The sequence below is a fragment of the Triturus cristatus genome, chromosome 4_1 (assembly GCF_964204655.1).
Source record: "Triturus cristatus chromosome 4_1, aTriCri1.1, whole genome shotgun sequence".
Taxonomy (NCBI): domain Eukaryota; kingdom Metazoa; phylum Chordata; class Amphibia; order Caudata; family Salamandridae; genus Triturus; species Triturus cristatus.
In genome coordinates this window covers 925,032,170-925,608,885 of record NC_140585.1, presented here as the reverse complement: position 1 = coordinate 925,608,885, position 576,716 = coordinate 925,032,170, and the positions used below count along the sequence as shown (strand labels likewise).

The 576,716-nt window shown below is 43.7% G+C and overlaps 1 protein-coding gene across 1 annotated transcript; it reads right to left on the bottom strand.

Moving 5' to 3' along the window:
- Positions 1-174,964: 174,964 nt before the first annotated feature.
- LOC146855832 (transmembrane protease serine 11D-like) lies at positions 174,965-545,697 on the bottom strand. The gene is made up of 5 exons (XM_085651179.1): positions 545,349-545,697; positions 529,287-529,485; positions 492,855-493,120; positions 476,626-476,771; positions 174,965-176,522 (listed from the first exon to the last, which is right to left on the bottom strand). Exons 1-5 carry the CDS (start codon positions 545,695-545,697, stop codon positions 175,905-175,907), a joined length of 1,578 nt encoding a protein of 525 aa, XP_085507305.1. The 3' UTR covers positions 174,965-175,904.
- Positions 545,698-576,716: the final 31,019 nt, after the last annotated feature.

Sequence of the window (576,716 nt, the reverse complement as noted above, 5' to 3'; positions counted from 1 at the left end):
AGCAATAGACAAAAAGATCATCAAATAGCTCAAAGACATAGCAGGTGGGGGAGTGAACGAAGTGATAAAGAAAATACCAAGAGTTGAAGAAACTTCATACCGTCAAATTAAAGAAGTGCGGAACACCAAATACAATCCGATGCAGAATACTGACTATGAACGGTACATCTTCAATAGAGAGATATAGTCGGTTAAACGATGGATACATTTGTTGAAAGACTCAAAATGCTCATCAAACACTGTAAGTTCAACTAGTTTAATGACAAAGAAGCCATTCGTCTCAGATTCATAGATGGTTGCCTGTCTGATTCTTTCAGGCGCCGAATGCTGAGAGAAATGCTTAGTCTAGAGCGAGTGCTCATGGCGGCCAGAGCTGAAGAACGTGCTGACAAACAAGCCGCTGACATGGAGCCCACAGGATCCCAGAGTGAATCAGCGTCGAGTACGAAAAGCAAGAAAAAACACATTTTTGTCTTTCCAAGAGTTGTAACCCTGTGTAGACAGTTGGGAAATAAAGGAAGCAGAGTAATTCTGCTTGGTGTTCGTGAGCATGTTCTTCTTTGCTGGTGTAGGTGCAAGCCCATAGTAATAAGAGGCTGGGTTGGATGTGTCAAAACCAGAAAAATATGCAAACCTTTGTGCTAATGTTTTCAAACAACCTTTTGGTGGTGATGGGCAGTGTTTCCACTGGGTGTAATTATAGACTGCACATGGGATACTAGCTCTGTGTAAAAAATGGTGACTATAATGTTGATAACAGAACATGTCGCTAAAATTACATGTACCATCATACAATTCATCATTAGAAAATGCAGCCGATTGCTCTAAATCTGAAAGCAAATTATGTACAGTTTCAATTTCCCAATCATCAGAGAATGTACTAGAGCTGATGATATTTAAACAAATTTTAAACAAATATGGAATTTGCAAATGTTCAATAGGACCATACACATCATACGATACCCTGTCCCAAATTATTCCATTAGGAACAAGAACAGCAGTATGTTCACCAGGGACAAGTCTCTTAGTTCATGGTGTAATGATGCATGTGATATAAGAACCAAGTTCACGTGTTGGACTGCAGAGCATTCTGGGAGATCGTGTCCATTCAGAAGTGGAAAAAAGACAGTTACCAAACCAATCCATAGTACCAGGAAAAGTAATCCAATTGTAGCCCATAGATGTATTTAGGGAGCAACAATGTATGCCTTTTTTAGCCTAAGATAGAGATAATATACTTGTAGCTTTAACCCCTTCGACGCGCATGACGGAACGGTTCCGTCATGCACGTCGGTTGCGCTGTGCGCATGACGGAACCGTTCCGTCATGGCCCCGCCCGCGCACAGAACCTTCAGCATGGCGCGGAAATCCGCGCTGCGCTGAAGGGGTTAAAAGGAGTGGCGGTGTTGGCAATTCAGGATCACTTGGATCTGATGAAAAGTCGTCATAATGCACGAAGTAGCCAGACATCGTACGGTCTATATTTGGTAGCTCAGCAGGGTTTGTAGAACCAGGAAATGACTCAATCTGTGCTGTATTCACATAGATTTCATTGATTTGTCGAATTGAAATTTCTGATTGTGCAGTTGTTTCAGTTGGGAGAAGTATCATTTCATTGTTGTTTACAGCTTCTCTCTGGAAAGTGGAGTCTTCATTTGATAAAGCTTCCATCTGAACTTCCTGTGCGGTAGCGAGAAGAGATCGGCGGCTACCCAGGAGCCCACACGGCCTACTGTTGAGAATCGGCCACATAGTGCTCTCTGATCAGATCGATGGAGACAAACCTTTTGTCTCGGCGACCGATAAGAGGCGGAAGAAGTACAGTTCTGGTACCTTAAACAGCCAGGACAAGTACAGGCGCTCTGTAAGATGGCCCAAATTCTTTCTTGTCCACTACTTTTTCTCTGACCAGGTCCTCAAACTTCAGGATGCAAGCAGGTCTTCCTAATACTGCCTTCACTTTCCCAGTGGTGATGCGTTTCACTTGGACATTTCTTTATAAAGCTATGTATTCTTTTAGGTCCTGTAAAGCATCCAAACGATCATTGATGTCCAATGGAGTTTCAGCCGTCGCTGTGCTGACACTGTCAATGTCTGGTACCCACATTCTCACCCCAAACAGGAGCACATGGGGTGTATGACGCCCCCCAGGGATTTTCTTGGCATGTTTTAAGTGCCCTCTGGACTCCATATAGGTGATTGACCCAACTGCCACCGGAGCCTAGTACCCTAGCTGTGTTGCAGTTTGTTTTCTTTAGGGTGCAGTACACCAGCTTAATTTGAACTGGGCTGCTCTATCTAAAATAAGGAAACATGTGTGAGATGCAGGAACTGAGTCAGAGTGGCACTTTATTTGAAGAACAAGGTTAAACAATGAATGTCAAAGGCACATTGTTAATCAAAAATAGCATTGTGTAATCTAGAAATTAACAAAGACACCTTGCTAGATGAAAAAGTAATTCATGCAATTTTGTAAGTTTAAAAAATCACGGAAATACAGAGGAGAGAGAAATAGACAATTTCAAAATATAATAAGCATTATAGCCTCAGCCGAAGATGGCTGAGGCACACATACGCGTCATGACCCATGGGACCAATTGTGTGAGGTAGTCCATCGAATGGACTGAAGGGCAGATAATTTATACTCTTTTAATGAGGAACCATTGACCACAGAATCACAACGTTATCAGGTGCTTTGAGCACAGAATATGACGTACTTTGGTTACTTCTTGGAAATATTAGGAAAACAGAAGTGACACTGCATTACAAAAGTTTACCAAAAGGTCACTTGATGTTTGGCCGTAAATCATAATGAAATTGAACATTTATCGAAAATGATTTGTGTCACTTCTCTGAAACTATTTATAAGAAAGCAGAAGAATACACTTGTATTTTCTAAAGCTGTGGAAAGTCCCTGTTGGCCCAGCTGGGCCCCACTCCTACTCTTGTACAATTTTGTTCTCCTAAATGACAGACTCATCCTGTTATTGCTACATATTGATGTTCAGAAAGAGGTCATATGAGAGATACATCTGAGTATACAAGAGGGCTTGGGGCCTACTGCCTCTCTAGACGCTCAAGGAAGGGTGGACAATTTTAACACAACCCTGTCTGTGGGCTGGCAGGGACAATTGAGACGCTTATGCTTCAGATGTGCACAGAATGGGCCTGGGGCACTATATGGTAAAAACTACACCCTGCTTCATTCCCTCCTCTTGTTCATTCTTGAACAAAATTCTTACAGCATACCTTTCAGGCCCCTCCTTCTAGTTGGTGTATCCCAGGGGTGTCATTCACATTGGAACATTGGCTCTCCTGCGTTCTCCTTAACTCTATATACTCTCCCTCAGCTATGTCAATGAGGGATGTATATGGTGTCTGCGTAGGTGATGGTGGATCCATATTTAAATCCTATCCCAGTTAGCATCTACTAGTGGTGAGTTGGGGGATATTGACCTGGCACTGGGTAATGGTAACAGGCTACATTGAATGTAGTCCTGTCGTTGTGAGTTCTACTACTTCTATAAGTGCTAAGTTATCTTCCTTCCCTATTCTATCCTTTTTCCTATATATAGTATTTATGAATGTTCCCTATTCCTACATAATTCGTACCTACTAATTCACTATCAGTAATTTTAGCAAAATGACAGAATAACGGCACGGTACAACAGAGGAGCAACAGCATTTTTACAATGGCAGACAGCCATGAAGGTATCCAGTCAAAGTTCAACCACTCAGAAGCTGTGTCTGCTATGGCACCTCCTCCAGGAATCATTTTCTTTTCTATGTTGTTTAAGTCCTCAATGGCCTTGGTGATGGAGCCATTTTCTTCATCGTTGGCACTGTGCAGCATGAACTCCCTATCCGGATGCATACCCTCCTTCTGATATTTTTTGAGGATAGCTGGACCCTGTTCAATAGGCAGAACTCCTGAGGTATGTCTTTGAAAGCTGTCCACCCATAGTACTCAGCATACCGCCAATGTCAGTGGTGCAAGGTAACAGAGCCAGAGATGGGCATGGGTAGAAGATATTTGCTGCTGGAACGATCCGGGAGACTTTGTGCATTGTTCTAGTGAGCACAGACTGCTCAAGAAGGGTGTTGGAGATGGAGACGTTCTCCGCAGGCCCAGTAGAAGTCCATTAGGCTGGAGGTGCCATATTGAATGTCCAAATTATAGATGGTGCTGTTGCATCCAGAGTTGCGCCCAACAGGTACCGTGCCATTTCCTAGAAAACAGAGAAGAGATGACTTTAATTTGTAATCTTTTTTATAATTCTGGATATTTTCTCCCCACCCCAAGCAATGTTCCTTCTAATTTCTTTCCTCTGTGTGCGGCAGTGGAGGGTCTCTGTGCGCTGCAACCATGGCTATGTGCGCCGGGAACGAAACAGCGAGTGTGCGCGGCGCCAAATGTCACTCAGAACGTTTACTTTAAAAAGTGAAAAGATGGTGCATTTTCACTCATACAGTGCCACAATAAGTGTCTTAAGGGCAGTTTCCAAATTGGATAAACACGCCATGACATGAATTGGTTACACAGGCAAGTACACTTCAAGTTTAGAAAAGCACAAGACTTAAACGGTGGTACCATCATAAGATTTTAATAAATATTCTTAACTTGAGCACTGTTAATTGGGTGGGGAAATGTTGAGAGCCTATACAATATCACATATAAACAATAAGGGAGACATGTCAAGTGGCATCACTAGAGGGGTGACAGGGTTGCTTCTCACGGCGACCTTTGGCATTTTTCCAGTGGTGATAAACTCGATCTAGGTCAACTTTCCCGTTCAGGAGGTAGGCCTTTGTCCTCATCAGCATATACAAATGCTTCTGCTCTAGTCTATTCTTGATAGTATTCATGAGGCTGAATCCTCGTTCACAATCTGCACTAGATGCTTGAAACGTTGCGCAGACATCAATAAGCTGAGACACCACACTATACTGAGCAGCATTGCGTACAGTGAAATTCACCATGTCTTGAAAGGTGGTAAATAACCCACCCTTTACATGTTCTGCCACCACATATTTATAGTCTCTGTATTGTCGAACAGCATCTTCTGGTGTTTCGCAATCACACAGGACCAAGACATTTTTATACTTTTCTACAAGGCTTTGTATATTCTCAGTCCCAAAATCAAAATGTGATTGTGCTGCCATTGCCTGGATTTCAAAACTTGCCCATTCTTTCAGCTCATCTTCAGGGAACCTTTTTGCATGTGCTCACAAAGAAGGGAAACAAAAGACAAAATAGGCCCACTGTCAAACTCTTGCCTATCCTTGTACAACACTATCAGATCTCTTACATTGCTGCTCCAAAAGACAGTGTCCCCCAAATACTGTTGCTTAACTTGGCCAATCTTTGCTCTTGCATACTGTACAGCTTCAACAGTAGTCAGAGAACTTTTTTGGAATAGTTTGCACAAAGATGCAAATTCACCCAGAATGTCATTAAGTACTGCAAGTGAAATATGGTAGTTGGAGTTTGATAGCTTTTTATAACAATATTTAGCAACTGGATCATTCTCCTCAACTTTCTCATGCTCAAAGTACTTAAGAACAGCCTCGTAATTACGAATTAGTGCACCAACAGCAAAATGCCTTCAAAGCCACCGGACTTCATTCAGTGGTCGAAAAGAGACCACTTCACATTCAGTGACCAATGCAATTTCATCCAGCTTGGACTTCCTTGCAGGAGATCTGGAGAACACAGTGTAGACAGTCCTCAATTATGTCTCCATCTCTTTAACCATTGGAACCCTTTTCCAGGCATCATCAACTCCCAAATCTTCTCGATGGGCGACACAATGCTGCTCAACTAGATGAGGTATGGATTGTTTAAGGCGAGTAGCAACACCATTATTCTTACCCAGCATCACGGACGCACCATCAGATGTGAACATGACCATTGTCATAAGGTCCAGTTCATTGGCAGTGTAGAATTTTTTCACAGCAGTAGTGATAGCCTCAGCATTACAACTAGTCAGCTTCACTATGCCCCCAAACTGTGTTTTGTGCGCTGTTGATGTTACTGGTCGGAACTTGAAGTACAGGATGAGCATTTTTGAAACAGAAATATCAATGCTCTCATCAATTATCAATGTGTGATACAAAGCATGCCAAAGTTCTGCCATAGCTTCACAGTGTATCATGCTATTGATGGCCTCAAGGAACTCAAAGGCATAGTTCTTGCTCCTCCAGCTGTCTGGTATCTTGACATACAAAGCTAGGTGGTCATGGATATCTTGTACAGATAACATTGAAGTATTCATCTTGACTGCCAGCAACACGTTGTTGATGAGAATCTTTATCTCTTCAGGCACAGATCTTTGGCGTTCAACTACTTCCATTCTATTTGCTTTGTCAGTGACAGTTTCTGTCAGCATTGCCCGCACTCCATAACCAAACCTGGCAGCAGCACTTCTGTTTCTCAATATCACCATGCCAGACTCGTGTACTTTGCTAAGTAGATGGCGTTTCATGTAATTCAGTTTCCAGCCATCACTTCATTTCTTCCCTGTGGAAAAGTCCCCAACAATCTTGGCTTCAGCACATGCTTTGCAAATCAAGCCCACATCTGGACTGTATTGAAAAAGTTCCCCGAGTTGCACGCGAAACTTGCTTCGTGATTTCTGCGTCCCAGCCTCCACAATTTCTTTCATCCACTCTTCCTTGAATACAAGGCAACATTTCTTCCTTTGTGGTGAAGCACTGCACTCTCCCAAAGTGACAGCTTTGCGCTTGAACATTTCTGTGCCCGCCGGTTTGAACCTGCTGTGCCACAAAGCCTGTAAGATAAGGGAACATGGCTTACGTTGACGCCTAGCTCATGAATGCAATCCGTTATACTACAATGTTCAAGATGCACCACAGTTTAACTCTCCCAAACAATTACCTCTTCTGCCTGAACTCGCGTACGCCTGTTTAAATGTATGGGGTTCTGGCTGCGAAACCTGCAACAGAAGAAAACATGGGTAAGTATATTATACTGCAATGTTCAAGATGCACCACAGTTTAACTCTACCAAACAATTACCTCTTCTGCTTGAACTTGCATACGCCTGTTTAAATGTATGGGGTTCTGGCTGAGAAACCTGCAACAGAAGAAAACATGGGTAAGTATATTATACTACAATTTTCAAGATGCACCACAGTTTAACTCTACCAAACAATTACCTCTTCTGCTTGTACTGAAGTATGCCCATTTAAATGTATGGGGTTCTGGCTGCGAAACCTGCAACAGAAGAAAACATGGGTAAGTATATTATACTACAATGTTCAAGACGCACCACAGTCCAACTCTACCAAACAATTACCTCTTCTGCTTGTACTCACGTAAGCCAGTTTAAATATGTGGGGTTCTGGCAGCGAAACCTGCAACAGAAGATGCACTACTTTAACTCTAGCAAACAATTACCTGTTTGTTCTGCCTGTACTCCCGTCTGCCTGTGCAATTGTATTCGTAGTACGGTCTCACAAACCTGCAACAGAAAAGGGGTGCAGATTGTGATTCTATTTACCCAGCAACCCCCAACCCAACGAGGAACGTAAACAGAATGACCTTGTCTTTGTGGGTACTCGCACCTGACCACTCATATCCAAATACCTTACAGACTGGAAACCTGCAAATGAAGACAAGATAGTCAGCAAACGCTTGAAGAATCACAAACTATGAATGGGACCGGTCTAGAGACCCCAATAGGAAAAATGACCAAATAATTACCTGGGATTCCAGTCTAGGACAAACAGGCGTGTGCCCATGTGTTTCATTATTAGCATTCATTATAGTATTTATTTTCCCAATCTTATAGAGGTGAAAGGTTGTGTCGGCCTTCCACACATTGGAATCTTTGATCTGATGGTTCTACTGGGTGGTGGTGGCATCACTCCAAGAAATATTGTGGACTTCCAAGATCTTTTATTTTAGAGGAGTTTGAGGGGTCTGTACTAAACTGCAGGTGCTTGGTCTAGATCAGTGGTTCCCTAACGTTTGACTCCTGAGGACCCCCACTGACACCACTGGAAGCCGGAGACCCCCAGAAATGTGTATCATGTAAATTTCAAACATTAAAAGAGTAATTCGAAAAAAATAAACACACATGGGCACACAAAAACAAATACTCTGATTACTAATGATTTTAGTATTTTATATTGGAAGAGTTTGCAAAAAACGGGAACATGCAATGGGAAGGTTGGTGCTGCATCTTGGTGATTAACTTTTAAATAGTTAGTTTTATTTCACAGTACAAGGCTCCTGCCAGGGCCAGAGTGGAAACCCAAAGCAGCCCAGGCAAGTGGTTTCAGACCAGTCCCCATACAGTGCACACTAAGTGCAGTGAGTGGCCTCTCCCCCCAAGAAAATTAGGAATCAATGGTGCATTCTACAACACATTTATCTAGTTAGTTCTATTTCACAGTACAAGGCTCCTGCCAGGGCCAGAGTGGAAACCCAAAGCAGCACAGGCAAGTGGTTTCAGACCAGTCCCCATACAGTGCACACTAAGTTCAGTGAGTGGCCTCTCCCCCCAAGAAAATTAGGAATCAATGGTGCATTCTACAACACATTTATCATTATATATTGAATTGTATTAGCTTTTAAGGAATAGAAAATGACAATCTTACAATGCACCAGCATACAACAGTCTTTGTTGGGATTCTTCAATGATTCCCTTAATATCACCCTTCAATGGTGCCTCTCATTCCTCTGTCACATGTATTTCATTTGTTTTATAGCATCTCTCACACCATTGTAGGATGTCAGAGCACTTTACATCACACACACATAGAGACAATTAATCATGTGTGTAAATCACTGTAGAGAAAATGTTACATACAAAGGGGACTACAAGGTGTAGGAGTCACATGTCATTCATGCTGGTAGGCATTTTTAAAGAGTGCTTGTCTGGAAAAGCACAAATTCAGGATTCGGAACATAACACAGTGGTTAGCATTGACTTTAACAATAAAAATGTATTTCCACTCAAATAAACCCCTTTAGCAGCATCAGGATAATGAAAGACAGGGAAAAACATAAGTTACTAATTTGTACCATGCAATGTGTAAGCAGATCTTTGATGACAGTTTATAGGTCACTGTGCTAGATTATGATGGTCTCTTATGAGCTGCAGAGTGACAAAAGAATATATGTGACAAAAGCAGTAACCAACTGACCTATGCACATAAAATACTGTTTTTGTAAAATACATGGTATGCGTTCTTTGCAGCAGGCATATTAACCCTCTTTGCTAAATTATATAAGTGAAACCTGCCCCATACCTCCCCATTTGTCCGTCTACCCCTCCGCCCCCACTTACTTTCTGTTACTGTCCCACTGTTTTTATTTGCATCTTTTAGATAGCGCGAACTCGACCCGAAGGTATTGGAGCGCTTTAAATGAGCACCGTCTTTACATTACATTTTCAGGCACAGGGAGATTAAGTGACTTGCCCACAATCACAGGATGTGGACGCGACCTCGAGGCTCGAACTCTGGCCCCAAAGTTCATCAGAATGCCTGATAATAGTCCCCGCACCGCGCTTTACTAACAAAAAGAGTAGAGCCAGTTTCAAAATACAGCGTATACTTTCTGAAAGTACACGCTGTATTTTTAAACTGGCTCTACTCTTTTGTTAGTAAAGCGCGGTGCGGGGATGATTGTGGCCTTTTGTTTAAGTATTGATGGTAATCAGAGCCCCTTCACGGGCTGTGATTACCATCAATACTTAAACAAGAGGCCACAATCGTCCCCGCACCGCGCTTTACTAACAAAAGAGTAGAGCCAGTTTAAAAATACAGCGAGTACTTTCTGAAAGTACACGCTGTGTTTTTAAACTGACTCTACTCTTTTGTTAGTAAAGCGTGGGAACGATTGTGGCCTTTTGTTTAAGTATTGATGGTAATCAGAGCCCCTTCACGGGCTGTGATTACCATCAATACGTAAACAAAAGGCCACAATCAGCCCGTGCTCTGCAGCCACATGACCCCGAGCCCCCCCAAGCCGCCACAAGCTGCCCCAAGCCCCCCAAGCCGCCTCAAGCCGCCACAAGCCCTCACAAGCCCCCAAGCCCCCACAAGCCCCCAAGCCCCCACAAGGCCCCAAGCCCCCACAAGCCCCCTTACCTGCACTCTTCACGACTCCTCTCCGGCACCGCTTCAAAAGTGCCTGCTTTTCGCGCCGCCCGCTTCTTTAAAGCGGCGGCGCCTCTCTCTTGCTGGACGTCCTGGCTGCGTTGTGCGCGCTCCACAGACGGCAGTGCGCGCTGACGTCAGGGGAGTTGCGCGCGCGCGCGCCTTAAAGGGAACGGTGACCCCAAGTAGACATACAGTCTATCCCATCTTCATAATCAGAGTCTACCCTATGTGGCCCTAAGGACGCTGCTCTATACCTCAAGTAACTTGGGGCACTCCATTTGTCATGGACGTAAAGTTGTGCAAATAAGCATAAAGCAGTTCTGTTCTGGCATGGGCAATGTAGGGTGTGGGGCAAAGAGCTATTACAGTCTGATAGTGATCCTTTTATCATAAACCCATTGTTCCTACCAAAAGTTACACTAAGGTCGATATCAGGAACTCTTATCTTAAATATCTTTGTTACCTTCCCTTCTATCCTGGAATTGTCAGTGATAACCCCATGCATCATTGGGGTGTGGTCCCATACTGTTCTATTTACCAACACTTCAGAGATGTTGGCCTCAATAATCTGAACTTGCCCCTGTATTCTGTGGAGGAACAGGTGTAGAAGATATTCTACAGTGTATGGTGGTATTTCCCTAGGGAAATCAGTCTATCTGTGCCTACAGTATGGGGAACTGATGAGCCACATAACAGTATTCATTAGTCTTCTGTCTTCCTACTATTGTCATCTGCCTTTACCACATGTTGACGTGAAGGGAGTCATGAGCGGCATGCTGTCTATCTACTGGGGCATCCCTCCGATGACAAGACAATAGTGGGGGGCGTAGTGTGATATCAATGGTACCGTCCCCATCAGTATTATTTTCAACAGGGGAAGACCATGAGGACACACAGTGCGCATAGGTATTTGGGGTGCTGACGGTACCGGCAGAGGATGTGGAACCTTTTGCATTATTACGGGAACCATTTTCAGTACATGTGCTGGCAGGTAGATGGGGAGGTGACTTGGGGTGCACAGTGGTATTGGAAAGGTCAACATTTTGAGGAATACAACTTTTTCTATTAATACAATGAGATATAACAGTGAACTTATTAAATATTCTCAGTGCCACTCCGACAATAATGTAAAATATTATAATACAAATACAAACTTTGCATAGGACACTTCTGTGCGGCGGGTGTTGCGGTTACGTCTGAATCCATAAATGACCAAGCGATCACCGTCTACTTCTTTTTGTACAGTCAATGGAAACACAATGCCTTCCTCTTGGCAATGCGGACAGCTGTTGGTGAAGAGTCAATGACTTTAAAATGTCATTCAAATCTTTGATCACCGTCTGACATTTTTCTGGACAAAAATCTGTGTTCCTGGACAGATATGTCGGAGCTCAGGATCTATGGGGCCTTTCTCCTTTCCCTTGGATACCTGAGTAGGAAGAAACTTCTCAGCGCGTGTTAACTCATACAAATACTCTTATATTTCATTTTTCATAATTTCAGAAGAACTTTCACTTTTAGGTCTAGTTGCTGGTACTGATACATTTTCTAATTGTTCAGTGACAAGCAGATGGGGTGTTAAGTGGTGATCAGAACTTGGAATATTTCTGAGTGAAAACAGGGTGATCCATGGGCAATAAACTATTTATATTTTTTCTTAATTATTTATTTATTTTTCTATCTTTCCCTCAATTGTGGCCCTCATCTTGCTTATTTTATCTTTAAGCAGTCCGTTCAGGCATTGCTGAAATTTGTTGCTGCTTTAATATCACAGTGGACACATAGTCCATCTTTGATCCAATTGTGTGGAAAACTTGTAGTAGGACCTGTGGTATGACATGTTTTCCTGTTACAGCCTGCCTATAGATAAAATCTAGGGGATCTAATTGTACTCCCCTCTTTTTCTATCTTTTTTTTTTTTCTAACCAGACATGAGGTGGTGGAAACATGAATATTGAGCATATGTATGCAAACATCCCGAAAACAGGAAACCTAGTACACTTCTTAGGGCCATTGGGAGGAACCCAAAAATAATAATGTTGCAAAACCTCGAAACATCAATTTACTCCGAAAGTGAAAGAAGAACCAAAACATTGTACTGTAATGGTTCCCAGGACATTTTATTCTGACAATATTGCAATACTGAGCATCGCTACTCCATGCAGATTATCCTTCTACATTGAAATACACTTTATTTTAGAACTTTTTATTTATTCCTCGTATTTCCTAGCACTGGGGCGTGTGTGGGGGAAGTCGGTGTGGTGGCCCTCTGTGGTAATCTATTCCTATAGATCTCTGGTCTCTGTACCAAAGTGGACCCTAAAACCCAATTCTAGAGAGGTCCAATTCATATACTTAAAATGAGGGAAATCTGTGAGCAAAGCCCTGATGCGCTGCACCATTAGGCTCAATTCTTTTATTCATGAACCAAGTCCACACCGAACCCACCACAATTCTTTTAATTGATGCCAGGCAAAGAGGTTGTTGGTCAGTAGTGTTCCTTTAGTACAGGGGTCATAGGGGAGCAAAGTATATATACATATATATTCTTCATCGTGAACAAGGCAGCATGAGACTGCTGAAACGCGTTGATGTTATTTCGTCCAAAAATAAACTTACCGACTGACCAATTTCTCTCGGAGTGCCAGATGATTATTTTTCAAACTGGAATAGTCCTATGTTGGATAGATAGATAGATAGATAGATAGATAGATAGATAGATAGATAGATAGATAGATACATACCCAGTCACTAAACTGCATAACCTGAAACCCTGTACTTAATCTCGGCTTCCCCCCTTTACCAAAGTGTGTGATCCTAGGCATTTCATTTCTCTTGATCCTGTTTTTCTAATTTCACTCCAAGTTTAATATAGGCATGTCTGCCAAGGTGGGGAAGACAATCAGTCTCTCTTAATTCATTCTTTAAAACTATTCCTTGAAACAATCATTTTTTCCCAACACACATGACATAATCTGTTGTAAGGGACAGGAAACATGTATATTAAAACTATTTTTTTAAAAAATACTGTTCATTCATTTACACACTTACACAGCTCTTCATGTTCTGCTAACTGTATACATATATATATATATATATATATATATATATATTTTAATTTCCTGTTCGTTCGTACCCACAGGAAATCTATTGCATTATTTCTTTCTGTCCTGGCTCAACGCCCAGAATCTGTGGCCAGCCAGGAGCGTTACTTCTAAAGGCATCCCAAGAAAAAAATCTATTAACCCTTCAACACCAGGTAACATCTAAAACACGTGTTGTGTTCAATTGTACGTTATGCTAAATAGAGCCTGTTTTAACATAACATGTCTTTTTTGTAAAGCGCATGTTCACTCAGAAGTGTATTTTGACGCAAAATAGCAGATCTTTCTTGTTCCCCAACTCAATGGTACTCATTTTATCCATCTCAGAATGATGAAAGGCTGAGCAGACCTCGTGTAGCTTTTGAACCTGTGACCATGAAGTGAAACACAGGCTCCCTCAACCCAACTCATGTTCATTATGTGCCATGCATGTTGTGTAATACGCCGTATTTTCTAGTCTTTTGCTCCTAAGGGCCTAGAATAATGTATTCGACCTATATTTTGAAGCTTATTGTTAGGGATAGGTGTCATTGAATCTCCAGCCAGGAAATGTTATATGTTATTCAAGACGAAAATTTGGTGTAGTTAGTGTGCATTGTATTCCATCAATTTGTCTCCCCTCTTGTCTCCATAGTTCTGTGCACATGAAATCGGGAGAGAAGAACAGTCTTATTTCGCTAATTCCTTTCTTCTGTCTAATGATCCCCATCTGCTCCGATATTTACGTTGCTCTTAGACTTCCTTGTTCATGAGCCACATTTTCAAATATCTCGTTTATTCCTGTTTCGAAGCAACATTCATGTTGGTTCGGCAGGATTCAACAACCTCGCAAGCACAGCCCTTGTGCTTATGCCTGGGTTGCTGGACCTAGCTCTGAGGTTGGATGACTCTCTTTACTCTAGATGTTTGGTAAGTAAATGATTATTTCTTGCTTCTGAGGCACGTCACACTTGGCGTTCCTTCACGCTTTCTCACACCTGGTTGACCTTTGCCTCTTAGTACTGCTTTGTGCTCGCAGCAATCTCTTGGACGTGGCTGTCGCCGTTTGTTGTGCTTTCTGTACCTAGTTGATACTGCCATGGAGGTCTTCGCACTATATGAATGACGGCTCTGTTAGATTGTGTTGTACATTAGCAATTTTCTGACTGACAATAATTGAAACTTTCCATGGGGCCTTCCCTTTCTTTGAAGGTCTCGTACTGGCTGACTTGTGTTTTGACTCCACATACGCAAACTGTTGATTCTTCACTTCGTGGCATGCACAAGCCGTTTACTGGACCTCTGCAAACTCTCTGGGAGAGCACTCTTGACTCTTCAAGTTGCGGAGTTTAGGTATCCCTTATCTCATCGCCAGTTGAAGCGTCCTCTCTAGCTCGGGGTAGCATGTAAATTAATTACGCCACACATGGAGCTCGGTATTGCACGTCTTTATTTCTCAGAGTGTAAGCAGTAACTGCATCATACATTTTATTAACCATACCCAATCACTCACGTCACTAAACTATGGAGTCCATTAGGGACCATAGCAGTCCTGTGCGGTATAATACACAAGACAGTTCACAAGGTAACTGAGAGTGCCACAAAAGACATCCTATCTTGAGCAGGCATTAGCTCGGGAGTCTTGCTGTCAACGCTGTCTCGAATAGACAGAAGCAAGACTGCAAATATGGCCTGCAGGCATGGGGACTTCTTCACCAATTGACTGGAAAGAGTCACCCCTCAGTTGTGGGTTGGGGTAATGTATGGCACCAGCGACCTAGCAAACACAAGGAGATGAAGGACAGAGCGCTAAAACATTTCAGAGACACACCCCCAAGTCACAGATCTGGGTTGAATCCATCATCGTTTTTTAGCTCACTTCGCCACCTCAGTTCACACCCAGCTATATGCAAATCAGTCTTGACCCTGTGCCTCATGGGAACAGTCCAGCCGGAACTGCCAGCCACCTAGTGCCAGAACTTTACTCTTTACAGACACTCACTTGCCAGTATGGGATTTTTGAGTGAGACTTCTGATTTCAGAGAACAGCTTTTTCAGCTAACAGGGGGTACACCGACTTTGATGGGATGGGTTATTGTACTACAGTTGTATCTGTTTGAGAAGCCAATTATGAGGTGAAGGGCTTGCAGGGAAAGTAAAAGGATGGAAGCCACACAGTACTCTGTGTGATTCGGGTTACAACAGTTGTTCTCCTCTATGGGGGATATATTTGTGGTTCTTATTATTTTCTAACAATGTAAGTTAGATGATATTTATTTTAACACAGTTTAGTAATTCTTAATCGTTCTGTAAAACATTGACAAGTGTGTTCATGGTGGTTTCTATCTACAGGAACGAGAGGGCACAAAGGCTGCCAAGGCTATGTCTATGGAAAATTGTTATCATTAATATGTTGGTGTATTTTATACCAACTTTGTAACGAAAAAAGTCACTGAAGATTTATAGGGCCTCCCAGTTTATACTAACCCATCTATTGAAGAGCTTTTAAGTGAAGTTATTTAACTCAGGGGTCTCTAAATCAATTACCATGAACACCTACATCCCCAGCTAATGCTACCATTATCAACTGAGTCAATCTGTCTGTCTGTGTCATCTCTGCAGTGTTTGTTGTACGCCAGTCAAGTTAATTGTTAATTCCATCCAGTGATGGCAGTGGGGTTATGACCGGGGCTTTCAACTTGATTAAATTAGGATATAACAGCTCAAGATGCCCAGTGAGTGAATGGTCACTGCTGATGTCTGCCATGACTAGCAGTTTAGGGGTTAGAATCTTAATGTCCTATGTCTATAAGTAATAACAAAAGGTTGTTTGAGTGCTTTCAGACATCAAAACCATTTGATAAGGTGCTATATATAAACAAAAGCATGCAGAAAAATTTGGCTAACATAATAATTAAGGTGCTGCACCCTCGGGAGTACACCTTTTCAGACTCCTGTGCACTTGTGAGTCCACAAAATTCCACCAGTCACACTGCATAACAGCTAAAGGATGAAGTAGGTGCAACCATTGGCCAAGCTGTTGTAAGCAGAAGCAAATGTGAATGTCACTGGAACAGAGCATTGCATAAAGAGGGCTGACTGAAAGACCCTGTTTGTACATACGTATGCTTTTATTATGATTTCTTTTGGAAACATGAGGCTGGCAAGACAGTTGAAGCTGTGTATAGGTCAGAACTTAAAAGCAGGGGTGGGCGATAAATTGCATTCTGCCGGCCGAGTTCCCAGAGTTTTGCCCACTCCGCGTTACAATTGTAATGTGGAATTCTGGCAATACTCTGCAAACCGCTGCATTGAGTTGATGAGAACGAGCGAGAATTGGTGTCCCTTTGCATGATTTATGGTCGCTAGGATGACATCCAACGAGATTTTCTCAACACAGGTGGTCACGGACAGTCGTGATTGTTCTCAGTGAGAAAACTGCTGTTCCAATAGAAAATCTACTCAAGCGACAGCAAAGAATGCCCTCTGGCATCCCGCATGATGCCATTCATCCTGGAAAATCTCCTGGGGTTCAAATAAGCACGATGTGCCTATTCCGCCAGCTCGCGGAACTCCACGGAATCTCACTGAGTATTTATGTAACTTGGCAGAATTCCACAGAGTTAAACTCTGCGCGTTCCGCCCACCCCTACAAAGGAAGCTTTTGAAATTTGAGCTCTCTACTTCTCAAGTCAATGAGAATTTCTTTATAGGGTCATTCAGAGGTGACTTTCAATATCCTTTTAACATACAGCAAAGTGTTTTATTCCTTGTAATACATGGTCATACCATCACCCTTCCCACAATCGACTTAAATTCTTGGTGTCTTGCGCTTTCATATGCATGATATCGTATGGTCACAGATATGAAGGTTAGAAGTAAAACCTGTTAAGCAAAATTAATCACATAAAAAATCATTTAGTAATTTTCTGGGGAAAGACATTACAATACATTTAGTGTAAGTCAGATTTAAAAAATGCTGTAGTTCATAATGTGTTGAAACCTAGTGAGGAAATAAAAATTATGAGGCTTATGTGTCCCCATGTGCCCCCCAACGCTTATGTGCACATGCTTGTAACCTATGCATTTCCCCTCCATGGCCTGTCTATCATGATGCTTATGCTATAACGTGGCCTGCCATCATCCAGCCTCCCATGAGAGAAACGACAACTCTGCATTGAGGCCTACACGTTTTGCATCATGTTTTCCTGTACTCGTGTCATTTCATGAAAGCCCGTTTTAGTGGCTCAGCCAGGGCCTCAGACACTCTGAGAGCTGCAGCCTTGCACACTTGGGCCACATCCAAAGGGGCCCAGTCCGGGGTGCCGAGACAGTATTGAGCACGGTTATCTGCTTACTCCTACTGAAACCACATTCCTGCCTGGAGAAGGAGGAATAAACACGACCCGTCTGCAAAGGAGAAAGCCTAGCCTTTCTGTCTCTTTTCATGTGATTACAAAGCTCACGTCAGTGAAAAGCCCATAGCCCCCATGTAAGGCCTACGCAGTAAATGAAGAAATAGATGCCACATTGGCTCTTGGTGATGGGCAACCTATGTCACAAATCAGTCCCTGCTCCAGACTTTAGATATCAGATAATACAAGATGTGCTGGTCGCCCTGACACTGAAGGCCTCACTTCCAGACTCCCCGGTTGCACAGCAACCCTTCCCCACGTCAGTTACACGTCATGCTCGAGTTGAGCACAAGTAAGGCAAAGTTCCAGTAAAGTTCCAGCTGATCACGCAACCCCCTCCAGGCATCCACCCACCTATGACACTCACCTATTATCATCAAGTGGACGCCCACCTTCACGCCTACCTACACACCCACATGCTCTTATCTCATTCTCTCTTGCTCCGCCTGAAGCACTCCTGCTTACGTATAATATCAAATGTATATATACTGTACTCTGTGAATAAAGTTTGAGAATATTTTGAGAATTCTGACCAGAAGACCCTTCCTGATCCCTTGTGGTGATGGAACTATTCTCCCTATAACTCGAGTTATTGGAATAAAGCCCTTTTGAACCGGATACCACAGACTCAGCCTCTTGCTTTATGCATGATCATATTGATAAAGAAATTCTGAGTGCGTAATACTTTATTTACGACATTTAATGGCGCCCGAATAGGGACAAATCTCTTTTCCCACACGCCGGAGATGAAGGTCCAGTTTTGCCCCCTTCCACAGCCGTGACGGACTTCACGTGCGCACGTCGCGGGTTTTTCCCGCCAACTCCCTCAGGCCAACGAAGGAGACGGACTGCGACCAGGCATCCATACGAGGCGGTGAGGATTGCGGATCGTCCCGACCCAGAGCCCACCCTGCGAGAGAGCTGTGTCCGAGGTTTCTAGAGATCCACCAAAGATACGCCATTCCCTGCGCAGCGTCAAGTGTCCGAGGCCTTCAAGTTCAAGTTCAAGTTCTGCTTCCCGGTGAGTTTTTCATGGGGGTTGCGATAAAGACGGGTTCATTTAATGAACACGGTAAAGACGTGTCTCACTTGTGAGACCGGTATGTTCAAGAGCATGCATCAAGAATTAAAGAATTAAAGAATTAAAGTCCAAGTTTTCAGGTGCACCGATATAACTGTATGAATGTTATTGTCTTAGTCAGGTTCAGTTAGGTTTGAATGTGTCAGGTTTTTATGTAAGTTTGTTTCATTGTGATTTTTGTTTTTGGGTCATTGTGATTTTTGTTTTCGGTTACATTCCAACATGCCGTTGTTTTCGAAACTGCGTAAGATATGTACCAGAAAAGGTGTACTAGAGGAACCAGTTAACATTCCGCCTAGAGACACACCTGGACATTTCATGTACTGTAAGCATGGTTTAGATGCCGTGTTGTTTTTAGAGCTATGGGTAGATTACACGAAGGATTTAGAGACAAAGTATAGATGGCCTATCACGGGAACGTGGGATGCGGAATGCATTATGAAGGTAGAGGAAGAGCTATGGAAGAGAAAATGTAGACCTGCTCAGAAGGATGCCATTGAGATTTGGCGCAAGGAGTCACATAGAAGGACAGAGTAAGTGTTTCACAAAGCAGAGAGAAGTAGACAGGAGTCTGAAAAAGCCAAAGAAAAGAAATTACAGGAGGAAGGGGAGCGGGTAAAAAGAGAACAGGCTGAAAGAGAAAAAAATACTGTCGTTGCTGGTATTTATCGCGTCCTTTCAGAGGAACTAGCAAGAGTGGCCCCAGTAGAAAGACCAGTTAGAGTGCCACCTTCCCCGCAAGTACCCCGATACATATAATAATGATATAGTAGCCCAAAGGTTCTTGAGCCTCCCACCAAACGAACAGCGCATAGCTGGTGTTTACATGGTCCAACATTGGATTACGTTGTCAAAGGAAATTGAGAGGGGTGTAGCTAGAGAAAGAGCAACACCTGTGATTTGATGACACCCCTAATGTACAAAGTGTTAACGAAAAATAATTAGTGATCGGTTAAGAGTTTAGCTTGAGAAAAAATTGTGGGTATTTCGAATTTGCAAATTGTTCAAGAATACAGGTTTGTGTTCTTGGTGGTTCAGTGAGCCAATGTGCTGGGTCCAGACGGTTGTGGGTCCTGATTCACGCTGAACATGCAGAGACTCCCACCTATTAGAGGTTGATAAAATAAGTACCATTGTGTGAAGTACTACCCAATATCTGCCCTGTACTAGTAAATTATGTGCTGTACATTATTCACAGTGAGCGTTTCTACTAAACTGAGATTAGAAAAATAAGATTACGACCCCCTGAGAACAAATTGTATATAAAAACGATCTTTCAATAGGGCGAATTATTGCAGTTTATATGGAATTGAGAAGACTTTTTGTCTTTGACAGCTTCAGAGTGAGGTCCGTGCGCACCGCAGCGGCCCTCCTACTCGTCGCGGCTTAGCCCCCGCTTCAGAGTGAGGAGAGGGTGGGGGCTGAATAATGCAAAGCTATGCAGAAATCGGAGACAGATTCTGACCTTGAAGCCAAAGTGGGGGCCGGAAAAGGAGCAGAACATAGGCACTGCTTAGAAAGCTTCTCTGACATAGCATCTGTGTAATGCCTGCAGCCGGAGAACCTTGAGGGCCAGGAGTAGATAAAAAAAAACCAGATGGCTGGCAGCCCAGGCTCAAGCCGCGCTGAGGGGCTATTTTTAGCTTCTCTGATAAGACAGGGCAGCTGAGAAATGAAAGTCGAGAAACATTTCCTTTGTTCGATTCTGTGCAAGACCAGTGCCCCGAGGAAATGTCAATGGAAGACTGTTGTTTTATTTTTTAGCAAATGTTACATTGCTTCTAGACAAAAAGTAAAATGATGCTCTTGCTTGAAATTTTAAGGGCTATATGCCTATATAAAAACGATTTTCAAATTCAGACAATTTTAAATTGTGGCCCAAAGCTGCCACCAGTTGGATTGGCAAAATGATCCAAAGGTTACAAGTATGAGAAGACACATGAGATATGCGCCTTCAAATAGGAAAGCAGGGTACATTGTGTTGAAATAAATGTATTTTTTTTTTTTGTCATAACACCTTTCCAAAAAGAAATGTTCGTGTGTTTTTCATTTTTGAATATTTTTTCTGGTCCTGTGTGTTAGAAATAACACAGTCAGTCCAGCTGACAGCTGCTCATCATTAAGATGACCTGCTGTCAGACGGGGGTGAATAGGGCAGGAAAATCAGTTATCGATAATAAGCCTGACAAATTAAGCAGGCCAGAATGTTCGCCTCTGAGCTGTAGGTACAGTAATTGCGCATCACTGCTCATTTATATATGTTATTGTATGTTATTGTAATTTGTCTATGCTTTCTGTGCTTGTTATACTGATGGCTTGGCATATGTATTTTATATATGTTTTGTTTTTGTCCTGTGCGGTACAGAGATGGTCGTGACGACGCCAATCTTTGCGCCGCTTGACTGGAACTTGTTCACAATTACTAAATTTCACAGACATGATATTACCATTATCATGCTGTCAAAATAGCAGACAACACGTTATCAGTGTATGTCTAATTGGTATTGGAGATGAATAAAACAAAAGAAAAAGACTAAAATATGTTTCACATAACTGCCCTTCTCTTATAGACAGGCAGCCTCGGTCATATGTTTCCAGATTGGACATTAAGGAACAATTATGATCTGTACACTGGCATCTTAACACTTGAAATGCCTGTTTTAAATAAGGACTGCCACCCCAGAGTGACAACTCTGCCTTTTAGAATGTTGTAAATGGGCTTCCACAAATGAGGCTCGGTATTTAGGGTAATGAGAAAATATCTGACAGGATTTCCTTTTTAAAGTTTGATTTAGTAAGCTCATTCTTGTAAATGGTGGCGCCAAAAGTTGACATGTTTTTAAATTAGGCTATTGGGTTTGGGCTTCTGAAGGGAGATGTTTGAATATGAAAGGCGAGGGATGCAGCTTATTGTATAGGTGGAAATTATTGCAAAATGACTGGTTTCTTTAGCAGATAAATTGTTAATTATGAAATTATCAACATTAATAAGTGTTCTTAAACTTGGTTTTCCAAATATTTAGGAAGCTTAGCATTCCTATTAGGGCCTCCTAGCATTAATATTGACTTCAGGTTGGTGTAGGTTCACATAATAGGGACATTTGCATATGAGATGTCATTTGGCCAGCTTATGAGCTGACACAATGAGGTTTGTACATTTGCTAGAAGGATTTCTCGCCATTTCAAATACGCTGTGTATCTCCTATAATTTTGCTTATGCCCAGTTGCTGCACACAGGGATTAATAGTGTTGACAAGACACAGGGTTTGATAGTGTTTGACAGCAGTGAAATCTGTTTCAGATTTCCTCCTGTCAAAAAGGGGGGAAGGTGGAGAATATTGGCTTCTTGAGGAGAATATTGGCTTCCTGCTGGCCCCTGAGGAGGTTCGCTTCCCGCTAGCCCCTTAGAAATTAAGTCCCTTGGAAATTAAATTAGCCCCCTTAGAAATTAAGCCGAGGAAATAGGTATGTTGCTCTTCCCTTTTCTCATGTTTTATTGTGATCTTTCAGGGAAATTAGTTGTGAGCAGTTTCTTTTGTTCTACTAAGCTTAGGCGACTGACACCAGAACGTATTCAATTGATTTCTGGCCTTTCACAGCCCAAGACACAAAAGGAGGTACGTGCATTCATTGGCCTCACTTCCTATTGCAGGCAGTGGATCCCCCAGTATGCTTACATAGCCAAGCCCCTAATACAGTTGACGACACAGGAGGCAGCTTCTACTAATGTCCTCCCTTGGACACAAGAACACACTGTGGCATTTGAAGAATTAAAAAGAGCTTTATGTCAAGCACCAGTTTTAGCGATCCCTGATTACAACAAATCTTTTATGCTTTTTGTGACAGAGCGAGATGGAACAGCACTATCTGTCCTAACACAAGATCATGCAGGAAAACACAAGCCCTGTGCTTATTTTTCTAGTACATTGGACCCAGTAGCACAGGCTTTGCCTGCGTGCCTAAAATCTGTTGCAGCAACAGCCTTAGCCACAAGACAAAGTGACTCGATAGTGCTGGGCCACCCCCTGACAGTACAAGTACCGCACGCAGTAGAGGTTCTCTTGAACCGGACACAAACACAACACCTGACTGTAGCGAGACTGACAGGTTATGAGCTGACGTTATTTCAACCACACATAGAGATCAGACGATGCAACATATTGAATCCCGCTACTCTTTTGCCCTCCAGTACAGAAAACGTTTCCCCACATGACTGTATTGAAGTAATACATACCGTGACTAAACCAAGACAAGACTTGACAGATGTTGCACTCCCAGACCCTGACCTAACACTCTATGTTGATGGCTCATGCATGAGGACAGGGGCGGGAGAATTAGTGGCAGCATATGCAGTGACCACTGCTACTGAAATCATAGAGACTAAAAGAATAGACATACTGTCAGCACAAGCAGCAGAGCTCATCGCTCTGACACAAGCGTGCATAAGAGCTAAGCACCTGAGAGTAAACATTTACACCAACTCACAATACGCATATGGGGTAGTTCATGACTTCGGAGTACTGTGGAGAGAAAGAGGTTTCTTGACCTCTCATGGGGCCAAGATACAGCATGGCCCCCTTATACAAGCCCTTCTGGAAGCGATACATTTGCCGACAGCCATAGCTATCCTGAAATGCAAAGCACATACTAAAGCCACAGATACCATTTCTCAAGGCAATGATCTGGCAGACCGAACAGCTAAACAGACAGCTCAGACCCCACTAGACATGACGAAGTCACAGATACCATTAATGACCAAAGCCATGACAGTTAGGGATCCTTCCAGGGATGTACAAGACATACAGACACATGCTACTCTAGATGAATTAAAGAAATGGTTGGAACAAGGAGGGGTACTGACTGATCAGGGTTGGATGACTAAGGACAAAACAACATGGTTTCTTCCTGATTCGATGGTACAAGCGATCATAAATACCGCACATAGTCCTGCACACTTAGGAGAGAAAGCAATGCTAGACAGCTTACAGAATATATGGTTCAACAAGCACCTGCGTGCAGCAGCGAAACAAAAAGTCAGAACATGTATGATCTGTTGCCAATTCAATCCAGGTAAAGGCATTCCGGTGGAACAAGGTGGATTTCTCTTCACCTGACCATACTTTTGAAGTCCTTCAAATGGATTATATCCTAATGAACAGATGTAGAGGTTACAAATATGTCCTGGTACTCATGAAGCAGGTGTCCCTTCTGTTAGGGTATACCTGGAAGTTCCACTGCGTACGACATCCTGAAGCAGCAGGCCTTGTAGAAAGACACAATCAGACCTTAAAGATAAAACTAGCAAAGATTTGCGCAGACAAAGGTGTAGATTGGATGGTAGCCCTGCCGGTTGCCCTCTTTTACATGCGAATGGTAGCCCATTCTAGAACAGGCTTATCTCCCTATGAAGTGGTCTTTGGTAGACCACCGAATATGTGGGGCACTCCGATGCCTAAAAAGATTACTGATGTTGATAGTAACATGCTGACAGATTACCTGGCTTCCTTGATGTCTGCTCTACTCTCTTGTCGTTCGCAGGTTGCTGCCGCCTTCCCTGACAACACCCAGGTCAGGGAACACTCCATCGCTCCTGGATGGAAGGCGCCGAAGTCAGTGCTCTGGACCACGAGGACAGCCGTTAAAGTCAAAGGGCGGTAAGGATGGTTGCACCTTCACCACTCTTTTACAAAGGAAAAGAACTTTTCAGACTTTGAGCACCATTTTCTAGAGGAGACTCCCCAGCAGGAGTACAAAGCTAAACTTAGATCTAAAAAGTCAGAACCCGTTTGATCAATTAAGTCCACTAGGTGGTGAAGCGGTTGAACATGTATTCTGGCTTGCATAAGATCTTGGACAATGAAAATGATAAAAAGAGCAAGATGAAAATGATAAAAAGAGCAAGATGAAAAACAAATACTGTAAAATATTACGTGGTAGATGTATAGTGACTTTGATTTTTCTATCTCTTCTGTGCATCACGATAATATGTATCAGCTTAATACTACATGCTATTTTTCCTCCTATTGCCTCACTCTTACACTCCTCCACTAATGATACCATAAAGCACACATTTAGTGATCTGCCATCCCATGAGCTATCATATCGACTTGCCTTACGCAACAATACCTTTATTCAGATGCTGCACCATTCACATCAGACTAGCAATGCTACAGACTGCTGGGTCTGTGGTAGGGGTGGGCGGAATTTGCGGAATTAACCTTCGCAAATTATCGCGAGAATGTTTAAAATTATCGCAAACAAGCAGAAATATCGCGAAGATGCGGAAGTTTTTTTCCAGCATGTTCGCGAGATTTTCTGCATGGTTGCGGGTCGCCAACTTACCCATGTGGTTGCTTGCGGGCGCGGCCATCTTGTTTTGAGTTGTTCTCGCGGTGCATGATCGCGAGAAGAAAGACGTGATCGCGCGACGCATGACGTCACTGCGGGCGCGAACTGTCGCGAGACAGCGCAAATGGCTAAAAACAATACAACATCTCATGGAGAACGCGACCGGATCAAGAAAACTTGTCGGCGAACGCAGGGATTCAGGTAAGGCGATCGCGCGCGCGCGAGAATGTATCATTTTACAGCGCGAGCAAGAAACAAATTATCGCCAAGCTGCGGAAACCGGAATTTTTGACATTTTCGCGCTCTCCGCGGAACGCAAAAATGTCAAATTATCGCAATTTCCGCGAACGGAACGAAATTTTTGCCCAGGCCTAGTCTGTGGCCGACTTCCCCCGTATCAGAAGGTGAAGGGAGTGTTGCCTCTTTTCCCTTTTCCATTCTCCCATAATGGTTCTTGCGGAGCATGGTTTGCCTTGATGACATCCATCAACGGTGATGCCAAAGAATGTCAAGACAAGGAGTGTAGAGGCGACTGGGTATGGGGTAACTTGAATAAAGTCATGAATGAAGCATGTTTCCCAGATGAAGAAGGTCTTCCCCAAAGAAAAGGTACAGATCTAGAAAATGAAGAGTATCTGCAAGGAAATGCGACCCTCGACTTTATAGTGTTGAATGTCAAGCCCATACACAATTTAGGTCCATCCTCAATTACAGTCCTGCCAGTAAAAGGGAACTTGTGTGTCAGAAAAGAAGGCTCAGTACATTTGGGGCACAGCGAGTGTGATACTATAATAGTGTTTAAAGACAAAGGAAAGTCCTATTTCAGAGCATCACGACACACCTACTTTATTTGTGGCCAGACAGCCTATGTACAGCTGCCCTTAGACTGGGGTGGGATGTGCTACATATCATTTCTTTTATTCCTAATAACGCACCGTCTGTATACAAAGCAATAACAAGGCTCCACAAGATTGCCCAAAGCATACACCAAGACCCAGGCACGTGGACTTGGTCCAGTTGGCTCTGGGGAATAATATCGGCATGGGGATGGAAAGTGTTGACCGTCTGTGGATTAATACTACTAATGACATTCAGTTGTTGTCTATGTCTGCAGTGTGGCCCGGCCATTTGCGGCCTGTGTGCTACTGCATGTGTTCCACATCCCCATTTACAGAGCATTGAAAATGGAAAAATAATGCTGCAAGAACAGATCGACTGTCTCATGAGAATAGATGTGACATGAAGGGTCCAGTAGGGGACAAGGAGGGAATGAGGAAATAAAAATTATGAGGCCTATGTGTCCCCATGTGCCCCCAAACGCTTATGTGCACATGCTTGTAACCTATGCATTTCCCCTCCATGGCCTGTCTATCATGATGCTTATGCTATAACGTGGCCTGCCATCATCCAGTCTCCCATGAGAGAAACGACAACTCTGCATTGAGGCCTACACGTTTTGCATCATGTTTTCCTGTACTCGTGTCATTTCATGAAAGCCCGTTTTAGTGGCTCAGCCAGGGCCTCAGACGCTCTGAGAGCTGCAGCTGCGTATCCTTGGCCTTGCACACTTGGGCCTCATCCAAAGGGGCCCAGTCCGGGGTGCCGAGACAGTATTGAGCACGGTTATCTGCTTACTCCTACTGAAACCACATTCCTGCCTGGAGAAGGAGGAATAAACACGACCCGTCTGCAAAGGAGAAAGCCTAGCCTTTCTGTCTCTTTTCATGTGATTACAAAGCTCACGTCAGTGAAAAGCCCATAGCCCCCATGTAAGGCCTACGCAGTAAATGAAGAAATAGATGCCACATTGGCTCTTGGTGATGGGCAACCTATGTCACAAATCAGTCCCTGCTCCAGACTTTAGATATCAGATAATACAAGATGTGCTGGTCGCCCTGACACTGAAGGCCTCACTTCCAGACTCCCCGGTTGCACAGCAACCCTTCCCCACGTCAGTTACACGTCATGCTCGAGTTGAGCACAAGTAAGGCAAAGTTCCAGTAAAGTTCCAGCTGATCACGCAACCCCCTCCAGGCATCCACCCACCTATGACACTCACCTATTATCATCAAGTGGACGCCCACCTTCACGCCTACCTACACACCCACATGCTCTTATCTCATTCTCTCTTGCTCCGCCTGAAGCACTCCTGCTTACGTATAATATCAAATGTATATATACTGTACTCTGTGAATAAAGTTTGAGAATATTTTGAGAATTCTGACCAGAAGACCCTTCCTGATCCCTTGTGGTGATGGAACTATTCACCCTATAACTCGAGTTATTGGAATAAAGCCCTTTTGAACCGGATACCACAGACTCAGCCTCTTGCTTTATGCATGATCATATTGATAAAGAAATTCTGAGTGCGTAATACTTTATTTACGACACTAGAAAGAGGTTCTGTCTTTCATGTAATGACCTGTACTGTGAAAAAAGGCATGTTGCCGTAGATGTGTCCTTTCTGCTGATCCCTGTTTGTTTAAGAAAAATATCATAAGACCAACAAGCCAGGTCTTCTTTTCCTTGTTTAAACTGCAGCTGTAATTGCTGTGACCTGCGTTTCATCTTGGCTGCTGGGGCTAGCAGGGGGGATTAAGATGTCACAAGTCAACTGTAATAATTTATTACAGTTGAGGCGTTGTGTAATTACTTTATTACAAGTGACTAGAGACAGCAGAACTCAACTGTAATGAGGAAATTGAAGAATGACTTTTAAACAGAGATTGTAGACTCGAAGTGTTATTATTTAGATGTCAACAGTGTAATAAAACACTGGGCACATCTGTTGGTAAGCTGTCACATAATTTTGAGCAGTACTGGGCCTCAAATTGTTTTCTTTTATATATACTCCAGTGATTACAAATCGTACCCAGGTGGCATTTGGCTGTGCATCTTCTCCAGAATATTTTGTTTTGTGCCAAGGAAGTTTTGTCCCCTAAGATTTGCAAATGCATCACGTCTTGTCACATATTATTTCTTGGTTTATGCGAAACTGGAATGTGAGAGAGTCTTTTGCAAATTTTGGCGTGCACAGAATGTCAGATGTCGGCATACAAGAATAACACGCATCTGCAGATGTGGAGAACATAATGGCCAGGGGCAGGAGCACATGTGCTTATGTGTATGTAAGACAAACAAGTTACTTACCTTCAGTAATGCTCTTTCTGGGGGCTACTCTAACTGCGTATTCTTCACCTTTAGAATATTCCCCATGTGCCTGACTGGATCTGAAAGTTTTTACAGCAATGCACCCGCACGCCACTACATGGCGTTGTGACACTCCTCATTGACTTTGTTCTGCCCGGAAGTGACAAAGTAGAGCCTCATGTAGGGACCACTCTGGCCAAGCTAACATCCTGTTCTTGATTTTCTTTTTCTGCGCCTTCAGATGCAGATTAAGCAACAGTTGTAGGTCACAACGTGCGTTGTCTAATTGGAGGCCTATTTAGATGGTAAAAAGAAACCCCTCACAGAACTTGGAGATGGGAGGGCAGTGAGGAATCTGCGAGCATTACAGAAGGTAAGTAAGTTGTTCTTCAGAGGGATACTTCTAACTGCAGATTCCTCACCTTCAGAATAGATACTGTTAGAAATTGGGTTTCTGGTTGGCAGAGGTAGGCACTTGTCTGAGCAGAAACCACTGTCCTAGTCAGGGTAAGTCAGTAACACACTTTAAATAAACCTGTGCTCACCCTCTGGTAGCTTGGCACAGAGCAATCAGGCTTAACATAAGAGGCAATGTGTTATGTATTTGTGCAATGCTTCAAACCGTGACACTGACCAAAACAACAAAAATCCAATAAGTAGAAGTCAAGATATGAATTTTTAAAGAATAACTGTTCTGTAGTGCTTACAAGCAAATAGCACCAACCGTGACTAACTAGTTGTGCTTGACTGGGTCAAATCCAAATGTTGAGGCCGACCGCGATGGAGGGACCAACCTTGGTCCGCCGAACATTACCTTGGATGTGTCGACGTCGAGGGTGTTGCAGGGAGCAAAGGAGGTGATTTGTCATAACCGATCTCGCAGTTGAAGGCGATGGTTTGGTTCTGAGCTGTGCACCGCTAAAGATGCGTCGAGAGTCAAGATGCGAAGAACACCATGGTGATGTGTCGACGTTGAACTGCTGGGATAAAGGCGCTGCAAGCAGCACAAAGTGATGCGTCGGTGCTGTCCACGCAAAGTCGGAGATGCGTCGGAAACAGGAGATGATGCGTCGTGCAGTCGGCGATGTGGGGTGCGCAGTTCGTGTAGCAGCGGGGATGCGCCGGCATCAAGAGAAATGAGCCGACTTCGATCGGTGCAATGTCGTTGGTGTGTGGGTTTTAAAAGATACAACACTTTAAGCTCACTTCCAAGGGCAGAGCTGGACTCACAGAAGACAGAGTGCAGGTGCTGTTTGCAGGTTTTAGAAAGAAGTCTTTGATATCCCTGATACTTCAGAAAACAGGAGATAAGCCAACAAGCCCTTGGAGATATTAGGTTCAGGGATGTAGAGATGCAGGTCCAATCCTTCTAACTTTCAGGCAAGAGGGCAGCAGGCCAACACAACAAAACAGTTCAGCAAAGTGGCAGTCCCTCTAGCAGCACAGCAGTCCTTCTTCCTGGTAGAATGTTCTCAGTTCCAGATGTGTTCTGAGTTGGTGGTGTCAGAGGTCTAGTACTTATTTCCAGTTGGGTCTTTGAAGTGCACAAATCCCTTTCTTTCCTGCCCTGCCCCAGACTCACTACAGGGGTGTATGCAACCATTTGTGTGGGGACAGGACGCAGCCCTTTCAGGTAAACATGTCAGCCCCTCCCTCCCATCCTGTACAGGATCGCTCATTAGGATGTAGGTGGCACATCCGCCACACCTAAGCTCCCTTTATGCGTGGCTGTCTAGAGGGAATGCACAAATCAAGCTATCACCCATCCCAGACATGTATTCAGAGATAGACAAAAGGCACCAAATGTTGCAGTAAGAAAATGCCAACTTTCTAAAAGAAGCATTTTAAGAATTGCAGTTTTAAATCTCACTTGGCCATAAGTTGTGTTTTCAAATTGTGATTCCAATGACACCCAATTTGGGGATCCTATCTCTTCCCGTTTGGAAATTACATTTATAAGACATAATAAGTTAATCCCAATGTTAACCTATGGGAGAGAAAGTACTTGCCGTAGTGAAAAACGAATTTATGAGTTTTTCGGTACCAAGCCATGTAAATCTTAAAAGTGTATGTCCTACATTTTAAGTACACACCATCCTGCTCTTAGGGTGTCCAGGGCCTACCTTAGGGGTGACTCATATGCATTAAAAAGGAAGGTTTGGGCCTGGAAAGAGAGTTAACTTGCCGAACCAACATGGCAGTTTAAAACTGCACACACAGGCTCTGCAGTGGCAGGCCTGAGTCATGTTAAATGGCTACTTAAGTGGGTAGCACAATCAGTGCTACATACCCACTAGTAGCATTCAATTTACAAGCCCTGGGCACATGTAGTGCACTTTACTAGGGACGTGTAGGTAAAGTAAACATGCCAATTGTGGATGAACCAATGTTACCATGTTTAAGCATAGAGCACATGCACTTTAGCGCTGGTAAAGTGCCCAGATTCCTAAAGCCAGTCGAAAGGAAGTCAGCCAAACAGGTCAGAAGGCAAAAGATCAGGATACCAGGTGTAACGGATACGAAAGCAGTATCTCCTCATTGTGGAAGGTCTGTTGCGTGAGCGCACAACAAAAAGTCCTGCCAAACTAAATAGGCAAAATGCCCTTCTCATTATATTTGGCTACCAATGTAGTAGTGCTTTTAATAGAGACTTCTAGCTACACATCCCTCACCATTTTAATATTTCCTGGGCATCAGCCTGGATCTGGAAACTTTTCAGCACTACCGGTAGACGGTACATGGCGTTCCGTTTCATTCTTGTAGCACCACCAGAATCGAATCTGAAGCTACTTCTCCTCTTTGAGACCCTTACCTCAATCAAAAAAGAATTCTCAGTGTGCAAGGGACATGTCATCTCCCAAAATGACAGTTTTTATGTCCTGTAAGGACTGTCTCCAACAAGTGTCTGTGGTGGATCCTCACCAAATTTACCTGTGCTGCTTGGGGTCTCCAAGGCCTACAGTGACTGTCCATTGATGAACCTGAAGGCCATGGGGCAAAACGCTGGGTTGCAAGGCACTGCAAGACTCCGCAATGAGACTGGTCCAAGTTGAAAGTTCTATCCCATTCAAGATCGAGAAGTCGCCGGAGGCGTTCCTGGGGTCAGACTTCCTCTCAACCCAAATCTTCTGATAAATTGAAGAAAAAAACACAAGAAAAAAGCAGTACTCTGCCTCACACTCACCTGAAAAGGTGTGGGGGCAGCACTATACCTCTCAATCTCGCTTCCGAAGTCGTTTGACTTCGTAGCCAAACTCACTACCACAACCTGAGTTTCCAGGATCGTCCGCCACTCTGAAGCATATTGAAGAGTTCTGTGTGGCCATGCTATATCTCTTTGTATCCTTGTCGACTCTTTCTGGCAAGCCTGCAAGTCCTATGGAGACGAGAGGCTCTCTACCTGGATAACCTCCGCCCTAGGCACCAGTTTGACTCTCTGAGCCCATGACTGGGCCACCTCTAGATCCACTTTCAACTCCATCTCCGGTGCCAAGGTCCAAGCCAGTCCCCTGTACATTGATGCTGATGCAGACTCTGTTGACTCCTGAAGATGAGGCCCCAATTCCTTCAACCTCGATCGAAGTCGCATATGGCCACCATTGACGCTCCAAATCTTCCACTTGATCTACATCCATCACGACAAACTCACATCCTGCATACCCTGTTTGGCATGAATCTGAATAACAATTATGATGCAGGTGATGAGAATGGCCAACCTTATCATGAGGAGAATTGATATGACAAATGTCTACACCAACAGTGGACCTCTGAATCGCACTTGACACTTATTTCCAATTGGTTATGGGTTGGAGCGGTGCACCCACAAAAATAGTCAATAGATCTTACAGGGTATTGTTTAGAAAAAGTCATTTTTATTTTCTTCCACTTAAAAAAAAAAATATATATATATATATATGGTCCAGCTCCCAAAAACATACAACCAACGCGTTTCATTCAGTATACATTGAAGTTCATCAGGGTTTTTATGATCTTTATTCTGTGTTGATAACCAATCCTTCAGTTAATTTGGGTATTGTATATCCAGTCATGTGCAGTTTTTCATTCCTCAGTTTTCCATGGTATTATGCACCAACTCATATAGGCCCAACAAGTAGAATTCAAAGAGAGAAAGTGGGGCCCTAGTATGCCCCTACCGATACCGGCATCCATATCGCAGTGCTGCTTTGTCGTCCTGCCATTCATGGCGGGACGACAACGGAGCTCTGCGATACGGATCCCTGTACTTTATTACAAGTGACTAGAGACAGCAGAACTCGACGCTAAGGAGGAAATTAAAGATGGACTTTTGCACAGGGATTGTAAACTTGAAGTGTTATTATTTAGATATCAACATTGTAAGAAAACACTGGGCACATCTGGCAGGATTCGTTTTGCAGCGCTATGTTGTCACCCTGCCATTCGTGGCAACGGAGCGCTGCAATACGGATCCCGGTATCGGTAGGGTCATACCGGTGCCGCTCTTTCTCTCATTGAATTCCACTTGTTGGGCCTATACGAGTCGGTGCATAATACCATGGATAATTGAGGAATGAAAAACTGCATGTGACTGGATATACAATGCCTCCCTTAAATCCGGTCTCCTCTCACCCCCTGGCCCTGCCACTGAGGGGAGTGACCCTACACCAGGGTTATTCATAGGGCCGCCAAAGTCTTTGAGCTCCAGCTCCCTCCCTTGGCAGTCAGTCCCATTTACAAAGGTTTTTCAGCCATGGCAGACATTTAGGGAGCCCATAACATTGAACTAGGCCTTACTGTTATTTTTGGGGATTATGAGCCAAACCATGCTCCTGCCCCCTGATCAACTGCTAAATTGCACAATACCACCACCCTGGGTGACTCTCCCGACAACTTCCCCCAATAGAGAGTCAAAATGGGTGAAGACATTTGGGAAAAGGGTTTTCTTGTCTACTAGCTTTGTACGGAGGTCAGTTAATGCCAGCTACCTGCTGGGGCGCTTGTGACAGGAGAAGAGATGGAAGGCCCACACAATTTGCTTTGTCCCTTTACTTTTATTTCTCAAAAGAAGTAGATACATTAAATTAAATATTAGGCAACAAAAGAAGTCAGTCCTCGTAGGTCCTGGGTCTGTAATTCATCTCCTTCCAACTTTATACCCAGTCTGTCTCCTTCAGTCCAGCACCCTCGGAAATCAAAATCACAACCCCATTAACAATCCGGCTTTTAGCTCTCTATACCCTCCACCAAGCAAACGCTTCCATGAAGTGAAAGGAAGTGACGTGACCGTTAAGCAGACCCCTAGTACACATAGGGCTAAAAGAATGAATGAGCCCCTTAGAAACATTCAGCAAAAAACACATACCAGATCATAACACTTCTTTGATGTATGAGTCTTTAACACACCCCCATGAAGATCTGCCACATAACAGTGTCCTCAAATTAAGGTTTGTACCATCCCAGGGAAAGAACAAAGCCCCAGAGACCCAAAATCCAGCAAGCCACAGCCCCAATAGGCGCGCGCTTGTGAGCCACACATGCCTGCATGTCACTGTCTCCACTCCTGTCTGTCCTCCAACGTCGTCCAACCTTTCTCCACCCGCCCCTGAATATAAGCAAATCAGAGGAAGGGAGTACAGAAACAACCAGGTCACGCACAACCAAAACACTAGAATGTGTATTTCTAGTGCCCCCCCCCCCGGTTCCATCCATGATCCCACATGCCTGTATGCCACAGTGCTATTCTCACGCCCTTTGAGATTCAGTGGCTCAAGCTCTCCCAGGGGTCCTTGATGATCTCCTGTGGGTTCTCGCCCAGGCCATACAGGATGGTTGTGACACAGATAAAGGTTACAATTTGTACCATTGGCACCAGTGCAGACATGCACCTGTACACTTGACAGAGGTTTACCAGTTTTTCAGGCAATGTCCAGTCATCCTCATGGACATGTCGTTCATGGGATTTCACTGTTTAGGGACAAGGCAGACTTCGCTCTCGAGCGGTTCCAAGAGAGCAGGGCCATGGCACACTCCCTGCCTTATCTGCCCAACTTCTACAGCTACATCAGGCCTACTGTTCTTTTCATGGCTTCTGCAGAAGTACCCCATACTGTCAGAAAAACCATCCACAGCATTACGCACAGCAGTTTTGCAGTCAAAGCTGTGGTGCCTAGCTGAAGAGCCTTAACTAGGGCAAAATTGGTCATGGGTTGTCTGTGTTTCGGTTCAGAAAGGGCCTGGCAGTTCGGGCTGGACTGTTCCCATTATAGAAAGGTGAAGACTGATTTGCATATGGCTGGGTCCAAACTGAGGCAGCATGGTGTGCAAAATACCAATGGACTGGGATGCATCATTAAATATGTAGCAGTGACTGAGATTAATTCAAGCATTTTATCCATCACTTTTTGTATATTTCAGTTTGCCCCCAAAGTGGGATGGGTATCAGATTGCTATGCTTTTCTGTCTCACCAGCGCCCCTCGGATGTTCATGAAAGAGATGGAGGTGGGAAAATCACATATTCAGAAGTCAGGGATGCCAGTCTTCCCATACCTCAACAACTGGCTGTTGAATGCAGGTTCCCCCAGGCAGTTGTCAACCACCACCAAACAACAGACGAAACCTCCTGCCTCCAATATCAATGTGCCAAAGTCACACCTGACTAAGGGTGGGCACAGGGGCGTAACACAGTGCGGGGGGGGCCCAAGCTCCAGGGGGCCCCCTCAGCACTGCACTTTGGCCGGGGAGCTCCTGATAGAGTCCGGAGGGGGCCCCTCCACGTACCTTGCAGGGGGGCCCCCTCAATTATCGTTATGCCACTGGGTGGGCAGAGCATGCAGAGTTGAACTTCGCAGAATTCCGCGTAGCTGTCGAAAAACTTTGCAGCATTACGCGGAGTTCTGTGAGAATGCATAGTATTAGGTTAGATAGAGACTCTCAATGTCAGTTCACCAATACTAAATTAATATCTTCTCTGAATAGAGGGGAGCGAAGCGAAGGGCACATATGCGCTGGAATGAGGAGGGGGTAGCGTCTCTTAACAAGAATTTATATGCTTTTAGGCAAGAGGTGCAGTACTCACAAGTTAGTGTTATGATGGTGGTCAGGTCTCCACTCTATTCTCCTCTTGTTGCTTGAGCACACAGGGACACTTGCAAACTCAGACGTGCAAACGGCCAGGGGAGTGTGCAGCACAGAAATTATTACTTCTTCTGACCAGTGACGACGCCACCTCCCCACCAACCAATAGCAACGGAAATGCAAGAAAGCCAGCAGCCAGCCCAGAGCCAGGGGGAGAAACTAAGAAAGGACACGTTTGGCTGACAGAACCTACCCTGAGAGTACTCCGATCTGTACAAGTCAACCAATGGGTTGCAGTTTCTTCTCCGCTGCCATATTAGGAGCAGGCACTACCATATCAGGATTATTTTTTTTAAGTAATAAGGGCGCCAGTAAAAATCCGCTACGCGACAGGGGTTGACAGAGTTTTTGTCAAACTCCGCCCTCGAAGCAGAGCGCAGAGTTGCAAAAACTTCACAAACACCTAACCCCTTTCTCAGATGCTCCCCTTCATCTGAGCCATTCTGGACACTGTTCAGTTTTGTGGCTTTCCCCCGGGAAAGTGAGTCCAGGTAATTCAGGCTATGATCCCGATCTTTCAGCCTTAGTGTTGGATTTCAGTGAGGTAGACTTTGAAGCTATTGGGACTGATGGACTCCTGAATCCTGCTGGTCAAGCATGTCAGGTGGCATATGCGGGCTCTGCAGTGAGATCTGAAGTCTCAGGGGGCTCAACATCAAGGGGACCTCTCCGACCATGTTCAGATTTCAAAGGAGACTGTGAAAGATCAGCAGTTATGGTTACTGGGACTCAAATAGGTCAGTGGCAGACCCCTCTTCCTTCCCCACCCAGAGTTCACACTGGTGACCGATGCCTGTCTTCTTGGTTGGAGTGACCATCTGGGAGAGGGGAAGATCAGAAGCCTCTGGTCTTTGGCAAAATCCCAGCTGCATATTAACCTTCTGGAGTTGAGGGCCATCCTTTTGGTGTTGAAAGCTTTCCTTTCATCCATCAATGGGAGGCTGGCACAACCATGTAGGACTGCAACAAACAGGGTGGGGTGGGCTCCCAACAACTGTGCCTGGAGGCCCTGTGCCTGTGGAAATGGCTGGACCACCAAGGCATCTTCCTGGTGGTAGACATTCTGGCAGGATCCTTGAATGGCAGGGCAGACGAGAAGGGCCATCGGCACCTAACGGATCACAAATGGCAGTTGAACCCGGAGGAAGTGTGAGGTCTCTTCTGCGAATGGGGAGATCCTTGGCTCGATCTGTTTTTCACCGCCGTGAGCGCACAATGTCTGCATTTCTGCGCATTGGCGTTTCCAAGACGTCTCTCGCTGTGAGATGTTTTCCACTTTGAGTGTAACTTAGGACTCCTGTATGTCCTTCTGCCAATATCACTCCTGCCATGAGTTCTCAAGAAGATCATGACTCACCAGCCCAAGTCGTTTAGTGACTCGAGACTGGGCACGCAGAGTATGGTATTCAGAAACTCCAGGGCATGAGCATCTGTCCTTGGATCAAGCTGCCCCTATGGGAGGATCTTCTGTTACAGCAGTAGGGCAGGTTTCTGCAACCCAACCCTCGCATAATCTCCACCTTCATGCTTGGGGATTGAGTGGCGACAGCTGAAAACCTTCGACCTTCTTCGGGAGGTGGTTGATGACTTCTAGGCAGCCAGGCATTCCTTGGTGAAAACTGTATATGCCTGCCGTTGGGACATATGTATGGGTTGGTGAGGTACTCGGCAGGTAGGCTGACTTCAAGCTAAATTATCTGATGTTTCAGTGTTTTAGTCCTGCAAGGTGTTGCTCTGGGCACAGCTAAAGAGTACCTTTCAGCTCCTTTAGCCTTTATGCAGTTGCCAGATCAGCATACTTTAGGTTTTTAGTTGTTATGCGCATTTTGAAAGATTTACATTTGTTTCATCCCTCTCCATTTGTTATGCCACAGTGTGATCCTAACTTGGTCCTTACATTTCTTATGTACACTTCATTTGAGCCTCTTCACAGCTCACCCTTGTGGCTTCTGATCCAGTGTTCTTTCTCACCATAACATCGGCACAGCGTGTGAATGAGTTTCAAGCTCTTTGCGTCAATCTGCCATACACCACCTTCATCCCTGACAAACTAGATTAGCAAAAACAGGCATCTTTCTTTCCTAAAGTTTTGATGCTGTTCTACATTGATCAGAACATCATCTTGATGATGTTCTATGCTCCGCCTTAACCCTCTAAGGAGGTGAAGAAACTCCATTGCTTGGATGACAGGAGGGCACTGAGCTTTTGCATAGATCATACTAAGGAGCACCTTGTGGACGATCAACTCTTTGGGGGTTCCCTGGAGCGAAAAAAAGCATGGATGTGTGGAAGAAAACCATTTCCCACAAGATCGTGCTCTACATTATAATCTGCTATGCATTGGCTAAAAAGAAGCCTCTGGAAGGACTGCATGCTCATTCTACAAGGGCCAAAGCTTCTACCAATACATTGGCACATGGAGTCCCTGTCTTGAATATTTGCCAGGTGTCAGCGTCCCTCCATAAGTTCATGAAGCACTATTGTCTGGGCAATCAGGTTCGCCAAGAGGGGTATTTTGCTTTCTCAGTACTGCAGGACTTTATGGTTAGAGTCTATCCACAGGACCCCCTCCAACTGCTGGTTTACAATCCATTCAAAATGTGAGTCTCTGTCAGATTAAAAAGTTACTTACCTTCTGTAACCCTCTTTCTGTTAGAGACTCTGTTTAGCCGCAGATTTCTCACTAACCCCCCCTTCTTTCCCTTTCTGTGGTTGGACTCTATATCCCAAGTCTAGAAATCTACACACTGTTCACAGCAATTTGCGTTTGGGGCTCCGTGTCTGGGGCACAGACACTCTCAAAAGCAACTAGTGCCTATATAGGTTGAGCCCATCCTTTCTGGAGTGGAATAGGGCCAATATGGAGCCACACAGCACCACCTACAGGCACTCAGAGGTACTGCTGAAAAGTTTCTGGATCCAGTTTGACAGCTGGGGAATATTCAAAAGGTGAGGAATCTGCAGCTAGATAGACTGTATACCTGGAGAGGGGGTGGATTCTCCATCAGGGCTCTGGGGCTGCACCCCCCTGAAATTCCTTCACATTCCTGTTCAAATATTAGATTGATTGATTTATTTAGAGATACAATCATATCTCTAAATAAATCAATGTATTTAAGTATTGGTTGTCTTTCCCATGCTGCCTGCACTGTTAGGTTAGTTAAAAGGCCCCTCACACACCAACCTGGTTGGTGTCATGCTTCATCATAGGGGCCCCAACCGGGTGGCCGAGTGCCTCACGGTTGTGCTGCGACGCCTGACTACAGCGGAGCTGGTATGGTGCAGAAGTGTGATGTCGTGAAGGCTTAAAAATATCTCTGAGAGTCCTTGCCGAGGTAAATTTATTATTGGCGGCTCAGGATATATTAAAATAAAACTATGTGGTGCAACTACGAAAGAGATTAGTTTCTAATAGTTGTATGTGTGGTAGGTCTACATGTTTCAGCCCACTTAGGAGTGTCAGGGGCTTTCGTCAGGACCAGTGAGTGAAGTGAGTGGCAAAGTGAGGAGTGCCACGTGATTAGTGAAAAATAAAAAGGATTTAGTTACCTACACACTCGCTAAGGTGTGTGGAAAAGGTGTCTGCACACTGGCGGACACCGCAGCGAAAAAAACCTGTGGGAGAAAAGAACATAGCACAAAGACATATAAAGCATCAACATTTTGTGCTGAGTATCGCCGCAACTATAAAATGCAATCTTACGTGCTGTGATGTATCCAACACTTGCAGTCGGTAGTGCCTGTGGCCACACACATACTATACTGGTGTGGCATGCTGCTATAGTCTCACACTGATAAAAAATAACTAATGAGAGGACGCTGAGTGTCCTGTGAGCTCTATCGTTAAATTAGTGAACAGCAAGACCGGCAACAAGACAGGCAGGAAGGGTAGTGAACTATTTTCATGGGGTGCCTGGTGGAGGCAGTGGGCACCTTGAAGGGTGGTGCTGTGTGGCCACCGAGTGGTCAGACTTAATCGTAAATACCCAGTACGCACTCCTTTGGATAGGTTATCCAGGTGACAGTGTGCAATACATATGAGGTGCTGGGTACACAGAGGGGAAGTACCCCTATGTGACGCGCTGTGGTAACGGGGGGGGGAAGACAAACAGAAGGAATTAAAAAGGAATTACACTATGGCTGAGTATTGGTCGCTGCTCAGGAAAGGGGAGGAGTGCGCTCCTTAATTCACAAATTCTGTGGGTAGGAAGGAACAAATCAGGCATGAAGATCGGGACATCATCGGCAGATGTAGACCGACAGAGAAACAGCGGGCGTCACCTTACTTGGTCAAGTAGCAGCACCTGAATTCCACCTACTCAGGGCTCCCGGATCCCGGATGATGGTGTGTCCGAGGCGGAGGTGGAATAAGTAGTGGTAGGGGGCCATGGATTACGTGCTGGGCGTCCAGTAGGCGCTGCTGTGGCTAAGAGGTCTGCGCATGTGCGAGGCAGGGCTGCGAGTTGTGCGCGCATGCGTGGGGCGCGACTGAGCGTAGAGGTAGCTACTCCAGAGCGCATGCGCAGAGGAGCAGAGAAGCAGCGAATTGGAGGGCGCGAGCAGTGATAGCTGAACGGGGTCAGGCATGTGGGTACTGGATGCCAAATCTAAAGTATCGGTACCTGAAGTAAGCCTTGTGTGAGAAAGGCGTGGACCGAAAACAGGGGTGCAGATGTGGTGCTGGCATCTGGCTAATAAAGGTGAACAGTGGGGGTCGCCTCACGAAGGTACGGGGACTACTGGGTCTGCCAGGAGAGTGGGAGAATACAGTGCTGGCATAGGAGGCTACAGGAGGACGAATGAAGGGGTGGGATTAGGTTCTCCTGAGGCTATTCCATGGGATATTGTCGTTGAGTCCAGTGGTATTGCTGGACAGACGATATATCCAACGTTGCTCTTGTTCCAAAAGGCGACTCTGGATATTAGGGAGGTTGTGGTCCAGGGCCTCTACAACAACCCATCTCATGTCATTGGTCGTGTGGCCTTTTTCCAAAAAATGGGTAGTCATTTTAGTGGTATTTTTCTTACATCGTATTGTACTACGATGTTCACAGATCCTTGTTTTTATTTTGCGAGTGGTCATGCCTATGTAGGTGAGGTTGCAAGGGCAGGTGATCCGGTACACAACATTTTCCGAGTTGCAATTCGTATGTTTGCGGAGTTCCCAAGTTTTTCCCGGTTCAAGATTCAGTTGTTTGGTCGTCTCAGTGATGTGACAGACACTACAATTGCCGCATGGGAAGTGCCCTTTGACGTTGGGGAGGCCCCATGCGTTGAGGACCGTGTTGGTGGGTTTGGGGAAGCAGATCGGTCTGGTGGATACGATGGTGTCCTTGATGGTGCGGGCTCTTTTGTTGGCCAAGAGGGGAGGTTCCCAGTTGAGTTTTCCTGTGTTCAAGATACTCCAGTTTTTTTTAATGATACGAGCAACTTTGTTGGTCACTGTGTTGAAGGTGGTCACACATGTGAGTGGCGGACTGGTAGGTGCCTTAATGTAGTTCTCAAGGAGGCCCTCGCGATTTTGGTTTCTGGCCCTCTTGTTAGCTGTCTTGGTTACCTTGCGAGGATAACCACGTTGGTGCAGCTTTTGGCAAAGGTCAGTTGCCTGTGCCTTGTAATCCTTGGTGTCACTGCAATTCCTGCGGAGGCGAAGGAATTGGCCATATGGAAGGTTCTCACGGAGGGCTCGGGGATGGAAACTCGAAAAATGTAATAGGAAATTACGAGCTGTAGGTTTGAAGTGAGTCTTACTCACAAGGCCTCCTGATTCTGCTTTTATGTCCAGGTCTAGAAAGGTGGTCCGATGCCTGTCTGAGCTGTGTGTGAACCTAAGATTAGGGTCGCACGTGTTGATCCATTCGCAGAAAGAGGCCAAGGATTCTTCTGATCCTTCCCAGATCAGGAGGATATCATCAATGTACCGCTTGTAGAATTTTATTTGGGGGATGCGTGATGAGTTGACGTCGAGGAGATGTTTGGTCTCAAAGTGGAAGACATACAGGCCCGCTACGCTAGGGGCAAAAACGCTGCCCATTGAAGTGCCGTACTTCTGGAGATATAGCTTGCCTTCATATTCAAAGTAGTTCTCTTTGAGCGCTAGTGTTGCGCATTTGAGTACAAAGGAAGGAGGGGTGCGATTTTGCCAGTCGGTGTTGTTGAGAGCCTGTTCTAATACTTTGAGGGTGTCGTCTTGAGGGAGGCTAGTATACAAGCTCTCTACATCAAGTGACACCAAGAAGGAAGTGTTGGGGTCATAGCGTATGTCCGCTAGAAGGCCTAGAAGGTCTTTGGTATCCTTAAGGTACGTGCTGGTAGATTGAACCAATGGTTGCAAGAAATGATCACAAAAACGTGAGAGGGGTTCTAAAAGAGACCCGATGCCGGAGACGATGGGACGTCCCGGAGGAGGGGTTTTGTTCTTATGGATCTTAGGAACAGTGTAAAAATATGGTATTTTGCCTTGTGTGGTTGTGAGAAATTTGGCCTCGTTCTTGGATATCTGGCCAGAGTCTTCCGCATCATCCACTAAGGATTGTATGCGAATCTTGAGGGAGGGGGTGGGATCATTTGTGAGCAACTCATAATTTTTGGTGTCGTTAAGTAGGCGCTCACACTCACGGTGATAGTCCTCTTTATTGAGTATTACCGTACCTCCCCCTTTGTCCGCTGGTTTGATAATGATCTCTGGATTCTGCTTCAATGATTGTAGGGCCATGCGTTCCGCCTTGCTGGTGTTTTGGAACACGTGGGGTTCTTTGAGGGCTTCGATTTCTTTGAACACAGTCTGTTCATATACCAAGATCTCGGGTGGTATGGAGCATGGTGGAGGTATGAATGTTGATTTGGTTCTTAGGGTCGTGTCCCCTTGGTCTCCAGGATCATTGAGTGCGGGTGCATTCTCAAAGAAAGCCTTGATTTTAAGTTTGCGAAAGAATTCCGCTAGTTCGCAGTGCAGCTTGAATTTGTCAAGTTTTGTTGTAGGGGCATAGCCAAGTCCTTTTTCTAGGATGGCCACTTCAGTGGGTGTTAGGACATGTTTTGAGAGGTTAGATACAAGGCTCAGCGTGTGCTCGGGCCTGGTTGTAGGTCTCTGGTTTGGCTCCTTGTCTGAGCACCCTGCTGTGGATTGTCTTGCCAGTGTACCGTATTCCCTCTGCGTTTCCTTCCGCGACCTCGTCGGCCTCTTCCTAAAAAAGGCTGTGGTTGGTTCTGATTCATATATGGTGGGGGCGGGCCTAACGGTGGGTTCCAACCGTACCCAAATTGTGGATGTACGGGGGGGTAGAGAGGTGGGTATAGCATGTTTGGTCCCTGGGGTCCATGAGACCAGGGTGGTTGCCAACCCGATTGTCCACCTCTGCCTTGTTGGCGTCTGCGGTAGCTGTTGTTGCTAGAGCCACTGCTTACTGATGAGTCTTCATCCGATGAGGTACCTGACGTGTCAGCGCGGTGGGGTGGTTGGTAGTCAGCTTCGGCGTAAGGGTAAGTCTTTGCGTAGGAGAATCTTTTCAGATCTTTTTGGAATTTGGTGATCTTACTTTGGGTAAGGCCCTCTTTGTATTCATTGATTTCTCTGTTTGTTTCTTCCAATTTTTTCTTGAATGAGGAGAGTGTGGCTTTAAAATGGGTTTCTGTGGCTTGTATTTCGATTAGGAAGGCATCGGAGAGGCGTTTGGATGTCTGGATGATGAGGATCATCCAGTCACGGGTACATCTCCATGCTATCTGTGCCCAGTCTTTTCGAAAGGTTGGATCTTCGAGAAAGATGCGTGGGGCATTGGTGACGATTAAGCCCCTTGGTGTGGTATTGTTCCTTAGGTATTCGGTCAGAATTACTCCATGGAGTATGGTTCTTATTCGGTTGCGTTTTCTTTCGTTGAGATTATCCCAGTCTGCTGTTTGTGCAATAGAGGATGCCAGATTGAAATCTGCCAAAAGGGGGGGGTTGTCAAGTATGTTATTGACATCATCCAGTGTAAACCCTAGGCCCGGGTTCTCAGCCATAGTGAAAAAACCGGAACAAAAAAGGGGGGGGGGGGGGAAGAGCGTCGTAACTCGAGGATGCTCTCACAGCTGTGCGCTGCGAATTAACGTAAAAATCAATGAGAGAGCTAGGGAGGCATGGGGTGCGTCCGTATCCCCTGTGGTATAGGTCAGTTTTATCAAAGCTGGACGAACCCGAAGGTGTTGGTACAATCACTGAGAAGCAGTGATAGGGAACCCACCAGGTTAGTTAAAAGGCCCCTCACACACCGACCTGGTTGGTGTCATGCTTCATCATAGGGGCCCCAACCGGGTGGCCGAGTGCCTCCCGGTTGTGCTGCGACGCCTGACTACAGCGGAGCTGGTGTGGTGCAGAAGTGTGATGTCGTGAAGGCTTAAAAATATCTCTGAGAGTCCTTGCCGAGGTAAATTTATTATTGGCGGCTCAGGATATATTAAAATAAAACTATGTGGTGCAACTACGAAAGAGATTAGTTTCTAATAGTTGTATGTGTGGTAGGTCTACATGTTTCAGCCCACTTAGGAGTGTCAGGGGCTTTCGTCAGGACCAGTGAGTGAAGTGAGTGGCAAAGTGAGGAGTGCCACGTGATTAGTGAAAAATAAAAAGGATTTAGTTACCTACACACTCGCTAAGGTGTGTGGAAAAGTTGTCTGCACACTGGCGGACACCGCAGCGAAAAAAACCTGTGGGAGAAAAGAACATAGCACAAAGACATATAAAGCATCAACATTTTGTGCTGAGTATCGCCGCAACTATAAAATGCAATCTTACGTGCTGTGATGTATCCAACACTTGCAGTCGGTAGTGCCTGTGGCCACACACATACTATACTGGTGTGGCATGCTGCTATAGTCTCACACTGATCAAAAATAACTAATGAGAGGACGCTGAGTGTCCTGTGAGCTCTATCGTTAAATTAGTGAACAGCAAGACCGGCAACAAGACAGGCAGGAAGGGTAGTGAACTATTTTCATGGGGTGCCTGGTGGAGGCAGTGGGCACCTTGAAGGGTGGTGCTGTGTGGCCACCGAGTGGTCAGACTTAATCGTAAATACCCAGTACGCACTCCTTTGGATAGGTTATCCAGGTGACAGTGTGCAATACATATGAGGTGCTGGGTACACAGAGGGGAAGTACCCCTATGTGACGCGCTGTGGTAACGGGGGGGGGGGAGACAAACAGAAGGAATTAAAAAGGAATTACACTATGGCTGAGTATTGGTCGCTGCTCAGGAAAGGGGAGGAGTGCGCTCCTTAATTCACAAATTCTGTGGGTAGGAAGGAACAAATCAGGCATGAAGATCGGGACATCATCGGCAGATGTAGACCGACAGAGAAACAGCGCGCGTCACCTTACTTGGTCAAGTAGCAGCACCCGAATTCCACCTACTCAGGGCTCCCGGATCCCGGATGATGGTGTGTCCGAGGCGGAGGTGGAATAAGTAGTGGTAGGGGGCCATGGATTACGTGCTGGGCGTCCAGTAGGCGCTGCTGTGGCTAAGAGGTCTGCGCATGTGCGAGGCAGGGCTGCGAGTTGTGCGCGCATGCGTGGGGCGCGACTGAGCGTAGAGGTAGCTACTCCCGAGCGCATGCGCAGAGGAGCAGAGAAGCAGCGAATTGGAGGGCGCGAGCAGTGATAGCTGAACGGGGTCAGGCATGTGGGTACTGGATGCCAAATCTAAAGTATCGGTACCTGAAGTAAGCCTTGTGTGAGAAAGGCGTGGACCGAAAACAGGGGTGCAGATGTGGTGCTGGCATCTGGCTAATAAAGGTGAACAGTGGGGGTCGCCTCACGAAGGTACGGGGACTACTGGGTCTGCCAGGAGAGTGGGAGAATACAGTGCTGGCATTGGAAGAAACAAACAGAGAAATCAATGAATACAAAGAGGGCCTTACCCAAAGTAAGATCACCAAATTCCAAAAAGATCTGAAAAGATTCTCCTACGCAAAGACTTACCCTTACGCCGAAGCTGACTACCAACCACCCCACCGCGCTGACACGTCAGGTACCTCATCGGATGAAGACTCATCAGTAAGCAGTGGCTCTAGCAACAACAGCTACCGCAGACACCAACAAGGCAGAGGTGGACAATTGGGTTGGCAACCACCCTGGTCTCATGGACCCCAGGGACCAAACATGCTATACCCACCTCTCTACCCCCCGTACATCCACAATTTGGGTACGGTTGGAACCCACCGTTCGGCCCGCCCCCACCATATATGAATCAGAACCAACCACAGCCTTTTTTAGGAATAGGCCGACGAGGTCGCGGAAGGAGACGCAGAGGGAATACGGTACACTGGCAAGACAATCCACAGCAGGGTGCTCAGACAAGGAGCCAAACCAGAGACCTACAACCAGGCCCGAGCACACGCTGAGCCTTGTATCTAACCTCTCAAAACATGTCCTAACACCCACTGAAGTGGCCATCCTAGAAAAAGGACTTGGCTATGCCCCTACAACAAAACTTGACAAATTCAAGCTGCACTGCGAACTAGCGGAATTCTTTCGCAAACTTAAAATCAAGGCTTTCTTTGAGAATGCACCCGCACTCAATGATCCTGGAGACCAAGGGGACACGACCCTAAGAACCAAATCAACATTCATACCTCCACCATGCTCCATACCACCCGAGATCTTGGTATACGAACAGACTGTGTTCAAAGAAATCGAAGCCCTCAAAGAACCCCACGTGTTCCAAAACACCAGCAAGGCGGAACGCATGGCCCTACAATCATTGAAGCAGAATCCAGAGATCATTATCAAACCAGCGGACAAAGGGGGAGGTACGGTAATACTCAATAAAGAGGACTATCACCGTGAATGTGAGCGCCTACTTAACGACACCAAAAATTATGAGTTGCTCACAAATGATCCCACCCCCTCCCTCAAGATTCGCATACAATCCTTAGTGGATGATGCGGAAGACTCTGGCCAGATATCCAAGAACGAGGCCAAATTTCTCACAACCACACAAGGCAAAATACCATATTTTTACACTGTTCCTAAGATCCATAAGAACAAAACCCCTCCTCCGGGACGTCCCATCGTCTCCGGCATCAGGTCTCTTTTAGAACCCCTCTCACGTTTTTGTGATCATTTCTTGCAACCATTGGTTCAATCTACCAGCACGTACCTTAAGGATACCAAAGACCTTCTAGGTCTTCTAGCGGACATACGCTATGACCCCAACACTTCCTTCTTGGTGTCACTTGATGTAGAGAGCTTGTATACTAGCCTCCCTCAAGACGACACCCTCAAAGTATTAGAACAGGCTCTCAACAACACCGACTGGCAACATCGCACCCCTCCTTCCTTTGTACTCAAATGCGCAACACTAGCGCTCAAAGAGAACTACTTTGAATATGAAGGCAAGCTATATCTCCAGAAGTACGGCACTTCAATGGGTGAAGTGAAGTGAAGTGAAGTGTTATTTGTAAAGCGCACGAATGCCGTGGCGTCTTGGCGCTGGGTGTGGGACGTGACGTTCCTCCAGGTGAGTTCATTAGTTTTTACCGAACAGCCAGGTTTTCAGGTCCTTCCTGAAAACTAGACGGTTCGGTTGACATCGCAGAGAACATGGCATTTGGTTCCATAATTTTGCTGCACAGTAAGATAGGGTTCGACCTCCCCATCTGACCTTCCGCGTTTTTGGAATACAAACAAGACCTTCAGTAGATGATCTGAGTGTTCTGACGGGAAGATATCGTGTGAAGAGTTTCCCTACTTCTCTAGATATACCTCCATTGAGAGCCTTGTGTACTAGACATAGGGCTTTAAAGTTAGCCCTATGTCGAACCGGGAGCCAGTGTAAGGTTTTAATGGCCTCTGAGGTGGGGCGGCCCTTAGGTATATTCATAAGTAACCTAGCTGCCGCATTTTGCAATGATTGGAGCTTCCTCTCCTGTGCCTTGCCAATTCCCACAAAAAGGGCATTACAGTAGTCTAGTTTTGATAGAAAGAGTGAAACTACAATAGTCTTTTGAAACTCTGTTGTTATAAAAGGGAAGATTTTCCTTAGCGTTTTTAGAAGGAGGAAACAGGAAGAGGTTAGCTTATTAACATGGGCGGATAGGTTTAGCTGATTGTCCAAGGTAACCCCCAGGTTCTTTACCTTTAAAGCGGGGGTAGGGCAGAGTCCCGCCTCCTTTGGCCACCAGCTAGTATTCCATACCGATGGACCTTTGCCAAATTCGAGGACCTCGGTTTTGTCAGTGTTAATTTTTAGGAAATTTGAGGTCATCCAATGCATAATGTCAACTAGACATGCATGAAAACCAGTAGCTACAACATCAAAGGGCTCTGTAACTGAGATGGTAAGCTGAGAGTCATCAGCGTACATAATTAGTGAGAATCCATGTTTTCTGACCAATTTGGCCAATGGGGCGACATAAATATTGAAGAGAGTCGGGGAGATTGCAGACCCCTGTGGAACCCCACAGGGGAGTTGAAACATTTCAGACCGCACATTCTCCCAGTGTATGTTTTGTTGTCTGGTATCCATAAAAGAGGTAAGTAGATTAAGTGCAGTGCCCTCAATCCCTATCTCTTTAAGCCGTTGCGCCAACACCGTATGGTTTACGGTGTCGAACGCCGCCGACAGATCTAGTAAAACCAGAATAGCTTTATTGCCCCTGTCTACCGTCCTCCGAATCTCCTCAGTTGCCAACACCAATGCTGTCTCTGTCGAGTGACTAGGCCTGAAACCGTGTTGGATACAGTCCAGCAGGGAGTTATCTTCTAGGTATAAGCCCAGCTCCTTGTTAATGGCCTTTTCCAGGATCTTCGCAGGTAGAGGCAGTCGGGAGATTGGCCGGTAATTTTTCGGTTCAAGTGGATCGGCAGTAGGTTTTTTCAGGATTGGCCTTATACAGGCGGTTTTCCATGCTTTAGGATATTTGCCATTTCCCAGAACTTGATTTAAAAGAGGAGTAAGGTGTGCACTAATGACCTCTGAAACTAGATGAAAAACAGTTGGAGGACATGGATCGTTAGGAGAACCAGATTTCGTGGATATCAGGAGGTTGTTAACCTCATCAACACTAAGTGGCGTAAAACGATCCAGTCTACTATTTGTTGCTCGACTGTTTATGTTCAGAGAATTGCAAACAGGCCTGTTTTTAGCTAGATTCGAGAGATCATCATATATTACTTGCACTTTATTTTGAAAAAAACCAGCCATTGTGTTACACAATGCTTGATCTGGAATAAAATTGCCTGCATGTTGGGGGGTGGCCAGAGTATGTACAGTTTTAAACAGTTCCTTTGAGGAATGGGTGGCCTTTCTTATTTTATCCATAAAGAAGGTCTTTTTCGCTTTTACAATTGCCTGTTTATATTCCTCCAGGCATTTATTGTATAATGCCTTATGCTCAGGGCTGTAATCAGTTCGCCACACTCGTTCTGCCCGTCTGCATTTCATTTTTATTGTTTTTATTTCTATAGTGTACCAAGGTGCTGAGGGCATAGTTCTTTTACAAATTTTATTCACTTCAGGGGCCAATTTATCTACAGCTGTTGTAATCCAGTCGTCAAAACGACTGGCTGCTACATTATTATCATCGCTAAGAGTAAAGGGATTTGAACTTAGGGCTTGTTCCAGAGTATCCTTTCCTATCCTATTCCATTGTCGTGTTAGTAGGGATCGAGCTAGAAGGGACTGGGGCATCGAAAATTGATTGTTCGTTACTTCAAAAATAACAGCCCTATGGTCTGTCCAGGGCAATGGCAGTGTTTTAATGAGTTTTATAGCAGGGTGGTTTGTGAAAATCCCATCCAGAGTATGGCCGGCCAGATGTGTGGGTTCCAACACTATTTGGGACAGTCCATATGCTGCCAGGTTCTCCACCAAGCTAATTGTGTCAGGGTTGGTCTCAAGTTCTAAGTGATAATTAAAATCCCCTAAAATACAAAGATATTCAGAATCCAAACTTGTCTCTAAGAAGTTCAGAATGGCCTGTGAAAAGCCCGACCTTGGTCCCGGCGGCCTATATACCAGTAGTCCTTTGAAGGTAGTGGAATCATTAAGTTTAAAGGAAAATAATAGTGTCTCGGCTGGAAGCGTAGTTATGATTTCGTGGCGCATTTTTAGATAGTCTCTGTATATTATTGCTATGCCACCGCCCCTACCTTCTACCCTATCATGGCATACCAATGAGTATCCCGGGGGGAGGGCTATGTTCCAATCTGGATCTGAACTAGCATCGGTCCAAGTTTCAGTTAGGAAGGCGATGTCAGGTTTTTCTATTTGAAGCAGACATTCAAATTGGTATTTGTGTTTCACAAGTGATCGAGTATTCAACAACATACAGGACAAAGTTTGTGTTGATTGTTTACTTCTTTTATCTAATCTCGGGGTGTCTTTGCCTCCATCAGCCTGGGGGGAGTGATTTTGTCCCTCTCGACCTTTTATGCCTCCAAAGTGTACCTGACAGTCTGAGTCTGACAAGGGGAGAGATTCCGTTTTGTCCCCTACTGGTTGGTGAAAATGGTATCCGCACCCCTTGCATAGGTAGGAGCTCATACGGTTATCCCCATCCCAGATGTTACATAATTCACACTTTCCAATCATTTGATTCACCAATTGGGCTTTTGTGTATGTTCGGATGGGGAACAGACCAGGGGTCCTGGCGCTGGCCGCGCTCCGGGCGCCGACGGGCGCAGACGGGCTTGCCTTTGGCGCGCCTTCGGCGCGCCGGCGGCGCGCCCGCTGCGCGCGGACGCTCCAGCGTACAATTTAAAGTCTGGGGAGCGGAACACTAGACCGCTAACCCTCAAAATGGCGGTCTAGCTCTGATCGGCCAGACAGCGTGATTAAGTTACGTTAGGTTTGTAGCATAAAATTTCAATTCAATCGTGGTAGTTCAATTTTAAAAATCCGTGCAAAATACAAATAATGATTTAAAAATTCATGACATCAATATTTTAAAAGTATCTAAACTAGGCGAACATATTCAGTTTTTCTAGACTTTGATCATCAAAAGGTTTCAGAATTGTGCAAAAACGCAAATAGCAGCAATAGTAGCAGTAGCAGTTACAGATTGCAACTTCCCACACCCATGCAACTGGTATTCAGCCACGTCACCACAGGCTGCGCGGACGCTCCAGCGTACAATTTAAAGTCTGGGGAGCAGAACACTAGACCGCTAACCCTCAAAATGGCGGTCTAGCTCTGATCGGCCAGACAGCGTGATTAAGTTACGTTAGGTTTGTAGCATAAAATTTCAATTCAATCGTGGTAGTTCAATGGGCAGCGTTTTTGCCCCTAGCGTAGCGGGCCTGTATGTCTTACACTTTGAGACTAAACATCTCCTCGACATCAACTCATCACGCATCCCCCAAATAAAATTCTACAAGCGGTACATTGATGATATCCTCCTGATCTGGGAAGGATCAGAAGAATCCTTGGCCTCTTTCTGCGAATGGATCAACACGTGCGACCCTAATCTTAGGTTCACACACAGCTCAGACAGGCATCGGACCACCTTTCTAGACCTGGACATAAAAGCAGAATCAGGAGGCCTTGTGAGTAAGACTCACTTCAAACCTACAGTTCGTAATTCCCTATTACATTTTTCGAGTTTCCATCCCCGAGCCCTCCGTGAGAACCTTCCATATGGCCAATTCCTTCGCCTCCGCAGGAATTGCAGTGACACCAAGGATTACAAGGCACAGGCAACTGACCTTTGCCAAAAGCTGCACCAACGTGGTTATCCTCGCAAGATAACCAAGACAGCTAACAAGAGGGCCAGAAACCAAAATCGCGAGGGCCTTCTTGAGAACTACATTAAGGCACCTACCAGTCCGCCACTCACATGTGTGACCACCTTCAACACAGTGACCAACAAAGTTGCTCGTATCATTAAAAAAAACTGGAGTATCTTGAACACAGGAAAACTCAACTGGGAACCTCCCCTCTTGGCCAACAAAAGAGCCCGCACCATCAAGGACACCATCGTATCCACCAGACCGATCTGCTTCCCCAAACCCACCAACACGGTCCTCAACGCATGGGGCCTCCCCAACGTCAAAGGGCACTTCCCATGCGGCAATTGTAGTGTCTGTCACATCACTGAGACGACCAAACAACTGAATCTTGAACCGGGAAAAACTTGGGAACTCCGCAAACATACGAATTGCAACTCGGAAAATGTTGTGTACCGGATCACCTGCCCTTGCAACCTCACCTACATAGGCATGACCACTCGCAAAATAAAAACAAGGATCTGTGAACATCGTAGTACAATACGATGTAAGAAAAATACCACTAAAATGACTACCCATTTTTTGGAAAAAGGCCACACGACCAATGACATGAGATGGGTTGTTGTAGAGGCCCTGGACCACAACCTCCCTAATATCCAGAGTCGCCTTTTGGAACAAGAGCAACGTTGGATATATCGTCTGTCCAGCAATACCACTGGACTCAACGACAATATCCCATGGAATAGCCTCAGGAGAACCTAATCCCACCCCTTCATTCGTCCTCCTGTAGCCTCCTATGCCAGCACTGTATTCTCCCACTCTCCTGGCAGACCCAGTAGTCCCCGTACCTTCGTGAGGCGACCCCCACTGTTCACCTTTATTAGCCAGATGCCAGCACCACATCTGCACCCCTGTTTTCGGTCCACGCCTTTCTCACACAAGGCTTACTTCAGGTACCGATACTTTAGATTTGGCATCCAGTACCCACATGCCTGACCCCGTTCAGCTATCACTGCTCGCGCCCTCCAATTCGCTGCTTCTCTGCTCCTCTGCGCATGCGCTCTGGAGTAGCTACCTCTACGCTCAGTCGCGCCCCACGCATGCGCGCACAACTCGCAGCCCTGCCTCGCACATGCGCAGACCTCTTAGCCACAGCAGCGCCTACTGGACGCCCAGCACGTAATCCATGGCCCCCTACCACTACTTATTCCACCTCCGCCTCGGACACACCATCATCCGGGATCTGGAAGCCCTGAGTAGGTGGAATTCAGGTGCTGCTACTTGACCAAGTAAGGTGACGCGCGCTGTTTCTCTGTCGGTCTACATCTGCCGATGATGTCCCGATCTTCATGCCTGATTTGTTCCTTCCTACCCACAGAATTTGTGAATTAAGGAGCGCACTCCTCCCCTTTCCTGAGCAGCGACCAATACTCAGCCATAGTGTAATTCCTTTTTAATTCCTTCTGTTTGTCTTCCCCCCCCCCCTCCGTTACCACAGCGCGTCACATAGGGGTACTTCCCCTCTGTGTACCCAGCACCTCATATGTATTGCACACTGTCACCTGGATAACCTATCCAAAGGAGTGCGTACTGGGTATTTACGATTAAGTCTGACCACTCGGTGGCCACACAGCACCACCCTTCAAGGTGCCCACTGCCTCCACCAGGCACCCCATGAAAATAGTTCACTACCCTTCCTGCCTGTCTTGTTGCCGGTCTTGCTGTTCACTAATTTAACGATAGAGCTCACAGGACACTCAGCGTCCTCTCATTAGTTATTTTTGATCAGTGTGAGACTATAGCAGCATGCCACACCAGTATAGTATGTGTGTGGCCACAGGCACTACCGACTGCAAGTGTTGGATACATCACAGCACGTAAGATTGCATTTTATAGTTGCGGCGATACTCAGCACAAAATGTTGATGCTTTATATGTCTTTGTGCTATGTTCTTTTCTCCCACAGGTTTTTTTCGCTGCGGTGTCTGCCAGTGTGCAGACACCTTTTCCACACACCTTAGCAAGTGTGTAGGTAACTAAATCCTTTTTATTTTTCACTAATCACGTGGCACTCCTCACTTTGCCACTCACTTCACTCACTGGTCCTGACGAAAGCCCCTGACACTCCTCAGTGGGCTAAAACATGTAGACCTACCACACATACAACTATTAGAAACTAATCTCTTTCGTAGTTGCACCACATAGTTTTATTTTAATATATCCTGAGCCGCCAATAATAAATTTACCTCGGCAAGGACTCTCAGAGATATTTTTAAGCCTTCACGACATCACACTTCTGCACCACACCAGCTCCGCTGTAGTCAGGCGTCGCAGCACAACCGGGAGGCACTCGGCCACCCGGTTGGGGCCCCTATGATGAAGCATGACACCAACCAGGTTGGTGTGTGAGGGGCCTTTTAACTCACCTAGTGGGTTCCCTATCACTGCTTCTCAGCAGTGGCGGCTGGTCCATAGGGGGCGCTGGGGCGGTGCCCCACAAAAGAAAATACTTGCTCACTCACTGTCTGCAGTTCGGGCAACGGAATGTAAGCAGATGAATTGACGGCTTTCAATTCGTCTGTTTACATTTCCGGGCCGGGCGGGTGAAAGTGCGCAGGTCAGCTCACAGCGCAGGCGGGGGAGAGCACTCAAAGCAGGAGTCTAGAAGATGGTGGTCTGACTGCGCATGTGAGTGAGGAGCGTTGGTCCTCACTCTCATTCACAAAGCATTAGGTATGCTGCGCATGCCCAGTGTAGTGTGCAAGCCTCTGAATCGGATCCTGCTCGGGCGGTGACGCGTTTTTTGCAAAGTCGCCCCATGCCCAATCAAAAGTACAAAGTAAGTAAACAAGGGTCAGCCGCCTCCCGTCGCATCCAGTTTCCTGATTTGGCCGTTTAGTATTTGCAAAAGAAAAGAGCGGGAGATTGGAGAAGTTAGTTGCAGCACCTTGCAGAGCAGAGGAGACGCGCAGGACCGGAGGAGAATGGAGATGCCTGGTAAGTTTATTTTTTTATTGTATTCATTAAATTAAGGGAGGCCTACTGGCTAGAAATTGATGACACTCAGTCTACTCTAAGACCGTCATTAGTAGGGAACACCATTAGTAATACCGCACTCGGAAGGAAGCACGATGAGGATTCTTTACTTTTTTCGCTACACAGACACAATGTCGTTATTACTAGCTCGGGCTCAACCTCTCCCTAAATTATGGATTTTCAAGAACGATCCAATATGATTGCATATATTGTGAGGTGTAAAAGTTGTCTTTCTTATTGACGCATTCTTTACAATTTATTCATGCCATTCTTTCATTCAGCATTTACTTGAACCTGGTTTCAGCTGTTTCAAATGATTTTCTTAAATCCTTCGCCGATTCCCATTCTTCTAGCAAACGATTTAACAGTATCTTCCTCGGAGCAGGGTTGCCTTGCATCCGATTTTCAGGATTGGTTCTTCTGAACTGAATTGCTTTCATAGTATTTCAAAAGCACTGTGGCGTTTGGAAGCATCTCGTTTTCTAGTGCAGGTGGCTTTTTCACAGTACTTCAGTTTCCAATTAATTATGTATTTACGCATCCATATATCAGTTACTTTTTATACTTGTTATATTCTTATCATTTTACTTCTCATCCTGACCATAGTCTTTAATTCCTTTGAAAGTGCAGTTTCAGACAGGAGACGAATACATTGGAAACCCCTTATAATTAATAAGTAATATTACAATATGGCGAGCAAGGTTTGCATAACTATACAGATATTTATGTTTCTCCCTATTGAAAGCAAATTAAGAAAGCACTTTGTTATTGTAATTTGTTTATATATAGTGCTCCATATTGTAGATTTCCGATTGCTAAGTACTGTATTTAGTAGGCATTACCCAATTTAATAGCACTCGATTCACTGGTCAGATGTATTATAGACTCCGGCAATCTAGCTGTGATTCAAACGTGTGACTTGCAGGTGACAGAAGATTCTAGCAGCCACAATAAATTAACCCACGGAGCCATCTTGCTGGTAAAAGTATGTGAGCTAATTTCACTTTAACGCATCTCACACATAAAGACATTAAGTAGATCTGTTAGATGTCCAGTTGCTGTTGTCATCAGAAAATACGTGTCAGTTCTCTTGATAATGCTACATAGGCTCCAAAAACAAACAACTTGTAAAAACCGATTGCTGTATGACATAATAGCCTGTAGTTTTTCTCATTTTATACACGTTTGTTGGATGGTTATTGAGTTGCACTACCATTACTGAAACATGTGACGTGCAGATTTCTGAGGCTTCACTGTAGTTGGTGCAATAAATCACTAATTTAACTTATTGGCGTAGTTTACATGCTCATAGAAGCAAAATCAAATCTAGTACAACTTGTCAGATGCATATGGAACAAAGTCATACAATAATAATCATTAAGCACTTTCATTTTCATAGTCGATAAGTCAACAGAATGGGAGAACAGTGGATGTCTTGTCCAACTGATCGAGTTTATGGTTTCCCCCAGTATATCTTTTTTGTTGGCAGGCTCAATCTACTGCTGCTGCCAGTACTTCACGTCCTTTCTGCAAGGCAGGCTTGCACTTCTGATTCTTATGCTTTTCATATTTTGTGCAGTGTGCTACCACTTTACTGGCACCACTATTGACTATGGGTCTGCATTTGTGTGGCCTTGACAACATTTAATTGAACATGGCTGTGCTTTACAGCTGCCGCCTGAGACTGACAGAGCAATGGGGTTTCTACTAGCTAGTCTTGGTCATGTGCTGAGACTTGACCAGCATTTGTGGGCCTTTGGGAGCCTTTGGGTGGGGGTCTGAGCAGTAATCACTGACTCTTGAGTATGTGTGCTGTTCTGCCATATCTGAATGGAGACACCTTTGTACATGTACATGGGGTGCACAGGCCCTCAGGTCTGTGGCCCCGCCTGTTGGTCACTGCACTCTAATTATTTTTGCCCAACCAAGAATGGACGCAGATGGAATAGTTTGGGTTTGAGGTAGGGTCAGGTATTGGAGACTAGGCAAGGTGCCCGAAGTGTTTAATCTGAGGCCAGGCCACAATGGGGGAAAAAGATTTCAATGATCGAGCAAATAAAGCATTTCTGAAGGAAAGAACAGGGGTTTTGTAATTAGCATCGGGTACTGAAGCGTGTTCCCTGGTAGTGCAGTGGGAAAGCTGTGCACACTACCATGGTCCTTTGTTCCCAAAAACCGAAGAGACATCAACGCTTATTTTTTTTCCTGATTGGTGCATTGTTGACATTTCACCCAAATGTCCTTATGAGGGGCTGTTCACCAAAAAGAGTTATAACAGTTTCTGTTGTGAGGGACCAGGGCATAATTGATGTCTCTTGTGACATCTATGTGTGAGTCTCAGTGCCGGCAAAAGTGTGCGAAAATGTGGTGTTGGAGTGCCCTGGTGGAATCATTGGTGGCGCTGTGACTAGAGAAATAGACAGTGGGTCACTTCTGAAATAAGATACATATTGGCAAAGTTGTGTGTTGATTACAGTTTTACCATAACAGTCCAATGGGGGGTGATTCAGGTTAGGTTGAGGTGCTCTGTCAGAACTGGCTATTGGATCCATCTCTGGGGTGCTTTGTCACACCTGGTTCTGGAGTTCCAGTTCTGGAATAGCAGCATGTGTAAGTCTGAAAAGACGTGGAGTCAATAGGTGCATTATAAATGGCCTCTTCGGAGCTCAGCACTCGAGTACCAAGGTTGCTTCAGGTCATAGCTGTAGTCACCTGGCTAGCAGAGATCTGTGTGGGAACTTAGTATTGGAAAAGCAGAGGCATTTTCACCTAATTGTTTGTTAGGAACGAGGTGCTTTCGCAGAGCTGTGTGTTAGATCCTAATACTGGAATACCAAGGAGCTCTGCGAGTCATGAATGTGGTGCAGTGGATGCTGTCTGGAGTGCCAGTGATGGTTAGAATTGTGGTGTGTAATGATAAAGAACCTGCGCCTGCACCATCCATTTGTACAGAGCCCTGAGAGCTCTGGAACCAGATACTTGATAACGTCACTGATTTACCAATAGTCCACTGATCTATTTTTCGCAGTGCTGCTGTCCATAGATTTATTTCACTCTGCATTTGGGACAGCTATTGATTAAACCTAGTAAAGGCCAGCTTCAAGAGCAGGACATGAATATTCAACAACATAAGACCACACAGTGTTTTGAAATGCATGCCAGATAACTGCTGCTGGTCAGGAGCCCATTTCTTGTGTTTTCCTGTAATAGAAAAACATAACTATAGAAGTGTTTCTGACGCTAAGCCCTGCTGGCACACAACGTGCATATTGCTCAGAGGTGCGTGGCACTGGCAGGGCCAAGCTTCAAAAACATTTCTATCTACATGTTGTTATATGACATCCCTTTATTAATGCAATAACTGCACTTTCACAATTGCTTTATTAACCTTCATGCTTCTCAAATTTGCTTGAAAATGCACCATTTACTCACTCTTTTTTCAAAATTTTCTCGGGGAGTGAACCCCCCCGAACCCCACTTAAGCTGTTCGGGCTCACTCGCTACGCTCGCTCGCCACGGTGCCCTGCAACAGAAAGTTTCTGCCCCACCACTTTCAAATGTCACCAGCCGCCACTGCTTCTCAGTGATTGTACCAACACCTTTGGGTTCGTCCAGCTTTGATAAAACTGACCTATACCACAGGGGATACGGACGCACCCCATGCCTCCCTAGCTCTCTCATTGATTATTGCATTATATATATCCACATTTTTAATTCACCTGTATAAGCTGTATTATACTTGTTCTTTTATGGTCTTATGACCAAAAAAAAGTGTTTATGATGATGATGCTATTTAATCATGTTGTGTTTATATATTTTTTTTCCATGCATACTTTAAGCCCTGCCAGGTGTTTATGAGGGGCTTTGATTGAGAGCTCTGACACTGATGCTGAAGCCAAAGCAAAGTGCCTGTCTGTGGGTTGGCCTTTCTGCAAGGCGCACAGAACAATGTCATGTATTCCAGTTGTAATCGCAGTTCTGTGCAAATGTGTGTGAAGGGGGTGCACAGATGGCAAAAATAGTTACAGGGCAAAAGCGAAAGGAAATAAATTGCTTAAATGTGAGTGAGTGCAGTGTATGTTTGGAAGTAGTGAAGTGAGGGAGATGCGAGGAAGTGCATTCAGGGACGAGTGAAAAGAGGGTGCTGAAGAGGAAAGAGAGGTGGTTGAAGATATGCAAATGAACAAGATTTGCAAAGAATAAGGACGTACATATCTAACATAAAGAGCGCATAACTGAAGGCCAAACTTACTTCCACAGGCTTCAATACTACTGAAATTGCAGACTCGAAACATTTTGAAGGCTAATTATCTATAGCAAATCCTTCTTGTTACTCATTTATGTTAAACAGCTGACAACCATTGACAAAGCCAGTCGTAATTACAGGTTTGAGTGTAGGTCAGTTGTGTTATATATCTTGATGTAATTACATCTCGGAGATAAATCAAAATACCAGTCTGGTACTGGTAGCACAGTCTGGAAATCACAGAATTTTATTTTTTACATGTTCCCTTTTAGAGAGCCCCCACATTTCTCATCCCACTTAAAGTCCTATCTTCATATATTTCTATATGACTAATTGCAATCAGGAGCTGTGGGTCCTTCCCGAAGCCTGACTTTAGCATTTTCTTCCAAAGTTGATGCCGCATGCAGTGCAAGACACTGGGCAAGCACACACTTTAAAAGGCTGAAGTTGTCGCATTGTACAATTTGTACATTACAGTAACGGTTGAACATATTAATGCACTACGACATGGGGCTGTTTTTTATGTGCTTAATATGTCAAGACTATACGCTCCCACTGCTTTATGAGTGTTGCTTTATCACTAAATAAATTGGCTTTAAAATGCACCATTTGGCAATCTTTTTAATTTTTTTTCCCCTGCTGGAGGACCCAGCCTGGACCCCACGTTTGTCCATGAAACTTGCTAGCGTCCCTCACTACATAAGTCATAACAAACATTTATACCCTACCACTTTCAAATGTCACCAGCCGCCACTGATGTGGAAAGAATGTTAACTAAGCTAAGTAACATGCTCTTTGCTAACGTGTGCACTGATGCACATGTTGCGCCATAACAGATGTCAATAACAGTATTGCCACAAGGTGGAAGGTCTAGGAAGTGAGCTCAGACCAAAACATCCTGCCGAACCGAATGGACAAAATGCCCCTCCTTTCAGACTTGGATGTCTAGGTACTAGTGTTTAGCAAACATGTGCACTAACGGCCACCTTGCGGCCTAACAGATGTCATGAACAGGCACTTTGCTTGCCATTACAGTAGTGGCTGCCTTGGCCCTTGTGGAATGAACCTTCAGTCTTCCCAAAGGTTGATTCTTGGCCAAGGCATAGCTGATCTTAATGCAGAGGGTGAGCTATGTTGAGAAATCCTTTTCTGCACCACCCTATCTTTCTTTGCCTCAGGGATCCCCACAAAAACGTGATTGTTTACCTGATGGTCTTTGATGCGATTGATATAAAAGCTTATGCCTCTTTTGGGGTCCAGCTGATGTACGCTCTCTTCTTTCAAGGGGTAAGGTGGGGCAAAAGAATGTTGAGAGGGATTGCCGAACATGACAAGATGTCACAGCTTTAGGCAAAAAGGCTGCTCTGGTCCTCAACCCTAGTTTTTCTGGGAAAAGGGTGGTACACATGAGGAATGTGAAGACCAAGTTAAGATCCCAGTGTGGCACCACAATCGGTTTTGGTGGTAATATGTGTGTCAAACTTTTAATAAACGGCATCACAATAGGTGAATTTAACAACAATGGGCTCATCCAGCAAACGCAAAAAGGAAAAAAAGGGCCAACAAATAACCTTTAATGATGGCCACTGCACAAACTTGCTGGATCTGTGATAAAGCAAAAAAACAAAACATTTGACAGTTTTGCTTGTAGGGGGTCTGAATTGCGAACTTACAAAAAAAGCTTTACACAAGTGCCCCACAGCAGTGGGAGAAAGGAAGGGGAAGGTAAAAGTGCATTAAGTGAGGGTTGTAAAGGTGTAAGGGAAAGGTGGTGACATTGTCATCATCACAAAATTAATTGCAGTGGAAGTACCTTGTTTTAGCCGCAGAATATTGTCAACCCTCACTTAATGCACCTTTACCTTCCCCTTCCTTCCTCCCACTGTTGTGGGGCACTTGTGTAAAGCTTTTTTGAATTGTATGCTGATTGACCAGCACTTAGAAATGTTCAATGTGATTAAACAACATTGAACGAATTAAATTTCAATGTATCAATGTTATTTTGTTTAATTTGGTCTAAATTGTGAGTGTTCCTAGTAACTGGTACACTGGGACCCTTTTCTCATTGTACTGTTCCATACCCAGGTCCCAGTGACTTATTTGGGTCTACCCTTTATTTATAACTACACCTTTATTAGCTAGTCATTGAGGTAGGGAAAAATGTTCAAAGATTCATGACAACAATTGGCATCAATTTAATGAACCCCTGGGGGGCACCAGTAGGACCAAATGGGAGCAAATTGAAAATGGTCCTGGAGGACATTGAACCGCAGATAATTTCTGTGGGTATGCAAAAAGGGCATATGGATGTATGCGTCCTATGGTTCCAATGCACCCATCTTGTCACCCTGATTCAGGGCAGACAGAACTTGGCGCAGTGCGAGCATTTGAGTTTGTCCTTTCAAAGGAAGGCTTTCAGAAGGTTAATATCCATTATAGGATGGAGACCTCTATCCTTCTTCAGCACAAGGCAATAGTTGTGAGTAGCAACCAGTCCTTACTTCTGAGGCCGGCACCCTCTGATAGCCGCTCTGATGTGGGAGAAAGCTGAGGTGGCTCGGTATGGAATAGAAGGGCATAGCTCTGCTGGAGGACCCATCTGTCAGACGTGATGGCCTTAAACTCTGGAAGAAAATATCTGATGTTGCCTCCCTGAGGTTATCTGTGCACTGCTTAGGGCAAACTAAAACAGCCTAGAGGCTGATACTACAGGAGCAGAAGCCCAAGTGGAACTGCATCCCTTGGAACCTGCATGATGTCTGCTTGACCCCCCTCCCCAACCACAAAAGGACTGGGGTGACTCCTGCAGGCAGGGGGGGCTTGTGGTGTCTTTAAACCAGCTCTCTGGAGTACCCTTGCAAAAGTCAGGGCTGAAAATGTGCTATGGCTCTGCTTTCTCTAATGCGCTTAAGGGCAGAATCAGCCTTTTCAACAAAGTGGTGGGACCTCAGAAAAAGTCATATCCATTGAAGATGCTTGCACATCCCCAGAGAAGGCAGCAGATTACATCCATGTGTGGCAGCAGAGCACCACACTGATGTCCACCACACACCCTAAGCAGTCAGTAGTTTCCAGCCCAGCCCAAATGACCTGTTTTGCTGCATCATGGCTGTCATAACTGGGTGGAATCAAAGAGGCCCAAATCTCCTCTTGGACCACCTGCAAGATCCTGCTAGCCGTGTGACATTGGGCATGTGTTTAGCTGTTTAATAGGCAGACGGCATTGACTTACTTCAATGCCAAGCTGGTGGAAGATGAAATCCACTACTTGAACTCCACAATCTGTTGTAGTTCCCTGTTTGATGGGGTCCTGTTAAATGCATTAGGGGTGAGTTTGCTGGTAGAAACCTGAACAACAAACTCTGAGGAGTTGGGTTCTGTGTAAGAAAGTCTGAGTCACCTGGCACCTGTTCAACGGTGGGCAAGAGAATGGTTTGCCCAAGTACCCATAAGGATATAATTTAGGGCTTTATTAAATGGAAGTTAGGGCTCAGAGGAGGTTTGCCCAGAATGCAAAACCTCGGTAGGGACATTTGTCTTGATTTCAGCTGAATGCATGTCTAATCACCACAGTAAATGATTCACTCTCCTCCGTTGACTGTCCATTGGGCAACACCAACCTAGTGTCAGCGGAACTGTCCTGACTTAGGTTCCTGCAGATCCGTGGGGCCAAAAGGTGTGCCGATGGGAGCTGGAAAAGTGCCAAAATTATGCAGCACAGCTTACTTGAAGGCTTCGACCTGCTTTGTTTTGCCGATGGCCCAGGCAACGTGTCCAGTTGAGGAATTAGCTCTGCAATTAGGAGTGAAATTGATTGGGACCTTTATGCCCTCCCGACTTCTCTTTGGGCAGAGAAGGATAGAATTTAGTTGAGTCCCGCTATGACTTCTTATGCTTCTTAGATTTAGACTTGAACCTAATGGACAACCACTAAGAGGACCTGTCACTGGAGTGACCTCAAGAGCAGGAACGAGCCTCTGCCTTCGGCCTAGAGCAGGAGCAAGACTTAGGTCTGTGATTTGTTTTGGTGTCCGGTGACATCGGTCGCAGCTGCTGCCAATATGCAGTGGCGGGCGGCTGGGCAGCAGCGTCAGCGGAGGGAGAAGGGGTGATTAATTAAATAAAAGACTTACCTGATGCTGCCAGCCAAAAGACTTACCTGATGCTGTCCGCCGCCTCGAACCTCGGTGCTCCTATGCTCCTGCTCCCGGCAGTCCCTGGGACAAACTCCCCATCCAATCCAGATTCTGCTCTCATGCTATGAGAGCAGTGTCAGGATTGGCCTGAGCGGGCTGGTTTGATGCTTGCTCAGGCACAGGGAGTCTGTGCCGTTTCTCCACTCGGCTGTAGAATACAGCTGGGTTGAAGAAACCTAAGGGCCCATGTCTGTTCGGCCTGCCTAAGATGGCCGGCCAAACTGACATGTGCACTTACAAGTGCCCACCACTCCCCCCATCTGCCATGGCTTGGCCCCACCCTGACCCTCCCTACACACGCATGGCCCAGCCAGCGCCAGTAGGGCGACACTCCTCTGACATTCAGCTGCTCTTCACACTCCTAGATCGCTTTCAGATGCATAGGGGCATGTTCTTCACACAACTTGGAGTTGTGCCCTGAGCCCAAAAATCTGAGGCACAAGTCATGCCTGCTCTTCGCTGACATTTGTTTCTGGCCGTCATGTCATTGTTTGAACCCTGTAGTTTTCCGTGAGGACATCATTCCCATGCATATGGAAAATTATTATTTCTTTTTTTTTTTTTTTTTTTGTTTTGAAACCGTTTATTACAAGACTCAAAAATTATACAAATATGGGCCTACAACCTTCCGGCCGGCCGCTAGCAATAAAAGGAGCATACGATATACATTTATAAAACACATGGTGCTGCGGCCGAGCATGCACACGAGGTAACATCGTTGCGAGCCACACTATCCAGACCCCATTATACGGTTCCATTTTAAACTTAAAGAACAACAAATACAAACAAACCCACAAGGCAATCCTCAATCGGAATAGCAACACGTGCTCCCCTAGAGGGGGGATCCTAGCCATCCAAAGGAGTCTCAAGAGGGGGGGGAGAGATCAAAACTAGTGCTGGGGACACCTAATGCCCAGGTACCGGGGGGATGAGTTGGCTAAGGGGACGGGGCCGGCGACGGATCGGGCAATAACGGTGGAGCACAGATTCCCCCGCGGTAGGCGTTCCAGGGGCCCCACACTTTCACCCATGTTGCAGGCTTACCTCTCGCCACATACACCACCTTTTCCCGAAACATGCACCAATCCATATGTTCCTTCCAGGCCGAGACAGTCGGGGGCCTCTGGGATCCCCACAGCTGGGCAATATCACGCTTGGCAACCATATACCCCAGAGTCACCCACCACGTCTGCGGCACCGAGTAATCGGTAGGCTCCCACACATTCAACAGGCATCTCCTCGCTTCGGGCAACAGCGCCACATGCGTGACCACTCGCAGCACCTCATGCACACCTCGCCAGAACCCCTCCACTTCCGGGCACTCCCACAAGATATGTAGAAAAGTCCCCAGCGCACCACACCCACGCTTACACAGACCGTCCTCAGCATAGCCCATACGCAGGAGCTTTGGCCCCGTCATGTAGACCCTGTGGAGTATCTTGAGCTGGACGAAACGAAGGCGAGCCGGTATGGCCACCTCTTTCGGGGAGGCCACCGCGGAGATCCAGTCCTCGTCGTCCAGCTCCAGCCCATCGGCTACCCAAGCCTCACGAAGGGCAGTCAACAAGTCTGAGCGGTCGTTGATCAGTTTTTTGTAGATCAGTGAGATCGTGCTGTCAGGGACGTGTCCATCCAGCACTCTATCCTCCAGGTGGGAATACTCCGGGATGGAGGCAACGTCCGGAAAGACGGAGCCCAGCGCATGCCGGACCTGCAAGTACCGAAAGTACTCGCTGCCCTGCAACTGAAATTCCGTCTGCAGCATCTCGAACGTTTTAAATCCTCCCCTCGCCCAGAGGTCCCCCACTTTGCTGATGCCCATTAAATCCCACTTCTCAAAGCCTTTCGAGGTCCACAAGGAGCCCAACCGCTCAGATGCGTATAGTGGTGACGCCCGGGTCAAACGGTCCTTCCACCCCATTGCAGCATTGGCCGCGTGCCACACTCGCACCATGACACGCGTGGGGCCCGTTAGGCGAGCGTCGGGCGCGCTAGAGTAGAGCGCTCGATTATAGTCGCCACCTGGAAGTAGCATCCTATCCATTTCAAACGCCGGGTTTAAGGCTGGCCCATATAGGCCCTGATTAATCGCAGCTAGCTGGGAGGCCCAATAATACCGTTTAATATCCGGGAGGGCAATCCCCCCATCATACCAGGGGAGCGTCAGCTTAGCCAGGGCAATACGTGGCCTCCCGTCCCAGAACAGGCGGCGCTGCAAACTCTCCACTTCGCGGAAGTAGCGCGCTGGGACGAGGTCCATAGTGTTCTGCAACGCGTATAGGAAACGCGGCAACGACATCATTTTAAACAATGCCGCCCGGCCGAGCGGCGAAAGCGGCAAACGCCGCCAGCGCGCGACATCCTCTTTCAGACGCTGGAGGGGGGGAAGCAAGTTCCGATCATACCGAGCCTCCGGGTCTAGAGTAATGAAGACACCCAGGTACCTAAATCCCTGCGGGGCGACCTGGATCGGACAGCCCCGCGGGAGGACAGGAGCCTCCCCAGAGAGAACATACACACACGATTTAGCCCAGTTGATGACCAGACCGGAGTTACGACCGAATGAATGCAGAACATCAACCAGTACTATGAGTGATTTACGTGGGGAAGCTAGGTACAAGAGGATGTCATCAGCGTAGAGGGATACGCGGTCCTCATACTCAGGGGTCCAGCGGAGACCACGGATGGAAGGCTCCCACCGCAGCCACTCCGCCAGGGGCTCCAAGGCAAGTGCAAAAAGGAGCGGCGATAAGGGGCAGCCCTGTCGTGTGCCCCGGCCCAGCTCGAACGGAGCCGATACTCTGCCGTTCACCACCACTTGCGCCAATGGGCCCGAATACAGCAATTTGACCCAACTGATGAACCCTGGGCCAAATCCAAACTTCGCAAGCATCGCCCAGATATATGGCCATTCAAGCGTGTCAAACGCCATGGTGGCGTCTAAGGACGCCAAAATGGCCGGCTCCCGTATGAACGGGGCACGTGCGAGCACACCGTGCAAACGCCGCAGATTAAGGGCTGTGTTGCGATGGGGAATAAAGCCAGACTGGTCCTGATGAACCAAATCGCCCACCACGCCGACCAGCCGGTTGGCCAGTACCTTAGCGAGAATCTTGGGCTCCGCATTCAGCAGCGAAATGGGCCGATAGGATGTAACCCGGTCCCGAGGTCTCCCTTCCTTGTGGATGACCACGATTGTAGCCAGACGCTGGTCCGGCGGGAGGGAGCCCACCGAGTGTGCCGCCAGGAACATAGCCCGGAGGTGGGGTGCCAGCGTATCCGGTCGCAACTTGTACAACTCGATAGGGAGACCATTCGGACCCATGGCCTTGCCGGAAGCGACCGAACGTATGGCGAGGGCGATCTCGTCGGAGGTGGGAGCGGCGTCTAACGACACCCTGTCCTCCCCGGAAAGGGACGGCAGCGCGATATCACTGAGCAGGGCACGGGAATCCTCTTCCGAGCAGGGGGACACCGGGGAATACACCCCATGGAAATAATCCGCGAAGCAGGAGACAATTTCTTCTGGCTCAGTTACACACACACCATCCGTTTTCTCAATCAGCGGGACCACACGATTCGCTCTCTCTTTTTTGTCCAACCACGCTATAAGTTTACCAGCCTTATCACCCACATCATACAATCGCCCCTGTTGCTCTCTACTGAGGCCCCTGGCCGCCTCCGTGACGAGGGCCCTGTAGGCCGCCTGCTTGAGTTGGAGGACATGTAATGCAGCATCCGTCACCCCACCTTCTAAATTCCCCTCCAACTCGGCTATTTCAGCCTCCATCCGGGTCACCTCCTCCCGCTCGCGCCTCCGGGCGTGGGAAATAAGGGATAGGGCCTCCCCTCGGAGTACTGTCTTGAAGGCCTCCCATAGCGGTATGGCCGAAGGCACAGACCCCACATTCTCATCAAAATATCGCTGAAGGGATTTAATCAATGCAGCGCGAATGGAGGGGTCTCGCAGGTACCAAGGATTGATTGGGACCACCCTACCCTCACCCCTCGGGAAGACATCAAAGTGCAGTAGGAGCGGGGAGTGGTCCGAAATACCCCGTGGCAAATGGCGTACCTCTCCCACCCTCCCAACATAGGCCGCCGGGACAAGGACATAGTCTAGTCGTGAGAGACTACCATGGGCTCCCGAGTGGAAAGTATACTGCAGCTGCGTGGGGTGTTTTAAACGCCAGCAGTCCACTAATCCAAATGTATCCAAGAGGCCGGGTAGCCACGCCTGTGCCCGGGGGAGGTCCCTAGGGGGGTGACGATCCAAAGATCCAGATACCACCGCATTAAAATCCCCCCCCACAACTAAAAGCCCCCCCGGAAGGCCAAGGAGAAGGCGCCCAAGGTCCGCAAAGGTGGTCGACTGCAGCCCCGGTGGGATGTATACTGACACAAAGACAACCACTTTGCCCTCCAGTCTTCCCACCAAGACCGTATAACGTCCCCTATCATCGTGGAGCACCTCATCAATCTCCAACGGGAGCGAGTTCTTCACCATGATGCCCACACCCCGTGAGCCGGACGTGAAGCCAGAGTGAGCCACTAGGCGATAGCCACGCCGATTCATGGCGCAGAAGGAGTTGCCAATGAGGTGTGTCTCCTGCAGAAAGACTACATCGGGCGAGATTCGCTTCAAAAACTGCAGGACCACACCCAGTTTGATCCTGTCCCCCAGTCCATTCACATTCCAGGACAACAAAGTTAGTTCCCTACCCCCCATCATATACAAAAGCCATCATTCGTACCCCGGAGAGCACTTTAGAACCAACACAATAATACGTTTGCCTTGTGATAAAAACGAACAACACCCCAACCCTACCCACCCACCCCAATAGAACTCCCCCCTCCCTGCACCCCTGCATGAGCCCAAACAGCCCCCCCAACGTGCAGTGTGCCTGTCGCCCCATATATAGTTAGACTAACTAAACCCCCTAGAGGAGGAGGGAGAACCCCCAATAGACCCAACACAACCTCCATAGGAGGGGAACTTACAAAAACTGACGCAGAATCAAAAGTGGCATCATTTTCGTCCCGAGTGAGGCCCAATATTAGACCCTCAGTCCTGATCCAGCGTGCCGTCTCCCCCCGCCGCCCCCCCCCCCGCCCCCCCGAACACGATCCCCGGGCAGAGTATCCAGCCAGTCCCCGGCCGCCTCAGGACGATCAAAGAAGTGCGTGCGACCATCCACCTCCACACGCAGCTTGGCCGGGAAAAGCATGGCGTATTTGAGGTTTAGGTCCCGAAGACGGCGTTTGACGCCTAAGAAGCTCAGTCTCTGCTTCTGGACCGCTGGGGTGAAATCAGGATAAAAATTAACCTCCATATTGTCAAGCTTGACCGGTCCATGCAGTCTGGAGGTTTGCAGGATAGCGTCTCTATCCCGAAAATTGAAAATCCGGGCGATGAGAGGTCTCGGAGGGGCTCCGACCTTCGGCCTTCCCCCGGGAACCCTGTGGGCCCTCTCCACAGCAAAGAATTTGCTCAGCCCCCGTGGCTGGAGATGGGTAGCAATCAGGTCCTCCACAAAGAGATCCGCCGCCGCCTCCTCGCGTCCCTCGGGCACCCCGATAATGCGAATGTTGTTCCTCCGTGCCCGACTCTCGGAGTCCTCCAAGCGTCGATCCATTAGCGCAGTCGCCCGACTAAGCCGGCGCACCTCTGTTTGCAAGGCCGCCACATCTGTCGTTAGGCCCGATGCGGTGTGGGCCAAAGACTCTACTCGGTCATTGGTTTTGGAAAGATCGGCCCTCACCAGGCCAACATCCACGAGGACCGAGTCAATCTTCTGCGCCAGTGTATCAAACCGCTGGCCCACCGAGGCCTTCATCTCGGCAATGGCGCCCATAACATCTAGCAGAGTCAAATCTGCGGGCAGGTCTGGAGCATCAGGAGGGCTCTCAGGGGACTTGCGCGGTCCATCGGGCGATCCCTTCTGGAGGGTATAGCGGTCCATACTGTTGGCCTGATGGACGGCGCCACGCCGGGTCGATTTGGTCTTTGCCCGGTCTCCATCTTGTTTCGTGGCCATGGCCACCAGTCTCCCAGTCGCACCAGCCACGTCGTGTAGGGCAGGAAAGCAGACACGAGCTCCGGGGGGGCCCCCTCAGGGCAGCGGGGAGGATCACAGCCTGCAGGCAGGCAGGGTCTCCCAGCAAGGCCACACCACACCAACACCAAGGGCTCCGCGACCCAACCTCGCAGAGACGACAAGGTGGTGCGAAAGCGAAAGTGCGGGGCACGCGAGTCGCCAGGCCCTGCCTGCCGCTGTTGTTCACTTTGTCACTGGATCACCCCACAGCGCAAATCCGGGGTCCGGCGAGGGGAAGGCCGCACACTTCAATCGGTGCTCACTCCGGTGTCCGAGGTCCGATTCGGAAGCGGAAAACGGGTGCCACCTCAGCTCAGGTTCACCAACATAGTCCCCTCATCCAGGGCAGGATAATTTCAGGATAATCGTAGGAGGTTGCGGAGGTCCTCGGGAGCCTCGCACCTACGCGGCCATCTTGGTTGCGCGCTAGGATCCTCCGGCGGAAAATTATTTTGGAAGAAATTTGTCAAGTGAGAAAAAGGGAGTAGAGCTTCCAATTCGAGGGTGTGGGCAGAAAGTAGTTGGTGCATATATGCACCTTCACTCCGTCACTTCCGGGGTGGTCTCATGGAGCCACACGAAGACACCTATCGTCATGCAGGAGCAGGCGCGCAACACCCATTGGACTCACAGGACTCCTCCCCCCCGTCGTGTGTGGCAGCCCGGGATGAGACAGCTGCCCTGGATGAGACAGCTTCCCGGGCACCAACACAGCCGCTCCCGAGCACTTCACAGGTCTTTAAAAGACCATTTGTATGTTAATGAGGTCTTGCTGTTGTTTCACCCCTTCTAAGAGCCCCTGCAGATCCACTCTGCCTATGGCTTAAAAGATTGAGCCACCCCCCCCCCCCCCCCCCCCGAAATGAATTGTTCCTTAGCACCGCCCCCCCCCCGAAATTTGGCTCTAGTTGCGCCTCTGTGCAGGAGCATTGCTGTAAAAATATACAGATGCAGTCTGGCACCTGGGGAATATTCTACATGTGTGGAATCCACGGTTGAATAAATATTCCTCTGAAACGATTTCACTGAGCCCTGCATGGGCTGGTTGCACTATAACCCTTTTACAAAGCTGTATCGGGGCGGGGCACATTGTCTCTGAGGTCCACAGCAACTGTAACAGTTTTGTGCTCCACTCTAATTGCCGTTCACGGGTGTGACAGAGAGTAAGCATGAGAGTTCCAATGTGGCTGTTTTTGCAACAGTGTTGGTGTTTTGGTAAACTCTACTTCCCTAGTGTACTAGAAACGTGTACCCTCTTTTTTTTTAAGTTGCCATCGGTAATGCTTATGACCGAGTCCTACTCATGTCCCCCCTTGTCCTTTCCAATACTCTGTGCGGCTTTCACACTTGTCCTGCATGAGGAGACTTTCCCGTGGATTGTGGCGGCGCTATGCAGGTCCTTTAGTTGTTTATGGATTCTGAGCAAGTGATGGCGTCCGTCTCCAGGGCTGCTGTAACTTTCCTGGCTTGGGGAGTCCGATTGTTGACAGGAGAACACAGCGTAATGTTTCCTAAGGTTTGCGGTCAGTCACCAGAATGCGAACTACTCGTTCCTAGTAATGTGATGTTAATTGACGTTTGACGACGGAGCTGGCGGGGATTTATATGAAGGGCTGGCTGCAGAAATCAGCATGCATTGCTGCACTGAGATGCAGTCTCCCACTTGCCCTTGACAACTGCAATTGACAAGCTGAAAAGATCGATAATGAATTTACTTTGTTTCTGCCGAAGGGAAGGGGACGTCACTTGTCATAAACCTGTACTGTTTGTAAGAGCCGCAGTGCCCTGGGTGATGCACAGAGGCCAGTGCCCTCGGGAAGGAGGGGAAGCAGCACCCACGCTGGATGGTATGTGGGAATTCAAAGTGCCAGAAAAAACGTGGTTCACGCTGAGACACCCCTCAACTGAAACCAGCACGAAAGAAACCATCATATGAATTCTTTTTCTCCTACTACATCAAGCATTTGCAAAGCCAATAGGTCTTGCCTATGGAAATTTTGGGGTTTTGCTAATGTTTTTTTTTTTTAACTATGCTGCAAATGGCTGAAAGTAATGTAAAAAAAGCTGTATGACACTGCCAGCGTTGTCCGCGTTATAGCGCTTTTAGTAAAAAAAATCAGTTATGCTGCACTGAAGCTAGCGCTGCTGTAGAATATGGCTTAAACAAAATTGACAAAGCCAACAGATCTTGCATACGCGAGACCTATTGGCTTTGCCAAACCTTGGTATGGAATGTCATATGGTAAGTTGGAAGTGTTTGTACAGTGTTTACAACGGCTGAAGTGCTAATGTTATAAATGGAGAATGCCCTTGCCCAGGTGGTAGTGTGTCCAGATTCAGAAGCACTTGAGGACCTTACAAAAACGGTGAAAATGTGCCATATAAATGCGCTGAATGTAACATAAATTGTAGGTAGACAGAAAAGTCCAATAGGTTCCAGCTTTTATTACAGTAATGCTTAAGGCTATGTGTTACTTTGGGTGCAATGGTTACAAAATAACCAAAAAGGCACTCCTGACTGATTGTTTAGTTGTAAAATATAGTAAAAATTGGTGTTGAGTGGGTTTCCTAAACCTTTTGGCTCCTGTGCCACTGCACCTGCTGCACACTTCAAATTATGACCCTTGTGCCTGCAAGGTAACTGTACTTGTGACTGCTTCTTTAGTAGTCAAATATAGCAATAATTAGTGTTACGTGGGGTTCCTAGACCTGTGGGTCCTTGTTTCCTGCAGTTTTGGAGTAAAATATAGCAATAATCGGTGTTTGGTGCTAGACCTGTGTCCCATGTGCCACTGCACCTGTTGCACCATTCAAATCATGATCCTAGTGTCTGAAGGGTATTTGCCTTTGACTGCTTCTATAGTAGTAGCATATTGCAATAATTGGTGTTCAGTGGGCTTCCAAGAGTGTTTGGCACCTCTGCCACTGCACCTGCCACACCAATCACATCATGGCACTAGTTCCTTTGAGGTAATTCTACTCGTGACTGTTTGTTTAGTAGAAAAATATATTAATAATTGGTATTCAATGGATTTCCTAGACTTTTTGGTGCTTGTGCCACTGCTGCCCTATTCAAATCATGACCCTAGTGCCTGCAATGCACTGGTGACAACTTGTTTAGTAGTAAAGTTTCACAATATTCAGTGCTCAGTGGCTTTCCTAAACCTTTTGGCCCCTGTGCCATTGCACTTGCTGAACCATTGTAATCATGGCCTAAGTGCCTGCAAGGACAAATGAAAACATCGTTTATATCCAGTAATATATGTGTTCCGAAAAAGGCACAGTAGCAGACAGAATACATAATCATTGTGTAGATAAACAAAAACACAAAAGCTTTCATAAAAAGTGCCTTTGAACTTATCCAACTCTCTAAAACGAGAGTCGACAGATGTCATAAATAAATGCAATGCTTTACACATCAAAGAGAGAACTAAGCATTATTAAATTGTGTTACAATGTGGATGGCTATTTCCTGTTAAAAAATCTTATCCCGTGCTCAACAATGAATGGGTCATAAACAGTGTAAATTGTCCAGGATCACCATTAGCTAGGCTGTTGCTGAGACTGAAATGTGGTTGTACTTTTTCCTAAAAAGGCAGTGTCACAAATTAAATGGGCTTACCAAAGAAGAGGAATTTTGCAAAAACCTGCACATGTTTTGTGCAGCTGAAGAACGAGAAACTTTTTGAGATGGCTAAGTCTAAAATATAATAAAAAAGGGGCATAAGCAGGCTCCATGTAGAAAGTACACTGCATTCTTCTTTCCTATAAAAGCTCTCTTCTTGAAGTCAGCCGAAAGCAAAATAAACACCAGACTCCTGTGAAAACAGAGCTTGATTATGACTAAGCCTGGGCAAAGCACTACGCTACGCTCGCGTAGTTTGCGCTACTTCGCACTAAGCAAATTGCACGTAGCACAGTGCAAACACGCGTAGCGTTGCGTAGTGCAGCGGTCATTTTTTGCTTGCTCGCGGTCCTCAACGTCAAGTTGCCGATCGCGAGCGTGGAAAATAAACCTCCCGGCGAGATTCTCAACACGGGGAGGTCAGGTTTCTCATTGCGAGTGGTCACGTATGCTCGCCACCGCTCGGGATGAGAAACTACCAATCCGCGTTGAGAAAGCTGCAGCTCGAGTAAAAATCTACTCGAGCGGCAGAAAACTACAGCTCGCACTGTGCAAGATGCCGTTTTCAATGATTGCACAGTGCCGGATGCTTGTCCGCACTGTGCAATAATTGAAAACGGCATTTTGCACAGTGCGAACAGGGTACTACGCAGTTCGCGAAGTGCTACGCGTAGCTCGTGTAGTGCGAAGTGCACTTTGCATAGCTACGCGTAGCGCTACTTCGTGAACTACGCCCAGGGTTATGACCTCAGTCTTTGAATGCCCTGAAAATGTGACAAGAGCAAGATTTAAAGTCCTATTTATTAGAGAAAACAAATTTGTGGAAGAATACTGTTAACACACCTTTATCATGGAGAGGTACAAACTCAAGCTGCACAGCCTAAAGCAAATAAGGCCAACAAATTGAAAGGCAGGAAATGTGTGTTGCCAACCACAAAGCCAATAGCAAGCCATGGGCGGAATCCATTCCCAAGTCAACTTTTTGAAGGTCCCCAAATCTCTTTCACATAGCCAGACAGTGGCTCTTACTGCCCAACTTGGGCTCCAACTGCCATCCTATCAAGAAGGAGAGCAAAATTAGGATGCTGCCCACTCTATGTCGCCCTGTTGGTGATGTGGCCAGCTGCATACAATTGCTGCCCTTAGCCCTTGGAGAATGTAACATTGACAGCTCGTTGGAGGATAATGTGGAAAATATGTCAAAAGTTTATTTATTGCACAAGTTGAGTTAGCTTCGGGCAATCCCGGCAGTGGTGAGTCAAAAATTAGCTAGCATTCGCACCAAGAATTTTCAATTCTATGAAGGACAAGGAGGCGAGGATTATGCTTTCTCTTTCTATTTATTGCCACTCACAGCAGCCAATGATAGCTGTACATTATGTAAATAAACTACATTTCCCATGATGCACATGCTACACATCACATCCTGCCAGACCCCATAAGAGCCACCATAACCGGATATCATCCCCTTTCTTTGCTCGAACAGTAAAAGTCCAAAACCATAACTTAAGTCCAAATAACATCCTCCAAAACTAGCAGATTTGACAAGCTTATATAATACCTTCAAGGAGGGCTCAAAAGGGATTCTATTGAGGAACCAAGGGGGGTTTGGGTCCACACCATCGTTGAAGAGGGAGTCTCCTGATCTTCAGCTTCTATTAAATGATGATACCATACTGAGATTTCCTTCCTCAATGGGTGGATAGATTGACACAACCTTTCGACCTTCCTGTTTCCTCTAACTTGCCCTTTTTCAGCATTGAACCAGGACACTAACTGTAGATATTTAAATCTAGAGAATCCAGCACCGATCCTAGTTCTCAAATATTCCCAGGGGTGAATCCCCTTGGAGTCTGCCAGCTCAGACCAGGTGTTAATACCGGCCCTCTTCATGGGCAACGCCAAACTGTCTCAAAGGCAGCCCGGTGTTCCGGGTGCATCCCAAATGGGGGCAAGGTCTGAATAGTATCCTATCCCCCATCTGAGTCTAACCTTATACCACAACTCCAAGGCTGCCCTCAAGACCTTCAGGCGAACTCGCTTGAACAACTTTGGAGCACCAAACTTATATAAAAAAGCATGGTCCCCTCCCCCTCCTTCAGCTCTCACCATCTCCCCCAGCAACCTACCCCAATCTGACTCCTCTGGTTTCACAAGTAGCATCCGGATGCTTTTAAATTGGAAAGCTACTGCATACATTCTAAAATCGGGAAGGGCCAACCCCCCTTTACTGAGTCTGCGTCTTAGTTTCTTCCAGGCCAACCGGACCCCCTTGTCCCCCCATACAAAACTCCCGATCTTACTCTGCACCTTGCAGATACTCTTATTTGAGAAGGTAAGAGGTATAGTAGAAAATAGATAGGAAAGCTTAGGGAGAATGACCATCTTTACTAAATTGATTTTCCCGTAAACGGTTAAGGGAAGATTCCTCCATCGACTAAAAAGGCTATCTATTTCTTTAGTAACTCTGTTAAGATTTATCTGGGGAATCATTTCCAAAGCTTTAACAATATAAATCCCTAAGTATCTAAACTCAGTACTAACTTGTCCTGTCCATTGATCCATATTCCAGCACATTACCTCTGTCTTTGATTTATAAAACTGAATAGCCAGACAGGGACCCGAATCCAGCCAAAAGCACCTCTACCCGGGGGATAACCACCTCGGGATCACTTGTATATAGTATTAGGTCGTCGGCATACAGAGCTATCTTACAACTATAATGTTCAGACCTAAAAGGAAAGATTGAATCATCCAACCTGATAGCTTGTGCTAGTGGTTCTATATAGATATTAAATAAAAGAGGCGAGATCAGACATCCCTGCCTGGTTCCCCTCTGAATATTAAAACTTGAAGTCAATAAACCATTTAAAAGGATCCGAGCTGAAGCTCCCTGATAGCAATTCCGCAGTGTTTGGATAAAAATGGGTCCAAATCCCATTGCCTCCAGTACTTCCCAAAGGTACACCCAGCAGACTCTTTAATGAAAAAAACAGCTAATAACGCACACCCATCCTGAAATTATAAACAGTTATATATCAAACCCTTGTTCTGAAGCCAATAGTTGGACCAGTAATTTACTCAATGTCCTTCAACAATTCCAGAGTGTTCCAAATTTTCATAAAGTGATTCACATAGACGTCAAATTTTCAAAAACGTAATCTTTTTAATAGTTCATCGAACTTGTGTCCAAATTTGCAACAGTCGCAACAGCCAACACGTGTTTCGTCTATACTAATAAGTACAGTGACTTTCTCAAGGCTAATAGTAGAAAGGTCAAATATTAGCTGGAAATGTCGACGCCCAGGTCAAGTAATGGTTCAATTAAATATAGCACAAAGGCTATATAAAGATGTCATCAATTCTAGTACACTCCAACACAGATTAGTTGTTGTCCATGTTGATAAGATTAGGTCCCCAAGCACTCAAAAGTAGTGAGTGAATATATCTATTGATCCGTAAAGTAAGTCCACACACATCAAGACACGCTTAATAACGCTTGAACACAAAAAGTAGTAACATGGACAACAACTAATCTGTGTTGGAGTGTACTAGAATTGATGACATCTTTATATAGCCTTTGTGCTATATTTTATTGAACCATTACTTGACCTGGACGTCGATATTTCCAGCTAATATTTGACCTTTCTACTATTAGCCTTGAGAAAGTCACTGTACGTATTAGTACGGACGAAACACGTGTTGGCTGTTGCGACTGTTGCAAATTTGGACACAACTTCGAAATTATTAAAAAGAATACGTTTTTGAAGATTTGACGTCTATGTGAATCACTTTATGAAAATTTGGAACACTCTGGAATTGTTGAAGGACATTGAGTAAATTACTGGTCCAACTATTGGCTTCAGAACAAGGGTTTGATATATAACTGTTTATAATTTCAGGATGGGTGTGCGTTATTAGCTGGTTTTTTCATTAATGATTCTGGACAAGTTGTCTCTTCAACTTACCAATGGCACTCCTGGGTAGTGAGAGCCTACAGCTTCCTCAGCACCCAGCTATACTTATAGCAAACATACACCTAACACGCCACAGACTGAATTTTTATTACATCATTGTTGCTCTTGATGTGCGTTTTTTTCCAAATGTTTTGGAACACTACTACCCAGCAGACTCTGTCAAATGCCTTGGCCGCATCCAAGGCAACTACGGCCAAAGGATCGGTTCTCTGAATGGCCAAGTCGATGTTACCTATTAACAGTTGTGTCTGCTCCTGGATGTACCTTCCTGCAACAAAACCCTTCTGATCTATATGGACCAACTTTGGGACCAACTTCGCCAATCTCCCCGCTAATATGCCCATAAAGATCTTATAGTCAACATTCATCAGGGAGATTGGATGAAATGAGTCCGCTTTTAAGGGATCCTTGCCTGGTTTCAGGATTAGAACAATTGTTGCCTGTTTCCAAGACTGGGGGACCCTGCCCGTGGGACAGTAGACTGAGTTGAAAATAGTACACAATACAGGGATCAACTCTTCTGCGAGGTGTTTATACACTTCACTCGGAAGTGAATCCGGACCAGAAGCTTTTTTGTTCTTAGATTTTTAGAAAAGAACCATTTCTTTGTTATCAACAGACTGTACTACACCCCAGAAAAGATAGCTAAGTTCATCTCAGCCCCCCTCCCAATCGCCCGAGATGCCTGCTACCTTTGGCCAACGACCTACATGTCTTTTTTGAGTGTCCAGAACTGAAAATCTTCTGGAAGGAGGTTGGCGACTCTCTCCGAGATATCTTTAAGATCAATATTGATGTTAATATGCCATTAGTTTTCTTTGGAGATGATGGTATAATTAGTCAAACAGCTTCACAGTCACATAGAGGTCTATTACTATATCTGGTTCTATTAGCTCGGAGAGAGATTTGCACGAAATGGAAAGACCCCCAACCACCAAAGAGGGAGGACTGGCTTAAAGCCGCGTTTGCTATGGCCCGACTGGAATATGAAGCTGTAGAGGAAAAGCCATTTAACATCTGGCATCCTCTAATGAGTTGGGGTCGTAATTTAAGATTAATATAACTGGTCCAATGATTACGCCAAGTTCCCTTATGAAAAAGGGATCGGTCAGGGGACCAATGCGAATGCGGTAAGCCGGGAGGCCCACAGATCGCTATAGCGGCTTCATAAGATCCGCAGAGGCTTAAATGGTGAGATGAGGACAAAAATAAAAAATAAAATAACAACATCCTCCAACGTGGAAGAACCAAGCAACTGGAAAGTGACGTCTTCTGGACCAGAAGTACTCTCAATCCATCTTCTTCTCAGAGCCTGGAAGAACGAAAGATAAGAAAAAACCCGTAACTTCTCCTTATACAGAATATAAATACAGACGGGTGGGTAAACATTACAATACTGTAATATAACTGGGTGGGATAATCCTCGCCTCCGTGTCCTTAATAGAATTGAAAGTTCTTGGCGTGAATGCTAGCTAATTTTTGATTCTATTACAGGACCGGAGGCTTCGTATTATGCTAGTTTAACGCTGATTAAAAACAACAGAGGAAATATCACCCACCGGTTTATAATAAAACTATTTAAAGGTAGACTCAGAAGACCAATCAACAGAGTGCATGATATCCTGAATAGTAGAACCTAACATAAATGTTTTAAAGGCTATGGCGCCACGAACAGAGTGCACCCCAAACACCTGGGTATCAATACCCGCCTCTTGCATAACAGATTTTAGCCATCTGGCAATAGTAGCCGCAGTAACAGGTCTATAAGGTTTCTGCAAAGCAATTAGTAGCTGCACCACACCATCAGGCCGAATCGGCCTGGTACATTCTTCGTAAGCTTTTAGACATTGAACTACACATAGTTTCACATTACCAGGAAAAGCATGATATTCCACACTATGTGACGTTGTTTTAGTCCTTGAAGTAATATTAAAAGAAACTCCTTCAGGAGTAAATACTCTACCTGTAAGGTCTAGAGCTTTCACATCAGAAAGAACGACGACATGCAGAGAGACATAACAGCATGGCTAACTTAGATGAGAGTTGTTTCCTGGTCAACATATTGTTGTGTGGCCATTTATCTAATAAGGAAAGAACTAGCGAGACATCCCACAAGAACGAGTATTTAGGCTGGGGAGGATTTGCTACCCTAATACCTTTCAAAAGTGTGCAAACTATCTGATGCATACCCACCGGTTTACCCTCAATCTGGGAATGGCCAGCCGAAATGGCCGAACGGAAGTTGTTAATAGAACGATATGCTAGACCCTCAGAAGCCTTTTTAGACAAAAAATGTACAACATAGGGTAATTTTTTCCCCACGGAACTCTTCCAGGCTGAAGAATACCTTTTCCTGGTTGAGGGAGCCCAGGCCTGGTTAATGAAAGCTGAAGCTTCCCCTGAAAATCCTGGCATTTGCCAACGTTTCCGGAAAGTCTCCAGGCCATCAGGGACAGCTGCCCCGATAGTACCATCGGGTGTATTTCTCCCTGAGGGCCCTGGAGCATCGTGGAGGACCACAGAATCGTTCTGGGGAAGTCGAAGCTCGTCTCCAATAAGAGTGGGAACCAAGGCTGTGACTTCCACAGAGGAGTTACTAGGATCACCTCCGCCTTCTGGCGAACTATCTGCGTGAATACTCTGGGAATCAGAATGAAGGGGGGAAAGTACAATTCAGGTGCAGAGACCAATCCTGGGGAAAGGCATCCGTCACCAGAGCCAACGGATACGGTCTCCAGCTGAAAAACTTGGTCATTTGACGATTCCATCTGGACGCACACAGGTCGATCTGGCAACTCCCCCATATCGCTTCCAGCCAGCTGATTATCTGGGGCTGGAGCTGCCAGTCGCTGTAATCTTTGAGATGTCTGGAATTCCAGTCCGCCACTACGTTCGACTGTCCCAAAATATACTCAGCTATGACCGAGATCTGCTGACTCAGGCAGTAATGCCAGAAGTCCTTTGCTATCTCTACTAGGATAGAGGACCTCGTGCCTCCCAGTTTATTGATGTACCGAACCGCAGCGATGTTGTCCATCCGCAAGAGGATGCAACTTGAGAATCTTTTGGGGGAGAGAGTCCGGATCGCGAAGGAACCCGCCAGAAGTTTCAGACAATTGATATGGAGGTCGAGTTCGTGGAGGGACCAACGATGGCCTATAGAAATATTTCCGCAACGTGCCCCCAGCCCCAGCAGCTGGCATCAGACTCGATGACGACCTCCGGCTGGGAGCCGAAAATGGCTCTGCAGTTCCATGCCTCAACGTGGACCAGCCACCCCTGAATCTCCTCCCGTACCTCCTGTGAAAGAGGGACCAAGTCTGTGTACGAGAGACCCTTCTGAAGGTGCTGAATCTTTAACCTTTGAAGGGCTCGATAGTAGAGGGGCCCCGGAAAAATCGCCTGTATGGAGGATGCCAGGAGACCCACGATCCTGGCAATCATCCTCATGGAAACCATCTGTTTGGATAACAGAGAGCAGTTTGGAGCGCGGGAGACTGAGCTGGGCTGTCTGAGAGTTTATGACGAACCCCAAGAAGTCTATCGTTTGCAAAGGACAAAGAACTGATTTGGGCTCGTTGATCATGAACCCCAGATTTTGTAGTGTAGCAATGGTCATGCATAAATGCTGTAAGGCCAAAGCTGGAGATTGCGCCATGATAAGAATGTCGTCTAAGTACACTATCATGCGAACTCCCTGTTCTCTGAGGTATGCTATCACTGGCTTCAGGACCTTGGTAAAACACCACGGTGCTGAGGAGAGTCAGAAAGGAAGGACCAAATATTCAAACCATCGGTTCCGCCACTGAAACTGAAGGAACCGGCGGTGGGGAGGAAAAATGGGAATGGACAAGTAGGTGTCCTTCAGGTCCAAACGGACCATCCAGTCATCCTGTTTCAGGAGATCCGCCAACAGATGGATACCCTCCATCTTGAAGTGTTTGTAATTCATGAAACGATTGAAGTCCTTTAAATTCAATACTAACCTGTAACCTCCACCCCTCTTCTGCACCAAGAAAATATTGCTGCAGAAACCGCGAGGGCCCTCGTCACAACGTGCTAGCGCGCGTTTCTGCAGCAATTCTTCGAGTTCGGAATCTATAAAATCGTACTCGAGTGGGGAAAAAGAAAGCTGTCTGGGCAGTCTGACCTGATAAGGGGTCTGATAGAAATCTAACTGAAAACCCTGAATTGTCTGCAATATCCAAGCATTCTGCGAGAGTTGAACCCTATTGTGATAGAAATATTGAGTACGACCCCCTAAGGACAACAGGAAAATGTCTGGGGCTCTTACCTGTAGCGTTGTCTGGTGGGGTAGAAGGAACCCCCACAGGTGGAGTCCCACTCGCTGCGTTCGTGGCCAAAATCACCTTGGGAGAACGAGCGTCCTCGGCCTCGTCCGGCCCTTCTAAAAAGGCCAGCCTTGAACACCCTCTTGATGCCAGACTGTGCCTTGTCGAGGGTCGTGAACATGCCCACATATTTAGCCACATCTTTAACAAAGCGTTCTCCGAAGAGATTGCCCTCTGCTAAGGGATTTGGCTCTGCTGCAGCCAATTCCGTGAGATTGGAATCCATGCGCATAAGGAGTGACTTCCGTTGTTCTGTGGAAATGGCGCAGTTCGCATTCCCTAACAGGCAAATAGCCCTTTGGGTCCACCCCACCAGGATATGGGGATCCACTGTAGTGCTGGGCTCTTTCACCTCCAAAGCCATCTCTAGGATCTTCGCGAGGGTTCCAGTGACATCCAGAAGTTTGTCTTGATAACCTCGCCAGGCACGATCAATACCCTTTTTAGGGTCCTTCGCAAATTTCTTCAGGAGTGATAGAAAACTGGAATCTATGTCCGGGGTGTCCGCCACCTTGTCAGGGAGATCTGGCCTAGGACACTCTGAGTGGAGCCTATTCCGTACCTCTTTATCAAAACTCCTGCAGAGGTTGTCGTGTAGATAAGCTGCAACAGGGGGGGCAGGAGCCCAGTCAGATGACCTGGGATGAACTATATCAGTTGGGTTGAAGGTGAAGGGGGTGGAAATGGTATGAGAGAGGTCCTGCTCTATGTGCTTGGACTTCTTGGACCTTTTCTTGGGAGGGGCCTCGTCCGGGGAAGTTTCTGTGGTATCAGTGTCCGTGTCAGTGTCCACACGCTTGGACTTACTGGACTCAGGTTTGGGCGGGAGCGAAGAGAGAGCAGTAGAGTGAGGCCAGGACGTAGCTCGGGGTTCCCTAGCCGAGTCGTCTTTCGCCTGTTCAGCAGGGGAAGTAAAACCGTGACGCTTGGCGAATTTTTCCAGTTGTTTAGTTATTGGTTTCAGCGCAGCAGCTAACGCTTGTCCCAGGGACTGCTTTCTCGAGGGCCTTGTTTACGGACTCCTGGACGGAGACATCCAGTGCCTCAACAATATTATCTTCCAGGGAAGGGGTAGCCACTTCCTCCTCATACAGATTGTCCTCCTATTCATAAGTGACCCATTCTGCCATTGTAGGGCAGAACTTGTAGATATATTTAACCATAAGGTAGGATCAAGAGGAGTAATGGGGGAGCCAACCCACAGCACAATTAAGAAGTCAAGGTACCTAGCTCCTCAGCAGCAGCTGTATGGATGTTCTTGCAGCCCACAGGGCGTAAGGAGAGGCAAAGAGCAAAGATAAGTGGAGCTGTTCGCACTCCAGGGCCCAAAAAGCACTTTTGCAGCCAGCCAGGCATATATAACATGCTCGAGGGAGATCGTGGGGATAATGAAACTGTTTTAGGCTAATTCGGATGTTCGCAACGTGTGTAGCCCAAGTCCTACGAGAAAGTAGCCCAATTGGACCGGGAAACAGGGGTTAAAAAAATGCTCTGCGCGCTTGGTCTGATCAGGGGAGCCTCTGCGCGTGAAACACTGAAATTCCTGCTGCCGATGGCAGCGCGGTACCGGGACTCCAAGCGGGAGTCAGCAGAAGCGATCGCAACAAGAGTGCCTTTCCCGCCGTAGTGGGCTGTCTATTATCAGTAAGTTGCGCGATGCTGCTGAAGTCAACTCAGCCCTCTGGCCCCAAGCAGGGGACCGGCACTAACGACCAGAGCGGTCACAGCCCCAAACCAAGCTCCCGAACACAACGTGAGACGCGCCTCACACGAAGTGCAGAGCGCGCATAAACAGGCAGAGCAAGCACAATAAAGCAAAGCGCGAGTAGCGCTAACACATGATCATATTAGCGGCACATGACTGATAAATCATGCCATGAAACACATACATATATATGATAATACAGATGAGTGCACTTAACTTCCTGCGTGAGCAGCAAAGAAAGAGGATGATATCCGGTTTTGGTGGCTCTTATGGGGTCTGGCAGGATGTGATGTGTAACATGTGCATTATGAGAAATGTAGTTTATTTACATAATGCAAAGTTTTCATTGGCTTCTGTGAGTGGCAATAAATAGAAAGAGAAAGCATAATATGAAGCCTCCGGTCCTGTAATAGAATTCACTGAGCAGTTGACACCCATCTTGAGAAAGCTAAAACTGCCATATTGACGGTATCAACAACAATGCGCTTAGATGCTTTTCAGTTCATTCACTTACAGTGGGTTGCCACCCTACTCTTTCTTTTTGCATCATACTCCTATGGAGCAGAGCGAGACCCAGGCCAGTCTCCACTCTTGTTCAGGATTTCAACGGTCCCTTCAGGGATTAGGGAGCACTGTCACATCATTGCAGGCTCTGCTGTAGTTTCTCCCAGTGACCCGAAGAATTCCCTTTCTGCTACAAGATCCACCAACTGGAAGCCCTTGTAGTTGTTTGAATCACCCTGTAACTCTGCCAAACCTCGGGGATAGCTCCTCACAATAATCAATCCCACCTACCTGTGCTAGCTCCTTTCTTGTAGATAGATAGGTTTTATGGACATTGAGCAGAATACTGGCCACCCAAACATCAGACTGGAGCACCCCATCTGACGCCAGGTACTCACTCAGAAGTCTACTCAGGAAACTGTATAAAGGAGATGAAACAGATCCCTCCATATGTTTCTGCATTGTGAGGATAAGCCTTCGCCTGGCCAGCTTGCTAGTGTTTGACACCCTAGCCCCTTGCCCTCCTTACACAGGATGATTTTTGTCCAAATTATACCCAAATGACGTACAAGTATCTGGTTTATGCGAACGCCACGTTAACAGTAGGCAAACTTTGGTAAAGTCACTAGGGGTTTTGATTACGAATTTCAATTCCAGCGCAAAGATTCTTATCACACAATGTGATGGCCATACTCCTTTGAGCATTAGGCACGAACACATAATAAGCTCCTGAGCCTACTTTGTAGACACAGGACTAGACACAGGACTAAACTTTGCACACCTCAACTCCTAGAATTCAGTGAATTTAGCTGAAACAGTGTGCCGTGGTGAACCCTTAATCATCAATGGGAATTAAATGTAATCAGGCCATAAGGGCAATACCCGATCCTTATCAGACGATGGGAGGGCAACATTTCTGGGGTTCATGTTTCACCAGATTATTTTATTACTAGATACGTTTGAACACTCTTATAATTTATTGTACCCAAATAGCTTTGGAGATTCAATGATTGTTTCTTTGAAATAAAATACACTCCTACTTGGTTCCACCTGAGAATGCAATAGCAGCCCTTCCCCGTGTTCCAGGACCAAATAAACCCTATGTTATGATCATGTTGCCACGTCCCTGTTTTATGCTAGACCCACCCAGCTGTCCCTCCTGCCAGAGCCCCTTTTAGAGGGTCATGCGCAGCACTTCACATCTACCTGAATGTAGGTCGAGCGTGAGTTAAACACACAGCAGATGAACTTTTAAAAGGAGAATGAGCCCATAGGCCTCACTCCAGTGACACAGGGAAAAGAGGCCCTGTTCACTACTACGGATCAGTACACGGTATGCTACCACCACCACACTTGTGCTGCTTAACTCTTGGTGAAGGCGGAAGCCTTCCTCCACTATGAGGGTAGCGCTTTGGGTGCTCCTCCTGATCCAAGAAGACCACATTCCATTAAAGAGACCTATGGCATGGCGCACATGATCCATGTTCACCTGTGACAAAAAACAGTGTTAGGGATCTATACAACAGTACAGTTGGGCACTTAGTGCAGGGGTGCATACCATAAAGAGGACTTTTGCATCCCCCTGAGATGCAGTTGTGGCAAATCCTGTGCGGATCCAGACAATGAGGTATTTTCCCATACTGACCTTGGTGCCAAGGGAGGTGGGTGGGGTTGGGATCGGTGCCTTGTATAGCCAACTTAGCAATTTATTGGGCTTCTTTGCAGAACAATCACATTTGTATTTCACTATTTTACTAGGATTTACACACAATTTCAAGGACTTGTTTTCTAATGCTACATATGAGGGTTACGTTGTTCAGCTCACAGAGGGTGTTGTTTCACAAGGCAATTCCATTATATCACAACATGGTATGTAAATTGTGTTGTAGACATCCACAAGTAAAGAGTATCGAAATACTTATCTTTCGAACCTCCATGGCTAGGGAGTCGAAATGTACTGATGCTTTTGGTGAAAAAATGTTTCCTCAACTAGCCTAGCTTTAAGATGTTTGAATGTGGTCTGCCTTCTGGGCAGGTATACCCATGGCTTATGGGACTTTGCCAGTGAGATCTGGCAGCTGTCGCAGAGAACTTCACTGACCCAGATGATCCAAGATGGACAAAATGTGTTGCATGCAGACCTTTTTTTTAATGATTTGGGCATGCTTTCCCCTGAATACATTAATTTGTCAAAGCTGGTTTGTAATGTTGAGTCAAATTTACAGATGTCAATAAACTATTTTTAGTAAAGTAAGTGCTGACACCCTACTATATGTCGGAGCTATAGAAACTAGCATTCTTTGGTAAATACAAGTGCATTTAAATACTAATCTTGGCTGTATATGTTTAGGTGGGTGTAAAAGTATGTGTAATCAAGCCTTCTAAAGTGAATGCATTCCATGGTAGAGTGTGTGGGGGCATTACTTAAGTAGTAACTGACCAATGTAATGGATACAGGTGGTTGATTAAAAGTTCATATATTTTTTATTATTGCTTGGTACAATATCAGGCTATCAGCTTTCAGGTATAAAGTACTAGAAGCCACTACCAAATGTAAGGGCTTTGAAACTTATTTTTAGCAAACTGGCTATGAGTCGCGGTAGACATAGTCGCTTATAGTAAAGCCTACTGCCCTATGCTATAGTAGAAAGAAGCAAAATGCCAGTGTCAGTGGAGCAACACAATAGATAACAATATTTTATGAAAGGGTCTTTCACACACATATACACAAACCTGCATTTAATTAAGTCATCCCTGTAGGTCCCTATGAGTCAGATACAAACGCATTCAAATTCTTTCATGAAGCTGCAGTTACTCAAGTCTTTCCTAGAAGTCCATCTCGAATCAGATCGAAATTCTTTCATGACATTTCAGTTCTTCAATTCGCAATTAGAGGTCCCTTTCAAGTTAGGTGCAAAATCTTCAAAATCCTTTCACAGACAAAATCCTAGCTGCGGTACCACAAGTTGTTTCTAGCCGTCCCTCTCAAGTCAGATGCAACTAATTCAATTGACCCTCACCAACCTTGAGGGGATGTGGCTTTAACACATAAAATTGAATAAACACATTTTCTATTATAATGATTTGTGCTTGTTTTCCCGAGTATTAATTAATTTTTCAAAGCCGGTTTGTAATAGTGATTCAAAATTGCAGATGTCCATAAAATCCTTAATTTCTTGTGTGAATTAAGTCAAGACACCATACTGAATGTAGGAACTAGCATTCATTCATTGGTAAATAAAAGTGGCTTCTATTAAATGATCTTGTCTGTACATGTGGGCATGGAAGGATGTATGATCAAGACTCTTAGAGTAAAAACATTCTGTGGTAAAAATGGGCTTACCCAATAATATAGGTTGTATAGATAGAGATGGTTTAAAAAAGATGCTTATATATATTTATTACAATTGTGTTTTGTAAAATAAGAGGCTGTCAGCTTTCAAGCATAAAATACTATGTTATTAGTAAATGCCAGTGCATTCAAACCTATTGTTAACAAACTTGCTTTTCAGTTGCACTTTGTATGTTTGTCAATACTCTCAGTCCCTTATGTAAAGGCCTAATGCTGCAGTACCAGGTGCAGCTCTTGAATCAAATTCAAATTCAAAAATGCTTTATTCGATTTTTGTCACATAAAAATCATAAAAGCATACATATCCATTTATACAATTATCAATTAATTTTTGTTTTCAATAATCCAAAACCATTATAAAAACATTATCAAAATTTCTATTAAAATATTAAAACACTTGTAAAATCACTTATACAGTACATTGTTTGTTCAAAATTATGAGATTAATAAACCAAGTTTATGGTACGAAACATTGAGTTGGACCCTCATATTTGCATTCCAGGTAAATAACATTCTGCAGAAAGGAATTACAAAGACACCCTATTGTTACTAACAGGAAAATCTAAATCAAGTTGTTTCCTGCACTTAATTATTTTCTTTAATAATGAGGCGACATTTATTATTAAACATTCATTGTCAAGAAATTGAAGAGCAATAAAAGCTGGGCGGCATTGTCGGAGACTCCATATTTTTAAAATCGATTTTATCCACTTTTTCCTCAGTTCATTATAGAATTTATAAAACAGGATAACATGCATCGTTGATTGTAAGTATACATTGTCACACGGACAGTTTGATAAGTTTTTAGACCAATCATTAACCATTGGAAAGCTAACCAATCTATGAAAAATATTCAACCTAAAACGGGTAAGGACAAATCTGTCGTATCCCTTTAAAGTGTTTTGGAGCTTTTAGCAATTGTTTTTTACCTTTGATTGTTATAACTCTGTTTTTATTATTTTCATACTGACGTGTATAATTCCTGATTTTGCACTGATTGATTGATGTTTTTACATTATATTCATCTTTACTTTTATGATCTTATACTGTAAGTATCGAATAAAGTAATTGACTGACTGACTGCATTTAGCTCTTACACATGTATACCCACATCTAAAAAAAAAAATACCCCCCCTAAGAATAGAACTTTGAGGACTCTAATACCTCCTAGTGACTAATTGTCCCTATGTATAGTAGGGTTCCATTAACTATTTCCAAAGCTCTAAAAACGTTTATTGTGGTTTGCAATGTTGATTACTCGCAATAACCAGCTTTGGACCGGATTTAAAACCTTTCTTTTGGCTGCCCAATCCTCTAAACGATTCAATAAAACTCTGCTCATAAGTTTAGCTGTGCTATCCAACAATGATATTGGCCTATAATTTTTAGGTTCGGATTTGTCTCCCTTCTTGTAAATTGGTATTAGAATTGATTTCTTCCATGAATCAGGTGGGCCCACTTTTGCGACTGCGTTGAAAACATTTGTCAGCACAGGGCCCCACAAATCTGGCTGGTCAATGAAGAAATCTATGGGAGTGCAATCCGGTCCTGGCTCTTTGTTAATGGAGCACTGGGTAAGAGCTTCTCTGACCTCATAATGTTCAAAGACTAGTGGTAGATCATTGAAAGGGATCACAGGTACATTCTGTGATGCCACCCCCTCCGCATTAGGGTCAAATATGCGGGGAAAATCCCCGACCCAAGATTCCTCATCAATATGACAGTCCAATGTGGGAGCTAATGGTGATTTGAGGAAGGGGGCGTTAAAAATACTCCAAAAATCCTTAGAGTTTTTTGCAATTGCCGCTTGGTGGAGTTGTTCCCATGTTTCTTCCTTCAAAGTTTTAATTCTCTTCTTCCTGGCCTCATTATATTGGAAGCGGAGTTGCTTCACTAAGGTTTTATCTCTAGGAATTACCCCCAGGGCCTGGTGCAAAGCTGTTAGTGATTTAGTGCACGCATGATCAAACCATCTAGGCCCTGCTGTTATGGTAGTTGGTTTTTTCTTGGATAAATTATGCCTAACCTCTGTTAGTATGGCCTCGAATGCCGTGGTTATTTGAGTTAGATTTGAAGCAGATTCTAGGCATGTTAGGATGTCCCTCTGTCTCTTTTTGATTATTTTTGGGACAAGGGATGCTTTATCTGCTAAGGCCCATTTTAGTTTTATCCCATTAGCTTTTGCAATCGTGGGCTTGATGTGCCTTATCTGTTCTGAATGAATTCCTGCCCATTTCATTTTGCCAGTAATCGCAGCATGATCGCTAAAATTTAAGTAATTGATCTCGCACCTAGAGATTCGTTTTTTAAGGGGTTCCGCTGCGATTATGTAATCGATTGTACTGCCCTGAGAGGGTATGCCAAACGTATTCTACAACATGCCAGAGGAGATATCAATCGGATTACAAATCTCTAGGTTATTAATCACTAGGAGTCTATTCAGGGTTTGCCCATACTGGTTATGATTGAAATGGTATAGGGGATCCCCTTCGTCGTCATTAAAACCACATGCTGCTGAGTTTGAGAGCTGACAACAATGTGCATTAAAGTCGGCCAGCCAGAATATTGTTGGGGTGACTTTTAAAGTGCTGGAGCGATTGCAAATATCTATCTCCAACTGGTCTGCAACCTTTTACATATTACCTAGAAAGTTATTGTTATAAAAGTTAACTAAAACAATAATGTCTTCAGCTAGACATTTTAAAAATAGTAAGTGATAAAAGGGGGAAGCATTATAAAAAGAAACAACATCCACTCGTAGAGTATTTCGTAATAGAGTTAAGATCCCTCCTCTAGCTCTGCCTGATCTTGATGGGAGGGAAGCGGCATAAAACAAACTATAACCATCCAGGTCGGTCTGCTCGACCTCCCATGTTTCCTGAAAACAAATCAGATCATATGAGGTTACAATGTTTATCCAATCTGGGTCCTGAATTTTGCTACTCAGGCCAGCAATATTCCATGACATAAATGCGATTGGTTTAGACTGATCAAATGTTTCAATTACAGGCAATTGTGTTTCAGGAACCCGTAAAGGTGGATTTTGAACAGGAGTGGAGACACTCCTGTTCGGGTTATGTCAATCACAACCCTCTAGGTCTGTAAGTGCATTGAATCTATTATATGTGGGAAAGGGGGCAGAATTCGGACCCAGAGAGTATTGGGGAGGGTTAAACAAATGGGGAAGCCAAGTCCATTACGGGAGATTGTCGACCTCACAACCCCGGTGTATTAAGTTTATAAAAATATCCCAACGGTAAGGCAAATATTTGGGTGGGCGATGTTGGGCCAGTAAGTAGTATTTGTAATAAGTGGCAAACCAATTGGGAAGAGTTAAAATTGCCTTCAATACCTTTCTCCGAGTCTCCCCCCCAACCCACTCTTCTGGCAATTAAGATATATGGCAGCATCGCCTTTTGACCCCCTACAAATTGATTAAACCAGTGACTTGCTTTAGACATCAATTGTTCGGTTGTGTCCATTTGGGCATTATGTAGTTTCAGAAGATTTGTTAATATTACAACATATGGGCAAGCTGCTGGGGAAAGTGCCAGAGTCGTGTGATTATCATTTGGGCCACTTTTGGCCAGTCCAGTCCTTTGGTTTGATCTTATCTCAAGTCTTTCGGTGGGCCGGGCGGTGTCCGTGAATGTTCCTTGCGGTATGTTACCAGTATTATTGGCAGTATCGTATTTCTGCCAGGTGTCAGTAAGTCCTGATTAGCTGGGTAATTAATACGACAGCCGGTATTGTCATTGTTTTGGTCTCCACCTACAAATCGAACAGATTCTATTTTTGTCTCGATTCTGGACAGTCTGTCTATCAACGATTGAAGTAAAACAGTATTTGACTGCTATATCTTTAAAATCAATGAATCCATAAAAGATGAGTGGAAAACATTTGATTCTTGTGGTGTAACAGTTTTGTTGGCCTCCCCCTCCTTTATTCTTCTTCGGGGGGGTTCTGATGGGCCCAGAGGGGAGAGTAAGGCGTTGGGTATGCGGGAAATCATACGTTTGGGTCAAGTAGTGGTAGGCTCTAAGTTCATAAGTTAGGGGTCTGTTACTGACATGGTATGGTCCTCTCTATTTGTGGACTCGATCCCAGCAGTCGGCACACCTGTTCCCCCATAGATAGCCTGTGTTCGACAGATAAAATCTCCTTATCAAGTGCATCACTAGCTCTTATAAGAAAGGAGTGTAAAGTGTTCGTAGGCTCACCTCCGTTAGTTGTAGTTGTCGTTTTCCGTTTCCCCATCTTGTGAATCAGACCCCGTCCTCTTGTGCCCCTAAGCCGTACACATTAGGGGGGGGCCCAGCCCAGCCTCTTCCAGTCTCTGACGGGCATGGATGGGCCTGCCCTTGGCCCAGGCTTTCCGCAGGCGCGGCCCGGGCACACCCGCGCGCGTCCCGTGCCACGGGAGCCCGGGAATTCCTTTTGTGCGCTTCTGGTGTGTAGATCACGGCGTTGGCGCCTCCTGGCGCTATCAATAGTGGGGGATGTAGTCCCCTGCTGCCCCGGTAAAGTGCTGGTGCCTGTAGCGAGCTCCTGTGCTAAGGGAGCCCGGGAATGCCTTTTATGCGCCTCCGGCATGTAGATCACGGCGTTGGCGCCTCCTGGAGCTATGGATAGTGAGGAATGTAGTCCCCTGCTGACCCGGTAAAGTGCTGGTGCATGTAGCGAGCTCCCGCGTTGCGGGAGCCCGGGAATGCCTTTTATGCGCCTCCGGCGGGTAGATCACGACATTGGCACCTCCTGGCACTATGGATAGTGGGGGATGTAGTCCCCTGCTGACCCGGTAAAGTGCTGGTGCCTGTAGCGAGCTCCACTCAACGGGAAAGCATCGAATGGCTGGAGTGAGCTGGTCTTTACTTTGGGCTGTGGTGCGAAGGAGCATAATTTGAGTGACATCTCAACAGACTAATGGTGAAAGAGTGTTGATTGGCAGCCCCCCATATTTGTATGATATATATATATTTTTTTAAATGAGATGTGGAAGACAGTTGTCTTTAAGCCAGCTCTAAAAACATGTATTCTACTGTCAGCAGAGAAAAATGACATTGAACAATGATAAATTATATAAGTCTTCACTAGATGACAGGATACCCTCAAAGAGCTTTCCACCAGATGGTCACATCTCTTCAAATGAGCGAGATGAGGAATTGATGACAATTGACAAATCACTTCAGGAAGTAGTGAGGTTGCAAAGCTGAAGACGAAGAAAACCCAGTGGACCTCTCCAGGTAAATGTCATAGCTGCCAAATTTTCAAATTGCTTGTGTGTGACATTTCCATTAGTTCAGGACACTTGTGAAAAACGTTCAACAGTCATGTGTGAAATTTAGAGTGACATTTTTCCGCAAGTATCACCAAGCAGTTAAGTGCATGGAAAGAGATGAATATCAGAAATTACACTTGTTTGAGCAATGAGAAGCTCAAAAAATATCTTGAACTTTCTCCAGAACCCCTGAAATGTAAGGTTAACACTTGCTTTATAATTAACTAAATCTCTACTAGGGGTGGGCAGAACTCGTGGAGTTTCAAGTAACAAAATTCAGCAGAATTACATAAAAACTAAGCAAAATTCCCATGGAGTTCCCCGATTGGGCAGAATTGGCACATCGCTCTGATTTTTAGCGTCAGGAGCTTGTTCCACACTACAATATCAACGAGAACGGCACCACTCGTTGTGCCAGAGAGCACTGCTTCTTTACTGACGCTCAAGTAGAATTTCGAATCAAGCGCCGCGAGCGGTCATGACCGCTCACTTTGAGAAAATCTCACCTTGTGCTGTCCTAGCGCCACTAGGGGACACCAATTCTCGCTTGTGCTTGCCAAATTAATGTTGGCGAGCCGCGTATGAGAAAAAGCTTTGCCAATGTGGGCAAAACTCTGAAAACTCCGGCGGTGGAGCGGAATTTATCGCTCATCCCTAATCTTTAAACATTTTGTGCAAGCCTATCCTGTACTCTATGAAATTCGATTTTAAAACAATGCTTTATTCAGAGTGCTTTATTCAGAGTGCTTTCAATCGCAAGCTGGGACCACGTAGCATTATAATACAGAAGTCACTATTGCTCACTGCGCCAACCAGTTCTCTCTTTGTTTCTCTCTGTTTACACAGGAAATATTTTCAGTAATTGCATTAAAATTAAGGTTTCATAATGTAAAAGAGAGCATCTCCCATCAATTTCTTTAACATGCATGATTTATGGTCAAGGAGTCAGAGCTTCAGAAAGCCCATTTATAGGTCTCGCCTAGGCAGCGCTCATGCGCTGCCTCTCCGAGACATCAAGTAATCCATATCAGGGGTGAAACTCCGTCTATTGTCGGGTAATTTCTCCTGCCGCCTGCCATTAGTAAAGTCTGGCATTGCTTTTCTTAGCCGGCTTATTATTGATAGTTGATCTGATGCGTCACTTCTGTTTATTCCGGAAGCAGCACCGCCTAACTACAGTTTTCGTCTGCTTTCATGGCCAGTTTAGTTTCTGCAGGGCCGTATCTTTTCATTTATGGACTACTTCATTGTTTTTTTTTTAAGCACCATTGTGCCTGGTTAACCCATAGTGGCCCGCGCCTTTCTTTTGTTTACTCTATTTTTTTTAAACTGTGTTTTTTTTTTTTCTCATAACGCGGCATGACAGTAATGGCGCTTGGGCATCTTCTTTTTAAAATGTGTAACTTGCAATGGCGCCCGTGTGTTTTATTTTTTTAAATGCAGGTTAAGTTAACAAAAAATATATATATTTATTTTTGCAGCGCGGAACTCTTTAAGAATAGCGTCCACGCGCCTTGCTTTGTGCTGCTCAGAGAGCGTCTTGGCAGGCACGAATCGCTGCGCTCTCACAAGAATGCAAACAGCCTGGATGGGCCGCGTGTTTACTTTGGATCGTGCTGAGAACTGAACCTGTCCCAGTTCCCAACACATATCTGCCTTGCACCTTGTTCAGGTGATGGGCAACATCCCTCCCTCCATGTGCACAGTCTATGGCTGACACCTTTCTGTACTGGACTGCTCTCTATGTGTCCACCTACGCGCCACAACTCCGTGTCCGGCATCTCTTTATGTACCACATTCCCTCAATTCGTATGCTCAAGGCAAGGCAGATCCCACGTTCCCGTGGGCGCACGCTCAGTGCCTGGCACCCCTCTAAAAGCGGGTTGAAGTGTTTATGGGATGCACCCCCATCCCTCCATGTGACCATTCAGTGCCCATCATTCTCTTGGACGGCGGTCTCCAGCTATCCACACACTGCCTGCCACCCATTTTATCTACCTTCCCCTGTGCCCCTCTCTGCGCACACAGAGACTGGCACTTCTCGGTTCTCCTCCCTTTGACCTTTTGCGTGCACCCATTAGGTACGTAGTACCTCTCCAGGCTCCCCTTCCCCATGCCCCTCTTCTCAGATACACTGTTCAGTGGCACCCCTATTTCCGCCCACCGTGTCTCCACGCACGCACACTGGATGTGGCACCTTTTTGCCATCCGTCTCTCTACATGCACCATTCTGCGAGCAGAAAGTGCCCGGGACCTCTCTCAATCACATCACCCTTCGTACACTGTTTGTGTTTGCCCTGTACCTGCTGTGTGTTTTCGTTGCTGTTTTGGTGCGCATTAAGTTTTGTTTCTCTGCGCCTGGGTCCGTTCATCTGCATTTACCCAGTACCTGCGGGGTTCCAGATTTTCTGTGTGACTGACTGTGTGCATTCTGTATCTGTACTGCGTGTTTTCCTGCGGCCTTAGACCACTGGTTAATAAGCTCCCAAAGGACTGGCATGCCCCCCAATACCCCCAAACGCAACACTACAAAATTCACCCATCCATACTGTATGAAATGGTTTGAATTTGTGCTACAATATTGTGACTTGATGTGTGGTCACGCCTGAGTTCTAACAATAAAACCATCTCTCGTCGCCCTTTCTGGAAGAGCAGGGCTCCTTGTCACGCTGGTGTCATGTTGATATTTCGTCTTTGGCAACGGAGGAGGCTTGCTCTTCACAGGAGCTATTCTGCATCACCCGCCTCGAGCGCATACACCTTAAAGACCGTTGAGAATACGGTGCTGCTGAGAAATGTAACGCTGGCCGTCTTTCTCACTCCACTAAGGCTGGCTCATTATGCGTAACCTTTGAATATTTGACAAGCTAATTTGGCAGCTCCTACGCAACTCTGTAACAGAAAGGGTCATATCGTCTCACATAGAACAGGTTAAAAAACTCGTTCAGTTGGATTTCATACATTCATTTAATTAAAATGATTTATTTCTGTATTTACAAACAATATCGATGGGAACAGAGGTCAGATTTTAAAGCCTTACAAAGAGGTCCTAACAATCGGCCCTTTACACAGACGTGCTGAGCATAATAGATCCAGGTTTACCACAAAGAACGTCCATACCCGTCCTACATAAAAAATTAAATTCAACAAGTCTTCAACTGCACATGACGGAAGTGGAAACTGGATAGGTCATTCAGGACGCAATACACACCTTGGTAGGTTGGAGCAAAGTGGGGTGCTGGAGGACAGAGGTCTTAATCCCACTCATAAAGTAACCATGAGGGTCTTACATCTACACATGTGCTGCATGGAGACAGTGATATACCATGCCATGTTTGAGAAACTGGAGGACTTGTTTACCTTCAGAATTAATGAATGCTGGCATTTATTTTACATTTTATTTATTGTCTGGTGTGGGTCCATATACTTATTTCCTCCAACTCCAAAAGACATTGCCATTTACAACGCCAATAGCTCTAGCTTTTACAAATGCGAGACCTATTGCATTGCAAATGCTTGTTTAACTTATGACCTCTGCAGTATCAAATTGCACTAGATATTTATACGAAGACTCACTGGCTTTAGTGCAGGGCATCCCAAGCAGCAGCATATCACATGTCATGGAATGCTGACAGCTTGGCTGGACTCTGCAACAGCTGAACATCACCACCCATCATTCATCGCACAAAAATAAGATTCATTCTCAGTGTGGAACAAGTTAATCCCTGGGTAATTTGGTCTCAGTCTCTGAAATATAACATGCCTCTTATGTGAAATAACTGGAACAATTGCATTAGTCTAGTAGGGTTAAAGCACATGCTGCAGAGATCGCCTAGACTGGCTGGCAGTGGCTGTGCCTGGAATATGTGTGACAGCCGACTGAGCGCTTTTACTTGGGAGAATCGCGTGAGTATATTCTCCAAGTTTGCCTTCTGCCCGGCTGGGCAAGATTGCCACAGCCTGCAGCAGCAGGTGGCAGTTGTGGGCTAAGGAGCCATTGATTGAAGATGGCAGCAGCAGTTTATAAACTGGATCATCTGATTTTGGGGCTGAATGCAAAGTGACCACACTACACAGAGTCCCAGTTGTTAGTTGATGAAAGCTCATTGTAAATCCGACCACAGTGCTACACTGAACCTTCTCCAGATGCAAACACAGTATAGACAGACAAGTTCTGCCTGAATCAAGAAAGGTTCTCCAACCCAGAAAAGTACACAGAATCTTATGATATAGGTGTTCTTCTGACAAAAAGAAATCAATCAAAACCACCCGGAAGGCGCTGAGCCTGGACAGGTGGAAGTCATGCAATTCTCGGCTTCTCATTCTGATCAGAGAATGGCTTGGCAAATCCAAGTTCTTTAATAGGCCTTTTTCTCATTTGAATTTAATATTGTAGTCAATTGTGAATGTTTTGCTCAAGATATGTGATGTATTTTTTAGGTGCATTCATTCATGCATTGCTCTGAATGGGTTGACCTCTAATGGAGAGGTGGGCAAATCTGCTTCTCGTCAACTCTGATTGTGTCTTGTTCATAAGATTACATGTAGCTGTTAAAAACAATCCTTGCCATCTATTGCCAGGGGAACAGATGTGTTCCCCTGCCCTGAATACCCAACTGTGTTTATGTATACGGTATGCTGACTTTTATTTTGGCCCTAGTATCATGCTAATCTGTGTTTGTGCACAGAGTCCTAGGCCTGCCCATTGGATATACAAGATCCTGTTACCAAGAGTGGTGCACCAAGAACGCCCTCATTGTGGAGAGAGAACTACTATCCCTGTCTTGAGTAAAGTGCTTCAAGTGGTGATTGCAGCATGCCATGAAAATTCATAGTGTGACCAATCTTTTTCCTGTCACTAAGAGTAAGGCCTTCAGACCCCTCTTGTGTAAAGTTCTGTTAGGTATGTGTATGCCCACAACCTTGTGTGTGAGCCTGAGTAGTGAAATCATGGGATGCATTTTGGATATCCTTCGCGTGGCATGGTATAAGATGGAGGATGAGGACAGCTTCCCAAGAAAGTGAGTTGTACTGCCTGCATTCCTGTGCCTGGAGGGTGGAGATCCAGATACTTTTGTTAGCAAGGGACCGCAGACTAATGCTTTCTGATCGCTGCCATTTGCTGAAGATAACGGACAATGGTGGGACTGTAATTTCTTTTATGCAGGGTGAGGAAGTTCCCAGGACAGGCCTCTTCTGTTGTTGATCCTTGACTGCTACTTCAGTGGAACTGATGACAGCAAGGTGCAGGTGTGTTGTGGGTTCACCAGGCTGGAGGCAGACGATATTCGGCATGCTGTGAGAACTATCACTTTACGCATAGGTTGTGTCTGGAGAGCATCCTGAGAAGGACACTTGAAAAGAGAACCATCCCCTCCTAGTTCTGAAGCTTGAGACAGAGCATTCACATCCCCTAACTAGAAGTTACATATAAAAGTGGGACCCAAAACACCCACTTTGTTCCAGTTCCTAGTTGTAGGAGAGTAGGATCTGCTTCACATGGGTACCCCCACTTTTTGCTGGTGTTTCACTGTTTTCCGACCTTAGTCTGGCTGTGGCCCTGCTGATCAGGACCCCAGCCTAGCTGCTTCCTCTCTAAAATGGTTTCCATGTACATTAGGTACATTCCTAATTGGATTCTGGAGTACCTTGTAAGCCCCTAGTATATGGTATACTATGTACCTACGGCATAGGTACCTCAGAGGCCTACCAGGGGCTGAAGCATGTATTATGCCACCCCTGGGATGCACTCCAAAATGACACCACAGGTCTGCTACTGCAGCCTGGGTAAGGTGGTGCTTGCACCCCTTACCATAGTATAGGCTACCTATATCACTACCATGGCACAGACATATAAAACCTATAAGTCACTCCTATGGCAGGCCTTAACAATCCTGAAGGCAGAGTGCTTGGTTTTTATGTGAGAGGGTGCCCCTGAATGAGCAGAGCCCCTCTGCAGCGTTCGGAGTACCTCCTCTGATGCTGTTTGTGGTGCAGCCGGACCATATACTCTTAAGTGCATTGTAACCTCACAGTAAACGCTAACTTTGGACTGGCTGCACGGAAACATGTTGTGTTTGGTGTCAAACGCTTTGGAATACTACCCCCTGCCAGTTCTTGCGGCGGGGGTAGCATTCCACCCTTCTAGAGGGAGAGACATGTTCACACTGGTCTACCCGGAAAAGACTTTCTAAAGCCCTGGCATCACAAAATGGAAGCCACTGCCACAGACACGGGTCTGGCCTCCTGCTGCTGACCAAAACTCCGGCAGGGGAGGTAACCACCTCCCCAGACAGGCAGATGTGTATTGGGGCTGGGCGGGAGCACTCTCTGGTGATTTGAAGTCCTGCACTGGGGGCACACTTGGTGTCCCTGTGCATAGTCCAGTTCAAACCAGTTGCAGGGGCTACCTGCCCCTGCTCTGGCGTGAAACTGGACAAAGGAAATAGGTGTAACCACCCCTCTTTACAAACCCTCCCATAGGTGGGCCCCTAGAGTATGTACAATCCTCAAACTTAGAATAAGTATGGGAACCCAGTCCTTGCGACTTTAGATTACCCTGGACTTAACTCTGCAACATATATCCTGGACCTTCGATGTTCTACTTTGACTAGAAGACTGAAGAAATCTCCCTGGGGTCAAGGAGTGACTCCCCTGCTTGGCAGGCACCAAAGAAGCAACTGTCCAGTCTGCAATTCTGAAGCTCCCGCCGGACGCCGAAGTCTCTGCATCTCCAGAGGTGGATTTCCAGACTTCCCCGAGGCTACCCTGAGTTCACAGCAAAGCTGAGGCCCGTGGCTATCATGGGTGACGTGGAACCGTGACCCCTAGACACCGTGATCTCTTGCTGATCCATCATCTTCCTGGTCTTCCTCGAAGTTGTGCTTTGGGCTCCGAGTAGCCCCAGCCTTGAGCACCTCCTGCACTAAAGATCTCTGGCCTCCACTCCACGAGTGACCCGTGAGCCAGTTTCAAGTGCGACCACTCGAGGCTCCTTCGCGATCACTAGCCCGCTGGCTAGTAGGTCCCCACGAAGGCAACTCTTCTTCTGATTGGGCTTTCCTGGTTGCTCCAGACATGCCCCGACTTACCCTTGCTGGGTGAGTCCCCTAAACCTTGTTGGTCTGCACCGACGTCCTTTCTCTATTTCCAAGTGACTTGCTGTTGCCAAGGCTTGTTGGGTCCAATCTGGTTGCCACACTGCAGCACTCGACAGACTTCGTGGGACAGCTGGAATCCAGCTCCTGGTTGTCGTCGATGCCTCCTGGACCTCGTGGCTGAAGAGTCAAGACACCCGTCAACTCACCTGAAGCACCCGACATCTGTGGGCAGTGGACAATCGTGCCCTTGGTCACTGGTAAGTGACCCAGACTCTGTCCCCTCTGCTTTCAGGTTCCTTCCATCCTAGATCCGGGCTTGGATCTCTCCAGACACTTCTCCTCTGCACCCCAGCAGCACTTCCTGAGCAGCTTCCATTGAAACCAGTGACGCGACCCGACAGCATTTGACACCTATGCACCCGGCTTCCCTGGGTGAGGTAACTCGAGTACTCCGGTGCTCCCGTGGATGTTGGCCCTAGACACCTATAAGTCCAAAAGGGTTCGCTTGTAGTCATCCTCTAAGTGTCCTTAAACTCTCAATTTCCAACCGCGACTTTCCCCAAAGAAGTTAACAGCAATTCGCGGCTGTGTTCACATACTGCACGCGTCCCCCGTGAGTCCCCTGTGTCACTACCTTGGGTGGTTCCTTGTGGTCCAAGCGCTTCTACAGGCTCTAGGCCTTGTGTCTAGTTCAGTCATGGTTCTTATACCACTTTATTGGTATATGTTTGGTACGCCCCTAGGGCCCAAACGTGTATTTGTGCTTTACTGTTGAATACTGACTTGTAACTTAAGTACTTCGAACTCCAGCCTCATAAAGAGACTAGAGGGGTGTGTTTTATCTTAAATAAATATTTTTTAAATATATACCTGGTGTGGCTGTCCTTTCATTTGGTCATTCAAGAGATTATAGACTGGTAAAACAAGCTGCTTTACATTCTTTCAAGACTTAGCCTGAAGGCTGCTCTCCATAGCTACCACTTGGATAGCTTTCAATAAAGGTTGTCTTTAACCCTAAGGGGTTGTTTTGACTAATGCAGGGTGCCCTCTATAACTAGTGGACAGCATATATCAGGCCAACTTCTCACACTAGTCCTTCGAGGACTAAGAAGGGAGAACTTTATACAGTACTTGAAGTACTGCTGTGTGAATAGTCCTGGTGTTTTTCTGATAGCCAGTCTACTAGAGAAGAGGGCATACCACATGAAGTCTGCACGTCTGCTGCAGGAGCTGAGGGTCTGCCTGAGTTCCTAGAGGCAAGTGCCAAACCGTCAAGAGAGTGTTGTAGCTTGCCTTGCTTTGCAGGAGGAGAGACTGTCCAAGAGGCGAATCCAATGTGTTCTTGGAGCTGTGAAACATTCAGGGGAAGCAGTCTTCTTGAAAGTGAGTTGGTAGTGACCCATTTTAGGAAAGTAGGAACTGCTTCTTATGGTTACACCCACTGTTTGCTTGATGTGATGCTGTTTTTGACTAGTCTGGCTGGGATCCTGCTAATCAGGACCCCTATCTATCTGCTTTCTCCCTAAACTGGTGTGTTATGTACTTTGGTACACTCCATATTGGATACTGAGGTACCCTCGTATATGGAACACATGTACCCAGGGCATAGGTACCCCAGAGGCCTCCCATGGGCTGAAGCATGTATTATGCCTCCCGTGAGAGGCCATGCTAAATGGAACAACAGGCCTGCCACTGAAGCCTGTATAAGTTGGTGCATGCACCACTTACTTAAGATATAGGTTTACTATATCTAAGGGTCACTGCACTTAAAACCTATGAGTCACCCCTATAGCAGGCCTTTACAATCCTGATGGCAGGGTGTTTGGTTCTAAGTGAGAGGGCCCCCCTGCATGAGCAGGACACCCCTGCAGTCAAAGGGGGGTCCATTCTCCCGGGTTGTCAGTGAAGCAGCCATTTACTATATATAGAGGGGCATTACGCGGCCGCATGATGACCAACTCTAAAATGGCGGAAACAAACCCTATTGTGTTTGGTGTCAAACATGTTGGAATCATACCCCACACCGGTAACCGGGAGGGAGGTATGATTCCACCCCTCAGAAGCCTCCTTCATGGGACTCCTGATGTTCCCGGTACCAGCCTTCTAGTCCCGGACAGCACAAAATGATTGCCGACGACCAGAGACACATTTTGTCCCTCATGCTGCTGAGCCAAGCTCGAGCAGGGGAAGGCAGAACAATAGGCATCCTCTCACAGGGAGGTGTGACCACCTCCCAGACAGGATTTAGTGTATTGGGGCTGGGTGGGTACGCTTGCCAGCGACTGAAAGTCTGCATGAGGGGCACATTTGGTGTCACTGTGCATAGTCCCGGTCATACCAGTCCTGGGAACCCTTGGCTCCCGCTCTGGCACAAAACTGGGAGGGTCCCCTGAATCTTTCCAACCCTCTCCCGTGGGTACTTAAGGGCTTACCTGGCTGTAGGACCCTAGATTTGTCATGGAAAAAAATTCAGAGCTGAAACCACTGCACTTCGACCGTCTGAGCACTCTGGACTTCGCTGGAGTTTGCTGGACTTCGTTTGGGCCTGAGTTTGTCTCCCTTTCAGTCTGCTACATCGTCTGTGTCTGTGCAACGTACAGCACCGTATAGGACGTGTGGACAATGAAGATATTCTCCCTTGGAGTGAAGGAGTCGCTCCCCTGCATTCGCAGGCACCACAACACTGCTGACTGGTCTGCTGTTCCCGAGCTCCTATGGACTCCAAAGGGTCCAGCAACACAGGAGGTGGGTTTCTACGTCCCTCGAGGCCCAAGTTGCTCTCTCAACGTTTGAGATAAGAATCCCTCATGGGGGCTGCAATACCCGAACCCCTGTGCACCGCGTACTTGTGTGAGTGCTTGCTGGCAATTCTGTAACAAATGCATTGGGCTTCAAGTAGCCCCATCCTCTGACAACTTCTCCTATAAAAATCTTCAAACACCTCACACCGAGTGCTCTGTGGCCTGCTGTTTTGTGAAGCTGCTTGAGGTCCTCTCGCATCTCCTGTGCCTCTGGCCTGTGGTTCCAATTTAGGGTCAACTTTGCTTTTCTTGAGCTCCCCTGATTGCTCAGGGCCTTCCCTGACTCCCCTATGTGTGGTGAGTCTCCTGGATCTTTCTGGTTCGAACCGTACACTTCCTTGACCTTCTGTGTGGGTTGCTGTTGCCAAGGCTTGTTGGTGCTCCTGCCAGACACAACCCCTCAGCACTCAACATCCTTCGTGGGAAAGCTCGTATCCTGCTACTGGTCTTCCGTGACATCGTCTGGTCCCCGCAGCTGCAGAGTCAAGGACCCCGTCAACTATGCTGAAGCACCCGACATCGGTGGGCATTCGTCAACCGAGCCCCTGGTCACTCCCAAGTGACCCAGATTCTGGCCCCTCTGCTTTCAGGTACAATTCGACAAGAATCCACATTTGGATTCCAACTGACATTTTCAACCCCTCCAGCAGTGGCACTTTCTGGAAGTCCTCCATTGGGTTTGACTGCAGTTTCCGACAGCACTTCATACCTATGCACTCAGCTTCTCTGAGATAGGTAACTCGGGTACTTCGGTATCCACGGGTGGGGTGGCATTCCAACCTGCTGTCTTCCATGGGGTTTCTTCGAAATTCACTGGGAAGAGTCCTTAATCGCTAAATTTCCAACTGCGCCTTTCACATACTCCTGTACGGAGCACGCGGTCGTGTTCACACACTGCACACGCACTCCGTGAGGTCCCTATCTACTCAGCTTGGATGGCTCCTTGGGGGTCCCAGCAATTCTACATTCACTCAACACTGTCTTGACTAGAGTCGTGGTTCTTATACCACTATCTTAGTATATGGTTTGGTCCCCACCTGGGGCCCACTGTGTATTAGTACTATTTACTGTCATTTCTTTGCTGAAGTATTGTGTGCTTTGTGTCTATCTCCATGTAGGAGATGCTGTAACATCCTAGATAGTTTTATATAAGAAATACATATTTTTATAACTACTGTGTGGTTCTCTTTTCATTTAATCTATACAATAAGATTGCATTCTGGTAAAACAAGCTGCTTTACCGTCCTTCAAGACTATGCCTGAAGGCTGCTCTCCACAGCTACCACTTGGATAGCTTTCTAAGGTTGTCGGACACCACTTTAATCACCATAAGGGTTGTCTGGACTGGTGCAAGGTGCCCGCTTTAATTAGTGGACATCATAAGCCAGGCCGGCTTCTCACATTGGTGTACAGCGTTTGGGATTCAAGTCTGCAATGTTTTACCAGATAAATCTTTGTATTGATTAACTGAAAAAGCACTAGTACTAGGCACATATAATACAAGCTTAGAATAAGTAAGTTCTACTGAACTTGGGGTTGGGTAAGTCAAGGGTCTAGCACATTCGTTCTCTAACCCAAGAGAGTTTAGCTACCACTAGGTTAGGTAGGTGCAACACCACACCACACTTAGTATGTCTACTAAAGGAGATGCCAGTGGCACTCTGCCGTCTAGATACAGTAAACTTGTGTTCCATTACCTGAAAGTACTGTGTGCCTATAGGAAGCTGAAGACAGGGAGGAGTGCCAACACTCAATGCCTGGTACAGGTGTTACTGTTAGACGACCTAGGGAAAACTCCTGGGTCAGATGAATAGGACATAGTGGGTAAGACAGGAAATGAGGATAGGACAGGAGGGGACCCCCTCTATGACCTAGAATCTAACCTGTACCAGGGCGAACCTGATGGCTCCCACCTGGATAACTCAGTTCTTCAAGAGGAGAATGGAGAAGGCCCTGAGGGCCCCCTCTTCACTCCTCCTGGAAGAATGCAGAGTTTCCCAAGGAGATCTAGATCTCCCTCAGCAGAGTCTAATCACTCAGGACAGTCTATAGGGACCTCTGTATCTAGCAAGAGAGACCACTCTTTTGATAGGGCGTACCAACTTCTTGAGCTTGAGAAAGCAAGGCTTAGGCAAGAGCAGTTGGTCCTTGACAAGGAGTCCCTAGAAGTCCAGAGAGCTAGAAAAAGTTGGGACTAGAGTCCCATGGTGGCAGCAACAGTGTCCCTAGAGTTAAGGAACATTCCTTTGATAATAAGAACCTGAGCAAGATCGGCCCTCCCTACCATGTTGGAGATGACATCCCTAAATGGACAACTGCTTTGGAGAGGGGCTGTAAAGTTCAGAGGGTCCCTCAAGAGCACTGGGCAGCTATCTTGTGGCTCTCCTTTGCTGACAAATGTAGAGATAAGCACCTCACTGTTAGAGAAGAGGATACTGACAATTACTCAGTTTTAAAGAGTGCTCTCATTGATGGGTTTGGCTTAACCACTGAACAGTACATGATTAAGTTCAGAGACACCCAGAAGGCACAGAATCAGGACTGGGTAGACTTTGTGGATAGTGCTAATAAAGCTCTGGAAGGCTGGTTCTTTGGGAGCAAAGTACATGATTTTGATGGATTGTATAATTTGATTATGAGGGAGCAGATCCTTAATAATTGCCAAAATCTGTTATTGCATCAGTACCTGGTGGATTCTTATCTGGCTTCTCCCCAAGAATTGGGAAAGAAGGCAGATAAGTGGGTCAGAACCAGGGTGAAGCAGAAAAACAGAACACTAGAGGTGATGAGAAGAAGCAAGATTCTAAAACTCAAGGTAAGGGTGGGGACAAGGGTAAAGACAAAAAGGAGTCTTCATCAGGGCCCCAAAAACCTGCATTTGGCAGGGAGTCACAATCCAACAAAGGTAAAGGCAAAAAGAGACCTTGGTGTTACTTTTGTAAGGTAAAGACCCATTGGACAAACGATGAAGCCAAGGAAAATCCTCCTACCACCACTGCCCCTAAGGCAACTGCACCCCCTAGCACAAGTACAAGCGGTGGTACAGGGAACAAGGGATTAGTAGGGTTAACCTTGGACTCTGAGATGGGTTCTGGCCTAGTCAGAACTCCAAATCAGGCTGTGCTTGTGTGTGATGGTGGCATGGTTCTTGCCACCTTACTTATCATTCCCAGTAATCTGGGCAAGTACAGGCAACAGCCTTTGGTAAATGGTAAGGAGGCCATGGCATACAGGGACACAGGTGCAAGTGTCAGTATGGTGACAGAGGATCTTGTGGCCCCTAACCAAATCATACTTGGAGAAATGTACCAAGTGACCAATGTAAATAATGTCAGGACTGACCATTCCTTGGCAGTTGTCAATTTCAGCTGGGGAGGGGTAACTGGCCCTAAAAAGGTTGTGGTAAGTTCAGACCTACCAGTAGAGTGTTTGTTGGGCAATGATTTGGAGACTTCAGACTGGGCTGAAGTGAAACTAAGGACTCATGCAGCAATGTTGGGCATCTGGAGAGAATTGCACACTTTGAACCTTCATTGCTCTAAATTGGGTCATACTAATTGTAATTATTTGCGCTCCTTTTAAAGTTGCTGTTTAAAAGCCTTGATGTAATATTACTCTTAAGCAGTGGGATCATTGAAAGTTGAACATAAAAGGGTTTAACAGTTAAACACAGAAAGACACACTAGTGTGATACCAAATGGCCTACACTGCTTATGTTTCGTTTTTTGTTCTTCTCACAAACATATCCAACAAAAAGGTCATGCCTAGCAGTGAGAAGGACAGTAAGCTGCTTGCAAACGGTTATCAAGGGCACCTCTCTACAGCTCTCTTATAAGGGTTGATATCCCATGTAGAACCACCTTCTTTTGCAGAGCATGCATGCTTGACAGAGGGTCTTTAAATGAATGGAATGCTCTAATGAGGGGCAGAGGGCAACCTTACCATCAGCTTTATTTGTCCACTGCTGATGTTTGTATCATGGGTTGGGGGAAGGGGGGGCGGGCATGGCCATCTGTTGAACATATCGGCTGCATGAATTGTGAGCTCCCGGGGCCGGGAACGGATATTGGCCATCTAGGGACATCATCCACCTAACATGAAGTGCCATGCTCACTGATCCCTGCGTGGGGACCGTATCAATGCTGACAGAGTTCACTGCTCGCCTCAGGGGCAGTGTTTGACCCGCTGGGCCTACCTGTACACTGCTTGCATTTGGGAGTGGCAGCCGAATGCTGGATGGTGCTGCCTGCACATCCGTGGAGTCTCAGCGCCAAGACGCGGTGTGACCCGAGATCCAGATTGTCCTATCGCTGCCTGCTGAGACACTGGAGGACTCTCCTCGCGGGCCCCCTGTGCATCGCAAGACACCTGCTTGGGACGGATGCGGCATGAGGGCTAACTGGACTCCTTACACTAGACAGAAGTGCTGCCAAGGCCGACGACCTGCCTGCAGAGACTGCTGAGTGGAGCGGGCGAGAGTGGCCGGATGTGGAGTGCGGTACCCCTCTGACGCTGGTACTGAGAGCGGCAGCTGGCACCCCACCCGAGGGAGCTGCTGAGATCCTGCCCCTGCAGCTCTGTTGAGGGTGATGCCGGAGAGGCCGTGGCGGCGTGGAGGGAGCTCCCTTGGCTGGGTCGGCAGAGTGAGGTGAAGAGCTGTAGGGCATGTGGGAAGAGGCTACGAGACCTGCAGCAGCTCCTGTGAAAAACAACAGAACCTGACTGTCTGGGACTAGGCGAGCCTCCTTGATGAATGCACTAGACACATGTGGTCTGCTGGGCAGGGTTGGATTGGGATAAAAAATCGGCCCGGGCACGCTAAAACAAAAGTGGCCCACATTTGCATATTGCCTTTCCGCAAAACACTGCTTTGGCGAAATTTTTATTAAAAAAGGTGGGGTGGGGGGGGGGGCGTTAAAAAAAACTGCACGGATTTGTTCACACTGGCGAAACACACCTGAAAACAAGTGAGGCCACTTTTGCTCAGGGCCCCTGCCCCCGCTCAATATGCATATATTAATGGGCCGGCCCAGCGAGAGAAAAGGAGTGACACCTCTGCCCGCAAATGAAAGAGAGGTAATGGATGCCCATCTACCACCAGAAAGGCCCCTCAGCCACCCACTGGGCAGTTGGCGGCATGGACCAACGCAGAAACCGCCCAAATCTGCCCCCCAGGCTTATAAAACAAGCATTTGCAATGCAATAGGTCTCGCATTTGCGAGACTTTGAGCTATTGGTATTGTAAATGACAATGCCTTTTATTGGTGTTTTAAAAAAACAGCAAGCGGTGCGTAAACACACACTTTGTACTTATAGTCCTTGCTTACTAGAGGCTGGCAGTAAAACAGTTGCAGTTACTGCCACACTTGCTTCTGGTAAGCAACGACTATATGTACAAAGTGCGTGTTTACACAGAACTTGCAGCTTTTCAAAACACATAAATAAAAGGCATTGTCATTTACAATGCCAATAGCTCAAGCACTAGCACTATTGCATTATAAATGCTTGTTAAAACGTATGCCCAGGGTGTCACGCATGTCTGGTACGATAGTAAGTCTGTGGTAAACTAGGAGATAATTTGCTTCAATAGTTTCTGCTGGGATATTATTTAATTAGCTGAGAGATTTCCTTCACGTTACAAAAAGCACTATCACATTTGAAGTGATTTATAATGGTGTCCTTCCCACTGTTACCTGTGTGGGAAGGGGCTCGTCCTGTTCGACGTTATCGAAATTACTTGCACAATTCAACATTTTACATTTTGTGATTGGTTCAGATAGTCAACGCTCAGCATTGAATAATGTCTCACTTGTACAAACAGCAAAAATAAGAGTTTTTCCAACAGATTTTCATATGAACCATTTATAGCAGAGATTTCAAAGGCCTGTCTCTCTAGCACATCATTTACATGATAGCTCACCTTCTAGGATCAAACCCAGGGGATGCGCTGCAGTAGAACGAATAAGTGGGCAAGAGGGGCAAAAGGTCACCGAACCCATGCTCCATCACAAATACCACATAATTAACCCCTGACCAAGCACTGGGAACGGGGTGACGTCGAAATGTCAGAATTCCCGTGTGAATGAGCGTGCTCAGGCGGGGCCCGTCCGGCCATATACTGTGATGCAACAGGAAGGTGTATAGATTAAAAAGATGGTATGAGACGAGCCACTGTATTAGATTTCTGACCGCCAGAGAAGAGGCGGATAATCTCCAATAATAACTCACACAACAGTAAGAAGCAGCCCCTGTGGTTTAATGCACGGTATACATACGGTATCTGGGCAGCTCCTAATTGAGTACAAGCACGCGCGCCTCGTGCTGAAAGTTTTTTTTTTTAAAAGGCGTGCAGGCTGCAGCAGTAGGCGCTCGCTTGGGAGAGCAGCCTTCACATTTTCAAGCACTGCACTCGTGCTTGTGGCGCACCGCTGCGCGCTCCCGCAAGGTGTATGTCACCAAAAGCACGAGTGCAGTGCTTGAAAAAGTGAAGAACGACGGCTAAAGGCCCTCCTATGCAGCGCATGCGCGCTGCATAGGCGAGACCTAAAAAGCAGCCCACAGCTGGAGCACGGACACCGGCCCCTCGGGCATTGCCTGAGAGCCCTCGTTACCAATCCGACACTGCTTCTGGGGCACGACCCCTGTAACTTACCTGCATGCTCCGTCGATGTGCCCCGGGTGCATTTAATCTCCTGATTGGGCCCATCCTGAGAACTTTGCTGGTTCCCCTTCATATCCTTGGTGGCCATTAAAATAGTGCATGCACAAGCCACTACTACATAGATAGAAATGCACTAACGCCCTGTTGCGTATTTGTCCCTATAGTACTGCTCCCTATGTTTCTACTGGGAACACTGCTTCATACCTTATTTGACATTCACAGCCTTGAGGGCTGACCTTGGAGGCAATTATACACAACAAGACGCCTGAGTTGAGGCTTCCTCTGCATGGAGGACTAATGTTCATGTTCATGCGGTCATATCCTGGTACCTCTGGCGCCACTACTATACCACCCACCTTGTGAGACTGGTGTGTGAGAGAATCTGTGGGAGCGTCCTCGCCCCCCCCATTCCTGTGGCTTACTGACCCATGCCGGCACTGCCAGTGCTATTACATGGACCAGATAAATGCACTAACGCCCTGTTGCGTATTTGTCCCTATAGTACTGCTCCCTATGTTTCTACTGGGAACACTGCTTCATACCTTATTTGACATTCACAGCCTTGAGGGCTGACCTTGGAGGCAATTATACACAACAAGACGCCTGAGTTGAGGCTTCCTCTGCATGGAGGACTAATGTTCATGTTCATGCGGTCATATCCTGGTACCTCTGGCGCCACTACTATACCACCCACCTTGTGAGACTGGTGTGTGAGAGAATCTGTGGGAGCGTCCTCGCCCCCCCCCATTCCTGTGGCTTACTGACCCATGCCGGCACTGCCAGTGCTATTACATGGACCAGATAATTGACTGCCAGCCACGGTTTGCTACCACTTGTACCTGAGCCTACCACTTCCTTACAACATGGGATGCACGAGGGGCAAAGCCGCTGAATTTCGTGACCGTATCAGATCCCAACCGGCCCACTCGGACTGCTCCTCCACATTGACGAAGGAGTATTGCATACTCCCCCCCCCCACCCCCTTCCCCCCTCCACAGTCGCTGACTCTCCACAAGATAAGTTGGATTGGATGTTATCCTGAAAGAAATACGGGAGTCCAGAGTGGCTATAGAACCACGACTGGGGACAATTACCACTGATCTCTGTCTCCTCCAAGATGATCATACAAGTCAAACAGACTATCGCACAACTTCAGGGCCAAGTTCATCTCACAGGAACGTGCCAAGGAAGCAGAGGGGAGGGCATGTCAAAACATTGGCAATATTGTCAGACAAAAACAGGACTGGCTGTGTACAGCATAGGGTGACCAACCGTCCGTAAATTTCACAGACTGCCCGTAATTTGGTCCTCTTGTCCGTGAAGAATTCTTCCACGGACGCCTTTTATCTATAATTTTGGACTTTAGAGCGAGCTGCCCCCTGCAAGTAGCCTGAGAGTCCTGTAACTCTCACTGCAGGGCACAGCTCGCGCTCCTGCTGTGATCAATGGCCTGCAGCAGCCCCTCCCTGACCAGGCACAGGCTGCTATCGGCCCATTATCATTCTGTAGGTCGGCCTAATTATCTCATACAGAATGATAATGGGCCAGTGACAGCATTTGCTGGGCCTCCTCCTGCCAGAGCCACGGCCATCCTTGCTGCTCAACACAGTACAAGATTCTGAGCAAGGCCCTGGCATGCAGACTCCTTTCCCTGCTCCCTAAAATAATACACATGGATCAATGCGGTTTTGTCACCAAAGGCAATACCTTCCTAAATATATACGCCAGCTATATCTTGTTACGGACGCCACTCGGGATCCCCTCTCGTGAGCCGGGTGCCTCTCACTGGATCTACGCCAGGTCTTTGATACCTTGGGTTGGATATAGGTTAGCTACCCAGAGATGTTTCGGAATTCCCCCCAATTACTTCCGATGGGTTAAACTGCTATACATCTCTCCCATAGCGCATGCGCACACCGGAACGCACACTTTCGATATGTATCCAATTTTCTGTGTCGCTAGACAGGGTTGTCCACTGTCTCCTTTATTATTTGTGATAGCATTGGAACCCTTAGTGCAGTGACTTAGACATGAATCATAAGGAATGGGGGCTACCTATAGGACCTAAACCTCATGTGACATCCCTATATGCGGATGACATGATCATGTACACCAGAGATCTCCGAGTAAACCTGTTGACAGTGGCCCGGTTGTTCTTAGACTTTGTGATACTATCGGAATTGCAAATTAATATTAGTAAGTCTTACACATTCTCCTTTACAAATGTACACATTGGCATATCCCTACCTTATCAAGACACAACCATGACAGTAGCCCCCACCACATTCAGATATTTAGAGATAAAAACATACAGGAAGATGCCAGATCTCTGGAAGGGCAACCTACACAAGGCGATAACATCTCTTAGTTCACAAGTTACTTTCTGGACCACGCTACCATTGTCTGCTGCGGGCAGTCTAGTGCTGTCCAAAATGGTTATACTGCCACGCCTACTTTATTATTTTGTGAATCTGCCAATAGTAATCTCAGCCTGTTACTTCAAATTACTAAACATTCTACCCATAGGCCTGGTATGGGGTGTCGTTAGACGGAGGGTTAGCCTGACCAAGATGCAACTACCGACAGACAGAGGAGGGATGGGTGCCACGAATTTTAAAGCCTATTGCTTGGCAGGCCAGCTGCAGTGGCTCTCTTACTGTCTGGCCAGTCGGAATCTTTGGGAAATCATTTATACACAGAATATGCTGGACTGAGGTGGACTGCATGGCCTGCTCTGTCTTGGCTCATCCACTCCTGTAATGGCCCCTTTATTATTACATGTTGCATTGGTGTATTGGAAGATAGCCCTACAATACACTGCAACAACCCTACCATGTGCCTCTAACATACCACTACTAAGGCTTTCCACAGCTGTGGGGATCTTCACAAAGAGGGGATTACATTTTTGGGAGAGGGGTGGATTCACAACTGTTGGGACACTGGGCAGGGTGTCCTATCACGCCATGATGATTTTACCAGTGCCCAAGGCCCCTCAGACTAACTGTTCCTAACTCATGCTATTAATACCCAGTGTGTCAAACAACACTGGGCTCCTGAGGCGGTTGAACCGCCAACACGCACATTTGTATTTTGTACAAGCATTGTGCACGATGGCCCATGGTAGACATCTGATCCGTTGTCTATGCTGAGCACTCAGAGAGCAACTGTCGATCTTGCAGTGGGAACAAGACTTGGGCAAAGAGCTTCAAGATAAGGAATTCATTTTCCTTCTTGAATACCCGAAGAGAATATCTCAAAAGTCTTGTTTTAAATGTATTCAGTGTTCTATATTTCACAGGGCATATCTCACACCACACAGACTTCATGGGATCTTCTCTACTGTTTTGCCTGCGTGTCCCCGGGGTCATGCCCCGGGGGCTACTTTGTTTCTCATGCTATGGGCCCGCCCTGTATTAACTTCCTACTGGGCACAGATCCGAACCGCAGGAAAGGACCCGGCTGAAAGAGACACAAGGCGTTTGTTTGAGAATTGCGCATTGGCACTATATCCACGCCCCAGGGGCACGAAGGTACTGACTTAGTTTATAGATTTGACACTATTACTGACTAAACGACTCCTGACCAAGCGATGGAAATCATCAACAGCACCCCTCGTGACCCAGTGGTGGGAGGAGGTGAGCAGATGGGGATTGCAGGAAAGTGAAGCTTTACGCCGAGAGGATACAGAGGGTTTCTACAAAAACTTATAGCAATGGAATGGAATGCACTGCTGGAATCCTTCAAGGCCCAGGTAGCTAGTGATGACTGAGTAACTATTTCAGGGGTTTCCCGGAGGTGCTACATTCCATTACCGGCACTATTTCACGACTCAGATGGCATTATTGCCCATGGACCGAACTCTCTCCCAGGTTCTGTGATTGTTACCACATAAATATCATAGGGCCCGATTCACAGAACTAACTTAAGACAAAATCCTAAACTTACTACCTTTGTGGTATTCACAGAAGGCACTTACTCATTTTGGTATTCAAAGAAGGCACTTACTCATTTCGGTATTCACAGAAGTTAGGAGTCCTAACTTTAGGACTCCTAAATGCCTTCTGTGAATAACGAAAGTCTTAAAGTTAGGATTTTTCTCAGTTTAGGAGCAGTAAAGTTAGGACTCCTAACTTTAGAACTGCTAAATGCCTTCTGTGAAAACCGAAAGTCTTAAAGTTAGGATTTTTCTTGGTTTAGGAGTAGTAAAGTTAGGACTCCTAACTTTACGACTCCTAAACTGAGAAAAATCCTCATTTTAAGACTTTCGGTATTCACAGAAAGCATTTAGGAGTCCTAAAGTTAGGAGTCCTAACTTTACTACTCCTAAACTGAGAAAAATCCTAACTTTTAGACTTTCGGTATTCACAGAAGGCATTTAGGAGTCCTAAAGTTAGGACTCCTAACTTCTGTGAATCCCGAAATGAGTAAGTGCCTTCTGTGAATACCACAATGGAAGTAAGTTTAGGATTTTGTCTTAAGTTAGTTCTGTGTATCTGGCCCATAAACTCTGATATGCATGTTGCTACAGGATATATGATAACAGGGCGATATTCCATTTCAATGGGGGGAAGGAGGGTGTTGTTTCTCTTCAGAATATGACTTATAATACACAAATTGTACAGACGCTACTGCTGATGCAACACCTCATCCCTCTCATATCACCGGTTTCTTATATAGGAATGTAGATTATATATCTTCAATACTGTACTTGTTAAACTGGCGATCTGACTGACATGAGAGTCTTTCCCACGTGCAGGGCAATGTTTGTACTTCGGATTGTCATTATACAGCAAAAGGAATTAAGTTTGCGTTTAAAAAAAAAAAAAGCAAATCGGGGGCTGCCCTACTAGCAGATGTAGAATTTAGAGGCAGGACAGTAAAAGGCACTGACGTAACGAAAAATGATGGAGCCCCCTCCCCCACAATGTGATGAGGCCCTAAGACTCCCATATCTCACATCAGATATTTATTGGCCTTTGGCTGAATGAGACCCCCTGAAGGTTTGTGGGGGCACTGACGAGTTGAATGGCCCCCTTCACTGGGAGGGGCTGCAGGGGCCTGTGTTACACCCTTGTTAGAGAAGAAAGGGCACATTTGCTGTCAAAAGAAGCCAGTAGATAGTGTGTTGTAACCTGACCACATATTAGACTCCCTTTAGGCTTTTGGTGCTAGTGTATCCTCTCAAAATAAAATATTCTAACCTGAAGGCACAAAAGGAAACCTTATCAATTCCAAATGTTGGTCAATTGCCATCCCTTCCACTGCAAAGTCCAAATGAGTGCCGTGGGCAAAGAACATGTGGTTAGAAAGAGGAGATAGTTCTGTGAAATGGAGGGACAGCTGCAGCTACTCTGGACTGAACATTTTCTTCATTTTTCAGGCTTTCTAAAACGTGAGGAGATTGGGCACTGCATTCTAACTGGGAAGAAGAGAGTACTTTCCATGGCGATGTTTTGGATCTAGTAAAGGTATGTTCTCCTTTAGTTTGCTTTGTGCAAAAGACTTGCAGGTTTGTGCTTTGAGACGTGCTCATTCATTTATCTACAAAAAATGCCAAATTTATTTATTTAGGTTCATAGAGACACATGTTCATGAGTGTCAATGTGATGACCTTGGTCTGAGAGCCAGTAGCATAGCAAGGATGCCATGGGCTCTGGAGCAAGCAAGAAATTGGCCACTTTAACTGCTGTTGGGATAGTAAAACACAGCAATTAACCCCCTGCATGCAAGGCCCAATAGATCCCAATGAAACATGCTATACCCAACAGGAGATGCACATACAACACTAAGAGACTCCTCCATGCCATTGACAATTTAAAGAGAGCCCAGGGTGTTGCTCAGCATCGATGATGAAAAGCATTCAATAGGATTCACTGGCTTTTCATCATCGATTCACTGGCTGTACTTAACATCAACGTTAAGGCACTTCAGGCTTGGGAGACAAATTTGATCGATGGATTCTCTGTAGTCATAGCCTGCCAGTGGAGAGGGTCTGAATGATTGACATGGCTTCTTCGCTTTTTCCAGTACATAGAGGGACCCAGTGTTGTATCCACAATTCAATATATTGGAGTCGACGTATAACGTTGACTCCAATATATTGAATTTGAAAAAAATATTGATGGTAGTTGTTGGAAAATGGTCCTCTCTGAAGGGTCACCCCAAATTTTTTCCTTCTTTCCTACTATTTTTTTGAATTTTTTTTGTTGGCCTTAGGACTTTGAGCACTTTACCACTGCTGACCATTGCTAAAGTGCATGTGCTTCTCCCCTAAATGTGGTAACATTGGTGTATACATATTTTTCATATTTAATTTAACTATAAGTGCCCGTGTAAAGTGGTATACCATATACTCAGAGCCTCTAACTTAAATGCTACTAGTGGGCCCGCAGCACTGATTGTGCCGCCCACATGAGTAGCCTTTCAAACCTGTCTCAGGCCTGCCACTGTAGGGCCTGTGTGTGCAGTTGCCATTTAAAACCCTTTGCCAAGCCTTAAACTCCCCTTTTATTACACATATGTCACTCCAAAGGTAATCCATCACCACCCCCTTTTGTACCGCTTTGTTCGCCATAAGTTGGCAGGGTATGCTCAGACGTGAGTCCCTTGCTCACTTTGCCACTGGATTCAAGCAAGCCTGGCTGAAGACGGCTGAAATAGTCCATCACCACCCCCTTTTGTACCACTCCAAAGGTAAGCCCTAGGGCGCCCATAAAGCAGGGTGCTGTGTAAGTAAAATTTACTTTGAAGTTTTGCATGTCCTGGTAGTGACAAATAACTAAATTTGTTTTTCACTTCTGTTAAGCCTACTCCTCTCATAGGTTAACATTGGGAATTCTCTAATACACTTTAAAGTTGTAATTCCTGATTCAAAAGGAGTAGCATTTTCACTTTTTATATCTCTGGAATGGTACAGATAAATCCTCTTAACTGGTAAGGTTGGATTTAACGTTACTATTTTCGAAATGCCGCTTTTAGAAAGTGACGAAGGGTTCAACCCGAAATGCATTGGGATTTGTTATGCAACATTGTATTTTGATTTAATAATCATTGTCTTGTATGTAACACACTAGATGAATTGTGATATTAACAGTACATCGATATTTGAACATTTCAATATATTCAAGCAACTAATAATTTATCCTTGCATAATTTTTTTCGAGTTTTAGAACGAACTTCATTGTAAATATTTCTTTTGATAACCTCATGATATATGGTGTACTTTGTACTTATACATTGATGAGACCTTTCTGGTCATAGCTGTGATTCACGTAGGAACTGGTTGTTCCAGAACCTCTCTCATTTAATGTTATAAATAGGGGTGTAGACTCACATCCCTCATACGTGAAAGCACGCTAAATAGAGAATCCATTGCGCTCACACATTGAGGATTTGACACTTTGCAAAAAGTTTAGGTGTGCAGGCCCACCCACCACAACAAACATTGCTTTTAGAAAGTGGACATTTCTCTGCTCTTTCTGCTCTGTGTACCTGCAGCCTGCCTCCAATACACGTCTGGGTTGAGTGACAGCTTCACTTTGTGCATTCCCTCTATACAGCCACAAACACAGGAAAATTAGGCATGTCTGAGCACTCATCTGCAATATGATGGCCCTTCTTGGGCAGGAAAGGAGGAAAGAGCTGGTACTTGCACCTGAATAGGACGTGTCTTGTCTCCACACAAAGGGCTGACTACCCCCTAGAGCTGAGAAGAAAGGGCTTATGTTCACTTCAAAGATCCTTCTTTGGAGTCGCCCCCCCCCACTTCGAAGGCACAACTGGGTATAAGTACTGGGTCTCTGACTCAATCAGATCAGAAACTTCTGGACCTACACCTGGACTCTGTCAGAAGAACTGCTGTGCTGTATCAAGGACTGGCACTCTGCTGGACTGCTGACCTGGAAGGTCTGCTTTTCTCTTGTGCTGCCCTGCTGCCTGATGCTCTCTGACCCTTCTGAGGGAGAGCTGAACTCTGCCTTGTAACTTAAAGTGATCTCTGAGGGCTTATTGGCTTACCTCCTTTTGCTTGAGACTTAGGGCTATCAAAGTCTCTATCCCTGCTCCTGTGCTGGCTCACTGGAAGTGGACCCAGATACTTGCACCAGAGAAATCAATGCATCTCCAGTATGCGTGTAGCAGGACCGGCACATTAACACTGTTGCGGGAGTAGAATTGGCAAATCACACTCAGATCCCCTGCATCACATCTGGAACCACAGCTTCAAAACCAGTGCATCTCCAACACTGTGTGGAGAGGATCAATGCACCGCCCCTCCAGCGTAGATTAACCTTCCGCATTGCCTTCAGAGTCCCCTCACTTGGAACCGGCGCTTTGCTCAATGGAACCGGCACATCACCACCCCTGCATGCATGACAAAAATCTACGCATCACCTCAACTGCGGGCTTGACGTCGGCACATCGCTCGTCTGCACCCCGCATCTCACTGTTGCCACCAGGATCAAGGCATTCTGTTCACTGGGCCTGGTTGGCTCTTGTCCCCAGCCTGCGCTCCATCGCAGTCGGCTTGATCCGTTGACTTTTCCCCAGTCCAGCACGATTCGATAACCGCTCATTGCTTCTAAGCACTAGAACTCTTTATATTCTTAAAAAAATCATAACTCAGTTCTACTTTTTGTTGTTTTGCTTTTGATTTATTTACAAAAGTATTGACTATTTTTCTGAACCTGTGTGGAATCTTTTTGCAGTGTTTTCATTGTCTTACTGTGTGTGTGTGTGTTACATAAATACTTTATACATTGCCTCTTTAGATAAGCCCGACTGCTCAGTGTCCAACCTACCAGAGGGTGAGCACAGGATATCTTTTAGTGTGTATTTAGCTGACCTTGACTAGGGTTGTGGTTCCTGCTTCGACCGGGTGCATACTTCCGCTAACCAGAAACCCCAATTTGAACCGTAGTCAAGCCCAGAACAAAACCAGTGCCGTGCTCCACCTTCCGGACAAGACTTGTCTCCACCAACTGACTAAGCCGGAGTCTGGAACATGGAATGTGGACCACGCTCAAAGAACACATCACATCCCCCTCCCTTAACAATAACAAAAACAATAATTGCAACTTAAACATAATAATAATACAAATCTTATATACCTGAAACAAACAAATAATTAAAACCTTGTGCAAAGACAATACCACTTTTTTAAAAATAAAATCTCCAAGATGTGCACTTATTGAATCATTAACAGTACACACAATCATTCAGGTATGAAGCTTTACTAGTAAAGGTCTTTGAATTTACTTTCCCCTTTTCTCACCAATCTTCTTTTTTTATCCCACACCCAGTCTCCAACGCAAAGCTCAATTATCTTAACTCTGTAAACATTGTCATAACTGTTTTTTTACTTCGATTTCTCCTTAATCAACCTATTCTTCACATCTTCTAAAGAAATTCAATCTTTCTCAACTTATTCATCCATCCCATGTTATCCTTGGCCCGTGGAGTCCTTCCCCTCATTAATTGGAAAGGACTTTGTCCAGTGGAACTGCACTTGGTTATCCTATATGCTGACAGCGTCTTCTTAATCTCTCTTTCCCAAACTTAGTTATTACTATTGGATAACCCAATGACTCCTTTGATTACATGATTAAACCACTCCACGCAACCATTGCCCTCAGGATGATAAAGAGAAGTGGTTCTCTGTTTCATTCATAATTTCTCAACGAACACTTAAACACTTTTGATACAACTGGCCACCGTTATCGCTGATAATAGTTTGTGGTAATCACTTACTGTTAAAAGTTTCTTCCAAAAACTCCACCACAGCTTTAGCACCTACAACATCAACCACTTTCATTTCTGGCTATTTAGAAAAATAGTCAACAATGGCATATTTTGTCCTGCCATCCTTAGTCTGTACTATCCAAAAATATGTACCCCTACTTTTTCCCCACTGTGCTTGCGGGGCTTCAATAGGATGTAACGGTGGATTGAAGGTTAGAAGGTTACCTGCGCCTTATCTGAATTAGCACACTTAAAATAATGTATTACAACATTTTATGGACCTTTCAATACCTGGCTACCAATATGACTGTTTAACCCTATATTTAATTTTTACTACACCAAGATGACCTTCATGACACCACCCCATGATCTTGTTCCATAAATTACTTGGCGCGATCAAACAACCTTTTCTGATCACCAAATCATTTTCAAAAGAGATCTCATTTCTAACTTCACAGAAAGCGATCAAATCATCTGCTAAAGATATTTTCTCTGGCTAACCTTTATTGACAAATTTCTTAACTTTGACCAAAGTAACATCCAAATTGATTTCAGTTACTCATACTTCAACATTCACACCACTTAAATCTACATCAGAGATAATGCCGCCACCAAAAATTCATCCACTCACTGCTGATGTATTCCCTGATAGGTAATGGCAGTCTACTTAATAAATCGCCATCCCTATTGTGAGCCCCAGGTGCATACTATACTTCATAACGATAATCCACAAGATTCACCAATAACTTAGCTATCATTGGTGAAGCATTGGTAAGACCTTGTGTACCTAACACCTTACATAAAGGTGTATGATCACAACATAAAACCACTCTTGAACCCCTAAAGAATTGCCGGAAATGTTTGAGGCCCCAAACACATCCTAATTACTCCCTCAGTATGACCAAATATCCCTCTTCAGTAGGTGTCAATGTTCCTTACCAGACCCATCGACCTGAGATAACACATCCCCAATCTTTTCCCACTTGTGTCAATGGTAATTAAATTATTTTCATACTTGGGGTCATACCCACATAAAAAAGGTGCTTTTCAAATATCTCTCTTGATGCACTCAAATGCTTCCTGACAGTCCTGAGACTAATCAAACTTGCATCCATTTTTCAACAGCTGCCTGATGGGTATCCTTTTAGTTAAGAAATTGTACACAAACTTAGAATAAAATTCCACCAACCCTACAAAAGTCTGCATATCATCTTTATTATGAGGTGGTGGGACCTCTTTAATGGCTTCAACTAGATCTTCCTTGGGAGCAATCCCCCTGAAGCTTATTTTATGCCCCGCTTCTGCCGTTAATCCATATTCCTTCAAGACACCTAATACCACCCTCAAATTCTTATCATGCTCCTTCCTGCTCTGTACCACAACTAATATATCATCTGGGAAAAACGTTACATTGTGAACCTTATTGAACAGTTTATACGTAAGTTGTTGGAATATGGCCGCAGCCGAAGCTAAGCCAAATGGTACTCTTTTAAATTGATAATAGGCCTGATGAAATCAGTAAGATGTTTACTGTCAGGATGCAAGGATACTTAATGGTAAGCAGATATTAAGTCGATAGTGGAAAACCAATTCAAATACTTTGTTAAAGACAATAGTTCATTAGTATGTGGCATTGGAAACTGATCGATAATAACATTCTTGTTAAGTTTGTTAAGGTCAATACACAGCCTTATTTTACCATTAGCCTTAAGCGCCACCACAAAGGGTGCAATCCAGTCAGATGACTCAATTTGCTCCATCATGCTAGCTTTCTTTATTTTGTTTAATTCTGTAATAACCTCTTCTGTTACAGCTAAAGGAATATTGCAGACTTTATGGACTCTGGGTCGTGCATCCTGCTTAAGTATGATTTTATGTACAAATTCCTTCGCCTCACCGACCTCACCTGAAAACACAGTATTAAGATCTTTAGTGATTGTTTCCAAGAGTTCACACTGATCCTTTACCACCAACACAGGCTATTCCTTCCTGGTCCCACCATCCTAACACTGAATGTCAATGTTCAGAAACATACAATTTACAATCAGTAAATCTTCCCTTGAATTCAAAGTTCATCTTTTGAAAGCCCAGTAATTTGATTGTTTCACCAGTGGAACTAAATGGGTTGATATCAGGCTGTAGTAACTCAGTACCCAAGGTGTTGGTAAATAAGTCATACCAGACTTGTTTGTTAATAATGTGTAAGGTGAGTCAGAGTCCACCACCAATTTTACAAGTACTCCGCCAGCAATAATCTCACATAGGGATCCTTTCGTCATTGACGATTGACTTCCAAGACATTTTCATGAATACTTAAAACAGTGCACCTCTTGTTTCTTTAATTCATACTGATTATCATCTAAGTTGTGACCCTTTACTATAAAATTTCACACACTCAGTTGGGATCCTTTACTATACATTTCACTGAATTACGTCATATCCTTGCAAAACGCCCTTTTATATTGCACTAAGAAATTTTTGGGTGCAAAGTGGGATACTTTTTGTCTACCACAGCGATAAGATTTCCCTTTCAAGTAATCCATACTGCATCTGCTATTAGATCTCAGCACTGTATTTGTTTATTATTTTATACTGCTTTCTTGGTTAGACTTGATTTCTGTCTTCTTAGCTACTACTTTAACTACATTTCCGGCACCCTAGTTATTATAAGTCAATATAACTGCCTTAGCGCACCTAGAAGTAAGTTCAGCTTTGGTCACAATAGAGACAACTTCTTTGAGTGTGGAATCACCCATAACCCAAAATCTATCTTGGATGCTGGAATTGTTACTATGCATGATCATTTGATCCCTGATCAGTTCATCATGCATTTACCAAATCTGCATGTCAATTTTTTCCTTATCACCTTGTTTCCTATGGAGAACAAATTAACAGTCACTTGTAATACATACAGTGGACGAAAAATATGCATCTAAGGGGTATATTCACAAGAACGTGTGCTAAACATCACCAAAAATGCTAACGCAACTTTACACATTGCAGCCCACATGGTGGTAGTATGCCATAGAACACCGAAAACGCGGCCAATGTCCGTGATACAACCACCCCGACGGAGATAAAAACACAAACCACAACACAAGAAAATGTGTGCGATGAGCCCATTTGCGATGAGGAAAGCAGGGATAAGCACCGCCAGGACCGCGAAACACGCGGCAGGGGGGAATAGGCACAACAAAAGCCTGAAAAAGTCAGACAGACCAAACAGAAAACAACAGCCAACCACAATGGAGGCAACTCGAGCCAGCAGACAACCCCACCAAACCCATTGGCAACAAAACATTGTATATGGCAGGCCATCTTGGACAAGATGAATGCAGCCTGAGGGCGGAGGAGGACAATGGCAGAACACCAGAACTCCAGCAATGATGCGAAAGGCACAAACAAGCAGAAACACACCAACAACAAGAAGGCAGCAATGCACACCGGAGGTGGGAGTCCAGCGCCACACCAGGAGCTAGATGACATGGAGGAAATGGTGTCCACCACATTAGTATTGAGATAGTGGCAGGACTCGGGGACCAGAAACTGCACCAAACAACAGACACAACAGCAACAAGGAGAGGAACCAGCAGGGACTGGGGGACGGGGGGAGATGGGCACAATGGCACACATGCACAACTAAGCACAGCACAACTGCAAACAAACCATGCCCAAGAGTAACAACACCAAACAGGAGCACAAGTCACACAACCCGGCAATGTCACACCACTGAACAAGCACAGTGAAGACAACACCGTCTGAAAGGGAGAAGGGTGAGCCAAATCAGAGCTGAAGGGACATCTCACACACAATGCAGCACACACACATAGGAAGCAGAGCACCCCAACATCTAACACAATGTGGTACTAACACCAACTTGGGCACAACCAAACACAGGACACAAGTGCACCCGCCTGTGGCCGGTAAACGGCCATATGCATCTGGCAAATGACGAAACAGGGACATAAAAATACACAAGTACAAACACACAGTCCTGATGGGGTAGCAATGCACGTATGGCAGGGAGCCAGAGAGTCCGTGACACACACATTGGCATACAAATCAAGACACAACACAGTTGGAGACAAGTGAAAGTGCGGAAACTTTATCAACAAGTGCGAGTCAGTACAGCCAAGAGAAGTGCCACGATATGCAGACAAATGCAGCAGCATGTCTGAATGAGGAACGTAGGAAAGTGCCCATGTCCACCTCGTGGGAGTCCCTCATCAACACAAGTCAGTGCCAACCCACGTTGGTTGTCTGCGCCTGAAACATGAGTCCTGGCCAATGCAGCCATCTCCACTGTCGTCTTGGGACATGTGACCATATCCACAACATGCAACCATGTGTCGGGACAAGTGAAATATCTCGCATCCAGTTGTGGCTGCAGGTACCTTGTCACTCGTCCATGAGCGAGAGTGCAGCTGTGTAGGCCAACATCTCCAATGAGTGATCGTCGTCCACCACATCTGACATGTCGTTGACATAATCCATCGGCTGACCCGGACAGATGTGCTGACTCCAACCACTGGACCAAATGTGCACCAAAGCCCAATCGGGTAGTGGCTCAATGTGCTCACTGCACACGATGACTCGTGCAATCTCCCAGGTCCAGTTTCCAGCCTGCATGCCAAACATCCATGCATGCCATAAGCGGTCATCCTGGTGACTCTCCTGGTCGTGGGCCAACAGGGGGCGCACACAAGCGTCGTAATCCAGGTCAGCTACTGTTACGTTGGAGAGGCAGACATCCATGGACCACTCGAATATGCACGAGCGACAATGCAACACAGGCTGCATGCAGGTGACGTGCGCAAGGTGGAAGCTCAGCCGGTAACTGATCCACAGCACTGCCAATGGCAGTTCCCCCAGTACATGCAGCAGATGTGCATGATACAGCTCCACGTGACTGGAGTCGAGCATGTGGTCTGCCATTGCGTCAGTGGCTCTGCTTGAAGCAGCACTGGCTTGCCCCGAGACAGTCCTGTGGATGAAATGGCACAGCTCGGTGCAATGAGCAGTGTCTGTGTGCAACGGGTGCAGGCCTTGGGTGGGGTGAGAGTATGTGTGAAGGCCATTTCACTCACGTCAACTACGACCAAGGACTACTGCGTGTGGGATGTGTACACATTAGTCTCACATTGGGCAGTGCGTAGTGTGGGAGTCGCAAACAAATGCTAATCTATCTGTCAGGGGGTGCTGAGCACATGCAAGTTCCTGCTCGGAGCTGCAGATGTGCTACCGCCTGATAGTACAGACAAAGGACCTTTCATCCCTACAGTAACTTCACCAGCTGCATGCATAGATGAGACGTACAGAGGCCGGCCGTGGATGTGGTGGGACGTCTGCGACCCTGGGTGTCATGGATGATATGCCCCGCACGATGCATAGGAGTGGACTCAGTGGGTGTCACGTTGCCACACAGCTGCTCCTCCCCTCCACGGGCACCCACACTTGTGTGCGGTGCACGGTTGCATCACGTGCACTCCTACGGAACACCATTCTAATGCCTGTCTGCGCATTTCCAGTGCCATGCCAACAACACCGCGACGCTGGTCTTCGAAGCTGTGCGCCCACTTGGGTGTAGGCCAATGGTCCGGATAGGGCAAATGAGGCCAGGCAACAGACTCATGCATCCGCAAGACTGATACATATAAAACCTGGCATGCATGTGCCATGACCCGAGCGTTCTTGCACTCCTACATGTCCCCGTACCTGCGGGCCCACCCTCTTGGTGCATGCCACATTGCAACATCGTGTACTGTGGCCCTGGTGGCGACAACACCCCAAAACAGAGACACACTTAGCGCTCTTCCTGCACCGGACCAGGTCCGGACCACGCCCTGCCCCCCCTGCCAAACAAGCACACACAGTCTGTGCATGCAGGGGGGTAGGTGCAGGGCTACATGTCCAGGGTCACTGCCAACGCTGAGGTGACATGGCAACGTCCGCAGAAGACAGCAGACTGTGATGTTGCAGGGCCTGTGCCCATCATGCTGACACAATGAACACATGGACACACTTGCTTAGATGGTGTGAATGGCTACGGGCACGTGCGCATGGCCACATTTATTATCAGGCACACTTACCGAGTGCCACCTGTGTTGGATGTGTGTGGGGTGTGTGCACACCAGCCGGTAAGGGCTGCCTGGTGCAGTCAGAAAACGACAACAGTGTACATTGTAAAGAACACAACCATTCAACCATAAAGGCTCCATGATTTGTGCTGCACAGAGTTAGTAGCCCCGGATGCACTGCGTCTTGAATGGGCCTGTCGCCATGTGCCACTGACTTGCGGTGCACTGGGGCAGGGTCACGGGTGCAGAGCAGGTTCACGGGATGACATGGGGCCTTGTCGCGGAGTGTCTCGATGGACAGTGGAAGGTGTACCCTCAGGGCAAGATGCAGAGGGCAGACCCACACTGATACAGTCACTATGGTGGAGATGAATGGAACAGACACATGTCGGACACCAAGTCCGGTCCAGCCAGAAGAAGATGCAGAAAACCACCAGGCCATGGGATCTGACGCCACCATGGTCCAACCAGATGGTGCTTATGACTCATTGCGCACAGAGTTGGTGGCACCAGTGCTGTTAGGGGATGCAGTCTGCGACGAGGCTTGTCCAATGGTGTTTATTCCTCCACATCTTACCCAAGACACAGTTCCACATGTGTGACCTACTGGACCGCAGTGTAGACCTGAGGCAGCGGTCAGCACGATCCATTCACCGAGTGTCGCCGGCATAGGTTGGATGTCCTCACCGGCCTGCATAGTTCAGGTTCAGTGGCACCATGGGACGTGGACTTGCGATGAACAGGGTTGATGGCACCAGGTCAGTTGTTGAAAGTGTTCGGTCACCTCCGTGACTGTGACCCGGCTTTTGTCCTGACTGAGCCGCATCTTCCTCTTACTCTTCCTCTTGCGACCACTGGTGTGGACTCTGCCAGTCGTGATTTGTGACTAGGTGCTGGATGTGGGACCTACTGGTCCGCAGGGTAGTCCTGATCCCTCATTCATGTGTCGCCGTCTGGCGTTGAACAGGGTTAGTGGCACCATGTGTCGCAAGATGCCCATATGGAACTATGCCGCACTGATTGGGGGGTCTGGTTCTGTGGCCGCTGCCCCAGCTTTGGGGTCACTGCCATTCAGGATTCAGGACACAGTTTCACATATAGGACCTACTGTGCCAAAGAGGATGCCGGTGTAGTATGTGAATGAGGTAGGAGTAATGTGGGCCAGCGTTGGGGGTCCAACGATGGTCTGCGAAGGCTACAGAGGTCAGGGAACTGGTGCTTGGAGCTTGCACTGGCACGTGGTGGGCCCTCCTTGACACACGCCGGTGTCGGCAGGTGATCAATGTGGCCTGGCTGCACAGGGGCGGGCCTGACGGGTTCGGGGTCCAGCGGGCCGGGGTACGTCAGGCGCACAGGATCGCAGGCAACTCAGCTCACGGGGACAGCGTCGGCCTCGTGGCGTGTTGAGAGGCTCCACCCTGGCAGAGACATTGGGCTTTCCGGAAGAGGACCATGCCCAGGGCCACGTGCTTTTTATTCACACCCCTACGTCGGCCTGGCGTATGCTGGGCCATCCCACTCCGCTCACGCTTACGGGGGGACGTAACAGGCAACATTTCCACAAACTCCCCCACTGGCCAGGGTGACAAGGTTGCGTCCACTACACTCGCCATGGATATGGGTGTGTTTTGCATACCGCGGTCTGTCCAGCACCTCTCCGCCACTCTTGGCATTGTGTACTTTCCCAATCATGGTTCTCCTGCCTCCTTCACACATGCCTGGTTGCTACCTCTCCCCACATTCAGCTAGTGTGTGGCTGAGGTGCCATGCCATTGATGGCTCATGTTCATGGCTTGCCCAGGTTACCATTGTGAGTTGTTCTATCATGTCTGGTGGGTAGGCATGTTGTTTTGCATGTTGGTTTTGATTTTGTGACGTGTGCATTGCCAGAGTTGTGAGTTGCATGGTTGTGGAGTTGAGGTGAGTGTGGTTTTCATTTGGAACTTGCCAAGGGGCTGTGCATTTCCCTTGGTGCCATCCTCGGAACGCTGGTTTCTGATGGACTGTCGGAGGATGGAGGAATAATGTACACTGGCTGGGTATTTGGAGGCGACATTGGTGGAGGTTCCACGGTGTTCGGTTGTTGCCTGCACATTGATGAGAGACGTGTGCTTTCTGTTGCGGTGATTGTGTGCTGTGTCGGCAGGGGGCACAGTTATGATATGTGTGCTCTGGATTGCCCCCAACACGTGCGTGCATCCAGCTATGGCGTATGGTCCTTGCTTGGTGTCCAGCGGATCCTGCGCATTGTGTTGGACGTATACCAGGCTGACGGTGATGTCCAGGACAGGTGTGGGGGACTTAGATGTGGCTGGCTGAGTGACCCCTCCGACTGTAGCAGGTGTTGGTTGCGGGGTACCAGGGGACAACAGGTGCAGCACAGCCAGCAGCTTTGTGTGGGGTGGGATGTTGGTTGTCCGCTGTGTCAGTGCCGTTGGCCTGTTGGGCATTGTTGGTCAGGATGCGTATGATGGTTGTCCTTTTGAGCCTGTAGTGGGAATGACATTGTCAGGTGTTGGTTCTGTGTGGCCGGTGCGTTTCCTGGGGGTCCGCTGTCTTTGTCTGCACTGCCTCCATGGTGGTCCGGAGGGGTTGTTCCGGGTGGGGGTTGGGGTCCTGGGGTGATGGGAGTTGTGGCCCTCTTGGGTGTCCGGCCGCATGACCTGTGGCTCCATGGCATCTGTTGCCCTTCTGATGTGGCTGTGGGCTGTGCTCCCTTTTGTGGTGCAGGCTGCAGTCCGACTTTGCACCATGTCAGAGCAGGTGTTATTTTCCTGCTGCTAACACACCTTATTGACTGTTTTGTGTTCTTATCGCAGTTCTGGCTGGTCGTTGTGAATGTTGTGGAGTGGTGTTGTCGTGGCTTTTGGCACGGGAACGCCTACTCTGCATCTCATTAGCAATAGTTGCGGGGGTCTTCTGTGGCGATGTTTTTTGCGGCTGCTATCACGGGTAAACTGGTGCTGTGGGCTGTTAACACCAGCTTGTGAATGTGGCAATAAATTTATCGCAACTTTGGCTGCGATAAAGTGCCGTTAACTCAGCGATGGCTCCTTGAGAATATGCCCCTATGTCTTCTAGGGTGTGAGAAAATACATCCCCTTCATCACCCGACCCGGGCTTCTTTTCCATGAGGTTGTGAACCTTTAATCCCCCCTAGGCCCAAACAATGCAACAACATTTTCTTTTTCCTCTCAGGTGTGAAATGTTCATCATCAAAAGTAGACACTTAGTTTGTAAAATACTCTCTCCATTCTTCCTATATCAAATATGGTTCCCCATCAGTCGTCATAAATGGCTGAGGAGAAGGAAGGTACAATGCAGACATCCTTCAGTAATGTAAATTAACTTGTCATCAGGGATGTAGTTAGTACTTAGCTTGAGGAGAAAAAACTTAAAATGTAAGCTTGCAAATTTGTATCATGCGGAGGTCACGAGGTACCAGAAGAATTTTGGGGGGAAATGAGCACTGTAACGTCACTGATGCCCAATCCAAAAGACGAGATGACATAGCCAATCCAAAAGGGTTCTAGAATAATTCAATTCTGAGTGGTGATGCCAACAGCCAATCCAATATGCAAATACAGCTCACCAATCCTGGATGCCTGCAGATCGACCAATCCCTTTACAGAACTCGACTGTAAGAGCCGAAGGAATGATCCCCAGGGTATTATGTCACACCAGCTACGGCTCGTCCTAATGGGCTAAGGGGCCATGCCCCTTCACCTTGTGGACACTCTAAAGAATGTCTGTCAGGCTGAGCAAAGTTCAGCCTGACATACACTCTTTACTTTCAGGTCAGGCAGCCAGGAGTTAGACATGTGCGAAATGCACAGGCTCCTGGCTGCCAGAGCGGAACTTTTCCGACTGAAGAAGTCACAGCTCCTGTGGGTGTGACACCTTCAGCCTGGCAGAGCACTTTGAGGCCCTCTCCCTTGCGATGAGAGGGAGCTTCACTAATTGCTCTGGACATGGGAGCTTCAGTTCTAAGCCCTAAAGTGCCATGGGCTGAGTGTCAATCACTGACACCTTGTTGCAGAGTGGGGTGGGGTTAGCAGTCTCACTGACCCCCCCATCCCACTCTGTGACGAGTGAGGGGCTGCTGCCTTCCCTCATTTGCTAACCTTAGGTCAGCCAATGAGGGAAGGCAGCAATCTCAACCCTCCTGGGATCTCCGCGGCAGAGCTGCCGGGTAAATAGTGTGGGAATCGAAAATAATTGCTGTTAGCATGAGCTGAAGCCATCTTGTTTTCAGCATCCATTTTGTTAGCCTTGTGACTCTTCCGTCTTCACTGTTGCTTGCTTTTCTATTCTGCTTGAGTCATCAGCTTTAGTTAACTTCTTCTATTCTAAGCTCAAGCAATTTATATGTGCTGAGAAAAGGCCTGTAGCTGCTAGAATGCACCTGACTAATGACATAACTGTCAACTGTGTCTTGCAACTGTAAGCAGTTCTGTCCCCCCTCCCATTTTGCTAACTAAGTGATTTCCCATCTGCCCATGTTTGTCGGTAACTATTCCTGTGTAGGCCTGTACCTTCTATTTGTAACTACATGCTTACTCTGCAAAAACTCTGTATATAAGGCCTGGTTTCTGTGACTTCAATGTACTACCTCAGGCAGCACTTGAGAGTGCTGTGTGGACGTAGTCTCACTCATGAGTGAATAATAAACTTGTTTTTTGAATTCCAGCTACAGTGCCAATCTCTATTTTTCTGGTCTAAGGACCCGTGGACAGAGAAGGGGGACCCTTGCACCGGTGTGCTCATTGAAAAGCACATTTCCACAGTAGGATCTTATTTTTAATGTTTGGTGTGTGCGTGCAGGAATATTTGGTAGTGACTGTTGTGAATGGATGTGTGCTTGTGTGTGTGTACGTACATTTGTGAATGTATGAGTGTGAGTGAGTGTATCTGTGCTTGTGTGGTCCCCCTCACTACTAAAAGTACAGGCCGCCACTGTGTCCCATTCCCTTGAGCAGTGTTGAGAGAGATGACAGGGAATGCGCACAAGAGCAACGGTGAGACCGGCATGCACAGGTGCACAATTACCCCCAAAAGTGCCAACATTGAGTTAGGTGGCACAGGATTAGCTCAGCAATAACGCTCCGATTCTGCAGCCAGTTCTCTGTGCCGCTAGGGTGCTTGCAGTAAATCCCGCGAGATGGCACTCCTCATGTAGCGTGCGTAGAGGACTTTACTCTGCTCATTGCCAAGTATGTTGTATCCTCACAAATGTATAACGCCATCTCCAATATATTGAATTTGAAAAGTTTATTGATGGCAGTCAAGCCCATCACATAACTAACGCTGTGCTCCGCCTTCCCGAACACACGGTACTCTGCCAAATGTCTAAGCACATGAAAAGCAGACCACGCTCCAAGAACACAACACCCAGCGGGGTGTCCACTCTCACCATTACTGTTTACGTTGTATATGGAACATTTGACTTAAAGGGTAAGGCTTAATACCACAACAAAGGGAGTTAAGATAGGGCGAGTAATGATTACACTCTACCTTGCTTTACGCAGACGATGGTATAGTGACACTTTTGGATACAGTCTCTTCTTTGTCTGTCGTGGTGGAGGAATGGCACTAATTCAGCAAAATCTGAGGCTACAATTTACATCTGCAATAACATACATGCTTAATCTCACATTCCCTGTTGATCAGCAAATAGCTCTCCTGACTCACTTCCCAATTGAAGAGGCTTAAAAACGATTTTCTACATAGGCCTATAGATTGCTAGTTCCCCATCAACAGTATCCACCCTCAACTATCACTCACTTCTCTGTCAAACTAGAATGGACATGGGTAGGTGGTGCCAGTATCATTTTTAATGTCTTGGTAGAATTGCAGCTGTAATAATGAATACACTACCTAAGCTGCTTTTCGTGCTCCAGTCATACAGCCATCCCGCAGCCCGCTAAAGCTCATACAGGGAGTGCTTAATAGTTTCAGTTTGGTGTGTTTCGAAACCCGCTTGCATTATAAATTAGCATGGCCACACCCGAGGGAAGGAAGGGAGGGTATCCCTAATGACACACAATATTACCTAGTGGCCCAGCTCCACCATATGACTGAGTGGAGACAAAGAAGTCAGAAAAACACTAGTGCTTTCTAGACAAACAACTGGTAGGCCAACACATCTGGAAGGTGCCTTGGCTTCCTAGACTTCACGTGGCATGGTGCTCATATTCCTCTTCAGGATCAGATCTTACCTGTCAATTCTGGGCGCTGTTGCAGTGAAAAAGTACCTGACGACATATCCGTCACCACTGACCACCATAATCTCCAACCCTGACTTTATCCAGCCTCTGCTTGGAGAGAATTTCGATCCATGGCAAGACCTGGGTTGCAAGATGGCAGGGCAGGTATTGTGACTACAAGCGTCATTTCCTGTGACCAATTAAAAGTAGATTATGTACGGACTTGCAGAGAAAGAGCGAATGCATTATAACCAGGTTAGACACTGGGGTTTAGATGAAAGAATAAAGCCCCAAGTGAGCAGGCAACTGACTGTGAATGACAGATGGTTGCTGCCTAATTCTAATGATATGCACAGACTATCAGACATTTAGGGGCAGATTTGCAAGAACTAGCACATCTCTGCATATTAGCAGAGATGCGCCAGTTAATTTGCGACATGTAAAAAAACTCTTGTGCCACCGTGGATGCGTCACATTTCCAATGCGGCGTACCATGGCGCAAGGATAGACAGATGCATGATGCATCTTTTGGCATAAGAGCAGTGCATTGCTGGAGTTGTGTCGCAGGCATGACGCAACTCCAGCAATCGTCAGGAAAGCCCATTCCTATCATGCTGCGTCCCTCCTTACGCCTGCTTCAAGCAGGCGCAAGGTTTTGATGCAGTGGCTTCGTAAAAGTGACTCAGTGAAATTTTGTAGATTTCACTGCATCACTTTTACGAGGCTTTCTTATGTCGGAACGCACACCCTGCATACATTATACCTAACGCAGGTATAATGTAGTGCAGGGCTTTACAACGTGACACATATTCCTAGATCCGTCACGTAAATATGTCGCAACGTGCCGCATTGCTTATGACACCGATGCGTCACAGAAGTGTCGCAACGGCGGTGTAAAGTTGTCGCAAAGAGCTTGTAAATCTGCCCTGTAGGATTTGGTAACACAAGCTGCCGTAAAGGAGAGGTCAGTGGGTCAGAAAAGGCGGGAAGGCGAGCTAGACCTAACCTTTCTAACAAGGAGTGGGAGGACGAAGCTCCGCTGAGCTGGATAGCCCTCCGGAGAGAGACAGTGAAAATCCCCTCTTATTGGTACCGAACCCCCAGTTCAGTAACCCACCTGAGCACATGAGAGGGCGGGGAGGGCAGGAGGGATGTGTGGAAACACCAGGACACTACTTCACCTGCTTTGAAAATGCCCAGACTTTCCCAGTACTGAAAAATGTCTTAACAGACATAGATGCCATTGGTTAAGTGCAGCTCCCGAGCTTCCCTGCACATACATTGTCAGGACCCCAAACAAACATTTTCTCCCCACTCTAGGAAGGGCAGGCAGATGGCCACAGTGCTGTGTGCAGCTCATCAGACTCTACTTTCTCCGTGGGGCACGAGCAAAACTCCTGAACATAAGGACCGCCTCCATCCAATCTGGGAAGGGAAACACTGTCTCTGTCTTTAGATTATAAAGGAGAGGCCTTTGAGGAAGAGTGGGCAGTCTTTGTACAGTTCTTGTCTACTATATTCACTGAACTCACTTGCCCTGACTACCTAGAAGTCTTACCTGTCACATCCTAAAGTAGACTTGTACCCCTTGGGCACTGAAGAAGGTAGAAATAAAAGGGTATTGTGGGGAATCGGTGTTGAGGAATAACACTGGGGCAATTCTATGCAAATCCAACACCAAGAAATTCTTTAGCTCTCCACGTGTGTAGGGGAGTGGAGGATGGGTCTCTGAGGGCTGTTTGTTTGCTATTCGTACCCTGACAGCGTGGGGCCGTTTTTGGAGTTGTGGGGGCTGGTTTTCTTACTGGGGGGTGAATTTGCTGCAATGCTGCAATATCGCCCCCCAGTAACAAAAGCAGAAGTGCTGGGGGGAGGGCACGGTTGAGGTAAGCAGCAGTGCTTCACACGTGCCCCCCCCCCACCCTCCCTTGGGGGTGGAGCCCGGTCTGACAAAATTTCCAGGCTGCTGTGGGTTCTGAGGCCGGCCCTGGACAAGGCACGCTGACACTTTCCGGAGAACAGAATTTGAAGTTTCTTCTGTAAAGCCGGGCCTGGGTACCATTGGCGCAGCAGTGGCACAGGGGGTGGAGGGTTTGGAGAGGGGGGGGGGTAATTTCTCCCATTTAATACAACAGTCTTTCAGTAGCCAAGGAGTGGCCTTTTTCCTCGCTTGCCTTAGAGTCCATGGAAACCTTGCTGCGCCATTGATGCGATTTTATATCTATGGATTTGTAGAACATTCTGGACTAGTATGCAGTGAAACAAAATGTGTTTATGTACTGTGTTTATTTCGCACCATAAGCCACAAATGTGCCCCATCCACAATGTTCCCGTAGAGGGGCCGGTGGCACAGAGAAAATACATTTAAAAAGTGCATTACACTGTGTCGAATAGCGGCTTTAAAAACACTATCTCTTTTATTGCAAAGGACCAATATTGCCTGCTTGCAGCTTTTTGGGGCTGCATACCCTCAGCTGCTCAAGGCTGTGCTAGTGGGGACAAATAGCTCTGATTTATGGTGGGGATGGGGGGGGGGTTCAGCTACTTGGAGCATCTCCGGCATCTCCATCTACGTCACATGCTCATGGAGTGCTACTGGGGGAAGCTGTATGGCTCTTGAATCCGGGGGCCGTGGACTTCCCCTTGACCTCCTCGTAGTACTCATCATCGTACTCTTCGGACTCCTCGTACTCCGCCTCGGCGTCGGAATCAGATGTCTGTTCTTTGGGGGCCTCTTTAGGGGCTTCTTTGGGGGCTTCTTTAGGGGCTGCTTTAGGGGCTTCTTTAGGGGCTTGTTTAGGCTCCTCTTTAGGCTCCTCTTCGTCTGTCTCTTTCTTTGGTGTCAAATGTTTCAGCCCAGGCACTGTTTTCAGGACCCACTTCAGGAAGTACCGCATGTCGGTGTAGACCCCTGGTGAATTGGCCTCAGCGCAGCCTCTGCCCCAACTTGTGACCCCAATCACATAGTATATACGGGATATTTTTTCTTTGCACATTAGGGGGCCACCGCTGTCTCCCTTCAAAGAAAAAGAGAGAAAGGAAAGGATGAGTAAACCACAGAAGACACAAAGCGTGGTCAGTACATCGCAACCCTCATCACTCAAACAGACCAGTGTTTTATAAATGCCGGCTCACCCTATGAATGAACTATCTAAATATCAGTATGATTACACACAGGGGTGTAACTAGACCCCAACTTCAAGGGGGGCTAGTGCTAAACAGTAGGGAAGAGGTGTGGCGCTGCGGCCAGGGCAACTGACTCCGGAATCCGGGGATCACAGTTCGATCCCCGGTCCTGGGGGCAGATTAGCCCAGCACCATGTGACTCTGGGCAATAGCTTGCTTAATCTTCCCCTACGGCCCCCAGCGCCTAGAGACCCTTACGGGTGAATGTTTGCGCTTTACAAATGTGGAATATGTAAACAGTGTTGGTGGGGCTACCATTTCGCACACTCGGGCCGAGATAGTATTAGAATACACATTTGGAAGGCCAATAGGTCAGGGTTTAATGCACTAATGCATGGAAAAGGCATATGTCCATACCTGCTCTTTCCTGTAGTGGCACATTAAAGGCAGATCTTTTGTCTTCACCAATGAATTCCCCTGACACCGAGCACTGCTGGAGCTCAGAGAGTGGCCAGCAGCGAGCATCAGATGTCTACAAGATGGACACACAGAAAAGAAAGCACTGAAGGCTTCCCGGAAAAGTGTACTTTCTGATTAAAATTAGCATGAACTGCATAATGATAAAAGGCTTCAAGGGAACCGGAAGATGTGTTTGGGGCGGATCTGCCAATGTGCCAAAGAAAGTACGCCCACAGACATTGAGAAGTGGACTTGAGATGGGAAGAATAAACCAAGAAAAATAAAATCGTGGGAGCATCTATCTGGCTGTCACAAAATTAAGTGGGCTCACCAACAACTCAAAAAGAAGGGGTATCCACAGAAATTAATAGTAAGCTGCGTACCTGTTCACAATGTAAAAGCATGCATGCATTGGTATTTCTGTAGCATGGACCTAACTCGAGCCCATTCTGAGCAGTGATGGAAAATGATGCAAAATTGTATTCATCAAATGGTGGCCTATATCGTTTTGCTTTGCACACACTTACACTAGTATCTCACACATTAAAATTTTAGGCACTTTGGGGAAGATTTATGAGGCCCGTTGCGCCATCGGAACGTCACTTTTTGTGACGTTCCGTGGCGCAGAAGCCTGCGTGATATTTATCAGGCAGCACTGAGCCACTTTTTTTGGCTTAATGCTGCCTCATAAATATCAGTCCCTTTAACGCAGTGTTCTGCGTTAAAGGGGCGTGCAATGGGTGTTGCTGGGGGCGTTCCCAGCAACATCCATGGCCTTTTGACACTGCCCCAGATTTACGAGAAATCGTAAATCTGAGGCAGCGCCAAAAGCTTCCGCCTCCCCAGGGGAGGCGCAACGGGGAGAAATATCTTTATTTCTCCTTGTTTTTCCTTTTTCTATGTGTGCTGCATTCTGCAGCACCCATACAAAGAGGAAAAACCTCTTGTGATTATTTTTGTACAGAAAGGTTTCCCTTCCTGTACAAAAATATTAATCTCCGCAACGCAGGCACCCTTGCACCATGGTGCAGAGGTGCCTGCGTTGGCGCAGGCAGACCATTGTGCGCCGGCGCAGGGGAAAAGGACAGGAATGCACCGCATTTTATAGATACGGCGCATCCCTGCCCTTTTCTTTTGCCATAGGGAAGCGCAGCAGGAAGGCCGGCTGCGCTTCCCTACGACAAAACCTCATAAATCTGCCCCACTATGATTAAGTAATTTCCCAGAACTGCTCAATTTTCAGTCAGTGCCAAACTGGATTCAAATCAAGGTCCTTAGATCGACAGCTTAGCCACTAGACCACACCCCCTTCCTTAGTTGATGTAATAGAACATTCAAAAAAGCTTCAAACATTCAATTTCACCACTCCTTATCAACACTCATGTTCTGTTCATGTTTTAACATAGCCATTAGACCGCATTTCTCATGCTGTCTAGCGAGCGGACCGAATCCTAATTATTTTGGCATTTATGTTTTATACACGGGTAGCACCTAAATGAGTTGTCCCTTGTTTAATATTGAGGTCAATCTATTTGCATCTACACAATGGTTTAAAGTTAAGTACGTACAGAGCATGCATAATGGGTAACTGTGTAATCTGGTCCAATATTACCATTGAGGGGTACCGGTGATACCTTTGGCCTTGTAGTTGGTAAATATCACCAAAGGTCTGAGATGGGAATGGCAAGGTACCTGTTATGTATCTTTTTATATTGCAAGCTGTTTTATTTAAAGTGTAGCTAACAGTGGGCATTGAATGGAATTAAAATGTTGAGGTTTTGTTTACCTGCCACAAGCAAATACTTGATAAAAACAATAGCATATGGTTAAATCAGTGGATGGATGTAACTCTGTGGCTGCAGAGTTTATGCATAATTATGGAGCTACTGAATTTGCCACATAATTTCCAAAATATGCAGATTTCACCAAAAGTATTGTTTCTAGCTCAAATGGATGAAAATATTTACTGGCAGACAAATTGTCTCATAATTTGTATTTTTTGATGCATAATATCAATAACCTTGGTCCTCCAAGCTGCATAATCGTAGTAGCCTGGACAATGTAAACCCTTTGCACAGTGGCGACAAATCAGTATTTCATACAATACTGTGAAAACGTTTCCATATTTCAAGGTTCCTTAAAAATATGGGGGTTTAATACCACTGCTTTTTGTGCAATAAAGGTATCAAAACATGTAATACATCCATTTTTACTTGAAGATGTAATGACTTCTCAATAATCTCTATTGTACCCATCAGTCTGGAGCAGAGATCGAGGTGAGCATGAGTATCTTTTTTATTGTGGTATTTTTTGTCATTTAAGGTAGTGTTCAAACAGTTGATGAATCTCTTTTGAGTTTTCAGCCCTGAAATACTCTTTTAAAGTGGCTAAACACTGCTGTGAGAGAAGTTAGGCTATATTGTAAATTACAAGTATTAATTTTCTTATATAAAAAAATATTCCTAAACCTAAGCCAAACCTGTGCTCAGTCACTGTTTCTCTTCAAATGAAAGAAGGTTAGACAACGATGCATAGATTTAAATGTGTGCATGCTGTAACAGAAATTTATAATGAGAAGTAGTGCTAGCAGCCATATTAGAGAAGGAGATGAAGCTATGTACAGACTACATTTATTCTTGTTATGGTGAGCATCAACAACATAAGACACTTCTGCAGGATTTGATTGATATAGCCAGAAGGAGACCAGTTAGTAGACACATGCATGTGGGAATGTGTGTGCATGCTCATAATCCTGCTGCACCGCTTTCAAAGGGCTCCTGTAGCTTCAGCCAGTGCACAATGCCTGCACGTTCAATCAGTGTGGAGCCCATGTTCCTTCACCTGAGCAGATGCCTAGTGCTCTCTTGCAGAAAGATGGCAGGTACGGGTAACAGTATGGGCAGTAGGCACAGATTTCCCCACTGAGGGGACCATGATTTGAGGGCACCATGATCGGAGTTCTCCCCTTTGTTTGTGGTGCCACCAAGCCCTACATTAACGATTAGCAGAGGTTCCTGCAAGAAATCACTCCTATTGCATCTTTGAAGTTGACCTACCCTCACAATCTTTATGCTTTATCCTCTATCCCCTCACTTAGGTGTTTGCCTGCTTCAACCATGCCAGGGAAGTGCATATATAAAACGCCAAACTCTTTCAGTATGAGAAAGGGTTTATGTTTGATGTTCCACATGAAACACAATTTTGAAATTGACTAGACCACCTTTTAAAATTCTAAAACATAGCTGCTAAGTGAGTCTGTCACATGCGCAACATAACATGTGGTGTTGTTTATAGATCTCTCACTCTGGTGTCTCTTGTTTCTTACTCCATCTCTTTCTTTTCCATCTCAGTCACACTCTTCTCATTTCTTTCTCACCTTTCTGTTCATATTCACACATAGGCTTAATTCTATTTCACTACAAACTGCCTTGTCTCTCTCTATCTTTCTCTCTCTCTTCAATCGCTTCAATCTCTTCAATCGCTTCTCTCAATCCCTTCTATCTCACTGTTATTCTCCCTCACACCTTCACCTACTCACTCCTTATCAGGAAGATGTTCCTGGGTGAGAGTTGTGTGCTAATCCCACATAATATTAGCTGGTCCTGGTTTCTCAGTCCCCCCAGAACCTCAGGGTTCACATTATAGGAATGAGTGCTGAAAGAGCTCAACTATGGCTGTGAAGTGGCTCACCTCAATATATCCCTCGCAGGGGCTCACCACTGACTGCAATCGAGCTCAGCTGCTTACTTGGAGTCACAGCGCTATGTACGGAGGAGCTCCAGATCAATGAAAGAAATTACCTATGGGTACGCAGTCTCTGCTCTATGTGTGCATGGGCTCAGCACTATGTATGCAGGGACTTCACTGCATCTGTGCTGGAAATCAGATGTATCTGAAGTGGAGTGAGTTCAGCTCTACAAGATGACGAGGTCTGTTTGTGGCAGAGCTCCACCTTCTCTGTAAGCACAAGAAACTACTTTTCTCTGTGGAATTTAAATCTTCTAAGTGTTCAGCCTATCTCAAAAGTAACAACCAACTTCCATCACCTTAATTTTTAATAGGCACCACAATGAGTAGACTTCAGCCTTTTGAATGGCGATTTTTAATTGACTTTGCGCTGCAAGAGTTTGGACACATGATGCTGATCTCTATTTACCTTGTCTTCTTAGACCTCTCAATGGCACGCTCTCTTCCTTCCCATAGTGCGATTTGTTGTGAAAGTCTTATTGATGTTAATTGCTTTTATGTCATTTTAGTAGGTGATTTTGGTCTACATTTGTAGTGAGGATATTTAGAAAGAGCAGGGAAGATCAGGCTGAGTCAAGGAGACAATTGTAAGTATGAAATGAGAAAAGGTGAAAAGTATGAGGTGGAAAGGGGCACGTTTAGGAAAATGAAAAAGGAGGATGACAGGGACCTGGAGAGAAGGCAGCAACATGTGGGGAGAGTGACAAGAGGTGACATAGGGCAGAATGCACAGTGCTGACGTCCAGGTGACTACCTATGGGCAATGCAATAGAAGTTAAAGTGCACTCTAGCACATTGGAAGGAAAGAGTGAGTATGAGCAGCAAAGTTAAAGAAAAAACATAACATTTGAACTCTTGACTCTGAGCACCAAGTTTGAGCTTTAAAACATTTGGACTTTGAAAAGAAGGTAGCCGGGTGGACCATATCTCTGAAGTAGGTGTGTTAACCCAGGGACTACACTTACCCGTTTGAGTCCTTTGAAATGTGAATGTATCATGGATTTGGAGCAGGCACCATTCTCCCTTTGGCTCGAGGTTTTCCAACCAACAACTGCCACTTGCAGAGACAGTAGGTAGAATACACGAGGGCAGAGCAATCTGGGGAACACCATGCTGCGGTCACAGAAAACGTAGATGGTAGAAGTGCCAGGTGCTGTCTATCCACAGTATTGTTCTGAGGTGCCTCTTCAGTCTATTATATGTCTGTCCACCAAACAAAAAAGGACAAGAGGCACACAGGGACCTTCAGGGAGGTAGATTGTGAGACGTCTGAGGGGTGCAGTTCAACTATGATCCCTCAATACTGGGGCAATCCATTTTATTTAGCAGACATACTGCCTGTTACTCAGGCAGCACAGTATATCTGCTAAAATTAGGCTTTTAGGGCACACATTAGTGCATCCCTGAAGCCAATGAAAAGCCACAAAGTGCAGTACGGGCAGGATCCCCAAGTACTATGCCAGCTTCTTATAGGCTTGTGCTTCCAGTCCGATCAATAGGGCTACTGGAAATATCCAATTGTACATCTGCTGCATTTTTCGCATAATTATGGTTACACCGCATTTGCCACATAATCCATCATCTGCTGCATAATCTTCATATTTTAACAAAGAAATATTTTGTTTCTAGCTCAAACGGTTCAAAAGTTATTAAAAACCCAGTGATGTGGTACTGCTGGGGCTGACTTTGGCAAAGAGGGATATAGCAAGGTTGTGGAAGGCATCGGCCCCACCTTGTCTCTCAGCATGGAAAAATTGTCTGGACTTCTGTATGGGCTTTGGACTTTGAAAAGAAGGAAAGAAGGAAGCCAGGTGGACCATATCTCTGAAGTAGGTGTGTTAACCCAGGGACTACACTTATCCGTTTGAGTCCTTTGAAATGTGAATGTATCATGGATTTGGAGCAGGCACCATTCTCCCTTTGGCTCGAGGCTTTCCAACCAACAACTGCCACTTGCAGAGACAGTAAGGATGATCAATAGGTAGAATACACGAGGGCAGAGCAATCTGGGGAACACCATGCTGCTGTCACAGAAAACTTAGATGGTAGAAGTGCCAGGTGCTGTCTATCCACAGTATTGTTCTGAGGTGCCTCTTCAGTCTATTACATGTCTGTCCACCAAACAAAAAAGGACAAGAGGCACACTGGGACCTTCAGGGAGGTAGACTGTGAGACGTCTGAGGGGTGCAGTTCAACTATGATCCCTCAATACAGGGGAAATCCATTTTATTTAGCAGACATACTGCCTGTTACTCAGGCAGCACAGTATATCTGCTAAAATTAGGCTTTTAGGGCACACATTAGTGCATCCCTGAAGCCAATGAAAAGCCACAAAGTGCAGTACGGGCAGGATCCCCAAGTACTATGCCAGCTTCAGCTTCTTATAGGCTTGTGCTTCCAGTCCGATCAATAGGGCTACTGGAAATATCCAATTGTACATCTGCTGCGTTTTTTGCATAATTATGGTTACACCGCATTTGCCACATAATCCATCATCTGCTGCATAATCTTCATATTTTAACAAAGAAATATTTTGTTTCTAGCTCAAACGGTTCAAAAGTTATTAAAAACCCAGTGATGTGGTATTGCTGGGGCTGACTTTGGCAAAGAGGGATATAGCAAGGTTGTGGAAGGCATCGGCCCCACCTTGTCTCTCAGCATGGAAAAATTGGCTGGACTTCTGTATGGGTTTGGTGATCCCAATATTCAAGGCCAGGGGGTGCCCTCAAAAACACCCCAAGATCTGGAAAAGTGGGCAGACTATCGGGCCTCTATTTGGATCCAGTACCTTCGGTGGACGCCACTGTATCAAGGTTATTATGTGGGCCTCTTGGGTGAAGGACCAATTATGTAGTGTCGTAGTTTATTTGATGGGGTGGGTGATGAGGTGGCATCCGAAATGTTGTGGTGGAATAGTGCAATAGGGGGTTCAATATGTTTATGTTGCAATGTTTTGTATTGCCATGTTTATGAAAAAGTATAAACTGCATGTCAATGACAATAATTGTAATGCCTACTATGGCAGATGTCTCCTGGGGTAAGGAGCTCTGCACTGTACTTGATCCTTGACATAATAAAATGTGTCTTTAAAAAATTAAACAGTGATGTGTGGCCGCTCTGCAGAAGTACCTTTATAAAGGTTGACCGGTCCCCTTACTGCTGCGTATTGCTATATTTTTAGGTGTTAAATTGGTACCAATGAGGTGCAACTTATGCCCAGAAAGTGTTACCTTGTGTCTAGTGGCGTATATTTTTTGTTGTAAAACACTGTCGACTGTTGTGAGTAAAATAAGTTTTGCACTGGAATGTAAATTAAAAAAAACATTTTGCGCAGGTTTGACTCAAATACAGTGCAAAATGGTTGTTAATATGGGTCTAAATGTGAGCGGAATGATAATGAGTAAGGTAAATTGTGCAAAAAGTGGGGTAAACTCCAGGCGGTATTACGCCCCACCACTATCAACTTGACATGGAAAGGTATTGGCTGATGGTGTGAGCCTGGAAGGGTCCATTTGAGGTCGGGTGGCTTGGCTGAGGACACTAGTTCCATCTCCAGTTCGATGAGCCACTAATTGGCAGGCAGCAGCACTGCTTCAAAAGCTCTGAGTGGTGTCTTCACAGTTTGCATCTAGGATCCTGCTCTGCGATAATATCTGTCTTTGATGCTGCTTTCATGGTACCTTCCATTTGGATGCTACAGAGTCCTCCATTTCCGGAATTATGTACATTCTTCATCTTTCAAATGCAGTAGACATCTTGCAGAGAATCTCAAGGTGGGACCCTCTATGTGGCTAACATTTCTTGGACAAGCCAGCTGATTTCTGAGTGGTGAATGTTGAAAGCATGTAAGCCTGCCATGTGTACTAGAAATTAAACATATTTACTTGCAGAGGGATAGGCCGGAATTATAACAGGTGTGGATAAACGTCAAGTTTCATGTTATGAAACAGTTAAGAGACTGCCATTTTTAAATGTACACTAGAAAGCCAAATCATCTCCTTAATAGAACTTGGACTTCTCAGCAAGTAGGTTGTACTTTCCAGCTACTATACAAGCAAACGCATACAATGACAGCACTTCTTACCAAGCGCAAATAGTAATAAAAAGCAAAGGGGTGCCATTGTTAAGCAATCTGCAAAAAGAAGCATGGCTCAAGTAACAATGGTTAGACCATATTAGGACCTCTATGCTAAAATTGTGCATTGGAATCAATTTGAGCCAGGTGTGTTGGACAACACATGATAAGTTGTAAATTCCACTTAAAATCTCCAAAAACCTTTTCTTCACATGTACTTAAATCTCATTTTGCTGCTTTTGGCTCTCTCATACTTTCTCTATTCTTCTGAATCTTTTCCTATCTCCTAATCTCTGTCCCTACTGCCTCTCTCAACGTTTTCCTCACTATGGGCCATATGTAGGTAGCATACAAGTTACCACTTCTTAAATACCGAACTTTACCGATTCGGTATTTAAGAAGTGGTAACTCGTATGTAGGTAATCATTCGGTAAATATTAGCGAATCGGAGAAATTCGGTAATTACCGAATCGGTATTTACCGATTCGGTAATGAGGCATACCTTCCCATTGATTGAATCAATGGGAAGGTATGCCTCATTACCGAATCGGTAAATACCGATTCGGTAATGGGGGGGAGCACATTCAAGGGTGGCAGGGTGTCACATTGACACCCTGTTGCACCCCTGATTCCTGCATGTGTGCACATGTGGCGCACATACATGCCCTAAGGGCATGTATGTGTGCCACATGGCACTGGTAGTTCAGCAAAATATTGCTTTTTGCAATGAATTCGGTATTTAGCACCAACATATATTTGGTGCTAAATACCGAATTATTTTCCCTACACATCACTCATTTGAGTGTCACCTACATCTCATTTCAGGATTCGGTATTTACCGAATCGGTACCGATTCGGTAAATTACCGAATCCTGAAATGTTCCCCCTACATAGCAAAAGCCTAAATACCGGTCGGTAACGGTATATTTACCGAAAATCGGCCGTTACCGACCGGTATTAGGCTACCTACATATGGCCCTATATCTTTCTGTTTGCTGCTGCATCTAGCTGTGGCGGCTGGTAAATTTATAAAGTGGTAGGGCGTAAAAAAGATTTTGACTGAGCAAGACAGCATAGAGGATGCGCTACATTTCTTGCCGAAATATAGGCAGCACATTACAATTGACTTTCCTTTCAGTTTAGTAATCACACTGTCGACAGATGGGGGGTGATGGGGTTGAATATATCTCAGTTGGTTGGCTGCAGCCTCCAACCATGCAACATCAGCAGTTTTGAATCCTGGTGAGATCTCCTTGTGCCGAAAAAAGTAAAGCAATCTGTAAATCAAAATACAAAATTAGCTTATCTTGTTTGCTCAATGCTCAGCCTTATTATAGCAACTGTATGGCGCAAAGAACTGCAAGATGTATGCCCTGTCTGATTTTTCACTCGGATAGCAGGCACGTCTTGACCATTATGTTGATCGCTTGCTCTGAGGTCGTTGCAGAGGTGTTTTGTCTGTGGGTTTATAACAGTGCAGCCATAAAAGGGGGCAATGAAAATAGTGAGTCACGAGACCAGGGCAGGCCAAAACTCGGTGACAAGGTCATCTATCTCCACTCTCTAGTTCTGAGACCTGCTCGATGCCAAAGATAATGATTTAAACTTGTTCTGTTTTTGTTTAAAGCTAGTTTGTTTGCCTTAAATACTGATAACATTCTGAAAAATGCATGCTTACAAACACTCATGCACACACACACATATAAACAAAATAAACATAGTTTCACTTACACAGGAGCTGGAAACTTACCTGGATCTGGGAAGTTGAAAATCGTCAGAGCGCATTTCACGATTTTCAGCTTCCCAGATCCAAAAAACAGCCCCAGAACAAGGCACACAACCTTATGCCTAATCACAAGCTCAGATAGGATGGGAGGCTGTCCCTTTAACTTTATCGGGGCTTCTGCTGGAGCATAAGGGCGAGTGACAGACAGCGCTGAATCACCATTATCTGACATGCTGCACTGCCTGACTCAAGTACAGCATGTCAGATATGTATTCTATCTGTGAAAGGACAGACTGTAACAGCCCACGCTTGACCCATGGGCAATGCAACCTACAAGAGACCTCTTCTGGTGCAAGGTGATATTGCAGCTTTTACATGTAAACAAGTGATTAGTAGATTGTTTGCTTTTATGCGAAATCTGTAATTTGTAGTCAGTAAAATACAGAGTGAGGCATGATGGTTTGGAGAATCGCCGCCCTTGTGCCCCTATTGGGAAACCGCCACTGGCGTCTATCATCCCATTCATGCTTCTCCTGTTCTCTCTCTCGCTCTCTTGCTTTTTCTATTTACTCTCCTCCCTCTCAATCTTCTCTCCTTTTCTAGAACCTCTTCTCTCTATCTTCTCTTTCATCTACTCTTTACTTCTCAATATTTTATATTCTTTCTCTAGCTCTTTCCTGAAACTTTCTCTTGGCTGTGCATGGCCATTAGCAGCACCTGTAACATTCTTTAACTTCTTCGTTCCCTAGTCCCAGATGCCTGCCATCCCCAGAGCCTCCTAGAACTGGAGAAGTCCCCTACAATCATGGAACAAAGAAGTTAGAGCAATGAGGCTATCATATCCCTGCAGCTTGATGTAGATTCTAGTTAGACAGGACATCAGGTTGGAAGGACTTGGTGGGTTGTAACTGCTTGATGGTTAACGACGACCCATTGACATCCACCACACTAACTTCACAGTGCAGTAGACTTCAACGGGTCACCCACAGTTCTGGAAAAAGAAATGTTTCTGGTAAAAACACCAGAAACATTTTCTTTTCTAAAATAAAGTTGAGACATGAGGGAACGTCTTCCCACAAGTCCTGAGTTTGATTTTATGTTTTGCAGCATTGCCCTGCATTGCCCAGCACACTGTGCGTGCTGAAGTTACACAGCAAAACAAAAGTGAACGCAGACGTCGCTAATGTGAGGCTCCACAACTGTCCTACCGCACAGCGTTCCTACACTACTCACAATAAAATAGTACCCTACTTCAATTTCACGTTTGACAGTCCAAACATCTTAATTCATTGATAAACAGTTGAGAACAAGCATACAAAAATAGATTAGGCAAAATCAATGCAAAAGTAAGTTAAAACAGGTTAAAAATCAAACAGTCATAAAATTGATGCAGACCAGCGAGTCTGGTTTCTTTATGCTTTTGGGCACACCAGCACCATAATAACTTTTACTGGCTACTAAGGCCGGGAGTCCCAGGATGGAATTCTCAATCTCCATTTCCTCCACCACCCACTCGCAGTAGGAATACTTCTTGCGTGATAGATGCTTCAGTTGGGGTGAAGTATAGTGTGGGGGGAAGTTGGAGTGCTGGGATTTTGGTATTGTTTTTTTTGGTCTTGTTTAACTTTACACATGTTATTCAATGTACTTGGCAGATACACTCTGCAATATAGTTCATCCTAGGGGACCTCTACCACCCATACTCACATAGTGGGGCCTTTTGGAGGACCCTGAGACCCCAGACATTGTATGCTTACCCACTGGGCTTTACTCACATCACCACTTGACTCAACATGAGGTCATTTACTGCTCTGATATGAAATGTTAACTGCCTGTTAGACTGCATTAAATGGAGCTTGGTGCAACAGTTCCTTCAAAGGCTTGGCCCCTAATAGTGTGGTTGCAAAAAACACATCTCTTGAGTATGAATTGGTGCTTCCTAGCTAGATACTGGTACTCCAGAGTTTACCATGTGGACTATAGCCTCGGCTCTAGGGGTGTGAAGATTCTCCTGCATAACTCCCTGCTGATGGTGGGGTCCAGTGTTGCACATGAAACCTTTGAGCGCTATGTGCTGGTGGAGGACTCCATTGATGGCACTCTTTACAATCTCCTAAGCATCTTCGTTTATATCTATAAGGGACTTGTTTCTTTCCCTCCCTCCCGACAGGCTAATTATGGGTGGTGACTTCAATGACATTATGGGCACTCTGGACTAATTTTACGGCCCTGACATGGCACCCAGAGTGGGGCGGGGCCTCGCCAGCTGGGTGACAGACCTAGGGCTCTGCGATGCCTGGTGAGTGTGGAACCCAACAGCACGCAAATACACTCCTTCATCAGCGGCCCACATGTTCCTCTCCCTCATAGCCCTTTTTTGCCACTGGCAGTGGTCTTGTCCACCCATGGCGCTCTCATGTCCTTGTACGGGAAATCTCGAATCATGCACCAGTTACCCTATGCGAGAGGGACTTTCAGAGGGAAGGAGAATGGCCAATGTTGCACCTCAATGTCTGGTTCCAAATCGATCAGCAGCTAGTCCAAGCCCTGGAAACAGAAATAGCACTATTTATTCAAACTAACCAGGGCTTGGTGGAGTCCCCAGGGATTCTTTGGTGTGCTTGCAAGGCCACCACGCTAGTGTATCAGGGGCCGACTTTATGGCAAGGCACAATCCCACATAGCACAATTGGAGGCATGAATTCTACAACTCAAATCCTGGGATGGGAGGAACTTGCCAGAGCTTCTAAGCCATATCCTGACGATAGAACGGGCGGATCAGCGCCAGTTCTGTTTGAATGAGGCTCACAGGTGCTGGAAGGCCTTGGCCAGCAGGGTACATGAATTTAGGGCTAAATCGGGCAAGCTGTTACATTGGCTGGCCACCAGGGAGTGGGCATTGAGGCTGATAGATAGTATCGTAGGCCCGGACGGTGTCCGGGTCATGTCTGGGCAGGTAATAGCTGCTATATTTCCAAACTACTATGGGGCCCTTTATGCCTTGAAGTCAACCCCCAGTAGAGGGGACAAGTCCACCTATTGCTGACATCCCCCTTCTGTCTTTGATTCCTGTGAAACGGGAGGCCCTTGAACAACCCTAGTCAGTAGAGGTGCTCGGTGATGTGCTTACGGATTTTAACCCAGGTAAAACTCCAGGCCTGGATGGGTTCACCCTAGAATATTATTGCAGGCTACACACTCCCCTCCTACCCCCTCTTTTGGACAAGCTTCTTGAGGCGATTAAGCGGGGCCACCTCCTGCTGGACATTGACTTTGCTACCATTGTGGTCCTGTTGAAGCAGTGCAAGCCCCCAGATCAATGGGCTTCGTACCGGCCCATCTCATTCATCAATGCTGAAATTCATATATATGCAAAACTGTTGGCGCAGCACTTGATCCCTGTGCTAGACAGCCTGGTCCTCTGGGAACAATGTGGCTTTATCGCACACCACAGCACTAGGCACTGCATCCATAGGGTCTATCTTGCCCTGTCCAGATTTCGGTAACTCCACTCAGGCCTAGCCATGACCTCCTGAGCGCAGAAATGTCTCTGGGAGAAGACACCAGCTAGGATCTACTGTGCCCCCTCCACCTACAAGGGCGGCTAAGCCATGGCCGACATTTGTCTCTATTATTGGGCAGCTCACACCGTGGTTGGGAATGATTGGATGAACGGGGGTTGTACTATTCCAGCTTTTCAGCTTGAGACCTCCCTGGCCGGATTTGATAACCGCCTGGGCATACTATATGGCACACTTATTCCCCACTCGCTACTGGAGATCACCAAAGTGATATTTGGGACTTGGAGGGCTGTCCTGCGCTGGATGGGGTGGGACCAGAGATTTGCTCTGGAGACCCCATTGTGGGTAGCAGATGGTTGAACTGAGTGGCACGGCTGGCGGGGTTCAAGGGATGGGACACCAGTGGCATTTCCCGCTTGGGGAATGTTTGGGAGAGTGACCATATGAGGCCCTTCCAGGACCTGCAACTGTTGTTTGGTGGATAGAGGCATGTATGGCCCCTGTGCTTTAGACATTTCTGCCTGTTTACACTTTATTCAGTTCAAATTTCTCCATTGTGCCTAATACACACAAAGGCACCTGTGGCGGGGTCTTAGGCTCCCTGATCCCTCATGCACTGGATTTAGGAGGATATCGGGGATTTCTACCATAGAGTCTGGGATTGCTCCATTATTCACAATTACTGGATATCTATTTTCGAGACTCTATCTGAGGTACTGGGCCAGACCTTCGAGGTGTCTCCGAGGGTAATGTTGTTAGGTCTGGTGGATGATCTGGGGGGCCAGAGAGGGGATCACATGCTTGTAGGGCTGGGAATATTACTGGAAAAAAGGGATGCGGACAGATGCTGGACGTCTCCCCTTGCCCCGACGCTGAAGGACTGGAGGGTTGGCATAGACCTCAAAAGCTGGAGGAGCTAAAATACTGGGCCCATGGCTGTCCTAGGAAGCATTCCATGATATGGGGGGGGGGGGAATGGTAGTCCTATTATGGACTATAGTCCAAGTCCTTGTGTTCCTTGGGGATACGGTGTGTTGAAGGTGGGTGATGTCTGGAAATGTACATGAGATCCTCTGTGTGATCAACAGTGAGTGTGTTGTTCTATGCCGTCATAAATACAATAAAGTGTTGTTACAAAAAAAAATTATACCACTAACATTAGTTAAGATCAATAAATTTACAGACGATAAATGAGGCACTGCACTCCTCCATTAGAATACAGTTGATAATAAGCCAATGAACTCATTTCACTAGAACTAGGGATAAAAGCCCTTAAATGGAAGTAGTCCTTGCTGGTCAAGCACTTACATTATGTCTAGTAGAACATGCAGCAAAAAGAAAATTAGATACTGCGGTCACTACCACACTATTGGAATCACTTTTACAGATTTTTAGCGCCTTAGTGCAGAGTGACCTCCCTAAAAGTGACAGAAAGGCATTATTCACCTGGCTCTTGGTCTAGCATCATTTGGGCAAAAGAGTAACAGATTTTTCTCAGTCTCATTGGAAAGCATACATGACTGGCACAAGCTGGATCTTGCCTGTGAAGAAACCCATGTTGATGTAAACACAGCTATTGGTAAATGTACAGTACCTAAACTGCTTGTAGTGTGAGCATGCGTGTGCTGGTTGGATAAAATGTAAAAATTCCTCTGCCTTAGGCACATTCTTATATAAGAAAAAAAAGTCTTGTGCAGCTACCGGTGGTACTAGACAATTCAATCTGGGCTATAAGTTTCTCTCAATATCTAACTTTAACATCAGCAACCACAGTAGACGTGATGGAGGAAGTCTTTTCACAGAGTTTAGCTAAACCCAGGTTGGAAAATTATTTTTTAACATAGTCTAACCACTTAATCTTGTTGGAACTCCATAAGTTAAGGATGTCAGCAAGACCCTCTCTATAAAATAGTAGTTCCTCGACAGCCCATATGCCTACCCAACAGAGAAGAGACCTTAATGAAGCCAACGCAGAGACAGGTTTAAGGTTGAGGTCCAATCTGAGCGGAACCAAGGGGGTGCCTCTCCCCATACCTGTAAGAGCTCTTATAAAATTGTTCTCACTGGCACCATACAGGGCTGCAGCCCTTGGTTGAGCATTATGAATTTCCACAGCTGGAAGAAGTGGGCACCAGGGAGCCTTTTTGTCAAATCTAAGAATGGCCGCCACTCTAGTACCTCTCTTGTGTGACTGGGCTATTGTTCGTGAAAGGAAAGGCTCCGTAAGCAAACTAAGTCAGAAGGAAACATCAAGATTTTATCTTGAAAATTAACCCATTCTTGCGATGTGGGTTGCTCCGGCAATTAGGCCAGTGCTCGGTCGGCAAATCTTGTGCCATAGAAGAATCATATCAGTTAAAAATAGACAAACCAAGGGGCATATTGACAAGGGCCAGCGATAATTATCGATGGCCCCACATAGCGGTAGAAATATTATCGCCGGCTATCGCTGAAAATTATCGCCATGATAACGCTATACTAACAATACATAGTGCTATGGCGATAATATTTCAGCGATAGCGGTGTTTACCATGGAACATCGCTGGTTTTCCAGCGATGTTCCATGGAAAACAGCGATAACATTACTGAAACGACCCTATGGTTGTATCAGCATAATCTACCTACCATTATTAGTATGCCTTAGTCTGGAATTTAACAGACGTTAAATTCCAGCGTTAAGGCCGAGGTAGCAAGATTTTGTCTATCGCTGCACCTCCTTGTTAATATCGCAAAGCTGCTTTCGCGAAATTTTCATGTGTTGTTTTCACAGCCACGCCTTCTTTGCATCTCATTAGCGTTGCGAGGCTGTGAAAAAACGGGCTCTACATCAAAGAAACACGCGCTAGCGTGTCCTTGATGATATTGCGATATAATTATCGCCGTTTATCGCCCGAAAATGGACGCTAAAACAGCGATAATTATATCACCAGCCCTTGCTAATATGCCCCCTAGTTTGGAATGACAGACAGGAGCAAATCTTGCGGACTGGGAGGAAGTTCTTAAAAAAAGCTTTCTCTACTAGTTGAAGGGAATAGATATTGCTGTATTCCCAAACGCCCACCCCATACAAAGCTGCCATTAAACATTTGGCCTTGTAGATAATTAACATTACATTTAAGGGTCCACTGCCAAGTTTAGTAGCAACATGTTACTGTGCTGTGGAGAGTTAATAGCCTGTTTCCAAGACCTATGTGCAGCAAACAGGATCCCCAAATAAAAAAAAAGTAGAAGTAAAACTTAACTTAGTGCCTCCAACCTTAATCACAACATTTTGTGATTTTCCTCACACATTTCATTATGAATGTGTTACCCAGGTTCACAGTTAGGCCCAGATCCTGCATATTATTAGCAAAGCAGGTGAGTAGCTGCTGTAGGCCCTTTGGGGTATTTAACATAAGAACGACGTTGTCAGCGTAGAGCAGAGCTGGGATCGGGCAATGCCCAATCTGAGGCAGGTCCCTGAAGTTTAGTGTCAAAACAGTGCCCAAGCTGTTAATACACAAAGTAAACATGAAAGTAGCGAGGACAAAACCCTGCCTGATCCGTTTCTCTATGACGAACGCACGGGTACATCCAGATATTATCAGAGGGTCTACTCTAAGCTCTGACAGAATATTCCAAAGTTAATCTTTCAAAGCACAGTTGAATGCACTAGATAGATCAACAAATGCTCAAAACAAGTGGCCTGTGCTTTCCAACTAGCAAGTTGAGATTAAGTCCCTTGTTGATCGTCCCCAGGCCTCTGCGAAAACCATAATGTAAATCAGAGAGTATCTTGCAGTGGCGTAACGAAACTTGAGGGGGCCCCCCTACAAGATACGTGGAGGGGACCCCTCCAGACTCAATCATGAGCTCTCCAGACAGAGTATTGTGCTGAGCGGGCTCTTAGAACCCCCCCACAACACCACAGGTGCTACGGGGGTCTATGTTATGCCACTGGCATGGTGCTCCTGCTGCCTTCTCCTTTATGGTGGCTGCTGCTTAGTCTCTGCTCTTGGAGCCAGACATGGCCTCATTCCAGTAGCGCCTGGTTACCTCGTCTCTTCTTGTGACACCATACTTCCTGCAGGAACCCAGGTATTTCTAAATACTTCTGCAGACACAATGCAGTCCCTTCACTTGCTGTTTTCTTACACTCTAAGCTACGGCTGATTTGGACGGTGAAACTACCCCTGAAATGTTGCTGTGAAGTGGAAGAAGATTACATTTCCGCAAAGTGGAGCACTCATTCCTGAATGCAGAAAGGAGGGCCTTTATCTATAATTTTCTGTTATTTGCTATGGGCCTATTACCTCATTTGAACCAAGCCCATCTGCTTGCCAGCTCCTAGAGCCATGACCTTTCCATGTTCTGGTCATCTTTCATCACTTCTGATGATGCTTTGCTTTGGCACAAAGTTTGTTACACCTCACTCTTCCCTTTGGACTCCTGTGTGCTCATTTGTTCTTGGAGCAAGAAGACTTCAAGGATTGTTTTGTGAACTTCTTTTTCCAGGGCCTTTCACCAGGGAATGGCTCTGACTCCCAGGTGCTCACTTCATGAGCCAGGTCTTTGCTTTTATGAGTGTGAGAGACGTTTGCTCCGCTGTTAATTATATTTGTATGCACCTTATTGAGTCTTCGGAGAAAAAAATTCACTATACAAAAAACAACACAACTACTGACTCATTGGTTGTTATTTTTCAACAGTCTTTTTTGTGTAAACTGTGTTAAACCCAGGACTCATAATGACATAAGGACAAAAAAGAGTAGATCCAAGAACTTTAACCTTGAATAAGATGTCTAGGAAGCCGGGCGTTTAGTAGGGCAAATTCTCCAGCCACAATTCAAAATTAGCCCATAGTCAGGCAAACACTGTTTCTCTAAGATAGCTTTGTCTACCCCTCAATTGTGCAGATTTGAGTTGGAAGGCTACGTTGGAAAATGTTTGATGTCAACTAGTAGTATCAGCAAATCAGCAGGATCAAGAAACCTCTCAGTAAATGATCCAAGAACTATTTAGTAACATCAGAAAGTATGTTATGATTAAAGTAGGAACAAAACAACAAACACTGGATCCGTCACTGCAAAGATATAGCACTGCAAAGTACCCTTCCCATTCTACGTGGAGAGTCCATTAATTCCTGCGCAGTGCTCACAAGTGGCCCTGGAGGCTTCTTCCCACTCCATTAGCACAGCATAACTCCCAGCTCCAGTCAACCTCTTGCCTTCAGGCAGGGTCGAGGGGCTGAATGGGAGTCAGTCACCTTGTGCAGCGAGGCACCTTTCAGGCCCCAAAATTCACAGAGTTCCTGGGATGGTGTCTCTGGCTTGACCAATGACAAATTAGCAGAATAAGACTTGGATTCATGCTTTGCTGACAACACCTAAACCGCCAAGATTTCAGGCCTGGTTTGTGCCAAAGACAACACCCTTTCAGCCACACACCCAATATGGTGTAGCTTGCTGTCCATGTAGGTAAGTGCTTCAGAGCCATACATAGGGGTAGTAAGCACAATATAAATCCTTCAATACAATACAACAAACATTTGGTTCTACACCTTGCAAGCTGACTTTTAACTGCAAGAACATGGTGCCAGAAAGAAACTGATATGAGGCGCACCAAGGTGCATTATAAGACCGAGTGTTGTCATGTCTGAAGACACACAGCGCCATCTGGCATCAACGGTAAGCTACTGCTGTGTAAAGAGTAGGTGGATCTAGTCTGGTACCTACAGATAATCAAAACACAAGGAATCAACGGGAAGAAGCGTCCATCAGAGATATGTCTTTGCCATGGAACATGTGCTCATCATGATCAGTGCTCTAATTTACATCCAGAACCAGTACTGAGATTAGAAGGAGATGACCTTAGAACGGAGGCAAGTCTTTTATTTGCAGTGCAGTCTTCACATGTGCAAGGTTTTTCAAAGTTATTCTCCCCCAGAATAATTTGACAATAAACATATGTGAGACAATCAAACCATTTAATATGCTCAAGAGTTACTTTACAAATTGCAAAGTCATGTTTTTTCAAATTTGTATTTACATTACTCTCTCTATTTTTCAAATGTCAACAGTATTGGCATCTGCTATAGACGTGAACTCTACAGTGTTCTATGTCATAGCCCTGAACACTGTGCGGTCAGAAACTAGCAAGAAGGTCCTGATCAATGGTAAACACCACTCACTTGTTCTTTGCCACCACAAATGTAACTTTTCATTCTGCCTTGGTGCAGATGTGCAGTACGACATCTAAGCCATTGGGAGTGTCACTGATTAACCGTATCAATAATTTTTTCATTGCCTTCCATAAAATATATCTTTAGTTTTTCCTCATCATGTAAAACAATCAAAAACTAACCAACAGGGCCCTTTTTAGGTAAGCGCACATAGCTCCATGACGTGAAAGACAGGTATTGGAATTCCACTCTTTGTGGCTATAAAAGAGGACATTCAAGGGCAACTGTTGGCCATAGTTGTGAAGCAGAATTAGCTATTAGCAAAAACAGCAGGTTATGGACCCACAAGAATTCTCCTTAGGTCAGCATTTCTAGACAGACTGCACCTATGTTGACTCAGATTGGGAACGTGACATGGCCATCTCGCATGATGTCTACAGGTTACCAATATTAAGTGCCCAAACGTGCAAGCAGGAGCAAACTAAACAAGACACACATTCACAATAACTTGTGATTAATTACAGCTATACTGCTAGGTCATCAGGCACAGCTCAGAATTTTGTTAAAAGAAAACACACAAAAAACTTCTATTCACTTCAGTGTAAGCAGACTTCAGAAAGCCATCTTTAAAGAAGGAATACGTCGGTTCTACTAATAGGTGGTAGCGAAAAAGAAAGTGGCAACAAAAGAAAATAGTAGCGATCAGGACCACTAGAACGCATTGCTGCCTATAATCAGATATTGTCTATGCATAGCTACCAAGGTTTCAGATTACTCATGTGTGACATTTTCAGAATTTCAGTGTAATTATGAGTGACATTCAACGACTATGAGTGACACTTTCTCGCGAGCAAAAATCAAGCAACGGAGAAGAGGAAGATATATAAATTTCAGAAATTATACCCATGTGAGCAATGGGAAACTTCAAGATTATCTCAAAACTGCTGCAAAGCACAAGAAATGGCAGGCCAGTACTCCTCAACAGGTGCCAAAAGCAATACCACATCCTTCTGCGGCTTTCTGCCACGCACATACTCCTTCAAAACACCAACTCTCCTGTTCAAAACACTCTCATACACTAGCATAATCTCCTCTCATCCTACACTTTACACCTGTTTGCACCGCAGTAAAACAGATAATTGACACGGCTCCACTCAGTGTAAAATTGCCATTCCATGCTACAAAACCATTCCAGAATAATCATTAAATCCAGACTTCTTCCTGTAAACTATTGCTTTAACTGGGCAGATGGTGTCCGGTACTGAGTGAGGGCCAGCACTACTTTAATTTAAAAGGGAGACCCCCTGCACTTTTCAGTGCTGTAATACATTTAATGGGAGAACAGTGGCACTTCGGAGGAGCGAATAGGTACTGTGGATAATAAGTACCAGCACCTTTTGTATCTTTTCATTTAAAGTACTGCCTGCACCATTTCATAGGTATACGTCACTCCTCCAGCTGCAGACATCACGCTATAAGTCCGGATTGAGGGCCTCTTCTGGACAGGCCACTAACCAACTTTCTGGAATACGGGGTTCTGCTTAATTGCCAATCCCCTGAACTGGTGCTGGCGTTGCCCTGATAGCAGCAGTCGCTGGGCAACTCTTGACTTTGGGGGCTCAGTGATGCATTAAAGAGTTGGCAGTCTGCAGAATACTCATTTGCAGCTGCCAGTTCAGGTCATCGACAACTCACAGGCTCTGATCTGCTAGGCTTTTTCAAGATAGTACAGCCCAGACCATTCCCGGAACACACATGGAGCCAGGGCAGGTGAAGAATGCTTTGCATCACACGCCCGCCCTGAACACGGGAATCTCTGCTGGGGGCCAGGGCTGGTGACGCAGCAAGGGCACAGCAGGGCTTAAAAACACTCCTTTAGGGTGTCGAAGAGTGAGCGCGATCTCTTCCACGGCAGAGCAGCACTGAGGGCCCAAAATGATATATAAATTCTCGTCAGTGTTTTAAATAAATAATTCAACAGTCAGCTGAACGGAGCCTACCTAATCCTCTGCAGCAGTCACCACCCGCAGCCTGGAGAGCAGATAGCAGAGCTACAGGCTCAGTGTCTGTCAGGCTGTTAAGTTTTAAAACTATGAATACCTCAGTGAGCCACGCGGCAGCCTCGACTGTGATAACACTGTCAGTCTAATGCGACCTCTCGTTTCCAACAAGGGCCCGTCCTACTGTGATTAATTGGGCACATGCAGCGTGCGAGTACTTCCTGCCGCCCAAACTAAAGTAACAAATTTGGTAATTTCCAAGTGCTCCCACCACGGCCCCGCCCACCTCAGGAGTAACTTAACTTCCAGCACCATTTAATTTATGAGGCGAGGCGGCAAGCGTAGGTTTAAAACTACGTCCCAGACGGACCCTGCTGTCAGCGAATGTACTGTGTGCCGAGGGGGCCCGCTGGAGCTCGGGCCCCACCGCAACGCGGGGGCTGTGGGGCCCTGTGTTACGCCCATGGTATCATGTTATTTTCTGCCCACTCTTCTAATCTATTTAGTAAAATTCAGCCTGAGACTTTCACCACAGATTTGAGTAATTAGATAGGGTGATAGCAGGCTGGGTTAGAGTGCTACCCCTTCTTGAAGATGGGGTCTATTAGGGGATCCGACAAGTGTTCAAGAAAATGGAGCTACAGCACCCCCCCAGCACCAAGGTCGGAATGGGGCCCCAAAAGGGTATGTTGGCCTTGAAGAGATCAATGAGGATGCTGTCTGGGCCAGAAGCTTTTCTGCCCTCACTAACTGTAAATCTCATCCAGTGAAAACGAAAGACTACCATGGTCATGAGGAGTTTAGCTGAATCAACGGGCACCGACTCCCAAATCATTTTAAAAATGGATAGTGCTGAAGACCTCTACAATTTAAAAATTGATGACTGCCTTCGGGTCATGAACACATTGATGATTAATAACCATCTAAAGCTAAACACCACAAAGATGGAGATTATGACCTGCAGACAATGACAAAAATACCAGCCTACGACCATATGGACAAAGGAACAAGAGGTCCCTCCAAAAATATCAAAAGAAGTCTGACCTAGGGGTAACCATGTATTCAGACCGTTACTTCATACCACATATAATCAGCGTTAGATAGGCTGCCTTCTACACAATAAAACACTTTGTTGCATCCTCCCATACCTTGGATACCAACAGAAATTGCAAGCCATCCTCACACTCATAATCCCCAAGTTGGACTATGCCGACAGCCTAAACCTTCCAAAATGCTTTTTCTATGCCTTCACTCAAAAAAACACACATGACTTCAGTCTTACAATCATTCCCCTGGCTACTTCTAGCAAGAAGGGCAACATTCAAGGCTACAAAGAGCCTCCAAGGAAAATAACTTCTTTACCAAAAGTTCAATTCAAGCAATACAAACAAAACAGTACACTGCGCTTATGACTTGCACCACCTATCATCATACCACCTGATCGTTAGAAATACATAGGAGGCACTGTTTTCTCAGTACAAGCTGCCAGGCTCTGGGTCTCACTTCCAGCCAGCATTCAAAGAATCCAGGGGCATGTACACTACAGAGGACAGTAGAAAACATGGCTATTTCCAAGACAATTACACTACTACACATCCCAGCAACAGAAATCAGAAATACAGTTACCCCCTCAAGCTCAGTCTTCAGGTTACAATACATAGATTGGAAACAACCTAACCCAGCAAGCTAGTTTCAATAGGCAGGCAAGTTAAGAAGAGCTGACCTATGGTTCGCCGGTGTATTACATAGTTACGTAATTTCATGTATAACATTTTTGGTCCACACTAATGTTAATACCATAAAACTCAGTGGTTGACAGCCAACTGCAACTTACACCTCTTATATTCACCCAAGACACATCTGCTATGAGGGCTGTCCATCACCAGAACTGTGCAGCCAATAAATCAGCCATCACTAATTGAACAGGCATGGAATTACTAAGAAATCTGTTGCACACTATGGTCCAGTCGATCTTTAATCTCGTCCACAACTGCGGGACCCAAGTATCAAATACACTATGGCGGCTTCTTTCCATCTCGCAATGACATTCAGATATGGAATGATAGTAACAATGACTATCCCAGCAGACTTCTCCACTTCTCTTTTTCTCCAAGAATGCCAGCTCTAGCACACAACTATACACAGATTTTCTGATTGGGCAGTCCAGTACAGTAACCATGTAACCAGACTCTAATCATACGAAATACTATAAAAGGACCTGCCTCAAAGCTGCGTGTCTCTGTCTCTCACTCATCACCATGCCCCACACTGCTACACTCGGCATCACATAACACAATTACCTCACCTCGGTGGTCATGATGCACAACATGGAAATACTTCCCACATAGGATCACAAAACAAAGAAAACACCCTTCCAACCACACACCACCTTTTATTGCGTAGCCTGCTGCACTTCTAGGTAAGCACTTCAGTGCCACACATAGGGGTAGTAAGTACATTTTGCAATAACATTCAATAGATTATTTAGCATTTGTGCATCAGCAACATTTGTTTTGATCTTCTCAAAAATATTTGTTTCCAGCACATTTCGGATTTACAAAATAATATGGGCTTCATTTTTGCTTACATAACTTCTGCTATATGTTGAAATATTTGTAGACTTCATTTACAGGTATTTACATTTTTTGTGAACTAGAAACAAACTGACATCCTACTGTCTTTCTTTTCACACTTCCTGAACAAACCGCCACTGGGATTATGCATTTCTGCAGTCCCAGCATTTTCAGCATATTTATACATTAGAAATATTTGCCACATAATCCATCATCTGCTGCAAAATCTTCAGATTTCCATCAAAAATATTTTTTTTAGCACAAACAGATCAAAAGTTAGTAAAAAGGCTGCACAACGTGCTGCTGGTCAGTGAATGATCCTTCGCAAAGGTGAATTGGTCACCTTTCAGTTACTCATACCTGTATTTGGATGTGTAACTGGTACTAATGAAGTTTCCTTTGCCCAGACAGTGCCAATGTGTAGAAATGACAAAATAATGAAGTAATGACAGAATAATGAAGTAATACTATCACAAAATGCCCTGAATTAAGATGCATAATTTGTGTTTTATTGCCGCATAATTTAGCCAACCTTGGCATATAATTTGGGCACCACCTGCAGCATAATTACAGTGGCCCTGCCTGTACCCCAGCGAGATAGTCACTTTGTTCACTTTAGAAAATCCTCTCACTTTCCATAGCAAGGAAAGTAAACATTTCCGCAGTGAAAGATTAAGCAGCAATTTGTCAGAAGACATAGCCTGACATTTAACCTATCTTGGAACATCGTAGCAAATATAACAAGATTACAACACTATTTAAATGTATATTTGTTTCTCATTCACCTTCTGAACTCCAGGAATTAAAAGAGTAGTTTAGTGGGCCAGAATCACAGGATGTTGAGCTGAAAGCAGAATTAAGACCTGTCATCCCAGTTTCCAAGTCAGCAGTTCTATCCACAAGGCCACATGTCCTCCTAATGACAGTTTGAAAGCAAGATCCTCTGGGAGCAGTGGAGACTCCTTTGTAATGGGCGAGTGGGCCACACCCTACCAAATTGGGACTAAATAGATCAGTAACAGGGATGTTACAAAAACATCCGGCTTCTTAAGCAATGGGCCTAAGGCGACAAGAGAGCATTGCTAAAAGGATCATTTACTTTATCTGTCTGTGCATGTTGGGGTGACATGAGCACCATCCTTCAAACACATAACCAGGCATGTAATGCTCTGAGAGACAAAGGGGTGGGGCAGCAACATCCCATGCACAGAAACCCTTGGAAGCTTGGTGCAACAGCCCAGTGCAATTACATCAGACTTTTCCTGAAAAGCTCTCACTTTTAGTACAGGCTGGGGATTTCACTTTCACTATGTGTGCGCATAGTCAAGGCATAACATCACAACTACATCCACAACCTGTGGAGGCTAGCAAAGTGAATTGTACAGTTGTAATGGATCTTCCAAGAGTGCTGAAATGATAAAGTCCCATCTGGGGATTGCAGTGACCTCTGAAAGGTAATATGCAGAGGAGAGATGTTTGCTGAATACCTAGAACTCCCATTGGAGTGTGTGCCATAGATAAATATGCATTGAGTCTGAGTGCAGACCAAACAGCTGAAATTATTAACAGTGTTGGATCTTCCTGAGCAGTATATAGTTGGGTTTCCCCATGGTGTAAGTCCTCTCTTTATCTCTCTTCATAGTACGTCATACAGCCAAAGCAGAAAGTCTACATTTTCTGTCCCTCTCTCTCTCTCTCTCTCTCTCTCTCTGCCCTCTCTCTCACTCTCTCTCTTTCATAGCCATAAAAATTGCAGTGCCACGTTTTGTGTAAAAATCCCGACTTACTATAATGATTATGTGAAACTCACTTCCAGATTGGATTGTACTATCTACAACACTGATAGGTTTATTTATTAACTTTAGATTTTAACTTTATAGCTTTCTAGTTGTTTTAGTTATATGTGGCACTATAGTGAGGGACCTCCACATGATTCCTTTTTTCATCCACTTTCGTAGAAGTGTTTGGAGAAGGACTTTGCACACATTCATCCGCATACAAGGGGACATCCCCTTTAGAGAAGGACATTTTCTTATTTTCAGGAATATATAAAGCCTGCCCCTTTCCCTGTGCTTTTTGAAGGGAATGTCTTGCAGATGTCATTGGAAGGTCTGTGGGACAAATAAAGACAATAAATGCACTGACTGTGTGGATCATCTGCATAAATCCTCTTTTCTCCAAATTCTGAGCAGGATTCGAAGAGAGATAGCTTCTCTTTTTCTGTCATGGTGGTAGTTGGAGATGTAGCACTGGGCGAGACGATATTAAAGTATAAAACTCTGGAAACAGCTCATGGTTAGTTGGAGCCAAAGCTAGGCCAGGCTGCTATCCAGGGAAGATGAAGTATAAGTTAAAATCCAGTAAACGTAAGGTTTCAGATAGTGAACAGCAGAGCCAGGGACTCCCTCACATACACATGCAGTAGAAATCTGAGCTATGTGAGTAGAGAATTAAGCACATCCATCTCATTGACTGAATTTTGGGTTGTTTTAAATAAGTTGGATGTACTACTAAGCAAAGTGGTTGGCTCTATGGCCATTTTAACAATGTTTATTGCAATTTAAAATTACTTGTGATTCCCAGCCTCATGATAGGGAATGGTTCAAGCATATGAATCTATGAAATATACTATCCTGGAAGAGCTCTAATCTATTATTTAGTCAATAAATCAAAGACTAAACTCAGACACACCACTACATCATCAATTTGAGAAACAAAAAGATGAAAATTGAAGGATAGTCACCATAATGGAGATCCTAGATTAGGGCCAATATAAACTTTGTCAAAAACCTCTTCATCTCGGTTCAACAATTTTGATTTACCCAATTACAGACAAACTATAACCTTACAAAGTTCAAATGATAACTTTCTAAACTTAAAGGTTAATTTCCAGGTTCAATCTTTCTAAAGCAATGCCGGGCATACTCAAATTTGTTACCCCTCCTAGTCCTTACATACGTGTTTCCACAACCATACAGACGTACGTAATGAACCCACACCATAACTGCAGCAAAATAAAATGTACTCATGGATCTGCATCTGAATTCGAATATTGGGGATATTATTTTCACCAAATGCTTTCTAGTTAGCAATCAATCAAAAATACCCACCAATATTATCCAGTCTCAATTCATACTAATACACTAGCCTCCCTGAACCCACCTCCAAAAAATTCAACCTATCTCATTCAATCAGGTAAATGCTGGCAAAGTAAACAACGTACTGCTGACTTACTAGTAGCTCTTAAATCCAAAATAAATTTAGGGAAGACTACAGAGGGTTCTCTTTCACGATCCCTGGTGGGCAGGGTTTGCTATGCGTGTAGATGCAATGCTAATATGTACCCTAATTCCTATTTCAAAATGCTAATTGGAAACAAACTTTGTGTCCAACTGGATCTTTATTTACAATAGTCGCAACATCTCTGACTCACTTCATTACGTACGGGTGTGTGGAGCTCATTTCCTTTCATTGTTAGATACTGACAACCTTTGACTCATCTATTTCTCAAACTTCATCTCTGACTTCTTCTGCACTAGGTAAGATCTGAATTGCTGCACTCTCTACACCACTACTTTTCTCTCTTTTCTCCTTACCCTCTACAATACTTTTTCTACTCACTTCCCACATTACGCCTTGTGAGAATCAAGTTATATTTCTTTTTTTTACTAACTTATTTTGTTTGTTGGAATGCACAGGTAATACAATTACACTTTTCAGTATTGTACATTGAACATTTCAAAAGACCAAACAGCTTCACATCACCCAAAGGCTCATACATAATTGCTTCTTTGCCCCAATGTCTGCACATATGCTAAAATCTAGCCCCTACGTGGACTAATGCAAGTAGGTCCGGAACATAAATAGTTCTTACTTATCATAGCTTACATGTCGGGGTTGCGTCAACATCGTCTCTATTTGTTGAGAACTCACATATTCCAGAGTGACGGGGATATGCTGCTGGATTGCCACCCAGTATTTGGTCCCTCTTCATGAGGGTTTCATATGGAGCTCATAACTTTTCATACTTGGAGACTCATCATTAACAACAGTTGAGAGCTTTTCCATTACGTAGATGAACCATACCTTGCCCCGTCACATGTTGATTTGAGGGCTTGTATGCTGCTGCTGCATCTGTGCAATATATACACGTGCTGCCAGTCGCAAGTGAGAGGTAAGCTTCCCAAGTGTGAGGATATAGAAATCAATTTCTGTTTCTTAGCAAGCATTTCCTCCTCTCTTTTCTACATGCCAGGCTTCCAATCTGTTTCCCAAGATTTTAAGCTGATGTATTAATAGCAATATGAGATCTTTGTTGACTTCAACCCCAAAGACTAATTACATCCTTTACATAACAAATCTTCAAAGGCAAAACTTCCAGTTACTATATATCTCCCTCGACCATGACAAATTTTATGTTTTGCTATTGTGAAATCTTTGTCCACATTACCTATACTACTGTTTTATTCTGTCTCTATAAAATAAAAAAATAAAAAACAATTTGAACAGAAAAACAGGATTTTTTGGCCTTAGCAAACTTAGTCCAGAGTGGGTGCTAGGGTCAGATATTTCTTTTTGGGTGGCTTGCTTACATGGTAACACCGTGGCTGGGGAGGGTACAAAGACACAGGGGTAGGAGCACATCTTAAACATGCTTGCAGACTTTTCGTCAGTGCAACTGTTTGAAATTGAGGGTATGTCCAAATCATAAGAATGCTTCTCCGCCATTGCCTCACATAGTGCACAAAATTCAAGAGAAATGCCCAAGATGACCCCAAGTATTACTTTAATTACTGGATTTCAGCCTTTTAATCAGTTCCCAAAACACCATGCAGAAGGTGCCTGTACTGGTTTTGAGGTTTAATCAGTGGACTTTTAGTCATAGTCCTAAAATAATGAGCGATCAACTATGAACAAATGCTATGATTATATAAATCATATTTCTACAGATCCATACTTAAGATTATAGCCACAAATTCCCTTTTGTCCTACCAATTCAGATACATTAAGGTGGTTTGACTAATCTTTCCCTGCAGGCCTGTAGCCAGTGGTAGATGTTTTACGGGCAAGGGCCCAAGGAAGGACTCCCGCTTAAAAGGGAGCCCGAGCCTGAATGGGGTGTGGTTCCCCATCACGATATATTTTCCTAAATGGCACAATTTGATGGTATTTTACACTTCCCAAAGATATTTCCAAATATTTATGACAATTACTAAGTGATGGCACCTTTTGAAGCACAGTGAGCCAGGAACATTTAGGAATTTTTGTCAAATGGTATTTTGAAACCCCTTCTGGCCAGTAAAAATGATGTAAATTGGATAGAATATAAGCCCAATTATAAATAGGGTTGTGCGTCCTCCCTCAAGGCACCTTTGGGAAAATGTCTAACAAATGTGCCATTTCTAGGGATATTTTTGTAACAACCTTGATAATAATTGTATGGGTTCCGCTTTGTCAGTCAGAATTGCGCTCAGTGTACCTGGATCTAGCTGTAGAGACCACGATAGAACAGTAGGAATGTCAGATTGACAAAGTAGGCAGAGGGTGTTTATGTTTCAAGATTATTTTTAAGTACATAGTTCGTTAAAACCATTACACTGATAATAAAATCACTGGAATTCATTAACAATTAAAATACGACATTGTCCAAACAATATAATATTTTGCATAATAATGCATCATTTTTTTCCATTACAGGGGTATTTAAATTAGGAATAACCTACTAAAATGCTCATAAAGGGCACAATTCTCTGTACGAGTTTACAAAGTTCAACGTATGCCTCTTTTCCAACACAATCTTGTCATTACTTTAAGAGGAACATTAAGATACAGTGCTGGCCTCTAAATAAGAGTTAGAATCTTGTGTCCATTTGTACCAATACATAAATTGCAGCTATTTGTTACATTACTGGGCGAAGGACGACCGTCTTGGGCTGTCCAGTGCTTAATTTGTAAAGAAATAAGTGCCGGGGCTCTAGTCGGGAGGCCTCTGCAGCGTGCACCACCCATTGCCACTGCCAGCCTTGCCAATGACAGTACCTAAACAACTACTAACCAACACACTGCTACAAGTGTGACAATTCAGACTAGTCCAGGCTCCCAAAGCTATACAAATAGTTTGGGAGGCAGGTATTAGTTGTTTTTATTGCATATTGAATTAAATAAATAATTGCTGATCTGCTTAACTCTACAGCGCCACCATGTGGCACCTGCCATAAGTGCAAGTGTCGACAATTAGGTGATGGTGCCGACATTTAAGTGCAGGTGCCAGCACGGGAACCCACCGGCTCAAATTAAGCACTTGGTGACTCAGTTTCGTTTTTAGGTCTCGCCTGACCCAGCGCATGCGCTGGTCTGGCGAGACTTTTTGAGAGGGCTCCAAAAAGTGCTACCAGGCCAGCCTAGGGCTACAGTGCATGTGCGCGGCCGCGCGCGCCGCGCCTGACCGCAATCTCTCTCACCTTTCTTATTGCCTTGTGTATTTTGCACTGAATAGTTGCATGCCGCTCCCTTCTTCACTGTCAGCCTCCTTCTCTGTCTTGTCTTCCCTCTCTCTGTGTCGCTCGCATGCTCTTTCTTATGTTCTGGAACATTTCCCACACTCAATCTCTCGGTCCTATCTTTCCCTTTCAATGTCCTCCACGCCATTTGTTCTCTGTATTTCCTAATGTTTATTTATGTCTTTTCCTGTTCTTTCCCTTCTCTTTTCTTCGTATCACATTTTTAATTCTTCTTTTCCCCTTCTCAAGTCTGTGTTTGTTTCACGTTTCTCTTTTTATTTTATTTTTATCTTTCACTAACAGTTATGTTTCTAGCCTCTTAATCATTTTATTTTTTTTATCCACTATCACGTATTGGGACACCTTCAGCTGTATTTTCTCTCCTTTAAGTTTTTCTCATCCTATGTATTCTTTCCTTTTAGTTTGTACTTTTTCGCTTGTCCTTATACTTCACCTTTGTTCACATTATTTCTCATCTTTTTTTATTTCCTGTTTTTCATTTCTCTCCATTTTATTGCTAATCTGATTTTGTTTCTCTCCTTTTTTCTTATTTACCTTTCTCTCTCAGAATGCATAGTCCACGTTGCTGCCGCTACAACCGACAAATAATAGGGACCTTAGCAAATAGTTCCTCGCTAAGTTGGTCCCATATACGTGCCAGGAGATGTTACATGGAGAAAAAAGATCTGTAAAAGCATGTCTGGACATGCCATGCTACATCCTCAAAGCAGACCCATTACAAAGTCGGAGAGGTCTATTTTCATAAGTAACGAACTAATGTCTGCCATGTGCAGGGGGGGGTTTACCAGTGTGTGAGGGACATTTCAAGAGCCTTTCTTTCAGAAGCGAGCTAATGAAACATCCTCAAATGTCTACCAGAGTGCTGCTGAAATGAGGGTAGAGGAGGGACCATAGCGATCACTTTTACATTTGCATGAGGCTTATGATGGATTTAATCCAGATTTCTTGACTGGGGGTGAATGTTTTGATTTGTTCTGCATTCCGTCCATCAATTGTGTGTCTTTTGCTCCAATTACACATACTGCAGGTACTGACAGGTAGCACCATTAGGACCTTCATGCTCACAAAAGAGCCACAGCACTGACAGGAGAGCAGGATATTCTCACTTACAACAGGGTCAGGTCCAGAAGTGAAGTTTCCTTCACACAACAGAGAGAGTTCATAGGGAGGCTGCACAAGCTTTTTTGACACAAAACAAGTATCACATGGACAACAGGAGTACAACACACAGAAAAGAAAAAAGAAGGGAAGCTACTGTGAAAACCAACTTCACACAAAGCAGATATAACACGGAAAATAACTGTTCAGGTGTCCCTCTCAAAACAGGTGCAGCCAGGAAAGCAAACAGTTTTGCGGTTTTGCAGGCCTCATTTTCACATAACATGTACACTATGCAAAGAAGTAGTATTAACCATCCTCCCATACAAACAAGTAGAGTACTGGAAACTACTAAGCAGGCTTCATTGAATGAGAAGCAGCAGTGCGTGAATTTGTCACCAAAAAGGTGCATGATGGCTCTATAACGTGGTTTCGCCAAAAAGCAGAAAAAACGGGATGGTAAACGTCTAGCATGCAAAACCAGACACAGTTCATGTAGCATCAGGCCAAGCCTTAGGCTTAAAAGAGGTACACTTTGCTACATATCCAGAAGCAAAACGAAAGTTGAAGTGATGGGCGTGCACAGGTAGGTGGTCAATGCCATATTAGGTCCCGTCTGTCTTGGGTTTTGGTATTTTACATTTTTAAGCTCAGATTTCTAACCCCATGCTCGCTGTGGCAAAACAGGAACTGTGATTAGACTGCTGTCTAAAAACGAAATGCAGGAATGGTTGAAGGTGATATCATTTGGAGCATTTGCATTTAATAACTGCTTAAAAATGTCCTGGTATTAATCTTTAAATGTGACAAACTGCATAACCAAGAACAAGTACTTTCAAAGTATCATGGATCACTTGTGGATTTTTATTCTGAAAGTGCTCGCTTAGAGCCCAGCAACTAAGATTGTATACCTACATGCTTCTCAGCAATCTTCAGGATTAGATAATTATTGATTTACACATCTTTTTGCATTGCAAACTGCATGGTTATGGGAGCTGCGGTCCTGTGAACCAGGAAAGTTTTATCTTTCGCTCTTTTCTGGTCCTGTCTGCAGGTCATTGTAAGGAAACTAAAAGCAAATCTGCAGATAGCAAGAGGCCGCTTGAAAGAAACCTGACAGGAGCCTTACAAGCATACATGCCAATGAACCCGATTCAGGTGGGGAACTAAATGTCTTTATTTTGGCTGTCTCCCTCCTGAAATTGCCTCTGCTTCAATAGAAGTCAATGGGGGGAAATTTATTTCCTGATTATGTTTTTTACCTAACTCCCACTTTCCTCTTCTAAAATGTCGGCATGTATGTCAGAAGTAGAGATACCACTTTTCTCAGAAACAAAATACTAGCCATGTGTTTAGGTCTCACCTACGCAGCGTGCCTGCGCTGCGTAGGAGGGCCTTTAGCCGTCGTTTTTCACTTTTTCAAGCACTGCACTCGTGCTTGTGGCGGCATCCACCTTGCGGGAGCGCGCAGCGGCGTGCCACAAGCATGAGAGCAGTGCTTGAAAAAGTGAAGACTGCACGCATGCGCACACACACACCTCTCCCGGGCTTGATAAAAGTTTAACTAGTTGTAATCCTTACCTGATGTGCTGTCTCTCTATCTTAATTGAATTACTTTAAAGGGAAATCGATTAATATAAATTAGCAATGACGAGCACAAGCACGAGTGCTTTAAAACAGCTGCAGCTTGTGCTCTTTTGAAAGATGGGAAATTACAGGTTTTCAGAACATGCAGATTCAAGTATTCACTGTATTGTTTCTTTTATTTGTTCTGCATGTATTTATTTGCATATAATAATGTTGTATCCTCAGAGCAGTAGGAATAGCCACAAATCATTAAACTCTGCAAACATGTACGGGTTTTATATTCGAACCATTGTCACAATGAAAGTTGAGCTTTAGAGTAGTCACCCTAACTGCAAATGCCTTGCATTACTGGCTGACTCACTCTCACTGACTATCACACTCTCACTGACACTCTCTCACACTCCCACTGACACTCACAGACTCCCACTCTCTCCCACTCTCACTGACACTCTCAGTGACACTGACTGACACACTCTCACACTCACACTGGCTCTCTCACTCACACTGACTCTCTCACTCTAACTGACTCACTGACTCTCTCACTCACACTGACTCTCACTCTCACTGACACTCTCCCACTCTCCATCTCTTACTAACTCTCTCTCACTGATTGACTCACTCACTCACTCTCACTGACAGACGTTCACTGATAGATTCTCACTGACAGACTCTCCCACTCACTGACTCTCCCACTCTCTCTCACTCACTGACTGACTGACTCACTCACTCTCACTCACTCACTCACTGACCCACTCACTCTTACTCACTGACTGACTGACTCTCACTGACTCACTCTCACTGAAAGACTCTCACCGACTCTCCCCCTCTCTCACTGACTGACTCATTCTCTCTCACTGACAGACTCTCACTGACTCACTCTCACTGACAGACTCTCCCAATCACTCTCACTCACTGACTGACTCTCCACTCACCCTCACTCACTGACTCACTCTCACTGACTGACGGACTCACTCAATCTCACTGACTGACTGACTCACTCTCACTGACTCATTCTCACTGACAGACTCTCACTGACAGACTCACTCAATCTCACTGACAGACTCTCCCAATCACTCTCACTCACTGACTGACTCTCCCACTCACGCTCACTCACTGACTGACTCACTCACTCTCACTAACTGACTCACTCACTTGGTCTCACTGACTGACTGACTCACTCATTCTCACTGACTCACTCTCACTGACTCTCCCCCTCTCTCACTGACTGACTCACTCTCTCTCACTGACAGACACTCACTGACTCTCACTCACTGACTGACTCTCCCACTCACCCTCACTCACTGACTCACTGACTCACTCTCACTGACTGACAGACTCACTCAGTCTCACTGACTGACTGACTCACTCTCACAGACTCACTCTCACTGACTCACTCTCACTGACAGACTCTCACTGACTGACTCTCCCACTCTCTCTCACTGACTGACTCACTCTCACTGACTGACTCACTCTCACTGACTCACTCTCACTGACAGACTCTCACTCTCACTGACTGACTCACTCACTCTCTCTCATTGACTGACTCTTCCACTCTCTCTCAATGATTGACTCTGCCACTCTCTCTCACTGGCTGACTCACTCACTCTCACTGACTGACTCTCCCACTCTCTCTCACTGACTGACTGACTGACTCACTCTCACTGACTCACGCTCACTGACTCACTCTCACTGACAGACTCTTCCACTCTCTCTTACTGACTGACTGACTCACTCACTCTCAACTCTCAATGACTGACTGACTCACTCTCACTGACAGACTCTCACTGACAGACTCTCACTGACAGACTCTCTCACTGACTGACTCTCCCACTCTCTCTCACTGACTTACTGACTCATTCTCATTGACTGTTTGACTCTCTCTCACTCACTGACTCTCTCTCACTGACTGACTGACTCTCGCTAAAAAACTGACTGACTCTCGCTAAAAGACTGACTCGCTCTCGCTAAAAGACGCACTCCCTCTCACTGACTGACTATTCCACTGACTCACTCATTTTCACTGACTGACTGACTCTCACTGACTGAATCTCACTCTCACTGGCTGACTCTCACTCTCACTGACTGACTCTTTCACTCTCACTGACTGACTGACTCTCACTCTCACTGAATGACTCTCTCACTCTTACTGACTGACTCTCTCACTGACTCTCACTGACTGACTCTCTCACTCTCACTAACTGACTAACTGACTCTGTCACTGACTGACTCTCTCACTGACTGACTCTCTCACTCACTCTCACTAACTGACTAACTTACTGACTGACTGACCTTCACCCTCCTGTTATTTATGCCCCCCCATAACAAAACAAGCATTGGCATAGCCAATAGGTCTCGCCTTTAGAACCTTATAAGTGTTTAGCCATGCAACAGTTGATGCTGTTGTACCAATGATATTGTGCTGCATAACTCAATACTTATAAGGTCCGAAAGGCGAGACCTATTGGCTATGCCAATGCTTGTTCGGATTCCTTCGTTCAAGGGACGGCATGGAGGACCAACGTAGGCATAGGGTGTTGGGGTAGCATGGGCCCAGCTTACGGATTGAGTATGGTGAGAGGCCCATATCCACTAGTCAAAGTAGCGAAATCTAGGCTGGCAGGTGGCCAGCCATCGATTCATATCTTAGGGCCCACTGCCTAATTTGAGCAGGGGGTTGGAGGTTGTAGGCACCAACACTCCTTTTTCGGAACTGAAGTTATTTCTTATTATCAGATTTTGACCAAGACCAAAAGATAGAAAGGCCGAAAGGAAGAACCAAGAAGAAGAGAAGATACATAAACATTTAAAAAAGTGAAAAGCAGGGATCAAAAATAAACCTGCAAGAAGAAAGTGGAATAAGATTGATATCAAAACTAAGCAGCCTTAGCATTTGGCAAACCTGGCATTCCATACCGCTGGCAGTGGAGTCCTAAGAAAAACCTTGGGCCCCTACATGTACAGATTAAGCTCTACTTGGCCCTTGAGACACTGACAGTGAGTGCAAGTAAACCAGTTTGGGTCCATTTATTCACTGTTTGTGTGTCTCTCTCCCCGTGGCTGCCTGCACAGAGCTTCCAAATGGATTGGCCGGGGACAAGCAGAGCAATGGAGAAGGTCTAACCAACCAAGGAAAGACGACAACATCTGGTCCACCACATGCAGCAGGTTTTGCCTGCTTAAAGCCTCCCTTATATGCAGAAATCAGTGGCCTCCATCTATTGCTGGAATCCAAAATAGTGTATTCCACATTGAATGCACGTCTGCAGTATGGGCGGAGGTTATTTTGGAAATGACTGAGGAGTCAGTGTGCGTGGAAGTTTAATGGCAAACGTCTTATCTCACGAGTAATGGTAAAAAGGTACAGCTGATGAGCGAGATGAGCAATGTTTGCCATCATCATGCCCTTCGTATGCTGAGGGCTATCAAAAACATTGCTCTTTAGTAGGGACGTTAGGCATACATGTTTTTATTATTTTGGGCTCCTAGTCTATGTCCCTGGTCTAGTCTTTGTGTTCTTGCATTAGTGTCTCTGTGTTTTCTTTTTCCACCGTCAGTGACTTTGGGTAAGTTTCAGTGCCTGTGTCACTGATCCTGTGTTCCTGTATCCTCATGTTCCAGTGTTGATGTTGCAGGGTCATTGATCCTGTGTGCCTCTCTTGCAGTGTCAGTCATACTATCAGTCTGTCAGTGTCCCCATATCAGTGTCCAAATGGCAATGACCCCATATTAGGGTCAGTGTCCGATGTGCCCCTTTGACAGTTGCAGTGTCACAGAGTAAGTGTCCCAGTGTCCATATCCCCTTCACAATGACTGTGTCATTATTCTACTGTCACCATCTGTGCCCTTGTCCCACTGTCTCCATTCCAATGTCAATGCCCCCATGTAGGGTCAACTGCCCCAGTGCCCGTTTTCCATTGTATCTGTGGCTGTGTCCTAGTGGCAGCGGTGAACTACCCAATGTTGGAGCGCGTGTTCCAGTGTTGCTACCATTATCACTGTATTCCTGTGTCAATGTATCCATATATGTGTTCTTGTGTCGGTGCCCCTGTGTCCATATCCCTGTGTCAGTGTCCCCCCCATCAGTATTCATTTACGATTATTTGTGCCTCAGTGTCTGTATCCCCCGGCAGTTTCCCAGTGCCAGTGTGTGTTCTCTATAGCCAGTGACCAGTGTCAGTGCCTTCATAATGGGGCCTTTGTGTCCCCTCGCTTCATAGAGTTAGTATGCATGTGTTGTAGCATCCCCCTGCGTCAGTGTCCAGATGCTGGTGCTCTTGTGTCACTGTCTTGGCATTAGTGGTTAGTGTCCTGATGTCATTGTTGGAGTACATGTCAGTGGCCCTCTGTTTCCCCATCAGTATCAATGCCACAGTCTCTCTTTGCGACTCTATCCATGGTCCAGTGTCAATGCCATGGCATGAGTGTCCCAGTGTGAATGTCACCATGTCAGTTCTTCTGTGTCATTGTCCATGTGCCAATGTCAGAATTCCACTGGGAATCTTTACCATATTAGTTTCAGTGTCTCTGTGTCAGCATCCTCTCCTCCCGTCCCAGTGTCACTGTCTGTATACCGGGGCAGTGTCACTGTGGCAGTGATTCTTGGCACCATTCAGATGTCCAATATCCATGGTAGTGCCTGTTGCGAGCATCAATTCCTGTGCCCCTCTTCCAGAGTCTCCATGTCACTGGCCTTTCCTCAGTGCCCCAGTGCCAGTGTACTCTATTTGTAACCACAGGTCAGTGCCCCCGTGTTTGGTACCTGTCACTGCCCCGTACCATGTCCGTATCATGTCAAATCACTGTTGTTGTGTCTAAGCATCAGTATCTTAGTGTCAGTTTCCCAGTGTCACTGCGCCATGCCATTGTCCCTGCATCAATATTTGTGCCCTAAGTCAACATCCGCAAGTCAGTGTTGAACTTGTGTCTGTGTCTGGGTGGCAGTGCCCTTGTGTCAGTGTTACTGTGCGATTGTTGTTGCTGCAGTGTCATTGTCCTGTTATGCGTCCTATTATCCATGTCGGTGCTCCTCTGTCAGGGTCCTGGCACCAATGATTGTGATCCCTGTCAGTGTTCCAGTGTCACTTTCCCCATGTCATGTCCCCATGTCAGTGCTGTAGTATTCGTGTCCCAGTGTAGTGTCCAAGTGTCAGTATCTCCATGTCATGGTCCATGCATCTGCACCCCGTCAGTATCCACATGTCAGTGCATGAGTGACGTGTTCCTCAATCGGTGTGCCTGTGTCATTATCATTATGTTGTGTCACTGTCATGGTGCTGTTGCATTCTGTCAATATCTCCGTATCAGTATACTCGTGTCTTAGCACCCCTCTGTCAGTGTCCCTTTAAACCTGCCCGAACCAGTGACCTAACATTTGTGAGTGAGTTCACATGTCAGAGTTCCAGAGTCACTATTTCCACCTCAGCATTAGTGCTTACATTTCAATGCCAGTGTCATAGTGTGAGTGCTGATTGGTCTGTGCCAGTATCCTAGTAATAGTGTCCATATGCCAGTTGCCCTGTGTTTGTGTTCAGGTGTTATTATCCTAGTGCAGTGTCCTTTGTCACTGTGCTCATGTCAATATCCTCATGCCAGTGTTGGTGCTCTGTAGCAGTGTGTCAGTGACAGCGATGGTGTGCCTTTCTCTGTGCCCCTGAGTCTGTTTCCTGGTGTCGGAGTGGGCTCCCCTGTGTCGGTCTACTAGTCCTATTGTCCTACATGATGTCATGGTTTCAAACCTATAAACTACTGATTCCATCCTAAATTCACTTTGAAACACTAAGGGAATGGAAGAGCCCGAGTGCTTATGGTACTGATGGACAAGAACTCTGAAGATGTAAATAAATAGAATAAGTGTGTGAATTGTTTTAGGAATGTTAACTTAAATAATTTTGGGACTTGGGACAGTTGAGGGGAAAACATGCATTTCACTAAAGAATACCGTACTGTGACTAATGCAGCATTATGGCAATCTCTGCATAGCACTGCTTTTGTAAAGGACCATGCAGTAGCCGGTTTGCTCATCATTTGAATAATAAATAATGAAATGGTTTCAGGTGTATTACATAACACAGAGCAGGCCTTTGCTTGAATGCTGTACGCATTTTGGGGAAACGCCCTTCAGACCGAAGCCGGAATCCCACTGTGCCTTTACAGCGCCGGCAAAAGAACAAACGCGTCTTTAGAACGCATCCCTGGTGGAATGGTGTTGGATTTAAAGTCCAACACCTTCCCTACCTTTACACATACTGGAGTTGGAATTGTAAATCAAACAGTTCTAAAATCCAGCATCCCCCTAAGGCAAGTTGTTATAACGACTTGCATGCTGAGCGAATGCGTACTAAAGAGATTCGCTCTAATGACGGCGCTGTTAAGGCACAGCATGATTCCAGCTTGCGAATACTGTCACACCTTCCGTATTTTGAGCTTAGGGAAGAATTAACATAGGCAAAGCTTTTTTGGAAGCAATCTTTGGGCCTGCCGGACCTGCCTGCTACTATTTGCACTTAGGGAGACAAGCGTCGAGGCCCATCTTCACGCATCAGATAATAGCTACATTCCTGGACATCAAATCAGAATTGAGAAAGGTAAAATAAATTAGCACTGTGTTTGGTGTTCATGTTTAAGAGCTTGCTGCTGACTACTGAACAAAGGTGCTAGTCACATGTTTCTCCGTGTATAAGAGGAGTACCATTCAGGGAAAAACTGTTTCACCCCCTTAAGTACTGGTAAGACCCATAAAGTGCATGTCTGTTCCCAACATATAAAATCGATACCCGACACAAATAATGTACTTTCTTTGGATAATCAAAACAATCATTGGCAAAGTCAATAGCCTTCATTATAATGTAATCAAGCACAGATAATCAATAAGGCAGGTAATCAATTAGACAAAAAAGACTGGTAATCAAAAAGACAGGTGATCAATAAGGTACAGGTATGCAAGCTACACCACTTTGCCACCGTCTGCAGAGGGAGCTCCAGGGGAAGAAACACCCAATTCAGGTCCTGAAAGATCCGAGGACACTGTGCATTGTAATGTGTATTTTAGACAAAGAGAATTTTTTATCCAACCAAGAAGGATAAAATTGACCCAAACATATTTTTTTAATTGATTCAGGAAATTGTATAACGAAGAAAAATGGGTGATTTGCTTTTAAACTGAAGCACTCTATATTCTGTTTCAAGTTAAAGCAGCTTTTTGTTTCCAGAGGCCATGTACTGGATAAATGCTGGTATTTTGGAGTTCAAGATTGCATATTTTTGTGAACTTGGTGAAACAGACGAAAGAGATCCTTTAATATATTGATTTTATTTTCACAAAAGAGAGTTGTACAAAACTTCGATGAAATATTTGTTGTCTGATTTTGTGCAACTGAATTTAAACTTGAATAAATGACATAAATGACTGGTTGAATTCTTTGTTGCCCTGCCTTTATGGTTGATATTTCTTAACCTAATGTTTGGTGAAGCGACACGAATTTGAAATTTGGCATTAGCTAAAAGAGATCTGATCACATCGAAAGTCATTCTGGGTGCTTTAACGTCAGAGGAACAGAGCTATATTAGAAATAAACATCCTCTTTGCCTCTAGCTGGCTTATTTGCCCCCGATGTTCCTGTTTCCTCTTTTCCCTTTTCACATATTTAGGCACCCTTTCTATTTTGACTTTAATTCTAGTATACATATTGCACCTATGGTACATAAAAGAAAAATATGATCCTCCTTTCAGAAAACTCTGTGGCTAAAATACTAACAAATTATTTTTCTGTCTCTTCTAACAACTTATACAGGTATGCCCTGATTTAGAGTTTGTCAGCCTGAGGGAGTAAGGGCCACAGAGGTTTGGCCCCTTGGCAGCCCGCACGATTTAGAGTGGGCAGTCATAGGGCCAATGTTCACTGTTCGTCACTGCCAGGTAAAACCTGGTGGTAAAGGGCAGTGAGACAACTCCCATGGCGCGGGGTCATTGTTGTTTATTTTATTTTCCAAAATATAGTCCTTAATTGGGATTTTTCGTTTTTTAAAAATAAAAAAAATGGTTAAACGTTTAACCGACGGTACCGTCATGTTGACAGAGCTGTCCGTCAAACTTAGGAACCAAAGTGATTATGGTTCCTACCAATGTAAGAGATGTCCGCTAGGCCGGCAGACATATTTGGATTCAGAGGATGGGTACTGTGACAGGGCAACAGAGTATTACTTTGTCATCCTGACATAGTCTATGGTCTAAATCAGCCCCATAGACTCAATTATCTGTGATTTTATTTTATGAGATAAAAATAAAGATATTTGTCAAATGCAAAACCATTGGAAAGGTTTATTGTCAGAAGATCTGTTTTTTCATTCAGCCCAAGTAAAATCTTATTAACCTCTGAGCTTTCTACAACCAGAGCCCACTGTTTATCATGGGTCAGCATGGCGATCAGTCAGTGGTATAGTATAGTCATAAGAAGGTTGGTCAGTAGCAATAAGCACCAGGGCTAGTGAAGCCACTAATCAACTCAGAATGTTGGTTCCCCAGAGAAGATGATGAGACAAGACAGTCTGCATGACTCTAACTCAGTGTGTCTGCTGTATATTTATTGGTGAGAGGGGTAATGTACAGTATTCATCTGGAAAGAATGTATTTGTCTGCTCTCAAATTGTTTCAACACAAAGACTGAGTAAAAATGCTCGTACATTATTTTGACCGGCCATGAATGGATTCAGCTATATTGTTTTGGAAAGTATTCAAAAATGGGCCCAGTCACAAACTGCAGTATTGTCTCTGGTATGATCAGTTCCTGGGTATCATGAGAAGCACAATGGGGCCTGCCTAGGAAGTATACAGTGCAGATAAAGCTAGCCATTGCTAGCAGCTAGGTGTGATTAATGGATGCAAAGAATAACAGGAAGCTGTGCTTTAAAGGGAACAGGAAGCTGTAATCTTGTAGGATACAAAATGTGCCAGTTAAGGTTAAGTTAAGAGGCAATTGGAAATTCTGTATTAAAGTTAATGAGGTAACTCACTGAGGGACGCAGGAGATGTTACTAGAGAGGGAAATGAAGTCAGTTGAAAGAGGAGTTTTGTGTCAGGGGACTTAGTGTCTATAAAGTCAATAGCCTAGGAGGCTACCAGGTACAAGGAATGCAGGAAGGTACAAGGTATATTAGGAAGAGGGGGTATAGAGAAAAGGGAGATTGGGACTGTCAGGTAGAGGCATCCCAATGCAATAGGAATGGGGAAGATGCAGTTGTACAAGAGTGTTTGGAAATCTTGAAACTAATACATTGTTTGTAGATATGTGGTGGCAGGCTTATGGGTTGATGTGCTCAGCCACATGCTCACTTAGATTCTGGAGCTGCTTGACTGGTCAGTATTAGCTGGTTGTACTGATGGTATTGTCGGGAGTTCTTGGGTGGTGGTGGTAGTGGTTATGGTAACATAAGGCAATTCGGTCACAACCAGAGTAGGGGTGGGAACAGAAGATGAACCTGAAGCTTGATCTGAAGCTGGAGGTTGGGACTGAACTGTAAAAATAATAGGAAGTGTAGCTGGAGATGGAACTTGAGGCAATGGTTGGGCATAAGCTTCTGCTGGAAGGTAAGGGGATTGTACAAGGTAGCCAAGCTGTGGGGCATAGGCAGGTGGCATGTAATACCCGGGCTGCGCATTATAAAGCAGCTGTTGCAGAACAGATAACTGCTGAGCAGTTTCAACTTGTGGAGAGCTCTGCTCTGACAAGGTAAATGATTCAAAGGTGCCATCCCCTCCAGAGAAGAATTCATCCATCCCTGGTGTGAAAGCTCCAATCTTCTCCATGATCCACTCAAGAAAGTACTGTGTGCTGGTGTACACCACAGGATTCTGGGACTGGCTGGAGCCTCGGCCCCAGGTGAAGACACCGATCACATAGAATCTGGAGGTGGTCACATCGTAGCACATTATAGGGCCACCATTGTCTCCCTGGGGGGGAAATAAGAGAGAACTTTGGTTACAAGCACCCTGGACAAATATGCTGAGAATGCCTTTCTTTTGTCATGCAAGTCCAGTCCACCCTCACATTCTGACCTGTCCCTTAAACATTTGCCTCCACTCTCTATCCCTAGATTCCTATTCTATTAATCTTTTTTCTTGTTATCTGTCAATTCATCTATCTAGCGGTCTAGTTATCCATATGTACGTCTATCTATCTATCTATCTATCTATCTATCTATCTATCTATCTATCTATCTATCTATCTATCTATCTATCTATCTATCTATCTATCTATCTATCTATCTATCTATCTATCTATCTATCTATCTATCTATCTATCTATCTATCTATCTATCTATCTATCTATCTATCTATCTATCTATCTATCTATCTATCTATCTATCTATCTATCTATCTCCACTAAAAAGCAATAGTTAACCATTGATTCATGTTGTGATTAAAACAAATAGATACAATTCCCAGCAAAAACGTCAGTTGAAAGGAAACTATGATTATGATACAACATCTTTAAAAAAGTGTCAGTTTCTATAGCAGACATAATTAGGTACATTACAGATAATATTGCATAAACTATGGCTGATGGCATATTCAATCAATCATTTGTGATATAGGGAAATGATATAATCAGTAACATCACATACTGCATTATCATTTAAATCATGAACCACAAGATCTGAAGTAATGTTTCAAAGTTAACTCCTAGCATCACTTGTTTGAAATAGATCCCATAGAACCCACTGTCTCTACTGTTTTCTGTTGCACAGGTTATAGAAAGAGTTCACGGAAAATGTGCAATATATCAGAGAACAACCGGGTTCTCCATACTATCTTCCCCAGGTTCTCTGGAGACTGCATTATTAAACTATGCTAACTCCTGTGGTCAGTAATCAGTTGGAATATAGCCTTTGATACTTGAATAGATAGATATCTTTTATCAAGAAATATGACATTAGCCTCTTCCAAGAGACTTGGGCTGCTCGACCTGTGGTACACAAAGGCTATGGGGCATATTATCAAGGGCCTTATCTCCGCTTTTTTGCTGTAAAAGCCCAAAAAGCGGAGATAAAACTATCACTCAATTTACAAGTGGGTGCTAACATGCATTAGCGCATGTTAGCACCCGTTTTCCCGACGCCTCGCTTTGTATTTCTAATGAGATGCAAAGTGGGCGTCACTGGGCGGTACTGCATGTAAATTATCGCTGATGTGCACATCGTGATATTGACAAGGAGGCCCACGCATTTTAGCAGACGTTAGTTTTTGGCGAAAACCGCGTTTTTTTACAAGCTACCCCTCCCCCCAGTACACATCAGGACCCCTGTTCTCCTGCACAGCCACCCCATAAACTGAGAACCATTTATCAGTACTGTTTCCCATCACATAGTTGGGCACCAAATCCTTTGGAATGCAGACCCTGGCCTTCCCTTAAGACACTGCAGGAATGCTGCCACCACTACTATTGGATTCTGCTTGCTTGGCTTTAATGTCTAACTCCTTAAGCTTAATATCATGTGCCATCTTTAGTTTAGCCATCTCCAATTTAAGTTTCCACTCATCCCTCCTGTCCTCCAAATCCTCCAAATGTCCCCTGAATTCAAATGTCCTCCAAATCCTGGTGTGATAGGCTGTCAGTCACTTAACAGGGACTATCTTAGAGGGTGCCTTACATGTAATAAAAGGGGGGTTTAAGGCTTGACAAGGGGTCTTAAATGCCAAGCCGACAAGGCAGTGAAACTGCACATTCAGGCCCTGTAGTGGCAGGTCTGAGACATGTTTGAAGGGCTACTTATTGCACAATCAGTGCTGCAGGCCCACTAGTAGAATTTAGTTTACTGGCTCTGGGCATATATAGTCAGTGGAGGCTCCTCTTCTAAGGCGGAGGAGGATCGCCCCCCTGCTTCAGCTACAAGCTGATGCAAAAAATAAAATAATAATAATGATCATTTTTTTTTTTGCATTCAGCTTGCAGCTGAAGCCAGGCGGGCGGGGCTGAGCTCCCCATGTGTCACATGGGTAGGAGTGGTGGCAGTACCTAAAGTGCGCATGATGCTTTGGCCGGCTGTATCGGGCCGCCCAAAGCGTCATGCACACTTTGCATGTTCTCCATGCAGGCTGCATTACAGCCAGCATGGAGAACATGCACAGCCTGCCAGCCCCTGTCTGAGTGCCGAGGGCAGCATTGTGATTGGCCTGGGGATTCTGGGAGGCTGTGTGATTCCTGCCTTGCAGAGAGGAGGACGGAGAAAGAAGAGGCAGCGGTCGGCAGCAAAAAGGTAAGTCCTTATTTTAAAATGATTTCCCCTCCCTCCCTCTATCCCCCAGGCCCACCCAGCCCCCACCGCCCAAACACCCCTGGTCGTTAGCAGCCGCTACTGCATATAGTGCACTTTACTAGGGACTTATAAGTAAATTAAATATACCAAATGTGAATACACCAATATACCCATGTTTTAGGGAGAGAGCACGTGCACTTTAGCACTGGTTAGCAGTGTTCAAGTGCCCAGAGTCCTATAGCCAACAAAAAAAAATTCAGCACAAAAGGGAGGTGGAATGGTAAATGGTTTGGGGGTGGCCATGCAGAAAGCGACATTTCCAAGAATAATCTTTCCCTTAACAGCACACCGGATTCTTGGTTACCTTAAATGATCATACCTATTTTCAAGAAGGGTGAGAGCCAAAATGTTAGCAGCCTATCTCTCTGTTTGAAACTCTGATTAAGATCATAAGCAGGGTTCTCTTCAATGGGATGAAAGACTTGGTCCGGGTCCAAAATATCCTCCACTAAAGCCAGTATGGGTTCAGAGAGAGATTGGGTATGGTGGAGCAGTACTTGAGCCTGCACCTTACTGTGGGGAAGTATACCATCGTCAGACACTGCTCACTGTCTCTGGTGTTCATGGACCTCTTCACTGCGTTCAACAGTGTGAACGTCCGCAGGCTGTGTAAGGTGCTCCTGGATCTGGGGTTGGATGTAGCATTGGTGCATTTTCTGCATATTTTACATGTGAATTTAAGAAGGCTGAGGTGAAGTTTTGACCAAATGGGGAGCTTGCAGAACCAATTTATCCTGATTCCGGGGTCCCATTTTAACCAATGTATCTAAGAATGTTCCCTCAATAAGCAGTGTAGCTATGCCAGCATTGTTGTAAGCCAACAATGCGGTCTTAAGGGCGCCTCATGCCTAAAGCCCTACAAAAGCTAATAGATTATTTTGACAAATTTATGGCCGATCTGGATTTATCAACTAATTTTCACAAATCTCAGATCACTGCCCCAAGAAGTACAGAGCTACCTCTTTAGTTTGTGGGGACAAACACTTAACTAGTATGCAAAATTTCCCAAATTTGGGAGCTGTGTTTCATTCTTCAGGCACATGGGCTTCCCATATTTTCTGTAGCACCTCAAAATGATGTGCACTTTTGAATCTTCCGTGGACTTTTGAATGCAAGGCCTTGACTCCTCTCCTGTCTATATGTAGGTCTCAGTGTGTTCCAATTGCTAGCTATGGAGTGGGTGCTTGGGGTTACTGAAACAGCCACCCCTGCCGGTTGTGAGAAAATGCCTGTGCAGGAGACTGTTGCACCTACCGCCCACCAACTCACACTTTATTTGTCACCTGGAGCTTGGTTTGCTATACCTGGAACACCTTATCAAACTGGCCCCCATATTGCTCTGCCTTTTGATTTGGACCAACCATTAGGCAACTTTGAATAGACCTGTTAATAAGGATTGCCTAATGCAAGATAAGGGAGCAGTTATTCTGTGGCTAGCCTATATTAATTCTTTACTAAAAGTTCTTGGTCACCTAGAGCTATTTTACATGCTAACTCAGAAAGGATAAAAAACAGTAGTGAAATCTCTTTTCATGAAAAGAAGACAAACTCTGAGGGTGAGCATTGAAAGTATTGAAAAAAACGGTGCAGTACTACTTTCGTTAGAAAGAAACTGATGGTATGGAACAAAATCACTATAAGGGGCACCCCCGCCTGCCGTCATCCAGGACCACGCCCAGCCTTCTGCTACTTCATTGCTCCTTTCGCCATAGACTTCAACAACTACATTTTCCTTGGCAACCTCAACTAACATCTTGACAACCACAATGACATCAGCACTACCAATCTCCTCGACAGCATGAACCAAATCGGACACACCCAACTCCTTTACAACCCCATGCACACCACAGACCAAACACTAGACCACATCTTCACCTCCAGGGACTGCATCAGGTACAACAACACCACAGAACTCACCTGGACTACCCACTCCATCATCCACTTCAACATCACCAGCTCACAAACCTCTGTTCCCAGTCTTCCCAACGTCCCCCTCCGCAGCTGGAGCAAAGTCTCAAAGGACACATGGACCAATGCCCTCAACACCACCCACCTCATGTCCTCCAACAACCTAGACCATAACATCAGAAACTTCAACAATTTAATCACCAACTGCACTGACAGCATCGCTCCCATCAGCAACAACAGCCACAGAAGGTCCACCAAGCAGGCTAGCTGGTACACTGAAGAGCTTGGAATCGCTAAGCGACACTGTAAACCACTGGAAAGCAGACGTTGCACCAGCAAGGAAATAACCGACAAGACCACCTTCAAGACAGCTCTTAAATTCTACCACAGACAATTGAGAAATTTGAAGGAAAAGGCCTCAGTCTCACACAACAAATCAAGTTCCAATACTAGCAAATAACTCTTCAACATCATCAAAGAATTCTCTAACCCTCACCTGCAGCAGATACATTACTCCCTCACAGAAAGTCTGCGACAACTTGCAAACTTCTTCCACAACAAGATGGCCAACATCTAGAAAAACTTCAAACCCCAGCCCGAGGCCACCGACTTCTTCAAGCCACACAACAACCCGCTACTACCACAGACATCCAACTAACCGTATGGAGTCAATTCACCCCAGAGGATGTCCTCACTGCATCTTTAACCTAGGCGAAGCCACAATCACCCATGTACTCACCACCTTGTTCAACACCTCAATTGTCACAGCCACTTTCCCCAGGGACTGGAAAAATGCAGAAGTCAACGCCCTACTGAATGAAACCATTGGCAGACCTCAGCGAACTCAACAACTACAGACCGATCTCCCTGCTCCGGTTGTTGGTCAAAGTATTAGAAAAAGCCACCAACCAACAACTCTCCTCACATCTGGAATGGAACCTCCTCCTCAACTCCTCCCAATCTGTACTCCACAGCAACCACAGCACCAAGACAGCCCTAATTGCAGCGACCAAGGAGAGATCCCCTAAACCTCTCACTAGCCATTGATAGTTCCCCACCACACACTCATCCCAAGGCTGCACAACATAGGCATCCAAGGAGCCGCTCTGAGATGGATTGCATCAATGGAAGAATGCAAAAAGTCCGCCTCCCGACCTTCACATCGGAACTCATGGAAATCATCTGTGGATTAGCCCAAGGAACCTCGCTCAGCCCCACCATCTTCAACACTTCAATTACACTTCTGGCCAGCATCACCAAAACCCACAGATCCAACATGAAATCCTACACCGATGACACAGAATATGTTCCCTCCCTTTCCGAATACACCACCAGCACCAAAACCAACTTCCACAACTGCATGACAGACATCCCCAACTGGATGAAGGACAACTGCATGAAGCTCAGCAAGGACAAGAAAAAGGTACTGATTTTCAGAAACAAAAACTCCCCATGTGAAGCATCCTGGTGGCACTGAGAACTTGGACCTACTCCTACCCCACTGACCATACTAGGAGCCTAGGCATCATTCTGTACAACAAGCCAAACATGACAACTCAGGTCAACCCAGTCTCCTCCTCCTGCTTCTTCATCCTCCACATCCTTCATAAGATATTCAAATGGCTGGCCCAAAGCTCAAGACGCACTATCAACCAGGCCTTCATCCCCAGCTTACTGGACTATGGCAACGCTCTCTAAGCAGGGATTGCAGCTCACCTCCTTCAATGACTACAGACCATACAGACCTCCGCAGCTCGACTTGCCTGTATCTCCCTGGCTGAACCCACATCACCCCCTACCTCAGGCAACTCCACTAGCACCCTGTTGAGAACAGATGCCAGTTCAAGCTCCTAACATATGCATACAAGGCCCTACACAACTACGGACCCGCCTACTTGAAGTGCCCCCTGATCTTCCATCAGCCCTCCAGACTCCTCCGCTCCACGTCCTTTAGCGCTCTACAAATCTACCGATTGATTGATTGATTTATCTTTCATTGCCAATGGGAAGGTGGGAAAAGTCACTTTTATTTTGTTTCGGGGTAGGAACAGTTCACCTTCTTTTTAGCTTCCCCTTAGAATTTAGTAGTGTATTATTCCTAGGTGCTTGCCTGCATGATGGCACCTCCGAACAATCATTGCTCCTCTTCTTTTTTTCTGTAGATTTTCTGTTATTTTTACTAAACAATTTCTGATACTGTTATTAAAGAGATTCCATCTTGTCCAATACAGGGTGGCTATTCGTTATTTGCAACAGTTAAGCAGTGGGGAGGTCTGCCATAGAGTGGACTCTTTTCTGAAATCAGGTGCTCACTCAAGAAAAAGTATGCTTTATTGATTTCATTTAATATATTTTTAGCTCTGTCTTGAAGTATTTTGTGCTGGCACATATTTTCTGAAATTGCAGAATTTATTGTAAATATTATAGCTTTTTGTATTTGAACTTGCTTTTGTGCATATCTCCAGCATGTGAATAAAGAAAGATTTGACTTTGACTACAGAACAATATTAGCCAATATTTAGCTGTGTATTTGAGTGTGTAGGTAACGGATGAGAGAGTGAGTGAAAAAATTGGTAGCTACGTCTGTTTACTTGTGAGGTGGCTCATTAAACTCTATCAGACTCTACATTTGTGTGAGTGAGTTCCTGGGTAAGTCAGTATTGAATTATTCTACGCAGGCGCGGCCGGTACAGGTAAGAGTGGTGGGCGGGGGAAGTGGACATATGCCAGGATAGAGGAAAAAAACTAATTTAAAAAACCACTTACCTTGCGCTCGCCGCATCGTCAACTCGGCGCAAGGTATGTGGTTTTATTTACTGCCCCCCGCCCCACCCCCATCCCACCGCTCTTCCCTGTACCGGTGGCACCTGATTCTGTGAGTAATTGAGTAATCAAGTGTTTGGTTGCAAAAGATAAGTAAGCAAGGGTGTAGGAAGGTGGAGTATTATGTGGTGATGCTGGTTAGGCTTCACCATGCAGTACTCTCACAATATCCTAAAGATGGTCCTTGGATTCACAATAATAAATCCTTAGCTAAGTCTTGGTACAGTGGCAAAGAGCAAAAGGCAAAATAGGCCTGGGCGAAAATTTCGTTCCGTTCGCGGAAATTGCGATAATTTGACATTTTCGCGTTCCGCGGAGAGCGCGAAAATGTCAAAATTTCCGGTTTCCGCAGCTTGACGATAATTTGTTTCTTGCTCGCGCTGTAAAATAATACATTCTCGCGCGCGCGCGATCGCCTTACCTGAATCCCTGCGTTCGCCGACAAGTTTTCTTGATCCGGTCGCGTTCTCCATGAGATGTTGGATTGTTTTTAGCCATTTGCGCTGTCTCGCGACAGTTCGCGCCCGCAGTGACGTCATGCGTCGCGCGATCACGTCTTTCTTCTCGCGATCATGCACCGCGAGACAACTCAAAACAAGATGGCCGCGCCCGCAAGCAACCACATGGGTAAGTTGGCGACCAGCAACCATGCAGAAAATCTCGCGAACATGCGGGAAAAAAACTTCTGCATCTTCGCGATATTTCCGCTTGTTTGCGATAATTTTAAACATTTTCGCGATAATTTGCGAAAGTTAATTTCGCAAATTCCGCCCACCCCTAAAGCAAAAATTAAACAAATTTAACGAGGTCAGTTACTTATGACCGGAGTCATGTATTTTAGAACAAAACATAAATCACAGCAATTCACTACTGAAGAACTTTTGCATTGTGGTCAATAGGAAAAAGTGGTAGTGGCAATCGGTCAGTTGCAGGTCGAGTTGCATGGAACCGAAGGAGGGTACAGGTGATGCAGGTCCCAGGACCAAGCCATAATAGTCAGTTCAATTTTACCTGCCTCGAGAAGGCCGGGTGCAGAGTTGTCCTGGCAGTCATTGGTGCTGAAGCGGGAGCTGCTGGAGAGCAGGTTTTACCACTTACACAGTGCTGGTGGGGAACAGGGTGCAAAGAGTGAACAATAAAGCCACTGCTAACCTCGGATGAAGTTTTTGTAGTATTCCCTCGAAGTGCAGTGTCTAATAAAAGGGGGGGTTGCCGGACTGGTGACCAACTAGCCTTGGCAACAGTACGCACAGTAGCAATTTATTTGAACGTCCAGAGGTCCTGGGGCACACAGTAGCTCCCTAAAACTTTATGGAGGTAAGGACTACATTTCCCAGAATGAACTGAACCATCTACTTTTTGGAGATCCTTCGAAGGGCTAGATGGCCACTGATCCTTCAGTTCCCTGATGCTGTTTTTACCTGCGGTTGCAGGGACTAGTGCCACTAGTCCAGGGGACTTCTGGCTCTCACTGGGGTCCCTTTGTCTTGGGGAACCAAGCTTTGGCCTAGGACGAGTCTCGGTCGTGCAGTTTTAGGAGTGTTGCCACAGGTGCAGAGTATCCCTCTGGTCTCTTCATTGTCCTCTTTGATGCAAGTCGGTTCAGAACTGGGGTTCTGGTGTAAGGGGTAGCCTTTAAATCCTAGATTTATGGGTGTTAGGGGGTGGGTGCAAGTGGCCAATGGGCTACTAGCCCCAGCGGGTTTTCTGCCCCCGAGGTGACCTCATTTGGCGGTGTAGGTCACCTTTTCTACCCAGAATCCACTATTCTACCACTTCTAAAAAATCGCAGAAGTGTCCCTTAGCTGTACAGATGAGATAGCCCACCCTAAAGGTGGGGCTAGCCTTCTGTGTGAGTACACCTCCGGAATACCCATTTTTCCCACCTGCCCAGATGAAAATGTGCCTGGGGTAGGGGGGTGAGCTGTTTCTTCCTTTGGGAGGCAGCCTGGTTGCGTATCACATGCGGTGCAGCCTTTGAAGCTCACCACGTTGATATGCTACTTCACTAGCCAGCTTGTCAGGGAGGGAGGTGCGGCCTCCTTCCCATCCAGGCCATTGTGTCTGACTCCTGGGAGAGTTTGAACCTTCTTGCAGGGGTTCAGATTCTTGTCTTGGTGGCAGAAAGCACCGGCTGGCAGCCAGAGCACAGGAAATGCTGCAGCAACCAGGTGGGCAACCTCAAAATAGCCACCTGGGTGCATGTCACATCATCCTCGACACGAGATTCATGTTGGGGTGATGAGGCACATTGTTTGATACTAAAAGCAACATATGTAGGCGGTACCACAATAGAGCTTCCAACCTCAGGTTTTCCCGGGTGCTACCCCTGTTATCCTATGGACCTTCTACCACTTATAGTGTCCTTTATTGGTAAAGGCCACTATAAGGACATATTAGCTTGCACTTACAGGTACACACCTTTAATATATATAATGCACCTGCTTCCTAGTCTCAGAAGGCCTTCCTGAGTGGTAACTGGCATATATTAAAAAGATTGCATTGACTTTGCCGCACATGGTGAGGGCAAAGAAGAGTTCAGGCAGTTTATACTGCTCCTGCAGTCTTTAATGACAGGCCTGCTGCTGTCAGTAGTTTACTTGGGTCACTCAGGGTGGCAAAAACAGTGCTTCAGGCCCTGGTAGCCCCTTTAACACTCATGCTCTGGGTACCACTGATACCATATACTAGGACTTATAAGGTAATAGAAGTCCTTTGCCAATTGGGGTTACCAATTCACACATAACAGTTTTAGGGGGAGAGCACTGACACTGGGGCATGGTTGGCAGGCTTCAGTGCACTGTCAGAGTTGAAAACCAGCATCTAGTAGCCCAACAAGGGGCAAAAAGTGGGGGGACATCTACAAAAAGGCCTGGTTTCCTACAAAAGGTAAACAATGCACCAATGCCACACTTATAAAGTGCCATCCTCTCACTAAAGTATGCAACCATAGGCAATACATTGGCATACAATGGGCAGTGAAAGTGGCATAAAATGCCATTGCATGAATACCACATATCCTGGAAGGGTCATCTTTTGCACATGAAGTGCTATCTTTCACCCATATAATTCATCCCTGTTCAAAAACAGTTCATTGTTACTTGAAGGAACGGTTCTAGTAATCATCAACAGTTGTTTCTTAAAATTATCAATTTAAGATTCTCCCTTACGTTTTTACAGCTCTAACACATTCATAGGCCACAATAATGAGCTTAGGCAAACTTCCGTGCACCAGGGGGAAGCTCCACCAAAGAAACCACAACCCCAACCCCAGTTGAGTCAAAAAGGATCCAGAACCTATATTATTATTGAATTTCGCTGTGACTGAACCCGAAGCCCCAACAATCCCCACAAACACAGCAAGCATAATTAAGATGAAACAAAGAAAGGTAGTCACAGAGCAGCACAACGATGAATTAAAGTCAGGTGGTAAGGAGACCCTTCGGATAACATTCACCAAAAATCTGGACATTGCAAATATGTGCAAAAAAGTTCCTAATAAGGTGATTTACCAACTCTGCGGCAAATTTGAGGGACATACGCAACAAGCAATTATTCATCAAAAAAAGAGGAAGGATATATCTCAGATAAAGGATAAGAGCAATCACATGGCCCTAGGACAGGATCCGACCATGACAAATCCAACATCTAAATTGCTAATTAGTCCGGAATATCCTACCCAAGTGTCGCACAACATTTTGAACAGAGGGAACATCTTTAAATTGTTCACATTTATTCCTGAACTGCGCAACCTTGAATCCAGTGACATAACATGCATTGAATTCATAGCCTCAAAAGGTCATTAAAGCACTAAACCAATGTTAATTACACCGGCATCAGCAGTAATCAAGGAGCTGGTAATATCAAGGTCTGACCAATTCAACATATGGGGTATTAAAATAATTTGACAAATAGAACCGCGGTACTCGTCGGTACTTGTAAAATTCTTAGCTCCTCTCGACAACTCCAGCAATCCTCCTTTTTCAATATTGAAATCTGCTTTAAGTCAAGCTCCTACAGGAATCAATCAACTAGCAACAGAGGAGTCAGACACTATGAAGAACGATTGTTCCTGGAGGAAACAATGATTGAAATAGTACCCAACTTGGATTCTCAATGTGTTCTTGGAATATCAATGGTCTTACCAAAAACTCCAGTCACCAGACGTGATAAAGTTCTTAAAAAACCACAAGGTCATACTTTTTCAGGAAACATGGTATGAGGCAAGCCTCCCAATAGAAGGTTACATGGAATACAGGACTTCTGCTCTGAGATCGCACCAGTTTGGCAGACAAGGGGCAGATTTCAATCTACGTAGCTTGCAAGCTAAAAGTAAGCATTGACCAACTAGTATTTAAAGAGAACTGGATTACTGGTATAAGGATCAGAAGCTCCAAATCTATCAAACAAATGCTTCTGATTAATGTATACCTTTCACCAAGTGCCAGGGAGAAAAGGACTAAGTTAGACCATCTCATCCGGTTCCTGTGCAATCTATTAAGTTATTATGGAAATATAGCCTGTTTTATTTCGGGGAACTATAATACAAACCTCTTCCAAGACCTTCCAGATGAGCATGATGAAAGATGCCCTGGGAGAAACCAATATACCACTGAACAAATAAAGCCTAGCAGTAATAAACACAGCAAACTTGGTGAACACATGGTAGTACAGCTTAGCATTATGGGCTATACAACCCTGAATGGTCGTTTTCCCATGGATAAACCTCCAAACTGGACAAGAACAAATGGTTGCACTCACTCCTTTCTAGATTACACCAAATGCAATAATGAAATGTTCTCTTTGATAGAAAATTACACCATTGTTGCACGGGGAGACAGTGAACACCGACCCCAAGTACTCACCCTGTCCTCCCATGTTGCACGGCACCCTACGACAAGTTTGACAACAAGCTGAATTTTCACAGAGAACCTCAAAAGGTTAAAATGGTTAGACTTCTTTATACCAATTATAAGGACAGCTTGGTGAGCCCTGTTAGGTGCAAGGAGTTCCAACGATGTCCCGCCCACCACATCATGGGAGATATTCTCCAGCCAACTGCTTAAACATTTTTTTTTCACCCCACGAAAAGGCAACTTAACAATCGCATCTGTCAAGATTAGGAAATTAAAAAATCTGCCCAACTCGGCACTAAGACAAGCAGGGAGGTGCGTGGGGGATGAACAGTTATACAACCTCTTCAAGCAAGCTCAGAAAGCATTTAGGCAAACAATATTCCTAGAGAAACAAACTGCTCTGACCACTTCTGGACAAAATTAGTCCATGCAAGCAAGAACCCTCATTCAAAGGCATTTTGGTCCCTTGTAAATGGGAGAAAGAGGACAAAGCAGTGCAAATGTCAATGAAGAAGAATGGGTATCTTTCCTCTGGCTCACTTCAAAGTGTCTGAAAAGGAAGAGGCTCCATTGGTTAAACCTATAACATTGGTCCCCCTGACCAATTTAAGTCAATTGCAGTCCCCCCTAGGAACAATGTGATCCGGGAAATCTAAGCAACTAATAGATATGGCTACCCGGATACCACCAATAACAGACAACAAATCAGGCATCAAAAGCATCAGAAGCACTGACGATCCGAACGGCACAAATCATAACCAAAGGCCGTTCAGATGGGGCCCCCAGGCCAAATGGTCTTCCTCAGGCCCTGTTCAAGCAAAATACTGAGTTTTGGGTCGAAAAACTGGCACCCTTATTTGGCTGTTATTGGACTAGCCAGGTTAGCTGCTGAGTCTTGGCGTGGACCCATTATACCTCCAAACTACAAAGGTGGTACGAGATCTGACCCCAAAAATGATAGGATGATAGCTCTTTTGGGTGTTGAATCTAAATACTATGCCAGCTTTCTGCTTGAAGACCTGTCATTGTGGGTTACAAAAAATTATCTTCTACCTTTTAATCAGGCAGGATTCGTGGCAATATCAGGAACCATAACAAACCTGCTTACGATATCAGTACTGATGGATAAAGCGGCGCCCTCAAGCATGCTAATTCACTGCTGCTTTGATGACTTTAAGCAGTGGCGGCTGGTGACATTTGAAAGTGGTGTGGCGTAAAATTATTGGCATACGGCACCGCAGCGAGCGAGCGGAGCGAGCGAGCCCGAACAACCTAAGGGGGGTTCGGGGGGATTTTCCACCGAGAAAATTTTGAAAAACGAGTGGACAAATGGTGCATTTTCATGCAAATTTGAGAAAGCAGGAAGGATAATAAAGCAATTGTGAAAGTGCAGTTATTACATTAATAAAGAGATGTTAAATAACATAGGTAGCTGCTTATTCAAGCTTTCTTTCACCCCATAGTCCAGCAGGGTCTTGATACAAGACAGATAAGAGAAAAATCAGTGTGGTCCTCGACCAGGAAGACACTCATATTTCGGTGGTAAGAAGTAAAAAGATTTCTCAAATTGAAAACCTGAACTGCAATCCAACAATTATTTTCAAGTACATCTCATCTATGTTCAACAAGCCATGTTTTACCCATGATTGGAATTGTGAATCACCAAATAAACTGAGCCACTGCAATCAAAATCAACCAAAACTGTGGCTCAATATGTAGGCAGAAACAATATAAAACAGAAACACAGTCTAAATAACTATGAAAGTGACACACAAATATTGACCATGCAACTCAAACTCCGAAATTCCAGATCCAATTCACTGCCAAAGCAGGCCTCCCATGTGTCATTTCATGTGTGTTAAGTGCAGTCTACAATGCATGACTTGCCAAAGCAAATTAACATTCTCTCATATTTAAAAATTCCTGTCGCAGACAAAATTTTAAGTTACCCCAAAGCGGGACAAGATTTTACATTCCAACATTCAATGGTCTGTTTCAGTGTCTGATTATAGTAGAGATAACTGTGTACGTATGCTCATACCTATATCTGTCTTACTTCCTATGTCCCTCTTTTTCTCTCTCTAGCTCAACATACCCGTTATGCCCCTCTCTCTTTCTGCCACACTCTCTCATTCTGCCTCTGCTTAGCTCCATCTCTCTCTGTTCCTCTCTTTGTAAAAAGTGCAAAATAAAGTGACAAAGGAAAAGCAAAGCCATTGTGATCAGGAAGTCAAGCTTTGGCCCCACACAGAAGGTAATAGAAAGTAGAGTAGCCAGCAACTCACTCCCCCTTGCACAACCGCCATATTAACAAATAAAGCGCGTGTGGCACTAGCACTAAAGTAAAACATCGCGCACAGGACATTTTCCATATCTAGTGCCCACAAAACAAGAATGAACGTTAAACATCAAGCGTTGCGAAAGGTGCGGCCGCCATAATTACAGTTAAAAAGCCACATGGCGCACAGGACATTTTTCATATCCAGTGCAGATAAAAGGAACACTAACTTGGTGAAACCCCCACGATTATAAACTATGCCAAGCAGAAATGTGTGCTTTGAACGCAGCCTCTTTCCCCATCTCAATTTCAATAAAGTTTATTGTTGCGTGCAATATTGGGTAAAACACAAGTTATTTCCCTTAACAATCTCCTTACTACCTGAGCCGAGGAGCCTTCCTGTAAATGCCGGGGTGACGAGGTTCAGGATTCGGGGCTGGGAGGATAGCTGGGGCTTATCTTTATGGCTGCGCATGTAAATAAATGCCATTATGTACCCGACTTTCAAACAATGGGCATTGCTGTCTAACTAGCGGAAAAGCGCGCGACTGCTCAGCTCCGCCAGGACGAGTCTAGGATTTAGATAGAACGTGCTCCTTCGTGCATATATATCCTCATCTGTGCAGCAGATGCCTTAACTTGATGACATTTTATGCTAATCTGTAACTCAGAAGTTGTACACAGACGTGTGCGGCGAACGCGTAACCCAATAAACTGCATACTGACTAGGAAAGTGACCTTACACTATCACCAGCAACACAAAGGTCGAACCCTAAAGCATCTCTCTCGTTCACCGGTGCAAATCAGTGTACAAGGCAGCATTGCTCAACTTTCCGGACCAAAATATATTTGCGTTGGGGTGTTGAAGCAAGCACAGCACCTCCAATCTAATCGGGGCCACAAAAGGGCGGGTAGAGCTCAAACACACATAGGTATTCACATAAACCCAGGTCAACTAGAACATCATAGCCTGGCTTCGTGTAAAATGCTAGACACAGTAAAACCAGACTCAAACAAAGGGCTCGTGCAATAATACCCAAGTGATAGTCATGCTCATATGATGTGTAATCGCATCGAAATTGCATATTTTGGGGCAAATTTACAAGCCCCTTGCCAGTCGCGGCTTGCGAGGGGAGAAGGGGGGGTGTCGCGCGGGGGAGGGGGCCGGGGGAGGGAGTTTTAAAATAAAATCAATCCGATTCCTACCTGACCAGGTCCGCGCCGCCGGCCTCGGGTCCATTCTGGCGCCAACAGTGGAACAGCCGCATCACTGCTGGGAAGTACTAGCAAACCCCTCCCAGCCAATCCTGGCGCTGTAGCAGCACCAGGATTGGCTTAGAGCAGGCCAGGGCAGTGTTACGCTTTGAGGAGAACAATGAGAGAGCTAGGGAGGCAAGGGTGCGTCCGTATCCCCTGTAATATATATGAGTTTAATCAAAAATGGACGGACCCAATGGTGTTGGTACGATCACTGGCAAGCAGTGCTTGGGAACCCACTATGTGAGTAAAAGGCCCCTCACACACCAACCTGGTTGGTGTCATGCTTCATCATAGGGGCCCCTATGGCATGGTGCACTTCCTGATCAGCGATCAATACTCAGCCATAGTGTTTTTCGCTGCGGTGTCTGCCAATGAGCTGATATCGCTTCCACACACCTTAGAGAGTGTGTAGGTAAATTACCCTTTTTATTTTTTCACTATTCACGTGGCCCTATTTTGCCACTCACTGCACTTCCTGGTCCTGAAGAAAGCCCCGCACATCCTAAGGTGGGCTGAAACATGTAGATCAACCACATAGCCAACTATTAGAAATTGAATCTTTTTCATAGTTGCTCCACATAATTTTTAATTTTAATATATCCTGAGCCGCCATTAATAAATTTCCCTCGGCAAGGATTCTCAGAGGTATTTTTAATTTTTTACTACATCACATTACCACACCACACCAGCTCCGCTGTAGTCAGGCGTTGCAGCACAACCGGGAGGCGCTCGGCCACCCGGTTGGGGCCCCTATGATGAAGCATGACACCAACCAGGTTGGTGTGTGAGGGGCCTTTTACTCACATAGTGGGTTCCCAAGCACTGCTTGCCAGTGATCGTACCAACACCATTGGGTCCGTCCATTTTTGATTAAACTCAGTATTACGCTTTGCCCGCCTGCCCATTAGGAGACCGAGGTTCGCTCTCCTAATGGGCATGCGCCAGCCTGAGCAGGCACCAGTGCGCATGACTGGGCACGGTGCAAAAATTGCCTACCATCCCCACTCATGCGCACTTGTGCTTATGCGGCTGCCTGCCCCTGACAATCATGACTGTCAGTCAACATGACGCCAGACCGCCCACCCCCTTCAGACTCTGAAGGGGGTGGGCGGTCCGACGTCATGCTGACTGACAGTCATGATTGTCAGTTCTCCCTCGGAGCCGCTGCAGCTGAACTCAATTTAAATAAACTAAGAGTTTACGGTGCGGGCGCGGGCAGGGGTGGGGGGGCAACGCCCCAACGCCCCCAATGGACGCACCGCCACTGACTTTAAGGCAGCTTTTGATCATGTGCTGAGGGGACAACTATGGTCTATATTGCAGAAATGGGGGATTCCACCTGCCCTCCTAAAGGCTATAATTCAGCTTCATACAAACACATGAATCCGTATAAAATTGGGAGAGGGATCTCACATCTCAAGGAAAATTCAAACATCACGTGGAGTAAAGCAAGGGTGTGTGCTGGCGCCCCTCCTCTTCAACCTCTTCATTTCCGATCGATTGCAATCACTTGAAGACATTAATTCCCACCCTCCAAAGCTTGGTGGAAACCAGGTCAGTAACTTGCTGTATGCAGATGACCTCGTCCTGCTCAGTCATACAAGGGTTGGTTTGCAGACGCTGCTCGATCAGTTGCTTTCCTACACAACCTCCACTGAGTTGGAATTAAATCTATCAAAGACAAGGGCAATCACCTATGGAACAAAAAAATCAAGGCGGAGGATGGCTATTCAATGGTAATAGCATTTTACAAATACCTAGGGGTCCATATGGACACAAGGTGCACCTTCTCAAAACATAGGGATAAGGTTGGAGCTAAAGCACCGACTATTCAGCTAGCATTTACAAAGCTCGCAAGGCAGCCATCCAGCCCAAGTCTGACCCCTCTAATAACCGATATGAAGGCTAAAACTAACTATTGTATTGGAATTACTAGTGGTACTTTTGAGCAACTTATATCCAAATCACCTCTAATTGTATGTTGTTATGCTTATACTTGTTTCTAATATATGACATGTAAAGCACTCTCATACCCGCAAGGGTCTTGTTCGTGCTATATAAAACCTTCAAAATAAATAAACAATCTTGGCTATAGGTCAAGAGATTATGCTGGGGAAAGATAACAGCTTGGTGAACAAAACAAAAGTGAGAATTTTTAAGCAAGTGCTGAGCTTACCAAAAACCTCATCTCCTGCCCAGATAAGACTTGAGTTTGGCCTTCTAGACCAGCGTGCAGTCGGGACCAGAACCTTTATCAAGCTGTGCAATAAACTACGCATGCCTAGAGAAGCAAGCTTGGAGGCTATGGTGTTGCAGGAAATATCAACTAGCCAGCTGGGATGAAAACATCGCCGTCACCAAGAAGACTACTTGCAACTTTTGGAAGCGAAACAAATCTGGGATACTAATCCATCTCAACAGGTCCTCAAAACGTACATCAAAAAGAGTGTTCGTTCTTGGTCTGTCCACTAGGATAGAGCACAACTGAAAAAACGCAAACATGCCTGGACGATTATATCGGGGTTCAAGCCAGGGACTGTGGCGCCACATTTGTCCTGTAGCTATGCAGTTTTGGGAAAAAAAGATTTCTGTCCCTTGGGATGTGAGAATGGCCCTTTTTGCATCATCTACCAGGCTGACGCCGCATAAATGACAATACAATGTGTAGGGGGTGACGGTGCAGTAAGGAATCGATCGAACATATGGTATGTCTTTGCCCTGCACTACTTAATGACTGAAGGACCCTGTTACGGGGCGCATGGAACAAACTTGGTGTTTGCTCTTGCTGACAAGCTATGAATGCAGAGAATCCGATGCTCAACATCCGGTTCACTAAGTTTGTCATAAGAGCGGCAAAAAGGCTTACCTAGTGGGAGAGCCAGTAGGCTAATAACTATAATTCTGTATTGGGCTGCTTTAAACTTAATAAGATGTCAACGGGCATACCATATTGTGCTAACTGATAGCTGCCCTGACTGGTACACAGGTACCCTTTCCAAGGATTTGTGTTTCTTGTGATTCTAGAGTTCTTGCCATCTTTTGTAGGGATTTATCCTTTTATAAATAGAGCCGAAAAGCCAGTGGAATTGCTAGTAAGATTTTAATGATTAGACAGCCGTGGTCCCTGCAGGCAACAGCGATGGGGCAGTGGGGCCAGGTAAGAGGGGATTTCGAAGGACGATGCAGAGGGAAAAGTAATTATTTATTACAATTATATAGTGGAGAGGTGTGGCTCACTGGTTAGAGGCGGCAGACCCGTAAGCAGAGCACGGCCCGGGACCAGGGTTCGATTCCTGACGTGGCAGGGTCGTGGACCAGGGTCAGCGGGCTCGATAATTTTCGCCTCGGTGCCTACTCCAGTCAGGGACCACAATCGGCAACTCTGGGCATTAGCTTGCCTCATCTTCACAACGGCCCCCCCAGACCGCCGGGGATGCTTGGTCGCACCTTAGAGATACCCATTAGGGACCATCTCTTGGGGTGAGCCAGGACGGGTTCTCCAGCGGTCGAAGCGCGGAGATACTCCTCTGGGAGTCGATTCTAGCGCTATATAAACCCACAATTAAATTAAATTAAATTTAATTTAATTATCCCTCTGCATCGTCCCCCGAAATTCCTCCATCCCCGGCCCCACCGCCCCCCCCGCTGTTACCTGCAGGGTCTGTGGCTGTGATTAGAGATCTGCCTCCTTCTTTTAGCATAAAATTAAAACCTAACAATTTACTATTGCTCCTTAACTGTGATCTCATTGAAAGGGCTTTCGCCTAGAATTAATCCTGTGATTTTTTCGTAATGCAGTCTTAACTCAAGTAGCATGAAATCAAAGGAACGATGAAATTTTAACGGATGCCTACTTGGTTTCACTCAATTATTTATCGTTAAATATCTTAATCTCTTATCATTTTCTATTCAAATGTGACATTATTAATGAACTAAGGGCCGTACTCAGGATTCTCATAAAATGCGAAGAAAACAAGGAGTATGAATTTAGAAACAAATTATTTTTTTCTTTTTATTGGGTGTAAATATCTTAATTATCAATTGTTATATATTTAATTGTTCGTACGTTCACTATTGTAATGATTTTTACTAAGCAAACATTACAGCATTATCATTATCCACATATTCAAATACCTCACAAGTGCGCATAACATGTTAATAAGTTTGTTTATAAAAGATTCCTGTAATGTACACCCAGGAAATGCTTTGTTGTTTCATCAAAGTTTTTTCCAAACACACAAATGTGCCATGAAGTGTGCTGGACATGCCCTCGTGGGATAAGCGTGCAACATTAGTGATGTCATCATTATCCGTTCTGACGTAACCTGCGATGGCAAGTGTGAAGTCATGAGCATTGTGTGGCAGCAGTGTAAGTTAAAGGTCTGCTTTTACCTTAGCCAGTTTATGAGCTCTGGCACATATCAACAACTGTCCTGCAACTGCAACATTGCTGGAAACATTGGCTACCTCTGATTGAACCACAATCTTAATGAACGATAGATACGGTGTGTTCAGTGGATTTCAAAGTTATATTTTTTAATCATGTGCTTTCTACTGTAAATTCTTGGCCAACACATGCACCCAATATCAGTGCGAAAATAGGAAAGACCTTTTACTATGTCATGTCCAAAAAGCTAGAAATAGTATCAAAATACAAGTATCTGGGGTTCTACTTTGATAATCGGCACAACCATCGGGAGCAAAAAGCTTATATTATTCAGAGAGCAAACGCCTTATCGTTCGCCTTCAGGTCTTTATCAAACAACCTTAAGGGGCCATCATTCAAACCCCTACTAGCAGTACTAAAGGCCAAAATGCTACCAACGCTATCATATGGTAGTACAACTCTACAAGGGAAAGACGCTGACCTGCTAAAAAAAGCACAAGTCACAATTTATAAAAGAGTCTTTCAAATTCACCAGGGAGCCTCAACAGCACAGACCAGCCTAGATTTTGGGGTAACCAACGAAACGCTGGGGAGAATGTACGCAACCATCAAGCAATGGTACAGTCTGAAACAAAACATAGTAGCTGCGGAACTGAACAAGGCTCTATGGGACGAATTAGAGAAAGACGCAAAGTCCCCATACAACCAATATCTGAAAAAGGCATTACTAGAAACCTGTACAGGAGAACTGTGGGAAACCAACTTGCCCTACTCCGTCTTCAAGCAAGCTATAAACAAATCAGCAAAGCTTCACTCGCTGCTAGTTGACAAAAACACCTTCAGCACGAGAAAACATGCTTGGATGGTAATGTCCAACTACAAGTCACTCACCCCAGCACCATATCTAAACATCACGTTCTCAGCCTACAGAAAGCTACAATTAATGGCCTTGCGTCCAGGTAAATTTCAGTCCATTATGGACCAGCCAACTTGGGTCCATGATGGGCCCCCGGGACAATATACCATGGGGCAGATTTATGAGCCCCTTGCGCCACTTTTGCATCACTTTTCCCATGTTAAAAGTGACGCAAAAGTGGCGCAAGGGGCTCATAAATCTGCCCCCATGCATCTAACCCACCATGTGGTCAAGCCCTGCAGTGCATGTCCATCATGCCGCTGCAAGGCCTGTGTAGGTAACTCTGCTGTGGGCAATGAGCGCAGGGCCTTATCGTAGGCCCCATGCCTCTGGCTGTGTACAGCATGCTCTGAGCACAGGGTCTGGCTTGTGGCTGGGCTCCTTGTCAATCCCTGTCCCACCCATCCCCTACACAATCAGACTAGCTTCATAGGGCCTTTGGCCACACCCACTAGGCTTTAGGTGAAGACAAGGGCCTGCAGCTAGGTCCGCTAACATCCCATATGTCATCGAACCAGCTATGCAGAGCCTTAGGCCATGCATGGTGGATTCCGGGTACAGGCCCAGAAATATACATGCCACTGAACCAGTTGAGCATTGCCATCTGCACTGCATAGCTCTGGGCAAAGGGTCTGCATGTGGCCAGGTCCTGGAACGACCCTGTCCAATGAACCAGATGCTTGTGACCTCTGGCGTGCCTGACATTCTGTAATCAGATATACAAAAAGGGGTGATGGATGCAATGCTATAATCAATCTCAGCCACTGGTAATTACTTGGGCTGCATCCCAATCCATCGTTATTTTGCACACCATGCCACCTCAGTTTTCAGCATTCCATCCACCAATTTTTTGTACTAATTAGCGTGCCACCCTCAGTGGCATGGGTAGGTCCAGAGTACGCCCAGACATGGGTCCTATGCACATGTGTCACTGAAACCAAGCTATACCTGGCTTATGAGCCCTAGCTAGAGTGAAACTGGTTCTAGGTTGCTTGTGTTCCAGGTCAGAGAGGGCCTAGTCTGGCAATTTGGTCTGGAGTGTTCTCATTAGAGCTTTGTCAAGACTGATTTCTATATGGCTGAGTTCAAACTGAGGTGGCATGGTGCAAAAGGACAATGGGTTGCAATGCAGCCTCGAGTAACTACTAGTGACTGAGATTAATTGAAGCATTTCATCTATCAATGTTGTGTATCATTTAGTTTGTCGCCCGCAGTTGGATGGGTATGCCCAAATCTGGGTCCTGTGCACATTGTGTAACTGGAACCAAGCTATCGGACTGATAAGCCCAAACTAGAGTCAAAGTCCAGTTCAGGGAGGATCTGACATGACAATTTGGGCTGGACTGTTCCCATTGGAGCAGGGTCAAGACTGATTTGCATATGACTGGGTCCAAACTGAGGTGGGATGGTAAACAAAAGAACAATGGACTGGGATATGGCCCGACTAATTACAAGTGGATGAGATTAATTCAAGCTTTCGATCCATCAACTTGTTGCATACTTTACGGTGCCTTTATGTTATGGTCTCCACAACAAAACAATTATGCTGCTGTCAGACAATCAGATTTTCAGGATATTGAAATCTTCAGAGGATCAGTGGATCCTGCATTGCACAAAGGGAAAAAAGGGCTCCTCCTTACGGTGAGATTTGTTTATTTTTCAAATGTACAAACCTCACAGGATTTAAGGATCTGAATCAACAAATAATACAAACAAAATCCCTGTGCAATTAGCACATTATAGCCCATTTCACACCTTTTTGTAATGCAAATACCTTAAACATTAGTGTATTTACACCAACCAAACAGGCACTTCTCTGAGTAAATTCCTAGATTTCTGCAAAGATTTGTGTAATTCTGCTCAGCTGCTTCAGTTATAGAAGACAATTAAATTCCCTATGCGAGTAAACTTTGAAAGCTATTTAATTGGAAAGTTTTACTGCAGGTTCTTCAAACGGCACCTAAGTTATAAGGAAGCAGACAAATACCTGTTGTCGACTTTGTAGTTATGGTTCAGGTGCACTCTACTCTGAAAAAACAAATCATGCACCTGTGGGAACCTTCGTGCTGCAAAAACCCTGAACAGAATTACATAAAACTTTACTCAGACGGCGTAATTTTTTGTGGTTTGGTGTACAGCGTTAATCTTTTGTCAGTTGTATGCCCGAGCATGAAAGGTAACAGTTAATCTATCACATATGAATGTTCAGAGCAATAAGGTAGCTTGTATTTTTTTCCGCATACTGAATTTGCAATGTTAACGAAACTTGTGAGTTGGCATGCTAAATCTTTTTTGCAGGAGAAAGGGGAGGCCTGATGAGCACTATTGAGGTGTAGCGGAAGAGAGAGTAATCTCTCAAGGCATGGGAAATCATTTTATTGTGAAAAAATATACATTTTCAGTAAATAAGACTTTCATCTTTGCTTATAAGTTTAGTGATGTTTGGCGAATCTGCATGAAATGTGACAGACACTTCACTGACAAAACTTATATTCAAAGATGAAATCAGTGGCGTAGGAATGGGGGTGCGGTGGGTGCGGGGCACCCCGGTTGTCATCACTGAGGGGTGTGACAAAATGGGAAAAATATGTGTTTTAAACACATATTTGTGCCACTTTGTCAAGCCGGGGTGACAAGAAATCACTGAGGGGGTGACAAAATGGAAAAAATATGTGTTTTAAACGCATATTTTTGCATTTTGTCAAGCCGGGGTGACAGGAAATTTTCCGCACCGGGTACCACCTGACCTTGCTACGCCACTGGTAATGGCAGGATATAAATGTTCGGGAAACTCCACCAGGGTCGGCCTGGCCGTAGCGGGCACCGGGCAATCCCCTGGTGGGCCGCACGGGTGGGGGCGGGTTCTGGGCCCCTGGGGGCCGTTTTTGTTACGGGACCAAATCGGCCCTGTAACTAAATCGGCCGAAAACCGGCCCTGGCAAAGAGCTCAGCGGCACCCCCAACCCCCCGGGGGGGGGGGGGGGGGTCGCCGAGCACTTTGCCAGGGCCGGGTTTGGTTACCAATCCGGCCCTGAACTCCACCCCTTGAGAAAAAGGCTTCTCACTTAATCCCTCCCCCAGCTCAGCTCCCATAACCATTTCCTGTTCCAGGATCTGTGGTATGAACACCCTGAAGAAGGAAATCATGGTAGACGTAACCCTGTCTACAGTCAGAAAGTGTAAGAGGTGCCATGAACAGTGGCAGGAGATGTGGGTGCAGTTGAATTAAGGATAAGAATGGACAACACTGCATAGCTCTGTGCAGCCCAGGAAACCGGTGCTTGAGAAGAGACTACTACTGTCAGTCTGGCAGATATGCAGCTCTGCCAAGTGTCACTCTTTTTTTAATGTTTATTTTATTTGAGCAGACTCTTAAAAAGACAAACATTTCAATCTTCAACCATGATTAGAATAAATTCCAATTCACAGAGTGGAGGTTTAATTCTACATAGATAATGTACACCAAAAGGAGAGAAAAAAAATTCCTTTCAGAAAAAGACAACTCAAGACATTATTAAATGCTGGAGATCTAGAAAGTGAAAGTTCATTACTAAGAATCCCTAAAACGGCATATACAGACTGGAGTTAAAACATATTCATTACTACTGTTCCTTACAAATACAATAAAGTGCATCGGCAGAATTTATAACAAAGTGCATATACAGTTGAGTAATATACAATACTACGGTTCCTGCAAATATAGTAAAGTGCTAACACAGAACATAGTAGTATCCGGATGCCACAAACCATCATAATCATATTACATAATAAAATTGAAATCACTTCAACAATAAAGTGCAGTAAGTCAAAAATTATATTTTGATCACACTAAATTGGATCGAGCACTCGGGCCTGTGACGTTAAAGAACTACTGTAGCCCCAACCTTAAAGATTGTAACACAAGATTCACCTTAAGGGGATCTCAAACTATGCTAAACCAGAAATCCTTGGTTTTGGATTAGATCAAAATACTGCCGGGGTCATTGAACTGCTTGAAACCCCGACACTCTTTGCATCGGCTTCGTCAAATTGCCTCGTTCTGATAATTTTATTCAACCATTCTTGATACGCAAGAACCCCCCCCACATTAGCAAAATCAGAGAACAGGCTATGATAAAAAACAATTGACAAAAACCTCTGTCCTAATTTTGCTAAACTCGAAGATTGCCTTTTTTTAAAAAGACCGGAAAGTACCAAGGCAGTATCCAAATCAATTGTTACCACATAGCCAAAGCTGGAGCCAAAAGAGCATTAGCATAGGGCACAAGTAGACAATGTGTAGTTAGCCCCCTTCACCCTGGTGCTTACAACGAAAGAAGCAAATCTCAAGTGCTGGAAACATTCTATTTAAGGCTGCTGCAGTGTGATAGGCTATCCAACAACAGAGGAACGACATCCTTTTGAAGTTTGCCGCTCCTAGCGACTTATGGCCTAAAAGCGATATCGTCTGCCAATCTCTCTCTAATTAATGGCAGTGTTGTTAACCGATTTTTATCTAAAATACTCTTAATAACATTTGGTTACATCTCTGATTCCGTATTTGCAGATACCAATTCCCTATCCCAACCATCCTAGACCTAAAAAAAACTTGAAGTAGAGTGCGTATCTCCAAACTAGGATTGAAATGTTGAGCCGTAAAAAACAGATAAGATCTGATGATAGCCCAGGAAAAGTTGTGGCCTATATTCACCACACTCAGCAGAAATCTCAAGCCATTATCCATCTACTCTGAAGTAGAAAAGGTCCCAACTCCCTGAACCCGGAATGATCCCAGAAACTAACCACAGCCAAGGAAGCTGTGAAGCCCAGATGCCCCAATTCCTGCAGTTTGAGAAACACCCAGCCTGAAGAAACATTAGTAGAGCGGTATATACTCAAAGGTCTGACACATAAATCTAGTAAAACCTTATATCTGTTTTTTGTTAGACATTTCGTAACCTTAATAAAAACTGCCAACTGCACCATTTTATCAAGAAAGAAAGTACCAATCGTGCCTGTACTGCACAAATCCTGGAGGGACGCCCGATAGTAGTTTTGAAAATGGGGAAGGGCCAACCCACCTTGGAAGGTATCCAGCTGGAGGAGCAGAGTTTTTAACCCTAGGAGTTTTATTATTCCAAATGAAGCACCGAAAAGCACATTCAAATTAGTGAAATAATTACTATAGACCTTAATGGGGACATTGGAGAAAAGGAACAGCAACAATGGGAGAACAGACATCTTTATAACAGTCACTCTGTCGACCATGGTGAGGGGGGGCAAGGTGCATCTATCGAGCAGTCGATTTATTTTTTAAAACATAGGGAGATAATTCAAATGAAAAAGCTTACAATATTCTTGAGTAACATATACCCCAAATACTGAATCAACATCTGATCTCTGGCTTGTACATGAAGAAGAGCCGGAAGAGCATCAACAGGACAATTAAAGAGCAGAGCTTGTGTTTTTATTGGATTGATCTTATACCTACTGATCAGATTTACCTAAGACCTGGAGAATATTGCCCTTTTCTAGTTTCAAATAAAGAATAACATCATCTACGAAAATGTTTTGCTTGGTGATACCTTAAAGAGGGGCATCAATAGCCTGTGAAGCCCTAATCCTAATCGCAAGAGTATCTACAAAAAATGTAAATAAAATATACGAAAGTACCTGCTAGATGGGAGTTGACAAAAATGTGGGTGTTGGCCCCATGGTAGACCTTTGATAACATTCTGACAAAGTGAAGAGGAAACCCACATCATTCCAGGTCAAAGACCAGCACATCCCAGTTAACCAGATGATGAAAGGCTTTTTCCGCACCTACCATAATAATTGCAGCCTTTGTCTGGTTAACTGAGAAGAAATTGAGTAAAAAGATTATTTTTGCAGCCATCAGTCAGCCAGCCACAAAACCTGTCTTGTCTATATTAACTAAAACCTGGGCAAGCAGAGTAATACGAATTGCCCATAATTTCATAAAGAGCTTATAATCAGCATTAAGCAAACTAATAGGCCTACAAGAATTAACATCTTCAGGATTCTACCCTTTTTTAACAAGCATTTGCAATGCAATAGGTCTCGCATTTGGAGAGTTTAAGCTATTGGCATTGTAAATGACAATGCCTTTTATTCATCTGTTTTTCTAATTAACACATAAATAAAAAGCATTGTCATTCACAATGCCAATAGCTCAAACTCTTCTAAATGCGAGACCTATTTCCTTGCAAAGAAGTGTCCGCCATTGTCCCGGGCTGCTTGGAAAGTGAAAGCGCAAATGGTGCACTGAATGTTGTAGGAAAGCATGTCATGCCTGCAGTACGAGAAACACATTCAAGAAAATAATGCTTGCAGACTAAATAAGACACACTATGTAACAACAGAAGTAAAACGGCCAGTCCTCATGGGAGGTTACAAATGAAGACAAGGTGGTACTAAGTTGAGACTAACAAGCCTATTAACGAATCAGAAGCCTGCGTTTACTAAGGACAATGACACAAGCCAATGAAAAATATGGATGGAGAGTGGGCGTAGCTGCAAGTCCATACTCTAATACAGCATGCCTCACAGAGTAGCACATACGCTGCCCGGGCTCGACCTAAAAAGTGTATATTAGAAATTGAGAAAAAGAGTCAAAGATAGACGAAATAAGGAGTAGGGGTTGGAGAAAGAAAAAGAAAGCTGTGAAAGACTAATAGTGAAAATGTAAAAGGGTGTGGTTTAGGGATCATATCCAAGGCATTGGATCTGGAAGAAAGAAAGCCCAGCACGCAGCACCGAGTGCAGAAGGAAAAGGTGTGATTAGACTCTGCAGTAAAAGAGATTACCCTAAGAGGTACAAAAATGGCTGGCCTCTCTTGGGACCAGAGTGAAATGTGTTAGAAGGCTTCAGCCAGGACAAGGGAGGGCATACGTCAAACACAGATGAAAATAAACTATGTGAATTCCAGGCAATGAACTATAAGAAAATCACGTTACTTAAAATCAAGTAGCTGTCATAAGGAAGGAAAGAGGGCATGAATTAAAGGGATTATAAGCAAAGGAGAGAAAACTTGGAGACAAAACTTGGGGAGAAAACTAAAGTTCTGGTAAAACTAGAGCTAAATTCATACAGCAACTCTGCAAAGTCAAAGTTAGAGGTGAGCTCTATACAGGCTGCTTTTGTGGTTGTGCTAAAAAAATTAGCACTACACTCCCATATACAATCACTTTAAGGTATGTTACTAAATGTTCACCCAGTGATCTACAACGAACATGGTCTACAGGACGGTTCAGCTTCCATCAGGACCAAAGTGATTTGAGGTTTGGCACACCGTTGAAAATGACAATCACTTGTGTGGTATTCCCCAGATTTTTGCTTTGACTGTTTACGTTGGCCATAGACCTCTATACACTTTGCCTCGGCTAACCAGTGGTAAAGTGCTGGTCCTCCCCCTTTACGCATTATGGAATTAGGATACACCTGATTGGCACATTTAGCTTGCCTATAAGTTCCTATTATATAATGCAAAGTATACCCAGGACCTGTCAGTCAAATGTCACACGTGGGTCCAGCATGCATTGTGCCAGAACAAACCAGACCCAAGGCCTACCACTGTGCCCTGGCAGAACAGTTTTTAAGCAGTTTTTAAACAGCTAATTAGACATGTCAAGATAAACCCTCTTGACAGGCTTAAAATCTTCTTTTTAAATACTATTAAGTCACTATTAGGTAGGCCCTAGTGCCCATAAAGGTAGGACACATTAGTATTTATAAGTAGGACTTGTAAAAGTTTATTGTTCTATTACAGCGACTGACACCTCAAAGCTATTTTTAGTGTAGTTAGGTTGACTGTTCCATAGGAAAGCCCCGGGATGCAAAATTAAATACTAATACAGTAGCTTGGTAATGGGCCAAGCTAGATAAATAAAACAACTGCCTAAATCTAGATTATAGTTTTAGATGTGGGAAGACACTGAGATTATTATCGTACACTCCACACTCACATCCCCAGCCCTCAGAACCCAAGTAAAATGTAGCTGTAGACTTCAGCCATCTTGAAAAGGTCGAGAGGGGGTAGGGTTAGCCCCCAGGAACCTTTAAACTATCGGTTAGGGCATTTCCAGGGGCCATTCCCACTCACTAGCTTGTGCAAGGAAAAATGTGTCTTCTCAAGACACCCATTTGAGAACACTCCTGGCCCTGAGGAAGATCAGAAGAGAACTGAACTTGCTGTCTGCAGCCTGAGAAGATCCCTGGAGTATTGGACCTTTTCTGTCGCTCTAGTACCCAGGACAAAGAAGCAGACTCAAAGGGTCATAAGGCTGCCCCCATGTACAAGCTACAGGGATACAACAAGCTTCAAGAGTCCTTTCCTGCAACTGCCCAGTGATCAGTGGAACTTGGACCTGGACTGGACTCTCCCTGCCAACCCATGAGTCTCAAACTAAGACCTCGACTGAGGTCCTTGGGGGCTTTAGAAGTGTTATCCTGTGGTTGATTGGGATTTTAAGGACTAAAGTCAGAAGGTAAAATATTTAGACCTGAATGAAATTAGTTAGTGTATCCAACCCACGTTCCAACGCAGTTAGCATTAAATCGTACCTAGGTCTTGTTCTACCATGACCATAGAACAGTATTGGCACTTTCTGCTTCTTGGGCGCTATTTACACTTAAAACTTTAAATAAATCATAACTCCAGTTCTCCATACTGAATTTTTCTAATTAGTGTGTGGATATTGATAGTTTTGCATTTAGACTTTATTACTCTTCTAGTACTTCATAAATACTTTACACCGTGCCTCTAAGTTAAGCCTGTAGGCTCCAGGCCATAGTTACCAGGGAAGGGAGCTCATGCTTATTAAGTGATCTTAGAGGCTCACACCGACAAGGACTGTGGTTATCACTTGAGGCGAGTACTTACCCCCCTCAACTAATGATTCAATTTCTTACACGCTGTCCCTTTTGTGAAGCTGGTCAAGATTCACAGGAGGAACTGTTGATCTAAAGTTGGTCTCAAATTCTTTACTCACTTCAAGACAAGTTTATTTTGAGCAGTGCTTAATTGGAGCTGGTGGTTACGGGTGCTGAAATCATCAACACCAGGCCCTTTTCATGGGCGCCAGTTAAGGACACATAAAGTGAATTGCCCAGAATTTTGAGCTAAGCAGAGACTGGAACCTGGTTCCCCAGGTCCGGAGGCGGCAGCTCTGGCCATTATGCCACATCCTCTCCCCACTTTCATTGTTAGCGGTTGGTTCTGTTTAAGGCGGCGCTAGCAGGAGGTGCAAGCTGCTTCCTGGGGAAAGCCCCGACCCTTATTTATTTATTGGAGAATGAAGAGAATGAATTTTCTTTTTAACGAATTAACCACTGATTTTGTGCCAGATCTGCCTCATTTGCAGGATTCTGGGACCATTTGTCCCTTCTCTGCCATTAATAGAAGAATAGTGTAGGATTTCAAAAGAATCCTTTATAAGGAAGGTGTCTCGATTAATTACATTCAAGCTTTGGAGATCAGAGAAATGGGCTATACTTAAGAGAAGGGAGCCAGCTGCTAATCTATATGCGACTGACCAACACACTTGGTGAATACAAAGTTAGCAAATGAAGGCTAACATATTATCATCTTGTCAAATTACTATTATTTTTCTTTACATATATTTGATTTCTTTAAAAAAAAGAACACAGTAAATTTGGGTTCTTTATATTATATATTTTTTTTTAAATTACTGAAACGTAAAACGTACTAGCTAATTCAACTATAAACGAAATGCAAAATATTTATTTTTCCTTAAAAAGGAAGAGGGTTAAAATTTGAATATGAAAATAGAAGTCATCTTTCCATTTTTACTACGACTGGACCAGACTTCCAAAAAAGGGTTAGCTGGGGAGCAACAGAACAGCAGTGAAAGTGAAAAGTTCAACATTTCAGAAAGAATTGGAGTTGGTGGGAAACAAAAAAGGGGAGTCATGGAAGTCACGAGGAGAGAACAAACAGTAACTCTGCCAATAGGTTTGATACCTGCACTCAAACACAGACCCTAGTAATACAAAGCCTGTTCTAGGGCAAAACAATGTAAACAAACAGTGGCAAAGTCAATAGGCGTAGCATTGGCTAAGTCTTATAGCTTTGCCAGTGCTCGTTTTGTTTCACCCCTGTTTTTGAAAAACTTTATTGATGGAGGAACTGCCGGACCCTTGCTAATATTAAAAAAAAATGCCTGAAAGTTAAAAAATATGTAAGTTGAAAAAAAAGCGCACCGCCATAAATTAGTACCTGGTGTATTCTAATAGAGGCAAGATGCCACACCCAAGCATGGAAAAAATGGGGAACGCGGCAGGGAAAAGGCGGAAGGGAGTAAAAGAGAGGGAGAATATAAAAGGAAAGCAATGCAGAGGCCAAGAATGAGATACATAAGTGACACAAACAATGTTTCAGCAGCTAGACCATGGAACAAGGTGTTGACTACTTGTGACAAATCACAGAAGGTAGGTCAGAGAGGTGTTCACCATGCGCGCAGTGACAAACAATCTCTAATAAACAGGGCGTTCACATTGCAGGCGTGCTACACATGCCCAGAAACACTTTTCAAAATAATAGGCATGGGCAAAACTGGCATTAGTGGACCACTTACTAATAAGTTGCTACTGAAAGGCACCTGCTGCCAAGTCCGGGACTTCATAAAGCAGCTACGTTATTACCACCTCGGTGCAACTCAAGAATGGAAGGTTGAGCCAGACCCACCACGACTCTAACCTGTGCCCTGCAGACTAGTCACTGATGTCAGCAGCGCTTGCAGTACCCCACATGGCTACCATAAAACACTGTGTTTATTTGACAGGCAGCGCTGCAAGTGCAACCCAATCTAACGCGATACCTCACACGTCTGTGTTAACAGGGAGGCTGTGGCGGGAGGGCAGTGTGAAGCAACTTTATTATGGGCAGTCTAGTCAGTACATGCGTTGCAACGCTAGGCTCGACCTAAAGAGCTGTCAATAGGTGATTCCTTAAAATAAGATGAGACTTCACCTCCATCTTTAATATAATTGAATAATTCAGTCAAGAAAAGCAACAATTCAACAGCGAAAAATATATTAAATTTGAATGGGAAGTCGTCATTGCTACTGGCTTTGCCGCTATACTTTGTGGCTAAAGAGTCTTTTACCACAGTGAGTGAAAAAGTAGTCATAAATTGGACAGCCTGGGTGTCCCCCAGAGACAGTATTCTAATAGCCTGAAAATATTTAGCTATACTTAACTGAGAAGTGGAATAGCTGGTTTCATATACGAGCTCATAGTGCTCAACTACGACCTGAGAAACTTGATCCTTATCCAATACTAGGTCACATGAAGCAGAATTCTTCAATTTCCTAACAAACGCAGCCTCCTGTTTTACCTGGCGGACCAAGCCAGGTACCTTCCAATCTGTTGGCTTTCTTCATACAATTGCTGATGAAAGGTCCTAGAACTAGCAATTTCTTACAATTTTTTTTTTTTAAAACTTTCTTTATTGGCATTTATAGATAGTATAACACACGGGCACAGGTGATATCGGCATTATCACATAGGTTTACATTTCAAGTGCACCCGTGCACAGTCCATACAATCGTGCAGCCTTCTGGCCCTTCAAGCCATTCGTCGCTGTCCTGAGTGGGGCTGCAGATGTGTGCCCGGGCCAGCCTCTGGGTGCACCCTACTGGAGCACGCCATAATCGCCTTGCCGCAGGGGTGCCATGCAGTGGGACTACCCCCCTTGTGAGGGGCGTCGCAGGGGCTATGGAAGTGCAGCCATTAAGTAACCATGAACTAACTGGGGGCGGAGAAACCGGGGAAAGGGGAGGGTGCACTGTGTCGCCTTTCGGGAGTACTGGGAGCTGCGCGCTCATACCTAGCAATTTCTTACAATGCAAAGAAATCCCTCAAATTCTGCAAGGCCTTTTCAAAGGCCAATGAGTATCTACTTAATTGTGATGCATGATCTACGGTGAGTTGTAGCTGAGCAATTTTTAGTCCACGTTTCCTATGTTGATTTGCCTGATAGGTAATAATTCACCCCCTAGCTTTAGCCTCAAAAGCTTCCCATATGGAAAAACAAGCAGCCATGCAATGATGTAGTTTAAAAAAGTCCTGGATAAATGTCCTCATATCAATGAGCCATTGTTGATTGGATATTAACAAGCGGTCAACTGCCACTTGGGCCGGTTGTTCCGAGTTGCCTCAACCTCTATAATAACTGAGATAAGCGAATGATCAGAAAAGGAATTGGCCCGGATATCAGACCCTGCTCTGGTGATTGAATGTGAGACGGTAAAATAAATCAATGCAGAAAGCAGTGTGATGTTGACATACAAAAACAAGGATCTACTAAATGAAAATCATTCTTTAGGGTATCAATAACAATTGAGCCACAAGATATACATTAGGTTTGCTGACTTTGAATAAAGATATCCCCCAAAAAACATCCTCAGGATCTCTGTTAGATGTAGGTGGAAATTGAACAGCTAAGTTCAGCCTGTTCACCCACTCCTCACATCGCCCACCTGATAAAACGGTTAGGGGAGAGCAGCTTCTGCAACACTAGTGACGCCACCAGCCTCCCTGCTAGGCAACCTCTCACAATGAGCGATTGCTTGCAGACATGGTTTCAGAATGCTTACGCTATTTAGGACAGACCTCTACGTTGACTTTTTTCACTGTCCAAACACACCATATACACAACTGATGGATCTGACATGAAAAATGAAGCAATCCCCTCAACATGCCCGAAAGAAACTGCAAGGGCATCAGGACATAACTATTTTGTTTTTTTAGGACAAAAGTCTATAATGAATGGGCAGGTGTCCAGCTGGGAATTCCCCATCACCAACTTGAATCACCTATATCATGTCTTTCAGTATTTCTGGAGGGGAGGGGTGATTAAAAGAAAGTTGAAAAACCGCTGCTATGCGGCGTTCATGTGTTACTTGTTATCCTGATAGGACACTAACTATTATTATGTCCCCATCAGAATAAATCGGATATTTGATCGGATATTTCACAGGTACTTAGTGTGTTTGTCTTCGGAAAACAGAAAAAGTGATGACAAGTCTGTCATGTTTGGTGGATCTGCCTACACAGGATTATTTCACTGAATTTGCTCACATTTTGAAAGTGGGATACTCTTTGGTGGTAAAACCCACAGACCTGGCATAAAAGTCTTAATTTCTGAGGCAACCCGAGGTTTGGCTGGTGTAGATGGTCCCTTCATGGCCCTTCTTATTTGGCAAATGTCCCTTCAAACTTTAAATAAAGCTCTCAATCATATTGGGCACTAAGGACAGGGTGGTGGTGCGGGACAGGCTCTGCACTTATCATTCCCACCTCCATAGCAGTTTTAGTTGATCAATGAAGTCAAAGGTAATTTCTGATGTCAGTTGTAGCATCATGTTTGAGGTTATGACAAATTTATTGAGAGGAGAACTGAATGCACATTTCACCACATCTGTGAACTTTCAGTGATTGTAAGGCTTCAGATAGTAACCATAACATCCATTCAACTGAGTACTCTTAGCTTCCCTTTTCAAAAAGCACAATTTTGTCAATATATACGTAGCCTAACTCCAGTCATTTTATCAACACAGACCCTTCACTGTCAGACATGAAGAATTTCCACATGGAGCATGCCTACAGGACTAAACGGTAGGACTCAAGAGGAAACCTCTGATGCTACCATTTTAAAGCACTACTCTCAAATGGACTGAATATTAAGGATAACACTACCTGACCGCAGCATATCAAAACTTATCTTAAGACTGCACTGATTCTACATCCAAATTGGAATTTTCACTGGTAATGCCTTTTAAAAATCCAGCACCGTCTGCTAAGCAATCACGGTGAAGTTAATCTTGTGCTATCTGAGCAAAATGGAATCGGAAACAGTATAAAAATATTTTTCTTATTGGTAAAAAGTTTTGGGGGGATATTTAATTTTTTGACTCCTATATTTCTGAATACGAATGCTAGTGAAGGCTCTATGCTGTTTTTTCTCATTCTTATCCCCTTATAAATTGAGGCCTTTCCTATCCAAGCATTAAACTGTTGTTTTATCTTTAGGGCATTTTGTGCTTACCCAGCCCAAATGTGCATCCCTCTTTTATCCACTTGTTGTAAATTCCATACCTACCCAGGATATGCAGATTTTCCTGGAGGGAACTGAGGACATAAGCAACATAAAAATGGAAAATTGGGAAAAAAATTGCTGTGCAAGAAAGCTTATTTTTTTCAAACAATTGCATCAATAAAAGGTTTGTTGTGCTAACAATACCATAGTTCCAGCTTTCAGGAAAAATCTGAGTTGTAAAAATACATTTGTCTATCCACAGTTTTGGCCTTTTTGGTGGTAGTCCATTTTTCCTATTTTTTGTGATGTCAACCTACTTGCAGTTTGCGGTGGAAACAATTGTGAAAACCCTTGGTGAACCCAGAAAGCTTTACATTTCTGAAAATGTTTTGAATTCTGAATTCACCAAAGGGTTATTTAAGTAGATCGCTCTTTTTTATTCAAGGAAAATAATCGCTAAAATCAAAAATAATGTAAAAAAAGGAAAAAATAGAAATAAGCTGACAATGTTTCATATATCATTTATTGCGCTTTTTACTAAAATAGAATACCTTTATGTTCATCAAAGCTTTCTGGTCGCATAGATAGTGTTTGTTGGTTGTCCAAAAACATGTGATAATGATTTTTCAATATTTACTGACTTTGCTTATATTCATATGGTAAACCCAAATAATGAAAACATGTGTATGAATGCAACCTATGTATTTTTTAAATATACCAAAGATACTAAGTTTAGGAATAGTGGTGATTTATGCAACTTTGGTTTTAAGGTTACTCATACTATCGTGTGATGCAGGGACATTTTACTAAATGTGTTTTTTCTTGCACACTGGCTTATGTCTGGAAACTAAAAATGGAGAAAATTGAAATGAAAATACCAAATGTTCTAGTAGGCTAGGTTCTCTAATTTGCACTCCCAGTGATTTGGAGGGGAAGAAAGACTGTATTAGTCCTTTTGGGGCGTGGGCATTGGCACAATGACAGGGTGGGCTGCCCCAACTCTTTTCTTTGGCATTATTCGCTGGTGTCTAGTGGGATTTCTCCACCTTTCAAAGGGAGGTGTGGGGGGTGTAGATTCTGGCAAACACCCCCAATATGCCTCCCGAGGGAAGGGGGCAGAGAGAGAGACTGTACAGACATTTTTGGGCTGGCAGCATGGTCTTTTGCCCGGGTGAGCCATTCCTAAACTCTCCCTTTCTTTTTGCCCTGATGTCTAGCAGGGCTTGAGTCTCTGTGGGGGCAGACTGGTAGTAAAATACCCTGTCCGCCTCCTGTGGGGGGGCAGAAAGTTATTGTCCATTTGGTGGAGACATGGCCCAAAGCCAGGATGGGACGCCCCAAGCCTTTTTTCCCTGGCCAATGTCATGATGTCTGGAGGGTTTTCTGCCCTTCTCAGGAGGCAGACAGGGGTTCAACAGGCCTCAAAAAGTCATACAAATGTTACCAAACCTGCAGGTCTAGTGACTTGAATAATCTACTTGACCTAACAGTAATGTACTTGACCCTTTGAACTGGTCTCAAATAGTGTGCTCCTAGGCAAATATTTTATTTTACAGAGCAGCCTTTTTCTGCATTATCACCATCAAATATGTCAGTTCAGCATTTCTGCTGTACTCAAATATATTTTGTTTGTTTTGAAAGACTAAACTTGTGTTCCATGTATAATAAGAAGCTAGCCCTCATATAGGGTACGCATGACCTCTGACTTGCAACTAAGGTTACTTATAGCGTCGTCGTCAGGGCGGGGACAGGAATGTTTCTCAGTTCATGTTTAAAAACTCACTTTTAATAAATATGCTACTAAACTATGATGTGATAGCCCACTGTCATTTAGAAACAGCACATGTTCCATTAAACTGGCACCAAACGTTCTCACTAACATGCTGTTTCACTGCTAAAACTATATAGCGTATCAACAATAATCAGTGGAAATTGGGTATCAGCAAATATATTTATAATTTTCATATCACCAAGTAACATGCTCTAATTTTCTTCATCCTATTAAAATCTTTTTTTTCATCACACGGTTACAAAAGAATGTGCTTCATAACTACTGAAATATATTTTGAAATGTTTGTTTAGTTCATTTACCAGCTATTTAAATGTGTGTTAGAAAAAAATTTCATCCTACAGCCTTTCATTTCACACTCTTTGTGCAGCAGGATTGTCAGGAAGTTCACTTTACAAAAAACCCTCTAACTTTTCAGTAAGAGAAAGAAAGATAACATCAACCTCCAGGATAAAATAAGCAGCAAATTGTAAGAAGACATAAGCTGACATTTGATATCTGTCACTGAATGCACAGGAAATGTGACAAGATAAAACGAGATTTAAAGGCATCTTTATTGCTCATTCACTGTTCTTGATCAGCTTGCCAGAACAGGCCAGTAGGCCCTAAAAATAGCCCAACCTGATAAAATCTGACTCGCCACAGCAACTGAGTAGATTTCACAAGACCTGCCTATCAGACCCTCGATGCCTGCCTATCAACCCCCGCCCCAGTAGGGGGCAGAAGGAAAACAAGGAAGCTGTGCCTGGGTGTGACAGGGGAAATCTTGCAGATTCCAGTGGCACCTCTCCCCCCCAAGCTGCTCAAAAAACGAGCTCCCAAGTGTCTTGTTAGCGGATCCCTGCTCAGGTCAATCTCCAAGCAAAGATCCACTTGGGAGGGGTACTGCTGGAAAGAGGACATTGTCATGCCACATGAGCACCAATGGACCTGAATCAGGCTACTGGTCTGCATTCCCTTTTGTTTACTGTGATGTCAGTGCATCGTGCATCACAGTAAACAAAAAAGAACTCAAACTCGTGAACAAGGAAAGTACAACACAACATTTAAGCAGGTCCATATATTAATATTTACTTATATTGATACTTATAAAAAACATGTAGCTATGATTGATCCTAGAAAATGTAACACTGGTTAGGTAAGGGGGGGGAATGTTATGAGTGATACCAAAACTCTCACAGGAAGTTTTATCATCCACTACTGCAAAATTGGTACACTGAATTGAATTAAAGTTGAAATGAAGATAAAAGTTAGTTCAATTTAGACTCTTTGCTTCATATGGCTTTAATCTGTTCAGTAGTTTTAAGAGCATAAAAAAATGCAAACATATAGGATGTTCTATTTCTGAACTTGTTCACAAACCCACATTTTGAATTTAAAAGTTAATGTGATTAGCTGAGATTTTTTTTCTTTTGTTTCACATTTTACAGATCTGGAGCTTATTGCAAAAAAATATATGCAAACATTTATTTACTACATTTACTTGACATCATAAAAAAGGACTCAAGCAACATGAAAGTAAGCTTGCAGGTGAAATTAAGCATTGACAATTCCAACTGGTCTCTCCTATCGTTACACACAAGGCTACTTTGGGTGGATGAAACAAAGAAAGGGAGTAAAGCACACAAATAGGAGCAAGGCAACTGAGATTGACATGAAAGTCATCCAATCCTGAGCATTGATTGACTTTGTGCAGTATGGTATAAAATGCTGTAGAGAGACATCAAAAAAAGGAAATTGCTATGGCTAGTGTTCATCTTGTGCTCCTATTCATCCATAGAAAATAAACTGTCACTGAATAGGAACTGAAAAAATATGGACCCCACCCTTACTGCTCCCTGGCTAGCCCAGGACAAGGCCTGGTGTCTCATTGGTCCGGCTCTCCAAAGACTCACCTCTTGCTAGATCACAGGTCTTGCTGAAGGCAAGGGATCAGCACCCTACCCCAACCATGACTCTCCTGCCATCTTCGCCCTGGGATTTTCTTTCAATTTGACTCCAGGTGTAACCCATCTCCTTGCAGTCAGCTTTGAGGTCTCAACTCCAGGTGTTTCTTGGCCTTCCTCTTTTCCTTTTCCCTTGAGGGTCCCAGGCGATGGCTTACCTAGTGGTGTTTGATGCGGGTTTGCAGAGCGTGTGAATTATCCAGCCCCAGCATATTTTCATGATTTCTTAATGAGCAGGGGGTTGGAAAGTCTGCTGTCATAAGTCATTGTTGCTGATGGTGTTTGGGCAGCAGATTTAGAGGATTTTTCTCAGACAGATGTTGATGAAGGTCTGGACTTTGTTTGGTGTTGGTCACTGTTGTCATCCAAGTTTCTGCTCCAAGCAGGAGGACCGATTATATGTTGGTGTTAAAAAACCTAATATTGGTTTGCAGCATTAAGTTCCAGATATTCTTTAGCTGAATGAAGGCAGCAGTGCCCAAGTAGGAGAAGGCCTCAACCTCTTCCACTGCATCATCTGCAAGATTGACTGCAGTTATGCTGGCTGTGCGAGCCTTCATGATCTTGCTTTTTTCCCCTGTGGATGTTAAGGCCAAGTTGTGCTGATGTGGCTCCCACATTGTTGGTCTTTCCTTGCACCTGCAGATGAGATGGGAGAGTAGGGCCAGGTCATCTGCAAAGTCCAGGTCATCGAGCTGCATCCAAAGTGTCACCTGGATCCCATTTCTTCTCCTTGCAATGGATGTCTTCATGATCCAGTCTATGGCCAGCAGGAAGAAAAAAGGCAAGAGCAAACAACAGTGGGGGACTTCGGTCCACATTTTCAACGGCTCCATGAGTTGTCCTCCATGGACTATCTTGCAGGTCATTCCCTCGTAAGAGTTCCTGATGATTTTTATGAGTTTATATGCCACACTGTAGGGGTGGAGGAGTTTCCAAAGGGTCTCCCTGTCCACGCTGTTGAACGCCTTCTCATGGTTGATAAAGTTGACATAGAGGGGGGAGTTGCCTTCCATCGACTGCTCACTGATGATGCACAGTGCTGCAATCTGGTCTGTGCAGGATCTATCTTTGAAGAAGCCAGCTTGCTGGTCTCGCAACTGAGCATCAACTAGTTCCTTCATTCAGTTCAGGATGACTCTGTTGAACACTGCCTGGGGTTGACAGAACAGTTATCCCTCTGTAGTTTGTGCAGTTAATCAGGTCAGCTTTCTTGGGGATCTGGATGAGATATCCATCCTTTTGTTCTAATGGTACCCTATCCTCTTCCCAGATCATTCCAAACATGGGGTAGAACATGTCCACTGATGTTTCTATGTCTGCCTTCAATGCCTCTGCAGGAATGTTCTTCAAAGTGATCCAACCATCTTCATTGTTGGCCTTAGTTACTAATGATGGTCTTCCCAGCTTTGTCTTTAACAGGTTTTTATGTCTTGAAGCCTCAGCCAGAGATTTTCCTTGTTATGTTGTACAGTTCTTTCAAGTGTACATGCCTTGCTGCGTCCTGGGCTTCTGTGATAAGACCAGTGGCCTTGACCTTTCACTTTTTTTGCTCTTGTTCGGCTGATGTTGTCTGTGGCTTTCTTTTCCTTACTCGGTTGGATTTTACAGAGTCTCGATGGAGATCCATTCTTTATGGGGATGCTTCTTGGGACCCAGTGCCTCCTGGAAGGTTGATGTCACTGTTTCTTCGATCTTCTCTCACTGACTTTCTACATAGTCTCTGTCGTCCTTTAATTCTTGCAGGACTTGAAACTTGTTAATGAGTGTGACTGAGTATTAACTCCGTTTCTGTGCATCTTTGAGGAGGGTGATGTTATATCGCTGGCATTAGTTTGTGGGTTCTATCCATACTTTACTCAGCTTTTCAATGAACAGCTGAACAATTCACCCTGAAAGTCCATGTTTACCAGCTAGACAGTATTTGTAGATATAGCTGCATTATGTCTAATATGCAAGCCTTTCTCAAATAAACAGATTAGGCAACAACAATAGTTGCTTTCCACATAGATTATTGTTGTGCTTGGGTCCCAAAAGAAAACATTAGCACATTTGCAGCGAGAGAACAATCATGATGCAGGAGTTCTAGCAAGTGTGGGCTATCAACAACATATTTGTTCCATGCTCAAAATGTTGCACTGGCGCCATATGGAGGCAAATGCGTAAGATCCGGATCGGATCGCAGTTTTTAAAAATCTTCAGAAAGAGGGTCTAGCAGTAAGAAGGGGTTGATTCATGGGGTATGTCTCAGAAATATCATTAACATTTGGGGTTAAATACTATCTGGCAATCGCCTATGTCCACAGAAGCAAATTAGATGATAGTATGTTGCAAGTTAAAAGGGCCGGGTTAAGGATTAACCTACCATATGAGGTCAGTAAGATCAAGGACGTAGCTTGTTTGACAAAGAAGCTCATCTGGTTATTTAATTAAACATAGTGTACTCAGCTCCTAATTATGTTGAACTGGATTTGTGTAGTGCATAATGATAAAATGTCATTGAAATCAATATTTATACCGACCATTAATCTAACAGAAAATATAAAAGCTTACTGACAAAAGAAGGACCCCTATGCAGAAAGGCTAAATAGAGTGGATTCCTAACCTATGCAGAAGAGAAGATTGAGCCCTTTTAATTCTTTATAAAAAAAATCAGAGCTTCATCCCAGCTTTTACAGATGATGCTGTCACATACAGCTTGCTGAAAGAAATTTAATATTAAATCAGTAATCTCATCCCAGAACATTGAGTAGGAATATTTAGGAATTATATTTTAAGAGATCTAGAGTTATTACTTATCTGAGTGAGAAATCGAAGTTAAAAGAGTTAAATTGTAGGCATGTAATTGTTCACACTATCAGTATATAAATTGTAAGATAATTAAACTGTATTTAGAAATCCCTGAGCACATCACCAATTTCTTCAAATACTGTAAAGACATTTGAAGCCATGGAGGTCAAATTCCTCTTGTTTGACGTTTTTAAGAGGAGCTTTGATTATTTATTTGTCACTGTGTTCAGGGCTTGCTATCTTAACGTGTACAAATATTGCCTTCCTTTTCTTTATTCTTTGTTGTAATACCTTTATGTTCTTAGGTGATGGTGTTGATACCACTGGTGTTTCCTCTGAAATGGAATTAACACAGCATACACGTTGAACCTGATGTCTCATTCCCTGCATGTGAAATACACACATCCAGCAGTCGGGTTAGCTTGCCACAACATGCAAAAGGATAAAACCTGAACATTAAAGCCAACTCTGCTCAGAGCTGTGTTATCTGCAGGGCAGCTCCTTCAAGCTGCATTAGTGCCATGAAGCAATCACACGACAGGGTGAATTACTACAAAGCTGTTAGGTTGAATGGAGGACCAGCTTTGGACACATCAGAGCTCGGTTGAACTAGCATTACATAAGCTATTGCTCTGCATTAGCGTGATTTTAGTGTTATTATATTAATTTTAGATGTATATTGATTTTATTTATCATTTCACTGATGGCTCTTCCTGTAGTGTTATTGATGACAAAAGTCATATGACATTAACTTCCTAAAATGGCATTACATTTGCTAATTAGTTCTCACTCCTGAGGAGTTACATTTTTTTTTAAAGTTCTTCATTAACCTATTGGAAAGCTTGTTTTATGGCCTCTGATATAGAATATATATGTTTAGAAAGGAATAAAGCTATCTGGGAAAGTGGGGGGTCCAAGCAAGATGGTCGATCAGGGCTCCAACCAGAGGCTCCAGCTCCCCTGTGTAATTCTACAGAATTTGGATTAAGGATGCTCTGATTGCTATTTCAGCATCTTGATATAGCGCATGAATCAGACCCGAAGGAGTATCTCGGCGCTGTGCTGATTATGACAAGGAGGACACATCCTAAAACAGGCATGTTTATAACATCTTCTTAAAGTTTGTAAAGTTTAGGCAGGTACGAAGATGAAGCGAGAGTTTGTTCACGTGATATGGCTCCATATAAGAGAAAGATCTACTCCCAAATCTTGAAGTGGGGATGAGTGGGGTCAACTAAAACACTTGATTAACGGATCTTAGTCACCTAGATGGCAGATAATAGTTGAGGTGTGACGACAGATAGGCTGGATGGGCCTTATGAAGAGCTTTATGTGTCAGACAGCAGATTTAAAAAAAACATGCTTCCTGATGGGGAGCTAGTAGCGTTTCCTTGGAGTAGGGGTAGAGGAGGAGCATGCAGGAAGATTGCAAATCAGCTATGCAGTTGTATTCTGCACTTCTTGCAACTTAGTTAACAGGGATTCATTTACTCCTGCCAGTAAAGTGTTCCCATAATCCAGGCAACTGGTTATGAGGTTTTGGACAAGGGTTTTTCAAGAGGCATCCGGAAGGCGACGAAAAGCTTTTTTTAGAAGCCTCATTGTGGTGAAGCAGGTACCACAAATATCAGTGACTTGATCTTTCATGGACAGAGAGTGATCCATTTTCTCTCCATTATTTTTCAACACCTGCTTAGGTGCAGGGGCAGGACCAAGTTCCGCTGGCCACCAGTCTGTCAACCACAACTCATTGGCTTTGCCAAATAACATGATCTCCATCTTCTCGCTGTTTATTTGGAGACATTTCCTATTCATCCATACCTCAATTTCCGTCCTGCAGCCCTAGAATTTGTCCTGTGCCTTGTCTGGATCAGGACCAAAAGAGATGGGAAGTTGATTGGCATCTGCAGATGACACAATCTCCACCCTGCATGCTTTTACAAATTGGGCTTGAGGCATTATATAGGTATTAAACAGAATTGTACTCTGTCATGATCCCAGGGGGGCTCCTTTGTTTATTTCTATCAGTCTTGACTTGAAAGGACCAAAGCAGACATGTTGTGTGCAGGTTTCAAGGAAGTACCTGAGCCAATGTAGCGCTGGGCCGTAAAAACCTGCCTCATACAGACTGTGAATAAGAATGGAGTGGCAGACCCTGTTGAAGGCAGATGGTATATCCAGTAACACTAACATGACCGGTGTTCCTGCATCTAAAGAGAGCCTCTTGTTATCGGTAAACAACCAAGAAAGCAGTTTCAGTGCTGTGTAACTCTCTGAAACCCAATTGAGAGGGGTCTAGGATTTTGTGCTCCTCAAGAAAAGATAAGAGCTGTTTGCTAACATATCTTTTGAGGACTTTTGCAAGTAGAGGTAACAGCGAAATCGGTCTGTAGTTGGAAAGGACATCAGGGTTCGCTGTGGATTTCTTAAGAAGCAGAGATTCTTGGGCACACTTCCATTCCTTAGGGAATTTGGCCGTAGCCAATGAGAGATTGAACATATCCCTGACTGGAGGTGCCGAACAATGTGCTAAGCTGGCAGCTGTCCTAGTTGGACATAAATCCTGAGATGAGCCAGATTTTGCAAGAGTGAGCATCTGCTGCCCTTGAGCTACAGAGCAGCATTCAAAAACACACAGGCTTGCGTGGCATCAGGGTGCGGATGGCTTAAATCAGATTCCCTTTCAGATCGTTCAGGACTGGCTAAGAAGTTCTTATAAATTGTGTTAACTTTAGCTTCAAACAAGTCAACTGAGTCATCACAAAGGTTTTGGGAAGCCACAATGGTGGCGGCACAAGCACGAGGTTTTATAAAGCTATTAAGTGCTTTACATAACCCTTTAGTAGAGTTGCCCGCTTTGGCAATCGTGGAGGTAAGATGTGCCTTCCGTGCTGCCTTGATTATGTTATGGTACATGCCTCGCCTAGTCTGATATTCTGCCTAATCACAGGGAGTCAGAGTACCAGGGAGCTTGATTTCTGCAGGAGGCACGCATGGGTGTTTTGAAAGGAGCTATTTGATCAAAGGTGCGTGTAAGGGACTCATGGTAAGCAGACAGAACTGAATCAACATCCGAGACGGATGCAAGTCTGGGGACCTTAAAGATCTCTGTAAAGGAGCCTAGGCTGACCAATTTCAATGCGTACTGAGGTCTACTGACTACTTTTCTGGGGTTTTTTGGGGGCACTCTTACAAGGCATATTAAACGTAATGAGGTGATGATCCGACCAGGTAATAGGAAGAGGAGGTTTGCATGTTACTTCCAAAACAGTGGTAACATTTAAATCCAGCATGTGTCCAGTCCTATGCGTGGGGCCTAACACTGTTTGCTTTAGCCCCAGTGCTCCAAGTCAGCTAAAAGCTGTGTTCCTCCTGGGTCACCGGTATTCCCACTATAGTAATTAAAACCACCGAATAATAGGAATTTGTCAGGGCTAGTACCTGCGGCGCAAAAAAATCGATTAAATACTGTCTAAAATCTTTACTGGCGCAAAGAGGGCAGTAAATTAGGGTTCCCCTCCAGACTTCTATAACAGATATTATCATTTTAAAATAAATTTTTCCAATCAACTTGAGCATAGGGTATCAATCAGCTCGACCCTAAAAGAATTGTGAAAAGCGATAGCCATGCCACCCCCATGCGTTTTGTCCTATCTATGGTATGAAATTAAACGGGCAAACAAGATGAGCCTGGGACAGGAGATGAGGCATTATAATGAAAGGGCCGTAGGGAGGCGGCACAGGAAAAAGCCTAGAGCACTGGGACCTGCTAGAATGACAAAGGATGTGAGCGCTGGAAGAGAAAACACACAGAGAAAGCACATGAGGGAAGGTCGCGGACAGTTGATGGGTGAGGCTGCAGGAGTGAATCCTCACCCATCTGTCCTCGGTGGACATTGGTGCTACTGCAAAGGGACTACAGAGCCTCTATTGATGTTGGTTAGCTAAGGAATGGTGTTTGAGTTTCCCTGGTGCTGTGGAATGCACCCATGGGGGTGGGGGGGGAGTTGAAACTGGTCCATTCCTGAATGCCTTGCATGGCTCTCCCATGGTACCTAGCTGGGGACTCCCTCTTAAACAGGGCAAGTATGGAAGATGTGAAGGGGGTGACCTGCCATATGCAAGAAAGTGGACCGGGGTGGAGAACTTCCTCTGATTTTATATCTTGCAAGGGCCTTGCACACGTGGGACCTACAGCCTACTTGAAATACTGAAACACTGCACTTTGCCCCAGGCTCGCTAAATAGAACTAAGGGATCACCTTCTCAATTATGCACTCACCCAGGCAGATCAGTGTCAGGGATGAGGGTGAGTGAGCCGGTTGTCGGCGCTGGATTAGGGTGTCTTACTGATGGCATGTTGCAAGCTCCTGTATCCAGGCTGGCAGGTAGCAGTGCCTTGAGTACCTGGGACAATCATCTGTGAAATTCCTTTTGTGTACTGTGCTATAAAATGGAGACCATGTGCATGAGTTTGAATGGAGTAATAATAGAAAACTGAGGCCTATGTAGCTTTCCAGGTTCCGTGCAGTGCTGTACGTCGTGATGTGACAGATTGCAAGGCGTAACTTCAACTTCCCTCAACCAAAACACAAGATGGGGAAGGAGAAAGCAGTCTGATCAATACAAAATAACAAAATAGTGCAATACACTGAAGCGATTAGTGCTGACAAGTCTGCTGTCGATTGACTGGGTAATTCCGAGTGACTGAGAGCAGACTCGAAAAAAGTGGCAGAACCTACTGCTGAAACGGAAAATGTGGTGGCACACCTCTTCAGAGGACAGGAGAGAGCTACACAATATTGTGAAAATGTTGTTGAGACACACAACAAACGTGTGCACGCATACACAAACACATACACACACACACTGAGTGAAAGAGGTTGAGTAGGAATAATTGACCAATCTTGGGATTCCCAGAGCAGGTCTTCAGCAGAACGGTTTCTGAAGCACGAGCTGGAGCTACAGGGGCGGACAGAAGCCACCCCAAAGCCACAATAGCTAGATTCCTCAATTATTAGTATTATTTATAATTATTAATATTATTAAGGTCACGGTCATGGTGCTGCACCTGGTCAAGGTAAGTGTCATACATGATGGCAGATCCCAGTTCTTCACTGAGCTTTAACGAGTTCAGGAGCAGCTCAGGATGTGAGGTGAAACAAATAGAGACAAATGTCTTGAATCTTGCATGTTTCACCTCAGAAAAGAAAACAGTAGAGAGTGCAATTAGGTTTCTGAATTGAAAGATAAGAGATCTTAACAGATACCCAAAGAGGCACGCCACAGAGTGGGATGCCTCGAATAGAAATTACATAACATCTTGCCTACAAGTAACTGCAGTTAAGTCCAAAACCCATACAATGTCAGTATTCACTTTAATAAGCCCTCTTCTATGGTAGACAATTGTATAGCGCTCTGAGTTTTCCTCAGAATAGAACCACAGTTTCCTTCCTGGTTTTAGTATTTGAATACATGAATATCCTGTAGCCTTGGGGGAAGGTAAACCTTCTGAGAGATGGACCCCAAGTCCTCCAAAAACTGTGAATATCCAGTGAGTTTTTCTGTGGTCATGGTGCATCACAATCTTAGATACTAATGTGTGATGGGGTAGTGTCCTTGTTCCTCCAATAGGAGGCTAAAATGCCTTTATGCCCCAGGCAGTTCTGCAGGATCACTATGTCCGCCTTCATTTGAGGGTTTAGCTAGGAGGTTCATAAGCCCAATATTACAAAGTTGAAATCCCATGGTAATGTCTACACTAAGATTGGCTGGTAGGATTTCAGTCCAATAAGGTTAGATAATGAGACACTTCCATCATATATGACAGGAGTTTCCTTCTGCACCACAGCCCCTCCAGCAATCTATACTAATTTGTAGGAACATTTTATTATAGCATTTTGAGAGGTAGCAGTACCAGTTGAATATCACCTTGTAATAAGCCTTTCTGCCTGCTATAGTGTGGAGATTTATGAAATGTCTTAACATATATCTCACCACTGACCATCTCTGATTTCCCTTCCAACTATTCTTTGGCAATGAGTCTTTAGGGTATTTGGTGTCTTAGATGCCATATATGTTAATATGTCGCATAATGTGGTTAATGCCCTGTTTCGTAAACTAAGGCATTGGCTTACTCTATAAGATTTGTTTTGACACCCACAAATGATACGAGTGAACTTAGTTCACAGCACCAACACTTAAATGTGAAAGACAGGTTATTGTAGCCCTGCAGTACCCCACCCAATATTAGTTGAAGTGGTGTCAATGCTTTTGGATGACTAACACTTCCCAAACACGGATACAGGGACACAATGGTGATTGGAAACAAAACTATTTCATTCTCCTCAATATCACATTCACAAACCGCAAAAAAAGACACTTTAACTAAAAAACGTTTTATTCCAACAGTCTCAACCTGTTGCTTAGTACATCTAAAATAACCACACAGAATATCAAAATAACAGCACAAATGAATGGTGCAAACAGCCAGAATAAAATAAACATTTCTACCATTGTTAGAAGGTCGTTCAAAAGCCTAACACCCTAAAACCCACTACACATGGAGTAGTATACCTTTCATCTAGAGATTTTTTAGGGAAAATCAGAACACTGCATACTTGTTTATAGCAAAGTACTGTAGTTTTCAAAAGTCGAGGAGGCCGTGTTCCCTGCGTATGGTAAACACATGTTGCATCAGCTTCTCTCTTGCCGGGCTTGGCTCGATATCAGCTTTCAGTAAAAAGTATGATACAGCAGCAACTCTTGCGATCGATCTTCTCTGGCAGTATGTTGTGCAATAATGTGGGGCTAAGGACATCTCCTGACAAAGTGCTCAAGTGGCAGTACTTTTATACTGTATCTAACCTAAGATGGGAATTTCTGACATAACTTTATGAATGTATGATATAACCTACTTGCATCAAGATGTGAGTCGTTGATGCATTCTTATAAACAAATAAGGTGAAAACACGCCAATTCAGACTACACTGTTATGGTTCTTGTCTGACGTTGAGTTAGAGATTACAAAGTACTCGTCCCAGACTAGTGTTGCATCAAATTTCTTATCAATTCCATTGTGTACACATTATGTGTCTTATCTGTGTCGTTGTCTGAGTGACTTGACACTTTCACAGGTTCTTGGAAAGATAAGGACAGATGGCATCTGCGTCAAGGGCAGACACGTATATGAATCTGCAAAAATAGAGAAAATGGCATCCCAATCTTCTCAATATGGAGGCTGGTGTTATGGTCTTTACATCATATCCTGCTTGCACATCTGAATTCTGATGTCATTTGTTCAAAGATATGTCTAGAGATTTATCAAATTTTCAGGGAAATCCATGCTCTCAGTAAGTTAAGATATAAAACACTATGGGCCTCATGTAGGTAGCGAAATACCGGTCGGTAACGGCCCAATTTCGGTAAATATTCCGTTACCGACCGGTATTCAGACAAGTGAGATGTAGGAGACCAAAAACCACTTTTCGGTAAATATGAGGCGGTAAATACCGATTCATATTCACCGAATACATAATTAACGAATCGGTAAACATGAAGTGGTAAATATGAAGTGGTAAAAAGTTAAAATGACATGTAGGAGCTCTCGGTAATTAAGAAATCCAAGAAAATCGGTAAATAAGAGTCGGTAATTAACACGGATTGAAAGCAGGTGGTAACCAACAACAGTGCAGCTAAGCAATCCCAAAATGCAACAGCGTGGACACCCTGGCAGCTATGTACGTCATTGCAATGCGCCTACGTCTACAGGCAGCAGGACTGAGGGTTTGGCGACGGAAGGAACGCATCCACAGACAGCGCATCACACTATTCCAGCTGACTGATTCAGAGATACATGAGAGGTACAGGCTACACCCCGAAACCATCATGGACTCAATCAGGGACCCGCACCCACTCCTGGACCAGCCAATGAGAAGGGCGCACGCCATACCCCCACATGTGCAGGTGCTCTGCAGCCCACATCTGCTGGCATCCGGCATTTCTCAGGTGGTGACAGCTGCGGTGGGTGGTGTATCCCAGAGTTGCCTGTCCCGTTCCTTCAGGAATTACTTCCCCCATTATATTGGCTGCATTGATGGGACACACATCCCACTCTGTCCACCAGCTGACACAGAGCACATCTACAGGATCAGGAAGTCCACCCACTCCATCAATGTGCATACCGAATGGAATGATATTGTGAATGGTCCCGTGGATGGCAGAACCAAAAGGTGCGCGTATGCTATTTACAACGAGGTCTGCAAGTTGTCGCACAGTGAGGCGGCTTCCAGACTGAGAGCTATTGACCAAGCAAACATGGAGAAGGCCTAAGCCGATATAGATATTAGCTCTAGCACTCTCACTTCTAGGATTCATACATGAGACAATAGGCACATGCAAGTACACGGCGCATGCAATGTACAAGCCCCGATTTTGGCGTGCGTCCTACGAGGTATCCCAGTGCCTGTGATTACACCTTCTTTCACTGTGCTTGCAAACGGTATTCATTTCATAATGATTGATGAAGTTTGCTGCGGGATGTGAGTGGTAATCCCGTACATAACTGTCTCGCATGAAGTTGTCTGCTGCAATACTGTTCTTTTTCCACCCCCGCATGGGCGGCGGGATGTTTCCATCTGGCCTTCGATTCCAACCTTGAAAGCAGAGTCCAACAAGTTGAGCAGAATAGAGCGCCATTGTCCCACAAAGAGGTGCCTTTGACTTCCTCTCGTTAAAATATTTGTCCTTCACGTTGCTACTACGCGCACTGAGGAACAGGCGCCTCTGAATACTGACCTCCCCCTGCATTTCGGCTCTTTGATCCAAAGTATTATCAATGCCTCGACCACGACCGGCCTGGCTCAATTTTTTCTAACATGTGGGGCTCGGGTCTCGTGACCTCTTTCCACACAATTTGTGGTGTAATTCCGGCATTTGTTCATTCACTGTTCTCGAGCATCTTTGGAGGTGTTCCGCTGCTTCTGGCGCTGGTGGCAGGTGTGCTGCTTTTACTTTTCATACTACGGAATGGCTGCTCCTTCTGTGCCACACGAGCACCTGTCCCGTCTGCATCTTCTTCGTGATAGGATGCTTGACTTCTATGGTACTTTGCCATTGGCGACTTTGAGCCTGGCTTATGGATTATCCTTCAGGTATTCCTACTTCACCTGCGTACAACCTGTATTGCACTGCCTGGATTGTCCCTTTGAATGGCCTGTGGATTTGTGCTTGACCAACATGGTGTCTCCGGTGCCGGATTTCGATCGACTGATGAGGCCCTTAGTGTCTCACGAGTTGTCCTGTTCTGGTGTCCGGATCATGGCGTGTGGAGCGGCGCATGGTATCCTGGGTAATTGGGACATCTCAGCGGCAGCCTACGACTTCTTGTCCATGAGCTATTTGGAGGAACATTCCGGGTGCCCTCTGATTGTGCTAGAGGCTCCGTTGGTTGGAGAACACGTATGTTCCTTTTCTTTACTCAATTGGATGGCTGAGACTTTTAGTGGCCCTGAAAACGATTGCTTGTTGGAAGCCGTGGCCACATATGCTGCCTATACATTCATGGATTAACTGGATTGTCGTCCATTGCGCCTGTGCTACTGGACAGCACCCTGGCGCAACATTTATTTCTTTTAGTTCTCGTTTTTCTCTTCCTGATGGTCTGCTTGAGTTTTTTACTATACTTGCATTGTGTTTTTGGAATTGTATGCTGCAATTAATTGGACTGTAGGACTTTGGCGCTGCATTGGTTACGCCCTGTTCTGCTCTGACGAAACTGAACTCTGCGTTCTCTCTTTTCTTGCCTATTGCATATTGCTTCGCTCAAGGGGGCGTGTAGTGAGTTCTCCCTGAATACGTACATGCATTGTTCAGTTGGCATTACCACGTTGAATGTTATGTAGCCATGTTTGTGTCTTTGCACACGACACTGCGTTTACATGTTCTTTCTTGAATAAACTGCTGACTCGAGACTTCCTTCAGACGAGTGCATTCTGTTGTTCCCATCCCAAGCTCTGCGCAGCGACCTTGGTCTGTACATGCTGTGACACACAGTCTGGAATTTTACACAATGCATGTTTTCCACTCTAGGTTGTTCGACCCACGATTTAGCCATGGCACACGCGCAGCTGCACATACCTGACAGTTGGTGCTTTTCATATCTCAGACGTCATGTTTATTATTCAGACCGAAGACGAGCCTTCCTGCGAGGAGACTCCTGATGCTCCTGTGATGTGATTTCACTAAGCTGATCTTTGAGGTATGGGGTCCCCTATTCAAGCCTGAGAGACCTTCTATGATGACATGATTGTGATATTGGCTACTTAGTTAAGGGAAGGTGGTAGTGTCCTCGGTATTTTCCGATTCGCTAAATACCACCTCGGTATTTTCCGATTAGCTAAATACCACCTCGGTATTTACCGATTCGGTGGATACCACCTCGGTATTTACCGATTCGGTGACTTCCGATTCGTATTTACCGAATGTTACCGAATCGGTAACTGTTACCGAATTTTTACCTACATATAACTTACCGGTTCTAATTTACCGATTCGGTACGGCTCGGTATTTATGAACCGGTAAAATTTATTTACCTACATGAGGCCCTATATCTAAAATAATTTCACAACATCTGTCATCAACACATAAAGAATAAATGGGTTAAGATAAATGTAACTTTGTAAAAAGGTATGATAACTTAAAATAACAAGAAGAAAAGCAGTAAGCTGTGCATAAATATGTTTCTTAAGCCTTGCAAGTTTCAAGCAATATAGTACTTAGATAAATGACATTATGAAAAAAGCAGTATATCAGTTAAGAAGGATGCGTTTTGGCGATTAAAAAGATCAGGCATGATACTAAATTTGCCAGTTGAAAATAATGTGTTTTTTAAAAGGAAAAATCCAAAATGAAAAAAGTCTGTTAAAATATTTTCAGTGTCACAGTCCAGTCCCTGTGTTAAAGCTAGAATACTCTGAATCAAAAATAGCTCTCAATTCTCATCTGATGACGTTTCAGCATCACCAGGTTCACACGCAGCGTATTTGTGGTAGTTGAAAAAAACTGTCAATGTGTGCTTATTGTCATGAGCTTGCACTGCAGATTGACCAGCAAGCGGCTGTAATTCCAAAGCCCTCAGTGATGCTGAAAGTACTTCATGTGGAGGCTTGAATGACAACAGTGAGTCAAGCAATCATCATCAGGCAACTCATCAAGGAGTGACACTGGTGAAGTTGAGTCACCATAATTAGCATCTTTCGGTCGGGACGGATGCATTGCTCGCCATTGTGTCTGGTGTCATTAAAACTGTTGCAGGGGCATTTCCATGTCTAGGAAAACTGTTAGCGGCTGCTCTAGATGTAGATCCACGATGTTTTCAGCTGGACAGTTCATAAACCAGAACACAGGTTTTACTCGCGTAGCATCTATATTATGGTAAGACAGCATCCAGTTTTCGCTAAGTTCGGAAAGCCAAGCATTTTCGTAATAGCGTGCCAGCGTTTCTCTGCTGTTTTTTCAGCTGCATAAGTGTACTCCATGTCATTGATTTCCTCGACAGATCAGGAGAAAGATGGCTATACCACAGCCAATAGCAGTTGAATGGTCAAAAAGACTGGAGAAGAAAGAGTAAAAAAATGGTGGTATCAGTCCGAGCATAGCTTTGAATCCAATCACCAGACCATATCCAAAGTTTTAAAAAAGAAGCACAATTCCAGTTGTTGTTGACAAATTAAAGATCGTATGTACAATATCAGGAAAGTGAGTCTGTTATTGTGTCTGTAACAGCTTCTGAAAATCCATAGCAGTCCTGGCTATGAGTTGTAAGTTTCTACTGCAGAAGTCAAAGGGACTTCCTTTTGTAGTAACACAGCCACCAATTTGCTAATTTCATCAACAAATGTCTCTCATATCGATACTAGGCAAAGGGACATTTCTGATTTCATGTTGAGGAGGTGAGTACAATGTTCTTCCAAGGAACTACATTGTGTTAGAAACTGCAATCACGTAGACTTGGCCATGTTTCAACCCGCAACAAGTAACATTGCTTAATATTCAAAAGGAACCATTGTACAGTAGGTAAAGGTACGTGGGGATAGATAAAGTACAAGTAACTGATAAAAACACAACGTAAACCTAGAATTAAAGCACTGCACACTCAGTGCAAGAAAATTGTATCACACAGAAGAGAGGGAACCAGAAGATGTCGGCAGATAGGGGTGCTAATAAACACAGGGGCATCTTCATTTAAACACATGTAGAAAAAAGGAAACTTTCCTTAATGGAGCACATGAACTGCACATTGTTTCATACCAGCCTTTATGATTTATATTTCTGGCAGTCAAGAAAATGAAAAGTTGTCATTTGTAAATAAATAATACCATGTATGAACATTGTAATAGGTGGATAGTCACTAACTGAAAATGGTGCTTCTACCACTTGCTTGAAACTTAAAAAAGTGTATAGAGATTCTTTTTTAGCCATTGTTTTTTGCCAGATCAGGCACAAAACCTGATCTGAGTGTTTGTAAAGCCCAATTTAGTTGTGTAAAAGCTCCGAACTAAGCCTGACCCTGTTATAATAGACCCAAGTCTCCTTTGAGAAGATCTAAGGCTGAGAACATGATGTGGTTTAATGAGTACACTCTCTTAGAAAGCGTATGCTTGCCATTGTCGATAACATAAAAAACTGTTTGCAGGCTTTCTTGATCTATCTGTCTAATTCTCTCTGCAGCTTCTTTTTCTGAAAATTCTTCCCATTCATTATAAATGGAATATATTCCTGCAGCTATGAATTGTTTATTTTGAGGGGAGTGTGCTCCCAGGAGAAACTCTGTTCTATCCAACAGTGGCACAGTTTGTCCATGCTATATATGGCAACAATTACAATTATTTGTGTCCTATATTGCGGATCAGGGAAATTAGCTTCATGACCAGGGGTGTTGGAAAGAAAACATCCCATACAGGTTTTTGAATCATAGGGCCATAAGGCTCAACCTTTAGAAGGGAACTGAAAAGAACAAAAATTTCCATTCTGGATGATTTCATTTATAACAGAATCAAAAATGTTTATTTGTGATAGCCACTCATTAAACAGTTTTAGGTTATCTTTGGTGTTAAATGTGTTTTAAGGTCTTCTATGGTTCCAAATCCCAGACATGTAGGCTGCAGGGTGATTTTGTTCAGAATAATAATTTATTTAGACACAAAGCATGCCCAAAATGAGGCCTCTTTGCCTTCAGTTTTCCAAAATGTGCTACCCATAAGCTTTTCTCATAGAAAAAAATCTTTCCAGTACTCATATCCTTGGATAACCAAATTCTGACAAAATTTGTTTGAATAAATCAGTTTGTTAGTCATGATTAAATTCTTCTGAAGTTGTTGTGGACTTTGTGAAAATAGCTGAGTGATGTGACCTGTCCTCACTATGGAAGTAAGGAAATTTCTTCAAGAAATTTGGATGACTATTGAGAGGCGGGGCTTCACAATGCTCCCATGTTTTGTAAATATATGTTTCTCAGCAATAGCTACTTCTATGTACTTTATACTATGCATACTGATAATAACAATACATTTCTTTATAATTTAATGCATTCAAATAACGATCTTCATTGATCAAATTGGCAGGTGCTTGGAAATCAGACATCATTCTTTTTACAGTCTTTTTACTTTGATGGCCCAATATGTGAATAACATGAGACCATGGCAGAGTTGCCAACTTTCCCTAAAGCAACTTCTGCTTGATAGTGTTACCTTTAGAGTCTCTGAATCCATTCAAGAGGCGACAGTGTAAATTATTATTATAGGACTGGATGCAGTAATATGAATCACACACTATATGTGTTGAGGATTCAAGATTCGTATTCTGCAGTACCAGAAGCAAAGCTTTCAGTTCAGACACTTGAGCGGTACAGTCACCTAAAGTGTCTGTGTACATTTTTGTGCCTGAAAATCATCATCTTTCATGACACCTTTCCCGGCAGCACATGCTGCTGAGTATTTATGCTTACTACCAACTGTAGGCTGGGCTTAACCATCAGTGTAGTTTATAAAATCAAACTGGTTTAGAGGGAAAATTTCATTTGACATGAGATATTCTTGTTCATACTAAAGAAATTTCTGTATTCTGAGGATAGGGCCAAAGATATAAGGCCTGATTACGAGTTTGGAGGACAGAGTTACTCCGTCACAAATAAGGGTGGGCGTAGTTCGCGAAGTAGCACTTCGCGAAGCTACGCAAAGTGAAGTTCGCACTACGCGAGCTACGCGTAGCACTTCGCGAACTGCGTAGTAACATGTTCGCACTGTGCAAGATGTTGTTTTCAATGATTGCACAGTGCGGACAAGCAACCGGCACTGTGCAATCATTGAAAATGGCATCTTGCACAGTGCGAGCTGTAGTTTTCTGCTGCTCGAGTAGATTTTTACTCGAGCGGCAGCTTTCTCAACGCGAACTGGTAGTTTCTCATCGCGAGCGGTCGCGAGCATACGCGACCCCTCGCAATGAGAAACCTGACCTCCTCGCGTTGGGAATCTCGCCGGGAGGTTTATTTTCCATGCTCGCGATCGCGAACAAGGAAAAAGTCTCGCCGGGATGTCATTTTGCTTGGTCGCGGTCGCCAACTTGACGTTGAGGACCGCGAGCAAGCAAAAAATGACCGCAACACTACGCAACACTACGCTACGCGTGTTCGCACTGTGCTACGTGCAGTTCGCGTAGTGCGAAGTAGTGCGAACTTCGCAAACTACGCAAGCGTAGCGTAGTGCTTCGCCCAGGCCTAGTCACAAACATGACAGATATCCCATTAACCAAATTACAATTTCATTTACTCCTATGGAACTTGTAATACAGCGGACAGGATATCTGTCATGTTTGGGACAGAGTATCCCATCCACCAAACTAGCAGTCAGTCCCAGAGTCTACATCAATACCTGTCAAGGTTCTAGCAATTCAGCGTAACGAGTGCTTGCTTTTCTGACAAACCTCTAAGGCTGGAATGGAAGAAACCACAATTATGCGTTTCCCCTGCCAAAGGACGCTCCTTGAAGACAGCTGTTTGGACTGCAGTCAGATTTTTTAAAATTAATTTAATACACATTTCTGCATTAGAATATAAATTATAATTGTATTTATACAACGTTTACTACCCCAGACAAGGTGTTGAAGCGCTTTTCGACGAGTAGCACGCTACTCTGGATCCCCAAAAGGATTCGTGGTAAATTAGTATTGGGAAAAATGAATTTAATTTGAGAGGTGGACATGTGAGCCTGTTAGTTGGATTGAAAAGGACAATGGAGGGATAAAAGAGTAAATGGTTTAGAGAGTGTTTATTTGGAGAGCATAGCAAGAGAAGCAGGTTTGAGAGAGGTAGAAGGGACAGGGTAAGAGTCAGAGGAAAGGGTTTAGAAAGGCTTGTTTGGGAGATCTGAATATTCAAAGCAATTGATGGGGTGTCGTGTTTTATTGGAAACACAGCAGCAAAGACAGTGTCCCATGTTGCACAATCTTCAGTGGGTGGAACCATACCCAGTGGATGAAACATTGTGAGAATTCTAAATTTGTATTGGGAACTAGTTTGTTTTTTGTTTAATCCAAAATGGAATCTACTTCCATTTGGTGGGTACTTTACCCTTAATGGTGTTAATAGTAGCTGGGCTAATGGCAGTCACAGCTATCTGTGGCTGTACAGTCCTTGCTGGGGCAGTTGTTAATGTACCAATAAGATACTGCATTAGACGTAAATACAGTATAACTAGGTCATTATATAAATACAGCAGCACTAAATATTGGCAAATTTTGTCCTTTATATATTATGCACAGCAGTTCATAACGTACTCTGAAGTATGTTCTATCTTATGCGTACACATGTATTCCTGTGACCATCACTGAGTCCTTTTCTGGTCACTCTTCTTCATCTGATACTCTTTTCTATGTCCACTTCCACTGTTCAGATTATTGTATCCTTGCATGATATCTAATAGTTGATTTCAGTGTATTTGATCTTCTTTTTTTCTGCACTTAACATTTGTGTGGGTTCCAAAGGTAGGGCTGGGTAGGCCAAAATGATAATCTTTGAGAAAATCAATGCAAGACGAATCTGGTGTACAAGATAGAGCATGAACAATAAACAATACAAAGGCTATGGGGAAGGAGTTGATGATACATTTCATAATGACAGTCGAAGAATATGAATATAATGTAGCTGAAGTGATCCTTACTTTCATTTTGGTTTTATTATAACACGTGCCCTAACAGCCAAAAATATAAAATTCTTCTTCATCAGCCTAAAGAGACTGGAGGGGCTTCTGGGTGGTTGGTACACTTTGTTATTACTGTCTGTAAAAATATTCAATGTCAGTCCTGTGGTTGTTAATCGTGGAGGTGGTAGGGGAGCTTCTGAGTTCGGATGCAGAGAAGATGCAGCAGAAGTTGATCCAAAAGTAGATGAAGATGAGGGGGAAACAGGCTAATGAGTTAAGGAAGATCTTGGGTAATGTACCAGAAGTACAAACTCAGTTGAGAAGAAGGAAGACATTTTTACGGAGTTAGCAGTATTTTCTTCGTATCGGACTGTGCTTTGAAGAGGTGCCGTGGTGAGCCAGTTATCTGTACTGAAAATGAAAGTGGATAGGGAGATGATCCTAACAGCATCGTACTTTGCCATGTATGACTGGGTGTAGATGTGAGAGATGGAATGGTGGAGTTTGGTTTAAAAGTGTTCTGAGAAAAGAGAGGTTTTGAAGCAGGCAATGAGGTGGAGGCAGACTTCTGAGCAGTTGAGATCTGTTGGGGTAAGAGTGACCGTCGGAGGATATTAGTGTTTGGATAAGGTGAAAATATTAAAGTAAAAAGAGACTGGCTTGTAAGAGGATTTCTTGTGCTGGGCAGGGAGGTCTGTACTGATGTGCTCAAGGGAGCCTGCAAAAGTGGAATCTTAAAACTGTCATAACACACAATTTGTGGATAGGAGCTTGTTTTTGAGAGGTTGACAAGTTTTGGATTTAACGATGTTAACAAAGACGATGTAGGCTCCGGGGCAAGGGGTGTGCTTGTTGTGATGTCAGCCTCTGGATGAGAATTTGCCATTTCAGGCATTACACGCTGTGAGCTGGAAGAGGGTTTGTAAGATATGCCAGGTACTAGGGAACGTGCAGTACTGGGCAAAGTAGATGAACTTTCAGTACTTTGGCTAGATGTATTTTTCTGCGAAATAGTAGGTAGTGGCATCTGAGAGGGATTAGAAGGAGGAATGTAGCTTATAAGCTCTGCTTTAGAGAGGATTTCAAGAGATGTGACTGATACAGGGTTTTGTGGAGGATTGGAATGAGGAAGATGTTTGTCAGGCTTTGGGTTTGAAGGATGGACTCGAATTGTGACAGTTGTAGGGCTTTGAGGATTGTGGAGAGAATGGTGGGTGTCAGGCGATGAGGTAATGGGTGTTGTTTTTGGAGATATGTCCGATGCTGGTCTCGAAGGTCTTCTATAAATCCTGATAGATATTGAAATTTCAGTAGGCTTGAGGTCGGAGAATCGATCAGCAGGCTTTAAAGGAGAAAGCTTTTCTTTTGGCATGATGGATACTGAGCTTTGATGAGGATAGTGGGAAGCAACTAGGGACACAGGACGTGGAATAGATGACTTTTTATTAGGTTTAACAGATAATGGAAGAGTTGCAGGTGACACAGCTTCTTTTTTAGATCCAGAGGACATTCTAACATTAGAAGTATCAGGCTCTGAGGAAAAGGGAGAATCTTCAGTCTCTTTGGGCTCAGTAGAAGCATTAGAATTGTCCGCCTTTCTTGATTCAGTACCATGCATGGCTTTTTTGATCCAATCAGTAAACATCTGCAGTTTGATGTACACCCCAGGCTTCTGGGACTTTGTGCTTTTACAGCCCCAGCTCCTGACACCAATCACAATGTATTTGGTGGATTTTCTATCCAGGCACATTAAAGGCCCACCGCTGTCGCCCTGAGAAAAAAGAAAAGGGCTGTTACCGGAGTCTGAACATGGACTCTAGGCAAGTCAAGACTGCTACACTCTCTTCTACTTAGATCTTTATCCTTAACCATGGCATGCCTCCTTCCTCTCCCTCAAATTAGGATGTTTCTGTAATGAAAATGTCTTTAGGAGCTACAAGTTGACATTAAGAATCTGAATTGAATCCTATCTGACATACTTCCCTTTACCACTTTCCTCCCAATCTCTAGTGAATCCTGCTTGGAAACATGAATGCCAAATAAGCTTTGACATAACTCGTCATTGAACATCTCACCATTGGTAGTCATGACAGAAACCAAGACACCAAGAGAGTTACTTTGGGAGCCCAGCATCCACCAGGTAAAAACCTCTCTACATTTGAGCTGAAGGGCCATTTTTTCCTTTGTTAATGGGTAATCGAAAACACAACTATTGCTGTTAGATTCACCAGTTTGTATTGATTTAGGAAGACTATTCTAGAGAATATGCAATTGTTTTAAAACCACATGTACCTAATGGAAGCAATAACCACAGCACATAATCTGGGGGAAAATGCGGAGTATGTTTGTGTTCTGGATATTGAATGCTATCAAATTAAAGTCCTCTCATCTTTTTGCATACTCCACAACACCGAAAGCCCACTAATAGAGGCAGAACAATAGAATGAATAGACTGCAAAGCTTTTGTGAATAATAATAAACTTTAACTTTGTCAGAGGAGCTGTAAACCAAAGAATGATAAAATGAGAAGTATTTACTGAATGGCTCATGAGCCCTCCCATTTTGTTTGTCTTATGATAGAATCGCCGAAGAACAACAAAGTAGCTAAATAACAATGTTGTAAGATTTGACTTGATGGGTGAAAACCTTATTATTTGTGTGGCCTAATGTAAGATAGGCATGACCATTGTGCTAGGGCGTCTGCAATTATTCATTCTGTTACTGTTTGCTGTGTCTGAAGATATTTCCCTAAAGCAATTGATAATGTAGAACTTACAGTGCCTTTAGAATAAATAAGGGTCGGCCTATCATATTAATGTTCTTGGAGAATGTCCAAGCACTGATGGTTCACTGCTGAGACCAGTGGTTCATTTGTAAAATAAAAGATGCAGGGGCTCTCCTCAGGAGGCAGCACTAACAGAAGAAATGTGCTGGGGCAAACTCTCTCCTGACTAGAGCCCCGGCACTTATTATTCTGGAGAGGACTTGGCCTAATGGCTAGAGCTGCCGATTTCGGAGCAGAGAAACCGGGTTTGAGTCTCTGAGTGTCTCAAAATTCTTGTGATTCTATGGAAAAATCATGTGCTTTGAAAATGAGTGTGTCCTTAATTGGTGCTATAAGCGCCGGTGCTGAGGATTAGGTGCTGGTGCTGAGCAACAGAAACCCCTGGCTCAAATTAAGCACTGGCAGAGACACCGACTAGGCAGTGAGTTATTCAGCACACCAGCCATAGTTAAAGAACACCAAAGATATTCAAGTTTGGCAGGGAGACTCGTGGTGTAAACTTTACACCAGTGTAACACAAAAGGGAAAGTAAAGTTTTTTTTAAGAGTACTGGAAGGTGATTACAGATGAAATGCATAGTCTTGTTATGCAGCCTTATCTCTTCTGACTACAAAACTTCAGCAGCAAATAAAGCAGAACAGTGTATCAAACTTTAAAGTGCATCTTCAATGGAATGGTATTAATGGAAGCTGTCATTCTCACAAGCTCACTAGTCATAAAGCAAGTCATTGGGAGTGAACCCGATTTTCTGGTACTGACGTATGGTGAACATTATGTTTTACTTTCCTACAATATTTAAGTGGGGTGTCTACATCAGAGATTGTTTTTCCATTCTCATTTTCATACAATTAATATTTTGTTATGATTGGTTTGTTACTATTTTGTGTATTCAGCAACATAACTTATCATATGGTACATTGTCTATTCCCTGCCACTACACTACACACACCTTCATGATCAGCAATAGGTATTACCTTCTCCTAAGTCAACGTTTTCATTTTTTAACTATTTGCTTCGGCCCAGGAGTTAAGTATAATACAGTGATTTGGCATCTTACACACTATTGAAATTTGAACCAGTGCCTGCTTCACGTCTCTTATTGTTTTGTTACCATGACCATATTTTAGATTTTAATTTGGTCGGCCTTGATGTGCATGGCAAAATTGTGCCACAAAAGATTTCCTTGTGCAGCAATATATGCTGGCTTTCCAACCTAATTTATACAGCGATCTGGTCTTTTACCCCTATCAGTTTGCCTTTAATGTGAAAGATTCAGTTTGTATTATGTACACCTTGAAAGACAATAGGCAAAATCCATGGACTGGAGCATACATTGGACCTCATTTTCTGTAATCTCTCCCTAGCCCTTAACAGTCTCTGGAGTCTGGACTGATCCAGTTGTTTGGTCCCACCATTTACTATTGCTTGCTCTATAATAATACCATTATCTGTCATGAAGAAGCAATGCAGTGCTATGGCTTGTTCAGTTAGAAAATAAAACAAGGTGGACCTAGACATAGCTTGCGCCATAATTAAGGAACTGCATCCCCTCTCTAAGATGTCGTTGTCACCCGTTTGGCTGCAGTTTGTCTGACCATCAGATCATTTGCTGACTGGGATGGTCCTCAATTAGTTACTTTTAGGATGCCAACACCTTGTTGGTTTTATCCAGAACTTAGATGGTAAGGCGTAAGGTTAGACAACATGGGAGGATGTGGCAGAGATACTATTCCATATTTCTAGAAATCTTTTTAAGTGCTGAGGGAGTTTTGTCATCCTTCTTCCTTCAGTCCGGCATTTCAGATGCTGTGAGAACCTTTATAATGTTTTTCCCACTAACATTGTCAATATCTATGAGGTAGTCAAAGCTTGGAGATCTTTAGTTCCCCAATTGGAAGCTGCAACATTCCTCTCTGCTTAACATCTCAGCACTCTCTCTTTGGTTACTTCCACCCTTCCTAGCCTGTAAAATATGCGTGCCCCATAATATTTCTGAAGGGACTCCTCCCTCTAATCAAAGAACCTATTTGGGTAATCTTCAATGCATTGATTCGGAGTGGACTGGTTCCCCAGTCTTTTATTAAAAGAAAGAATTAAAAGATATCCTACATATTGCACTACTTTCTGCTATGGCTAAAATCATGGACAAACATACTGATGGTTAAGTGGCCAGTCTTCTTGAAGACTGGAATGACTTAGATGACAGCAAATCCAGTTTTCACCTCGGCCCTAGTATGCACTCTGTTTTAACTTTGTCTGTTGACCATTTGCTCACTTGGCAGGACGCTGCACCGTGTGGAAGTCTCCTGCTCCTGGTCCCTAATTTATGTAATCCCTCCCAAGCTCTTAACAGTTTTGGGATTAATCCAGTTGTTTGGTCCCACCATTTTCTATTTTCATTCTCTATACTGATACCATTGTCTGACATACAGAAACAATGCACTTCTATGGCTTGCTCAGTTAGAAAATAAAACAAGGTGGACCTAGGCATAGCCCAGACCCAGTGGCCTAACGAAACCTGAGGGTGCCCTCCTGCAAAGTACACGCAGAGGGCTCCCCACGCTCCAGACCCAATCCGAAGCTCTCTGACCAGGGGCCTGCCAGTGCTGAAGGGGCACTCTGGAGTTTGGGGGCCCTGGCACCGTAGGGGCTGCGGGGCCATTTGTTACACTATTGCCTATGCCCTAATTAAGGAACTGCATCCCCTCTCTAAGACCTCGTTGCCACCCTTTTAGCTGCAGTTTGTCTGGTCAGCAGATCGTTTGCTATTAGGCTGGCCTCCATTAGTTACTTTCAGCATGCCAACCCCTTGTTGGTTTTATCCAGAGCTTAGAAGGGAAAGGCTTAAGGTTAGACAACATGAGAGGATGTGACGGAGAGAACTGCTCGAACAACGTGGAAATTGAGTACAAAAGGGTCCTTAAACAACATAAGTCTAATCTGTGTTTGGCTAAATCTGTCTTCATTGCTGACCTGCACCAGTCCTCATGTGATATTTCTAACAATATTTTCAAATTCTGAGGGAGTTTTGTCATCCTCTTTCTTCCAGTCTGGCATCTCAGATGCTGTGAGAAATGTTTTTCCCACTAAAATTGTAAATATCTGTGAGGTAGCCAAAGCTTGGAGATCTTTAGTACCCCAATTAGAAGCTGCAACATTTCACTCTGCTTAACATCTCATCACTCTCTGTGATTAGCCTTTCTTTGGTTACTTCCCACCTATCCAGCCTAAAGAATATGCTTGCTCTATATTCTTTCTGAAGGGACTCCTCCCTCTAATGAGAGAACCTATTCAGGCAGTCTTCAATGCATTGATTCAGTGTGGACTGGTTCCACAGTTTTTTTAAAGAAGGTATGGTAACTTCCCTGCAGAAAAAAATCTGGATTAGATACTGAATTAAAATAAAACACCTACATATTGGACTACTCAACGCTATGGCTAAAATCATGGACAAACGTATTGAAGACTGTGTGGCCAGCCTTATTAAGACTGGAATGTCTTAGATGACAGAAAAGACAGTTTTCGAGTAGCGCAAGCATGCAAATTCAAGATGGTCGTCCCGCTAATGCTCTCATTAATCCGTTTTTATCAACCAATTTATTTTTCATAAAGGCTTGTTTCTGCTCACTTGGAGTTCGTGTGCCAGCTTGTCATCCTCAGCACTTCATTGTGATGTGGTTTCTGAGGCATTTTGAGCAGTTCTAAGCCTCTTTCGCTCCTGGGGTTCAGCTCCAGTTTCTATGCTTCCGCCCTGCTGTTGTTCCTGTCACAAAGGCAGAGTCTGTTTCAGGAAAGGGCACAGCTGAGGCCTTAGCCACTCCTACAGCTGGTTTTAGCTGCTGCACATTCATTTTATGTGGTAAATATTACTTTCTTTTTCTTATTTATTTCTAAGTCAATCGGTCCTGACTTTAACATAATTAACTCGGCCAAAATGAAAGCAAAAACTGCTCTGACTGGAAATAATAAGCGTAAACAAAATATATTTGCTCCACCAGTCAATTAAAAACTTGTTGAGTCTAATAAGCCTTCATTATCTACATTATTGGAGGAGTTGCAGGCTGTTCATTTAAATACAGATTTCACTGCGTCAGAAATTAAAAATATTTTAAAGACATGTCTAGTCTTTCTATGAAAGTATCTGCTAGCACAAATAAAATTCAAGCTAATAAATCTAAAATTGACAGTTTTACACCTGTGGTTGCAAAAAGTTTAGCAATGAGAAGGCTTTTATTGGATTTAGAAAATCATATACGACAATATAACCTATGCATCTTTAATTTACCAGAAGATGTAGAAGGACATGACAGCAGACAGTATTTAGAGAAGTTATTGCCTGGCCTTATGCATTTAAAGTTTTCAGAAAAATTCGAAATTAACAAGGCTCATAGAATTCCTTCACATTGCAATCCTCGTCATGACTAGCTATCACAAATGATTTTTTAAGTTTTGCCCCATAACCATTTAGTGATAATCAGGAAGGCAGCCAGAGAAATCCCATCATTAATGCTGAATGGTTATAAAATATTTATTCTTCAAGACTTTGCTAACGAAACTGGTAACATTTGCATAGAATTTACTGAACTGCGACCATGGCTCAGAAGTTCTGGCTTTAAATATGGTCTTTTTGACCCATTTACGATGAGAATCTAGAAAGATGTGTGACCCATCTACAATGCAAATCTGGAAAGATAGTTTCTCCAAATCAGATAATTCCAACGTCCGGAAGATCTTCGAGCTTTCTTAGATCAATAATCTCCATATCCATGGATATGAATGGCCCTGATACATGATTTTCTGCCATATTTCTCTATATAACTTGCCTTTCTTCTATGCTCAGATATGAGGGTGTTTTTCGTAGGCAGGTCAATCTTGCTGATGCATGCATGTGATTTAGCAGTATTATTTATGTTTTTTTGTTGCCCTATTTATGTTTACCCTTGTTTTTTCTTTTATCCCTATCATTTAATTCTAGAGTTACTATTTATTCTTCTCTATTTTCATCTTCTTTCTTTTTCATTTTCCTTTCATCTTTAAATATGGCTAATTTAGATAATATTAAAAATGTTTCTTTGAATGTTAGAGGGTTTAAGACATCCTGTTCAATGCATTAAGATTTTACTTAGCAAGTCACAAATTAGATATGTGTTTACTACAGAAGACACATATTGATGATACTTTTCTTGCTGATTTGAAGAAAAAGCAGGTCGGTATTGTTGTTTCTTCCGCTGCAGCTAATATATTTTGAAAATTACATTTTCAAAAACTGAGAAAATTATTTGATCTAGAAGTGCGTTGCATTATAGTCAAAATTAAAATTGATTGCACAGGTCTTCATTTAATTAATGTATATGGTCCCACAATTGATGATTCTAAGTTCTGGTATCTTTTTACTTTGGAGGTGCTTCAGTTGGGTAATGTTCCATTTATCATTGGGAGAAATTTTAATCTCATCCTTTATCAGATAGAACATCACAGACTAAATATTGTCCTCACAGAGATTTTTTCAAGCTAGAGTCATTTTTTAAAACAACAAAGGTTGTCAATATTTGGTGGTTGTATCATCCAACAGAGAAGTATTTTTCATTTTTTTTCAAATCCTCATAACTCTTATTTAAGATGACTCTTTTTTGGTTTCTTGTCATTTCATTCACTCAGTTTCTACTCTGATTATACATAATATAGATATTTCTGATCATGCACTCATTTCAGTTGTTCTGCATCTTAGTTCCACTCAACAAACTCAATTTAGATGGTGTATGACTACACATATTGTCTTTAATAAAAATAATAAACCAAAACTCTTGTCAGCACTTCAAGATTATTTTACTTTTAATCCAGAAGGCTATACATCGTTAAAAACTAAATGGGAATTAATTTAATGCATGTATCAGAGGGGTAATCATTTCCCTTATGGCTCATTAAAATAAATCTTTTACCAAATCAAATATTTGGACAAACAGATTGCAACATTTTAGTGACTCTTTATTACATCTAACGATCTTGCATATAAAATACAATTGTAAAAACTTTGTTATGAACTAAATTAAATTTTAAGCAAAAGGGCTGGCATTCAACTTTCTAATAATAAAGCCAAGTTCTTTTTTAATGCTAGTAGATCTGGTAGATTCTTGGAAAATTATGTGCATATAAAAAAAGATAAAACTCAATTTAATGCAATTCACGGAGTGAATGGAAAGATTGCCTTATCACAAAAAGACCTAATTAATGAATGTTTTAATTATTATTCAATCATATACAATAACCTTCCTTCTGAGGATTCTTCACGTATTGAAACTATTTTGCATAAATGCGATTTACCAAAAATATCACAATCAGTTAAAGATGACTTAGATGCGTCATTTACTATGGAGGACATTGATTTGGCTATTAAATGCCTTAAACTCCATAAATCTCCTAGACTTGATGGCATCCCAGTTGAATTTTATTAAGAATTTTCTGTGCATCGTATTCCTCATTTGTTTAAGCTTTTTACCTATTTTAGTTCCTCTGGAACAACTTTTGGATCTTTTACTGAAACATTGATCAGTGTTCTTCCAAATTAAAACCTAACAAAGGGGCCGATTACGAGGGCGGGCGGATCGCCCCCGCCGGGCCAGCGGTGGTCACCGCCGGCCCGGCGGGGGCGATCCACCCACCATCCTGACTGCAAAGACCCCCCACCATATTATGATGGCTGGGGGGTCCGCGGCGGACGGGAAGACCGTCCGCTGCTTTACCGCCGGAAAATGGGTTTAATATGGTGGCGGTGGCTGGAAGACACCACCATCCATATTACGATGCATGCAGTGGTCAACCTTTCCATGGCTGCATTGCCGCCATGGAAAGGCTGGCGGTTCCTGCTGTTGGGGGCCCATTGTGGGCCCCCAGGGTGTTGGGGGTGGGGGGTGCACATGGGGGGTAGCTATGATACCCCCCTGCATTTGCATGTACAATGTGGCAGGCACCGAGCGGTGCCTGTCACATTGTTCATGTTAAAGCACAACATGTATTTTTTACATTGCGGTGGGTGCTGCTTGCAGCACCGCCCGCCGTAATGTAAAATATACAGGATGCGCCCGCCACACTGGCGGGCACATCATAATTCGTATGGTGGGACTGCCGCAACTATGGCGGGCGGTCCCTTTTGCAGCTGAGATGCCATCGTAATCGGCCCCAAAGATCCTAAAAAGTATCGCCCTATCTCCTTACTAAATCAAGATTGGAAGCTATATGCTAAACTTCTTGCAAGCAGATTGAAGTCCCTTATGCATACTGATCAATCTGGTTTCATAAAACATAGATGCTCTGTAAACAATACTAGAGTGTTATGACATGCTATTGAACAAGAGTCTTCCTTATTCTCACCTTCTAGAGTATTGGCATTTGATGCTCAAAAAGCTTTTGATAAAGTTAATTGGCAATATTTATTTCATACATCATTTGTGTTTAATTTTGGGGATATATTTATTCATATGATTTCAGCTCTTTATTATAGCCCTTCTGCTTGATTGTTCATTATTGGTCAAACTTTAATACATTTTTCCTTTTTTTAGGGGTACTATACAAGGTTGTCCCTTGTCTCCTTTACTTTTTCTTCTGGTAATTGAATCTTTACTCACTGCTATTAGAAATTGTATAGATATTAATGGTATGAGTATTAATGATGTTGTTATAAAATCTTTAGTTGATGCTGATGATGTACTTTTGTTCATTAGCAATCCGAAATCTTCCCTTCCTCCTTTGTTTAATGTAACCTCTTAATATTCAAAGATTTCAGGTTATATGTTAAATACTAATAAAATATATTTTTTCTTCTATATATTCATTGCTCCCATGATATGTTACCTATGAAGGAAATTATTTGGCAAAATGATAAACTTAAATATCTTGGTATACTGTTTTCCATTAACATAAAAACGATCACATTAACTTGTGAAAGTATTATAAATCAGTGACGGCCCGTGTAGGGCGTTTTACCGGGGGGTGACGTGGCGCAGAGGAGGGGCAGGGTGGGGGGTTGCAAAATGCGGCAAACGGACGATTTCAGGTAAGTTACGAAAAAAATTAATAAAACGAATTTCGTTGCGCGCGCTGCATCGCACTTGGCGATGCAGCGCGCGCAACGAAATTCGTTTTAGTAATTTTTTTCGTAACTTATCTGAAATCGGCCGTTTGCCGCATTTTGCAACCCCCCACCCTGCCCCTCCTCTGCGCCACGTCACCGCCCCGGTAAAACGCCCTACACGGGCCGTCACTGTTATAAATTATACGAAAGATATATTTTGGAAGTGGTCCTCATTATATCTTTCATCTTGGGGGAAAGTGGATTCAATATACATTGTGGTAGCTCCAAAAATATTTTATTTTCTAGCTATGATTCATACTCAATTCCCTTTGCAATTTTATAAAAATATTGATAAACCTTTTTCTAAGTTTAAATTTTATAAAAATATTGATAAACCTTTTTCTAAGTTTATCTGGAACAATAATACTCTTCGTATAAGTTATAGAAAATTAAAAATTGCAAAATGCAATGGCGGTTTTGGTTACTAGATTTCTTAAATGATCATAAAGCATTTATATTAAAAGAAAGTTCCTTTTGGTTTTATCAATCCCATCTTAATAATTCTTCTACATGGCTTCTCATAGAGAAAGGGTTGATAGCACCATTACCTCTGCCTGCTTTATTAACTATGTATAATGCTTCAACGTTGCTTAACAAATCTATTATTTTGAAATCCACAAAGTTAATATTACATGATCTTAGATCGTGTTTTTTCAATCTTCGAAGTCACACACCTTAAATATATCATTATGGTCTAATGCTGTTAAAACATTCTCGAAATATAAAATTCTGGCAGTCTTGGATAAATGCTGGTATTTTTTATTTTAAAGATATATATCATAATAACACTTTTTTATCATTTGATGAAATAAGACAACAATGTTGTTTACTTCCTTCTGATTTTACTAAAGATGAGCTTTTATGTAATTCTATCCTTGATTATTTTCATAATAATATTCCTTCAAATATTCCTTTTGATTTTTTTAATTTGAAAGAGGTGGCTACTTCTTCTTATGTGGTATCAATTTATTTAAAAAATCATACGTTTTAGGGAAATAATATTAATTTAATATCTACGGTTTGGAATCTTGTTAATTGCTTACGGACTCCTTTAAAGTTATGTCAGGCTAAGCCTTTATCTTCTAATTGTTGGCATTGTATGCTGAATCCCGGTTCAATAAAACATATGCTTTATGAATGTAATTTTGTCTCTAAGTTTTGGAATGAAGTTTGAGATGCTGTTAAAAAAATATTAAATTTCTCTGAATCTCTTTCATATAATAAGTTGATTTGTAAATCTGTTGCTCTTTCTACGTCCCTATCTGATTTGAACTGTAAGTTCTTGGATTTTTTATTATCGACAGCCTTAAAATCTATAATTGGAGAGATGTTTCACTATTATCACTTCATACCTGGTGGTCATTGATAATGTTTACAAGAAGAGGGGCTAATCTGTCATTGTCAGGTGTTATTCATAATACATCTACTTATCATTAATTTTGGAAACTGATTGATAATTATACAGCTTTATATTTATAAATAATTACATCTACTTGCTTATTTATTCCTTGATTTACAAAGATTTAAAGTTATTGTATGTAGCTCCCAATTGCATGTTTACATTGTTGATAATACGTATTTTTTTCCCTCTCTTTTTATTTATTTTTCTGTTATATACCATATCATATTATATTTTATTTCTTTAGATACTGCTATCCTAGTACTGCTATTAATGTTACTTACATAAGTACCTAGTTTGGTGCTATTTTTGTATTGCCTTGGCTTTACTATAAAATGTAATAAAATATTTTGAACACAAAAAGAATAGCTAGTTTTCACATTGGTCCTAGTATGCACTCTGTTTTAACTGTTGTCTGCGGACCCCTTGCTCACTTGGTAGCATCATGAAAGTTTCTTGTAATGCCTTGAGGCTCCTTAGATAACTGGTTCACCTCCTTTGCTTCTAATTGGACCCAAGTTGTTTCATTACCCTGCCATTTCTCTAGTAACACCTTTTTATCTTGTACATTGTCCCAGGGTTCTGCCCTGTCCCCACTTCCGTTCATCAATTATATCAAACACATCTAAGGCCTTATTAGTTCTTTTGGCTTCACCACGCAAACCTATGACAACATTGGGATTCTTATCATTGGAGGGGACTCTGTGGCTTTGTTCTCAAACTGTTGGTCTGAGCTGCCCGGCGCTCCTCTTCTCCCAGTGTAGATGGTGAGGAATTTGGGTGTGACTTTTGACTAGAAATAACGCTTTGCAATTCTGATCCAAAATGTATGGGCTACAGGATTTGGACACCTGAATGAAGATTTGTCCTTTCATTCCTGGTGACAGATTTGGACCGATGGGCAGGCTGTGTGTTTTGACCGATCTAGATTATTGCAGTTAACTTTATCTTGGCCTCCCTGAACTAGCCATTTCAAAGTTGAAGAAACTGCAGAGTACGATACGATCATCACACTAGTCTTGGGGTTCAATAGATTTGACCATGTCGATCTCGGACTATGGATTCCCTCCGTTGGCTCCCATTCAAGTAACTCACAAAATCCCCTGTCTTATCCACAGAACCCATTACAACTCAGGCCTAGTCTTTCTGTTTCACCTGGTGCCCTCCTTAACAGCTCACTTGTATCCTGAGTGCCAATACCACCTCACTGCTTTGGAGGCCTCGATTAAATTGGACTTGGTATAGCGGATGAGCCTTCTGCACACTGGGACCCAAACTATGGGACATTTTTCATTTTTATAAGCTTTAACTCTGTCTTTGCTTTCTCGGTCTCTTGTTTTTTCCTTTTTCTGTTCCTGTTTATACCTTCCTCGGCATACAAATAATAATAAAAATTACAGTTTTTAAAAACTGTTTATCCTCTTTTGATGGTGGCATTTTATTCTTTCACTCGACTCACTTCAATTAATGGAAGGGGCATGTTTATATGGCATTTTGGTGATTAAAGTACTTGCCATTCTGTGTTGCATCTATTGTGTACTGCAGGCTTTAAGCAGTGCATATGATCCAGAAAGCAGATCTTGGTGACTCACGCAACGCCTTTGCGTTAATGTTTGAGAAATCACCATCTGATGAATTCCTTTGCCATCTGTGGGGGAATTTATCCCAGTTCACTAGGAAACTCTCTTCTGGTGATGCCCAAGGAGAACCCGGTACCGAAGTTGGCCTTGGAATGTAAGACTGATATATTACCCAAAACTGTTACCTGGTCAATAATGCACATTAGTACTGGTAGGATGGTTGCCTTTGTTTTGAAGTTCTCTGATAGCCACTGCGGTGGGGATACCCCTGGCCGTATTCATTTTCAAATGCTTCTCAGAAGCAAAGTATTAAGTCACAAGGCTTGGGTCCTTGTGGTAACAGAAAAACTTTTCTTTTTTCTTTGGTTCTAATTGAGAAGTTAAAACAGAGTTGTGTCCAGGACTTGGATCATTGTCAAAAAGGGTCAGATTATTTTGGGGTTGATAGGATTCCCAGAGCCAAAGACCCAAAAGATGTTGATAGCAGGGCAGGCTTTAACACTGGTGGTGCCCTGTGCAACACAGTTTGTTGGAGCCTCCCCTATGACCACCACTGACACGAATTCCCTCACTAGCACCCTTTAACAGTGCCCCTCAAGTCTCCATAGCCCAACTCTCTCTCTCTGATTCATTTAGTTTTATAGCACCACTCATACCAGTGTAAGGTGTCAGAGCACTTTACATCACACATTGCACAGAGACAATCATATGTGGAAATGTTACATTAGACAGGACTCCAAGGTGTAGGAGTCACATGTCATCGATACTGGTAGGCAATATAGTTTGAGAGTCCTTATTCTGGAAAAGCACAAATTCAGAATTTATAACGTAACACCGTTGTTAGGGGTTCTCTTTAATAAGAAGAATTGTTTTCTACCCAAATGAACCCTTTTAGGAAGATTAGGATAATGAAAGACTGGGCAAAAAAACATATAGCTCTAAAAAATACCTTGCAGTTTGCATGCAGCTCTTTGATGACAGTTAATAGATCAATGTTTATATTAGGATTTTGACTTATGAACTACAAGTAACAAAATGATCTCTCTTCCATAAGCAGTAACCCACTGACCTATTTACATTACATGCACTTTGTGATCTCCATGGTACACGTTCTCTGTAGCAGGCATTTTAACCCTCTGTGCTACCTTAGGATGAGCCAAAACATCCACTAGAGAAACCTCCCTTTTTTTCTAGGACGACAATTAAGCACTGTAGTTATCTTGACATTTTAATTGATGCCTGAAAATTGCTGGAGGCAAGAAACGCAGCAGCAGGTGGTTTTAAAATGATAATATACTTGCAGAAATGACGCCCCCACCCCAAGTCAGCGCTCGGTGTGGTTGCACCGATTGCACCGCCCTAGAGCCGGACCTGGTTGATAGATATTTGACTGGTCAGAGGTTGAGCTTTACCCCCTCCAGTGTTCTAGCTCTAGTTTATCTGTATCAGGGTACTTGGGATGGGTGATTTGGTACTGCTAACCCTGAAAATATCCCATGCAATCATTGATTCTCTATCTGCTCATTTCAGAGGGACACAGAGCAATACTTCCTCTTTCATTTTGAGTACAAGGGCCTTTTTTTGAGTTATTTCTCAGCCATGGTAAAAACATTTTACCCATAAAAAGAAGAAGAATAAAGAATAAAACGAAAATTAGCATATTATAGTCTTTTGTGGGACATTCCATTCCAGTCGAAATAAACATTTACTTTTGATTTTCCATTCAAAAAGATTAATTGTTTGGCACTCCAAGAATCTAGTTCGCCTCTTGTGTAATGTTCTGCATCTAGTCACTTATTGTTTGAATTGAACATCATCTTCTTCCCTCCAGTTCTGGTCCAGACTACTTACTTTTTGATCAAATTGACAGGTTACTAAACCTGTAGTATTTAACATTTTCCATAATTATAATATTTCCACTGTGTAGGCTCCTTTATGATCCCTAAACCTGTCTATCACTTCTGACATGACGAAATCTAGCTTATACTGCCTACTTTTGTACAGGACATCATAGATGTTGGCTGTGTATTCCATATTTTCTGACTGATTCCTAGATGATCTGGCTTCCGCGTCAAGGAGTAAATCCTGGTGCTAGCACTAGACACCTCTGCTGTTCAGGCTCTTCTTGGGCTATATTCTTTAGTAGGAGATTCTAACTCAATTTCAGAGAGAAAGGATATTTTTGCTCTTCTTCACTAAAAACGTAGGTGTTAAACTAAGAGACAAAGTCATCTGAGTCAGATGCTGATCAGGATGGATTGTTTTTTCACAATATGCTTTTCAATGCCATAGAAACACAACAAGATGATGGACCGAGTGCTGACACTTTTTAACCTCTCACCCCCAGTCAAGAGAGCTGGGTTGAATCCACTGTTCTTTTGCTCACTATGCTACCTCCGTTTGGACCCAGCCATATGCAAATCAGTCTTGACCCAGCTCCTAATGGGAACAGTTCAGCTCCAACTGCCAAGCCAGGTCCTCTCTGGACTGGAAACAAACATTCTTGGACCGGTTTCAGGGTATTAACCCTTATCAGCCAGGCAAGAGGCATTATATTTGCTTCATCGATCTCAGGCTTCTTCTTAATGCCACAAGATTGCTACATGTACTCCAATACAGCCTTTACTTGGAATGGAGTCTTTTTGGCTGGATCAGTCTATTGCCATCTGGGTTAGCCCCCATTCTGTGCTATCTAAATCAAAATCCTTGGCAATATAAAGATGAGCTCTTTGTGGTGATGGCTAACCTGCCCCTCCCTCAAGAGCCGCTATGGTCCCCTTAGGAAAGGAAAATGGCCCCATGACTGTCCGATGCTCAGTTTTGGACAGTGTAGAGAATACATGCACATTCTACACTAAAACCTATAACTCCTGACGTTTTCTAAAAAGAACTAATTTATCTTGAAGTAATTCAGTGTATAGTATGCAGAATTGAGAAACTCTTGGCTAATGTGCAGAGATCCTCTCTACACATTCTGTGGAAGAATTGTTAAATTAGAGCAACAACAAGTTTTCAAAGCTATTTGAATCCTGATAGCTATCTAATGGACAACAGAGTTCAGGTAGGGAGCATGGAGTTCCATACCATAGTTCTCTTAATCAGTCAGAAAAATGTTTATTAGGCCTCCAGATCCTGCAGAGATGTCTGCATTTAGTTTTTGGGCATTTTACAGATGAGCTATTCCACTGGGATAATTAGGATGATGTTTTCTTTTCCTGTGACATCCTCTGACATGCACATTTGGTAAAGTAAATGGATTTAGATGGCCGTCAAAATCTAGATGAACTAGCCTGAACACAAATTTAGTTCAAGAGTTTGACCATAAATTATTCAAATGATAAATTGTTCCCCAAGTACAGTTCAACACAATTGACTATGCAACTTCAGTTGAAGGGATACTGCAAAGAGCACTTAGTGGGTCATTTAGGATTCTACAGGTTGGGAGTGCTGTCATAAGCTGCTGGATGTCAGAATACCAATATCAAAATAATGTGCCCTCAATTGTGTTTTGCAAAAATATCTCTTAACTGGGAGTAACTTTTCTGTTCTTATATCCAGAGAGATGATATTTTTGTTAAGGATATTTAGGACAGTATGTTTTTGCTATTGATATTTAGGCCATAATGTTCTTGTACCACACTACATAAGCTGGTCATACCCCCACCCCAATTAACTTGCCACCACAAGGCTTCTGCCAGCTTTTCTGCCAACACAGTCTTAGATGGGTCTACCGTTGGAAACCCTTCACCCGTCAGACCGTCTGCTACTGGGCTGCCAGGTAACAGCAACAGTCACCCTGCCCTCTTCAGAGGTGGTTGAGCAGCAATTTTTCCTGCCTCGGTCTGCCACTTGAAAAATGGTGATGTTTGCAGTGAAAAGCAAGAATGGTCTCATTATGCATGGAGGAGGATCACGGAGTATCAGGGACATGGCCTTTTTTCCTTCAGAGAAAAAGACTTCTGCTTTAGGAATTTGTTCCACTAAAGCAAAAAGGTATGTAGAGAGGGGCCACAAATATTACGCTCCATCAGGAATCTTTTCTGCTTTCAATGCATCTCCTCGCCAGAGAATGCTCTGAAGGCAGTGAGATCCTGGTCAGGAAGATCAACTTTCCACCAGGGGAGCAGGAATTAGGGCCTTCGCTGACATGACTACAGAGACACTTTTCCTGGGGAAGAGATGGACAATGTTCCCAGTTGAGTGAAATAATCTGCTATACACCACAACAACTTCATTGGGCCAGTGAGAAGCTGACTCATCGAAGAGTAGCAAAGATGGAAGGAGCGAGCACACCCACCTGCATCCAGGTTTGTCAGTGTCTTAGAAATTCACTTTGACTTCCGGAGCAGGACTAGAACCTTGCATTAGAAGGTGTAATGTACAGTAGTTAGTCACTTCACTTTTGAGACTGAACAAAGACCCTTTTCCAGTTGAAGAGAATGGGCCAAGGATTTTGTTTGTGTGAAGAGCCCTGCAACACCACACAATGACTCCATTGACCTATTGGGGATTCAGTTCATTGCATAGCAGAGAGACTGAGAGATAGTGTTGTGCTGACCTTTATCTAGATTTGTCAGTAACTGCAACAAATTAATTTTGGCCATTAGAGCGGTGTGACGTTGGTGTGGGCATAGTGTTCAAAGTACTCAAAGTGCATTTCCTTCATGTTGTCTGCTGATGTCTTGGGAAAGCCAAATGGTGTTTTGACCAATACCATTGGTACTTTCATTTGATTTTGAGAATCTGTGTCATGAGGAGAATAAGGTCTAAAGTGTTTTTACAGCATGTATAACCAGCATGCAGGTTGGAGTCCCACAGGGCTCCTCACTAAGTCCAACTCTGTTTAATCTATACATGTCACTGCTAGCTTCATTGGCAGGGTGCCAAAATAATCTCCTATGCCAATGATACGCAGTTGATCTTTACATGTAACTAAGGCTCAGATTTCAATGGGGATGCAATTAAGATTCTGCCTCACGGAGGTTTTTAGATGGCCGAAGGAAAATCAGCTTAAGTGCAATCCCGACAAAACCGAGTGTCTTCCTCGGACAACCTGCAGTGAGCAATTGGAGCCAGTGGTGGCCCGCAGATTGCTCCCCTCCCAGCATGGTCCAATCCACAGTCAAGAACTTGGGTATCTACATCGAAAATGAGCTCTCGATACGGTCCCAGGTTCAGGCCCTAGTGGGCACCTACTGCGGATGCTGAAGACATTTTTGCTGCTTCTTCCCATGGATTCCAGGAAGGTACTGGTACAGGTGCTGATCACATCCAGATTGGACTATGCCAATGTCCTCTATCTGGGACTACCGGAATAACTTCTCCAACGTCTCCAAGTAGTGCAAAACTCAGCAGCAAGGGCAATTCTCAAACTGAAACTAAGGTCACATATGACCCCTCATCTTAAGCCCTTACACTGGCTCCCAGTGAGGGAACTGATAAAATTCAAGGCCATGGTTATTTTTTTCCAAAGCTTACCATAGCATGGGTACCGCCTACCGTAGGAAATGAGTTAGCCGATACACACCTACTAGAGCACTCAGGTCGTCCTCTCCAGACCTGGCCTGCATTCCCAAACTCGTCTGGTGCACAGAGGGGGCAGATCCTTCGGATCCTTAGGAGCCCATGCTTTTTAACCAACTGCTGGCAGCTCTGATAGCAGAAACAGTTCTCCCGCTCTTCAAAGAACAGTTGAAGACATGGCTTTTTAAGATCTAAATCTTCTGGGTAAACAGCCATTTCTGAACTGTTGGCACTGGGACACTCCAGCAAGAGTAGCTGCACGCTATATAAATACTGGTCATTCATTCATTCATAAAGCACAGAGTGGTCACTAGATGACTGACACTGACCTGGGGTGATTCCCACAGGTTAATTTTGCCAGAGCTAAGCAACATTAGTGGGGCTTAACTTTTCTTCCCATTATAGTGGCTTGATGGACAATTAAGGTATGGTAGAACAGATACATATTTCACCCCAGCCAGTTATATCAAATTGGGGACAGACCGAGAAGAGAATGGAATCCTCACCCCAAATACACCTGATTTTGGGACTTATGAAAGAAATGCACTGCCATCTTGGAAGCCAGTTTTGGTACACCTAATTGACAACCTGCCAATCTAGAAACACACATGACCATTTTTAGTTATTGGTGGTAGTCATTGATTCAGAACCTTTAATGGTTTTGGACCAGATCAACCTCACTGATAAGAACATGAGAATGTGGTTGTGGCTCAATCACAGATAAATTAAGCATGCTTCCAAATATTTTACATTCTTTACTCCTGAAGAGTAGGCATAATAAAGGGATTAATGCAGCAGAGGTTTATATGTACAATTGAACCAAGCAGAATATTATGTGAAGCACAGCACTTGCACAAGAACTAGCTTGGCCTCTTAATCAGGTTTCGGTATTGTAAGGTTTCCCTGTCAACAGAGGTGGGTGACTTTCAAAGAAAAATTGAAGAATGTTGAAATAATGTTTAAAGATGAAAAAGTGGTTTATTACACCCAGGATATAGTTTTTATCAGAGTCTGGCATGCCTGACACCCTTGTCTTCATCTCGAATATTGACTGGAAATGCCATACTTTCCAAATCTCCTCAGCATAATGTCCAATTAGGGTGATCATCCACTCTACTACTAAACTCATTGCTGGCACCAAAATATATGATCATGTCATCCATGTGATATCAAATTCACACTGCCTTCTGCTAGAAACCAAAATTGTTTTTAAAGTGGCTTCAACTACCTACAATACCAAACACAGTCGAAATCTTATCGCCTACGCTCCACCATCTGGTTGTCAGATGCCACTAAAAATCACAAAAGTATCCAAAAATATACCTTGGGGATGAAATAAATGTAATTCATGATCTCTGGTGTTGACACTTCCACCTGGAACACCCTCAAAGTGTAGATCAGAGCCTAAGAGACCTTGTTGATCTTTAGGAAAATACTCCAAATCCAAGTTTATCACTTCTATCTAAACTAGACTTTCTGGCCTTTATGTTCTTGTCAGTCTCCCATCTGTGTTATTTGTTAACCCTCTATATATATTACTGTTGACCCTTTCTACCCCGTCTCCATTCCTACCACCACTGTCAGGGAACCTGTTTAGATCTATTGCTTTTCTTCTTCTTTTGAATCCAAGTTATTACTTGACTATTTTGATTGTTGCCCCCTGGACAGTTTCAATATAGTATGTTGTCTACTTTGTTTCATCTCGTTTTTTGTAAGTGATGCTTACTTACACATTTGTTTACTATAGAGTGTGCTGATATCACTGGGTGGAGTGTCCTATATATCAATGTACATTAAAAAAAAGAAATTAGTGCAAAGTTAAAGGCCAAGTGAAAGGGGAATCCTTCTGTTAACTGCAATGTTGGCTCTTAACATCAGACAGCTAAAAGTTTGATTTCTGCCTGCCTCCTCTAGTCAATTTCTTAAGTGTATGTGTACATGCAGAGCAACACTAGATAACACTTTTGTTAGTTGTGACTTATTTCATAAAGTGGAATATGTTTTTGCTGTGGTGTCCATGGACCGTGGTCAGTTTCAAGAGCTAGTTCTTCTGGTGTCTCAAATCTCAGTTTGAGATATTGGGAATTGTGTCAATCTTAAGACTGTTGTCAGGTTGTATAAACCTTGGAAGCAAGATCCAACAGGATATTATTTTCCATCTCTCACCACTCCCAACAGTGAACACATAGACAGGAATATGAGAACAGTGATAGAAGCGGGGAAAGCCAAATGGGATGAGAGAGAAAACAGAGATAGAGACTCAGATCTCCATTACTCCATCCTGTCACTTATGTTTTGTCAAGAAGGTCCACTAGATGTAGTGGATCTTTGTAGGACAGATATCTTAAGTAACTTGTCATTAAAGTGGTAAGTGTAACTGTAATTGTGAATGCATATACCTAACCACTATCTCTGTGTAATTAACTTTCTGTACTTCAATATCAAACTGTCAATTTCTGAAAACTAAACATGCATCAAATACATATATCAACTATACATGTGTCCTAGCATTTCTTGTTCTGCTTCGAATAACAACCTCAAGCTTGGTCGCTGTACACTCTGTTGGGTAGATGAGTTATAGTTTCTTCTTGAATTTTGTAGCACTGCAAAATATGCAATACACTTGAAACCCTGTTGTTCCCTATTCTTAGCAGTTTTATGTGCAAACTACAACTCTAATAGCTTGCACAGGGCAGTTGTGGGATCTGTTACCCAAATTGTGGTATATAATGTATGAGAAATCAAGCATTCACTAACTTAGGACAACTTCGTTCTGTCATCCCTCTTGGATGCGACACTGTAGTATACTACGTGACCATTGTAGCTGCTATCAATATAGGGTAATAAATAATGTAACCCTTTACTATAAAAGGACTAAGACTTTTCCAACTGCACTGAATGCAATGCAATTTTCCAAGGACGATTCAATTGTACCAGAATGGACAACATACAATGTAACAAGTCATGTTGCATATGGAAACACCGGAGTTCAATGTAGTAGAATAGTGTGAGAATTTCTGAATGTATTCTGTTGTAAATATTTTGTTTTGCTTGTTTCTTATTGGTGAAAAAACCTGTGCACCATGTACTCATGTAGTGAATGTATGAAACCATTTTTTTAAAGAGCTATAAAAGGATGTGGTTCAAATATACTGAAGAGAGACTCTTACCCCACTCTTTGAAGGCAAGTCTATGCCTGATTACTTATTCCAGAGCATTTAGAGTTCTTAGGATTATACCTACTATTGATTTGTATTCTTACTGAACTAACTAATTGACAGTACAGCTTATGCATTTCTGTAACTGATGGTATTCAAGCAAATCTTTAAACTTTAGTCCTAGTCTGTCGTTCTTTAAACAGAAATGCTTTCAGTATAAACTGCAGTTAAAAAGTAATTAATAGAGATGGTTCTAGCGGTGAGCAAAAAAGTGCAGTAGGGAAAACACCGCTCAGGGTCCCGTCTTTGGCTGGTATATGGGGGAAATCCTGATACGGCTTTACACGTCAACAGATCTGGTAGTATAGCTGATGGTTCTGACTGTACCCATTCAGCACTTTTTAGACCTACATGAATGAGGTTATTTGACTATAGAACCGACGACTGTACCTTCATGGTTCAGGTAGTTTTTATCCAAGATTTAAACTGATTTATCCCAACTGATCCTGTTTCTTGAGGCCTTGGGGAGACTAGATAGCTGATTCGGTAAGTCAAAGACAATGACATGAGTATCTATATGGACTATTGTGTGTGTAAGGGAATATGGGTAAAGAATGAGGCAAGGCAGTGCATATGTAGATCTGTAGTCTGCGATGGTGTGGAGGGATGCAGTGGATGGAATTTTAGTTCAACTACTATGTGGAATTAATTTTTGGACATGTGGGGACGGTAATTATTGTGTTCTTGATGATACTTTTTGACTTTTGACGACAGAAGTGTATAAATTGTTTCTGGCTTAAAGACGCTTGCAGAATAAAGTTGCAGAAAGGTACTTCAGTCAGTTGTAGGTCGAGATTTACTAAATTGTCAAATTGTCTTCTAAGGTAAGGTGTACTGTGAGGAGTTTGCAGTCATACCAGAATAGGGACATAATATTGCTGTTGTGAGATTGTATTAAATGAGGTCGGCAGTCACTCATTTCTTAGTGCACAGCAGTGAGCACGCCGGTCACATCAAGTTCCCACAGTTCTGCTGCATTGTGAAAGTGGATATTATTCTCTGTACTGTAGGAATTTTCTGTTTAGTGGAAGAAGGTAACGTTAACAGTGAGAAGTATGGACTGACAGTACACAGGTTCATTACATCATAGGGTGCCGCTCAGGGATTGGCAGGCTAACGCTGAAAGCCGCACTGAGATTGGTTGACCTCTGACTATGACACGCTGGTATTGATGGATGAACTGTGAACTCTGGTAGAAAGGAGAAAGAGTGCATGAATGCCGGAGCAAAGGTTGATTGTTGACTTTTGAAAAAATATGGAACCCCCTTTGAAAACTCAGAAAGATTGAAATAAGGAAGAGAAATTACCACCCAAAGGTGCAAAGGTGCACCAGCTAGCTAAGGAAATGGCGGCAAAGAAATGGTTACACACGTGTATGTGGATCAAACAATGGCACAAATACACTGAGACAGATGGGGAAATAGGGTTGCCAACGAGTGACATGTCCACATACCTAGAATTGAAAACCTGAGAAGGAGGATGTATGATTTAAGGCCACAGCCTAGACCCACCCAATTAGAGGCCTTAAATCTTTGGGAACAGGTTACGCAGGAAAAGAATAGGAAGAAAGTTGCACTGAAATTCCGCAAGAGGACATGATTGAGACATTAGGAGTTAACCCATTAATAGATAGCAACACAATAGAGATGGAAATGCCCACAGCCAAAAAGGAATCCAGAGATTGGACATAGGCAGTGAGTGACAAAGAGGATATCTTCATAGACAAACTCCTAAGAGTAAGACCACCCCCATATTGTGCAGGACCCACAGCAGGTGCCAAAGTCCAGGTACCAGCAGGGAGACAAATATGTTCCTGTACTTTCTTGTGAGACAAGTGCACCCCAAGTTACATTGATATGACTGTCACAACCACTGCCCCAACTGTTATATATGTTACTTTGACAAAGTCCCAAACCCTGACTAGTATAAGCATCCCTTCCACCCCAATGATCATTAGCAGCCACCAAGCTCACCAACCCTTGAGTTGTACTCTACCTGTGGTAGACACATCCTGAACCTAACAGGGAGGTATCCCAGGACCCCCATTATGGGAGAGACCATAACACCTACAATTACAAGGCCCATCTCACAGCCAAGTAGATCCACCCCACAGTGACTAAATATAGCCCAATCAAAAACTGAGTTTGAGGAGATTGTGAAGGGTTATGTAGGCTTGGTTATCGACACTACAGTGAGAATGAACTGCTTTACCTAAGTAAGGAGGCTGCAAGAGAACGCATGTAAGGGAATCGATTGAGAGCAGGAAGGAGTGGAGTGATGTGGAGAAATTTAGGGAACTGTGGTCAAGGAAGGAAAGGGCGAATGTTGAACAGAAACAGGGACCTCTGGGGATGAAAAGAGAGAGGTCACAGAGGGAATAGTGAAGGAGTACCATGGTACACTCAAATAGATTAGATAGTTACAATCTCAAAGGTCTTCTGGAAGGACTTGGACTTGCTCTTTGAGGTGACAGTACCGGAGGACTTGTGGGAGGAATGCAAGAGGGCTGAAAATTGGCTAATTCAAGAACCCCAGAGAGTAGCTAACAATAATACCCTGTCACCGTTAGTGTAGTTCAAGTATGAGGCAGTCAAAACCAACGTTCCCCAAAAGGAAATAAATTGGCTGGATATTTTCCAAATGTCTCAAGAGCCCAGGAGTCAGTACACGCTTACTTTAAGAGACTAATGCAGGTGTACAGAGAGCAAAGATAAATTAACGATCCCCATGGGTGGGGATTTGGACAAACTACGAAGTTGTAAATATCAGGAGACAGAAATATCGGAAAAAACATATTGTGATACAACAATAGTGTGATGCTGAAAATATTGTTGTCAAGGATAAAGTTTTTTCAGGTAATATTGCCGTTGTAAAAATAATTTTCAATATTATAGTTGTAAAGAATATATTTGTTTTTTATTTCAAAGTATTTTGTTTGTTTTTAGGGGTACAAAAATGAGAAAGGGAGAAAGAGAGGGGTCACATTCATTCATAGAGAAAATAATGTTCGCAGTTTATGAGTAAATCCATGAGTAGATCAAAATGTACAAAAATGTGTATCCAGATCTATAGTAGAAAAGCTGGTTCTGCAGCATTAGTGATTGTAGACCCTGGGTGAGAGAAGACGGGGAGGGAGGAGAAGGGGAAGTAAACAAAAAGCACAACCCTAGAAAGAGAGAGGAAAAAAAAATATAGGGAAAGATGGACATGACGTATAAATCAATAATATTGATGTGTAGATAGGTAAAATTACCCTTGTTATACAGAAGAGGTGGAATATTCTTATCTGAGGTCTTTGGGATCTAATATGTGTGAGCTCATAGGGGCTTTTTTGAATGTATAGGTGTAGTTTGTTCCATAGTTTCTGTGATGATTGGCAATTTAAATTGTTATTTGTAAGTGTATTATCTAACCGTGGGCACAGTACTATGCTACGCTAGCGGAGTGTGTATAGTTTGCGCTACTATGCACAACGCGAATTGCAAGTAGCACAGTGCAAAAACGCATAGCGGGCCTTTTTTGCTTGCTCGCGGTCCTCAACGTCAAGTTGGCGACCGCGAGCGAGCAAAATCAACATCCCGGCGAGACTTTTTCCTCATTCGCAATCAGCAACATCAAGTTGCCGATCGCGAGCGTGGAAAATAAACCTCCCGGCGAGATTCTCAATGCGGGGAGGTCAGGTTTCTCATTGCGAGTGGTCGTGTATGCTCATGACCGCTTGCAATGAGAAACTACCAGTCCGCATTCAGAAAGCTGCCGCTCGAGTACAAATCTACTCGAGTGGCAGAAAACGACTGCTTGCACTGTGCAAGATACCGTTTGCAATGATTGCACAGTGCGGACAAGCATCCGGCACTGCGCTATCAGTGCGAACAGCATTTGCCTACCGCACTATGCAGTGCGCGTAGCTACGCATAGCGTGCGTAGTGAGAAGTGCACTTTGCGTAGCTACGAGTAGCGCTACTATGCAAACTCCGCCCAGGGTTAGTATTAACCACGCTTCTTGTGAAATAGACCCATGCCCACCAAGTATGATGGAATAGGTTCTGGAATGACTACCATACATAAAGGATATTTTTGATACCTATAGTCAGGAGGAGGTCCATGAGGCTCATGTCTATTGTATTTAATGTCCGATCAGGAGAATCGGTCCAAGGGCCTAAAGTCACTGTGTGAAATTTCAGTGAAATGTCGATGTTAAAAATAGCACTAATTACGTTTTGAAACTCATTCCAGACAGAGTGAAGCTTTTTGAAGTGTTAAAGCATTTGGCTGTGGGTTCCTGGTGAGCATTGGCAGTTCCAACATTTTTCTGAATCTAAAATCCCTAATTTGGAGAGTTTCCAAGGGGTCCAATATACTTTATGCAGTATCCAGTATTTGCAGTGAGAAAGGGTGGGGAAGATTTAATTTTAAGGGCGGAAGTCCAAATCTTTGTCCAAGTTTCTTCCTTTGGAAATGAGCGAGTAGAATTATTGGTGGATTGTAGCCATTTGTTTTGTATTTTGAAAGTGATTTTCTTGTTGCTATTGGAGGAGTTTGGAATTTTCTATATTTTGGCAGCTTTGTGTAGTAGGTAAAATATTTAGAAAGAAATGGATTAAGGTCAAATTTGTGTGGGATAGAGTTCCTTTTCATCGCAACCTTTAGCTTAAGGATATTGTAGAATTTGATGTTCCCTGAGTATTTTAGGTAATTTTCGGTATCTCGCTAGTTTTTCACCTGCATTGTTGGATTCTTTGATTTTTATAATTTTGCTATGTTGAACCCAGGTATGCCCCCTGGTACTCAAAATCTTGTTATATTCATATTTGTGTATTTTAAGTTGGTTTAAGAGTTTTGTTTTTTGTTTTAAGTGAATTTCTTTTTTATTTGTTTAATTGACTGTTCTAAGTTTTTTAGGTTTTCGTTTATGCATTTGTTTATATTTGTCATGATGTTAATGAGATCTCCTCTGATGGTAGCTTTCGTGGCATCCCGTAGGGTTTCCATAAAGCTTCCGTTAGTATTATTTTCATTAAAGAAGCTAGCATTAGATCTTTTTATTTTATCAATGAGTGACTGTTCTTTAAGGATTTCTTCACTGAATCTCCATTGTTTGTCTGAAATTATTATCAGTTTAATTGTTGGGGCAGAGGCAGCCGGGGTGAGAACGTTGTTTGTGAGTATTTAGTTTATTTGTGAGGAAGAGTTATGTGGGTATGAGTAACATGTAAATTTGATACTGGTTGGGCAATGGAGGTGCCATATGTCATTTAAGCAGTGTTTATTACACAGTTTTCTCATCTGTTTGTGTGATTTGTTGGGCTTAGAAATACATGCAGAACTTCTATTGAGCATAGATATCGAATATGGTGAATGAAGTAAAGTTGTTTTTAACTTTAGTGATTAACCATCTTCCTGTATTATCATGGATGTTGTCCACTATTTCTAGATTAGCTTTTTTAGATATAAGGGTGATGACACAATTTTTCTTTTTATTGGCAGGGGAGGAGGAGATACTATGTATACCCTGATTGTGCATAGAGCTGCATTCTTTGCGTCCTAGTTTTGTTTCTTGAAGAAGAATTATATCTCCCTTAAGATTGGTGTAGTAGTCAAGATTTTTCTTGCTTTTTACAGGATGGTTAATACCTTTTGTTTTGAGGGAAAGTACTTTTAGTGAGTTGTTATACATAAAGCTTATTTGGGGCTGTAGAGTCTGAGCCAGTACACAGCGGGTGTGTTGGTAAATCAGGAGTTGTAGAAGTTGGTTTCTGGTGTTTGGGAGCACGCATGTGTATGGAGAGGCATGTCTACTTCTTGTGACTATACTTATAATGGAAGTACAGACCGTATCTAGGTTGGATCTTCTATGAGAATAGGGATTGTGGTGAGAATTGCAGAGGTTGTGTTCGTGTATTGTGTGAGCTGGTGAGTGTTGGACAGTAGTTTGTTTTTTGGGTTCATGACATCTGGGGGACGAGAGGGTAGGTTATTAGTAGAAAATGGGATAGAGGTAACCCACAGAGAAGGAAAGGAGAGCTAAGGTTGAAATGAAAAGCCCATAACCCACCTATAATCCACCCAATAGACACCTTCTGGGAGATGAAGGGAGGCGATGGAGGCCTCAGGGAGCATGGTCGCTGAGGAAGAAGGGAGCTGGAGGTGCAGCAGACACCGCGAGGAGAGAACATGTGATAGCATTTAATTATCTTCAACCATTTTCGCATTGTAAAAACATTGTATTTGGAGTGTGTCTCACATGTGGGTATGAGCCCCAAACAATTAGAGGCACTGCTAATATGAGCACATGTTGAATGGGCTCACTCCACACCATCCGCAACGGTACTTACTTGCTTTTCCTGCTGGCTAGCTGGAGTGGGACTTGGTCCTCTAGCCCTTACCACTCCTTAGGCGGAGAGAGGGAGGAGCCTCTCTTAGCTTAATCTCCAGCAGATCCCCACAGCGCGGGACATGCTAAACGGGCTCACTCCATACTGCCCGCAACAGCACTTACTTGCTTTTCCTGCTGGCCAGCTGGGGTGGGACTCGGTCCCCCAGCCCTCACCACTCCTGAGGTGGAGAGAGGGAGGAGCCTCTCTCCACTTAACCTCCGGAAGACTCCCGCAGCGTGGGAGGTACACGGGCATGCCTGGGCCAAGGGAGGGCCAGTCAGCACCTGTCAGGGACTGGAGTAGGCCGGGCTGGGTCACCCCTCTTGGCCTTTGCTTTTGGGATCTATTTCCTCTCTGCACAAGGTTAATTACTTGGACCTGGATTTCCCACACTTCCAACTATATCTGATTACCTCCCAGGCTCTCAAGTCGGCACCCTGGTTACACATCACAGCCACGGAGCGGATAAAAGGTAGAAGCAGCCAGAGGTGGGCCGTAAAATGTTTCATCCTACTTTCCTGTTTTTCCTTGTATTTGCCGACCTACTACTGTCTGGGGCCCTTCCACAAGTACAAGCCTTACAGACTTTTGATCAGGGTTGGAATTAGGAGCAGGGGCATCTTTGCATTCCTCAAATCTGATGATCACAAATGGGGAAACGCTCTAATAATGATAAACAACAAGCGCAGCCCCAGTTAATACCCCTCCCTTGCTGCAAACCTCAATTGATCACATGCTCCAGAGGGCTATTGGGGTGATGGCCATGGAGTCTGAACTTACTGAATGGCGGCTGTTGCTAACCCCAGACATTTTTGGCAATGTGACTGACTCGGCCCCACCTTTAGCCAGTAGTAATTTGGAACATAGCCCTGTCCCTGCAGTGTCCATGCAAGTACTAGACACTGAAACTGGAAATACGACAAAACCATCCCTGAGGAAGAGGAGTGAGAATAAGGGCTTAGTAAAGCCTTGTAACCCCAAACAAGTTACAAGGGTCGGGGCAAAGCAGAAAAAACTCAATGATGGGGCATTTGCAAGTCCAGAGGCGATGAGCAACCAGGCCCTGGACAATGGCCAAGGCCCACAACAGGATATGACCTATCCGCCCTGGGTGACTACCTTGATGGAAGACGTAAAAGCCCAGATTAGAATCATCGTAAGAGACGAGCTTACCCCCTTGATAGCCTAACTTGATAAGTTGGCCAATGAGCAGGTTAACAGGGATGGAAACATCCTTGAAAGGCTCACTCTGCCAAGAGACCGCGAAACCAACGTCCTCTCTTCTGCAGACTTTGGTGTGGCAACGACCCTGGGAAAACAAAGCAAACTCCGGGAAGAAGACCCGACCCTGGTTCTGGTCAAAGATGGAACAGACATTGGACATAAGCAGAGAGAGGGGGGCCTCAAACCAAGGTTATCTTGAAGAATAATAGGGATGCAGTTGGGTCCCAATAGGGTAGGGATTGGGAACACGAGTTGGGGTCTGGATCGTGAAGACAACCTACTGTCAATAAACCTCCCCTCAGCCTCATCCCCCTATGTAATTGTACTAGCAGGCGTACCTGGAGCCAAAGCTGATCAGAGGGAAACTCAGCTTGAGGTAAAAAAGAAATGCTTGTTTTGGCTGGTAAGGTAGCCACATTTATTCCAATGCTGGTGAAATCCTTATGACCCGTAGAGTAAGTTGAGTGGGCAACAGGCCAAAAGATCTACGAGGGAACTGTGTAATAATCAACTGTAAAAGTCCAAAGCTTGTACAGCATCTCTTGCAGGTGAATCATTCTGTCCAGAATGAAGATACGGCAATAAGGTCGCTCCCGCTTACTTATTTTTACACCCTAAGCTCTATGGCTTAATTCAGGGCTGGCAAAAGTCCAATGCAGGATGGGCGGTATCAAAGTAGACCTCCACCAGGTCAGCTGAACCAACAACCAAGATATTTATTATTTAACGTGCCGGTGGCAAACAGATTTGGGGCCCTGGAATAGAGAGCTTGACTTGTACTAAATACAAACTATGACCAGGTAAATATCCACCAAAGGGATCTTTTGGAGAATGACATTCAGTCAAATTTGAAGCATAAAATGAGTGTCTCACACGGGATAGGGTTGGAATATAAGACCCAAAGAGACAGTGTGAGAGGTGCTATAATGGAAAACGCCCATGACCTGGAGCACACTTACAAAGGCCAATTATTTGAATGTGCATTCCATCCTCACTGACCCCCACGCTAACATACCAGGTCCATCAGAAACCCATAGCCCTGAAATAAATATAATGCCACAAGAGGGAAATTATTCTAATCCTACAAACCAGCGTTTACAGACCAATACTGTAGGATATTCAGAAAAACCCAGTTATGTAACTGACCAGGTGTGTTGGGTATGAGTCCCTACTAGCCCACAGACAAAACACCACAGCAATAGGATTGTGAGTGCATGTTTGTCCAACTCTAACACCAAGGTTGGCATTTCAGCTGTCCAATCTGGCTTAAACAAGCTGAAGATACTGTCCTGGATTGTTGTGGGTCTTAAAAGTAAGCTGAGTTGTTCCAATTGGGGGGACTTTGTAGATGTACATGACATGTGTATGTTCCAGGAAACATGGGCAATAGAGGAGGCGCCATGCATGGGATTCATGGCACACAGAATAGCCGCCTCTTCCTGTGGCAATGGAATACCTTCTGGGGGTTATGTACCTGGGTTGGTTCCCATGTGGGCTGTATGACTACCCAACTGGAATCAATCTCTGATGATATCCTGTGTATTCTGCTAACTTTTCCATTGAACCTTAAAATAGCATTGGTTAATGTCTATTCTAGGGCTGTGACGAACAGTCAAGAATCTTTGACCCTAGACCAATTAGATCGTTTTATTCCCAGGTTTCCTAGAAATGTCTGGGTGGTCATAGGGGGGGATTTTAAATGTCACTTTGAGCCATTGTATGACTCTAATTGTATGCTACCCTCTGACGAAGATGAGTTCTGGGCCATTCCTGAGCCGAATATTTCTACAATCAGGGTATGGACACCCTGGTCCTTCAGATCAAGTTGATCTCCGTAAATCACTCCCTGAGAGCCTGTAATGGCTGAACCAAATCTGATTCTCCCAGGAACTACACCTTTAATAGGACTGGCCATTGTTCAATCCTGGTTTACATCTTGGTGGAATCCAGGATATGTGGTAAGGTCAGTGATTTTGCTGTCTCGCCTCAACATGATAGTGACCATAAGGCCTTAATCTCGGAGCTGCAGTTAGCTGCCATTCGGACCACTTCTGACTCCAATTTCATAGCAGATGATAGATTAACCCTTACCAATGAAAGGAGGAACATTAGATGGTCATGGATTGAATAGTCACCTGAAAGATTGGCTTCCCTATATAAATCTACTATACCCATTCTCCTGAAACTAGAAAAGCTTTCTGTTGTAGACGATACTGCCACACTGGTAACAGATGTTGCCAAAATGCATGAAGCATTAACAGTTATCTTGCTGGCTTGTGGGTACCTAGACGTTATTAGTGCCATAAGCCAAATAGCCCCCAGTAAAGCCCCTGGATTGGACAAGATCCCCGGGGATCTCTTCGGTACTGAGCCTAATGTTTGGGGGCCTTACCTATGGGTGCTTTTCAATGCCATACTACAAGGGATGGCACTCCCTGCAACCTGGCTTGGAGCTAAGATTTTTCCTGTGCATAAAAAAGGGTCCCCTCTAATATCCGCTAACTATAGGCCAATCAGCCTGATTGATGGAACACAGGTGGTCTGGCCAAGCTTTATAGAAATTCCTTTCACAAGCATGTAGGCCCTGCTTTAGTGATCTACAAAACCCAACTTAGGGGTGCTGCTTTGTATGGGGCAGAACTTTGGGGGCATCGTTCTCCAATAAAACCATTATCAAGATTGAGAGCAACTTTTTCAGGCAGCTCTTTGGCCTTCCAGTGAGTTTCACACTTATTCCACTGCGCTTGGATTTTGGGGCAAGACCAATTGCAGAGGAAATTGGCTCTAGATCCCTAACATACTGGGGTGAATATGGGTGACACCTGAATTGTCTGAGTATAGTACAGAGATAAAGTAGGTCCTCAGGCTTCCTGGCACTGGGAAGCTGGTATGGTTTGCATATATTACGGCAGGTCTTTCCAACCTAGGTAGGGAGAGTCTGGGGATTAACCCGGAGGTAGCCTGCTCTGGAATATCGCGTAAACAATTAGTTAGCAGCTATAGGACGGGTAAACTTGCACAACTTCTTGAAAACTCAGCCACTGGTCCTCTAAGAGACAGCTTCTTAAAAGTCAAGGACACCTATAAATTGGAGCCATGTCTAGATGAGATAAGACTGGCATCAGCCAGGAAACTTTATTTACAGTTCAGGCATGGCTCGCTTCCGCTTCGTGCATGTACCAACAAATGGGATGGCAGCTCTGTCCAGCGTTTGCCTGCATGCAGTAGCCTAGAGGAGACTGAACTGCTTGTCTTTTTCCTGGGTATAAGAAAATAAGGCAAAAAAGGTTGATTCAATTGTGTAAGAATTTAGGTACGAGACGATGTGAAGAAGCATTTAGACTTCTGAAATATAACACCCAGACTCCAATTGTAGGTGCTGTATCATGTTTTTTAAACTCATTGTGGCGGGCGTGCAACGTTTTCCTAGGAAATGAAAAATGAACTGAATGCTGATTGATTTATTAGACATGTATAGCATCAATTTCATATAGTCTTATTGAGTTTTCAGTATCTCATACTTGTTTTTATATATTGTGGTTTTCTTTTTACTGTTCTTTTATGATCAGCGAACCGAAATAAAGATTTGTATGATGATGATGAGTACATGTTAGCCCTTGAGAGACACAAGAGCAGTTCTATATGGTTCATTTAAACATAAGGAACAGAATGAACCTAGCTTAGTTGACTAGGGTATGACCAATGCGTCCAGAACATTTTTGACCATAACATTTAGTAAGAATAGTGATATAAACTAGCTCGTAGAGCAAGCAGAGCAGCTAGCCTAGGTAGATTTGAGCTATAAAAACTACATTGCTGCATAGGCAGACATGGTGCTGAACAAACATTAGTGTAATGTGTATACTAACATACTCGTAGAGCAGGCAGCCTAGATAGTTGTAAGCCAGATAAACTTCAGTTCAATATAGGCAAAACATGGTAATGAACAGGCATTATCAAAGTAGAGCAAAATTGGATCTGTCAGCTCATTATAGTCAGAACAAGGTAGTGAACATACAATATCAAATTAGAACAGTATTGTACCTGTCTTGAAATAGTTAGTCTTGGACTGCATTTGTAGCACTGTGTAGTTATTTATGACATATCTGATATAAAGTTTACATCAGTTACAGAGGTTAGCACAATAGATGTTAAGGTGTCAGTTGTGGGGGGCGTGGCAAGGCTACCGACCAAGATGGCCTGGTAGCGCTGAGGTACCGGAATGTTGCGCAGCCCATGATCAGGAGCTGAGGTGATCAGGGCTGCATAGCCGGAGGCCGGATCAGTGTGAGGCCGGCACGTGCACGCTGGTCTGAAACGACTGGGCCTGGTCCACTGCCATGAGGGAGCTGCAGAGCCTAGAGAAATGCTGTGTGGCTCATGTGCGCAGCCCGGTGCAGGACCCCTTGATCTCTGCCGTCGACTCCTCACCTCATAGGTAGGCCAGACCGCGTTGCTACCGGAAGCCCCACGACGTGAGGGGCCACGGGTTAGCCTGGGGGCCAGTCACTCTGCTGGTGGGATCGATTAAGTAGGTGCTGGGGGAGTACTTGTTGGTTCCCGGCAGGAGTGGAGGGGTGCGAGGCCTGAGGGCAGATTGTGTGCTGCAGAACGGTGCGCGTGTTGCCTGGGCCTGATATGCATTTGGCGTTTGCTGGTCGCCGGGACCGTTTCTCCCTTGCGGCCTGGCTTTTGCTTTGGTTCGTACTCCTGCCTAACCAGGGAGCACTTGAAATCACACCGTACCCCGCCTGAATAGATTGGAGGCACACCTTGGTGCTCGTGGCCTGGATGGTGCTTTGTATCTGTCTGCACAGAGCTGCCTAAGCTTTGGGTCCTGCGGTGAGCCGAACGGCCACGCTCCAGATAGGTACTACGTTGTCCTCCCTAGCGGACTTTGGAGGTGAGACATGTATACCTAGAACCCATCCTTGCGGCTAACCTCCGTGGCCTTTTGGGCTGCTGCCTAATACCGCCTGTCTGCAGACTGCATCATGGTCTGAAAAGACCCTATGCAAAGATTGTTGCAGTTTGGTAGACCAAACAATGCAACTACGGGCCTGGTACCGTCATGGTAGAGGGTTCAGTGTATGCTCCTTCTGGCTCGGAGGCCCTGATGCAAGAACTAAGGGCATTTTTATAACTTGGAAAAAATGCCTGGATACAATGGGGGCTAAATTAGATGCGCTTGAGAAACGTCTGGACACTGCGGAGGGCAGGGTGTCCGATTTGGAGGAAGGAGCCACCCAATCCACCAAATGCCTGTACCAAATGGAGACAATCCTCAAGAATGTTGCCATGAAAAATGAAGATTTGGAGGTAAGAAGCAGGCGCAAAAACATACGCAATCTTGGTGTTCCAGAGACCACGAATGCAGGCTGCATGGTTCTTTTTGTTGAAAACCTGCTAACAGATTTCTTTGGCAAGGAGTCTTTTAACACTACTTTCCTTGTGGAGCGAGTGCACCTCTCCCTCGGCCCTCGCTCCAATCCGGGATGTCTTCCTAGACCTAATATAGCCGCCTTCTAAACTTTTGGGACAGGGATACTGTACTACAGATGGCGAGAGAAAATGGCACTCTGTCCTGGCAACGTTGGACGATAACGCTGTTCGCAGACTTCACTGCTATGGTCCAGGAGTCGGAGAGGAAATATACTGGTGTAAAGGCTACACTCCGCAATTTAGGCCTCAAGTATGGCATGATTTACCCAGCTCATCTTCGAGTGGATGTTGAGGGGAGCTACCGTGTATTTGATACCCCTACAGTGGTTCGGGAGTTCTGCCGAGACTATAAAGGGAACAGAGGTACCCATGGGAAGAACCTTCAAAGAGTTTCTCCCCCTCACAGTGGTTCGATGGCCAGTGTGGAATTATTCTACTCTGAATGATCAGAACTGCCGGCCTTCAGCGCATAAAGACTAATAAATCTGATTTCTTTTATGACAAACAATGTGTGTTCAGTTCTCTTACTAAGTTGGGTAGCTGGTGTGGCGTTGCCACACCACAAGTGTGTATCGCTTTCAAATTTGATATATCATTCAGAATGTATATTGATTTACTACTGTCTTATCATCTATGGTGTTTTCAAGTTACACTCTATCTCTTAGCTAGTGGGGGTATTCCCTGCGTAGGGGTGTGCTGGGATGGGCGGGGGTGGAGGGTGGGGTTCTTTGTTTTTTTCACAGTAAACTATTACTCCTTTTCCAGTCTATTCACTGTAGCTTGTTGAGTTATCAATATGACGCACTTACACTGTCATTCTTAAATTACCATGAAAAACAATGGGAGAGAAAGGGTTTTTTTGGGGGGGGTACTCCTATTCCCCTTGGACAAATATTTGGCAAACAAAAGAAGGAGCGCGCCCTCTGAGGTCAAATGATACCTCCAAGCTAAAGAGAGGTGTACTGAAAGGGACAATCCTTTAGTTTGGTTAAAGACCCCTCACTCACCAACCTAGTTGGTGACATGCTTCATCATCGGGGTCCCACCCAGAGGCCGAGTGCCATCTGGGTGTGCTGCGACACCTGATTACAGTGGAGCTGGTGTTATTTGTGTGTGCAAGTGCTTGTAGTGATTTAAAATTTGGTCAAGTTTTTAACTCTGTAAAAAATTATTTAATCATAGAGCACTTGATCAATGTTAAAAGAGAAAATGGGGATGCCATATAGGGTTAAATTGACCCGTGGTATCTAGCAATAAAGTGTAAAGTGAGTGAAAAAATATATATATGTAGTTGGTCATATATATAAAAAAGGTCTACATGTTTCAACCCTGGTGGAAAAAGTCTCCAGGTTTTCTTCAGGACCGGAGGTGATGGTGCTAACCAGGGTGGTATACACGCGCTAAGGTGTACCCTGCCCTTGGTTGGGAGTAAAAAATTCCTACTGAAAATCCAGTGGGAATAAGCCTGTGGAGGAAAACAGAAAAGATATATACATTGTATTTATTTTCCGTAAAGCATTATAAATTTCAGGTACCTCTCAATCACTAAAAAGTGATGCTAAGCCGTGGTTGTAAGTTTAATCGGCTAATACAGTCATCCAAATTATGGTGAAATAGTGTGTATTGTGCTCTATTTATGGAATACAGCTTGCATCCATCAAAAGCGCACTACAACTTACTCCAATCATACACTGTTGATCCAACAGGTGAGAGAGTGCATTCACACGGTAGCTTACCGGGGTGCACGTGAATGACGGTGTGCTGATCAGGTGACTAACATCAATCGTTCGTGTTGTCACTCCGTGTATCCACCATTGATCGTACTGGTGATTCTGTGCACTCACATGATAATTTGCGGGGTGCACGTAACTAGCGACGAGTGATCAAGTGACAATCACAAATGCCAATCGTCACAAGTGAAAACACACCATGCCAGTATTTTATTTATACCGACTACTGGTTCAAAAAGCTACAACTAACTCGCATACTCTACATAACAACACTCCTGAAACAACCGTGCAGAGGGCGAGAAACATGAAAAGGTAACACCAAGGTTGGTCTTACTGGTAATGCGGGGAGAAAGTGCCTCGAGAATGCCGAGAGCACGGACAGAAAATTCACCTTCGATCTGCCGGGAAAAAGTTAGAACATAAGTGGACTGAATGACCGATCCTAAACGATGCGTGGTGCCCACCCACGAGAAATACTTGTCTACTTACATGGTGAATAGGTAGATCAGCAATTTTGCCTACAACCGTGTCCCGCCACCGCGTCCCGAGAAATGCCCGGGATGCGGAGAGGAACCGGAGGGGCGGGTAAAATACTTCCTGGTTGCATGTGAATGGTTGGAATTCAACCAATAGCAACGTGTGTTTACTAGTAAGGCCCAATGGATGAAGGCCTAAGCGACAGCCGAAGGTGGGTCAAGAACAGAATTGTAGGAAGAGCGTTATAGGCTCAAAAAGGGGGGGGTGTGTGTTTTGGCGAAATGGACTAGGCGAAAAAAACACGCATGAAGCGGTAAGCCTCAGAAAAGGCAAAATGTCATCATCTAGTGTTTAATTAAGGGAAAAACCTAGCGTCAATATTTATTGAGCTGAGGAACGAATGGAAGGTAGTCCTCTCACGGGGGACCGGGAGATTACAGGTTAAAGGACAGAAAGTTAATAGTAGGTGTAAATACCAGGCATACTTTTCTTGATATAACCCACACAAAAACAAACATATCTATCATACTTATATCAGTAGATCCAGTATTATTGAAGGAGACAGAACTGATTTTCAGATAGAATAGGTGTTAGGTCTGTGCCAAAGGGAAGTCATCTACTTGGAGAGAACTGAATTCCATGGGATATTATCGTTCAGCCCTTTCTTATGAGTGGAAAGTCTGTACACCCAACGTTGTTCTTTTTCAAAAAGTCTTTCTTGCAATTTTTCTTCTTCTTAAATTACCTGCATGTCTTTGTGGGGTAAATTGTCCACCTTTTCAGACCTAACACTCATCACCTGGGACATATGGGGCTTAAACAACGCGATGAAAGGGAAACAGGTGTTGCATTCCTTACAGAGGCACCAAGTTAATGTCGCATTTCTGCAAGAGACACATTTGCCAAAGTCAGCCACGACCTGTTTTGCCTCATCGTGGGCTCCCCATTGCTATTTAGAGACTTATAGCAGGTATGCCAAGGGTACGGCCGTAATGATCCATAAACGCCTGCCTGTCCAATTTTCTAGGGTTAATAACGATAGTGAGGGTCGTTACACAATGGTAGTGTGGGACATTTGATGGGTTGTCGAATGGGATTTTTCTGTGTATATGCGCCTAATGTCGACAGCCTAGAATTTTTTCATGATCTACATGCGCAGTTAGTGGTCAGACTGTCCGCCAGATTAGGAGTTTCCTCCTGTCTGGCAGCTGTTTTTTTTTCGTCCCCATGGCAGTGCCCTGGAAATAGGCACCACAATGGGAACGCCAAAGACAGTTCCAGCACGGCATACACATTGAAAGTCTATGCTGTGCAGGAACTGGAGTGCATACACACAGGGGAGACATGTTGTGCCCCCCTGTGTGCATCCACATATAGAAGAGGCACAAGGGGCCTGCAGGCCCCCTTTATTTACAGTCCGCCACGATGTTTATGGAGGAGGAACCTCCATGACACTGCTGGCGGAGAGAAAACTTGTAATGTGCTTGGCGGGATAGCAGGGGTCGCGCCAAGCATATTGCGGCCTTCTGACCGCTGCAACAGTGCCAAGGAATGGCAGTTCCCTAGTGGTTGCAGTGGGTCTGTGGCAGACCGACTGCCTGAATTGTAATAGGGCGGTAGTGATACCGCCACCACTGATCCCCCAAGAGTCTGGCAGACTCGTAATCGGGTCCTAGGTGTCCATCTTAATTTGAGTGTGACTGTCAAGAAACGTTTTCAGCTCTTTTGGTTTGTCGAAGTAAAGAACTTTTCCATCTTTTGTGACTTTTATTTTTGCTGGGACTGCGAAGGAGAAGGCGATGTTCATCTCTTTCATTTTGCTTCTCTGTGCTAGAAATCCTTTCCTACGGTAAACTGTATCTTTTGTGTAGTCCTGCGAGATGCCCATTCTTAGTCCTTTCCAAGTGAGCATTTTCATGGCCCTTATTTGGCTTAGAATTTTGTCTGTGTGTTCATATCTCAGAGGGCTAGAAATCATGGAACAAGGTGTTTTTAGGTGCTTTGAAGGCCTAGTTGGGACTCTGTGGGTTGTCTCAATCTCAAATTGTCTTTTAAAGCCAATTTTTAGAACTTGCATTATCCAGAACTCTAGAAAGGTTACACAAGGCTACACAAGAGTCATAGTCATTCTTTGTTTGTTTGGGTAGACCACAGAATCTAAGATTAACTTTGTGGTTTCTGTCTTCTTAATTTGTGACTTCTTTTTCAAGAAATGCTATCTTTTTCTCATTGACTAATCATTTTTTTCTGTAGAGAGTTGGACTGGTCTTCTCACTTGCTGACTCTTGTTTCAGCTTCATTTACTGTGGGTGTTATATTATGCAGTATGTAGTAGTGGGTTTTTGTTCTATCTTGGTTGGAATATTGGAACACATTGTTCTGTGTATGTGTTCTAATATTCCAGTACATGTTGCATGCTCAAGGGATTGTTATCCTGTTTTGTTATAGTTCAATGTGGGTTCTTTATTTTAAGGGAAATTCTATGGGCAGTTGCTTCGCTGTGCCACTTGTGGTTGGATGCACCATTAAAGTACTTAATGAGTTTTTATTGTAGTGTTAATTTACTAAAATATTTTGGCTGAACCCTATTGGAATTAGAGGAATCATCCATGAGTGGGGATTCAATCAACGTTTGAAGTTCTTTGTCAAAGTCAGAGTGGAATTTGCAGAGTTCCTAAGGCCATGATGTTGGAGGCTGAAGAAAATTGACACTCGTTCGAAATTGTTGTGTGGATATTACTTGAAGCTGTGGATGTGTTACATTGCTGGTACCATCGTTTGTTGTGATTTGCCATGGATACTGTGAGTAAAGAGCAGTGTACAATTTAAAGTAAAGGCTGACCTTATTTGAACTGGAAGTGTGCATGTGCAACCGAGGGAGGAGTTGAGTGAGTCACAAGCGGCAGGGTTTACAGCACAGTGTTGCATGGTTGGTCAGCGACTCATTGGCACAAGGAACGTGTGAGTCACCCACAAGGATTGGCACAAGAACAGTGTTGGGCACGAGCGACAGAGGGAGCAACATGGTGGTTGCACGACGTGATAATCACAGTGATATGATATCATTGATGGTGCCTGCATTTCAGTGATGCACACACTAATTCAAGCTACAGAGGGAGCAACGTGGGGGTTGCACGACACGACAATCGATAGCAGTATGGCATCAGTGATTGTGCGTTCCAGTGACACGCACAATGTTTCAACATTCATTGTCTTACGGATAGTTTGGAGTGCATAACAATGGAGAAGATTTTGTCATGTGAGTGGCTGCATAGTGACAGAAACACAGAAGAGACTCCAGTGATGCACACAGTTTTGTCAGTGTTATAAAGAGATTTTTGATTGTGCATCCTACTTGCATTGTTTTAAAAAAACATATAACAAGTGTATTATGAACATTATTGCTTGATGTTGCAGGGGAACATTGTAAGTCATATATTTTTTCTGTGGATTTTAATGGACATTATTTTTTTTGTATTATTATTATTTTCTTTTAAGACAATATATGTGATCTAGTGTAAACCTGGGAGGGCTTTATAGGTGACTGATTGCAAAAAGTCAGGTGTGAGACTGGTTAAGTGTACTGGTATTTTGGCTTGGGTTGTTTTAGTGCACCATGAGTAATGGGTGTGAGAATATTTGGGTGCCTGGATGCTTGAGTGTGTGAGTTGGAGTATGGACTGAGCAGCTGGCAGACTGCTCCTGGTGGGGCTGCATCTCTACAACTCAACTACTTGTAATTAACTCAATAAATCTATCTGAAATACATCACGTCTACCTGGAGTCAGTTACTACAGAATCCGCCACCACCATTTTTTAAGGGACTAAATCATCCCAGTATGAAATGGGAGAAATGACTTAGACAGTTCAAGACCTTTTGTTGGTGGTGGATGGAGATAGTTTTGATCCAGAGAGAAAAAAAACATTACTGTGAAATCTTATGGTTGCGGATGCAGAGGATATATTTGAACATTCACTTGTGATACCAACGCTACAAGGGATAAATGCTGATGATTATGCTTGTTTTGCTGAGGCATTGGATAGGTTAAGGAAGAGGTTTGCAGAACAACTGCATATTGTTTTAGAAAGATATCATTTTTATACACTACATTATTAGTGGAGGAATCGGTTGATTTTTATGTATCTAGTTTAAGGATTCTAGTGGCAGATTGTGAGTTTGGTGCACAGGTAGATACTTATATCAGGGATCAGTTAATTATACGTTGTTACAATAAGAAAATCCAAGAGCAGTTGTTGCGCCAACGCACCCGACATTACAAGAAGCAATCGAAGTATCAAAAAGTGCAAAACGCTCAATTACATCTGTTTACACTATTAATGTGAATAGTATATCTGTGGGTGCTGGTGCTTTAGCTGTGAAAGGTAAACAGAAGCCAACCATACAGAAAGCTAAGGTTTTTAAATCGTATTCTCCAATGTTACAAGCGGGAAACAATTGTGTACCCATTTTGGTTCATGATCACATTCTGGTCAATTTCAAAATTGTCCAGCTAAAAGCAGAGAATGTTTTAAGTGTAAATAAAATTGGGTGTTTTGGAGTTATGTGTCAGAGTTATAACAGAAGAACAACTAGTGCAGTGGAAACTAAAGTGGAGAAAGAGGTGGACAATGAACCTGTGGTGGGTAACCCAATTCTTTGTGTGAGAGAGGCAAACATGAATGCAACTCGGGTGCATTCTCATTTAAGCAACTGATGCAGATGCAGAATACATGGTAAATTTGTAAATTTGTATGCTCTTCTTTGGAAGTTACTGATATGGACAATGAAGCGTATGTACCTCTGTTGTGTGAAATTACTACTGATGGCAAAAAAGTGGAAGTGATGTCGGATTCGGGATCCCCATAAACTATTATTTCAGATTTCTTCTTTTACAGAATTTGGGAGGACAAAGTATTAGAACTCAATGATACAAAAGTGTTTGTTTTTTGGGGTAAAGAAATTCAAATGTTAAGGTATTTTATTTATGAAATGTCTTTCAAACACAAAAGGATTATTGGGAAGTGTAAGTTTCAGTGGATAGATTACAAGTATTGGGTTGAAGACATCAAGGTAAATTCAACATTACGTTACACCCTAATGCTAAGATACAAGTGTGTGTGGCAGAGGACTTATTGATGGTACAGAATGATGATGTTTGTATAGTTAAGATGTATTCTGAACAAATGCAAAGAAGCCTTTAGAGAAGAGTTAGGAATAGGTAAACGATGTTCACACAAAATTCAGTTTAGAAAAATGGTGTCCCTACCAAGCATTAACCCTGGGCGTAGTTTGCGTAGTCGCGCTAAGCGAGGAAATGCGAAGTTGCAAAAGCGCTACTCGAGGTACGCGTAGCTACGCAAGTGTGCGTAGTTGCTTGTCCCACCCGTTCGAGATGCGTTTTTCTTGCTCGCAAACGTGTATTGCATGTTCGGGACGCTGTTTGGGTGCTCGGGGGATAGTATTTCGCAAACTTACCCATGCAATCGCCTATGGGCGCGGCCATCTTGTTTTTCACTTGTGCCGCCAATTCGCGATGCCTTATTTCCTGTTCCGGGTCGTGTATAGTGTGTTTGCGATGCGCATTTTATGTTCGGGAACGCGTCTCACGTGTTTGCGACGCTTTTTGCGTGCTCGGGGGGAAATATTGCACGACCATCTTGTTTTTTCACTCTATGATATGGTTCTGGGGCCTGCTTTTCTATCCTCCCTCTATCTTTGCAATCCTTAGGTTTTTACACTGTTTTTCTGATCTTTTTTTATTTATTATCTATCCCTCTCTGTCCCTAAGTCCATATTTTGCATTTTATTTCTACTTTTACTGCATTTTTTTCACTTTTCTACTGTTTTATATCACTTCCTTCTTTAAACTCCTACTTCTTCCCCTAACTTTATTTTTTTCTTCTAAATTTTCTTTTCCGCCTCCCGCTCACCCCAGAACCATGCCTAAGGGTACTAACGGCTCCAAGGGCAAGGCGCCTGCGCCCAAGAGCCACGTGCCTTGCAGCAGACTGCGGCCTGCAGGGGTACAGGCCCAGGAGCTTTTCGGTGAGGCGGAGGTGGCCATCCTTGTTTTTTTTGTGCAGCGCCACCTCCCCTTGACCTTGGCAGCAGGTGGCAGGCATGGCTCTGGGTACCCTACCCAGGAGCGTCACCGCCGGTGGGCGAAGGTGCGCCAGACAGTGTTTCTTCAGTCAGGGGTCCGGCGCACCCATAACCAGCTGGCCCACCGGTGGTCAGACATCTTGGACCGGGAGCAGGACCTGCTGGACCTGCTAGGTTTCGAGGTCGTGGTTCTTGATGAGTAGCTAATCTTATATGCTAGTAGTATAAGTATTGTGTATAATATTTTTCCAAATAGCAAGAATACTGCTGCTTACATTGCAGGTGAATTACGTTTCAAAATCTTCTGTGATTGTAGGACACAGGTGCTCGGCGCTACTCTTACTTGTTTGCAACTTTGCGCTCGCTTGGGCTGATTATGTAAGAGTTTACTTAGAGAACTTAAGTTAGGTAATACTATTGCTAGAGAGACTCTAGTCCTTCCTTTTTCTTCCTGTCACTAAGAAGAGATAGTGGTGGATGGATTGATAGGTTTAGTTAGTATTAGTTGGTACATTTTTTAGAGGTCTACGTGATGCATCTTCTGTCACTGAGTGCTGCTTACCCCAGCCCTTAGTAGAACCTTTTGTAGTTGGTTTAGTGAGTGGTAAAGCTTAGCAGTGTCACTAGCAGAACATCAGATGCAACCAACCAACAATTTGGTGTATGCACAAATTTATGCATGTGTCCTCCATCTATACATTTTTGAGGGCTAAAATTGAAATGTAGACTTAGTGAACAATTAGCCCGTTTGGAATATGTGGGCTAGGACAGGTGGTACATAGGCTTAGTTAGTATTCTGGAATCAGAATGGAACACTGGATTAGTGTTCATAAATAATAAGTAGACGGTCCGTTAATCCCGCAATAATACTACTAGTCGATCTGATTAGATACCTGCAATTCTTCTTTCATAAAATGTTTTTTGAGCTTTTTTAAAAATATTTTATTTGCTTCACTGTCCACCAATCATTAATGTTTGTCTCTTTCTTTATTATATCTTACATGATCAGCACCCAAGGGCAAGAAGACGGGTTCACAGTCGGCGGGACAAGATCAAGATGCCTCCCAGGGCCAGGACCGCTCCTCTACCGAGGGCTCTGCAGCTGGCCCCAGTAAGTCCTCCAGTGGGTAATATCAATAATTATATTTCCCTAACTTTTACTGCACCTTATTTTTTCCGAACTATTATTTCTGTTTCCTAATTCTATTTTATTCCAAATCTTCTTCGATCTAGACTGTTTCTAAATTCTTGTTATCCCTGCTACTAACAGCCTCTGCTCTGACTCTCTGTACTACTACTATTAGTCTGCCTGTAACTAAGTTTGCCCAGTTGGCCACTCTTTATTTAAAAGGTTTTAAATAAAACTCAGATTCACCAATAGCTCTAGCCACTGAGTCCAGTCCTTTGGGTTGTCCTCTTCTAGTCTTCTTAATATTGAGGTTTTTCGACAATTCCCACCAACAAAATGCCCAACCATATATTTGACTATTTTTGATAGGAATAGGATAAAGTACATACTACTTCTGTTGTGGGGATTCTGCACAGCCACATACAGAACTATGCACAAGAAAATAAGATGTTGGTGATGGGAGGTTGGACCTTCCTCAAACATCAGTCAGAACCCACAATCCCCTGATCCGACTAGCTATAGTCTCTCATTAGGTCCCCGAACCCCTCCGAAGATACCCAATGATTAGACAACCCAGAACATAATAACACCCTTTCACTCACTCACTCATGTAAGTCCACCACACCAAATACCACAGAGTCTATGTGTAAGTTCAAAAGGTTTATTTTCAACTAACAAGCTCTGTACGTTGTTCTACAATTCAATTCAGTATACTGTACGAGCCAGCTCCAACAGCAAAATGCATAAGATTAAATCAATAAACATTGTTACACTTACAAGTCCATCGAATACAAAAGATCTCTGTGTGAATTCTGGGGGACTCCTCACCTTAGGACGTAGAAGTACTGGTTACATCATAAGCTCTGGTTCGTAGAAGGGAATCTTCCGCCTGTTATGAGTAAAATGGTGCGCGTTAGATAGTATAATGCAAGCATTTCTCAGTCATGTCAAAAAGTGTAGCATGTCATGGCTAAGCAATACCGACTGACCAGAACTCCATAACAAAGTGGCTTGTTTTTCGACCTCTTGTACGCAACGCTCAGACAGTAGCTGTATGAGCTCATGTGGGCTCAAAGAAGGCGTCTTACACAACAAGCTGCGAGGTAAAGTCACGTGCGCAAAAGAGTAAGACATGAAGCTAAAATGGTTGCATGGCTCAGGCTAACTTTGCAAAGAGTAGAGTAGACTAGAATGACTCTAGGGACCATAACACTACTAGTGTCTACTCTACTCAAGTACCCGATTTGGACTAGTGATGTATGTTGTATATGTATGTATTAACTTTTTTTCCCAATCTTGCTAGTGAAAAAGAATAAATAGGGGGAGGTGTATATATGGCATCAAAAAATGTGTAATGTTTTTTCTAGGCGTACTACCGACCACCAGTGCCGGGGCCAGCGGTGATGGCGATGCCGCCATTCCGGAGGGAGCAGGAGATGCAGCACCTGCAGGAGCTACAGGGGGTGAGCCAGCAGCAGTGGTGGGCGGTGGTAAATTATATTCCTTACTTATTGACATTACACTAGCGGGAAGGGTGTACACTCACTGTACTGTTGAGACTTAGTAAGTATGAAGTTGTAGTGAACATTAGACAATGGTTAAGAAGACACCCTTTACTTAGCAATGGTATTAGCAATAGCATTAGCAGCATGAGTTGAGTAACCAATGGCCTCTTCTATCTGACTCCAACTCAGCTGTGAAAGTTTTATGGAGAAGACTAAAAGTCAGATCAGATGACCTTGATGGATGGGTTGAACAAAAAGGGAAAGAAGGGTGGAAGGAGGAAGGACGGGCGAGTTATAATATGACTGGCAGAGAAGGATACGTTGGAAGCATGCATAGGTGACTGATAGGAATCAGATGCATGGGTTGTTGAAGGATGGGTGGAAGGTGAAAGAAAAGATGCCTGCCTGGGTGGGCGACACCGTATGGGTGGATAGGATAGCAAGAATCGTCAGCAGTGTTTGGGTAAAACTCAAAGCCAAGGCAAGCAAGGAAGGACGCATGGGTGGTTGTTGGTGAAACAAGCTAAGGTTTGTTGAGCGATTAAGAAGAATGATAGATGTTTACTTTGAATGGATGGATGCCTGGATGTATTCATCATAGATAGCATAGGTGGAGACTGTCACTGGATGCAGACCAGAGTCTTAGTTTGAAGAGAATGTAAAAGAAACCGTGCCACAGTAGCAAAGCCGAGGGGAATATAAGTTGTATTTTCAGAATACTCTCTTGACTCACAGTAGTTTGCAAGCACATCGAGTGTGTCAGCCAGCATGTCATGGGGGTGGCCTATCTGTTGGTTACACAATCAATCAAAACAAAGTACCTCATGTCGTCCGATATATAAGCAATGATCATTGGCTCAGATATATAATCTGCCTTTTTGTAGTAGTCAGGGCAGGGTGAAAGTGAAATTGAGCAATTGCCCTTGATGTAACAGAGAGAGTATGGCCAGTGCCACCCGTAATAGAAAAATACGAGCTTCCCCACCTGCAGACAGTAGTAAATAAAACTAACGTGAGTCTGGGTCATGACTCGAGAATGTTTGTCTTGGGCGCAATCTGACTGAGCTGGCATGCCGGCTATAACAAGGTTATGTAATTTCGCTAAACTAGAGAGAAAAAGAAGACTGGTGTACTATGTACTGGAGTCCATAGTGCAAGTATAATGACTGAAAGTCCCACAAATGTTAGAGGCCAAGGAAGTGGGAGGACAGATACATACCACAAATGTTATGTACTGTGCTTGCTAGTGCTACTGCTACTATGCCACTATGTTTTGAAATAATTTTGTGTTACTGTTTTGCTAAGAGTGTTGGCAATAGTCTTTTTTTCTTTCTTGATATAGCTCCTCCAAAACCAACCAGGAAGGAGTTGGCAGCCATGGCCCGGCACCGGAAGCTGGAGGCCATCTGTACAGAGTACCGGCGGCTGGTGGTTCTGGCGGAGGAGGAGGAGGAGGCGGCAGCAGCTGCAGCCTCCCCCAATGCCCGGGCCCCAGTCAGGCCCCTCCAGTGGTAGGTGCCGCAGTCAGGCAGCCACCCGCCTCCGCTCACCAACTACATCCAGCACTAGGCTGCCTCCCTCTGTGGATGCAACTGCAGGGCATAGGCGCGCCGCATGCTCCTCCGGAATGCACGACTGGAGTAGGAGGTAGAGGAGCTCAAGAAGAGGGTCAAGGACCTGGAGATCGACATCCGAAGAGCCCGCCGCTAAAGACCCTGTTTAATTTCCCTTTTTTAAAGGTTCTTTTGGTGGGTGGGAATCGGGAGTTGGGGTTTTTACTTTTTATGTACAACATGGACAATTGGACATTTGATTTTTGGGACTTTTTCATTTTGGACATTGGTTGGGGTTAGGAAGAGGGGTGGGTCAGGTGTTGTTGTGGGATTTTTTACATAGTTTATTAGGGGATTAAATTATATATATTTATACTTAAACATACGATGTGGTTAATGTTTTGTGGGTGGGGGTTACTGTTTTACATCACACTGTTTCCTTGCTGCTGCAGGGCCTCAGCCAGTGTTTGATTTAAATAATTGGCTGACTTTGTAGGACACAAACAGATAGATGCGGTACCCCTCACTGAGTGACTTGTCCTACTAGTACTGTCAGTCTCTCCTCCTAGTCCATTATTATACCTTCCACAAACATCTTTTCTTACCTGTTATTGATGTTTAAGTTAGGCACAGTGATGGCTGCATGACGATGCAGGTTGGGTTTCCGAAGAGAATGGAGATGCCATGGTTGTGTTGGTAGTAGTAGACATTGGCCGTAGCATTTACAAAAAAAGAAAATGAGACAGTCTGTCGCCTGAGAGAGACTCTGAGAGGAGTAGCAGAGCGAAGTAAATAAAATATAATGGTGAAGGGGATAGCCTAGTACAACAAGTTACAAACTATAGTTGTGTGGAGTCACTCAACTAGGCCTACACTCGACACAAGCGTAACCTTTAGTGCTGTGTGTAATAGGATAACAATCGGTGCTGGCAATTAAATGAATGATGATGGATTAGGTTCCTTTGTTAAAAAAGTGACCTCGCAAATATACTGATCATGGGTGGAAAAGCAGAAGATCCTCCCCCTGCCTTCAAATTGAATTAGTGTTGCTTTCGCCACATCCGCCCCATCAAGCGTGTGATCAATTACTGGTGTACATTTAATTTAGTCACACCTCAATAAATCACACAGCCCGGGGGAAGAGGGTTAGGGTTTGATGAATGGTTGGGAAGGGGGGTTTGGGGAAAGGTTTGACAAAGAAAAACAGTACGCATGGACAAACAACAAAAGAAAACATAATCTTTGTAGACTACCATATCCATAAATCTGTTAAAGGTGAAAAAGGAAATGCATGCATGATGATGATAACTTGATGGTTAATGATAAGTAAAACTTACTAACTACTACTAGACAATTAGACAGTACAGGGCATCAGTATATTAATATTATGCAATTTGCCTTGCCTGTCTGCCCTCATGGAGACAAGGATTACATACAGTTTGTGTTCTATTCTGTTGTACCGGGCTTACTTTTAAAGATAGCAAATACAATTTAAAAATAGCTGCAGGGATGAATTATAAGTAGAGAGCAAACATAATTAATAATAACAACAACACACGGTAGTATGATTGAAAACAAAAACAAAAAATTAATCAAAATATTTGAAAGACAATGAAAGTTGATACTATTACTGTGTTATCCTGGTCAAAATGGGGAGTTGCATCTTGGCATTCCTCTTGGTCCTCAGTCCCTTCCATGGATGCTCCGTCCATCAATCTTGGGTGACGCAGCACCACTGCCTGCCTGGCAGATGTAGATTCATTGGTAAGGTAAGTGTGCATTGTTTTTCCAAGTATGGCGCAGGGTAAAAGCCGGCCTGTAAGTGTAAATGGAAAAACAAATGGGATATTGAAAAATCTATGAATAAAAAAAATGCATCAATTACGGTGGAGTGCAACAAGAGAAGAGAGGCGGCATGGATACATCATGTCTACTCTGTTTACAGCATTTTAAGCTACAACAACAACAGGACAAAGCAGGCCCACGGCACCGGCCCGTGACCAAACCTCCATTTAGCTTAAATTTTGACAGAGCCAGACAAAGCACATATGCAGCAACCTAGCATTTTCGAATTTAAGTGACTAAATCAATGCATCCCTGTCAGTCATACCACTGCACTCGACTCCACCACTACACGGACATGTAGGTCTGCTGTGGTTCTTATTGACTTGTGTTTACCTTTTATGCCACTTCATGAAATGCAGTTATTCCATCAATCATCTCCAATCCTAAGTACTGACTGACTGTGAAGAGTATAGTATGTGGTCATCATGATCATGGTGTCCAACTCAGTCTGTAGTGTACCGAGTGAGTCCAGAGTCCATATTCAAATATCCAATGGATCGCCCTGCAGTAGAAGTACAATTTTGTTGTTAAACAACAATTCTGTTTACAGCATTAACCAGAAACAGTTACAGGAGGACACATATACAGCAACATAGCATTTTCCAAAGTAAGTAACTAAATCAACACACAGCTGTCAGTCATACCTCCACTACTACACTCGTGACTACTCGACTCAACCACTACACAGACATGTAGGTCTGCTGTGGTTGTTGACTTACTTACCTTTTATGCCACTTGATTTGAAATGCCTTGAGTTATTCCATCAATCATCTTCGATCCAACTGACTGACTGCGAATAAATATGGTCATCATCATGGTGTTGTACGTGTTGTCCAACTCCAACTCAGTCTGTAGTGTACCGACTCCGACTAAGTCCATATTCCATATTAAAAAATGCAACAGATATTTGCCTGCAGTAGCAGGAGTACAATTTGGTTATTAAACAACAAGAAGGGAAGCATTGACTGTCACTTGAGTCACTTTTAGTTGGTAAATTAATTACTAGTACAGTTCGACTTCATGCACAACGTCATCAACACAAAAATACAGCAATCACTCTGAGTCTGCATCCAACGCATGCCATCATTTCCAGTCTTGCTCTTCTCTTTGGCTGTCAGATGCCTAGTTCTGACAGGTATGTGTTTTTTTACCAAGGCAGTGGCCTCATTATTACTCCACATTCATTTAGAGTGTTAGTCGCTGTTTCGGTTTTCATATTCATCTGTGGCACTTTGTCGCAGTTGAAGTTGGTTCACATGGTCAGCGCTGTGAGATGGGCTGTGGCCTGGGTAGCGGTCATTTGTCAATTGAGTTTGCAGAAATGTGACATGTCAGCAAGTTTCTTCGAAGAGTCTTGTCTTTCTCTGCCAAGTACCTTCTGTTCTGACATTGATGAGCTTTTGATGCCTGCCGAGGCAGTAGCCTAGTTCTGACAGTGATGAGTTTTGGCTCGGAAACAAAAGGAGGATAGCTATAGTCATGTTCCACTTCTTCTGGAGGGACTGTTAGAGGCAACATTTCTTGTACTATTTTTCATCTAATGTCTGGCTTGTGGGAAATGTATTTAGGGCGAGTCAGGAAGATGGAGCAGGACTCTTAGGAGTGGACAGTTAAATGCATAGAGGTGCAACTCCAATATGAAAATAAAAAGAGAAGACGGTGGTGATTGATTTGTTGTGATTCGAACCAGAAAGACAGAGACACACACAAATAAAGGAAGAAAGAAAGTAACAATTTGAAAGCCTAGTTGTCAGGGAAGAGGAGCTTGTCCTCAAACTCTGGTGGTTCGATCAGAAGTAGGTCATCTAACACAGTACTTCAGTCACCTAAGTCTCTCTCCTCTTCCTGCTGTGATTCAGGTATTTTGTACTGTGGTGGTATAAAGTGCTGATTCAATTTGATCATGGTTAACCTCTCCACGCTTTTGGGCGAGAGACTGGTCCTTTTCACAGTTACAATGGCACCAGCAGCACTGAAAACACGCTCAGAAGAGACACTTGCGACAGGGGAAGCCAGATACTTTATCGCCAGCTTGCTGAGCACTGTCCATTGCCTTCTTTTCCCATACCAATACCCCAATGGGTTTCGATCCATGAAGACCTCTGTTGTGTCATCTAGATAGGCCTGAACCGTACGCTCAATGCTCAGGGGAGCTCCGATTTGCTTGGCCTCTTTTGCCTGTGCATCAGCACTGGGCTTACCATACCCATGCCGTAGAAACCAATCAGTTGCGTATTGTACTGTGGCTGGTGATGATCCTGTTCTTTCTGTTGTTGATGTTAGTGGTGTTGTTGGTGACTGCTGGGAGGCAAACGCACTGCCCTCAGGCACTGAAGTAGAACTTGACTCTGGATGACCTGTAGTACTTGTTCTGACCTGGGGTGGCAGGCCTCGAATTACCAGCCGTTCGTTTTCAAAGTCAGTGGCTTCCTCAGTTATCAAAGTTTTGTACTTGGCAACATCCATTTCCGAAAAAGGAATTACTGCCTTACTGTTCAGAAAGACTTTGTACCGTGGATCCAAAATTGTGGCAGTAATGTAATGTTGATGTGACACAATGTTATTTTGAATCCTTGTATTTCCAGATAAGCGAACGGCTAATAATATGCGTCTTGTTTGTCATCCACACCTGCGTACATTTCAGACACCTCCTTCAGCTGTTGCTCTAGCATGTGCAACAATGGGATAGCTTGGCCCATAGTACAGCCCTCCCTGTTGACTTCACGTGTGAAGACCTCAAAAGGAAGTAGCATCACTGTCAGGCATTTAACGAGGTCTCATTGGCCCATCTCAACGGTCATGCCTCTCATAGTAGGATCCCCTAATCTTTGCATGACATAAGCATTGAGTGGTATGTACTGCTCAAACAGACGATCAAGCATGTAATAAGTTGAGTTCCAATGTGTTGGCACCTCCTGGATGAGTGCTTTGACTGGCATCTTATGCTCACGATAAATGACCCTCAGATGCTGCCGGGCTTTAAAAGAATGGCTGAAATGTGTGCATATTCTTCTGCAGGTGGTCAGTAAGTTGCTGACTTTGTGTTCCAGGTTCCAGGTTTAATGTCTTTATTTCGATAATAAAATCATAAAAGACAGCAAAATTAACGCATACAGTTTGAACCATGCTTTTCAATCACCATATACTGTCCAGTTTACAAATATTTTTTACACACAGTAAAAGCTATACATTTAAAAAACCCTTGTTAAGCATCCCATTTGTATTTAGACAATCCATCTATATAAAATGTTTAAAAGCATAAAATCAGTCGATAAAAACCATCTTAAAATACTATACAATGTCCATCTTTGGAATGAAAGTTTTAAATACAATTCGGATGAGCAATCATTTCTATCTGTTTGTTAGCTCTAATAATCCAAACCCAGCCAAGGAATTTCGCTGTGCTCACCACAAACAACTCTGAGGTATTGGTCTTCAATGCCCGAATGGCCTCCACAGACCTACTGCAAGTAGGGCGTTGGAACAGGGGTTTTATCCATTTTCTACGTGGGACTTTATACATGGGACAGGCAAATAAAAGGTGGCCCTCAGTCTCCTTATGGCCGGGACACCATTTGCAAAATTCGGTTGCTCCAGTACCCCAATTTTTAGTAAATGAATTCAAGGGCAGAGATCCCACCCGAAACTGATGGTAGAGTTTCTTGTCAAGGGGTCTGGTAATGATATCCCAGTAGTTCTCACGGGAAGGATCCAACTTATTAGCCAGGAACCTTCCTGTTAAACTTGTAGAACTAGAAGCGGACACTAGGGTTTGCCGAACTGAGGCCCAGTACAATGCTTTAAATTCTTGTTTGGTGGGAAACACATTGGTTCCTGGAGACACCCACAGCTGTTCCAATCCCATTTCCACCAGAATGGTTTTTACCATGCGTAGCCATGGAATTCTCCCGGAGCCCTCAATGGACCTAACTTCTACAAGTTCATTAGCAAATATGGCTAAGTCGGGAGAAGACCAAATCCGTCTCCAAAGGGCTACCAATCTAAACCTCGCCATCTCATTTATTGGATTACATCCTAAGTCCAAACAAAGGGGTATAGATGGAGTTGATTGCGGTAGCCCCACTAAACTCCGCAAGAACTTGCACTGTGCTTTGAGCAGACTAGAAAGGTCCATATACGCCCAGAGATCTGCTCCATATAAAATGGCAGCGTTAATCCTTGCATCGTAAATTTTTAGCGCTGGGAGCACACGTTTAGTGATGGATCACCTTTGTTCCCTAAGGAGACAGCCAGTTAGGCGGGCCAGTTTAAGCTGCTGTTCGACAACCTGCTCCTTCCATCGCAGGCGAAAGTCTAGGGTAACCCCTAGGTAGGTCATATGATCTACTTGTTCCAAGTTAGCCCCACCCATCCTTACCGAGCTCCGAACCGAAATGTTCTTAGTGAAAACCATGAACTTAGTTTTGCCCACGTTTACCTTCAAATCATTGATGGCACAGAACTCCTCAAAGCGGTTCAGAGCCCGCTGTAAACCGCTTCTAGTCTTAGAGAGGAGCAGTGTCATCAGCGAAGATAAGCATGGGGAACTTCTTCCCAGCCAGGGAGGGAGCATCAGTGGGGAAGGCCTTGAAAAAATTTACTACCTGGTCAATAAATAACAAAAAGAGTGTGGGTGCCAGGACACACCCCTGACGAACCCCACGTGTTACTGGGAAACTGTTCGTCACTTGTCCTTGACCTCCCCACCGGACCCTTGCGAAATTGTCCTCATGCAGTTTAACAATTAAATCCAATAGTTCCAAGGGCAAACCCAAGTCTCTCAAGACACGCCACAGTTTAGCCCTCGGGACCATGTCAAAAGCCGCCTTTAGATCAATAAAAGCGGCGAAAAGTTTTCCCCCGCCCAACAGCACCACCTTCCAGTAAATCAGACAAAGTCTAAACACCTGGTCGATGGTGCTGATACCAGATCTGAAGCCTGCTTGCATGGGAGACAAAATGCCCTCAGAGACCATCCAGCCCTGAACTCTACCTAAGACCATTCGTGCAATGACCTTTTGAAGAGAATCAATAAGGCTGATCGGGCGATAGTTGCCCGGATTAGACCGATCTCCTTTTTTGTGGATTGGAAGGATCTCAGCCCCCTTCCAGCTCTTTGGGATTCTAGCTCCTTTAGCAATTGCGTTGGCTAACCTGGTAATGTACGGTACCCAAAGTTCTTGGTTGGCTTTAAACAAGTCAGCGGGGATTAGGTCCATCCCCGGTGCTTTCCCCCGCTGAGTCAAACCCAGGGCCAATTCAGTTTCTTGTTCTGAGAAGATCAGGACCCCACCGTGATCAAACAGTATATACTCATTACTCAACATGGTGGAGGATTCCGAGATCTCCGACCTAAATTGGGCAGCATAAAAATCCACCCAAGTTCCGGGGGAGACATGATTTGTAGGCGTTTTTGAATCTGGGTCTCTGCCCCACTTTACAAGTTCCCAGAATTTAGTCTGGTTATTGGATGTAGATGCATCCAGGAGATCGGACCAGTGCCTATCTTCCCACTCTCTTTTAGCATCCCACTGGGTTTTTTTATACTGTACCCTAGCTAACTTGACATCACTCATAACCCGAGACTTAACCGCTTTAACTAGTTGGCTATAGGCCTCCCTGCATTTCCCGTTGTACCATTTCTGACGGGAACCAAGTTTTTTAGGCGGGCATTCTAAGCATGGACAGGATAAAAGAGATTTGAGCTGCTCAAAACAGCATTCATGAGTCTCGGTAACATAATCTATGCCAACCCCCTCAAACACATTGGGCATGAGTTCATTCACCGTGTTGGTGACCAAATTATTAATACTTTCAAGGAGGGAGGCATCACCCCCCAACCTAGACCATTTCAGCCTTCTTCTGTCATTGGACAAGGTGACATCTCCAATCCTGGAAGTATCTGGATTCCTCAATCTATTTGAGCCCGGGAACCTTAAACTAAGCGACAAAGGATTGTGGTCGCTTTCTGGGCGGGATACCACTTCCATGTCGATCATATATTGCCAGAATTCCAACTTTAGCAAAATATAATCTATACGGCTTTTCCTTAAACCATTATCATAGGTATCGCAGGCACATTGGTCTGATAAGGAGCGGCTATTAGCTGCCCTTAAGCCCCTATTCAAGCATAAAGCCATCCAGTTCAAAGCAGCCTCAGTCCCTTTGGCAATTTTATCAATAGATAAGTCCGGAATATTCCAGACTGCATCCTCAGTGGACCCCCAACTGTCCCCAGCTGCCTGAAGCGGCTCAAAGGTGCAGTTCAAATCACCCGCTAGGACAAAAAAATTGTCACTTCCTAACCCATCGAGATACCTGTCCACTACATCAACAATACCAGGGCAGCGGCCTCCAGGTAGGCCTCGTGCATAGATGTTAATGATAATCAAATCCCGATGGGCAGCTTTACTCATTTTAATACCCAGGAGGTCCTGATGTCCTACAAATATTTCAGACAGGTGGACTCCCAAAGCCTGCTTCGCCCAGATCAATAGGCCCCCTGAAGCGCGCCCTTTACTACCACTGATTGCGGGTTTGGAGAAATTAATAAACCCAACCCTGTGGATTGGGACCGTTGCCCAAGTTTCCTGAAGTAATATAATATCAAAAGTATCTATAAATTCCAACCACTCCTCTGAGAGTAGCCGACCCTTAATCCCAGCCACATTCCAGGAGGCTACCTTTAATATATCGTGTGAAGTTGTTACATTACTTTTAGATAATTGAGCCATTGGCACAGTGGAGGCTTGGTTCTCCACTGCCTTCACAGGTTCTGCCCGTATCTCGAAACTGGAAGTCATACATACACTATCCACCCCCACAATTTCCTCTAAAATATCCTCAGCAGTCGCTTCGACCGTCCCCCCCATAAGATTTGGCATTGGGCCCCCCTCTTCGACGAACCCCATAGAAGATTCCACCCTTTCGGGCCTGGTTACTACAACCCTACAACACTCAACAGTGCTGTTCACCTTACTTGGTGGGTGTAGTCAATCGACAGCCTCAAGGTCGGAAAGGGGGCCGTAACGATTGAAAAGTAGAGGGTATTGGGGGCGGTAAGGTGGTCTAACAATTGAACGCCTCCTGTCTAATAATCTCGTAGGTGGGGGGCTGGGTGGGAGTTTAGAATGTCTTTCGGGGTAAAAATAAGCAAGGTCCAGTGTTTGAACATCCCCCATTCTTGCAAACCTTGCTTCCCTTCGAATGGACTCTACCACCCAGGGATCCTTAAACGATACCAAAATGCAATCACCCTCTAAGTCTTTAGTCCCAAAACCCACCCAATCTACTCTCCTTACTAATAGGATTTCAGTTGAAGTTGGTGGCGGGAGGGGGCGATTTTTATTGAGCCAGAATACTACTTTATTACGTGAATCCCTGTCTGTCTCATTAACACCCTCCTTAACGGGTGCTGCCCCGGTTAACACAATAGTATATTGATTTGCTTCTGGGGGTAAGTCAGTACGGAGGTAAGCGCACTTAGCATTGTTTCCCCCAGTATGGGTAGTGGGATTACGATTAGTAGCTGGCTTTCCTAGAGAAGGCTGGGATAGGGTGCTATGTGCAACATTTTCCCTGTCGTCCGTCCTGCCTGTTTGTGCTCGTTGCGCTGTTATCATGGAGGTGACTTTACTAGATTCCTGCGCCAAGGTGCCAACACCAACAGTGCTAACATTGTCCCTGGAACCCACCTGTGCTGGAGACTTGGTTACTACAGCCCCCGTTGCTTTACCAAGGCTAACATTGTCTGTACACTTAATTGGATTTGCCTGAGAAGTAGAAGCCCCCATAACTATGGAGGGGACGGATAGCTTCTGAAGTAGGTTCATGTTCATATTCGCGGCAGACTCCAAAGCATCAATTTTGATGGTCATCAGCCTGGTTTGCTCCAGGATGGGGAGCAGGAGGGTTTTAATCATGGCCTCCATTTTTGCCAACAGGATTTCGTCACTATTAAGACAAGTAGGGCAAGGATCTGATGAACCAATAGAGGTTGAAGTGGGGCAAAATACATTTGGAAGTACCGGGGGAGGTTGCATAGCAGTGGGCAGCAACGAACCAGCTGCACAAGTACTATTAGAAACATTTAATTTAAGCAGCTTCTGTGCTCTTCCCCCATGATTGCTCAGAATATTTTTCCTTTTACAGTCTTTTTTTCTAAAAGAATCAATCGCTTCCGGTGGATTCAACGCTAAATTAATGATTGTGTCCACTCTATCTGTGCCTCTATCTTGAGCCCCACTATGCTGGATATCATCTAAACTCAAATCAGTATTGTCTGGAGAATGTAGGGAACCCACCCCTTCTCCCTCAGCATGCATTAGTGCCTCCGTCGTTATTGAATGTAAATTAGACGGGACTTGAGCCACAGGGCTAGAAATAGTAGCAAGGGCACCTAAGGAGGAACGCTTACCACTAACTAAGTCTAGGGAAAGCCTTTTCTCGGTCAATGCTATTTCTTTTTCTAAAATCCCAGTTGCTCGAATTATAAAAGCATCAAGCGGACCAGAAACTATTCCCTTAGAAGTTTGCAGTTGAACTGTGCGATCTTTACCGGACCTTAGAGGCATATTAACCTCTTCGATGCCGATGATGGAACGGTTCCGTCATGCACGCCGGTTGGGCTGTGCTTATGACGGAACCGTTCCGTCATGGCCCCGCCCGCGCTCAGATCTTTCAGCACTGCACGGGAATCCGCGCCGCACTGAAGAGGTTAAGTTATAATGAGACAAGCAGTGCCTATAACAAACCCCAATCTATATTAATAGGTAGATGCCCTCTGTGATAAAAAACACAATGAAATGGGATGAAAACCCAATAATTGTGGACAAGCCCAACCTCGTCCAAACGCGGACGGCCACAAACTAGTCCCAGACCAATCCCGTGTGGTCAACGTTGACCTTGTTAACAAGATAGAAAATGATCATTGGCTGCTCTGCCTTTACGATCATTAAATAGCATAACAAGAGTCAGTAAAAGCAATTTATCCTAGAAGGGCCGACTGCCACCGTGCCCAACAGATAATCCACAGGGGAAACTGGGTTAGCAACCAGGAGTAGTACAAACAATTCGTTAGGAAGCAAAGTCCACAGTACCTTGGGGTAACCACTGATGGTGTAGTACAACTTAGAAGGGTTGCCCCGCCCCGTCCAGCTCCGGTCAGTGACGGGCAAGGACGGGCCCCCCCTGGCCCGGGCGCCGCCCGCGCGCGTCCTGCACTGCGGTGACACCTGGCGGCCTTTGAAGTGCTCCGGCACTGCCAGGTGTCGTCACTGCAGTGCCGCTCTCCAGGGATGCCGGGAGATTGAGTTCCGGTGGGCCGTTCCCCTCACGGCGGTGGTGGTGGTGGCGGAAACGTCCGCAAACAAAGCGAGGGAGAAACCAAGTGTCCCCGCTGGATTCGCTAACGAAGCCGTTCCCCTCACGGCAGGTAAGTGGACAGGGCAGCAGCTGATCGCAAGCAAACGGAGGCAACCCTCAAACGTGAAGGCTCAGAGTCGTCGTAATGGAGGAGTGTTTGTTTGATAAAGTTTTTGTTGAAAAGTCTCTATTTCACATTAAATGTTAGCAAGGAAGCAGTTCCAGATAAGGGCTGTTACTCCGTCTCTCCTGGTGGTTCCAATGGGCGAAAGTAAGGTCTGTTACATCACGGAGTATAAACCATTCAGCGGTAGCAGGCGTGGCTTCCGAAAATAACAAAGGAGTTTAGCGCGATCAGCGCTGAGATGGCAGCGGGTTGAGGGGGGTTTAGTTTTCGTTGTCTGCCAAGAAGGGGAAACGCTGAATAGTGGTATTCGACAAAATCATGTTCCAGAGAGAAAGGGGGCAAAAGAACAAGTCTCTGGCCGAGAGGCACTGGAAGCGCACTCACGCGTGTGGAGCGTCCTCGCGTGTGTGGCGCGCCCTCTCGCGTATTGAGTTCTCGAGTCCCGGGGAGGCAAGATGAATGGAAAAGTGTTTAGCAAAAGAGGCGCCCCACTGTTCCTGGCCCCAGACTCTGCAACAAGTCCTGCCAGTAGGAATGCAGCACCTCCGAAAAGGAGTTCACACGGGCTAGGTACAAATGAAGGGTTCGAGGTCCGAATCAGGAAACTCCGTACAAGCAGAACGGCGCGGTCCACTAAAGGTCAGTAAGCCAAGCCTCAGTTTCCACCTTGTTTTCTGGCTAGTCGTCTGCACTGCAAGAGCTGCATCTCACTAACCGCCGGTTCACTGCTGACTTTGTGTTCATTTTTCAGAAAGTCTTGAACAACAATGTTAATGCAGTGTGCCAAACACGGGACCCTGAAATAGCCACCATCTTTCATGGCCCTAACTACATTACTGCCATTGTCCGTGGCAACAAAACCAATGTTAAGCCCTCTTGGGCGCAGCCACTCAAAGACCTTGCTGTTAAACTCATCCAAAATGTTTGCAGCAGTATGAGACAAACATGGCTACAGTTGCATGTTTGTGAGTGGCATGAAAAATCTCAGCAGCGTCAACACCAGCAGATATCTTTTCTCTAACCCCCATAAAAGAGATCCAGTGTGCAGTGATGCACATGTAATCAGTGGCTTGGCAACTGGTCCACATGCCTGTTGTCAGGTGGATACTCTGAACAGCACTCTGCTTCAAAGCTTTTCCAAGCAATTCCATCATGTCGTTATGTAGTGCTGGAACAGCAACTCTGGCGAAATAGTTGCGGCTGGGAACCTGCCATTTTGGGCAGATGGCTGTCACAAATTCCAGAAAACCCACCCCTTCAACAAAAGAAAAAGGGAGAAGGTCCAGTGCTAACTTTTAGCCAGCTTCGCATTGTAAAAACGTGCTATTGGGTGGTTGCGTTCGTACTGCCCCTCCGCCCTAAACATGCTGATAATGGTAGGCTGCATGGTTTTTCTTCCTGTTAGGCTCAATGACTCACTTTTTTTCATTGCGGTAATCCTTGCTGTCTCAGGCTGACTATTACTCTTGTGCCACTGAGATGTTGCTGAGGATGTGGGCGATACCACTGCACTGCTGGGGAAAGGGCTACTTTGTGTACCACTACCAGAGAGAATGTCTTGCTGTCCTTCCTCTTCCACCGTGATCGGATCTTCTACTCGCTTATCCCCACCAACACCAATGGTTGCAGTTTTTATGCTGCAAAGGTGGTCCTCCCAGTCGATCAAGTGGTGTTTTTTCAGATGGGTTATTGGGCCTCCGGTACCATAGTTTGTACCAATCTTACCCTGACTAACACAGGTATCACAAATGGAGCATATAGCAATGTTCTCCTCCTTTTCGCTAACCGTAAAGAAGTCCCAAACTGGGGAGCTTAACCTTTGTCTCCTGTTGGAGGTGCCACATCCAATGCCGGATGAACTGGAGGGTGTGCGTTGAATTTGAGTCTGTGCAGTACCACTACCTACTTCTACTGAGGTGGTGGTTGTGCTGGATGTAGGTTGCTGCCGGGCATTTGCTAATGCAAATATGGAAGCTGTAGGTGATGTTGGTATCACCTGTGTTGGTGTTATCCGTGCCACATTCTTCACAGCAATTTGGGATGTGGTGGTAATGTCGGTCTCCACTGGGGCGGGAGTAATGTCCATGATGACTGGTTCATCATCATCCTGCTGTTCTACATCAACCTACATAAGTGTAAGGCTTTCTGGAACCTTCCTTTTCCCTAGCCTGGTCTTGGGACGTGTCTCCCTCTCAGACTCAGTTTGTGACTCCCAAGTGGCATCTAGATCATCAGAAGGGGTGCTTGGCGATGAACTCGATGGACTAACCCTCCTTTTCCTTGCTGGGGATTTGGAAGACAATGGATCTTCTGAATGAGTGGCTTCCTCTTCTACTCCCTCTGCATGAGGCTCAATTTCCTGAACTGCTCCTACTTCTGGAGGAACAACTACTATTGCGGGCGGTGGTTGCGGCTGTTGTTGACCACTTATCTGCTGTGTTTCCTCCTGCGTTGATTGGGTACTACTTTGAGATAGCGATAAGTTTATCTCAGGCTCAGCATCACTGGTTTCCACCATTAGGCTAGCTAACTCTTCCACACTCATGTGCTTGGGCCTGGGTTGGTGGGTTGGGCCCACTGATGCGGGGATGCTGCCCCCAGCTTGCCCCCTGGACACCACTGCTGCAGGCGTTATTTTTGGTTTCCCAAAAAAGGTTTTGGGTGGCACGCCAGACTTAAGTGTCACATCCTTCTTCTGTTCGTTCTTCTCAATAGCAACTTTCTTGGTACTGGAGGACTTGATACCTGCTTATTTGGGGCCATCTTCTTCAGATGTCAGCAGCACTCAGTTGCACAAGTTGCAGAGATGTCTGGTCAGGTCACACGTCACGTCATGTACAGCAGCAGGACGTCTGTCTGGCAGTACAACGGGCGATGATGACACAACTCCTCCTCAGTCTTTTGTGCACCTAAAAGTAAAAAAGCCAGATGAACATCAGTCAATTTTGTTGTGCTTAAATTACTAATAGTTTAATCAAACAAATATGATATACAATACATAATTTAGTGTGTGGTGGTCACAATTATTAAATTTTAGTAACTCAGTGGACAACAACAGTGTAGCCATTTATGAGACTTTGACAACAAGGGCTTTCCTGGTGTACTGTGTACACTCAGGAAGAATAAGTATAACAAAGAACAAAAACAAAAATACAAATGTAGTGGAGCCTGTTTGGCCTTAATTTGTGTATCACGTGGGATGGATGCAGCATCAGGGAGCTGCAGCTGGCAATGGGGATGAATTTGGAAGCAGTAAGACAAGAGGAACAATGGAAAGACACGCAGGCCTATGTAGCAAAAACAGCACACTACTAACTACCACCACAAAATGGCCCCCAGCCACATGGTCACTCACAGGCAAAAGGCACAGAAAACAATGAACTCTAGCAGACCTATATGGCCAGACAAAGGATACCTGATAAACAACACAGCTTTAATGCAAAAACGAAAATCCACATGGCTAAAAAGGTTGGAAAGTTACACAACAACCACAACAACAACACATACACATGGAACAAAGGCATTTATTTAACACTCAAAAAGTGAAATACACCTCAAAAAGCCCACATTTGCAATTCAATTCAATGCCCTAAATGAAATTCAACAGACACCACAGAAACAGTTGTTTTATGCACCCATGAGTACCTCTGGGCCTACTGACTGAAAAGGCCTAACACACACCCACAAAGTGAACCCCCCCCCAAAAAAAACCAACACATTTTACAATTCAATCCAATGCCATCCATTCCCGAAATGATGTTTAAATTCAACAGACAACACAAAAACAGTTGTTTCATGCACCCATGATGATTGATGAGTACCTCTGGGCCTACTGGCAGACTAGGCCACAAGCTTGGAGGCCTATGGCAAAAGCACATTTGCTGGTCCCCCAAAATGGCTGCCACCACATGGCCAGGCCACCCACAACAACAAGAAAAGAAAGAAAAGACCGACAATGCAGGCCTATGGCAAAAGCACAATGCCTGGCTTCACAAAATGGCCACCACCCACATGACCAGGCCACCCACAATAACAAGAAAGTGAAGACAAAGGACAGGACCAGGAAGTTGGAGACTCTGGGGAACTTCCTTCCTCTTTAAGAAAAATTGTAAAAAAAGAAAAATGACTCCTTGTTCAAAAAACTACAGTCAAATGACAACTTGAGGAGTTTTTTTAGCAAAATGAACAAAATCATCATTTTCGAGAAGGATTTATGCTGCTCGAGAGATATTCTTCGCCAGATTGCAAATTCAGCATGTTCGGCATCGCGATCTTCACAAAAAGTTGTTATCACGCGCGCGAAAACGCATATTGAGCGCGCGAAGAAGAAAAAAAGTGTAAGTCTGCTTTGTCGTGCAGTGCAGGGTTGCCAAAACTCCGCAAGCTGAACGCCCAGGGTTACCTACTGGCTGAAGAGGCCTATTTATTTAGCACTCACCAAAAAACTGAAATACCACCCCAAAAACCAAATTTTGCAATTCAATCCAATGCTATCCATGCCATAAATGATGTTAAAATTCAACATACAACACAGAAACAGTTTTTATGCACCCATGATGACTACCTCTGGGCCTACTGGCAGACTAGACCACAAGCTTGGAAGCCTATGGCAAAAGCAAGCACACTGCCTTGCTCCACAAAATGGCCACCACCCACATGGCCACCCACAATAACAAGAAAGTGAAGACAGACAATACAGGCCTATGGCAAAAGCACACTGCCTGGACGGCTCCACAAAATGGCCGCTAGCCACCCACAACAAAAAGAAATGGAAGACAGACAATGCCAGCCTATGGCAAAATCACACTGCCTTGCTCCACAAAATGGCCGCCACCCACATGGCCAGACCACCCACAATTACAAGAAAGTGAGGACAGACAATGCAGGCCTATGGCAAAAGCACACTGCCTGGATGGCTCCACAAAATGGCCGCTAGCCACCCACAACAAAAAGAAATGGAAGACAGACAATGCAAGCCTATGGCAAAAGCACACTGCCTGGCTTCACAAAATGGCTGCCACCCACATGGCCAGGCCACTACAACAAGAAGCATAAGCCAAGGGGAATAAAGAAAAGACATGCAGGCCTATATGGAAAAAGCAGCACACTACTAAACTACCACCACAAAATGGCCCCAAGCCACATGGTCACTCACAGTCACAACAGGCCATGAAAAACAATGAACTCAAGCAGGCCTATATATGACCAGACAAAGGAGGCCTGCTAAACAACACAGCTTTAATACAAAAATGCAAAAACAAAAATTCACAGGGCTACGAAAGGTTGGAAAGTTACACAACAAGCACACACACACATCCAACAAAGGTATTTATTTATTAACACACACCCAAAAAGTGAAATTCACCCTAAAAACCACATTTAGCAATTCAATCCAATGCCATCCATGCCCTACATGATGTTTAAATTCAACAGACACCACAGAAACATGCACCCATGGGTACCTCAGGGCCTACTGGCTGAAATTATAATCAAAGAAAAACAACTAGGCCCCTACTGAAACTACAGGCCACCCGCAACAATAAAATTTAAAAGCGATGAAAATCCCCCAAAAATGTAGGTACAAACAATGCTCCAAACAACAAGTACACCAATTCTCCAACTTACTTGTAAAATCTCAAATCCAAAAGTCCTCAAATCCAATCCAATGATATGATGTAGCAGACAGACACAAAAAGTGATCCTTGCAGATCCAAATCCAAATGAAAGTGAACAGCACATGGACAAAGCATTGGGAGGAGCCTGCTGGACAGGAACAGAAAGTTGGAGACTCAGGGGCACTTCCTTCCTCTTGAAAAAAAAAGTAAAAAAGGACTCCTTGCACAAAAAACTACAGCCAAATCACAATCTGAGGAGTTCTTTTAGCAAAATTATCATTTTCGAGAAGGTTTTATGATGCTCGAGAGATATTCTTCGCCAGATTGCAATTTCTGCGTGTTCGAGATCGCGATCTTACCAACACTGCTGCCGGAAGTAAGATGGCGCATCCGAATGACGTGTTCGCACACTCTTGCGGGGTCGTGCGGCCGGATTCCAAATCTCGTGGCGCACGCAAACGGATAGGAACTGTCGTCGGCGAACGCAGAATCCCGGTAAGTCGTTACCACGCACGTGAGAACGCATATTGAGCGCACAAAGAAGAAAAATAAGTACGCTACGTTGCAGATTGTGTAGTATTCGGTAACTACGCGCTCTATGCGAACCGCAAAGTTACCAAAACTCCGCAAACTCCGCGAGCATAGCATAGTGCACCGGCCAGGGTTACCAAGCATAAGTTGAGGAATTTGCAATTATCAGTATGACATGAGTAGATGGAGGTGCACACAACGAGAAATACAAGAAGTGATCACAGGGAGACATCCGGTAGTTATAGGAGAAAGCAGCGCTGGGGGAGAAGGGGGGTGAGAGGTTAAGTTTAAGGGTTGGGGGAGGGAGAGGAGTGGGGGATAAGAAGGCATGTTAGACTTGGAATAGTACTGCTGCACCAGAGACAATTGTAATGCAAGAAGCAAGTGCGTGTATGAACATTGAAAGAGGCGACATAAGCTACTGTACAATTGGTTTACTTGTCACAGAGATACTGTGCGGTGTGAGAAATATGTAAAAGACAATAAAATTTGTTTTTAAAAAAATCAGTATGACATGAGTTATGTGATGAAGGGGTTATTGAGCCTGTAAATGCGTCAGAGTGGGTTTCTTCCATTGTTTCAGTAAAAAAAAAAAGGGGAGCTTAGGCTGTGCATTAACTTGAGGTCAGTGAATAAACACATAGTAGCTGAATGTTATCCTTTACCTAAGATCCAGGAACCTTTAGTGAAGTTGGATGGTGCTAAATATTTTACTACCATTGATTTAAAGTCGGCATACCATCAAATAAAGCTGACAGAAGATTTTAGATATATCACTACTTTCATCACACCTGACGGCACATTCAGGTATGTTAGAATGCCTTTTTGACTGTCTTCTGTTTCGTCAGTGTTTCAGAAACTTATGAATTGTCTGTTTGTAAACACTGATGGAGTAGTGGCATTCCAGGATGATATGTTGATTTATTCGGATACCTTGGACAAGCACCGTGAGATTGTTAGTAAAGTATTGTCTATACTGGAAGAGAAGGGAATGACAATCCGTTTGGATAAACTTACTTCTTTTGCATCGCAGGTGGAGTATGTGGGTCATCAAATTAATGGTAAAGGTATTTCACCGAAGAAAGATCTTTTGCAATCTATTCACAGTTTAGGTGAACCACAAAACAAAGACCAACTCAGGTCATTTTTAGGACTATGTGAAAATAACTCAAGATTTGTGTGCACATTTTCTTATGTGGTCCTTCCATTAAGATTCTTCCTAATAGTGAGACTCTATTCCATGTACTATTGTTTTGCGGCCGCATTTGCGGCCGCAAAACACTAGCAGTTTACCACCTACTTCAGGTAGGTAGTAAACCACTCGCAAACGGGAAGGTGTGTGGAAATATTTTTTAAGAGCAGGAAGTGTTCCCAAGGACCACTGCCTTCCCTTAAAAAATGAAACTGACAAATGTAATTTTTCTTTTTTAAATGCATCCCGTTTTCCTTTAAGGAAAACGAGCTGCATTTATAAATAAAAAAAACTGTTTTATTTAAAAAGCAGTCACAGACATGATGGCCTGCTGACCCCAGCAGGCCACCATCCCTGGAAGTGTTAGCCATTCCCAATGGGGTTGCAAATTGCGATTGCCTCATGAATATTGATGAGGCATGCAATTTGCGACCCCATTGGGAACCGCAAACAGTGTCTGAGACACTGTTTTACATTTACTTTTGATAGTCGCAAATTGCGAGTCGCAATTCAATGCAATTTGTGACTCGCAAAAGTGAATGGTCGTACATCTGGCCCTAAGTAGGTAGAAATTAATTGGGTTTCTCAGGTTGATGCTGCAGTGATAGTTTATTTTTTGCAAGATATTTTTAGGTAAGGTTTTCCAGTGAATGTTGTGTCCGATAATGGTCCGCAATTTACTTCAGCTGTGTTTTCTATATTTTTGAAAGACCTCAACATTTGTCACGTTAGAACTGCGATTTATTCACCAAATATGGATGGCTTGGTAGAAAGATTTAACAAAACTTTGGTTGAGGGTATTCAATTGTTGTTAAAGGCGCGTAATAATGTTAAAAACATGTGGCGGATTTGCACTACAAAATGTTCTCCTTTACAGCTACTCAAAGAAAGTAAACCGAGACACAAACTGAATTCATATTGGGTTGGAGCTAATAACAAGGATGTTGATGTAAAAGAAATGTTTAAACAAACAAAAAATGATTGTGAATTGGGAGTAAAAAATGAGTTCTCTACATGTGTTATAAGTAAGAAAAGGATGTCATTATAAATGTGAAAATTAAGTTACCTATATATGTAAAAAAAGGTCAATCCAAATTCCCGGGTGTGTTTAAGGTGATAAAAGTGGAGAGATGGCCTGCATTACTTAACAGTGGGTCTTGGTGTGGTATTACAAGGTTAGCAAAAGTAAACAAAATGATTTTGAAGGATGTTGATATGTGAGCCAGATTTTGGTAGTGAGTCTGTTATTGATACTACAGTAAAGACGTAGCTCATGTTGAATGTGATTCCACTGATGCAAGATCTTTTTCAAATGTGGTGGAGAGGAAAAGGATCAGAGTGTTACCAAAGACATGTAAGGATTTTGTGTTATATTAATTACAATAATATTGTTTTTAAGTTATATTTATTTGTAATATTTTGTTTCTTATATAAAGTAGGAATATATGTTGTAGTAGGTTACTTGTTCTCTCTTGGTTCGAATATTGGAACACAGTGTTTTAATATTCCAGTACACGTTGCATGCTCAAGGGATTGTTCTCTTGTACTGTTATATTTCAATGTGGGTTCTTTATTCTAAGGGACATTCTATGGGCAGTTACTTCGCTGTGCCCCTTGTGGTTGGATGCTCTAATAAAGTACTTAGGGGGTCATTACAATAGCGGGCGTACCGCCACCACCCGACCGGCGGTGGCGATCCACCCGCCATATTACACCGCCCGCATGCCATTTACCCCCTGCCATATTATGATGGCGGGGGGTACCACAGCGGATGGGAAGTTCGTCCGCCGCTTTTCCGCTGGTCGATTTGTCGACCTGTGGAAAAAGGACACAATATGGTGGCGGTGTCTTGCAGACACCGTCATTCATATTATGATGGCAGCAGCAATAGTCCTTTCCATGGCTGCAGAAAGGCATGCGGTCTTTGCAGTTGGGGGCCCCCAGGATGTTGGGGCGGTGGGGGTGCACATGGGGGGTACCTATGGTACCCCCCTGCATTTACATGCACCGCCCGCCGCAATGTGAAAAATGCGGGATGCGCCAGCCAGTATGGCGGGAGCATCATAATGTTGATGGCGGGCGTTCCCTTTTGCCGTTCCATCATAATTGACCCCTTAATTTTTTTATTGTAGTGTTCATTTACTACAAAGTCCTTTCCTGAGTTGGTGTGTATCTTTTTATAAGTTGTCTGTCATGCACTTGGTGGAGATTGTTAGCTCATGTAGGGCATTTAGCTTTTTGAGGATGATGTCCATGTTTACCCCAAGTCTGATCTACCTTTAATTGGTGAATCCATCGTCAGAAGATCAGATTTGGTCTTTTTTGTCCTGGCTTGTGTTCTCTGTTGTGTTTGAAACTGTTTCCTTCTTCTAGAGTGAGTCATAGTTGGAATTGTAGGTGGGCTATAATAGATCCTGTTCGGTTATTGCGTTGGGCGCACAGTGCCGTATGTAATCTGAGGGGTGCTGCCTATGTTGACATGTAGGCTTTTGCACCTCATGAAATGTGGTTGCACGTTGATGGTGATATTTTAGGAGCAGTGCACCGTGCGATCTGAATACAATGACTGATTGTCATAGAGGGTTACAAGCGCTTTGATTGTCTCACAGGCTTACAATCGCTTTTCTCAATGTGGTCATATGTCCCCATGCTCCCTTTGAAATGTGTGTGCACGCCCAATATTGCTTGATGAGATTTCCAGGTGAGATGAATCATTCACGATCAATGTTAGGCCCCTAAAAGCACCCACATGCACGTTCCAGCACTTATAGGCTTTTGAAGTATATGTTGGACTTGTTGATACACTATCGCACAAATAGCCTTGAGGGTTTAGATGTGTATAGACTCTTGTTTAGGCTTCATTATGCACTTTTTACTGTGTGGATCTAAGGGTATTCTGAGGCTTGTTTTATGTTTGAGGGTAGTTGAAGGCAAGTTCTGGACTCGTTTTAGGTAAGTTTAGGTGTGCAAGGATATGTTTGGATACCTTAGGGCACTTTAATGTACTTCTTAGTCTGGTTTGGGATACGTTTGGCCACTTTAATGTTCTGTTTTAATGTTCTGTATTGTTCTGCTTAGTCTCTTAGTCTCCTGTTATTGTGGTTATACTTGTTACTCTGAAGCTCCAGCTGCTTCGGTGGCTAGTGTTGCTTTGCAGGCAGAGCCATTTTAAAGAGAACACGAGGTATGGTGATTAAAGCAGTAATTGAAGCATCAGGTAGCTGCCTCGGGTGAGAGTCGGTCGTAATAGCAGGGTACTGCTGTGTGGGGTCTTGCTGGATATTATAACAGTGCATGGCGGAGCGGAGCAGGGAGAAGGTCCTGTGTGTTGCTAAGTGGGTGCAGGTTCCATCGCAGAGCCGTTGTTATGCCGATGTTAAGTTATTGTTTGTTTTGCCGATGTGGCTGAGGCAATTTACCAGGAATCTCTGTTCGTAATAGATTATGTGATCATGACGGTCCAATGGGGGTCGAGCTTCAAGACCTAGATCTCCATATTGTAGGCTTTAGGGCTCCGCTAGCCAGCAGACATTGCCATCTTAGTTCCCCGCTTTGATCTGCATGCTCCTGAAAAATACAGTGATGGAGTGGCAAACAGTGATCTCAGCGCTGTTGTTATGCCGACGTTAAATTGTTGTTTATTTTGCCAATGACGCTGAAGTGGTTTACAGGATTTTCCGCTTGTATCGGATTATGTGATCATGACGGTCCGGTGGGGTTGATCTTTCAGGCTGCGAGGCTCTGCTAGCTAGCGGATGGCTCCATCTTAGTTCCCTGCTTCGATTGGCATGCTCCTGAAAATTGTGGTTATGGAGTGGCAAACAGTGGTCAGAAAAATGTTAAACTATGTCTTTACTACATTCTTGTGTGTGTTTGTGGTCCAGCTTTTTATCCGGAAGTTTTGATTTTCATAGTATTTGCCAATAGTTACCCATCATTGCGGCGGAGCTGCTAGGTCATGCGGCCATCTTCCCACTAATTTAATTTGTTTTAGCTTGTATATTAATTGTATGTGTTAGTATTGGTTGTATAATTGTTAGTTCTATAAACGTAGTTTGTAATTTTGAGGGAGTTTGAATTGCATTGTTGATATTAATTTATAGTTTTGTAGAAGGTTGTTGGGTTTGTAGGGGTATAGAGTGGGGAGTTAAATAAGTAATAATTAATTAATAGCTATTAATATTATTTAAGTAAGTATGTGATTGATATTAAATTATTTATATTAAATAATGTTGACTTATTGTACTTAAATTTTAGGTGTGGGTTGCTACATTTTTGAGGGTATAGTGTGGGAAGGTAATTAGGTAACAATTAATTTTGCATTTACAAATAACTATTTATCAATTATATGAATTGTGTAATAATCATATCTTTTAGTTATAGTTTAGGGGTGTGATGTTGGGGTTTTAGGGGTATAGGGTGGGAAGTTAATTAAGAAATAATTTATCAATAATTCATTTTTTTTTACTGATTATTAATTATGTAATACTGATTTAGTTAAATTATATTTTAGTTGCTGGTTGCTAGGTTTGTAAAAGTATAGGGTGGGCAGTTAATTAAATAATAGCATAAAAATATTATTGTGTAACTAAATATTTATTTGATTAACAATTATGTAAAGTGCGTTAAACAATTATACATTTTATTTATAAGTTAGGTGTGGGCTGCTGGTATTGTAGGCTGGGAAATTAATTAAGCAATAATTAATTTACAAGTAACCATTAATTGTTAAATAAGTATGAAATTGATTATCAATTATGTACATTGTGTTACACTTATTCATTTACTTTTTATTTTAGGGATGGATTGCTAGATTAATTAAATAACCAGCATTTATTAACTGAAAATTAATTATAACATTGTTTATGAATTTTGTAAATTGGATAATTGTTGTGTATTTTTGTATTTTTTTATATATATGTATATTTTATGTTGAGTAATATTGTTCATATTTAGAGTTTTATATTTTATGTAAATTAGGTTATTTAAATCTTTAATATGTTTAGAGTGAAGTAGACTGGAGTCATAATAGTAAATATAACCCTTCGAAGTCCAGTTTTCTTCCCTACTTTTGCACAGATTGGAGTGGGAATAGTAAATATAACCCTTCCGAAGTCCAACGCTTTTCCTACTGTTGCACAGATTGCTGTGGGAATAATAAATCTTCCCCTTCTGAAGTCCAATGCTTTCCCTACTGTTGCACAGACTGGACTGGGGATACTAAATGTAACCCCTCCGAAGTCCAGCCCTTTCCCTACTGTTGCACAGATTGGCGTGGGAATAGTAATTTTAGTCTAACACTTTTCCTACTGTTCCACAGACAGGAGTGGGAAGTGCGAATAGTAAATTTAACCCTTCTAAAGTCCAACACTTTCCCTACTGTTGCGCTGTTTGTAGTGGTAATAATATATTTAACCCAGCCGAAGTCCTACAATATCTCTACTGTTGCATAAACTGGAGTGGGAATAGTATATCTATTATTCCTAGATTCCTAGACTCCAATACATTTCCTAATATTGGTTAAATATATTTTTATTAATATTTGTTTATCATTTTAATTTTATAATATGTGTTTATATTTGTATTTGTTTTAAAATGTTTATAATATTTTTATAATATTTGTTGTTGGAAATGTGTTTTTTTTAACTTTAGTTTATTTGTAATTTATTTAATGATCTGCAATTGAATTGTTAATATTTAAGAAATATATATATATATATTTAAAGAATTAAACAAAAAAATCAAATGGGAGGATATGTTTGTACTTACTATTATAAGGTTAGGAAATTGATATTGTTGTAAACAATATTTTTAAGGCAATTGTTCTGTTACACAATTTTGTTGATTTCAATATTACGTCGGTGATCCCCATGAGGGAAAAATTTGAGTTTTTCTTGCCTCTTTTGTGTATGCAATACAACCAGAAATCACTACCCGGATAATTTAGGGTGTCCTTTGCTGGCAAAGCAAGCCCATAGATGACAAACTGCAGTATGCAAAATATTGCATTGACACATTAGACATCAAGCAAAGGGGACTGCAGCATAAGTTTATGGTCACACAGACCAAGTTAGCGCAGAATGGAGGTGTGGGGGAATGAATGTGCTGGGTCCAGGGTTAGATTTTGATGCAAATAAAGGCCCAAAACATGCAGGGAGTCTCTATGTCCAAGAAGGAAGTGCTCAAGAAATGAGGAGAGGACAAGGGGTATGCAAGGGATAAGTATAGGGGGTCTGAAAAAAGTTACCCCCTGACACATTTGCACCAAGGTCGGCCACTAAAAACAGGAGTTCAGATACAACCCAGATTGAGTTATGGTCGATGCTCAAGTACCTAGTTTCACGATGCAAAGGGAAAATCCCCCTGTGCCAAGACCTCCTATGATGTACCCAAAAGCCCAAAGGCCAGGAATACTGCAGAATATCCTCACTCCCAACCTGGAATTAGAGCCCTGCACAACCTGTTAATGACATCTTACCCAGTAATAATTATGTTTGAGGGTTTAGTGAGATACGAACAAGCCCTATGACAATGCCTGAGGGGGGAGAAGGAGTGCGTAGTTGATGCAATCCTGGAAGTAGATTAGAATGGCCCTTATGTAGAAGGAGCGGTTAGTGGACATCCTGTATCCTTCCTTATAGACACTGGAGCTACTCATTCAATGAATGAGGTCCCAAACCTACCCCTCTCGGGAAAAGTGGCCCTAGTAATTGGCATCACATATCAGTAGTACACCAATCAGGTTTCAGCCCGTTTCAGCAAGAATACAGACCATCAGAGATTGTCACTAATTGATTAGATGTGATTCCAGCCCACCCCTAGTGCCTGCAAGATAACTGCATTTGTGACTGTCTGTTTAGTAGTAGAATATAGCAATATTTGGTGTCTAGAGGAGTTATGACAACTTTTGGCCCCAGTGCCACTGCACCTGCTACTCCGTTCAAATCATGACCCTATTGCCTGTACGGTAACTGCACTTGTGACTGTCTGTTTAATAGTAAAATATTGGAATCTTTGGTGTTAAGAGGGATTCCTAGAGTTTTGGGCCCTGGTGTCACTGCTCCTGTTGCACCATTGAAATCATGACCCTAGAGCCTGCAAGGTAACTGTACTTGTGAATGCTTATTTAGTAGTTAAATATAGCAATATTTGGTGTATAGAGATGTTCTGACAACTTTTAACCCTGGTGCCACCGCACTTGCTGCACCATTCAAATCATGACCCTGTTGTATGCAAATTAACTGCATTTGTGACTGCTTATTTAGTAGTAAAATATAGCAATATTAGGTGTTTAGTGGGGTACCTAGAGCTTTTCGACCTGGTGCTACCGCACCTGCTGCACCATTCAAATCATGACCCTATTACCTGCTAGATAAATGCACTTGTGACTGTCTTGTTTAGTAGTAAGATTTAGCAATAATCTGTGTTTAGTGGGGTACCTAGAGCTTTTGGCTCGAGTTCTACTGCACCATTCAAATCAAGTCCTATTTAATTGCAAGTAACGGCAATTCTGACTACACTTTTAGTAGTCAAATATAGCAATATTATATGTTTAGAGGAGTTCTGAGAACTTTTGTGCCCGTGCCCGTGCCCCTGAACCTGCTGCACCATTCAAATTATGGACCTGTTGTCTGCAAGGTCGCTGCACTTGTGGTCGCCTGCTTAGGAATAACATTTAGCAATATTAGGTGTTTAGTGGGGTGCTTGGAGCTTTTGGGCCCGGTGACAATGCACCTGCTGCACTATTGAAATCATGACCCTTGTGCTTGCAAGATAACTGCACTTATAAATGCCTATTTATTTTGTAAAACATAGCAATATTAAGGGGTCCATTACGATGGCGGGCGGATCTTAACGGAGCCAGGGACCGACCGCCGAAGTTGCGGCGGTCCCGCCATGTGTATTAGGATGCGCCTGCTACACTGGCGAGCGCATCCCGTGCCCTTCACATTGCGGGTGGATCTGCTGGCTGCAGACCCGCTCGCAATGTGAAAGGACTGTGCACGGCATTGCCATGCATTACATGGCAGGCACCAAGGGTGCCTGCCACGTCATGCATGGCAATGAGGCGGGGAACCATAGGTACCCCCATGTGCCCCCCTCACCCCCCCAACGCCCTGGGGCCCACAACGGTCCCCCAAAAGCAGAAACCTCATGCCTTTCCATGGCGGCAGTGTCGCCATGGAAAGGCGATTCTCCGCTGGCATCATTATTTGGTTGGCGGTGTCTTACAGACACCGCCACCATATTGTAGCCGTTTTCCGCCCGGTCGACGAGTTGACCGGCAGTGAAGCGGCGGACAGTCTACCCGTCTGCTGCGGATCCCCCAGCCATCCTAATGTGGCAGGGGGTCAATCATGGACCCAATCCGCCCGCCATCCTAATGGGCCCCTAAGTGTTTAGAGGAGTTCTAACAACTTTTGGGCCCGGTGCCCCTGCACCTGCTGCGCCATTCAAATAATGACCCTGTGTTAGAACTGGGTGTCTCTAGTTGGCAGAGGTAGGTACCTTTGACCAAATAGCGACCCTTGCTTCTAAGTCAGGGAAAGGGGATTACACTACTGGATAACCCCTGCTCACCCCCTTGGTAGCTTGTCACGAGCAGACAGGCTTATCTCAGAGGCAGTGTGTTAAGCATTTGTGAACACATACAGTAATACAGTGATAACACTACAGATGGACACCACACAGGTTTTATAAAAATAAGTATTCTTTATATAGACTTAACACACGACCACAAAAGATAAAAATCCACAATACTGTACTCAAAATTGACTTAAAGATGGTAGAATTAGCTTAGCTCAAGTTGTTGGTAAATGCAACACAGTTCTTACAAAAGTACCTGGATGCGTAACGCATAATAAACAAAAGGCTCGCTGCGTTGGAGATGCGTCTTGTTCCTTGCTTCGGGGGAGATGATGCGTCGCGCCTCAATGTTTGCGCAGAGTAGGGGATGCGTCTTGATCCTTACCAGAGAGGACGTGATGCGTAGATTCTCGTGCTGCAGCCCGGTTGTGATGCGGCAAGATGGCTCCTCGATGCGATTGTGACAATCCGGTGCGATGCGATAAGATGGCACCATTGATGCGACAATGTGAAGACGATGCGTACACGCCCTGGCAACCTTGCGGCAACTCTGTACTTTGGAGCCGCAACAGGCCCTGCGACACGCTTCTCCGATGATACAACGGCAACCCTCACGGTTGCGACGCGCTTCTCCGGTGTTGCGACAGCAGACAGCTGTGACGAAGACACGCTTCTGGGAGATGCGGCGGCGGCATGCTTTTCCGGCGATGCAATGACTACAGCTGGGGCAGCGACACGCTTCTTCTCGTTGCGTCACGCTTCCAGCTCCCAGCGACACGAAGGCTTCTGGAGATAGAATTCCCAGCATGGAAATTCAAAGAGGAGCTGGTGGTGAAGTCTGTTGTCCCTGAGACTTCAGCTGGAGGCAAGCACAAGTTCAAGCCCTTGGAGAAATATTCTGCAAGATGATGCAGTACACACAAAGTTCCTTCTCCTCTCCTTGGCACTGAAGACACCACTGTAGGCCAACCCAGCAACACAGCACACTGGCAGGGGGGGCAGTCCACTCCTACAGCTTCCGTTGGTTCTTCTCCTTGGCAGAGGTTTCTTCTTGTTGTTCCAGAAGTGATCTAAAGTCTTGGGGTCTGGGCTCCCATATGTATACTACTTTTCTCTGTGTTCTCTGAAGGCAGAGAGGACTTTGCCTAGTCCAAACCAGTTCTGGTCAGTCATGGAGCACTTTGTTTACCTGGTCCTTATATCCTTTCAGAGTGCAGGGCACAGACATCAGACACACCACAGGAGGTGGAGCCAGCATTGTGGAGGGAAGGCACAGCCCTATTCAGGTCCCAGTTGCAACTCCTCCCACCCATCTGCATGCAGATCTTCCTATTCAGCCCTGTGCCGACTCACCCTCTCCCCTGGAATCCCCAGCCCCTGTCACTCACAGAACCAGGCACACAATACACAACCTAGCAGAGGCAGGCTTGGAAAGTCAAACAAGAAAATACCTACTTTCTAAAAGTGGTATTTTCAAACACAGAATGTTAAAACCAACTTTACTAAAAGATGTATTTTATCATTCTGAGTTCAGGCATACTAAATTCGAATGACCAACATGTTCCCTGAGTCAGTTAGGATTAGAAGATGTAATAATCAAACTACCCATTCTGGCCTTTGGGGAACAGGTAGAATTGCAATAGTGAAAAAACGACATGCCACACACACCAGGACATGTCCTACCTTATACTTACAATGCACCCTGCCCTTGGGCCTACCATAGGGGTGTCTGATATGAAGATAAGGAAAGGTTTAGGGACTGGCAAGTGGGTGCACTTGGCCAGTCAGCATGGCAGTACCAGACTGCACATAGGCTCTGCAATGGCAGACCTGAGACACACTTTACAAGCTGCTTCTGTGGGTGGCACAACCAGTGCTGCAAGCCCACCAGCAGCATTTGATTTACAGGCCCTGGGCACACATGGTGCACTGTACTAGGGTATGACAAGTAAATCAAATAACCCAATCATGGAGTCATTAATCAATACATCAATGTAACATAGGGAGCACTTGCACTGTGGCACTAAATGGCAGTGGCACAGTGCCCAAAGCATCTAAATCAGCAAAGCATATCAAAAACAGAGGAGGCAATCAGAAAAAATGGAAGGGAGACTCACGCCAATGGTACCAGGTCTAACACCCTGTTGCCTGCAAGATAACTACACTTGGCACTGTCTGTTTAGTTTTAAATTTTACAAATAATCTGGGTTTAGAGGGATCCCTAGATCTTTTGGCCCAGAGCCACTGCACTTGTTCCACCATTCAAATCATGAACCTGTTGTCTGCAAGGTAACTGTACTTGCTGATGCCTGTTTAGTAGTAAAATATAGCATAGCTCTTGTATATCAACTTTAATTTTAACTTGCAATGTTTATTGCAACACTTAGAATTTGATCATAATGAAAAATTAGATTAAGTTGAAAAACTAAATCCAATAATGCCTACAAAGTGCAAAGAAAGGTACTGAGGCATGAACAGGAAAGGCCACAAACGTTCTAAGGCTAAAGCATCTAATTTACATAGCTAAGTAATAAAAAGCAAGCATACTTTTCTGTGGGAAGAGATCTTACTTTGACAGTAAATGGGACTTAAACATTGTGAACAGATCTAGAAGAAGTATTATAAATGCGTGCAGCCAGGGGAAGTAAACAAAAACAAAATTCCACACAAAAGCGAATAAACTCAGTAATTCAGCAATGTGAACTGATAAGAGCCCACTTTTAAGATATAGTATATAAAAGAGATTTCGCGCAATGCAGGCTAAACCTAAAAAGGAATGATGGCCCTTATGCTGGAGACTATTGTATGGCTTTGAATGAATACGATACTCAAGGATTGAAAATAACTCTCAATTTAGAAACATTTGGTTTACAGACGTTTCATTCTGCATGAACCAGATTGAGCCCACGTGCCTTCTTAATCTGTGCATCTTGGGACTGGTCAGCAGGCTTGCTGCCAGCAATTTCATACTACAAATTGTGATTGCAGACCAGCCAGTCCCTCGTTACCTCTCCACTTCAAACAGCCTGAGGCTACACAAGTGGTTTCAGTAAGGTCTCAAAGTTGGGAAATCTCATGCCACCACCATGTCTTAAATTGATGATCTTTGTGTTCACTGAGATCCTTGGGTGCCTACACAATTCAAGATGTTTCAGGATTTAGACTGGAGCCACGTGGAGCTCCACAAGAGCATGTACATAATGCTGGTTGCGTGGTCACGCTCTCCTCTCCTTAATTTTAATGAGATGCAATTCTTTTTTTTTATATAACTCTTTTTATTAAACAGAGAAAAACAGCATTTCTTGTTACAGCTTTATTAGACAACATCTCAGGCATAAATATACATCAGTCCAGTGATTATCACCACAATAGAACAGGGAGGTAGGAACTCAAGGTATGGGAGGTTCCTCCAGGGGAGGGATAGTAGGTGGGACAGATATTCCCCCTGTACACATTCCATTTATCTCAAATTGCGGACCATTATCTAAGCATGCACCAATCCATGTTCGTCTTCCAGGTAGTCAATGAAGGCGACACTCCAGAACCTCAGAGTCGGGCAATGAGAAGTGATTCTTATGTCAAAGTTTAAGATGGCTGCTATGCTTGATGGAAATGTGCTTGAATATTCAAAAAACAAAAGAATTCTTCAAATTTAGGGTCTCATTACGATGTTGGTCGGGGTTTCAGCCTCCCGACATCGACTCGGAATCGGGAACGACTGACTCATGGCCGGCGGTTCCGCCTGACCAATAACGATGCGACCGAACACTGTTCGGTTGGATTCCCATTGACTCCTATGGAGGCCTGTGTTTGCCCGCCAACACAGGCTCCACTGGGGAAATGGGGGGTGTGTGGGAAACTCTGCACCCTATTGCAGGCACCCCATGATGCCTGCCACACAGTGCAGGGTTTTACAGCGGGGTCTCTTAGGTACCCCTTCTGCCCCTAACCAGAGGCTGCAGAATAAAGGGGCCCTGTAAGGGCCTTTTGGGGCCCTGTAAGGGGCCCCAAAAGTCACTTTCTGACGGTCTTGTCGTGTCGGACAGGCCAACTTGGAAAGGCTGTTGGAAACCGACATCGTAATCGCTCGGTCAGAGACGCAATCTGTTGAGCTGCACGATGTGGGTCAGACTGACACAAATTCTTCGAGAGCCGGTCGGAACCGTTTCGGAAAGACCATGCGGTTTACAAGCCGACTGCAAACATCGTAATCGGTCAGTCGGATTGTAAATTGACCTAGTCGGTCGAAAGTGTTTCGACACGGTCTAGGAGATTCCGACTGTTGGGAAGAGACTTTCCGCCCAACATCGTAATTAGGCCCTTAATGTTGAGATTAATTGCTTTACCTGTCCAGGGTTTCTCTTTTGACTCTTGTATGGATGTTGTGTGAGTAACATTCTGCATTTGACATACATTAGTATTGGACTTGGCCCTCTCTGCTGAGCCACCCCCAAACTTTTGCCTTCATCCCAGTTTTGCCTAATTTGGTTTTGTTTGCTTTAGAACGTTGCACTCTTTACCACTGCTAACTAGTGCTCAAGTGCTTGTGCTCTCTCCTTTAAACATTGTAGCATTGCCTTACACTCACTTGGCACATTTAATTTACTTGTAAGTCCCCATTAAAGTGGTATCCCATACATCCAGGGCTGGCAAATTAAATGCTGCTAGTGGGCCTACAGCGCTTATTGTGCCACCCACTTAAGCAGCCCTGTAAAAGCTGTTCCAGGCCTCCTCGAATCAAAGAATCAGGTATCCCAACTGAGCCTTATTTAGACCTTTAAACCATTTTTCCTACTATGCACAGGACAAAGGACTCAAGCATGCTATAATTTAAACCACTGGTGAAAGGAAATAGCTGCTGATCCTGAGGCAAACTATATCCTATTGTGAGTCTGCCTTTCCTGAGCAAAATCATTCAGAGTGAGGTCAAATATCAGCTTCAAGAGTTTGTGAAGTCGATCAACATCTTACTCAAATGACGATTAGGATTCACACCAGAATGTTTAGTACCCAAACACATCCTGCATACATGGGACTCCACGATAACTTGTGGTTGAGATCTGAAGGTACCCCTTCTATTCCAAGCTTCAATGTTATCTGACCACAAACAAAGTTCTTCCAAAGTCTAAAGAGCCTTAGGAATTTGCACTGAATGTCGGAAGTGACAAATCTTCTATCATTGGGATGTTCTATAACAAAGTCTGCTTCAAGGCATTGCATGAAAGGAAGTGGAAAAAACACATAATCTGGGTTTATTCCTTCACTGTCGGCAGATCTGATGAAACATCAAATAGAGTACCTTCTTGAAATGTCAGAGTTGCTTCACAAGATGCTTGCCCACTAATGCAATGAAATCTAGGACACCTTCAAAAAAATTCCATTACCTTTCATAATTACCCAAACTTCACTAGGAATATGAGATTATGGAGCTGTATTTTTGGGAAGCCCCACAACTACACTAGAGGAGTTTGCTGAAGCATCATGTGGCAGAAGACACGGAAGGCAGAAAACATTCCTACATCTGGATTGGCATAAGAACTTCAGAAATTGTTTGTGAATCTTTTATTGGGAAGCGGGCATCTTATAAGTCCAGACAAACTGTACAATGACCTGCATTGAGGGCGGCCCTGAGGTCAATTCCCTTCATTTTGAAGTATTTCTAGAAGAGCCACCTAGTCAGTGCAGCCCTTTAAACGTCTTGTGCCCCAGAAAGATGGAGCGAACATTTGTGCTTGGAGCAGGCACAGCAGCTCCTTCTAGACAAGTTCTGATTCTTTCTGGTCCACTAATGCATTCTCTTTCCATTACAAAAGGTGACTCAGAAGCTTATGATGCTGAACGTCTAGATTCAAAAATATCTTTATGGTAGCCCTTCACAATCTTTAAGAGTCAGGGACACTGTTAAACTCTTTCCAATCAAAGACAAACATACGTAATCTGCCAATTAACTCCGCATGGTGGAGCGTTTATCTGATTTCGCTACAGAGAAGGGAGCTTTTCACCTCTTTCTCACACTACAAAGTCAGCCCACCATCTTCCAAAGAATTTGTAGCTAGATCGAAAGCCTTTCCTACCACCTCTCCTTAGCTGCATCTAAAGAAGCAGCTATAGTTGGGCCAACCTCTGACTATTGAGCCCTCGTCTGGCATTGGATGGTCCAAAAAAACAAACCTCTTGCTAAAGATACAGTTCTACCAAGCCAGTTGAATGTATTTATGTATTTGGTGATTTAATTAAGAAGCCGGTCAACAAAGAGAGGCTCACCACTGCAATTGAAGGGCAGTATTAAGGACATGTTTACAATTTTGCAACCTGTTCTCAGAAAAAACGGATATGTGGCATTCTGAGGTTTACATGAGTGACTGCTATTCGTGGAGTTTTTGTTCTACCTAAGAGCATTACAGTCAGCCAACTCTGACTGAAATATGTAATGGTAAACTTGGTTATGTCAGTTGATGCCTAATTTATCAAGTATTGCTTTAGACTAAGGAGTCCTAGAGATGAGTCCTTAAAAGCTTGAATTTGGAATGAGCAAAATGTAAATCTTAAAATTCATATAAATAATGGCATTTTAATTCTAAATACCATTTTAGTAGATTTGCAATTAAAAAAAACAGTGGGACAATAAAATGTAATGTGCCATATTAAATTACAAGTAAAGCATGCACCAAGAGTTGATTTTGATTAATATATTTACAAATATACTGAGACTTAAAAAAAATTGTCCAGAGCAGAACTACTTTTACCTTTTTTATCCACAAGCCAATACCCCAACCATATCTTTATTTACGCACAAAACAATTTTTTACGTGCCAAATACATCCACCTCATGGTTTCTCCTGTTTCTGTTAAAATCTGTTGTGGAAGTTACAACTTTGGTGTAACTTTACAAGGTGTGATTTCCCAACCACTGGTGTCCCTCTTGAACTTGGTTTAATGCACCAGCAATGAATGTGCAAAACAAGTTATTGTAGTCCCGCAAAACACTTTTTCAGTGTGTAATTGACATAGAAATATTACTTTTGAGTTACTAACAATCCCATTAAGGGATGAGGGGCACGTGGAAACAGCAACAACCGTATTCCATTATTCACAGTATCACACACACTGTTACTGAGAAGAATGAACACTTTTAAGTTAAAAGTATTTATTACTACAGGAACAATCTCTCTTAGCACATCCAAAACAACCACACAGAATATTATAAAAACAGCAAGAATATACATTATAAATAACAAGAACAAAATGAACATTTTCAGCATTGATAAAATGTCATTTAACATGTTTTCTGGACCCTAACACCCTAATGCCTACTTCTACATGCTATACTATGAAAGCATGAAAGACAGAGCAACTTGTAGTCTGGAGGTTCTTCGGGAGAAGAGTTGCACTGCAATGCCTTGTTGACAGCAAAGGCTATCTTTATCAGCAGAGGTGTGAAAACAGTGTTTCCCATGAAGGACAAACACCCTCTGCGGTAGCAGTCAGTTGTCCTTCCTCCGGGACTTGGCTTTATCAGCGTCAGTCTTCAGACGAGATGTATATTCTGCGAAGTGTGTAGTGGGCTGGCACCAGGTGAGATTGTCCGTGGCAGAATCTCTGGTGATAATCTTGGCAAAGGACCTTTCCTGACAAGTGGTCATGTGGCAGTCTTTATCTACTAAATCTCATCAGAAATTGGAATTTCTGACATAAGTTTAGGAATGTCTGACATAGATTATTTGCATCAAGGTATGCATCCCAGATGTTTCCTTATGAACATTTAAGGCAAAAAGACATCAGTCCGGACTACATTATTTTACTTATATGCCTTTATGTGTCCTTTTTTGACTTTGACATGGTGAGGAGTAGACATTTGACCCAGATGAATGTCGCATAAGAAGTTGTAGTTCTGTAATTATTCAAAAAGCCTGATGCTATCACAGTACCTAGAAAGATAGGGGATCCACACTGAGTCCTCTGTTATTTAATCTTTATATGACCCCTCTTATCCAGCTTGCTGAGGATTTCGGCACAAAAGTAGTAGCATATGCTGATGATTCCCAGCTTTTGTTCACTTGGAAAAAGCATGAGTCCAGTACTGACCATGTTAGATTTAACTGGTTTACTTCGGCTCAGCTGAAATGTAATGAAGATAAAACAGAGATACTGTTTTTTGGGGACTTCCCCTCTTTGTTTCTTCATGACTGTTGGCCCGCCGATGTTCCACCACCATCCCCTTCGGGTCTCCCTGTGAAGAACCTGGGGATCTGGTTTGATGAAAAACTTAGCTTTAATAATCAAATCAGTAAATTGACAGGCACCTGTTTTGGCATTTTAAAGATGCTCACAAAATTTCTGAATCCCTGTAGCCCCTTTCCACCAAAGAAACAGTAATTAGGGCCTTGGTCACCTCCCGTCTCAATTATGCCAATGAATTATATGTAGGTCTCCCTGGCTACCTAATGGATAAATTGCAGGCGGTGCAGAATGCCGCTGTGCGGCTACTGTTGGACCTACCCAAACACACCAGGGTTAGACAACATCTTCGTAAGTTGCATTGGTTGTCGCTAAAAGCTAGGGTTATGTTCAAGGCTCTGGTGACGGCCCATGCAGCACTTTACGAATACGGCCCTTGGTACCTGAGGAAACGTTTTTCGTTCTATGTTCCGGGCAGACACCTGCGTTCCTCGAACTTGTGCTTGGCCTCCGTGCCCAAAATTCGTTTGAAAAGAAAGGGTGGCAGCTCATTATCCTATTTAGCGGCTAAGTCTTGGAACTCCCTTCCTCCGGAGCTCCGCAGCCTTTAAAACCCCGTTTTGTTCAGGAAACAACTTAAAACCTTTCTATTTCATTAGCCTATTTTTCTTCTTCTTCACTGTCCTCTTTTGCTGGTTGCGCCGGGACACTCTTCTGAGTAGCCGTGCACATTATAAATCATTAATAACATAACATAACATGGTGACATCCGTTTTTAAAGGCAAACATGACAATGATTCTGCATAAATACGGGAATATTACGGATACCATTCTCTAAGCTAAGGAGGATGGCAGTCTCCATGAACTAAGGTGGAGTCGGGCCTACATAAAATGGAGCCCGTTCTTGGAACTTTACATCATCCCAGGATTGTACGTCTGAATGTGACATCATGAGGCGTCTTATCTAATAGGGCTTTGAGGATCATTGAATGCATGGTAGATGTCAAAGATAAATAAAACATTTGTGATAATAATATATAGTATATAATAAATAGTATATAGTTCACATAGTGAAGCATAAATATTTTTAATTCTTGCATAGTTACAGCATTACAGCTAATAATAACAAAATCATATTTCATACTCTATCTAAAGCATGTTATATGTGTTGGCGAAAAATCATACCAGTGATTATATAGGTAGGCCAAATTAAAAATAGGCGGTATAAAATTCAAAAATAAAAAGTTATTTAAAAAGAAGGAAAAAATACTTATTTTCAGGTGTTAGTTCCTAAAGGCTTTGTGGTACATTTGATGGATACAAGTCAAGATTTGTTGGTCGACTTACTTGTTGCTTTCATCAGAGGACATGTCAAAATCGTCAGGTGCACACACAGCATATGTGTGGTATTTGGGAAATCTATACAGAGCCTGTTTGTAGTTGACAGTTGGTGTGCTAGATGGACCAGCAATTGTTCTCTCACCTGAGGCACTCGATCTTGGTTGCAGCTCCTCTCCAGGGGGCTTAAAGAATTAGAATGAGTCAAGCCATTTGTTAAGCGCTGGGTCAAAAAGTGTCACTGGTGATACTGTTCTGTCATAGGTAGAAGGGACAGGTGCATTGCTCTGCACTGTTTCTAATGCTCGTGTAGAGGTTGCAGGATCATTTCCATATCTAGATAAGTCACTGGGGACTGCTTCAAAGGACAATTTATGCACCAGAACACATGGTTTACTTGTGTAGCATTCACTTTGCGAAATGTGAGCGTCCAATGCTTGCTATGTTCAGATAGCCAAACTTGTCCTATGTAGCATGCTAGCATCTCTCTGCAACTTTGTTCAGTTAGATATGGGCACTCCATGTTGCTTAATTCCTTGGTGGAACCGGAGAAAGCTTATGATACTACAGGCAATAAGCAGTATTATGATTATAAATCCTCCAAAAAGGCTGGAGAACAGAGGATAAAAAAATTACGGAATCAGTCTAAATACCGCTTTAAATTCAGTCATTAGACCAGATCTAATGTTCTTAAAAAGATGTTTAACACCAGTTATTACAGGTGAATTAAATATCCTCTGCACAATAGCTGCAATATTGTGTATGTAACAGCCGCTGAATCTCTGAAGCAGGCCTGCAGGTTATAAACTTCAGCTGCTGAAGTTAAAGGGACTTCTAATAGTTTGTTCAACCCCAAAATGCATAGAGTTCATACATAAAGTAGGACAGGGAATGTTCCTAATAACATTTCTAGGCAGAGGATACAAGGTTCTTCCACAACACTGTATTGTTTCTGAAATCGTAATCAGTGCAGCTGGTCAGGTTCCAACCCACAGCAAGTTACATTTGTTAAAAACAAATAAGAGGCGTTGTTTAAAAGTTCATGGCGTATAGCAATTAATGCAAAGTGGGAAACAGAAAAGATACTATTTAACCCAGGCATCAACGCACTACACATTACATGCAAAGATCGGGTGTCACACAGAAGGGAGTATCCAAGAGGATTTCTGCAATTTGTGTTCCTGAAAAACACAGGGTCATCCTCCTTTTAATTTAAATAGATGTGGATGAAAGGGAATATCAATGAATGGAACAGTTGTGAATTGTGCATTGTTTCGCACCAACCAATAGATTTGTAGTTTTGACAATCATGAGAATGAAAAGAAAATGAAAGGTTTTTATGGGTAAGGAAATAATACCATGTACTAACCAGCTTATAGGTGCTGTGTCACTGAGTTTAAATGGTGTATCTTCAACTTGTTCTATACTTAATAGAGTATATATTCTTTCTGGGCCATAGTTTTTTTAGTGAGTGTCAAATTATATGGTTCAAACAAGGCTGTTTCATTAAGGAGTTGTCAAGGCACGAAACCTGTTCTAAGTGTTTGTAATGCCCAATTTAGTTGTATGATTGCTCTTAACTGAGCATGCCCATGTTGTAACAATTTCAGATCTCCTGTAACAAGGTCTAAGGCTGGGGACAAAAGTGCACTCTTTTAGAAATTGTTGATAACTTCAAAAACTGTTTGCATGTTTTCTTGATCTATTTGCCTAATTCTTTCTGCAGCTTCTTTTCAGAATTTCATAGTATATGGCATATATTCCTGTGCCAAGGAATCTTACTGTTTTGAGGACGTGGTCTCAGAAGAAAGTCAGAAAAATTGATATTTTCATAAATGGAGGGGAAGTGCTCTTTCACTTTTTAGAGACTGGAGTGTTTTAGCCATAGTTGGCATAACTTACCTACAATGTATGCAGTAACCACTACAGGTATTTGTGTATTGTAACAAGGAGTTGGATGATTAAGTTTGGGTCCAAGAGTGTTGGAAAGGAAACGCTGCATACATGTTTTCGAATTATAAGGCCAAACCTTCAACAGATAATTGTGTTGAATTATAGGTTCCATTCTGAATCATAATATTTATATCCAATTCAGATATATTAATTTGAAATTGCCAATTATTAAACATAGGCAGATTGACTTTTGGAACAGAAGGTTTTTAAAAATCTTTTATTGATCTAAATCCCAGAGAAGTAGTCGCTGGAAAGTTTTGTTTAGAAAGATCATTTCTTTTGGTATTACACAGGCTCAAAATAAGGCTTCTTTACATTAAATATGCCTGAATTTGGCTCCCCAAATTCTTTTCTTATCAACATTTGCTTTCCATTACTCACATCCTTCAATAGCCAGGTTTTAATCAAACCCAATCAACCTATATTGGGAGGTATATTTTTCAGAAGCTGCTGTGGCTTCTGTGTGAAATACAAGGCTGAAGGGTGTGACTGTTTAGCATCCTGAAAGTAAGGGAATGTCTTTAAGGAATTAGAGTGGCTTTTAGAAGGCAGAGCCTCACAATGTTCCCAGTGTGTGTAATTGTGGATTTCACTGGGATAGCTAGTCCTATGTATGAAATAATATGCATAGTGATGAAAGCAATACATTTATTTGTAATTTGCTGAATTCAAATAAGGATCTTCATTATTCAAAGTAGCATATGCCTGCAAATCGGACATGATTCTTTTAACAGTCTCAATGTCCTAATCATCTGAAAGAGTACCAGGTATTATAACATCATTCATTGAAACTTTTATCACATAAGGCAATTGCAATGTCTCAGTGGGTCCCATATTCTGATATTGAAGCTTTTCCCAGGCTATACCCTTTGTTACAGGATAGGCTGTAATGTACTACCAGCATATTTTCCATCATCACCACACTGTATGACTATAATCAGTACTGCCATAATTTCCACTACTATTACCATTGCCCATATCACCATCACTAACACCACTGCCACCTTCTCCATCACCACTACCACCATAGTACTACCACCAACACTGCCACTGCAAAAATCACCACCACCATCATTGTCACTACCACTGCTATCATGACTACTATCACCATACCAACATCACCCCTATTACCACTAGCACATCACTAATTCTACCATTGTCACTACTTCTAGCATTGCCACAACTACCACTACTACACCATCGCTAAAACTACTGCTGCCTCCATAATCACCACTAATGCTTAATAACAGGTATAATCATCACTACTACCCCCTTAACTACTTTCATTATCATCACTACTACCACCATCATCACCATCACTGCTACTGCTAGTACTAGAAGCATCACCACTACTTCCACTACCACCAGTAAAGCCTCCATTACTACCATTATTACTAATGCCACCATTGCCACCAGTACTACGGATACCATCAGTGCTATCACACTATAACTCCTACAGACACCATCACTACTGTTTCTCCCACGAGCATCATGGTCATCACGTTTTGTATGTTTATGTGTGCTTTACAGTGTTGTGTATGTGAGTTAGGTAAACTCTCATGTGGGCACCTTTGAGTGACATTTTGCGTGCACGTTTAGTTACACACTGCCCATGCTTGTTATTTGTGCTTCCTATGGAGTTTCTGGATGACATGTTGAAAATGTAAATAGGTTAACAGAGTTGGCCTAGGAGTTACTTTTGATGCCCATCACATGGTTATTTGACTAAAAGAACCGTAAAATGATCGTTCAACATTATTACACATACGATCAGTTAGTACAGGTACTACAACTGAGGATTCACTTTTCAAAGTCTGAGATGTCTCTGCTAGCCAGCTTGATACTTGTGAGCCTAGAGAATAATGCTTATTTGTCTGCTATGGCGAATTAAACTCTGTCGGAGTTGATATGCTAGCTAAAAAGAGCTTGCACACATCTGTGTACTTATAATGATTTGGTAGATTATTAAAACTATTTATACTACGTAAGATGTGTTGCTGTTTTGCAAGGGCTGCATACCCGGTTTCCCAAGGATTTCCTTGTGAAGTGGAGATCTATAATTACAAAATGGATACGACTGACCATCATCACAAGATAGCATTAACAACATCAACTCGCTCATATAAACCGGTCTGGCTTGGAGTAACAGACACGTACAAGCACACAGTAGCCATGCAACTCACTGTACTCAAATGTAATCCACAGACTAGAATGGAGATAGAGAGAGTCATACATACTATTCAATAATGGGCCCTGCTAGTCAATATATTATAATTATCTGTCAAGGGCAGTTTATTGATAGATTGTATGTGACATGCCGGGTGAAAAACCTTTAAAGACAACAAACTAATGTAGTTCATCTGTGCACTGATTAAATTATGGGGTCATGCACTAGCACATGTGTCTCTGGGAAGGAGGCATATTAATATAATGTAAGAAGTTAGACTTGAGACACTTGGTGATGTGCTTTCTAATGATTCATATATAATCCAGGATAAAATCTACAACATTAAGAGCAGCTAAAACCCACATTCATAAATAGATGGAATACTTTCCCTAGGATCTCAGAAATGACACAGTTGCTCAAAGGTATATTATGGGCTGCATACCCGGTTTCCCAAGGATTTCCTTGTGAAGTGGTGATCTATAATTACAAAATGGATACAACTGACCATCATCACAGGATAGCATTAACAACATCAACTCGCACATATAAACCGGTCTGACTTGGAGTAACAGACACGTACAAGCACACAGTAGCCATTCAACTCACTGTACACAAATGTAATCCACAGACTAGAATGGAGATGGAGAGAGCCATACTATTCAATAATGGGCCCTGCTAGTCAATATATTATAATTATCTGTCAAGGGCAGGTGATTGATAGATTGTATGTGACATGCCTGGTGAAAATCCTTTAAAGACAACAAAATAATGTAGTTCATCTGTGCACTGATTAAATTATGGGGTCATTCACTAGCACCCGTGACTCTGACAAGGAGGCACATTAATAAAATGTAAGAAGTTAGACTTGAGACACTTGGTGATGTGCTTTCTAATGATTCATATATAATCCAGGATAAAATCTACAACATTAAGAGCAGCTAAAACTCACATTCATAAATAGATGGAATACTTTCCCTAGGGTCTTAGAAATGACACAGTTGCTCAAAGGTATATTATGAGTGGATGGAATTAGGAAACAAATACATAAACTATACAGTTTATACATGCAGTAAGGCATGCTAAACCTGCTAAAGATATGTTAACTAATGAAGTAGGAGTCTTCTTCTAACTGCTTACCCATTCTTACTTTTGTATTTAATATCTTCAATTTATTTTTGGGCAAGAAAACGTCATCAGGTAAAGCTCTCAAATATTTACAAAAAAAGGCTGCCTTTTGTCATGTCAGCCCTTCCATTATCACAGCAATCAAGTGAGAGGTAAACATAATGGATAAGCAATGGACCAAGGTATGCCACTTAACTAAAGAAGCATCTGTGAATGTGAGGTACTGATTAATCCAATGTAAAATATACCTACGTGGAGCTATCTCACCCCTATCTCCTAAAACGGATTGACCTAAAAAAAGTTCAACTGCCTGGCATGACACATACAACACACAGGTCAGCTACATCTGCACTTGTCATACTCAAACACAAGTGTGAACCCTGCTAGCCTAGGTTCTCTGTGTTAATATTCTTACTAGTTAGGTATTGTATTTTACTAAAATGATTGATGCCTACCATACTGGACAGACCAACATGACTTGAGATCTAGTTTATTGTAATGAGAAATAGGATATCTATAGGAATGCAAGTCAGCCTAGATAAATCTGGAAAGACTTCTGGGAAGAGTATAGAATTTTCTTCTTATTCCATGCTTTTCAATTTTAATCTTGTAAAGTGCACATATATCTAAAAGATGCATCTTGGCAGTAAAGTAAGCTGATTTGGGAAAGAAAAAAGCTAAAAATTAAGGAAGGTTCAGCAGCTCAGCAAAATAAGATTTCTTGTAGTCTTTCCTAAAATGTAGGTAAGGTTGATTGGATATGATATGTAGAGGGGGATTGTTTCAGTGTTTCAGCCCTAGGAATCAAACCTTTTAATCTTAGGTACAGAGACCAGCAGTAGAGATTTAGGAACCTATTCACAAACTGCATTGTGCAGCATGTTAGTAGTACTACAGTAGTACTTCTAATGCACTACAAAACGCTATCTGCAAATGAGTGTAAACGTCCACCAAAATTCCACTTACAAACCTATGAGGTAATACTATTCCTTGCATTCAACGTTCAAGGTGTGGAGTCAAATCTTTCTCTTATTTGGTCCCCACCTACTGAAAACGTTTACCGGTTCATATTTACACATGCTCTAAACACACCAAATTTAAGAAATTACTGAAAACCTTTCTTTTTTCTTTTTTAATTCTGCTGTTGCTGGCCCTGGTATAGTAATTTTCTGCTGCACCAAGATACCTCATTGGGGTGATCAGTGCGCAATATCAAATTAAAATAGCATACCATTAGTGTAAAACTCCATCTCCACCTCTCCTATCATTCCTATGGAAAGATCCTCACACATGAAAGTGTTTTACTTAGTAGCAAATGTGGGAGGGACCAGGAGTGTTGCTGGAACAAGGGGCATGCGGAATAGAAAATGGAAGGGATCTAGGGAGGAGTGAGGAAAGGTTTAGGCAGGGTTAGGTAAGGGTTTAGGGAGAGCTATGCACCCACCCACATAATACTAAGCCTGCTGCTATTCACAGACTGCACTTCTAAAGTTCCTACAGCCATAAAGGCACCCAAAACAGTAGTAAATTACCTCCAGCACAGAGCTATAGTAAGTCCAGCACCATACATGGCCAACCTCTGGTATGGCAACACTCTTCAATAGAAAATAATGGAGGTAAGGATTATATAGGGAAATAATGTTACTGGCAGTTAAAGGATTTACAATTGTTAAATATAAAACTGAATATAATTTAGTGTTAAAATAAACTGTAAATTCATGTTTATTATTTAATTGTAGAATACTTTAACATCTTTTTTAAATTTATAATCTAATGTAACATTCATTTTTATTAAAATATAATGAAACTAACTTTAAATAACTTTACATAATTTCTAATCATTATTAATGAATAATACCAACTATATAATTGTTTACTTTGGGGAAATTTTATTGGTTATTATTGCAACTTCGGAAAAATAATGTTTATATAATGTAATATATTTAAATGTAAATATTGAATTCAAAATGGAGCTAATAGTGCTGTAGCGTGTTTTTGTTTTACATTTAAAATAAATATATAGCATTAATTTACATAAACATATAACATAATAATATTTTTACTGTTTTTTAAATTAAATAAACTTTTTTATTAAATATTTCAAAGGGCGCCTCCAAAGTTGGGGTGGAGATTACCGGCATCATCGAGACTGAATTACAGTGGAACATGCACATTTAACAGGGGGTCTGGTCACTTTGGTCAGCTTGAGACGTTCAGGCAGCTGCAGACACAAACACACTTCCAGGAAGTAGAGGAGTCTCAACCAGCCTTACTTACTAGGCAGATAAAAGACAAATTGTCATAAGACAGAGGCTACCTTTGTGTAGAATGACCCATTTTGGAACATTTGGTGTTGAGTACGTGTCCTTCCAACTCCAGCCATTAATTGATCACTTGCAGATCACCTGCTAAATGTGAGTGGTCCACTATAATTTTGTCTTGATGAGGCTGGAAAGCAACAGGTCATAATACATAAGCCTTTTTCCTTCAAGGAGTTCACTCAAACATATTCAAATAACCACACGAAATTCTGGTCTTGGAATGGATGAGACCCTTGTTCTCATTTGAATTGAACTACCTGAGGATGTATTGATGGACTGTGAAGAAATGTGCTAAACACCCCTTTTTATTTGCCACAGTGGACTATGCTTTTCTTCAATAATATATAATTCACTGTATTCATGCATCTAAACTGTTTGTGATACATTCGAAGACAAATTGACTTTGTTGTAAAATAAAATATTTACTAAAAGAAGAAATTGTATATGCCATATAACTTGTTCAGTGGGAGTAACAATTGATGTGCAATATGGACATGCAGAAAGTAGTGCAAATGATTACAAATGATTAAGGCAAATAAATGAGTTTTGTATTTTTGCCAATACTGATATATGCTTGAGTGAAAATTGCTGATTGGCTTAATCAATCCCTAAGGGGATCATTTTCATATATTCATTCATATGTAGACACCTTTTTTCTCCCTTTTTTAGTTTCTTCTATACATTGTTTTAGCTTTCATGGGTGAAACATGCATTTGTGGTAGCACTTTCAGGAGATGCACCCCCTCTGCCAAATTGGTGCTGCTCCACTGCTGCTGAGAGCACACCCTGATGTCTGACTGCTAGATGCGATCTGTCATAGGGTCTTTATCAAGAAACTATCCTCAACTTGAGTTCAAATACTGTAAATTGTGCCCTAAGCTATCCCCTTTACAATGGAGGAACTTAAAAATGCTCATTTACACAATTCATGTCTTCTACTGTCCTAGAATACACAGCAGCATCAGTAAGAAAGTTAGGGGCATATTAGCAAGGGTTGGCGCTATAATTATCGCCGCTTTAGCGTCCGTTTTGGGGCGAAAAGCGACGATAATTATATCGCAATATCATCAAGGACACGCTAGCGCGTGTTTCCTTGATGTGGAGCCCGTTTTTTCAAAGCCTCGCCTCGCATCGCTAATGAGATGCAAAGAAGGCATGGCTGTGAAAACAACACATGTTAATATCGTGAAGGCAGCTTCGCGATATTAACAAGAAGGTGCAGCGATAAAAAAAATCGCGCTACCTCAGCCTTAACTCAGGAATTTAACGTCTGTTAAATTCCTGACTAAGGCATACTTTTAATGGGAGATGGATTATGCTGATAGGACCACAGGGTCCTATCAGCAATGTTATTGCTGTTTTCAATGGAACATCGATGGAAAACCAGCGATGTTCCATTGAAAACACGGCTATCACTGAAATATTATCGCCATAGCGCTATGCGTTGTAAATATAGCGTTATCATGGCGATAATATTCAGCGATAGCCGGCAATAATATTTCTATTGTTATATACCGCTGGCCGTTGATAATGTGCCCCTTAATTTTTTTGCTCTTTGAGGAAAAGCCTTCTGACATAATTAGGCATTCTTTAGACCTTAACTAAAATCTTTTGAGGTGCATGCTTTTGCTTTGCCTAAAAGGCTTACTACTATGAAATTAAGTCTGGTCTGTGGAGGTAGGAGCTTTATGTTTCTCTGTTTTTTTTAACTAGAAATTATAACTTGTGGGCTATTTTGTAAGGCAATGCGACAGATCTTTTTGATAATGTTCCTCTTTTGATGGAAGAAAATCTTGGAAATCTGACACACAGTTTGTGTGGACTGTCTTCCAGATTTTCACACCATTGAGTAGCGTGACAAATTTCAATGGATAGTGTATAAGTGATTGAAGGCTAGCGATAGAGCTTGACTGAGGGCTAAGTGTACCTTCTGGAGAGGAGAATGCAACAGTGAAAATTTGGGGCCCACTTCTACCTCAACGTCAGAGAAGCATCATCTCCATTGTACCCAGTTCTGACTGACATTGAGGTAGACAGCATGAACGAATTTGGCGGTGGTGTGTTTGACGTTAAGGACCTCACCAGCAACTTGTTTAATGTGGTGGTACGTTTTGCTGTAAAGAGATTCCGTGTCTTCAAACGCTTCACTGTCATCTTGGCCTTGCCATTGTGTGATTGGGATGTGGCCCAAATATTTACCAGTGGCTGAGACTAATTCAAGCATTTCATCCATCACTTTTTGTGTACTTTAGTATGTTGCCCTAAGTGGAACTGTTATACCCAGACGTGGGTCCCGGGCTCACTTTTTCACCGGAACCAAGCTATACTCGGTTGATTAGCCCATAACAAGGGCGAAACCGATCCTGGGTTGCTTGTGTTCTGGTTCAGGGAAGACCTGGCTTGGCAGTTCGGGCTGGACTGTTCCCATTGGAGCAGGGTCAAGACTAATTTACATAGAGCTGGGTTGAAACTGAAGTGGCATGCTGTGCAAAATAACGATCGATTGGGATAGGGCCCAAGTAATTACTAGTGGGTAAGATTAATTCAAGCATTCCAAACATCACTTTTTTGTGTACTGTATTGTTGGTTTTGTAGTCAGGGGATTCTTTGCCATCAGCGATAACGTATCTCTTGACCTTACGAGTCACCTAGACATCCAAACCATTAATATCAGTAGACGGAAGGAAGAAGCAATCATGTGGTTTTTCAAATACACAACTTATGCTTGCTTAATAGAATTATCCTCTACCTGTGCAGCCAAAGCTGATAGTGTTTCCTGCATCACTGCTATCATTTATAGCGGTACTCCCTGCGAAAGGACATTCACAGGCAAGACTTGCATAGCCCCAGGAAGGAAAATCTTGCAGGAGTAAGATCGTTTCCAGAGACAGATATCTTCATTGATGGAGGCATCATAACAGATATGAGTCGATGAGATGAGTTTGACATGAGACGGGCATTAGAGCCGCGTATTATGGAGCATATTTAGCACAAAGTCCATTCCATCATGAATCTCTCTGGTTCACAATGTTGTGACCTTGCGTAAGGTTTCAAATAAAGAGGAAAGAAAACAGAAGTGTGAATACACACACCCAAGTACACATTTCAAGTATTTTAAATCTCGCAGCAACACTAAGCAATGCCTTTGCTGCCTCTAGTACGCAAACTACTACAGCCCAACATCTTGCGACTGCTGACACTGTCCTCAATAATATTAACGAAGACGAGGCAGTATGAAACAAATCAAGTTCCTGTATCAGACCTGCAGTTCTTTATAGCGAATCCTCCAGCTTATGCCATAATTGTGTGAGACATTGTTAGGGTCTTGCACAATGTCTTTGAGGCCACCACTAACGGCAGATCCTTCTATGCTAAAGCCATTTCCTAACAGGCTTGTGTATTGACGGTTACCTGGTTTTAACATAGTTGTGATAGTTTTCATTTGTCATTTGTGCACAGTAGCCTTTCCTTAACTTCTCTGTCATAATGATGACCACCTGATTAACGTTTGGGCCGAAATGTCATCGACACCTTTCTAGTAGGTTAAAGGCATCCATGCGAAATATTCTTTTTGATAGTTCAGGATTTGGACTCCACTTTGCCTCAGTTGTTCTCTGGCACTTGTATATGTTTATCTGCTTGAAAGAAGTTTCATTAACTACAAACTTTTGTATTCCGTCTGTGAGCACCACAGAGAACTGAACACAACAATTATGTGATGACTATTTATTTTGGACTTATATTATGAAAAAACATACCCACTTTTCTCCCAATTTAGTGCCTTTCTCTGAGTCAGTCTTCCTCTTGAATACAAATATTTTTCAGGTATATAGTATTAATAAAGTTTATCTCATACCTGACTGGCTTTGCATAATCTGTACGAGCAGTTTGGTGTAAATTTGCACTGGATAGACAAAAGTTAGGTTGTCTAATTATTAATAATTGGCCAAGAAATAACTCGGATGTCTTCACACTATATAATTACTGACCAAGGTTGCAAACTGGTATATTGGCTTTCCCGTTTGTATAAATTCTTCCAAAGGAAGCAAACACACATACTGTCTATCATGGCAGATTAAAACAACAGACAATAGAGTGCTAGCTATTGTACAGAACGTCTCTCAACAAGAAGAAAATTCTGAATGGCAAAATAATTGCCCATATCGGTTCATAAATTGCCTTTTTGCCTCTACAAAAATGCAAGATGCTGATATTTGATTGCCATGATTCCAGCAGCCTTCTCCAATGGAAATGCCTTTTTGAAAGACCACTTAGGAGCTTTGCCAATTTGTCATTCCATTGTCAGTTTGCAGCCGCACAAAACAAAGATTAGCCCCATTACCCTTGTCTGGCAATGCTAGCAGCAACTAAATATCTCTTCGGGATGCATGATAACCATGAAGGAGAAAAATGTGATCTGCATTTGGTGTGTGAGGAAACAGATCATTCCAAGGAAATTTCACGATTTGACATTGCTACTTTATCTTCTGAATTTGGTTATATTTGGCCTTCCATTTTCATTAAAATGCATCAAGCTGATATCACTGATTATCACAAACGTCCTTCTCATGTATATTTTGTCTTCATTTCAGTAACTAAACATTTATTGGAAGAAGTAGGTGTGACTCCTTCATGAAACCACTGTGTTGCTTAACACTTTTAAATGTCATGTGAAAGTGAAAAGGGTGTCTCTCTTAAGGGCAACTAAGGGATGAAAAAAGCCATGTGGCATAAAAACCGCTTTCCGGGCAGGAGAAATCAAAGAAAGACAACAGTAGAGGAACCGGAAACAAGGAGCAAAAGTAACCAGAGAGCAGAACCCGCCGCCAGTTACTGCAGGCGTTTGCAATGCATTATACCTATACTTCCATCTCCTTATGTAGGGAGAAACAGGAATTGAAGACAGATAGGAAGCCGGAAGTGACACACAGGAAGTTAATCTAAGGAATCCATATGGATTGGGAGACATGCTGCTGTTTCATGGACAGAGTGAACAGAGAATGGAGCATACTGTTCACAAGCATAGACCCAGAGTTCCCAAAAGACGTTTTCCAAGAACAAGTGTAATTGAATAGCAGAGAATTGCCTCAACACAGTCTTTTATTTTGAAAGAATGTGGTGAGTGAGAGGAACCAGTTTAATTCAGGACCCTGGCAGCTAGCTGGAAGCAAAATAGGCACTCAGATCTCCAGCATTTATGCAGCCTGAAGATCTGCCAACAAGACCAAGCCCTACGAGTGCACCCATCGAGGAGCAATGTAACACCTAGAGGCAGATGCACCCGGGCCCTTACCACAGCCCTACCAACCACACGAGTAAGACTCCCTCCCGAGGCACTTATTGAATCAGGAAAAGGTCAAACAAATTCATGAAACAAAGAAGGCGCGGGAACAGAAGAAGCTGCCATCCTAGAGAATTTATTGGGAGGATAACCCTTCCAGTCAAGCAAGACCTGAGGCCTACCTCTGAAAAACTGTGAGTAACAGATTTCATATTCTGTTTGATCCTGTACCATTACAGGTGGTGGAGCTGTAACTTCCCTTCGAAAAGGGTCAGTGATGTATGGCTTTACCTGTGAAACATAGAAAGATCAATCAACCTTCAAAGAGCTAGGAAATGGAACATGGCAAGCTACCCGGTTGATCTGTTTAATAATAAGAAAGGGTCTTAAATAAACGTTTTTCATTTTGTTTCAGATCAAGGTTGCAAAAATCTGGAAGATAACCAGACACATACTGCCAGAGAAAAGGTATGGACACGAAAGGGGGGGTGAAAAAGCCTTAAATAATGCCCTTTCATAGATGGCGGTCTGTCCTGGGAATTCTATTTGAGGTTTCCAATCCATGATAAAGTAAAATCTTTCTCTATGATGGCAGTTCCTCTTTGAATCCTGCATAAGGAGTCATTTACCAGTGATTGATGCATTACAACACATTTATTCTGTTAATTATTATTCTTTGCTTCCTTTCCTCTCTTTTTGTCCTTATTTTACTTCTTGCAATGAGAGCTTCTACTACTTCTTTTTCTGGATATTCTTGCTTTTCTCATTCCTCTTTCTTGCTGTAAGTGGGTGTTTTGTGCCTTGATAACAATTGCTGCATTAATCATCATAACATCTAGAGCTACACCATTTATAAAGAAGTTTTTTTGTACCCCTATTTTCTTCTCTTCACTGAAATTTGCATTGACATTTGACACCTTTTAAATGTGCCAGATTTCCCTATGGATATTGGTAGGCGTACCCTTTACTCAGACAATAAGGAAGGAAACTTGAGAAACTATCACAGCATGCAGTCCTTCACATAACTATGGGTTTATTTGAGGTTAGATTATACACACCAAAGAAGTGGGGGATGTTATATGATCCAGGCCTGCTACCATCCACAGCCACAATGCTATTGTGTTACAAGGTAAAGTGGTAATATCTTAAAAGAATCTTGCAGGGGTGGAAAAGTCCCTACTCTAAATCAGTGAACATCCAGAGAAGAGCTTGGGAATGCCACCCAAACAAAATAATACCTATCACAGATGGAATGGGAGGAGATGCCCTTTCACCTTCCCCTTCCGGGCCTAAATAAATCAGGAGTGAATAAGAGCAGCGACAAGAACTATTTTCAGCCTTGGAGTATGTGCCAATTGTCATCTCTGATTCCCAGGAAATAGGAGCAGCTCTAACCAGATGTTAAGGCACTACTTCTTCAATAAGGTATCATATCCTTAAATTTAATGTAGCTGAGTGATAGAGAGAGAAAGGAGAACAATAGACTATATAACTTTGGACAGATTTTACGTGAATACAAATCCAGAACCATTTCCAACAAGATATAAGGAAATATGTTCTCTATCTTCTTCTGTAGGAAGGAGAATAAAACGTGCTATTTCCTTAATCAATTGTGGTCTGAGTAAGTAATCTCCTTACAAACTGTTATCATTGTGATCATTACCGGGTACCAAACAATCATAACCCAAGCCAGAATGTATACTCTGAAATGCTAGAAATAAAGAAGAATGTAGTTGCTTAGCCATTGCAACATAAGAACTTAAATAACACAGCATCACATACACACAGGTATCATATAAGTATGATATGTGATTGGCCTGATCTCAACTGAATTGGCCTATCTTCCAAGAGCAATGGTTATGCAAAAAATAGATTTTCACAAAGGCTTGTCCTCCTCTTGGGTAAACCTGCCTTTATTACTTAATATTAATTATGCTGCTAGAGCAGATAGACTACTCTCCCATGGACTCTGTCGCCCATCTACGCATATATAAAATCAAATCAGGAAGTAAATATCATTTAAAACTTAATAGTCCTGCTAATGTTCATCTCAATGTTTCTCTGCTTGCTGGAGAACCCTACATGCTACTGGCAATCCAGTGGTCTGCTAGTCATATATTGTCATATGAAATATGTTATTTAGATACCTTTCTGCTAGTGTGTAGTGCTGTTCAAGCATACTGCTTTCTTATTGTCACCACTTCTCGTCATTCAATTCACATATTCTTACTCCTTTTCCTTTGAGAATTCAGCCATGCCTCTGCTTTATTCACTTTCTTTCTTTTGTTGCATCCTTTCATCTTTCACTAGTGAATCTCAATTGCAGTGAGAAAATGCCGCCTTGCCTCCAATCTCTTTAGCTCATCTCCGTTAGCTTTCCCCCATGTTTTGGCACTGTGAATAAATCTGAATTACTGCTAAGGCATTTGTTGTCTTGGCTCGCCATCCCATAATCTTCTTGGTCTTAGGCATTGTCTATTAATGGTCTAATTTTCTTCTCCCCACTAGATCTATGAGTTCAAAAGTCGTTAACTTCCTTTGATCACCTGCCTCAACGGGGAGCCACTAACCATCTGACCACACTCATCACTCCAGAAGAATATAATTATTTACATCGCGTGCATTTACAAAGCATGCGATTACAACGCGGTCGTTCCAACAACCGCGTTGTTACATCGCAGTCCCCTTACAACACAAGTAGTGACAAAGACTTGCTCTAGGGGGCGGGCTGGACTTAGTAATTGTATAATTTACTATTCCAACTCCAGTGTGTGCAACAGTAGGGAAGGTTTTGGAATTTGTAAATTATACTATTTCTTAGTTTAGAGCGCCCCCTAGAGCAAGTCATTGTAACGACTTGCGTTGTAATGGTACTGCGATGTAACAACGCAGTCGTTGTAACAACCGCGTTGTAATCGCATGCGTTGTAACACATGAGATGTGATGGCTGTTTCCCCTCCAGAAATTCAACATATGCGTCACCAACCATCGTTCAACACTTTGTACTTTTTACAATACAGATTTTGTGTCTATTCTCTAGTATGTCATACAGAAGTCTCATTTTCATCTTTTCTTCTAAACATGTGTACCTTTCTAACAATACACCTGTCTCTCGGAAACATTATAAAAAGTATTTGTGCTTGAAAATCCCGACCCTCTGTTTTCCTCAAATTTTCCCTAGGTGCCAGTTCCAGAACCAATAGTAGAAAAAGTATTTTTGGGGGAAATACATCTTTGTACAGGCAGTACCAAGAGTCTTGATGTCCTATAGTTTCCAAGTGAAACAGAACCAAAACTGCTACATTTCCAGAAAAATCTAAAGACATTATTTGTTTCTTTGCATGTGTTATACAAAAGGTCTATGTCATCTGCGTAACCCAAGTGCTGCTGTTAACTGCTATATATTACCAGTGGGACTCTTTACAGAGAAAATATTTTATAGGCACATTAGCATCTCAAACTTGGGCTGATGTACATAGAACAGTCTTGTATGTGCTGAAAGTGGTTGAAACAAGATTTTAAAAATCACAAGATACAAGAAGGGGGATACCAAGGAGTATTTGAGACACTACATGAAAGCATGCTATGTATTTATTTTTATATTCAGATTAGACACCTAGGGCCAGTGTACGATGCAGGTCGGACTAGCTTCCACGGTCTTGTTGGAGATGGTCAGACCGTCTGATTACGATGCATGCATCGTGTACTCCAACCGACCGCTGAAAAACAGTGACTCTGACAGTTTTTCTTCAACCGCCGAGATGGCGGTCGGAGACAAACTAAATCCATAGAGCTGTATAGGGATCTCCAACCGCCATCCGGATTATGATGTGGGTTTCCGATGACCCAACCTTGGTCGTCCGACCGGCTGCCTTGAGTTGTCAGAAACGAAGGACTTGGAGTGCATATTCACACCCATCCGCTTCTTTCCAGCAGTCTCCCCCATGGATCCTTTCCTCCAGGTCCCCCCTACCCCTCGGAAGCTGAGCCCTGGTGACAACATTGGTTCCGGAATCTAGGTAATTCCCTCTGCGGTATGTATCCCCATTGACTGGACTGTGCACATTCTGCGACACTCCAACAATGGGGTACCGGGTGCACAGGGAATATACCCACATATGTCATGCATGTGTGTACAATTCACATGCTTTTTGTGTGTTTTGTATGCATTTGCACCAACATATTCAGGGATATGTGCTCCACCATACCTGTGACTGTGGGGATACCAGCGGTTGCATTGTAATATGGTGGGTGAAACTTCGAGGTCTCGGTGGTGGTAAAAGGCCCGTGAAGACGGCGGTCATACGGTCAGCCCGACCAGCATTATAATCAGGCCCACATTGACAAATTGATTGTGCTGGATTATTTGCCAAAAATGACATGGTATAGATTCACGTGCTAAAGCTGGAGTTAACACCTATCTCTATTTATTCCAATGTCAAAATGATTACATAAAAAAAGTTTCTTCTTGAATTGGAGTTTGGATGGTTTTGCTCAGTTCATGGCCTCAGTGTAATCCTTGAGCCTGCACTCAATTTAATCCCGTTCTTACCCCAACCATAGTACTACCATTACCGACACACTAAACCTTTACTCTGACCGTAAGCATGACCCTGACTCCTATATAATTCTGACTCTAGTCATTATCCTGACCAAAAGCACAATCCCCGCCCAGACTACAGCTGTAAGTATGATGCCTACACTGATCATAACACTAACCTTACTGTGGCCCCAACTAAAGTTGATCCTTACCCTCATCCTGTTATTAACCAACTGCATCCCAAACATTTAACCAGCCCCTAATGTCACAGTAAACTTATTCCACTCGAAGTCTATTCATCATTCTAACCTTTATTCTAATACTGAACAAGAATTTTACCCTCTCCTTAACCATAATTTTAACGCTGTGTTACAGACTATTTCCCTAGTGCTGATTACAAGCATTTCTCAGTTTTTGATTTTCAATGTAATGTCCCCACATAAAATGTTTCAAATGAAATAATGTTTTCTTAAATATCCTTGGAGGAAATGATAGGTTAATGGTAAGATATATGGTTGGCTTTAAATTCATTTCCGATTTCCTTTTATAATTTTTTTTCAAAACAGAAAGATGACTGAAATCCCCATATTAAACAGAGCTGCAGAATACACAGAGGGATGTCGGTATATCTGCTGTTTGTCCCTTCTACATGAAAGCACAGATATTTTTACATTATATATCTGTGAACCCTACTAGTAACAGCTGACCAACCCCATGGTATAAAACATCTCATGGCTGATAGTAATCTATATAAAATGTTACGCCAGATATGGTGTCTGCACACATGTTCCAGCCTCCACCCCTCCTTTACCTGTCATTACAGATTAACAATGTAAGGACGAAAGAGAGGTGTCAAGTGACAACCTTAACTACCATGACCTGACTACCCCAACACCCTATATAAATTGTTCTGTGTCTTCCACATGCCACAGTGAACAATATTGGAATACTAGTTTTCCTGCCATTCTCTTCTGTCTCCCTCAGGTCTCCCTTTCCCACGCACAACCACCAAACAATACCACGCCTCCTATCACCATCTTCAGCCTAGCCCATTGTGTCTGAGGTGTCCATTTACAAATTAAATACTTCACCTCCAGAGATGCTGTTCTTTAAAAGACCAGGGATAGCCAGCATGCTCCAGAAGGGCTTGAGAGATTTGCAACTGCTGAGCAAGATCACAATTCCATGACTTCCTTTAGTCACTATAGACTTAGGGACTCAGGGGGAACAGATATCCGTGGAGCAGTAGCAGCACCCATCCTCTTCTTTCCAGTGGTCTGTGGAGACATAGTGCACGCTGAGGAAAGCAGTAGGAGGTATCCCTGCAGCATCATTCTTTCTCTGAGGTGCGTGAAGAGGGTTATAGAAATGAATTGCACCCTTTCCTCTGTTTCTCCTAGGTATGCACAAATCAGGGGTTCTGATAATTAACAGGGAAGGCAGATGAAGTGTGGTGAAGTCCACTTGAATCAGAGATGGAGAAGGAGAGAAAAAATGCCACTCCTCTGCCTCCCTTGCCATCCTCAGTCTGCTTCCCCTTCCCATAATTTAGAAGAAAAGTACTAGGATCCTGTCACTCTCCTCCACATCCCTATGAACTGAGCAGTGAATAAGTTGTTTTCAAATCTAGAGTTGCTAACAGGGACAGCAAATTCCGCCCCCCTGGTATATGTGCTGGAAAGTCTGGCCTGCTCATAATGACTGCCTTAATATTATTTCACAAGGCCTTTCTTGCTGCCTGACATCATTATTATTCTATCTCCATTGGTTTCCATGCTGCCTAGATTTCACTTTTTTTTATCACATCTGCCCAAAGTCCACCCATGCCCCCACTCCTTTTATTGTTATCATGCCTAGTCATTGGCACTTAGATCTCATATTTACCCCCTTCAATAATTGCTTTCGATGCTCCTTTTTCAGATTCTTAGGCTCTACAGGGTTAATCCATCTACAGTACATGTAGAGTTTACGGTTTTCACTGATAAAGCATCCCTAGATGAAATATCTGTTTTTCAGTACAAACCAGAAAGCACCAGTTTTTGTTGCACTTTCGCTGCTTTGATGCCCTCTGGTATCAAAGAAGTGAAAGTAAAATCAATATATCTAAGCACTTTTCTTTGATGGATGCTGCAGCTATGACCCACTTTGGAACTTGTAATCCATTTAATATAACCACAAACAGCACCAGGTAGTGGGAATTAAAGGGCAGAAGAGTACCCACTGAACAAAAAACAAAAAAACAACACTTTTCTCACAAGCCTAATCAATCAATTAATTATCAATCATTACTTTGTCAATACAACGATTTATTTGTTGCAAATTTATTGATGAACTCATTTTTTTAAATCACAATAAACACAAAATATATTGCAGCAAAATCAATTTTGTCCCCAATCCATCAAAGTTAATCAAACACAAAAATGTTTTGCCCTAAATTAAAAACAAGGCCTTAGCTGGAAACACAAAGTCCTATGGTCATGGTGGCAGATTGAAAAATGTGTCCCTTGCGTGGCTCACAGCTGTAGGCAGTTTAAAAGACGGTGATGTACATCTTGGTGGAACCCAATCCTTTCACTTCCCCCTTCATCAGAACACAACACAATAACAGATTGACTGTGCAGAACACAAAACTTTATTTTTTCTCTTTGCCAGGGGGTGAACACGCATTAAACCACACATAAACACTGAAAATCCTTATAAATTCATCTTTGAACTGTGTGGAAAAGCAGAGGTCCTCAGGATGGCCATACAGTGCACGCCTTATAATTCAAAAACACATATCAAAAAGCAATGAAACCATAAATGTATGTAAACAAAAAAGAGACAAAAGAAAAGGGAAGGGGGAAAAAAAGGGGGGGGGGGGGAAAGGAGAAGAAAAAGGACCCTAATAGAAAAACATACAAAATGTATTCAATAAAACAGCTCAGTGTTGTAAGCTGGTACATATAACATAAAAACATATACATAACCAGACAAGTGGCAGACAAGGAGATGGTTACATAACAAAAGGAGTTTACACAATTTACATAAAACTCCAATAGACAGAAAATGTGTCCTCCAATAGTTGCAGCCACAATAGCGTCGACGGCATTTCGACCTGTGGTGTTAATCCATGGTCATCTTCAGGACATAAAATATACTGAGCATCCCAAATGGGCAGTTTATATCAAATTAGATATCGTTTGGAATTCAATTCAGCAACAACAACTTCAAAGGCCAATTAAAATGGCGATTTCCAGAGGTCACTTCAACACCAGCAGCTTGATAGGCCAGTAAAAATAGTGACAATTTCAAGGGATCAAGGGAACGATTAAATCATCCTCGACAATTCCCGTACTGAATCCGAGCGGGACTCAAACACCGCACGACAAATCAGGTAACCAGTAGCAGCAATTTGATTTAATCGTTCCCTTGATCCCTTGAAATTGTCCCTATTTTTACTGGCCTATCAAGCTGCTGGTGTTGAAGTGACCTCTGGAAATCGCCATTTTAATTGGCCTTTGAAGTTGTTGTTGCTGAATTGAATGCCAAACGCTATCTAATTTGATATAAACTGCCCATTTGGGATGCTCAGTATATTTTATGTCCTGAAGATGACCATGGATTAACACCACAGGTCGAAACGCCGTCGACGCTTTTGTGGCTGCGACTATTGGAGGACACATTTTCTGTCTATTGGAGTTTTATGTAAATTGTGTAAACTCCTTTTGTTATGTAACCATCTCCTTGTCTGCCACTTGTCTGGTTATGTATATGTTTTTATGTTATATGTACCAGCTTACAACACTGAGCTGTTTTATTGAATACATTTTGTATGTTTTTCTATTAGGGTCCTTTTTCTTCTCCTTTCCCCCCCCCTTTTTTTTCCCCCTTCCCTTTTTTTTTGTCTCTTTTTTGTTTACATAAATTTATGATTTCATTGCTTTTTGATATGTGTTTTTGAATTATACACTTTGAACCTTTTGTTTGGAATAATTATTGAATGCCCCTGGTTCAGGTGGTTTGGGCTGCCCTTGTGGTGGTTAATGATACAGTGCATGCCAGTAGCAGGCACAGTGCACGCAAATGAAAAAAGCCCTCATCAAGCTACCACCAACTTGAAGAGATCACACAGTGTCAAAACACGTCCTACTAATCGGGTACAGAGGGCACCCAATCAAAGCAGATCTTGTTCACTAACCTGAAAGACAACCCGTATATTTCTGACATACTAGAATCTGCTGCTGCAAAGGGCGAGCTGCCTCAGAGGCTCCCCATTAAAGGGACTTCGGCTTATCCACACTGTTAAAAGAAGTGAGTATAAGGATTTTCAGTATTTATGTGTAGTTTCATGCGTGTTGACCCCCTAGCAACAAGGAATATTGAAGTTTTGTGTATTGTACAATCAGTGTGTTATTTTGTTGTATCCTGAAGAAGGTGGAAGTGATAACATCGGGTTCCACTGAAACGTCTGTCGATGTTTTAAATCGCCTACAGCTGTGAGCCATACAAGGAAGAAAATCTTCAATCTGCCCTCATGATGTTCGGACTTTTTGTTTCCAACTGAGGCCTAGTTTTTAATTTTGGACAAGCATTGTTTTGCGTTGGATTCATTTTGTTGGCTTGTGGGCAACATTGATTTTGCTGCAATATATTTTGCGTTTATTGTGATTTAAAAAATATATATTTTATTGTTGTACTTATGAATGAATTTGTAACAAATAAGTTGTTTTGATGAAGTAATGATTGATGATTCTTTGATTGATTGGGCTAGGAAGAGTGGTGTTGTTAAAGTCATTAAATATACTGTGAATGCCGATGCCTCTAGAATCACTAATCTCCCATAAAGAATTATACCTAATACTCCTGTTCTTAGACTTAGTATATAAGTTGCAGCTAGTGAGCTTAGGAGCATGAACAGGCAGCCACTGCTCTGTGTTTCCAAGTTGTGCTGCAGAAAGCACAAAATAGGTGCATGGACTTATTACGAGCCTGTACACCACAGCAAAACATGTTCATGATTAAGCCCTAGGATCACCATGTTACATTTTCAGTCCTATTGCCAACATGTCAAAATGCAGCTTGGAAACTTATGGTGCCATAAGAAGACTAGGGGAGAGAAATGGGAATGAACAAAGGAAGGAAGTGAATAAAAGTCAAATTATTTATAAGCACTGGGAAAACACCATTCCCATTAATTGTTATGGAGCAAATAAGAGTAAACACTGATAATAACAGATTTTTACAATTTTAAATAGATTGGACAACACTGAAAAAACCGCATGGGAATTCACAATGAATAGAATCTTAACCCAGAGAAGCCTAAACACATCCTATGTTCATCACCAGCCACCAGGCACCTGGAACGAAGGTTTACATTGAGCTTATTTTGGAATGTTCCTACTCAGTTTTACCTGATATGCATTAGACTGTGTAATTATATTCTCTTCTGTGTGTTTTCACCATATGGAGCACTTCAACTGCTACACTGCTAAAGCTGCTTCATAATATCTAAATTGCCGCACATAATCTTTTTTCCAGCAATTTCACTTCAATGGTTCCAATTAAAAAAAATCTTATCTTTACTCCCTGTTTATGGACCTTAAGTCTGCTTTAGTTTATGCACCTACACTTCCTCATCCTTCAACCTGTCTTCTTTCCAAAGGCATTCATAATCACTATCCAAGCTTCATAAATATTTTGGCCTACAACATAATGTTTTATGTTCTGACTTGTATTCTTAGCAGCTGTGATTTAGTCAATAACATATAAAAGGCTAATACAATAACAATATCAAACAAAATGAGATAATTAAAAGGTTTACCTGATCTTGAGATGATGGCCTTCATGGTGGTGTACACTGATCGTCGATCCTTTTCTTCAGCCTGACTCCTTTGTCTTCCATTGTCTTCCTTTGTCTTCCATTTTTCAGGTGAAAGCATCCGGTCATATAGCTGTTCTTCATAAACAGGCACTTGTTTTCTCTGTAGGCTTTGCGTAATTATCTAGGTCACTTTAACACAAGTAGTAAATTGGTATTCTGATAATTATTTTACTTATGATCCTCGTCAGGGAGAGATTGTGCTCACTTTCAGTAAAAAATAGTATCATTTCTGGGCATGACCTATTTATTGCAGTTCAGAACAACACTTGGACAGGCAGAGATCACAAATGTCACCTGAAAGGCAGAGCCGCCTACCGAATTCCTTCTATTTGATCATAAAAGAAAAACGTTTGGTGCTGAACCTGCCAGTAATACTGTGCAAAACAATGTAAAAAAACCCTCCTGTTGTAAGTAGTTATGAAGTGGACATAAACTAGGATATGTGTTGTGAATGAAGCTGTGTATCAGTGACTCAGATGGAGATAGCAGATGCTTCACACAGTTGGTGACATTAGTTTGATGTAATCATGTGTTTCCTAGTTCTGATACTGAAAGGATTGATTGATTGATTGATTGATTGATTGATTGAGTCTGATTTCAGGCTGCTTTGGAGTGCAGAACCATTGCTCCTCCTACATTAGCATTGCCAGTTTATCTAAAGTCATGAATTTGCTGCCAGAATTAGTTATTTACATGCACTGTCACAGTTCGTACAAGAATTGTAACGGTGCCCAGGTAGCTACAATTTCATGAGGAGGTGACCCCATCCCATCACCTACTCCACATGCCTGAATATCCCCAGCTAGTCTCATGGTTCCAGACTGGACTCAGGGAACCCAACTTTCACCATCCCATTTGTAGAAGAGCACTGCTAGAGTGAGGGGTGGAGAAGGCAGAGGTCAGTTTTTACACATCAGACAAAGACAGGCAATGCTCCTTTGCAGCTTCTATGGTGGTCATGGAGGAGTGGACCTAGATGCCTGCCAGGGTAGATCCTTGGAAGACAAGGAAGACTATCTTAATCTTTGGGAGGAGTGTAGAGACAGGGTATGCCCCACCAAGGAAACGCATGGACAAAGAAATGAGACAGGGACTGTGAGTGCCATTGCCATCAATAGAATTGTCAGAATATTCCTCAGAAGGGGCGGAGACTGACAGACACTAATCTTAGTTGAGTGAAAATCTGGCATTTTTGGAGCCTAGATGTCACAGCAGTTATTTTTGGGAGAGAAACGTTTAGAGGCCCTTATTGATTAAGGACTGGGTGGGCACACTTTGGTGCTGCGCCCTAAAAGGTTAGTAAATTGACATTGTATTGTGCATTGCACTGTTCCATAAGAGTGCATGCGCAAAACTTTAGTAAATAAGGGCCAAAGAGTACTGCAGCCCGGGTGTGTGTGTGTGTCTCTCTCTCGCTCTGTTTCCCTCCCGCCCCCCTGTGTATTGAGAGAGAAGAGATTGTGTGCTGTTGAGCTGCTCTCCTGTAGATCAGGAGGCACACATTTAGCCACAGATTCAAAAGCCCAACATGTCTGAAAGGGACTGGACCTTCCTGTGACTGAAGTGAAACTATTAACATTGCACCATCTTCAGACAGGAAATCAGACAGCTCAGGTATTCCCTGCCCAGTTTATACCGATGTACATCCTGCCCACCAATACCTGCCTACATCAATGCAGATTAACACAGACTGCGAGAGATTTCTAATTACCTCAATGGCTACCTACTGGGCTGGTGTATGGGGACATACTAACCCTGCAGCTCTCCAAACTGTAGAAGACACTTTCTGGAAAAAAGTGGCAGGCCTCCCTAAAAGTTGTACACAATTAAACTGTCACCTTGAACTGAATGTCCCCTACATATCTGATCAGATTTGTTTAGCTCCAATTCTCTTCTGGCACTCCATTTGGAGAAGGGAATCTGTCAATCTTACCCAACAGTTCATTGAAGACTGTCTTACCCTGGAACATGTACACAGGATCCCTTGGATTTCATATGTCAAAAGCAGCCTAATTACCTTAGGTTAAGAATATATCTTTGAAATGTCAAGTAACTGCTCGAATATCTAAAAAAATGCAATGAAAAGCAGATTTCTAAACACAATGGCAAAAGCAAGATATAAAATTACCAGCACCATATATGGTGCGATCCTACCCAGAGTGGCCAGTCTCTAATGAGGGGGCCAGCTTCATACTTACTGTCTGTGACAAATAAACACCACGGATTTATACTATCTGGGTTCCGTTTAAACCTTATCCCCTGCATGTTGGACCACCCAGTGTGAATGTTTTCTCCACAAGCCCTACCGTCTTGTCCATGTGATGGTATGTCCTCATAATCAAACCTTCATATTTTTATCTTTTGCAAATTTTACTCGGAGCATCCTAAAAGGTTTATATTTCCAATTATGTGCTCATACAAATTTAGACAATGTCACCCGGGAATGTTTTTCTTGCAAGTGTTGTCTGACCATTTTGTTTGTTACTGTGTTGCGTCCTTTTTATGCCTTTAATTTAAAGACTAGGAGATTGCACAACAGCCTGGAATTAACCATAAGTCTTCCATCTGTTTTTAATGCTTGATTTTAATAGGACATTTTAATTATTATATTTTGAAAAATCTGTTTTTTATATTTGGACTTTTATGATCTATATGAATACGGATCAAATAAAGTGATTTGAATGTATTTGAATTACCCGTGTGCTTACCAGGGATGGCCCAAATTTAACTCCTTACCCATCTCATCCATGAGGCAGCAACCATTCTGCTGAAGAGAGATCATCAGAGTTGGGAGTTATCAATCTGTTGTTTTCACCATAATAATTATTTAGAAGATTGACACGGGTTCTAACTATTGTGCTGCCTTGCCCTTTCTCCCTCAAATAGACCACGTGTTGCAGGGAAGCCACCAAGTAGCACTGCTCATCGATCTATGGACTTCTGCCTCCCCATCACTTCATCTCTGCCTACCAGTCCTCAGAGTGGAGGGCCCAGGCAGCAGCAGCAGCAGCAATGCTTGTTCAGCCGTTACCCTTTTGTTATTTTGGTTCTTCTTTCCAGGACAACATCAGGTGTCCCCAGACTGCTAACTGTGTGCAATGAGGCCTAATCATTTGCATAGAAGTGTATTTAGGGTAGCACTTAGATCACAAAGTGCATGTGTGTTTTCTGCTCTAACCTTCTTCATCACCAGCTACACAAATCTTTTCGCGGGCTAATGGAATAACAGGTTGTTTGGTCACAAGATCTGGAATAATGGACCGATTAAGTTATCTCATGGATTCACTACATTGATTACTTGTTCGTATTCTGGAAAGGAGATGAATAATCCGCTATGGCATTTGCGGATAAGATCAATAACACATCGAGAATATAAAGCTTTCTGTCAATATTAGCAAGTGCAGAGTGGACTGTATGGATACTTTAGTATAAGAGATTTAAGGTAAAATCAAGACCTGCTTATTTAGGAAATAAGGTGAGCTGTTAAGGTCCTGTATAAACTATAGTACCGATAAAGCATTCCAACAGCAGAAGCAGGAAATGGGTAACCATTTAAAAAAACAAGGCTGTCCAAACAGAGTGATAGCCAAGGTGATTAAAATATTAGAAGTGGTCATGCATTCAGTATTTGAGGACAATAGAAGAAAAACGAATGGCTCAGCAACTTCTGAGATTATTCAGGACATTTTGGACAGCTTTTGAAGAGGCATTGTTCCATTTTTAATACTGATAATGTGATAGGTCGCAAAATACTTCAGGTTACTTATAGGAGGGTGAAAGCACGTATAGATCATTTGGCCAAGAGCCATCTTGTGGTAGCTTAGAGAACAGTTTGACTAGAAGAACAAGATCCTTTTATTTACCCCAAAGATAAAGTATGTAAGAACAGCAGGAATAGAATAGACGGATTATGAAGTACCTTATTGCAATGTTATGACATACATCAAGAAACATTTCCACTGCAACTCAGACTATAACATTTGTTTTAATGTGCCCTTACAACACATTATATGTAGCCAGCACAACCTTTCCTAAGAAAAAGTAAATTTTGGATCGATTGAGAGCCATCAAACATAAGGATAAGACATATTCTATAGTTAGACACTTTTCATCGAGGTAATAGTGCTCTGTTGCATTAATAATAAATCCAAGAGTTATTGATAAAACATTGGAATTAAGGACACCTGACTCATAATACATTAGCAATACAGAAGAAAATATCCGTAATTGAATATGGATGAAGATTTAGTTGTAAATCTGTGATTTGATTGGGATTCTGTTCATTCAGTTGTTCAAAAATGTATGTATTTTTTGTTTGTATCTTTTAAATGTAAATCCACTCCTCTAATGAATCTGCTTATTTGATGCTATTTTCAATCTTCCTCCCCCTCTTTATTTTAATTTCCTTTAATTGTATTTATCTTTCATTTGTTGTGGTTAAAAATATGGTCTTTATGTTTATATATTTTGTTTCAAACTCCTCTTTTTTATTTTCAGGGAAGATACTATCTTTAGAATTGTTTGTGTCTATGCCATTTTTAAATGTAGAATAAACTAATATGGAATGAAGATGTCCGGATATTTGCCAGCTGTGCTGTATTTTGTCTATTTCACATTTTGCACAGTGTTTCTACTTAATAGCAACTCAAAAATATTGTGTTTCTGATAGATACTTCTAACCACAGATTCCTCATCTTATGAATATTCCCTCAGGCATCTGTCTAGATAAAGAAACTAAAATACAGTACTCCTGCATGCTGATAGGTGGCGTTGCATGGCTCCTCATCAACATTGTCCCACACAGGAAGTGATGAGAGGGGTCACATAAAAGTGCTACCCTGACTCGCTGATGTCAGCTCCTTTCTTTCCATGCTTTTTTAAGTGGATCTGGAGTGCTGCTTCTTTCGTCTTTGACAAGTCTTTTCTTCAAAATTCTCTTTTTACCACTGTGCAAGGGAAATATGATAACCTTCTAAAGTGACAGGGTTTAAACCTTGTAGGGAAAGTCAAGAACAAATGTCTGAGACAGACCGCCATGATGTATGCCTGTGGTGCCTCGGGTTGAAACATGGCTTCAGGGCCTGTGAATAACTGTGTCCAGAGGAACACAAAGGCCGTACGGGACCCTGAAGAAAACACTACATACCAAACATCAGAAGACTCTGCCGTGAACTGTCTAAGTCAAAAGAAAGGTCCCACTCCTAAAGTAGTTCCTGCTGCAGGTCCTCGTCACGGTCAAAATCTTTGTGTAAATCAAAAAAGAAGTATAAAAAGTCAAAGCAGGAATTGGCCCCTACCTGCCTCTCTCAAACTCCAGAGAAACTGCAAGGGCATGTATGTGCTTCTTGGTCTCGCTCCTGAAAGAGCCACTTCAGAATCTGGTCCCAATTCAACCAGAATTTCCGGGACCATCAACTGCATCGCAGCAAATAGACGCCTTTAGGGAGGCCGTGCTGCATATACATGGCATGCTTTTGGCACCTTCTGGGAGCACCTTTGGGCCTTAAGAGCTGCAGAAGCCTCCAGTCAGGGTCCCACCAGCACGTTCAACCTCAGCACCTTCCGTGCTTTTTGAGCCCGATTCAGAGTCAGAACCGACTTTGTTGCTTGCTTCAGTCTTGGCTCCACTCCCTGAAGGGGTTTTGTGTACATTGATGTCGGCGCCGACACCGCCGGAAGATGATCCGCTACCTTTAGGGTATTTTCCTACACAAAACCATCTTTGTCTCGACCTTGACTGAGGCCACGCTTTGATCACACCTGAGCGCCGCCTATAGCCAACACTTCTGACTCTGATACCTTACTGTTACCTAAAGGCAGAGCTCCTACTTTACATCAGCGCATTGGCTCAGATTCTGACATTAAAGACTATGTTGAGGAGAAGAAATAACCCCACACTACAATGAGGACAATTGGTTTGCCAAATAACAGGATGCCAGTGGACTGAACACCTCCCCAGACACTGGACTTGTCTCTTCCCTTGATCCTACCACAGAGGAGAGTACATCTTTTGTTATCACATGCAAAGGGCTGTGGAGGTCCTTGGCCTGCAGCTCCCTACAATGGAGGTCAAAACAAACATTCTGATGGAGGTTCTGCGGCCTGGCCAGGTACCTGCTGAACCTCTCTTACCATTTAACAAACCCTTAACGGATACCCATTTGGGCAAAACCCTGCTCCAGGCCCCCAGTCAACCGTCAAGTAGCTCACAGCGTCAGTCCGCTACTGGGCTTTCTTGACTTCTTCACCTAACACCCTATCTCACAGAGTCTGGCGGTCCAGACATCCACCAAGAGTTAACCCTCATACCTCTCCCATGACCCCTTCTGACTGTGAGTCTAAACACATTGTGGCAAGGAATTGCTAGTCTTGCTTTGCTCATTCAATGTCAGCTGTTTTCTTGACTGATACAATCATGCCTAAAGGGATACGGTTGGTCAAACCCTGGTGGCAATTCCAGAGGACCTACGGGTGTTTTTAGCTCAAACCATACAGGAAAGCCAAGATGTGGCAAAATTCATTGTTAGGCGTGGTCTTGAAATGACTGAATGCTTGGGTAGGGCAATAGGTATACGTTTAGAGTTTCAGCGCGACGTCTAGATGAAGTCTATGGGTTTCTCCGGGGTTGTACAGGCATGTTTAATAGACATGCCATTTGATGGCGCTGACCTCTTTAGTGATACATCAAACTCAGCCACAGAATAATGTAAGGAAAGTCCTGCCACAGGGCGTTCTCTAGGGCTAACTGCCCCCTAAAGGCAATTTGTTCAACAAATTCACCCCTTTCGTGGTTATGACAGGGAATTCCAATACCAGCAACACCAAATTCCACTGTCAGCACAACAACATTCTCATCCATTTCATGGCAGAGGCTGCAGCCCCCAGAGATAACTTTCAGGGCATTAGGGACAACGTGCAACTAAGCCCCCACCCACCCCTCCGGCAACACATGGATGTTTTGTGTCAAGAAGTCTGGCCCGGGACCAGGGTTCAATTCCCCGCCTCGGTGGGTCTTGGGCTCAAAATTCCACGGACCTGACAATTCTTGCCTTGGTGCCTATTCCAATCATGGAGTCCCACTCTGCAACTCTGGGAAATAGCTTGCTTAATCTCCACAACGGCCCCCACAACACTAAGGATGCCTGGCCTACACCTTGGGGATGCCCAGGAGTGGACACCTCACAGGGAAAGCCAGGATGGGTTCCACAGCGGTATTCGTACAAGCGCCTTGAGACCCTTGCGGGTGAGTAGTGCGCTATACAAGTATCAATTTATCAATTTACATTTTACCCGGTGCACTCAGGGCGAGAAAGCAAAAGACACACAATTGATGGACGGAATGCAGAACAAATCAAAACATTCACCCCCCCAGTCAAGAGATCTGGGTTAAATCCATCATTCTTTTGCTCACCATGCCACCCCAGTTTAGACCTGGCCATATGCAAATCAGTCTTGACTCTGTGCCTCATAGGAACAGTCCAGCCCGAACTGCCAATCCAGGTCCTCCCAGGACCGGATACAAGCATCCTAGGACCTGTTTTGAGGTTTCACCCCTCATCAGCCATGATAGCCTGAATCAAGTGAGCCATCCTGGATATGGTGCAGTTTAGTGCATTCCTATTGAAGCGTAATGTCCAGGACAATTGAGCTATAATCCTGATGTTTCAGCCTCTATCCTGGATCTTAGTGAGGATGACATTGAGGCTGCTGGGATTATGGGCCTCTTCCATCTAAAAAGGTCCCAAACTTGAGATCTGCACAATGGTCATGCCAATTTATAGAGGGCTCTGCATTTGTGGGTGCAGAAAAACCTTTGAAAGCAATTGATGCTAGCACGCCTTGGTGAAGCTTATTACTGGACCCACTTGTCACTTCCAGAGCAGAAGGACATAGATGTGGAGTAGCACAACACCATCAATCTGCGCACAGCAGTACGTTTTTTGAGTTTCGGGATCTAGTCTCACACCTGGGAGAATGTTCACAAGGTGAGGAATCTGTGATTAGATAAAATATCCACTAGAAAGAGCATTACTGAAGGTAAGTAACTTATCCAACCATAATATTGGGGTCGAAATATTGTTACTACAAAATATTGTAAACAAGAATGTCAAAGGCAAGTTTGTGCCAGATGTACAAAGCATTTTTTCAGTTGCAAAACACTCCCATTTGGAGTTTGTGACTGCAAAATGCTTTTGAAATGCATCAATCCCATGTTTCGATTTGGTAAACATTTACTGACTCCTAAAATTGGATTGCTGTCCCATACTGAATCAGTATTTGGAAGGAGCTTTTCCTGGTTGTCCATTCTAAATACAGAATTGGTATGTGATGTATCGATGGTTTGTGAATATAATCAAATTGCTGGACATTGAAAATTTAGTGACTCCCAAGTTAGGGTGGTAACCCACTTGCAAAACTAAAGGGGAGCCCTTTCCCTTTGTGAATTAAAAACATATATATACTCTATTTGAGGGCAGGCAGTGGTCCAGTTAACCACTGCTAACTCCCAATCTTAAAAAAAAGGTTTTATTTTGTTTTTAATTGCAGCACAGTTTTTAATGGAAAAGGGACTGCTTTTATTTAAATAGTTTAAATAATTTTAAGGTAATGACAAACATGGTGGTCTGCTTACCCTAGCAGGCCACCATCCTTGTGATGGCCACCAATCAGAGTGAGTCACAGTTTGCAACCTACCTCCTTTATTTTCATGAGATAGGTTGGATTATGACCCACTCCAAATCCAAATGTTATGAATTGACCAGCTATTACATGGGCCTGTTCATAAAATGCTATACTGGTCGCAAAAATACTGGTCACAAATTGCAGCCAGTATTTAGTCACTCGTGACCCTATGTACTTTTTTGCCATATTTTTGAAGTTTAAAATATCATTTACTATATCATTTTGTATTCTGTTTTATTGTACTGTATTGTTCTTTTACTTTATTCTTTATGTCATTGTAGAATTTTTTTTAAATTAATTCTACAATAATTTTGTCATAATGCATATTTGTTTCTGATGGAAACTTCTACCCACAGATTCTTCCCCTTCAGAATAATCCTCAGGCACCAGACTGGATTAGGAAATGTTCATAGCAGTGCTCACAAGTTCCACTAGTTGCCTCCATGCTGTCCTCCATTGGGCTCATTCCGCCCCAAAAGTGACGGATCAGAGCCAAAGCGTCGCTGCTGCATGCCAACGTCAGTTCCTTTCTATACGTGCCTTTGTATGTGGAGCCGGAACTCCACTCACTTTTTCGTCTGTTGATGAATTCTACTAAATTCCTTCCCAGTGTGCCTGGGAATGATGACGGACCAGCATGAAATGTGCATTTGGTGTTTGGGCTTGAGGAACGCTCAAGATCATGTAAAGAATGTGCCCTTATGCACCGTGAAGCGAAGCTGCATATCGAAGATCGTGAGAAGTCAAGAGCCTCAGGTAAGCACTGCTCTCGTTCCAAGTTGAGGGTGCAGATCCATTCCTGTGACAAGTTTTCTTCGTTGTCGAACTTGTCAGGTAATTCAAAATCACTGCTGAACAAGAAACATAATAAGTCAAAGGGGTACTGAACCCTATCTCACCACTCTCTAAAGAAAAGGCACAAGGGCTCCAAGGTGCCAATCAGTCTCGCTCCTGGTTTATGATTGAGGAGGGACGTGTTGCATCAGACCCGGAGAAGTTAGCTCTTATAAACACAAACTTGGAGGCAACTACAAAACTAATGCACAGCCTTATATAACCCCCGAGTGATTTTTACAAGATTGCAGACTGCTATACTAATTTTTTCAACTTGTTGGCCACTTATTTTAAAATTCAATGGAAAAAAACGAACAATTGCTCTAAATCGCAATTTGCTTGGTTCACGCGCGAGTGTGGAGACCTCAGATCTCAGCTGGCCGTGGCAATCCTTGCAAATAATGTAATCCTAGTGAGGGAAATCAGACGTGCATACAAGAAAGCAATTTTTAAGGCCAAAAAGGAGTGGGAAGAGGAGCGCTGGGCCCACAGATTAGTGATGCTTGTGCTAAAAAAGACGCTCAATGGTTTTGGCTTCTAGTGACTAGTGGAGAAGAGAATAGGTCCCAGTCACCCGACAACAACATTACTGTAGAGGCTTGGCATCACCATTTTTTGTGTCTATATAGTGGAGAGCCTATTGATGCTAACGCACAGCCAAAAGCTATCTATGATATTTGTACGACTGACGGGTTTTTCACCTTAGCGGAAATTAAATCTAACACAAATGCAATCATTAGCTCAAAAGCCCCTGGACTGGACGCTATTCCAGGTGAACTATTTCTCAGTAACATCGAGAATTGGTCATTGTATATTCTGGCTCCGGCCAATGGAATAGCTGCCGCTCAGTGCCCTCGAACTACAGACCTATCAGCCTGATCGACAGCGCCCAAAAGGTCTTTGCCCGAGCACTCTTGTTGAAACTTCAAACATGGATAGAAGAAAATAGCATTCTGACTTCTTTCCAAGCTGGGTTCAGATAGAAAGTGAGCACTGTCGATCAGGTATTCCGCTTCCTACTACTATCACGGAAGACGGTGACAATCTCTAAGGGAAGCCTATATGTAGCTTTCATTGATCTGCGGTCTGCTTTTGAACTCATTCCTAGACACAAACTCTAGTGTGTGTTGAAAGACATGGGCATCCCACCTGAAATCCTATCACTGACCATCCACCTGCATGAGAACAACTATGCAAGGATACGCTGGGGCATCCAAGGTCAATTGACAGACCCGATAATGGTAAATAGAGGGGTCCGACAAAGGTGCGTAATGGCGCCCACTTTCTTTTCTCTCTTTATCAATGGTTTCGTCCAGTTTCTTGCTGAAAGCCCAGCTGATGCACCAACCCTGGAGGGGTTAAAGTGACAACCTTACTCTTTGCTGACGACACCCTGTTAGTTTCTAAGACACCTAGAGGCCTACAATCCCTCCTCAAACGCTTTGAGTCTTTTTTTGTACTGAGAGAGCTTGAGATTAATGCTACAAAGACAAAGCTCCTAATGATCAACCCTCATCGATCCTTCTAGGGGAAGCTTTTTCTAGAGGGGAAAGCACTAGAGAGTAAATACCTTCGATTACTTAGGTATCATCTTCTCTGACGACCTTTCTTGGCGATCTCATGTTAAACGGCAGAATCTCCAACGAAGGCGTATCTCGGGTGCTTTGGTTAAGGAACATAAGATCTCAGTGAGCAAGTCAATAGCTGCCCCCATCTGTATTTACGATCATAAAGCTTTGGGAGCAGCTTTATATGGGGTGGAACTCTGGGGGTATGAAAATGTGGATGCACTATTAGTGACTGAAAACAAATTTCTGAGATCACTTTGCTCCCTTCCACAGAGCATCCCTCTGCAACCACTGAGACTCGACCTGGGTAGATTTACAATTGTGCAAAAGGCTCAGCTACTCCCCTGCTCGTTTTGCTAGGTCTAAAAACAACCCCAAGCTATCTCCATGTGCTGCTGCTATGGACAAAGTTCATGCGTTAGATCGCCCTAAGAAAATTAGCTGGATAACCAGGGTGAAATCTCTGTTGTCTACTCGAGGGCTGGAAGCTATTTGGGACACTACTACTCCAGAATCTCTCCCAACCAAAGCCCAACTTAAGAAACATTACTGGAATTGGTTGGCACAGTTACTCATTTCCCATCCAATTGGGGGTCGTTTGACTTTTAATTTTATATAATTCAAACTGGAAGGTGCCTTTGAGCATTACCTGGAGGTCATCACTAACGCTCAGGATAGGAAACTATTCATGCAATTTAGATTTGGTTCCCTCCCCCTTAACACCTTTGTAGCCTCCTGGTCCCAGCATCCTTCTGCTTCTGTAATTTGCCCTGGTTGCTCCTGTGCAGCCGAGACCATTAGTCATATATTATTTGCCTGCTCTAGGTACCACCAAATGAGATCTAGGTGGATAGCCCCTATCTGCAAATAGTTAGGCACCCGTTGTCATAACGTGGCGTTACGTATCTTAAAATCAGACTCCAGTACACCAATCGTCTGTGCTGTTGCAAAATTTTTAGGCAAAATGTGGATTAGCAGAAGGCATGCACTGAACATGTAACCTACCCAACTCTTTTGTATTTTATTACTTTTTAACTGATCTTATTTCCAATGATTAAGAATTGTACCATACATGGAATTGTAGAGCATGATGGGCATGCCGTTAATTTTAACGGGATAGACTTTTGCTGATACTCCCGGTTTGGATTTTAATGTTTTTTTATGCTCATTTAATCCATTTTAATGTATTAGTTAATCAGATTGAACTTCTTCTGAATTTTTGTGATACATTTGCACTCTGGCACTGGCACTTTTGCGGTATCTATCCATTAACGGGGGTTAGGTAGTCTCTACCATTCTGTAATATGGCTATCATTTTATCATATTTTTCTCTCATGCACTTTGAGGATTTTTATACCTTGGCGCTTCAGGAAAGTCATATCTTCAAAATGAAAAAGCCTAGTCACCACAGATTGTATTTTTAAAATTGATTGCTTATTATGTCTGTATTGTATTGTATGAATGTGATACTTTTATGGCCGTAATGGCCGAAATAAAGTTATTGACTGACAGATTGAGGAGGTGATTCCAAAACTGATTCCGTTGTGCCAGAGTGTTGTTTTCACACTCTTCAGGATTCCTCTGACACACCTTGAGGCCCTAAGAATCTGCAGGGTCCTGCAGTCAAGTACACAGATCTGTCCTCAGTGCCGTCTGACCCCCTGGAACCTTCATCTTGTTTCGCACTGATTCAGGCTTTGACTTCCATTCCTGCACCAAGCTGGTCCCTGATTCATCGTCGCCGATACTAAAGTGGCTAGCGTCAGTGAGCGATTCGTTGCTAACGCCGATGAGCGACTCAGAACCAAATCAGTCTTGACCATGATCAAGAACGCACTCCAACTCCCCTCTGTCGCACCCGCTTCTTGTACAGTCTGGCTCAGATAAAACACTTCCATTACCACAGAGTTGTCCTCAGAGGATTTCCATTACCACAAAGTTATTCTCAGATGCTTCGTCTTTTTGTTTTGGATATAGACCAGAGTTTGCCACCACCTAACGATGACAGTGGTGATGATGGGTAGGATTTTTGTCCCACATTATGATGATGACAACTTGTATATAGATTTACAGGAGGCTAGTGGGCCTGATATGGCCCCTGATGCAGAGCTGATTTCGACTCTTGCACCCCCTAATAGGAGAGTGCTTCATTTTCTGGGGTGATTAGGCAAGCAGCTGAGGTCCTAGACGTAGCAGCGGCTGGTGCAGGTGGGTTGCGGTGAGGTGAGGGGGAGTCGACAGACGACGGACTAGGTAAAATTAAATAAATAAATAAATCCTATTTGTTGTCAGTTGGCATCCTCCTGCCCCGTCCCACTGCGCTTACCTGCACCGGCCGCTGCTGCCTAAACGTACAGCTACCTTCTGATGAACTCAAGGCAAATGCCCTTGCTCTGGTTTTGCACCTGGGCCAGCTTCATCTGACCTTGACTTACTTTAGTGAAGTCCTGGCTGATACACTTATGGGCACTTGTAAACTGGCAGGTGGCCAAATGCCAGAGACCGGTGCCCGGAGACCCATATTTTCTTACGCAGCATCCTATTCCTGAGAGCTTAGTGTTCCAGGCTTTCACTAGTAAAGTGAATCCAAATGCATTTCCCACAACTCCTCCTGATAGTGAGTAAGAATTGATTGAGGCATTTAGAAAGCAAATGTTCTTTTTGACCAGCTTGGCTTTAAGGTCAGTCATTACGCTTTGCCTATTAGGCCACCATGCACACTCCCTTTGGGACATGAGTTTCAGGCCTCCTTGGCTAAAATCCATTCAAGATTGCCTGAAGGCACCAAATATGTCATTCAGGCTGGCATGGATACCATGATTTGCTTGGAATGAGTAGTAGGCACTAGCCTGGTGCACCATTGCCCTACTGGAGACAGTCCACAGACTTTTCTGTGGACATACAGGCCTTCCTTATAGATAGGCTTTTTGATGTGTCTCGCCTATTTGGTGAAAAAGGCTGAGTCTGTCCTCAAACATTTTAAGGAGCGTAGGCCCACAGCGCATTCCTTGTGCCTTTCCACTCCTGCTGGGTGGTTTAATGATCAGTTTCAATCTTTTGTTGGCTACTCTAGAAGGTTAGCTATAGGCAACCTGAGGCTTCCCTGCCACCTCAACAGTCAACCTAGTTCTTTCATGGCAGGGGGCGGGAATCCAGCAGACATCGAGCAGGTCACCAGGGACACCATTCTGCTCAGTCCCCTACCCCTGCAGCACCAGCCCCCAAGCCACTTTAGTTTACCCTTTGCGGCGCAGAGCTACCCTTTGGAATGATGAATCTGATATCTTCTCCCAGGGTGGTAGTCCATCACATCCAAATATGGACTCTTTAGGTCATTCAGCGGGACAGCCATCCTGTTCTTTTCCAACCCTCCTTAGCTTCCATCACATCAGAGTGACTTTCAGACGAGAAACTATTAATCTTGCTGTAAGAGGTGCAAGCCTTACTGTCCTGACGGGCTATTGAGTGGGTACTGACCTCGGAAATAGGGATAGTTTGTTATTCCTTCTATTTCCTCTTGTTGAAGAAGGGCTTTGTACTATTTTAGACTATTGCCTTTTTTAATGACTTCCTACAGATGGAACCACAGGCCCCCGCAGCGGAGGCTGCGGGGGCCTGTGTTACGCCCCTGTGGCATATGCGGGCTCTGAAGTGGGATCTGAACTCTCAGTAGACCCAGCACTAAGGATATCTGTTGGGTGTCACCCAGGTTTCAGAGGAGACTGCACCAGATCTACAATGGTGGCTGATTGACCGTAACCTGATTAGCAGAAGACCCCTCTCCTTTCCCCACCCAGAGCTGACTGGTGACAAATGCATCACTGCTAGGTAGTGGAGGTCATCTGGGAGAGTTGGAGATCAAAGGACTCTGGTCTCTGACAGAGGTCTGACTTCACATCAGTCTTTTGGAGCTGCGGGCCATTAGCCTGACACTGAAAGCTTTCCTGCCATCTATCAAGGGAAGGTTTGTGCAGGTACCCACAACAATGCCACCACCATGTGATAGTGAAACAAGCAGGGCAAAGTGGGATTCTGGGACCTGTGCCAAGAGCAATTACCCAGCACAGAATCCCAATTACGCTCACTTAGTTTCTCACCCATATCTTCTTCCCATTGTGTTGTCAGTGTTATGATGAGGGAGGCTGGGCGTGGCACAAGGCGAGCATACAAGCATGAGATAAGCCTACGTTCTCCCCCTGGTTGGCAGTGTTAGGTTCTTGTGGGCACCCTGGCCATGCTTTCCTTATAGCTGTTGCCAAGCCAGCATAGGTGAGGAAGTAGCTGCTGCTAACATCCCAATGGGTGCAGAAGTACGCATACCCCAGCATCCTGCCATCTGCATATAGGTCCTTTATGCAGTTTGGGCTGCCACCTTCCCTCCTTTGCGTTAGAAACATTGGCATTGTGCAACTTATGGCAGTACACCAAGGGACCAACTGTTGCATGTAAATGCATTCCTCATTTTCCTGCTTTGTTGTGCATTCTCAAATGTTTAACAGTGTATGAGCCTGTTCCAGTAGGGACAATCTGTATTTGCTTGCCAATGGTAGCGCCAGAAGCTTCTGAGTCCGGGTTAGGCAAGCCAGCATCCCTGCGATATGATCAGTATCCCCTCCCTGAAACCATAATTTTGTGTGTTGGATATGAGCTGCCCAATCATATGCCCTGAAGTTGAGAGACTGTAGTCCCCTGCTGTCCCATGGGAGTCACAGAACCTCCAGCCTAATCTGTGCTGTACCGTGCCCCCAATATAATAGTCAGAGTAACTCATCTAGCTTATGAAAGCAGAACTCAGGGATGTGCATTGGCATGTGCTGTAGCACAAGGAGCACCCAGGGTAGCATTAACATCTTGCTAATAGCTATTCGTCCCATTAGGGACATCAGGAATCGCAACCATTTTCACACACTCTTTTCTGAGCTGTCTAGGAGTGCCCCCACATTTGAGGTATAGATCTAAACCGTGTCCGAGCTCCAGTAGATCCCCAGGTATTTAACAGTCGGTGTCTGTACTTTTATGTTGACAGTTTATTTAAACCACCAACAAAGAAAGAGAAGCATCATCTTAATACTTCGCCAAAACTAACAGTCAACTCTATATTTTTGCCCAGGACTGAACTGTACCACCCAACCACAATGCGCCCCAGTGTGGATAATACGCTTGTAGACAACAACCGGAAAGACTGTAGCAACTCAGGAAAAACTGGAAAAAAAAAGGACAAGCCGAGTCCGGGACGCAACGTCATCACAAACACAACCACAAAGGCCAATAAAACCCCAACATTAGACAATACTAATGCCTTCCCGCATCTGCCTTTGATGCTTCCCGGGCCTACTGAGGGAGCTCCAAAATGGAATACAGCTCTGAACGTGCGCAGCAGTCTGAGATTTTCTCAGATAATTAAAAATTGGACTTTATCCCCCACTATGTCTCAAGGGGCAACCATGACTTCCTTAATAGAAGTGTTCTGTTGAAGTTATTTAGGGCCTTACCCACTCTGAGCCACATTAACTCCAGGGACATTAAAAGCATAGGGTTCTACCAGAATCAGCATTCAGTGGAACTCCAAGAATCAACTACCGCCACGTTCATTGACTCCCTCGTCACTGAGCAAATCTGGCAGCAGAGGGCTACATTTGGAAAATGGGGCATTGAGTTAAAAAAAGATCCACCCCCCACGTTATCCCAGTCCATTACACATGCCTAAACAACCAGCGGGCCTGTTAAAAGGCGCCAAATGCCCGGATAACCAAAGTCTTTCTCCAGGCATAGACTCCACGGTTAGGACAATTACAATCACTCTTGTTCACCCTGAAGTCAGTCAGCCCATTGGACTCCGGCACTTTAATAAGCCCGGAATTTTCCAAACCAGGGCATGAAAAAATCCACAAGTCGCCACAAATTCACCTAAAGGCTACCAAATCTGCTCCTGGAATGTGTTCGGCCTTGGGACAAAATTAGAAGACCCCGACTTCATGTAGTTTATCATACAATACAAAATACTCCTCTTCCAGGAAACCTGGTTAATAAAATCTACTCCCCTAGTAGGATACAAGGAATTCCAGAATTTGGCCACAAAGGGGAACAATCGAGGGAGAGCAAAAGGGGGCCTCTCCACCTTTATTTCAACTGATATTTCTGGATTCGCCGTTTCCATAGATCTCGATTCCCCCTGGCTGTTATGTGTCAAACTTGACACTCCGCCTTTTAATAGCTTGCTGATCATAAATACTTACATTCATCCCGCGTCTAAACTAAAACGGGCAAGCATCGACCACTTATTAGCCTCACTTGCCACTTTAAAACTTGCTTACCCAGACGCTAATATCATTCTGTCAGGGGATTTTAACATTTCTTTATTGCAAGAAACAAATGTCATTAGGCGGCACACTCTGGCCAAAACCCGACATGACACCCTCGGCAAGCAATGCACAGCTCACTTGTATGAACTTTCTCTGCGTATGCTTAACGGGCACTGTCCATCTGACACCCCAGCGGCATATACAAGGGTCACTCAAAAGTCAGCTTCAATCATCGACTATTCCTTTATAGATCATAATCTTGCTTCTCAGATCAAAAACTTTCAAATCTTGGATAGAGCAGAGAGTGACCATCAACCGCAATCTTTCACACTCTTAAGTAATAATATAAATCCAACTCTCATTAACGCAAAGTCTCAAGAACTCCAATGCTATAACCTCAAACGCCTTATCTGGAAAAAGGATAATATCAGTGACTTTATGGCAACATGCATTAGCATTTTGGAGAAACTCAATCTTGAAGCATCCAGCATCCGGGCCTGGGAGACATTTACCACCGAACTAAATCAAAATTGGTCCAAACTGGCTATTGGCAAAAAAGCAGGCAAACCATTGGGGGCAGCATGGTTCACCAAAAGCCTGAGAACTCAAAAACAACATCTGAACAAAAACCTACGTAAACTAAGAACACAGGGCTTACCTCCTACTAAATATCAATTGCTTTTAATTTCCAAATCCAAAAAAGATCTTAAAAAAGATATCAAGGCGGCCAAGAAAGCATTCCAGGAACATCTTTGGGCGAAACTCCATTACTCTTGCAAACAAAGAGACTCCAAGCTTTTCTGGGAAATCATCAACCAGCTAACTAACGGCAGGCATCGCCACTATAATTCGGACATCATGGAAGACACATGGAGAGCCCACATCGAATCATTATACAACGAAATCTTCTCCCCAGGCACCGCTGACAGCGGCTACCAACTCAGCAACAGAGTTACCATTACAGACTCAACGAAAAACGACTTCCCCCCCGACTCAGATTTTCCCCTGCGGATTCTTAAAGGCCAAGTACTGAAAATAATAAAAAAAATTAAGATCTGAGGGTGCCCCCGGGCCTAATGGCCTTCCGAATGCCTTGTTTCGGCACAATCCACCATTCTGGGCAGATTATTTGTCCCCTCTTTTTTTGGACATTCTAACCTTTAATATGATCCCTGACTCCTGGAGGGGAAGCATTCTAAGTCCAATATACAAATCAGGTTCTCGTTCTGATCCTGCAAACTACAGACTGATTGCGTTAATTGATGTGGAGGACAAAATTTACGCATCAAACCTGTTGGTAGATCTAGAGGACTGGGTGGCGCGAATAAACCTTATTCCCCCAACACAAACCGGTTTCAGGGCCGGGATGGGCACCTTGACGAATATTTCTGCAGTAACACTCATGGCCAATCAAGCTCTCAGTAATTCAAGGCCACTTTATGTATGTTTCATCAATCTCAAAGCGGCCTTTGACAAGGTCTCAAGAGCCAGGCTATGGGCAAAAATGCGCAACTGGGGCGTCCCAGCAAAGTTGCTGGAGGCTATAATCAATCTGTACTCCGAAACGTGGGTCCAGATTAGGAAAGGAGACGGACTTAGCATCACCAAGAAGATCCACACACTAAACGGGTTAAAACAAGGGTACGTGTTGGCACCGTTCCTTTTTAACATCTACACCGCAGATTTGGACAAGCATCTCTGGTCAATCCAATGCGATCCTCCGAAACTTGGCACAACATCCATATCCAGCCTCCAATATGCGGATGACATCGTTTTACTGGCGCAAACACCAATTGGTTTGCAACGATTAATTACTGAACTCGGAACCTACACCACCTCGGTCCAACTGACCATCAATCACAAAAAAACTAAGGTGATGAGCTTTAACAAACACCATAAAGCTGACCGTAAATTTACCTGGATTTTGGATACACGACCTTTGACCGAAGTGGATTCATACAAATACCTCGGCTTCCAAATTGATCGCAGACTCACTTTTAAGACCCATATGTCCCAAGGTCACACGAAATCCAAACAGCTGCAGTTTGCCTTTAAAACTTTAAAAAACAAACTCGCAGGTGGCTCCACTGGGCATCTATTAAAGGTTATAGCAGCAAAATTCCTGCCTTCCATCTCATATGGCACAGACATCCTGAATGGTAAGGATGCTATAGGCCTGAATTTGGATCAGTCAATCCTTTTTAAGAAGCTGTTTGCAATTCCCCGCCACATCCCGCAAGCCCAAATTCGTCTCGAATATGGTTTAAAAAATCTGATCCCTGACAAACAAGGCATACTAGTCAAGTATTACTGGAGGATGCGGGACGCAGAGGAAAATACACTCGCACATCATTGTTGGGCGGAAATTGAAAAGCAAGCTAGCTTCACAAATTCAATTTTCAAAGTTCTGAGGGCCTCTCTCTCAGCATTGAAGTTAGAGGAGGCATGGCTCACAGCATCCACCTACTCTTGCTTTAAACAATTGGTCAACAAAGAGATAAAACGGCATTCCATATTATTAGATAAAATTGCCTTAGCAAAAAATAAACATGCCTGGGCCGTGATTCAGTCATACCAGAGGCTGCAACCCCAACCCTACCTGCTGGACCACTTTTCAGCCCAGAAAAAACACTTTTTTTACTTTACTAAGGCTAGGGTCATATCCCTCAAAGGACCTGACCCCAAAATGGAAATACGTATGGCAATCCAAGGAATGTCGCCTGTGTGGAGCTTGGGATGAGTCTTTACTGCATCTACTATGCATCTGCCCTGCCTTGGCAGAAATGCGCAAAAAGGACCTTCGGGAGATCTTTAGGAAGGAACAAATAAGAACTTGTAGAGCAGCAGTGATTCACTGTCTTACTGGCTCATCCATTCCATTGTCCTGCAGAGCCATAAACTTTTTAAAAAATGCAGCAAGAGATTTGGACAACGCAGAACCCGTTAACCAACTTACGCAGCATTAGATTACCTGGTTTTGAAACCATTTGAAAGTTCTGCTTACATGTTAACTTTTTATACCTTTTATAATAATTATCACAATGTACATTCTTGTAAGTTTTATCTATGGTGGTTTTTCCACCCTTTTATGGGTTTTTTATGAAATCAAATAAAAGTATATTCTCTCTCTCTTCTCTCTTATGTTGACTAAGTTTGTCTCCGTGGCTACTGTCGCCTCGATGGAGTAAAGAACTGTCTTGCCTGCTCTTAGATGAAACCCTGGGTGGGCCTGACCTCTACTAGTGTGCTGTGTATTGCACCCCACGTGTCCACTGGGTTTCTCAATGTCAGCAATATGTCATCCACAGAAAGCGAGATGACCTCCCGTTTGCCTCCCACCAGTATCCCAGCGTCTTCATGTCTGAGGTGTATTACTTCGGCCAGTGGTTCAATAACCATAGCAAATATCATCGGGGAGAGGGGACACCCCTATCGAGTCTCCCTCTGTATTGGACAGCCATCCGAGATTCTGTAGCCCACCTTTACTCAAGCCCTGCTTTTCATGTATTGCAGAGTCACCCATCTCAGATAGTCTCTTCCCAGTTTGTATCTGATCAATTCTTGTTTCATAAATTTCAAGTCTACAGTGTTAAAGGCCTTGTGGGCATCCAAGCTGCAATCACACAGAGCTCCCTCCCTCTTGTTGCCTGTTCCATAATAAGGACAGAACTACAATTTTGGCCTCCCTCAGTGATTCTGGCAGCACGTCCTTTTTAAAGGATTCTGTGTACATGGCCAGCAACGCCTCTCATTGCAGATACACGTGCGCCTGGTGAAACTCAACACTAAGCCCATCTATACCTGGTGTCCACCCCGTCCGCGTTTATATGTTTGTTGGCCCATCTGATGTCTGACTCATCCAGTGGTACATTCAATGTGGTTCTTGCATTCTCATCCACTTTAAGGATATGTGCCTCATCGAGGACAGTCGCTATCCTACCTCATCATCCTGGCCTGTTTGTGCATTTCACATCTTGTGTAATTCCACAAATCGGGTCAGAATATACTCTTGGGTGGTCAAGGCTACCCCATTAGCGTCTTTGATGGATACCAGTTCCCCTGCCACTCTGTTTCCTAGCCAAGCTAAGAGTTTACTAGGGTGGTCTCTCTGTTCGTGTTGCATTTCTGTGTATATCTTGTTGTTGTGCTTCCCAAGGGTATCCTGGGCTATATACAGCTCCCCCTGCAAACCATGTTGTGTTTCCCATACCTTTGCAGTATGTGGGAACTGTCTATATCGATGTCTGCAATCTGTTGTTCCAGCCCGTGACTATGTGACCCAGAGATTTGCACACCCCATATGTTGTGGCCATGCATTTACCCCGTATTGTTTCTTTGAAACACTCCTAGAATACTCCCACTGATTCCACTGTACCTGTGTTTATAGCAAAGAATTCCTGTATTGCCTCCCTGATTTCGTCCCTAAACACCTACACGAGTAGTGCTCGAGGTTGTAGACGCCACTGTGGCACTGGTGTCACATAGATTTGTTCCAGCATCTCTATTGAGTGCAGAGCATGGTCCGACAGTGTTCGGTCCAAGTATTGGGTCACCTCAAAGTGCGCAAGTTGTTCTGGATGGATAAATGCATAGTCTTTCCTGGAGATGTGGGGGAGAAAAGAAAGAGTAGCCCCTTGTGTTGCCATAACGTGTCCTCCATTGCTCTAATAGTTTGAGTGTGTCCATGCCCTCTAAGAGGGCCCTGGAGAATCTGCCAAGTTGTCTAGTGCTGGGCTTGGAGCAGTCTAAATGTCTGTCTAGTGTACAGTTGCAATCACCCATACAGAATATGTTGTGGTGAACGTACGGGGTTAAGGTTTGCACCACTGTTGGATGTGTCAATGTTTGGGGTATATGTGTTTAGTAGCACCGTGAGTCTGTCTCCCTTCTTGCCCACAACCCGTACATATCTGCCATCCCCTGCCTTGCAACAGTTACTCTAAAGGGGGCACTGGAATCCACCCATAGTAGGACCCGCGAGCCAAGGAAATGAAACTAGAATACTATAGTCTACCCCCCCATTTAGAACGTAGTTTCTTGTATTTTTGTGGTAGCAGGTGTGTCTCTTGCAACATTACTATATTCGCCAGGTGTTTCCAAGATAGCACTGTCACCCCCATGCGCTCTGGAAGTGTGTTTCTTGCTTGCTCCTGCTCTGCCATGCAAGCCTGGCGTGCAGTGCATATGATCCAAGCCTTTCCCTCTGGTGATCTGAAATGAATGGTCCCCTGAAAAGTTAACGATCCGTATACCCTCCTCCCACCCCCCTCCCATGTGGCCCACCTCAACTCGGCCTCTACAATCAACACATAAGGTGTCATCCTAATCCCCAATGAACTGAAGTTAGTCATCCCTCTCCTGGTGCGATACACTGCGGTCCCCGTGTGAGGTTACCCGGGTAGTCTCACCCCTAGGTTTCACACATGGGGTCATAATAGACTCACACGGCGTTCTCACTCCATTGTGAAGCACCACCCCCCTCGAGCTAGAACATTATAGCATCAGTGACTCCCCCCATCATAGCCTCATGTTAGTAGTTATGTGAAACTGCTAAGGGCTCCATTCAAAGACTTTCAGTGAACTACATTACCGCGTCTGCGTTCTCAAAGAAGTGTCCCTTCCCTTGGATTTCCACTGAAGATGTGCCGGTGGAAATACTGCATAGTCTAGGGCTTGGTCCCTGAGTTTTTGCTACACTTCCAGGAACCACCTCCGTCTCTGTTGGGTGGCCACACCCTAATCAGAGTAGAAATTCTGTTCCCGTTGTATTTCACGTTGCCCTACTGTCATGCTGCTGACCATCTCTTTGTAGCGTAGCATCCGTGTTATCAGTAATAGCGGTGAGGCCCCTGGTTTAGGACTGCTGCTCTGTATTTTGTGGGCCCTGTCCACCGGCAGTTCACTCTGTCTCCCAGCCCAGGCAAGACTGCGGTGAGCCAGGTTGAGCCCAGGCAGTGTTTGTCCACTCAGTTAAAGCAACCATGCAGACAGTGTTATGTCTCAACCTGTTCTCCATATCCGCCGACTTGGCATCCTGCGCCTGTAGTTGCCTGTCCTGGTCTGACAGTTGACTAGTGTGTGCCCACAGTTCCTCACCCATGCCATCAGCTCTAGTTCCCGGTTCTTTCACCCAGTCCCTTATCTTATCCATATCTTGGCACAGTAGTGCGACCGTGATGGCTACCCCGTCTCTTTTCTCCGTAATGACCTTTTTAACTTCCAAAATCGGATTTTTAATCTCCAGGTTCGAAGGAGTTGAGGGGTCCCCTATATTGGGCACCTCAGGTACAGCGCACTGTGCCATTCTGGCCAATACCTTCTCAATAGGTTGACGGGTCTTATAGGCTGTGCCTGGGCCTCTTTGGGATTTTGCGGCAATTGTGTCTGACAGTGGATCACTAATGGTTTCAGGCACTGGGCAAGTCAATCCGGCCCACACTGTTCTCTCCAGGAGCAGAGTGGTGATGACACGCAGCATGCCAGCTGAATAGCAGGGGGGAGCACGTCTGAGGTAGCCACTGCCACGGCCCTCAAGGCTGGCCCCAGGGGTGCCTGCAGTGGTCTATGCAAGTGTGTGGTTACGCTAAGTAGTCCTGTGTCAGAGAAAGCTCTGCAGTAGCCCTTTTATTAATCAAGTAGTCAGAGAAAGCTCTGCAGTAGCCCTTTTATTAATCAAGTAGTCCTGCCAGGTGGAGAGTAAGCAGGGCACACACTCTCACTCACCTTACTTGTGATTTAGGAAGTCTCTCACCTGTGATTCTCCTGCAGGCATTTAAGGCCGTGTGTTTCACTGCTGTGAAGGAAAATTGGGTGCCCCTTCGTCATCAGAGGAGCCGCCATGGGCAGAGTGTCCTCTGTATTTTGCCTGTGTTATTTGTGGACACCCCGGGCCGTTAGGCCAGAGTGTGAGCTGCCCGTGTGCTGTGTGGCTCCTCCCCCACTCCGGCCAGTCCCAAAGTTGGCCTCTGGGCTTTCTGAATTTCCAGGGACCTCTTCGACCCTGCAAAGATAGCGGCCTTAAAAGAGGCCATGCTGCACATCTTCACTGCGTTGGGTCCATTTCTCGCTGGTGTACCTTTGGACCACATGCAGCTGCAGGGCTCCCCAGTTGAACTTCTGCCAGTGGACCTGCTCCATCACCACCTGCATCTTCGGGACCTCATAATGGGCCCTCTCTGAATCTGGTCCTGTCCTCTATACCAGCACCAGGGTTCATACAGGTTCCTTCATTACTGACACTTATGCTGACTCCATCGCCAGCTTACAATCTGATCCCAATGCCGATCTCTGACCTCAAACCATCATTGGCTCCCTCCAGGCCCCTGTCGTGCTAAGAGTTGCCAAAGTTGCAACCAGTTGTTGTGCAACTGACTCTAATCCAGTATCTTTGCCATGATGCCAGTACATGCAGAGGCTTGAGGCTCTCTTTGGTCCTATTCTGTCCCAATGCAGGACGCACCTAACGTCCTGAGGACATTGATGATAAAGGGTAGGGGGCAATTTACTACCTCCTCATGAAACTGATGATGCCTTATATTTAGACCTTCGGAATGTTACAAAATCCTGAAGAAGAGCTAGACCTGGCACATGAGCCACCAATGGAAGAAAATGCCTCATGTTTAGTGGTGGTTCAGAGAGATCTGAAGCCCTGGACTTGCAAGTGTCCACGATTGATTGGAATTCTTCAACCAGCGATAGCACTGTCACCCCCATGCGCTCTGGAAGTGTGTTTCTTGCTTGCTCCTGCTCTGCCATGCAAGCCTGGCGTGCAGTGCATATGATCCAAGCCTTTCCCTCTGGTGATCTGAAATGAATGGTCCCCTGAAAAGTTAACAATCCGTATACCCTCCTCCCACCCCCCTCCCATGTGGCCCACCTCAACTCGGCCTCTACAATCAACACATAAGGTGTTATCCTAATCCCCAATGAACTGAAGTTAGTCATCCCTCTCCTGGTGCGATACACTGCGGTCCCCGTGTGAGGTTACCCGGGTAGTCTCACCCCTAGGTTTCACACATGGGGTCATAATAGACTCACACGGCGTTCTCACTCCATTGTGAAGCACCACCCCCCTCGAGCTAGAACATTATAGCATCAGTGACTCCCCCCATCATAGCCTCATGTTAGTAGTTATGTGAAACTGCTAAGGGCTCCATTCAAAGACTTTCAGTGAACTACATTACCGCGTCTGCGTTCTCAAAGAAGTGTCCCTTCCCTTGGATTTCCACTGAAGATGTGCCGGTGGAAATACTGCATAGTCTAGGGCTTGGTCCCTGAGTGTTTGCTACACTTCCAGGAACCACCTCCGTCTCTGTTGGGTGGCCACACCCTAATCAGGGTAGAAATTCTGTTCCCGTTGTATTTCACGTTGCCCTACTGTCATGCTGCTGACCATCTCTTTGTAGCGTAGCATCCGTGTTATCAGTAATAGCGGTGAGGCCCCTGGTTTAGGACTGCTGCTCTGTATTTTGTGGGCCCTGTCCACCGGCAGTTCACTCTGTCTCCCAGCCCAGGCAAGACTGCGGTGAGCCAGGTTGAGCCCAGGCAGTGTTTGTCCACTCAGTTAAAGCAACCATGCAGACAGTGTTATGTCTCAACCTGTTCTCCATATCCGCCGACTTGGCATCCTGCGCCTGTAGTTGCCTGTCCTGGTCTGACAGTTGACTAGTGTGTGCCCACAGTTCCTCACCCATGCCATCAGCTCTAGTTCCCGGTTCTTTCACCCAGTCCCTTATCTTATCCATATCTTGGCACAGTAGTGCGACCGTGATGGCTACCCCGTCTCTTTTCTCCGTAATGACCTTTTTAACTTCCAAAATCGGATTTTTAATCTCCAGGTTCGAAGGAGTTGAGGGGTCCCCTATATTGGGCACCTCAGGTACAGCGCACTGTGCCATTCTGGCCAGTACCTTCTCAATAGGTTGACGGGTCTTAGAGGCTGTGCCTGGGCCTCTTTGGGCTTTTGCGGCAATTGTGTCTGACAGTGGATCACTAATGGTTTCAGGCACTGGGCAAGTCAATCCGGCCCACACTGTTCTCTCCAGGAGCAGAGTGGTGATGACACGCAGCATGCCAGCTGAATAGCAGGGGGGAGCACGTCTGAGGTAGCCACTGCCACGGCCCTCAAGGCTGGCCCCAGGGGTGCCTGCAGTGGTCTATGCAAGTGTGTGGTTACGCTAAGTAGTCCTGTGTCAGAGAAAGCTCTGCAGTAGCCCTTTTATTAATCAAGTAGTCAGAGAAAGCTCTGCAGTAGCCCTTTTATTAATCAAGTAGTCCTGCCAGGTGGAGAGTAAGCAGGGCACACACTCTCACTCACCTTACTTGTGATTTAGGAAGTCTCTCACCTGTGATTCTCCTGCAGGCATTTAAGGCCGTGTGTTTCACTGCTGTGAAGGAAAATTGGGTGCCCCTTCGTCATCAGAGGAGCCGCCATGGGCAGAGTGTCCTCTGTATTTTGCCTGTGTTATTTGTGGACACCCCGGGCCGTTAGGCCAGAGTGTGAGCTGCCCGTGTGCTGTGTGGCTCCTCCCCCACTCCGGCCAGTCCCAAAGTTGGCCTCTGGGCTTTCTGAATTTCCAGGGACCTCTTCGACCCTGCAAAGATAGCGGCCTTAAAAGAGGCCATGCTGCACATCTTCACTGCGTTGGGTCCATTTCTCGCTGGTGTACCTTTGGACCACATGCAGCTGCAGGGCTCCCCAGTTGAACTTCTGCCAGTGGACCTGCTCCATCACCACCTGCATCTTCGGGACCTCATAATGGGCCCTCTCTGAATCTGGTCCTGTCCTCTATACCAGCACCAGGGTTCCTACAGGTTCCTTCATTACTGACACTTATGCTGACTCCATCGCCAGCTTACAATCTGATCCCAATGCCGATCTCTGACCTCAAACCATCATTGGCTCCCTCCAGGCCCCTGTCGTGCTAAGAGTTGCCAAAGTTGCAACCAGTTGTTGTGCAACTGACTCTAATCCAGTATCTTTGCCATGATGCCAGTACATGCAGAGGCTTGAGGCTCTCTTTGGTCCTATTCTGTCCCAATGCAGGACGCACCTAACGTCCTGAGGACATTGATGATAAAGGGTAGGGGGCAATTTACTACCTCCTCATGAAACTGATGATGCCTTATATTTAGACCTTCGGAATGTTACAAAATCCTGAAGAAGAGCTAGACCTGGCACATGAGCCACCAATGGAAGAAAATGCCTCATGTTTAGTGGTGGTTCAGAGAGATCTGAAGCCCTGGACTTGCAAGTGTCCACGATTGATTGGAATTCTTCAACCAGCGCCAGCTTCCTCTGAGCCTCTTCTGCCTTTCAGTGAAGCCCCTACTTATGTCCTTATGGCAACGTGGTGCAAGCCTTACTCATGTCGTCTGGTTGACCATTGGCTAGGTGGCATACACCGGCTCCTGGCGACCTGCACTGTCCAGCCAATATCCAACCCCAGAAATCAAGGGTCATTAATGGACATGCGCTTTGATAGTTCCAGGCTATTTGGTAACAAGGCTGGTTCAGCACTGAAATGCTTTAAGGACAGATGTGCCACACCGAGCTAGGGCTTTTATCTCCTGGTTAAGCAGTTTTCACATCAAGCCTTTTTAACCATGTCAGCCTTCCCAGCCAAGATTCTGCAGCACCCCTTTACAACCCTATCGCAGTAGATGAAACTGTTCATACCATCAGGGTCAGCAATCCTCCACCTCTTCCTCCTTTGCTGAAGCTACTGGCAAGCTGCTTTAGTGTGCCTTAACAGGCCTATGCCTGGCTTGTAAGAGGCAAAAAGAGCATTTCTTTTTCAGCTGGATCCATAATATCAGACGGGGTGGTCTTACAAATTGTTCAAAAGGGCTATGCTCTACCTTTCCTTTCTTCTCCACCATGTCTTCCTTTCGCGCCAGCACAGCTTTCAGAGGAGCACTTCACAATCTCCATAGAAAAAGTCATTATTTTGATCTCCAGGTGCCATCGAGCAGGTGCCGGACTTGGAGAGGGGTGAAAGGTGCAGTTTCCTCTTCCTCTTAATTCTGAAGAAGGACAAAGGTCTCTGACCCATATCCGATTTCTGCCCATTAAATCTCTTTATGAGTAAGTACAAAATGCACACCTTGGCTGAAATCCTTTCAGTTCTGCACCCTGGGGACTCGATGTCATATACCCATCCTGCAATCCCACTGATGTTATCTGTGGTTCATGGTGGGCCAATTTACTGTGCTCATTTTCAACTTTACGTTGGACCCTCATGTGTTTATGAAAGTGATTGTGGTGGTTGCTGCATATCTTTGGAGGTTGTGGATGCATGTATTCCAATACTCCTTGACTGACTGCTGAAGGTGGGCTCGCTGCAGTAATTCATAGAACACCTCTGGACAACAGCCAAACTCCCAGGGATTTTCAGTCAACGAGCCACAATCCCAGCTTCAGGGTTCACTAGGCCAAGGATCAGGGCTGCATCTCCTACTCTATCCAAATCTCGCAAGAGCTGACTCAGGACCTTCTGGGGTGTCAGGCATGTGCCAACCTGACCTGTGGCAAGGTACTCTCCTTTTCTCAGTCTCACTTCACAGTTTTGACAGATGCATTGATGCTGGGATGGGGACATCATGTGGAGGAGGAGGAGATAAGAGGCCACTAATTTCTGGCAGACAGCCTGCTCCACATCAATCTTCTGAAGCTTCAGGTGATCTGCCTGGCTCTGAAAGCCTTTCTTCCCTTAAGGGGAAGCTGGTGCAGGTTCTCATAGAAAATATGACCACCATATGGTACTACCACTAAGTCAATTCAAGCTGGGCACAGAGATATAATTGTTGCCTGATTCTGGGGCCGAAACACTGACCCATTACAAGCCACACTTCAAATAATTCATTTGTTGTCCCATCAAGGTCTTGTGGTGACCACATTTAAAGGTTTTTCTACCGACTTTTTCGGCCTTTCTGTGTTTACCTGATCAGCCTTCATTGTTTAAGACTCCAGCTGTCTTATGTTTCTTAAAATCTCCAAGCCATTTCCTATGCCACCATTTGACCTGAACTTGGTCTTAAAATGAATTCCCTTCGAGCCAATGCACAGCTATTCTGTGAACTGTATGCACTTTCTGAGCAACAACTCTACCCCACATTCTTTCTGGACATATTGGAAATGTGGGCCAGGGAGGCCTTTCTATTGAAAGTAGTGACTCTCTTCCACGTTGGCCAAATGATCACTCTGCCAGCATTTTTTGCTTTGCCTTGTCTCTCAAGAAACAGACTCTCTTGTTTTCACCCTAAGAGTTATGTGCTTTTATGTGTGCTGCATGAAATCCCATTTCTTTGATGATCAGCTCTTTGTGGGTTTCTCTGAGGTACACAAAGAGAAAGGCTTTGCATAAGAGATCCTTGTCAAGGGGACAAGTCCTCTGTATCAAGATCTGCTATGCACTGGCAACGATAAAACCCCTGTAGGCGTGCATGGACACTCAACCAGGGCCAAGGCTGCGAGTGTACCTGTTTGTACATCTGCAAAGTCGCTACATGGACCTCTATTGATATGCAAAAGAACAACTAGAGAGTGAGGAAATGGAGCAGACACTTGTCCCTTTCCCAGAGTAGTACACAAAAACAATTTGGACAAGTCCCTAACTAGTTAAGGTCATCATTGTCGACCTTCACCTTGATAGAGGAGCACAGACAAACAGTGGTTGTCTTAGGAAACCCCTCACCCACCTACCTAGTAAGTGGCATGCTTCATCATCGGGGCCCAGCTGAATTGCCGAGTGCAATCCAGCTGTGCTTCAATGCCTGATTTACAGCGTGAAAGTGAAGTGATATGTGAAGTGGGGTTAAATGCTAAAAATGTCTCTAGGAAATACCCTTGTAAAATCTTTAATGAAAGGCTCTTAGGACATGAGTAAAACATAGTCGGGATATGTGTGAGGTAATGATATGCCTCAATATCCCTAAAAATTGTGTGGGTCTACTAGTTTCAGCCTTCTAAGGTGTTCATGAGACTTTCTTCAGGACCAATGGAGTGAGTGTGGCCAAAAAAGGTAGCTGGCCACTGGGGTGTATATATCAGTGCACACCCTAAAGTGCACTGTGAATGTGGTGGGATCTTGTTACTTACAGATCCAGCGCGATGAGTATATTAACTCCGCGCGTGTATGGATTCATGGATTGGATCGCACGGTGGTACTTCCTGTTATGGAGACCTTTTGTCTCAGGATAGAAACCGCTGTAACCTACGGTGTGGACCGAATCCCGCCGATGTACCACACATATCACACATATCCCGACAATGTTTTTACTCATGTCTTAGGACCCTTTCATCAAAACTTTTACAATAGTATTTCCTAGAGACATTTTTAGCATTTTACCACACTTCACATATCACTTCACTTTCTCACCAAATTACCCTTTATTTATATGTTCAGTACTTCTGCCTGAATAGTCAAGTCTAGGGAAAGCCTGGTCGGTTCTGCAGGTCTTTTTGCTCTAAGTCCACCACCCCCCCCCCCAGTCCCTTCACCTTCTTCACCTTGGTACTGCCATCGTTTATTTCTTAAAGTGAGGAATAGGCAGTTAGGAAAATTCATTAGAAGAACAAGTTACTTATCTTCAGTAACGCTATTTCTGGGTGAATAGTCGATCTAGCAGCAGATTCCTCACAGCCCTTCCCCCTCCCTATTCTGTGGAGTGGCCTCTTTGGCATATAACACGCTCCAAAGTTAGGATCAGACACCATCTTCTGACCAATTGTTCAATGCTCCATGTATGAGGGCAAGGATGAAGACAGTTAATTAAACTGACAGCGGCCAGGGGTGGCACTTGTACACAGTTATGCTCCATCACATCTGGGGCGGTACAGAGACACTGGAAAGCTGCACTACGCCACATTCCTACTCGTGGGGGCAGTGCTATAAAAATCTCTGAATCCAGTCTAACACCTGTGATATTCTTATTATGGTAATCAGTGGGTCAGTAAAGTATCCACCAGAATGAGTGTTACCAAAGGGAAGTAACTTGCCCTATAATTACATTTTTTCAAGTATTATTTATGTTGGTTAAATAAATGAAATATTTGTTTTAATATTTTTATACAAATTGAATAATAATTCAATATGTTTATTTTGAGTTTTATTCTTTAATATGAATGAATAATACCTTTTCGAGAACACTTTTATTTGTACAATACATTTATTGTGTTCTAATGCAATATTAAAACTTTGCATGTAGTGTATGATGCTTTTTAAAGTTATATCTACTTAATTTCATATGTAATAAATTAAGTTTGTTATTATTTTTGTTATATATATTTAAACATATAATTTTAAAAATACATATATTTTAAACTACAATATCTTAATTATAATTAAATACATACACTTAATATTGGATGGAAAGTCAATATCTTGGACCATGATATTATGTTGTCTATATTTTACATGTTACATTACATGGTTATAAAGTCAATATTTTTGTGGTCGCTGTTTTCACCACTAACCTGTTGTGCTTGATATTACCTACTTAGTCTATTTTTTCTCATATTGTCAATATTAATTTGTATAATAGTGGACCCTCGCTCACACAGCTGCTCACTTGCATTTTATGTGTTGAATTTTATGTGTTATCGAAAACAACAGGAGAGGAAGGGATCAACACGGCTAGTCCCCTCGGTTAAATATCAATAAACAACGAAGCCAGTGTACAATAAGGGGCACTCAAATCAATGTGGTACATCAATCGAGCCACAAGTCTCAGATTCCCTGTGAACCGTTATGTTCATTGGAAATATGCTTGGCAACATCAGAACAATACCCAGTGGGTATGAAAAGCCCTCACTCACCAACCTGGTTGGTGACATGCTTCATCATTGGGCTTCCACTGGGACGACCGAATGTCATCCCAGTGTGCTGCGACGCCAGGTTACTGCGGAGCTGGGTTGGTTGTGTGGGGAAAGTGAATTTAAAATAACCAATTAAGTCAAAAAAGAACTTTATTAATTTTGCTTAAAAGGCAAGAAATAAAAAGGAGTGAGGGTCAAAAAATAAAAGACCTGGTTCACTCCGTGGCGGTCAACATGTTTCTGCCTCAGAGATAGTTAATCAGGCATTCGTCAGGACCAGAGGGGGATGTGCGTAGACCCGGTGGTGTGCACGCTCTAAGGTACACCCAACCGTGGGCTAATGTGTGAAAAAATCAACAAAAAAGCACACTAAATAATGTGACCTCCGCCAGATAGGTTAATATGGGGAGAGGAACGAGTTTACTAACGAGGCCTGTCCGTTGGAAGCCTCATGGGTCCCGGTAGGGGGGTAGGAGCAAAATGGCACACCGCCCTTGCTGCTCTCAACCCGCGTTATGCCTAAACAGCCTCTTGCTGCCGGGCCCGGAGAGTCCTTTTTATTTCTTGCCTTTTAAGCAAAATTAATAAAGTTCTTTTTTGACTTAATTGGTTATTTTAAATTCACTTTCCCCACACAACCAACCCAGCTCCGCAGTAACCTGGCGTCGCAGCACACTGGGATGACATTCGGTCGTCCCAGTGGAAGCCCAATGATGAAGCATGTCACCAACCAGGTTGGTGAGTGAGGGCTTTTCATACCCACTGGGTATTGTTCTGATGTTGCCAAGCATATTTCCAATGAACATAACGGTTCACAGGGAATCTGAGACTTGTGGCTCGATTGATGTACCACATTGATTTGAGTGCCCCTTATTGTACACTGGCTTCGTTGTTTATTGAATTTTATGTGTTGTCTACTTTGAATTTATGAAGTGTCAGTCATAGTCATGTATTTTTTAATTTGCATGTCCCAAATGCAGCAGTATCCAAGATGGGTATACAGTATTTTTTTCTATCCTTTCTTTCCCTTGATCTCACATAATTAGATTGCAGGGCTTAAAAACAAGTGTAGGACATCTGTTTGTTTTCCAATGTGAGCAAGGTTGTAAGTAGAAAAAAAATACAAGTTGATCCTTCTGTATTATGTGGTGAATATATATATGTATATAAGTTTATATATTACCTACTGGCGGTCGCCAGTAGGTAGTTATAGTTAGGACCACGTTTCCATAGGAAATCCGCAACATTCTATTTTGAATAACTTTGGCGCCGGTCGACGAATCCTCGCGAATTTTTCAAAATAGGTGGGGTGCTACGCTCCGCTCCTACCCTGAAAGTCTCGGGGGGATTCGTCAAGCGGGGGCTGAGATAAAAGGGGGGTCCCAAAACGCGTTTTCCCATGCATTTTTCCATAGGACCTTTAGACAGGGCTACAGCCCGAACGGCTGAACAGAATTACTAGAAATTTGGCAGAGAGGTAGTCCTCAGGTCAAGGAAGTGCCTTTTGTAGGTTTGGTGTAAATCTGTTCAGTAGATTCTGAGAAAATAGCCTTTAAATCAATATATATATCTGAGCCAGCTTACGGTGCGCTTACGGTACGCTTACCGTACGCATACGGTGGCGTGCGCGAGCGCGATTCTGATTGGCTCTTAGATCTTAGTAAACATTCGAATCGGCCGAAACCAGGAAGCGGCGGCCGCCATTTTCTCTCTCGCACTGAGAGTGATTTTTAAAATATAAAGCCCAAAAACATGTAAAGGGGCTGTTTAGACAGCTCCCACACACATAGCCATGTTGAGGGAGTCCCCAAAGATCCCCCAAGGCCAAAAACGGAATTTTTATTTTTTCGGTAATTTCGCCGATTACGCTTACCGTACGCGTACGGTAAAAAATTAAAAAAAAAAAAAAAATTATCCACACTTTCTCCTCCCCGTGTGCAATTGGTGCCCGAAGGGCATCAATTGTGCATGGCTTATTATACATGAGATAAACTAAAATATTAAAAAAAAAAATAATAAAAAAAAAAATTATCCACACTCTCTCCACCCCGTGTGCAAATGGTGCCCGAAGGGCACCATTTGTGCATGGCTTATAAAATATACGAAAAATTAAAATATTACCTTTCAAAACGAAGTGCATCATATGTCCTCCATGTGCGCACGGTGCGCGAAGCGCATCGTGCGTACATGGCCCATCTAGCGTAACGTGGGCACGCGGTGCGCGTAGCGCACCGCGTGCCCACCGTGCGTGCACGGCACTAACTGCGTAAAGTGGGCGCGCGGTGCGCGAAGCGCACCGCGTGCTCACTGTGCGCGCACGGTGCGCACGGAACGAAAAGTTAGTGCAGGCAACTATAACTCACGCGACCGCAATCTTCTGCTGATGACATATGTGTCTTTATGAAAAAAAAATATTTGTAATATATGTATAGCTAAAAATGTATGGAAGAAGACATGGGCAAATAAGTGTCTAAATACAGTATTAGCATCAGCAGAGGATTGCGGTCGCGTGAGTTATAGTTGCCTGCACTAACTATAACGGGGGAATTTCATTGGTTTTTTATCAGTAAAATTTCCGCTAACTATAACATGTGTGAAACCTATGGTTTTTTCAGTGAATATAAGTAAAATCTCCAACTTCTGAAAGCTTTTATTTTCGCAAACTTTCAAGCAGAAAACAGACGCCCATTCATTAGTGCTATTTTTTATTTCAGTACAAGTGCCGCCATGACGCGTTTCGGGCTGGACAGCCCTTGATCACATGACATGACATCAACCATTTTCCCTTTTTAAAGTGACAGTGCAAGTAAATGACTGTGAAGACAGACTATCTAGCTGTCTTTGTTTTTGCCCTCTGGCAGCATAATGCAAAAAACATAGTATGGGTTTCTGCGCCATTGTGCTATTGTGAACATTGTTGCTAACTGTATAAATACAATATATTCATCATGTTAGTTGTAACTAAAATACAATATCTATTTTTTACAAATGCAAATGCAAATGTAACCATAAAAATTAAATATAAAGATAGTTAAAAACCTCATTATAAATAGGTAATATTTAGGCGCATTGTGTATTTATATATATATATCGTCACCAAAGAACCACAGGATACAGGGATGTTATAGTCACATTCATATTTTAAATGCATATAATAGCCAGCCCCCCTGCATGCAATCAGCCCCACGCTGTGCAAGGCAACTGGTCGTGCACAGTGGCCCTGTAGTAAACTTCCAAAAGGAGCCAAATCCCAGGCCACCTCCCCAGCACATTTAATAGAAGCATATGCTGATGTAATTTATATAACTCTATCACTTCTTCTGTGTGGGTGTATGAGTAGCTGTGTAAGTAACTGTGTGGGTGTGTGAATGACTATATGAGTGCATGTGTTAGTGGCTTTGTGGTTATGTAACTAGGTGTGAGAGTGGCTGTGTGGGTGTGTGAGTAGCTGTGCAGAGCCTGTGTGGGTGTGTGGGTGGTTTTCTGGATCTGTGAGTGGATGTGTAAGTGGCTGTAGGGGTGTGTGAGTAGGTGTGTGAATGGTTGTGTGAATGGGTGTGTGACTGGTTGTGTGGGTCTGTTATTGGCTGTATGGTGTGAGTGGTTGTGTGGGTGTGTAACTGGGTGTGTGAGTGTCTGATAGGTGTGTGATTGGGTGTGTTAGGGTTTGTATGGGTCTGTGAGTGGGTGTGTGAGTGGATCTCTGGATCTGTAAATGGGTGTGTGAGTGGCTGTATGGGTGTATGAGTGGCTGTATGGGTGTGTGAGTGGGTTTCTGGGTCTCTGAACAGGTGTGTGACTGCATGTATGGGTGTGTGAGTGGTTTTCTTGGTCTCTGACTGGGTGTGTATGTGGCTGTATAGGTGTGTGAGTGGTTTTGTGGGTGTGTAAGTATGTGTGAGCATGTGTTGGGTATGTCAGTGGGTGTATAAGTGACTGTGTGGATCTGTGAGTAGCTGTGTGACTGGCTGTATAAGTGTGTACTTGGATGTGTGACTGGGTGCGTGAGTGCCTGTGTGGGTATGTGAGTGGATGTTTTCTGGGTCTCTGTTTGGGATGTGACTGGCTGTATGGGTATGTGAGTGGGTGTGCGAGCATGAGTGTGAGTATGTGGTGGGTATGTGAATGGGTTTGTCACTAGCTGTATGAGTCTGTAGGTGTGTATGTGTATGTCTGAGTAGGTTTGTAGGTACCTGTGTGAGTCTGTGAGTAGATTAATGAGTAGGTATGTGAGTGACTGTATGAGAGTGTAAATGGGTGTCTGAGTGGTTTCTGGCTCTTTAGCTGGGTATGCGAGTGGCTGTATGGATTTTTGAGTGGGTATGTGAGTGGTCTTCTGGGTCTATGAGTTGGTGTGTGAGTGGCTGTATGGGTGTGTAAGTGGGTGTGTGTGTGAGTGCCTGTGTGGGTCTGTGGGTGTGTGTGTGAGATGTTCTCTGGGTCTCTGAGTGAATGTATCAGTGGCTGTCTGGGTGTGTGAGTGGGTGTATGAGTGCCTATATGGATGTGTACCTGGGTGTGTAAGCGGTTGTGTGGGTGTGTGTCAGAGTGTGTGTGAGAGGGTATATGTGTTCTTTTAATTGGGACACACAAAAAGAAAGGGGGAGAGTATGGACTCACCTATCCCGAACCCCCTGTCAATAATTAGTACACCAGAAGGAGTAGTGAGCATTAAAATATCTGTGTATCATGATGGCACATGCTGTGTGTGCTAAAACTGCCCTCACTCACATGATTGTGTGACATGCTTCATCATAGGGCTGCTTACAAAACACCCCGGTGTAGCCCACACATGGGGTGGAGCAATAGGGTGGGGGAAGATAATACAACACAGAGAGAAACAATTTATTTCACAGTGGCTGGGAACGACCATAGTGAAACTGCAGTGTAATGTGAATTAAAACTAGCTCGGAAGTGTCGCTGTGCCTAAGACTTTATTCCTGGACACTCCGGCCAGGGTTAAAAACGTGAAGGATGGTGGTGATTGGGAGATGCAATGTGCTCCTAACACCCCTCCTTACTGCCAGGTGGTCATCAGGGAAGTCACTGACCATGTCATGAATGATGTAATATGTGACGTCATCAGCAGTGCATTGCGGGGGCGCAAGTTATAGTTAGCTCAACTAACTATAACGGCCAAATTTCTCTGGTTTTGTGCGAGTTAAACTAGTTATAACATCCCTCAAACCTATGGTCTTTAAAGTGAATTTCTAAGGTTTTTTAAATGCTAATTTCTAACTATAACGTCCCTGAAACCCATGGTTTTTTCAGTGAATTCCAAAGGTTTTTTAAATGCTAATTTCTTACTATGTCTACAGAGGTAGGACATGTGCAGAAAGAGGAAGAAAGATGCAGAAAGAAGCAAGAGAAATGCAGAAACAGGCAACAGAAGTCCAGAAAGACAAAGAAAGGTGCAGAAAGAAGCAAGAGATATGCAGAAAGAACCAACAGATGCGCAGATAGAGGCCTTGTTGCAAAGTCATCCAACATTTTGCTGACGGGTATTGGTGGTAACTGACTCTGACTAACCTATGCTAAAAGACACTTAGAATACAGTGAAAAGACCTACACTAGGGTACACTATGGGTTGGGGTACTGCTGTGATTGGCATGACCTCTCCTGTAAGGCCCTAGTACATAATAGGGCAGGGGTTTAAAACTATCTCTAAGTCAGAGGTGCAGAAATATGCTTCTTTAACTATAAGTCGCGTTTGCAGAGTGCTAGAGAAAGGGTGCTGGCTCCGAACAGCGCTCAGGAGTTCCGCTACGTAGGACTTACAGGAGGTACCAGGTGGGCTTCTTGGCCCTCAAAGTCCCTCAGGGATAAAGTGGACTTCAACCCCCATCCTGTAGTCTGCCAGGAAGTGTGTTTGCAGAGTGGTGGAGAAAGGGGGCGTGGCCTCTGAAGACATCTTATCAATCCTACTGTGTGGGACGTACTGGAGGTAACAAGAGGGGTAGTTGGCCCTCAAGGGCATCCTTGGGGGCCAACTACCCCTCCTATTACCTCCAGTAAGTACGACACAGCAGGATTACTAAATTCTCAAAACAGACCACGCCCCCTTTGCAAACCACTCTGCAAACGCGCTGCCTGGAGCGCTCTTGGATGGGGATTGAAGTCCCCTTCACTGCTGGGGGTCCTTAGGGGCCAACTAGCCTACCTCTTACCTCCAGTAAGCCCCATACAGTGGGATTGCTGAGAGGTGGACACAGGCCACGCCCCCTTTCTTCACCTCTGCTGGCGTGCTCTTGGTTAGGGGATGAAGTCCCCTTTCCTCATGAGTGTCCCTGGGGACCAACTAGTCCATCAGGTACCTCCAGTAAGCCCCACACAGCTGGATTTCTGAGAGTGGTCCAAGACCATACCCCCTTTTAACACCACTCTGCAAACTCAGCTCCTGGCCCACTGCTGCTTTGGGGATGAAGTCCACTTGTGTCCCGAGGTCCTCAGGACACAAGAGGACCTCATTGTCTCACCAGCAGTGCGCCAAGTGGCGTGTTGCAGAGTGGTTTAAAAAGGGGCGTGGCCTCGGACCACCTCTCAGCAATCCCTCTGTGAGGGACTTACTGGAGGTACCTAGTGGGCTAGTTGGCCCACAGGGACCCTCAGGAATGAAGGGGACTTAATCCCCCAACTTAGAACGCGCCAGGTGGCACGTTTGCAGACTGTTGCAGGGAGGGGGCGGGGCCTCCAGTGAGATGCCAGCTTTTCTTTTTTTAAAATATTTTTAGAAGGAGGGCTGCATGGTCCCCCTTTTTTTTATTTTTTGGGCCCTGAGGACCCCATCCCCCAGGGCCTGACCCATTTTTATTTATTTTTAAATGGGAAGGGGGCCATGCGGCCCCCTTCCCGAGGCTGATATCGGCCCGGGGACCCCAACCCCCAGGGCATGGCCACATATTTTTAAAACATTTTTTTTAAAAAATTGGGACAGGGCCGCATGGGCCTCCTCCTGAGGGCTTTATGGGGCCCCACCCCTCGGGGCTTTGCCTCTTTGCCTTTTTTTTATTTCTTTTTTTTATTTCTATGGGAGGGGCCCCCCCATCCCTGGACCCCATCCCACCCGGCCAGCCCTCAAGTTGGGGATCAAGGGGGAAGCCCCAATGCCCCCAAGGTCCCAGCCGGCTCCCCGTCTCCTGTGGGAGCCGGCATTGCTTTTGGACAAGGGGAGCTGCTGTTATGCAGCTCCCCTTGCCCAAAAGCAATTCTACTTTGCTTCGTTGAAGCGAGAGCAGGTTTCCATGCTCCCACCCTGCCATAGCAAACGGCATTTTCCCGGGGGTAGGCACCCTGGGGGGTGGCGGTCCCCAGGGCCATCTAGGTCTCCAGGAGGGGGGCCATGCAGCCCCCCTCCCAACTGTTTAAAGCCCCAGGGAGGTGGTGGTCTCTGGGGGTCCGCAACGGACCCCCGCCCTTTATTTAAAATTGCCCCGGGGAAGTGGTGGTCCCTGGGGCAGTGTGGGGGGGCAGGAGCCCCCCACACAACTTTAATCATTTGGAGCCCCAGGGAGGTGGGGGTCCCCGGGTCAGCGTGGGGGGGCAGGAGCCCCCATGCATTTCTTTTTTAAGAAGTCCTAGGGAGGTGGTGGTCCCGGGGCAGGGTGGGTGGGCAGGAGTCCCCATGCATTTCTTTTTTAGGAAGTCCTAAGGAGGTGGTGGTCCCCGGGGCTGCGGGGGGGCGCATGCCTCCTGCAAATTATGAGCAAAGCCCCTTGGAGGTGGCAGTCCCCGGGGCTATGGGGGGACCCCCACACCATAATTATAAATTGCCCCCAGGACCTGGCCCACCCGGGAGCTTAAAACAAATGATGCGCGGGAGCCCATGCTTCGTTTAAAAAAATGTTTCGGCAGGATTCACGCACCCAGCGCGAATTATGCCAATTTTTTTTGCAATGCTTTTTTTTGGGCCTGGATTCCTTGTGGGACCCCTGAGCAGGCTAGGGGGTCAGGGTGTTTTTATCCTGTGCCTTTTTCTTGTGGTTTTCCAATTTTTAAACAGTTTTCTTGTGACTCGGTTACCGAGTCACAAGATGGCTGCCAACACTTCCTGGGTTGGAGTGTTGTCACCCAATCAGAATGAGGCTCGTACTCGGGAGGGTTCGCGAATCCTCCTCGGTGCTCAGATATCGATATTTTTATTTTTTTAATTTCTCAGCAACTACCAAACGGATTTACACCATTTTAAAAAAGCACACTTACTCCACCAAGACCTACCTTTTTGCCAAATTTGGTGTAATTCCCTTCTGCAATTCGGGCTGTAGCTTAGTCTAAAATTCCTATGGAAATTAACATGGGAAAACGCGTTTTGGGACCCCCCTTTTTTCTCAGCTCCCACTTGCCGAATCACCCCGAAACTTTTGAAACAGGAGCTGACCTGAGTGAACCATTAGTTTAGAAAATTTTGCGAAGATTCGTCAAACGGCGCCAATGATATTGGCAAAAGAAAAAATGCTTTTTGAATAGAAACAAGGCCCTAACTATAACTACCTACTGGCGACCACCAGTAGGTAACATATATATATATATAAAACGGAATGCGGAGCAATTTCAAAAACGTACCCCCTAGCAAAGATCTGGGCCTAAATCATTTTTTTTCTCACCACACCACCCCAGTTTGGACCCAGCCATATGCACATCAGTCTTGACCATGCACCCCCATGGGAACAGTCCAGCCCGAGCTGCCAAGCCAGGTCCTCCCTGAACTGGAAACAAGCATCCTAGCACAGGTTTTGGGTTATCACCACTCATCAGCCAGGATAGCTTGAGGCCCAGATCTCTGTACTGGAGGAGAATGTTAGAAATTGTTCAGCATTCCGTCCATCAATTGTTCTTTTTGCATTTGTCACCTTAAGTGGGAAGGGAATGCCCAGATGTGGGTCTGATGCTCGCTATGCCACTGGAGTCAAGCTATCCTGTCAGATGAGGGATGATACCCCAAAACCGGTACTAGGATGCTTGTTTCCAGTCTGGGAAGGAGCTGACCTGGCAGTTCGGGCTGGACTGTCCCCATGGGGAGCAAGTTCAAGACTGATTTCAATATGGCTGGGTCCAAAATGGAATGGCGTGGAAAGCAACAAATGATGGATTTAGGTCCAGATCTCTGTACTCAGAGTCAATGTTTGACATTGTTCAGCATTCTGTCCATCAAGTGTTCTTTTTGCATTTGTCACCCTTGGTGGGACGGGTATGCCCATATGTAGGTCCTATGCTCGCCATTCCACTGGAGTCAAGCAATCCTGGCTGATGATGGGTGATACCCCGACAATGGTCCTAGGATGCTTGTTTCGGGTCCGGGGAGAACCTGGCCTAGTAGTTTGGGCTGGACTGTTCCCATGGGGAGCAAGGTCAAGACTGATGTGAATATGGCAGGTTCCGAACTTGCATGGCGTGGTGAGCAAAAAAAATGGATTTAGGCCCAGAGTGCTGTACTGGGGATGAATATTTGACATCGATCAGCATTCCGTCTATTTTTCTTTTTGCATTTGTCACCCTAAGTGGGACGGGTATGCCCAGACGTGGTCCCCATGTTTGCAATGCCATTGTAGTCAAGCTACCCTGGCTGTTGAGTGGGGATACCCGAAATTGGCCCTAAGATTCTTGTTTTCAATCTAGGGAGGTGCTGGCCTTGCAGTTTGGGCTGGACTATTCTCATGGGGAGCAGGGTCAAAACTGATTTGCATATGGCTGGAGTGGCATCGTGAGCAAAAAACACGATGGATTTAGTCCCATACATTTGTACTGGAGTTGAATGGTTGACATTGTTCAGCATTTCGTCCATCAATTGTTCTCTTTGCATATATATATCTGTGTGGGATTTTCTGCCATAGCATGCTGTTTGGTGAGAGGTGTTGCAATTGATGAGTAGTATTTATTGCTCCGCCGCAACCCACCCTTGGCTGCTCCATTCTTATGATCCTAGCGGGTTGCACAGCTATGCGTAGCCTGGCCTACATAAATAGACAGCTTCTGTTGAGATGTCCCTAAAATACATTATGCTCTTGTAATATTGTTATATACCCATTGCAAGCAGACAATCAAATAATCTATACCCATATTTTGCATTCCCATGAAATTGTCCTTGATGATACTGATGTAGAGCATGCTCACACTGTTACAATAAATACCCACTTCCTAGTCCCTAAGGTTAACACTCTACGGAATCCCCATGTCCAAACAGTACAGGCCGATGCCATTGTCCTGCAGATAATGGTATATGACAATGCCCCGGCATTACATGCTCATTTCCTTGAAGATACCGCTCAGAAGCATAATCATGCCCCTACAGTACATGCCATCTTCTCTCTCATCTAAAAAAACACACTGCTGCAAATGATTGAATGACAACAGTATGTCACTACATCACCCACTACTACATCGCTATGGTAAGTATATCTTTTCTATTCCTGACCCTAGGAATGATGCTAGTTGCTCCCTTTATAACACAAAAATATGTGCAGCAAGTAGCATCCCTGCCTATTGCCTCTACAAATGGTCTATCTATCTGAGATAGCGGCATCCACCTGAACTGGGACAGTATGTTCAACATATAGCAGTATGAGACTAATAAATGTTCTCCGGATTACCATGAATGAAATCCATGTTGACAGTGTTGAATGCCTTTTCTATATATATTGCTGCTACCATGGAAAGGTTATCACCCCGGAAATTTAGGAAATGGAAAAGGTGTCTCAAATTGTTAGACATGATCCGCCTGGGCCCAAACCTTGATAGATCAGAGTGAAGCAGGGCAGAAATCACCTTCTGCAAGCGTGTTGCCAAAGTTTTGCTTAGAAATGTATCATTTGTATTAAGTAGGGAGATTAGTTTGTATAATGAGACATCCAGTGTTTGCAAATTACGCTTTATGTGTACCACTATCATTGACTCCATTGGGAATTCAGGGAGCTGTCCGATCTGCAAAGATGCCTCATATAATTCTAGCAAGCATGAGGAGAGTAGCCATTTATACGTTTCATAAAACTTGCTTGGTAGGCCATCTGTCCCCATGGTCTGTCCAGTGTTCAATGAAAGTATGGAATATTAGATGTCTTCCATTTTCAGGGGAGGGTCTAGTTGATCTATGCCCTTCAAAGAGATAATGGGCAAATTAGTCCTCACCAAGAAGTTCCCAGCCACTTGTGTTCACTGCCAATCCACCCTTACATATTCTTTTAAAGTAGTCCATAGAGATGTCCTTCATCACATGTGCAAATTTAATCTCCCCTGCAATCTGTCAGTATGATTTCTGATTATCTCTGCCTAGCATATCACCTTCAGCATGAATTTTCGCAGTATAATCCCTATAATTCTGGTATCTTAACCTTCCCAGTATCTCTGCACACACTTCTTCACTTACAAGCAGTTGATGTACTGATGTTTTCCCCTCTTGCATCTGTTTCTCCTGTTCTCTTCTCTCCATGCAGAACTAGTCTGATTCCACACAGTGTTGGAATGCACATTCCTGCACAACGACTGTTAATGCCTCCTACGCTGTCTGCTCTACCCTCATTAGCATGGAAATAATTTACTATTGTACCTCAAGTGTATGAGTTTGTAATTTCTAGGACAGAAGTCTTGTCAGGGCTTTGCTGTATACAGTAAAAAAGAGTGATCAGACAACGTTTTGCATAGGTATTTGATGGTAACCATCAACCCTGTCATATGTGGGTTCGTGATAAACATATCTCGCCTTGTGTGTAGGTTGTTCAGAGGGGAGATGTATAAATAGTCTCTGTTGTGAGGCTATGCATCCCTCAAATTCCAGTCTGTCAGCCAAGTCCTAAAATACCTAAATGTCCTGACACTCAGGGGCCCTAGATGGGAGGAAAAAACCTATCCCATGTCACATCTGTAACAGTTAAGGTCCTGCAGCAGGGGCCAGGTCTGGTCCATAGGAACTGCACCATTGCAGGACTGGGGGCATGCATGTTGAGTAAGAGTACTAATTCTCCCTCCAGTCTACTCTTAGGTAATGCATATCTACTCTCAGATTCCACTTTGTGGTCTGTGTGTAGGGAGCAAACTCCTGGCCTAACCCCTATAAACAGCCCACTCACATATGGTGAGAAGTTTGTACGGTAATGCCTATCCTCCAAACTTTCAGGATCTACTCCTCCTTGTCCCCTGTGACATGGGTCTCCTTGAAAAATGTCACATGCACACATTTATATTTTAGGTATGCAAAATGTGTGTCTCATTGACAGAGTGGCCATATCCCTAAAATTCTAAGTTTTCAGCCGTCTTCAGCCAGGCTTGCTTGAATCCAGTGGTAACCCCCTTTTGTACCGCTTTGTTCGCCATAAGTTGGCAGGGTATGCTCAGACATTGAGTCCCTTGCTCACTTTGCCACTGGATTCAAGCAAGCCTGGCTGAAGACGGCTGAAATGCCAATAACCGGTCCTAGGAAGCTTGTTTCCGGTCCAGCGAAGGCATGGCTTGGCAGTTCGGGCTGGACTGTTCCCATGAGGCACAGGGTCAGACTGATTTGCATATGGCCATGTCTGAACTGCGGTAGCAGAGTGGGCTAAAGAACGGTGATGGATCAAACCCAGATCTGTTGACTGGGTTTGAGTGTTTGATTGGTTCTGATGCTCCGTCCATCACCACCCCCTTTTGTACCGCTTTGTTCTTCATAAGTTGGCAGGGTATGCTCAGACGTTGAGTCCCTTGCTCACTTTGCCACAGGATTCAAGCAAGCTTGGCTGAAGACGGCTGAAATGCCAGAAACCGGTCCTAGGAAGCTTGTTTCCGGTCCAGCGAAGGCATGGCTTGGCAGTTTGGGCTGGACTGTTCCCATGAGGCACAGGGTCAGACTGATTTGCATATGGCCATGTCTGAACTGGGGTGGCAGAGTGGGCTAAAGAATGGTGATGGATCAACCCCAGATCTGTTGACTGGGTGTGAGTGTTTGATTGGTTCTGATGCTCCGTCCATCACCACCCCCTTTTGTATCGCTTTATTCACTGATGTGAGCATTGACACGCACAATGATGACAGGCAGTGTAGAAGCTAACCAATAGGACATCCTCACACAATGCCTGCTCGACCAGCATCAAAATCATTACTGCTTCCAGTCCTGAACTTCATTAAATCATAAATATTCATAACGCAAAAGTTGCTATTCGAGCAACAACATCACTTCAAAAGAGGTTAATCACTTTCTGAAGATTCTCTCTCAATTTGATTCAGTAGTTCTATTGGTGATGAGCATCCATGGCTCCAGCCTCATTAGCTCAACTAGAAGCTTTAGTAGAATAGTACAACACGAACATGGGCTACCAGCCAAAATATTGTGTGGCCCCTCAACTACAATAATGAAAACAGGTAGTATTACACGCTGTTGGGTTAGTGTGATGGAGCCGTGTGAGAGTTCATGCATACGTTTGCAGACCACCCTCCCCCCGAATAGCAGGTAGGCTGATTAAGAGATTCTGAACAAAGTACTTTTGGTACTGATTCATTTGGTTAATGTGGCTGCAGACATCTCTGACATGCCATTGCACATCTACTGTCATACAATTTCAGTTGAAAGATGTTCTTGAATTAGGCTAATAGTTGTGAATCCAAACACTGACCCAAAGGTGAGGAACCTCCCTTTCTCCTGAAGGACCCTCTTTAGAGCTCATTGAGATAATTGAAAACACTAAATGATAACATACAAGAACTCCCTGAATAAGATCTCATTACAAGGTGACATAATAAGTTATCACCATCAAATGGTTCCAGGCCCTCTCTAGTAGAAACACAATTCAAACAGAAAAAGTAACCATCCTAACATATAAGAAGGACACAGAAAATGGGATTAGCAGACATCAACCATAAAAGTGAAATACCTTCTTAACAAAAAAGAACTTCTCCTTCTCCCTCTCCTGGCCACCATTCCAGTGGGGAAAATGTTTGAAGACAACTGTTAGACTGGCAGAAGTTCACAAATGACAGGCATGTGTTGAATGGTTTGTAACTTAGCCTAATGTCACTAAGAAGCTTCTTGTTACTACCAAGCTCTTCTACAAAACAAGGTCTAGATTTTACTGCAGAAAAGGAGGTGGAAACTGCATATTCAACCCAGAAAGGGTTCTGGATGTTCTGATTCTGCTTATGCATGATCCTCCTTCAGGATGCATGTTTTCATGCCCTAATAGCAGGCAACACAGACGGTTTCAACAATCATTGGTAGTATAAAGTTCTTGCTTCAGTCTAAAATGTGTCCCTCGTCAGTTACATGTAAATGGTGGCACCATGTCCATTAATAGAGACAATAGCGTCAATCCATATATTGACAATTGACTGAGCAGGCATCTTTCTCCCAGAAAACACTGCAAGAATTGAAAATAATGGTTGTCCAGCTGCATGAGCTGGGCCTCCATGTCAATCTAGTAAATCCAGGTTAGTCTCATTACCAATCCTAAATAATCTTGTAACCAATCTAGACACACAAAACGAAAGTGTTTCTTCAAAGATCTTTTCCACAGAAATGTCTATTTCATCAGGTGAGGCATGCCAAATGTTATCGCTTCTGGGCTACTCACTATTGTACAATCTTGTTGTCTAAAATGTATTTCTGCCTATTAGCCCGTGCAAAAGTGTCTGCAGTATCAGTGAAGTTAAATCTTCCTGAAGAGGGTTACATTGCTTCTATGAGGTCCTCAATAATTTACCAATTGGTGTCATCTAAAGAATAGAATGAAAGGAATATCTTTACAGCGTGAATTATCATTGGAGATAGTTGTAATTGATACTTCTCTCATTTGTTGGAGAGGGGATGTTAGACCTGACATCATTGGTGTGGTCTTCCCCAAAACCTTTGCCTCCCGCCAAAACCTTTTGGTTTTTGTTTACATTAGGCCACTGTACACTTTACCACTGTTAACCTGTGCAAAAGTGCTTGTCCTACCTCCCTAAAACACCTGTTTGGCACATTTAATTTACTCCTAAGTCCCTTTTATATGGTACTACATGTAACCAGGGCTTGTAAGTTAAATGCTCCTAGAGGGCCCACAACACACATACAGCCACCCATTACACTAGCACTTTAAAACATGTCTCAGGCCTGCCATTGCAGCTTGTAGTGCAGTTTTGAGCAGCAAATTCCACCATGCGAAATAAACCTTTTACCAGGCCAAAACCTCCCTTTTTAATACATATAAGTCATTCCTAATATAGTCTCAGAAGGTGCATAGGGCAGGGTACTTTGTATTTAAAAAGAAGGACATGTGTCTTAAATTTGACCTGTCCTGGTAGTAAAAAACTCCTAAATTCATTGTTTACTACTGTTCGGGCTATCCCTCCTATTGGATAAGATTGTGGTACCTTATTACATTTCATAAGAACTAACATTTGATTGGGAGCAGATAGGGATGTTAAGTCTGGACTCAAATGAATTGTAGTTTAAAATCCTTTTTAATGGTAAAGTCCGATTGTAAGCCTGTTGTCAGTGCACTGGGTCACATGACTGTGAATGACTCTGCTGTTGGGCTTTGTGTATTCTTCCTGGACAGTGAGACAAGAGTGGACTAGATGTTGGCAGGTTAGGCCATACTGAAACTCCTTCTGGCTATGGGGGTCGATCCATCCTTGGTGAGCTTTATTCGGAATCTCTATACAGGGGCCTCAGCAAAAGTACGGTATGGTCTGGGGGGGGAAGTTACAACATCATTCCCAGTACTCAAGGGTGTCAGACAGGGATGTGTACTGGCACCCTTTCTTTTTAATCTATACACGAATAGTTTGGAGGCCGCGATGTTAGTAGGAAGCCAGGACCTGCCCATGATTGATCGTCGTCCAATACCTGCGTTGCTCTACGCGGACGACGCGGTGATCATGGCCAGGGCCCCACGCCAACTCCAACTTCTCCTTGATAGATATTGTGAGTTCATGGCAGGCCTTGATCTAAAAGTAAATATAAAGAAAACGTTTGCCATGCACCTGGGGAAACGCCTTAAACATTCCGGCGGTATCCAGATAAATAATACCACCCTTGAGACCGCAACTTCGTACCCCTATTTAGGTATTTTGATAGCCAATACCTCTAGTTGGGGTCCAACCCTTCTGGCCAGAAAGATGGGGCTCCTCAGAACTATAACAGCCTTGGTCTCATTTGCCCAAAAACTAGGCCAGCGCCCCTCGCAGGAGTTCATTCAGATCTATAGGGCTAAGTGCCGTCCAGTGGCAACGTATGGGGCTGGGGTATGGGGTTATGTCAACACCGAAATTATCCAAAAAGCAGAAAATGGTTTTTTGCGGTACCTTTTGGCCGCTCCCAAAAGTTCGCCAACCTACGGTTGCCATATGGAGCTGGGGGAGGATTATATTTCTGATCTTATCGCTATCCAACCAATTCTCCTATGGCATCGACTCTGGGTTACTATAAAATGCAAAATGACTCGTCTGCTTATTTCTGACTGTCTTACTCTGGATGGTTGGAAAAATATCCCGTGGCTGTTATATGTCCAAAACTTCCTGAGAGATGTAAACCTGGAACCTTTTTTCACGTTCCCTGAGACAATAGTCGAAATCTCATGCAAAAAATTGAAAATCGCGTGTTTGTCTCATTTACGTGAGCTTCGTTTAACATCTGAGATCTTAAAGCCTACAAACCTCCATCTCGCTTTGGTACAAGTTTCATTTGGGATCCAACCGTATTTATTATCCAGTGCTAACCCCTATGAAAAATATCTTTTAACGCGATTCCGGTTTAACACTTTTCACCGGTTGATAACTTTCCCGAAGACAAAAGATTGGTCTAGTAAACTAACTTCGTGTCCGTGTAATGGGCAATCAGATCAATCGTTACTGCACGTAGTCTTTTTCTGTAGTTACTATGAATTTCCACGCAAAAAGTGGATTTTACCAATATTAAAGTCCATGGGCTTACGCCAGTGTCGCCCGGCCCTTCTTGCTTTACAATGTTTGGACACTGAGTACAGCATTTTACCAACAGCCTGTTTCTTAAAAGCTTGTGTTAAATACCGTGCAAACTATGAATTATGATAAAAAACGACAGATCGCGATTGGGATTTAAACTGAAACTAATAATGTGATATATACTTGCTGTTTCTACCACTTATATATAAGAACCTTTTCATGATCTATATTAATTTTTAAGTCTTTTAAAAAATAACCTGTTTTTAATTTTTGTATACTTTTATGGACACAAAACTTGTATCCAAATAAAGTTTTAATTGAATTGACAGGATGGCTGGGGTGGACCTGTTTCCTGTCCAACTTATATTTCAAAGGGCTTGCCTCCAGCACACACACAGGGACCTGACACTAGCCTTTTGTCCTCCCAGACATCTTAGACCCTTGACAGATGAAGAGAAGAACTTTCCAAAACCAATGTGGGGGTAGTATAGGAAATCTCCCCACTTCAAAAGCTGCAGTACTGCTACCAGAGGGCTTTCCTGCTCCTTGAGGCCTGCCCTGCTCTCTGTGAAGGAAGACTGGACCTGCTCCTTATATCCCAGTTTAACCTAAGTGACTCAAGGTGTCAGTTGGCTGACCTCCTGCCCAAACAGGCATCAGAGTGCACTCCCCTTCAATAAAAGAAAAAATCCTGAAGTTTTGGGCTCTACCTGACAGCGAATGGGGCAGTTTGCACCTAGATTCTGTCGCCTGAGTTGACCGCCAACACTAAGCTCTGTTGAACCCAACTCTTCGCGCTACAGTGAGCATCAGCGACAACCGGCAACACAAGATCTGTACATCATGCAACACCAATGGGAGTCCACAGTGACCTGGAATGCGATGCTCCAGCAATGACCATCAAAGACACTTGATCGGCTCTTCATGTTACAGCAGAGGCAGCACGCACCACTAGGCCTGCTCTTCGCACTACAGCAACGACCCTCCGCGACGCTCTGTCTGCTCCTCGCTGGCTCCTCCAACACGAACCGGACTCTACATGCCGGATTTTGAGACAGTAACTTTTTCAATGGGACTAACAAGGTTTCTATATCTGGCCCACACTTAAAATCGTGTCTTTCTACCAGTCTAACACGACCAGATGACTGAGTGGCGCTTTATGCTCCTTAGGCACTATTGTACCCTAAAACTTTGAAACTGCAGATCTCTGGTTCTACTGATGATTTTAGTTGTCGCTTGAGTAGGGTTTCTTTCCCCCCTAACCATTAACCCAATTTATTATAGGGGCATGACAACTAAAGATCCAAAGGTCCTGGAAATCAGAGCAGTACATATGGCACTGAAGTATTTTTACCTATTTAGTTAAATAAACTCAGTTGCTGTGCAGTTAGATGATACCATGACCAATATGCTACTTTAAATGACAAACAGAAACAAAATAAAGGACTAAATTAATCAAAACCGATTCTGGCGGCGCATAGCTTGAAAATTTTCAATCACAGGGTTTCCGCTACCATAACCAGACTCAGAAATACTAAAGTTTATGCAATGCAGCACTGAGTAATAAAAAGCTGCGTTCCCCATAATTAATTTTTTTGTGCGTGTCAAATAAGCTTCATGTTGGACAACAATGACCGTGACAGCATTGTTTTAGCTATATAAAATGTTGAGTTTAATTCATTTGAGAAATATTAGTTATTGTATTATTATAAGGTGTTGGTATTATAATATTATTTCTATTGAATCATTTTTTAGTATAGTTTATGATTTTGAATATGAAATTTACAGTTTTTTTAAATTAAGGAGACATGTTTATTAGTAGATTTCTGGGTTTGTACGGGTTTAGGGGTTTAAAGTGGCTAGTTATTTAAAATGTAAATAATGTTTTAAAGTTTATAATGAATTTTTAATTTAATTTAATTTCTTAATTGTTTTCTAATTGTTAATAAATTGGTTTATTTAATTTTAACATTGTTTTAATTAATTTAATATATTTTTTATAGGTTTGTTTAGTAATGAATTAATTATTAATGTTTAATTTTATTTTTTTATTTTTATTAATTTAAGTTGTTTGTTGATGTGAACATTTTGGGTAGTAGGGTGGAAAGTGTATTTATTTAAAATATTTACAAGAGTAAGGATCATCCCTTCTCAGATTAGCACACCCAAAGTAATGCACCAGAGGCGACCGCCGGCACAATCGGAAGCCTAGGACACGATCTAGGGAGTAGGGGGGGCATCGCACTATCGAAGGGCCTGGTCGGTGTCCACCACTCAAGAGAAAGACAAAGCGAGAATCCTCCCCTTGAAGGTAACGGGAATGGGGACCGGTGACTGGGGTTGGGGGATATTAAATGTGAATCTTGAAGCAGGGCCAGCTGGTGCAAGGAGCCACCTATGGTGGATTAGAGTGCCAGGATCGGTGGACCCTCAAACATTTGAAGCAAGTTCCCACCCTGGGACAACGGTTAAGGGGGGCTGGGCCTCTCATAGAGCATGGGCGTGCCATTGTCATATCATGTCAGAATCTCCCCTGCAAAATAAAGAGCTGGAGATGCCTTATAAACACAGTCTGAGCGCAGACCTCCCCTACCTCAACCCACAGACATCTAGTGAGCACTGCATAACCATGGGGCTGGTGACAAGGTGCCACTGAGGCTCCACTCACATACTTCTTCATGAAAGACTTGTTAGCAAACTCAGGAATGGCTTCAGCATTATGCAAATATATCTCAAAAGACTTGAAGGAGATGAAACAGGAAGTGAGGGAGCTGGGACAACAAATCTCTACTTTGGGGGAACTAGAGATAATGAATTAGAATCTTTCCGATGGGAGGTAATTCACCTGCAAGTGCAAAATATCAACCTCTAATGCCACTTCAAAGACCTTTAAAATAGATGAAGATGGTCTAGCATTAGAATTGCCCCCCCCCATGATGCAGAGATGGGGGAACATTGAAAGCTATGTTAAACTGCTATTTATTCACATCCAGGTTTATCTGCATCCAATATTCACGAGGACAGACACACATCACACAGCCAGTCTTTGTCCTCGGACAAATTTCAAGGCATTTTGATGTGTGTCCACCACTTTAAGGAGAAGGAAGATAATATGAGTCTGGCCCTCTCCAACGACCTGATCGTCTTCAATGGTGCGAACCTATGGCTCTACCAAGACCGGTCTTCCCTTGCACTGCAAAAATAATGACTGCTTGGACAAGCAACCAATTTCTTGAAGGAGAAAGGAGTAAAACACAGATGGGACCTCCTCTTCCACCTAACCTTTTCTTGGAACAACTAATCACTCTCGGTCTGCACCCGTACTGAAGCCCATCATGTCCTTGGCCTTGCAGACTTGACAGACTTCACTATCAGGAATGAGAAAAATAGACCAAGGTACCCTCTATAAAAACTTCTCCTAAACCCTCTGTGGAAATAAATCTGTTATGAAAGGAGAGCAGTTATTGATAAACTATAGGGAGACAATGTAGAGAGTTCCCTACAAGGAGGAGACTGAGTTCCTCAATGCAGACTAAACCCTTTAGTGACTTTAACTGGTGGCATGAATATCTATAGCAAAATTGTTGGTAAACAGCGAGTATCTGTCCCATTAAAATTCAACAATTCAGGGCCGAGGTGGAGAAAGGGATTGCAGGACAAACTAGAACATGAAATAAACGTTCTCAGCTATAGACTACCTAGATATTTGCTTGAATGTTTGATATCCAATTGGGAGGGAGTTATGAAAGTTGTTCGACTTTTCGGGTTTAGTTTATGGAAACCCCAGAGCATGTACCCCGGACCTCTCAGTTCACTGCACACCCACCACTGCCTAAACTTAGTTGGTTTCCCTCAGACAGGAATGCTAGACGTAGCAGGGGTCTAAGCTTTTGCCTACAGGACACATGGCTAGAGTACTAAGCCTGAATGTCAAGGGCCTTAATGCATCTGCCAAGTGTGTTGACCATCTCACGATGTTTAAAGACTCTACCTGAGACATATGCCTTCTACAAGAAACCAACATTCTCAAACGCAACTGGTACCTTTTGAGATCTAGATGGTTCTCCAGGTAATATATTTTCTCTGGTCCCATTAAAAAAAGGAGTAGCCAGGCTACTGGCCAATCAGTAAAAGGAAAGTCCTAAATAGGGTCCCTGAAATAGTTGGGAGATACCTGGTCATATGGGGATCCCTGAATGGCCAAACATTCCCCCTAGTGACAATCTATACCCCCTTTGAGACTCAGGAGAGTTTTACCAAAGAAGCTCTCTTAGAAAGGATGACCTTTTCAAATGTTGACATGTTGGTGTGGCAGGACCTTAATATTGTGTTGACAGGACAGACAGGAGAAACATCCATCAGTGGGAGTGATTGGAAGACCTAGGCCTGATTGACATATGGCAAGCCCTGAACCCCAACAATAGAGAAAACACATTTTACTGTCAGACACATGCCAAACTAGATCACTTACAAGAACGCCACACATTTTGGCCTGGAACGTACAAGATGAAGTTGGCATGTTGGCCCTATCTGAACATTTGCCATCTTTCATAGCTCTGAGCGTCTTCTGGTTACACAGCTCAGTCCATACCTGGAGACTAAATGACAACCTCATTAAAAATGAACCCACACATGCTGACATACGAGGGGTGATCCAAACCTTTATACAAGACAACAACAATGCAGAAACACACACAGCCACCCTATGGGACACTCTGATGGCTGTGATTGGAGGCACATTTATCCCCCTTGTGTAACATTTAACATAGAAAGGAAGGGCAACAGGGAAGCCAGCCTCAGGTTCTCTCATCCCATAGCCAGGCTAAGAGTCAACCGCATGACAGCTCAGTAATTTGAGATATGTAGTGGAATATGACAGGATTGTCCACTATCATTGTTCCTCTCTGCATGGAGCCCTTAGCAGAAACAATTAGTTCCGATCCCCTGATCACAGGGATAAAAATTGGCAGTCATGAGCTTAACCTGGCCTTCTATACCTTTGACATGCCAATGAGCTTTTCAAACCATCTGGGCTCCATCCCTGCCCTGTTGACAATCTTGATACATTTGACCTTGCATCAGCCTTCAAAATAAATTTTCAATAATCCCAGATCCTGAATCTCACCACTCCACAAGACATTTAAGACTCACTACATAAGTTCTTTCCACTATGCTAAAACCAGGCGGTGAACTCCGCTCTGCTCACGGAGTTTGTGGAGTTTTCCGCACTCGGAGCATGTAGAGTTCCGAAAAACTCTGTTCCGAGCATCAAGTTGGCGAGTGTGAGCGAGGAAAATCCACCACCCAATGAGATTTTTGCTTGATTGTCCTCCCTACGCAAACTTGGTGACCGCGAGAAAGAAAAATCCATCTCGAAATTTCTTAACGAGGGCGGTCGTATTTCTCAAAGTGGGCGGTCGCGTTGAGAAACATTGCGTTTGCGTTGAGATAGTTGCTGCTTGGGTAGAAAATCTACTCGAGCAGCCCGAAAATAAGCAGCGCCCTGTTGTGCTGCGCAAGATGCTGTTTGCATTGATTTTCTAGCACAGGGGAAACACCGAGCGCTGAAAATCAATGCAAACAGTCATTACCAAGCGCACTTCTCTGCTTGCGGAACTCCACATAGTGTGGCAGAGTTTTTTTGTCACTTCACGGAGTTCTAGCCATACTCGAACCCGAGACCCAGGTAATAACAGAAACTGTGATTCATTCTCATTTGATTACTTCTATACCAAACGGAAGCTGTATGAATATCTGCTTCTCTCTCCCTCCTTTGATTGAACGAACTGTAATTCTACTGCAGACAATCCGATTATTTACTATACTTGGAATGGACCAATATATATTGATTTGAACATTGTTGGTCATCTGAGGGTCAGATAGCAAGTAAACACCCAAACTCCATCTCCAAATTCAAACACTGACGCGAGACACCGACATTTGCCTGATTAGAATTTATAGTATTTTGGACAATCAGTACATTTTCTTGGGCTTTCAAGTAAGGAATGTCTGATAAGGCTTCATCTTTCATGTGCATCTCGACAAGCCGTATACACAAGAAATATGTCCGGAAAACACAAGGATGAAGCCCTGAGAGAATAAAGAAAGGGGTGCATCAGATAGTGGGATTTTTCAAATGTAATACACAAATTCTGCAATATCAGTTTTATCAAGTCAAGATCCTTCAAATTGAAGTAAATGAAAGGGTAAAAACAGTGTCTTAGACTGGTTGACAGATTTCGATTGACAATCTGTTTCAAGATGCCAACTCGTGGAAAGTTTGATTGTGATTCAGGCAATTCGCAGAATGCTTTTCAAAAGCAAGAAGTAAACTGGGAGCTTGTGGGGAGTCTGTGGAGACTAACAACATTACTTAACAACAGCGGCACTAACTTGGGGACTGTCGATACCCCTGTTGAAGGAATGAAATGGGACATTTTGGTTCAGTGATCAATTACTACTAACATAATGTTGTATCTTCAAATAAATGGTAAATCACCAACAAAGTTTATGTAGACTTTATCCTGAGGTTTCGTACTTATTGGCATTGGCATGAACAATCATTGAGGCTTTTAATAGTCTGCTTTACTTGGAGTACATGGCCACACTGAGCAAAGTAGTCATCTACATCTTCTGTTAGAGTTTGTCACCACAAATGCCATTTAAAAAGATCAATAGTTTTTGTGATTCCGAAATGACAAGGCACAGAATGATTGTGGCACAGTGACAGTGCTAATTTTAGTTGCTTGGTTGGCAAGTAAATCCATTTTCAAAACATCCTGTTTTCTTCCTTGAAAATCCAGTTGTGATTTCAGGAATAGAACTTAATTCTTGTAGTTGTGACAGGTTTTCTTTCAGGAGTGGTGCTATGAAGTTTTGAGGGTTATGATTTATTTTAAAGATTCTTTGACTTATTCTTCTGTGTCTGATCCCGGGAGCAAATAGGCCTTTTGCTTGCATGTTCCTGGACTATAAGTACTAGTAAAAGGATACTATGGAAAAAAATGAGACCATCTTAATTGTTGAGTGGTTAAAGTCTTTGCTTATTTGAGGTATTGTAAGTTAAGAATAACTTTAGAAACAACTGTATCATGGGAAGTACCAAACAAATGTGTCTCTGTTCTAGGAAGGCCTCCAAATTACCCATATCTCATTGTCAGCAACAGAGTTGTTCTTCTCATATGGCTTTAACTTCTGAGAATGTAAAGCTGCGGAATGTAACCACGTTGTTTTGAATGCCGCTGAGACAGGATTTCCCAAAATGCCAAATTCCACCACTAAAGGTAATTTCACCTGTGGATGTGGAAAGATAGGCAACATGGTGAGCACTTTCAGAACTGCAAAGACATTGACGAACCCAGAAGTCCTCTTAAATGGAACCTCTTTCCCCAATGGTAGGAGCTTTGATAGATGACAAATCTTTAATTAAGCACTTGTAGAGATTTGAAAAACCTAAAAAGCCCTTTATAGTCTTCACATATCTTTGAGTGGGAAATTTAACCACAGTGCAAATCTACTGAAGAAGTCAGAACTAATCCCAAGAACTCTACAGAAATGGTATGAAACTTGTATTTTGTCAACTTGGCAATTGCCGTGTAATTTTTCCAAGACCAATTTTAGATTATGTTCATGTTCATTTTCTGAGTTTGAATAAATAAGAATGTCATCAATGTAAATGATTATGTAAAGATCAAGATATTCTTCAAAAACCTTATAAACACAAAATGTAAGCGCTGCTGGTGATTTGCAAACGCCAAAAGGTATGACCAAGTACTCTTACAAACCATATTGTGTCTTAATTAAACATGGTATTCCGCTCACCTGCATCCCTATCCTGTTCATGTTGTATTCTCAACTCAGATCAAATTGGAATAAATTATGGAGGTTTCCACCTGATCAAGTAAGACATAAATGAGTGGTAGCTGGTAACGGTTCTTGATTGTTACCTTATTCAAGGCTTGATTATCTGTACAAGGCCTCAACTCACCATTGCCTTTCAGGGCAAAATATAAAGGAGAGGTCACTGGAGAATGCAAGGGTGGAATAAACCTATTAGCACGGTTCTCCTTTAATTATTTTTTGGGGGGCTCACTTTCTGTTGCAGTCAAAGCATACACCCTACTGCTGGGAATTTGGACATCAGGAATGAAATCAATCCAACAATTAGATGTTTTTTTTGGTCAAATACATCTGTGAATGAAATATAACCTGTCAGGTAATTGCACTGTGGGTTGCTTGATCGCAGCAACTGTGTGAGTAAAACCTCCAGTTAACTTTAGTGAGGGTGACATTTTCTGAGCAGTTTCCCTACCACCAGTACAATGATCCTGACAGTAATCAGGGAGAAACATAATTATCCTAGTAGCTTAGCTAATACTTGGATCAGAAAGGGATAACCTGGGAAGGCAAAAAGGATTTTAAATATGACACCAAAAGCTGTATTTTCCTCATGATCAAGGTTCTAACATATTAAAATCGCATAAAATGTGTAAAACCGAATGGGTCCTGAAATCAACTCTGTACACCCAAACGCTTACACCTTTTCTGACTGACTCTTTCTAATCAGAGGGTATTGTGTTGATTAAGCATCCCTTTCCTCTCAACGATGCAATGGTCAAAATTAAGGACTAAGTCAATTAAGGCTGCATTTGAAGCTCAGTATGATAAATCCTTAAGATTATCTCTTAATCTTCTATCAAACAAATAAGCTCTTCTCTCTTATAGCCAGTCTAATTTTACCACCAACCGGTTTAAGCAAGTCAAATATGTTAAAATATCCCAAATTCCTGTCTGATATCCATCGGTTGATTTTCAACAAACTGAATAACCAAGAGCGATCAAAAATATGGCTAAATTCGACTGGAAAGATCAGCCAATCACAGAGAATCAGATCTTTTGCTTGCACTAATAGGACTGTAGACTATGCCGCATTACTAGTAAGGTATGAAATCACAAACATTACTTGAGTGTGAGCGCCTGGGAAAGACAAAGAGCAACAAGTAAAGTCTGTGGTACTGTAAAGTTCTTCATGGCCCTAGATAATGGGCCAGTAAGTAAGAGAGTGATGAATGCCTGAATTAGCTAACACTGGGTCCCTAGAGCTGCATTTTCAACAGGTAACTCTGATGGGACCCCTTCCCATTCTAAATATTTCGAAGTGACAGACATTGAGGCTTGGAGCACTTCCCATGCGCTGAATTCTGTTAAAACCGTGGTATACTAACAATAGATTGTAACCACTCAACACCCATATCTTGATACAGCTCTTGATTAGTTGTAATCAGCAACAGACTGTAGCAGTATATAAGTGAGTGGGTTAGGAAAGGAACATCAGGGACTATCCTGCCCTGTTGAGTACCTCGGGTGAATTCAAAGGGCTGCGATATAATCATTAACTCTAACCGTCGCTGTAGGGCCTGTGTAGCTGCACCAGATCCAGCAGCAGAACCGAACTCCAAGGCCCAACTGAAGGTATGGCCATTGCACTCAGTCTCAAGCCTTTTCGGCATCGATCGAAAGTAGGAGAGCCGGTGCATGGGAGCGCTAGATTTTGTCAAGGAGGTGGCAGAGGTGCTTGGTATTGTTGTTGCAGCCCGTCTCTGGTAAACACCGAGTCTGATCAGGGTCTTCAAGACCCTGCATATATGGAGCAAGACGAACCGCCAGGATACTGGTGAAGTCCTTGGCGTTGAGGTTTAACAGGGAGATGGGGCAGTATGAGGAGCAGAGCGCAGGGTCTTTGTCCGATTTAGGGAGCACTGTAATGGTAGCCGCTCTCATAGTGTCTGTGAGAGAGCCAGTTGCGCCAAAAGAGTTGTGCATGCAAGTGAGGATGTGGAGCCAAGGAAGGCGTAAACATTGCATGATTGCAGATGGTCGATAACTGCAAGGACCTCATGAGGATGGATGTCTCTGTCTAATTGCGAGGCATCATCTAAGTAGGATTCAGTGTCCCCCAGTTCAAAGGCTTCCGCCGTGTATAGGCTAGAGTAGAATCGCTCAAATTATTGAGCAATTTGCTTCTCTTGGTACACCCTGTTACTCCGTGTCCCCTCTATCTCAGCTATCCTTTTTTTTTCTAAATGACTTGGGATAACCCAGGTAAAAGGGCCAAGTCCAACAGGCCCTTAGCCATTCTGCCAACATGCGGCCCACTTTATTTCCCCCTGCATAGTATTTTTGTTTGGTACGTAGGAGTGCATATTTCGCTTATCCATGTTGAGGGCCTTAAGGTATGTGTGCACCACCGTAAGTTAGTGCCTTATTTGTGGGAGATTGATTGTTTGTGTGCTTCCTCCAACTCCCGTACCCATCCCCCCATCCCCCTAAGCAGGCTCACTTTTCCTCTCTTTCCCTGTTGAGTCAGGCAGCAAGAATTATAAAGCGGCCCAAACCGTTGCCTTCCGGAACTCCCACAGCAGTTCTATCGCGGAGTGTCAAGGGTATCGCTGGTATACAAGAAACAGCGAATAGCATCAGTGATTTTGAATATGGCGGAATGATATGTTAGGAGGTTGTGGTTGAGGCGCCACATATGATGTTGAGGTATAGAGCCTGGCAAGTGGAGTGTGATGTAGACAGCTGAGTGATCTGAAACGGCGGCCACGCCAATGTCCATGGAAGTGGTGGATGTAGTAAGGTGTGGGGATGCAAGAGAGAAGTCTGTCCTAGCATATGTTTTGTGGGCTGCTGAGAAATAGGTATAGTCTTTCACGGCTGGGTAGTGCATTCGCAAAACATCTGCTAGCCCTAAGCCTGCCAGCCACTGATGTTTCGGGGTAAATGCTCCCGTCTGCCCTGTCCTTTGAACTGACCTGTCTAGGGGTGTGTCAGGAGCCAGGTTATAGTCGCCCCATATAATAACTTCAACATAAGTGGTGGTCATCAGCCATCCTACAGCGTCCTGAAGAAAGGCCTCTCGGTGGTCATTTGGGACTTATATATGGACCAGCATGAAGGTATAAATCTTTAAGGCAATGCGTAGGGAGAATTCTGCCGGTGTTGGGAAGCATGTGGCCAGTAGCACCACCCCCCCTGCCCTTTTCTCCAGGCCAGATGACCAGTACCTTCCCTTCTCTATAGACTATCTCAAGTTCTCTTTCCAGCAAGTCTTACCTCATACCACTGTACAACTATTCCTTGTTTACGATTCATTCAGTAAACTCACTTTAACTTCTTGGTATAAACTCAGATTTCTCAGTGGTTAACTCCCTTTCTGAAAACACGTTGAGAATTGAATCTGTAATTGTCATATAATACCTTGGCCCAGGATTTACTCTCCATGAGGCAAGAATTCAAAAACGTCTGAAAGTGTCTCTTTCGAGGACTCAGTTTTTTTCCAACACTTATCCTTGTTGAATTTCTGACATTCAGCAGAACAGTTTCCTTAGTCTGTGATGTATACATATTCTCCTATGTATGTATGTGCTATTTCTATAGCACAAACCTAGCCAACAGGCAGCAAAACACTGTACAAGGTCAAAGACAAGCATAACGTCAATGAGTGATAGGAGAGGTAAGTGGTTTATAAACTATTAATACATTGTGATGAAGTGTTAATAAAGAGGTGCATTTTCAACTCTTTCCCAAATTGGATTAGCGTGGCGGCAGTCCTGATGAATAGAAAGATGTGTTCCAGGTCCTGGGTGCAAAGTTGCAAAATGTGTCTTTCTGGCTTGATTTTTCTTATTTACACTTCTTGGTCTGATGATGTGCTGGCTGCTAGTGTGGTGAGAATCACCAGAGATGGTGAGCTTGACTGCAAGATAAACTAGTGTGCTGGTTGTGATAGCTTTGCCAATGATGCAGCTGGTTTAGAAGACATTCCAGGACCGCAAGGGGAACCAATGGTCTTCCATGAGGATGGGGGTGATGTGACCATATTTCTTCAGGCCCTAGATGAGACGTGCTGACACATTTCAGTACTTTTAAGGGATGCCAGTGTGGAGTCCGAGAGTCCTTGGAATTGGGCGTTACAACCATCCAGATGCGTGAGTACAGGGGATTGAACAGCAGGTCTAAAGTCACTTTATGGAAGAAATGGTTTCACTTTCTTTAGAAGGCAGAGTTGTACCGGCCCTTCTTTGTGTTTTTTAGCAGTGTGTTCCTTGTGGTTGAGTAAGGTGTGCTGGGGGAATCCAACTGACTTGGCATTCAGTCAAAGTTGGGGCCCATAGCGGTTGAAGGTTCATGTTATTGAGACCGGCTTATGCCGTTTCTTGGCAAATAATATGAATTTTGTCTTGGTTGGTTTGAGCTTTGGGAAGGCGCTAAAAATCTAGGTCTGAATGATGTGCAGGCAGTGTTTGAGGCATTGGCTTTCTTAAGCAGAAGAAAGTTTCAGGAGTTGTGTATCATCACCATATCTGTAATTCTTGATACTGTTATCTGTGAGAAGAGCACCAAGGGGCTCCATTCAGGAGTTAAAAATAACAGAGGAAAGTATGAAACCCTGAGGGACTTTGCAGTTGGTAGGGATCTTTTGGGACCTGGAGATGCCCATGTGAACACTGCTGCATTAAAGTGTGCCTTTCAAACAAGCATTCTTTTTCCTCTTGAAGGATCCCACAAAGTCTTAGACATGATCAAGGGATGACTATCAATTGTTCTCTCTAACAAGATAAGAGCTCACCTTCCAAAATATGCACTCCACAGCCAGACACTTCTTTTTAGCACGATCCCGCCAGGATGGTGTCTCTCAATCATGAGCAACTGCAATAAGGCAAAACCTCCTTTATACTCGAGTTCCACCCAGGATGGCCGCAAGATCTGCAAAATCACGTGAGACCCCTCCTGTCCCTAAACATGGCCAGACACATTTTACAGAGTACCATTCCACACCAGAAGCAATGAGGGAGCCCATATTGTCCCTTCCACAGCCCTTCTCCATATGTCCATAGTCCCCCTCAAGTGATATGATTTGTGTCCCCCTCAAACTCCTAGAGAGTCTGGTATGCATGACACATGACAAAGGGGTAGAGGAACTGGTTTGAGTAGAAAACACAAATATTGACTGTTGGACTTGGCCCTTTTTGCAGGGTCATCCCTTGACATTTTGCCTTCCTCCTATATTTTTTCTGACCTGTTGTTGGCTGATTTATGACTCTGGGCACTTTACCACTGCTGATCAGTGTTAAAGTGCATATGCTCTCTATTGTAAATTGATGTATGGATTAGTGATTCCATGATTGGCTAGTTTGATTTACCTCTCAGCCCCTAGTACAATGCACCAGGAGCGCACAGGGCTTGTAAACCAAATGCTGCTGGTGGGCTTGCAGCACTGGTTATGCTAACCACAGAAGCAGTCTGTAAAAGTGTGTCTAAGGCTTTCAATTGCAGAGCCTGTGTGCAGTCTGGTACTGCCATGTTGACTGGGCAAGTGCACCCACTTGCCAGTCCCCAAACCTTCCCTTTTCTTCATATCAGACACCCGTATGTTAAGCCCAAGGGCAGGGTGCATTGTAAGTATAAGGTAGGACATGCCCTGGTGTGTGTGTGGCTTATCCTAATAGTGAATTACAGCCATTTTCGTTTTTCACTATTGCAAGGCTACCTTTTAGTGAAGTTGGTTTTAACATTCTGTGTTTGAAAATACCCTATCCACGCCTGCCTTTTCTAGGTTGTGTATTCTTTGTCTGGAGTTTGAGTGACAGGGGATGGGGAAATTCCAGGAGACAGGGTGAGTCAGCACAGGGCTGAATAGAGAGATCTGCATGTAGATGGGTGGGAGGAGTTGCACCTGGGACCTGAAAAGGGTTGTACCTTCCCTCCACAATGCTGGCTCTACCTCCTGTGGTGCGTCTGATGTCCCTGGCCTACACTGTGAAAGGAAAGAAGGAGTCATGTAAACAGAGTGCTCCAGGACTGACCAGAACTGGTTTGGACTAGGCAAAGGCCTCTCCGCCATCAGAGAACAAAGAGAATAGAAGTATAAATATTGGGACCCAGACCCAAGAACTTTAGATCACTTTGGGAAACAAGAAGAAACCTTTGCTGAGGAGAGGAACCAGAAGAAACTGAGGGGAGACTATCCCTATGCTGAAGTGCTGCTTGGGGAATTGGCCTGCAGTGGTCGCCTGACTGCCAAAGAAAGGAGAAAGGAACTTTGTATGTACTTTATTCAACTTGTGAAGGATCTCCAAGGGCTTGGAAGAGAGTTTGCCTCCTGCTGAAGTCTCAGGGACAACAGACTTCAACCACCAGCTCCCCATGAGTTCTTTGGAAGTGCCTGCAGCTATATTGGACCTTCTGAGGAACTGCGTGTCGCAAGGAGCTGGAAGTGCGACTCACGAACAATAAGCGTGTCGCTGAACTGCCGCTGTCGCTTCACAATGCAAAAGCACCTCGCAGCACCGGAGAAGAGGATCGATGTCGCAGCAGACGTCGCCGCATCACAGGGAAGCATGTCGCTGAAGAATCGTTGAGTCATCGCAGGTCCACCGACGCGCCTCGCATCGCTGGAGAAGAGGATCGACGTTGCAGCAGATGCCGCTGCATCACCGAGAAGCTTGTCACAGGGCCTGTCGCGGCTCATCACTGGAGAAGAGGATCGGCGTTGCATCAGATGCCACCACATCACCGGCAAGCGTGTCGCAGGGCCTGTCGCAGCTCATCACTGGAGAACACAGACGCAGCAGACGCTATTGCATCACCTGGAAGAGTGTCGCAGGGCCTGTTGCGGCTCACATCATTGTGGAAGCAACTCGCATCACCAGGGGAGAGGATCAACGTCGCAGTAGACACCGCCGCATCACTGGGAAGTGTGTTGCAGGGCCTGTCGCGGCTCGCATCGTGTGGCAGCATCCTGCATCGCCAGAGAAGAGGATCGACGTCGCAGCAGACGCCGCGGCATCACCGGAAAGCGTGTCGCATCAAGAAGAAAGCGCTATCTTTGTTTCTTTGCACTAGATCTTCAGCGCATCCCTGTCCTTGCATGTAAGGGACTACCGCGTCACCTTCCCTACAACACTTTTGTTGTCTTGCATTACGCATCTCAAGGTACATTGAACTAAGAGTGTCGCATTTACCATCTTAAGAGAACTAAGCTAATTCTACCATTTTAAAGTACAGTTTTTTGGATTTTGTCGTTTGTGGTCTTGTGTTAAATCTATATAAAAGATACTTATTTTTATAATACAACCTGTGTGGTGTCCATCTGAGGTGTTGTCACTTGATTACTGTATGTGTTCACAAATGCTTTACACACTGCTTCTGAGATAAGCCTGTCTGCTCGTGCCAAGTTACCAAGGGGTGAGCAGGGGTTATTTTAGGAGTGTACCCCCTTACCCTGACTAGACGCAAGGGTCCCTATTTAGACAAAGGTACCTTCCTCTGCCAACTAGAGACCCCCAAATCTAACATTGGCGTATCCAGTTATTAAATTTGGAGGTAATGTAGTGCTTAGAGTATATAAAACTGAAATTCGGGGCGCAACCTCTTGCCCTGTATTTTACCATGTGGAATCTACCACCATCTTGTCATCTTCCTCTCCTTTTAGGCAATCATCATTCTCTGAAAGACGTATATTGATGATGAAATTTGTGCACTTGCCCCTCTCACCAACCATTATAAAGGTAGACAATGCAGTGTTGGGCAATTTACAATAGAAATTAAAGACTTTACACATGGCATTGTGAAAATATCACTTAAACAACTGTTCATTTGTAACACTATCAGTATCATCTATGCTATCTTTTGCCCTCACAGACTTCCCTACAATGACCAGACCAATCAGGAAATTAAGGCCCATGTTTGCGAACATAGAAGTAGGCTCAGGTGTAAGGTCCTTCGAGCAACATTGGTTAAAAATGTTTGGATAAAAATCATTCAGAATCTGGCCTTAGATGGCAAGTTGTTTATGTCGTCTCTTTGCCTAACCGAGGAGGTGACATCACACGGCTACTTGAATAAGGAAGAACCTAAAAGGATCTTGAGGTGTGACACCATTAACTCTAGACTGAATCATGCAGAGCATTGGCACACTAACTTCCCCATGACATTTACTGTGTCTGTGTCAGGTTTATTTTGTTGGAGATTTTATTTCTTCATTTAAAGTTGTGATCTTTTGGTTTCTACTTCATTCTTTATGTATTTTCTGACTTTTTCCTCAACTTACATGTTTGTTTCTTTTCATTTGTTTATTCCCTATCAATATGGCATCCCTTTCATTCACCCTATAAAGGCAATCTTTTCTCCCTTCTTCCCCCTTCAATTTCTCTCATGTCTATCATTTCCCAGGCCTTTTCTGACCTTTCCTCTCAATTTTGGGATCACTTCTGTTCTCCCATCCAAGGTAGCTACATTTTCGTACACCTCATACAGAAAGGACACTCATGTTTTATTTTTGCATTTTTCTTTTTGACATGTCTTTTGTACACAGTAGCGACTCATCTGGATTGCCATTTCAAAATTTGGGTTTTTTTTGTTGATGATTCTAACTGCCCTTAATATCCCTATCTCTTCCTTTCTTTTTATTGTTTTATTTGGTAATTACATCTGTTGTTTGTAATCCTTCACCCTTTCTTTTTCAATATGTTTATCAAGTTTCATTGAAGTAATACTCATGTGTGTTGCCTTTTAACTCTGCATTGACTTTGACACGGAAGGACACATCTGGCCACACTGAAAGCACATTGTGTTCCAACTGTTTCAAGACCTGACCCATTGCAAGCTTTCCCGGCCAAGGTAATAAGGCGCTGTACTTGACATTTTGGCTTTTGCCGATGCTTTAAAAATTAAGAGATCTCATCTACCACGGGCCTCTTTCACTCAATACGGTCTGCATTATACTTGTGGGTGTACTGTACCCCTAAAAATGTACACTTCAAAAGCACTCCAAAGAGTAGGTTGGATAGGGAATGGTGTTAACTTCAATTTCATGAGGCAGTGTTTCCTAGAGGCAAGGTATAAAACAGTATTTCAGAATGCAATCAAATAAGAAAGGACTATCTCAATTAATGAGTTCCAGAGCAGAATTTAAAAGAACCATGAAGGTTTATTACAAAAGTTCTGAAATACAATACAGGGTAATAGAATGCAGAAACTGCTGGGTTACATAGAAATCAGATGCCATAAAGGTCAACAATTCAAAATTAGAAGAAGAACCCAAACGGATTCTGGCTCACCCTCAAATGGTTTAATAGCAAATTTCCGCATATAAGAGAGCTGCAGAATCATTGTGGTGTGAGCAAAGAAATACATTTTCACCAAATCAGAATGCAGACTTTAAAATCGTCATACAACACTAGCACCTAAGCACTAACCCACTACATGAATATTATGAATATTGATTTAGCCCTCTCAGGCTTAATATCATCCAAAGGTTTCAGAACAAACTAGTTACATAAACAACAATGAACCATTGTGAATTAGTGTAATACTGCATGCAAGTGAAAGGTCCTTGGAAATATGTTAAAATAGTGAGCATGTACTAGAGGGGTTTTTCAAGAACACAGTCATTTGTGAATAAACAAACCCACATCTTGCTTAACTACATGCAACAAAATGATAAACAAAGTATGAAAATGACATAGTATCCATTTTGAACAAGATTACATTGAAGCCTAGCTGAGACCCGGGTAGCATAAGCCCAGAAAGCACACTTTTATATGTCATAGCAAAATTGTGTCAACAGCAATAGTATCATATCAACATGTGAAATCAAGTGTAAATTAATATTCTGCCTACTGTCTATAATTAGTGTTCTTGATTAATGCACAAAAGGTCCCTCACACCCTTCCCTGCTACCAGACACTATTTTTACTAGTACTTTGCCCCATTATTTACAAGCTTTTTTCCACTTATCTTGGCCTATCCATGACCCATTCTGGGTCCTCAGAGCACCTACACTGCTTTCAGACCCAGTTCGGGTCCCCAGAAATGAGGCCGAGGGGATTACTCTAGATCACATCTACACAGTGAGGTATACATATGTTTGGCAGCACTTCACCGTAATGTCTTTAATGTTCTTTTTCCTATATAGTCTCAAATTTTCTCACAACTAAGTGAGCCTATTTAGGGCCTCATGTAGGTAAATAAATTTTACCGTTTCTTAAATACCGAGCCGTACCGAATCGGTAAATTAGAATCGGTAAGTTATATGTAGGTAAAAAGTCGGTAACAGTTACCGATTCGGTAACATTCGGTAATCACGAATCGGAATTCACCGAATCGGTAAATACCGAGGTGGTATTTACCGAATCGGAAAATACCGAGGTGGTATTTACCGAATCGGAAAATACCGAGGATACTACCACCTTCCCTTTACTAAGAAGCTAATATTATTATCATGCTAATAGAAGGTCTCCTAGGCTTGAATAGGGGACCCCATACCTCAAAGATCAGCTTAGTGAAATCACATCACAGGAGCATCAGGAGTCTTCTCGCAGGAAGGCTTGTCTTCGGTCTGAACAATAAACATGATGTCCGTGATATTAAAAGCACCAACTTTCAGGTATGTGCAGCTGCTCGTGTGTTATGACTAAATAGTGGGTCGATCAACCTAGAGTGGAAAACATGCATTGTGTAATATTCCAGACTGTTCGTCACACCATGTACAGACCAAGGTCGCTGCGCAGAGCTTGGGATGGTAACAACAGATTGCTCTCGTGTGAAGCAAGTCTCGAGTCAGCAGTTTATTTAAGAAATAACATGTAAACGCAGTGTCGTGTGCAACGACCAAAAGATGGCTTTCTAACATTTAACGTGGTTATGCTAACTTAACAATGTATGTACGTATTCAGGGAGAACTCACTACACGCCCCCTTGATCGAAGCACCATTCAATAGGCAAGAAAAGAGAGAACGCAGAGTTCAGTTTCGTCAGAGCAGAACAAGGCGTAAACAATGCTGCGCCAAAGTCCGAAACTACAAAAAATAGCAGCATAGAATTCTTAAAAAATGCAAGTATATAATAAACCTCAAACCGACCATCAGGAAGAGAAAAATGAGAAATAAAAGAAATAAATGTTGCGCCAGGGTGCTGTCCAGTAGCACAGGCGCAATGGACGACAGTCCAGTTAATCCATGAATGTATAGGCAGCATATGTGGCCACTGCTTCCAACAAAAAATCGTTTGCAGGGCCACTGAAAGTCTCAGCCATCCAATTAAGTAAAGAAAAGGAACATACGTGTTCTCCAACCATCGGTGCCTCTAGCACAATCAGAGGGCACCCGGAATGTTCCTCCAAATAGCTCATAGCCAAGAAGTCGTTGGCGGCCGCTGAGATGTCCCAATTACCCAGGATACCATGCGCCGCACCACAGGCCATAATCCGGACACCAGAACAGGCCAACTCGTGAGACACTAAGGGCCTCATCAGTCGATCGAAATCCGGCACCGGAGACACCATGTTGGTCAAGCACAAATCCAGAGCCCATTCAAAGGGACAATCCAGGCAGTGAAATACAGGTTGTACGCAGGTGAAGTAGGAATACCTGAAGGATAATCCATAAGCCAGGCTCAAAGTCGCCAATGGCAAAGTACCATAAAAGTCAAGCATCCTATCACGAAGAAGATGCAGACGGGACAGGTGCTCGTGTGGCACAGAAGGAGCAGCCATTCCGGAGTACAAAAATGGAAAAGCAGCACACCTGCCACTAGCGCCAGAAGCAGCGGGACACCTCCAAAGATGCTCGAGAAAAGTGAATGAAGAAATGCCGGAATCACACAAAAAATAGTTTGGAAAGAGGTCACGAGACCCGAGCCCACAAGTTTAAAAAAATGAGCCAGGCCGGTCGTGGACGAGGCATTGAAAATAGTATGGATCAAAGAGCCGAAATGCAGGGGGAGGTCAGTATTCAGAAGCGCCTGTACCTCAGTGCGCGAATTAGCAACGTGAAGGACAAATGTTTCACGAGAGGAAGTCAAAGGCACCTCTTTTTGGGACAATAGCGCTCTTATTCTGCACAACTTGTTGAACTCTGCTTTCAAGGTTGGAATCGACGGCCAGATGGAAACATCCAGCCGCCCATGCGGGGGTGGAAAAAGAACATTATTGCAGCAGACAACTTTCTGTCTGTAGATGCGTTCCTCCCGTCGCCAAACCCTCAGTCCTGCTGCCTGTAGACGTAGGCGCCTTGCAATGACATACATAGCGGCCATGTTGTCCACGCTGTTGCATTTTGGGATTGCTTATATGCACTGTTGATGGTTACCACCTGCTTTCAATCCGTGTTAATTACCGACTCTTATTTACCGATTTTCTTGGATTTCTTAATTACCGAGTGCTCCTACATGTCATTTTAATTTTTACCACTTCATATTTACCACTTCATATTTACCGATTCGTTAAGTATGTATTCGGTAAATCTGATTCGGTATTTTAGAATTCGGTAAATATGATTCGGTATTTACCGCCTCATATTTACCGAATAGTCGTTTTTGGACTCCTACATCTCACTTGTCTGAATACCGGTCGGTAACGGCATATTTACCGAAAATCGGCCGTTACCGACCGGTATTTGGCTACCTACATGAGGCCCTTAGTTCTTTATTCTACTACCCTGTTATGCCTTTCTGGTGCGTCTGTCCAAATACCTACACGTTTTTTGAAAGCCAGGACAGTAGCTTGGCCTCTCCTCCCTTTTCCCTTTTTTCCACTTTGATTCTCTTGAAATAACTTTTATTCAATTTCTTATCTTCCTCTTTAAACCTGCAGTGAGTATAGCATACCGTTTTCTCACTTCACATGTGCCTTTGTTTCACTTGAGTTAATATAGATGGGTTTTTTCATGTCTTTCCTTATATTTTCCAGGGTAACTTATCTCTTGCCCTCGGGCTCCAATTAATCCTGACGATAAGCCTCCATTCTTAAGAGATTGAAATGCCATCAACTTATTACTTATTAACTTATGAACGTACGAGTCATTGTTATATTATATTGGTCATATCTCATAAAACACATTGGGCCTCATTTACAAAGGACCTCTGCACTCATGGTGGAGGCCCCGCAGTCATGAGGGAGTCTCCGCACTTGGGGTGGAATGTCCGCAATGGTAATTCTCATTGCAGAGATTCCGCCCCAAGTGAAGAGACTCCCCCATGAGTGCGGTGCCTCCGTCACGAGTGCAGAGACCCTTCGTGAATCAAGCCCATAGTGTGATGCACTGATATGTCATTTTATTTGCGTCACAAGTGAGCATCGAGCACGCTTTAACACTTTTTGAATTATTTGTATTTGCATACTTATTTTCTATATTAAAATGTAATCAATTCTCCCTATCTGACTGACAGTAAATGACCCAGTAAAGGGGTGCGAGTGACAAGAAAAGATGCTGATTACACCTCCATGGATCAGCCCGTGGGATCAACCCACAAGACCACAAGACCACAATCCCACAGTTACGAGAAAAAGCACAAGATGAACAGTAGGCAGTAGAACCACTGCCTATGAGATGCATTCCCGCCCCTCATACTAGTGTAACTGATGATGAGGCCCACTTCCGACTTGCTATCAATACCTTCTTCAATTGAGGAACTTCCCGTGGCTAGGGGGAGAATCATGGCCCATTGTTCCAAGACCCCCTATAACTTAATGAGTCTCAAGAAGCAGTTTTCCAATGTTAGGGAAAACCCAACCTAATTCCTGGAAGAAATACGGAGTGTGTTCGAAGTGGACAGACCACATTGTACAGATGTGAATCAGCAGCTGCAATTGGTGGTAGCGAGTGAGGTCAGAGATTAATTGATAAAAAGGTTGGTGTGGCTGAGGCTGGACTCCAGAGATGGTGGGGTATTGAACGCTGCAAAGGATGTGTTGTTGAATTGGATTGCATATTTGTGTCCTGTGAAAACACACTTGACTAAGATCTTGATTGCACACAGAGTAAGGATAAATCTCCTATAGATTATTTAGAGACACTTAAAGATTTTTTTCAAGGTACTCGAGCATTGCTTATCCAGCAAAGATGGCTCAGGAAGCTGTAGGTGCTGCCTTTGTGCAGGGATTGTTACCGAGCATTAGTAGTCAGCCACCCACTTAAGTAGCAATTGAAACATGTCCTAAGCCTGTCATTGTAGCCTGTGCGTGCAATTCTAAAGTGCCATTTCAACCTGGCAAAATAAACCTTCTGCCATGCCTAAACCTTATTTTTTAATACACCTAATCACCCCTAGGGTAGACCTTACACAGCCCAGAGGACAGGGTACAGTGTATTCAAAATGTTGGGCATGTACTTTTGAGTTTTATATGTCCTGGTAGTGAAAAACTCTTTAAAGCATTTTTTACCACTGGAGGGCCTATCTCTCCGATAGGATAACATTGGGTTGCCTTATTACATTAAATATGTGATAACTTTAAATTGGGAGCAGGTTGGAATGTGGAGTTTGGTGACTCAAGTCCGATATAAGTCACAATTCAGAAAATTACCGTTTTAGAAAATGTGCGTTTTCTTGTGCCAACCATATAGTGCCTGCAGCCTGTATCCTGGGTCACATGACTAGGTGTAGCTGGCAGTTGGCCTTTGTGTATGCATCCCAGACAGCAATACAAAGGAGGAATAGGTGTTGTCAGGATGGGCAGTGTTAGACCTGACAGTCTTAGAGCTGTCTTCCCCCAACTTTTTGCCTACCTCCTCTACTTATTCTGACCTAGTTTTTGCTGGTATTAAGACTCTGTGCCCTTTACCAGTGCTAACCAGTGCACGTTGTGCTCTCGCCTCTAAACATGGTAACATTGGTTCATCCCCAATTGGCGTAATTAATTTACTTGTAAGTCCCTAGTAGAGTGGTACTCCCTGTACCCAAGGCCTGTAAAACAAGTACTACAAGTGGGTCTGCAGCACTGATTGTGCCATCCACTTAAGTGGCTCTATAACCATGTCTCAGGCTTGCAACTACAGAGCCTGTGTGTGCCGTTCACACTGCCATTTTATCCTGGCAAAATAAACCCTCTGTGAGATCCAAAAGTTCTCTTTTAATACATATATGTTAAAAGTCAGGACATGTACTCTTATGTTTTGCATGTCTTGGTAGTGCAAAACACTTACATTTGTTTTCACTACTGTAAGACCTATCTCTCCCATTGAGGGTACCTTATTACATTTTATAAGTGTAATTCCCAATTGTGAAGAGAAAGACTTTTCAAGTTTGGTGTCTCTGGAATCACAATTTAAAATTCAAACTTATGATGAAGTTGAATTTTAAATTGCAATTCTGAAAATGCAATTTTTTAGAAAGTTGGCATTTTCTTTTTAGTCATTTGCTGCCTGCTACCTGTCTCTGATCACATGTCTGGGGTGGGTAACAGTTGGGCGTTGTGTATTCCCCCTAGAAAGCCGCCCACAATGGGAGCTTAGGAGTGACTTGATAGACCATCCTGTCAAGATGTGAGAGAGGAGCTGGACCTAGCCTCACTTACAGCTGAATAGGCTGTGTCCTGTCTCCACAAAAAGGGCTGCATACCACCCAATAGTGAGTCTAGAGCCAGGGCAGGAAGGGAAGTCCTCTGTGCATTTCATAGGTATGTCTTTGAAGTCCCCCCCACTTCAAAGGCACACCTGGCTATAAATACTGGACCTCTGACACCACCACTTCAGTACACTTCTGGACCTGTGAAGACTCTGCCAAGAAGAAGGACCACTGTGCTGCTGAAAGGACTGCCACTCTACTGTACTGATGTTTTGCTGTACACCTGCCTTGCTGTACTGACCTGCTGCCCTCTTGCTTGGGTGAGGGGACTGGACCTACATCCCTTGCACCCAGACTGACTCCAAGGGATAGCTGGCCAGCCTCCTGATCTGAAGTCTCAGGCATATAAAAGACTTTCAACTTGTTTCTTCATCTAGACTTTGCCATTTGTGAGTTCACCCTGCCAAGTTGTGCCATCCTGGAACCTTGGAACTGTGCTGAATGAGTTTCTCCAGCGGAACTGATGCATCATCTGCTGAGTGACTTATGCCTGAGCAAAACCGACACAGCTCCTTGGTTGAGCAGCGCATCTTTGAGCAGAACCAAAGCATCACTGCTGTTGAGTGGATTGGAACCGCTGATAAAAGACTTGCATCGCCGCTGCTTCCTGCATCTTGGGATCGAGACATCTCCTTCGAAATCAACAATGTGCAACCCTTTTACCTGCGCAAGCTCCTCGTATCCCTCATCAGCAGCAGCCTTGATGACGAACCTCCACATCGAAGGTTCACCGCTCTTTGAAACCAATGCATCTTCTCCTTTGCGCCTCGCTTCCTAAACATCAGCATCGCAAGCCCAGTTGACAGAATCCTCAACAATGATGTACCAGGACCTCACACGCAGACTTGTCTCATCTCAGAACACGACGCAGATATGGGCAAATGTTCCGCAACCAGGATTTAAGCTACTTTGGTTCAACGGGCCTCTGTAGCTGGCCCACTCTCCATCGCGGTCGGCCTGAACTTTGACTTCGTCCCGGTCTGGAGCGACCAGATATCCCTAATAGTGTTTTTTGCTACTAAGCGCTATTTTTCACTATAAACTTTAAAATTCAATATCTCAAATTCTACTCCTTGGACTTTTGTCAATTTGGTCTTGTTTTATTTATTAAATTAAACTCTATGTTTCTAACCTGGTGCAGACTCTTTTTTTGTGGTGTTTTCATTGTTTTACTGTTTGAAGTGTTGCACAATACTTTTACAGAGTGCCTCTAAAGATACGCCTGACTGGTGTGTGCCAAGCTACCAGAGGGTGTGTACAGTTTAATTTAGTGTTGCCTGCCTCTTACCCTGGCTAGGATTGCACTACAAAGACTATGACACAGGACACTCACACAGGGTTTCACACTAGTCTTTTGTGCCCCCAGGCAGGCTGGGGCCAGGGCATGGAGAAAAGAAATTCCAGACACCTCTGTGAGGAGAAGACTAGAAAATTCTTCCACTTCAAAGCTAACACCAGATCTAAGTAGTGAGCCCTCAGACGCAACTCTTCAGATCACTTCTTGACCAATGCACCAGGAAGAAGGACTTCCCAGCTGCATAGTCTGCCCTTCTGCCCAACCCCTCTTGACCTGACCAAGGACTCTTTTGTTGCTATGAGCTCCCCTGCTGAATCCAGCCTACCTGTGTGGACTCAGGACACCAGGAAATTTCCAAGGGTGAGTCAGCTGACCCCTGTTCAAGCCACAAGGAATAACAGGCTCCTTTGATGTTGATGTAACTCAAAGCATCTCAACGCAGCTTGCCTCTGACAGCGGCCCAGCTCGGTGCATCTTGCCCTCAGTGCTGAAACATCAGAGTGCAAGTCCTCGTCGGTCCCGGTAGCTCCTTCGATGATGATGCAGCTCAATGCCTCCATCGGACCAGCACAACACAGGCTGCTCTTTGATGCATTAAAAGCCTTTGCAGGCCCAGTGTCTTCCCTGATGACAACGCAGGATTTCGCATTGTAAGCTCCCGTCAACAGCTTCATCAGCTTTGCTGCTGCATGAGACATCTTGACCCTGGATCTTGAATTGCAGCTCCTGGGTGACAACTCCTCTCCACCAGCCAGAGCAGCTTGATGCAAGGACTTCACATTTCAATGCCTAGGCCACAAGGAACTTTGTTAGCGGACTGAATTCAAACCTGTATCTGGCCCGCGCACCATCGCGGTAGGCCTGAACTTTTGACTTGGACCCAATCTACCACGACAAGATAACCTTGGTTGGCGCTTTTTGCTTCTTAGCACTTGATTTCTTAAATTTTTAAAAATTACTTATCTCTGGTTCTACTAATTGGATTTTTGTTGTTTTGGTATCAAATAATTTATTTAAATTAACTCTATATTTCCAAATTGGTGTGGGATTTTGCTTATGTGGTATGTTCACTTTGTTACTGTCTGTGTGTTGCATAAATACTTTACACATTACCTCTAAGTTAAGCCTGACTGCTTTTGTGCTAAACTACCAGAAGTTAAGCATAGGATAATTTAGTGACTTTTATGGTTCACCCTTATGGGGATTGTGCCTGTTTTTCATCAGCCAACAACCCAGTTTTACACGCATTATAACTAAAGAATATGCAGCAAATATTGAGGGCAAGAGGACGGGGAACCCTCAGATTGGAATTTTGTGGATATCTGCAGATTCCGGAAGTTTCGATCACAAAAGTGTGAGGAAAATGTTTATAGGCAAAGTATAAGATTTGCGGGTCATTGATCCAAACAAGTCACATACGCAGTTTTAAAAAATGTCTGGGTTTGGTAGGTTTTCCTATTTGGCAGCCAAGTACAAGCCCAAACATCGCAGCCTCTGCATCACCAAAACAGGTAATTTGTTTGGCAGGAATGTTGATGTCTCTATGTTTGGGCTTTGCGTATTTGGCTCTAGACCAAGGCTCACTTGGGGTAATGTTTTTATCAGGATAGATGTGGGAATGCGAGATTGTAGAAATTTTGTGGATCTCCACAGATTCTGGAAGATTCCATCACAAGAAAGTGAGAAAAGTGTGTGATTTTATGCAAAGCTTGAGGTTTGAAGGTCATTTTGGGTGTAGAAATATCATAAAATCCATGCAAGTCACACCATCATGGACTCTCTAGGATGTCTAGTTTTAAAAAAGATGGCTGGGTTTGGAAGGTTCCTCTTGGTGGCAGCCAAGTCCTGGCCCAAATTCTGCAGGTACACCCATCGCCAAAACAGGTCATTTTTTGTCATGTCTCTACATGGTGTTTTGGGGCCTTTTGTGTTACTGGAGCTCGGTCCAGCCCCTTTAGTGGGATAGGCAAGAAAGATCAGACGTTGCAAATTGTCCTCTTAATCACTTGTTATAATGAGTAACTTTAAATTCAAAGTTGTATAAATAACCACTATTTCTGGCATCAGTATCTAAGGCACATTTGGAAAATTCCTAGGTTTCTCTCATATCAATTTTTCATTCATTACATTTTACCTTCTGTACTGATGCATGGTTGGTACACAATGAAATATTGTAAGCTGCAGCTCAGTTGCTGGCCTGGGTAGCACATGTTTTTAGACATTCAACAAACTGTACTTATCCCTGGCACCAGAAGGATCCTACAGATCTAATAGTATATTTCTTTTCTAAATCAGCCATCGGGGCAAAAAATTACAGATGAAAACGGTGTCTGTTATTTTGATTTTTTTCATTAATTTAGATTTCACACTATCTTTGGGTAAACAAAAGCTTGCTAAAAAAGCCAGCCTTTGCTGAATAAGGAAGTTTGTCTAATTTTCTAAAATGTACAGCTTGCAAACAGGGCTTTAAACTTGTTTTCAAAATTAACTATGAGTAGGTTGAAATCAGTAAAAATAGGAAAAATTGACTACCATTTTGAAGAATGCAAACACTATGGTAAAAATAGCTTTTTGGAACTTTGCGTGGTCCTGAAAGCTGGGAAGTTAGTAATCTTAGCATTGCAAACCTTTTGATGATGCAATTTTTATTAGAAAAAAAACCATGCTTCTTTCCACAGTACTTTTTTTTTGCATTTCTTCAAAAAAACTAAAAACGTGGCTATATTTTGGCTTCTTTTCCCGGTTCTTGCCAGGTAAATCCACAAACCCTGGTTATCAATAAGTTTCAGAGTGTGCAGCAAAAAGGGCACAAATTTTGGGTGGAAACACTTTAGTGTATAAAAATAAGTAATGAAAGCTTAAGTGTGAAGTGCTGAAAACATCAGAAAGGGAGCTTTATGTTATAAAATTGATTTAATGTATATGTATGGTTTTAAGTTTTAAGTGTTAGGTGGTGGTAAGAAGTTTGTAGGGTTCTGGAAGAGTAACATTAAGGGTTAGAAAGGGTTTTTAGGATTCAGGGAAGGATAGTGTTATGGAGTTTTAAGTTTTTTTTTACAGTTTTGGGAAGGGTAGTGTTAAGGGGTAGCAAAGGGGTTTTAAATTTCAGGGAAGAGTGGCAATACAGAGTAGTAAGGTTTTAGGGTTCAGTGAGGGTAACGTTAAGGGTTAAGAGATAGGTAGCATTAATGGGTTTTTAAGGTTTAGGAATGGATAAAGTTAAGGAGTAGAAGGGGTTTTTAAGGCAGGGTAGTACAAGGTCTTTTTGGAGTTCAGGGATGAGTAGCTGTAAGAAGTGATAGTGGGTTTTAGTGTTTGGGAACAAAAGGTAGCAGCAAAGTGTGGTAAGGTATTTCTAGGGCACTTGAGTTGGTATTGTTACGGGTGATAATGGGTTTTTAACGTTATGGGATGGGTAGCATTGAAGGGTATTAGGGCTATTTAGGGTTCAGGGATGGTAGTATTAAGGGGTATAAAGGAGTGTCTAGGGTTCTTGGAAAGAATTTGATATTGCTTTGTGTTAAATAATTTAATGTCTATAACATTAATTTTAAAGTAAATTAAATATATTATCTTTGTTATTACATTTTAATATTACATAAATTGTAAATGAAAATTAATAATAAAGTAATTTTTTAGAATTATGGCTGGAAAATATACCTACAAACTTACCTACAACGGGCAAAGTCACTCCAGACGTAAAAACCTGTGATGTAAAAGTACTACTGATGTTCCTATAGTGCTAGAATGAAAAATAACAACTGATATTTGTTTACAAAACCTTAAAACATTGTGCGCAATTTTACCTACATCGTGTGCAATTGTACCTTCACCTTGATTTTCAATTTATTTAGGGAGTGCTGTCTCCTTTACTTATCTCCTGCAATTTTGAAGGATGATGATGCATGTCAAGTCACCATGTTAATTGCTCAATGTGTAACATTGAAAGAAGCCATTTTAGGTAGAGAAGCGCTAGGATGTAGAGCGGATATTGAGGGTATGGTTAATACTCCACGTAATCACCAACTCTATTGTGTTATCTCCATGTTGGCCTGCATTGCCCTTTTCTCCTGCTCTGTGTTTTTTATACTGTTCCAGCCAGTTCCTCATTTTTCCTATACTTCATTATTTATTGTTGACTCCACTCTTCGCCCTTTGCTCAGAAACCCAAAAGAAAAATGCTAGTAACACTCCCTCTGAGCAGAAAAGATGAAGGGGCATATTATCAAGACAGGCGATAAAATTATCTCCGCTTTAGCGACAGAAAACTGCTGCTAAAACGCCTGTAATGGGCTTGATAATATGCTCTATGGAATTCCAATTGAAGCCCAGGTTAGATGTGAAGGACATCTAACCTGAGCTTCAATTGGAATTCCATAGAGCATATTATCAAGCCCATTATTGCCGTTTTAGCTGCAGTTTTCTGCCGCTAAAGCGGCGATGATTTTATCGCCTGTCTTGATTATATGCCCCCTAGGTTTGTGGGAGTAAGGCTAACCTTTTACCAGTTGTGGTAATGTTTCATGGCTGATATAGGATATGACAAAAATGACCGCCAACATTGTTTTGTTTAACTAGACTTCTACCCTGCGGTTGGGTTACTGCTAAAGGCAATGTAATATGGTTGGAATTTAAAGGACTTCAGGTAGTGAATGCTCACCATTTATTTCAAAGACACAAAAGGTGATAGGAGAAATGCATGCAGTAAATCCATCCAGCTGCAGTCTTGTAGTTTAGAATTTCAACCCGTCGTTCTTTTGAAAACTATGCCACCTAGTTTGGACCCAGCCATATGCAAATCAGTCTAGACCCTGACCCAATTGAAACAGTCCATTCCAAACTACCAGGGCAGATTTTGTCCTGATTAGGGTTCATGAGTCGGATGTGGCTTGGTTCCTGTGGCATAATGAGTACAGGGCTCATGTCTGGGCATTCAAGCTAAGGGACATATTTATCAAAAGGCTGCATCGTTTTTGCACCATACAATGGGGTGCACACACGTCAAAACCCTTATGTATGATTTATCAAGCCACAGAAAGTCACACGCAAATTACTGCATTGCATTACTCTGCCCCAGGGAGGCATTTCATGGGTGGTGCGTGGGTGTTCCCACGCAACACCCATGGATTGTGACGCATTACCAGATTTACCATTACTGGTAGACCTGGGAATGCGCCGAAATGCTACGCCTTCCCAGAGTAGTCATAACAAGGAGAAATATGTTAATTTCTCCTTGTTTGTTTTTCCTCTTTCTATGTGTGCTGCATTCTGAAGCACACATAGAAAAAGGGAAATGCTTCAGGGAAATCTTTTTGTGCTGAAAGGTGTCCCTTCCTGCACTAAAACAGCTCTGCGTACAATGCAGGAACCCTTGCACCATGGTGCAAGAGTGCAAGTGTTGACACTAGGCAGCACATTATGCAGCAGTGCTGGGAAAAGGCAGGAATGCACAATATTATGTTATATATGGCGCATTCCTACCATTTCCCTGTTACACAGCGCCGCAAGGTGGCTTGCTGCGCTGCATCACATAATGATAAATATGCTGTGATCTGCTTGTACACATTGCTGTCACTGCTGACTGTTCTAAGTCCCAGAAGTCAGCAACTAGTGAGGGCTAAGTTCAAGCATTAGCAACAGATTCTATGCCTGCAGGGAAGAGGACGGGGAGATTAAACATGTTGGCCCACACCACGACATGTAAAATCAGATGTAGATAGTCTGCTTTCTCCCAAAATGTCTCAAATGACCATTTCTCCTTTGCAGTAAACCGTAGGGTTCTCCAACCTGTTCTGTAGTGAGAGCTACTTCTGATCAGTAAAAATCATTGTGAGCACCTGAAGGCTAAACAAGTCACACATTGTTCCCATGCATCCCCATGCCAGGATTCATTGACTTTTAAAACCTAATATCCATAGAACCAGATACTAAGGTGTGAACAAAACACTTTTACTAGAGGTATTATGACACTGCTGCCGTGTGTCAATGAGAATGAGGCCTTTGAGGATGTTTGAAAATGTGTGCGTATGAAAGGGATATATGTGAATGGGTGACTGAGAGTCTGTGTCATATGTACTAGTGGCACAGGACATACCTTTCACCATATGTGTCACTGTTACATGTATAACACAAACGTACAACAATTTTTTAAATGGGAGAAATTTAAAGAGTAGAAAAATGTTCTTCAAAAATGTTCATAATATGGAACATTTTTCTGCACTCTTAATTTCTCCCATTTAAAAAAATTACTGCATTTTTCAGTTATGCATATGGCACAGTGTCTACTGGACACTGAGAGCAATAGTCATGCTCTTTGTAAATGTGACACACACTTTGAAATGGGAGAAAATTAAAATGAAGAGTTAACTTAATTTTTATGTTAACTTTTCATTTTAATTTACTTCCATTTAAGAGTATTCAGACACATAATTTTGTTCTCTAGCTCAAATATTGAGTTTAAAAGAATTTCTATTTAAGAGTTAAACACCTTAGTGCTTCAGTTCTGCACCTCTGTGCTCCAGATGTAGCCTGGGTCATAAATCTGACTGAGAAAAGTTCATTATCAAGCCCTGCTATTTGCAGCCTGATGATAATAATGTAAAATAAACACAGCCTTCCCTTAACTTTAAAAGGAAAATGATACCCTGTGCTTATTTAAAAATGTACTCAAGGCTGCAAGCTACTCTAGGTGTCTTGGAGCTACTGGTAGCTGGAGAGACCTCATCTGGTGGATGCATTTCAAAATGTAGAACCAGATAACCTAAATCAATACCACCCTCCTTAATTGTCCAAATTGGGTGGGTCTAAGCAAAGGTTTTCATTTACAGAGCCTCATTTTTCTTTAATATCTCATATGGGAGCACTTTTAAATACTTGAGTTTAGGATCCCCCTGTGGATGCATCTCTTATGTTTTATTTGTTAGACTACAATGATGACCATCTATAATAAGAATCTAAGCCGCGTTTAGGGTTTACATGACTACTGACTTGCCTCTTAGTTCACCAATGGCATTGTTGTTCGGGGGCGAGCCATTTATTAAATGTCTGTGTATTTGTTGCATGATATACATGCTAAAGGATTTCATGGCTTGGCTCGTGCACGGACTCGTAGAGCCAAGCCAGACCCTCAACTCGGCTCAGCTCTGCATATTTGCTGGCACACAAACCTCTATTTGCAACTTGGGCTTAGTGCTTGGGCCATCATTCACTTCATAAAGTTATTTGTAAAAGGCAAGGAGGATTGGAAACATGGACCCCTGCATACATGCACTGATTTGACAACTCTACCATCAAAGCTTCTCGTACTCGAGACGAAAAAGAGTGTGTGCAGTGAAATTACATTTAAAAAAATAAGTAATCTCATGGCGGGGACTCCAGGATGTTATGTTGTATGCATCCATGGTCATGAGCTCCCAAGGAGACACCCAGGCCAAAGTGAGACAGGCGAGGGCATTTGTACGGGGGTGGAGATGTTTGTGGTGTGACACCACCCAAATGCATTCTTGGGTTGGTAGTTGGGTCTGGTGGCCCTGAGTAAGGTTTGCTAAATCTGTGCCAGTTTTTCTCATCATTCTCATTTTTTGAGGAAGTTTTCACATATTCTTTTTTGGAGCCAAAACTTAAATGTTTATAGTGACTGGTTTACCAAAACATGTGTAAATCTTCTCCCATAGAAGAACTCATTGAATGGGTCAAAATGTACTATTTTTAGAATTCACAAACATTGGAGATAGTAAGCTTGGAAATTGCAGCCATCTCAGGTTTCCAGGCATATTACTCTCAAACAAGCACTCAAAAGTTGATGGGATAAATGCTTGCAAATAGTCTAACCTGGGACTCTGCAATGAGTGGAGGTTTTGGCACTCCATTACAGCATGTACTCATACACCTCAGTGGCCCATCAAACAGAGACACAAATAGATCTTGTCCTTCTGCCTGCCACTGATGTCTTGCAAGTGACTAGTGCAAACGTCCTTCCAAGGGGTTTCTGATCATGCTCCATTTACCCTGACCATTGGAACCACAGACCCGGCCCAGAGGCCCATCTGGCACCTCAATGCCTGGTACCTAATTGACCCACTTTGTGACCTACCTGGAGTCTTTACTCCATTCCTATTTCAAAATTAACCAAGGATGGTGGACTCTATGGGAATGCCCTAGGTGGCTAGTAAGCCAGTAATTAGGGGACTGGCGAGAGGGTTTATCAGGGGCGGAGTGAGGCAGAAATTAGTGCAGGTTACAGCCCTGGCAACTCAGATTTGCATATTGGAACATCGGCCCGTAGAACGTCCCTCACCCAAACGTGCTCGACGTGTAGTGGCAGCTAGGGGCCTGCAGCAGCAGATTTCGTTGGAGAAGGCCTGACAGTGTTGAGGGCAAAGATGGGAAAATTATATGAACATGGAGATAAATCGGGGAAGCTTCTCTACTTGTTGTCAATCTGGGGCATTGCTACTAGAATTGCACCCCAGATTATAGAAGTGGAGGTGTAGTGGCTGACGCACACTCCCGACATTCTGCAGCCTTCTGCTACCTTTTACAGAGACTTGCATGCCCACAGACCAAGGTCCCTTCGAGAGCTGGAGTGTCCGTTGCTGGCAGAAATTCTGCTGCCTTCAATTCCTCTCTCATTGGCCCATGACCTCGACTAACCCATTATGGTGGACGAGATAGAGGCCGCACTGTCTGACATGTAGACTGGCAAAACGGATTTTCAGCGGAATACTACTGGAAGTTCAACACTGAACTGGCACACTTCTTGCTCTTGTTATGCACTAAGGTCGCTGCGAAAGGAGTTTTTTCCCCACAACTTGATTTGGCCTCCAAAGTGGTCATCCCTAAGCCGGGCCACCTTCCAGACCGCTGCTACTCTTATAGATCCATTTAATTAATTAATTAAATAATTAATTAAGCAAAGTATTTGCCAAAATTCTAGCCAACCATTTGCAATATGCCCTTCGCTGCCTGATCCACCATGACCAATACAGGTTTATGCAGAGGCAGAATATTTGGCACTGCATCAAGAGTGTCCAGGTGGCACTCTCTTGCACAACTCAACTCCACCATCCTGCCGCTCTGCTCCTACTAGATTTCGAGAAAGCCTTTAATACAGAGGACTGGTTCTTTTGGCATAGTGTCCTGGAACTTGCTGGGCTGGGTGCTTATCTTCATAGACTCACTGGGGTCTTCTATTGCCACCCTTTGCACAAGTCCAAGTTAAAGGGTAGTTTTCCACGCCTCTCTCCCCTCTACTTTTTGCTTTAGTGATCAAGCCACTGACATAGCTTCTCCAATGCAATGTCCGAATTCGTGGGTGGTCTTGGGACAATGGATCAGTGGAAAGAATCACGCTATCTGCAGATGCCGGCCTGCTTTTCCTGGTCGATCCACAAACTTTGTTGCCCGATGTCTCACTCTGCTCAACCTATATGGGGAAGCCTCTGGTGTCCATATGAATAGATCTAAATCCTTGTTGGTCCTGATTAAGGGTATCTACTCCCGGCAATCTGACATTCCACGCTGTTTCTCCTTTAAGTACCTGTGGGCCCATATCTCTCTTCTTCAGGAGATTTCGGGACATCTTCGAGAAGAGGTGTGGTGCAGCGGCCAGGGCGGCTGACTCCCGAAGACGGGGCTCATGGTTCGATCCCCAGCGCTGGCAGCAGGTTAGCCCAGCACCTTGTGACACTGGGCAATAGCTCGATTAATCTTCCCGACGGCCCCCAGTGCCGGGACTCCTCGTCTGAGGTAGCTGTGCGCTTTACAAATGCTGGTATTATTATTATTATTGAACTGCCACCCCTGGAGGCGAAGACGAAGCGTGATATCCAGAGATATCTACCTGCTGGGTCGCATACCCCTTTTAAGGCTAGTGAATTTACCTTGTATCCTCTACACCTTGTATCTGTGGTCAGGCGGCTGCACACGCATCGCTTTTGCAAATACTGGGCAGTCCCCGTACAAAGGAGGCTTGGGGATGGTTGATCTCCACTGTTACTATCAAGCCTTGCAATTGATTGTTATCAATAACTGGCTCAGTGGTTGCTGGGTCGACCCAACTTACCAAGGTGAACTCTTCCCTATTGGGCTTAGATAATATCATGGGCATCTATATGGTGCGCCGATAACCCAGTCCCTTCCGGATATTACCTGAGTGGTCTTACTGAGCTGAAGATCTTCTTTTTGACTTCTGGGTTGGGACCATCAACTGATAGGGCTAACCCCCGATGGACAGGAAAGTGGTTAAGTCACACAGCAGGCCTAGAGGGGTTTTATAATTGGGACAATATAGCCATCACGGTTCTTAGGGACGTGTGGTCAGGGAAACACATATTGACCCTCCAGGAGTTGCAACACCGATGCAATCTTACCCAGACGCAATTTCACCAGCATTTATAATTACATCATGGCTTTGCTGCCAATATCCCCCAAACACTAAAATCCCTGAGTTAAACCCCCTTGAGGCCAGACTATTGAGAGGGCGTATTGCCACGGGCACCATTTCCCAAGTTTATCACTCCCACATTGTTAATGTCCGAGCCGCTTTGACATGGTTAAACAATGTTGGGAGGGATGAGTCAATAAATTTACAAAGCAGACTGGGGGATGCTAGACTGGTCCCGCGTGTGGTAGCCACCTCCACATGCTTCAAATTGATCTAACTGAATTATATTCACATGACATACATGACCCTGAAACGACGCCATCGAGCTGGTAAGATTCTCTGGCCTCATTGCTTCATTTGCTCTGCAACATATGCTGATTTGTACCATGTGGTTTTGGCCTACCCTGTGATGATACCTTACTAGCAGAGGATACAGCAAGAACTCTCAGAAGCACGTGAACAGCCCCTGGATGTCTCTCCTTTAGTGGCCCTACTAGGCATTATAAATGATCTTGGCGGCTCACAGGTGGATCATAGGTTTATTGGGGTCGCCTCTTTGGTTGCCAAACATGATATTGCCCGAAGGTGGAGCTACCTACAAGCTCCTCCTTGGCAGAGTGGTGGGGGGCATAAACGTGTGCGCCCAGCAGGAGTAGCCTATTTACGCTGCATGGGGCTGTCCGTTTATGACACATGTACTGTGCTGCTATTGAGTTTGTGAAGATGTATTTTTCCTTGTGGACAAGTAAAACAACATTAATATTAGTTTATAAAAAATCTCCTTATTGCCATTCCAAGCAGCCTTTTAAAAGGAAAGAAATATGCAGTAACAAAATTCCAAAATAGAACACTAATGCCCACATAAATCCATGACCATCACTTTTTTTCATTGCAGCTCCTTGACAGCTACGTACTATCTTTATTATTAGAGTCTTGTGTGTGTTTTTTAGGATGGGGAACATGTGGACTCGTTTTTTTGTTGGTACTGAAGGTTCCAATGTATGCAATTTAGTGGATTTTTTATGCCATTTTTAGTATTATTTATTTTTGGGGAAATTAATTCAAACATTTATTTTTTAAACAGTGCAGGGCGATTTGGCAATGTTTTCTAAACATTGTAATTTTGTGTGTTTCCCGTGTTGGAATCTGGTTTAGTAATGACATCACACCGGCATAGCAGTGATGTGAAAATATTTGGACTGAGTGTGTGCATTTCATAGAGCTCCTTGGGATTTTCTTCTGAAGATGGGAGTTTGGAAACGCATTCAAGATTTGGGAGCCATTTTGAATTGGGTGTATAACCATTCAATTTAATATACAGCTTGGTGCTAACAAAAATTTGGAAATCATGTGTTACTAAAAACTACAGGGGGTTATTATACTCTGCTGTCTGGGAGACATGCCCTGTCAGAGCAGCGGTGACAGGCCTGACAGCTGCGTTAGAAAGCGAGAACAACAAAAATGGATGCATGTAAAAACTCTGGTGGTGAGGAAGAGAAAAACACTGAGAGAGAGAGTGGAGATTTGGAGGTAGAGGAGGGAGAAACTAAGGAAAAGCGGAAACCTGTAGTGGTGGAGAAAGCCTGAGAGCGAGTGGAGATAAGGCAGTGGAGGAGGCCGACCGAGTAACAGAATATGCACAGACTTGGAGGTGAAGGAGGAGGAGACTGAGAGAGAGCGGAAACTTGGAGGTGGAGAAGGGAGAGGCTGTGGGAGAGAGAAGGCATGGAAGTGGAAGAGACTGAAGGAGAGGGGAAATTTGGAGGTGAAGGAGAGAAAGGCGGAGGGAGAGCTGAAGCTCAGAGGTAGAGTAGAGAGAGGCTGAGGGAAAGCAGAAACTTAAAGGTCTATCAATAAATAAAGAAATATGTGAGGTACTCAGCATTGTTATCTCAAAGTCTGTTATGAAGTTCTGTGGTTATACTTAATAGGCAGCTGCCTACGTCTTTATCATGTGTAATTGCTTTATGGATGTCATAACTACACTTTCATATATGCTTTATTAACCTTCTTGCTTTCTCAAATTTGTGTGAAAAAGCACCATTTGCCCACACTTTTAAAAATTTCTCGGGGGGAGAATAATCCCCCCAAACCCCTTTATGCCAGTCGGGCATTAATTCCAAACTTTTACACCTCACCACTTTCAAATGTCACCAGCTGCCGCTGTAAATTTGGTCTTCTATTTGTTTGAAAGTTGGCCTGGTAAACACGCTTTTGACTTTGAGATAACTGAGCGTGAAGGTGGCAACATCACTATGTTTAGTGGCCTTTAACATGGTGTCAGACCTCCGCGCTTTAGAGGAGAATAAAAACACTTATTTGCCTGATGGTGCTTGGTTTCAAGTTTCAAAGAAAATCAAGATTTTGACTTCTTTGTCTTTTTTTCATCCAGAATTTTAATAATATATCAAAAATTGTGTGCGGTACGCTGTTTACAAAAATATGAGAGTTAGTCGTTTGATTTTCTTAAGGATGGCGAGAATCAGTTCCTTATATCTAAAACCGTTTGGTGTGGTGTACAGTGCAAAAAAATTGCAGGGTAGGTACAAATAGTGAGGAATGGTTCAGGTGTAGATATGTCTAAGTTTTCAGCTCAGTGAGAGGAGCTATGGCTATGAAGGCATTTTTTGGTGAAGAACAGTTGGAAGACATTTTGAGAGCAACATATTGGTGGGATGCATCTGTTTTTGAAATTTTTGTTTAAAACCTATTGAGTGTAGTCATTTGTATCCTTGAGGTGCTTTGAACATCCTTAATGGTAGCATTTGGTCCAGGCATAAATGTAGATTCTCCAAGTGTTATGATATGAGAATCTTGAATATATTAAAGACACAGAAGCTAACATTATCCCTCCTCCCGCCCGCCTGAAGATTTCAGAGGTAAAAAAAGAGAGAGAAAAACTGGATTATTAATATTTTCATACTTTTTAACTAATTGATGTAAACGTTTTTTGTAGAACATTCGTAGGATATTGTTTGGATTTTAGATGTTTTAGTTTTTTCAGATCTTTTTTAGTTTTCTTTAGTTTTTTCTGTGGCAGATGTGCAATAATATACTGAGACAAAGAGGATGAGTTAAGGACTCATAAGTTTGGCATCAGTTTTAATTCAAGGATTCATTTCTTCTAGTCCCAGTTATTGGTCATGTAGGGAGAACTGTGAGGGTCATGTGTTTATAGGGGCATTGGTGTTCTGTTTTGGAATTTTGTTGCAGGTTATTGTTTTTCTTTCAGACGGCTCCTCAGTGTAACAATAAAGAGACCTATGCTTAATGCTATTCTCTGTGTCTTTATTAAAATCAAGATTCTCGCCTCATAACACATGGTTAATCTACGCTTGCCTACAAAAATGATGTCTACCACTGTGCAGTTTGCAGTCACAATTGTGACTGCAAACTGCACTGTGGTAGATGTCATTTTTGTAGTAAAATTGTGACTTAGAAACCAGGATCACAATGCACAGATCCACGAATGTGCTTTGGGAGGGTATGGATCATACCCCGTACTTCTGCCAAAATAAAGGATGCTACTGTACGTTTGTGATGACTGAGTGCGATAACTACTAAAATTACAACAGGTACAACAAAATTAAAACAACTTGTGAAAAATGTTGAGTTTTGTCATACTTTCAGTGTTTCCTTTGAAGATCTTTGATCAGTTTAGGGTAAGGTATTCCTAAAACTTAAACTGCAGATGTCATGCAACCCATATTTGCCAGCAATACCAGGTCATTAGCTTTGAGTCCACGAAGGACAGATTTTGGCAAAGGCAAAGTTCAGCCCTCTAGAAAAATTGTTATGTAGGTCCAGTAGGACAAGGCACACACAGACCTCTATCAGAACTCTGGATTCAGTTACCAATAATGCCTGTACCTCTCCACAGCCTAGTATAAGGACTTGGAGTCGCCCAGATGTGTTTCAGTGCACTTCTTCAAGCACTCAGGCCACTAAGGCTAGTGCTGAGTCACCAAGGCAAATTACACACAGGTCTGATAGAAGTGCAGGAGCAGGGCTGCATTTAAGCTGTTTAGTGCAGACAGTTGGACATCAGCCAATTGCCAATCAGTGCAGATCTATACAATTTAAATGTACACCACTCTGGTTTGTCGAGGTCTCCCTCTTCTGGGAAGGGCACAGAGGTTGTTGTGCAGAGGTAGGCTACCCCACCACGAGAATACAATGCAAAGCAGTTAATAAAATAGCAACACCATCAGAGAACGATCTCATTGTTCCTGGTAAGCTTTAAGTGGGTCAGAGTGGAAGAGGGGTTCAATGTTGAGCCACTCTGACAAAATGAAAATAAATCTGCTAAGGATACTCCTAGCACACCCTTGCCTCCACAAGGCAGAACTCACAGAGTGTGTAGTCCAGATAGTCCTTCAAGATGCAGATTTTCTTATCTCATGGGGCTAGTACAAAATGCCTCAACTAGAGTAGCCCTCATTGATGACATTACTACTTCTCATGAAGATTTGAACAGAGGGCAAAAAGGCTAAATATTCTGTTTTCTACCTGCAATTAACAATTTTGGTAATATTCAATATTGTGCATCATAGTCCTTGTTTACAAGAGCTAACCATGTATTTTTGCCCACTGGACTCCATATTTTTGACAAAACCATGAACCAAACAACATTGTGCCTACTGAAATTATATGACCTTTCAAAGTAAGGTTGGCTCTTATTGATTATGTAAACCTGCAAAGAGATTCTGTTCTTCATCATGGGCAATTCTGAACAAAGAGATAATATGGATTACTGTAGAACACGTCAAGATATGTAGCATATCAGCCACCTGTTTTCATTATTGTGAAACTTGTAAAGCACACAGCTACCCAAAAAGTGTCTCCCGGCGCTGGACATAAGCAGCAGAAATGGAGCTGCGATGGGCAGCTAACTTCAACCCAGTGTGACAGAAAATCAGACATGAGAGCTAAAAAGTAGCGTTTTCAAATTCTTAGGAAAGGGAAGAAGGGATTGGCAATTCCTAAGAGAAACCGGGAGATAATTCCAGAGTTTCGGGCCCAGGTAGGAAAACGAGCGACCCTTCATGCAAGCAAGACGAAACCTGGGCACTGTGAACAGTGAAAGACAGGATGATCTCAGCTGTCGGGTGGGCACATTGGGTTTCACTAAGCCTTAAATGTATGGAGGGGCCAAGGCATGTGCTGCATATAGCTTAAGGCCTTAAATTCGATACGCTTATCGACCCTAAGCCAGTGAAGTTTCTGACGCAGCGGAGAAACTGAAGCATATCTAGATAGCCAGAACAGAAGGTGAGCAGCCGAGTTCTGAATGAGCTGCAAGTGACAGATCAAAGATTTGTCTGTGCTCAGGTATAGGACATTGCCATAGTCCAACCTGGATGTCACCAGAGCCTGTATCACTGTTCTCTGGGTGGCCGGAAGAATTAGCCAGAGGATCTTCTTAAGCCATTTGAGGATGGAGAAGCAGGTGACAGTGACATTGTACACCTGAAGCTTAAGAGAGAGGTTCTTGTCAATGATAAAGCCGAGATTCTTAGACTTGGTTGCTGGAGTTGGTAGCGGTCCCAGAGAATCCGGCCAATGATTGACTCCCCAAAGTTCAGGGTTATTCCCTAGAACCAGGACCTCAGTTTTACTGCCATTATACTTCAGTGCATTTTTGTTCATCCAGAGGGAGACATTTCTCAGACCAAAATGGAGTAACAAGGGATCTTGATGCTGAGCAGTAGATAATGAGAAAATAATCTGAGCATCATCAGCGTACGATAAGAGGGTGAGTCCAGATTTCTCAATGACATCTGCCAATTGGCGGATGTAAATGTTGAAGAGCATCTGACACAGAATGGATCCCTGAGGGACACAAGAGGTCAGGGCTAAGGTCTTGGATTTTATGTTGGCCGAGGAGACCTGAAAGGTGCGATCTTTTAAAAGGAAGGTCACCCACCTCAAGGCCAGACCTTCACTGCCCAAGGTTTCAAGTCTGCCTATCAAAATGTTACATGCTATGAGTGGTTTAGCACTCCGTGGAAAATATAACCGATTTTATACAATTTGTCCACGGATTTATGGAAAGTCTTAAGAATAAGAGGTAGGATTTTCAGAGGGCTGTCTCTGACCTCCAACAGATAGTTCTCAATTCTTAGCATTTAATTTTAGCAATGGTGTTCTGATTAACCCCTCCTCATGGTTATGTGTCACAAGTTGGAGCCAGAAACCTATTAAAGGTCATGACCTCTTATTCTCAGGATCAAACAAGAAGGCCCTACCACAAATTATCAGGATGGAGGGGCAGATGGAACGACACTCCCAGAATCATTTTCATTCTGGCACCAATGTGGAAAGGACTATGGTATGTTTCAGTTTATTTTTGGAAATGTTTTAACATGTATTCTTACTTTTACAACTGTCAACCAAATTTTATACAATTTACATTGCAGAATGTGTTAGACAGCTGTTCTAAAAAAGACAGTAGGAGGATGTGGCCTGATTAAGTCTGCCGTCTGGAGTTACCAAAACCTGTGTTTAGCCGTAACTCTAGGGGGACTGCGTTCTCAAGAATTATAAAGTGAACCCCTAAGGTCCCCTGAGAAGTGATGAATTCCAGCTAGGGGAATCGGTGATTCCTAGTCTGTTTCCCCTGGTAATTGCTCCCTCTTATTTTTGCCTGGAAATTTCGGCTGCTTTCAGGAACACTTAGTGGGGGTTACCCCAGACCTTATTCGTACTGGGGCCAGCAACGAGAAGTATCGAATTAAAAAGGGATATAGTAATCAATGTATATCACAACTTCTTTTGTTGCACTCTCATCCTCGACGATGATGCAAATTTTTAAACAGAAACGGCACTGTTAAATGTTTGTTTTTTTTGCTTCAGAAGGTTTTCGGGAAGTATCCGTAGTAGGTGAAAACACTTTTATGATTGAGATTTGGTCTAGTGGTTAGGTTTTTAGCTGGAGAATCATGAATACAAGACTATAAGCATGCTTGCTATTAAAATGTATTGCATAGAAATGGGCTATCTGGAGGTACTACATAGATAAATAAATTGGCAGCACTAAGGGTTGAGGTTTCAAGCTTTGCTTTTTGATGCACAAAGTTTCAGGGAAGGGTTTAACAACAGAGACAGCAGTGTATACTTTTTGGGAGGAGCCCTGATATTGTGGTGTAGTACGCAATAATAGTTCTTGATACTGTGTTTATAATTTAGGCTTACCAGCATGACCACTTTGGGCCTGATTTATACTTTTACGCATGGAGGTCAATCTGTCAGTAGGACAGAGTACTTTACTCATGTCATACCAAGGGTCCCCCGCCCACCAAGTTTGAAATGTCCACCAGCCCAGTGGACATCTCTTACTATTGGCAGACATCACCATGACAGTGACCCTGCCAAAGTATTACACGTTTGATGGACATCTATAAAACTTGTAACATGTCTTGGTACTTTCAAAAACAAAATCCCAAAGCAGTATTTTGTTTTTGAAAATAGTAAATACAAAAACAAAAGACCCACACACCATGGGCATTGCATCCCATGGTGTAGGGATAATTTTTTAGTTTTCACTACCTCTTACCGGCATGCAAACCCTGGCTGTAAGAGGCAGGGAAAAACCTGTACATTCGTCAGCTCTCTCTAAATTGGGTGCGCGGTCGAATGCCCAACCTTCGATGAACCTTACTCCATTGGGCCGTCGGAGGAGTATGTCAACGGCATAGATGGAGTAGCCTCCATCGATGACATACTTAAGGTCTACTTAGTTTCTAAGTCAGGCGGCCAGACCTTCAGTTGCCATTGGGACAGGGTACCCTGTCTGAAAAACTCTAAATCAGCCCCTTTTTATCTTGCTGGTTAAATTATATTACCTGTCTGTGCTTCCTTTTTTTTTAAAATAATTATTTTCATTATTTTTTACTGTTTTAGTGCACACGATAAACACAAAACTAAATAACCATAGGCTGTAGCACCAAAAGCAGCATACTTTTCCGATATTTGCTCATACAAAGCCTGTAGTATATATAAAATACATAGATAAACACACAGTAAGAGGTGTGGTCAGAGCCTCTATATCAAGTCCCATTGTCGTAAGGTCCATGGGACCCACACCTTGTCATATTTACATTTGCAGCCCTTCCATTTGTAGGCTAAGTTTTAAGCCCTTGCACTGTAGCTTGTGCCTCTCAACCATTCATGCAGAGATGGAGGTTTTGCCTGCCTCTAGTGCTTGGCAATGTCCCTCTTACCTACCAAAAACACCCATGCTGTTCAAGATTCGCTGGACCCTACTCTTTAACCAACCCTCCATTATTCCTAGTAGGGCTATCATAGGATCTATGACTACTGGGAACTGCAAAACATCTACAAGGGAGGAATGAATCCTCTGCGAATAGCTCTCTATGACCGGGCAAGACCAGAGCATATGCTAGCAACCCTTCTGGGCCATAATACTGTGTGCACACTGGGTTGAGGGACCCTTCCCATTTTCAATAGTCTATTAAGACTATAGGAGATTCTGTGAAAATAGTTCAATTGGGTAAGTCACAGGTTTGAATGGACCGCCAGCATCCAGGCTCCCATCCGAGCCTCCTGCCATTCATCAATCAATCAATCTATCAATCAATCAATCATACATTTGTAGAGCGCACTACTCACCCGTGGGGGTCTCAAGGCGCTTTCATTATCTCCTATTTCCCTGACATCTTGTTCCCAGGCTTCTCAAACGCCCTAGAGAGGCTCAGGGCTCTTTAGCAGAAGGGATTGATGCAGTCTTGATATGCCTCTGCTGGACAATGTCTCCATGGTTAATTTGGCCTCCAGTGGGTTGTACTCTGACACTTAATGCAGCATGTCTTAACATTTGTCCAGGGCGTGACACAGCTGAAGGTACCTAAAAATTGAGACTTGTGGAGTTCGAAGTCCACTAAATGGTGTCCAAAAGTTTGGATATGATCAAGGTCCCATACCTCACCCAGACAGGAGATGCCTATAACGTTCTACTTGTGGAAGCTCTCCAGTCGTGTGACCTGCTTCAACCAGTTCTGGCATTTGTGCATACGTTTGCCTGAGCATTTGATGAGAGTGGGTGAGTGCTGCATGCCAGCCGAGGAAATGAAACCTAGTGACCTGGAGAAGTAAGTGCAAGAGGGGGCCCCCATAAGTAAATCTAACGCACCAGGTAGTCCATTCCAGACACCTCCAATTCCAGACACCTTCCCAGACTGCCAGTCCCATAATGGTGCCTATTTGTGATGCTCAATAATATAGGCAGAGCTCCAGAAGCCACAGACCTCCCTGAGTGCCGGCAGCTCACACTTAGAAAAAAGATATCCTGGGTGTTTTACCCGCCCAGACAAAGCAGGTTACCAAAGCCAGCAGATCCTTGGAGAAAGCAGGCAGGGCAACGATTGGGTGATTTTGTAGAATGTATAAGAACCGAGGAAGAACTACCATTTTAAATAATGCCACCCTTCCCATCAGGTTTAGTGGCAATGAGATCCAAGATTCCAAATCTCTATGTGTATGTCACAGGATAGGCATTATATTCTTGAGCGGAGGTCAGGATATAAGCGTATACCCAGGTATTGAAAGGTATCCTCAGCCTTCTTGTATTGTGAGTCTGGCGGGATTTAAAACGGTATGCCATTTAAGTGTACATATGTAGGACCCAATTCAAAACAAGTGCGGAGGGCTCCCCATATATTCGAAGTATATGCAATAGGCTCTTTAATGTATCCCGTGTCAGCATAACGCCACTCTTTCCTCTCTCTCCCTGGCCAGCGAAAGCCTTGTAACTCTGCATCGCTTCTAAGCCACTCTTCTCGTGACTCCACCATCAATGCAAATAGTAATGGTGACAAAGGGCAGCCTTGTTTAGTATTGAGTAGAATGGGGAAGGCGGATACAAGCACTCCGTTGACATATTATAAAGGGTTGTTACCAATGCTATAAATCTTGGTCCAATGTTCAGCTTGTAGAGAACTTGAAACAGAAAGGGCCAGTTTACTCTATGGATGGCTTTTTCGTAGTCTATTAAGAGGCGTGCCATCGGGCCCTGGAGTTCAGCCAGGTGTGCCAAAGCTATGTGGTACATCAGCAAACAATGTCTCGCACTCATATTTGGCTGTTCATAGGAGTCGGCATGAAGGATTATGTAAAAAAATAGGCTGCAGGGCATAATCAATTTAAACCATCCATAAATGCAGGGTAATTGCCATTTTATTCCTTCCTGGCATTTGAAACACTAATTATGAAAGCTTTAATACTCTTTTAATGTGCGAAAGTGTACATTAAAAGAGCATTAAAGCTTCCATTATTAGTTTATGTTAAAAGATATTGAAAAATATTAGTTATGACTGGATAGAGAATATGAAAGTATTTTAATGGCAAACAGCATTTAAACTATTGCATTTTAATTTTAAAAAATCACATAAGTTTTCTGTTAGCAGTCCTTCCTTGAGCATTGCACACGTTTATGGATCTATACCTCGTGCATTGCAACATTTAAACAGTAGTGATTTACATTGGTTGGGCAAAGCTGTATAGTGGAACAATATCTTTCGATATCCAAATCTAGCCTTTTAAGTGGGAAAGTGGATAATGTCCAATGGAACTATTTCAACAGAAATTCTATGTGATTCAATATGTTTGTTAATGGTAGTTAGATGGCCACATAGCTACATTTCGAAGTTATTTGGATTTGTTTTTGGAAACACAATTACAATTATCAGGACTTAAAAACCTCCAACTGCCAAAAGATCAGGGAGGGTTTGGCTACACAAATATCACAGTTTATTACTCTACTCCATCATGCATTACAGTGACAACGGTAACCATATCCTGAAAGGCCTAACTGGTTGAGAATAGCAAAGCCAGGAGCTGATAGATTGAGCCAGATGTACTAAATGTTTTAACGGTTGCATACACTCCGAATTGGAGTTTGCAACAGGAAAAAAATATTTTCCTTGTGTCCTACACGCATTATAGGAGTCTCTAAAGATTTACAAACTCTAAAAATGGGTTTAGACGTTGATAACAAATTGATGTTTGCAAGGGGCATGTAGGGTGTGTCCCTTACAAATAGCGATAGCTGTCCATACGTAGTAGTGGTTTATACTGAAATTGCAGCCATAAACGTTTGAAAAGTTACCCACCCCCAAGTGGGTTCAAAACTCATTCACAAAAGGTAAGAGGTCCCCTCTAGACTCCTTATCCCTTGTGAATGTTGAAAAACGTGTCACAGGGAGTAGGCAGTGGTCCCATGGCCCACTACTAAATCTCAAAGACGTATTTCAATTAAAGAAAACTTCTATTTTTTTAATGCATCTAGTTTCCTTTTAGGAAAATGGGCTGCTTCAAAAAAAGTTTCTTTATTCAAAGGCAATCACAGACATAGTGGTGTGTTTGCCACCAACCTGTGATGACCACCAATCAGTGTGAGTTGCAATATGCAATGTACCACATGAATACTAATGAGGCAGGTCGTATTGCGACACACTCTGGTTTGGAATTTTGTGGATGACCTACTGGCATATAGGTCAGTTCTAAAAATTCTAAACTGGTCACAAATATACTGATTGCAAATTGCAACTACATTTTTTGCATTGGTCAAATTAAATTGCCACTTTTAGCCTTAATCTCTTACATATTCTGTTGGTATGAAGACATATCAAAATACTAGCTACCTGAATCCACAACATAAGCACGCATCCCATTCTAATGCCATAATTTGCAACAACCCAAGTGTTACAACACTCAGTCTACTTGCTCATTTGCAGCAGCATGCCACAGTTGAATCAAAGTTGGGAATGGCTCCATACCATTTTCAAACATATGGCAGATTACAGTATAACAAAAAATTAACTCTGAAACTTTTTAAGTCTGAGAAAGTCTTTGCTGAATGTAGCTACTATACTCACATTATTTTAAAATCAGGAACTAAGGTTGTCACAGGTATTGCTTGTATACTAGAAAATAGAATTGTATTTCTGATGCATACATCTAACTACAGATTTCTCACTTTAATAATATCTGATGGTGTCAGGCTGCATCTGGAGAACTTTCTCAGCAGTGCTCTTGTGAGTCACTAGGCACCATTTGGCAGTGAAGGGACTCTGTTTTGCCTAGGAAGTAACAGAGGAGAGCGGTATATATGCTCCAACCTTGCCTGCTGATGTCAGTGTCTATCTTTGTTTTTGCTTAGATTTCAACCACTCCCACCTTTGTTGTCCAATGATGGGATGATGTCTCCTGTGTAAACAACAGGATTCGAGCTATGCCATGATCGCAAGAAGAAGTAGATGTTGGTAATGGATTTGCACGACAAGTGCCTTTAGTACCTATATAATATAACTGTGGTGTGCATATATTTTTATTTGTAGTTATAAAAAAGTTTAAGCAGATATTGCAATAAGTTTTAGTATACATATAATTTTTCTCATTATATTTTTTAAACTTTGTTATATTTAAAATGTACTGCAGAAAATAGGTTATACATTTGTTTCCTAGAATTTTTTATATGTTTATACAAAAAACATTTATATACATGTTTTTAAACATGGGAGAATTGTTCAAAATTTTTACATGTTCTTTAATATTTTATAAACATAAATAAATAAATAAATGTTTACATTGATTTCTTTAGGATCGCAGTCTTTTTATAGTTTTTATTTTTCTGCTTTTACTTTCCTGTTTCTTGGGCTTTGTGGTCTTTCTTTGTCATTTGGGCAGTTCCTGAAGCTTCTGCTCGGAGCTTCCTGTTGCTGGTTCGTGGTTTAGCTGAGACTTTTTAAAACTTATTTTATAAGACTTCAGTGGTGTGGTTGAATTGTTTAGACTTAGTTAGGCTAGTCTCTGTAATTGGATGCTCTTTTAATCCATTAACATTTAGTGTAGTGTGTGGAAGTTGGTTTATGGTATTGTGATATGCCCTATTGTTAAATGCAAAGTTTAGTTGTAATTTATGTTTTTGTTCTACTTCTTTAACATTGATTTTTATGCTTCTTTTTACAATGATTTGCTTTGTAGAAGAGTTGTAAGTGTTTTTGAATTGGTATATATGTATTTCCTTTACAGCTTCTCAGACATAGGACTTTATTTTTAAGCTTGATGTATTGTGTTTTTATTTTCCAATTTAAAAAAACTCACTTATTTGTAATTATTTTTTTGTTTTTCCTTTATTCTTTAGTTTTCCCGGATGTTTGCTTATTTGTTTTGTAACGTTTTTGGTCTTAAATGGGTTTCTTGAACGATTGGACTTGTGTTGGGTGTTCTTTTCTCTGTGGTTTGTTTTTGCATTTGTTTTGGGATTTTTTTCAATATTTTTGAGGATTTTATGTTTTTGGATCGTTGTTTCACAGACAAGGACTCCAACTATGAAATCATGGTATCCTAGCTCAGTTATTTATTTCATTGGGTGGGCTGTATTATTTTTTTGATCATATTTTTTTTATTTATTGTTTCTGTATATGCTTTTTATGGAGTTCACATATTTTATAAGTGGTAGAAAAGTGTTTTAGGTAAAATAATATTGGTTGTTTTGCATTGTTTATTTATATAGTTTGTAATATTTATTATAGAAAATGTTAATTATTAAGCAAAATTTTAAATTTGCTTTGATAATAAACAAAAATAAATATTATACTATGAAGGTTTGTTTTTGAGTCTGCCTTAACGGCTTGCTCCCTGACCCAATTTTAATACAGCTCTGCCAAGTACCTGCCATCAGGCGTTAGACTAATGCATTTCAATGTGGTGGCCCTCATCATTGCACTGAAATGCATTGTCATGCAGTCATAGCGTCTACTCAGCAAGTGCTGGAGCGCTGCTAATTAACACCACACTGTAAGCAAAGCTTTTTAGATGATAGTGCATGTCTGTGCTGCTTGCAGCCAGCAAGCTAAGCTTGGGGGGCTGGCTCAGCTTGCCCCGGGTTCGGCTGATTACAGTGTTTTACCCAGTACCCATCAAGAGGGTCAGTTAATGTGATCCATTACCCAATCGCAACAGTCAACAGTGTGATTCAAACGGGTGGGCGCAGTACATTTAAGTGTGGCAGTCTGAGCCAGATTGAGGTAGTGCCGCCGGGAGCCCACCGTTATGCCGCTTGGCTAGGCCGGGGCTCAACTGCGTAATGATTCAGAGACATTCCGGTCTGTTGTTCATCTGTCACTGTCCCTACACACAGGTTTAAAGATGTGTTTACCTGCAGGGCCCGGGCGGGTCAGCTGAAAACTTTCGGCAGCCTGTACATATTTCCCAGTCACTTGGCTAGACGCTTACATTAAGGTCAGGACTCGATGATTTACCAAGCAGTGCCGCTGCAGAGTATCTGAAGTCATTGGGGCCTGTGGCCATTGTGGAGTAGTGCCATGTGTCTCAGTAGCCTGGCTGCCTTGCACTGCAGTCCAGTGCAGACAAGTGAATGCAACAATGCAAGTTGGAGTCCTTTCCTCTTGAACCGCGCTACCCGGTGCACGTCACAGCTGGGTCCGTCCTCCATGTTCCTTGGCCATCCTTAATCCCTGCTCACTGACACAACACATCCTTGCCAAGTACCAGCATGGTTGGTGTTTGTGTAGGAGATCTGTGGGCATCACACCCACCAGAAGTGGCCCCCTGAACCCGCAATGTGTTGCCACCAGCCATGAGCCAAACTGTAACATGCGACGAGGGGGGCAATGACATTAACTACGCATTTTTGGTGGTAAGTGTCACTGACTCATCAAATTTAATGTACTTTTACAGGAGTGCATCATCATTCAGCTGCTGCGCTCAACCCTTCCTTTTATTTACACTTTGGTCATTCTCTATGCTCCCTTTGTGTGGTCTGTTTAGTATATGTTGTGATGAAGACAGAGGAGGCCACTTTTCACTCTTTAGCAAAAAACTGGTGCAAACCTCTACTGGTGACATCAATATAATCTGGTCTCAGTTTTCTATTTACTTCACATGTATGTATTTGATTGTTAAACTGTAGTCTTGCTGTTGTGCTCTTCTACAAGAGGGATATACAAAAACCTGATTTTATCCAATGCACCAGTCCAAGAAGAATGACCAATTGGTGCAAAATACATTTCTGCACTGGTCAGTTTGTGAAATGTTGCACTTAATACACAGTGCAATGATTGCACAAGTGCCATCTATCTGCAATCAGCAATGCTGATGCAAAATGACACTTGTGTAGTGTATGTAATCCTGCCTGACTTTAGTTCTATGCAGTATGTGAAGCAGAAACCTCCAGTAGTGTCTACATCTCATCGCTCTACATGGAGGTGACCACAAGGGCCTTGCACAACCTCTCTGTCTTCGCAGGTGAGCCCTGTAAACTCCTGGATTGGTCTGAAAAGGCAATGCAGTCTGGGTGCCACCAGGTTTGCCTGACATAATTTTTCCTTTAATAGCTTTGTTGTGATGGGCGTTGTAGAGTTGCTCATCTTCTTCCTAATTTAATTTACTTTTACAGGAGCATGTTTGTCCATTTGGGCAGGCCTCCATTGCTTGATTTTGCTCATAAGAAAGTGTCGTTGAAATGTCACTCATATTTACATTGAAATTATCAAAATGTCACACATAGTAATCTGGAACCTTGGCAGTTATGCTAATAGGGAGGGGCAACAGTCACACAGATCCTTACCATGCACCATCCAGCAACTGCCATAGAGGTCTTTCCTTTTCTCTTATAATATTATTTTATCCCTTTATGCTGATGACATTCATCTCTATTTGTGCAAACCTGTCTACAATCTCCATTCTATCATCAGAGAATTTTCTCTATTTAAAGCATTGTCAGATATTACAATTAACTGGACTAAGTCACCATTTTCCCACTAACACCGGACACGTGGACCCGAGAGCTTAACTTCCCACCAAATTGTTCTGCAACCCCAGTCGAATATTTAGGCATATGGAACAGCAAAGTTTAGGCCACAGTACTCACTTAAAACTATCGTTTTGCCAATGCAAAAATGGGACACTAAATGCAAAAATGAAATAAACTCCTGATACCCTTAATGGGCACGATTGCACTGATCACAATGATCATAATCTCCAAGTTGCTACACCTCATCTTCAACTGTCCGATACCTCTCACTCAACATTTCTTCAAAACATTGGTGAGCTCACCACAGGCAGTCGTCTTCCCTCCTCCAGACTATGACTAAGCTTCTGCATTCGGGTTCACTATCAATGTGCTAAAGTCACAACTGAATCCCTATCAGACGCTCCCCTTCATCACGGCTGTACTGGACATAGTGTAGTTTTGAGCCTATCTTCCCCCGAGCGAGCTCAGAATATTCAGGTTATGATACTGATGTTTCAGCCTCTTTCTGGGTTTCGGTGAGACTAACTCTGAGGCTTCTGGGCCTCATGTCCTCCTGCATCCTGCTAGTGACACATGCCTGTTGGCATATGCAGACTCTGCGGTGGGACCTGAAGTTCCAGTGAACTCAGCATCAGGGTAATCTCCCTGACATGGTCCAGATCTCAGAGGGAACCACAAAAGACTTGCAGCGGTGGCCAAGGAACCACAATTGGATCATTGGCGAACCCTCTCCCTTCCCCAACCAGAGCTGACTGTAGTGACATGGTCCAGATCTCAGAGGGAACCGCAAAAGACCTGCAGCGGTGGCCATGGAACCACAAATGGATCATTGGCGAACCCTCTCCCTTCCCCAACCAGAGCTGACTGGGCTGGGTGGCCAACTGGGACAGTTGGAGATCAGAGGACCTGGTCTCTGGAAAAATGCAGCCTCCACATGGGCGATCTGATTGGCATTAAAAGCCTTTCTTCCTTCAGTCAGGGGAATGTTGGTACAGGTGTTAAAAGTACAACACCGCTGCCATGTGGTATTACAAAAAACAGGGCAGGGAGGGGTCGTGGGACCCTTTTTCAAAGGACGTTGTGCCTCTGGACTTGGTTGGAACACCCATATCCCTAGTTGTTCAAAACCTGGCGAGCCGTCTGAACACCACAGCTGACAAACGCAGCCATCGCTGCCTAGTGGATCATGAATTACGTCCCCATCTGGAGCGGCACAAGGTTTCTTCCAATATTGGGGAGATCCTTGGTTCGACCTGTTCACCTGCACCAAAAACGCTCAATGTCAGCAGTTTTGCACTCCGGAGTTTCCAAGGCTGCTGTCGCTCTGAAACGCTTTTTGTCTTGAGTGGAGCTCCGGCTCCTGTATGTCCTTATCGGCAATACCACTCCTGCCCAGAGTTCTCAAGAAGATCAGGAATGACTGGGCACAAGTCAGTTCAGTTCAAAATGCTTTATTCGGCATGTTTAAAACAGCCACATAGCAACATGAAATAACATACAACATCATACAATAAAAACATTAGAATAACAGGATATAGACCAGTTACATAGAAAGGTACAAAATAGAAATAATTGATATGCTGACCCCAGGAAATTGTTTAAGTTACCATCCCCGTATAAAGTGCCAGTGCATGATAGGATGAACAATATAAAACAAATAAAATAATTCCAGTAGGCTTAAAATTTATATGACCAAAGAGCAAACATGCCGGTTAGAGTGTAAAAGAAATGCAAAATAAAATGCAATTCATGATTCTGGACATGTGCAAAAAGTCGCTTGTATTGCTCACTCGCTAAAGTGACAGTGCAACTTATGGAAGGCCAAGAGAATTACATAATAATAGATTTCCTGGCACACATACATTTCAGAATATAAGTAGCTGTATGAAAACATATATCTGCACTCTCCAAATTAAACAGTAACTGCATTGCGCTCTTTGTAGTCCGGACATTGTATTTTAAAAAGATAGGTTTTAAAAAGTGACGTCTTAAAAATACATAAAATTTACAAAAAAGCATAAAATGACAACAACTCTGTTTGGATGAATCATCACATGGGCATAAAGTATTACTATGCTGCCTGGTGATAGGAAAAGACACAAGATGGTGTACTATTCCGAGCCTTAGGCGGGTAAGAACAAAGCGATGAGATCTTCTTGTGACTTCGGTCAGATATGGCTGAAAGCCTTCGTTTAGATTATTTTCACCATAGAAGACATAAGTACACTGTTTAAGACGGACGGGATCTCTAGATTGTCTTGTATAACGTAAAAAAGACACCTTGAGATCTAATTTAGATATACTGGCAGCTTCCTCGGGAATTAAAAAAGGATCTTGATTGAAAAGGAGCTTGAACCAGTAATAGATATGTCTGAGCCAAGGTATATACAGACAGTAGTCCAGCCTTAGACAATCTCTAATTACTCTTTGGGTAAATATGGTTTCGGTTTTAGACCAGATGGAACGCCATAAAGTCAGTCTCTGTGAATTAACTCCGTGGAAGCTGATGCGGGGGTACACAGTAGACGTCTCAAAAATGAGTTCTCATCGAGTTGGATATGATTACCACAAAGGGTATGGTGCCCCCATACACCAGCACCATATAAAGCGGAAGAAATACATCTGGCTTTATAAATCGAAATCATATCATTAATTCTACTATTCCCAAGCTTGGAGGCAAATCTAAACACTCCATTGATGTTCTTTACCATTTTAAGGCGCACATTATCACATTCGTTATCCCATTTCCCATCGCCGGAGAATGTGACACCGAGGTAACAAAAACTGGTCACGGATTGGATTTTATTCTCGTCCAGGAAGAAGGTCTTTTTAGCACCTTTCTTGCTCCCGCAAGTCATTACATAAGTTTTTTCTTTGTTAATTAGCAGTTTTCTATCTTCAATAAACCTACAGAAACAGCTAATTAAGCGTTGAAGGCCTATTTGAGTACGTGACAGGAGGACGGCGTCGTCCGCATATAACAGTATTGGAATGGGGTCGCCATCTACTCGGGGGGCATCGGCAGGGACTTGCCTAAGAATTGAATCAATTTGATTAACAAATAAAGAAAAAAGCAAAGGGGCCAAAACACAGCCCTGCCTGATGCCTCGAGTCACTCTAAAAAAGGGGGTAGATTCCCCGTCAGGCCCAAAACGAACTTTGCAAGAGAGCCTTTCGTATAATCTGGCCAGAAAATGCACAATATCTGTTGGGGCGCCCATTTCCAATAGTATTGGCCATAAAATAGAGTGTTCGACCAGATCGAAGGCACTGCTGAGATCAGCAAAACATAAAAACAAATTCCCTTTTTTGACCGTAACATATTTATTTATTATGAGGTCGAGGTTCAGGCACTGTTCCATTGTACCCATTCCCCTCCTGAAACCATATTGGACTGGTGATAAAATGTTATTTTCTTCTGCCCATATCTCCAGTCTATTGAGGAGTATTCTGCTCAAAATTTTAATTGATGAGTCCAGGAGGGAGATAGGGCGATAATTACGTGCCTCGGACCTAGAACCCTTCTTAAATAGGGGGACAATAATAGATTGTCCCCAGGTCAAAGGAAGTTTACCTTCAATAGCGGCATTAAAAATGCGAGTTAAAATGGGTGCCCAAAGATCCATCTCCTGTTTATATAGATCCACGGGAACACCATCCGGACCCGGGGCTTTGCCCCCTTTACTTTTTGTCAACCCCAGATAAACCTCGTCCAGACTAATGGATAAAGGTGACGATGGCCATACAGAGTTGTGATTATCTAACAAATCTAAAACCAACCTATCGGGATTAAAAATATTAGTAAAATGATCAATCCAATCATTGCAATTTACATGAGATGTTATTTCGGGGATGGTATCATTCTTAAGGAAAGGGCAATTGATTGTCTCCCAGAATAGAACATTATTATTTGTGTTAGCAGCTAAATTTAGTTTATGCCATAGCTCTTCCTGTATTTCTTTTTTACGGACTTTCAGAGATGTCTTATAATTAAGGCGTTCGGCTTTAATAAGAGTATTATCCCTAGGTTTAATATCCAGGGCAGTTTTTAATCTCGACAGAGCCTGTATACAGTTTTTGTCGAACCAGCCAACAGACCTGTTTTTTAGTGGCCTACTCCTCCCTGTCAATAAGCCAGCAATAACAGTATTAATTTGATAAAATTTGGAGAGCAGTATGGCGGGTACTATCTCATTACTTAGGCAGTAATCAATTTCTGTTATACATTTAATGATGACTTCTCCCAAAAGTTTAACAGAATTAATATTGGCCCACTTAATTCTTGGCCCATTTGGTCTCACTGCAACAATATCTCCAGTAGAAGTGGTGGTATCTGAATGTACATTTCCCCACGTCAGTAAAGTTACAGAGATACTGTTATGGTCGCTTACTGCTTGCTCTGTTATCCATAAATCAGTATAAGCAGTATTGCAGGAGAGAAGTATGTGGTCAATGTTAGAGTGGGCACCCCTGCCTATAAAGGTTGGGCATATAATATTGCCCTTTTTCAGGGAACAGTCAAGTAACTCTAAATCCAGTTTAGCTATCAAATTATTAAGGGAGTTTCCATAATCGTCATGAGGGAAATGGATATGTGGGGAGCCAACATTATCACCTATTTCCCCCAGGAAGCCGCAGATCCTTTGGTCTGCATATGGACAGGCCTGAATATTAAAATCTCCTGCCCACAGTAAAATCAATTGATTCCTAGAACCGGCCAGCAACTTTTCTATTTCACTGCCTATTTCATGAACAATGGGACCCCTACGTGCGTCAAAGGTGTTATTATAATAGTTAATAATGATTAGATCCTTGCCTACAACATGCTCCAGACGTAATAACTGGGCATAAGAGGACACCTCATGATAAGTATTAGGTTTGAACTGGATTAATTTCATTGATACCAAAATTAAAAGTCCAGCTTTAGCCCTTCCTGCTGTCGAATTCACAGCCGATGCCCAATATGAGGTATAGCCTTCCACATGAATTGCCTCTTTATGCCAAGTCTCTTGAAGGCATATTATGTCGAACCCTTGTGTAATAAAATCATTCCAGAATGGGGTATTTAACTTTGAACTTAAGCCAGCTATATTCCAGGTCATGATGTTAAGACCTACCTCTGGTAGTATAGCATTTTTAGATGTTATTTGGCTAGTTATAGGTTTAACCACACACTCCTCAGAGATACTTCTTACTTCTGATGGGGTAATCGGGGATATTACAATAAACTCCTCCTCGTGTGGTATACCAAGTACAGCACTTGATCTAACCCCCGTTATCTCTTCACTACTGGTAATATGATTATTTTGGACATCTGTTACCTTCAAATGGGTGTTTGTATCGTCAGATAAACAGCAACCCAATAAAGTTTCATCGCCCCTCAGTCAATCAACGGACTCCAGGCTGCTGAACCGATTTTGCAAGGGAATAGGGTCCATAGAGAAGGGATGTCTAGGCCAATGCCCTTGTGATGGGCCCCTCCCATTTCTGCGCACAGTTTCCCAGCCATCAAATTTAGTGGTAAAATGACCGGGGGGGTAAAAATAAGTCAAAGGAAAGGCCTTGATTGACACACCTATTTTAGAATCATTCCAGTTGCAAATATAATCGACTATAGTGGGGTCATCGAAATTTACTAAAATACAGTCCCCCTCTATGTTTTTTGTCAAATGGCCAACCCATGGCGCCCTCCTAACCATAGTTATCTTACAGGCTTTGTGCAGTGGAAGTGGTCTATTTTTATTAAGCCAGTGCACAACCCTGTTTCTCAAAGTTGTAGGGGACTCAACCTCTTGTTTGCCCAGTAAGGGAACCCCTGCTAAGATAACAACAAATGGGGCAGCTTCAGGTGGTAAATTTGGAATATTTTTTCCCCTTGGTGTCACAGGAGCAGAAGACTTAACATCGTGCTTATGTTGGGGCACTTTACATTGAGCAGATTGCTCATGGTCGGGCATAACCACAAATTTATTAGTTGTAGTTGGATCCTGATGAGTCATGGGCAATCCAGACAAGTTTTGGGGGGCAGCCAAAGCAGTTTCTACTCGAGTGTTATCCAATGGTTTACAAGCGCCAGGATGGCCAATATTGCTTCTGGGATTGAAAAAACCACTAAGCCACAATTCAATCTTGGATAGATGATCTTCGATCTTATTTATTCTATCCTCTATAGGGCGAAGAAGAGATCTAATTGCGTCATAGATATTGGACAAATCATGGCACATTCCCTCCTCTCTAGTCATAACATTTGCCCCCCCACTAGCAGTTTGCACAACAGATGAAGGAGGAACTAAAGATACATTTTTGTTGATCGGTGCAGCCAATATATGCTGCTCTAGATGGACATTAGACGATCTGAGACTTCTCGATTGGTTCACAGGTTTTGGCTTTTTACTTCCTTTCTTAGCCTTGCCACCATTTATGGGAGTATAACCATGTTTAGTTTTAGGGACAGCCCCAGGATTCCTATCTCGCAATTGTCTAATGCATGGTTCTGTAGTTGCACTATGTGTAGATGGTAACGGACGGGGTGAACTCAGCAGTGATTCAGAGACCAAAGACTGTTCACCCACTGACACTGCAACTGTTCCACTGGGCAATAAGTCAATAGTCGAAACATCAGTATCGGAACATGGCATTACAGGACTAGTAATAATAAGTGGAGCCGGGGTACCAACATTGGCTATATGACCCAACGAAGACCTCCTGGCCGCCGCGAGGTCCTGTGATACACGGCGTTCCAGGAGCGTGATTTCCTGGTCAATGACGCAATTAACTTTGGTAATAAATTGGTCCATTGTTCCAGAATATGGGACTTTAAAATTTTCCCTTTCGTATCTTTAACTGGCATAGTAATGGCGCAGATACAAGCACCAAATAAAATGTAACTTCACTAGTCAACGGACTTGCACGGTAGATATGACCTCGATATTTTGTTTAATTTTCACCGTGTATCACAATCTCTGCACTCTATGACACACAAAATATTTATAAAGGCAATAAGTAGTACCTGGAGGCATCTACCACATATACGTCTTTAGGGGGGTAGCCCAGTCCAGTCTCTTCCTGGCGATGACGGGCAAGGACGGGCCCGCCCTTGGCCCGGGCGCCGCCCGCGCGCGTCCCGCGCTGCGGAGGCACCTGTGGTCTTTTAAAGGGCTCCGGCTCGCACTGATGATGTTTGGCGCTGCGCCGGTCCCGGGTGGTGCTGGGAAACGTAGTAGATAGCAGCCGTTCCCCTCACGGCAACGAAGGCGATGGCAAAAGCAGGATTCCCCGCCAAGAACAGCGTTCCCTTCACAGCAGGTAGGTTAGTAGGGTCACACAGTCCCCACCAGACAGTTAAGCGCGTCCCGCGCTGCGGAGGCACCTGTGGTCTTTTAAAGGGCTCCGGCTCGCACTGATGATGTTTGGCGCTGCGCCGGTCCCGGGTGGTGCTGGGAAACGTAGTAGATAGCAGCCGTTCCCCTCACGGTACGAAGGCGATGGCAAAAGCAGGATTCCCCGCCAAGAGCAGCGTTCCCTTCACAGCAGGTAGGTTAGTAGGGTCACACAGTCCCCACCAGACAGTTAAGCGTGTCCCGCGCTGCGGAGGCACCTGTGGTCTTTTAAAGGGCTCCGGCTCGCACTGATGATGTTTGGCGCTGCGCCGGTCCCGGGTGGTGCTGGGAAACGTAGTAGATAGCAGCCGTTCCCCTCACGGCAACGAAGGCGATGGCAAAAGCAGGATTCCCCGCCAAGAGCAGCGTTCCCTTCACAGCAGGTAGGTTAGTAGGGTCACACAGTCCCCACCAGACAGTTAAGCGCGTCCCGCGCTGCGGAGGCACCTGTGGTCTTTTAAAGGGCTCCGGCTCGCACTGATGATGTTTGGCGCTGCGCCGGTCCCGGGTGGTGCTGGGAAACGTAGTAGATAGCAGCCGTTCCCCTCACGGCAACGAAGGCGATGGCAAAAGCAGGATTCCCCGCCAAGAGCAGCGTTCCCTTCACAGCAGGTAGGTTAGTAGGGTCACACAGTCCCCACCAGACAGTTAAGCGCGTCCCGCGCTGCGGAGGCACCTGTGGTCTTTCAAAGGGCTCCGGCTCGCACTGATGATGTTTGGCGCTGCGCCGGTCCCGGGTGGTGCTGGGAAACGTAGTAGATAGCAGCCGTTCCCCTCACGGCAACGAAGGCGATGGCAAAAGCAGGATTCCCCGCCAAGAGCAGCGTTCCCTTCACAGCAGGTAGGTTAGTAGGGTCACACAGTCCCCACCAGACAGTTAAGCACAAGTCATTCTAGAGGCTCTGGTGTGGGCACAGAGAGAAAGGTATCCTTAACTGTTGAGCATGAGCACTGCCTCCTCCACCTATCAGGTCTGTCTCAGCAGCAGGACAGGGTTCTGCACCAGAATTTGAAAACGCTTTGCATTCATGCATAGAAATTGAGCGGCGACAGTTGATGATTTTGACCTTCCGCTTGAAGTCTGCTATGTTAAAATGCAGCTAGGCGGAGGAGCTTAGCGCTTGACCAAGATGGCCGCATGAGCCTTGAGCTCCCGCTACCCTCGCGCCCTCCGGCACTCATCCTGTCCTAAATCCTGATTTTCATGCACGGAATCCTGCAGATGAGTCACAGCTGGGGCGATTGACGTTGTCCGGGTCAAGATCGCCCACCGGGGACCGAAGTTGTGCACGGCGGAAGATTGCGGCCTACCTCCGAAGGATGCCAGGGCCTTGCGTTGGCAGGATGCCCGGCCACTAATTAAACAACAGCGGCCATGGGAGGTGTGATCTGACGGACGGATGCCGTGGCACTTTCACTTTCGCTTTCTCGCCCTTTGTTTGCTCCGGGTTGGGAGTGCGTCATACAGATCCTCTGTTGTCTGGAAGACCTCCACCCGGTCCTGACTGGCTGTTGAAGACCTAGTCGTACCTGTCTCCTCTACCTGAGTGAGGGACGTCCTCTTGCGACTGACCGTCCTGCTGTCCGAGATGTCGACCAAATCGGAGGCAGACAGGTCGAAGTCTAAGACTACCAGGCGGGGAGGCTATATCCAATCCAACAATATGGATCGCTATGCCCAGCAGAAGGAGTCGCCTGGTGGGTCGGGACAGTCGCTGGAAGCACAGAAGGCCGATTCATCCCCAGCCTCGGAGTTATCATTGCAGGATATCAAGGGGGCGATAGATGGGATCCAATCTTCGATTGGGTGACAGTTCGAGACCCTGGCGCACAAGGTGGACATGATTTTGGTCGATGTCAACTTGATTCGCGCGGACCTGGGAAAAACCAATGAACGGGTCAAGTCCCTGGACCTCAAGACTACTGGCCTCGCTGACGATATCTCGGAACTCCAGGCTGAGGTCCGCAAGCTACGAACCGCGAATGACCTCTCCGCTCGCCGGCTCGAGGACTTTGAAGGTCGGGCCCGGCGCAATAATGTGCGCATTATTGGGGTCCCGGAAACTTCGGAGGAGCTCTCCGTGGACCTCCTCGTCGAGGACCTGGTGGTGAATCATCTTGCGCCAAAGGGCCTCGGCAAGTTTTTCGCGGTGGAGCGGGCTCACCGAGTGCCTGGCGGACGGCCTAAGGTGGGAGCCCCCCAGCGGCCGATTGTCGCCCGGATCTTCCACTTTCGAGATTGGGACGCTATCCTGCAAGCATCGAGGGTGACAGGCCCGGTGCCTTTTCAAAATGCCTCTGTGAGCTTTTACCCTGATTTCACCCAGATGGTGCAGAAACAGAGGCAAAGTTTCCTGGGGGTGAAGCGGCGGCTTAGGGATATGGACCTGAAGTATACCATGCTTTTCCCCGCTAAGCTGCGTGTGGTATATGAGGATCGGACTTTCTTCTTCGAATCGCCGGACATTGCAGGGGACTGGCTGGATGCACTCCCTCGGCGACAGCCCGGCCGGGACAGCGTGGATGGGGTGGAAGGCGACCGGGATGGACAGAAGTGATACCTTCGGTGCTGGCCTGCTTCGATTCAGCCCTGGACAGTGACTCGCACCTTATTGCAGTAATAGGAGGGCGGCGGGGGGAAGATAGGGGCTCTTTCCTCCCTTGGGGTGCTTTTTGTAGATTTGTTTTTGGTAGGGCGACAGGCACACTGCAAGTTGGGGGGGCTTTGTAAGCTGACGCAGGGGTGCAGGGTGGGGGGGGGGTTTCAGGATGTTGGGGTTGTTGTTTGGGGTTGTTGTTTTTTCTTGCAAGGCGTAGCAATGACTGTCAGAATTGTCCGATTGTGGTTCTCTGGGGGGGGGGAGGTCTCTTTGTGTTCAGGGATGGGGGATAGGGGCTTAAACGTACTCAGCTGGAATGTTAATGGCTTAGGGGACCGTATAAAATGGGGGATAGTCCTGCAATTTTTGAAACGGACCTTGCCAGATGTGGTCCTCTTGCAGGAGACCCACCTTATAGGGAATATGTGTTATGCACTTAACAGAAAGGGCTACAAATTCATTGCTCACTCGGGGTTTTCCTCGGGATCCAGGGGTGCGGGCATACTTGTCAGAGCTTCCCTACCATTTGAGGTTGACTCCACCATTGCTGATGATAGGGGGCGCTTTGTGGCCGTGTCGGGGAGGTGGGAGGGCAGAACGTTGGTTTTGGTTTCGGTTTATGTCCCTCCTGCCTTGCAGGCCTCCACGTTTGCTGATCTGGGCAAGGCCTTGTTGGAACTCCCCGAAGGGATGCTAGTGGTGGGAGGGGACTTCAATGCGGTTGGTTCTGGAATGCTAGATAGGTACCCGCCCAGAGACACCGGGGGGGCTCAGAAGTGGCTTCCCGACTTTATTGATACTTTTGGCCTGGTAGATTGTTGGAGGCTGCGGCACCCCACTCAGCGACAATACACCTTCCACTCCGGGGCCCACGGGAGTCTCTCCCGGATTGATTATCTGCTCACTCTGGCGGCACACGCCTCTTTGGTGACCGAGGTTAGGCACATGGCACAGGGCATATCAGATCATTCACCGGTGTGGGCACGTCTGGACATAGGCCGGGTGGCGGGGGGCAGGGTGGCTCCCGTTAACCCCTGGTACTTTCGGGACCCCAAGCTGCGCAGCGCGTTGCTGAAGACAGTTGACCACTACTTTCGAGAAAACCAGGGCTCAGTTGACTCCGCGGTGTCCTTGTGGGAAGCTTCTAAGGCTGTACTGAGAGGAGAAGCCTTGTCCCTGGTAGTGGCCGCCAAGCGGCGGAGAGACGCCGAGGTGATACAAGTGGCGGACGAGATAGCGGCTTTAGAGTTGGCCTTGGAAGGGGATGTTGAGACGTCCACGCTGCACAATTTGAGCCTGAAGCAATTGGAGTATAGGGATCTGGTGACAAATGCCGCCAAGACCCTTCACAGGGAGCAGCAGGGGCGGTTGTATGATGTTGGTGATAAGGCAGGGAAATTGCTGGCATGGCTGGACAAAAAGGAGCGTGTTAATCGTGTGGTGCCGGAGTTGTTGACGGATGGGGGAGAGGTTGTCACTGATCCCGACGGTATAGTCCGGTGTTTCTCAGACTATTTTCGTACGGTATACGCCTCGGTCTCGGATAGATCGACTGAGGACTCGTGTGATCTTCTGCGTGACATCGCTCTGCCCTGCCTTTCCGCCATTGATAGGGAGGACCTCGATGGTGATATCACTGTAGACGAAGTGGCAGGTGCTATCCGTGCGTTGCGCTCCGACAAGGCTTCGGGCCCAAATGGTCTGCCGGTAGAGCTGTACAAGCTTTGTCCGGATAAGTTTGCTCCTCACTTGACCGCCATGTTCGTGGAGGCGCGGAGGAACGGGTTTCTTCCGCTCGATCAACGGCTGGCGACGATCGTGGTAATACATAAAGACGGAAAGCCCCGGGATAGGTGTGGCTCCTATCGGCCGATCTCGCTCCTCAACGCCGAGCCGAAAATCCTTGCCAAGATTCTCGCGAACCGCCTGGTCCGGGTACTTGGCGACTTGATCCACCCGGATCAGTCGGGCTTTATCCCGCACCGTAACACTGCACTAAACCTTAGACGCCTCCACGGAGTGATTGCCAGGGCGGGTACGATACGAGAGCCGGCTATTGTGGCGTCCCTCGACGCCACGATGGCCTTTGACACGGTAGAGTGGGCATACTTATGGGCGGTGCTGGCCAAATTCGGCTTCGGGCCTGGATTCGTGTGGTGGGTGAGGCTGCTCTATGAGGGGCCTCTTGCAAGCGTCGTGGTGAGCGGGCGGGCGTCGGCACCTTTCGAGCTCGGGAGAGGCACCCGGCAGGGTTGCCGGCTGTCGCCGTTGCTGTTTGCCCTTGCTCTTGAGCCGTTGGCGGCGTGGATACGGTGGCACCCGGATATACGTGGGCTTCGCTGGTCGCCTGACCACGAAGACCGTATTTCACTCTACGCTGACGACATTCTGTTATATCTTGCCTCGCCTAAGAAATCTCTGATAGTGGTTTGTGACGTCTTGACATCTTTCGGTAGAAACTCGGGCCTAGTCATTAATTGGGGGAAGTCACATTTGTATGTCCTGTGTGGGGATGTCCCGCCTGTTCCGCGTAACTGTTCGATCCAGATAGCCCAGCAGGGCTTTTTGTATTTGGGGATTTATATTTCCACCGACCCCATCTTGCGCTACGAGAAGAACTTGCTCCCTCCCTTGGTGCGCCTGCGGCGGGATGTGGCGGGCTGGCGGCGATTGCCGCTCTCCCTCCTTGGCCGCGCTGCACTGTTTAAAATGATGTCCCTTCCCCGTTTCCTCTATGCCCTGCAGAATACTCTTGACCTGGTCCCGGCCAGCTATTTCCGTGAGATCGAAAGCCACCAGTGCGCGCTCTTATGGGACGGGTGTCCGCGTATCGCAGTCGCTAAGTTGACGCTTCCGTGGTACGACGGTGGTATCGCGCTTCCAGACATTCGACGTTATTACTGGGCCACCCAGTTGAGCGCGATTAACCATGGTGTCTATGGTCCGGCGCTCAGCCCTGGCTTCGCCATGGACCGCTGGTTGCTCCGTGGGGGTAATTACCACAGAGCGTTGTATTCGAAATCGTCGGACCTCACCCTCACGGGGCCCACCAGAGTGGCCGTCCATGTGTGGAAGGTGGCGACGGACTCGCTGGGCTGGAGGGGTAAGCTTACCCTTGCCACCCCTCTGTTCGACTCCGAGATTCTGGGGAAGCTTTGGCGCACAAAAGGGTTCGAGAAATGGGATTTGATCGGCATATCCAGGGTTGGAGACCTTCTGGTTAAGGGTAAGATAAAGTCGTTCGAGGAGCTGCAGAAGGAATACGAGCTGGGGAGCACGGAGTTCTTCCGATATGCACAAGTGCGCCATGCCTTGCGGTCAGTCCTTGTGGAGGGGGAGAAGGTGCCCGAGTCCTCTCCGTTGGAGGATCGGATCCTGGATGGTCACATGCCAGAGAGCACGATTTCGCTCATTTATAAGAAGCTTATCAATGTTCGGGCGGATCTTCTCCTAGGGTTGCGCGCCCAATGGATAAGGGACGGCCTTGAACTAGATGATGAGGATTGGCAGTACGCAGTTTCTTCTCCCAAAGAGGTCGCCATCCTCGCGCGCCTGTGGCTGGTGCAGCTTAAAATACTCCATAGGGTCTACGTGACGGGGCCCAGGTTGGTTCACATGGGTTTTTCTGAGGAGGGCCTATGTAAGAGAGGCTGTGGTATGGTGGGTACCTTCCTCCATAGTATTTGGGAATGCGGTGCGATTATGGAGTTCTGGAGGCAAGTCCACGTGGTGATGGGGGAGGTGACAGGAATTGTTATGCAGCCTGAGGCGCGATGTTGTCTCCTGAATGTCTGGAGTCCTACTGACCACAACGCGGCACAGACTCAGTGGGTGACCCTGGGGAACATGGTAGCCAAGCGCGATATCGCTTGGCTGTGGGGCTCCAATAGGCCGCCCACATTGACAGCGTGGATGGAAAACATGGACTGGAGCATGTTTAGGGAGAAGACAGTGTATTGTGCTCGGGGGCGCCCTCGGAAATGGCAGGCTGTGTGGGGGCCATGGAACCAGTACAGAAGGGACATATGCCTGCCCCCCGACCCGGATCCGCCTGAGGAGCAACTTTCCCCTTAGTCCTTTTCCGGCTTTGACTTTCCCGCTGATATGTGATTGTTTCTAGAGTCTCTGCCTTTCCCTCCTTTCCCTTACTATAGATCAGTGCCTTTTAGACGTGATGGGGCTCGTCCCCCCTGATGGGAACCTCTCTTGGTGTTTACAGTACCTTTCGCCTTGCTTGTGTTTAGGGTTGTATTTATGTTTATGTAAAATAGAACCTTTGGCTCTCCTGTCAGTGATATGTGGACGCAAGCATGTGTTGAACCTCTAAAGCTGCCGTACCTCCGGGATGTCGGCTGAATAGCTGTGTCACTGATATAAAATAAAGGTTTTTCAAAAAAAAAAAAAAAAAAAAATGCAGCTAGGCATCCCTCAACCAAGACGGTATATGTCTGCCATTGGAGCAATTTCGTGGCATGGTGTACAGATAAACATGTTGACCATCTATCTGCATCCCTTTCCAGGGTTAATTTGTTCAATCTTACCTTAACCCAGCAGGGCTCTGCTTTGGGTATGCTAAAAGGTTATCTTTTATTATGCCACAGAGGGACCTTAACCTAATTCTTACATTTCTGATGCCACTATACAACTGTCCACTCAGGCTTCCCACTATCGAAAAGGACTTTCCTAGTGGTGAAAACATTTGCCCGGAGGGTTATTGAGTTACATGCACTGTCTGCAAATCCTCCATACCTTAATATCTACACAGAAAAGCTGCTCCTTTAGACTTGAGGATCCTTTTTACTGAAAGTGGTAACTCCCTTTCACGTGGGCCAATCCATCACTCTGCCTACATTCTACTTTCCGCCTCACCCTTCCAAAGAAGAGGAGAGACTCCATCAGTTGAACCGAGAAAGGGCATTGTCCTTTTCCCTTGACCGCACAAAAGAGTTCCGGGTGGACGATCAACACTTTGTGAGGTATGTTGGAGCAAACAAAGGGAAGGTTGTGCAGAAATGGACCATTTTATTATGGATAGTGCTCTACATCAAGTTCTGCTACACATTGGTCAAAAAGCAACCTGCTGAAGGCTTGCAAGCTCATTCTAGTAGTGTCAAGGCTGTGACCACTGGGTTAGCTGATGGAGTTTCTGTGCTGGATATCTGTCAGGCAGCAACACAGGCTTCCTTGCACACTTTTATGAGGCACTATTGCATGGACAGTCACATTCGTCGTGATGGTCACTTTGCCCGTTTGGTCCTAGAGGACTTTTTAGTCTAATCCACATCGCAGTCCCACCTTCAAGGAGATATTGCTTGGGTATCTTTTCTAAGGTAGGGAATCTGCAACTAGAAGTCTCTCTCAGATGAAAAAGTTACTTACCTTTGGTAATGCCTTATCTGCAGAGACTCTATCTAGCCACAGATTTGTTACTGGCCCTCCGTGCTGCGACAGGTAGTAGAGTAAAAGGGTTGTCCCCTTTTTTAAGTGCACCAGTGGTCAATGTTCATTGTGGCTCTGTGCTTCTAGCATGGAAAGTCACACAAAAAAGGTCCATTTATAGGCACTACGTAAATCATTTTGAGTGGGGACAACGCCGATTACATCATGAGGAGTGACCAACGCCACTTATCAGTGAGCAAGGGTACTGCTTACCGAACGTTTACGGATCCAGTCTGATGCCTAGGGAATAGTCTAAGGAAAGAAATCTGTGGCTAGATAGAATCTCTACCATGTAAGGCGTTACTGAAGTAAGTAACTTGTTCTTTTCCGATATTGCACCTAGGTTGTAGAGCTCGAAGGCCATCCAGGTGTAATTTATCAAGGTAAAGTAAAGTTATGACACCACCTTCTTAGTTATTTCATCCTGCAAACACACAGTTATCCAGGGGAGAATGTTCCTGGATGCCTGAGCAGATCAACTGATCTTTCTGGAGTGCGGGTGTTATTTGTATATATTTATATCTCTGGGTGGGAGCTTATTGATATTCTTGTTGTAAGCTTTCAAAGGATTTCACTTACATCTTGTGAAAGATATCTCCCAAGGCTTCTATACCCACCAGTTAGCGTCGTTCCCTTCTATAACTGGTTGGCCAACATGATCTTTCCCTGCCAACGAATTGTCCTATGGACATCATCTCACACTTTCAGGGTCACTTTTGTCTGTGTAAGCAGGTATTTCCTCTTCTTTTTGCCATATATATAATGAATATACTTGACCAGCGCCTTCTGTCCCTTTTCAACTCACGCCGCCAATGCACTGTGGGAGGTGAGCTCCCATTCGTTAATAACCTGTAGTTGTGTCACACCTGTAGTAGTTCCTAAGATCTGGCAAGGCGTTTCCCCCAGTGTAGCAGGACGTGTACAAGGTCTGAAAAGCTATCCATGGGGCACTGTCATTCCAGAGAAACTATCTCAGTGTGTTAACACGTTTACTGAAATAGGCTTTGGATAGTTCAAATAGTGTATTTTGCATCACAAACAATAGTTTTGGCAAGGTAATTATTTTACATTAAGAGGCTTGTCCCATACTTGTTAATGGCAGTGCACCCCACCTATTTGCATCCACTCTAAACTCTTCTATGACTCTTACTAAATTGCACTCCAGGAATATATATTTGTCAGTGGTAATCTCAATGCCTAGGTACTTAAACCCCACTTTTGAGGCCCAAAGCCTCCCTGCCATTCCCTCACAATCCTCCCGGTCTCCCAATTGATACAGTCACCTTTTCCCACTCAATGCAGTTCCCAAAGTATCCCTTAAATTTTCGCAATATCAAACGAACCGCTGGGATTGCTTCCCCCGGTTCAGTGAGATAGAGTAGTACGTCGTCTACATATAGTAAGTCCTCTACATATAGCAAGATCTTCTAGGGTTCCCCTGTAACCTCCGGGAACTCAGTTACATGTTCCCTACATCATACCCAGCTTGCCAATGATTCCCAGCACAGCTTGAACAACAGAGGGTAGAGCGGGAACCCTTGTCTTGTGCCTCTTTCATTAGGGCCTTGTAGAGCAGAACAACCCATTCGCAGAACTTGGGCCCAAACCCAAATTATCTGAATGTCATGTGGAGGTAAGTCCAATCTATGGAGTCCAAAGCTTTTTCAACAGAGAGAATTGTTCTGGGCTCTCGAGTTCCTGTCATTAAGTCTGGCCACACTTGGGGTCGTCTACATGTATTGAGACTTTGATTTAAGTTGGACCAGGTTTTGTTCCATTCTTACTTCTTGTAGATTTGTTCTTTTTTAAACATTTCTAGGAATTGGTAGAGTGTAGGGTAGCTTCTTCCAAGTGTTTCTTGAAAGGAAGTGTGCCACCCTTCCACTGCGTTATTTGTCTTTGCTTCTTGGGAGGTGTTGCTGTCATAGACATTCCACCATCAAATGTGATACATGGAGTGGCTTCTGTGGCCTGGTGCAGGTGAACAACCTAAGTATCATGAAAATATTTTACTAGCGGAGCTAGTTGGGTTTCACTTTGTTGGTAATAAGGAGATCCAATTAGTGTGTCATAATATTTAGTGACTTCTGTTACAGGAAAGTATTCTAAAGCAATTAGCTTTTTTCATTTTGTGTCCAAGTTCTAGGTTAGTTGCAAATTCTATATTCAGGGTGTATTTAGGGAGGTGCCTCCACATGCTCAGTTTAAAGGGGTGGTATCAACCCTGAATTGTGTTGTGTGGGTAGATTTTAAGAATGGTTGAAATCATCCCCTGTTCAAAATCTATGATAAATTTTTTGTGGGTTACAGTTAGTTTGTTGATTTATATGTTTTAACATTTTATTGTAAATTGCACTTTGTTTCTTAGGTCAAAATGCATACACTAATGAATTGCTTGTATTTCGATATTGACCAGGTATAGTGCATGTAATAAATTTGGATAAGGGGTGTGAACACTTCTCAAGCAACAGCCACAATGCTTGCCAGGGTGAACCACAAAAAGTCACTAAATTAACCTGAGCTTAACCATCTGGTAGCTTTGCACAGAAGCAGTCAGTTGCAATTTAGAGGCAACATGCACAGTAGTTATGTTGCACTTACACAGTTATGAAGTAAAAACACAACACAAGTACATTTTAATAAATTATTTGACACCAAAAATGACAAAAATCCAGCCAGTAGAACCGGAGTTATGAATTTGTAAAGTTTAAAGTGGAAAATAGTACCTAAAAGTTCAAAGCACCAATCAAGGACATCTAGGCACGTTAGACCTGGGCAAATTTGAATGTTATGGCCAACTGCAATGGAGCACAGGTCGGATACACAAGGTGGATTGGGCCCAGTCTCTGCTTTCCTTCGGACTTACTGGGAATATTGGATGAAAATGTCTGAGAAGGCAGAGTTCAGCAGTGCAAGGCAGTTGGCGGTGTCTGAGGAGGAGGCATCATCATCAGGAGACGTTAGATGAAGCTGTGGTAAAGATTCCTATGTTCCGTCTTAGTCTCTTTTTGCAAGTGGAAAATCTCCAACGGGACAAAGCTGCAGGCTGTAGCTGACGAGTGCTCGACGAGGCCAGAAACCCTTTCTGCGAGGAGCTGCTTAACAGGATTTGCTGCTGTGGAGAAGAACGTAGTGGGAGCTGCAGTGAAGTCAGTCTGAACGTTGCTGCGCCTTGGGCAGATCGGCCAATAGGTTGATCCTGCTTGGCAATGCACCTTGGGAGGATCGACAAGCAGGTAGATCCTGGTCTCCTCTCAGTTCTCAGAGCTTATTTTGGGGAAAAGGTTTGGATTTGAACTATCTGGGTACGACATCCACTTTGAGGGCCAAACTTTACTCAGGCAAGGTCCAGGTGTGGTTCAAGATGGTGGAGCCTTTTCTCTCCCTGACGCTCTGATCAGGAGGCCAGCAAACTAGCCCTTGGAGTTGCTCTGGAAGCCCTGGGTTCAAGGTAGAAAAGCAGAGCTCAGCAGCAGGGTACACCTATGGAGGCTCAGAGAAGGCTTAAGGCATGAGAGCAGTCCTTCTTGGTGCAACAAAGCAGTCCTTCGAAAGTACACAGCAGCAGGCAGTCCTCTGAGAGTCCTTCCGAAGGTCCATTAGTGAACAGAAGAGTGGGTCTGAGGGTCCTATTTTGATACCTGGTGCCCCCTTTGAAGTGGGGGAACCTCTGGGAGGCTTCTCCTCGCAGAAGAGTCTAGATTTCCTGCCTCCCTGCCCTGGTCCCAGTATGTCTCCAGGCACAATATGCTAGTGTGAAGTTCTTTGTGTGAGAACAAGGCACAGTCTTTTGAAGTGCAAGTAGGGATCTACACAGCTGTGTGTCCCATCATTCTACATGAGATGGCCCATCCAGGCTCACCTTGTCCCTCTCATGTGACCCGGGAACAGAATGCAGACAACAAATGGTTAGGACAAGAAAACTACAGCTTTCTAAAAGTGGCATTTTCAGAATTGTAACTTAAAATCTGATTTTACCATTAAAGATGATTTTGAATTTGAATTCCTTAGACACCAAACAAGACTTTCCTACCTACTCCCTATCAAAAGTCATCAATTAATAAACTTAATAGGGTAAACCAATGGTATCCTAAGGGAAATGAATTTGGGAGTTTTTCACTACCATGACATGTAAAGCTTAGAAGTACATGTCCAATTTTTAATGACAATGCAACCTGCCCTATGCGCTGTCTAGAGTCTTCTAGAGGGGTGACATACAATAAAAAGAGAGTTTAATCTTTGGCAGGTGGGTTATTTTGCAAAGTCGAATTGGCAGTTTAAAACTGCCAACAGGCTGCAATTGCAGACCTGTGACATGAATTAAGGGTACTTAAGTGGGTGGCACAATAAGTACTGCAGGCCCAGAAGTAGCATTAAATTTATCAGGCCTGGATATGCGGTATAGCACTTTTTTAGGGACTTATACGTAAAGTAAATATGCCATTCAGGTGTAAGCCAATTTTACCATGTTTTAAGGAGTCAGCACAAGCACATTAGCACTGGTTAGCAGTGGTAAATTGCACAGCATGCTAAGGCCAACAAAAACAAATTGAGAAAATTAGGAGGGGTGAAGTCAAAAATATGGGGGAAGACCGTCCTAAGGCTGACCGGTCTAACAGTGTATATTTGTTTGAGTGGTGCTGGTGACAACATAAAAGTACCATCTAGTGTCCATGTGTTACATTGAGTTTATTTTTTGTGGTGGCATACATTTTTTATAGTTATTTTGGTTTTCATGTAGTAAAAAGGTGTCTTTTTATATGCAATTAGGGAGTATTGAGATATGTCTATGCCTGCATAATTTGTTAGGTCCTCTGGTGTGTCCCTTGTTGTTCTACATGTTCTTGCAGTTAATCTTTTTAAGTCTGCTTCGTTAGGGAATTGGTCTGCTGCTTGTTCAGGAATGGTATTAAAGTAACGCTCCTGTTGGCTTTTATGGGTTTGTACTGGCCCCTTTTAGGTCCTGTAATATATTTCTGACTTCTATTTCAGTAATATTAGGAGGATGGTTATGTTCCCCGAGGCTTTCAACTGTTTCTTGTTTAGTGGTAGCCCTGCAATAGCATGTATTTGAATAATATTTGGTGCATTTCCAGTGTTTTCTCACTGTTGGTATTCTTCTTACCATAAGCATATCCTCTATAATTTATTAACAGCTTAGCTTTTGGGATTAAATGTATTTTGCTCTTGCTGAGATTTTATGTTTTGGTTTTATACAAGAGTAAATATACAAAGAAAATTATCTAAAAACAATGGATGAGGTTATATCAATTCTTGGAAATTTTACATTGTAGATGTACATTTTAAATAATTTATATTTTGGTTAATTTCTTTACTTCTGTTTAGTTGTATGATTTTGATACATGTATGTTTTGTGTTGCAGTTTGTTGAGGAAAGAGATGTTTGATGTGTTGGTTTGTTGATTAATGTAAAATTTAATTGATGTTTTTTATTTATTGTTATCATTTATAGTGTTATTGTTACTTTAATATCAATTTCATGCTATGGTTGCTATACTTACTTTCAAGGTGGTCTTTTTAAAATTTCAACTTATTCAGTGTCCGTGTCTTAATTTTCTCTTCTTTTGAGCACTTTTTTCTTTCTTTACAGGAGGCACCTGTAATCTGGAAACAAAAATGTTGCTCAGTTTTAAATATTTGTTATCTTAAAATACTTTTAGTTATTTATTAAATTTGTGGGCTTTCATTAACTGTCAAACTTGCTTTGTTCATTGTACTTAGTAGTTTGTTGAAGTATTACAGTCTTCTTTTGTTGTTTTAGAATTCAGAAGTGACACGCTGTCCTGCTGTAATTATTTCTTGAAAGCATATTGATGTGCGTTTTTGCGGTCTTTTTATATTGTTTGGTAATTGGAAAAGAATTTTATTAGTTAACCGTTTTTAAGTTTAATTTTATTGACTTACATTTTTTTGATTTTTTTGCACCATTTATGATAATCATTAATTAGTATTTTCAGTATTTATTAGATGTATATTAATTTCATCTTGCAGTATTTTTAATATATGTGTATGAATTTAATGCAATAGTTTATGTTTTAATTAAAGTTATAATGTTTATGTGGTGCTGGATATTTTGTTTTTTGTGATTTTTGTTATGTTTAATTAGTTTTAATGTGTAGGCGATATTTGTTATTTCAATAATTATTTTTGTTGACAATGCTATTGTATTTTAAACATTTTTGTGAGAATATTTTTGACATCAAAATTCATATTTACTGTTGAAGTCTAGGGTCATGATATTTGTTTTCAATATTTTTGGGAGATATTTGTCAATTTTGTTTTACTCAATATAGTGTCTTACAACCATTATTAATATGTTATACCTGTATTTACAAAATCTAAATTAGCTAAATAAATCCCTAAAGGCATAGCTAGACCTGCAACGTAAGAATGTAAGAAAGTGCCTCTTTCGCAGTAGTTGTGCAAAGGGCAGCAGAAGTGCTTGATTTACTGTTGCTTTCTGTTGAACCAAGGCAAACTTGTTAACTGAGACTCTTGAACCAGGTTCAACTTCTTCTATCCTTTTATTGCCATTCAATAAGTCTCTTACAGACAAACTTATAACCACTTGGTCCAAGTCATGCTCTGGCCTTCCAGTCAGCTAACATGTTGACAAGTGGCATAGGCCGGCCCCTGGTGCCACCTTAAGACCTGGTGGTACAGGTGTCCATGAGTTAATTCCCTCCTAATGTTTTTCCGACCAATCTTTTAGCTAAAGAGTAGAAACATACTGATGCCTTCAGAACAAAAAATTTCTCTCTGGCCAGTTTGACCTTAAGATCCCAGGGGGCTAGTCTACTTTAACTTGCCCTCACAGGCCCATGCTTGGCTGGTAGGAGACAGGATATTATTTTTGCTTCCCACTTGGAGATTCATCACATCAGGCCTTACAGGCCAGGGTCTTACAAATCATTCAAAGGGCTATGCCCTACCTTCCATTTTTTCTCTGCTGAATTTTTCCTCACATATCAGAGCGCCTGTTAGCAGATGATTCAGCAATCTTACTGTAACAAGTCGACCTTCTGCTAGCAAAGGGTGCCATTGAATGAATGCCAGCTTTGGCGAGAAGTGAAGGGTACCTATTGTGCTATTTCCTCATACTGAAGAAAGACAGAGGCCTGAGGTCCCATACATGACCTCCGTCCACTGAATTCACTTTTGCTGAAAGACAAAATCAAGATGATTACCATTCTTTCTTCTCTGGACCCTAGAGACTATATGATGTCACGGGACTTGAAGGAAGCATATTTTCATATACTCGTCCTGTAGTCCTATAGGTGTTAGCTGAGGTTGATGGTGCGGTTGGAACACCCCCAATTTTCTGGGCTCCCCAGCAACCTCTTATCACTCTGTTGTTTACAAAAGTGATGGCGGATTAATGCTGCTCACGTTCAATGGTGTGGTATTCATTTGTTCCCCACAATGCCTGGCTGCTCATGGTGGGATCGCCGCAGTCCATTGTAGACTACCTACGGGTGACGGATTAACTCCTGACAACTTTGGAGTTTTCTATGAATGAGCTAATGGCCAGCATTTGCCTTATGAAGAGGATTTCCCTCTATGAGCCTGTCCTGAACACCATGTGGTTCAAAGATTTTCCACTTCCACACCAAGTCTAGGACTTTCAGGATGTGCACCCGGTGGCTTGAGCTCAATCCTGGGTCTCAGTGAGGACAGTTCTGAGGCTTCCTGGACTCCTAGACTCCAGCTTCTGCCACGTCATGAATGCCTGCAGTGGAACCTCGGGATTCAGTGGGCCCAGCATCAGGACTTCCCCTTCGATTCCATCCAGATCTCGCAGGACATGGCTCAGGATCTTCTCTGGTTGCTGATAAAACCTGACCAGTAGCAAGCCTCTCTCCCTTCTCCGCCCAGATTGCAGAGCTGTGACAGACCCTAGACTGATGACGTGAAGGGGTTACCTGAGAGAGGTGGAGGTTGGAGGCCTCTAGTTTCTGATCAGCAGCCAGCACCACATCTATCTTTCGGAGTTTCAGGCGATCCATCTGGCCCTGATAGCTCTCTTGCAATCCATAAAGAGGAAGCCTTTTGCAGGTCCTCATGGGCAATATTATTGCCATGTGTTACTACGATATGCAGGGCTGAGTGGAGTCCTCCGTCCTATGCCAGGAGGCCCTGTGCCTGTGTAAGTGACTGAACCAACAGAACATCTTTCTGGCATGCTGCAATCAAACTTGAAACTACTGTTAACTTTTCTTATGTGCACACCTTTTTTTAGCCAACGCACAGCTGCTCACTGTGGCAGCTGGAGCTCAAAACAATCTTCATATATGTAATCACCCCTGTGTATGATGAATAAGGTGCAGATGTTATCAGTGCAGTTACCATACACCACCTTCTTTCTGCACAAGTTAGTGCTGTAAACTCAGGTGACTTATTTGCCCAGAATTGTGACTCTTTTACACCTTTGACAATCTACCACTCTGCCAACATTTTTCACCACTGCATTCTTCAAAGGAGGAAGAGAAGCTCCATAGCCTCAACCCTAAAAGGGCATTGTGCTTTCACATTCACCTCATAAGGGAACATCATGCAGATGACCAGCTCTTGGTAGGATTTTCTGGAGAACCGAAAGGAAAGGTGGTCAAGAAACAGACTTTGGGCCTAATTACGAGTTTGGCGGCCTATGGGATCGCCCAACTCACGGTGGAAATGTGGTGGCCGTAGCAGTGGTCCGACCGCTGTATTACGAGTATGGCGGTCGGACCTCCAGAGACTTTGGGCCTAATTACGAGTTTGGCGGTCCATGGGTCAGCCAAACTCGTGGTGGATGTATGGTGTGGTGGTGGTTGGAGACCGCTGCTCCAGTTCTCCGACTGTCTTATTATTAGTACAGCGATCAAACCTCTAGAGAACTGCTGCAACAGCCAGGGAGCCGCGATTCCGGTGGTGAGTGGTCTTGAGGGTGCAATATGCTTGGTGGTGCCGCTATAGCAGCGCCAAACATTTCACGAGTTTCCTCACTGACAATGATCTCGCAGCGGTTCTCACGCCATGAAACTGCAGGAGGTGAGTTGACAAATGGGGCCCTACAGGGCCCCCTCTTGGCCCTGTGCTTGGGGGTGCATGCAGGAGGCACATGTTGTTCCCCTCTGTGTGCATGTACCTCTGTTCCTGCATAGCATGGACTGCACAGTCCACGCTGTGCAAGAAAGTGCATTGGTGTTACCGCGGCAGTGCAGTTCTAAGGCTCACATACAAGCCTTTGTACTGCACTGCCGCGGGACTGCCACACCGCCCTTCCACCAGACCTCGAAATTACTTGTAACATGGCAGGCTGCGATCCTGTTTGGTGGTGTGGGAGCGAAGAGGTGGTGTTGTGAGCCGCTCCCACACCGCCAAACTTGTAATCGGGCCCTAAGTCAAGATTGAGAGCCGTGTTTGTGAATATCTGCTATGCAGAGGCTAAGAAGTAAACCCCTGATGGCCTATCGGCTCATCCCACCAGGGCCAAGGCTGCTACAATAGCATAGGTAAGAAGGGTGCCAGTTCTTAGGATCTGCCCAACTTTAACCTGGGCATAAAAGCACAATTTCACAAAACACTGCTACCTTGACAGCCACATCCGATTAAATGGTTATTTTGCGCAATCATTCCTGCAAGACTTTCTGGTATGCGTCTACTCCTCATACCCTCAACCTACTGCTATGTCATTTATTCTTAAAATGAAAAATCTGCAGTTAAAAATCCCCATCACAAGAACAAGTTAATAGTGGATACTCTAACCACAGATTACTCACTGTCATCCCACCTCCCCATTCTGTGCAGTGCTCTCCTGGACACCACAACGTGGTTCTAAGTTACGTTTAGGTACACAATCGCTGCAGTTTTTTAAAGTGTTCACATCCGTGGTCCTGGAAGGAGAAAGATCAAGAAACTGGCATCAGAGTGCAAGTGTATCGCTTATATACAGCTCTGCTTCATCAGTTCTAGGACGAAATTGTGTCACTATGGAGTCACATATTACCACCTTTTGGCATGCAGGAGTGTTGCTTATAAAGTTATACGGATCCGTTCTACGGATCCATTCTGGCACCTGAACATATTCTAAAGTTGAGGAATCTGGGGTAAGATAGACCATCCACCAGCAAGAACATTAGTGGAGGCAAGTAACTTGTTCAATACCATCCAATTAAATATGATTAACAGATCATAACATCAGTAAGAAATGTAATAATATACACTAGTGAACAACCAGATAAAAAGATATCTAACTATGGATTTAATTTAGAATCAATCAGCACTAAGATAAACTTGATCCTTAAAAAAGCAAGCAAAATCAAATATTTAGCAGTGTTCAAATTTTAACAAGTAAATCATTAAGCATAAAAGAACTTCGCGATTACAGTAAGCATGTTGACAAGCTTAAGAACATCACAAAATCCTAAATTCCATAAATTGAGGAAAATATATAAAACAACAAATTGAAATGGACAATGGGCTTGATTGTAAATTAAACTACCTCAGTGGTTAGCAATACTCCCCATAACAAATAAAATGCCTCCAGCCTAAATTAACAGTAGACACAAACATGTCTGTGATTGTAGGGAACTCTTACTAGAATATCAAAGCTCTATTTAAAGATTTCACTACTAGAATTTCAATTCCAACTAGACAAAAATGTACACATCTAACGTACCATGTAAATACAATGTAGCTGTCAACAGCAAAACATGTGTTATTGTAGAGGCCAATAACACCAGATAACCCCAAAACTCATGATCTGGATACACACAACAACAAAATAAAAAGACATATGACATGTTGTGGTTCATGAAATCACTAGTGCGCCACAAAACAAAAGGGTTTGCTCCCACCCGATTCGGAAAGATGAAATTAAACTTCATTGAAAGCAGCAGCTCCTTGATGTAGCCTGAGATGCTTATTATGAGCTGTGGTTGTTATTGAAAAGATGACAAATGCAATGGGTACAGGCTCAATGCTAATTAGTCATTCATTTTTTTGATACTTGTCACAACGATATGGTGAATCTAAAAATGGTTGGAATATGCACTTAAATTTACAGAACAGTCTCACATTTCACACTGTTGCCTCCCTTTTACTCATAAGATATTTTGATTTTCCAGAGGGCGTCTTTGCATCCTAAATCTGGGCTGACATTTTGAGGTGTGACAAAGCGTGTACTGCCACATCTCCGTTGGAAGCGGTTGCATGTATGCTACTGATAGCTAAAGTAAAAGATTGAAGATAAATACTGGAATTGCAATTCTATCAAGGCAAATGTCACTTCCGTTGTGTGACATATCATTTTAATAGAATGCGGTTGTCACTCAGCATCAAACAAACAATAAGGTGACATTAGCAAACCACTCAAATTATTGAAGTTTCTTTCTAAGGATTTGGATACAATCAGCATGAAAACTGATATGATAAATTGCAGTTCGGGATATCACTAACGATCTATACAGGAAATTGGCCACACCGGACACATGAAAAATAAAAATAAACTATATTCAGGTAAACATCTCAGTGATCTAACTGGACATGATGACTTTGAGATGTGATAATTGTAGAGCAAATATATGACTCATTCCAGTTGCAAATGCCCAGATATTTAGCAACACAACTTTGCATGTCAGATGTTTGCGGTGATGTGACTTATGCAAATATTATTTAGAGCTAGTTATTTGATCTGGGAGCCCTTGACTCTGACTAGAAGGGATAAGGAAAACAAATTTAGGACTCTTGTCACTGGTACTCATTTAGGCCATTAGGGTTTTTGCTATGGCCTGCTGGCCAGTCTTGTCTAATACATATAAATGGTTCTCACAGGGCCTGGTTGCCTCGTTTTTGGAAGCAGAGTGTGCCATCGGCAGCCATTACCGTGAAGCATTCTAAACAGAAGTAGGATTTACATTTTCCCAGTATTTTATTGCCAGTGAAAAACGATGATACAAAGAATCATTTGTCTTGCCCAATATGCAGGTGTGTTAAGGAGTGGCAGCTATTGATGTCTATGGGGCCTAGAGGTTACTCTGTGACAGAGCCCAAACTAGGTGATTCAGAGCATACTGGAGAATGGTGAGCTAGGTGACAACTGTAGTGACACCTCAGCTATCTGCATCAATGCTCTCACATGGAGCCTGTCAGATGATGCCGCCTGTGAAAGTACCAGGCTATGGCGAATGGCCTGTTCTTTATGCAGGTAGATCATGTGAGTCAAACCTTGTCAGTATGAAGGGGACCAGAACATATACAGCCAAAAAGAGTTTTAAATTGGGAATTTGTTTGCTGTCTGTCTGAGCTTCTTTAGGGATGGTTTGTTGACAGATAGCAAAGATAAGAACATATGTTAGGGGCTGTGATCAAAATGCTAATTCTAGGCAAAAATAATACGGCGGCCAAGCAAAGCACCATAGACAAATACGCCAACGTTGGCACCGCAACTCCTTACTCAGGCGGGCGGGTAGGTGCTGACCCAGACAACGCTGCGCTACTGATGGCCATTACACAGTCTTGAGATATGCTGGATGCTGAGTTTGGGGCAGTTGGCTCTGACGTTACCCTGCTGCATCAAGATCGACGGAAAGCAGTATAAAGGATCACTGAAGCAGAGACCAGGGTGTCAAGTGTCAAAAACGTGGTTGCGGCCCTACAACAGAAAGTCAACACCCTGAGTGTTGTGACGAAGAAACTGGTGGCGCAGGTGGGGAATGCTGACGGCGGTGCTTGTTGCAATAATCTGCACTTTGTTGGCTTCCCCGAGGGATGTGATGGTTCCTCTATGGACAAGTTCCTGATGCAAGGGCTTAGATCGATAGTGCCCGCAGAGTCCCTTTCGACGTGCTTTGTTGTAGAGAGGGCACATAGGGCAAAAAGCCTCCTCCTGAGGCAAGACTGTGACCAGTGATCGCCAAGATTTTGAATTACGCGATCCTTAATTATGCACAGATCTAAGACAAGATTCTTTTTCAATCACAACATATAATGATATTTCCGGACTAGATGAAAATGGTGCAACAACATCGTCAATCATTTACAGCAGCAAAGCAGCGCCTGCGGGATCACAAAATGTAGTACATGTTCATCTATCCTGCACGCTTGAGGGTCCTCTTCGATTTCCAGACTAGGTTCTTTGAATCCCCTGAGGAGGTTTTCACCTCGGCAGATGAATTGGTGACATTGAAACCACAAACTCTGTCCCGCTTTGACTCTGATTCATTCCAGAGAGATAGGCGGAACAATTTCACAAAGTCCACTGTGAAGCACTGTAATCGATCCCACTCCTCCTGGAGGAACATGCGTCCAGATGATGCAACCTAGTGATTCTCTGCGGGTTCTGTGTGGCCTGCATGTTCCCAGCCAGGGATCAACTGCTCTAGTACCCGGCATCGGCACCACTCGGGTGGAGGGCATTCTATAATCATTGGTAGTGTGACCTATATGTTTGACTGCACCCCCTGAGGTACAGGTTTAATTCTCTCACAGTTTCTTAGTTGGGATGGGGTGGGGATCCATTGGTGATACCCTGTAGGCAGCCCACTTTGGGGTTCTGGGAGGGTCTCTTACGTGACAGATACTCCTCCTTCACTGAAGTATTAGGGGGGAAGGGGAAGAGGGGATTGTTTATATGTTTTTGGCTGCACTGCACAGACCCGCACATGTGCCCCCTTAGATCCAGATACAGGGGCTTAAACTTACTTATCTTAGCTGTTAATAAATTACACAGACCCTGCAGGTCCCTTAGGGCATATCCGCGTTGTTATGTGGAATGTGCGTGAGGTCCTCAACAAGATTAAATGAGGCACGGTCCTTAAACAGACCAAGAGAATGTGGACAGGCATCCTCCTTCTGCAGGGGACTCATCTCCTAGGATCCAAAGTCCCTTGCTTAGCCAGATATGGCTATACACAGATATTCCACTCTGGGTTTACAAGGGGATCACAAGGTGCAGGTATTCTAATCCATCGCAGAGTCCCCTTCCAGCCCTCTAGAGTCTGGACTGACAGCTATGTTGCATATCGGCTAGTAACTGGCATACTATGTGGAGAGCCTCTCACGCAAGGCTGGGAAAGACTTTTGTAGACCCGGTGACATGCCAGCGGGGAGAGCTGCCTGACAGCCTTTCAGTGATTGGTGGGAATTGGAACGATGTAATGCTTCCGGAGGTGGACAGTTTGGGTGCTAGGGAGGGGGATGTGGGGGCCCAGGGGGCCCGGCAGGGCTCCCTAGTGTCCACACTGGGCTGGAAGGATGCCTGGAGGGCCTGTTATCCAGCTGACACTGGCTACACATATTATTTGGCAGTCCATGGCTCCTTCTGTAGATTGGACTGTCTACTGATTCCTAGCTGTTGCATCCTTAGAGTGTCAGATATTGACATTTTACCCAGAGGGCTATCTGGTCACCCACCGGTGGCCCTGAAGCTATATGTGGCCCCGGAGAGTCCAGCTTTCTACTGACGCCTGTCGCCAAGACATCTGCCGAACCCTTCGTATAAAGCGTTCCTTTACTGGTCCATTGACAAATATTTCACCCTCAATGCCGATACGGCGGCCTCCGTGACAACATTATGGGAAGCCTTCAAGCTGCCTGCCTGAGGAACATTCCTCATACCATCCAATCTCACTCCTCAACATGTTGGTGAAACTCCTGGCCAACAGACTAATGAAACATATGCCGGATCTGGTCCACCCAGACCAGGCCGGCTTTCTGCCTAATCATGCCACATGCCATATTAGGCATGTATACAGTGCCTTGGCTCTGACAAACCATCTGGGGAGGCCGATGGCAGTGCTCCTAGCAGACATAGACAAAGCTTTCGATTTTGTTAGCTAGGAATACTTGTTCGTTCTTCTCAAGCGTTTGAACTTGGGCCCCAGATTTCTTTCCTATGTCCGCTTGTTATACACTGACTTATCCCTCATGGTCCTGGTTCCGTATGCGGTTGCCGACCCCTTCCAAATCGGTAGGGGTACAATGCAGGGTGCCCACTGTCCCCACTATTGTTCACTTAGGCCATAGAGCCTTTGGCTGAATGGGTAAGGGTAGGTGCCCAGGTCTGAGGGTTTGAATGGTCTGATGCTCTGTCCGATAGGATAGCTCTTTATTCAGATGATGTCTTACTCTTCTTCACAGACCAACCAGCCTTGGGACCCCACATTCTGCAGATTATGCGGGTTTCTGGAGAGACCTCTGCGCTCTACATGAATGTTGCAAAATCTGTGGTGTTCCCTGTTGGGAGAGATGCTGGCTGCATGGAGCGGGTGTCAGGGTTGACACTAGCCACCGGGGGTTCAAGTATTTGGGAGTGTGTTTATCTCCAGACAAACATTATCGTGGACCCATAATTTAGCCCCGGTATTATCACACATCAAGGAGGAAGTGAAGGCATGGTCATCGTTGCCACTGTCCCTGTTAGGTAGATCTGCAATATTCAAAATGTTCCCTCTACCCAACTGTTATACCAACTCCAGAACTACCCCTACACTATGCCCTGTCATGGATTCGACAGATTAACACAGTTCTCAGTGGGCTCCTGTGGGGGGATGGGTGGCGCGTATTGCCCTTTGCACATATTTTCACTCCACATACTGTGGGGGCATCGCCGCTGCTGATGTTTATTCTTACTGTGCCGCCTCCCACCTTCTGATTCTTAATGACTGGTGATTTGGCCCTCAGGGGGATCGGGCATATGTAACAGAGAGATAGGTGATGGGCAAGGCCTCCTGCTTGACTACCTAAATAGTGGGAGGAGAGTGGGGTTCCTCCCCCCGGCAACCCAAGTGATCATATACACGTGGAGATGCTCTCTCCGGAAGATGGGGTGATGGGGATATTGATGCATTGGACGCCTCTGTGGCAGGGGACTCTCCTTTAACATGTAGCTCAATTGGGTTGCTTCCAGAAATGGCATACTATAGGAATATCCATGCTAGGAAATGTTCTGTGGGATATTTTACCAATGTCTGCAGCTCTGCCACGCCATAGCCTCAATCTCCAGACCTCCAGGACCTGCCCAAGTACAGCCCATTGAGAAGCAAGCTCCTAATTTGGAGATTTAGGTATGCATAAAATCACAATAATATATCAGTCCCTGATTACGAACAGCTCCACCACACTGTTGGCTCAAAGGGAGGCATGGAAGTCAAATATTGACAATTTAGACCACGAGGATTGGGCAGAAGCCCTAGGGGCCCCCATGCGGAGGCTATACCGGCCCCTCTCCGCTTGATCCAACTCAAATAATTACACAGGCCCTACTATAACAGGTGTTTCCTCTGGTGCATGGGTGTAATGTATTCTCCCATGTGCATCCGTTGTGGGGTGGAGGAGATTACCTTACTCCACAAGGTGAGGAGATGTGTGGCATTAACTCATTTTTGGCTGGGGTGACGTCTTGTCCTGGAGAGGTCCTCTCGTGGGTGATTCTACTTGATCCTAAATTAATCCTCCTACAGAGTAATGAGGACATAGGGGGAAATTGGTACAAAAGACAGCTGTTATTTCTAGGGCTCATGTTGGCGAAAAGAGACATAGCTAGAATGTGGAAAGCGAATACATCTCCATCCGTAGGGGCCTGGAAAATGGGGACGGACAATAGTATAGGCCTAGAGGTTGTAGTGTTCCAGACAAGTGGATGCCACCAAAAAACATGCTAAGATATGGCAGCGATGGGCCGACTATAGTGTTATAGTGTTGGCCCCAGTTCACAATATGGACTCCCAGCTTGACGCGGAGATACGGAACTATGGTGCCAAGGCATGAGATGGAGTAATGTTTCTAATGTTAAATCAGATTGGGGGCTCTGTGGGAGGCATGGGGTTCGTGGGCTGTTCTGTTTGGGAACAAGTGGGCAACTTTATTTGTTACAGTTGTTTATGGGGGTTTATATTTCAATCTCCAATGTATATTTGTGGCTCGTTTTGGCCTTGATGTATTGTGAAAAGCCAAAAGAATTTGTCGTGAAAGTAAAAAGTCACAAAAGGCACGTACACTGCATTGACTTCTGTACTGAATTTGCATTATTGCACTGGCTTTTGTAGTGTGGTCAAATTAGCGTTGCCGAAAGCTTTTCTTAGAGTTTCAGGTGACTGGCCTCTAAGAAATTATTTGGGTTCTCATGTATGAAAGATTTGTGGTAGTATGTATGTTTGTGGACTTTTTGTGATAATAATAAAACAATAAAATATGTTTCTGTAAACGCTTATCCATGTATCTCTGGATGTGATTGATTGATAAAGGAGGACCCACCACATATTCAAAAGCATACTTGCTATATTCATTGATTTAAAATGAACAATTAGTTTTAGTATGAAATGTGTGTACCACGTAGTTAAACTTAACCATGATATGACACCTGGTCTCTGTATTGTTTGGGATGCATTCTCTCTTTATATGTGAGAAAATAATTAAGGATAAAAGGTATTGAGACACACTTGCATAAGGAAGGGAGTACAGTGGCGGGATGCTATGCAAAAAGACAGTGAAGCAGAAAAATACAGCAGTGAATGGACGGGCTGTAAACATAAAGGTAGGACAAGCGTGGCATACAAAGATGAAAACTTAGAATCTAGAAAAAGAAGTACAGTAAACAATAAAAATGGTTCCTATAAAGGATTATCCTCAAATATCTAACACGTATTGTGAGCCCCGATGGCATAAGGATGGGATAGACAGTGGCAGAATGCTATACAAAAGGACAAAGAAGCAGAAAACTCAGAAGTGAATGGAGGGGCTGCACACCTAAAGATGGCCCACGCTGGACATACACAGATGAGATGTCAGAATCTGGAGAAAGAAATAGAAATGGAGTAACCAGCATGGTCTGTCCATCTTTTCATGCAATCATAATACTCGGTGGGCCAGTAAATGCTTCTTTTGTCTCATTCATAGCTAATGATTGTGACTGTCACTTTAGGGCATGGAGGTGTGTGCCAATGACTGCAAGTTGGGTGATGATGCAGCAAAGTCAGAGCTCTGGGTGTTGGTGCTTCAAGGTCTGGGCTTTAGATGTTGGCATTCGTTTAATTCAGAATGACAGTCCCCACCTCTGACTCAACTGCTGCAGTTTAACAGCCAGCATGCCTACCACTGCTGATAACGTCGTAAGGCCACCCCACAGGTTTACGAAGGCCTGAAGTCAGGAAAGGGGGGGAGGGCATGTGGATAATGTTACACACATGGGTCTCACTATTGGTGCTGCACAGTGGTGCTATTGCTAAGGTGCGGGTTCTGGGTGTTGAAGAATCCGCGTGTTGAATCTGGACGCTGGAGCTGCAGGGTTTGAGCTCGGTGTAATGGTGGGCTTGCCCCATGTTCAGATTGCCTGTAGGCTGGGAAGGCTTTGGCATTGTTGTTGCAGAGTATGAATTGTGGGTGTTGCCGCTGCAGCAACTCAGGTCTGCACGTCTGTGTGACTTGCTTTGAGCTTTAGGTGGTGATGCACATTACAATGTTTGTGCTCTGGTTGCAGATTATTTACGATTTAAGCTCTTCGTGTTGCTGCTGCAGGCTCTGGGCCTCGGTGATGCAGCATTGAGGCTCTCGCCATGAGGGCTGCAGCATTGTGTGTGGGGTCTGGTAAACAAGTGTTGTTGGGGCTGGGCTCAGTTTGCTCTGGTGGTGGTAACACTCTAGTGTCTGTGTTCTACATATTGAAGCTGCGTGGTGTGGCTCGTTGTAGGGCTGTAGTATCTGGGCTTTTGGGATGCTACAGACAGTTCTGGCTAATGATGTTGGTTCTGTAAAGTAAAATGCAGGTTCTGGGTGTTTTGTTGATGCCAGATCTGGGTTCTAGGATGTGCTGTATTGTTGGGCCTGTAGGGTCTCCTGGCTGGTTTATTGATAAACTCTGTATGCTAGGCCATTGTGGTATGGACGTGGTGATTTGCCAGTGCATGTTCTATAAACCAGTATTGTACCATCTCAGTCTGAAGAATGTGGTCAGAACGTCCATACCTGACAGCTGTCGATCCCTCCCTCTTCGTAGCCAGCGCACAGGTTGTACTCCTTGATCGCCCCGTTGTACCACCTGGAGCCGTTACATTTCTTTACATCAATCTGATTCACCTTAGCTTCCTGGAGGGTATCTGCAGGATCACCAGCTTGTAATAAAAGAGAAACCTGTGGTTTAGACTTCAGAATTTATCAAGCATAGACGCAGGTACTAGTGTCAAAGGTACTCACACTGCCATGGACAGCTGGAGTCACTATTAACCTGTATGAATTATATGAAACGGATGGCCAGATCAATAAAGCACCATGAGGCCTCACTAATGACAGAAACACATTGTTCAACTATGGCTGACATCAATTGCTAAAACGTGACTAATAAAAATTCTTCTAGATCAATTACTGATCAGTCATCCTCCCAGCGCCTTGTTTCTCCACCTCACACTCACTCATTGTCCTCAGTCATCATCCTATTCACTCATCTTCTCGTTACTTGCCGTCCAAGTCGGTCCTTGTCACTCATCCCTCATATTCTCCCTACAGCACCAGGCATGTTCGTTCATCTATCGTTGTATTCACTGTTTTTTTTTTTTTTTTTAAACATAGTTTATTAGCCGATTGCACAGATATTACAAGACCCTGAATATCAGAGTCAACAACAGCATCACATTGCAGCATATCTCCATAGCAATCTATTTGTACATTTATCGGAAATATATCTTGAACAATAGTCTTCACTGTTTATTTGTTCACATCATTTCCCAAACTCATTCTTCCCCTGCATTCATCATTCCTCACCATCACTCCTCGCTGATTCTTGTTACTGATGGCCCCACCGCCTCCTTTTTCTCTATTATGAGACCATCTGTGTTGATGATTTCATACTATGCCAACTTTATAAAGGGAGCGGTGGGTACAGGTAAACGCCCATCCCTGACTCAATTTCAGGGGCTGGAATGAATGCAACAAGTTTTGAAAACCAGAAAAAGATAGTAAAGGGGTGCTATGTCTGACCTTACTGCTGTAAGGATGCAACTTGGGTGAGGAAGGGAAACCCTACCCAAAACATTATAAATTAGGTCTGGAGCACACCCAAAAAGTAACAATAATATATGAACGTAAAGGTAGATAGTTGTTATACTGGACCTTGTGATCCGGTTTTATTTATAATCCGCAGAATGCCCCTTTTTAGGTCTCGCCTGACCCAGCGCATGCGCTGGTCTGGCGAGACTTTGTGAGAGGGCTCCGAAAAGTGCTACCAGGCCAGCCTAGAGCTACAGTGCATGTGCGCGGGCGCGCGCGCCATGCTTGACCGAGATTACTTTCACTTCTGCGGCCGCTTTGATGTTTGATCGCGATCGCGATCACTTTCGCGGCCACACACCCGCTTGGCATAGCCAATAGGTCTCGCTTTTGGGACCTTATAAGTATTTAGTTATGCAACTGTTGCATGGCTAAACACTTAAGGTCCCAAAGGCGAGACCTATTGGCTATGCGAATGCTTGTTTCTTATGTTGTTTATTATATATAGTTTTAGTCACAATATGTATGATTCAAGTATGATTCAAGTAAACTTCACAGAAAAAAAGAAATCTCGTAAGTATCGAAAACAATCATCTGAGCATATACTATTTACATAAGTAGAGTACAAAATGCAGATATTGTGGTAATGTCCAAGGTACTGAAGGTAGTGATGAAAAGAGAAACATCTGACACGTGTTTCGTCAATACGACTTTATCAAGACTGTAACAATATAAGTATGTAGAAATTGAAAGACAAGCAACATGTAGAGACGAGTGAACAAGAGATGAAAGAGGTGAAAAGGGAAGAGTGAACAAGAAATGAAAGAGGAGAAAAGAGAAGAGTGAACAAGAGATGAAAGAGGAGAAGATAAGTCATCTGTTGCATTTAACTGGGGTCAATAACTACCAAAAGATAGTAAGGAAACACCGGTGAGCACAGAAGTGTGCGTTGCACTAATACTAACGTGACAAGCAATCGTGCAGAAAAATACCAATACATTAAAAGAATCCCTCCAATTAGAAAAAAGAGAATTTAACAATTCACACCCCCAGTTATAGAAAGACCTGAACAAACACGAAGTGAAACGATTGCCAAGTAATCAATACAAAAATAATTACCACTGTTGGCATGATGATAGTAAACCGAAAGTAAAATTAAATTCCAAAAGATCAGGTGGAATGAAGCAGAAAGCCCCCAGTAAAATACATCCATCCATTCCTCAACAGTAGAGGTAATAAATAAGTGGACTAATTGAGGGTAAATATACCAGTACTCACTCAAAAGGCGAAGTAGGCAAAACAATAAAAGGAAACTTCGACAGTAATCACCTCGCGAAGAAATATAAAAGGAAGTTCTCCTCCACAGTACTGGGTGGAGTAGATGATGTAACCCAGCGGTATAAGGGAAAATGTGTGGGAACTGAGATAAGTAAAACGGTAAGGAAACAGTATTATACAGTAAAATGTGTATACGAAAATTGAGTACCCTATAAATATAGAGTCTACAGTTTCACAATAAACAGGCAAAGTAATATGCGTATGGATGGTGCACTGATAAATGGAAAACAAGGTGAACAAATGTTTATCATAAGACATGATATGTTGGGGGGAGCCGCATCGTTGTTTGCAGAGCAGAGCAGCGGGACTAGGACTACGTGCCCCAGGGGGCTTGGTGTGCCTCACCTGAACCAACTTGCCAGTCGGCGCCTACATAGTGCCTCGCTGCTCCCGCTAGCGCGGGAGCCGCATCGTTGTTTGCAGAGCAGAGCAGCAGGACTAGGACTACGTGTCCCAGGGGGCTTGGTGTGCCTCACCTGAACCAACTTGCCAGTCGGCGCCTACATAGCGCCTCGCCGCTCCCGCTAGCGCGGGAGCTGCATCATTGTTTGCAGAGCAGAGCAGCGGGACTAGGACTACGTGTCCCAGGGGGCTTGGTGTTCCTCACCTGAACCAACTTGCCAGTCGGCGACTATATAGCGCATCATTGCCTCCGCAGCGCGGACGCGCGCGGACGTGCGCCGGGCGAAGCCCGGACCAAGGGCGGGCCCGTTTAAGCCCGTTCAAGATCGGTTAAGGACGGGACGGACCACCTCTCTAACGCCGAACACAAGTTGAGGGTTATTGTTATCTCACCCTACCCTAGTGTCCGTGTTAAAAACTACCCGGATATCTTCTTAAGATCTATTGTGGGCACAGTAGTGGACATAAAGCATCCACTATGGCATCTGCTACTACAACATCCCTACGAGATAATAGTGTGACCTATGCTAGTACAGGTGGGTCAATGATGGGCACCCTGGATAACTTTCTCATAAGGGTGTCGTCAGCTCTGGCTAAATCGAACTGACAGAAAAAAGGCTATCCCTAGATACTGTTTTTGACAAACGGTCATCTATGGGAAGCCTGGCAGGGATCAAATCTCCAGTTCCTATGAATACAGAGCTAGACTGCACATTATGCTCCTTGGATGAAGTTATAAGTAGCCCACATGTTTCTCCAAAAGACCTTGTTGTGGTTCCGGATCAACAGCTTATAGCCACCACGGGAAAGAATAATAAAAACACCATCCAGAAACCTTTGAGTTCTCCTATTATCAAAACTAGATCAGTGCTTATAGCTAAAAAGGGTATGATGAACCCACCTAAGGGCATGTCTGGGGAAAGCAAATGTCTGGGCGATAAAACTTTAATTCAATCAAAACCCAAGGGCAAAAAAAGGAAGCTGGGAAATGAACGACTAACCAAGGAGAGTACCATAACTAAAGATTGCTCTGGTCCATTTTGTCCAGTAAGGAAAGAAATAACCCCTAAACTGGGTGTTGAGAGAGACTCTCTAGAGGAGCCGGGTACTTTGTTTTGGAAAAAATTGGAAGATATGCTTAAAAAAACGACTCATCCATTTCATGAAAGACTGGACCGCATTGAGTCTAGATTGTCATGTCTTGAACTTTCGCTTGCATCAGTCCAGAAGTCTTTGGGTAATCGGATTAGCGAGCTAAACAGTAAACAGATGTTATTAATATCTCAAAATGTCGCGGGTAATACCCAAAATGGATTGACTAATAATGGTAGTACTGCTGTTGTAAACATGTCTGAGTCTATTTGTGCTACTATCCCACTAGAAAATGTTGCTGAGGCTAGTCAACTTGAGCAGGGAGCCAAGGATAAAAGTGTGGGGATAAGTAAATTGGCACCTAATGTGGGCATTATACCAACCAAACCCTTAGAGGTTGTGATACCAAACCTACCTACTGTGGATCTCCCCCCTGAATCTGCCCCTTATGTTGTTATATTGGCGGGGGTGCCATCATTAGGGCCGGGTAGGAGGGAGACACACACAGAGCTAAAAAATAAGTGTATATTCTGGCTTAACGCAAATAGGCCGTTGCCCGTGCATAACAGGGCAGAGATTTTGTCCGTAAGAAGAGTAAATTGGGTAGGTAGAAGTGTAAAAACAATTGGGGGGGACTGTGTGATTGTCAATTTCAGAGACAGGAGATGTGTTGAACACATTTGTTATTGGCCACAAATTGACCCCAGATCATGGATCCAATCACTTCCCTTAACCTATTTTTACGTCCCTGTGCAAGATCTATGTAGAGAAATGCCTTTAAGGAACGATCGATCTAGCTACCCGATTGCACAGAACTTAAGCTTATATAACAGGTTTTCTGTCTTGTCAGGACTGGAGGAATGTGACTGACAGCAAATGGAGGTAGGGGGTGAGTTCTTAAGTTTCAGTGGTATAAAAAGACCTCTGGACCAAAACCTCATGGAAGGTGAAGGAAAAATGCTTGGTGGTATAGGTATAGTTGAGGGAGGGTTAAGCCCAAGGGCAAATGTCAGCATTGGCACGACCCTACGACTAGGTGTTAATAGCCCCCTCCATCCTCGCTTACATAGGGCAGTTTATTCACCGATTACGCTAAGTGTTAAGAAGTTTTACTCTAGCAACATTATAACTAGAGATGTATTAACTGAGGACCCTCAAACCACAGGTGATTGTCTAATGACACACCCTTGTTCTACCTTAGGCCAGAATGCACCAAGTAAGGAACCACTAACTATGGCTGCGTATATGACAACATACCCGTGCCCTACTATGGATAGGATTGTAAGGAATGAAGGTACACAGATTACGTCTAGCCTGACCTCAGTGGTATCGTGGAACCTAGCTGGTATTGGGTCTAAGGCTGCCTTACCATGTTGGCTTGAATTTATTAATAATTTTGATATTTGTCTTTTTCAAGAGACTTGGTCTGTTGAACCAGTCTTTAACCCAGGCTATTTGAACTTTTATGTTCCTGCAGTGAGAGGACTGAGGGGACGCCCTATGGGAGGATTGATAATCTGGATTAAACAGCACTTGGGCTCTAGAATCCAACTGTTTCCATCCGAGCACTGCAACATTATTGCTGTCAGGCTTGATGTGATGGGTGACTTAAAAATTGTTATTATCAATGTGTATGCTGGAGGAGTTCCAGGGGGGAAAAAATCGGAGGTATTTGCGGCTTTAGAATCCCTGATTGAATCCCTGCCAGACGGGGTTTTACCATTAATTATGGGTGACTTTAACACAACTTTCGAACCGTTAGGTTTGGGAAATACTAACATGTCGGAAGCGGAGGATATTAGATGGGGTGTTCCTGAATTGGAGGCAGGGCCATCAATTAAATGGACTGATGCGGTGCTGTATCTAAATGGGCTTTGTTTAGGTAACCAATTAAGAGCTGCAAATGGTCGGACATCGTCTGATAGGAAGCGAGTAAAAACTTATGATAATGGAATAAGGTATAGCAATATTGACTATTTACTCGTACATTTGAAGCTCTGGCATACCCTGTTGGACATGGAAGTTAGGACTTGTGTCGAGAGTGATCATAACCCTCTTGTAGCATTATTTAGGTTAGGGCAGGAGGGAATAGTTAACTCTTGTGAAGACTTACCTGTCCCCCAGACCATCTTATCAAATGATGAGCGGCATCTTAAGTGGACTAAAGTGAGTAAACAAGCTGATATACTTATTGATATTAATGTTCAGCTTGATAAAGTATTAGATAAGATGGGAGACGGTGCATATCCTGGGGTGAAGTTCTGCCGATTTGAGTATGATCATAATAATTTGTTTTATCAATCTTAAAGCCCATTTTTGTAAAGTTGGCACTACCAAGCTAAGGGCGAGTAAAAAGCCCGAGAGGTGGTATAACAAATCCTGTAGGGATGCTCGGGCTGGCCTGAGTTTAGCATTAAAAACTAGGAATTTGGATACAATTAGAGCAGCCCGTTGCAACTATAGGAAAATAATTTGTAGGGCTAAAAGAGAGTGGGACGACCAAGTGTGGCTGAATCTTAAAGACGCATGTCTATTAAAGAACCAGGCACTTTTTTGGGATATTTATAAATGGGAAGGAGGTGGGCTGGCGGATAGTCCCCAAAATAATGTACCCCAAAATTCATGGGTTGAATTTTTTAAGTCTCAGTATGCAAACACCAAAGGCAACCTAAGTGGGACGGCTTTCGTTCCTAAATTTTATGAAGGCAATGTTTTTAGTCTAGGGGACGTGGATAGGGCACTGAATGCTGTAATTGCAGGGCGAGCTCCAGGGATGGATTGTAAACCTGTGGACTTATTCCTTAGCGATAAAGAGAGATGGAGATTATATATAAGCTATTTATCTAATGCTATTGCCCAGGGGATGGCTGTCCCTCATTCATGGAAAGGAGCTGAAATTGTGCCCATTTACAAAAAGGGTGATAAGTCTTCAGCGAGTAACTATAGGCCCATCAGCCTGATCGATTCATTGCAAAAATTAATGGGGCGACTGGTCCTGGGAAAGATCCAGGACTGGATGGAAGAGGGGGATATCCTCAGCCCGTTGCAAGCTGGGTTCCGTTCAAGGACTAGTACGATGGATCAGGTTTTTAGATTTATTGTCTTATACTGGCGTGTTGTGGTTTTGGGAAAAGGTGCGTTATATGCAGTTTTTGTAGATCTAAGGGCAGCATTCGATCTTGTCCCGCGAGGGAAGCTTTGGCAAGTATTGGAGGATTTAGGTATGCCATTGGAATTGCTAACTTTGATTGTTCGCCTTCATGAGGACACTTAAGCAAGAGTTAGATGGGGCAGGCAGGGTGAAGTTACAGATGCTTTTTCAGTAGGGAGGGGTGTGAGACAGGGTTGCGTTATGGCGCCTACCCTGTTCTCACTTTTTATAAATGGAGTGGCTAAATACCTCTCCCTGGTTCCAACTGATGCCCCTGTGATGGCAGGTGAGTGTGTCCCGGTCCTTATGTTCGCGGACGACACTCTAATAATTTCTAAAACCCCAAGTGGTCTTCAGAAGGCACTTCAGCGTTTTATGGATTTCTGTGACATGCGTGGGCTAGAAATTAATAGTGCTAAAACAAAATTTATGGTCCTTACTGAACCTAGATGCCAAAAGCAAATAAAACGGTTCAAAGGAAGTATATATATGGGCAATTGTCGGCTAGAGCGGGTTGAAGCCTTCACTTATTTAGGGGTTAACCTTCAGAGTGATATGAGCTGGAATATGCAGTTAGACGCAAGCATATTGAAGTTTAAACAACAAGCAGGTGCATTACTCAAAATATTCAAGTCTTCCTTTACTAAACCAATTAGATCAGTTCTAGAGATCTATGGGATGAAAGTTTTGGGTTCTGTTCTTTATGGTGCTGAGTTGTTGGGGTTTTCTAATATCAAGCAACTGACTTCCTTAGAAAATGAGTTTTTGAGGAAAGCTACTTGTGTCCCCCAAAGCACCCCTTTAGTTCCCTTGTTTTGTGATCTTGGTAAGAAGACTGTGTATGATCTTGCCATGCTGCGACCAGTATTATATTGGCGTAGGCTATGGACTACGGAGGAACTGTATCATTATGCAAGGGGTCTCAAGGAAGTAATTGAGAAGGATAGCTTTCATAAAATTAAGTGGTTGAAATCAATTGGATCTCTTCTAGGGAGAATGGGGTTGAGGGATCTGTGGGATGCTCCGATTAACACTGTTTTCCCCTCTAAGTCAGAAATTAAGAAGATATATTGGGAGATGATTTTCACCGAAAAGTGTTATGTAAATGTTTCTGCCAACCTCACAGAGCGTTTCCTCGAATTTAAACCTTACCCACTATTGGAACCCTACTGGGATATAATAGAGAAACCATTAGATCGGAAGCTTTATTTTCAATTTAGGATAGGAACCCTTCCCATTAGGGCATTTACGTCTAGATGGGTGGGGATTGATGATGATAAATGCCCTAAATGTAAGGATAAGATAGAGTCGATGAGTCATTTCTTGTTTTTTTGCCCATTATATGCAGCCCCAAGAAATAAATGGGTTAAACCAATATGCCGCCTTATTGGCTTACGGAAACATGAAGAGGCATTAAGAATACTATGTACTGATTCTAGCCTTCCAATTGCATTGGCCATGGCAAAATTCCTGAAATGGGCATGGTTAATTCGAGTCAAGGAAGACCGCTAGGTATTTGAAATTCAAATAGTATCAGGATATGGAGGCTTGTCCCAGGTATAATTAATTGAGTTATGGTGATCTTTTCTCCATCCCCTTTTTAAAAAAAAAACTTACTCGACATTAATTACATGTAGTTTAATTGTTTTTTACAATTTTAGCTATTTATAAATTTGTTTTTATGACTTGTAACATGTTTTATGTATATTGTGATACTTTTATGACTTATTGTCGAATAAAGTTAATAAAACGATATGTTGGGGGACACAACCTAAAACAAACATTTGCAATGCAAATAGGTCTTGCATTTGTGAGTTAGAGCTATTGACATTGTAAATGGCAATGTTTTTTACCTACACGTTTTAGTTTTGGAGTGAATGAATGAATGTAGTGTGCAAAATCCCTTGGAAAGGTCCTGCACTTCGTAATAAATATATTGAAAAAGACGCAAAGTGTGGATTGTGTCAACAATTGCTTGGCATGTACCTCATGGGTGAAGTGTCGCCACACATGCACACCGTGGTGCTTTACTAATGCGAAACTCATTAATAAAAGTAGTGCTTACAGACTAACCAACGCGATCCGGATCGGAGCATGTGAATCCGAATCCCAGCTTCTCTTTCATTTTCTAGACTATTTGTCTCACTCTCCTGCGTCTTGGTTATCCCCCAAACACTGGGAGGCAATGAAGTTTGCCAAGGGGGCGGGAGGCAGGGGGGCTTCGGGGGTACATGAAAATGTATTCATTGCCTAGTTGTCAAAGGTCGCCCGGTGCTATTAGTTAAAAGTGTGCAGATTTAATTAAGCTATTAAGAGTACTTTACTCGCATCTAGGGGGATGAGGTTGAGGCATGCCGGAGTTGCCGGCAGATTTCAAGGTTATTGAAAGTGATGATTCTGACGTGAGGCAATGGAGACTGACTTTGTCTGTTTGTCTGTACCAGTCTATTTATCTACCATCTACCGGGCTTACTGTCATGTATCCATTCATCTCTCTTTGTTAGAGGTGTGCAAGCCAATATATTAATTAACAGGTAGAGCCAGCCGGAGATGAGCCAAGCGTATACGAGCCAGTGGGCGAGCCGTGAAAATGATCAGCATGTTAATCATACAGAAAACGTGATGTAAATGTGCGATAATGTCTCTTCAGAATTAAAAAAAGTGCATTTCTTTAGCGCATCACCTCAGTACACAAGATTATAACACTGAATTGAGAGGAAGTTATTAAAAGTGCTCGTTTTAAGCATGAGTTAAAACACTGCCGCTCCTCCCGCCCGACAACAATGCCATTTATGAACTAAGAGGCGTCATTTGCCATGCATACCCCGAATGTTGCCTAGAGTCTTATTATATTTAAAGTAACATTAAAATCTAATTAATTAAACACGAGAAGTTTTTGTACAGCACGCATCTTGAACTCGCATATTTCAAGGTGGCAATAATAAAGACGAAAATGGAAGTGCCGGCAGGCAAGAAAACACGAACGGGAGTGGGGGGAGAGGGTGAGAAGTCACAGACTGAGGGAGGGGGTGGTGGGGTGGGGAGACAGGGAAGAAAATTGTGTTAGGAGTAAAGGGACCAATAGCCGTGGAAAGATACAAATGATGAATGAGGAGGGACTAACAAGCCTCAAACCAATCGGGAGGCAGCATTTAGGACAAAAGCCAATGGGTAGAGAGTGGGCACAGCTTCCACGAAGCTCCCAAACTACAGTATATACTGCATGCCTCGCAAAGCGAAGGCAGCTCATTCGCGCTGCAACGCTAGGCGAGACCTAAAAGAAAATAGTGTCAGGAGTAAAGGGGCCAATAGCCGTGGAAGGATACAAATGATGAATGGGGAGGGACTAACAAGCCTCAAACCAATCGGAAGGCAGCATGCAAGACAAAAGCCAATGGGCAGAGAGTGGGCGGAGCTTCACCGAAGCTTCCACCATACAGTATATACTGCATGCCACGCAAAGCGATGGGTGCGCATTCGCGCTGCAACGCTAGGCGAGACCTAAAAAATAAGAACCTTCCCAGTTCTTCTAAGACAGACATTGCGGATTGCTGAAAAAGACCTGTGTGGGGGTTTTTAAGAACCCAAATAAGTATATGTTGAAAGAAATCTGAGGTTTCATGATTCTCCAGAGCTTTGGGAATAAAAAGAATACCACAGACATACCAAACACAGTAAGATACGGATTGTACAAAGACTTGGCAACATGGTCTGGGCACATTCGTGTACACATATGTTTGCATCATCATTAGTATATTGAAGCCAGGCCTATGGGCTTTGCCAGGGACTATTTTCAGTGTGTTTGAGGTTTCAAAATGTTTCCCGTTCCGAATCTGGTTTAGAAATGAGCAAGTGATCTGACCAACGCAATTTTAGAGGCTTATATATTTTTATGAGGTGTTACTTACAAAAATAGAGTAAAGACTGGCACCCTATTGTGTTTAGAGAAGGTAGTGTTATACTCAGATGTTCTCCAATGTGAATGATTTGAGGAAAGCTATATCTTCATCTTTCACTTTTGAAGTCCGAAATCTTCCAGGAAAGTGATCACAAGACGAGTTGATTAGTGTTGTAATCAGTGAAAAAAATCCTCAAGCTCTTTTTGTGTCAAGTGATTTAGGTGTTGTGTTTGTAATCGCTGCAGTTAGGCATTGGAAAGAGGAGAAGGCTATGGAGTTATTCAGTTTACTTTTAGGAGCTATCCCCACAGTTTCTTCGGCTCTCAGGCAGAAGATGCTCTATCCTAGTGGCAAGATACACTCAATAGTGCCATCCCGGATCAGCTGAACCATGCTTCTGGTAGTGTAATAGCATGAACATTACAGTCTTGGATGAGGGCAGGTTTGAAGATTGCATTAGAAACTACAGACCCACAGTTCAGAGAGGCAGTTGTAATGTGATGAGCAGGATGTGGGTTACTGGATTGAGAGGAGGTGATTCATTTGAGGTTGAGTGGGTAGATCATGCTCTGGCAGCAGTAAGTGGCTGTAAGGAAGTAATGAAGTATGCCTCTGGGTGGTCAAGTCCTTCTGTAAAGATTCAGGGGGATATTCACAAGAACATGTGATAACTACTGCACGAGTAGCGTAACGCAACTGTCAACATCGTAGCCTATCGCGGGAAAACAACCCTGTGTCAACGTGGAATTCACAACAAGGCGGCCACATGTGATAGTTTGCCGAAACCACGGCCAATGCTAGCGATACAACCACCTCGACGGAGATAATAACACAAACCCCAACGCCAAAAAACCTGCGATGGGCCAAAGCGCGATGAGGAAATCAGCGATAAGCAGCACCAGGCCTGCAACACACACCTGGCAGGCGGGAAAAACTACCATAAAAGGAGAAAAAACACCCAAACACAAACTGACCAACACCCAAGCACCATGGAGGCAGCCAGAGTGGGCGTAGTGGGGCTACGTGAAGCAGCGCGTAGTGTGCCCAAATCTACACACACTCGCACGCTCCACGTAGCCCCACTACGCGCCTCCGGCCTCCCGCCCACCCTCCTTTTAAATAATACCCTGCATGTTAAATAATTAAAAGTAAAGAGACTTGTTACATTATTTTTTCCAGCTAACCTTTATTACATGTCTGTGGCAACATTGGGATCTAAAAGCCCTTTGTAAATATGTCACAACAGCAGTATAATAGTATCCTTCAAAGTCTTGGTGAGATTAGCCACGCCTCCCAAAAAAGGTAACGCTTCTGGTGATCAATCTGGGAGATTTTACCAAGCCAAATAAACTTAGTAGTTGAACTGTTCCAAACTGTAAGGAATGTCCTTATCAGCAAAACAGGGATTTTGGGAAAAGGAAGAGGAAACTTGGTACTACTGGTATTTGTTCAAATAAATCCAACCAATATTGTTAATGGCTTTTTCCAGGATTCTTTCCGGGATCATGTTCTAAATAATAGAAGATTGTAATTTAGGTTGCATAGTTGCCTATGATTGTGTGTAAATATTATTCCTAAGTAGGATTCACAGTGTTACCACCTATAAGTGTGCAGGGAAGTACATTATTATTTACATTGCCCAAAATTACTTTTGTTTTGTTGGAATTAATCTGATACCTGGAAAAACGTCCAGATTTCTGTATAGCATGAACTGTTCCCTAAATTAGCCCTTTTGGAAGTCAAGTGTAGTATCACATCGTCTGCATAGAGACAAATTGTAGTTATATAGTCCTAAGATGTCTTCCCCCTATCTTACCATAACGGTCAACTGTTCTATAAATAGAGCAAATAGGAATGGAGAACATGGGCACCGTGGCCTGGTGCCTCTTATCTGTGCTGAGTAACTCCCTTTAATTGGAGGGTAGCAAAGGTGCCTTCATACAAACTACCGATCAACCTGGTGAACTGGTAGAAAAATCCAAATTGTGGTAAAAAGTTCCACAAAAACTCCAAATTCACCAGCTTCAACATTTTTCTGCATTCAAAATACTGTTGCCCTGTGGATCTCCTTAATATTGACTGCTTCAAAACCTTCAGTTAGTTAATGCCTGTTTGTCACTAGCTGCTTTTCTAGAATAAAGCCAACTTGATCTGTCTTAGCCAGGGCCTCTATCATTCCACTGACTCGTCAATACTTCATGATTCACATTAATTAAGAATTGATATGGAGCAGTAGCGTCCACAACCCAGTAGATGTTTTCCAGGTTTACAAATACTACCACCCTCCTCCGTGTATGGACTTAGATAATTGAGTAAGGATTGAAGCAATTAAAGATTTAAGCTTTTTATACCATTCAGCTACTGAGTTCTAACCCCTCACCTCCTGGAGATTTCCCATTTAATACGTTTTGAATAGTCTATTTAACTTCAGTCTCTGTGATTTCCTAAAGAAGCATTTTCACGTGGTAAGGAGTCAGTGTACAAAGAACTTCATCTGTCTTTGTTTTGCCTTCCTCTAATTTTTGATAATCTGGGTCCTCTATGTTGTTTATAACATTTGATTCAGACTTTACCTTGTACTGCTACGCCAAAAGCTTGCAAATTTTAGGGCTGTCCTCCAGGATTATTTTTTTGCTTTTACTTTTGGGCTATATTCACTCTCTTCCTGTGTTAGTAGTGTTGCTTCGAGTTCTGAATTTAGCTGATTGTGTCTGAGGGCTGGCTCACTTTGCAACTGGATTCAAGGTAGCCTGGCTGATGAGGGCTGTTAGCCCAAAGCCGGTCCCAGGATGCTTGTTTCTGGTTCAGGGAAGACATGGCTTGGCAGTTCGGGCTGGACTGTTCCCATGAGGCACAGGGTCAAGACTGATTTGCATATAATTGTGTCTGAACTGGGGTGGCGAAGTGAGATAAAGAACAATGATGGATTCAACCCAGATCTGTGACTGGGGGTGAGTGTCTGAAAAGTTTCAGTGCACCGTAAATCATTTCCTTGAGTTTGAGTTTTGAGTACACCATTTAATGAAGCAGCAAGGCTACTCGTGCCTTTTTCATATTGCTGCACAGTCACTTCTGAGTTCTTTACGTGCCTGTGTTACTTCTGTTCTGAATGTATAATTCCCTGGAGAGTGGCTTGACATGTTAGGTACACAATTGAAACCTGAGCAGAGCCAAGGCGTATCTGAATGAAGGTCCCCTCCTCCTGTTTAATGCGATTGTAAGTAAAGGGATGTAAACCTGCTCATCTTGCTACTCTAGCTGTCTTTAGGAACAAATTGTATCTTACTCTATCAACAGAGGGGAAATTCGCACCAATAGGCGTCGACTTGTCAGTGAAGCACCATTTACATTGGAAAGCTGTGAACTATTTGGTTTATTTCAAAATGGTGACTAGCAATGAGTCAAACCTTTTTTTAGGCAGTGGTGTGGCTAGACATATTTGATATATTACTACCTGCAATGCTAAATCTTGCGTTTGAGGTTTATCTATACATGCATATTATTTCCTTCCTTTCACACTTCATTTGAATGGAGTTGTTTGAACATTGTATGCAAGTCCTTTCAAAGCACATTATCTTTTTTGTTATGAGCGCTTCTCTTTGTTTCTTTGTCATAGAGATTATAGAAGAACTATAAAGAAGACCCCCTTCAAATCCAACCTTTATTTTACAAAGAGAGGACTGTTTCAAAAATAAAAGAGCATTCCATATTGACAGCCTTCCGATTATTTGTTAGGCGTTCAAATGCTTACACTGTATGGATTACCTGCCACCATGCTTGTTATCCTATTTGGACTTCATTTTTGCCACTTGTGTTGCCTCTAATTTCAAAATCACCAATATCTACTTTAAATGTTCTAACCCTTCCCCACATATTCAATAAAACATCTATTGCCTTAATTCCAAACTCATTTACACAGTTGCTACATTTTGGGGGTCATCACTTCCGCCCGACACAGCATCTGTCATGGGACCGACCGACACCCGTTCAGACGGTCCTGACCCCCCATTAGGATGCGACCGAACACTGTACGTTCGCATTCCTATATTTTACTATGGGAGCATGCATTCCGTCTGTAAACCGGCAATAATGCATGCTCCCATAGTAAAATGGGAAGTGCAGGGATCAGCAGGAGGGCACAATAGGCGCCCCCTCGACCCCCAACCGGAGGCCGTGCACCAAAGGGGGCCCTGCTGTGCGCCCCCAAAAACGCTTTCCGACATGGTTTCCATGTCAGACAGACCGACATGGAAATCATGTCGGAGAGTTTGCATTGTAATCTCAAGGGCAGAAACTTGAGATAACAGGCCGCATTTCGACTGGCGGACGGGCTCTCTGAGCCTGTTGGAAGTTAGTCTGAATGACCGGCTGGTTTCCTTTCCGACCCCCTCCATAGTAATGAGGCGGTCGGAAAGGAAACTGAAGGCCCATTGGGATGCGGCTGTAAAAGCCCCAACAGTATGTTGGAGCCTTTATGTGCCGCATCCTAATCGGCTCCTAAGTCAGGAATAGCATTCTAATATTTTAATCACGCTCTCTTAATAACGTCCAGTGACCTTCTTGCCAGTGGCGTAATACAAAATGATGAGGCCCTCCTCCAGAATGTGATGAGGGTCCCTCAAATCTCCCACATCTGACAGATATTCGTTGACCTTGGGCTGAATGGAGTCTGCCTTGAAGGGTTGGGGGTAGCCAAAGGAAGGTTGGGTGCCCCTCCTGGGCTGCAGGTGGCAGTGTTACGTCCCTGCTTCCTTCGTCCAACTCAAAATACTCGTCCAGATTGAAGATCTTTATTTCACTGAAAGAAAACCATCCTCCACAGAATCCGCCACTCATGTTCTCCCAGTACTTTTGTCACTCCAATAGCGCCTATAATGTATCACTTTGAGGTAAAATAGTCCCCCTGGGTCTTACCCATACATCATTGAGGACAAATAACCAATAATCTGCCATGTAATTATCTTTAGACAACCTAATGCTTCATGGACAATATGCTTTAAGATTTTTTAAAAATCCATAGTTAGCTAAAGAACGATAATTTCCCAATTGCCTTATACCCTCTGAGAAATATTCATAAATTTTCAAAAAATTGTGTGCTGACAAAACGGGTGTATGTGCTAAACATCTAGTGCATGGCGCAACTGTCACTTAGACCAGATTCCTTTTGGAATATGGGCATCACTGTTATGACTTGCATCTTCATATGTTGTCACACCTTGGCAGTGAGTAAAAACTGCACTTCCAAATAATGCTCTCACCAAATTCATGGCTAAACTCTTTAACATATTTTCTGCACTTAACATGGGAAGAAAGAAGAAAATTATTCTTACAGCCTTCTGACATGACTCCCCAACCGCTGATGTAACAGGGGCGAAATTTGGTGGTGTCCATGGTGGCACTGGGAAGGCAGGCTGGCTGTGTGTAGTCATTGTAAACCACTGGCTGACTCAGTTCAATGATGGCTAAGTCGTTGGCCTCCACACGTGGGTTATATTGCTCATGCTGCTTGTAAGATTTCATTGTTCGTATCTGCACTTCATTAGAGAGTGCTGAGAGCATATACCCTCCAACCACAATTCTCCATTTTGACCATGCTCTAAAGGGCAGAAAAATAATTCTCAGTTAGTGAACTGGATAAAGGTTCAGTACAATCGCTCTTTCATTTAATTTTCTGCCTTAATTCGAAGAGGTATTACTAATAGCGAGCACACAAAACAAACAGCAGAGACAAGCACTGGTAATCCATACCCTCAAATAAACATAAAAATCGAACCCTGCAAGCTGTGAACGTATCATGTTACTGACTGATAGTTGTAAGGCTTATTTGGGTGTGCACCTCTTTTGCCGTCTTGATGAAATGCAGTGAGTTAATATGACACTCTTTAATATATCCTGTGGAGCAAGCCCTTGAGAGTAAAGTTTACTCAGTGAAGTTCTGAGTTGGATTGTATGAAACTGAAACCATAGCCTTAGGTGAATAGATTGAGGATTAGAAATAAGGATTCTCCATACACATTTCAGACGTTTAGGGGCCGATTACAATGTCGGGCGAAAAGCATCGTCCCAACACTCTGCATCTCCTCGACCGTGTCAGAGCCCTTCCGAACGACACGGTCAGTTTACATTCCGACCACCTGATTACGATGTTCGGGGTTAGAACGTAAACCACACAGTCATTCTGAATCGGTCCCGACCGAGTCGCGGAGTATTAGTGTCAGTCATAATCGCATCGTACACCCCTATGAACAGTGTTTCCGTCCTCTGGATTACGATGTGGATTTCCAACAGCCTTTCCGCGTTGGCCTGTCTGACACATACAAGCTGTCAGAAAGTGACTTTGGGGGCCCCTGGAAGGGACCCCTTTATCCAGCGGCCTCTGCTCAGGGATCCGGGGGGTACCTAAGGGACCCCCCTGTAAAGCCCTGCACTGTGTGGCAGGCACCCTGGGGTGCCCGCAGCAGGGTGTAGGGTTTTCCGCACACACCCCATTTCCCCATGGAAGCCTGTGTTATGGCCGGTTGTTGGGCATAACACGAGTTCCCATAGGAAACAATGGGAATCTGACCGAATAGTGTACGGTCACATCGTAATGTAGCGGGTGGAACCATCAACCGCGTGTCGGTCGGTCCCGATTCTGAGATGGTGTCGGGCAGAGGCTTTCCTCCCCGACATCGTAATCGGCCCCTTAGTTGAACACAGTCCCACAAAGGGATTAAATGGAGATTGAACCATATTGTGGAAAGTGCTGAGAGTCCAACAAAAGCAAAACCATAGCACGTTTTTAGAGAGAATCTGATATATCTGAGGCTTTACATCAATATAAACTAATACTGTTTGTGCAATGATTTGTTGTATCTCATCTTAGAGAAGACTGTTGAGATATGGGAATGTAGAATGTGAGCGCCCAGGAAATTCTAGGATGACAATTAGAGAGGTTGAAGGGAGGACAGAGGCACGGTTGTGTTGCCGCAATCTGACATTGGAGTAAAGCATACGTTTTGACACTCACTTCATGTCGGATCTTACCTTACAAAGTGGCAACGAGTTGGGTAGCACAACCGGCAGAGTGGACCCACAGAGTTGTTGCATTGGGATAAAAAGTTAAGTTTCTGCCTTCGCTTCGAACAAGTGCTTGTGATCTGTGTCCCACCAAGGCGCATTTGGGGAGCAAGAGACATGAGTCGTGTTAAATAACTTTTGGGGAGGTTATGCTGATTACTTTACAAGCTCGCTACTCCACTTATGAGTTATTATGTGCCGCCAACTACATGATAGTCACGCGAGAGGGGATTATGCCATTGCGCGTTGAGACACATTCTATAATATTCTATGAAGGTAGCATTGAGACGTTTCATGTTGCGTGCCGCCATATTGGGTGATCTGTTTCTCTTCAAGTCGGGATCAAGATATTGCACACTGTGCATGCACATTGTAGACATTGTTTGGATTAACCAGCACCAAAGCGTACTCAAGACTTCGACAGTGTTTGGTAATTGCAACGTGGGAACATTATCATATTAACCGCTGCAGTATTTTATTACCACAAGTGTTATGTAAAACAGTGCTCAAGGCATAGTTCTCGTATTTTGGAATCGATCACAAATGTGAACATACATGTTGATGTCAGCTTACAACAGGAATACATGTGCAACACTGTAGCAGTTATTTTACTTCAGGCTACATTGTATTGTAACAACACTATTTTGGGGTAATAACAAAGAGCTATTTTTCATCATGGGTGAAAGTGATGGTAACAACGTAATATGAAATATTACCTTCAACATTGGGTGTTAAGAAACACTTTATACAGCATTTGAGTATCACACACCTTCTCATTAACCCCCCCCATCCTCCACAAACATTTTTGCCTGCACCAGGTGAACCAGTGATGAAATGGCCAGAACGGAAGAAATATTTTGTAAACTATATCTCCATGTTGGAAGATGAAAACGAAGACGAATTGTCTGCATCAAGGAAAAAATAACTTCTACACTTGTTAGGTCCAGAAGGCTTAAGAATTCACAACCAAAAGAAGAAGAAAGTCAGATTTGACAGAGAATCGAATATTTATAAAAATGGTTGGAGGATCTGGATATTTATTTTTCACCTATAGTTTGTGTAGCTATTGATTGGTTAATTTTTTTTTCAAAGGAAGCAAAACAAGAATGAACCTGTTGAAGGCTATGTTTCTAATCTACGGAAGTTAGCTATAACTTGTGAGTTCTGAAATCTTCATGAAGACCTCATAAGAAATCAAATTATTATGCACACCACGAACACACGCATTCAGGAGAATCTGTGGGTGTAAGCCGATTCTCCTTTGAAGGATGTTATTGCGCTGAATTATCCAAAATATGTATTCAAGATGCTAATGTCAACACTTTGGAGGTTGAGCAAGGGTGTGAAGTACCTAGAGGAAGTCAAGAACACTGCATAAGGTCGCTGCTGCAAGTGGTGTTGGTAAACCGATTAAAATTCAATCTAATAACAAGGATATTTGACCAAAAACCAAGGAATGGTATATTTGTGGTAGTACTTAACAGTATTTAGATAAAATAACGAGTTGAAAATATACCCATACCACAATATCGACTTTTAATATCGTGGTATGGAAATATCGTGAGCAGGAATATCAAACTCAAGAATATTTGTAGGTATTTGAGATATTTATTTAACATTGAAATATGTTTTTAATGTTTTTAAATTTATAATATTAAATATATCTGTATTTTATTTATCAACATATTTATATTTACTTTATTTAATTTGTTTCTGATTATTTTTTATTTTGTTGAAAAATTTTGTTTGTTTTTAATGTTGAACTGACTGTAGTGGGAATATACCCCAATGCAATCAAAAGCTTTCCCTACTGTTGTATTGACTGGAGTGGAAATAGTACATTTTACCCCTCCGCTATCCAACACATTTACTACTGATGCACTTATTGGAGTGGTAATAATAAATGTAACCCTTCTGCAATACAACACTTTCCCTACTGTTGTACTGACTGGAGTGGGAATAGTAAATTTAACCTCTCCGCTATCCAACATTTTCCCTACTGTTGCACTGACTGGAGTAGGAATAGTAAATTTTACCCCTCCGCTATCCAACACTTTTCCTACTGATGCACTTATTGGAGTGGGAGTAGTAAATGTAACCCTCTCTGCAATCCAACACTTTCTCTACTGTTGGATTGACTGGAGTGGGAATAGTAAATTTTACCCCTCTACTATCCAACACTTTCCCTACTGTTGCACTGACTGGAGTGGGAATGGTAAATTTTATCCCTCCGCTATCCAACACTTTTCCTACTGATGCACTTATTGGAGTGGAAATAGTAAATTTTATCCATCTGCACTTTAACAGTTTCCCTGGTGTTGTATCTCCTGGAATATGTGCAATAAATATTACCTATGTGCAATCTATCACTTTTACTACTATTACATTTATTGGAGGGAGATTTAAACATTTTATTTATATCCAGTCTTTGGGCCCGATTACAATGTCATTTGGAAACTGTCCCCGACTAATTGGTTCCGGACTGGTTTCCAAACTAATCAGGTCCTGTGAGTCTGGACGACCGATTATGATGCCTCCACCTTCGTTCGGTCGGACTCGCATTAACTTCAATGGGAGCCTGTGTCCAGAACGCGAACACAGACTCCCATTGAGAAAAGGATTGGTTGGGGAAAACCTTGCACCCTGTGTGTGGTAGGCACCCCATGCAGCCTGCCACATTGTGCATGGTTGGGAAGAGGGGTCCATTGGGTACCCCCATGGGCCACATTCGGATGCCTCCAGGTGAAGGGGGACCCACAACGGGACCCCAAACAAAGACCAATTCCAAAAGCCGTTTCATCTCAGGCAAACGGCTGTCCGAATCGGTCGTAGTAATCAGGCGTCTGGAAACCGTGTCCATAGAGCTGTAAGAATCGGCTCTGAAAGACTCGGGCTGTCTGCATGCCTTTCGGAACCGATTCGGTCTGCTCGAATGGTTTCCAGGAACCATAATCTATCGTTGGGAAAACTGTGCGATTCGGGAGGAAACAAGGGTTTGGAATCGGAGTCGACAATACCGAATCCCATCCAGAGCCCTTCCTAATGACATCATACTCGGCTCCTTAATATTTATGTGTTGCGCTAAGTGGGATAGGTACATATTTTTATATATTTACTTCAATAGTTTGCGTAGTTTTGTTTAAATTGTAGTGGAAATATTATGTGTATTACATTTTATGGTTTATTTTGTATTGTTACGATTTATATTACTTTTTTTTGTTTATTTAACAATTTTTTTTATTATTTGTAATTTGAAAAATAATTGTTACTAAATGTAAAGATTTTTAAATAGATTAATGTTTTAGTTTCATTAGAACTGTTTTTTTAGAGATTTTATGTTATTGGTATGAATATATATCTACATTCACTTAAAAAACCATAGGTTTCACACATGTTATAGTTAGGTGGACATTTCACTCGTAAAAAAACAATGAAATTCCCCCGTTATAGTTAGTTGAGATAACTATAACTCGCGCGCCCGCAATCCTCTGCTCATGACGTCACATATTACATCACTCATGACATGGTCAGTGGCATCACTCATGACATCACTGATGACATCATCCTTGTGATAGAGTGGCGGTCGCGCGAGTTATAGTTATCTCAACTAACTATAACGGGGGAATTTCATTGGTTTTTTACGAGTGAAATGTCCACCTAACTATAACATGTGTGAAACCTATGGTTTTTTAAGTGAATTTGCAAGGTTTTTTAAATGCTAATTCCTAACTATAACGTGTGTGAAACCTATGGTTTTTTAAGTGAATTTGTACGGTTTTTTAAATGCTAAGTTATGTATGTATTATTATATATTTTTTTAAGGTTTTTCATTGTGCGCGCACCGTGCTCACACCGTGCGCGAACCCCACGGTTTAAAAAAAATAAAAAATGTTTTTTTCACCCTTCGGGGTCCTTCAGGGACCCCCTGACAAAGGCTAGGGGGTAAGGAACTCTCTACCCTGCCCCCTTTTCATGTTCGCCACCTCTCTTTTTCACTGTCGCACCCAAAACAAACAAAATGGCGGACGACATTTCCTGATTTCGACCGATTCGAACGCTGACTGACATGTAACCACCAATCAGAATTATGCTCGCGCACGTTGCGCGCCTATAGATATTTATGTACTTTTAACTGCAATTTTCTCAGGAAATACTGAACAGATTGACTCCATATATGCAAAAGGCACATGCCTGACCTGAGGACTACCTCTTTGCCAAATTTCAAGAAATTCTGTTCAGCCGTTCGGGCTGTACCTTCAACTAAAGGTCCTATGGGAAAACGCATGGGGAAAACGCGTTTTGGGACCCCCCTTTTTTCTCAGCCCCCGCTTGACGAATCACCCCGAGACTTTCAGGGTAGGAGCTGAGCGAAGCGCCCCATTAGTTTTGAAAATTTTGCGAGGATTCGTCAACCGGCGTCAAAGTTATTCAAAATAGAATTTTCAGATTTCCTATGGAAACACGGTCCTAACTATAACTATCTACTGGCAACCGCCAGTAGATAATATATATACATATATATATATGTGTATTACCTACTGGCGGTCGCCAGTAGGTAGTTATAGTTAGGACCCTGTTTCCATAGGAAATCCGCAACATTCTATTTTGAATAACTTTGGCGCCGGTCGACGAATCCTCGCGAATTTCTCAAAATAGGTGGGGCGCTACGCTCCGCTCCTACCCTGAAAGTCTCGGGGGGATTCGTCAAGCGGGGGCTGAGATAAAAGGGGGGTCCCAAAACGCGTTTTTCCCATGCATTTTTCCATAGGACCTTTAGACAGGGCTACAGCCCGAACGGCTGAACAGAATTACTAGAAATTTGGCAGAGAGGTAGTCCTCAGGTCAAGGAAGTGCCTTTTGTAGGTTTGGTGTAAATCTGTTCAGTAGATTCTGAGAAAATAGCCTTTAAATCAATATATATATCTGAGCCAGCTTACGGTACGCTTACCGTAAGCTTACCGTACGCGTACGGTGGCGTGCTCGAGCGCGATTCTGATTGGCTGTTAGATCTTAGTAAACATTCGAATCGGCCGAAACCAGGAAGCGGCGGCCGCCATTTTGTGTATTTCACTCCGGTAAAAAAGAGTGATATCTTGAAAAGGGGGCAAGGGAGAGAGTTACAGACCCCCTAACATTTGTAAGGGGGTCAAAGAAGGACAGAAAAGTACAAAGAAAACATTTATTGATTTTTTTAAAAAATCACGGGGTACGCGTACGGTAAGCTTACGGTAAGCGTACGGTAAAAAAAAAAAAGAAAAAAAAGAAATGAAATTCAGATTTAAGTGTTTAGATATTAGGGGGCTCTAAAAAGAGCCGTTGTGTTTATTAAGTGATTTTTTAGTGGTACCTACAAGTAAGTACCGATGCAGAGTCTAAGGTTCAAGAGGAAGACTCTGTTCCCTTCATCATTGAAGTGCACACCATCTCCTCTATAAATGTCTTGCATGTCGTAACGCAAGTTGTTGTGGTAAATGGAACCCATACCATAGTCACGGAGGAAAGCAGAAACAGATTTGTTGACGTGCTTTCTTGCTTTGTCAATCTGCGGACAGAAATGATTGGACCAGTTCCATTTTTGCCTTTGGCATATGTTAGAAAATACAAAGGCAGTTTTAGGGAAAAGTGAAAACAGTTGTGCAAAGGTGTCCTTCATAAGCATTTCCAGACCTACCCCAGTCAAAGTGCCTAGGTCATTGCCACCACAGTGCACTATTATGAGGTCAGGGTGTTGGATTTGCATGAAGGATTTCACCAATGGCATCAATTGGTGCCACTTTAACCCTCTCTGACCAATCCATTTAATGTCTACATTTGGCAAAGCAAGGTCTCTCACCATACCTGTTTTCTCTGCAAACATTTCACTCCAGAAGACATAGCTGTGCCCTACAATCCACACTGTGAACATCTTCAAAGGAGAACTGGATGCACTCAGGAGGTGTCTTTCAGTAGAATGGCAATATGAAAAGAAAGACAGTTTGGAAATGGAGGCATACATATTTTTTTCAAAAAAAAAAGAACTGATTGGCTGTTTCATACCATTCTAGAATAAAAACTAGGCTGTATGTGTAAATTAATAGAAGCATGTTTTGTATTGGTACCGAAAAATGTGTTACCAAAGAACAGTACTATGGATTTGCTGTTAGGTTTGAAAAGTCAAGCACTCTTGCTCTGTGGAATTGAAACATTGTTTGGCGAACTTCTGACCTGACTCCACACAGCAGTGTTCCATGAGCTGTTGCTATGGTAGCAGGCAGAAGTCAAGTTGGGGGAAGGGTACTAGGCAGAAGTCAAGTTGGGGGCAGGGTACTTTTGGAAAAGGGTTGGTTTTCAACCAATAGAAATGTGTGATTACATTTGAAAAAAAGGGGCAAGCACTGAGATTTGAAACTTACATGTATATGTGTGGAAAAATAGAGGGAAACTTTGCCATTATCTGGTTCTGCTGAGAGGAGAGAGGTGTAGAGAACAGAGATCCTGGCTCTGATAATCTGCTGTTTGAGTGCCACATTTCTTTCACAACTAACTAATTTTAAAGGTGAGGTTAGAGTTTGAGAGGGGATGTATATGGTAAATTAAGAAATGAATAATAGAAATGTAATTCTTTTTGTTGAAGTTGCGTTTATTATTTTCTGTTTTGGGAGAAATTTAAATGTGAGGAACATGTAAAATAATATGGACTATGTTTTCACAATAAATTAAGGTGTATTGGTATAAAAAATGAGTAGTTTAAGGGTTTGAGGTTGGACTCAGTAATGCAAATACATTCAGCATCACTAAGGCTGGTTGCCCTTGGTGGAATGTAGGCAGTCACCCAGGTTACACATGTTGGGAAATATAGGCAGAGATTTATTGTGTACAACTCTGGTAATTTTATATTTGCATTAGTAGGAAAAAGGGGGAGCGATTTTTTGGTGCAGAAGCAGACTCTTAGCACACACCCAGCTCCTTTCCATGTATAATCATGCACAGTATTTACAAGCGAGTGGGGTTTGAGGTTTCAGTCTGTAATGCAGAGACATTCAGCATCACTAAGGCTGGTTGCCCTTGCTGGAGTGTAGGCAGTCACCCAGGATACACATGGTGGTGGTCTGAAAAAGCAGTTTGGACATGTGCATTTAAAAAAATCTGAAAAGTGGATTCATAATGTGTCAGTCTGTAAAAGTGATTATCACTTGCCAAAAAAAAAGAGCAGTAAGTGTGCATTCAAATTGGCAAAGAAATTTCGTTTTGTGACTAATGTGAAAACATGACTCTGTGTGCAAATAGGAATTACAGGCAGAGATTTATTGCGTTTTGCTCTGGTGATTTCACAGTTGCATTAGTAGGAAAAAGGGGGAGCGATTTTTTGGTGCAGAAGCAGACTCTTAGCACACACCCAGCTCCTTTCCATGTATAATCATGCACAGTATTTACAAGCGAGTGGGGTTTGAGGTTTCAGTCTGTAATGCAAAGACATTCAGCATCACTAAGGCTGGTTGCCCTTGCTGGAGTGTAGGCAGTCACCCAGGATACACATGGTGGTGGTCTGAAAAAGCAGTTTGGACATGTGCATTTAAAAAAATCTGAAAAGTGGATTCATAATGTGTCAGTCTGTAAAAGTGATTATCACTTGCCAAAAAAAAGAGCAGTAAGTGTGCATTCAAATTGGCAAAGAAATTTCGTTTTGTGACTAATGTGAAAACATGACTCTGTGTGCAAATAGGAATTACAGGCAAAGATTTATTGCGTTTTGCTCTGGTGATTTCACAGTTGCATTAGTAGGAAAAAGGGGGAGCGATTTTTTGGTGCAGAAGCAGACTCTTAGCACACACCCAGCTCCTTTCCATGTATAATCATGCACAGTATTTACAAGCGAGTGGGGTTTGAGGTTTCAGTCTGTAATGCAAAGACATTCAGCATCACTAAGGCTGGTTGCCCTTGCTGGAGTGTAGGCAGTCACCCAGGATACACATGGTGGTGGTCTGAAAAAGCAGTTTGGACATGTGCATTTAAAAAAATCTGAAAAGTGGATTCATAATGTGTCAGTCTGTAAAAGTGATTATCACTTGCCAAAAAAAAGAGCAGTAAGTGTGCATTCAAATTGGCAAAGAAATTTCGTTTTGTGACTAATGTGAAAACATGACTCTGTGTGCAAATAGGAATTACAGGCAGAGATTTATTGCGTTTTGCTCTGGTGATTTCACAGTTGCATTAGTAGGAAAAAGGGGGAGCGATTTTTTGGTGCAGAAGCAGACTCTTAGCACACACCCAGCTCCTTTCCATGTATAATCATGCACAGTATTTACAAGCGAGTGGGGTTTGAGGTTTCAGTCTGTAATGCAAAGACATTCAGCATCACTAAGGCTGGTTGCCCTTGCTGGAGTGTAGGCAGTCACCCAGGATACACATGGTGGTGGTCTGAAAAAGCAGTCTGGACATGGGCATTTAAAAAAATCTGAAAAGTGGATTCATAATGTGTCAGTCTGTAAAAGTGATTATCACTTGCCAAAAAAAAAGAGCAGTAAGTGTGCATTCAAATTGGCAAAGAAATTTCGTTTTGTGACTAATGTGAAAACATGACTCTGTGTGCAAATAGGAATTACAGGCAGAGATTTATTGCGTTTTGCTCTGGTGATTTCACAGTTGCATTAGTAGGAAAAAGGGGGAGCGATTTTTTGGTGCAGAAGCAGACTCTTAGCACACACCCAGCTCCTTTCCATGTATAATCATGCACAGTATTTACAAGCGAGTGGGGTTTGAGGTTTCAGTCTGTAATGCAAAGACATTCAGCATCACTAAGGCTGGTTGCCCTTGCTGGAGTGTAGGCAGTCACCCAGGATACACATGGTGGTGGTCTGAAAAAGCAGTTTGGACATATGCATTTAAAAAAATCTGAAAAGTGGATTCATAATGTGTCAGTCTGTAAAAGTGATTATCACTTGCCAAAAAAAAAGAGCAGTAAGTGTGCATTCAAATTGGCAAAGAAATTTCGTTTTGTGACTAATGTGAAAACATGACTCTTTGTGCAAATAGGAATTACAGGCAGAGATTTACTGCGTTTTGCTCTGGTGATTTCACAGTTGCATTAGTAGGAAAAAGGGGGAGCGATTTTTTGGTGCAGAAGCAGACTCTTAGCACACACCCAGCTCCTTTCCATGTATAATCATGCACAGTATTTACAAGCGAGTGGGGTTTGAGGTTTCAGTCTGTAATGCAAAGACATTCAGCATCACTAAGGCTGGTTGCCCTTGCTGGAGTGTAGGCAGTCACCCAGGATACACATGGTGGTGGTCTGAAAAAGCAGTCTGGACATGGGCATTTAAAAAAATCTGAAAAGTGGATTCATAATGTGTCAGTCTGTAAAAGTGATTATCACTTGCCAAAAAAAAAGAGCAGTAAGTGTGCATTCAAATTGGCAAAGAAATTTCGTTTTGTGACTAATGTGAAAACATGACTCTGTGTGCAAATAGGAATTACAGGCAGAGATTTATTGCGTTTTGCTCTGGTGATTTCACAGTTGCATTAGTAGGAAAAAGGGGGAGCGATTTTTTGGTGCAGAAGCAGACTCTTAGCACACACCCAGCTCCTTTCCATGTATAATCATGCACATTATTTACAAGCGAGTGGGGTTTGAGGTTTCAGTCTGTAATGCAAATACATTCAGCATCACTAAGGCTGGTTGCCCTTGCTGGAGTGTAGGCAGTCACCCAGAATACACATGGTGGTGGTCTGAAAAAGCAGTTTGGACATGTGCATTTAAAAAAATCTGAAAAGTGGATTCATAATGTGTCAGTCTGTAAAAGTGATTATCACTTGCCCAAAAAAAAGAGCAGTAAGTGTGCATTCAAATTGGCAAAGAAATTTCGTTTTGTGACTAATGTGAAAACATGACTCTGTGTGCAAATAGGAATTACAGGCAGAGATTTATTGCGTTTTGCTCTGGTGATTTCACAGTTGCATTAGTAGGAAAAAGGGGGAGCGATTTTTTGGTGCAGAAGCAGACTCTTAGCACACACCCAGCTCCTTTCCATGTGTAATCATGCACAGTATTTACAAGCGAGTGGGGTTTGAGGTTTCAGTCTGTAATGCAAAGACATTCAGCATCACTAAGGCTGGTTGCCCTTGCTGGAGTGCAGGCAGTCACCCAGGATACACATGGTGGTGGTCTGAAAAAGCAGTCTGGACATGTGCATTTAAAAAAATCTGAAAAGTAGATTTATAATGTGTCAGTCTGTAAAAGTGTGCATTCAAATTGGCAAAGAAATTTCGTTTTGTGACTATTGTGAAAAGAAATGTAGTAATATATTTAAATAAAATAAAGGATTTTTTTTTAGTTTTTTTCAGGTATTGCTGAAGAGCAGTGAACACAATTTAAGATGCCTACAAAATCCAGAGTTCAAAAAACTCACAAAAAAAACCTATATTTGAAGACAACTGGAGGACCAAAGTTAGTAGAAGATGCTCATGTTGGGAAAAAGAAAAAATCTTCTGGTAAGCAGAAAAAACAATTTCTAAAAAATGTATTCAAAAGAATGAAAAATGTACAAAATGTCTGTACTGGAAAGAATGTTTTGAAAAGAAAAGGACAGGAAAAAATTGAGAATTTAGTTAATGCAAATATACCTTCTGCAACTGAAAAGATTTACATAAATAGAAAAACAGCGTTTAAAGAGATACGTAGAAAAATGTTTCAGAGAAGAGTTATGTCCAATTTGATAAAGGATGTGAAGAAATATAAGCAAAAGACTAAGTTTTATAAAAGAAAAAAAGAAATTGAAGCCATTGCAGCAAAGGCATTAGAATTAAAAAGGAAACTATTCATTTTAATTTTGAATAGGATGCGTACATTAGACAAAATGGTTAATGTACTGAAATCACATAGCAAAAGGAAAAGAGTAGTGAACAGAACAAACTTTTGTAAAGTGTTTTTAGGAAAGTGGATGCATAGTTCAAGTAGTGAACCTTTTTTTAATGAAGAGAGCTATTTTCAAAGTAATAGTTTGCTGCATGCAGTTGACACCAGAGGTCGTGCTTACGAAGTAAAAAATGGTTGCATAATGGAGAAGGAGATAATGGTTCCAAGAGATGAGGTACAAGTGATGGCAGATGAGGCTATGGGGAGACGTCCTAAAGCCCCAGTGTACACTTGGAATTGTAGTAGTATTTGCACTGTGCGTCAGGAATCTATTGACAAATTTCGTGAGTTTCTAAGAGAATATAGTAAAAAAAGTATAAAACAGAAGATTAAGGTGCTTCAAAGTCTAGATCCATGCAGAGTGAGAGAGAATACTGGTTTGCAGGGTCATTCTCTGGCTTGTCTATTTAGAAAAGTGTGTAATAGTGTTTTCCATCATTTTAGGATGCTGGCTGTTCATCATACTGAAATGAGAAAGTTTGTGAGACGGTTGTATTTTGCCAAAAGTCCAGCAATAAAGTTAAATGAATTGAATAGGGCTCTGTTCCGAGGAATGGTATCAGATGTAGAGAAGGTTGTTGATGAAATTCAGTTTTGTTACTTTGGTCCTGAACAAAACAGTGCAGAGAAGGACACAGTAAATGAGGAAGAAGTGGAAGAGAATGTAGAACCCTCTGTAAGTAACACATTTAATGATCACATAACAAAATTTGCAATAATCTCTAATGAAAGACCAAATTTTACTTGTATTTGTTGCCGCAGAACTCATTATAGAAAACAAACTAGGAATGTTGATCTCTACAGAAAGAGTGAAAATGAAGATAATTATAAGTGGAAGGATTTTGCCACATATATATTTCTTGAAAATTGTTTTGATTTGGGTGAAGATCAGCGTATTTGTAAATACTGTTACAACAAGTTAGAGGAAAATAGAATGCCGACCAGAGCTGTACATAATAATTTAGAATTGGATGCTATTCCTGCTGAACTTTCTGAATTAAATACATATGAGTCTATACTCATTCAATGTGTTCATCCGTTCCAGACCATAGTACGTATGGAGCCCAAAACTGGTAAATTACCTCCTTCCGATTTACTGAGAGGTTTAAAAGGTAGAGTGGTGTATTTGCCCTTGGATTTGAAAAAAAATATGGAAACTATTGATGCGGATACTTTGGAAACTGAACCATTAATTATTCTGGTTAATGGTGTACCTACAAAGAATACGAAGATTTGGCAGGAGCTGGTAGATGTGCGGAAAGTACAAAGAGCAAATTTGTATTTGAAAAGGAATAACAAATGGTATGAATCAATTTATATAGAAGAAGAAGAAGAAGAAGATTTACAAGAAGACACAGAAACACCAACTGGACAAATTGAAAAAGTGGACAAGTCAAAGGAAGAAGAAACTTATGAACATTTTAGCATACATCCTCTTCATTCAAAAGAAGTTATGGGAGACAATATTGATCTCTTTCAGATGAAGAAAGCAAAAGGAACTCCCGTGAGTGTATGGGAGGAGAGCTTGGAAGCTCGATGTTTTCCCCAGCTGTTTCCTAAAGGAAAAGGAGGACGATACGATGAACGTCCGGAACAGATTCCAGCTTCTGAGTATCGGACTACAAGACTATATGCTGAAGATCCCAGATTTCGACAAAGTATTCCTTATTTGTTCCATCTTTTATTTGAAAGCGACTTGTCTGCACTGTCTTATGCAGTAAATCACATTTTAAAAAGTGGAGTACATTTACAAAATGTGTCTGCTAAGGATTTTATGGAGAAAGTGCAGCACCGAGATGATCATTTGGAAACACAACTGATCAATCTGATGGCTTGTCAGCGTGGGAAAAATGAATATTGGTACCGACGCCATGGTGAATTAAAATGCATGTTACGGAATTTAGGAACACCAACATGGTTTGTTACACTAAGCTGTGCCGAGTACGCTTGGGATGATTTACTGGATTTTCTACAAGAGGCAAATTCAAACATTAAAAACATCGAATACAAGACAGCAGGAGAACTGTGCTCATTGGATCCGGTTAATGTTTGCAGATATTTCAATCATAGATTTGAGGCTATGATGTCCTTCATCTGCAATAAAAAAAATCCACCTCTTGGAGAAGTAGTAGATTTCTTTTGGAGAAAAGAGTACCAGGCAAGAGGTGCTCCTCATATTCATATGCTGTTGTGGATCAAGGATGCCCCAAAGTTTGGAACAGATACTGATGAAGCAGTGTTATCACACATTGAAGAATATGCAACATGTGCTATACCAAAAAGCACAGAAGAGAAAAAGTTAAAGGAGCAAGTTTTACGTTTCCAAAGTCATCGGTGTGGAAAATACTGTCGACGGAAATACAAGAGCAAAGATAAATACTACACTAAATGTCGATTTGGATTTCCTAGACCTGTTCTTTCAAATGGAAGAGTAAACAGTTTTATGTCAGCTGTGAGACATACTATCACATGAAAATCACCTAAGAATACCTACAACCTTAAAAGAAAAGAAGAATCAAAAAATATAAATGACTACAACCCAGTCATTTTATCCATGTGGAACGCTAACATGGATATACAGTATGTAGCTGACAATTCCATTGCTGTTGCTCGATATGTAACGTCTTACATTACGAAATCAGAAAAAACAGAATTGAAGGAAATGTGGGAAGAGATTTCTCACGAGAAGACTGTCAGTAAGAAGCTGTACAGTTTCAGTTTGAAGATGTTATCGCATCGAGAAATTGGATCCTACGAATGTTCAGATAGGTTATCTTCTGCAAGTCTCTACTCGAAGTCAAGAAGAATAATTTGGGCAAGTTTAGGCCTTGCAGCAATGAGAAATCGGGTACTAAAATCTGTTGGAGAAATTGAATATTTGGCCGAGAATGACCCAGAAAGTACAGATATTTTGAAATCAAACATGTTGGACACATATTATCCCAAGAGAAGTCAACATCTGGAGAACATGTGTCTCTATGAAGTGCTGCAGAACTACATTTATTCACGGAAAGCCGCAGAAGACATCAACAATGGAAAATATAAAGTCATTGGTGAGGAAGGATGTTTGGTGAAGCAAACAAAAGGAAGTTTGATAAATCACAGGAAGCTGAGTTGCGACACTACTGACAAGAAGGAATTTTACTACTTGGCTCTTTTACAGTTGTTTAAACCATGGCGTACAGAGGATGAACTACTGGGAGAATTTCAAAGCTATGAAGATTCTTTTAATGCTTGCAAAGACAGCATACAATGCAGTACATTCTCAAGTTATCTGCAAATGTTAAATGAAGAAATTGAACAGGAAACTACAATTGCAGCAGAAATAGCTAGAGACAGTTCTCAGGACAGCCAAAGTTCAGAAACACTCAGTCAAGATCCCCTAGGACAACCAATCGTTGAAAATGAAGCATCAATAGCCATGAATGAAGTGGAAACGGCTATGAATCAAGCTCAAGAAGAATTTATAGACTTACAAAATTTGGAAAGACAACTGAACGAAGAGCAGCAACAAATTTATGAAGAGATCAGAAACAAAATTGATCACGGATTTCTACATGAAAAAAAAGAGTGCTCATGCACATCATTTCATCCAATCAGGATGTATGTAAGCGGACAAGCTGGAACTGGAAAAAGTTTCCTAATTAAAGTCATCAGAAGCTACCTACAGCAAAAAACGGATTCTACTTTGTCTTGTGTGGTTACTGCTCCAACTGGGTTAGCAGCATATAACATAAAAGGAATCACTTTACATCGTTTGCTAATGTTACCAGTGGAGCATGAGAACAAAATACAATACAACAAGCTAACTGGAGAAGCATCCTTGGAAGTTTCAAGAGTCTTGAAGAAGATGCAAGTTCTCATTATTGATGAGGTGAGCATGGTTTCAAACTTAATGCTTGCCTTTGTGCATTTAAGAATGCAGCAAATTCTGAAGACAGACTATGACATGTTATTTGGTGGAAAACACGTCATAGTTTTTGGAGATCTTTTGCAACTTACTCCAGTTAAAGGACAACCAGTGTTTAATACTGTCACACATGAAGACACGAAGAAGTCATTGGGAAGCATCGGAAATACAAATATTTGGTCCTTCTTTGAGTACAAGGAACTTACTACTAATATGAGGCAAGCAAGCGATGAAGAATATGGAAGTATTCTGAAAGATATCAGAATTGGACTACTCACAGAAGTTGGCAAAAAAGCATTACAGAGTCGGCTGCTACATAATTTATTTCCAAAGGAAGAAATAGTTGCAGAGAAGATATACAAGAACATTGCAGAAAACAAAAGTATCATCTGCTTAATGCCAACTCTACGTGAATGCTCAATATTCAATGAGGAGCTTTTGAAATTGGAAAAGGAAGAGATCAGGAAATTAGAAGCAGTGGACAAAATTGAGGATGGAAGAATTACTGTCACAGTAACAGGCACACTGAAAAATAAATTGGATTCACTAGAGAAGAACATTTCCAAAACAGCTGGATTAGAAAAAAATCTATATGTTTGCATGAACTGTAGAGTATTTTTAAGGAGAAATTTGGATGTTGAAAAAGGTTTAGTTAATGGAGCTATGGGAAGAGTTGTGGGTTTTATTAATTATCAGAAAAAAGATGGAATTGAATGTTTAAAAATAAAATTTGATCAGATAGAAGAAGTTAAAGACATTTGTCGTTGTACAGTTCGTTTCATGCTTGTGAAAGACTTATATGTACGTAGGAAGCAGTTTCCGTTTTCGCTAGCATATGCTGTAACTATTCACAAGTCTCAAGAATTGACTGTAGATTGTGCATTTGTGAACATTGGTTCAACTGTGTTCAAAGAAGGTATGGCATATGTTGCTTTGTCACGAGTAAAAACATTATCAGGTTTATTCATGATAGACTTTGATGACTCAAAAGTTAGTGCTGATACAAATTGTGTAAAGGAGTATAATAGATTAAGAAGAAGCTATGCTCCTCATTTAGGTCAGTATCCTGTGTTGGAGAAACGTGTAGTTTCTCGTAAAAGGAGAAATGAGAATATCTGTAATGAAGATGTAGAGAGGAGGAAAAAAAAGAGGAGTGATGTAATTGCAAGCAAAAAGAGTAAGGAAAAAGAAGAACAGGTTGTAGGATGTCATTTTGAAAATAGCTCTGGTGTCAACTGCTACGCAAATGTAGTGCTGAATGTTGCATTTTATCTGGAAAGTTTGCAAGAGCAGATAATAGTAAATCAGGGAAAAAGATTCTGTTCAGAGCTGAGTCTCCTTTTTCAAAAGCTGAGTAATGATAAAAGTCAAATAGAAAGTGCTACTGAAATTAGAAAACTTTTAGATGTATGTTCAGGACGAACACAGTTTTCTCAAAATGAACAGCAAGATGCACACGAATTTTTGATGTTTTTTCTTCAGTTACTGGAAGAAGAAGAAGTTGCAATTGATAATTTATTTGGTCTCTCTTATAAATGGGAACATAGTTGTGAAAACTGTTATAATATATGTGGCTCTAATGTTGATAATGAAAGGTTTATTTTTTTGACATTGCCAGAGACTAAAACAGTCACTTTTGCTAAATTAGTTAAAGATGCTAATCATAGCATGCAATGCGGTGAGTGTCAATCTGACATGTTTTCAACATTAATTTTAAAGGAATACGGACAGTATGTAATTTTAATGATGCAACGATGTAGAGCTGATGGTTCAAAATTGGATACTTTAATAAAGAAGTTTACAGGACAGCAATTATCAATTTCAGGAAAAACTTTTGTAACTGTTGCAATAATTTTCCATGAAGGACCTACTGTTACTTCTGGACATTACACAGTTTATCTTAAATGTGAAAAAGGCTGGACACTGTGTAATGATTCCCAATTGGTTTTTAAGCAACGTTTGCCTTTTGATTTAGCAAATTCCTATCTAATCTTCCTGAAACCTAAATTTTAGAGAGACTTGGCAAGATCTGGACAAAACAATTTTACCATTTTATTGGATTACCATTGGAATTTTCAAAAATAAAGATTTTTTAAATTATCATTTGGCCTAATGGAAAGATAACCAATTGTAATGTGGACTTTTTTAATTTTTAATGAAACTTTCGAAAACCAAAAATTTAGAGAAAATCGGTAACATCTGCTCAATTTAAATTTTGGAATGTTATTGGAGTGCCATTGGAAATTTTTTCAAAAAAGATTTTTTAAATTACTATTTGGCCATGTGGAAAGGTAAACAATTCTATTGTGGACTTAATAAATTATTAATAAATATTTAGGGAACCAATATGTTACAGAGAATCGGTGAGATCTGTACAAATAAAACTTTAGAATTTTATTGGATCACCATTGGAAATTTAATCAAAAAAGAATTTTAAAATTACTATTTGGCCTAAAGGAAATGGAACCAGATGTAATGTGGAGTTATTTGAGATATAATATTGTGATTATACTTCTGAAACAAACATATCAGACGGTATTTTAAAGAAATAAGTATTGATATTAGATGATATTTTTTTAGAATATTATGCATTTCTATAATGTTAAGTTTAAGTAAAAAGAGATTCTGGGCTTTTTTAATACAATCTTTGAGATTGTTATTTTTTTTTGCCCGCTGTAAAATGATGAATGCAATTGCTTTCACAATTTATAGTGAAATGCAATATATTCTGAAAACAGCAAAAATAAGGCAAAAATATTTTTTGATAAATATGTAAATATGTGTACTGTATTATAAAATGTTTTAAAAATATTAATACTTTTTTCTTTTTTTTCAGATTGATATAGAAAATTTTCGAAAACTAGAACCATTTTTAAAGCAATTTTTTTAAAAAACAAATGAATAAATATTTTTTTGAGTGGGTATGGTAAGTCAATAATAATAATTGTAGTCTCTCAAAGACCTTGTAATGTGATAATTGATTTTTAGTGTTTTTTTAAAAAAAAAAACAAAAAAATTACGCGCACCGTACGCGTACGGTAAAAAAAAAAAGTTTTTAAAAACATATATAAAAAAAAGATGAAAGATAAGGTTGGCTCTTAAAAGAGCCGTTGTGTTCATGCAGGGACAGAGGAAAGAAAGATTGGGAATATTAGATGGTACGACAAGTGTGCTGATCTATTTTACTGTTCACTAGGGAAACACTGGTCTCCCTATAAGTAATTAGATCGTGACAATGGGCGCACCGTACTTCAACCCTCGCAAATCGAGGGTTAATTTCCAGAGGGCCAGCAAAAGGAGATGCTCCCCCCACAGATGAAGGGCTCACCTGACCTGCAGAAGAAGGACTCAGCCCTGCAGATGATGGTCCAGGCTGAGCTGCTGTGGATGTGCTTGGTTGACTTACTGAAGGGTTACCTCCAGTAAGTCGAGCATGTGTCCTTTTGTGTACATCCTTGAGGTGCCTCATCATGGTATGATTCCCAAAGGAATACTTCCTGTCAGGATTACCTCTTGAAAGTACACGCTGACACAGCTTGCAAGTCACTAAGGGTGCATTTACCTTTTGCTGGCCTTCAGGAAAAGTAAAATAATCCCATACATAAGAGGTCTTTTGTTTCCTCGCTCTCTGCCTCAAGGTAGTGCTGCTAGTGCTAGCCTCACTCTCAGAAGGGCTCTGCTGTTCTGCCATCGTATCACAAAGACAACCCAGCTCCTTCTCCTAAGGGATCACAAGCAGAAATGAGGGGAATGGGTGTGGTGTAGGAGAGTTCTAGAACTGAAAGTAGTTTCAACCAATCAAAAGTTGTGTTTCATGATCACATGACCTACCGTACGCTTACGGTACGCTTACGGTGCGCTTACGGCAAAAGTACGCATGCGCGTAAAAAAGACACGCGCTTGCGCGCATGCGCATAACAGTCACTACCCGACACTTCCGCGTAACGTGCGCGTGTAGCGTACACGCGTACGCGTCCCACGCGGAGTACGCGCGGCAACGCAAATTGCGTAACTATACGCAAACAGCGTAGATAAATTACGGGCATTGCGTAAACCGTACGCTTACCGTAAGCTTACGGTACGCGTACTAAAAAAAAAATAAAAAAAAAAGGAAAAAATGTATTGCTAATAAATTTTACCTGTTTATTTTATAAAATATTTTAAAAAAAACATATTATAGAATTTTAAAAATGTAACCATAGTCTTAAAAAAAGGATAGAAAATTAAAAAAAATATATGTTTAAAAAATAGAAGAAAATAAAAAAATTAGCATTTAAAAAACCTTTCAAATTCACTGAAAAAACCATGGGTTTCACACACGTTATAGTTAGGAATTAGCATTTAAAAAACCTTGCAAATTCACTGAAAAAACCATGGGTTTCACACACGTTATAGTTAGGAATTAGCATTTAAAAAACCTTGCAAATTCACTGAAAAAACCATGGGTTTCACACACGTTATAGTTAGGAATTAGCATTTAAAAAACCTTAGAAATTCAATGAAAAAACCAAAGGTTTCACACATGTTATAGTTAGCTGGACATTTCACTCGTAAAAAACCAATGAAATTCCCCCGTTATAGTTAGTTCAGCTAACTATAACTCGCGCGCCCGCAATGCACTGCTGATGACGTCACATATTACATCACTTATGACATGGTCAGTGACATCACTCATGACATCACTGATGACATCTCAAATGACATCACTGATGACATCACTGATGACATCATCCTTGCGATAGAGTGGCAGACCACCTCTCTCCCTAATATAACCTTTGATACACACATTCAAAAATAGAGACTAACATTTTCAAAACAATGGACATACCAATACCAGTTACAACAACCTCTTCAGTAATTCTAAGATCCACATACACATCCACTCATTCACCAACAGTCCTATGCAGTCACTCATACATGTACTCACTCATCATATGTACTCATACACCTATACATCCTGTTACACAATGCCACTCATCCATAGAGTTACTCACACACATAGTCACTCATGCTAATAAAGAATCAAACATACATTTACTTGCATATACAGTTATACACACACCACCACACTTACTTCTACGGAAACTTACACATACTTAGTCTTTTAAACAATCACTTATAGAAACACATACTTATTCATACAGGAACTCTTTCAATCTCTCACTCTCACATATACTCGCTTATATACACCAATAGTCACATATACTAGTTTAAAACATATGTAGTTACTCATAAAGACACTATTGAGACAGTCATTCACTCACTAACACACCCATACACTCACTCATCCACCCATAGAGTCCTGCACACATGCTGTCTTCAACACATACAAAGAGTGAGTCACTCATTCATGCACCTATGCACTACGTAATACCCCCACCGAACCATGCAGACACTCAGACTGATACTCATAAAACCAACTAATAACCTATATAGACACCCATGTAGCTACTCACCAACCCATGCAGCCACTTATACACAAAGTGAGAGACTGATACAGATATTTACATATTAAAACATTACTCACTAAGCTATGTATTCACTATGATACACTAAATCAGTCAATTACACAATCAATTTTTCAAAAACAAATCATCCATTTAGACACTTATATACCCATTTATTCTTCCATCGACCTTGAGATATACATATATAAAACATATTTAATTTTCAGAAAAACACACATTCACTGGATGATGTCATCAGTGATGTCATCAGTGATGTCATTTGAGATGTCATCAGTGATGTCATGAGTGATGTCACTGACCATGTCATGAGTGATGTAATATGTGACGTCATCAGCAGTGCATTGCGGGCGCGCGAGTTATAGTTAGCTGAACTAACTATAACGGGGGAATTTCATTGGTTTTTTACGAGTGAAATGTCCAGCTAACTATAACATGTGTGAAACCTTTGGTTTTTTCATTGAATTTCTAAGGTTTTTTAAATGCTAATTCCTAACTATAACGTGTGTGAAACCCATGGTTTTTTCAGTGAATTTGCAAGGTTTTTTAAATGCTAATTCCTAACTATAACGTGTGTGAAACCCATGGTTTTTTCAGTGAATATATATATATATATATATATATATATATATATATATATATATATATATATATATATATATATATATTCACTGAAAAAACCATAGGTTTCAGACACATTATAGTTAGGAATTAGCATTTAAAAAACCTTAGAAATTCACTGAAAAAACCATAGGTTTTAGGGAAATTTATAGTTAGCTGGACATTTCACTCGTACAAAACCATAGAAATTCCTCCGTTATAGTTAGTTCTGCTAACTGTAACTTGCTCGCCCGCAATGCACTGCTGATGATGTCACATATTACATCATTCATGACATGGTCAGTGACATCACTGATGACATCACTGATGACTTCTCAAATTACATCACTGATGACATCACTGATGACATCATCCACGTGACAATCTGATACACCTCATCACACACTACTTTAACCTTTCATCACTCACTGTAAAATACAGAGTACCGTATTTGAAACCATTGACACAGCAATACTTCTAGACTGAGGAAAAGTATTTCACCAGAGCGATGTCACATAATTGAGCCCTCCATTCAGACCTATGAAAGTGCCTCAGTCCTTTTTCAAAAGTTTGTCACGGATATTTCTGCAGGCAGTTTGTGCAAATGTAGACATTATTCAGAACATGCTAAGCAGTAGCACAGTTGAACTCTGATAGATCACTGGCCACTTAAACGGTAAGGCTGGTGTAAAAAGGGGCTTGGCCTCGGACCACCTTTCTGCAACGCAGCTCTGTGGTGCTTACTGGAGGTACCTGGTGGGTTAGTTGGCCCCAGGGACCCTCAGGATTCAAGGGGACTTAATCCCCCAATTTACAACGAGCCAGGGGGCGCGTTTGCACACTTGTTTTATCAGGCCCCGCCCCCTCCCTGCACCACTATGCAAACGCACCCCCGGGTGCGTTGTAAGTTTCAGGATTAAGTCCCCTTAAATCCTGAGGGTCCCTGATGGCCAACTAGCCCACCAGGTACCTCCAGTAAGTGCCACAGAGCTGCGTTGCAGAAAGGTGGTCCGAGGCCAAGCCCCTTTTTACACCAGCCTTACCGTTAAGTGGCCAGTGATCTATCAGAGTTCAACTGTGCTACTGCTTAGCATGCTCTGAATAATGTCTACATTTGCACAAACTGCCTGCAGAAATATCCGTGACAAACTTTTGAAAAAGGACTGAGGCACTTTCATAGGTCTGAATGGAGGGCTCAATTATGTGACATCGCTCTGGTGAAATACTTTTCCTCAGTCTAGAGGCACGGAAACAAACTATGCTAAAAGCGAAACTGTGAAACTGCAAACAGACATCTTTGTAAAGGAGGATACGAAACGAGGCACTGCATAAATTCCTCATCATGTAGGGGGTCGTACTGGGGTTGTGTTTTAGGGTTTAGGGTAGTGCAGTGGTATTTGTGTAGTGTAGGGGTCATGCTGGGGGTAGTGTTTTAGGGTTTAGGGTAGCACAGTGGTGTTTGGGTAGTGTAGGGGTCATGCTGGGGGTAGTGTTTTAGGGTTTAGGGTAGTGCAGTGGTGTTTGTGTAGTGTAGGGGGTAGTGTTTTAGGGTTTAGGGTAGTGCAGTGGTGTTTGGGTAGTATAGGGGTCGTGCTGGGGGTATATTTAAGGTTTAGGGCAGTGCAATGGTGTTTGTGTAGTATAGAGGGTCATGCTGGGGGTAGGGTTTTAGGGTTTAGGATAGTGCAGTGGTGTTTGTGTAGTGTAGGGGGTCGTGCTGTGGGTAGGGTTTTAGGGTTTAGGGTAGTGCAGTGGTGTTTGTGTAGTGCAGGGGGTAGTGTTTTAGGGTTTAGAGCAGTGCAGTGGTGTTTATGTAGTGTAGGGGGGTCATGCTGGGGGTAGTGTTTTAGGGTTTAGGGTAGTGCAGCGGCATTTGGGTAGTGTAGGGGTCATGCTGGGGGTAGTGTTTTAGGGTTTAGGGTAGTGCAGTGGTGTTTGTGTAGAGTAGGGAGTCGTGCTGGGGGTAGGTTTAGGGTTTAGGGTAGTGCAGTGGTGTTTGTGTAGTGTAGGGGGTCGTGCTGGAGTAGTGTTTTATGAATAGGGTAGTGCAGTGGTGTTTGGGTAGTGTAGGGGGTTTTGCTAGGGGTATAATTAGGGTTTAGGGTAGTGCAGTGGTGTTTGTGTAGTGTACGGGGTCGTGCTGGGGGTTATGTTTTAGGGTTTAGGGTAGTGCAGTGGTGTTTGTGTAGTGTAGGGGTAGTGTTTTAGGGTTTAGTAGTGCAGTTTTGTTTGGGTAGTGTAGGGGGTCGTGCTGGGGGTAGATTTGGGGTTTAGGGTAGTGCAGTGGTGTTTGTGTAGTATAGGGGGTCGTGCTGGTGGTAGATTTAGGGTTTAGGGTAGTGCAGTAGTGTTTGCGTAGTGTCTGCGGGTTCGTGCTGGGGGTAGTGTTTTAGGGTTTTGGGTAGTACAGAGATGTTTGTGTAGTGTAGGGGGTCATGCTGGGGTAGTGTTTTAGGGTTTAGGGTAGTGCAGTGGTGTTTGTGTAGTCTAGGGGGTCATGCTGGGGGTAGTGTTTTAGGGTAAAGGGTAGTGCAGTGGTGCTTGTGTAGTGTAGGGGGTTGTGTTTTAAGGTTTAGGGTAGTGCAGTGGTGTTTGGGTAGTATAGGGGGTCGTGCTGGGGGTAGATTTAGGGTTTAGGGTAGTGCAGTGGTGCTTGGGTACTGTAGGGGGTCGTGCTGGGGTAGTGTTTTAGGGTTTAGGATAGTGCAGAGGTGTTTGGGTAGTGTAGGGGGTTGTGCTGGGGTAGTGTTTAGGGTTTAGGGTAGCGCAGTGGTGTTTGGGTAGTGTAGGGGGTCGTGCTGGGGGTAGTGTTTTAGGGTTTAGGGTAGCGCAGTGGTGTTTGGGTAGTGTAGGGGGTCGTGCTGGGGTAGTGTTTTAGGGTTTAGGGTAGCGGAGTTCTGTTTGGGTAGTGTAGGGGGTTGTGCTGGGGTAGTGGTTTAGGGTAGCGCAGTTGTGTTTGGGTGTAGTGGTTTAGGGTTTAGGGTAGCGCAGTGGTGTTTGGGTAGTGTAGTGGGTCGTGCTGGGGGTAGTGTTTTAGTGTTTAGGGAAGCGCAGTGGTGTTTGGGTAGTGTAGGGGGCGTGCTGGGGTAGTGTTTTAGGGTTTAGGGTAGTGCAGTGGTGTTTGGGTAGTGTAGGGGGTCATGCCGGGGGTAGTGTTTTAGCGTTTAGGGTAGCGCAATGGTGTTTGGGTAGTGTAGGGGGTCATGCTGGGGCTAGTGTTTTAGGGTTTAGGGTAGTGCAGTGGTGTTTGTGTAGTGTAGGAGGTCGTGCTGGGGGTAGATTTAGGGTTTAGGGTAGTGCAGTGGTGTTTGTGTAATGTAGAGGGTCGTGCTGGGGTAGATTTAGAGTTTAGGATAGTGCAGTGGTGTTTGTGTAGTGTAGGGGGTCGTGCAGGGGTAGAGTTTTAGGGTTTTTGTGTAGTGCAGTGGTGTTTGGGTTGTGTAGGGGGTCGTGCTGGGGTAGATTTAAGGTTTAGGGTAGTGCAATGGTTTTTGGGTAGTGTAGGGGGTTGTGCTGTGCTGGGGTAGTGTTTTAGGGTTGAGGGTAGTGCAGTGGTGTTTGTGTAGTGTTTGCGGGTTTGTGCAGTGGTGTTTGTGTAGTGTAGGGGGTCGTGCTGGGCGTAGATTTAGAGTTTAGGGCAGTGCAGTGGTGTTTGTGTAGTGTAGGGGGTCATGCTGGGGTAGTGTTTTAGGGTTTAGGAGAGTGCAGTGGTATTTGGGTAGTATAGGGGTTTGTGCTGGTGGTAGATTAAGGGTTTAGGGTTTAGGGTTGTGCAGTGGTGTTTGTGTAGTATTTGTGGGTTCATGCTGGGGGTAGTGTTTTAGGGTTTAGGGTAGTACAGTGGTGTTTGTGTAGTGTAGCGGGTCATGCTGGGGGTAATGTATTAGGGTTTAGGGTAGTTCAGTGGTGTTTGTGTAGTGTAGGGGGTAGTGTTTTAGGGTTTAGGGTAGTGCAGTGGTATTTATGTAGTGTAGGGGTTCGTGCTGGAGGTAGTGTTTTAGAGTTAAGGGTAGTGCAGCGGTGTTTGTGTAGTGTAGGGGGTAGTGTTTTAGGGTTTAGTGTAGCGCTGGGAAGCTGCAGTAGAACACAAAGGAATCAACTGCCAGGCTGCTCCTGTTGAAATATAACAGGAAGATATTTGAGATCTCTCTTAAAACATGCCCTAATTTTTCTTTCTACAGCACTAACCATAATTTGTATGACAAAATGAACCCCATCATTTTGTTCCTTTTTAAATTAAATGTTTTAAGTGTTACCAATTTATTCCAATCAAGATGGCTTCAGGTGTGCCATAATTTTGTCATAAGTAAGACTGTTAGCACTCTAGTTGTTCTTTAGAATAATCTGGGAACCTGCAGTAGAACACAAAGGAATCAACTGACAGTCTCTGCCCTTGTTGGATGTACATGTTTTACTGAGAATGTCAGACTTCCTTCTCACATGACTGAGAAAGATAATGTGAATTTACAGAAAATATGCTCTCATTTTAGCTTCTGGAGCACCTTCCAAACCTCTATTGGACAAGCATGAGAAAATAGTTTTCTCTCAAACGTGATTCATGATATCCCAGCAGAAGGTTTTTCACAAGGTGAAATCACCTTAGAACACACCACAATTCCTAAAATTAGTATGGTACCATCAACAAATGAATTCTAATGTAACTAAAGTCTGGTATTACCTTTTATAGTTCTCCTTTTGGTAACCCTCAAAACCTTCTATTCACTACAATGCATTTCAATGGGGTGCTATCTTGTATATTGGTCCCAAGATGGCTGCCAGCAAGTCCAGGATGAAGTGCTGACAGCCAATCAGATCTCACGATGGGATGTGTCGTTAGGCTCCGCCCAGATATCGATATTTTTTCTTTTTATAATTTCTCATGAACTACTGAATGGATTTACACCACTTAACAAAAAGGCAACTTTCTGAACCAAGTGCTACCTCTTTGCCAAATTTGGGGTAATTCTGTTCAGCAGTTCGGGCTGTAGCCACGGCTAAAGTTTCCTATGGAAAATTGCATTGGGAAAACACGTTTTGGGACCCCCCTTTTTTCTTGGCCCCCGCTTGCCGAATCACCCTGAAACTTTCAGGATAGGAGCGGACCGGAGCGCCCCACGAGTTTTGAAAATTTCGCGAAGATTCGTTGACAGGCGCCAAAGTTCTTGGAAATAGAATGCTGCGGATTTCCTATGGAAAATAGGTCCTAACTATAACTAACTACTGGCGACCGCCAGTAGGTAAAATATATATATATTTACCAACCTTAAGTGACTTGGATCCAGACCTGCTTTTAAAATGGCAATCAGACACAAACGAATGCTCTATGAAATTAAGTAACACCCTAATAATACACGCGGAAAGGAGATTATCACAAACTAAGGAAACAATAAAAGACTTGGAAAAAACATTGGAAGATTTCAAAAAGACACCAGAAGGTATAAAAGCATTTGAGGACATGGAAAAGAAATTGAATAAACATGAGGAAGAGATACAAAACAAGAAAATTCTGAAGTTTCAGCGTGATTAAAGAGTTTATACCTTTGCAAGAAGATATGATGCGAATTATAAGAAACAATCAATGGATTTGAGCTCTAGACCAGACAACAACACATCAGGAGACTGTGAGAATGTCAAGTGCGGAGAGATCGGAAGTGAGTTCAGGGGATGAGGGATTACCAATGAATAGATTGGGACTGGATTTTTCCGGGGAAATGCGTCTGGTGAGAATGACGACACGGGGAATCAACTAAAAGAACCAGACGGGGGCGCAAGAAACAAATCCAAAAAGACAAGAGATCCCCCAACATCATGAGAACAATCTAGTAGTTAACCTTTCCTCCCAAAAACTTACCAACAAGCATCTCAATCTACTTAATAAGGGACTAACATTCTGCCCTTCTAACAATATGGACCTGGCAATGTCCAGGGTAGATCTATATCTCTTCTGCCTGAAATTTAAACTAAAAAAACACTTTGCTTCAATACCTACAAAAATGATGGCCCAGCAAACTCAAGAACCCCTAACACCACTCACTCTGAATGACCTTGTGCCCTTGACAACAGCACACAATCTATTACTTGAAAATGATACTAATACATCAGTGGACATAGTGGACAGAATGAACACACAGATCTGTGAAACTATAGCAATTGCAACAAATCTAACTGTCAGCAGTCAATGCAAATCCAGGTCATGATTCTGTCCACAACTACCAGCGGGCAATAGAGTTGATATATTTCAGGAATTAATGACCGCAGGGTGCCTGCCACGTAGTGCAGGGATGTGTCTGCGCCCTCTATTTTGCCTTGTGGCAGGGGCTGCTGACCGCATCTCCGCCACAATGCAAAATATAGGTGATGCGACTGCAGTGGTGGCGGTCGCATCATGAGTAGGATTGTGGGGAGTCCGCCTCATAGGCAGTCAGTCCCAAATCCGTATCAATAGCAGACGGACTAAAATCCATCCGCCATAGTAATGAGGCTCATGGTTTTCAAAAGTTTTCTCAGGAAAAGTGGGTGAACTAAGGGGGGTTTTCCCATAAGAGTATAAATAAAAAGTTGCAATATCTGTCTTGCACAAAGTATGGATTATTCCATTTGTTGCCAGAAGTGAAGTAGAAATTGAATTTAACAAATTAGAGGAGGATAAGAAAATTGAATTGGTGGAGTCCTCTGAGTGATTGGCACAGTAATAGAGAGGCGTCTGAATGTGAAATTAAGCTTATGTATAAATCTGAGAGATCTCAATGTAATATTCAGATCGATACATTTCCTTTGCCAAGAATTGGCGAGTTGCTCGCAATGACCAAGGGAGTGAAATGGTTCACAATGCTAGATTTGAAATCTGCATATTACCAGGTTTTACTGCATCCTGACAGTAGACTGTTGACAGCCTTTATTACTCAATTCAATTAATTTATTACTCTTTTTGTCTGCTATTAATTCTGCCTCATACCTTTCACATTAGCCTCAGCTGCTGCAGGTTTTCCAAGGACTCACGTTCAAAATCTTTAAGGAATTAGAGGGCATTGCGTTTTTTCAAGATGACATCTTAATCATGGGTTATACAAGAAAGGAGCATGATGCTTGACTGGAAAATGTAATCAAATTATTAGAAGAGAGGGGTTTAACACCAGAGTTCTCAAAATCTAAATCTGCCCAGGGATAGCTCACTAATTCTGAAGATAAATATTCTCTGATTGGAAAGGAGTGTTGGGCATGTGTGGGCAGAGTAAAGTATTTCAGGAAATGCATTCGGGGTGCAAAGTTCATGTGAAGAGCAGTCCACAAAATAGTCTTCAACATCAAATTTGTGGTTGTGGATGTTGAGGAACACATAGAGTTTGCCTCTGACTCATCCACCTCCGAAGTAAGCAAAGCACGTGTAGCAGACAGGGGCATGAGCCTCCTAGAATCATTGCCTTGATCAGTCTCTAGTCTGCTTCTCACATAAGATGCCACTGGAGGAGAATCTGACAGTAACTGGATTGGTTTGTTATTCTACTCCGTAAAGGCAGAATGTAGTGCATAGGTGGCATACCTTAAAGATATGTTAGGGTTTGGCTGAGTATCTTGGTACTGGCGTAGCCGAATCACAGTCTCCTGGCCTTTGACTTTAGACATGATGTAAAGCGCTCTCTGTGTGCAAGACTTAGAGCTCTCCATCTCTTTGAGATGATGGCTCCAAAGATTCAGTAAACTGCGCCTGGTCTGGAAAGAATTAGTACTTCTAATGCCACTAGTAGCTCTTGGCTCATAAAGGGCCAGAGCCACTGCATGGCCTACATTAGTCTCCAGCAGTGACTTCTCTCTCTCCTCAGAAATGGTCAATAATGGACACTGTAAATACAGTGACTTCTCGTTCGTGGAGGCAGTTGCCCAAGCCTCCAAAGTGGACGCAGCCGTAACATCACTGATAATGTTGGTGACAGACATTTTGGCTAGTGTAGCCGCAGCCTCTGCTGTTGCCGCATTGTATTTAGAAAAAGTGATCAATTGAATTTGTGGCCCTAGAAGCATAGGAAGTGGAAAAAGACTCAAGAGTGCTTAAGTCTGCCTTATCACCTGAGGCCCTAGTTTCTATATATTCATTAAGTACCCAGAAGGCATTGCCATGGGCCCCAGATTTGTAGGTCCTGTGTTTAATAAAGCAGGACTTGTGACTTCTGACACGGGTTATACCTCAGCCAATTTAGGGTTGATGTGATTGATGTGGTTTCTGTCTTGAGGCCCCAGTTGAGCCCAGGTTTTAGGACTCATAGAAATCATGGAAGGCATTTCCACTGCCCCCCCGCTACCCTGTTGAGAATTATGAGAAGCCACCTGGACTGACTCTATTACTTTCATGCCTGGGCCTGCCGTTGCTCAATTTGCCATATTTATTCTGGAATTTTCAATTTGATATTTAACGCCCACCATGTCAGGACTCACTACTTAGCCAGTGTTTTTATTTATCTCAAACAGCCAGAGGCAGTGCCACTCTAGCTTGAACCAGGGTCTACTTAAAGACCCCTAATGGCTGCTATGGTTTCTCTGTTACAGCTCTAGTGCACCGAGCCCCTGCCTTTTCTTAGTAAGCTATCCAGCGGCTGAGAATAAATGGCAGTGTTGCCTAGCACATTTTTTGTAAGCTCTATCGGACAATCCCTGGCAAAAGGTGAAGATATCAGAGGATGAATCGAGTTCGTGGCTAAGGCAGTGGTAGGCAGTCTCTACAGTTCAATAATGACATTAGGAGGGATTTATTTATGCTTGACTCCCTCGCAGCAGGAAGCTTATAGGTAACTACTTTAATATGCTTCAGAATAGCATTACTACACCTTTGCTGCCCGTTGGGGACTCACCACCTCTCACCAGCTCCTGCCCCTTAGTCCTCAATCCTTACAATAAATGTCCAATTGAGCGCTTTGGCTTAGCACTCCTGCACCAAATAGGAACTGCAGGCTCGTGGACAGAGTGAAGAGAAACAAAGTGCTGGTCCGAGGATGGTTGCAGGAGGGAGTCAGAGTCCCCTTCCTTCACTCAGACCGAGCACACTGAAGGAAATACGAGGCCTTGGAGCAGAAATTGGGTCAAATATAATTTCACATCATTGTACCACCCTGCCGTGAATGGTTGTGTAGAATGTTTCAATAGATTATTATTATGAGAAATGGTCAAATTTCAATCAAGAAAGGTATCTCATGGCAATTGGCATTGTGGAAATTGGAATGGGCTTATCGTACCACACTAACGCTAACTGGGTTTTCTCCATTTAAGATTTTGAAGGGGCGAGAACTCTACACTAAAGAAAATGTATGCTGGATGCCTACACAAAGGTTCAGAGATTGGTCTCCAGAGAAACTCAGGTCCAATATCACTAATGTGCAGGATGTTTATAAACGTCGTTATGATAAAAAATATGGTGTGGACAGAGTGAAACTTAATGTGGGAGATATAGTCATGGTCAAAGTTTCAATGGTAGTATCAAAGGGTAACAACAAGATTTCATACCCTTTAAAGGTAGTTAAGATTTACACCAACTCTGCTAAATTGAGGGATGGGAAGGTTTGGCATTTCACTATTTTCAGGGGTCATGACGGAATGGTTCCGTCATGTGCACAGGTGCACTAAATCACTTTAACAGAATATTTTGATTGTGTTATTGGTGGTATGTGACGGTGCCATTTTTTGGCAGCCAACTGCATGGCTTTGGAGTTTTATGCATGATGGTGAGAGGCCTACGTCCGGTGTGTGCTGTTTGAATGTGCCCGTTTATAGATGCGATTGGAACAATGGTATTTTGATGGCTTGCTGTAGCAGCCTTTTGGATGGCTGATGAACGCCCAAATATTGGTTATTAGAAGTGTTGTGTTTGTGTGTAGCATGGGCTGTTTGTAGTGTATTGAATGTGGTTGTGTGTTTTGAATAGTAAGGTGTTGTCATTTGACCACCTGCAAGACTTTCTATTGAACAAGTGCCTTGAATTCAACTAGGGATGTCTGATTTGGGCATCTGTTGTTGTGGGAAACAGCCCATCATCTATATAAGTGGTCCGAGGCTTTCTCAAACTCAACCACAACAAAACAGAACGGATGTTTCCTCATTGCCTAGTGATGTCCAAGCTCCTGTTCTGCTGTCATCCTGCACCTTGTTTAATACAAGCCATAATGTCAAAGACCTAGGGGTGGTTCTCATTTCATACAATAACATGTAAAGCACAAATTCACCCCAGAAGGGGTATCCTGAAATAACACATGTTAATTCAACTCAGTGGTGTTGATTTATTGACCTCAGAATGATGAACGGCTAAGTGGACCCACCAGGATTTAAATCTGTGACCATGCGGTCGAGCATGGATTCCTGCAGTGGATGCATTAGTCCACTGAGCCACCACATCCAACATTACATTCGGAGCCCCGATGGGACCATTGGCGAACTACTCACAGCGATTTGTCTGATGCCTGCCTCCCTTCACCCCCTACCTGAAGGCAAATTGCTAATAGAGGCCACACCGATAATTTGTCTTGAATATGAAAGCGCTCCCTTGGTATTTTAAAATGCCATATGTTACAACTTCTGATTTTGTAAGAACCTTCACATACAATGTTGATTAGTTCCTCCTTGCCTTTTAGACTGTAAGAGAGCTCCACATTCATGAATAGTAAACTATTATTTATGTATTTGCTATTTGTATAGAACAAGCATAGTGGAAAGCCTGCTGAGCACTACATAGGGTTACAGGCAAAGACTGAGTCAACGTGTGATTTGTATAGTAGCTAGGTTCCAAGAGCGAAAGTTGTCTCTTACTGCGCTGTGTCTTAATGTTCTTAAAGAGTTGCGTCTTTAGCCTTTTCTAGATTGGAGCTGGCTTTGGGAAGTGCTGATGCAAATGGGAATGTTCCAGTTCCTGGGTGCTTAGATGGAAAATACTTTTTCCTTTTTTATGTGGTCATATTTCTCCAGGCCCATGACAAAGTGTGCTGCAGCATGTATGATGCCTGTTAAGGAGGTGTTATTGAGCCTGAGGATCTGTGGAGCAGGGTATTGAAACTGTTCAGATGCGAATAAAAGGACTTGACAGAAGTTCTGAAGTTGCTTTTTGGGAGGGATGATTTCAGTTTCTTTAGTAGAGAGAGACACTACCAGGCAGTCTTGGTTTTCTTGCCATTAGGTTCCTTGAGGATGAGATTGGTGTCCAGTGTGAATTCAGCTGACTTGGGTGAATATTAGGGTTTACATTTATCTAGATTCATGGCATTGAATTAGGTGGAGTAGTTATCACTTTTTGTTCTTGGTGAACAATAGGAATTGTGCATTGATGGGTTTGAGTTTCATGCAACTTCTGGACATTCAGGTCTGGGCGAGCTGCAGTGTTTGAGGCATTAGGTGAACCAGACTAGACTTTCAAATATGGTTGTCTTGAATGAATCTAAAGTCAAAGATGCCTCAGAAGATCCTGTATTGCAGCAGCAATACACCAGTGGATGTCGCTTTCAAGCTCATGGATCCGGCACTTTTACCAAGGCATATCCTAGGGCCCAAGTAAGAATGAAGCTACACCTTTTTGTAAGCATAGGACCATAGCGTAAAGCCAGCAAGAGGCTAGAGGTGATTCAGTTCACAAGGTTGCCCTATGCAAGTCCCAGACCCCGCTCGCCCTCCAACAGGATTCTAGTTGGATAATTTCTACAGCTCTGGCTCCTCCGGAGTCACTCTGTCTCCACGGCTTTGATCTTTTCTAGTCTCACCTCCTTTTCTTCTCCTATCTCCACCCTCCTTACCCCCATCCCTCTCCACTCTCCTTTTCTTCCATGGGATCATGTGTCTTCATCTTGGCAGGCTGCCCAACCTTCACCTCTTCTTCAAGGATCTCCTCCCACCCATTTCTTTTGACTGAACTTTCAGCTTTGAAGTGTTGTGTGTAACACGGCTGCTTGAACAGAGGTGAGGGAGGTATGGGCCTACAGCACAGGGCGTGCAGCTCTATATAGGGACATTGGTATCCTAATGAGCAGAGTGGTAGTGCACCAGCCTTTCTGTTGCAGCCTTCTTGCAATAGCTTCTCTCCTGTGGTAGGTGGGCCCATTTGCCTCTTTCTTTCTTTGGTAACTCTTCCAATATCTTCTCTACTCTGGTAGGTGGCACCTTTTGCCACTGTCGCTACAGCATCCTGGCCATAAACATAATGACAAGAAGCCCCATAAAGGCTACACTTATGTGTCCAGACATGAGATTTAAAAAAAAAACTAAAACCCAAAGAGACAGATCTGAAGCAAAGCAAAAGCTCCGACCTATTTGTTTTTTTTCCAAAAACAAAAATGGAAAGCTATCCACACAGATCCATGTGACACAATTCAACTCCACACATTACTAATCCACACCACATAAGTTAACACAAAACCACATAAATCAACTCAACAAAACAATTACACTTCACATCAGATACATCAAATCCACACCACAAAATTCCATATCATGCCATTAAATTCAACAGCACACCACATAATTAACCTTCACTACATACAATTCCATAACACAAAATTCTATTCCATATAATTGCACTCCCTGACACACACTCCCACTGCATATAATTCCAGTATACTCAATACCACATAATTACTATCCACATAATTCCATATCACACCATGCCACATAATTCAACTACACAAATCCACTTCACACCACACAATTTCACAACAAACTAATCCAATCCAACCCACATGATTCCACTACACACCGCCTACATACACTCCATAACACTTAGGTAAAAGACATTGTCATTTACAATGCCAATAGCTCCAGCTCAAACAATTGGGAGACCAATTGAATTTCTAATGCTTGTTGTAAATGGGCGATCTATCACCACAACTCGGGAGTAAGCAACTTTGCGTTGTTTTACGACCAGATTGCAGTTGCAAAACAGTGATGCCGACCATAATAAAACCCTATTCAGAAGTGAAAGCCTAAACACGCCCCTTCCAAACAGTGATTATGCCTTCCTAAACCCATTTTGCAATTTGGTATCGTGTTAGCAAATTGAAAATGGATTTATACATACTATAAATCATTTAGTGGTCACAAAACTTCTGAATTAAAGAATCGCAAGCTTTGCTAAGCAGATTCACACACCAGGCCTTTAGTTTGACTGTTTTGGGAACCAGACAGCAGGTGAGCATTTATGCTTGAAAGTATTCAATAAATGAAGAATAAATGTTTATGGCTGAAGGTTTTTGTTATTGATTGGAATGTAAAACTGTGTATTGGAAGACCATGAGATCACAGTCTAGAAAGCTTTCCCAAGTAATAACATATATATGCTCAATAGGCAAGGATAGAAATCAAGCATTCAGTGATTCTTTGATTTATTGGAAGATTTTTTAGTGCTGAAGCCTTGGGTGATGGGTGGCACTTCAGGGTACAGTTAGGGATATTGTCTGCTATAATTCTGGAACTTTTAGTCCCTACGTATTTCCAGAGAAGAGAAAATGTATTTGTCTAACTTTTTGGTGACATTTGTGACTTTTTGTTTCAAATTTTCCATCCAATATATGTAATCTTTGATGGAAATTTTTGGATTAATCAAAATAGAAATATTACAACTTAAATATTGTAAATGTTGACTTTTTAGCTAAAAAGCCAGGAAATCGCAATTTTGCCTCTTGCTGCCAATTACATTTTTTTGCTCTGTTCTGTCAAATCTTAGCATCAATAAAGTTTCCCAAAAACGTCTCTGATGAGTCACAACATGCCCACAGCCATTTTTTCCTTCAATCATGTTGAAGACCACACTTGTAAATGTGCCACCTGACCAGACATTCCATGTCTCATCACTTGCAGTATTGCTTTATCTTACCTGTGTGAGGCTTTGAAGCAGTGGGCTGCAGTCAGTACCCAGTTTTCATTTAGGAGACTCCCGCCACAGGAGTGTTTGTGGCCCTTTTTGGAAGGAATCTGGATGCTTACCAACCAAGGCCAGGCCCCCGGTTGGGCATCCACCCCTCCAACAATCCTCATAGTTCCGTAGTCCAATACCAAGGGCCGGTTACCACAGCCTACACAAGAAAAGAAACAATAAAATCTGAATTTGGAGCACGGTGCAAAACCTTTAACAATTTCAAAATATGATAACTATGCAATTAAATTGACCCATGTAATGCAGGAACATAAAATGCATACTGCACAATCATTTTCATCCGGAGGTTTCCCTTTCATGACCTTCATTGTCAGTTACAGATAAAGAACTTTTAAGGTTGTGATACAGTAAGGAAATTTAAGGTTCTGCTACACTGGTTAATCGGGAATTCTACAATGGTCATAGCAGATGGGTAAAGCAAAATATCCTACACTGATCCTTCATGTTTTTAAAAAAAAATTGCAAACAAAGCTGAAGGGCCCTGTGGATCAATGGTTCTGTAAAAGATTATTGTGGTTTATATTACTACTATCGTAGGGGCAATCAACTGCTTCATACATAGTACCTCAGCTGCTCAGTAATTTTCTATATTAATGAGATCCCATCCATTGTGCAAAAGTGTACCACAGAATTTGCATAGCTGGATGTTTTTTCCCAGCCTATTAGTTGAAATCAGCATTCAGTTCAATAAGCTAAATATAAGGTAGTCTAGAAAACATGCTAAGGTTTGAAACAAAACAAAAACAACATTGAAGCACAGTCATCTTGATAATATCAATGTCATTGACTAGCAATATGGGTAGGTGCCTTCATACCCACATTTCTCTCTACATGATCTTTACAGAGTGCATATAATTGAAGCTGTCTGAACCTCTTAAATTATTTGTCATCTAGATGTTGAGGGTTCTTATTGGGAATTTAAATCATTTCCAAGGAATACTTTCCCCTTTTCAACTTATTTCAGAATAGCGCTGTTCTCTTCTTTGTCTCATGCTCCTTTTCTCACTTTTCATCTCTAAGCTGAAAATCCTACCCCCTAATTGGTCTCTGAGACCCCCTTTTTTCCTCCTTTTTCAATTCAGCATGACTTACCTTGAGCCTCTCAGCTCACCTCTCCTTTACTCTTGCCACCAATTGCAGTCCCTTTTTCTCTAAAGATTTGTTTTAACCAAGAGAATTAGAATTTTTATTTATGATGGTTTACTTCAAGTTGTTTTATGTGATTTGTGGGCCCGATTCACAGAACTAACTTACGACAAAATCCTAAACTTACTGTGGAAATATGGATTTTTCTGGTCAGTTATGTCCCCTATCTTGGACCCCAACGGTTCTATGTGCATATTACAAGTACATGTATGTTCTCTCCAGTTCCAGTTATGAAGACGCAAATACATGTGCGTCCACCGACAACATGTCCTCTGTCAGATCCGCCATGAATAGGCCGGATATTCCATTCCTAAGTATGAAAGGCCACCGGCTTTATATGGTTCACTTATGCCATTTTACAGTCCAGGCAAGTAGGCCCTGATTCTGTCATCAAAACTCTTCTCGCTTTCTGCCTCTGAAAGCTCCAGTCTGAGCCTGCATCTGTGACCATGAACTTTGTCTCATTCTCTGCGCGGCTCACGAAGCCTGACATCAGCCTATTCTCTGCCAAGAACTGTATTTCACCTTCGAATTATCTGCTTCCCCCTCAGCCGATGCATTCCTGCCTAGTAGCTTAAGTAAACATTCTTCCAGTTACCGAGCAAAAGGCCGGCTTCTCTGTCCTCATGCAAGTAATTCATAGCCTTGTTACCATGGAATATTCCTACCCCCTCGCATTTAGTGTAGACACTTAGACGCTTGTACATGCACGCACAGTCAGTATAGAATAGATTCTGTCCGAGAGTCCTTCTTTTGTGGATAACATAGTTCTTTAAACATAGGATGTTAGATATGATTTGGGATTAGGTTGACTTGACCCCCCAGACTTTTTGTCTCCACATGTAGAGCTAAATGTCAAGTCCCCTTCACCCCCTAGTTACACGTCAATTACACGTCATGCTGCTGCGCGCGCATCTAGGCCAAGTATTATCTTATAGATCCACCTATGTATGACATCATAACCAATTATGTTCCTTTTTACTCTTTATTACACCCATTTCTGGTTACGCAGACAAATTGTCATTTTCCTTATCAATTGTTACGCCTACTGTATTCGCTTCATTGTAATGTATGTTCTATAAAAGCCATTTCATGTCAATAATGTATGTACTTCACTTCCTGAACCTCCGGGGTGATGGAACTTGAAGCATCCGATTATAATCGATTATTGGAATAAAGCCCATTCCGAACCTCTAATACCACGGATTCTGCCTCTCATTTTACTGAGCTATTTTATAATGTTTCTGTATCAAATTCAGTCCCGGTAAAGGAATTTTATTTACCACATGATGGCGCCCGAACAGGGACACTTTCTCATCTCACGCGCCGGCGGTGAGTTGCAGGCCCGGTCTCCTGCCACAGCTGGACGGACAATAACGCGTACCAGCAGGATTTCCTGTATCTCCCTCCGGTCAAGCGGGGGCGACTGAGACTGCGATCAACACCCAGACGAGGCGGTGAGAAGTGCGAAGTATCCCGACCAGAGCCTAGCTGAGAGAGCAAGATCCGAGGTACACAGAGACCCACCAGTTCGAAGTCAAGCCCAGTTTCCGACGAGTCGAGTCGAGTCCAGTCCGGTTCAAGTTCAAGTTACTGAGGCCTTCCGTTTCCGAAGCTACCCGGTGAGTACCATTGCTGGGGAGGCATTTCTGACGTGCACATAGGTTGTGCCGGTCAAGACGGGTTTGGGTACACAAATCCGGTCTGCACTGTTTTAGCAGTGTATCTGTACTGTTTAGCAGTATATCAAGTATTCCGAAGTATCCAGTTATTGTCAAGAATTAAGCTTGGTGATTAGTTATGCAGACGATCATCATTGTTGTTTCAGTTAAAGGTTTAATGTTTAATGTTTAATGTGTTAAAACGTCCTGCATATTGTGGTATGAATGACTGTTCATTATCGTGTTTATTGTATTAAGTCTGTCCAAATTCAAGTATCAGGTCAGTTGGTCAAAATCAAGTATAAGGTCAGTTCTCAATATGCCGCTCTTTTCGAAATTAAGACAGATCACGACTAGAAAAGGGGTTCTCGAAGAAGCCGTCCCTATTCCTCCTAGGGACACTCCAGGGCACTTTATGTATCACAAACATGGCTTAGACGCTATATTATTTCTTGATTTATGGGTAGACTATACCAAGGGATTACCAGAAAGTCAGAGGTGGCCCACAGCGGGGACCTGGGATGCAGAGTGCATCATGAAAGTCGAGGAAGAGTTATGGAAAAGGAAAGTCAGACAGTCACAGAAAGACGCCGTTGAGTTATGGCGTAAAGAATCTCATAGACGTACAGAAAAAGCACGTAGACAGGAAGAAAGGAATAAAGAAAGTTCAAATAAAGTTCAAGGAAATCTATTAATTGAGGAAGGTATCCGAGTGAAATCAGAACAAGTAGACAGACAGAGAAATGCCCTTATGAATGGTATGTATCCCCTTCTGGCCGAAGGATTACCTAAGGCTACTCCAGAAATACCGAAAGACTTGCCACCCCCATTGTTCCCAATAAAGGTACATCCTAAGGGGCATCCTAGAACCGCAGAAGATGTTTTTCTTTCCTCATATTTAGATGACGCAGCTCCCGAGTATGCTAATTCCGCCCCACATAGACCGCATACCAGGGAGGTTCAACGCCAAGATCCAGTGCCCGTATCCCTACAGCAACAAATCGAGTCACAAGTTCCGGCAAGCACATCTGTTTCTGCATCCGCTCCTACAGCTACTTCTATAGCCGTGTCCACACCTATAGTTGCTGTGTCACGTTCAACGAATCCTTTCACACCCGACGCCCCAGATGGGGCCACGGGAGGTGCTACCAATATCTTTTCTACGCCACCCAGAATAAATAAACTTACTTTTCAAGAGTCAGCGCATTCACGTACACCCAAATTCGTAAGTGCCCGTGCACTTAAAGAGCTTCTCGTAGATTGTAGATATGACCCGGTGCCCGGTATAGAGGACGAAATGACCCTGGCCTCATTGCGTATCAGACGAGCCGCAGTGTATTTAGCGAAGTTACCAGGAATGACTGCGCATCTAGACGAAATATATCATTTTGTCCAAACAGGGCGAGATCCAGAATGTATTTACAGAGCTATGGAATACCAGAAAGTAGAGATACAGGGGGAATTGTTACGTTTCCTCATAAACTGTGTGATCAGAAATGTAGACCGACCGGGGGTAGACCCGGAAGCAATGCAAATTCTTACCAGATGGAGCCAGAATATATCAGAAGGGAGACACGATAAGCAAAATTGTATAATAGCCATGTGCCGAAAGATCCGTAAAGAAATAGAACGCCTACACGAAGAAAGATTAGAGGCAGACGAGTTCGAACAAAGCGAGGAAGAAGGGTCAGGACTGCCCGCAGGACAGTCGGACACCATAGCCTATGTAGGTAGAGGAAGATCTTGTAAAAGGAATCAGACTAGATGTCATACTGACTCAATACGTCCGATATGTCCAGGTAATAACAGGAATTTCCAAATACCTATAATGAATATAAGGTCAAACGAGCATTCGTTCCAAACCGCCGACAAACTACTCCGAGAACGAAGGGGTTATCATTTTCTCGATTCTATGGACGAACAAGATTTGGCCAGGGCAGCTGTCCATTGGGTGGACAGTCCCGGAAAATATAATGATGATACAGTAGTACGCACATTTTTGAATCTCACCCCAGATGAACAGAGGTTAGCTGGGATTTATATGATTCAACAACTCATTATACTATATCGGAGTCAGCATTCGGACCCTGGCCCCTTACCTGACATACTGACTGAATTGCTTATGAATAAATGGAGAGGTCCAGGTACTAAATTAATTAAAGAAATTCTAGAATCAAGAAAGCAGTATATTCTTTTTGTATGCTCAGAGCATGTTTCATTGCCCGTCAAGGAAAGAACCACGTATCACATGGATAGACAGAATCCCTTACGAGAAGTGCACCCAATAAAAGGCGAGGACAACGAGTTTAGGCGCGTATTTGTATATACGCCCATATCAAAAATAGAATTGTTACAAATGAAGAAAGTGGTACCCAGTCATGACAAAGATCCAGCGGGTTTTCACCGAGAAATTAAAGACATGTTACTCATGGGAGAGTATACCTATCCCGACATTATGACAATATTAAAGGTATTGATGCCTGCTGGCATTTATGAAAAACTCAAGGAAAAAGAGTGGGAGGTAGGCGACCAAAAGATAGAATGGTCAGTGTTAGAAGCGGAAGAAAAGGCCCGAACTGCAGGAGCAGGACTTGGGGATAAAACTAAAGCATTACCAGGTTTACTAGTACAGGTACTGCCACGTTTATTAACTACGAAAAAGGAAGATTGGGGAACGATTTCAGCCTGTAAGCAGAAGCAAGATGAAGACACTAGTGATTACTATGCCCGATTTGAAAAATGTTTTGGTATAAATAGTAGGCAGTAACAGACCACAGGAGGTAGCCCATAAACCACAGTGAGACTGGGGCAGTACGTAATATCAAACAACAATGTCTCAACGTGGAATTCAATGGAAGGACAAGTAATTAAAGGTGAGCTGTATATTACAGTATCAGAGGAGTGAATCCATACACAGAGGACAACAGGAGACCAAGTAAGTAGGAAAGAGTTGTATTTTCAATACATGATGAACATATTGCGTCATATGTACATATCATAAAGGTTAAAAAAGCACTGTGTGACACTTAGTGAAAGTGTAACCGAAAAGATACTGTGCACAAGTGCTCGTGCAGTTTGTGACGGCGCAAGTGACACATAAAGTGGTATATACAGCGGTGAAACGGCGCACCAAGAGAACAATGGTATTTTGAATACGCCAAAATTAGGGCATTTACACAATAAATGTATGGGAATTCAAAGGACAATAAGGCAAATGCCCATGTTTGTAAATGCGCCAACAGTAACGCTGTTGAAGTCGACGGCGTTTCGGCCCGTGACAATCAGGGCCATCATCAGGACTGGTTACACATATTTTGAACAGTGCTAGGGTAAAGAAAAACAATTCTCAAACACTGGACCAAAATGAAGAAAAAGGAGACAGTTGTGCGGATGGTGGTGAACACGGCGACGTGTGGAGGCCGTGGGTAAGCGTTTAATGTATGGTCGTGGGCCAAGGAGCAGTGATCGGACGAAACGTGAGCGCGAGAACGGGTATCACATCGGCGCGCGAGTCAGGTGAGGTGTGCCCGGGTGGGCAAAGGTAGAGTGAATGGGGACTGGGGCCAAGAAATGGTGATCTATGTGGTAGAAAAACTATCGGATAGTGCGGAAGAGAAATCACGCAGGTGGATGGTAACAGGGATGCAAGGGAGTGCCACAGTGAAAGAAAAGGGGTAAAGCAAGGAAAAGAAAAGAAACTTACTCGTGTGGAAGGGCCGAGCACGGAGAATCGGCAAGGAGGAGTAAGACGGGTCCGGGGGAGTCCAAACTGGACGGAGGAGAAAAAAGGGGGGGGGGGGTGTGAGGAAAGGAACAGGTAGAACGTGGATGGGGGGGGGGGGGGAAAACAGGGAAAGAGATGGTCGCGGTAAACCACTTACTTGGTTCGAAAAGGACGAGCCGAATGAAACGGCAGCGCTGGACCACGTAAGGTTGGGAGGGTCCCTGGAATTACAGGCTGGAAGGGGATAAGGGACAGGGGGTGAGGAAAAGGCAAGGGGGAGAGAACAGAGGGAAAGAGGGGAAAAAGGAGAGCCACTTACGTCAGGAGGGGGACGGAGATCAATCGATAAAGAAGCTGGAAAGAAAGGAGGAGGTTAAGAGACGGGGCTGATGGACGCATTCAGGGGAGAAAAGGATACGAGCAGAATGTACTTACAATTAGCAGAGGCGAGTGAATCACCGAGAAGGGGTCCGTATGGGAAGACTGTGCCGGTACGAATCAAGCAGAGATTGAGGACGGAAGAGCACTGACGTGAGTTATAAGAGGTCAGTGTTTCCGGGTCACGAGGAGCGTCCACCAATCAACGGGAAGAAGACGGAGGCAAGCGGCGCGCGGATGCGTGCTGGCGTGCGGTAGGCTGGGGGGTACTAAAGGGGAGTGAAGCGGAGGGATCGGAGAGGGAGTCATGGCAACCGAGGATGATGACCCGCAAAGGCGCGTGTGTCGCTCGAGTGAAAGAAAGCAGAGTGAGGGAATAGTAATTAAAAAATGAAAACATTTTGGTCAATTCAACGGACACAAAGCAAGCCCGCTAGGGCCAGTAACAATATATATAGTATACAAAAAATACAATACATTCGTTACAATGAAGTCATGGGCCATTGACAGGCTGGTTATGAGATAGTACATCAGGGGTAGGCGTGTGGGGGGGGGCAAGGGAAAGGGAAGGGGGGGGGGGGGAGGAAAGTGGTTAGGAGGGAAGGAGAGGAAAAGGAGGAAGGAAGAAGGGGGAAGGAATGAACAAACAGCTAATTATCAAATAAATGGGGCGGAAGAAAGGGGGAAGGGAGGAAGGGAAGGAGACGGGTATAAATAGTGGCATAAAAGCAAGTAGCGAATCATACCCACATCTGTTTGTAACAAAGTTAGTGGAAAATGCCCTGCCCCCAGTAAAGAATAGAGTATTAAAATTCGAGAGTACCTGGCAAGGTAACACTCCATCACAAATGTTACAAATGCTACAGTACCATCACAATAGAATTAGAGAGGAACAAGAACATGAACACAGACGCATGAAAGACACGAAAATGAAAATGCTAGTTTCCCAGACAGTTCCAGCGGAAGGACATAAAAAGGGTATGACACATTCCGATTCAGCAGGACCTGTAAAAGGGACATGCAATTATTGTAAAAAGCCAGGTCATTACGTACACGATTGTCCAGTTTTAAAACATAATATCGCCATAGGTAAAACACAAGAAAGATCACGGCCACTCAGACAAGATCAGAATGAACAAGGAGCTATGCAGCATGCCCAGGCCATGCCAGCCGCACAACAGCCAATACAGTTTGTGCCAGCTGCACCACCGTTGCCTGCTGCTGCCACACAGACAACAACACGACAAATGTATCAGACCGCACAGTATGAATATCCTGAGTACCAGCGTTACGCATGAACTAGCCTAGAGAGGGAAGTTGACTTACCCCTTATCGAGATTCCTGTAGATCAAGAAGGACCTTATGTACATAGTGAATTATTAGGCCAAGATAGGAAGTTTTTACTCGATACAGGGGCAAGTCGAACAACTATAAAACGTAGTGAAGTTCCAGGGGCACCCCTCTCAGGCTCTCAGAATATTTCCCTTGGTTTTTCAGGAAAACCTATTGTTAATGAAGTGTCACAACGACTGCCACTTACGATAGGACCTCTGACCCGAACTACAGATTTATTGCTTACTAAATCATGTCCAGAAAATTTGTTAGGAATTAAAACCCTGAAAGCTCTAGGAGCCATAATATGTTGTTCTCCGGAAGGTGTAAGATTGTTTTTGCGTGATTTTAAAGGTCACTATGTGTCTAGAGACATGGATCCCCGACTGCAGATTTTACCTACACATCTATGGGCACAAGGCCCTACTGATGTTGGTTGCATGAATATTACACCATATCGAGTCACATTAAAGGCAGGAGTGGTGCTACCACGAATGCGACAATACAAGTTACCACCAGATGCTGTAGTGGCTTTACTACAAATCATTGACGAGCTCATTGCCCAAGGAGTAGTTGTGGAAACAGACTCCAATATATGTAATTCACCGATAATACCGATTCTTAAACGAACAGATCCGAAGGCCCCGCCAGTATATCGATTGGTTATTGATCTGCGCGAATTAAACAAGTGCATTGTGCCACAATTTCCTGTGGTCCCAGATATCTCGTCATTACTGACAGCTATTGATTCCGAAGCAACATTCTTTACTGTAATTGATCTCAAGAATGCCTTTTTCAGCGTCCCAATAGATCCGGAAAGCCAATATTTGTTCGGATTTAGTTTAAATGGACGTAGCTTTAAATTCTCACGCGCACCTCAAGGATTTACAGAAAGCCCCAGCATCTATAGCCAAGCACTGAAACGAGAACTTGACAGTATCCACATGCCAGTTAACACTGCACTGCTTCAATACGTCGATGATCTGCTGATCACCGCAAGAAGCGAACCGGAATGTGAAAAAGCATCACTGACAGTTTTACAATTTCTAGCCGAAAAGGGGCACAAGGTGTCCCCTTCTAAGCTGCAATTCTGTGTCCAGCGAGTTGTTTATCTTGGACACTCGCTGTCCAAGGAGGGAAGGCAGCTTACACCAGATCGCATCCAGCTAATTGCTAATATGCCAATACCCAAGACACAAAAGGAGGTGCGGGCTTTCATAGGCCTCACTTCATATTGCAGGCAGTGGATCCCTCAGTATGCATTTCTAGCAAAACCACTCATTCAGTTAACCACACAGGAGGCAGCCACATCGACTGTTCTCCCTTGGACTCAAGAAAATACACAAGCTTTTGAAAGCCTAAAGAAAGCTTTATGTCAAGCACCTGTTTTAGCAACACCATGTTACAGAAAACAGTTTACACTCTTTGTTACAGAACGCGAAGGTACTGCCTTGTCAGTACTCACACAGGAACAAGCAGGAGCACACAAACCATGTGCTTATTTTTCTAGTACATTAGATCCCGTAGCTCAGGCTTTGCCTGCATGCCTGAAATCAGTGGCAGCGACAGCTTTAGCAATCAGACAAAGCGATGCCATAGTGTTAGGACATCCATTGACAGTTCAAGTACCACACGCAGTAGAGGTTCTTGTAAATAGAACACAAACACAACACTTGACTATAGCGCGACTTACAGGATACGAACTTACATTGTTTCAGCCACACATAGAAATCAGACGCTGTAACACATTGAATCCTGCCACACTTTTGCCAGTAACCGGAACAGACCCACTAGCCCATGACTGTATTGAAGTTATTACTGTAACGACAAAACCCAGACAAGACTTGACCGATGTTCCATTGTCCGATCCAGACCTGACGTTGTATGTAGATGGTTCATGTATGAGAACAAGTACAGGAGAATTAGTGGCCGCTTATGCAGTCACAACAGATACTGAAGTCATTGAAACTAATCGTATAAATACTTTGTCAGCTCAAGCCGCAGAGCTCATCGCTCTGACACAAGCCTGTATTCAAGCCACGAATAAAAAAGTCAACATATACACTGATTCACGTTATGCATTCGGAGTTGTACATGACTTCGGCGTGCTGTGGCGAGAGAGAGGTTATTTAACTTCCCACGGTGCCCACATTCAGCACGGACCCCTCATTCATGCCTTATTAGATGCAATACATCTACCTACTGCAATATCAATTATGAAATGTAAAGCTCATACGAAAGTTACTGATATCATTTCCCAAGGCAATGATCTAGCCGACAGAACGGCTAAACAGACGGCTCAAACTCAAACCCCCGACATGACAAAGACAATAGTCCCGATACCGACACATTGTATGACAGTTAAAGATCCTACTCTTGACGTGATTGACATACAGACACATGCTACACCAGACGAAATAAAGAAATGGACTGAATTAGGAGGGATCCAAACAGACCAAGGATGGATGATGAAGGAAAAGTCTGTATGGTTCCTTCCTGATTCAATGGTCCAAGTTATAATTAACACTATACATAGTCCGGCACATCTAGGAGAAAAAGCTATGCTAGACAGCATTCAACACATTTGGTTTAATAAACATTTACGAGCAGCAGCCAAACAAAAGGTCCGTACCTGTATGATCTGTTGTCAGTTCAACCCAGGAAAAAGTGTTCCCGTAGAACAGGGTGGATTTCATCCTCCTAATCACCCTTTTGAAGTCCTACAGATGGATTACATCCAGATGGAACGATGTCGAGGATTCAAATATGTTCTCGTAGTTGTCTGCGCTCTGTCCCGTTGGACAGAGGCTTACCCGGTTTCAGATTACACTGCCCCGACTACTGCCAAACAGTTGGTTCGAGAATTCTTCCCACGATACGGTTTACCACGTGTTGTTCACTCAGATAACGGCCAGCCGTTCTCATCCGAATTAATGAAACATGTTTCACTTCTGTTAGGTTATCAGTGGAAATTCCACTGTGTTCGACACCCCGAAGCAGCAGGTCTCGTAGAAAGACATAACCAGATACTGAAAATCAGAATGTCCAAAATATGCAGAGAAAAAGGTGTCGACTGGGTAGTAGCGTTACCCGTTGCACTCTTTTACATGAGAATGGTAGCACATTCACGAACAGGGCTATCCCCGTATGAGGTGATCTTCGGTAGACCACCAAATATGTGGGGGACGCCTATACCACGAAAAATAACTGATGTTGACTGTAATATGCTGACAGATTACTTGGCTTCCTTGATGTCTGCACTACAATCTTGTCGTTCACAGGTAGCTGCAGCCTTTCCTGACAACACTGAGGTGAAACCCCATGACGTAGTTCCGGGGGATCTCGTCTTTGTGAGGAATTTCGACCGAAAGACTCAGCTGGAGCCCAGGTGGAAAGCACCCAAGTTGGTCCTGCTGACCACAAGGACAGCCGTGAAGATCGAGGGCCGCAAGGGCTGGATTCATTCAAGTCATATCAAGAAATTTCATGGACTATCCTCGGATATAGACATTGTGCCCTGCACTCCCTCACAGACTGATTCAAAACTTCCTTTGGTTGAAAAAACTGAAACTGAACTTTACAAACTAAAGCTTAGGCCCAACAAGTCGAGCAATTTGATTGTTTAAGTCCTCTCCAAGGTGAAGCGGTTGAATTGTCTCTGACATGTATCCCTTGGACCTGAGTAGAGAAAATACCCGGAAAATGTTGAAACGACAGGCGTATTGTAAATCACTGCGTAGCCACTGCATAATGACATTATTAATTTTGTTTTTATTGAGTCTTTTAATAATTATTACAAGCATGTTGTTGCACATATATTACCCTATTTCTAGACATGTTTATAATGTTGCTGCTGAACATTCTTTTAGTGACTTACCTCCACATGAATTATCTTATAGACTTGCGCTGCGCAATAACACTTTCATTAGTATGTTACATCATTCCCATCAGACTAGTAATGCTACTAATTGTTGGGTGTGTGGTCGGCTCCCTCCCTATCAGAATTATGAAGGAGTCCTGCCATTCTTTCCACACCCATTTACACACAATGGCTCCTGTGGAGCATGGTTTAGTTTAATCAATTCCATAGACTCAGACACAGCAGTTTACCAAGATCATTGGGTATGGGGAAACCTGAACTTAGTTTTACTCAAGGTCTGCTACCCTGACAAGGAGGGTCGCCCCAAAAGAACAGGAACTGATCTAGAAAATGAAGTATATGGATTAGGTAATTTTACACCTAATCTCATGATTCTAAATGTCGTATCCGAAATTGAACTAGTCTTGCCCACCATGTCAGTATTCCCAGCGAAGGGTGAATTATGTGTAAGAAAAGTTGGTTCCATACATATGGGCCATAGTAAATGCACCACTACAGTAGAATTCAGTGATCAAGGCAAATCTTCATTTAGAGCTTCTCGCCATTCCTACTTTGTATGTGGTCAGACTGCATATATGCGTTTACCTCTAGATTGGGATGGTACCTGCTACATTGCATTCCTTTTGCCACCTGTTTTCCTAGCTCCTCCTGATTATTACAGAAATATTCATTTAGTACACAACAGGGAGCGGAGAGATCTCCCCATTGTCGATTACACTGAGACGGCATGGGACAAGTATGTAGATTTTAATAAAGGCATCTTTCCCTACATAGGTACCGTTACTAATAGTAAGCTGATACGTAGATTAACTAGAACCCTTGAAGCAGTAGTGAATGAGACTATTTCCGCCTTAGGCAATTTAACAGAAGAGCAGTCTGCTATGCGGATTGTTGTGCTTCAAAATCGTCTTGTCCTTGACGTCATCCTGGCTGATAGGGGCGGAGCTTGTAGGGTCATCGGATCAAGCTGCTGCGTATTCATACCAGAAAATTCGCCATCTGTATATAAAGCCATCACTCGCCTTCATAAGATTGTAAGCCAGATACACCAGAACCCAGGCACTTGGACTTGGTCCAGTTGGTTTTGGAATGTGATATCAGCCTGGGGATGGAGAGTTTTATCCTTCCTAGGTATTGGCCTTCTCATACTATTCAGTTGCTGTCTATGTCTACAATGTGGACCAGCGATCTGTGGTCTGTGTGCCACATCGTGTATTCCACCACCAAGATTTCATTCGTCACGGAAGAAGAAAGAAGAACAAATGATGCTATATGAACAGATCAATGGATTAATGAAGATTGATATCTCTTGAAGGGCATGTAGGGGACAAGGAGGGAATGTGGAAATATGGATTTTTCTGGTCAGTTATGTCCCCTATCTTGGACCCCAACGGTTCTATGTGCATATTACAAGTACATGTATGTTCTCTCCAGTTCCAGTTATGAAGACGCAAATACATGTGCGTCCACCGTCAACATGTCCTCTGTCAGATCCGCCATGAATAGGCCGGATATTCCATTCCTAAGTATGAAAGGCCACCGGCTTTATATGGTTCACTTATGCCATTTTACAGTCCAGGCAAGTAGGCCCTGATTCTGTCATCAAAACTCTTCTCGCTTTCTGCCTCTGAAAGCTCCAGTCTGAGCCTGCATCTGTGACCATGAACTTTGTCTCATTCTCTGCGCGGCTCACGAAGCCTGACATCAGCCTATTCTCTGCCAAGAACTGTATTTCACCTTCGAATTATCTGCTTCCCCCTCAGCCGATGCATTCCTGCCTAGTAGCTTAAGTAAACATTCTTCCAGTTACCGAGCAAAAGGCCGGCTTCTCTGTCCTCATGCAAGTAATTCATAGCCTTGTTACCATGGAATATTCCTACCCCCTCGCATTTAGTGTAGACACTTAGACGCTTGTACATGCACGCACAGTCAGTATAGAATAGATTCTGTCCGAGAGTCCTTCTTTTGTGGATAACATAGTTCTTTAAACATAGGATGTTAGATATGATTTGGGATTAGGTTGACTTGACCCCCCAGACTTTTTGTCTCCACATGTAGAGCTAAATGTCAAGTCCCCTTCACCCCCTAGTTACACGTCAATTACACGTCATGCTGCTGCGCGCGCATCTAGGCCAAGTATTATCTTATAGATCCACCTATGTATGACATCATAACCAATTATGTTCCTTTTTACTCTTTATTACACCCATTTCTGGTTACGCAGACAAATTGTCATTTTCCTTATCAATTGTTACGCCTACTGTATTCGCTTCATTGTAATGTATGTTCTATAAAAGCCATTTCATGTCAATAATGTATGTACTTCACTTCCTGAACCTCCGGGGTGATGGAACTTGAAGCATCCGATTATAATCGATTATTGGAATAAAGCCCATTCCGAACCTCTAATACCACGGATTCTGCCTCTCATTTTACTGAGCTATTTTATAATGTTTCTGTATCAAATTCAGTCCCGGTAAAGGAATTTTATTTTGTTTTATGTGATTTGTGGGCCCGATTCACAGAACTAACTTACGACAAAATCCTAAACTTACTACCATTTTGGCATTCACAGAAGTCACTTACTCATTTTGGTATTCACAGAAGGCACTTACTCATCAATGAGTAAGTTGCTCATCAATGAGTAAGTTACTCATCAATGAGTAAGTGCCTTCTGTGAATACCAAAATGAGTAAGTGCACTTACTCATCAATGAGTAAGTTACTCATCAATGAGTAAGTGCCTTCTGTAAATACCAGAATGAGTAAGTGCACTTACTCATCAATGAGTAAGTTACTCATCAATGAGTAAGTGCCTTCTGTGAATACCAGAATGAGTAAGTGCACTTACTCATCAATGAGTAAGTTACTCATCAAAGAGTAAGTGCCTTCTGTGAATACCAAAATGAGTAAGTGCACTTTCGCATCAATGAGTAAGTTACTCATCAATGAGTAAGTGCCTTGTGTGAATACTAAAATGAGTAAGTGCACTTACTCATCAATGAGTAAGTTACTCATCAATGAGTAAGTGCCTTCTGTGAATACCAAAATGAGTAAGTGCCTTCTGTGAATACCAAAATGGTAGTAAGTTTAGGATTTTGTCGCAAGTTAGTTCTGTGAATCGGGCCCATAGACATCATCCTGTAATATGTAAAGTATGCTAATACCCTTGTGTCAAGTGATCAACTGATTTGGGGATTTCTAGATTGCACAGCTACCCAAGGGTGTCCTGGCACTAGAAGAACCTAAGAAGAACACAGCCATACACCTGAAATTAGGGCGGACTCTTTTGTAAAAGAGCCAGGATTTCAGCTGCTTTCCAAAAGATAGGTGATTGCATGCATGTCTACGTTTGCACAGCAGTTCGGTCCAAAGAGTAGTTGCAGTGTAAAAAAAGGCTCCCCCACCTGGTCTGGCATAATTGATTTTATTTATTACAGCTAGACTTTCATTTGCTGAGTGGAAGTGTCTTCCAGGAACATATTTCTGCATTTTATGGGTAAGGTAGGAAGGTCTAGTGCTGTAATGGGCTTTGCGGGCAGGGCACAAACATTGAAACAGACTATTTTCTTCACCAGGAACCAGTGAAGTTTTTCCAAGTGAGTAGAGATTGACATACACTTAGGTATGCCTTGAATGAGTCTGGCGGCAATGTTCTGAACTAACTGAAGCCTTTGAGTCAAGTAGCACAGCATTCTGATGTAAAATGCATTTCCGTAGTCTAGTCTCGAGCCAATGAGAGCTTGAACATCTGTCTTCTTGTGCTGACTGGCAGTAAGAGAAAAGTTTCAGATAACGAAGCATACTGAGAAAACCTTTTTCATATGGGTTATGAAAGATAATTGGTTGTCAGAAAATCCCCAAGTTTCCTGCGCATGTTACCTGTAATGAAGCACTCCCAAACTATTCGGGCCACGAAGCCTGGGAAACTTGCAGTTGACTGTTTGCCAAAAAGTAGTACCTCTGTTAAATCTGTAAGTTTTAAGCAGTTCCTCTGCATCCAGTATGCCAACTCATTCATATCTGCTACAAAAGGTTTTTGGACTGTCTCCTCATTTCGTGCCATGGATTCCACAATTTGGGTATCATCTGCAGAGGACATTAAACTCATCCCAAATCCTTTAACAATGTCAGCTAAGGGAGTCATAGAAATATTGAATAGGGACGGCTGAGTGAAGAGCTCCACATCTAATGGAGTATAAGGATGGCTTAAGAGAAGGACAAGATACATATTGAGTTCGATTTTCCTAAAAAGTAGGAAAACCATTTATGTACCTTCCTAGTTATCCCAGCTTCCAGCAGTCTATCCAAGAGAGTGGAGTGGGAGATGGTGTCAAATGCTGCAGAGAGATCCTGTAGAACTAGGGTGACCTGTCCCTCCCCGATCCGTGAGCTCTCTGAGCTTATCAACCACTAATGCTATCTCAGTACTAAAGTGGGCTCTAAAACCGGACTGTGGGGTCCAGTAAGGAACGGGATTTCAAATGATTAATGACTTGACTTTTAACCAGCTTTCCCAGGATCTTAGCTGGTAGTAGAAGGAGGGAAATAGGTCTGTAGTTAGAAAAAACATGGGTCTCTACAGTTGGCTTTCTGTGCAAAGGTTTTATGACTGCTGTTTTCCATCTAGCAGGTAAGACTCCTTCTGGGAGGGAAACACTACAAATCTCAGCAAGTGCAATTTGCTCAGCTATCAGCTTGCAATAAGCCAGGGTACATGAATCTAAAGGGGATCCAGATGTTATTTTAGGAAAACATTTTACTACTTAGGATTTATATATTGAAGTAAATTCCCGAAGGATCACTGTTCCTTCTCCCCTTAGGATATCAGTACCCTGATAAGTCCCGGTGCTTTGATGGAAAGAGACATATATATTCTCAATGTATTTCCTAAAGAAAGTTGCAAGGTCATTGGATAGAGATTGAGAGATGAGGGGGATAGGTTTTCCACCTCCGGATGGGTGAGATTGTCTACTATTGAGAAAAGCTCACTAACAGTGTGTTTTTATACTTAGTAATAGTCTGCTTAATGTATTCAGAGTTAGCTCGCTTGATCTCAATTTTATAAGAAGGTGTGGCCTTTCTATACAGTAACTTGTCTACTTCTCTAAAACCGGGTCTCCATTTAATTTTTTAGATGTTTAAATTGTTGCTTCCTCAGTTGCCCTAAGCATTCAGAGAACCAGGGTTCAGCTGAGCGGATTATTTTTGGCTTTGTTTCCTGCATTGGGGAAACCTTATTGAGAGCTCCAGAGATCCATTCATCAAATTCTTCCATTTTGTTTTCTATATCAGCCCTAAGTTGACCTATTAGTTCTAGAGCCTTACAAACATTTTCAATATTAATGGTTCTCCAAGTGTGGGTTTTCACCACTCTCTCAGATGTTTGTGTCAAGACATTTTGAGCCCACTAAATTTTCCATTGAGAAGGGCATCTCTGCATGGTCTTACCATGCGAGAGATATCCATGTCTCAAACTTATCCTGGGGAAACTAACAGAGATAGGCTCTAGTGTATGTCCATCCGAATGAGTGGGGACCTTCGCCAGTTGTTAAAGCCGTAAAACTGAGACGTTCTTTGTCAGCTTCATAGTATCATCCTACTCAACATTTTCAATGTGACAGTTCAAGTCTCCCAAAATCATAGAGTTGGCAAATCGTACATTCGCCTGTCCAATGACATCCACAATGGCAGAGTTAAAATTTGCTGTGGGCCCAGGAGGATAATAGATTAAAGCCCTGAGATGCTGGTGATAGGGTTTATTTTAATAGTGAAAGACAAAAGAATGTTTTCATTGGATGTGAAGCATGTTATAAAACCTTTTAAAACAAGCCAAACAATGACCACTCTGCCTTCCTTTTTACCTGCCCTGTCTTTCCTGATACTTTTATGCATTGGAGGTATAGCCTCCTCAATGCCAGTAACACGTGGATCAGATAACCATGTGTCAGTAAAATAAACTACATGCTGTGTGAGTTAACCTCAATAAAGTCAATCATATAAGTCTTATTTTAAACCATAGACCGAACATTTATCAGAAAAGCTTTTTTTTCCTCTACTCTTTGCTTGCCCTTAAAGCATTTATTGTATTTATGATTGCCAAGCCTACTTATATTGAGGTTGGAGGAGTTAATGTTCTATGCAGTGTTAATTTCAATGTTATGTTGAGTGTTTATGTAAAGTGTTTAGAAGTGTACAAATACTTAAAAGGTGCCCTGGTGCTGATAGAGAAAACAGCTACTACATCAAACTAAACTTACAAAGAACAACACTAACAAAAGACCAAATAAATTAGATCCTAACATTCCAGTTTGGAAGAAGGATTATAAACAGTGCAACCAAGTCTTCCCAAAATGCAAATGAATAGTGGCTTTCTTCAAGGTAATGGGCCGAGTGTGCCATAACCTCGCCACCACCACTGAAAACACCCTACTTCCTAAACAATCACGCACAAATTTGGGACTGTGAAGAGAAAGGCGCTCATAGAGTGAAGGGCCCTATTTGGAGTACAGATCCTAAACCTTTATCTCAAGTAAATAGGACCAGAATGATGAACATCAAAATGTACTTATCAAACAGATTTAAAAGCAATCCTTTTAGCCACTGGAAGCCAGTGTAATGAAAATTGAGCAAAAGAAGATGAGGAATATCAGGATAGGCCCAGAGCTAACTTGGCCATCATACTTTGCATACGCTGTAATTTACTTAACACAGCCCGAGGAACACCCAAGAAAAGGGAATTACAGTAATCAAGCCAACTCATAATAGTAGCCTGAAACACTAACTGTTGAGCCACCGATGGCAAGAGCAGCACAATGTTCCTGAGAACCCTCAAGTGGAAAAAAAACAGGAAGACATCAAGTGATCAGCCTGCTTTATCAGCATCAAATTGTCATCCAAGTAGAACCCCAGATTTTTCACAAACTGATCTGGGAGAAGGGGAGAAGCTGCAGTGGGGGCTAGAATATAGAAGAAAAAGGTCTAGCCAACCTAAATAGAGCCACCCACATAATCAGTTCTGTCAGTATTAAACTTTAGGTCACTGGAATGGAGCCAGGATGATACCACCAAAATACACTGATGAAATGCTTCTAACGGGGCTGCCCCTGTTTTGTCCAGGGCAATAATTAATAGAGTGTCATCCATGGAATTCATAAAAGTGACATCAAAAGACCTGATTAGCATAGTCAATGGAGATATCTACACATACACACACACACACACATTACCTACTGGCGGTCGCCAGTAGGTAGTTATAGTTAGGATATATATATATACACATATACATATATATTATCTACTGGCGGTCGCCAGTAGATAGTTATAGTTAGGACCGTGTTTTCATAGGATATCTCAAAATTCTATTTTGAATAACTTTGGCGCCGGTTGACGAATCATCACGAAATTTTCGAAACTAATGGGGCGCTCAGCTCAGCTCAGCTCCTACCCTGAAAGTCTTGTGGTGATTCGTCAAGCGGGGGCCGAGAAAAAAGGGGGGTCCCAAAACGTGTTTCCCCATGCATTTTTCCATAGGACATTTAGTTGAAGGTACAGCCCGAACGGCTGAACAGAATTACTTGAAATTTGGCAGAGAGGTAGTCCTCAGGTCAGGGAAGTGCCTTTTGCAGGTCTGGTGTCAATCTGTTCAGTATTTCCTGAGAAAATAGCATTTAAAAGCATATAAATATCTATACGCGCGCACCGTGCGCGCACGGTGCCGTGCGCGAGCGAAATTCTCATTGGTTGTTAGATGTCAGTCAACATTCGAATCGGTCGAAATCAGAAAGTGTCGGCCGCCATTTTGTCTCTCGCACTGAAAAGGAAAGGGGAAAAAAAGGTGGAAACCGTGAAAAGGGGGCAGGGAAGAGAGTTCCTGACCCCCCCAGCCTATGTCAGGGGGTCACAGAAGGACCCCCATGGTTGAAATAAACATTTTATTTTTTTTATAAAAAACGCGGAGTGCGCGCACGGTGCGCGCATGTTGCAAGGTGCGCAGAGCGCACCGTGTGCCTAAAGCGCGCGTGCGGTGAAAAACCTTACAAAAAAATATATATAAATAAATACATAACTTAGCATTTAAAAAAACGTACAAATTCACTTAAAAAAACCATAGGTTTCACACACTTTATAGTTAGGAATTAGCATTTAAAAAACCTTGCAAATTCACTTAAAAAACCATAGGTTTCACACAGGTTATAGTTAGGTGGACATTTCACTCGTAAAAAAACCAATGAAATTCCCCCGTTATAGTTAGTTCAGATAACTATAACTCGCGCGACCGCCACTCTATCACAAGGATGATGTCATCAGTGATGTCATGAGTGATGCCACTGACCATGTCATGAGTGATGTAATATGTGACGTCATGAGCGGTGGATTGCGGGCGCGCGAGTTATAGTTATCTGAACTAACTATAACGGGGGAATTTCATTGGTTTTTTACGAGTGAAATGTCCACCTAACTATAACCTGTGTGAAACCTATGGTTTTTTAAGTGAATATATATATATATATATATATATATATATATATATATATATATATATATATATATATATATATATCCTTTTCTTCCAGCTCCAATAAAAGAGAACCAAGGGATGGACACAGAAGTGCTTGCAGTGTTTATTATCCAAAAGTCGTCGATACGCGTTTCGGCTCGGGAGAGCCTTGTTCACTCTTCTCTTGAGGACATGCAAGAGTTCATGGCCTCCTCAGTGTTGGACTGGAATTGTAGGCAGCCAGGCACTGCCAACTGGGCCAGCTTGCAAGGGCAAGGGCAGGAACTCTTTTTTGATCCCATCACAGTCCATGGGACCAAAAGAAAAAGGGCTCACACACTGGCCCTTTCGAGCTGGCACATTTAGCAGAGCCGGGCTGCCTGAAATTCCAGCCCAACTCTTTGAGTACTGGGAACATAGTTCATTGACAGCAAACTGTCATGTAGCTGCAGCCCAAACAGTGTCAGCAATCCATGAAGACTCCAGAAGAGACGAAGCGCAAGTGGATTTGGAGTACCACACCATGGGCATGTACCACAGAAAGTAGTAAGCAGCACCTCCAGCCCTGCAACCTAATAAAGATGTGGTAAGAAAACGATTCTCAGTGCATTTGTTGCCTCCCCCTCCAGTGCAACCTAGATGACTGTGACATTTACAAGACGGGGTTTTAGGTATGTTTTACACTGAAATAAGCAGGGCAGTCTGGTATAGAGCCGTCACAGAGTAAACATCTTCTTTTGTGTACGGTCCTACACCATCAAATATTTCTACATGTGTTGGGGGTTTCTGGATTAATGTTTCCATAAATAAACCAATATTTATTTTTGTTCAAATATCTTTATTGTTTTGATTAGAAAGAAAATACATTTACATTGCAATAGCAATACATAAAAATCAGAAGCAAATATATAATAAAGAGGAATTTGAAAAAGTGACTACATAAACAAAGGACATCTGGACTGGGATAAAAAGATATCAAAGTTAACACAGATGAATGATCAGATAAATATCATAACCAGTGTTACAAATTCATCCAGTATAAGTCTAAAACCCAGGAAGATGGGCCAGGTGGAACATCTACATATAACCCATCACATGTATGAGTATGTATTGCTTGGTAAATAGTATACATCAACAGGAGGAAAAGAGAGGAGGAAGACAGGAGGAAAGGAAAAGAGAAATAAAGAGGAAAGAAACTAGAGGGAAGGAGGAGAGATGAGATGATAGGAGGGGATATCTGCTACACCCATGAAAAAATTAATTAAACTGATTCAAAAGGATATTGAGCTATCAGCCCTTTAGAAGACAGCTCCATATAATTATCCAAAGAGCGCCTTACACCACTAGCAAGTGAAGGTGAATAACGTTTCTTTTCAACAAATGTATGAGCTCCATGAAGATATGAAACCCACGCCCACCAGGTATGGTAAGACAGGAGATGAAAAGATTTCCATTCTGAGAGGATAATTTTGACTGCAACAGATAAAAGTAAGTCTAAAAACTTCAAATCAGTAATGTCTAGAGATAAAGGAGGGTCTGTAGATCATGGACCCAGCAAAATCATAGGTAAAGAGAGAACTATCGATGTATTAAAGATTAATGATAAATGCTTTTGAATCAGGCCCCAAAAGATTCTAATAACGTGCATTCAAAAAACATATGTTCATGGGTGCCGAGTAGTAAATTGCAATTCCAATCTCTCTTAATTTCAACTTGTGTAGCCGAGCAGGAGTCCAGTGTAACAGATTCATAGCAAACAATTTAGATTGGATCAGTGAAGGAGAAATCTTATTACGTAAAGATAATTTCCCTATCAGATGCCAGGTATCCAGTGAAATATGTCTAACCAAGTGATCTTCAAAATGGTGGGACCACTTACCAGAAGTAACTGTGGGCTGTAAAGGAAGAGGAGCAGATAAGAATTTATAAAATTTACAAGCAGTATGGCCTGAATGTACCCACATAGAAAGAAGTGAGACAGTAACCGAATCTGTAGAAAGGGATAGCTCAGAAAGTTTGACTTTAAGCTTCAAAAAAGTATAAAAATCCATGTTACTGAGATTATATTTTTGGGCTAAGAGGGAAAAAGGAAGAGGCTCATGATTAATATCATAAAGATCTTTCACCGGTCTAATGCCCTTGTCTTCCCTTGAACGAGCAATGTTAAGTTCAATATCAGTAACAAGCTTTGGATTAGACCATGAAGAAGCCCATCTCGATTTATGAATAGGCTTTGAAACTTTCCGATCGGACTAATTAACACCCCAAAAAATCATAGTATTTACCAGCTAGGACGAAACTTCCTCACACATTTATATGGAGAGTAGATGCCAAATCATTGGATGTAGTACCTGAATACTGCTGTTTGGAAACCAGATGCGCTTAGCCAGAAATTATCCTCTGTGTTTCCTTAACATATGTTTTTTAGAAATGAACTGAGCCATGATAATTGTTGCCTTAGGACAGCCTATGAATCTGAAACATCATTGACGCTTCTCTTTGGAGGTGACTGTTTCTGCTACGATGTCTTAAGCATTTGGAAACTAAGGTGGGAATATTTGGAAATAGCTATTGTCTACTTGAAAAAGTATATCAACTGCAGCACATAGATTGGATTTAGGTTTAAAAAGTATGCTCTATAAAGGTTTTGGCCAGATTATATGATAATATACCACTCTTTATTCTTCCAAAGACACTCTAAGAACGCTGCTTTAAAAAAATATATGCTGTGCTTATGATAAGACCTATGCTGTTTTATCCTCCGAACATAATAGTACAGAACAAGGCTATAATGTTGCAGTTTTGGGAGCTTTCTTCTAAAATGAAACTTAATGGATAGTTCAGTACAGCCTCCTGTAATGAGGACTTTTGAATCTGAATGCTGAATCTTTTTTTTTTTTTAAGCCAGTAACAAACAACGTACAGCAAGTACACATTATCGTTGAGCCACATAAAATGTCTATATCATTCATATTGGTAACCCTCCAGCCTACAATATTTCACCCTCTGGTGGTTTCTTCAACGCATTCCCACACCATGTGACACTTCTGATGGCAACCCCAGAGTTTAAAAACATATTCCTCTGCTTTAGCGCCGCAGTCCATACTGTGGTCTATTCCCCTGTAGGTGGTACCATTTCTGAGCACCAACGATGAGCAATGTGCACAGAGCTACCAAAGGTTTTGGGCCCCTCCGTTCTCCCCACTCATCCATCAAGCCTATAATGCCATCTTGCATCAAGTACAAACATTCTGCCAATAATTTGAGTAAGTGTGTTGCAGATGGTAGACCAGTAATACAGTATAACCTGAAAACTCCCAGATTGTGTGGAAGAAGGTGCCCAACTCCCCCCCACACCTTAGGCTGTTTGGGTTCATCCCAGTCTCCATCCTACTATTCCTGGTGGGACTATAGTATATTCTGTGGATATAGTTCTGTTGGATGAGGTGCAGTCACATAGATATTGCAAGGGCCCCAGGAACCATTTTTGCCTCGTTTCATTCAGCATCCTCAAGGGGGCTCACGTCACATATAAATTAGTCACCTTTAAGGGTTTGGGGGTATTCTTCGCAAGAGATCTATAGATTACCAAAAGTCCTTTTCCCCCGAGCATGCCATACTGATCTTCGCTTCCAAGAAGCTAAACTCAGATAGTGGTACTAGTCTATCCCTATGGGCATCCAGGGTGTGGCACAACTGCGAATACCGTTAAAAATGTGAGCCATGCAAGTTATAGGCTTCCAAGAGCTGTGCAATAGATTTGATATAATCACCCTCCGACACATTTCCCACCCTCAAGATACCAATAAGGTTCCAGGATTGAGATCACTTCAGTTCTGCTGTGTGCTTAATCCAGTTTCCGCACCAGTGCAGGGTCGATTTTTGTGGAACATAGCTGCAGAACCCACTTCTGAAGCCCAGGACTGGAGTGGGTGGGGCGCCTCAGTCAAGGGAAGGACTGACAGATGGCAGAGTCCAGCAGCACCAGCAGAGATGTAAGAAGTCTTTTGTGGCCCTGAAACTTCTGAGAACAGGAGGCATTCTGGGTAAACTTGGGTTGAAGGATGTAGAGAGCAGGTCCAGTCCCTGTCTCTCCCCGGCAAGAAGCAGCAGGCCAACACAGCAGAGCAGGTAGAAAAGTGTCAGTCCCTCCGACAGCACAGCAGCTCTTCTTCCAGCAAAGTTCTGATTTGGTGGTGTCAGGGGTCTAGTACTTAAACCTAAATGTACCTTTGAAGTGTGGGAGACATCAAAGAGGCCTTTGAAGATCACAAGGTCTCTGCCTTTCCAGCTCCAGACTCACTACAGGGGGGTATGCTGCTCTTTGTGTGGGGACAGTTACAGCCCTATTCAGGTGCAAGTGTCAACTCCTTCCTCTTAATCTCCCTCAGAAAGGCCCATCAGCCTGGAGATGGGACATCAGGATGCAAATGTCACACCCGGCTACCTTTGTGTGTGACTGTCTAGGGGGAATGTACAATGCCAGCTGTCACCCAATCCAGACATGTATTCAGAGACAGGCAGAGGCACACAATGGTTAAAGTAAAAAAATGGCAACTTCCTAAAAGTGCCATTTTCAGATTTACAGTGTAAAATCAGATTTTACCATATCCAAATCTCTATCTTTTCCCAATTAGAAATTACACTTAAAATATGTTTTAAGGCAATCCCAATGTTAATCTTTTGGAGAAATAGGCATTGCAGAAGTAACAAATTAATGTAGCAGTTTTTTACAACTAGGACATGTAAAACTCAAAAGTACATGTCCTACCTTTTAAATTCACTGCTCCCTGCCCATAGGGCTGCTTAGGGCCTAACTAAGGGGTGACATATGTAATGAAAAGGAAAGTTTGGGCCTGGCAAGTAGGTTAACTTGCCAGATCAAAATGGTAATTTAAAACTTCACACACATGCTCTGCAGTGCCAGGCCTGAGCAATGTTTAAAGGCTGCTGAGGTGGGGGGCACAATCAATGCGGCAGACCTAATAATATCATTCAATTTACAGGCCCTGGGCACATATAGTTCACTTTACTAGTGACTTACAAGTAAGTTAATTATGCCAATTGTGGATAACCAATGTTACCATGTTTTCAGTACAGAGCATATGCACTATGCACTTTAGCACTGGTTAGCAGTGGTAAAGAGCAAAAATGAAGTCAGCAAAACAGTAGGTCAGAAGGCAAAAAGTCAGAGGAAACACGCCAAGGATGCGAAGTCTAACACAACCCCATTCCCCCTTCGTATGGAGATAATACACATTTTGTAAACAAAATGCAGGGTTGTTTGCCAACCCACAATAAGTTGGTGATTGCAGTTTATAATGGCTGGAAAGAGCTTGGTGGTATATTATATGTAGAGTTCTGTGAGGAAAGAAGATCATCCTGAACAAGGCACCTCTGCCAGCTATATTATTGGGAAGAGAGCACCAGACCTCTATGTCTGATTGAAATCCTTGTAATAATGGAACTACATTCAATTCCCATGCCAGTGTCTACTTCTTCTTATGTGCATGTCCAGGTGTTTAAAGTGGTTTCCTACCCTTTATAGGTTAGCCAACATTGGGAGAGTACCATATTCACCTGTCGCAGGCATATACATTGACTTCTCCCAGTTGACCGCCAGGTCAGTTGCCTTGTCGTACACCTATAACATACGCATCAGTCTGGGCATCAAGCATGCAGAGTCTTGACATAAATTAGTATATTGTTGACATACAATGAAATTCTGTTCTCCCTCACCGTGCTCCATCTGAATCACTAAATAATGCATCTCTATGGATCCACTCTATGAGTGGTTCAATCTTCAGTGTAAAGAACAGGGGTGAGAAAAGGCATCTTTGCCTCCCCCCCTGCACATCGAATCAGGGAGAAAGGACCCCATTCACCTTCACCTTCAACCAAGGGTCTGTATATAGGATCTGGAAATATCTCCTGAAAATAGAACTGAAATTCAAACCTTCCAACACTTGAAACATGAAGGGGCCTGTGTACTGAGTCAAAGACCTTTTTAAAGTTTACCAGGACCAAGGCCATCGGTTCCTTTGTGGTCTCCGAGTGCAACATTTAACCTTTGGAGGCAGTGGCATGTACTGCATTGTGTCGTAACTCTTACCTTAAGCAACGTATTGGCAAGGACATTAGCGAGAATTTTCGTTTTAAGATATATACCCTGGTAAGAGGGTTTACCTGGTTCAAAAACAACAGAAATTGTCACACCCCTTGGATCATGTGATGATGTGCCGCAGCAAGGGCCTCCTCATATTTAAAAAATAACTAAAATGATAGTCAATTAGGATATGCTCAATTGCTGGCTTTATCACGCGGCCATCCAGCAGACTCGTCTCACTTCAAATGTCTCAGGGAGACATTTCCTGAGACATTTGAAGTGATACGAGTCTGCTGGATGGCTGCGTGATAAGGCCGGTGATTGAGCACCCATACATCGTGTCCCTTGAATGGGAACTTGACTATGGTTCCTTTTGCGCATTGACTATATCTCTGATCAGACTCTGCGACTGAGATTGAATATGATTAAAAATGGCGACCTAACTGGGCTCACATCTTTTGGAATTCCCTTTCTGGACTGTACTAATTATTTTGTTGCCTGTAGAAGACCGCAACGGGTGAAATGCGTTGGCTGTTGGGCACTTAATAAATTAATGTAAGGATCAGCAATACATCCTAGTGAAAGACTGACTTTTTCTGTCATCATTGTCCTCCATCATCTGTGGGATTAAAACCTACGTAATGTTTGTTTGTGTGCCTCTCTCAATTTATGTGCTTTCATGTTGTATTTGAATCCACAATAGGTGGCTGGTTTCGGGAGGTGGGCATTGACTGTTATCTATTACATGGAATATTTTTGGTTTACTTATAAGAAATACATGTAGTTTGTGCAGTGATTTATACCCTGCCACAGTTCGTGTATGGAGTAGAATAATCCAGCATTATTGCAGCTGACAATCCTTTGTATAGCAACCTGGAACTTGGGTAACTAAACAACCATGAACTATGCACATTTTAATATATTTAAAATTAAAACACTTTTTGGGTACTTGGGTAACACTCGGAGCATTTGCTTGTTGGCCCTCCACAAATCTTCCCAGATCTGTTGAATCTGGCAAATCCTGGCATTCAGTGGCCTTCTGTCTAAGTTCATTTGACGGCCAGATGCAGGTATCATAGACGCTTGGTCAGCAATTCTTTTCTCCCACTGAATTACTAATGAGTTTATGGAAGGCCTTTTTCACACATACCTAAGGGTGATGAGATTTTCCCCAACATGGGCGCTGAATATTGAGTCCCTTTCAACTGTTGTATAGGTGCACACTTCATGACCTTACCTGGAAAGTATCTTGCCTTGTCGCTGGCACCTCCATGACAAGAGTATGAAAAAAGATATAGCCTTCTCAATCAAGGGCGTATCTCATGTTTTACAAGGATAAAGTAATTTTAAATATTGACCCTCACATAGGGTCTGATGTATGATGATTCTGGCTACAAAAAGTGGTTGCAGTTTGCAATCAGTCTTTTTGCGAACCCTCCTATGTATTAATACATCAGTTTGGAAATTTTCAGTTTGGAGTTGGTCCCAGTCTGACCTTTCTAATGAAGATTCATGGTGTGGCCTGCAAGGGTCAGCAGACCACTATTCCTGTGATTGCCTTTGAAAAATAAAAACAGTGTTAGGGCTGCCCAGAATGGGCATACCAATGCCCCCACCCCCCCCCCCAAAAATAGCCAGTGTTTCTGCCCCCCTTGGTAAATTTTTACAAACTAGACACCCAGGGGAAATCCAGGATGGGGTAACTTGATTGGCTCTCACCAGGTTCTGTTACCCAGAATCCCTTGCAAATATAAAAATTTGTCCCAAAAAAACAAATTTTCCTCACATTTCTGTGGTGGAAAGTTCTGGAATCTGCGTGGATCCACAAAATTCCACCCACCCCGCGTTCTCCAAAGTCTTCCAAGAAATATGGTACCTCACTTGCATGGGTAGGCCTAGTGCCCGCAACAGGAAACGGCCCAAAACGCAACGTGGACACACCACATTTTCACAGTGAAAACTGACTCTTTTTTTGCAAAGTGCCTAGCTGTAGATTTGAACCCTAGCTCTGCCGGCACTTAGGGAAACCTAGCAAAGCTATACATTTTTGAAAACTAGACACCCAGGGGAATCCAGGATGGGGTGACTTGACCAGGTCTCACCAGGTTCTGTTACCCAGAATCCCTTGCAAACCTAAACATTTGTCCAAAAAAGCACATTTTCCTCACATTTCTGTGGTGGAAATATCTGGAATCTGTGTGGATCCACAAAATTCCACCCACCCCACGTTCCCCAAAGTCTTCCGAGAAAAATGTTACCTCACTTGTGTGGGTAGGCCTAGTGCCCGCGACAGGCAAGTCCCAAAACCTATTGAGGCGACATCAAAATTACCTATCACAAAACAACCTGGTTTTGCAAAGGGGGTCCCATCAGTTTTTGGCCCAGGGCTTCCCCTGAAAACCTCAATTTTAGCTGCAAAATTGACTTTTTTCACACATTTTTGTGTGGGAAAGTTGTGGCATCACCGAGCTGACACAAATTTCCTACGACCCAGCGTTCCCCCGGGTCTCCTGATAAAAATTGTGCCTCACTCGTGTGGGACGCCCAAGTACCCGCGACAGGCAAGGGCCCAAAACGTATTGAGGCGACATCAAAATTGCCTATCATCTGAGGGAGGAGCCTAGCGCGCAACCAAGATGGCCGCGTAGGCTTACGGCTCTCGAGGGCCTCCGCAACCTCCCACGTCTATCCTGACTAAATCCTGGTTAATTTGACAGGCTTTTGCTGATGAATTTGCGCTGAGGTGCCACCCGTTTTCCAAATTCAGATCGGACGCCGGGAACCCGAATGGTTGTCCTCCGAAGTTTGCGGCCTGCTATTGCCTTGGTCCCGATCTCGAGTTGGTGAGGTGCCCGGGTACGAAGTGAACAACAGCGGCATGCTGGGCTTGACTTGCCACGTACCCCGCACTTTCACTTTCGTTTTCAAGTTTGTTTTCTGAGACCGGCTGAGGGACCTTGGTGTTTCAGAGGAGCGCGGATGGCGGAGTGTCTGGCCTGATTTTCGGAATATACACGGGCTTCCTGTCTGCGACTGCTGTGTTCTATTGAATTAGCTACCTGGTCCCTGTCCCTGGTGCTGGCGGGTGCCACCCTTGGTGGCCTCCAGAAGATGGCGGCGAGACTAGACGGAGACAAGTCGAAACCCAAGTCAACCCGGAGGGGAGCCTATACTCAGGTCAACAACATGGATCGTTATGCGCAAACAAAGGGATCCCCTAGTGGCTCGCATAAATCGCCTGAGAGGTCTAAAGAGGTCTCAGGCTCATCGTCAGAATTGACCCTGCAGGACGTCATGGGCGCCATTGAGGAGATGAAGGCTGCTGTGGGTCAGCGGTTTGATACCCTGGCTCATAAATTGGACGCGGTCCTGATCGATGTGAATTTGGTCAGGGCAGACCTGTCCAAAACCAACGAGCAGGTCGACTCCTTGACTCAAGCGGCGTCGAGCCTAACTGTGGATGTGGCCGCCCTGCAGACGGAGGTCCGTAGGTTGCGGCTAGTCAGTGACCTGACGGATCGTCGACTTGAGGACTCCGAAAGCAGGGCTAGACGGAACAATGTTCGTATCATTGGAGTGCCGGAAAGATCGGAGGAATCTGCTGCTGATCTTTTTGTGGAGGATCTGGTGATCAATCGTCTCGCGCCCAAGGGATTGAGCAAGTTCTTTGCGGTGGAGCGGGTCCACAGGATTCCGGGTGGTGCGCCCAAAGTGGGTGCTCCCCCGCGGCCTATAATCGCCCGACTCTTTAACTTTCGGGATAGGGATGCTATCCTTCAGGCGTCGAGGGTGGCCGGGCCGCTGAAGTTTGAGAACTCTAATGTCAGCTTTTACCCGGACTTCACGCAAGCGGTCCAAAAACAACGGCTGGGATTTTTGGGCGTCAAACGGCGCTTGAGGGACATGGAGCTGAAATACGCAATGTTATTCCCGGCTAAGTTGCGGGTTGAGTTCCGGGGTCGCTCACACTTCTTCGACCGGCCGGAGGCGGTTGGAGGCTGGTGGGATGCCCTGCCTCGGGGACAGGATCGAGACACTCGGATGGCGGAGAGCGGAGAGGATTTGGTGGAGAAGGGCTAGAACTTGGTCCCTGGTGATGGACTAGACTGGTGACGTTTGGTACCTTGGCTCAACTGGACACTAGTTTGACACAATATGCCCTTCAAATGCCTGGAGGTTGTGGGGAGCTTATTGGGGCCCTTTCCTCCTTCTGGGGTTCTTTTTGAGGTATATGTTAAGGCGACAGGCACACTGCGAGTTGGGGGGGCTGTTCGGGCTCAAGCAGGGGTGCAGGGAGGGGGGAGTTGTGATTTTGGGATTGTGGGGGAGGGGGGTTGTTGGGGACTGTTTGTTTGTTTCGCAAGGCAATGTGAAGTTCTCTGCTGACTTGTCCGGGTTGTGCTTTCCGGGATGTGGGTATCATGCACGGGAGTGGGGTGGGGGGGTAGGGGATTGAGAATCCTTTTGTGGAATGTGAATGGATTGGGGGACAGGATCAAGCGCGGGGTGGTGCTGCAGTTTTTGAAACGGATTTCGCCCGACATTGTTTTCCTGCAGGAGACACATTTGATTGGGAACTCCTTCCATGCCCTAAATAGGAGGGGCTATCGCCTCGCCGCTCACTCTGGTTTCACTTCTGGCTCTAGGGGAGTGGGCATTTTGGTTAGGGCCTCTCTCCCATTGGAGGTGGACGAGGTGTTTCACGATGATAGGGGGCGCTATGTGGCACTGGTGGGGAGATGGGAGGGTAGGATTGTTTCGCTCGTTGCTGTTTATGTGCCTCCGGGGTTACAGACGGCTACATTCGCTGATTTGGGGCATCTGGTCCTGGGACTCCCTGGGGGGGTTCTGGTGTTGGGGGGCGACTTTAATGCTGTTGTCTCCGGGTTGGAGGACCGTTGCCCCCCCAGGGATCTCCCTAGGGCTCAGGCCTGGTTGGGTGGCTTTTTGGACACTTTGGGACTTGTAGATTGCTGGAGATTGATGCACCCGGGACAGGCGCAATACACCTTTCACTCGGGGGCCCATGGGAGTCTCTCGAGACTTGATTACATGCTTATGCCGGCGATCCAAGCTGGGATGATTGGGGAGGTGCGTCATTTAGCCCGAGGTATCTCTGACCATTCCCCCATATGGTTGCAACTGAAGGTTGTCCCTGAGGCAGAGGGGAGAGTAGCACCCATTAACCCCTGGTATCTATGTAACCCTAAGATCCGCGCGGAACTGGTCAAGTCCACTGATCACTACTTTAATGATAATGTGGGGTCGGTGTCGTCGGCCGTCTCCCTATGGGAGGCTTATAAAGTGGTGGTCAGGGGGCAGGCCTTGTCCCTTATCTCCCATGCTAAGAGGTGCGAGAGAGCAGAGGTGGTTCGCCTGGAAACTGAAATAGCTGAAATGGAGGAGGACTTGGAGCGGGGAGTTACTGATGAGAAATTGCACGTTCTCAGCCTCAAACAATCGGATTATAGAGCGCTAGTCACGGAAGCCGCTAAAGGGATGAGTAGAGAGCAGCAAGGACGACTGTATGATGTGGGGGATAAGGCCGGAAAGTTGATTGCCTGGTTGGATAAGAAGGAGAGAGCGAGCAGGGTGGTGCCCGTGGTGGAGAGAATGGACGGAGTGCGTGTGACTGACCCTGTGGCGATCGTTGACTGCTTCGCGGATCACTTCCGCGGGGTATACTCTCCGGTTTCTGTGCGTTCGGAGGAGGATTCTCATCTGTTGCTTAGAGACATTGCATTGCCAACCCTATCGGAGGCTGATGCAATATTGATGGAGACGAAGTTGTCGTCAGATGAGATCGCTCTGGCCATTCGCTCGATCGCATCTGGTAAGGCTGTATGTCCTAATGGTCTTCCCATTGAACTATATAAGTTGCGTCCCGATAAGATAGCGCCGTATCTTCGGGACATGTTTTTCGCGGCACGTGTGGCGGGTTTCCTTCCCCCTGACCAACGTCTCGCCACCATAGTTGTGATACACAAAGAGGGGAAGCCGCGAGATCGCTGCGCCTCCTATAGGCCCATTTCGCTGTTGAACGCAGAACCCAAAATCCTGGCTAAGGTATTGGCTAATCGGCTGGTTCGGGTCGTGGGTGACCTGATTCATCAGGATCAGTCCGGTTTTATACCCCATCGGAATACTGCCCTGAATTTGAGGCGGTTGCACGGCGTGCTTGCTAGAGCGGAGTTTATAAGTGAGCCGGCCATCTTGGCATCTTTAGATGCCACTATGGCGTTCAACACTTTGGAGTGGCCGTATATTTGGGCCGTGTTGGCGAAATTCGGGTTCGGCCCTGAGTTCATTGGTTGGGTAAAATTATTGTAAGCTGACCCATTGGCTCAGGTTGTGGTGTATGGTAGGGTGTCGGCTCCCTTCGCACTGGGGAGAGGTACGCGGCAGGGTTGTCCGTTATCACCCCTTCTTTTTGCACTTTCTTTGGAGCCTCTAGCCGCTTGGTTGCGTTGGGAGCCGTCGCTGCGGGGTATTAGATGGACGCCGGAGTTTGAGGACCGTGTCTCCCTTTACGCGGATGACATCCTTCTGTACCTTACCTCTCCCCGACAGTCGCTAATTGTATTGGTGGATGTATTGAATTCCTTTGGTCGCAACTCTGGCCTGGTTATTAACTGGGCCAAGTCATGTGTTTACGTCCTCTCGGGCGAGGCCCCCCTCCTACCGCGGGATTGTCCTATCCAGATTGCTACACTGGGGTTCAAATATTTGGGAATCTTTATCTCTCTGGATCCCGCGGTCCGCTATGAGCGAAACCTTCTCCCTCCCCTCCAGCGATTGAAGGCCGACGTCGCGAGGTGGCGACGACTTCCGCTCTCGCCGCTCGGACGGGCGGCATTGTTTAAAATGATGTCGCTACCTCGCTTCTTGTACGCTTTGCAAAACACTCTAGATGTCGTGCCAGCCCGTTATTTTCGTGAGGTGGAGGGTTTTCAGCGCCAACTGTTTTGGGACGGGCGGCCGCGGATCGCTCTCGCCAAGTTGACGCTCCCTTGGTACGATGGGGGGGTCGCCCTCCCCGATATTAAAAGATACTATTGGGCGTCTCAATTGGGGGCGGTGAACCACGGGATATATGGTCCTGCCTTAAAACCGGCCTTCGAGATGGATAAATTACTGCTTCCGGGCGGGGATTATAACAGGGCGCTGTATTCGGTGACCCCGAATGCGCGGTTGACGGGACCCACGCGGGTCGCGGTACGTGTGTGGCATGCGGCGAGTGCTGCGATGGGGTGGAGGGATCGCTTGACTCGGGCGACGCCGTTGTATGCCTCCGGGCGGCTGGGTTGTTTGTGGAAAACGAAAGGCTTTGAGAAATGGGATATGATTGGTATATGTAAGGTGGGTGATCTTTGGGCAAAGGGGTCTTTCAAAACGTTTGAAATGCTTAAAACCGAATACAAATTAAATGATAGAGAGTACTTCCGGTATGCACAAGTCTACCATGCGCTGTGTTCCGTCTTCCCGGACGCTGCTGCTATCCCCGAATATTCCCCGCTGGAGGATAGAGTGTTGGATGGCTATGTGCCTGACAGCACTATCTCTCTGATCTACAAAAAACTTATTAATGATCGCGCGGACTTGCTGATCCGTCTCCAGGAGGCATGGACGGGCGACGGCTTGGAACTGGACGATGAGGACTGGGTATCGGCGGTGGCCTCCCCGAAAGAGGTGGCGATCCCGGCCCGCTTACGATTCGTACAGCTGAAGATCCTCCATAGAGTGTATGTCACGGGGCCCGGTTTGCTACGTATGGGTTACTCGAGGGATGAAATGTGTAAGCGTGGATGTGGCCTGTCGGGCACCTTTCTTCATATCCTATGGGAATGTTCGGCGGTTGTGCGATTTTGGAACGGTATCCACGCCGTAATGGAGGAGGTCACGCATGTCGCTCTGTCGCCAGAGGCTAGGAGGTGTTTGTTGAATGTCTGGGAACCGAATGACTATAATATGGCACAGACGCAGTGGGTGACTCTGGGGTACATGGTGGTTAAGCGTAACATAGCACAGCTGTGGGGTTCCCCGAGGCCGCCCACGATCGCGGTATGGAAGGAGAATATGGACTGGTGTATGTTTAGGGATAAGACGGTGTATGTGGCAAGAGGCAAGCCTGGGAAGTGGACGAAGGTATGGGGTCCATGGAATTCCTATCGTGGACATATCTGCACCCCGCCTCTGCCGTTAGAGGTCGATATTGCTTTGTCCCCCTAGCCACGCACTCTGCGGGATTGTGTGAAGTGTGTTCTATGATTTGTCTTCCCGTTGCCCCCCGCTGCCACTTCCTGTCAAGAACTGCTTTGGATACTATACGTTGTCCCCCGCCCTGGGAAGCGCACGCTGCTATTTCGGACTCTCATTGCCTTGAGTGTGTTTTGCATTTAATAGAAAATGAAACTGTTTTTTCCGATTGCTCTTGGCCTATGGCCACGGCCGGTTGCATGTGCTCACGAACTGCCGGGAGCTTCGCTTCTGGTTCATTCGAATGTGTGGCGTTGCATTGCGGACCCTCGGGCTCTGTAGCGGCCGGCCTTGGTGGTTGTAGGCCCTTGTATGTATTTTATTGTGTAATAAAGGTTTATAAAAAAAAAAAAAAAAAAAAAATTGCCTATCATCAAACAACCTGCTTTAGCAAGGGGGTTCACCTGGGTTTTTGGCCCCGTGCTCGGCGACCATCTAGCGAAACCTACCAAACCCACACATTTTTAAAAACTAGACACCCGGGGGATTCCAGGGAGGTATGGCTTGCGTGGATCTTCCAACGTTTCCTTACCCAGGATCCCCTGCAAACCTCAATTTTAGCTGAAAAAATGACTTTTTTCATACGTTTTTGTGTGGGAAAGTTGTGGCATCACCAGGCTGACACAAATTTCCTACCCCCCAAAAGTCCCCAGGGCTCCCGATAAAAACGGTGCCTCACTTGTGTGGGAGGCCCAAGTGCCCGCGACAGGCATGTATACATTTTCCCAGAGTAATTGCTATATACCCGCTACATAATAAAAAAACATTGCAAGTCGCTGCTCAGTTTTTGGCTCTGGGTTCGTCGGGATCTTGGTGAACCTACAAGTCCTATATATCCCCACAACCAGTAAGGTCCTGTGGATGTAACGGTATATTGCTTTCAAAGAGCTGGCTGTCATAATTAGAAGAAGTTACAGGTGAAAATGTTGACACAAAAAGCTGTTTTTTTCAACTAATTTTCAATTTTTCCTCTATTTAACTGTTAGTTTCTATAAAGAAACCTTGAAGGATCTACACAAATGACCCCTTGCTGAATTCAGAATTGTGTCTACTTTTCAAAAATATATAGCTTTCCAGGATCCATTATTGCATTTATACCCATTTATACCATTAACTGGAAGGAGGTTGAAAGCACAAAAAAATTGCAAAAATAGGCTATGTCCCAGAAAAATGCCAAAACTGTGTAAAAGATTTTGGTTTTCTGACAAAAGTCTGTCATTCCCTAAAAGCTGGGAATATGTTGATTTAAGCCCCACAAACCCTTTTTTGATACCATTTGCAGGGAAAAACCCAGACGCTTTCATTTGCAGCACTTTTGCCCATTCTTCCAAGAAAAAAAGAATTGTTGCTGTATTTTGGCTAATTTCTGGGACCCCTCCAGGGGAATCCACAAACCCTGGGTACCAGTAGAAACCCCATGATGTTGGAAGTAAAGGACGCAAATTTGACGTGGATACCTTATGTGGTCAAAAAGTTACAGGGGCCTAAGCGCAAACTACTGCAAATAGCCAAAAAAAAGGCTTAGCACAGGGGGGAAAAGGCCTAGCAAATTGTGTGTAAGAGTGCTAAAACCCAAGTACAATTGGTAATATGGAGGTGGACGTGGTTTTGTGTGCTGAATCTTTAAACAATGTTGTTCTCATCTTTAAGTGTACCAGCCAACCCACACCTGTTAAAGGTAGTAGGTGTGAGGCTCTCATTGGTAATATTTCACTATGGGTATGGCTGATTCGGGATTGCCCATCACCATTCTGAGAGATACCACATTTTACGAATTGTGGGACACTAATTGCACCCTGTCTCCCACAGATGTTAATCCCAAGGCGTTTGGGGAGAAAGATATTGAAATGCTAGGCTACTTCAATTCCACAATCTCTTGTCTCTGTAGAGAAATGTACACCAAAGTTTATATCAGGTCCCTGGTTCTGACAACCCCGCAGTGGTTGGTAATGTTCCAGTATCATTTGTTGTTGATGACCAGGAAACTGTCAATAACATATTGGATGATTTTAAGCCACTGTTTAGTAAGCATATGGGAGTAGGGGTATCAGTATCCCTCATTTAATACCAGGATCAGTATTGGGAACCATGGTGCATTCTTCTGTTTTGGATGGGGGATGCCAATACCTCTACTTATATTTGAACGTAACTTAAGAGCCTGCCAGATTGGCTGCAGAAGGCCTTCCCAATACTGATCCTCGTATTGGTTGGGGATATTGATACCCCTACTCTTATTGGAATTTAACATAAGAGCGTGCCGGATTGGATGCAGAAGACCTTTTTCAACTGAATGGATAAATGCCATGCCCAACCATCTAAACATGGATACTATTGACTGATGCAAAACAAGTTATAAGAAAAAACCCTGATGAAGTTCAATTGAGTTTGAACAAAATGAAACGCGTTGGCTGGATGCTTTGGTTTTTGTATTTTACATTTTAAAATTGGATTTAAATTAAGAAAGAAGTTTTCTAAATAAAATGGGCTTGAAAATGTGTTGATCTGTCTCTCTGTGGGTGTACCATTCCATCTTTTCCTTTCACACATTTTAATTGCCATAGACTAATACCTTTTCTTCTTTTATCTCTAGAACAATTCAGCAGAAACAAGAGCTACTTAAAGCTCTTGTCTACTGTTAACGTTTCATTTTGCTAAATTATCAAATTTCATATTGTTCACATCAGGCCAATTTAAGTTGTGTCCATAATAAATACGTTTTCATATTGCAGCTCACAGATGTGTGCAAAAAAAGTGGTATATTTACTTTTTACTGTTGTATTCAGTATTTGAGGAACCATGTATTACAAATAATAAAACAGGTCCACATGGTGCAGTATGGTGGTTTTACAAGTCACCATTCTTGACTATCTAAGCACTGTGCCTATATGGTCTTGCTCCTACTCTACGTGGTCATCAAATTCCTTTGTGGCTTTCAATATTCTAGTTACACATAGTTGGAGTTGTAGGCTGGAGTCAAATGCATAGAATTAGTTCATGAATGAAATGGGGGTGAGGGTCGATATCATTTTCAAATTTACTATATGAATTACATCTCAGAATGATAATATCAACTTTGGGCATATTGAAAGGACATTTCTTGAGTGTATCTACTTATAAGGATAACATGCCTTACTTGCAAACTAGATTTCCTTGATAATTCCTTCATACAGACATTATGGGGCCGATTAGGATGCCGCCCGCCACCCTAGCGGTGCTGGGACCGGCTGCCAGTGATGCAGCGGTCCTGCACCGGCAATTAGGATGCCACCGCCACCGTGGCGGTGGCATTCTCTATTCCCAGCATTGTGGCGGGCGGTGCTCACAGCACCGCCCGCCACACGTCACGCATTGGCATGCACAAGGTGACAGGCACCGTGAGGTGCCTGCCACTTTGCCCATGCCAATGCAGGGGGGTACCATAGGTAACCCACATGTGCAACCCCACCCCCCCAAAACCCTGGGGGCCCGCAACAGGCCCCCAAAGACAAAAAACGCATGCCTTTCCATGGCGGAGTCTCCGCCATGGACAGGCACTTCTCCGCCATTATACTAATATGGATGGAGGTGCCTGCAAGGCACCGCCACCATATTGCTGTGCTTTTCCCCCCGCCATCGTAATGTGGCGGGGGGGAAGTTATGCGGGCGATGACTTTTGGTGGGCGGATCGCCACCGCCATACGTGCGGTGGCAATCCGCCCGCTATACTAATCACCCACTTTGTGAAAATAACGGTGTCCATCTGCACTAAAACAAGTACATGCTTCAATTTCACATGCAATCACGAACCTTGACCCCCTCCTTTATGTGCAGTTTATTGTAATGACAATACTGCACCCAGGTAAACTTGTTCGCTACTTTCATCAAAGATTTAATAGACCAAATCAACTGTTGTTCGCTCTGCTGCATGGCATTTTATAACGCAAATCTTAACACAGAATGAGTCCACAATGCTGTGTTTATAGAGGACACAGCACAGCACTCGGCTTTAGCCCTGGTGGCACCCGGTGCGACCATCAGTTTTGGCAGCCCTCTCCCTCCACCATGACGCCCACTCATCACCTCCTCCGCACTGGTAAAGGCTGGCTTTACTAATAAGAATGTACATCTACCCAAACGAACCCTTTTCAGCAACATTAGGAATAGATAATGAAAGACTGGAGAAAAAAAAACATTAACTTCTATTTTATGCAGTTTGCATGCAGCTCTGTGGTGACAGTTATTAACAGTCACTGTTCTATTTTAGGGATGTATCTTATATACTGAAGTAACACAAGGATCTCCATGACAAAAGCAGTAATCCACTCAGCTATCCACATAAAATACAGATCTGTTATGTACACAGTACGAATTCTTTGCAGTAGGCACATTAACACTCTGCGCTGCTTTATACCACTGGACAAAACTCCAATCTCTCTCTCTAAAAGGAACATCAATCACAAGTTATCTTTACATTTTTATTGCAGCCTGAAAGCTGGATGCACAAGGAAGTCTGCAGGAAGTTCTCTTAAATCATGAGTTATTGCTAAGCACAACGCCCCCTACCTAGGTCAGTGCCCAGTGCGCACTGCCCTAAAGCGGGCCCTGACAGAAGTATCAACGCCCGCAGCTCAGACTACCATCGCCAACAATCATGCTTGGGCATGATGGGTCTAGGGAGAAAGACTTCACCTCCTACTGATTCTATATAGACATCCGGAAATACGTGTTCCTTTACTCCTTCCCATTTGAAAGCAATGCGCCTAATAATGACCCCAGCAAAGCCAGACCACTTACTCTCTGTAGCTCCATCAAGCTTTGGGAGAAGCATCAGACTGAGGAAAAGTTGGAGCCAGGTGGGCATGGAGACCTCCATCTAGACTTGGCCGGCATCTCACGGCCTGTATCTTTATTTCCTGTTTTTCCACATAGAGACCTTTGTGAGGTCATCAGCCTCCTCATCCGCACATCTTCTTGTTTCAGTTCTTGGAGAGAACACGGGCATCACAGTAGGCGTATTCTGAGAGCAGGTATTGCTAGGCAACAAAAGGTGATTGACTGGGAGGAAAAGCAAGTGAGAACGAGGGCGCATCACACTGGCCGGAACTAGAGGAGCCATTCTGATCACATGTTTACATTGGAAGAGATGTTCTTGGTCTAGAGTAGGGTCGCTGTATTGTTAAGAAATTGATCAAAGCATGGAACACCATAATTGTTCAGACAAGTGTAAATTAATGTGGTCTGTTGCAACTGTGAATACCAAAGAATTGTTGCGGTTGGTGTTTAGCTGTCTAGTGCCATGTAGGAAGTAAACGAGCAGATGAGACTGTTGCTGCTGACTGGTGGAGCAGGACGGTCCTAAGGCCTCCAGTGAAGCAAGCACTGTGCCTGCTAGGATTCAGTTTGTTTTCTCTTCGCCTTGCTTCTCTAGACCCTGCTGCTTACTCAACAGAGGCTCACCTATAGGGAGAGCTGCGGCACCAGGATCTGCACTAGAAGGAGCACAGGACGACACACTGCAGGGCAGATGGAGGATAAACAGATGTAAGGAAAATGGGATTTGCAGCCACCCTACCACTCCTCAAAAGGGGGAGGGGGTTCAATTTCTTACGCGGCTTCACTGCCTTAGTTCCTACCACAAATTAAAGGGTGTCGCGAAGGCTTCACTTTGAAAGTGCTCTCAGTAGGCGGTGAATCGGGGTAATTTAATGCTTATTTCAATGCTCACTGCATTATGCATATTATGCATTTTGTACTGTATGCTTGTACCTATGTGCTATATGCCAGGAGGCCCAATATTCATTGTGGCCCCACCAGTCCGAGATGCCCTTTTAACCTAAGGAACTTCGCATTCTCTGACCCGCACTTCCATTTTTTGCTTTCATGACATATTTCTAAAAGTCACATTGACAAACTGATGATGAGCTCTGGTACCAGGATATTTTTGTTAGAATTTCAGCTAACATAAATATTGTGCCCTAAATATCATAGACTGTCGACACCCAATGGGACAATGTTTTGTAACGATATTTAGGACACAATATGTATGTTAGATAATATTTATATATACTATATACTAATGCACAGACATTTATGAAAAAACGGGATAGAATAAATATGCCACATATTTCTCAGGCAACTTAAATATGGGTTGATTCACCTTTTCCTAATGGGATAGAGGAAGTAAACAGCATAAATATTAAAAGACAGATGCTTAACCTGATGATAAGTACTTCTTAGGCCTAATTTAGAAAAATACTTCCCCTCCCCCAGACAACATCAAATTCAATTCATTTATATCTGGTAGTGGGACGCTGTCCCTGACAATGTTCTCATTGAGGCTGCGTAAGTCAACAATGATTGTATTAGGAAGGACTGTGGCACAGTGGGTGAAAAACAATAGGTTGGAATCCTACCCCGAGCGATTGCCACTGCTTGAAAGCATTCACCCCATCACTTTGTGGCTCTGTGTTTGCCAGTGGTGTGCCTGGAAACTTGAGACTGGCGCAGCTTTCTTAGCCTACTTCTGCCAATGTTTGGGATTTCTAAAAAGTAGTTAATTTGCACCCATTCAAGGAGTACTTCTATGGGCAATATTTACTACTTTTTTGGTAACCTGGTCACTATATATATTTAAGATCTGATTTAAAAAATGAAAAAGTAAATACCACTTAGGGAAATGAGAACAATGAGGATAAACCTAGAGACATAGCAGACCCAACTCATGCCCCCAGAGCCTGCTACCAACCCAAGAAAGCATGTGAGGGGTCTCCCACCCCAAACACCCCCGCTGAATCTACGTCCCATGCCTGTCTCACCTGGTAATTCTCCCTGGCACCTCAAGACTATGGTCACAGAGAACACGACAACCTGGAGTCTCTGCCTTGGGATCACTGATTTTATATGTATTTTCACTGCACACAATCTTCTTTGTCTCTGCTTCACAAAGCATTTATGCAGTAGAAGCTGCTACCGAATGGGGGTGGTGGGGTGTCGGAGGGACGGAGGCAGGGGAACGGATAGGAGGGAAATAAAAAATAAAAAAAGCACTTACCTGAATACCACCTATCGCTGGCCACCTCCTCTCCTCCATCCTCTCTGTAGCAGGAACCACATAGCCTCCCGGAATCCCCTGGCCAATCACAAAGCTGCCTTACAACAGCATTGTGATTGGTCTGAGCGCTGTGGTTCGATGCTCAGAAAGGGACCGGGAGGCTGGGCATGTTCTCCACAAAGACTGTAAATACAGCCTGTGGAGAACATGCATTGTGCGCATGGCGGTTTGGCCGGCCCAAGACGGCTGACCAAACCATCATGCGTACTTAAGGTGCAGCCACCAGTCCTCCTTGTGAAGCGTGGAGCCCAGCCACGCCCGCCCTAACAACCTGACTTCAATGCAAGCGCAATACAAAAAATAAAATGATAATGGAAAGTTATTATCATTTTATTTTTTTATTGAGCTTGCAGTTGAAGCAGTGGGGTGATGCTCCTCTGCCTTAGTGGAGGAGCCACCACTGCCTTTATAGTATAGCTGTTAAATCGGTGCATGTAGTCAGGGTTCCATGTTTCTAGTCCTCACCTTTCACAAATCATTTTATGAAGTGACTGGCTGCCCCATGTACTAAGCCCAGGTTGCATATAGAGGAAGGCGCACAGGCAAATTAATAGGACGAGCCAGAGCCGATCCATGGGTCTGGCTTGCGTCTAATAGTCTAAGCACGAGCCAAACCATGAAAATGTTTGAATGTATATCGTGCAGCAAGCTTAGTGCCTGATTTATACTTTGGCAAATGGATTATTTATCATCACATTGGTAGGGTACTTTACTTCTGCAATAACAGGGGTTATCTTCCCGCCAAAGTTAGAGAGGTAATTTAGGGCCCAACAGACATCTCTTTCATTTACAGGAACCACTGTCACGGCAGTTCTTGTAAATGCATTAAAAGTTTGACGGAAGGTTCCGTCAACATGGCAGTGCCTTCCATCAAACTTTAAGTATTTTTCTATTTTCAGAAGAAAACCACAAAGTGACATTCTGTTTTTGAAAATAAAGAAAACAAAGACACCTCTTCCACGGGAGATGTCTCCCATGGTATGAGGGTTAATTTGCAGTTTTCACTGCCATTACTTCCAGGTTTTACCTGGCGATGACGGACAATGAAAACTGACCATGTGTTTGCCCACTCCAAAATGGTGCAGGCGAACACATGGACAAGCCTCCGACTGCCCTTACTCTGTCAGGCTGCAGAGGTGCATGTAGGCCGTCATGACGGAGTAGTCTCCACTAGCTACACACTGAAGTTCTGCCCGACTCTAAATGAGGATGGAGGTACTTCACTTTGGCAGAGTAGGTAATTCTTTGTGGTTGCGACAGAGTCTCCTTTCCGCCAAAGTCAAATAAGCCCAATAATGTAAAAATATGATACAATGTCTTGAATATTAAAAAACGGTATTTCTTTAATAAAATGCAGAAGCGTTTCACATTAGTACATCAGATTATATCACTGCATAGACAGACATTTATTAAAAGTGCTAGCTTTAGAAAAATGTATGGCCTGCCCCCAACAACAATGGCATTAGTGAACTAACAGGAAAGTCAGTAGTAAATGTGGCCTAAATTCGTATAACAGATGGAGCAACATTACATTCTATTAAATCAAATATGAGAGGTGCTTACACTACAAATCCCAAACTCAATTATTAAAAAGTGCACTCATATGTGATGAGAGAGGAAATGTACCTAGGATCAAACAATTTAGTCAAGCTGGAAAGCCGGTGCTGGAGCGGGTATTAGTTTGAATAAAACTCGGTAACCATCATATGAGCTGATCCCTGCTGGGTTTCGTCTCTCTGGTCGATAGACCTTTGCGTTTGTTTTAGAGAAAGTCTGGAGCTAAACATCACATATATTAAAATAACAGTTGCTATTCTAATTCCAGTCTATAATAAGAGTTCGGTATGCATTAAAGGGTTTTTATTATAGATCTTTTTGCAAGCCACCTGTATTCGGTCACAAGTAAATTATTACATTTTTAGTCATTTGAATCTTATTAGAAATCAATAATAAATCATTTAACAATCAATAATAAAAAAATGCATTAAGCGTATTCCATTACAGAAAGAATTCCCTATTCTAAGAATTAGGCAAAAATAGGTGTCAGTAAGAACCCATAAAGAGTCCTATTTTGAGAGCGAGAGAGAAAGCATAATACTTCAGAATATAGAAAAGTTTAAATAATTCAAAATTCATTCAAAACAGAGCTTCCTATAAAGAGAGGTTTGAGAAACTAAGGGGGTGATTAGGATGGCGGGTGGACTTTAGGCCGCCCGCAACCCTAGCGGTAAAGGGACTGCCCGCCTGCCATGCGGTGGTCCCGCCACCCCAATTATGATGCGACCACCACGGAATTTTAACATTGCGGCGGGTGCTGCTGGCTGCAGCACCAGCCGCAATGTTAAAATGCCACGTTGTGCATTGCCATGCACAACGTGGCAGGCACCGCGCGGTGCCTGTCACCTTCTGCATGGCAATGTAGGGGGGTACCATAGGTACCCCCAAGTGCAGCCCCCACACCCCCAGGGGCCCACAACGGGCCCCCAAAGCGAAACCCCGCCAGCCTTTCCATGGCGGCATCGCCGCCATGGAAAGGTCTTTAAAACCATACAACCTAATATGGATGGCACCACCACCATATTGTGCCCAGCTCCGCCGGGACGATTGCCGACCGGCGGAAAAGCGGTGGACAGACTTTCCGTCCGCCGCGATGCCCACCGCCATCCTGATATGGCGGTGGGTAATTCACCTTGTGATGGCGGGCACCCGCCATCATAATCCCCCCCTTAGTATGGTCTCAGAGCAATGTAGAATAAGGCAGGGCAAAAAGGGTCTGGGGAAGTCATAAATACAAATAGCGTGGAATACGGGTCTGGAAAAGTGTATCAAAAGTGGTACCCTACTCTAGGAACATGCATTAATGCCATTATTATAAACAGTCAAAAACAATGTTGCAGTTCATGTTGCATCTTCTCCTCCTCTCGCCCAATCAGCTTTCGGTGTTCTCCTAGGAACAGGATCACTCCTCTTACTCTCACAGAAATACAATAGTATACAGATGAAAATGTTAGTTTTGAAACATAGATGTATCAGTTATAGACTCATGTAGAACATTTCCTCATTCAAGACTCCTTTCCCACGAACTACACTACATGTCTGACCATCTAAATATCACATTGTATGTTTCACTAACAATCATATATGTGAAACTCAAAACATTTGTATTAAGGAAACGAAAACATTTAGTATAAATCCATCCATTGGAAAAAAAAGGAGTCAAAAGGTCAAATTCACTTTTACATGCTGCATTCTTTTTGTGATGATTTTCTTCATTACTTCATTAAGAGACAATTTTGTAACCAGTGTTAACAGTGGTCTTTGTGTAAGTAAAAACATTCTGCAGAGGTTTAGATGAAATCTTTTATGAAACGTATTATTTATTAAAACATGAGCATAGAAAGGTCAAGACTCAAACATTGTATGTATGTTTCAGTGTTTCTATTCAATAAGCCTGTTGATTAATGCTGCTTTCTACATTTAAAAGTGTTTCATTTTTTTAATTCAAGCTTGCACATTAATTCTGCACATTTATTATAAACTGTATTATTTTCTCGATATTAAAAACGCACCTTCACCGGTATTGATCCAGGTTATCTGGTTTCACATTTTGAAATTCAGCCACCAGATGGATCTCTCTCTCTCTCTCTCTCTCTCTCTCTCTCTCTCTCTCTCTCTCTCATCAGAGGTCAATGTTTTGTCTTTCATTCTTGGTCACAATGAGAAAAACAGACACAGAGATAGCAGACCTAAATTAGGGCAGCCAGACCAACTGCCAAGCCAACAATGCATTTAATTCGAGGTTTCACACCCCAAACACCCCCTACACCTACCCCCCTGGTAATTAATTTTTAGAAACTATTTCTCCTTTCGAAATGCTAGGTGCTCTTCATGTATCCGTTGCCATCCTGTGTGCTCTTGCTCTGCCTATCAGGAGGTTCCTACGCAATGATCCTATCACTGGATGCGATTCTTCCTAGTAATAGCCCAACCAGAATTCGTCATTGTGTTCAAGAGTTCTAATTTTGATGCAATTTGAAAGGTTTCTTTGATGTTGGAAAATGACTGACGGCATTGTTTGTATCTTTTCGTTACACTCATGAATTTGGCTATTGTGAAAACTCTCACCAAATATAGGCAAGTGGAAAAAGCAAAGTAAGTAATCAGGTATATTGAACAAACCTCCTGCAAAAAGCAGATTTGTCTTCTTCAACAATATTTGCAAAAATTCCCACACTGCTTTGCTGAAATAAAAGTAGAGCAAATGAGGATTCCAGTTTTATCCTGCAAAACAATGTTTGCAGATTTTGACTCCATCAAAAAAATAATAAGCTACAAATGTCTTGATCATTGCAGAGGTGGCAAGTTCCTTGTTTTTGTTGGGGTCCCTCATAAGATCAAGTAAGAAGTATAAAAACAAAATTTTTAAGGGCCTATTCACATATATACGATCTGTCATAAACCTAGTTACACTTATGACCAAATTTAACTTACTTACGCCTGCCAAGAATTCACAAAGGGATTCATGGCAGGTACAAGCCAATTTGTGATTGCAGAGATTGCACTATGAGTGCAAAGTTCTCCTCATCATTAATCTCACTCAGGGAGTTTGAATGTGGGAGTTCCTATGCATTGCAACGCGTGGTTAGTCTTGGAAGTTTATGAATGCATGAAAACACTTACCCTTCTGTCATTCGCATACTCCTACTACTCCTTCATGTCTGGAAAGGGTAAGTCTTTTACTCCAGCACAGTGCTGGCATTAACACTCTTTCCATGGTGTGGAGTGAAATGAAACACCAACATATTTGGAGGTGTGCATGAGGAAAGGTTTTTCCACAATATTTTTCTTGCAGAAGAAAGAGAACTGTGCGGCTGCACAGGGGATCCAATCCCCTCTGTACAAAATCCCCCACTACAGAGAAGTCAGTTCAGCAGGAATGGGATCCTGATTGTAAAATCACATAACTTTTGAGGCATCTGCATGGAAACTTGTGCCCGCTATAGCTTTCCACATGGATTCCAGGACATGTTCGTGAACTGCAAAAAATGTAAACCTACTTTTGGGTGTAAATGTTTACCTACAAGTGTAACTACACTACTTTTTCGTGAATCTGCCCATAAGACTCGAGGGAACATATTTACTATGCATTTTTTCAAATACAAAAACAGACATAAATGATTGCAATTCACAAAGGTTACACCAATATCTACTTGAGTAGCACTACTAGCAAAACAGGCTCAAATATACTCCTGCCAAACCTTGGAGTACATCAAGCAGCACACATAGCCAATCAGTGGA

Excerpts from the sequence above, each read along its gene's own strand:
- LOC146855832 (XM_085651179.1), bottom strand. The coding sequence starts at position 545,697 with ATGTATCTTGTCCTTCTCTTAAGCCATCCTTATACTCCATTAGATGTG. Across the intron at positions 493,121-529,286 it reads TGCTTCAAAGCCTCACACAG|AGCATGGTCAAAATGGAGAA; the intron begins GTAAGATAAAGC and ends TCTGCCCTTTAG. Across the intron at positions 476,772-492,854 it reads GGGAGTCATGTCAGAAGGCT|CTGGTGATCCTGCAGATACC; the intron begins GTAAGAATAATT and ends TTTTATTACAAG.